Here is a 562,833-nt window from a genome sequence, read left to right as displayed (position 1 = left end):
GGCTTTTCCAGCAGCGATTGCCTCAGGGGAAGGGGGAGCCATCACATTGTCTTAAAGGAGAACCACACGCGCCCACTCACCACGACTGCGATACAGGTCCCAGATTTACACAGGGTAGAACAATTACACTTACCACAATACATTCTATTTTTGACATGAATTACGACTGCGTTTATCACAAGGGCTCGCCATTACTGAGAACAGCTGGCTGGTTTCTGACGACATATGTAAACCTTCTTTGCCAAGGCTGGCGTTGGGCACTGGTTTACAGATCCTGTGTCTCCGGTCCCAGATGTGTTACTTACTTTGATCGAGCATGGTAGCAGGTGATAAAAATACAAAATAGTTCAGGACCAACGCTGTAGGAAGTTGTATGAAACGTGGTAAGTACGATATTCAGAACATAATGCTTTGCCTGTAGGCTAAAATGTTTTCTGTGCAGACCTGAGCAGAAAAAGGAATGTTTTCAGCCACCACGGTGCATAACACAGGGCTCCACCTGTGTCAGAGGCTGCTGTCATCTCTGGGGAGCAGAAGTTGTGCTGGGCCTGTTGAAAGGTGCTGTGGAAACACCGGACTGAACAGACGCGGTACGGGAATGCACAGCAATGCCTGTGTGTAGTACGGAATAAAATGGACCCTGTCAGCACAGGCTGCGGAGAGGTGACTGCCGGGGTTGGCGGAGGCCGAGCGCCGCTCCCGTCGTTCTGCCTCCTCCCGTGGCAGGCTCGTGCGGCCCCCGAGCGCCTCGGCTGCCCACCCCCCCTCCCGGGCAGGCGCCCCCGTCCCCACCACCCACACCGGCCCGGGACTTTCCTCACCCACCCACCCCCCGCGCCGGCCCAGGGAGGCCGCACCCCCCCCCTCCCCCCCCCCGGCCCAGGCCGCGCACACACACGCACACACACACCCCACACCACCCCCGCCGGCCCAGGCAGGCCTCCCCGCGCCGGTCCAGGCATGCCGCCCGCCGTGTGACCCCGCTGCTGCCGTCACCTCCGGTTCCGGCTGCGGTGGCGGCCGGCGGCCGCCATGAGCTGGGCGCTTGGCCGCTGGCGGTGAGGTGGGGGCGTGGGGCCGGGGTGGCGGCCGCCGCTCCGCGCTCTGACCCGTGTGTCTTTGCAGGGTGCGGCGGCCCCTGCGCCTGCCGGACCCCCGGCGGTGGCTGGCGCGGCGGCGGGACCCGGAGGGCGCGGAGGCGGAGGGCGCGGAGGCGGAGGGCGGGGGGGCCATCCCCTTCTCTGCCAGCAAGGCCAGCCCGCGGGTGTGGAGCGTCAGCCGGTCCATGGGGAGCGACCACGAGCGGCCGTGGGTGAAGGTGCTGCCGCTCAGCCTGCTGGGCTCCGCGCTGCTGCTCTGGTGCGCGCTCAGGGAGGAAACCGAGATCGACCAGCGGCTGGAAGCGATTTTCTCCGGTCAGAGCGCGGAGCCGCTGGACGTGGCCCGAGAGAGCGACGCAGCCCCGCAGCCGCGGGGGGGGCAGTGAGGGCGGGAGCGCGGCCGCGGTGCCGGTGCTGCCGGGCGGTGGCTGCCGTTGCCCTCCGCGCTGCCAGCCCGCCCGCCGCCTTGGCTCGCAGGCGCCAGCCCTGCCGGTACCGCGTTCGGTGCTGGCCCTAACGCAGCGATTCACACTGGCAGCGCCAGGAGTAGCTTCCTCGTGCGTTGCACGGTGGGGATGAGCGGGATGTACTGCTGCACATCAACGTGCCTTTGAAGATACGTTTCATACAACCCATCTCTTTTCCATGGATCGTGTCTCTTAGATGCACGGTGTATTAAACTATGAAAGCTGTAAGCCTGTAAAATTGCCACTGAGGGTGACCTTCATTTGACATGTTGCGAGGCACAGAGTCTGTTCAGCTTATATTGAAGACAACTGTAAATGTATGATTCATTAATACAGGATTCTTTTGTGTCCTGATTATTATTATTTTTTAATTCTACTAAATAACGTAGAAATTGCCACCTTCAACCCCTTCTTGTTCATGAGTGATTGCTTTCTGGACTGAAGTTTTTAGGCATGGCTGATTGAGGTGGTCATTGTTGGCAGAGGTTCTTGAAGGGAATCAAAGCAATTGGCTTGCACCGCACTGGGGAAGAACCCCCTGGTTTTGCTGAACAATCTAGTATGGAATTGTTTGTACAGATTCATATATATTCAGACTTGGACACTTGAGACTTCTTGGAGAGGAAGACTCAAAGCTACTAATACGATTTCGTCCCCTTCAAAGGTACAGGCATTTTTTTTCTTACTCTGAATTTTCAAGTGTAAAAATGCAAAACTCTGTGCCATTAAAATTCCCAAATTTGGCCGAAAGACAAAACGCCCCACAAAAACGAAGAAACCATGCACGGCAGCTCTATCGCTGCAGGCTGGAGCTGCAGGAGCTGACCTAGCGCACACCTCTGTGGCTCCCCACCTTGCCGCAGGGCACCTGCGGCTGTGACGTGTGGAATTAAACCCTATAACTCAGGATAGGTTATAAAGCAGGCATGTGTAATTCACCGGCGGGCATCAGGGTGGATAATTCCAAAAGTACCTGCTGCCCCGACTTCTTTGTGCAGGTGTTATTTAAAGTATACACTCATACATATTCAATAGATGCCCGAGAATAGGTTGGATTAGGATAATTAGTCTACCGAGAAGTCATTAACATAAGTTTCCTCCCATTTGCGTTTGCGCACTGTCTCCTGGTGGTGCTCGCGGAGGTCGTTGTGGATGAAGGCTTAGGAGTCCGCCTCGCTCGGAACTTTTCACCTTCGCTCTTCGCGCAGACTCAGTCGTGTCTTGAGGTTTTTTTCAAACCATAAAACAGGACAGGTCCAGTTTTCCTATCTCAAGGTACTGATGTTCGCATACCGGTGTCGTCTTACCGGCACACAGAGCATCCCAGGTTCACCTTATCAGTACAGAGGGCCCCAGGACCGGGCCTAATTTGCAAAGTCATACTGTGAAGCTCCTCGCCTCATTTGCCAAGTCACACTATGAAACTCCTTTTTGTACACACAATGAGAGTTTTAATTATTCTAAGTTTTCCATATCCTGTTAATCTAGTTATTTCTAAGCATTCTATCCGCTGCCCCGGATGGTGGCCGGCGAGTGGTCGCCGCTGGGCGGGCGCTGCCGCACGGTGCGTGATTCCCTGGGATTCGGCGCTTGCAGCGCGCTGCGAGCGGGGGGCGGCCGGCGGGCGGCGGAGCGGCCCCGGGATGCGGTGACGGCCCGGCAGAGCCGCCGCCCGGAGCCGCTGTTCCCGCCTTGCCGGAGGGGCTGGAGCTGCCCTTGCGAGGCCGTGACAGGCGGTTAATGAAGAGCCCCCGCCTGCGGAACTGCTCTCGTCGTCCCTTGCTTGTAAGGTGCTGGAAACTCGCAAACGGTTTGTCTGCGGCGTCTCGTTACAGGGCAGGGGGCAGCTCCGCGCGCTGACCCCCCAGACACACTGACACCTCACCACCACCACCCTCAGGCCTTGGAGGGGCCACGCCGTGCGGTCCCGCTTCTGGCCGGGACAGGGGGTACGGAGGAGCCCCGCGGGTAGGGGCGGCCGTGCCGGAGCCCCGGAGCGGGGGGGCCCGGGGCCTGTGTCGTGCGGCTCGCGCGCTGCTGCCGGGGCGGGCCGGGTCCGCGCCTGCGCCGTGCTGACCGACGGGGAAGATGCCGTCGGTTTCGAAAGCAGTGTCGCGGGGCGGCTGGGCCGGCGGGTCCCCGCAGACCGAGCAGCCGACACATTATACGTAGGTACCGCGTCTCGGCGACGCCCTGCACCCCGAGAACCGGCGCCATGCGGGGGGTGGGGTGCCGCAGGGCCCGGTCTGAGGGCCCGTCCGTGTGCCAGGCCTGCTCCGCGCGGCCTCCTGCGCCAGCGGCTCCGTGCGGGGGCTCCGGGCCGCCCCCGCCGCGGGAAGGAAGGCGCGCTCCGGCCCGGCCAGGCGGAGGGCCCGGGCTCGGCTGGCTGCAGCGCGCCTGCGGCCGGTTCCGCGCCTGCGGCCCGCGCTGTCCCCCGCGGCGTCCCGGGACCGCCTTCCCCGCGCCGTGACAGGGGTCGTTCCGCCTCCGCCGGGTGCTGCACGGCCCGTCTCGGCGCCAGCCTCACCCCCAGGCCGCGGGACGCTGCCGCGGTAATTTTTGCGGCGCCCCCCGTGCGGAAAGACAGCCCTGTGCGCTCGCCATCCCCTGCCGCCCCTCCGCCTTCTGACACGCTCTGTAGGGTCCCTGCCGCCCCCCAGCACTGGTGACAGCCCCTCTCCTGCAGGACCGTGTGCTCCCCGCAAATGCAGAATAATTTATCACGGAACTGTGGCATCCATTCGCTCGCACCGCCTTGTCGTCACTTCTGTAGTGCCAGGTTTCCCGCACTAGAACGCAGCCACTTACCCAGACACTGCTACAGCCCCTCCTGCAGCCCTTAACGGCCAAAAATTTTATACTGTATTATTGATACTTTTTTCCCCTCCCTACTGTCCTGGATAATTCAGAAATTCTTCTCCAAACTCAGATGTGCTCCACAACTCTGTGTAATTACATCCCCTGTGTGCCACTTTCAGCACCTGAGAACAAAAATGTGCACTTTATTCTTTAAAGTCCTTCCCTTTGCCTGCACCCTTAGCTCCCCTGCAGCCTGTCACACGTTCCGTGTCCTATTAGAAACCTCTGTGAGCTCTAAAGTTCTGCAGAGCTCCAGTATTGCCCTTCTTTTGCAAATACTCCATGAATTTAGCAATGTAATGAACTTGCTAATTGGCTAATATATAAACTGAGGCAGGGGAGATGCTGGTTTATGTCCTTTGACACATGCTGCAGCAGTGTCCACCTGGTATGATGTCCATAGCCTGTGGAAAGAAGTACCAGCCTTCCTCAGCAGCCTCTGCGCCCTGCATGCTGCTGGCGAGGGGTGGTCTCACTAGTCAAAGACCACAGACTGTCCCAGCACAAATGTCACAGTTGCTAAAGCAAGTTTGCTGAAGTTCTCTCTTGGCCCTTGGTCATAACCTTCATAAAGCTCTTTTGACCATCTAGCCTTTTATATAGCTTGTCCACATTCTGGGAATGTTGTGATTAAGGACTAATGTTTAAATTAGATGTGGTGTTTAGCTAAAATAGCCTTTGTAGGACTATTTGGTGTGGTAGCAAGCAATAGGAATGGTCATTCACGTAACTTGTTGGATTTATAATCTCTGTTGGGTGGTTACTAGGACAATATTCTCAATACTGTGCTTTTTAAATTAATGTATATATTTGACTTTAGTTACAAAACATAGTATAATTTCCCAGGCGTTCCACTGTATTTTATTAGTAATGCATCTGTCATAAAAAATAAAGTCACTTGTATTCAACAGCTAAATAGTAAATTGTGCATAGGAGCTAAAACTGTATGCAGGTACAGTCGTACAATTTTTCATGGGCTGTGTGCGCTGAATTGTCAAGTGCCCTGTTAATACTGTAAAAATGTGCCTCCAATAAGATAAACTTGTAACACAGTTTAATTTTTTTAGGTATCTAAAGGAATTTAGGACAGAGCAGTGCCCCCTATTTTTGCAGCACAAGTGTACCCAGCACAGACCATTTACCTGTTTTCATTGGCATTTCCTAAATCAGCGTCGTCGTAGACCTATACGAAGGCGTGATGGGACTTTTAACTACAGTCCAGATGTTTATTGTACAAAATATGATGAGACTACAGGAATCTGCCCAGATGGAGATGAGTAAGTGATTTCTTTCAGTCCTAGGTGTTTATAGTATTATCAATGACATTAAGGAAAAATGCTAATTTCTCCTTAGTGAAAATGATCAATAGAATCCTGCTGCAGTTTATTGGAAAACACATTTCTATAAGTGATTTCTCAATTTTTGGCACATACATTTTTATATAAGCATGTATTCTTTAGGCTATCATAGAGTTAGAAGTATGATTTTGTGTTTTGATGATCTTTAAAGCATAACACAAGAAAGTAGTGTTCTGCTAGTATTGTTCCTGCACTTTTGTGCTAGTATTGTTGCTTTTTTTTCTTTTTTTCAGTTGTGCTTCCTTTTTCTCTTGACAGCTAGGTGCAAATTGTACTGTATAGAGGTGGTTTCAAGATTTTAAACTTATGTAAGTTTTCTGAAGAATGATGGGTAGTGGAGGAGAATGACTGTTTCATGATACTTCTAGTGAGAACAAGCAAAGGAGTTTGCTGATAGTTGTATGGCTAGCCTGTCTGTGTGCATTTCCATGTACATGTGTCTCTTCTAGGTGAGGCCTACAGAGGGTCTTCAGTAAACTTGGGGAGGGGTAGAAGTTTTACAGAGATGGAAATGAGCAGATGGTATGGTTAGCAGGCATACGGAGAGGGACTGGGCGTGTTGTGGTCATGTCAGAGGAGCTTCATCTGCACTGATGGAAGCAAGGAAGGACTTCTGACAAAAAAATATGCAGGAGAACAGCCAGGAAGTATGTAGTTTCTGCTAGTTACCTGTTTTAAACATTGAAGATTAATTATTTTGGTTACTATATTGCAGAGCAGCACTTGTCCCAGATCAGGTATCTTTTGTGTTACAGGCTGTAGTAACAGAAGAAAAAAGTGGATTTTTCCCAGAGGCTTCAGAAACTGAACAAAGATAAGGGAAGGTAAACAACAAAAATGCACTGGGCAGCATGACAATTTTGAGTACCAAGCTTAAGTGATATAAACAGCAAAAAATGACTCTGAGGGATGATTTAAAAGAGAACAATTTAGTTACCTTTTCAGGTGTTTGTAAAGCATTCCTGCCCATCCTGGGGCAGTGTGGGCAGTTCTTTGAAAATCAACAGATGAGGATAATGGATGCTTTTGTATGTCATGGATTGGTTGGCAACAAAAATTGACCTTTCATGACTGAGTGATAGATACTGATTCTAAAGGAGAAAAAAGGAAGCCATGTTTTAAAAGGGTATTAGCTGGACAAGATTGAATTGTTAGAAGCAAGTAGTAAGAGAAAATATTTCAATAACTGAGATGTGAGATGGAAACCTTTTTCCTGCAATTGGATTGGAAGAGTTGTCCCCACCAGCTGCTGAAGGTTAGGAGCCTAATGGTTAGAAGCCTAAATGACAAACAGGGTGGTTGTATTGTCTGGTATAATGGAAGTGCAGAGGACTTGGCAGAAGTAAGACCAGTAGTGGGATTCATACCTCTGGTTTAGTCTGTTGTGCTTACAGTTTGAATTAAATCAGTAGGTTTAGGAGCTATCAGCAAAGGGGTGGTAGTTTTCAGGTTTGTTTTTTAAGGTGAAATTGCCCAGACGTAGAAGAGTAAGAGCAGGGACTGAGGCTGGAGTCCTGTAAGACCCCTCACCAGAGGCCTAAAAGGATGTTGAAGCTGGAAGATAAAGCTCCAGGAGGGATTGAGAGGAAAGTGTAAAGGTAACTGAATTCCCATAAACAAGGAGAACAGTGTTTCAAGGGGAGAAAACTGAGTAAAACAGACAGTAAATTAAGAAAATGAAGACAGATGCAAGCGGAGAAAATGGAGCCTGATTTCTTTGGCTCAGTTATAAGGTGAAATTATCAGAGACATTTGTGAGAAGAGTTTCAGCTGAACTGTGGAGACCTTGTTGTAGTTCTGATCCCGAGAACTGGTGGCTAGAAATGGCTGTCAGCTCTTGTGAGTTGATAGTTGATTGAAGTTACAGTGGAAGAGAAGAGGCATACAGGGCAAAGAGTTGGGAGAGGCAAGGGAGGTCAAAGGTAACTTTCTTACTGGTAGGTGATGCTGGAGCATGTTGGTAGTGGCAGGAGAAAAAAAAGGAGGGAAATGCCAACATTTCTGAGGACATGCTTACAGTGTGGCAGCTTTCCTGTTTCAGAACTCAGCAAAAGATTATTTTTTGACCCTGGTTTGTCTTCTGCCTAAAATTTAGTCTTTTATTTGGAGCAACTTCAGATTCTTGTAGAAATAGGTTATAACCAGTAGTGTCAGGACACCTTTGTTTTAAGCTATCTGTGACAACATATTGGTACTTTTTTAGCTTTTATCTATGCCTCTGTTCCTCTGTTCTGCTTGTCTGAATACACAGTTAGGTTAATGCAGCCTGTGAGTTGATACAGCGCTAGTGGGAAAGGTAGAGTGATGACACCCATAACGGTTCTCAGGAACATACTTTCAAGAAAGTTGAAGTAGAAATTGTTGGTTTCACCAAGGCTTGACTGTGGTATATCTTTCCAAAGTTAAACTTGGAATGAAAGGAAGCCCAAAAACTGTAAAGCTGTTTAGAAAAGGGCTTTTCTAAGGGTAGCAAATTACAACAATCTGTTCTAAGGAAAGGCCTGTGAGAAAGACTAGATTACTTGCAGAGTTAGGAGCATATATTTTGAGCATTGAATAGTGTTCCTCCCAATTTCGCAAGGGAGAAGAGAATTGATACTTTTTAAAAATCTGATGTGTTTTTCAGCCATTTTAGTCAACTGCAATGTCAGATTCTAAATTAGAAGATTATTTTGGATATCTGTAAAGGAAGTCTGCTCTAAGTGAATGAATTACAGAAGCCTACTACAGAAGAGCACTTCAAGTAATCATAGGAAAAAATGTTAGTGCTTCAAGGTTGAGCAGAAGTAGAACTATGTAGTTGTTTTCATACACTTAAGAACATCTAGCATTACCCTTTACACTGGAACTGTTTTATTCTTAAAGGATATTTTTGGAATGTTTATGATGTGAATTAAGAAGAGTGTGGAAAGGAAAAACTACATTTCAGTAACCAGTTAACCTTTTATGTTTTTCTGAATATATGTTCTGTTTCATGATACATACATCTACTGACTTTGAATGATGCTTTTACTTTGTGAGATCTGGATACAGAAAACAAGGGTGATTTTAATAGTTAGATGTTGTGTGTAGACTCCAATAATGGAAAAATACAGAGTAAGTAATGTTCTTTACTGATTCATGTTTACCAAGTCAGGATTCTGTCCAGTTATTTTAAACTGGGAGATGGTGTAGAAATACGGACCATGAAATAGATTTATTATTCTGCCTGGAAAGTTGTGGGGTTTTTTTAATAAAAATATTTGTTCCTAAGAAATAAGTGGTGTGTGAACAACCTTAGTACCAAACTGTGGTACATGAGAACAAGTTCATCAGTTTGCAGCCATGTAATCTGATGATAATTAGCCATTTTAAATCAAAAGACTAGTCTTGTTTAAAACTGTATTACAATGGTTTATGCTCCATTCCATTAATAAAGTGAAGGTAAGATCTAACAACCCTCTAGTTCAGGGGTCCTCAAACTACGGCCCACAGGCCAGATACGGCCCCCCAGGGTCCTCAATCCGGCCCCCGCTGTTTACAGACACACCCCCCCGCCGGGGGCTGGGGGAGGAAACCAAGCAGCCGCAGATGACCTCCTGCCCCTTCATCCGCACCAGCCCCCTGTTTAAAAAGTTTGAGGACCCCTGCTCTAGTTAATTAAAGGCTGAGTAGAACATCTGTTCTGCGGGTGTTTCAGCGCATTGACTTGGTTTGATAATATGTGTAAGTACTATCTGCTATTCTAAAAGCTGCTTTTGTTAGGGGCTTTTGCCTTTCTGACTAATGATTCTGTGATGACCTACAGCTGATCAAGATGTCTGTGGTTAATAGCATATGTATTATTGTGGTACTGTATGATTAACACACTTTTATGTAAAACATACACATGCAAAATTGATGCCATCATTTCTGCTCTTTGAGGTTTGCATGCTGTTTAGTCCCCCTGAGTTACCTTTACAACTAGCCCTTTTGTAGTTCTTTACAAGTCTTAGGCAAAATTCAGCTAACAAACTGTCCCAGTCATGCTAGATCACCTCATTAAAGCACTCTGTTATTTTCTGGATGAGGACTTCACCTCTTACGGGAGTCTTTAGGCAGCTGGCAAAATGTGCAGTAGGAAAACTGTGTTTTCAATAAAATTCAGATTTCATTAGTCATTGATGCACAAGTATTGAGTCTTAGGGCAAACAAACCTAGGTTTAATTCAGCAGAAGAGTCTGGTGACCCAGTTTATAGTTCTTCCCCAGCTTGTTTTTGGAATGTGTTGTCTTTTTGTGGGAAAAATTGTGACCTGGGTATTTTTCCCTCTGTCACATTGCATACAAGTTGTGGCTAGCTTGTGTGACAAGCTATGTCTTCTTGTCTTATGTTCCATTGAATTGTCTTTTTTTTTTTGTCTTTCCATTAAACAGTTATTTAAAAAAAATGGATGGCTTTAACTTTTTTTTTTTTTTTTACCTCCACTGATAAGAGGATTTTGTTAGGGAAAAATTGCAGATATTTAAGCAAAAATGTTTGCCCTCTGATAAGGAACCATGGACTTAGAGACAAGCAATGAGATGTAAACACCTGTACAGTTCTTGCATGGAAGATAAAACGTTTAATTCTTGTTTTCAAAAGGAACAAGCAAACAATTAGATGAAAATGGAGGCATGAACTTTATGCATAAGAACATGACAGAGTATTCATTCACCTTTGTGAGGTGTGCATGTATGAGTGAAAGATTAGAGTTTGTAATTGAGTCCGCTGGGAAAATGGAAACATTTGACCACTGCAAAGATTCTGCTAGTGGTGGGACAGTTAGCAATAACAAAAATACAGCCTCAGATGGCATTTCCTCTTGTTTAGAGTTCCGTACAGGACTAGTGCTGGCAAAAGTATCTGATTGAGTCTTGTGAGTTTTCTCATTTTTTCCATATTGGTAGCAATTCTAGAACAGGAGGGCTGCATCAGTGATATTCACACATCAAAAAGAATTTCTCACAAAGTTCCTATGAGGCACTGTAAGGGACCCAGCAAAGACTGCATCCCATGTAGAGCAGAGAAGTGTGGAAGAGCTGCTTTCAGATCCCGAGTGCAGACTGTGCTCCATCTTACACTGACAAAATGAGAGATAGCGCTGAATTTGGCATACCTAGTCTTCCCACTAATTAATTCTGTTGGTATTTAAAGAGATAGGTACAAATCACTACCTGCAGCCCATTTGTCATCATTAACAGAATGCTGGTTTTAGATTCCTACAAGGAAGCAACTTGATTCTCAGAAATCATAAACAGTATCAATTCCTAGAAGTCAGCACAAGCTGCAGGTGTTCTGCACAGCAGGAAAAATACATGATTTTGATGTAAATATGTGAATACCAGACTTGTAAGTATTTGCAAACAGTTGCATTTGTTTAGTCTGGTTTCTAAATAACCTTTTTTGAATATAGTAAATGGTGCTTACGCCAGCATAAAGTCTTGTGAGTGTTAAAGTCTATTTAGTGCTTTGCTATTCTCCCTCCATTCAAATTAAAATATTTCTGTGGGACTTTTGATTTGTTGCCCTGTATCATTCACTTAAGCTTTTTGGTGCATTTTCTTTTTACTTTGGGGTGGGGGAAAGTAGTTTTTGGAGATAAGTATTTTTTCAAAACCAGCAGAGACCAAAATTAATTACACTGAAATAAAGTGGGAGAGAACAGACATCCCTGTGCATATATTTTTGTGTGTTTTTTTAAATTTGTTTACTATTGGTAGTTGGAATTATAATCCACATGTGATGCTAGCCATTTTAAAGTACAGACTGTAACTCACATAGTTCTGTCTGAAAAAGTTAGTATATATGATCAAAGGTGTACTGCTGATATAAAAGTTGTTCTCTGTCTTTTAATAGAAGAGTCATTTTAGATATCCCCTGAGATTGTTCTGTAAGTTCCATGACAATAAAGAGCAGGCAGGAAAAAAACAATCATGCTTCAAGTACCCCTTGATTTTAGATGATGATAACATTAAAAAAACCCAACTTGTACCTATTAGTGTAGAAGTTATTTGAGCTTGTATCAGTATGGAAGATGTCGTTCCTTAGCTCAGCTGGTATTGTTGCTTACGGGGGTGCTTGCTAGATTTATTAATAAAACCTCTGTGAGCCAGCCTGCTATAAATTCTTCTAACTTTAGCAGAGACTAAGAAATAATGTTTTTCATTTTGAAGCTGATCTGTGATGGTGGTTTGTTTGGGACAATTTTTGTTTTACAGTCCTGCAAAGTTACTGTTAAAAGTTAGTAAGAGCTAGAGCATAATTCAGAATTACATTAGTAAAAACAAAACTCAAAGCAGTGGTCTAACTTTCCTCTTTCTATTACGTAGTTGCCCTTACCTGCATCGAACAACAGGGGATACAGAAAGGAAGTACCATCTCAGATATTACAAGACTGGAACATGCATTCATGAAACAGATGCCCGGGGTCACTGTGTGAAGAATGGAATTCACTGTGCCTTTGCTCATGGTCCACATGACCTTAGACCACCAGTGTATGATATAAGGTAGTCTTGTTTCAAATTCTTCAGCCTAATTAACAGGAAATACCATGTCTGTTATCACTGCATACCAGAAAATGAAAAATATACTTGTTTCTGTAACTAAACATAAGAATACAGTTCACTGTGTATCATGATAGCAGATAGAAGCCCACTGGGAAGTAAAAATACTAAAGTTTTGTAACTTGCAATTTCAAGAGCTGTATATATAATTCTTATGACTGATAAAAAGACCAGATACTCTGCCTTTTGTCATTTATGCCTTGTAAATTTGTGTGTGGTTTTTACATTCACAAGTTTATGATTTTGTGTAAGCCATCTTTCAGGTTCTCAGCTTGCATGTTTGATATTTTGCCTACTGACGTTGCAGGTTTTTTAATTATGTTGTATTTTTTCATGTATAGGGTATCAGTATTATCTTCTGCCTCTGCAACTGTATAATCAAGTTATTGTCAAAAGAAGGTACTTAGTGAATCAGGGTAGTGGTAGGTATGAGTTTTAGCTGGGGCCAAAGCTGGAAGATAAGCATGTTGTTGGGAGGTATTATAAATGGGTGGAAGGGGAGCTCTTGCTACAGAAAGTGGTCTGTATATACTCAGTAGGAAAGGATTCCAATTTCCAGAGAGCTTTGAAGCCTTGGAGGGTCACAAGTATCGCTTACTGGACACTGGAAGAGCATTCTGGGGAAGTATCACTATACACTTGCCCTATTCTTATACTCTTCCCTAGGCATCTGCTATTGGCCACTGTTGGAAACAGGATTCCAGGCTAGATGAACATTTGATCTGAGCTGGTATGGCTGCTGTCTTATATCCTTACCTTTGTTATCCCTTATTCCCAACCATCTGTTGGGAGATGAAAACTCTCATTTCACAATACTTGTAGTAAAATTAGTGCCTTTTCAGTAGTTTTGTAATTACTTAAAGTCATATTTTGCCACAGAATTCCCTGCTGCATTCCCTGCTGCATTGTCACATACTGTTTAGTTATATATAGCTTTTCTTTCCAGAAGACTTCCTTCAGTTAGCTAGCTGATGGTTCTTCTGCAAGACATCTGTCCATTTTCTTCTTTTTGACTTTTCTTATTTAGCATACATGGCATGATGCCACATCAGTCTGAATACAGAATGCTTAGTATCTTTGCAATCCTTTTTATTGTATTAGGTAGAGGAGCCAACGTATAGCAAGACTGAAACCAAGCTCTGTTCTCTATGTGTCTTTTAATGTGTTACGTGATTGTTTATTGGTGATTGGCTATGTATAGAGCATCAGGAGGAGCTGAAGACATTGTGGCAGGAGTCTGTGTTTAACATCTTGAACCTACAAGTAGGCTGTCTCAAACCTCTTTGATATCTGTGAAAAACAGTCATGTGCCATTGCTTCTCCTGATTTCAGGCATCTGGCATTCATAAGGAAGTCCAAAGTGTTGGATCTTGTTTTTTCTTTGGTGGTCGTTTTGCTTTACAATGGGACACAGGTGTTAGGGTTTCTTTATTTGTAAGTAAAGAGCAGAGAAGTAACAGTAGAATCACTGATGCGGACGTTAACTTTATTCGCCTTAATAACCTTGTTCTTCTACATATCCACCTTAAAGAAAAAACACTCTCCAGGAACTCTTTTCCTTCTCATTGCCTGCACCTTTTCTGAATCTGTAAAGGAAATATTTTGACTGTTTGAAGGGTTTTAGACTTGGCTTTATGTCTGTCTTGTCTTCCTTCCCTTTGAGATTTTTTTTTTTTGGAGGCTACTTGGGGTCTGGGAAGTTTTTGAAATTATATGTAAATTATATCATAACTAGTTACATTATAAACCACCACACCTTTCAGACTGCTCTTCAGAGATCCTGAGTAGAAATATTTTGGTGTAAGAGGTGAGCTCCTTGAATATTTGCGTCTAGAGAAAGCAGTGCCAATTGAAGATAGAGAGAGGCCTTTGATTCTCATAGAGTATTATAGATCCACCTCTGGTATTTGATTCCTCACCTTGTTTCTCTTTTGCTGCAAAGTATGTCTAATACAATTATGCTATAGTATCTTTTTTTAAAAAAATACATATCTTTTGTACTGATTTGCCATTGTTGAATCTCTGTACAGCTTAATTTTACTAAAATCGTGTAATAAAATTGTCTCAGATTTTTGGTAGAGGTTTCATACTAGTCATACAGTACCTTTTGGTTTGGTAGTAGTTGTTCTGCAGCAAGCTTGTGGTTGCTTACTTGCAAGCCAGTTGTAAATTCTTGCAGAAGAGGTTCCATTTCCTCATAACGCTTGCTGTTTGTTACTAGGTCTTCTGAACATCTCGACACTTTTCTTGCAAAATCTTGTGGTGAGCCAAAAGTAGTTCGGCTACTTTTATATGGTGTTGTAGTCAATAGCTATATTTTGTACCTTCCTTCAGTCATAACTTTTCCAAGGCATATAGTCTTTTGGTATTTAGTTCTCCCTCATAACGCAGTTCTTCTGTATTTCTGATCACCTTTATTGCCCTTTCTGTGTCTTTTTTAGTTCCACCATGTTCTGCGTGGCAGTGGAATATCAGAAATTAATAGCACATTCAAAATGTTAGCACACCAGCACACAGAGGTACATGTGGGCATTGCTGGTACAAACGTCGTCTGTGTACATAATGCCAGCATTCATTCCTTCATGTGTGCTCTTTGATTTGTATGACATGGCTATTCCTTATGATTGTTTGCCAGCTTCAGTGCAAGTAATGGTTTGAGATTCAGACAATTTACAATTTGGGCTTGTTAAGAGCTGGATTAAATGACAGAAGTTTGATAGACTTGGACAGGTTTATACTCGGGCAGATAGGATTACTGTAGCTATACAGTTTAGCAGTACTATTTTCTTTCCCCCATTCCAGAGAACTTCAGGCACAGGAAACTTTACAGAATGGGCAGCTAGGATGCGGTGATGGCATTCCAGATCTGCAACCAGGAATTTTAGCAAGCCAGGCAATGATTGAGAAGACCCTTAGTGAAGATCCAAGATGGCAGGGTAATGTTACCTCATCTCCTTTCTCCGTTTCCTTACTGATGCTTCTTCATCCAATTTGTTGATCCTGGGTCTTCACCTGGGAGAAGGTCAAAAACCTTTTTTAACAGAGTAAAGAATCAGTTTATATAAGTAATTTGGGTATTTGTGATCAAATGTCTGTCACATTTATATTCAGACTGCATTTTACAAATATTTTGTTTTGAAAATGTTTAATAGGTCTTTTTCAGTTTATATGATACAGGTGTTGCTAATCTGTCAATTGAATAAATGTTCTTAAGAGTCAGTAGGAGCTCTGTCTTGTGCTAAGTAGTAGTAATGATTAAAGTCTTCATTTTTGAGTCTAGTGGACTGTTACTCTTTGCTGAGCTTGACTAACAGGAATGAAGTAGAATATTAAACAGAAAATTGGAGCAGAATATTAAAACACAAGAATGTCTTGAAAGTGTGATACTAGATTTCTTAAAGTAAATCCAATTGCCCTAGTTCTCTTAAGGCTTTCAAAGCTAGTTTTCATGTTCTTGGTTTAGACTTGCTTATTATGTAGCCAAAGATATTAGTATCAATCAGATATTCTTAGAGCTCTTGCCCATATTTTACTTTAGAAAAGACTGCCAGTTAACAATTACTTTCACAAAATTCATGTGGGGACAGTAATACAGGAAGAGGTCACATGAAGATGCTGTCTCTAAGGAATTCAAGGGGAGATAATTGTGTGAAACTTGTGGCCTCTATATTTTTAAAGTCTGCAGGTAAGTTCCAACTATTTAAGTACTGATAATGCATAGAGCTTAATTGTCAGCTCTAGATCAAAAAATATTGGATGTTTGACGTAAAAAGACAGCAAAATTGAGTAACTACAAGCACTTTTATTGTGTTCCTTGCATTGTGACGGGTCTGTGGTTTATAATGTTGTATGGCTTCTGTCAATCCCTGTAAATCTGGTGAGATTGCACATAGTTTTTGGGGATTGAAAATCATCCAACTAGTGATTTCAGCCTGTTTTCCTAAGTCTTTAATAGAGCTATTGAAAATAACTGAACAAAGATAGAATCCATGTGATACTCTGATTAATAATCTTTGCCATTTGAAAGTACGTCATTAATGTTTCTTTGAGGATGTTTCATAGCTAGTTTTCCACAAAACCTACAGGAGTCTTGTAATATTGTGCAGTTTGTTTTTGAGAACATCTTAGGCTAAAAGGTTTGCTGAAATCAAGATACGTGACATTGACTGCTTCTGTTTTACCTACATCCATTTTCCTGCCTTAGGAAGAAGTGTGATTGGTTTAACATGATTTACTTCTCACAAACTCATGCTTGCCATTAGCTAAATTGTACCTTCTGATTTCTTTACTTGCTCCATTGTTTTTCTGAATTTCTCTGTTTCTAGACAGAACCTTGTTTGTCATCTCCTAGTTCCTTCTTCCAGGAACCAAAGATGTAGAGACAGAGGCAAAGCTAGAGAAGAGGCTCTAGAATTTGTCCAGGAAGATTTTACTGAACCACCTTAACATGCCTTAACATGAAAGCAGTTTTAGTGAAATAAGGGCTGTCAACAATAAACTTAAGAGAAATCCAGATAAAAATTTGTATCAGTTTTTAGTGTTTTTCTTCCTTAAATAAATAATGTATTTTCAGGTATTCATTTAAAAAAAAAAAAGTTAAATGTATGTAATGAGAATTGCCAGAGGGTTTCTCAACCAATAGATTGCTAGTGCTTTATTTGTGTACTTTATTGTAATATTGCTATTGAAGATAAAAGTAATGAAGATTGCTTTGCATGCAAATGTGTTAGATTTTAATTTTTAAAAATGCAGGAGTCTTAAGTTTTATAGGAATGAACGGGTCTGTGAACCATAATTTTTTTACAAAAAGTAATGTGTTACCTAAGCCTCACTAAAGACACTCTGAATGCAAAACTTAGTTGTTTATTTCTCTTAATTGTTGACCTGTTTACAGACACAAATTTTGTATTAGCTGGCTACAAGACAGAACAATGTACCAAGCCACCCAGACTCTGCCGCCAGGGTTATGCATGTCCACACTATCACAATAGTCGAGATAGAAGACGGAACCCCAGAAAATTCAAATACAGGTACATAAATACATATTGCAAATAGACTCTTTGGTCAGTCAGTTGTTAATGGACTGACCTGTTTTGATTCTTCTGTAATACAATTGGATATTCCTAATGGAGTAAAACCACATCTTTCCCCATACCTTTGATAAAATATTTTTTTAAAAAATATATCTGTTCAGAATGATTTCAAGAAAGTTCTGAAGACAAAACCTGTGAAGCTGTAATGGAAATACCCTTCTTGTGAAGCATGAAAAAAAAAATCTGTAATTCTTAGTGAAAACTGGAGTCACTAGATCAAACCTTCTTTGTTATGAAAAGATCAATTGTAATTTCAGTCTTTTTTTCTGGTTTTGTTCTATAATTTTCCATTTCTAGGCAATATTTTTAGGACCAAAATTTAATGCATCTCCTCTCTTACTTTTCATTGTTACATCATTTGTCATTACATCATTTTATATCATTCTCGTACACTGTGGGTGGTTTTTTGGTGGGTTTTTGTGCAGTGATACAAACAGGCTTTGCTTGACAGTCTCAGGACTGTGAATAAATGTCATTAGACAGAAGATAGATAGAATCCTACTAGCTCATCTTTCTGTCCAAAAATTTCCAAAAAGTTAGAGTCTCTCAGAATTTACAACTTTTTAGGTCCCAGAACCTAAGATTCTGAGAATTAGTAGGAAGTTGCTTGAGACTTGTGCGAGGAAGCAGATACAACTATGTTCTGAACATCACTTTTTTATAGGTCCACTCCTTGCCCCAGTGTAAAACACGCAGATGAATGGGGTGAACCTTCAAGGTGTGAAAGTGGGGACAGCTGTCAATATTGTCATTCTCGTACAGAGCAGCAGTTTCATCCAGAGGTAAGAACTATGTTTCTACTTGGGTTTAGTGATTTCAAATGTATTATGGATGAGATTATTGAAGATATTATTTATGAAAAACATGAACATTTCATTCAACACTTCCAGTCATTGAGGTATTTGCTTAATCAAAACAAAATTTGCTAAGAAATAGTTACTTGTACTGTTGTGGTTTTCACTGTGCTGCTTATGAAAAACTAATTAATGTTCTCTGGATTTGGGCATAAATGTGTTCTCTTTTTTACCTAACATCTTGAGTTGGTGGTGAAGTCACAATAGTAATTGCTACTCCGTAACTTGGGACAAATTTCAATTTTAAATGTAGTTAAAAAAGCTTTATTGCAAATAATTAAGAGAAATTTAATAGGTCAGGAGGAGGTGGAAAGAGCAGAAAACTCCTAGTGGCTGAAGTAACCAGAAAAACAAGGTGATTTTGGATTCCTCTGTAGGCAAAGTCATTCTCACTTTGTTGGATGCTTGAGCATAAATGCTAGGGAAGAGAGCAGTGCCATGCTGAGGTCTGCTAAGATTTAATTCTTACATGACACTGTGAAAGTATGTGCCAGTTAGTGGAAACAAACATGATACTGAAAAGACATGTTGTGCTAGAAGCTGCCTGTACAACACTGGATGTTTGTTTTCATTTTGGGACCTTTTAATGGACATTAAGAATTCAGAGCAGGATGTAATTTCTTGCATTAGAAAGTTCAGTGCTTTGTAAGGTATAAGCAAAGACCATTCCAGCAATGGCTGATTTCTCTTCCAATTATGAAGATTATTGAAGGCATCTCAAGACCATATTAGGAAAGGAATTCTTAGTATTCTAACTCCAAGATTGTTGCAAACTTCATGCCGTACATTCCCTATCATAAGTTGACCAGCTACATCTTTAATACTAAATAGGTGTCAGCTATCTCTACTCTTGAGATGTTGCTCCAGAATGTCACTGTCCTGATTATCAGAGATTTTATAGTCCAGATTTACTGCAGACCATCTAATTTCCTCTGCATCATATCCCAGCTCTTTTCTGTAGTAAAGGTGTCTTCCTGCTTAGTATTGCTACCATACTTTTTATTTATAACAAAGCTATGAATGGAAGTGCTAAAATACAAGGTAGAACCTTGAGTTCTGCCACTAGTTTTGTCTGTTGCCTTCCTCTTTCGTACCATCCATTGCTACCTCTCCACTACTCAATTTAACAGCAGATATGTAACATTAGTAAGAGTCATGTTCTTCATTATCTTAATTAATCATACCACATCCTTTATTGAAGTCCTTACTACAATGACCACATTTCCATTTTAGAGAAGGACCTTTGATTTATCAAAGTTACATGGCGAGTCTACCATGATGTGCCATTGCCAAGTGTACTTTTAATTTTATCCCATTTCTTTCTGTCTTTAATCTAAATGGTGATAGACTGAATAATTAGTGGACATGCAGTGACCTGAGTCAGCTATTTTTGCTCTTCTCAAGTATCTGAGCTACTTAGATGCTCATATAAACATATGTGGCCCAACTTAAATGCCTCCATGCAAACACACACAGCATGGGGAATGAACAAGAGGAGTTAGATGTGTGTGCACCTGTGGGGCATGGGATCTTATTGGCATCACGGAGACAGGGTGATGTGGCTTCTCTGACTGGAGTGTTGGAACGGAAGGCTACAGGCTCTGTTGGAAGGACAGGCAGGGAAGATGAGGAGAGGGTGTTGTCCTCTATGTCAGTGACTACCTGGAGTGCATGGAGCTCCGCCTGGGGATGGCTGAGGAGCTGACTGAGAGCTGGTGGGTCAGGCTTAAAGGGAGGGCAGGGACAGGTGACATTCTAGTGGGGGTCTGCCACAGGCCACTTGACCAGGAATCTTGGTTATCACATTCAGGAACAGCTTGATTCTGCTGTTAATAGATGTCCTGGTTTCAGCTGGAATGGAGTTAATTTTCTTCTTAGTAGCTGGTGCAGTGCTGTGTTTTGGATTTGGTGTGTGATGGCACAAGGATGTTTTTAGTTGTTGCTTGGTAATGTTTGTATTAAATCAAGGGCTTTTCAGTATCTCAGGCTCAGCCAGCAAGAAGGCTGGAGGGGCATGGGAAGTAGGGATGGGACACAGCCAGGACAGCTTACCTGAACTGGCCAAAGGGATATTCCATACCATGGGACGTAATGCTGAGTATATAAGCTGGGGAAAGAAGAAGGAAGTGGGGGGACATCTGGCATTATGGCATTTGTATTCCCAAGTCCCTGTTACGTGTGATGGAGCCTGCTTTCCTGGAGATGGCTGAACGCCTGCCTGTCGATGGGACGTGCTGAATTAATTCCTTAGCTTGTGTGCACAGCTTTTGCTTTACCTATTAAATTGTCTTTATCTCAACCCGTGAGTTTTCTCAGTTACTCTTCCAATCCTCTCCCCCATCCAGCTGTAGGAGGAGTGAGCGAGTGGCAGCGTGGGGCTGAGTTACTGAGTGGGCTTAAGGCACGGCAATGGATAGCAGCTGTGTTCTTGGCTGTTAGTCTTGGGAAGTTGGTCTTCTGTAAAGATTTAGTTCTTTGAGTTTGCTGTCTGTCTTGTAATACTGTTATGTGTAGACGATGTGTCCATCTCCAGAATCAGTCTTTGAGGTGCAAGCTCTGTCCCCATAGTATTTTGGTATTAGCACTTCTTATATCTGTAGCATTTACCAGAAGGTACTCCACACCATCTGGGTAGCTCATAGAATCAGGAAGGCTACTTTTTGACTAGGACCTCAAACTAAGACTGAATTGCCAATCACACATCTTTTGTTGAAATTATTTGGAAGTCAGCTCTTCTGATTTTTTTTTTTTTTCCTTTGCATCATTAGCATTGTGTATACAACATTAGGGTTTTATATTTAACCAATAAACAGGAAACAGGAAAGAAAGGAGATGGGCCCAGCTAAATTTCCTAGTTCAGGTGTGGTATCCACAATGACTCCTCCTTTTATTGCAATGCCTATGATAGCTCCCGGTGAAAGTTGTGGAAAGATCAGTCCCATTGCATTGTTTAAGCGTGTCATTTGGGTAAATATTTATCTGCAGTATGGATGTTTTGTTGCTTGTTCAGAGTTCAAGGAAAAATAAATAATGTGTAAAGTGATAAACATAGTTTCTTGGATGATCTTTGGGTTATGCATGACTAGTAGTGAATATAGCAACTAAAATTTCAGCCTCAATTCAAAATCACTTATGAGAGGGAAATTTATCTAATATGCTTAAAATAGCTCTAAAATAAAGAGCTTACAGAACCAGTTGTTGATTTTTTTTTAAAATACATAATTTCATTTTGTGTGTTTGCTTTAATGCTGAACTCCAAGGTAAACATTTTTTTACATAGCATATGCAAAAATGCCAACAAAGTGGCATTCTGAACTAAGAATTATTCCTTACTGAGTCATGAATCACTCAACTGACACTGAAGGCCAAAGAGCACAATACCAAGGTTTGGGGAACAAAAAGATCCCTCTGCTATTTACCACAGACTTACAAATCAACAGAATTATTTTTCTAAAGAATCTATGTGATTTTAAATAGGTTCTTAATATTGTTCTAATACGATAATATGTCAGCCCCTCCTCCCAGCCTTGTGAGATCCAAGCATCATCAAAGATCCTGGTAGATCAATAGACTGAATCTGGATCTTAGTAGCAATTTTTATAATCGTTACTGTCATGAACAGGCAGTATCACTTCATTTCTCATGCACTCAGTCAGGTTAGAGAAGGACATTTGAATATTAGGATGATTTTGAATATTAGAGGTGTCCTAATGAAGGAACTGTGTTGAGAAAAACCATGCTGGTTGTTTTTTCAGCTGTGTACACTGCTCTGCTACATACATAATTTCTCCTGGAAGATTCCTTAAAAGTGACTTTGAAAATTTTGTTCCTGGTGTTTGACTTGTTTCTTTACGTGGAAAACCAAAGCAGTCTAAATACTGCTTTTCTAAAATATTACTGTTATTTACTATTTATTATTGTACAAAAGAGAGTTAAGATTCTCTTGTCTCAGATTTGCTTTTCTTAAAATTCTGCTCTTCTATTTGATTTTTTAAAACCATCATAAGAACTGAATTTTCTGAGAAAATGGTGTAATATATTTTGTTAGCAAATATTCAGAATTTTTTATTGAAAGGTTTTAAAATTTTCTGTTTTTTCATTATGTAACAAATGTTTAGGTTAACCACCCTTCTGTTTTGTTTAGATATACAAATCTACAAAGTGCAATGACATGCGCCAAACAGGTTACTGCCCACGTGGTCCATTTTGTGCGTTTGCACATGTTGAAAGTAAGTAAGAGAACGGTTATTTTGTATCAGTGTTCATAAAAATGAACCATCATTTCTAAGCATCAGTAGCAGGAGTGACTTAGCATCATTAATTTTAATGCATAAATGGTATTTGATGTCAGTTGTTTTTAGAAATTCATTCCATGTTTTCTAATACTATACCATGGAAGCTTGCATCATTTGCATCAAATTTGCATCAGCAGTAAAACAGGAGGTGCTTTTCTTTACAAATGCAGCTTGTACCTGTAACTTCTTAAGCTTGATTTAGCAATTGTCTACACACATGCTTGACTTTTCAAAATATATTAGCTGTCCTATTGAAACCTATAGTAAACTTCTCAGGTAAAAGTTAAACATCCTTGCAAGTATTTGCAGAACTAGGGCCTTAGCAAAACTGAAAAAAACTGCAGAGAAAATCATGTGAGCTGTCCTCTTTCCTCCATAGCCCAAACACATCTTCACTGTACTCAAAACTGTTATGTACAGAAAAAAGGAAGAGGGACTATTTTTTTTTTTTTTTTCCCAAGAGAGCACTCAGTTCTTCAGTATGCAACTATGCAGATGAATTCTGGGTATGCATTCTCAGATTCTTTTTAACAGTAATATCAATTTAAGTTACCCCTACACAGTTCCGGTACTCCAGAATGTGAAGTGAGCAGTTGCTGCCAGAACTATTCATGCCTCCTTTTCAGTTGTGATGCAAGGCAGAACTTGAAGCATTTCTATGTAACTGGTTTCTTATAGGTTATAAATCTTTTCTTTTTTGATTACGTAGGTTTTGCTTGATTACATGATCAGTAAAAACTCGTATTTATTTTTCAAAAATTAAAAAAAAAGTCTGCTCCTTTCCTACTTTTTGCCTTCTGCTTCTAGAGCTGAGAAGAGGTATTAGAGACCCTACCTACTTTGGAAAGCTCCAAATTTCTGCAATTAAGTAGTATTTATCTTAAGATTCTCTAATGATAAGTAATGGCAGTCTCCTCTCTCTGTCTAACCTGTCTAGGCAAATGTGATGTTCTAGACAACCGTTGTGTCACTTGCTTACCCAAGAGACTGTCAGTGAATGAAGTCAGTTTTGCTGCCCACAGCTCTTGTTTCTGAGAATCTGTGGTATGGTCAACTTGTCTTTTAACTTCTGTGGGATGTTCAATTTTACTTTTCCATGTTTTTTTTACTCAGAGAAGAGGAAGGGTAAAACACCTCCTGTGTTTATTTCAAGAAGCCCATTATTCTAAGACCTAGCAATTCTTCAAAACATTATGACAATGAAGTCAGTGTTGACTGTTCCTTCATGTCTGAAGCAGCTCACTGCCTTCACTTTCATGTTGTTGGGGCTGTCTCCTTAATCAAGTCCTTCATAGTTTGCCAGTGTTGCCAAGTACTTCTTTGACTCAAGAAAGTCTGAAAATACAAATTTGTTACAGAAGTAATTTATGGCATTGGGTTTGCTGTCTCTTTGTATGATAGATGTTTTTTCTTTCTGAAACAACTGAAAGAGAGTGTTTTAAACAAATTCGCGGCATACATACGGCATGGTATAATTGTGACATGCTACAAAACTCCTGTGAGAGCAGACTACATATTCTCTGTTTTCTTCCTTAGAGCATAATGAATGCTGCCTCCCTTCTTGCCTCTCCAGCATGGAGAGTGTACAGGATAAACTCAGCAGAGCTCTTGGACATTGCGGTTCTTTTGAGACCTCATCATGATCTACTTCTGTGTATCTTCGTCATTAGTATCTTTTAACAGTCCAGTTGATGCTTGATTCCTGTGAGAGGAATCATTCTCACAGGCAACTGTCATTGACAATAACCAAGGTTTCCATCTCTAAGGAAAAGTTAAGCATTTCCCAGGCTAAAGATAAAAAGGACTGAAGGAGAGTCCAAACTTCATAAGATAGCATGCTGATCTTATTATCCCTAAGGGATACCTTTCTGATCTGTTTCTAATCCTTCTACTACCCCAGTCCCGTTCTTCTACTATGTAGGATGAATTGTTATATTCTTTAAAAATTTCCAGAGCTCTGATAGAATTCCTGAGACATTGAACATGTTAGCAGTGACAGCTGAGAAGCAGCAGCTTAAGTTTCTCCACATAGTTGCATTAGACAGAATTTTAGGTCTATCAGAAGAGACTTGTATGACTCAACCAGCATGCTCTGGAACTCCTTAGGCTGCATCATCTGGAGTGAAAACTGTATAAGGGAAATCTTGACAAATGAACTTGTAATCTTACAACAGTACCCACCCCCTGTCTCTGGCAGTCTGAATAGTCCATCAGAATTTAGGGTTTTGATTACTGTCAGCAAGAGTGCCTTTCTGCTGTTGGCAACAGCTTTAAGCTGAGTTCAGCAGCTCTGACATCCTGCCTCCTGCATCTGTAAAATAAAATGATTTATGTCCCTTCCATATGAGGGAAGGGGGCAGAATGGTTTCAGAGCTGTAGTTGTCATCATCAGTATAAAAAGTGTGACACTCTTGGTTCATGGATCTCTTTGAATCACAAATTATGGGTATTCTCCATACAACTTCTGTGAAGCCCTAGCTATGTGGGATGGGTAGAGGAAGATATCCCGCCATTCATACATGTATCTTACCATTTTTTATCATTCTATGTGAAATAATTTGTGGAAGCACACATTCTCTGTAATAGCGTTCCTGGTCTTCCCTCAGTGACTTCCTCAGAACCAGCTGACCGTTTTTTACTCTTCTCTCCCTCCTTTGTGAAGGTTATGAGGAGTATTACTATTCCTTCAAGACTGCTTTTTCCTTGAGGCCCTGGCTGCAGATAGTATTGTCTTATAAATGTCACTCATTGCTTTTTTCCCCCACTCACTGAAGCCCTAGGTCCAGTGTACTCCCAAAGACGCTTCGTGATGACACGAAGGAGGACACCCAATCCTGAAAGGTAGAGAAGCAGTGCAATCTGACATATCACCCTGACATCCTTTGCAAAACAGAGAATAGCTGGGGTACATTGAGACACTTCAGTAACAGACTCTTAAAATAATGAACACCTCTCTGTGGCACTCATGTGTCCACTGACTGCCTGACTACAACTGACACCTTAACAAAAAATAGAAATTTTTTGAAACAGAAGCACGAGCAGGCTCAAATCCGCTGGTAAGAATTTGGAAAAACTTCAAAGGACACATCTCCTGTACAAGAGCTTCTGTTACTGAAGACATTTGCTTCCAGATTGTTTGTCTGAAATCTGGTCTCCTATTGGTGCCAAGATTGCAATAATGAAAATCCTTACTCCTGACTTCATGACAGATGGGATTCCCCAGGTCAGACTTAGCCTGACTGTGGTAATTGTTACGTTCATAATACTCAAGCCTTGTTAGTGCACATTCTGAAGAGGCTATGTAGCAGATAAAGTTTTATCTCGGAGAGAGTACAACTCTTAGTTGTACATAGCATCCTAGGCTACTGATGCATAATCCTTGAACCACCACTGCACTGGCATTGGAGAGCTGAAGGGTTTTTGAGGGCTCTATCTTAATCTCCATGAGCTTTAGTGATCTCCATGAGATAGGCCACCATGTGAGACTGTTGCTTTTCTGTCTGTTGCAACCTTCCATGACAGCCATAGGTCTTGGAGAAAATAGTTAGGCTGGGAGAAGTCTACATGGTAGAGTTTGCAACTTTTTTTGTGCAGCTGGCCATGGTTGTTTTTTGTTTATTCTTGGAACAAATCAGAATGATGTAGAAGCACACATTCTGAATTTTTTGTGTCTGTGTGACTTGCTATTCCGCTTACTGGTAGTAAGAACTAATCACGCTGTTCTCCCTAAATACCTTGGAAAGAGAAAGGAGAGATTATTTCTCTTTGAAATGTTTGGAAGGCAGTTTTATACTACCCTTTTAGGATCGTATGACTACTTACATTTACTTATAGAATATTGGATGTGTATGTGGTTGTGTCAGGGAAAAAAAGCTAATGAAGATTTAAGGGAGAGCATGAATCAGATAGTACTTCTGTGACAGCGTGAGGGTTGACTGGACATAAGGTGGCTGGCTGTACTGCTCTGGGCAAGCAGCTGTACAATGAGGGGATATGTAGTGAGAGCGAATTACAAAAGGTCAGTGCATCTGTTTCTACCTTCCCAACTGTTCTTTGCACTCTCATTCTGTAGGCAGAATGGCAGAGGTCTAGTGACACCATTTCTGCAATTTCTGCAATCCCTATGGTTTCTTTTTTTCTTTTTTTTCTTTTTTCTTTTTTTTTTTTTTTGGTGTGGCAGGACTGGACTTGTGAGTATAGGGGTACTTACTAGTAGCTTTTTCCTTTCTCTTTTGTGAGCCGTGTCCCTGGTTTTGTAATTTATGCAATACTGGAAATGTTTGGTAAAGCATTGGACTATATAGTAAGAAGGCAAACACTAGATACAAAGAACCCCCATTGTCAGAAACAATCTTCAGCTATGCTATCTCCTCTAAAGAGGTGTGTCTATGTATCTCATACTCATTCTGGTTTCTACTGTGGCTTGCACTTTTGTACACTCTCAGAGCTACTTACTGTTTCTGCTAGAGAGAAATGTTTAAATCTGATTTTTAGCTGTAGTTTATCATTACTCCTTCAGAAATGCAGTAGTGGCTAAAGATGAAAAAAATCTTGCCGTACCTGTAGAACATATTAAGAGATTTTGTTCTCAGTCCTGACTTCTTTACTTTGATGTCTTGTGTGTGTGGATTATGAGGTGAGGAATGTTATTAACTGTAATTGCTTACTAAAGTAAACATTTTTTATTAACGCATCATTTGCCTGTAAAACTAGAAGTCTCAATCTTGATATATTGCACAGTTAAAGAATCAAATGTCAAAGATGTTTAATAGTTTAACAAAGTAGCCTTTGGCAAACTGCGAAGTAATTGTTCAGTCACCTTGAGTTGAATTTTCTGGTATGAAAATTAACAAGTCATTGGTCATAATTTACGTATAAGTTAAGAATGAACTTTCTTAAAGGTTATTGTTGCTTTTTAAATTAAGTAGTATGAGTCCCATGTTCTCTTCACATTGTTTTATGATTTAAGTCAGTTGGTTCTAGACTGGAAAAATAAAGAACCTTATAATTATGATACTATTGTTGCATTTCCAGTCAGGAGTTCTAAAAATGTTATCTTTAAGCCCTGGTATGATAGAGATTCTAGAAAATAAAGCAAAATCTAGAATACTTTAAATATATTAATTTCAATCTACTTCCCACTAGTTTTGGTAGAGCAAGTAAATAAGAGTATCACATGTTGGTAGCCGCAAATATGTAATGGTGAATTGTATTATTCTTACCTTGCCTTTATGCTTATATTAAAAGAAAGAGATTTCTTGTGTGTGATTGTTGTTTCCACATGATAGGTGCTGTGTTTGGTACTAGGTATGTAATTGTTAAATTCACACAGCTAAGTATCAAATCTGTGTGTAATTTGTTGGGGATTCCTTCAACAGAGGACACCATGAATGTAGTCATACTGCAAACTGGTTGTCAAACAAAGCCAGGCGCTCACCTGTTTTCAACAGACAGCGTAGGAATTGCAAATGAATGGAGCAGCAGTCTTAACTCCACAAACAGCATTACAAATAGCAGTGGGCAGTCTGGAAATGTAAGTGTAAATAATTCTGGAAAAGTTACTAATAATAATCACTGTGCCAATATACAATGTTTATTTTACTTCTTAAATGTCTGGTTTTTATTTATTTGTACTTCAGCAAAAGAGAAAAAAACAACAGCTATAGCAAATATCAGGCAGTAATATTTAACTAGTACTTTAAGCCTAAATGGAATGTCTGCCTTTGGCACCAGATTTAACTATGTATTATTTGTGTTTTCTGTTCTTGTTTTTTGTCTTTAAATGCAGTATTTTGAATGCTACGGAGAGGAACATAATTGTTAATCAAATGCACAACTGTAGGACAGCTTAATTTACATGTCTCTTTTTTCTATAGGAAAGGTTTTATTAATGGAAGATCTTGCCTGATTCCAGCCCTCTTCTCTGCCCTAATTTGTTAACATTAGGAATGAATTGATGTCCTACCTGAACATGCTTTATACCTAAAACGTATTACAATGGTGCAGTATATGTAGTGTGTTTGGTAGTAGAAGGCTGTTTGATTACAAAAGTGATAAATGTAGTTTATATTAGCAAATTCTATCAGTTAAGGATGAGGGAGAGAAAGGACAAAGATACATGGCAGAGCTTTTACTGTCTTCCTTTTAGTATCAATTGGAATGGATACTGTTGTTAGATTTTATGATTGTTGCAAAATAATACATAGCAATAGTGACATCTCTTTCTTTCCTGACTTGTGTTTTTCTTTACCTCATTTGCAGAGTCGTAAGTACATACACATTCTCAGAATTTTCACTTCTAGCTTTCCAAGTCTGTTGATCTATACTGTTTGATTAGAAACTAGATAAAAGGACATATTTTAAACAATGTTTAAAAGGAGTTGCCAATAAATAGTGCAATTGTTAAAACTCCTGGGTTTCTTTCATGCAGCTTCATATTGCTGTCCCGTAGGTTGAGAATAAAGATACCAATATGCCTGTATTTTATCTTTGGTTCCCAGTGCAGAAGTCTGTTTCTGTATATGAAAGGTTCTGAGAGAGGGTCTGTCTTTTTATTTAGGAAGCTAATTTTGTTGTTGCCAAGGTTCTGAAGCTTTCAGGAGACTCATAAAAGTGTCTCTTCTCCCAGAAGCTTCTTAGCCTTTCGTGAATGTTTTAGATACAGCTGAAAACAATAACTATTCTGATACATCTTCCAGCTATGGGGAATCTTCCATATACATGCATTTTTCTGTTAGTCATTAGTAGTTTGATGAACATTGTGTATATTTTCCATTCTGTGTTCAGTGAGTCTCTGCCTGCACTAGTGTTCAAGTGTGAAAATGGAAAAGTTGACCCTGCTCCCTTCCCCATATTTTCTACTTGAAGTTTTATTGCAAGTGGCCACCTTTTTTCTGATATTTGGCAAAATATTCTTTCACTTGACTTACCTGCAGCATTGTTCAATGCACTTCTGTTGTCTGGTTCTTTGAATGTTCAGTTCCTGATTTTTCATTAGCAGGTTGGTCTTCTGTATTTCCGTGTTTAGTTCTTGAGGTTTTTTTGCTAGCTTGCTTTCACCTTCTGCATCTGCTGTAAACTGCTGAATTTTAGTATTTAAATAATCAGTCTTGTTTCCTTCTTCCCCCCATTTTCTCTAACCCAGCAACTTGTTTACATTCATGGTTTGTGTTTTTCTCTGTTTCAATAAGCTGTCTGTCCTTCTGTCCCCTCCTTTGTTTTCATTCTCATCACTGTCAGACACTGGCTCCAAGTAAACTTAATTTTAGTGGGTTTTATCATGATGAAATTGAAATTGGACTTTCTATGCCTCTCTTCCTTTATGTCTTAAAAACAAGATCTCCTTCTTCATCTTCCAAAATTTATTTCACATATTCTGTTACAGCGCACTGGGAGAGTACCCTACTATTTTATTTGCTTCTAGGGGAAATGGATGATGTAGAATCATGGAATCAGAATGTTTTGAGTTGGAAGGGACCTTGAAGACCATCTCGTTCCAAGCCCCTGCCACGGGCAGGGACACCTTCCACCAGACCAGGTTGCTCCAAGCCCCATCCAGCCTGGCCTTGAACACTGCCAGGGATGGGGCATCCTGTGGATGGGCAACTGTGCCAGTGCCTCGCCACCCTCACAGTGAAGAGTTTCTTCCATCTAATCTAAATTTACCCTCTTCCAGTTTAAAGCCATTCCCCCTTGTCCTGTCCCTACGTGTCCTTGTAAAAAGTCCCTCTCCAGCTTTCTTCTAAGACCCCTTTAGGTAGTGGAAGGCTGCTATAAGGTCTCCGCAGAGCCTTCTCCTCTCCAGGCTGAACAACCGCAACTCTCTCAGCCTGTCTTCATAGGAGAGGTGTTCCAGCTATTTTCATGGCCTTCTGTGGGCTCGCTCTAACAGGTAGTGCTTGAGAGACCTAAACTCAGTTCTCTGCTTGATCAAAAGCAAAAAATTCCTCTTTGACTGTGAGCAGGTTGCTTAGGTCCCCATTTCTAGAATGTGGCAATACTATTATTGCCAAATTCTATTATATGTGGCAATCTAACGAATTGCCATATTTATAACAAATTATAGCAAACTGTAAATATTAGAAGAATGAGTCCATTAAGATTCTGTATGATCCAGGTTGATAGTGAGGGAGGCTGTAAAACTGTTTTTAAATACATACCTTCTTATCTCACCGATACTGTGCCCTGATGTCTTCATCGAAGTTGCTTTGTCAGTTGGACTGCCATCAGTCATTCTTCTGCTTTATCCTTCGCTTACATTTCAGTCAGGAAATAATCTACTTTTCAGCCTTCTTTGGTAAGTGTCAGTTCAGTTTCCGTGAAGACCTTCTACATACATCTGTTTCTTTACCCCCATGTTCTGTCTTCTGGTTTGAAGCATCTAATATTATACTTTTGTCAGTCTCATCTCATCACGTGATCTTTGATAGTACTGTTCTTCTCCAGCCTGAGCTCCCTTTGCTTTGTACTCCACCAGCTGTATCATCTAAATGTACTTAACCTCCACGGTGCAGTTTACACAACGTGGTACAGTATTTCCCTTAACTGTAATTTTTCATTCTGATTAGTACTGCTTGTTTCTCCACACTCGCCATTGCCTCTTTTCTTTCTTTTTGTTCTGTTGCTCTAGCAAGTCCTACATTGGCTTTTGTGGCATACACATTTTTTTCTCATATTGCGTCAGAGCTGTGAAGTGCCTCAAGTGAGATTTGGAGTCGTCTTACGCATTGTAGCAACAAATTCACTCATCCTCTTCCCAGTCCTTTGTGTCTTCTTTAGGAGCTGCATTTGCACCAGCAGCCTTCAGTTCTTACTGCTTGCTCTTAACCATTACTACTCTTTTGTGCTGTGCTTGGTGTCATCTAATTGCCAGAAGGAGCACTCCTTCTTACTCCTTTTCCTACTACTCCTGGTTTTATGACATAAATTTTGGTTTTTTCAGCCTTTATTTAACTTTAAGAGGGTCTTCCTTATCATTAATCTGTTGCACTGGTAAAATTAATGTAGCTGAACTCCTCATTATGGGAAATGACAGTAGATTAGGTTTATTGAATATTTCTGTGCATGTAAGTCTTGAAATAGCGTGATCCATGTTTCAGATACATTGCTTGCACCATTTAAACTTGGATGCCCTACTTGGTTAGTGAAGTTGGTTGTTACCACTTCTTCATATTTGCTTGTATTTCCATTATTTTTTGCATGTCCTTCCATGAATCTTTACCTGTGTAATGTTTCATCATCCAGTACTCTTTAAGCACCCGTTCTCCTCAGTCACTTTTACTGTCTACCCCTTTCCTCAGTCACCTTTGCTGAAAATACCTCTGGCATGCAGTCCTTTGCATCCCATACAGATGTGTCATACTCTGCCACGAGCTTCTGCCTTACCTGAATTTTATCCCTTCATTTCAAGTGTTCTCATTTATATTCTGCAAATATATTGCAATTTAACATACCCAAATGGTCTTCTATGTTGGTTTTTCTCATAATGCCCTAAGAGTTGAATTAATCAGGCTGTCTCAGTGCGTGCAAGCATAGTCACAGTTGCTGCTTTATACACTTTCTCTAGCTGATTGATTAGCTTTCCAGTGTTATTACAGCAATAGAAAATATATATGATTTTGAGAGACTTTTCAGCCAAAAAAATTCAAGAATCTTATCACCTCTCTTGAAAACACACTCAGTCATGGGTTAGGGCTATACTGCTGATCTTCTCCATACATCAGGTCTCTTGGTTACTGGTACCAAACTGCAGTGTACCTAAGTCAGGTGATGATATGCAGCAAAGGCCTAGCTGTATGATAAAATCGGTCTGTAAGTATTGTTCAAGTTTGTGGCACTGCAAAATTAATAGGAAAACTTGCTGTTTATTCTGGAGATGAAACAGGAGATACATCAAAGATTAATTGCATTTATCAATTGTAGGATATTTATGTTAGCCATTCTAGTTCAAAGTGATAAATCATAGTTTCCTTTTAAGGAGTAAAAGCACAGAAATGTTGGCCGTGATGTCATTATGCCTGGAGTCTGTGATGTATTTAAAAGATTGAATATTTGCATAGGATATATGTTGATTGCAATGAATGGTGATGGGATAACCAGCACCATCTTTTTTTATCAAAGATGTGTAAGTACTTGATCCTGTGTTCGAGTTAGCACAGTTAGGAAGACAGTGCTTGTCAGCTCAGTTGCAGTAAAGATTGTGTGCTTTCATAGGTCATCCTGATTGCAGACTCAGTGCTAACATTCTGTTGCCTTCATTAAGCCTCAAGTTGTCTGTTTTACTTCATAACTAAGATGGCTTGACTGTGTGCACAGGATCAGTTACCGCACTCATTTGGTAAAGCATAGTTTATTAAGCTGTGATAATGCAGCTGAGCATGATTATGTGTTTATAGTCTAAGTCTTAACAATGGTGATGAATCATGCTTCCTTTACTGTGGTATTGGTGTTCTGAGACAGTGAGGACATAGGAAGTTAGTTGTTGGAGAGCAAAATTAGTTTTACAGCTTAATTAAAAATACCATGTTTCCTCTTCCTGTTGTCTTCCCCTCCACCCCTGACAAACGTAGGCAACATAACAGACATTTAAAGCCACAAAATTGAACACAAATCAAGAAACTCAAGAAGCTGCTGTTTTCCTAGGAAATATAACTAGTTTTATAGGTGTGTTTCCTCATTTTCTTTGTAGAAGTTCAGCTGCAAGCTAAAGCCTTGAGTAGGCAAGAACCAAGGGAAAGAATGTATCATTTGTTCTGCATGCTCTTTTTCTAAGCAGTTTAGCTGTGGTGAAGGTGACAAATGATTTCTTCGTAAGAATCTAAGAGGCCGAGATCTGTGAAGTTACAACATTGTGAGGATGTGACCCTTGTTAAGGCAAGCTTGACATCTTTTGACTTGTGGTGTGTCAGAAATGTGTAGGCATCCTCCTGTAGCATTGAGCAAAGACATAAAGTTGAAAAAATTCTTTTGTAACCTTTGTGAAAGTGAGAGGTAATCTGAAAGGTTTCAAAATGCAGTGTTAATCTTAAAAATGAATCTGTTAAAATTTACAGCTGAGCCTCTGTAGAGTAAAGAATGTCACCAAATACTGGTCTTTAATTAAAGTAGACTATATCCTTAGGGCTTGAACCTTCCTGTGCTTATGTCTTTGACGATACAGCAAGCAGATTTCCATTTTTAGTAGGGATGCATTGCTGAAGAGTATTTAAATCTGCTGGGCCCTTATCCCACACTCAGAAAATCAATGCTGCAAATTTGAAGTTACATTTGTAGAGCAGTTACAAAGATCATGTTGAAGGCTTCCTCCAGAGCTGAGGCAACTGTGTGAATTCTAGCTTCTGTTATTTGTACTTCTGTCTTAATAAAGAAGACACCCTCCTCCAAATTAAAAAAAAAATTAAGACTAACAATTGGCATAGATTTTCCTAGCATCAGCAGTGCAGAGGACATTGTTCTTGTTGCACTGATACCAAAATGCAGGTTCTGCAACATTGAAGAACAAAAAGTAAGCACTGATAGTTTGCCTTCCCCCCTCTTGCACTCTTTTTGTTTCTGATACTAATATCACACTCACTTTATGTTAGTACTGACATTTGACTTCATGTTAACTGTGAATCACAAGTCCCTCTTGATACAAAATATATGTTCACTTACGATCTTGACATAAATACTGCATTAAGTTGTATGGCTTTTTCTAGTGATAGGTTTCCTGACATTTCCCAGATGTTCTTTGTATCTTACTCTGTGCAACGAGCGTGAGAGATGCAAGAGCGGTATACTGTAGCAAGCCATAAGGGTTGAATGAATATTTGAGAATAAATTATTTCTTGCCATGTGACGGCAGTGTGACTTATCATAGTTCTCTGTGCAGTCCACCTAGCCTTGAGTCATAGGGGAGATGAGCTTAGAAGCCTGGACAAAACCAAAGAGGGTCCTGATCAGTGTTGACATTTTGGGCCAGAGCATCTTCACCAGTCTTGGAGGAGTCTCTGACAGAGGAATGGAGTTGGTCTGGAAAATCCTCCATTTACTTCCTCTGCCTCAAGAATTATCTTTGATGACCATAGATAATGCCCAGAATCAGGTATTCTCCCGAAATATTACCTCCTCTTGCCTCTTGGTAACAGGATATTAGTCTGTGAACCCAACAGGGTATTTCTTATGTTCTTATTAGAAGGATAAAAATACAGTATAGGGGCAGACAGGAGATGAAATCAAAGAATCATTTAGGTTGGAAAAGACCTTTTAAGTCCAGCAAGTCCAGCTATAAACCTAACACTGCTAAGGCCACCACTAGATGTCCCTAAGTACTGCATCCACATGTCTTTCAAATATCTTCAGGGACAGCTGACTCCACCACCTCTCTGGACAGCCTGTGCCAGTGCTTGATAACCCTTTCAGTGAAGAATTCTTTCCTGATATCCAATTTGAAGCTCCCCTGGCACAACTTGAGGCTGTTTCATCTTGTCCTATCACTTCTTACCTGGGAAAATGAGACTGACCCCATATCACTACAACCTCCTCTCAGGCAGTTGTAGGGAGCAATGAGGTCTCCCCTCAGCTTCCCCTCCTGCAGACTAACCAACCCCAGCTCCCCCCACCGCTCCTCACAGGGCTGGTGCCCCAGCCCCTTCCCCAGCCCCATGCCCGTCCCTGGGGCGCTCCAGCCCCGCGGTGTCTGTCTGGGAGCGGGGGGCCCAGCACCAAACCCGGGGTCCCCGCTGCGGCCGCACCAGTGCCCAGCACAGGGGGACGGGCACTGCCCTGGGCCTGCTGGCCACACGGTTTGGGACACAAGCCAGGGTGCTGTTGGCCACCTGGGCACACTGCTGGCTCATATTCAGCTGGCTCATATTCAGCTGGCTGTTGACCAAGACTTCCAGGTCCTTTTCCACCAGGAGGAATACATTCTAAATAATAACTTCAGACCAAAAAGAGTGACTTTTCTATAGCTGTCTTGTAAGTTGAGGCTAGGTTTGAAATTGATTTTTTTTCTTGCTTGTCTGTTTAACCTACCATGGATATTACATGACCCATTTTCTTTTCCTGCTTTATTTGTGTGGGTTCTTTGTATCTTCTTTGCGTGTTGAGTCACACAAATTTTGTGGTGCTGTGTAATCCAGTTATTAAAACTAAACTAACTTCACTTTTCTGAAAAATATTAATGACGATGTAGAGGCTGTCTCTGTCTATTGTCATCCTGGTGGGCTCTTCAGAGATTAAGACCAAAAGCCCCAACATTCATGTAATCAGATAATGCTGCCTGCATCTTTGGGGGTTGAGCAATTGTTTTAGTTTAATATAGTTTTCCAGAGCAAAACTACACAAAATTCTAAGCTCTTAATGCTTACAGCTATATATACACATTAATACCACCGTTAATACCTGCTCTAACTAGAAGAATCACGTGAGTGGCACCTTATGGTCTTACCTAAGTCTACATACCTGATATCATCTGATCTTGAACAGTAACTGTGTGCCTCAAGCCAGGTACTTCTGGGTGAACAAGGGCATCATTTCCCACTTAAGGCTTTGTTCCTTAACAGCTCTCTTCCTTCCTCCCTCTTCCCCTGATCTTCATTAGGTCACAGTGTAGGAAAGCAACCATGATGTACATGTTCCTGTGTCGGTAAAATAATCTGTGTTGCCTGCCTAGCTGAAAGAGTGGACATCAAATATGCATCCGAGAAATATTCTCTGCAGATCAGGGAGCTCATCCTTAAATTGAGTCAGTAGTTTATCTAAATTAGTACCTTTCTTTGGGTGTTAGTTTACCTTTGCTGTCTAGTCATTTTATCTTACTTATTTGTCTGCTGCATTAAGCAGTCTTGTGCTACCAGAAGTGTTAAAGGAGAAATTTACACAGACATGGGTACCACTAGGTTTGCTTTAATCACAACTCAGAGCTGGGTCACCACCCCAGTGAGTGGCAGAGAACCAAGGGATACAGCACAGCTTATTTACACGTATCAAATCATTAGTCAGCATCCGAAGTTTTTAGGAGTTTCCTTTGGTCTTGTCAGTTCTACAAATCCATCACCTGACCCATAAAGAAGTTTTCAAAAATCTTCTGATATAGAACTGAATGCCTTAGCATGGTTTTATTGAGGGGAAAAAAAATAATTTAATTTCGCTGAAGAGCAATGTTTTTTTTCCTGGCAGTGTCCTTTTATCTTCTTTTTCTCACTAGCATAAAGAAAGGATTTCAGTATTTTGGAGCTGAAATTATGTGCAAACTTAGCATCGCCCTGCACAAGGGCAATCCTCAGTTTTGCATTTAGAGTAAATGGCAACAGAATGTTGCATGTTGTAAAAAGCTTGTGGTCAAAACATGAATTCTTCAGCCTTTGAATTCAGAAGGAATTTTGTCAGAGCTTGCTGCGGTACCCACTCTTCTACTTCTGTCAGCTCTCAGGGTATATGTACATTTTAGACTGCTCTGTAGAGAAGCTGTCTTTGGATTTCAGAAGCAACCTAATTCCAGAACTCCACACAGATAAGGTTGTGACAGGAGATGTCCTGTAAGGATAGGAGTGAGTGAATGTGTAGGTAATACTCTTCAGTGTTGGAGGTGAGTGTTTTCTCACCCTTTTTTGAGGGTTAAGACCTCATCTAGGTTTATGTCTGTCCTCTACCTGATACACAGGAGTTTTTCTGAAGTTCCTGCTCAGGAGGGGCGTTTTGAGGTTATACTGTTCTGGGGAGAGAGGTGTCTCCTGTTAAAATCCTGATTTGCTTCAATACTTCCGCATTCTTCAGAGCATAGAGTAAAATTAAGGGTTAGGGTTAAACCTAAGGTGAGAGTTTAAAAGTAAACTGTATAGTTATTCTTGTTTAGTCTGTCTGATTCAGTGTGTATTTTGTATTTAAACAAGCCAAAACAGCTTTAGCAGAATTTCACTCCATTGTTGTATTGACTAGTTCAGTTCCTCGAGAGCTGGCAGATTCTGTTCTGAAACAGGCACAGAAGGAGTGAAATGTGTATCATCACCGAGTGTTCTCACCACTGAACTGCTCGGCATAAATGTAGGATGCAACTATGTCCATACTGCCTTTGTGAGTCTACTTACAAATTTAGGTTAAGAAAATTGAACAGTTTACTTAAGAAATGTAGAAACAAGCAATATCCACAGTTTCACTCAAACATATTACTGTAGGATGCTGGCACCTGAGTTCACAAATTTCAGAATTGAACTTTTAGTAAAAAAATTGTCTAGACCTACATACAGGTTGTACTTTCAACTTAAGCCTTCTACTTTAGAAGTTTAAAATTCTCTTAAAAACATGTAGCAGAACTAAAAATTATAAATTCAGTAATGTTTTTAAATGTTTTTAAAATGTTAGTTTATTCATCAGTAAACGTTTCAATATTGAGGAATCTCAGAACAGTCTTTTGAGATTTACAAACAAGCACTGAGATGCTTTTTGCCAAGATTATACTTGTCTTTTTCTTTTTGAACTGCTTGACTTGATCTGGATGAATTCGTTTAAAAGAGTAAAATGTTGTATAATGCTTGCATTAAACTGTAAATTAAGAAACAATATTCTGGTGTGTACAGATGCATTATCTTTTGAAGTCTGTATATTTACGATAGCTACTCCATGTTACTTCTGTCATCTGCTACTTTTTTAAGCTAATACCAAAAATATGTACAAATAAACCAGTGTCAGTGTTGTATTGACATGACTGAAATTAATTTATAATTTCAACTGATCATGTTACAGGGAGACTATAGCTGTAAACAAAAAATATCATAGAGTATATTAGACACTGTTTTCTGTCTTCTACAGATTTCCTGTTCTTCAAGTCCAACTGTAACATCAGGTTCTGGTAGCAGTAGTTCTTTATCACCCCTTGGACCTCTTTGTAGACAGAGATCATTAGGGAATGGCGTTCTGTGTTCTGAGTCTAGCACGTCAGGTGTTTCTTCACCAACATCTAGCTATCCAAAAGCACCAGGCTTTGAACGAGAAGATCAGGTATGTGAATAATATGGGTCTAGAAGTACTAATGTAGTCTTCAGTTAAATTAGATTCAGCAGAAAATGTTGTCTGCCTTATGTATCAGCACTGATTTGGGTAATTTAGAACACAGTTTGGAACCCTTTTCTTCAGTGAGCTAAACTGCATCAAATTACAGTTGTCACAGGCCAGGAACACTCATGCAAACGGTCATTGCAGCTCTCCTGACGTGCAGTAAATTCTAACTTTGCAGGAATTAAGTGACTGTCATTTTGAGCCTGTGTTTCCAAGAACAGAACAAGATAACAATGGGAAAAAAATCATATCTAGACTTGGTAGGATTCAGTTTTAATTGTTGAAAATTGATGGTGAAAGGATGAATTACTTTCTGGCTGTTGATACTATTTATGAGTTCCAATCTTAGATTAATTTCAGTCTGTTTCTTCTCCCACCTGCAGCTGCCTCTCTCCTGGGACAAGTTCATTGTTGAGACAGACATAGATGATAAAATATAACAAGCCTCTTAGAGAGAGATATGTAGCATTAGCAATGAGAGGAGAGTGGTTGAAATATAAGTTGGTGAGGAGTTACAGTCCTTTAGTCTGGAGGTGGGGAGAAAACAAGCAATGCTAGAGACTGTTGGGAGAAGGGAAGACTGATATTTTTCAGGGATATGAAACAGCTCTGATAGCCTGCGAGAAAAAAGATGAAAGCCCAGTATTTACCTGTTAAAGTATTTTTTTCTTTCTGTATTATAATACTAGTTACACTTCTAAATTGTCAGAAGGGACCTATTTTAAAGGAGCTCCAATGACACATTTAAATAAGCTGCAGCCAAGCTGATCAGCCACCTTGCAAACCTGTGGCTTGTTGGAATCGATTTCTGTAACCTGAGATACACAGAGAAGTGCAGAAGTAAAAGCCAGAAGAAGCACGGAAGGCAGGGAAGTGGATTTTGTAAATGGTAACTTGTTGCAGGTGATGGTGAGATCATTACTCTGAACTTCTCCAGGCAGGGTCGCTTTCTGACATGTAGATGTTCAGATGGACTATAGGTTGGAGTCATATAGGTTGGTCATTGTGACAGAAAAGATTTCCATCTTCCAATATAGAGAACAAGTGATCATTGGTCAAATATCATGGAAACAATGCAGTTAGATGTCAGCTGGCTGCTTTCTGAACATGAGTCAGCCATAACCGGAAAATGGCGTAGCCATTGGTGAAGATCTGTTCTGCTGTTTTGGTCAGTTAATGAGTAATCTACTGCTGCAAATAATGGGTCTCGGCAGCAAAAATGTCATGTGCTTGCATTTTAGTGGCCACATTTAATCTCTTTAGAGAGAAAGCAGTGACAGACTTCGCAATAGATAAAAAAGTACCTAGAGTGGTGGGAGGCATATAAAGGAGAGTTGTTACTGCTAGAGAGATTTCACTACAAGACACATTAAGAATATCCCAAAGGAAGTGAGGAACAGACACAAGACTGCTCAAAGGCAGCAGGAAGAACAATTTTTTGCCGAAGGAGACAGCACCTTGCAGAGTTTACTGCAATTTGGGAAGTCACTGAAAATTCCTGGCCTGACAAGAACAGAGATCCTTTGATCCTGCTCTGCAAGGAGCAAGGGGGCAAAGGAAGTGCTTAGAATTCCCTTGTATTTAAGTGTGTTGTCTTAGTTTCAAAAGTTACTTTATTATAAAATTGTGTTCACAGAAAATCTGCCCTTTTATTTGAAGGGAATTTTGTTTGTTTGTTTTTTATTTTTTTATTATTTGTAGCAGGATCACTTTTAAGGGAAAATCAAGACAGTTCCACTCAAACTTTTGGCTACCTCAGGTTTCTATCCCACCAACCTCTGGCAAGAGTATTCCCCATCCAGTGATTGTTGGGGACATGTTATTTCTGTCACAGCATAATGCTAACATGGATACTTATTTTTTAGACCAGAAATAACTTGCATGTTTTCAGTTATGCATATAAATGGAACAAGTGCAACTTCTGTTCCTTTTCCATGTGGCAATTTACTCTGTGATCATTAAAATTTAATACTCCATGTGGGACCGCAGTAAGGGAAATTAAGTCAGCCTGTTGAAGATATCATTACAGAGATGCCACTGACCCTTCATAAACTAATAATACATTTTACAGCAATCACTTATTAAGTTCATGTATTACAGAGGTTTTCGTCTTTCAGGCAAAGCATCGAAGCTTTCCAGCTGAGAATCAGCAGAAAATAAATGAACAAGACAACAAGCAGGTATTGCCAAAAGCTAAAGATGATCAGGGGGCTGAAACACCTGTGCTCTGAAGAAATGTTGAGAAAGTTGGGGTGGTTTGGCCTGAGGAAGAGAAGGCTTCAGGGAGACCTTATTGCGGCCTTCCAATGCTTGAAAAGGGCTTTTAAGAAAGATGGAGAAAGACTTTTTACCAGGGCCCATAGTGATAGGACAAGGGGCAATGTTTTTAAACCGAAAGAGGGTAGATTTAGGTTGGATATAATTTCAAAAATCTTTATAAGGGTGGTGAGGCACAGGAACAGGTTGCCCAGGGAAGGTGTGGACGCCCCATCCCTGGAAGTGTTCAAGGTTGGGTCGGGTGGGGGTTTTGAGCATCATTTCAGGCATTTCATCTAATGAAAGTTGCCCCTGCCCACGGAAGAGGAAGTTGAACTAGATGATCTTTAAAGGTCCCTTCCAACCCAAACCTTTCTATGATTCTCTGGAGGTGTGTAGTCCATCTGTCCCCTTGTCAAAATAGGGTCAGCTAGAGCAGGCTGCTCAGTGCCTTCTGTAGTAGTGTGTTGAGTATCTCCAAAACTGAAGACTCCACAGCTTCTTTGGGCAACATGTCCCAGTGTTTGGCCACGATTGCAGTACAGTATTTTTTTATGTGTAAGTGAAACTTTGTGTATTTCAGTTTATGCCCATGTTTAAAGAAAAAATTATTAATTCTCATGGTCATTACTGGCCTCAGTCTTGCACTATATCTAGCTTTGAAATAGAAGGTTTCTGTGGTATTTGTAGAAGTCAATAGCATAGATACTACACAACCACGACTTGTTATACAGAAGGCAATGACAGGATGTGTTGATTGATTCAGTTACAGTTAAATGTTTTCATTAACTAAAAGATTGGAAGGAATAAAAAAAAAAAAGCAATAAAGGGAATTGAAATACTCTGCACCAAGTTCCTGTAGACTTTGTGAAGTTATTTTCCAGTTTAGAATGTTACATGGTTACATATTGTTTTAGTTTCCTATATTATATAATTCAAATGTGTGATTTGTATGAAAAAAATGTTCAGCTAGAAAAAAGTACCACAGGTACAAGTTGTTCATTATATAACGTGATACATGTGTGCTGTGTGGTCATGTTTCTCAGCTATCTAAAGACAACATCAGTTTATGCACCAATTGCATTTAGGTTAAATGAGAAAATTTACAGATAAAAAAAATATGTGTATAAATGCATAATGAAATTGTACAATTCCTCAGTAGATACTTTCCTTTTGAAAAGATACATCAGGCTTCACCTAAAGAATTATGTTTGTAGAGTGCATTTGCAAGTATTCAAATTCCTTTTTTCTGAAAGCAGAATTCCCTCATATGGTAGTGATGTCTAGCCACACTGGAGAAATGCACTTGCTGGTAAATGATAATGAAAAATTATCCTAATGTATTAATTCTGAGGGTTCCTCTGGATTTCTTTCTGTTGGAATTAAAGTAACTACTTTAAAAAATATATTCTGTTCATTTAACATGCTTGTACAAACATTGGTGTAAATGTGTTTATGTGTGTATACATATGTGGTTTGTTTTTTTTAACAGAACCATCTCAGTGTTTTTTCAGCAGTTAACCCACTTGCTTCAAGTATAACTTCCAGTCTGGCCTCCAGTGTTGGATCAGATAGTTCATCTCCTACAAGTGTGTCTGCTATCAGTGCCAAAGCTCTCCCGTTCTATTCCAGCAGTAACACAATTGAATCAGTAATAGGTAAGTCTTAACATTTAATCTCCAATTGTACATGTGTTGTTGCATTATTTAAGTTCTTATTGTTGTAGGTGTGTACAACATTAATGTCTTCTTTATTGTATGCAATTAAAAGCAGTATCTGAAATTTTATTTAAATGTTCTCACCCAAAATCATGATTCACAAGGTCTTCAAGGAAGCGTAGGAATGAGTGAATGGGACATTTAAACTGGAATTTTGGCATGAGTATTGGCCAGTGATTTAAAAACAATGTGTAAAATCTCTGTAATGCAACTCACTGTTGCTAGAAGTGCTCTCTCCTCAACTTCTGTTTGTAGGCTTATGAGATTTATTTTTTTTGTTTTTAATGTTACCATAGCATGTGCAATTACGGATCTTAATGTGTTTGTGTGAAAATGGGAGATTTTTCTTCAGCTAACTGTGTATTCTCCAGTCTGGTTACTTGTATGATCAAGGACAAAATCTTTTGTTTACACTATGTGGACCAGATCTGAAAGGACACAGAGAGGGGGAGCCCTTGCTTTCTGGGTGCACAAGACAGATTCTGGGAAATACTCGCTTCCAAAATTTCTGTTATTAGCCCAAAGCCTTTCCCATGGTTCCAACCAGCTAGACTGTTTATGTGGAAAATGGTAAAAGGAGATAAATACTTCAGTAATAATTAGACACCGGGAACTTCAAAACTGGTCGTGGTACTCCTGCTGTGGTCTCAGAGGGGCTGGATAGAGGGGAATAATTGCTTCCCCTAACTTGCTGGCTACACTTTTACTAGCACAGGCCAATGTGCTGTTAACTTTTATTGCCACAGAACATGCTGAACATGTCACTCATCAGAATTCCTAGGTCTGTTTCTGCAGTCCGCCTTTCTGATTGTTTGGCCCTCAGCCTGTACTGCTGCAAGGGTTTACTCTGTCCCAGGTGCAGCATTATTCTGTTTGCCTTTGTTGAACTTCCTGGGGTTTCTGTCAGTCCAGCTCCCCAGCCTTTTGAGGTCCCTCTGAGCCGCAGTCCTGCCATCAACTGTATCAGCTGCTCCCCATAATTTAGTGTTATTCACAAAGTTGTTGAAATTTCTGGCACTTTTACACTGAAAGTGGATTACTGAGGAGGCCGTGGCAGGAAATGTTACACTTTGAAAGATGCTGTATTTCACATTCTGTGCTGTAAGTCCCATGATTACGGAGCTGATGTGATTAGCTGGTGTACTTGAAGCTTTCTGTGTTTAAATCGATGTGTAGCAGCGACCAGGAGACTGCAGGCAGTGAGTCAGCACTTCAGCATGGTAAGTTAGGCATTTGCTCTCTTAATATTTTCAGGAAAGAAACCTATGCAGAATATTGAGTAATGGGTCTCTTTCTGCAGTCTCACAAGTGTATAGCTTGCTTTCCATAAAGGTTTGTTTGATGATTTGTGTGTTAGATTTGAAAATAACTTTTAAATTATTTTTAAATTTCAGAATTAGAATGAGCAGAATTTTAGTTTAGAAATGCAAGTAATATAATTTCATCATCTTACAGTTAATATTTTAAGGTATACTATGGAATGAAATCATGTTTTTGTCAAGATAAGCATTGCTTCTGGAATAAGTAGAGGCTAGTTGGCTGTGACAAGTTACTCATATAACAATAAAAATCATGATCTAATTTCTGTATACCAGACATGGTGCTAATTCAGTATAATTTTAAAATCGTGATATACTGAACAAGTATTGCAAAGTTGTTTAAACAGTGATATGCTATGTTTCCTGTGTCTCAGTGTGATTGCATTATTGAGCGTAAGAGACTCTTGATTCCTCTGAGTTAAACTATGCTTCTGCTGTCTACAGATGTTTTTTCTAAAACAGTTTCCAGTATCTTATGTTTGTTAACACAATATGAATCATAAAATATGTGCCTCATGTATGTATAAGTTAGTTACTTTATGGTAACTGCATAGATATTTTTTTTTCCTTAAAATAATATAATATACATGTAAGTTCTTTTTCCAGAGTTCTGCTTTGTGGATATACAGAATGGCATTGAAAATAAACTGCTGCATGTAATCTGAATAGAGCAGAAAAATAAGACATTATTGTAGAACAGAAAATAACTACATAGTGCCCTTGTAGGAAGTGGTAGATTGAAGAGTTGTGAAAAAAGGGATAGAAAAAGAGCTGCAGCAAGGGAAGAGGCTAGGTGATTATGGAAAAAGGGGATGATTGGTTTTGGATAAAGGATTAGGGGAAATGCAGGAGGGTTACGTTAGGAAGGACTAAGGAAGCTTTGTCAGACAGTGGGGTCTGTAGCCCTTTCTGTGGCCCTTTATGTTATGAGGAGCTCCAAGCCCTCTCTGTCTGTTCCCTGAGTAATAGTCTGCAAGAGCTGGGGAAGAGAAGGGTGCAGCGGATTTGGGTATAAGCATATCAATCAGAACTAGTATTTAGCACTGAGGCTTGGGCAATATGTTGAAAACTGAGGAATGATGGAGTGGAAGAAGGTTTATTGCTGCAGTCTACTTCTGTCAGAGTCAAGGGAGATGGGTTGTCTGGTTTTGTTCTGGTAAAAAAAAAAAAAAAAAAAAGCAGCAGCCTAATCTAAGAACATAAAAGCTGCAGCATGTTTTAAGTCCTGAAAATGAAAGGGAGGTGGGGAAAAAAGATAAATTAGGTCAGTAAAGTGTCAAAAGGAGACAGATTTGGAGAGGAGTAAACAGGGAATGAGCAACAGTGAAGGGAAATGACTCAAGTGGTAGTAGGGATAAGGTGGGACCTTAACATTAGGGGACATCTGCCAGCCTGATACTCAGCCCTGTTGTCTGTGTTAGGTTCTGGCTGGACATCCTGCTGGGATGTTTTGGTTGCTTCCATTGCTTTCTCTTGAATACCAGCATGGAGATTTTGCTTGTCTGGGAGACTTGCCATTCAAGGAAAATGGATGTCTCTCCATTTGCTTCCCATGTGTGCTGTGATCTTAAGATGCTGTCCATGTTTTCTCCCAGTACTCCAATGACTTTCCACCATGTGTGGTGGAATTTGAGAAAGCTAGAAGGTATCAGAAATTAAGCTTCAAAAATCTAGGTAATAAACAGTAAGGAGTCGTGCCAGTCCTTGTGGTAGGGGAGAACACGTGTGGCAGGGTGAGTTAAGACCTCATGTGAGCAGAATATGATAGGTTAATGATTTAGTAAGGGTGCAGGCTTAGATCTGACCTGCTATTTGAGCAGTATGATTTGTGTCAGCCTTGTGCTTTGCTCTGGCTTGGTGTACTTGCATAGTGATACACTGAGCCAGACACTGCAAATAACTTTGAATGTTAATAACATCTGGGTGATGTGGGGAATTGCAAGAGCTTGAAAAAAACTAGTTTGTTTCCCTTTTGAAAGCTATTGATGGTGCTGAAGGTGGGATTTTAAAGCCTCTCTTTCAGTCAATGATTGAGATAATTTTGAATTCTTTGAAAGAAAGTGGAACAGTTTCACTTGGTGAAAGTGAGAGGGATCTCTCCCAGAACATCCTGCAGCTTACTGATGAGAGGTTTGCTCTCACAGGTGTATGGTAGCTCTGCACAAAGGATGTTGAGACAGGGTTCACATGTGAAGATTTATTATAGGGTTGCATGGCTTATGGCACGTAATGGTGAAAATTATTTCCAGATAAATGTAGAAGCATAAGAAAAGAGAGAGAGAAGAAAGAGAATGAGAAAACCGTCCCAGTGGACAAGTGGGAAAAGACATGATAGGCAGAGCAAACAAGCATCCTTCCTCTCTTGGGCATCCTCTCCAGTGCAGCAGCTGATTCTCTCTCACATAATAATTTTCCCATATTAACTGTATTAACTATAGTTTTTCATCAAGACTGTCCCAAACTCCTTATGGGCTCTTCCTGCTTGCAATGTTTCTGGTGTTAATTGGAGCACACTTTGGTCAGTAGATGGTGCTGCGTGCTAGCTGGTTGGTGAGCTGTGTCCAAAGGGATTACCGGGCCCCTCTAATTCAAATCAAAAGCTACCATCAGGAGTAGGAGAAGAGGAGGAAGTGTGTTCTCACACCAGTGGCAATCCCTGCCCTGTGAACCCACCATGAGAATGCTCTGAAGCTGGCTGGTGCCAGATGGCGAGCATAGCAAGATAGTGAGCATGAGAACAAGGAAGGAGACATACTGTCCCAGAGGCGCTGGAAGGCACTGCCAGAGCAGAGGGGTGGAAGAGCAAGATAGGCAGCTTACGGTGTTGCAAGTGAAAGGCCCTAACACACCTGTGAAAGGTAAAGACAGGGTAAGGCTCACAGCAGCAACGGAGGTCCAGAACCTGGTATTTAATCTGGGTTTCACGCAGCACTTGCAGCCACTCTATGCCTTGAGTCATCAAGTAAAAGGAAACCGTCTCTCCCCACCTTACAGTATTGTACAGAAGGGCTCACTTAGGCACCTGTCTCCAAGAGAAGGTTATTGTTGCCAAACTGAAAACCCAGGGTATATCCCTTCAGGCTAAATTGCAGATACAGAGGGAGCTTCCTCCCCGACTGCTCGACACCAAGCTGATGTATCAGTTCTGCTGAAAGATCAGGGTTACTGTTTGGGCACAACTCTGTACTGCTGAAGTTGTGTTGCTTTTGAGACCCAGACTAGTAACTCTTCACAAAGAGTTGTGTTAACTCTTCAGCTCTCTTTGTCACAGGCATCACTGTGTAGTATGTGAACTTTATCTCTTAACTGGTATTTTGTTCTGGACAGCTTAGGCAGCTTCCTGAACTGGAAGCTTGCAGACTGTGGAGTCAAGTAGCCTGGTCAACATTGGAAATGCCTATACGTAATAACACTGCACTGATCTCATATTAATGATCCACATAGTCCTTTCAGTTTCTGACTTGTAGCACTTTTACAACTGTCTAGTACTTCTGCCAAAGATTTTCTGCAGTTCACAGTGCCTAACGTTTAGCACTAGGCCATGAGAGATGAATCAGTCCAATTCCAAAGGAATCAAGAGATTCCTTTTGGATCTTCTGAAAACTTTTACACAAGCTGATGTGTCTTCTGTTTCTGTTTGTACCTTTTCAACTCATTTAGGCTTTGTGCCAATTTTTAATAATGATTTTCAACATAAAATCTAAAAATCCTTTAGAGAGGTGATTGCTATCACTAACCACAGTGACTAGGATCATCACTTTTCTCCCTGTAAAATCAGCGTTTATGCAGACTTGTCTCCTGTCTTCCTGACTGTGCAGTTGTTCAACATTAGTTAAAGTATAGGTACAGAGGGGCAAATTACTTAATTCTTCCTCTTAACTTCTTTTCTGCACACATAGAGGTATCAGGGCAAAACCGCCCATCTTCTAACACTTTATAAGCAGTGGACCTAGTAATAAGTATACTGATAAGAACTTTTTCTTGACATTGCTTAGAGACATTTTAGACCAACATAAGCATTAAAAGCAAAGGCAGTCTAACTGCTAAGTCTAAAAAAAATGTGATTTTTTAATTTTATTTTAAAATATTGCACATTTTCACTTGAATATTCTGACATTCCTTAGATCTGTGTACCCTGATACGTAAATTAGTTACCCCGAGGGCTACCTGTTGAAAGGGGCATTTACAGTGCCTTCCCTCAGGTGTATAATACCTGGGTTTCTTCAGTAATAATAAAAAATATATTTACATAGGTATCCAAATTTTATTTTTCTTCTTTCTCTGTTGATGTACATCTAAGCACAGCAGGTGACACGGATTTGTGGAAAATCCAGATAGATGGCCACCTCTCCTTTATCCTCTGTTCATCTTACCAGTATAAAGAACCGTAATAGCTTTTATAGGAAGGTTTTCCCTTTTAGAAAATAGAGAGGATATCCTTCGCTGTGTGTCAATAGTGTGCTTAAGATGATGACCTAGATGTGAAAGGTTCTGCGATGGAAGCACTTACAAAAATCGTCAAACAAATTTTTGTTGTGGTTTAATCCCACCTGGTAACTAAGTGCCACACAGCCGCTCACTTGCTTCATCCTCACCCAGGGGGATGAGAAGGAGAATTGGAGAGGAAAGTAAAACTCGAGGGTTGAGATAAGAACAATTTACTAATTGAAATAAAATAAGAACAAAAGAATAATAGTAACGATAACAGTAACAGTTGTAATGAAAAGTCGGGAGAAGGGGGGAGGAATGAAATCCAAAGGGAAGGGAGGAAAGAGAACCCGTGACGCACGGCACAACTGCTCACCCCCCGCTGACCGATGCCCAGCCAGTCCCCGAGCAGCGACCAATAGGCAGCCCCAACCACCCCCCCTCAGTTTATATACCAAGCAGGATGGCCCATGGTATGGAAATGCCCCTCCGGCTGGTTCAGGCCAGCTGACCCCGCTGTGTCCCCTCCCAGCTTCCCGTGCCCCTCCAGCCCCCCAGCAAGGCCTGAGAAACCAAGAAGTCCCTGATGGCACTGTTCCCACACCAGATCCAATACACAGCACTGCACTAACCACCGAGAAGAAAATTAACTCTATCCCAACTGAAACCAGGACAATTTTCCTCATTTCAGCCATGACAGTTTTACGGATAATTCAAGGATAATTCATTGATACAATGTTTTGTTTAACAGGTTCTGCTTTAGATTTGCATTTTAAGGATGTGAACGTCGCATCTATAGATAGAGATTTAGAAGATCAAGAAGGCAGTGACCTTGGATTAGCAAGTAAGAGGTCCAGTTTATAAAATTACGTTCGTTTTAAATACCTTTCTTACCTTTCTGAACTGTTACTCATCCAAATAGTTACAGACAGCAAAGACTTTGAGGAAAAGTCCTCAGTTTTTTGTAACTGAGTTTTTTAATAGTTTTTTTGCAGCTGTTTAAGTTTGTGGTGTAAGGGGGTTGCACTGCTACCATCCTGTCTGTATTTTGTAAGAGATCGGTCTATTAAATATTTTTTGAGGGGCTAACGTGCTTAATGACTTGGGCCCATGGACATGATAGTTAATGGAAGGACCTACATGCCTGTACTGGAAGGCATTATGCTTGGGCTTGACTGCCTGCGTGTTGAGCGCTGCCATGTCTGACACCAGGCAGTATGTGCTGTGGGGACCAACAAGTACTTCCATGATTAGGTGGTTGCTGAGAAGGGGGAGTGAGGATAATTCTTGAGGAGAAGGAGCTAGCAACCTTTAGGACTTTAATACTTGCAAGTTAGGGACTGAGTATTTCTATGAATCTAACCTGGAACGAGCAATTTAGTTGAAGGTTGGGAAGTATTCAGCCATTTGGCCTCCTCTGGGAAAGGAGAGGAAGAAGCAGCAAAGGAGGTTGGTGCAGGGAAGAGACAGCAGAGAGGAAAGGTGAAGGGTAGGGAACATCAAGAAATTAAAATGTCACCTTCTCTTTGTGAAAGCAGAAAAGGGAAAATAATTGAGAGAAAAAAAAAAAAAAACAAACAGAAAAACAGGAGGTGAAAACTGAGGAACTATAATTTCATTATCATATTCCTTTGAGAGTCATAAAGCAAGAGAACAGACACGTTTTTATAATATTTCCATTTACTTCCTGGTATCTGTTTTGCTAGCGTTTCTTTGGAGGAGGTCTATGGTGATTCTTAAGTTGGTTGTGGGTATGTGTTAAGCTTCCACTCACACAAACAAAACTGTATTCTTGGAGGGCAGACATGTTCCTCCCATGTTTTTCTTGCCCTGTGGCTCTAGACACAAAGGGTAAAACAACTATAGCTACATACTGTTTTATTATTGTTGACTGTTGCTCCAGGAAGAAAAACTTGCACTTATTGTCTCTATACATTAGGTTTTTCTTCCTTTAAGTTAACAATTATATTTTTAGTCTGCTAGCTTTAATGAATATACAGATATATTTCATGTTGTTGGAGTATGTAAGCTGTCACTGGGAGCACAGTGGATAGGATGATAACCCCCCCAAGCACTACAGATTCAAGACTTTGTCATAAGGCATGGAAGTCATTTTGACCCAAGTGAGTATCAAGTGCCCTCACTCCCTCAGTCGAGCATGTATTACAAACAACTGTAAGTTGCTTCTTTTCAGAAATAACACAGGTGTCCAGAGAGATTCTGCTTCGAACTTCTCCTTCTTCAAGTGCTTCCTTTGCAGTGAAAGGGGACAGTCCTAGGCAAGTTCACTGATTAGTGTGTGGATACATGAAGCTTCAGAGCAAATGGAATTCAGGAAAGTCACTTGGTTGGAAATGGACTTTTTCACTTCATCAGCTTGCTCATTTGGAGGTGGGCACAACAGAGCGACTGGTGACATGCTTCTGTCTTCAGATCTGAGCAGAGCATTTGGGGAGGCAGTTTACAGTCCGTTTGGTGCTGTTGATGTTTTGGCATGAAGTAGATCTAGGCAGATTGTAGCGGTGGCTTCATTATTGATAGCAAGAGCTAGAAGAAACCAACACTGAATTGCACTGATTAAGAAGTTCCTTACACCAAATTACTAATTTCTGAAATCTTGACGACAGTGATACAGGCTCTGGTGCCCCTCCCACCTTGACTGTGTTTTCTCCCAAGGTTGTTTTTTTGTTACTAGAGGTCATATTTGTGGTACTTGTATACTTCAGGTTATTAGGGGATCCATACAGAATGACCCAAGATGTTACAGTGTCAATAGGTGGTCATCTAGTTTTATGTAGATTCTCATCAGTAATGTTAGTGGGAATATCTTCAGAGGTTTTAGGGCTTTGTATTTATTTTGGTTGATTGACGACTTAAAATTTTCTGTCCAGTGATGATGCTAACAGGTTGTTCCTTTGCCAGAACAGTTTATGTGTTGTCTAATAATGTTTTCCATTATTGTTCGTGATATCCCCCTTCATACAGGCCTGGAAAGAAACTGATAATGTGTGCAATTTCAAATTTATTTCTCTGCTAGTGGTGTCAGGCTCAGCAATTCTCCTGATGCTATAGTTTGTTTGACCGATATTTCATTTACTGCTGTGTTCTATGCTGAAGGAGTGACTGCGTTTCATTGGAAGTACCATGAAGCGTGGAACAGGAAGAAAGTACTGTAACCAGTTTTATTTGTATGTGCAGGATAGTTCATGCAGTGCAATAGGTTGACCTTAGTGGGTAGCCAGACACCCATCCTGCTGCTCTCTCCCTCTCCTCAATAGGACAGGGGGAGAAAATAAGATGAAAAAGCTCCTGGGTCAAGATGAAGACAGGGAGATCACTTACCAGTTACTGTCATGGGCAAAACACACTTGATTTGGGGAAAATTAATTTATTGCCAATTAAAGTAGAGTTGGATGGTAAGAAACAAAGAGAAAAGCTAAACCAACCCCCTGCCACCTTTTCCCCAGGCTCGACTTCATTCCCAGCTCTTCTACCTCTCCTCGTCCCGAGCGGCACAGAGGGATGGGGAATTGGAGGTAACAGCCAGTTCATAGCGATTCCTCTCTGCTGCTCCTTCTTCCTCACACTGGTCCCTGCTCCAGCATGGGTCCTCTACACAGACTGCAGTTCCTGTCAGGCAAACCTGCGCCAGCATGGGCTTTCCATGAGCTGCAATTCATTCTGGCAGTATCCGCCTGCGCTGACCTGGTTCTGTCCACAGGCAGCAGGAAGATTTGTGCTTGTACCATAGCCTCTTCCATGGGGTGCAGTGAAATCTGCTGCACTGTGGTCTCTTCCAAACCTTCCATGGGCCGCAGGAATCTCCACTCCAGGGAAATCTCCACCCTGGCAACTGGAACACCTCCTCCCCTTTCTTTCCTGAACTTGGTGTTTGCAGGGCTGTTTCTTGCTCCCTCCTTTTCTGCCTGTGAGGCATTTTTTTCGCCCTTTCTTAACTGTTCTCCCAAAGGTGACCCCAGAGTGGCTGAAGGGTGCAGCTGTGCCCTGCAGCTGGTCTGCCAGAGCCAACTAGAACTGGCTGAGTCGGGCATGGGGCAGCCCCTGGCCACTTCTGCAAGCCTGCCCCCTGCCAAAACCTTGCCCATGGACTCAAGACATGCAGGCAGATTGTATTTGCCAAAAGTCAACTGGATTTGAAGACTACTTTAAGAACCAGAGAAGAGATGGTTCTTCTGCTACCATTTGATACAGTGCTTGTGTGGGGCTTTACTTTGGGTCTCAAAGAGAATTCCTGCTTGGCCGGTTTTTTTTTAACTGAACTCCTGTTAAAGGAGAAATTTACTCAGACGTGGGTACCACTAGGTTTGCTTTAATCACAACTCAGAGCTGGGTCACCACCCCAGCGAGTGGCAGAGAACCAAGGGATACAGCACAGCTTATTTACACTTGTCAAATCATTAGTCAATGCCCAAGGTTTTTAGAAGTTTCCTTTGGTCCTGTCAGTTCTGTGAATCCATCACCTGACTCTGTCCCAGTTGATTCATCTGTTCGGTTCCAGTCTCTGCTTCAGTTCCAGGCTTCTCCTTGGATCGTGATCTTCTTTCTGCCTGGTTTAACTTACATACTCCTTCAAGCACACTTAGTCTCTGAACAAGCAATTCCTATTAATCTTTATTAATTTTTCTAAAGACATCTGCATTTCAGAAAGCACCTGTGTACACAAATTGATCATCTATTGTTTCTCTATTCTCCTACTATTTAACTGGACTGGAGTTTAAACCAGCCTTGGATTAGGGCTATACAAGGGCCAAGGCCTGGTTCCGCCACTTTAGCTGCTTCAGCGCTTTAAATTTCTTAATTCAAAATAAATTTTCTTTAACCCTCCCTTTACTTTGTTGCTTCCTTGCTCCTCTTGTGAAGAGCAGTGTACGTTTATTGTCTGATACATTATGTACATCTGTGGTTATGTGTCTTGTCTTATATCTTCCTCATATGTTATCAAGGTCATGAGGCTGACCTTGATAACGTTTGCTGAGTATTTCAAGAGACACATATTTTTAAGCCGTCATGGCAGTGCAGCTTGTAATGAACATCCTTGTCTTTTTGTTTTGAAATACTTCCAGAAAGAATGATGTTTTCTCTGATTACATGAATTCACTTGTTTTAAGCAAAACCAAAAAACTAGAATCACAACCCTTGATTTAGGTATAATAATTTGACTGCTTTATTTTTTTTAAGTAAGGGTGATGTAATTTTTAGTTGCTATTCAAACATATTGATGAGTAAAATCTTCACAGTAAATGTTGAACTGTTTCCTGATCAGGAAAATGCACTGCATCTGTGCATGTTTATTTAAGTAATTGCATGACTGAATATCCTTTTTTAGTACCTATTTTTAATTATTGTAGTTATTTTGGGAAATGACAAACAATGCATTTGTTTGACTGAATTAATTTTTACTTTGTTTCAAACTTGGTTTTCATAGAGAGTTAAGTACATTTGACTTTTAAAATCTGAACAAAAGCAAAAGTACATAGAGGAATGAAATTGAGCTATGTGCTGTGTATGATTTTCAAGGTATGTGGTCTCACTTGCTTAACTCTAATGTATGTATTAAAATAGCAATAAATTTTTTCATAATTCTTTACATTTCAGTCCGTTTCTCCACTTGCGTTAGTTGCTGGCTGTAAAAATGAGTAAGTCAAATAACTTGATCTGAAAAGTGTTTTTCTTTGTAGCTGAGGATGAGGCCACTGCTGTGTAAAGCTACAAATTCTCTTTTCAGGCACTTGGAAAACTACTTCCAGGTGTTCCATTTTAAAAAATATTGTTGCAGTAGGAGATAAAGCTTTCTTTTTTTAAAGGAAGATATTTGAATATATAATTTAATTTTCATTTTATATATTTTTCAGAAAAATACTTACAGAGAGCTGTGTGTACTGCTTTGGAATAAATCTTTTTTTTTGGTTTTGTTTTTTCCCTCTAACGTATACATAGGTCAGAGATTACTGGGAAGTTCAGCGCCTGTCAGTATTCCAGGTTCTCTTGTTCGTTCCTCATCTTTACATTCATCATCATCCCTTTCAACCTCTCCACTCAGTTCTCTTTCACAATCGCTGTCTCAGTCTTTTGTCTCATCCACCACGGCTTCCCACCACCAGCAGCCTCAGCCTTTGAAGACGGAACATAGTATGTTAGGCACCTCAGCCTGTTCTCACAGCTCTTTAGGTAAGTTCGTGTATTGTAACAGGGAACGAATTCTATGGTAGGTAAGAAATGTCCAGTTCAAGGCTTTGCATGTTTCTAATGACTTAATCTGGACAGCAAAGCCTAGCTGTTGTAATTGATGGCGCTACTGATAGTGGAGTGACATGTGGTATGTAGGAGAAAGTTTGAGTGAACTCCATTCCTAGTGAAGGGGAAAAAAAGAATTCCTGGAAGAGGAGATATTTACAGAGGCATTTGAAAGGAATAAAATACAACAGTTGGCATACAGGCAGCAGTAATGCATTTTAGCTGCGGCATTTTGCTAAAGGAAAATACAAAACAGAAAGAAGGGGAATTAAAATGAGGTATGAGCTTCTAGGAAAAAGGTTTTTTGTATATAAATGAATTCCCACTCCTCCTTTTGTGGACTGTAGTGTCTCATATTAAAAGCGGCAAGAAAAAAACCCGTACAGGAACTCTCCTGATTTGCTCTAAATACTGTAAACATTTTCCAGTGAAATAATGTTGTCTTGCAGATAAAAATATAATTTTTGCATATTTGGCACATCTGTTTTGTTCTGCATGTGAAACATTTTGCAGCAGAGTATGCAGAGTGATTATTTTTTCTGCCTTTGTTTTACAGGTTTAAATGGTGTTACAGGGAGCATTTGGGACTTTGTAACTGGGAATTTCTCTCCTAGTCCATCCCCAGTACTAAGCAGTGGCACTACCCCCTCAGTAAGTTCAAACACCAGTGGAAATGAATTAAGTCGAGTTAGACAGGAACTTGATGATGCCAAGAGAAAACTAAAACAATGGGAAGAATCTTGGCAACAAGTAAAACAGGTACACTAATTTATGGTAATTTTTTTTTTTTTTTAAACAAGCAAGCAGCTCCTACTGCTTTTCCTTTTTACAGATCTTCTTATCCTTGGACCCAGAGTTTTATTACAGTCTGTCAAAGGAATGTTTTTTCCATCCTCAAAATCAGCTAGCAACATAAAGGAAACTGAGCTTTTTAAAGGGCAGTTCATCTTCAGGAAGTTGATCTGCCTCTCTAGACAAGGACATATATACATATTCTGGGTAGGGCTGAACAGCAACATATCTTTGTGTTTAAATAACTGAAGATATATATTCCTTCCTGTACCTCTTTCAGATGATAAGCATGCAAAAAAAGTAGAGGATGTCCAGCAGCTGCGGTCGTATAGCGTACCCGGACAGTATCTACCCATCTCAGCAGTTAAGCTGAGGTTGTTCATAACTGCCAGCCTAGAGCATTTTCTGTAGGCCTTTCCTTCCCCTCATGTTGTTCTCTCTGTGATGAGGAGCAGTCAAGTAGCTGTACTAAATGTTGATAGGTTTTGATGTCTCTTGACATTAAATTACAAATTTAACATTTAAAATTTGCTCCATTTATAAAGCTCCAAAAAGGCTTTTTACAGACAAGTAACAGTCACATACCTAAAAATTACATTAAGTCAAAACAAGAAGAGATGTTCATTAGAAGGTAGGATAAGCAGGAGGAAGCATTAAATTGACAGTAAATGCATTGTTAGGTCTAAAATTAGAGATTACCTGCATCTTTGAAGGCTTTTGTATTTGGACGTCTGTTGTTAGTTTAAAAAAAAAATGTTTTTTATATTCTGGAAATGTCTTTCTCCCAGGCATGTGATGCATGGCAGAAAGAGGCTCAAGAAGCAAAAGAACGTGCTAACATCGCTGATGCGGACAAACAACTTGCTCTTCAGAAGAAGGAGGAAGTGGAAAATAAATTAAAAAAGCTGAAGGTGCAATTAGCTGCTTGTCTGTCTACTACATTACCTTATATGAAAAACTATGGAGATCTAGAAAAGATACCCTTGCCAAAGCTTCGTTCCTTACAAAATCGGCTGCACTTAAATTTAGAAACAATAGACGAGGTGAGTTTCTTCTTCTGCATAACTATTTCTGATTAACTGAAACTGGCAACTCAGTAACATTTAATGATATATTTGTGCCAGGTTTCATTTCAAAGAGCCAGACTGCTCTCAGTGTTAAGTCTTCCTTTTCTGGAATACAGGGATGGTTCAGGTTTCTCAACCTAATGGATTCTAAGTTTTTGATCAGCTATCAGAACAAACTACAAGTGATTCACGAGTATTCTTGGGGTGATGAAAAAAAAGACTTAAAGCCAGCTTTTACTCCCAATGTTTTAGACACTATCTAAATAAATAAAAAGTTGCCCTAAATAAATTACAGTAGTTACATGCTTTTCACTTGTTTAGAAGTTAGGTGGTGAAGTTCCCTGCTAGGAGTTCGTGTCAGAGAGGCCAGTACAGACTTGGAGCATAGAATCACTGACATGAGAAAGGACCTCTGGAGATCATCCAGTCCAACCCCCTGCTCAAAGCAGGGTCAACTCAAGCAGGTTGTTCAGGGCCTTGCCCAGTGGGGTTTTGAGTATCTCCAAGGTTGGAGAGTCTGCCACCTCTGTGGGCAGCCTTTTCCAGTGTTTGACCGTCCTCACAGTAAGAAAATTTTTTTCATGTGGGTGTGTGGAATTTTCTGTATTTTAATTTATGCCTGTTATATCTTCTTTCACTGGATACCACTGTCAAGAGTCTGTGCCTGTCTGTTTTACTTCCTTCCATCAGGTTACACTTACACTAGTAAGATGCCATCTCTTCTCAAGACTGAACAATTCCAGCCCTTTCAGCCTCTCCTCCTATGTCAGGTGCTTCAGTCCCTTAATCACCTTAGTGGCATATTGCTGTATTTCACCTTCTCTCAAATCCAGACTCAGTTTCTGCCAAATTTTAGGATGCTCTTCTGCTGCCAGATTGAGGGCATTTCTCAGGGCTTTCAAAGCTGGAAGTATCAGGTGCCACTCCTCTGAGCACATTGAGGAAGATAATAATGACCGTGCACTGCTCCAGGCACCATACTTCAAACCTTGCTGGGCACAACTTGGTTTGACATTGCTTTCTCCCCTGCAGTCGCAGAGGGCAGTGACATCACAATATGACACCAATTCTTGCTCTTTTTGTTTCAACGGTGACAGCACTGCTCAGACAAAAAAAAAAAAAATTTCTTTCACAGTGGGGATGGTCTGCTGTATTCTTGTACCTGTTTGAGCTCAGCAGGGTCTTCTCTTGTCTTTTCACCTCCTGTCCAGTGCTATCTGTATCAGTATGAACTACAGCCTTGAAGAAAAAGTCTTTAGAAGAGTTTAAAACATAATGTAAGTCTTTGTCAATAAAGAAGGTGGATTGAGGACGAGGGTTGCTGGTTACCAGGCTTCTGTTATCAAGTATATTTACAGGATTCTGCATTGGATTATAAAACACTATTGTTTTTCTCCAAAGGGATTTTAAAGAGGAGCAAAAGAGTCTTGGGATCTCCTACCAAAAAAGTCATTACATTCTGGAATGGAAGTCATCTTGGCCAGGCTGCAGTGATCAGAACCATTACAATTCTTTCCAGTTTCTCAGATTTCCTTTACCACTGTGGCCTCTTCCTACCTAACTCTTCCTTCCAGGAGACAGTTCCTGTCTTAGGTAGTGCCACACATAGCATTCTGGGTTCTTTTAGTTTGAACCATGTCTTGCTCTTCAAAAAGTAACATGGCTTTTAGCAACTTTTCAGTTGTTCTTGTTCCTTAATAGGTTTGACATGGCCGATTTCATGGAGACATTTATTTGCAGTAGTAACATCCTCCCCCAAGTCTGTGTCAGTAGCTTTATTCAGTATTGCACATTTGGGATTCTTCCGTTTTGTTCTAATGCAAACATCTCCCATGGCATGAGAAAACCTAACAGTGTTTTGAAATGGCAAAATGAGGGAGTATGTGACAATGAAAAAGGCTTATTTCCTTGGTTTTGTTTTTGCTTGTTTGCATTGCTTGTCCCAATTATGTAGAAAGATTTCAGTCCAAAGGTTCAATCCTAGATATTTTCCTTTCTAAAAGCACTTATACTCCTCCAGATGCTACTTTAAAGGTTGCCTGTGCTCTGATCTTATGACCGTCATTCAGCTATCCATCATACAAAACCACTGTCCTTTGTGTTGTTAAATTAGAAGTTTATTTGGGACAGTTATGTGTAAAGCTGAATGCAGCTGTTTACTTTGGAATAATTTTTACTGAGTGCAGTAATCTTTTTTTTTTTACAGGTGATTTTTCAGCTTCAGTCAAAGAAGTGTATCATATGTCAGGAAGGTGACTGTAGCGTTATCCTGAATCCATGTCAACAGTATGTACTTTGTGATCACTGTGCAGCTGCACAAGAAGAATGTTCCTGCTGCAAGAAAAAAAATAATCTGTGGTAACATGCAGGCATAGTACTCATATCATGTTCATGAATTAAATAATTTTACGGTTTTGCATTTTGTATAAGAATTACATCGCTCATAATTAATCCATTTAATAGTGCTAGACTGATTTCCATTTTGATGTCAGAAACTTAGTTGCTTTAAGATAGAGAATAGGGCTTGCTCACATTTACATATCAACTGCAGTTACTTGATGAGGTTCTGTAGTCTTGAGGTTCTTTCGTTCCCCCTCCCAGTCCCATCACAGCCTTTTCCGACTTCCACTTAGATTCCTAGTGCACAAGCTACTTAGGTTCATTTGCACTGTAATCACTTTGTATAAATCTTACCATAATGCCTGAATGAAATGTTTATACCTGTTATTTTCATTAAAAGAAGATAGATGCGTAGGGGATACGTAGGTACAGTAACTACACATTTAACAGTACAAATGGTCCCTTTGCCATGTCTGGTGTGTGTAGAAACGCCAGAGCCAGTATTTTGGACTAGGTCTAACACTATGTTTACTTGGATGCTTGAAAAACTCTGATTAATGTAAAAGCACTTTGTAATTATTGTGTTTTGTTAGAAGATATGTTGTAAATTGCTTCAGGCTGCTTTCTAGGTCTTATGTTTATTTTTTAATATGCAATAATATAATGTGTTACATGTGTACTGTGAATTTAAAATATTTCACATGGTTTTACTGTTAAATCACAATATGATTAGATAGAAATGACAACTTATCTATAGGGTTTTTACAGTTTATGTTAACTACATACTGTAGTATTTATAAATGTACCAGTGGAGACAAAAACAGTGAGGCACATAAGCTTTCACATTCAAAGACATGTTTTCAATTTTGTGAAACAGATCAGTTTTAGTAAACAACCGTGCAATTTGCATAGTTCCCTCAGTTTGGGTGTTTGTAGTCTTAAAAGTTTTTGTACATCTCCTAACCTGTGTAGTACTTATCAGGAGCAGATATGAGATATATATTATTACCAAGTGCCTATGCCCAATATCCTATAAAATGGCAGAAGACATAAAAAAAAAACTTTGCAAATAATTTCTATTGCTTAATTTTGTATTGAACAATTTGACAATAACTAGAATACGTCTCTTGCTTTTATAAATATTTAAAAATACACATTTTCAGTAATGAAGTAATGCATATTTGAGAGGAACTACGGAATTATTTAAGTATGTAATGAGGCAGTGGCACTTTGACAGTGATTCTTTTAAAAGGTGGTAATATTCTTACTTCATTCTGGTAGTTGGGAACATGCAATTCAGGAGAAGTTAATTAATTACGGCATGCTAACACTGTGTATTTTTACTTTTCCTACATGGAATAATTGCCTGCATTACTCCTTTCTCTGTTGAATTCAGGTGTGACACTAGTACAAGTTAAGATTGAAATGACCTACTACTGTGTTACGTGATTTGTATCCATATTACTGTGTTCAGTATGGAAAGTGAGTTCAGACAGGCAGCAAAGAGTTAAACCTATTTAAAGTTCAGTCATGCTAAAACAAAAGCCAAGATATATACTAAAATCATTGTTGTCTAAACAGAGTTCTTAGAACTGTGTCAGCATTAAATAAAGGGCCCAAGCCAGTAGTAGTGAAATCACTATCATGGTTGGGTTTTAACATTCTTTGTACAAAGGCTTGAGTTCGCAAAAAATCATTACACATTTTCTGAGAGAACTAAATGTATAGACTTGTCACTGCTTTCCTAAGACATGTCAATCTGCAGGAACGCTGGAGACCTTTCGGGAAGGGAGAAGGAGGATAAAATATGAAATTTATTTCTACTTGTTTCTGTTCCAAAAATTTTGTCTGAAGATCACTTTAAAGAGCAAAGTTGGATTTAATAATGTGATTTTGTTGACTTTAACAGTTTGTCTAAAAGGTTTGTACTGAGAAGAGTATAAAGTTGGACTGTATTTGCATTTTCAAACACACTTTTCTGTCCTAAAATAAGATACTGCCATTTTAGAGGTGTAGCCAGCTTTGGACTTCTAAGAAAAGGAACTTCGAACACAAAGTTTGGCTGTAGGTGTTAATGTATTTCTTGCATATGTGCAGTCTATAACAAAGACTGATTTTTGAACCTTAACAGCATTTTGGACTAAAGCAAACTTAGTTATGTAAGGGGTTTGTTTTGTTTTTAAACAGTGAGCAAATCAAAGAATAATGTGAAATTATAGTTTGACATTATTTTACATGTTTTTCAAATAAGCAATCATTTTGGACACCAGTTTACTGTATTTATCTAGTGTTGGACAGCATTCTGTAACCATTTTGCTTACAAAAACATTTAGAAATATCTTAGTGAAAATTTTTACTTCGCTATGTTAGAGGAAACCAGCTTAGGCCACATTGTGCTGCCCACACGCAGCTATGTGACATTCATTACCCACAAGACATCGAAGTGTGTGTGTGCTGCCCTTCCAAAATTGTAGTTGCTCGTGTGTATTTTAGTGCATTTGCCTGTGTTCTAAGGCTAGATCTTGGTCCTTTTTTTCTTTTTTTCTTTTTTTTTTTTTTGGTAGTAACAGGCAATTTTCCTAATCTTGCAGGTGCAACTAAAAAGGAATGTAAAGAGTGCTTGCAGTGTGAATCATCACATTCACGCTCATAGTTTATTCGTGCTGCATTTTTAGAGGCAGTGAACTAGTATGTTTAGTCTGTTGTATGTTTTGTATTTTACAACGGGTCTTGAAAATAATGGTGTCTGTCCTGTGGTAATATCAGTACTGAAAATGTTGCAGGTGTTGCCTGTAAATTTCTTTGGTGCTGAATTATGGACAGATTTAAAAACTATCAACAAACCATTTTGTGGAGGAGAGGAAAACATATACCAAAGAAACATACCTATTCATGAAATTCACAGACTGGGCAGCTTGCTATAATTGTAGACAAATCCTTTGGTAATCACTTGCACCATACATCATCATTAATACAGTTGTTCTTTGCAAAATTATTTTTGTGAAGAATTACAAGCAAAGTGTTCTGTATCTTATTAAAGCAAGTCAACTGCAAATATAAATAAATACGTACTTTTACACCAGTACTTTGCAATGGAGGACAATAAAATATATGCAGTTGACTAGAGACAGCTATTTGGAAGAAGTCAGAAGTGAGACCTGACCTTTGTAAGTATTCATCTTTGTACTATATACACCGTCGAGAAACTGGATACATTAAAATTACATTTTTGAAAGGTTACAGTACAGTAATTTGCTGAATTCACAAACTACATAAAAGTAAATGAAATAGATTTTCAAGATTCATTTTGGTATCTGACAAAGCTCTGTGTTAATTTATGTAAGAATATTAATTTTTAATGTGAATTCCATTATGTTGTCAATTATTTTAGCCTGGGGAATAATAGATTAAAGTTGTGATTTCTCAGGGTTTTTACAGTTAGGAGCTGTAATTTAACCAGAAGTATGCTAATTACAGATGGATCCGAAGCTGCATGTTATAGGCTTATTATTAGTCTTCTTTGAATAGCAGATGATTAAAGACATACTTGTTTTGTTCTATATTGCCATTCTGAGTATCCTAGTATTAAATAGAAGTAGTAATATTACTGTCACACTATGCTTGTGTAACTGTGGTCATCATCAGACCCTATATAAATTGGGAATTTTTACTCAATATTAATTTATGGAAGCTGTTAACGTTTTGATTGTACAGACAGAAATGATTTTGTGAATGAAATTGTTCTTAATACAAAACATATTATTTATAATGCATACTCATTTACTTGTAGTGAACTGTTTAAAATTGTTAACACTTGTTAAAACTTTTCTACACTATAGCATTTATGCAATGGTTTACAGAATTCATGGAATTATTTTTATTACCAACATGGAAATAAAATTTTGAACTTTATTTCTGAGCCATACTGTGTTTAGAGACTAAAAAATGGCCAGGTATGCTTTCCTCTGCAATCTAATTATGGCATTCCTAACCTTTTCAGGCTTTCAACCACTGGGATTGGCATTTACTGTCTGAAGGGAGAGAGGGGGCTAACTGGGATATAAAGAAACTGATTCGGGCTACAAGACAGAGGCTGTCAAAGTAATTAAAACGTAATCACTTTTCCGTTCCGTTCTTCTCTGTACCGCACGTCCTAGGAGCGCACACGATGTCTCCCGGGCTGGAGCGGCAGATGCTGAGCGGGAGCGCTTCGGCCCCGCCCACGCCCCGGCTCGGCCCCGCCTCTTCCGGCGGCCCGTGCCCGCAGCCCCGCGGGGAGCGGCGGCGTTGGTAGGCGGGGGCAGCTGAGGCGTGCCCGATGCGGGGCGGGACCGTTGCGCCTCCCCGGCCCCGAACTTCGCCCGTCCTAAGGTGCGAAGAGCCTGGCAGCACACAGTGCTGCGGGTGGATTCACCGGGGTGTTCTGGAGCCGCTTCTCCGGCCATCCGGATCCGGCCTGGTAAAGCCCAGGGCTTTTTCAGGCTTTTTTTTCCAGACCGCGCACCCCCGGCAAGGCAATGAAAGTGGGTTACCAGACGGTCTCAGCTTACGAGTGGCTTTACGTGAGAAACTGATTTAAAGAACGTCAACATTTCTTAGTGACTAAGTAGCCTTTATTGGCAGCGCTGGGTGCATGGGGGATCACTCCACCAAAGTCATGCACACCGAGGGAACCCCTCAGCCCCCTCCTTATACAAGTCACTCATGTCTATTCGTCAACTTTCCGGGAACTCATTAACATATCTCGCACCTGGACAATTGCCACATTCCCATTCAAAGACCCAGCACATCTTCAAGTTAACAACATTAACATCTCTCCTGCCTGGACAATTAGCACATTCCATTCAAGAACCTAGTATATCTTAAAGTTAACAACATTAACATATCTCGTGCCTGGACAACGTCCTTGAGTTGTGTCTGCACAGACTCTATTCCTTAGTGGTCATGTTTAAAGTCTCCATCTTCACCACGCTGCATGTACAACAGGCATCTAAGACAAAATGTCCCTTTTTAAAGATAACCAACCCAAGGACTTAGCAGTCTGTGCATCCGTCGTGTTGCAATAAGGGGCCCTGGACATCTCCCGACCCTAACTAAACATAGGCGCGTCATCCTTTAGATAAGCGCTACAGCATTCACCGTTCAAAAACGGTGAGGAGGGTGCCGGCAGGGCGGGCCTTGCCTGGGGGTTGGCCCCAGGGGGCTGTGGCGACTGCCGGGACACACGCGCCTTCTGACGGCCGGCGCTCGGTAACGGATCGTGATCCGCCCCGTCGCAGCCGCCGTTCTTGGCGCAGCGGTGCCTGGGCTGCCCGCCTCGCCCACGCCACCGGGGCACCCACGGCTCCGCTCCCGGTCCGGGCGGCCCCGGGGCCTGCGGGGGAGCCTGCGCTAGCCGGCCGCGCTCTGCGCCTGGGCCCCCGCCCCGCGAGCCTCGGGCCGCGCCTGGTGCCCCCCGCCAGCAGCCTCTTCCCTGCGGGGCTGCCCGGGGCTCTCCTCCGCTCCAGACGGGGGCCCGGCAGACCACCGCTCCCGCAGCCAGCCGGCTGTCCCCGCCGGGCCGGGCGCACGGCTGCGGGCGGGCTGCGGCTGGCAGCGAGGGCCGGGCCGGGCGGCGGCCTCCGGGGAGCGGCAGTCCCGGGTCAGGGCGGTGGCTGCGGGCCCGGCTGGCGCTGGGGCGGAGCGGCGGGAGCGGTTTTGTTGCCGGCTTCGCGTGGCGGCCGCTGCGGAACGGGCCGGTGCTGCAGGCGGGGGTGCCCGTGCCATCGCTGCCGCCCGCCGGTAACGGCGCTGCGGGGCCGCCGCGGCCACTGGTGAGGAGCTGCCGCTGCCGGTCCCAGCTCGGCCGCCTGGGACGGGGAGGGCCGGCGCCGCCCGGTGCGGGCAGGGGCTGCGCTGGGCAGGCCAGTCCCAAGGCCATTGGTGCCTGCCCCCCAGCACCTCCCTGTCGGCTTTTAACGGTTTTTTGAGGAAGTTTTAACGGTTCTCGTGACCAAGCTCAGCTGTGAGTTTTAAGTATATGTGTATATGTCCCATTTCTGCAATCTCTTGGGTTGCTGAAATTGCTGTATCCTTTTACATGCCGATATGCGTGACAGAACTGTGCAGGTTTCTTCCAGTTTATTACTAGTCTGTTCCCTGCTTTGTGTACATTGTGCATTGTTCAGGAATCTTAGCACAGAAAATATTTGAGATGTGAAGATCTCCAGATCATTAACATGCTTGAAAGGCAGAAATATTTACTGGACTATTAAGTCATGTTGTTTTTAATGTAGCAAAAGTTGTTCGTCTGTTGGCTGGCCCTGTCTGTGGCACTAGCTAAACTACACGGTGCAGGAAGGATTGTTTAGTGCTTTGGGGTTGTGTGGTTCAAATGTAATGTATTGTCCAATTTGTCTTGTGTGTCTTGCATGTCTTCCACGTATTCAACTTGTTGCAGAGCTGAAAGCAAAGAGGATGCCATCGGTAATACAGAAGACACTGCTGTGAGCACAGAATGCATCTCTGAACAACTCCACAGATAGACTGTGCTGCCTCTGAACTGAACACTCCCCCTCAAATAGTTTACTTAAAGAGCAAGAGAAATAAATGATAGCATGTCTTTTGTTTCTCCTGGTTGCTGAGGACTGTTGCCTCCTGTTGAGACTCCTTCTCCTTTGTGACCTGCAGCTCCTTTTGTACATAGGCAACTCTGTTACGGCTGTACTTTGTTCTCCACTCATGTAATAAAGGTGAAGTCTGGAGAGCTGTACACGCTGCCTCCTGAACTAGTTGGACGTAGTGTTGGACACAGGTGAACAAACACAGCCTGCCTTTTAAAAACAAAAGCAAAACCTTTGGGATGCTTCCAGGTACAAATCACACACTCGGTCATTGCTTTGTTGCCACTAAGGGAGTCACTTTTAAGTTCCTGAACAGTGGTAGATTGTCTTTTATTCATTTAAACAGTTATGTTTATTTGATCCCCACTTGAAGCTCAGGAAGAAAACAAATCACGGTTTGGAAATTGTTTAGAAGAAAACTCATGTTCTTGTACTGCAGACTTTTGAAGATATTATACTGTGGTCCTTTGCAGGTCTCTTGCTGTAGTGTGCAAAAATGTATTTTCTTACACTCATCCTATAGCCAAATGTCATTTTGATTCAAGTATATGTATGCTAAGACAAGTGTTTCAGTAAACTGGCTGGTATGAGCTCAGTTTCACCAGCATGAGTTGACAAGACTGTCCGATGCAGGCCTCAGTTAACTCATAATTGCTTGGATGATTGCATTGTTTCCTAATTTTTCACCATGTTTTTATGTATATATATTTTTTTATATATATATATATATGTATTTGTTCATTCCAGTTGTGTTTTTTCCCTTCTTTTGGGGGTTTTGGAAAGGTGGGCACAGAATGAGAGTCTTTGCAGGGACTCAGGAAATAATACTGTTTAACAGTAAAGCTTAAAGTGTTTGCTGTACGGAAGGTTTCTCTGTACCCACCGCATCAGTTGCTTATTTAGCAGTGCCTGATGTTTATAAGAGTGCCCTGTGGAAGTCTGCATATTCATTAATGAGCTAACAGTAGGTTGGCTCTGTGTAGAAAGGAGGAGAACTATGAAGAACACCCACCCATCCCTGGTTTGTTTGGGTTTTTTTTCCTTAAACATAGTGTTTCCAGGGCCTTTGCTTTCTCTTGCCACATTGGCAAAGCTTCCCAAGCTCTATTCCCCCATAGTCACGAAAAGTCTTCAGTAATTGCTGGGATGGTGAGTTTTGGGCTTCTAGCCCTCCATTCCTTCAGTCGTGAATTCCACTCAGTTAAAGACTCACGAGAATTGCTTAAAGCTTGCATTTGGCGGTCATGCCTCAAACAGTGAATTTGTGGAAATCCATTTATTTATTTATACTAATCAAGAAACAACTGTAATACTGCATCAAAATGAAACTTAGTGGCTGCTGAATCACTGAGTAATAGCATAGAATCGCTGCTTAAGCCTTTACCACAATCATTGCAATGTTTGTTTGTAGGCTGCTTGGTTCTTTTGTAAAGTTGTGTGGCTGCGTGTGGTGCATTATTCCCAAGGTGCTCCTTACTGCTCTGATGCTCTGCATGTTCGTGGTGCTGGGTAAAGCGGAAGGCTCTGTGGCTGGGGAAGAGTGGCATGGACATGTTACTGCTCTCTCTGCACCAGAATTTCGACAGCTGGGTTTGGCTGCTAAATTGATGGAACTACTGGAAGAAATTTCAGAAAAGTGAGTACCATGCTTATCTTTAATCTTCTAAAAGTAATCTTTCTACAGACACCTGTCCATGGCTTAGGTATTTGAGCTGCATGAAACAGACCCAGAATTTTGCTTTAAGTGGTGGTATGATTCGCTGAAAATTCCCTGCAATTAAAGAACAAGACTAAAAATGCTGTGTGGCAGTGTAAGATCTCAGGGTTTCTATGAAAGCTAACGTGCCAGAATGAGTTTCTCTGTCATGCTTCGCTGCTTGTATCTGCTGAAAATTTGATTTAGTGTCAAATGAACCCACAGAGAAATGTCCTGAACTCATGGTGGTAGGGCAACCCCATTGTAATTGGTAGAATTGGAAAACAGTACATTTTGAAGAATTTGCCTTGTGAGGAGAAGGGCTGCCTTGTGCTAGGCAACTGAACTTTGTGACCCATTCCACCACTGCCCCTGCCACACACGTTGAAGGAGCTAATCCCTAAGCCAGTGCAATCAAAAATGTGGATTTTATTTTTTTTTTAAATAAAAAATTTCTTACATATATGAGACCTGTGTGAGTGCTTAGCTTGCCCTGTTCTTTCTGTTCATAATTCTGAACCCACGGGCTGGTATAAAAGAATGGTTATGTGACAAAAATAAAATAAAATCTGAGCTTATACTGGATTTGTCCCTTGGGAAAGGAGTGCATCTGTTACTGCAGTGTGAAAGGTGTTTGATTAGCATATGACATCATCAGACCTGCTCTTGGTCTGATTACAAGTTATGGGCTATTTAGCAATACATTCACCTGCTATTCCTTACTGTGGGGGTTTTTTGGGTTTATGTTTCCAAAGAAAGGGTGGATTTTTTTGTCGATCTCTTCGCAAGAGTATCAAGTCAGGCTGCAGTAAATACGTATAAGCAGCTCGGCTACCACGTGTACCGGACAGTATTGGAGTACTCCTCTGCTAGCAGTGGACAGCAGATGCTTACGGTAAGTGGTTCTGCCTTAAATTAAATGGAAAGGTTCTTGTGTTGAGGGTTCCTGGGCCTGTTTGTATTGGGGTTTTTGTTGTTTGTTTTTTTTTTTAATATGGAACAAGTTCAGATAGTTGTTGATGAATGGGATTCTGTATAATGCTTTAGATAGCTTTTCCTACTGAAGATTACATCAGTTATGAAACTTGATTGCAGGAATCGGAATGAAATTGTGTCAGGGGAAGTTCAGGCTGGACATTAGGAAAATCTTATCCACTGAAAGGGCATTCAGTCAGGACACCAAACCTGTCAAGAGCTCAGGGAGCATCTGGATGATGCTTTTAGTCATATAGTTTAGTTTTAGGTAGTCCCACAAGGAGCAGGGAGTTGGACTGGATGATCCTTACGGGTCATTTGCAACTCAAGATATTCTAGGATTCTAGGAAATCTTCTTGAAAAATAATCTTAATGTAATAGAGAATTCACTTAATATGGCTTTGTGCAATGACTGTCTTTTATAATAGCATTATTTTCTTTTGCCATAGATATGAGGAAAGCTCTTTCCAGAAATACAGAGAAGAAATCAATTATACCTCTGCCTCATCCTGTGAGACCAGAAGACACTGAGTAACTGTAAACTGTGATTGATTGCAGACAACTTAGAGTGTCAGTTTCCTTCTCCCCAAAGCCCCCAAGAACTTACAGATGAGGAATATTAGGCTCAATGTTTTTCCCCATGAAATACCAAAAAGCAATACTGAGAAGCTTACTAACGCTGCTTCTGTCGGTATTTGCTGCATGTTTGTGCTCTTACCTATTCAGGGAGGTACAGTTCTGAGCTTAATACTTGATACTGCTACTAGGAGACGCTTTCAAGTGATCTGAGTGCAGCTCTGGCGACCCAAAGCTGGACAGGGTTGGCAAATGCTGATGTAGAGTTTTGGTGGTAAACTTGACCAGCCTGTCTTAACGAGCAGGCATGTTCTTTGTTCACAAGCACCGTTTAGTCCCATGTAGGCTTCCTGAAAGTTTGAAGGGCCGTGGTCACATCTTTCCTTGGTCACAATGAACAGTTGCCTGTGCAGAGTTGCTTTTTAAGGAGCATGCTGTGCTTATATTTTCTCTGTTTGGCTTTGCATTTGGGAAATAATGTAACAGTTTCAGCTCAACTGAAGGAGCGCGATACCTGATGTGGCAGAGAAGGAGGTGCGTTTTACTAATTCTCTGGTGTGCATCAGTTTGACCCCAAAATGACATTGTGTCAAAGCTGTAGATGTTGACTTGGGGTATGAATGACTCCAGGTGTGCTTTAGGAGAGCTCTGTTGGTGTAGATGTGCTGAGCAATTGCTCTTCTATGTGTGCAGCTGTTCTGGTTTGGCTTCCAGGTGTGAGCATGCAAAAGAAAACTTGCAAGTGTGGTCAGCCTTGCTGTAAAATCAGAACAGTTTCTGCTGCTGCCTGGATATCTGAGAGCCTCCTGAACGTTTCAGGCAGGCCAAGCGTTGTGCCCTGATGTTTCTGAAAGTCCACAGCTCTTCAGTTCTCTAGGAGGGTGATTCCAAAATGGCACAGAGTAACTGCTTGGAGACAAATTTTGCCTTTAAGCAGCAAAGGTATTTATTTCATGCAACATTGGGGAGCCAGCCAGTTCGCACCAGACAAACTAGCCCCAAAGTTTTCAGTGAAAAGTCAGGTTATTTATACAGTTTTCATGAGAGGTTACAACATCTTTACATACACATTCATTTAATTTCAACATCTAATCATCATATTCATAATAGGTGGGGTTTAGGCGGAGCTTGAGGCGGAGTCTTCTAGACTCATCTTTTGGGGAGACTTTTGGGTGGTCGTTCCGTTCTTGGGCTGGAGCTTGCAAAACCTCCTGACTCACGGCCTTCTCATCTCGTTCAAATGCCCACCTTATCTTTATGACTGCTAGATTGCTCAGAGTACATTTCTCCTGTCTCTTACTTCAGTATTGTCAGCGGAACAGAACAGGCCGTGCTGTCTCTGTTATATCTCAACATAAACAGAGCATCCCCCAGAGCATGGTACCAAACTCATCCCAACTAATCTTTCAAGACCTTGCTCTGTTTCATTCCCCCCTTTCTTAGGACTTAGGAATCTTTCGTCAGGTTCTGAAGACAAAGGGTTTTGGTAGACATGCATCATTGATCACATTATTTGCGTTCTTCTGGCTGTGATACTTAGTTCATACCACAGACAGACATTTAAGAGAGGTAACAGGATCATTCCTTCCAACATGTCTAACATGGGATGTATTAAATAGTGGAATACTTGTGTTGCTTTGGGGGAATGTCCTGCGAAGTTGTCCCACCAGTGATGTTCTCCAACTTGTTCTGCATCGGTTAAAGATGGATTTTATATTTTCAGGGTCACATTTCTCTTGTCAAAGCACATGTTGGGCCGTTCTGTTTATTTCTTGGACCAGTCTTTCTATGTCGGGGTGTCTGAGCATTGCTTTGAAGAGCCTAATGTTCATGCCTATTTGTAATTTAGGTACATCATGATACAGGGTATAATCAGTTCCAATTAACTGTCTGGTAGTTGCAGGAACAACATAATCAAAGTCACAGCCTACAATTCTAGTAAAATTACTTACACAAAAATCAGTACCATTTGCCATTTTGTGACAATTATCAATAGTATTGTTATCACAAGAAGTTCTAACACATGCAGATCCATTTCCTACATAAAATACTTGTGACTGGGCTTTAATACGTGGAAACACTTCAAAAGTACACATAGCCTTTTTGATATCTAAACGCAGATCTTCATTCTCTATTACTGCATTTTCACAGGTGTATCCCAGTTGTTCCCTGGGGATACATACTTCAATGTTCGACTGCCGCTTGCCTTTGGTCTGACCATAACTTGCCCAAACATTATGGCCTAGGGGTCTGACAGTGACTTTCTGGTGTATGGCTCCTAGTGTCAAAACAGGAAAGATTGCCTGTTCTTTTGCTGCACTAATTGCCAGCACATACGCTTCAGTTTGCTCCTTTTGTGGGTTGTAGGTGAAGTTTACTAGTTGTCACCAAGCCTGGTGACATTTTTCAAACTGAGTGGTAAGGCTGGTTTTGCCTATTGTTTCCCTTATTTCTTGAGACAGTATTCCTGATGTTCCCTCCCTTAATATTCCTGTGGCTATGGATTGTACCCACTGCTAAGTATTGGACAGCAAGTGCAGCCTTCTTGCTCATGCCCCCAGTCTGATGAGATTACTGCTGGAACCTCATATTTTGGTACTGTTTCTTATAATAGTGCCTTGGTTACTTCTTTGGCTTTATTGGTTCAGCAAGGGTGTGTTTCTGGCCACCCTGAAAAGGCATCCATCGTGACCAGCAGGTATCGAAACCCCCCTTTTCTTGGGAGTTCTGAGAAATCGGTTTGTAACTGTTGCCCTGCATAATTTCCTTCTCTAACTGTCCCGGTTTGATTCATGTTCTCCCTACAGTTTTGTCAGTCTAAATATTTATACTATGAGTCAGTGCCCCAATGGGTCTTATGATGTTCTTCCTTCCTGGGTGACCCTCTTACAACAGCGGGGGCCATTCCTCACGTCAGGGTCTGGCATGGCACGTGTTCCCACTGCTCGGCACCCACTGCGTTGCAGCCAACAGCAGAGTTCAAGATTCTTTGTGGTGGCAAACACAGAGGCCAACCCAGTCTTGCCCTTGACTACGGTAGGAGGCACCTGACCAACCTTATTCCTTGTACTTCGTTGTCAATGCAGAGTTTCATCTGTGCATCCCATAACAAGTCACTGTCATGGCAAAACACACAGATTTACATTAGTAGATCTACTACAGAGTTGTGTTTTATTTCAGTTTTCATGCCAATATTCCCCCCACAGCCCTGCTGACCAAGGGATATTGTTTTACCCGAACTGGGCAGCCCCCCCTCTTCATTTCTGGTGTAACAAGTAAAGCATTTTTCGCCTTACCTGGAATTTACTCCTGGATATACCTGGTTAAAGATTTCTTTTACTTCAGGGAGCTCATTTTTTCCACTTTTCTGTTGAATTAAAGAGAATCTCAAGATTTCAATTATTTGATCATCTTCAACTTCCATTTCTCCTTCTTTAAACATCTGGATGCTCTAATAAATCTCATCCCAACAAAGGTTTTGGTGAATTTGGCATTCCTATTTGTTTTCTTAATTTGTACTTTAAAGGTTTCAGAATGCTTTTTCCTGGTGGCCAAGTAGCTCCCACAACTGTAACAAATCCTTTCCTCACTGAAGTTTAACACCAAATAAATTGCTTCTGTGTCCACTAAAAATTCCACCTCATTTTTCTCTAGTCCCCAGCTTTAATTTAACCAGTGGATCCGCTAGGGTGGATTCTCCAGGCCCCTCAGTCTGGGTCTGATCCAGTCACCGGAACCCCCTGATGGTTCTTCAGCTTTGGGCAATCTGGCTGCCAGTGCCCATTTCCCTACAATGTGCCCACTGATCCGGGCCCGCAGGGCAGGGTTCGCTCTTTCATCTCTGCCAGACATCCCTCCTCTGCCTCGTCTTCTCACCTTAGTCCCTCTGCCAGTTTTCACTTTTCCCGAAGCAGCCGCTGTAGCTGTGACTACAGCATGACCCAGCTTTTCTTCTCTGACCTGCTGTGCACATGCCACGCTGCTTCTGCCAGCTTCTCTACATGGCGATTACCCAGTAACAATCAACTCAACCCTTTTTCTACTCCTGTTGGGTCATCCTGATAGTCTTTCACAACCGACTTCCAAGCATCTAAACCGCCCATCAAAGATTCACCTTTACTCGCCCGCCCCCCGCCCCCACTGCCTGCCCTGAAGGGGCCAGTTCCCGGTCCTGTGCTGCAAGTGCTGCGGCCCTCGCGGTGACATTGTCAGGTCCTTCAGCTCTGGTGTCAGCAGCAGCAACCCCCGCCTCCTCGCACTGGAAGGATTCGGGGCAGGAGAGCTCTCCCTGCTCTGCAGCAGGTGCAAGTGCCTGCCTCTGCAACAGCACCTCTGCTTTAACCCTTTCGTACCCTGAATGCAAATCTGCTCCTTGTTGCTTTAAGTCTGTGTCCTTATGACGTACGGAATTAGACTCTGTAACTCGAAAGTTATAAAGTAGGTATGTTTATTGCGCGCAGATGCACGGGGGATCGCTCCTCCACAAGTGTGCATGCCTGAAGTGACGAACCATCTCACATTTATACAATAAAACAACTGAATATTCAATTAACACCTAAATTCGTTACCTAAACCCGCTTACTCTCGCTTCGTATGTTAATTAGCTTATCAGTCCGTTTCCTGGAATGTGGTGGTCTTGCAGGTTTGTAGGTGATTCATGTCCTTGTGACCATCTGATCTTCTCCAGCAAGAAGACTTAGCACTCCCTCCCTCTAGATAACATTGGAATGTCTCTCATCCTTTTCTCATCCTTTTTATAAATAGCCCCTTTGTTAGAGGAAGAAGGGTAGGTGTCTCCTCGGAGCTGTGTGCCTATGTGACCATACACCGCACCCATGACCAGTCACCATACCCACATTCCTCGAGCAGACATATACAATCACGATCGATGTCCATTGTCCCCATTTCACACTATTTCTCCATATCACTTACCTGTGGTGCCTTTGCCGGCAATCAGCAAACAGCCTGCCATGCGTCCAGCCTGGCTCAGCCGCACCTCCCAGCGGGTGTGGGGCTTTGTACAAACTCACCCCAAGACTTTAACCCTTGCCTGGGGTCCTTGACTCCCCCCGCCCCGCCTCAGGTCCTACACTAGTGCAAGTTTTTATCTCCCAATAGGCTTCACCCCAGGAGGAGCCACAGCCTGAGGCTCTGTCTTTACAAAACACAACGATCCTATATTACACAAAAAACTTCAAAAAGAACATCTTTCTAGTTTAGGTTTCAATTTTTCCCTGTCCTTTTCTAGAGCCAAAATCAAAGGATCAGGTGGTGCTATATTAATCCCACGCTCCTTCTGCCACACTCTGTATGGCTTCTCAATGTGAAAAACAAATCTGCATACTGATATGGAGAAATAGTGTGAAATGGGGACAATGGACATCGATTGTGATTGTATGTGTCTGCTCGAGGAATGTGGGTATGGTGACTGGTCATGGGTGCGGTGTCTGGTCACGTAGGCACACAGCTCCGAGGAGACAACTACAGTTTTGAGGAGACGCCTGCCCCTCCTCCTCTAACAAAGGGGAGACGGGGAGATGCCCGCCCTTCTTTCTCTAACAAAGGGGCTATTTAAAAGAGAATGAGAAAAGGATGAGAGACATTCAAATGCTATCTAGAGGGAGGGAGTGCTAAGTCTCCTTGCTGGAGAAGATCGGATGGTCACAAGAACATGAATCACCTACAAACCTGCAAGACCACCACATTCCAGGCAAAGGACTGATAAGCTAATTAACATACGAAGCGGGGTTTAGGTAACGAATATGTATAGGCGTTAATTGAATATTCATTTGTTTCATTGTATAAATGTGAGATGGTTCGTCACTTCGGGTATGCACGCTTGTGGAGGAGCGATCCCCCGTGCATCTGCGCGCAATAAACATACCTACTTTATAACTTTCGAGTTATAGAGTCTAATTCCGCACGTCAGTTTGGCGAGCCAGGCAGGAGGATTTCTGCTCGGCTGAGGGACCAGCTGCGGAGCGGACGCTCCTAGGCGCGCCCCGGCAGATCTCCTCGGAGGAGCCTCCTCTTCTCAGCTGTTCACCCGGGAGCAGAAGAGAAACCCCTGGATCCACGGATAAAACGGTATGTTTAGTAACGGGGCGGCTGGTGAGACGCACGGAGACGTCCGGCGCGCAGCGCAGTCCCCAGGAGCAAAGGTACCTTGGGAGGGGGTTTGCTGACCAAGGGGTGGCCGCTAGCGATCTTGAGGGCAGATCGAGCAAACCCGAGGTTACTGCCATTCCTAAAAGCCCGGAGGCCTCGTGACGGAAAGCGGGACGGAATAAGGCGGAATCTCACAGGAACAAGAGGGACCTCGTAGCAAAAGTAAAAGGGAAACTTTTGCGTCGGAAAAAAAAAGGAAAAAAAAAAAAAGAAAAAAGAGGGAAGCTAAAAACTTCCTTTAGGTTGTCTTAAGAATTGGGGAATTCCTAGAATGTAACAACTGAAATAGCGCTCTGTGTCTTGTTTGTTCTATGTGTTGTCTTGTTACATGTTCAAAACTCGGAGTTATGAAATGTATGTTGAAAAATAATAATATTCTGGTAATTCGTGGCAAATAGCGGAAAACTTAACACTCTGCTTAAGACCAGGAAAAATTTGGGGTTTTGTTTGTTGGTTGTTTTTTGGCAATTGTTCATTGAAATGCATACTTTGTGAACTGTCAGTGTTCCTAAAAGTTGTACATAAGTGCACGGTACCGTATAACATACTGCTTGTGTGACTGAGGGCTGCCCGGAGAGTGTGAATGGTGTGATTGAGATGCACAGTTTGATTTTCCGTGTATAGCTTAATTATTTTGACTGAGTGTGAGTGCAAGAGTGCTTGAGACACGCGTTTGAGTGCAATACGAGTAAGGAGCTCCATCCGTGTTTCCGACCTTGGGTGGCTAAGGCGGCCGGAGAAAAACAAAGTAATTAAAATTGCGAAATAGGAAATGGAAGGAGTAAGCCCTGTGAAAAATAGCCCTTGGGCTGTATATTAAAACATTGGAGGGATATCGTAGGACAGGGTGGTACCGAAAATAGAAGGAAATTGATTAAATATTGTAAACAGTGGTGGCCTGTGTATAAATTGGGGAGTGATGCGAAATGGCCTCAGGAGGGAGGATCGTTAGATTATAACACTCTCCTGCAATTAATGTTGTTTCTGAGGAGAGAGGGAAAATGGGACGAAGTATCGTATGCAGACATGTTCTTCGTCCTCCGGGACAAACCTGAGTGGCAAAAGGACTGTGGATTAGTACCCCCTCGGGATCCTATGGTACTAGCACTAGAAAGAGTGCGGGATGAACATCACCTGATCTTTGATTGTGGCTCTAGAAAAGGATAGGAAAAAACTGAGACCTAAACTAGAAAGATGTTCTTGTTGAAATTTTTGTGTTAAAAAGCTCAGGTTGCGGTTCCTTCTGTGGAGCAACCAGAATGAAACACGTTGTAAGATATAAAACTTGTACTGATGTATGTAAAACCTGAGGCGTGTGTGTGTGTGTGTGTGTGTAGAATCAAAGACCTTGTGAAAGTGTTGGGGTGAGTTTGTACAAACCCCCGTACCCCCTCGAAGGTGCGACTGAATCATGCTGGGATGCATGGCAGGATGTTTTCTGTTTGCCTGCGAAGGCCTGATATGTAATAACACAGACTTAAAGCAACAAGTAGCAGATTTGCATTCAGGGTAAGAAAGAGTTAAAACAGAAGTGGTGCTGCAGAGGCAGGCTTGTGTAACCTGCAGAGCAGGAAGAGCATCTCCTGCCCCGAACCCTTCTGCTGGTGAGGAGGAGGGGTTGCTATTGCTGACAATTGAGCAGAAGGACCCGACAATGTCACCCCAATTGCTGCAGCATTTGCAGTACAACAGGACCGGTAACCGGCCCCTCTAGGGCAGGGAATGGGTATGAGGTGGAATTTTAGTGAATACAAACCAACTTATTTGTTAAACTTCAGTAATAACAAATAAGAATGCCAAATTCACCAAAATCTTTGTTGGGATGAGATTTATTAGAACATCTAGACTTTAAAGAAGGAGAAATGAAACTAAAAGTTAAAAATTATCAAGTAATTGAAATCTTGAGCTTCTCTTTAATTCAACAGAAAATGGGAAAAGAGGACCTCCCTGAAGTAAAAAAAAATTTTAACCAGGTGTATCTGAAAATAACTTCCAGGAAAGGTGAAAAATGCTTTACCTGTTACAGTAAAATGATAAGGGGGAGGCTTGCTCAGTTCACATAAAAACAATATCCCTTGGTCAGCAAGGCTGTGGGGATATTGGCAGAAAAAGTGAAATAAAATACACTCTGTAGTAGATCTACTAATGTAAATCTGTCTTTTGCCATGACAGTGACTTGTTATGGGATGCACAGATGAAACTCTGCATTGACAACGAAGTACAAGGAATAAGGTTGGTCAGGTGCCTCCTACCATAGTCAAGGGCAAGACTGGGTTGGCCTCTGTGTTTGCCACCACAAAGAATCTTGAGCTCTGCTGTTGGCTGCAACCCAGTAGGCGTTGAGCGGTGGGGACGTGTGCCATGCCAGACCTTGATGTGAGGAATGGCCCACTCTGAGGCACTGATTTGAAAATTGGAAACTGCCTGGCCGACCATGAGGCCAGACGAATAACAGGAGGTAGGAAAGGAGGAATTATCCTTAATACCAGACTATAAAAACCAAACTGTAAGTACAGATCAGGAGCCAAACTATTCTAAAGAAAACTTAAAAGATAATTCAGGACATGAATGATAAAATGAAAATAAATAAGTGGACTTATTTAAGGGATGGTCGTATAGTGGTACCATCCAATTTAATATGGACCACAGCCCTATTATTAATAAGACACATTGGGGAGCTGATACTTTATATAAAAGTCTAAATCAGAAATTGATAGGGCGAAACTTGTATACTGTAATAAAACAGGTGACTCAGCAATGTGAAATGTGTTTACACAATAATCCCAATAAAGCAAATAAAATAAAACTAGGGAACATTAGTAGAGGAAATGTTCCAGGGCAACATTGGCAGATCGATTTCTCGGAACTTCCTAGAAAAGGGGGGTATCGATATTGGTACTAGCAGACACCTTTTCAGGTTGGCCAGAAGCCTTCCTGTGCAGAACTACTAAAGCCCGGGAAGTGACCAAAATACTACTCCAAGAGATAATACCTAGGTTTGGAGTCCCGGCGGTAATGTCCTCGGATAGAGGACCACATTTTGTGTCCAGAATAGTACAACAGATCAGCCACCATCTAGGAATAGATTGGCAATTACATACCCCATACCGACCACAATCGAGTGGCCAGGTGGAAAAGATGAATCATCTAATCAAACAACAGATTGTCAAGTTAGGTCAAGAAACAAATCTGACTTGGCCCCAGTCTTTGCTGCCATTAGCCCTTACATGAATTCGAACTAGACCGAGAGCAAAAGAGGGGCTTAGCCCATTTGAAATTTTATATGGACGACCCTATGGGGTACAAAAGGGGACGTCTTCACAGATTGGTGAAGAAACAATGACTTCCTATATGGTGGCACTAAACAAACAATTAATAAGAATTGAGAAGCATGTGATGGGAACACGCAGTAGTGGTCTGGATGGACCTGTTCACGATATACGACCAGGGGACTATGTATACATTAAGTGTTTTGCAGATAAAACCCTGGAACCACAGTGGACCGGACCTTTTCAAGTCCTACTCACCACCTACACTGCAATCAAGGTTGAGGGACAGAATTCTTGGATTCACCATACCCGGATTAAGAAAGCCCCTGCAACTTCGTGGAAAGTAACCCCAGATAAAAAAGAACTGAAACTCAAATTTACTCGGACAAATGGGAACAATGTGGGTGGCAAGTAAGTGAACCTGAGTGGTTGTAGATCCACCATATGGGAAGGGCACCACAACAAACAATATAGAACAAAAGAGTCTGGGACTGAGCCAGTGGCCAGTCTTGCCCAACTTGTTATCAGTAAGCCCCAACTCAAACAAAGATATTTTGATCAAAACAGATTTTATATGTATATATGAGGAACATTTAGATTCTTAAAATGATCAATAGTGGGTTTAAACCATTTGTGTTTTTTTGTACCCTCTCTCTTGCCTACAACCAAGAGCCTGATAACTGGCCTTGGAATCATGCCCAGAAAAAACACACTGGAATAATGGGAAAGGTGGACTCAAAGACGAAACTAGCTATGGTGGTTTTTTCTGAAAATGAGGTGTACCAAAGGAATCAATGGGATCGGGAGGATGTACACAAAGTCGACCGATTATGGGGAAAATTAGGAGATAGGATAAAAGTAGGGTGTCAAACATATAATGAAAAGGATAACACCAAGATTTCGGGAGACACCCTGATTAATGTCAGAAAGGTAGATAAGGAATTTACCCTTCTAAATACAACCATGTGCTTTAATTCACGGGAATGTTGGCACAATTTTACCTTAACCGAGCCCATCTTTATAATATGCCTAGGAAAGGAATCCCCAAGAACAGCTCTGACTTATAAGATCAAAATAACAATCATGCTAACCACTGTTCCTACCATCACCACTGTTACAACAACCCCATTAACGCTTGATCTTAAATTAACTAAACCAGATCCAAAAATTTATACAATTGGACCATATGTAATCAGAAATACAGGTCAGCAACAAATGTTGTTTAACCCAGAATGGTCTCTGAAAAGAATAGAGTTACAAATACAAGTCAATGTTTCTGATGCTAAGCCATCCTGTTCCCCCTTCTTACGAACCTCTTATGAGGGATGGACAACTTGGTTAAGAAAAAGGGGAAATATTTATCAAAACAGAATAGTGAGAGATGTAACTGGAATGTTGGGAACAGGACTCAGAGTATTAAATTCCATAGACTCAGAGGTGATAATGAATAAACTAGCCGCCACCACGGCCGATCTATCAAAACTACAACAACCACTAAAATCTTCATTATTGGCATTAGGGGCACACCAATGGTTGATATCGAAGGTACTCCCCAGGTGGGAACAAATAAACATGGAAGATCATCAACTCATCACTAAGGCGTTAGGTGGTTTACAGGACGACGTCGCCCTGGCTCTAGGTTGTATCCAAGCCCAAATGTACATGCAATCAATAGCTGCATCCATAATAAGAGAAGGAGAGGAAGGCATATTTCCTACGGAAATTCGAAAGATGGTTTGGGACAATGCTACGGAGGTAGAAAGAAAACTACAGTCATGGTGGAATATGGTGAACTTTACCTACAACCCCACCACACACACCATCACAGCTTTTGTGTTAACCATACATAATGCAGTAATAATTACCATACACCCCATTGTAGCCCTTGGAATTAACCATAATGGGGTGCTCCTATACCCTTTTGAACATAGAACATGGGCCAGAAAGATAGGCGACAAGTGGCAAACAGTAGATTTAGAATCTTGTATTATGCGAGAAGAGCAGGGCTTCCTCTGTGAAAGCAATACTATAATGGCTCAGGATACTTGTTTAGATACTGATCAGAAAATATGTCATTTCGAGGCCCGACCAAATGCAAACTTGAAAACAGTAATTATATATGCAGGGAAGGGATGTGCGTGTTTGAGAACTAAGTGTAACACAATAACCATAGATGGGGAGGTAAAGGAAACTGCACAATATTCAAATTACTGTATTTGTAATTTTACTACTATCACAGGATGCGATTTTAGTTACTCAGCCCCAGTAGTGTCTCGTCAATTCTTAAAATCCAACTTTACCCTATCACAGATGATAATTCCTACCCCCATAGGACTAAATATAAATAGTATAAAAGAACTATTAAAACATGCAGATTTACAACGTATACTGGAAGAAACCAAAAAAAAGGGACACAAAACCCTTCTTATGATCCATCATGATGTAGAGGGGATCAAGAAAGTTTTAAAAAAGGTAGAACAGGATGGAAACCATAATTGGTGGGATACTCTCTTTGGCTGGTCACCTTCTGCAACAGGAATTCTTAACACTATGGTACACCCCATTGTGATCTTATTGATCAGTTTAGGAATTTCCTTAATACTAACCATTATGTTATATTTGTGGGTTTGGAGAATGTTCAAAAGGGTAACGCTTATGTATGATGCTTTATATCATTCGGGAAGACTGCTTAAGTAAAAGAATTTACATAATTTAATAGAAAAGGGGGGACTGATATGGAGAAATAGTGTGAAATGGGGACAATGGACATCGATTGTGATTGTATGTGTCTGCTCGAGGAATGCGGGTATGGTGACTGGTCATGGGTGCGGTGTCTGGTCACGTAGGCACACAGCTCCGAGGAGACACCTACAGTTTTGAGGAGACGCCTGCCCCTCTTCCTCTAACAAAGGGGAGATGGGGAGATGCCCGCCCTTCTTTCTCTAACAAAGGGGCTATTTAAAAGAGAATGAGAAAAGGATGAGAGATATTCAAATGCTGTCTAGAGGGAGGGAGTGCTAAGTCTCCTTGCTGGAGAAGATTGGATGGTCACAAGGACATGAATCACCTACAAACCTGCAAGACCACCACATTCCAGGAAACAGACTGATAAGCTAATTAAGGACTGATAAGCTAATTAACATACGAAGCGGGGTTTAGGTAACGAATATGTATAGGCGTTAATTGAATATTCATTTGTTTCATTGTATAAATGTGAGATGGTTCGTCACTTCGGGTATGCACGCTTGTGGAGGAGCGATCGCCCGTGCATCTGCGCACAATAAACATACCTACTTTATAACTTTCGAGTTATAGAGTCTAATTCCGCACATCAATACCTTTACTTCATCCCACTTTTGTTCTCTGTGGAGAAACAGCATAAGCTGTAAAATTGTGTTATATAAAATTGTGTTATAATTAAGACTTCCTTTGGGCGGCCATTTTTCACCCTCACCTAATGCATACAGAGGCCACCAATTCTGACAGTATTTAAAAAATGTCTTTTTGTTCAAATTTCCTCTGGGAAGTCCACCTAATTCTTCCCAATGATTCAAAATACATCCCAGGGGTGTTCTGGTATTTATTTCTTGGCTTGGTCTGCTCCCCATCACTCTAATTCTGGTATATCTATCTACAATGTATTATTTACTACTGGCAGCACTGTACTTAGAGCATACATCACAGCTCAAGACCTCTATTTAGCCTTATTTTTTGGTCCTTTTTGGGAGGAGATAATAAATTTTAGACACTTGCCACCCTTTGCTCAAGTATACAGACAGCACATATGACACTTAAGTGCAGAGGGTAGTTTGTGCTTTTCCCCAAATGCTGTTAATTCTAATACCTCAGATTAAATCAACTTTTCAACACTCTAATTCTACAAGCAATTCTCAGTATTGAATCTCCTGCTCTAATTCTAATTGTGCTGGACTCCAGTCAGTATCCTCCAGCTGAATGAGTTTCTTACAAAACTCTAGTTCTCATCTCAAAATATTTTCCAATTTATTCCACCACGTCGTATGTTGATTTTTCAATCGCACGCCAGTCTCTGGCCGGCCCCTCGCGGGGAGCACGGACACGCAGATCGGGACTCCGCACTTGCTCCGCAGTGACACCGTGCCCCTCCCCCCGCACCACGGGCAGCCGCAGCCGAGGGTATGAAACGGTACGTGCGGGGTAGCGGGCAGCGCCGGGGGTATGAAACGTACGCGGTCAGTTCGTGTTACCACGCAAAGTCACAAGCTGTCGCTGTGGACCACAAAATACACATTTCATAGCAGATCTCTGCACAGGGTTCTTGCATGTACCTAACCTGTTTTAGGGGAAATGTAGGATTTTACAGAAATAAAGAGGGAGGCGCCTATCCTCCCCCACTAAGTATTTCCAGGGTTCAGCAGCAGCTGGGTATGGATTTTGGATGCACACATGAAATTCTGGACAACTCCTTTTCTGGCTATAGGCTGACGCCCAAGGAAGATGTCATGGACTGCTGGTCCACTCTCTTTGTGTCATCAAAAGTTTCTGAAATGGTGGGGCTGGCATTTCTGATTTTGTTTAAAAACCATTTTATAAGAATGTCTGCTTTTTTAGCCTCAGTTCCTATGGAAATGGAGCTCAGGTGATCAAGAGTATGTCTGTTCTACCACTCCCTGAAAGTTTTCAGCCATGAAACAGTGGCTAGCAGAGTAGAAGGACTGAAAGACACAAACTGGCAGAAGTTTTCAGAAAGCTGCTTGCCTGGTAGAGTATGAATATCCTATTCATAGTCCCATTGTGGAACCAGCTGTGGCATGAACTCATGGTCTAAGAGGCACGAGAAATTCCACATGGGAGCTCACCCTAAAGACATAACTCCATAGAAAAAGTCTTGCCACACAGGCAATTACTTCTTTTTCTGCAGTGTCTAACAAGACAGGCCATAAAAGTTATACACAAAGTGCTACTAGATCCTTTTCCAGCCAGCATTCGCTGAGGGGAGAACAAAAGACAAAAAAGCACACATGCCTTCCCTGCCTTTGTGTAGCTGTTAGTGTGTGACTGGCTGGTAAAGCTCATCTGGGTATTAGGAACAGGCTTGTCGCAGGGGCACGCAGGTCTGCAAGGGCACACCGACATGATAAGAAGCAGGGGAAGGTGCTTGAGTCATGCCCTCAACTCATGTAAAAGCCTAAACGGCTCAGGTCAGGGGGTGCCTGGGCTATGCTGACAGAGACCAGACACCCTCCTGGTCTCTTCATTTCTAGGGTGCTGAAAAATACCATTCCTCAAACATCCTTAGGCCAAAGGACCAAACCCACGATGACGGATTTGGAGGAAGAATCTCAGATGGTGGGAAATCATATGATTTATTCTAGTGCTTGGGGAAGTCCAAGCAGAGGCTCAGTGGAGCTCCTGTGTCCAAAGCTGGTGCATGACCCACCTGCAAGGCTCATCTCCCTTCCTCTGCACCTGCCCTTGGCTATGATTGCAGATATCTCTGTGGTGCGTCCCTCGGTGTCTGCTGCTTCTGGGACCCCCTTCCTGACCATGCTGCAAAGGCTCCCTTTGCTCTGGTTCCCAGCCCTGCTGCTGCCCTCCCTCCTCCTGCTGCTGCTGGTCTGCCACAGCCGCCTGGGCACCCAAATTGTGAATCCGAATCAGCAGGAATAGCCCTAACTTGCACTGTTCCCCAGCAAGGACAGCTCCCTAAGCTTGTTCATGCCTCTTCCCAGGCAGTGCCAGTACAACAGAAATAAGCAGTCGAGGTGGCTACTGCTGCCAGGAAACTGCATCTTGTAATGATTGACTTTAAAACCCTGCCTGACACTGTCCCTAGAGCTGTCCCCAAACTGTAACAGTTGAAAATAACTGTCCTCCAAGCAGACTTTCTAGGATGACATCAAATTCAGAATTTCTCCCAAAAGATGTTCTTTAAAACCAGTGCTTGCATAGTTACAAGCAAGAAGCAAAGTGCTGCAGCCGGACGCTGGCAGGATGCAGCCAGGAACAGGTAGCTGTGACACAGAGATGCCAGGCACTGAACCAGGCACCCTGGCTGCTGTCACAGGTGTGGAGAGAGACTGCCCCTTCCAGGGCACAATTCATCCAGCCCGAAAGCAGGTGTCTCAAACTGGTCTGGTGAACCAGGCCTTACAAATTCCTGGTTTTCCCTCCCCAAGCACAGAAAGGCTGTAGACACCCACCTCAGACAGTGACATGTGTGTTACAGGCTTTTACACTCAGGTGAGAGGAAACAATCCTCACCCCAATCTACATCTCTTAGTACAAACAATGCTGCCTTTTGAAAATATCTACATGCAGGAGACAATGAGCCATTAATCCCAGAGACACCAGAAAGACAAAAACTAAAATTAAATCAGAGATGAGATGCTGAAGCTTTAAAAAGACTGCTAAATATTAAATTGCCTTTTAGGCCGACGGCATAATCTCTGGCAACATCAGCTAGGCAGCGGGTCTGCTGGGACAAGTTCAGCTCTAGCATCTCCACCTGGTACCCCTGCTGCCTGGCTCCAGCTGTGGTCCTTTGCCCAACAGCAGACTATAAACTCTCCGGGGCAGGGACCATCCTACCCTTCTCTATTTCTATACCGCCTAACACAAGGAACCTTGTCACCTTTCTCAAGTTGTGACAAGGGTGCTAACAGACAGTGCAGATGAAAAAACCCCACCAATGAATAACCCCGCCTGGGTGACAGTGGCATCGTTAGGATGTCTCTCCTGAACGTGCCCCATTTCCCATCCTTGTTACCCACTGACTAATGGGTCTCAGGGCACTGACACTGAGATCAGAAGCCACTGGCAACTTGGCCCTCAGCAGCATGTCAAAATCATGGACATACGCAGACAGACATGCGGCCTTCCTTATGATAAAGTAAGCAAATCCCAACATTAAAAGGATTTTTTAACAAAACAAGCAGATCAGGACGCCAATACATTTTCAAGAGGAAATAAGCTTTTCCCCTTCTGAAATAAGTGTCAGCCTCGGGCAATTAAGATCTGCAGTCTCCTTTCAAGCTCAGATAGGTTGCAAATATCGGCACAAACCTTATGATGACAGTATTTAGCTCAATCCTGGCTCCAAGTTCTTCATTCTGCTGTTGCGGCATGGTGATTTCTTCTACCAGTTTTCTAATTTTTTTGGCCTGCATAAAAGGAAGGTTGGTTAAGTCTGAAGAAAGCCCAACACTTGACCCAAGGCAATTTGTTCTTTATCTCGTTTGTCCCTAGACCAACTTGAGACCAATTTGAGAATATATGGAGACGGTCATCTTGACTGCAGCTGACGCTTAGAGGTCTGACTCACACCACATCATACTGGTGAAGTAAGTGGGGTCATCAGCAGAGCCTTGAGTAGGGGCAGAGCTGAACTATCCCTTACTTATAATGGAGGAACAGGAGGGTCTTGGTCTTGTCCAGCGCAAATAAAACATCTTCCTCGGTGGTGCCCCCACAACTTTTATCCCCCAGGAGCCAGAAGGACCAGCCATTGTTCTTGGACAGGAAGCTAGTGGCACTTGGGGACCATGGGGATGCCCAGTACGGAAAGGGCACTGTGGTGTGAGTGGTCAGTCTAGCTAGCAATGAAGGAGGAGCGCGAGGCAGTATGATGTGCATCATCCAGCTCAACTAACCTCACCAGACACAAATCCTCTAGGACTGTGATTCCCCAGTTATGGGGAGGAAAGCATTACCCAACAGGGCAGATTACACCCAGCAGCAGCCTTAGCCTGGTGCTGCACTCACATGAGGTGGTCTGCGCTTTGGAGACACTCCTCTCCACTGCTGACAGTGTCAGCTTAAATGACAGGCTTAAACTAGACATTTAACTATAAGCTACAATTAAGTGCAATGAATCCTATCCCAACTGTAGGTAGCTTTTACTCAGGACGGTTCAAGGACAGAGTTTGAGGATGTCAATAGCAGCGTATTAAAACATCAGTAAGATGTTTATAGGCAGGTACCACAGCCTCAGATGCCCTGTTTTTCCCAGTTTTGAATTTGACATACTTAATCACCTTAGTTCTTCGTTTTCCAGCAGTTTGAATTTTGCTGAATTCAACACTTGGAAGAAAACAAGATACCACAGGGTACCCTTATCTCTGTGTGAGCTTGGTTATTGAATTTCCCTATCTTTTATAAAGAACCAAAAAATTGTGCATTGGAGTTAGCAACAACTCACACCTTACAGCAGAGGCATCAGTTTTATGCAGTGGCTTCCAGTCCATGCATGTAACCATAAGGGATACTCCCGATTCTCAGACATTCTAGCCTAACCCCGTATAATATGTTAGAGCAGAGCAAGGACTCTGGCCCTGTTTTGAAATGCTCTGAGAGAGGAATCACTGTCATGGGCACCTGCTTCCCTAATAGTTTTAGCAAGTAGTAGCTATGACAGCATGAAGCATGGGAGAAGACCTGTGCATCTCCTTCCCTCCCTGATGCAACCCTCACCCTATACCACTCCTCTCCTGCCACCTGCATTTCCAGCCGCCCTTTCAGCAGACAAGGAGCCAAGCCTGACCCTGTGTTTGAAATGCCCTCCTCCTCCCTCATGAGGCACTCCATCTTTCAGAGCATGTGGAGATGCCCTGTAGTTGTTCTGGCACTTATGACGGTAGATCTTTAAACAGAAAGCTGTTGTGCCTTTGGACCACAGTAAATTCAGTGTTTGACTGCCATAAAGGGCAGGAGCATGACTGTGTGCTCGTATGTGGCTGATTAGCAAAAGCAGCTAAATGACCAGGAACTATGTAGGCTATTGTTTGGGTGGGGTTTTTCCAGTCTAACACTACGATGCACGTTTCCAGAAGCTGGCTTAGCTCCAGGAGCGGCATGCTGCAAGGAGCACAGTTAACAAGCCTCAGTTGTAAACAGGCACTTTTCTCTACTCAAGCATCTGTTCAGCAAAATAATCATCAGAGTTCTCAAATTTCCCCGTAAATGGAAACAAATCTTGCTGAATGCTGTGCTGAACCAGCTGCCCTGGCTCCCCAGCTGCGGTATTGCCTCATCCTGTCCCCACACTATGCATGTGCTGTCACTGTAGTTAATGGCTTACAAAATGAATCCCCTTTCCGACAAAAAATGTAATTGGTGGTGAACTGGGGAGTTCTTTGATATGGACCCCCACACGCAAAGAATGGGAAAACAGTGTAGGCTGCAGCAAAGCATTACTTTAGGGTTAGAGAGACCTTTCCTAGCACAAGCCTTGCTAGGGGCTGATTGCTGAATATTGCTAACTCACACTTGCAGCTGGGAGCGCCCTAAATGCCTGCACAAGCAGCAGCAAGACACACATGGCTCAGCCTTCCTCCAGTTGCCCTCTCCAGCCCTGAATGGCTACCTGACTCCTGTAGGGACATACGGTGCAGGCTGGCGTACAAGATGAAGCCCTGGACTACCACAAAGCTCCCCTTCCTCCATTCTTCCTACACCACTCGCATCACTGTCTAACATCATAGGCTGAGCAGGTATTGCATGGGGAAGCAACACAGATCAATGGATGTGTGGGAGAAGGCAAGGGTGTCATGGGTGGGTGAAGGGATAGGAAGAGACCCCAATTTCTGAGTGAAAACCTGAGACATGGTATAGTAGAAGCAACTCTGTAGGCTGGCAGTGGAACACCACAATATGTGGGCATTTATGAACTTCTTTGACTGTGTCTCGCCCCAGCCTCTTGTGTTTTCTCACCTCTTTTTAGTTCATCTGCTGTAACCAAACTTTACTTTATTACCTCTGTGATGCCTCCTCTGGAGGGAAAATGACAACTCACATTTGTTTCTAGCTCCATGATAATCTTTTCCTGCCAGTCAATCTGCTGGTTCTTCATTTCCAGAACATGTTTTAAGTTCTTCAAATAATTTTCCATGTGCAGATATGGAGCTTGCATAATCTAGGAAATATACCAGCGACTAGGGTATCCGTAAGCCATAAATACATTTTCCTCAATGCACCCAGTGGTTTAGGAGTCCCAGTGATGTGAACACCACCTGGACGTGGGCCTCCACAGCCCATCTGAACCCTGATATTTTCTCCTAGACCACCCCTTTGGCTGGACAGCCTCATGGCTAGAAAGATGGGATGCCAGGTTGTCCAGCAACTTCATTCCTGCTCGTAGCGTGGGAACAGCATGAGGTGGTTTATGCTTGTGCAGGTGTTTTGGCTTGGGACAAGTACCAACATAAAGCTAAGGAAAGCAGACGAGGGGGCCGGAGGTGAAAATGAGTTTTGTGCCTTGCCTGCACCCCTGCACCACAGTGCCTGTTCACAGAGATCAGATCTGCTGGGAAGAAGTTCCTCCTCTGTTCAAGAACTTCAGATGTAGGGGATATTTGGGTTCAACTCACGGGCCAAGGATGCGCTCTGAATTAGACTGATGAAATAGTGTCGCTGAGTTAAGCTCTTCTGGATTCTGCCAGTGTAACTCACTCCAGTGAACTGCCTGGTGGTACTTGGCATTAACATCACCGTGGCACAGCAGAATTTGTCCTTTCACGTAAATTAAATACTGCGACAGAGGGGGAAAGGGACTGTTGCTACTTGTTTCCCATGGCCAGGCCTGTTTCAGAAATTTGCACTCCTTTCCTAAGGAGTTCTCTCACCTAAAAACTCACTGAGCCCCTTGCTCATCCCACTGTTTTCATATGTCCCCTTGATCATGTTGATACAGCTGCCCGTGGGGTTGTGCTGTGAACCAGCTGAAATGCCCCGAGTTAAAAGAAAACTTTTTTTGGGGTCATTTCAGGGCTGTTTCATTTCAGATAGATAACTGCAGCGTGTGTTTACTTACACACTGTAGAAAACCAGCACATCCCCAGCAGACAGCAACTGAATATATACTTCATATGACAGGGCTGTTCCCTGCAAGTTCAGAAAAAAGTGAAAGAACGCGGGGATACCAAAGAACTTGGTTCAGAAGGCACAAAAAAAAAAAAAAATCTAAATGTGAAAAAAAATTAAGAAAAAAGAGAGGAAGAAAGGAAAGAATAGACAGCAGTAAGGTCATACTAGATGGAGTTAACAAAATGTTTTGGAAACAGATATATTCTGACATTTTCACAGGCTACGTGAAAGAATTCCAGCAGGGCCATTCCATTTGGTAAACTTCTAAACAAACATTCCATCATTTTAGTTTGATTTATACATTTATTTTTTTTTAATTATCTGCTTATTGTGACGAGATTTACATGGGAGACATGACCTGTGACTGACTCAATTTAAGGCATCTGGTATATATGAAAAGATCCTGTTGGAGGGCTTGGCATTTGAGTGATTACAGGAGATATGGAAAGTATGTTTTCCTAGAATATTTACACTGGATGTTCCATGGGCTATTAAAGGAAAGACAAATCACATAACTGCTGAAGTTGGAAGCAACCTCTTGAGATCACTTCACCCAAGTGCCTGCTCAAGCAGGGTCAGTTGGAACAAGCTGCCCAGGACTGTGCCCAGTCAGATTTTTAATATCTCCATGGATGAAGTCCACAACTTCTCTGGGCAACTATTCTACACATGTACATTATATATACACTGTATTATATACAAATACAACCCCCACCCCTTCTGTTGTAAACTTATATAAATTGTATACTACTTCTATACCTAGATATGTCTTTTAGAATATACTTTAAGGTTTTGGGGTGTTTTGTTTTGGGAGGGGTTGTTTTGTTTGCTTAGTTGTTGTTCTGGGGGTGGTGGTGTTAATCAGAATATCTGGATGTTGTTTTCCAGGTTCCATTGCTTTCAGCTTAGTGACTATGAAACTGTTGAATTTAAGATGTGCTAATCTATTACTTTAATCAGAACTAAGTTTTCCATTTGTTTTTCTCTAGTCTTCCCACTAGCTGTCTTTTCTCCACTTCATCTCTCCCAACTCTCTGGAGAAAACACCTTCTAAGCACAGTAAGCTACCCATGTACCATTAAGACAAGAAAATGTATGTCTAAATGCAGATCTTACGAGTGGAAAAAGCCTGTTGTACACAGATTCAAGGAGAACATCCCAAATTTCACCCGATTCCCCTATCAAATTTGCAGCTTCAAATCTATTAACTGCACAAAGGATTAAGAATTTGTTCAGAAGTCATAAAGCTATGCCAAGAATGCATGCTATCAGTGCTACATAATGAGGGAGTGGAAGATAAGAGGTAACAGGCAAACTAATATACCCACAACTCTTTTGGATGCCAGAAAAGTTCTCGGTTCATCAAATTTATTTAAGCAATATCATTAGGTTAAGTGTGATGTAGATTTCATTCAGTTATTTTGAGAACTGTCCTGTCTCCCAGCCAGCTCAGCTGGTCCCTTAGGAAGACTCAATATATATATCGTTTGGAGTTTTTTTGGTTTGGTTTGGGTTTTTGTTTGGGGTGTGGGTGTGGGGGTGTGTGTTGCATCTTCATCTTAATTCACTACAGTTCCACCCCCACAAGCTCTAGTGGCCCCATAGGAAGCTGTCATTCTCATCTGACCTTCAGTGTCTCAAGATCTTTGTTCCTGAGCGTCACTGTTTTACACAACCAGAGGCCCTCATTTCCTTGGGCAATTTCTTCTTATAGAGATTTTACTAGTCTTACTTTAATGTGTTTGCATCCCAAGTTTTTTTTTTTCCTGGCAAAACATTCAAGACTCTCAGCTTTCTTCTCAATTAGCTCAATTCTGCTGTAGAATATTAGCTGCTAGCCATCAAAAAGCAAGACCTAGCAAAGCCACGGTACACACATCACAACCTTTTCTACCCCCCTCCAGTACAACCCCAAACAGAACCACGATGCAATCCTGTATCTAGTCTGATTCTGAGTTTAGAGAAGCACTAGACACCCATTAGCTGGAACAAAACTGCTTCTCCACACAATGCAGAGGACAGAGCAGGCACACGCACAATCTGAAATGATTTATTGCTAAGGCAAAGTGCTGAAGCAGGCCTACAGAGAGCTGAAGGACAGTCAACGGCCCAGATAGGAGCCAACCAGTTCTCACCCATTTTACAAGAATATAACCAGGCTCTCATCTGTGAATGACGACTGCACAAGAGTAACTCGTGTGCCTCCTTTTCAAAAACTAGCAGCCGCAGTCACAAGGAGCTTCTGGCACAGTGGAATAGTCAAGGAAGCCACTGCAAAGCCAAGAGGCTGCTGTAAAGCATTGAAGCTAGGACCTTTTCATTTTACGTATCCCTTGAAACAACTGTGGTTGCACAGCTGCTGATACCCAGACCTTCACACCTACCTCCACCAGCCAAAGTGGCATACTCACCAATTCTGGGCAAGCACTAATTCAGCATGCAAAAAGCTCTGCTTTATGCAGTGCTTCCTTTTTTTGATGGTATCTGCATGTGCAATCCCTTCCCACCCTTTCCCTCTGAAACAGCAGGTTGGAAGGCTGCAAGCAGCATCATTGCCCATCCACCCTCCTGCTGTCAGCAGCAGACAGCCTGTCCTTCCCTCCCTTTCCATCTCCTGGCTCTCAGTCAGAAGCCTGTGAAACTGTGGTACAGTGTGTGGGTAGCACATTGTTCTGACTAGTACTTCAGCTGTGCCATGATGCCTGCTACTGTGTCATTCTTCCTCTACTGCAGTCCAACTAAACAACACCTAGTCATCAATTTTCTCCCTCCTGCTCCCAAAGGAGAGCCTCATCTCTGTCACTTTTCCTCGCCACCAACCACTGCCCTTCCGAAAGACACAGCATCTTGTCCAAGAAAGCAAATGCAGTGCACACAACCTGGCATCCTTCAGGCAGAGATACAAACTTAAGAGCCTCTTAATGCCAAAACGTTCTGTTTCTCAAACTCCATTCATGTGAGGAGCCAAAGTCCTCACATGGCAGACATCGACTATACACCAGTGGTTGCCATTAGACTGTGGAAGGTGTGTCTTCAGTGTCCAGTCAGTAGGTGGCAAGTGTGAAAAGCAGAATCAATGAAGAGGTAACTTGCTGGTTTTGGCAAGTAGAACAAGAGTTGGCCTCCAGAGAACAGGCACAGCAATACGCTGCAATAAGTGGCACAAATTTACATGCTCAATACATTGTATGTGTTGCCTAATTATCCAGAAAGATGTAGACTAATGAGAAACTGAAATTAATTTCATTAGTAATCCAGTATTGCCCATGGCCATTAATTTGAAAAGAGCTCAAAAGAAAAAGGGGAATCTTAAAACTGTGACAGTCCAGAAGACCAACATAAAACATCCTGGAAAGATGATTCTTTGTTTTTACACCCAAATACATACACAATGTTACCTTCTACCAACAGTTTGTTGTTCTAACCCCAAACAATTACAGTGTTTGCTTTACAGATGGTTCAGTTGAAGTATTTCAGCCCTGCAATAAAACCTTTATCTAGCAAATCAGCCTGAAAACTCCCATTATTTGCCCTCCTATTGAAATATGAAACATAAATTGGTTAGTATTTGTGTTTCACTGACTTTTTATGACAGGAGACATCTGTCTGAAAAATGACATTCGAGAAGACAAGAATATGTTGCTACCCTACCCCCACCCCCATGGAATTATTATTTTGTCTTTATTCAGGGAGTAAACATCTGTGTGTAGTAAATGGCTGGAGAAGGTGAAGATGCTGTTGCCTTCAACTGTTTGTTATTGATCCCTCTACTGGAAGGTACAGCCTCTTCAACAGCGTTGGCAAAGCATTTAGGTGTTCATTTGCCAACTCAAGGGACAACAGTTCCACTGGAGCTTACGTCTAAACCATGAGATTTTGCAGCAAAAAGTACTGAGCTATGCTCACTTGAACTCTTATGCCAGCTTTACTGTATGACTATGATCTCTGGGGGCAGACAAGGCAGGGGAAGAGGAGTAAAGCGTACAAAAAAGACAAGGTGGTAACATCTCAAATGACTGTTGGCTCACCAGGCACGAGCCTGCAATGTCATTGTAGGTTTCTCTTAGCTGCTGTGATTACCTCCATGGTAAACAAAACCAAAGCAAAGCAATAAGCCTCCCACACTTCTACTGTCATTGGAAAAGCCTGAAATGCAATTTCTATACTAACCTGTGCAAGCCAGCTTAACAACGGTATGCAGAACAACAGAAGAATAATTCAGCCTTCTACTGGACTACTGCCAAAATACTCATTCAAGTAAACAAAAGGTTTGAAGGATCACTATCAGAGCATATAGTAAGCACAGTGCTTCCTGCATAAAAACATTTAACAAAAACCCTTTAAACATTTCAGAATTTTTTTATGAAGTGCCACTGTATTTCTGTATACTGATATCACTTATGCAGACAGTCTCTATAAAATAGTGACAGGTTAAAATACTCCTAAAGAAATGCAATTTTGGTAAAAAGTAAAAACAAAGAGTAGTAAAGCTACTTTTAGTATGAATTCATCAAGTTCAAATTTTACTTTTACAAATTTTCCTCTTTCATAATTTCTATCAAAAATTTGTTTTAAACCAAATTATCCAAAATCACTACATCTGAAATTACGGCTGAGCAAGTTTGGGTGCTCTGGAGGATGACAGTGCCCAAACCTCTTTCTGTTGTTTTAAGAAAGCAATTTGAACACAAACATCCATTTCTTCCAGGAAAAAAAGCTGCCAGCCAGAATAAAGTCAAATACTGTCAGGTATTTCCCGTAAGGACAGGAAAAAAACTAAGAGGCTCCCCTTAAGTTAATTTAGCAATTATTTAAATACTACTAAAGCAGCATTGTCTCAGTGGCAGGATGCTTAAACAACATTAGAAAGATCTATAAAACTGAAAAGGATAGGAATCCGTGTCCATCAAACACTTCTTTATCATGTCTGTCAGACTGTGCTCCTCCAAAAATTCCTCAACTACATGGTTTCTCAGTCTGCCTTGCAGATTGTTGAGCCTTTTCCTTTTCAAAAGCAACAAAGTTGTGCTAATGGCCTTGAAAATAATACCTAACCTTTTGGCCAAGCTCAGCCACATGACTTGGTCTTGTCACAGAAGACACAGATGACATGAGGCCATTGTTCATTATGTGAACTTCATAAAATCTCTTTCTCAAAGATGACATTAAAATCTTTGTGGGAGGCCTGATACTATGGAGAGATGCTCAAAAGTATCCTAAGTCATAAAAGGAATTATAATAAATAACAAAGAGTAACAGGGTAACAGTTCCTGAGTCAACTAGCACAGAGGAGTGAGGCAGCTTCTCAAATAATTCATTTTCCCACCACCACTTTACTTACAAAAATCTCCTCTGTTACTTCAACAAGCCAGAGCCCTTAAGCATTAAAATCTCTCCCTGCTGCCTCTTCTTTGGAAAATAAACAAGAAGCAGATTATATATGAAGACAATACAAAACCTACCTATAAATTAGTTCACTAATTCATGAAAGCACAAAAATATTTTCAAGTTATGGGAAGAATGCCTAAGAAAAGCAACAACTGTCCAGTACAGAAAAACTAAAAAAGAAAGACTAAAGAGCAAACATGACTAAGTTTAACTATGTACCAAATTTTACGGCTTGTTTGACTATTTATCTTTATTAGTAAAAGCAGGAAGATAACAAAACAATGAAATTAAGTGAAGGAAATAAATATGTACTTAACACAGTCATAGCGAGGTTTGGCAAAAGAGAAACTAACAAGCTTGCCATCCATCTCCTAAGGGACCTTTCCTGTTTCATTTAGTGCATTCGTGTGGCAGTAGCCTTCAGAAATGGGAAGTCTGACTTAGACTCAACGTAGATACTTGTGTCATCCATTTTGTTTTTTCAGTCAATTAAAAAAAAAAAAAGCAGCAGATTTCCCAGAGGTATAGTTACACACAGGATGCATAAAAAACCCACTACATTCTCTTTTCGATGAGATTTACGAGTTAGTTATGTGTTGGAATTTTTAGGTCTATTATGAAATAGCTTTCTATAAATACATGTTTCTGTTGCTTTCTGGATAAAAAGGTAAAATGATATAAGCTATCTTACAACAAACTTCTGGTATAGACATACCTATTATCAATTTAACATCAAATGGTAGCAAACAGAAACCAATGCGTCCCAAGTTACAGGTTTTTCTTCTGCCATACAAAAAATAATTCTTATGGGTGCAGAGCCAAAATATTAATAAAACAGCTGCAGGTCCCTTAGTTTAAAATACTTTGAATATATTGTATCAATTATCATAGTAGTCTGTGTTTCAAGATATGCACACACAGAAAACAAACAAGGAAGTAATCGTACAAGACAAGCTCAAGTGTTCGAAGAGGTGGTTATTCCACATTTATGTAATACTAAGCCTAAGTCTCTCCGCTACCGTACTTTCACTTTATTATGTTTTTCATTCTTGGGAGTACTATATAATACTGAGGATGCGTACACAAGGCACCACATAGTCCCTCTTTGTGTAAACAGAAGCATCTTCGTTATAGACAATATTCCATGTCTTTCCGGAACACGGGATACCATGACTTGGACCTGTCCCCAGGTATTTGATATATATATATATATAGCCTAGTAACATATATCCCTGTTTTTTCTGCTTTAAAGCCAGGGTATTCAGATAGTTGTTGTTGTTTGCTTTAAAGCCAGAATTTTCAGATAGTTCTTGTCTTATTTAATATTGCTTATACTATTACAGCTGAATTAATTGATAACTGTAGCTAAACTGATTTTAAAAAATGCTTAAAGAATCAAATAATTAACATAATAATTTCAGTGTTCCTACTATTTACTACAAATACTGGAAAACAAATCTTCATTATTAGAAGATACCAGTGTGAGAAAAAAAAAACCATCAAAAAAAAGGTCCTGCCTTCTGCCTAATAAAAATGAGCCTACATATGGATTCAGATCTAATTCCTCCTGATGCTTACTGCAACAGTGGAAACACTTTTTTTCTAAGTTGCCATGCCAACATCAACAATGAGAAAAGATACTGGAAAGATTTCAACATGTAGATCTTATTTTTCTTTCATTTTTCAACCTTGTGAATTAAACTTTCAGGGATACAAAGTGAAACTTCAATTCTGTACTATTTTTGCATAAAAACCCCTGTTCTTGATAATGATAATAATACAACCCTCAAAAATAAACTATTATACACTAGCTGTGGTTTTAAAACTATTAAAAAATATAAACAACTCCATTCTATATGCCTCAACAGACCCTTCCAGTTGGTGTTTTGAAGTCAGACTTACAAGTTACCATGACAGGTAAAGCTGATCAGGACAGATTTCACAACAAACACTGCAGCACTACATAATGTGGTTTGGGAAAAGCAGGTGAATAGAGTCAATTAATGTTATTTGAAGAAATCAAACAAACATTATTCCCACAGAAAAAAACTAAGCAATGCAGAGAAAAGAAGAACAATCACTTTTGCACTCACCATTCTTCTGTTCATTGAGAGGAGGTAAGTACTGATTGGACTGCAACGAGAGCTACTTAAACTCATGTGCAACTGCTTCGCTATGAGGACTAGGAGCAAGCCGTGTTAGTGATCCGGAGTCATCCTCAGCATCTGCCGTCCCCAAGTGATCCATTGTGTTAAACTGTCTGGAGACAGGGAAAGCAAGCAGTCTCTTAATCCCACTATAGCTGATAACACTAATAAAGAAAAAAAAAAAATCATGGAGACACATTACTTGTTTTTTTGTTCAGTTTTTGGTTCTGTCAGTTCCTTTGCACACAAAATTCAACTTTAAAATTACGTACATTATCTACTAATTTCCCACAGATATTAAGTGTTTACAAAAATATAGTTAAGCAATGTATTTACAAGCAATTAAACAGTTGTTTGGTTTTGAGAAGCAGGACAGTTTCTCCAGTCTCTTTGGCAGAAAAATTGCACAGTCTTAAATGCCCCTATGAATGCCCGGAGGTTCCTGTGCCCTACCCTTCTAGCAATGGACATAGCCCGTTTATCAGCAAAACTTTTATTATTTTTTTTCAGTAGCTGATACTAGAGAACACTGAATTAATGTATGGTAACATATAAATGACTTTTAATATTTTGAAGCACTGCACAAATTTCATATGGATCAAAAATCAACTGGTATTAATACAGGACTTCACACCACCACAGAATTTTATTATTAGAACTAGTTAATCTTCAGTCGCTCCAGCAAGGAAGGCTTTTTGCCACGAATATTTTCAAATTAATTATATTGCATACTAGCTACTTATTGTAAAATAGTTTACAGAGTGGAATAGAAGTCTCAATTTATTATTTCTTTCCTTTCCATCATTAATGTGGTACTTAATCTACAGTGAGGAGAGACAGAAGCATGAATTACTGGTACAGGCTTTTTATAGCTCACAGAACTCTAAAATTTCAATAAATCATTATGGGTTTAATTAAAAGGTCCATCCCTGGATTCTTGGAAAATTGAACAATAGGAAATATTAACAATTCATTAAGAACCATAAAAATGAAGAAATGTCTTATTATTACATTGTTTGTTTATTTGTAGTTATTTTTCTTAAGAAACACTACTGCTTGCCCATACTCAGACTTTAAATTCAAACTTCAGAGATGCTGAATACAAATACCACACATGTTGGGGTGTGTATTGAAAGTTTTTCACAATGCAACATGTGTTTCAGTGACCATATGCAAAATATTTCAATTAAAAAACATCAAGATGACAAAAAATGCTCATGACCACCAACGAATGGCCTACACTACAAAAAGGGGTAAAGAATCATGTTACTGAAAGTGCCAATTTAAAAATAAGAAATATAAGCAAGTACTGCTTGACAATAAACCTCAGTAGAACAATTATGATGGTAAAGCACGTATTCATTATTATCCAGTTACCAGCTGGTGCTTTCATATTAAATGAAGACACAGTAACTTAGTGTTATGCAAGTTTTTTTTCTTTGTTCTTAGCTTTTGGAATCATAATTTACCCAGCTCTCATTCGATTTCCTGACATTACACTCTCCTCAAACTCCCACTCTTCCATACAAAATAAGTACATTATTAACCAAGCAAGTCTCTTCAGAGAAGAATTTAAGTGAAAATTTAGCTGCTTATCTGCTCATATTCACAGCATTTTATGTACAATTTATGAGCTATGAGTTAAGTCTTGGAGTCAATCTTCAAAGAGATTAAACCACATTAGCTGTATTCAGGCCATTAAATTAGTATGAAATTAATATAAACACCTTCTTGTACTAAAGGTTTAATACTTACTATGTTGCATGTTAGCTTTGACTAACTTTTCCCATGACAGACAACTAGATATCTTGCTTTAAATTAAACCAGTTTCACTTTTTTCACTTCTACAACACACTGCTACATCAGTTTCATGTCCATTTCTTATTTTTCATTTTGGGAATGTACATAAACATGGTTTTAATGTCCAGATTCAACTAGGAACAAGGCACACAAGAATTATATGCAAGATATTAAATGATACTGCTTGCAGCATTGCACTGGAACTCACAACAAGTTGACTTTTCACACAAAACATGCTGAATCTGTGGTTTGAACCTGACAAAATCGGGTTAGAAGGCAACCTTCTGGAAGCCATCTAGTCCATCCCCAATCCTGAGTAGGTCTACCAGCTGCTCAGGAATTTGTCTGGTCAGGTTCTGAAAATCTCCAAAGCTGGTGATTCCAGCAACTCTGGGTAACCTCATTGTGAATGCCTCGCCCACCCCCTTCAAACAGAATTTCCTCTACTGCAAGCTGTGACTGTTGCCTCTTGCTGTTTTGCTCTAACACAGATGATACTGCTGATAGTGACGCTCAGATCCCAGTTTTTACTAGGGTTTCATACAGTACATGAACTTGATCACCAGAAAACCTCTAAAACCACTTTCTTCAATGCAGAACTCCAACCCTAATTTGAAAGTTTCCAATTCACAGTTAAGTCTCAGGTATTGCAAATTCCTTCTCTTAAATCTTTTTGGATAAACAATTTTAACCACTGAAAAGAAAGCAGTTCATGAAAAAAACCCCACCTTGCAGCAAGCCTAAGCATCCACTATTTATCAGTTCACCAGCCTTTACCATTACAGAATTTCACAGGCACAGGACTCTAGGAAGCAAAACCAAAACATGTAGCATCCTCACTGAAATACCACAACTGATGCCTTTTTTGTTTCTTCAAGCAGTTGTCTACACCAATTGACAGAGCAGAATGAGGTCACTACACACTGTTACATGCAGAAGGACCTCCAATTTTTTGCTGCAAGGGTGATGCAAGCCCCTTCACCTATAGGCTGTTAAAAATCCAGGTATTTACTTAAATGATCCTTTTAACACTAGAACAACCCTGTCGCTATATCACCTTTGAAGGAAAGACACTCTAGAATTCCCAGAAAGTCTAAATTCCTCAGTCATATCTCAAATCACAAATCTCTTATGTCTTTTCATTTGTACTGATGAACTGTTATCATATCACACTATGGAAATATTTTTTAAGCTTAGAGCAATGAATTCTCTTGATGTTCCTGAAAAAACAAACAAAAAACCAAAAAACCCCCACATGAAAACACACACACCTCTACCAACATTTATAAGTTTTTCTTGCGGGGGGTGGGGGTGGGGGGGTTGGGGGGGTGGGGGGGGAAGTCTGTGACCTACATCATCAAGACAGCTCCTTAATGAATCAATGAACAGGACATATAAGCCATATTATAAAGATGACAAATTTAGGACTTAAATAAGGAAACAAAAAATTACTTTGATTCTTCTCTCTTGTTCCACTAGAATCTAAAAGGAGAATTCAGCTGTTCAACTTTCTAAAGACAATTTCTAAACTTTGCATCCACATAATTACTAGTTTGTTTTAGGCATAAGGTTTTCCTTATTAATTGATAAAGTAATTCTGAAACTTAAATAAAAAAATTTTGATGAATACCTTTCAAAACAAACAAGACACAAGAAAAAGAAAAGGCATCACTATGTAAGCAACATCTTTTTACACTGTTTTATGTATGAGAATAAACAACTACTCTTTTTTTTTTAGCACGCTGATTTTAACTGCTAGAGAAGGTGTATACAATTGCTTTATCATCAGCTGGAGGTTACAGCCAGCAGCATTTACTTCACATGAAACTAGACTCAAGATATGCAGAACATCTCCCATTTATCTTCAGTTTTCAAAAGCCGTATTTCATTCTAACATTTCTAATGGAACTGATCGCTTGGACATCAGCAATTCAAACACATAAAACAGCAGGAGAAAACATTAGTTCACCCTGATTAAAGTCAAACCCTGTACAATAAATACTTTGTCCAGTCATTACATGCAAAAGTGAGAAACTTAACCTGATTTAGAATTTAATATACCATGATACTATCATATTTTATATTAAAGACAACACATTTGCCTCCCTTTTCTTGTTTATTTGAAGCCTCCTCCATCTTGAAGAATTATTTCATATTCTTTATCTGCATTTACAGATGGCAATCATTATTTATTAACCCCTGACTTTAAGCAGACCTATACACAAAAATGTATTAATAACATAACTGAAATGCAACAGTAAAAACATACAGGAAAAATCAATTTACAAAAGGAAACTGTACTATTAAAGTCTCAATATTTTACCCTGCATAATCCAAGAAAGCTCCATTGTATACAAGGCTAATCTGACAGACAGAAATCACTTGTCATTTCAGGGGTTTCCACTCCCTTCCTTGAAACTAAGACATCTAAAGGTTTAAGTTGCATGAATCATCATTACCTTTGATGCAAAAAATATTTCCACTTATAAAGTGTCGGAAAGTATAATACCATCTTATCTGTAGCAACTAAAACAAAACTACTCTATTCTTTCAATAGTCCCAAAGGATTTCAGTTTGGTTCTTTTTTGTTTGGTTGGTTTTTTGTTTGTTTTTTTTAAAACACTGAAGTCAGCAAAATGTTTAAGAGTAGTAAAGAGAAAACTAGAACAAAATTTTCCTATTTAACCTTCAGAATAGATGGTCAAAATAGAATATGCACCAGCACTGCAAGTAAGGCTTTGGTTCACATTTACTTGACAACTGCATAGGAACGGTGTTCCAGCACTGGCAAAAGAGAACTCCTGTACCATGTATGAGCCTTATGTAAGTGTTCTCATAGATTGTAGGTGGTTGCTATCTTTCTTTACTGCTGAAGACAAACACTTCTTTTATTTTTAAACATTTTATCTTCAAAAACCAAAGTATATTTCCTTAGAAAAATCTTAGAAGGGGGGGAAATACATACTTCCCTGCCACCTGAGACACTAGAACTGCTATTTTATTTGGCCAAAACTGTGAAATCCAGACGACACTTGGGTAGTAAATCTGCTGTTACTTTACAAGTCTGCTGGCAAAACCAGTTCAAGAATCACAGTGCATTCAAACTCTGGCCAAGTCAAATGGCTAACCTTAACATTACTCACGCATTCACACACACACCTAGGTCACTATACACCATACAGTTATCAAATTATTAATAGTCACACCAGATTAAATATTAGCAGTACCAGGCTCCAGTAGAGAATTTATTACAGAATCACGGTGTGAACGTCAACAGTCAAATCACCTAGGTTTAAGTTTCTCCATGTATAAAACTCAGTAAGATTTTAAGTGATATATATAGCTAGCAGTTTGTAATACAACAGAATCTTTACTGGGAAGAATACTAGAATTGCAAATGTTGGGTTTGGTTTTGTTGGGTGATTTTTTTGTCTTTGTTTTCTTCAGTGTCAAGAAACACTAAAAAAGCTTAAGCACCTCATCCAGCATGTTAGCTTAACAGTTGCCAATGAAGGTCACTTGCACAAAGCTTTTGGATCTCCTCGTCAACGCCTAGAAAGACTTGAAAAATCTGTACAGTGGGGACTATGATCTCTAATAACAGAGTGGTAATAAGCATTTAGGCGACTGTTACAGTCTCAAATATTACTTCAGTCTGAACAGTGAGCATTGATGACTTGCATCTGAGATAACGTGTTAAGTCCCAATGTCAGACTAACTTGGCAATCCCTCCCTCCATCTCATAACAGAAGGGCAAGAACTACGCTTTCAGAATGCAGGCTGGCCCTATAAAGTGCGTAGATACACCTACAGCAAAATTCCTTTCTAATCCTCAAATTGGCTGAGTCCCAGTGGTCAGACCCTTGGAATGCCCAGTACCTCCTTTTTTTCTGCAGGATCAATACAAGCAGGAGTCAGACATAAAGATTCAAAATACACAGGAACATTTAGTTCACTGAACAATATGGTAACTGTAAGCTAAGAGAGTCACTTCCCAGAGACAAGAACTGGGGATGAAATACCTGCTTCAAAGACAGGAAAAGATGCAGTGTTTTTAAATGATGACTCCTCTTGGCATGCAGCTGATCAGCAAGGGGTAAGAAGAAAATTAAGAAACAAATGGTAAGGTTGGCTGCAGGAAATCCATCTCAAGTCAGTTTCTGCAGCAATACCAAATCCAGGTGTGTGCTACAAAAACAGTAATGCTCCGCAGTCCAGTACCTAACGGTTTCTCTGTGCCCTCGAAAATGCAGCACGTTCTGTTTGGTAGACAGTAGCACATATTGTATATGCCCAATTTCATTTCAGCTGTTCTTGCATCCTATTAAACATCTGAGATCTTATTAAATTCCTACATGAAAAGCTACTGGGGTTCCCTTTATAATTGTTCTGAATACCTTTTTCTGCACGTCCATACACCATTTTCCCCCAAACTCCAAAGTTTGTACTCCAACTTGTATTCAATTACAAAACTGAAAGAGAGATAAATAATAATAATAATAGCAGCAGCAGCAGCTTTGGAAATGCTTACAGAATATTTAAAAGTCACTTAAAGCTCTTCCTCCAAATCACTAATCTGGCTTTTACACGAAGTCTCATACATCGGTGTTTGTAAAATAGTAAAGATGTGAAAACCAAAAAATAACCTTTTGCATTTGGTACTGCAATTTTAACAATAAACTGTTCCAGAAAAGTTCTTTTGTTTGGTTGTTGGTTTTTTTTTTCATTTTCTTAGTAGGTTTCAAATCCACTTACTGAAATAGCATCTAGAACCCGTAAAGATGAGTATGTGACCGAGCACAAAAAGGACACAGACTTGGAAAGTACTTGCTATTAATAAACATCCAGATTATCAGTAAATTAACCGAATATGTTCATCCAATTCATTTTTGACATTCATAATTTCACTGGTTGTAGAAAATGTCTCAAATTACGTTTGCCTCTGTTGCAAGAACAATGCTTATTCTGTTGAGATTCAGGCCCCTCATTTCATGTATTCCACAGTGGGTTAAAAGACCAAAAGACAATTTTCCTGAAAAAAAGTCTTGAAAGTGTTCAACCATTTTAGTATTCTACTACATCACACAGTATAATCCTGTTCCTTTTCCCAAAGAGACGCAGTGTCAACACTGCTGACAACTCCATGTTTCTTGCAACTTGTGCAGCTGGTTTCTTACATAGCCTCTCTCATTAAAAGTATTTCGGATACAGTATATGAACTTTGAAAGTAAAACTGACATCAAATTATTAGATCGAAGGAGAAATCATACAGTTACAATACAGTGTTGATATATTAATTAACGAACATAATTTCTGTGGTAAAAAACCACAGCAATAATGATTTAAATCATATATAGCTATTTTTACAAAGGTAATTAGACAAAGCAGAAAAAGATGAGAAACATCACAGCTGACTAACTATGAGTAATCACCTTGGATTATGCATTACCAAAATCTTACTGTTAGCTTCTTTTAAAAAACAGTGTACATAAGTATATACATAAGATAGAACTGCAGTCCTGTCATGCTTCTCACCGTATCAGCATTGGAATGACATGCTTCTTAAAGGCACATAGAGTTAAGGCTGGACTGACGTGTACTTCAGATAAATTTCCTCTTTTATTCAATAAAATTACTGAGATTAAATTTTTTGTAACTGTCTACTCCTAATTAAATTAATACCACTGAGCAGACACTAGAAGACTTCCAGAAACTCATTTAACACTTTTGCATATTTTGCTTCTTACGTAGCCTCTCTCATTAAAAGTATTTTGGATACAGTATAAGAACTTTGAAAGTAAAACTGACATCAAATTACTATATTGAAAGAGAAATATCATAGTTACACTGAGATTCTCATTACTAATTCTTGGAAGGAGATCTTAATCTTAAGTCTTTGGACTGATTAAAGTCTGAAAAGAAAGCTACACTAGCAAATACACACATAAACTAACAAAAGTAAAGAAAATTCTTATATCTGCACAGGGGCAGAGGATGAGTCAACAGATGATACATTCCTTCCTGTACCATCTCCAGGGGAAAAAAAAAAAAAAAAAAAGGTACCTCATTTGTAACGGGAGATGTGGCCTGCTAAGTGCAAATTAATTACCAGGCAGAGAGTGTGGGTCTGTGATGAACAAAGGTTGCCTCCCACAGCTCCCTTAAGAGCGCTAGGAAGCTAAAGCTTACCCTGGTCACTGTGCAGGGCCATACAGATGATTTACCTACTGTTTTTTCACGTTACTGCCTTCTCAAAACTAACATATTCAAATAACATTTGGTAAAATCTTTTGGGCTTCATATTACCCATCAGTGAAAAGGATATAACTCATAGGAATATTGTAAAGCTTAGTGTTTATAAATACTTGCATGGTCTCATAAAAATGTTTTAAGTAAATATATTACAATTATCTTCTGTGTTCATACTTTGGAGGCTTTAAAATGCTAATTAATAATAGACTTTATCCAAGATGCTAGACTTCTTACAAATATTTTAAAGTTAAGCAAGCCAAGTTTCAATACACATACTATTCAGGTCACTAAAATGAAATCAATCCTTTATGATGGAATTAATGTTTAAATTGTCTACTACTGATTATATAAAATTTCTCACATCTACTACTTTCCTTTAAGAAACAGCTACTTTCATCACTTTGCAGCACACAGAAACAATCTGATGGAGCAAAGGAAAAAGCAGTCTAGGATTAACCGCCTTTTAAAGATAATACACTGTCAACAACCTTCTTTAAAGAAGCGTGTGAACTGCTTTGCTATTCTATCATGTGAAAGAGAGACGTGGTCACCTAGGTAGCTGTGCAAGGTATTTATAACCAAGCATTGAAGCTAGCATCTATTAATCCCTCCAGATAACACGGAACACATCTTTTAATATACCTTTTACCGACACTATACTTTGTAAGTAGAAACTATGTTACACTTTAATTACAGTCCAGTACTGTTCATAGCAGAAAGTTCATAAAGACTCGAGTCATGTTGAAAATTCTGAATCACAGTAAGAGGACATGTTATTTCATCTACAACTAGTAAGTCTGTCCTTCCTAAAAGCTGCTACCTGAGCACTCAGTAGCACAATTATGGCAACAATACTTGAAAGTGTAATAGATAAGCATTGTCCTACAATTTGGTAGAAGTGAAGGACTTCCAGATACAGTCTTCAACAATTTTTTACTTTTAATCATCTCATGAGCAGACATAATTTGATTTAATCTCATCTTTTCTTAGTCAATAATGCTCATATTGAGGCAACACTAAGTCATTCAGTGGGATTAACTTATTATTTGATCTATTACAGTGCATATTCTCACTACTTCTATTAAAATAAACAGCTTCATAAAAATACTTTAAACTAGAAAGGTAAAACATGAAGAATCTTGTTTGGATGCTACACACATGCTTATGCTATGCATGGAAATACGCCATTTGCAAATCCTCAGAAAAATCTAAACATGACATTCCTATTTTTTCAATCTATGATGCTGATTGTCAAAATTTTCTATTTGCTTTAGTACTATACTAAAGTTTTAAATGCCTGTATTAACACTGGCAGCAAATAAATTTAGACTCATCTTGGAAAACAACACAAAGTCAGTTTTATAATATGTAAATTTAGCAGGACAAAGTAACAAAACAAAAAAAACCCCCACCAACCAATAATAAAAAAACCACCAACAAAAAACCAACCATGTGCATTGCTGTTTACAAATTATGCTTCTAGTTTCTCATCCTTGTGCATATCTACACATTTAAATAAGATCTCTTTTTTCAATAAAACATGTGACATATCATTTCAGAAGCAATTTAATTCCAATTAAAAAAAATTCAAAAGTTCTTAATACCAGTTTTATTAAGAAGTGCTTAGCAGCAGTGTTCAAATAATTGCAAGATCAACTCAGACTTACCTGGCAAAAAGCAAGTTCAGTTGTTCTGCTGTATGACAGAACTTTGTGGAAGGAACTGGTAAGCTAACATGTGGTCCATGATTTTCTGTGGCCAGCAAATACAAACAGCGTAGCCAGCAGAATCTATTTATGTAATTGAAGTTGACAACATACAACAAAAATTAAATCAAAACACAAGTGTTCATTTTGCTATTATAAAGTGCTTCATAGCTCAAGTCTGGAGTAAGGGTCAAATTTATACTAACACATCATACATTTGCTAAACGTTTTAGTGCCCTTAAAATGGGCATTTATTTTAAAAAAGAAAGAGAAAATATACAGAGCTTTGCACAAGAGGTGTGCTCTGACAGTTCAGAAAATAATTAATTAGTTATTTGTATCAATAAAGTGGTTCATAATCTTTTAACAATTCCTTTAGGTCCTTTGATAGCCAAAATGCTGATCAATCTTAAAAAAGAATGTTGATAGAGCATCTAAGGCATTTCAGAAAAGGTTAAATTACTCCATGATTTCATTTGTTTGCATAGCTACTTCAAGATGTTCCCATTTGTGACTAAGCTGCAGGTGCTATTCTGTTTATTTTAGTCCCTGTAAACCAAGCCCTTGAATTGAACAAAGCAAGGAAAGCATTAGGATTCAAGTCAAAGAGGAAGGAACTGCAGTACTGTTTCCAGTTGAACATGCTACTTTCTACTTTCCTTAGTAAGCATGACCAAGCATTACACAACCATTTCTAGAAATGATTTCTTGAAAAAGATATACTTTGCTTTTTTTTATTTCTATACTGTTATGGATATTACAAAAATTTTATTGTTACAATATTTGATGTACCAAAGACCGATATTTGACTTAAAAAAAAAAATAAATCAACTTCTATAGGACAGCATTTAACTTACAATTCACACTCAGCAACAAAATTAACACTAGACAGTAATTCAAAATAATGTAGCATAATTAGGGATTACTAGCAACTTCAGTTAGGAGGTCTTGCAAATATCAAAATGATTATGTCTGAACCGGAACTCAGTGCACACATACAGATGACACTCACTTAAGCAGTCCCTGCTCAATACCTTCAGACAACTCAGAACATCTCCCTTTCACAAACCTTTTGCTGCATATTGACTTGTACCAACAAAGCTACTTTCAGATATTAACAATGCAAACAATAACTTGAATTAGTTCCCATGGAAACCAGTCAACTTGTTGCTCTTAACTTCTGGAACTAAAACTTGTAAAATGTAATCCACTAATGGACAAACCAAAAAAATTAGGTGACAGATTAAATAAAAAGATGAAGATCAACTTTCTGTACATATTAAGCAGCAGCTGTTTACCACGTGTTCTGTATTTGATTCACCTAAGTTCTTAAGAGTTCATCTACAATATTCTCTTTTCTTTTCTGTTCTTTTCTTATCCATCATAACATAACCACCCTGTAAAAATCATAGTAGAACATTATGATACATATTTAACTGTCCAAAATGACTGGTTTGACTTTGCAAGTTACTAGAAAATTTTAATGTTCCATATTCTGTTGATCTTTAAGGTCACTTCCAACCCAAACCATCATATGATTCTATGATTTCCTTTAACTACAAAGGAAACAGAGGCCTAGGACCAAATAATTAACATGTCTGGTTTACAAGTTCATGGGACCATCTCTTCTTTTCAACAACTCAATTTACACTGGATGATGTGACATGTTTTGTAGTGACAAAAGTACAATTAAAGGCTAATGAAAGGTGGTGATGGAAGTTTTAAGATTTTTTTTTATAGTGCTACTGTCCTGCTTAGACAGAACCATTGGGTAAGCTACAACTGTAAGATCCTGGAAGGCTCTCCTAGTGCACCCAAAGACAACTCACAGTTAGCTACGTACATTAAATACATGTATTCATCACAAGCATGTTGTGTGTGCATGAATGCTCATCTTTCCCAACTAAACAGAGGCTGTGACACGAAATTTTGGCAGTCCCATAATATCACTTTATGCTACTGCCAACTCTACTACTCAATACACATAAATTATTCTCCACTGTACTTGTCATTATCGTAGAGTCAGAGTAAGGACAATATACTTCTCATTTCTTATACCCAAAGCTGCTACTAGAACTGAGCAAATACATTTATTTGCTTGGCTTAGAAGTATTACTTTCTATTACAAACTTTTAAAAGCACTGAAAAGGGAAAGAGCACAGTTGTTTCATTACTTATATACCAGCTATCATTTAGATTCACGGCTTCAGGTGCACAACTTCTTCCCTCCAGAATCTTCAACTGATGCTTTCTCCAAGTTACACCTACTGATACAGCAGGGTTAAAAGAACAGTTATTATACTTTACCTGGAAGCAAACGGAACAGCATCCCATAACATTTGGTTACAGTGAACCACTGCTCAGCTGCTCATATCCCACACTGTATTGTGACCCAAGTTTTTATACAACAGTGACCAAAGGTCTGAATGTGAATGCAATCACATCAGTTGTAACAGATTTACAAATTGCAGTATCTTCCCAACAATTAAAGTGTGTGAGTTTTTTAGTGTGCATCCTTATTGTATCTATAAAAATGCTAATTCCATGCATTTAAGTACAGACTTTCAATTAGAAAAAAACCCACAAATCACAACCCCGCAACCCCCAGCCTCCTAAACACCAGAAATTAAGCATAAAGATATACTATAAACATAATATTATGACTTTAACAGAAAAATAAATACCTTTTGTTAAAGCCAAAATAACACTTTACTAAACAAAAGCCAAATTTTTACTACTTGATAAATCAAGCACATTTCTTCTAACATGGCCAATAATACAGTCTGTGAACAGGTAAGGCCACAGAAAGGAATATCACCTATTGTTTCTTTAGAAATACAGAACCAAGATTACAAGTAATCAAACTTAATGCCCAGATCAACACCCATATTCTAAAATAACCTGAAACAGCATGTTATTAATATGGTGCCTAAAAACTCTTAGGTTCTAAACAGTTTAATGCTGTAATCCACAGTCCGTGACCTCGCTCGATCCCACACCCCCAATCGATCCCACACCCCAAATCAACTCCATCCCCCAACTTGACCCAATTCCCCACTCGACAAACCCCCCCCCCCAACATCACCCCTCGACTCTACACCTTCCCCCCACTCGACCCGACCCGACCCTTAGACTCGACATGACTCGACACCACTCGACCCCAGCCTTCAACTCGACCCCACTCGACCCCACACCCCCACTTGACCCCACCCCCGGAATCGACCCCACCTGTGGACTTGACCCAACCCACCGACTCGGCCCCACCCGACCCCACCCCCGACTCCACCCCACTCCGTGACTCAACTCCAAACCCCTAATCGACCCCACCCCCTGACTCGACCCCACCCCCTCACTCGAACTCACCCCCGACCCCAAAACACCCCCTGACTCGATTCCACCCCCCAGCTCAATTCCACACCCTACTCGACACCCCCCCCCCCTCGACCTTAACCCCCGATTCGAGCCAAACCCCCGACTCGACCCCACGCCCCCACTCGACTCCACCCCCAGACTCGACCCCAGCCCCCACTCGACCCCCACACCTCCAATCGACCCCACCCCCCGACTCAACCCCACACCCCGGCTCGAGTCCACACCCACACTCGACCCCATCCGTCGACTCGATCCCACCCCCCACTCGACACCAGCCCCCGTCTCGACCCCACCCTCCTACTCGACTCCCCCCCTACTCGACCTCACCTCCCCACTCGTCCCCACCCTCCAAATTGACCCCTCCCCTTCTTGACCCCACCTCCACCTGGAACCCACCACCCCACTCAACCCCACACCCCCAATGGACTCCACCCCCTCACTCGACTGCACGCCCCAACTCGACCCCACGCCTCGACTCGACCCCACCCCCCACTCGACCCCACCACCCTACTCGACCTCTCCCTCTGACTCGACCCCACCCCCCGACTCGACCTAACCCCAACACTCGACCCCACCCCCCCACTCGACCCAAACCTCCACCTTGACCGGACCCCCCCAGTCGACCCCACCCCCGGACTTGACACCATCCCCCCACTCGACCTCACCCTCCGATTTGACTCCATCCCCTGACTCGACCCCACCCCCCGACTCGACCCCACCTCCCGAATCGACCCAACCCCCCAATTAGTCCCCACCCCCCAACTCGACCCCCCTCTGCTCGACCCCATTCCCAGACTTGAACCCACTCCCCCACTTGACCCCACACTAACCCTATCCCCAACCCTAACCCTAACCCTAACCCTATCCCTAACACTAACACTGTCCCTAACCCTAACCCTAACCAAGACACCAACCCCTAACCCTAACCCTAACTCTAACAAACCCTAACACTAACCCTAACCAAGACCCTAACCCTAACCTAACCCTAACCCTAACCCTTACCTAACCTTAATCCTAACCTTAATCCTAACCAAGACACCAACCCCTAACCCTAACCCTAACTCTAACCCTAACCCTAACCTTAACCCTAATCCTAACCGCAACCCTAACTATCCCTAACCCTAACCTAACCCTACCCTAACCCCTAACCCTAACCCTGACCCTGACCCCTAACCCTGACCCCTAACCCTGACCCTGACCCCTAACCCTGACCCCTAACCCTGACCCTAACCCTGACCCTAACCCTGACCCTTAACTTCCCCGGAGGAGCTGTGCGCGGGGTGCGCCGCGGCGCACTTTGGCTCCTGCCGAGTCAAACCTCAGCGGTTCCCCACCTCACCCCGGAGAGCAGGTAGCCCAACTCCTGCGGTGCGCTTCACCTGGCTACCGGGGCAGCGTGAGAACTGCCAACAGAAATCCTCCCTGGCACCTTCTCTGGTCGAACTGCACGTACCTAACCGTGACCCTAACCCTGACCATGACCCTAGCCCTAACCCTAACTTTAACCCTAACCCTAACGTTTCCGGCGAACTAAGGGCGGCGCATGCTAGAAGTGGCTCGATTGCAACGACCCGGCTTCGCGTCACGCCGTCGGCAGGACCTTTCCCGCGCGGAGGACACGTGTTCGAGCCCCGTGGTCTGGTACCAACTTTTGGTCGCGAGATGGCAGCAGCGCTCCACCAACCGGGCGGCTGCAGTACCCAAATATTTTTCGCTAGATGGCAGCAGCGCTCCACCAATCGCGCTGCTGCAGTACCCAAATCTTTTCGCCAGATGGCAGCAGCGCTCCACTAACCAGGCGGCTGCATTACCCAATTTTTTTCGCTAGACGGCAGCAGCGCTCCACCAACCCTGTGCTGAGTACTATCATGGTGCGCACGGGCCAAGATCTTACCACAAGATCGGCTCGCTGCGGCTGCGGGGTTCACATTGCTCTGCCCTTTTCCCACTCGCAGCCCAGGCACTAATACTTGTTGGCTCTCTATGCAAAAGCATCCCCGTGGTTCAAGCTGTTAAATTCTTTCTGTATGACGCATTCCATTTTGCTGTGGGAAATAGGGGTGCATTTGCTGTGTTTGCATTTGGAAGCACGTTAGAAACAGCAATTTTAAATACACATTTTTTTTAATAGAAGAGATTTCGCCGGAGTGCACTTTTTGAGTAGGAGAAAGCGAGTGGTGTGAATGTGTGGCTTAGGAAAAGCTCACGCAAGTTTTCCGCTGCACAAGTAAGCCATTACGAGCTGTTGCACGGTTTAACCTCTTGAGCTCATAGCCGTTCCCTGTGACGGGAAAGTGAGGTGTTACCGGAATGAAGGGGTGCAGAGTCCGCGGCAGGGCCAGAAGGTGGGACAAGGGAGCGGGTCTTTCCTCCGCCTGCCTCTCCCCCTCCCCCAGGAAGCCGCTCTCGGCACACCCCGCACCCCGCGGGAGGCCCCTGCAGAGACCCGCGGGCCGGCAGGCTCAGAGGAGCCCGCGGCGGCACCGAGCCCCTGCCCGCCCCGGCGCACAACGGCACCCGCAGCCGCTCCTCGGCTGGCTCCGGGCCGCGCTGCCCGGCGGGGCGGGGGCGGGGCCGGCGGGCGGGGCCGGCCCCGGAAGGTGGGTTCATTTCCGGCCCGCGCGGCACCCTGGGGCGGCGGTGGCGGTGCGGGGCTTCCCCGGGAGCCTGGAAGCCTTTCGGGCCAGGACGTGCGGCGGCGGCGCGCTGGGTGAGCGGGCGGGCGGGGGCCGGCGGGCGACCCGGGCGTGGCCGGCGGGCAGCGGCCAGCGGGCAGCGGCCGGCGGGGGGTACGTGGCGGGCAAGCGCTCGGCCGCGGCAGGGAGCGCCTGGTGGTGGTGGCGGCGGCGGGCGGGCTGAGGCGGGCGGCCCGGCCCGGGGCCGGTTGGGCTGCCGGCGGTTCGCGTCTCCCGGGCAGTGACGGTGGTCAGCGGGCTCCTCACGGTGCTGCCTTTTTTTTTTCTCGGAGCTACGCTGCTACCTCAGCGAGGAGGTGAGGAGCGGTGGCGGGGTGGCCCCGGTGCTCCCTTGTGGCGGCGGGGCCCGGGAGGGGTGTCGGCCCACGGCGCCCTGCCGCCCCCCCGCCGCCTCCGGGCTGCCCGGGCAGCCGCCGCAGCTCTGCGCGGGGCTTTGTCTTTCCCCCAGCAGCTGGCCGGGCCGTGGCAGCGGGCTGGGGCCGCAGAGGCTGCCTTGGGGCCTGCGGTAACGCTGTCGCAGGGGGGTGGCTCAGGAGCCTCTTCCCGCCCCTGCGAGTGGGCAAGGGAAAGGAACGAAAGCCGGCGGCGGCGTCCCCACCCCTTGCCCGCGGTTGCTGATTTCTCTAAAAAGTATTACAAAGGGCAAGCGTTGAGCTACCGGGGAGGGTTGGGAGGGAGCAGCTCAGGTGTCTCGCTGATCCTGTGTCTTGACAGTCAGCTTCTGGGCCAGAGCAGCCGAGGGGAAGAGGCCTTTTGATTTGCTTCCCGGTGAAACGGGGCTCTCTTGTTTTTCTTTGTACCTAGGTTCATCAGGAGTTGTATGTTGACAAATAAAGGGGAACTAAACTGAAGGTTAGTCTAGATGTTACTTTTCCACATAAGCCTTGTGCTTATGAGTCAGGCTGCTGACTACGGAGGGATAACTTTTGTACTTGCTGAGGGCCCACGAAGCTCCATGTGCCCGCCGCTTCCGAGTGCTGCGCTGCTGCTTGGGCAACAGCCGGGGAGGAATTGGTGGTCCCTTGTGGTTACACAGCCAGGCCTGCTGTGGACACAGTGCGTCCAGTCGGGCAGTATTATTTTTCTAGATTATAAATGAGCCTGAGGCATAAACCCATTTACATTTCTGTATGGCAGTATACTTTGTCAGAGAGCTCAGTCGAGCTGGCAGAGTTCCCTTGGGACTCCAGATTTGACTGTCTTGTTGAAAGGCTCGAGAGCCTGCTTTGGAAGTTACTTGACAAGGCACAGCTTTGCTGTGATTTTTGTATTTGAATTCTGACTGTAATGCCAATGCCATGTGTTAGCCTTTCTCCAGCAGTTATAAAAGCAGAATGAGCATTAAGAATCTGATTACATTTAACTAAATTCAAAACAAAGTTGAGGGATGAAGTGACTGGAAGTCCTGCAAGTCTGACTGGGTATTACTGCCGTGCACGTTATCTGCCTGTCTACCGATCGTTCCTGCCTCTTGTTCTGTTGTGGTAATTCCTTTGGGTAATGCGTTGGGCTCTAGATGTAGTGCATCTTGACTTCCTCCCGACCCGCTGAGATTTTATCGGTCTTCGCCTTCCTCATGTTTAACAGGGCGTGGGAAGGCCAGAGAGACTGGAAGCCTCGGCTGTTGTGTGCGGAGAAGCTGTCAGCCTTCTAAGAGAGCGTGTAGCCAGCAAGCGCATCGTGGTGCTTCGATACCAAGCTGATACCACAGGCCTCGATCTCTTTTTTTGTGAAAACGGATCACAAGGAAATGTGCTGATGTTGAAGGGGGAAAGGTGGCGGGGGAAGAGGTAGGAGGCAGCTTTCAACCAATTTTAGGCTTAACTCCTGTGTTCCTAAAAATGGTTCTGGTCTTTGAGGGGTTTGCTTTTGGCTTTTTGCCTTAAGCACATCTACCTTTCAGGGTAACGCTTTCTTGGAAGTTGGAAACGGTCCTTCTTGAACACCAAACCAAACCCCGTACCTGGGAGGACCATTTAGCATGCTGCACCGTGCGTTTTATTCCCTGTCAGTCACTTGACCCTAGCCGTACATGCTCTCCCGGTTTGGCACGTTCTTACCCTGCTGGCCAAAAGATTCTGTCTTTTCACTTCCTCAGCTTGCTACAGGCCATAACAGATGTGTGTTGATAAACTGCTTTGCTTGATCACTGCTTTCAGATTTGAGCATCGATGCCACGGATGTAACAGGAGAGCAGCAGCAGGATGTAGAGCACGAGCCGTTTAAACAATGCTTGGATAAAGCTGCCAATCATGTGACTCCAGAAGCCGAGAGACACAGTAAGATGCTATTCTGCCATTCTTGGATGGATGCTCTCACAGTCTTTCCATCACTGTATGCCTGCTATGAGATTTGTGGGAGCAAGGGACGGCTGAATTCACAGCGTTTTAAACACCACAAACTCTTGAAGAGTTTATAGGACACAAATCTATTACACTGGCAGATCAGACAAGCTCCTCTGTGTGTGTATATATATTATACTTGGTACTTCTGCGAGGCAAGTCTTTGCCTAGTCCCTCCGAAACTGGGACAAGGCCTCATTGATGCATTTCAGGAGCAAAGCTGCTGAGTGAACAGGCTTTTCCTACTAGAAATCAAGCAGCTGCTTTGGCAAAACTTGACTTTGGTTGCATCTTTAAGTCCTAGGAGGCTGACAAATGGGACGAGCTGGTTAGAGGAAAGAGCCTCTCTCCAGGGAAGGCTCTGCTGACGTGACCCTTAAGCCTAAACTTGCATCTTACTATGTTTGCTTTGTGTGTGTTAATGCATACCCGATTAATAGATTTCAGTTGATTTACAGTTACAAGTTGGAGTAAGTGGTCCTTGGCTACATAAACCTCTCCTCTGCGTTTTTTCACATGTTATGACTTACTGTTGTACTTCAATACAAACCGGGAACGATTCTGGTAGTGTTGCAATATAATGGTAATACTTTCCTGACTTTGTCTTTCTAAAACGTGAGGTCCTTATTATCTGTTCTGGGAGATAGTGTAGTTCTGTGTATTGGCATGAACTAAATTTGCTGATTTGTTGTAACTCAGATTTAACTTTTCTGTTCTTAAAAGCTGAAAGGCTAAACTAAGCTAAGAGCTGAACAGCGGGTAGGTACAAGAGCTTCTCCTGTTGTCACAGAAGTGTGGTGATAGCCTTCTTACTGTTGTGTCACTTAGCAGCCTTTTTGTATTCAGAGGCTGTGATGTGACGAATGTACTGTCTGGGGTCAAACCCCACTTTTCTGTATCTAATTCTCTGTTAACGCATGTAGGCCTCCTGCTGTACTTGTGTTGACAGCCTCCACTGGGATTACTCGGTCTGAACTGGTTGCTCTCGCTCCTTATATTATCAAGGAGAGGAAGAGGAACTTGCAGGGAGCAAACAGTCTCATCCAGGAGAGGCGTTTTGAAAGCGATCAAACTGTATTGCATGCAGCAAGCAATTTCTTCTGCTGTCTGGAAAAAGTATATGGCTAGTTTGATTTCCACCACACGTGTGGCAAGTTAGATTGGAAGAGTACACCCCTCTTCGTGAAACTCTATGATTATCAGTTTCTGTTAGTAACACTTGATGTTCAGTTAGTTATTTAAATGGCAACTATACCAGTATTGACTGGTAAAGAAAAAATGCACGCAGATGTGGTTACCAATGGGCTTGCTTTAGTCATGACTCAGAGCTGGGCTACCACCCCAGTGAAAGATTCAAAGGGGAGTGCTGTGGGTAGCAAGGGTCCAAGGGTGGGTGTCACTAGGGAAATTTCTGGAGGCCCTTGTTAGGCACTTGGGCTTTTGTGCATCTCCATTCTCATTGGGTCCGCAGTTAACATGCGATAGGTTTGCACGGACATTCAAAGGTGTAATGTAGCATGTGAGCTTGATGCATTGAAATCTTCCAGGGGAGGGTGTGTATGATTGCTAGCAAGTGTCAGGGAGGACTGACACCTAATATCCATATCCTTTTCGTATTCAAGGTTAAAATTTTAATAACCTTTGTCTTTTGGGGGATTTTGGAGTGTGGGTTTTTTTGTGGGGGTTTTTTAGGTGGTAGGTTTAGTACTTTATTTTTGAACACAGCTTGTTTTCATGGATGCATACATAGGACCACTGTTGTTTGTTATATTAAGGGTTTTCTTACCCTGCCTGCTCACCCTCCCTGTTACTTTCTCCACTCCGTTTCTTTGATATGTTTTTATTTCCTACAGCAGCAGTTAGTTCCCTCCCAGTAGACTTGATTCCTTCTTCTCATTTTTATGTCCACTAAAATACTCTGCATAGAACATTTGTTATCAACATTGGTATGTGATTATGGCTTTCCACATGACTGCCTGTGAGGAAGAGGGGAAATTCAAATCTCTTTTAGGACAATATTTGCTGGTATTGTCACCCATGACAATGAGTTGCTTATTATCTATCTTATTCAAACAAAAATCTGAAAATCCAACCGCCAGTATGACTGCTTTGTTTATATAGATTCAGGCCTTTTAATGAAAGTTTACTGTCTCCTGCAGGTAGCCGGAAATTTCCACTTTGCACCAGCAAAAAGTTTCCAACAGTCTCATGTACATGGTAAAGTATTGTATTTTCCTGCTTATTGTGACCTTTAGCTTCCAAGTGTTTCAGACCATTTCATTTGAACATCTTTGCATTGCTATCTGTGGTAACAGCAGCACTGCTTCAGCAGGGAGGACACTGGTGAAATTTTGTTAGAGATGTTTAGAACTACTGGGAACAAATAGAAAAGTGTTTCCTGAAGGTGCTGCCACATGGGTGTGGGAGAGCATGGAGGAGAATGTGTCTGGGCAGTCTCTCAGGCTCACTTGTTCTACAAAACTTTGCTTCCCTGCTGTAAAACAACCTCAGGTACGGTGTTCGGTCCAGGACCTGAATATCAGTATCTCTGGAAGGGAAGTTTTGGAGAAAAGCTCTTGAGAATTTCAAGGCAATTCAGAACTTTCAGAGTAAAATTTCAGTTGTGAAGGACTTCAACTTCCTCAAGTATATATAAATACACAGTGGCTGGAATGACAGTGGTAGTTTCCAGAATCATAGAATGGTTTGTGCTGGAAGGGACCTTTAAAGGTGCCCTAGTCCAGCCCTCCTGCAGGAAGCAGGGGCCTCCTCAACTAGATCAGGTTGCTTACAGTGCTGTCCAACCTGACCTTGAATGTTCCCAGGCACGGGGCATCTGCCACCTCTTTGGGAACCTCTCCCAGTGTTTCACCACCCTCATCATAAAAAATTTCTTCTATCTAGTCTGAATCTACCGTCTTTCAGTTTAAAACCACTAAGCCTTGTCCTATTGCTACAGGCTGCACGAAAATGTTTGTCCCCATCTTTCTTATAAGCCCCCTTTAAGTACTGAAAGGCCACAATAAGGTCTCCCCAGAGCCTCTTCTCTGGGCTGAACAACCCCAGTTCTCTCAGCCTGTCTTAGGAAAGGTGCTCCAGCCCTCTGATCTTTTTTGTGGCTCTCCTCTGGACCTGCTTTGCCAAGGACTCTGGAGCTGGATGCAGTGCTCTAGGCAGGTCTCATAAGAGCAGAGAGGTAGAATCGCTTCCCTCGACCTGCTGGTCATGTTTTGTTGGATGCAGCCCAGGATATTGTCAGCTTTCTGCCCTGCGAGCACAGGTTGCTGGCTCGTGTCCATTTTTTGATCCACCAGTACCCCCTGGTCCCTCTCTGCAGGCGTACCGTGGCTGCCTGCTGCCCGCAGCTGGTGTTGGCGCACGCGCAGTGGCGCTACTGGCAAGGCTCAGGGCAGCGTGTGCGTAGAACTGGCCTGACGGCTCGGGGTGCGGCTGCTGGTTGGGTGCGTGCGTGACGCATTCGAGATTCGCATGTGCACAGTGGCGTTACTGGCACCCTAAGGGCAGCGCATGCGCGGAGGGGGCTCTAGCCCCGCATGCGCAAAGCAGCTCAGCGCAGAGGCGTGCAGCTTCGAGGCCCGCAAGGGCAGAACCGCGTGGAATTGAAACCGTGGAGGGGCGCAGCCACCCCGCACCCCCGCGGTCTCCAGGTTGGGGGGGGGGGGTTTCTCGCTAGGGGCGGGGCCGTTGCAGCAGCGAGGACCCGCAGGCTGCGTTTGTCCCGGGGCTGCAGCGGCGCTGCAGTTCTGTACTCCCGTGTCGAGCGCGTGCTGGCAACGTGCTCGGGGGACGGCAGCAGCGGGCGCCGCAGCACCACCCTACAGGCAGTGCGGGATCGCGGTGCCGTTAATAACGGCAGGCGGCGCCGAGTGGGGAGGCGCCACCGCGCATGCGCGGCGCCAGGGCTGCAGCACCGACACGTGGCCGCCAGGTGGCGGCAGCGCTCCACCGACCCTGTGCTGAACACTGGCCGGGCGAGCGCTGCCCGGGATCTCGGCCCGGTTCACACCGCCCGGCCGCGGGAACTGCTCGCTGCGGCTGCAGGGTTCGCTTCGCTCTGCCCTTTGCCCACTCGCAGCCCGGGCATTAATACTTATTGCCTCCGTACCATAAAGCACCCACGTGGCTCAAACGGTTAAATCCTTTGCATCTGACAGCTTTAACAGTCGGGTGCTTCTTTTTGTCTGTGCCCCCACCCCATTACTTAGGGAGAGACAGCAGCATGGGGAACCCATGGCACAAGGTGCAGGGGCGGGGGCTGGATGGTGGGGTCCTGCGGATAAGCCCCAGCGATTGGTGGTGTTAAAGGAGAAATTCACACAGATGTGGGTACCACTGGGCTTGCTTTAGTCACAACTCAGAGCTAGGCCACCATCCCACTGAGTGGCAGAGAACCAGGGGACACAGCACAGCTTATATACGCTTATCAGATTATTAGTCAAATGTCTGAAGTTTTTAGGAGTTTCTTTTGGCCCTGTCAGTTCTGCAAATCCATCACCTGACTCTGTCCCAGGTTATTCATCTCCTCGGTTCCAGGCTCCTCCTTGGATCTTGATCTTCTTTCTGCCTGCTTTAACTCACACGCTCCTTCAAGCGTGCTTAGTCTTTGAACAAGCAATTCCTATTCTTGTAGACAATTTTTTTTCCAAGAACAGCTGTGTTTCTGAGAGCACCTGTGTGCACAAATTGATCATCTGTTGTTTCTCTGTTCTCCCACTGACTAACTGGACTGGGTTTTAAACCAGCCTTTGATTAGGGCTACACTAGGGACGAGGCCTGGTTCTGCCACTTAGTTGCTTCAGCACTTTACATTTATTAATTCAAAATACATTTAACAGACAATATGGAACAAAATGCTAAAACTCCAGGTCTTAGAACAAACAAAAAAAACCCCAAACCCTAAACAGTGCCTCTGAACTGTTTCCCTTTCCATCCAATGGGTGGAAACTTCCTCAGTAAATGACAAGTTTACATGACCACCCAAGTGATCTGTGCTTACTGATCAGGAAAGCAAACAATACCTTTTCAGCTGGCACATGTATCCAAATATATACCCAAAGAAGCTCCATTAGTGTAACTTGCAAAGAGCTCTGGGATCTTACAACCTTACCTGTACTGCCCCTCTAGGGAACTGCAGAGCTGTGGACTCTCAGACACACTGGGGCACAATGCTTGGCCTGCCTGAAATGTTCAGGAGGCTCTCAGATATCCAGGCCACCAGAAACTGTTCTGATTTTACAGCAAGGCTGACCACACTTGTGAGTTTTCTTTTGCGTGCTCACACCTGGAAGCTAAACCAGAACAGCTGCACACACAGCAGAACAATTGCTCAGCACACCTACACCAACAGAGCTCTCCTAAAGCACACCTGGAGCCATTCATACCCCAAGTCAACATCTACAGCGGAACCTGGCCACAAGCTTTGACACAATGTCATTTTGGGGTCAAACTGATGCACATCAAAAAATTAGTAGAGCACGTCTCCTTCTCTGCCACATCAGGTATTGCGCTCCTTCAGCTGAGCTGTAACTGTTACATTATTTCCCAAATGCAAGGCCAAAGAGAGAAAATACAACCACAGCACACTCCTTAAAAAGCAAATATGCACAGGCAACCGTTCCTTGTGTGTGACCAAGGGATGATGTGACCACGGCCCTTCAAACTTTCAGGAAGCCTACGTGGGACTAAACAGTGCTTGTGAACAAAGAACATGCCTGCTCGTTAAGACAGGCTGGTCAAGTTTACCACCAAAACTCTACATCAGCATTTGCCAACCCTGTCCAGCTTTGGGTGGCCAGAGCTGCACTCAGATCACTTGAAAGCGTCTCCTAGTAGCGGCCAGTACTAAGCTCAGAACTGTACCTCCCTGACGCCTACATGGAGGAAAACTCAAACTGTGCCCCCTTCTCCTTAAGGTGCCTTAGAGCTTGTGGCAGGAATTTCATCCCACTGCTTGGAAAAGCTCCAAGGTTGCAGCTTAAGGGAACTGGAGTTCCCTGGGTCTCAGAGTAATTCCAGAGCTAAAGTGGTGACAGACATCAACCCTAGGTCAGACAATACATGCCAACACTCATGACTGACCCAGGGTGGCAACCTCCTCCTGTCCTACCCAAAGGTTTCAAAGCCCACACACTGTCTTCATACTGCAGGAAGCTACCTTATTTATAATTCCTAACACCATTAACATGTTCCTTGAGACGGGACTACAGATACATTATGTAGACAACCAAGCCGCCGTTGGGAAGCACCAGAGCCTTATGGTGAGAAATTTATTCTACAACGGAGAGAGCTACAGTGAATAAATCAGATCGAGACGTGGTCCTTTTTCTTCAAGGGAAAAGCACGCACCAGATCAATGATTGTTGAACAGACAGGCAGAATTCTCAGAAAAAAGCAACCCCTAACTCTCAACAACAAAGAGAAAATTAATCCTCTTAATAAAAGCACAGCTGCACTGAAACAACACCTAACGTACTCACCTGTCCTCCTCCTAAATGAAGGTGTATAGGCAACATGTTTCCCTGGACATGATGTGCTCAGGGCACTAGGTTTTCTTACCCCATCCTTTCACAGTGTCACCTTTAAAAACCACCAAGAAAAGGTCAGTTGTGGTGTTGCCTTGGGAGATTCCCGTGCCTGGGGGAAGTCAGGAATTCTACAGTAGTAAGTGCCTGTCTGGACACAGACCTTCCTGAGGTGCCCCCTGCCTCCAGACATCTCCCTGGACCCTGAGCAGCACATACAGGTGCAGAGAGGAAAAGAATGACAGGGAATAGACCAGAGAAACTAGGGGGAGACAGGCGGGCGGGGGCAGCGAGAAAACCTTAAAAGAGATGGATACACATAAGGACAGAGACGTAAAGGGAAAACCAGCCCTGAGCTGCAGGACAGAGACGGAGAATGAAAAGAAGGGGAGAAGGAGAGGGAGTAGGACAATGGAGGAGAGAGTAAAAGAAAAGGGAGCTGCAGAATGAGAGATAAAGGCAGAAGGGAAGAGGGAGCAGGACAGAAGAACAGGATGGAGAGCTACAGGGAATCAAAACATGGGGTTGTATGGCAAGGTTTGGGGAGGAGGTGGAGGAAAAAGAGGAAGAAACAATGTGTGATCAACTGACCGCAGCTGCCGTTCCCGGTCCCCCTGCGCAGAGGAGAGTGGGAAATTGGGAGTAAATTAAGCCCGGTAGAAGTGAGAGCTGGAGGGAAGGTGTTTTGAAGATTTGCTGCTCATTTTCCTGCTCTGATTTGACTTCTGATAAATTGCACTCATTTCCCCAAGTTCAGCCTGTTTTGCCTATGAAGGTAATGGCAGAATGATCTCCCCATCCTTACGCCGACTTGCAAGCTTTTTGTTACATTTTCTCTGCCCTGTCCAGTAGAGAAGGGGGAGCAGTAAGAGCAGCTTCGGTCCAGCCCAGGTCACCCCATCACATACACACACACAATATCACAGCAGCACAGGAAAAAGGTGGGGCCAGAGGAAGGGCGGGGGGGGGGCTGGGACGCACAAGAGGGGAGACAGGGTCCCACGGACCCAGGACTCACCACAGCTCTCGCTTTTAGTACCGCTGTGAAAATGTGACAGTTCAGACGCGCCTTTCCCCCTCTCTCCTCCCTCCCTCCCGCAGAGCGCCGGCCGCTCGGCTCCCCCACCCCCGGCCACCCCCGGGTGTCTCACAGCTCTTCCTCGCAAGACGCGGCCTCCCGGACACGGCGCGTCGCTCCCTCGCGCACCGGGGGCCGCCCCAGGCTGTGGGTGACACACGGACCCCGCTGTGCACGCTGGCACCCGGCTGCTGCGGGCTGCGGGGCTGGTCCCCCCCCCCCCCCCCGCAGGGCCAGGCTCTCTGTGCCCGCAGCAGGAGGCAGCCGCTGCCCGCCTGCCCTCGGATTCCTTCTCCGCCTTTCCCCGGCCGGCCCAGCTCCTGCCCACAGCCGGGCCGTGCCCCCCGGTCCCCTCCCGCACCCGCGCCGCGGGGGGCGAGGCCGAGCAGGGACAACCCCCGCCAGCCCCAGGCGGCGCAGCCCGCGGCGGCCTCAGCGCGGCCCCCGGCAGAGGGACAGAAGCACAAGTGACCGTGACCGTCGCCGCTCGGCCCTGCCCGGAGCCGCTCCTGCCGCAGGACCTTCGCAAGCGGCAGCGGGGGGCCGGCTGGCCGCCGCCACGGCAGCGCCGGGGGCACCTGGGGCTGGGGCCCGGCTGCGGGGGCGATGCTGCGGCGGGGGCAGCGGCAGGCTCGGCGGGTCTGGCGAGCTGGGGAGGCGCCCGGCGCCGGCACCCGCGCCCGGGGGGCGGCTTCCTGCTTCCTCTCCTCCGTCCCCTCAGCCCCCGGCCATGGCTCGCCGCCAGCGGATCGGGAGCCTAACGCAGCGGGCGGCTGAAGCTTCCCCTGCCGCCCTCCCCCAGGCGGCCGGCGGGCAGGAGCTCGCCTCCTCCGCGCCCCTGGCGCGCCACGGCCCGCACCCGGCGCGCCGCCATGCTGCTCCTGCAGCGCGCGTGCGCCGGGCACGCACGCCGCGGCGCGGGGGCCCCCGCTGGCCGCGAGCGCCGGGATGCAGTTCTGCGCGCCGAGCGCCTGTCGGCACCGCGCTCGGGGGGCGGCAGCGGCGGCGCCGTACCGGGAGGCAGCAGCGGGCGCCGCAGCACCGCCCCGCAGGACGCGAGGGATCGCGGTGCCGTTAACGACGGCCGGCAGCGCCGAGTGGGGATGCGCCACCACGCATGCGCGGCGCCGGCGTTGCAGTACCGACTGTTGACCGCCGGGTGGCAGCAAAACCGCGCGCTGCCGCCGGCTGCCGATGTGCCAGCACCGAGCTGGAAAAGGATGTTCAGTTGGGACACACCAAGACCCTTCTCCGTCTGATCACTGCCTGAAGGCTGTTAAAAAGCAATAGCCTGATCATCCATCCATCCATCCATCCATCCATTTACTGTGCGTGATTACTACAGTTACTATTATTGAAAGCACCCAGCCTTTTGCACAGGGCAAATACTGACTTTAAAAACTTTTTGTGGTTCCACAGAATTGCCTTTACTTTTGATATGTTGCCAGCTTCTTCAAAATGAGCCGCAAGAAACATTTTGCCTTCAAGGCCGAACCTCCTGCTCCCCCAGGATTTAAAGACAAAACTGTGCTTCACTATTTTCTAATGTTAAGTGGTAAAACACTTTCTCTAAGGGAACGAACTACTCTATCCCATTCATGGCAGGTTTCTTAGTATCCTGTTGTAATTTGCTTTAAATGTTTTCACACAAAAGACAGACATCAAAATGAGGTATTACTGGATTTAACCTTTATTATACACACTAACCTGGTGCCATGTAGGACCTGTTTTAAAGCATCAGAACATACAATTTTTGCACTCGATCTCAGGTATGCCCACACACAAAAAGCTATGAAAAGGTGCCATTAGGTAACGAATCTAGACAAGCAGTTATTGACTTCAAACCTTTGGTCCTTGGTACTTCCACTGGACATAGTCAGAGATGTCTTTTTCACATTATACTAGCTAGGCCCTCCCCAGAAACTCCTGCAAGCATACTACAGATGGGATTTAAAAGGTAGACATTAAAAACTAAAGAAAAACAGAAATAAAAAACCTAAACGCATTGCAAGATTAGGACAAACTGGATTTGCACAGAAACCACAGACCTTTTCATACAGTCACAAAGGTGTTTAGGTATTACTTCATCTTAGCACCAAAGGAAATAGGGCATCTAATTACCTTTGGGTCTATAAGCTTTTTCAGTTTTAAAACAAAACGAACAAAAAAAAGCCAGTCCTGTCCTGTTCTCCTCTCCAAGAAAAGACACAAAAGAAAGACACAGATAATCTTGTTCAAAGAATAGGAAAAGAGACATGTGACGTGCACAGCACTCAAGACACAATCTTTAGACAACCGCATACACACACCAAACACAACAAAACAACCCACACCAAAACAAAACGCCTATATAAATCTGTCTAAATTAGTCTGGATTGCCCAAAAGCATATCTTCTTTGTGTCACACTACTGCCTGTATGTAAGCAGGCTGCCTCTCCCTGCTATAATGACATCTAATACCAGCAAAGAAACAGTGAAACATCTAGGAAACTACAGCATTTACCAGAAGCATTGCCAATACATTTAGGAAACTACTTAAGAAGAAGATTGCAAATAGCCATATATAGCAAATAGCAAATATATCCAGAAATCATACTTTGCACAAGGCTTGAACTTGCCAGCCCAGGGAATGGATCATGTACTCGTTGACTGTGAAGCCCGTTTCCAGAACATGAATTCTCATGTTTTTACTCAATATATCACTGCCTATGAAATACAGTGCATCACAGTAAACCTGATTTGGGGGCATAAGTCTGGAGTAAGAATGAATCATAGAATCAAAGAATAGTTTGGGTTGGAAGAGGCCAAAGATCATCTAGACCAACCACCCTCTTATGTCAGGAACACCTTTCACTGGATGAGGTTGCTCAAAGCCTGTCCAACCTGACCTTGGACACTTCCAGTGATGGGGCACCCACAGCTTCTCTGGGCAGCCTGTTCCAGTGTCTCACCACTCCCATTGTAAAAAATTTCTTTGTTTGCATCCAACCTAATTATACCCTCCCTATAGTTCAGAGCTGTTGCCTTTTGTCCTGTCACTATAGACCCTGGTAAAGTCTCTCCCTGTCTTTTCTTATAAGCCCCCTTTCAATATAGAAATTGAAAGGCTGCCATAAAGTCTTCCTGAAGCCTTCTCTTCTCCCAGCTGAACAACCCCAAGTTTCTCAGCCTGTCCTCACAGGAGAGGTGCTCCAGCCCTCTGATCATATTTGTGGCCCTCCTCTGGACCTGCTCCAGCAGGTCCATGTCTCTCTTGTATTGGGGACCCCAGAGCTGGATGCAGTACTCCAGATGGGCTCTCGTGGGAGTGGAGTAGAAGGGGAGAATCACCTCCCTCAACCTGCTGGCCACGCTTCTTTTGATTCAGCCCAGGATATGGTTGGCTTTCTGGGCTGCAAGAGCACATTGCTGGCTCACATCAGGTTTTTCATCTGCTAGTATCCCACAGGGCTGCTCTCAATCCATTCATCCTCCAGCCTGTATTGATACTGGTGATTGCCCTGACCCAGGTGCAGGACCTTGCACTTGGCCTGTTGAACTTCATGAGGTTCACATGGGCCCATTCCACAAGCCTGTGAAGGTCCTGATGGGTGGCATCCCTCCCCTCTAGAGAATCGACTGCACCACGCAGCTTGGTGTCGTCTGCAAACTTGCTGAAGGTGCACTCGATCCCACTACCTGTGTCACTGAAGAAGACATTAAATAGTACTGGTCCCAGCACATACCCTTGAGGGACACCACTCATTCCTGGCTTCCGCTTGGACATCGAGACATTGACTGTAAGTCTTTGGATGCAAGCAATCAGCCAATTTCTTATGCAGCTAACAGTCCATCCATCAAACCCATCTCTCTCCCATTTAGCAGCAAGAATGTTGTGGGGGACCGTATCAAAGGCCTTACAGAAGTCCAGGTAGATGGCATCCACAGCTCTTCTGTTGTTCACTGATGCAGTCACTCCATCATAGAAGGCCACTAGATTAGTCAGGCATGATTTGCCCTTGGTGAAGCCATGTTGGCTGCCTCTAATCACCTGTCTTCCATAGGTTTTGCCACGTCTTCCAGGAGGATCTGTTCCATGATCTTACCAGGCACAAAGGTGAGGATGGCTGGTCAGTAGATCACAGGGTCCTCCTTTTCATGCTTTTTATAAATGGGTGTGATGTTTCCCTTTTTCCAGTCATTAGGGTCTTTGGCTGACTCCCATGACTTTTCAAATATGATGGGGAGTGGCTTGGCAACTACATCAGCCAATTCTCTCAGGATCCTGGAAAGCATCTCATTAGGTCCCATGGACTTGAGTATGTTCAGGTTCCTCAGGTGGTCCCAAACCTGATCTTCACTTGCGATGGGAGGGACTTCATTCCCCCAGTCCCTGTGTGGAGGTTCAGAGGCTTGAGAGATGTGGGAAGAGAGATTGCCATTAAAAACTGAGGCAAAAATATTACCTCAGCCTTCTCCATGATGGCTGCCACTAGTTCTCCTGTCTTAATTATTGGGGTGGGGTGGGTGTGGTGTGTGCATTTTCCTTCATCTTCCTTTTCTGCCCAACACACTTGTAGAAGCCCTTCTTATTCTTTGAATCCTTTGCCAAATTCAGCTCCAGCTGTGCCTTGACTTTCCTGATCCCATCTCTACACATCCAGGCAGCATCCCTATCTTGAAAGAAAAGTATACATTGAAGACAAGTGTGAGGTTACAGGCCATTTGGAATTCAGCTATCCAGACATTCTAGATTTACTGCCTATTTAAGTTGCAAGAATGACATGCATATTCAAGAAAGCACAACTGCCCTGACCTATAGATTTCTGGTGTTCAACCACTGCAGTTACACTGCTGGCATTCATACTATGAAGTAATGTCAAAACAGCATGGCAAAGCAGGACATAATTCTGAAACTGGATATGAAGAGCCATCTTCCAGTTGTGAGCTGAAGTACACTATTCTCGCTAATCAGAGATTATAGAGACCTGCAGCTGTACAGTGTCTTCCATACCACACAAAGAAATCAGATATCTAGTAAATACCAGGCTTGCAATGTCCAAGTAGCTATTTGTAGAACTTCAAACAAACGCCTATGACGTACCACATATCTAGTGTATTCTTAGCTTTACTGGCTAACAATTCTTTTGTGTGGATCTTGTGCTTCATGTTGTTTATTTGGCAGTTGAGAGACACTGTATGAGGAAGCAAAGAAAGCAAGAAAATCAAAATTAAATTAACCAGATTTGAGATCTGTCTTACAGGATTTCTTGATCGATTCCCTGCCCCCTAACCAGCTTTTGAAATGCACATTTCCAAATACATGTAGTTCTGTGATCACTTGTATACTGGAAAGGCTAATAATAAATGGCACACGTTAAACAGGCATGAAATTGTACACATAAGCCTCAGAACTGTATAAACTGAAGACAAAATCAGAAGCCCTGTGTTAAAGGTTTCCTAAGCTCTTTGTTTCCCTCAGAAGCTGGAAACTTTTTGAATGCCAACTATAATGTCAGCTATTCCAGCTGACATTCTCTTATAAGGTCCCAAGCACTGCTTCAACTCAACAGTTATGAATGAATGACCTGTGTGTGAACGACTACCTGTACAGATGTATCTCAGTCATACACATGCAGACAGACCGTTGAAGGGTTAAAATGAATGACGTTCTGAAATTCTCGGCTTCCCCAACCCTCCTTCCCTAGCCCCTTCCCCAGCGTCTGGGTGAGATGAAGCTGTTCTGTTGATCATGACTGTTCATCCTCCAGAGGCAGATGCTGGAGTGAAAGGACAAAGCCAGCAACTGCAGCCTCCTACTAAGCAGCATTCAGCCTTTCTGCACTTACACAGCTGCAAATTCACTTTTGCCTGCTCAGGGCTTGAGTTGGGGCAGGCACATAACAATAAAATGTTCATTCAAAGGCAGAGGCCTTCTGTCTATGTTCATTATTAATCCACCTGCTCTTACTAATACTAGATGTCTATAATTTTATAATACAACATTTATAGAATAATACAATACAGCTGCCAAAAATGTTACTATTTGGCATAGAATATAACTAAGAAATTCCAACATCTCACAGCCCTGCTAGCTCCTGTTTGTGACACCTGATGTTAGGGCCAAGGCAAGGGACCAGCTCAAGCCACAGCTCCCTCCTTTGATTTTTAGAGATGGGATTTCTTTTGGGCTTGCTGTGAGCTGGACAGGAAGTCAGTCTAAAAATCCACCTTCTCAAGCTGATGCAGGAGCTGTCCACCTTCTTGGCCAATCCACAGCTGAGCCCATACTTTGGCACCCCTGTAGATGGAGAACTGAGAAACATGGAGCCAATTGTAAGTACCATCACCCTCATCCCATTGGTGTGTTATTGCGCTTATACTGGTAACAAATTAGGGGCCCCTCCATTTAGGTTCTAAGACGTGTTTCTTTTTACCCAGGCTCAAAGACATTACTTGGCCTCAGTATCACCATACACCTATATAAATTTGATTCTCATTTTTCTTTTTTTCTTGCTTCTTTTAGTGCTTCTTCCACCTAAGCCTGAATTTCTTCTTTAGTCTCTTGTAATGTTTTTCCCATTCCCACTGATCACCTTCAGGACCCTTAGGGTCTTATGTATGGGGCATGGGCTGTCCAAATGAACATGACACGAATGTAAATTGGTGCACGAGTTGTTGCTGTTTCTTAAAGCTGCTAATATTGCTGGTAGTTTTTCAGTCCATTGCTTTGGATATTGCCCCATTATCTTCCTGAGTTTATTTTTAATAGTCTGATTCCTTCTCTTTACCGCTCCAGAGTGCTGTGGGTGGCAGGATCTATGCAGCCTTTCTTTAATACCCTGTTTACTTAGGAAGGCTGGAGTCACTTCACTTAGCAGATCTTCTCCTCCTTTTCTCTCCCTAATTTCCTTAGCCTTTTTTTTTTTTACACTTCAAGCTGATGTGTTTCTTTTAGTGGGGAGTCTTCAACCCATCCCTAAAGGATTCATGTGATGATAAGCAGAGACTATTTCCTTAATTCAGAGCAGTTTATATAATCCGTTTGCAGTTATTTACCAAGGTCTGCAGCTTCCCTGATGCAAGAGACGGGAGCTCAGTTTTATTAGCTGGGTTCAGGATTCACTACAGCAGCGAAAACGAGATGGCAGGAAGCTCCTCGCAGCCGCCCAGGGCTCTGCCTCCACACGGCGCCCCCCTCCAGCAGACGCCGACGACTGCGGGCCGCTCCCGCGGACCCCCGGGCCAGGCCGCCCGCCCGCCCTCGCGGGAGCCCCCCACCCCCCCGCCCTGCACCCTGCCCTCCGCGGCGGCCCCGCGCCCCGCAGCTCCGGCCCGCGCTCGCAGCTCCCCGGCGCGCAGCCCGGCCCCCGCACAGGGCAGGCTCGCCTCCCGCCGGGGCGGCCCGGGGGCACCGCGCCGAGCCCCGCTCCCGCCCCTGCCTCTGCCTGGCGCCCGCCCCACGGCGCCGAGGGGGAGCGCACGCAGCGGCCCTGGCTGGGGAGCGGCCGCCCGAGCAGCCCCTCGCCTCCCGCGCCCGCGGTGCCGACGGCCGCGGCGGGCAGGGAGCGCCCGAGGCCCGCGGCCAGCCGGGGGCGGGGGGGCGCGGCGGCCCCAGCGCCGGCGAGGCGCACCCTGCCGGTCGGCGGCGGGCCCTGCTCCCTGCTCCCGCCCGGCGGTCGGGCGGCAGCGGCGGCGCAGGCCGCGACCCCCCAGCGCCCCGGCGGCAGCGAGCGGTGGCGGCGGGATGGGGGGGCTGGGCCGGCAAGGCCGGCCGGCCGCCGCCCGGTGCGCGACCACCGGAGCGGCTGGCGACCAGGGACAGCGGCCGTACCCGTCCGCAAGACGCTGCGAGGGATGGGCACAGCGCGGGAGCCGGGTGGCCCGAAACGTGCTGCGGTGGAGAAGGGGGCGCAGAAGAGGTGGCGGGGGCCTCTGTGCCCACGACACGGCAGGCGCGGGCTCTCTTCTGGGACGCCACGGCCGCCGCCCCCGGTCCCCGGCTGGCAGCGCGGGTGCTAACGTGCTGCGGCGGAGAACGTGGGGCCGTCGGGGCAGCGCGTAGATGCTGAGGGAGAGCAGATCCAAGAGCCCTGAGCAAAACAGGAAAGGGAGGACGTTTAGTCGAAACCTTTGCATTTGTATTTTTTTTTCTACCGCAGAGCGAAGTGGTTCTTTTTTCCCTTCCCCGCTCCCCCCCCCCCCCGTCTGCTTCCCGACTGTTTGTCAGCAGATGTGCGCTGCAGAGGAAGCTGCTCTGCAGGGGCTGTGCCTCCAGCGGAAACGGCTGCAGCCGAAGGGCCCTGCCGGAGCGCATCGGCACGCCTGCAGTAAGATGGGTCACTGCCTGGTGGGCGGTTTCAAAGTCAGGTAGAGCAGGAACTGAGGGGGAGGGAAGCCGGTCTCATGCCGAGGTCTCTTTGCAGAAGGTTCTGGACCGAGAGGAGCTGGGGGTGGGTGGAGATGGACATGGCCAGGATAAAGCAAGAGGCCGTATTGATGAAGTCATACCCAGCTTCTTCAGTTAGTAAACAGTGTAAGTGGGAAAACGGGAAATCAAACACATGCAGAAATTGGATCTGGTGAAATTTTTTTTCCTCAGGTATTTCAGCTTCTTGGGAGATCCTTACATCAAGTGCTACACTTAACGTAGAAAGGGAGGACAAGCTGTAAGGATTGTTTGGGCACTTAATGGTGTCAGCTACCCTCACCTAGTGAGTTCTGGTTAGGAGCCTCCTGGACGTGCTGGGGATTTGAAGGGAAGCCAAGACATTTCCATTCACTCAGGAAAACCCACTGGTTCGATCATACTCTGGGTTGAGGTTTGCAACCACACCTTATAGATTCAGCCACACCATGGGCAACCATCCCCTTGAAGCCTGCACTACTTGGAAACCTTTACTTTCTTTGGTGTCAATGGCGAACATAAGATCTTTACCACACTGAGGTCTTTCCGTTGCTGATCTGAGGGATCTGCAAGGAAGACTTTCCAAGGCTGATCGGAGCTCAAGACTGAAACTCAGAAGAGCTGAGCTATTAAATAGTAGCTGCTGGTCTCAATCTACCATGGAAAGCTTTTCCTTCTCTAAGCCTCTCTGACAGGCAAACATCGCTCTGCTTCTCCACATTTCAGATTAGGGTAAAAATATGGTTGGGATTTTGTTGACAATTTGCAGAGCAGCTTACAGAGAGGGCATTCCAGCATTCCCCAAGACTGGGATGCATTGGAGCAGGCTGTTGAATCCACTAACACACAGCCTTATTTGCAGTCTGTCATAGTTCACGTGACTGCAAGGTGCTGGTTAGGCGTGGGCAAAGCATGAGGAACACCTCCTAGAGGCTTTGCTTTGTATAGAGACAGGCTCAGTCTGTGAATGGTTACGCTTTCCAACATTTCTGCATTTGCTTGTACAGCTTTGATAATCTTCAATACCTTGTATCCAAAGCATGTGTGTTTTAAGGACAAGATCCTTAGAGGAAATGAGAGCTCGTTCTTCTGGGGGCCAGCAGTGTGTATAACTGCTGTTTGGGTAGCTAGAACATGGTTTCCAACAGCTAAAACAGAGTTTAAATCTGAACCTAAATCTTTGAGTCTTCAAGAATCTTCCCTTTATTCAGTGGCTGAATCACAAGGGGTGTGAGCCGAGTCATCAAAAGAAAACCAAGATAAAGCAGTACATTAAATGACAGGTCAGACTCAAGGCATTAAAGGTAAAACCAGCAGCAGTAAGGGAAAGGCAGCGTGATCCAATGATTAGTTGACCAGTGGGTGGCTAAGTCTTATGAGGGCAGCTGGGACTTCCTGGAAGTGTTGGACTTCCCATGCTTACTCTATGCTCACAATAGAAATCTGCATGCTCTGAAGACATGGAAGTCAGGCTGAGTCCATAACAGAATCCTGCACTTTGGAAAACCTTGAACAAAATGAAAGATGAAGAAATCCCTTCAAATTCACCAAAAAAAAAAAAATTCTCTGGAAAAGCAGTAGCTGCCAGGCAATAGGACAATATAAGAGAATCCTCTGTTTCCATACATGCTTTCCCATCATGATAGCAAATGCAAACTCTTTGGTCCCATGAAGTGCATTTAGGACACCTAAAGGGTTAATCAGGGCCGGTATATAGGAATCACTTAGTAACAACAAAAAGCCCTAACCCTGCAGCACATATTACTCCTTTAGTGATGGCATGAGCATTCTGCATTTTTACAGGAACCTTGCTCTACCAGTGACTTAACAGTTACTCATTTTTCTGGTATTCTTTGTGCTGATAATTCTCTGTGAGGCTGGAGTGAGGACATTCAGTGTTCACACACACAATAGCAGAAGGGCTGCCTCTTCCACACATCAAGCTTGCTGCTTTTGGGCCGGATGTGGAGACCACTGTGGCCTGGAACCTGTGGCCTTGCACTAGATTGATAGTAAGGAAAGTTAAACTTTCACTGTGGAGCTCAAGTTTGCCCGAAGGGACACTTAGGTTTCTGTCAAACTATGGTATTTGAAACAGCACCACTGGCAGGAGCTGCTTAAGAAATTGCAGTGCTTGGCTCATGTGTACACTTTTCTCTCAGCATCAGACATTTCCATGTGCACAGTGCTCTGGGCCAGATAGTTTACTCATTCCTTACTTCAAGCAACCTTTGGTTTTGATTTCAGCGGATGTTTTCCTGAGGAGGGACAGCAGAGATAAGGGGATACTTTTTCTGGTGGATGAGTTACACCAGTATTGTTATACCAGAGGATGTTTTTCACTTTCTTCCAAAGCACTCAGTAGTTGGAGGCATTACAAAATAGATAGCCTGGGAAATTTGTCTGAGTGTTCCAATTCTTGTATCTTAATGAATTTAACGTTGAAGAATTACCAGTATCTGCCCATACTGTTAAACTAAGTCTTTTAAGCTCCTGCAGGACAGACTTTTAACCAAAATGTTCACATAGGATGGATCAACTTCTAAATGTCTTCACAATGGATTTGGGATGCCATGGCTAGCTCTAAACAAAGCTTTTCTCATTGAGGAGTGACGGGTAAGGAGAGGCTGTATAGTGAAAGAATCAGCAAATTTGGTAAACAAACAAGGGGTGTGAGGGAGATGGGAACAGATTTGTATCCACCTTGTGATGAAGATGTGTTGAATCAAGGTTTTGTGGTGAAGAAAGGTGAGAGATTGGAGATCCTATTTAAACCTGTATCAAAATTGATACATTTTAGTTGTTGGTCGGATGGCCAAAGCAGAGATGGGTGACACAAATCAGCCCCAATTGGACAAGATCAGAGTCATTATAATGATGTAGATATGGAAGACTATCTTGATGTAAACAAGGCCAGAGCAGCACTTACTGTCCTCCTATCTGATCAAGGCTAGTGTGGGATTTTTCAGAAATACAAAATCCCAACCACATTCTCAGGGACAGGCAGTGAGTCAGGAATATGAAAGCCCAGCAGACATTTTCTTTTCTGTTCCTGTCATTGTGAGCAGCATGGGGTGGCAGCCAGAAAGTTAGCAGATCGCTTGTCTAATAGGATGCATTTGACATAGAAAATGAAAGATGAGCCTTAGGTTCAAGATGTATCCTAGTTCTGTATAAGCACTCATGATCTCATTTTTTGGTTTAACTTTACTAATACTGCAACAGTATTTCTGCTGTTGAAATGAAAGAAAATGGCATTTCCCTATGTGTCTCATGCAATGAACAACCTGCCTTCAGTTCCATTGGGACTAAGGAACTGGGTTATCCAGTTTATGTTTCAGGTAGTGATAGATTATGCATTGCACACTTGTTGTAAGTAAAGTCCCTGGGTTTCTACTAGTCTACAAATCTGGCTGCAATACATTACCAGAGTGCCAGGAGCCCCAGCCCTAAGCTGCATTCATGCCTATGCAGTCTGTCAGTGTCTCTGTCTATTGCTGTGAATAATTGAGCATAGTGACAGAGGCTGGAACTTTGCTAATAGTTAAAATGCTTTTGAACTAGAGCAAGTAATGGAGGGAGGAGGAGCCTGTCTGTACAGATTACTTTGCTCTTTGCGGCAATTGTCAGAGCAGTCATCCTCTTTACAGGGAAAATTACATGTAACAGTGTTATTAAATAGGATTGGTAAATATTTTTCTACTAAATCAGGTTTTGACAGAAAATGTGGTTCTTTATGGGAAACTTTTAATTAAAAGAAAATCTGGAAGACATTTGGTTGAAAACCAACATATCGCAAAAACAGGTGTCTCCCATCACCTCTAGGTATCAAGCAGGGATTTAATCTTCCACAGCCCCTCTGAAGCTCCGTCTCTTAGTTAAGAGCAGACTGCAGTTTGATAGAACTGTACTGCAGCATGAGCCTGCACTGTTGACATGGTGACGAGGATGAGAACTCCCAGAAAGTGCAATAATGGCATTCCCAAACATATTGAATCAGATTTAGCAGCAATATTTCAGTTTTATATTTCCGTTTTTCTGGAGGTTATATTTTTCCACCCAATCAATTGTACTGATTTTCCCAAGGCCAGAAGGCAAGTTGGTGGCAACACTGAGAACGAAGATCCCCTCCTGTCTTTCTGTCATTTCCAACCTCCAGCATCTAAACAAGATGGCCATCACTTGAATAACATAGAAAAATAAAGCGGGCAAAGATCATTCATTGTTCCTGTGAGAAAAAATTGCCTAGAATGCATCTCTATGATTCTATTTGGTAGCTTGTGTCCCATACTTAAACAGCAGTGATATAACTAGGTTTCTGATGTATATGCAAATTAACTGATAAATTAACTGGGTTTTGTTTATCAGTACAATCCTGTTCGAGTCATGCCAGTTCAGAGTGTAATTGCTTACGTTTTGCTGTTAGCAAGAAACACCTACTCTTAATGTCAATAAAACTTCTGTAATAAACAGTAATACAACCACCAGTAGCTTATACTGCTGCTGGGAAATTAAAAATTTACCTTGTGATGGCAATATGGAATACGCCCAATGTATACCCTTGCTTTACAGGAAGGCAGCAAAACCCTCACAGATCCTGAGAATGTATCTTCAAAATTTCATTTGCAGCTACTAACCTAAGGATAGGTTTAGTTGTGGTGACAACAATTGTTATAGCTAGGCATCTCATTACATTGCATATAATAAGTATCCACAGGGACGGCTGGATTGCTGGAAATTGAAGCCATTAACTCTCAAATGGAAAAAGCAGTAGCTTCATCGCACAGCATCACCAGTTGGATGTCCAGATCTCCCCTGATAGCAGAAATCTCTGTTGCTACAGCTACAGTTCCCTTTGTGGCTCATTGCAAGAGAAATTTCATTTTGTTTTATCAGGACAATCATAAGTAGAATAAAGCAAGGAATGACAGAGAAAACCTAAGGCCTTTCTGCCTGTGAAATCAGATATCTTTCAGCAAGCCTTGAACCTCCACAAACTGTCCTACAAAGCAATGTGATAAAAATACAAAGAAAATGGTGTCATATCCACTAATGCCACAGGGCCCAGTTAATAATGTTCCACCTACTGGGTCAAGATGTAATACAGTCCAAAAAGCATCTAGCTTGCAGAGGCTTCACTACACACGAAAAAGAAATGCAGCTGTAATCAGCAAACACTTACAGAAATCAGGCTGGGCCCATCATTGATCCTGGTGGCCTCTTTCAAGAACGGCTTTACATTAGTAACAGTGTGTGTCTGCTGGAAATGTGAAAATAACAAGATTTTAGCAAGGAATGAAAGTTGAAAAAGACTGAAGAGAAGAAGGAAAACATCTGAATCAACTCTTAGAATATTTACAATTGTGTTCCTTGTCTACCAGCAAAGTAGTACCGCTTTAATGGACTCTTGTTTATCACTTCATCAGCCAAAACCATCAGCCTGCATTAGTTTTACGAAGTTTCATTTCTAACTTCACCCTTTAGAAAACTTTTAGAAATTAGGCTGATTGTATAACTGTCTTGAGACAAGTAAGGGTGTAAAGAACTACTCAAGATCATACATCTGAAAAAGGAAATTATTGTGCCCAGCAAACACCAGTTTGTGTTGATCCTCTCTCCTCTCCCATCCTCTGTATTGTTCTCATGTATTCTCCTCCACATCTTGTTTTCTTCTCCATAAGCACTGCTCAAACAGAGCCTTAAAACCTTGCACTGTTACCAGTAGCCTGTCTCACTGAAGTCCTAGCCATTGTTTAGTTGTCCTACAATAATAAACTGTAAGTTCCTTCTAATTCTTTATCAACATAGATCTCACAGGGCATCACAGGAATAGATAAACACCATTTTATCCATTTTACGAGAAGGGCTCACTTAAGATACCGTGATGAGTCACTGGCATAGCTTGAATAGCATCCATGTTGTGTTCTCCTTGCTGAACTCTGGCTCCCTCATCACAGGCTCCTGAGAACTTCTGGCAGGATGTAGCCTCATCTAGGAGGAGGAACAGATTGCAGTTCCTGCCTAGAGGATGAAGCAACTAAGGCCTGGCTTTGTTTTAAATTATGGAAGTGTCCTCTTCAGAGAGCATAGCTGTTGCTCAGAGATGTGACATAACTCTAGACATGCAGAACAAGTGCCATTCAATTTCAAAGAAAATATGGGGTTTTGGTGGGAACAAGATAACTCAAGACCTTCAAGAAAAGGGGGGATTGTGGGTCGTGGGTTTTGGTTTGGGGTTTTTTTTGGCTTATGGTTTCTACTCAGCAAAAATCTGTCCTTTTTTTCTTTACAGTGACACTTGGTCTCACCTCTTGAAGTGCAGAGATAGATGCTTGCTTGGTTGCTTATTTATAGAAGCTGCATACAAGACTCAAAACAGTTTTAAAGAGTAGCTGCCCAGTGACATTGGCTCTGAATCATTAGTAACTGCAGTACAGGGTGACAGGAGTGCAACTAGTACACTTTGACAGACTCCAGTTTCTGAAGATGCAGCAGCCTCCAAGAGACAAATTCTGAGCCCTGCTGACTGAATTTCAGCTTTACACACTTGTTAGAAATATCTCTATATACTGCCAGCAGTAGTAAAATGCCAGCGTTTCCATTAACTCCTCCACACACAGTCTGCATCCCTAGCCTTCAGCAGCTGGCTTTATTATAAGTCATGCCCTTTTCAAGTTAATGTATATTCCTATGGGGCTTAATCTATCTCTTCCACCCCCTGGACTCACCCTAGTAATGGATCATCACCAGTTGTTGACATTAAGGTTTTCCCTCTCCAGCTGAGTGCCCCTTGGAGGATCCCATGCACTATCCATTTCTCTGGGCGTGGAGGAGTAAGTGTTTCCTAGGGCATCAAAAACATTTTGATGGAAGTTTCTTTCTCATGGCTGTCTGGAAGAGCTGACATTCTCCATTTCTCTTCCAGCAAAATTATAATTTTCTTCCTTTTCATGGCATACTTTTGGCTGCTGCTTTTAAATGGAGTCAGTCAAGAAGTGAAAGAGCACAGTTTACTTTGATGGTTGAAGGCTGGATGAAGCCAGATAAGATGTCTTTATTTTAAAAAATTTTTTTCAGTGTGGAAGGCTACAAGTCAGCCATCACCAGCCCTGGAAAGGAACTTTGTAGTGGCTGTTTGAGAAAGGAGGAGCAGAGAAAATCCTCAACCACCTTAACTATTGAGTGACAAAACAATTTTTTAAAAAAGCACAACTTCAAGATCTGGGTTCAGGTGCAGGGACAGCCCAGGCTTATAGTAGCTGGCATTACTACAGAGTCAGTTGGCCTCAAATGGGAAACTGAGGCTAAAATATGACACATGGCTCCCCAAACACACCCCTGGCATCTGAACCACAGATGTCTCTCAGCTATTGATAGTAGCTGGTCCATCAGCTTTGTTTTGAGCCAGGTAGTTTTTTCACATAGTATATTTTTGGCTGACCTGGACATGGATACAGCTGACACTAAAGGGGGGTTTAATGTGAGGGGGAGGGGGTTGCCAGTTAAATTGTCTACTCAGATGAGTTCCCACTCCATTTCACCACACAGCTACACAAAGGGCAGCATAGATGTGAGGGATGGTGCAAGCATGGGATGAGTGAGCAAGTTTGCTGGTTTCAGTTGCAGCATCAGACTAATGTTGGCATAAAACATACATTGAACTGAGGTATTTTTATTTAACATTATCTTTGGATGGAGGAGGAAATGGTTAAGGCTCAGCACATTATTTAAAGGGACACTGATTTTTGAACACACACACACACACCTGCCCCAATATGTATTAACCAGCCTTGCCTACGACACCTCGGGAATCTTTAAAAAACCCACTGTAAATATTAGACAACATGACCTAATTTAGTGTCAGCAACTCAGTCTGCTGAGGAAGAATATTCCTGTTTCATGTAATCATTCCCTAATAATGTTGTGATTCAAGGGAAAACAACATTGTCTTAGGACATCTGGGATACAGGACAGTGAAACTAACTGTAAATGGGAAACTAAATTGATATATTTTGTTTCTGGTTCCAAATTACATGAAGTCTAAAAGGAAGGAAAAGGAAGGAAAACACCATAATTGGAGAAAAGGCACCAAGTTTGGGGTTTTTTTGTTTTGTTCATTTCAATCTATAGGTTCGGAATTTGTCTCATATTACACCCCATCATGTTGTTATTTCTGCACTGACAGTATCCTTTCAATTTGCGCATTTAAAGGTCATCAAAAAAAGTGAATGCCAGGGAGTGGGTATAAGTGCATTTTTAAAGAGCAAATGTATGTTGTGCAGAGAGTAAATGGCTAATGCGCACACCCCTGCAAAAGCCCCATCCTTGGGGATACTCAGCTCCTCCATAAAGGTGCTGAACATCCACAGTAGCCCAAGGAAGACTTTGAATGCTCAGGACTTCTTGGGAAACACTCAGCATTTTGCAGCATGAGGCCTGTCCTAGTGTTTATAGGGAACACCTCTATGTTTTAGTAACTGAAGGAGGGCATAGGGCTGAGGAGAGGCTCCTGCTGGCAGCTCGTTGTGCTGATTTTATTCTTGGCTTCATCTGATTATTTTCCCTGTCATGTTTTGTAAGAATTTTCAAGGAAAAAAATCAGTGCCATAAACTATCCATCAGATTATAAGTTGCCTTCCAAGCTATAATTCTCAATTATTATCCAGCTGCTCCATACGTCCTGTGGGGAGTGAGAATGCAGATGGTCAAGGGATTGCAATGTAATAAGCAATTGTCTAAAATAGGCTGTGACTTTTATCCCTTTATTATTTTTTTCCCTACCTCTCCCTTTTTTATTTCTTTTTGCTCCTTACGGAGTAAACCAGGAATCTTTAAATAGAATGAAGGGCACACCAATAAATACCTGCCATGAGAAACACGCTTGTTGAAATGGCACAGTGCAGCACAAGCTGTAGTGCTAGAAATTGTGGATTTAAAGTGCTGACCTTTTAAATGTTGATTTGCCATCAGCACTGCATGATGAGTAGCAGGGCTGTGAGGCCTGCCTGATTGCAAAAAACTATTTTTTAATGTATAGTATTTTGCAGTACTATAGTGCAGTTGAGACAAATTATTAACCCCATTTCACAGCTAGAGGAACTAAGTAATGCATTGGTTAAGATATCACCAAGGTCAAAGGCAGTCTCCAAACCTGGCTCCTGCTCAGTGGTGATGTTTTGGGAAAGCATACTGACCTGGCGTGACGACTTCCTCTACCACTTTCTTTTCCCTCCCTTTCACAGTTGGGTTAAGACCTCAGGCCTGAGTGATAGCAGCAGTGCAATCAGCTGTTGGTTTTTTTCCGCAAGTCCTCAGACAGGCCCCTAGACACACAAAAGAGAAATCTGACAGAGCAGTGTCACCTTTGCACTGCATGGTCTCATGAACCAGGTGCAGATGATGACAGAGGAACTCATCATAAAGAATTCACTGGCCACAAGCAAAGGCAGTCACTCAGCGAGGCTTGCAGTTTGTTGTAGGTCAGGATGTGCTGTGGCCAGTTTGTCTCACCATTTCATGTCTCTGCTTGTGACACTTGCCTGCTGAGTTATGACTCCAACTGAGACATGTATAGGCTTCAGAGTCAGCTGTGACTAATTAAATGTGCCCTGCCCTTATCTGAGAATGCCTCGCACTGCATCAAGAACTGGAGAGCAGGTTTCTAGTAAGTTGGCTCTGCCAGGGTCTGACAACCATTTTGCTCAAGGAGAAGAAGGTTATCCAGGGAAACACTGCATATATTTGCACTGTAAGTGCCTATCTTAATGGACTTTTAACTAGATCTTAAAAAATACATATTTTTCACCCAAAGGAGTGTGCCTTAAATGGCTTTGAGCTAAAGTTATGTAGTTCATCACACTTAGAGCTTGTGCACATTGAAAGGGAGACCAGCAGACTGAGATGGGTAGCAGTACTAGTCTTTCACTGTATGGGTGGCAAGGATGCCGGCAAAGATTAGCTTCTGTACCGGGCGTCTAGCACCATCATTACAGGGCTGTGTTACCTGCACAGGAAAATACTTAAGCACTGTGGAGCTACATCACTCTTATTTCCACAAAGGTTTCATTCCCGTTTCTCTCAGGCTAGTCATGTGGGACCTTGGTTCCAACATGCACTGAGAAACACATCATCAAGGTCCTGCAGCCAGAGCATGAGAGGTGGACATGGCAGGGACAGGATCGGGGACATGCTTTCAGGGAGAAGAATTACATCAGTGAGGTCCAAGTTTGCAAATGGAGAGAATGACAGTGGGCAAAGTTCTCTTCTTCAGCTTGCTTAGCTCCTGAGCCCTTTTAGGAAGCTAAAGGTCACAGAATAAATGATTTTGCGAGCCTTTTTCCATGGACTAAATTAATCCTTTTGATGCTTCTAAGGATGATCTTTAATGATTTTTCATATAGAATATTTATTCTATTAAATTCCAAAAGTTCTGGGGATGCAGAGATTCTCAGAGAGAAACTGCAATATAAAAGAAAACTATACTATGTATAATGTACATGCTCAATAAAGACAGCAAGTCACACAGATTCTGAGGACAATGATGACATTTTTTGCCAGATCTGGGAGCTTTTTTGCTCTTTACCATTCAGTAAAGCTGGCAAAGCATTTGACAGGGTGTCTTTTTAACAAAGTGCTCTCTGGAGAGTGTGATAAATTAATACGGGCCAGAAAAATGCCATCATTAAACCAACATTTTATTGGTGTGGAGGTCTAGCTATTCCCCATGCAGGCTCATTTTCATTATCTAAGAGATGCTGCATGATTTTGCTCAACTATATAAACCTGCAGGGTGGGAGGAGAAGAATGGGAGAGAAAGAGAAAACAGGAAGAGATCCTCACGGACTTCTAAGATCAGGAGAGGACAATCCATTTTCATTTCCTAAGAACATCTCCCTTCCCATGGGAGCCAGGCACTGCAATTGCAGTGGGCAATACAAAGGCATCTCCCTCTCTCCCCTCATTGCATGCAAAATGTTGGATTTCTGTTATACTGCCCTAAGACCTAACCTTGTTAAAGCATTGACTGTAAAATTAATAGGCCTGAAGCCAGACATCATCTGTGAGGGTGCAAATAGATACAACTCCTGTGATGGAGTACAGTTCTGCAGTGGTGGAAAAAAAGGACTCTGCCTCAGACATAAGCACCATAGCACAAGGATTTATCAAAGATTTAGTGTCCTGAGAGTTAACTATTATCAGTTCTCTTTGCAAAGTCCAAGCAGCCGAAAGGAGGTGGTTCTGTGCAGCTTGCATAATGAAATCATGGAGCTCCTTGCCACCAGGTGGGTGGATGCCAGTAGTTTAAGCAAATCTCAAATTGGAATAGAAGTCTAAATAGAAAGAAAACTCCTCTGACTCTAGGAAATCCTGGAGCCATAGAGGTCTGGAGAATGGGAAATTAGCCTGGAGAGTGATCATTACCTACTTACACTATTAGGGCATCTGTATTTGCTGCTCCAGGACACAGAATGCTGGATTGGGCAGACTTTTGGTCTGACCTGCATGGCTGCACTTACCTCCTTAGGCACTGGATGAAAATCCTGAGAGACTCCAGAAGAGTGGCATACACCAAGCAGGATGGTCCTGCAAGGTCACAGACAACAATAACCAGCATGGTCCTTCGCCGTGGGAACATCTGGGCAGATACAGGCTACAGGCATTTTGTGCCTCTCCGTGGCCCCAACAACCCACCATGGCTGGCCCAGTCACAGAGGGCAAGGTGTCCTCTAATGCACTGGAGGGCAAGGAAAAGCCCTTGGTAAACAGGTCATTGCCATGTAATCCTCACTCTTTTGGCTTGCCTTCTTCATTCTCCTCTAGCTGGAGGACACTCCAACTAGGACTGGACTTGCTTCCAAGCATGAGAACTAAAGTAAAAGCAGTTTTTGCACCAGCAATACTGTTCTGTAGAATCAGCTCTCCTGTCAAGAAAAGTCACCTCTGCCTCTGTAGAGGCTGCTAATAGTGTCCTGCATCCCATGGACCAAAACAAGGGTTTTCTTAGGCCTGTCATGGGATGCTGCCTTGAGGAAATGGACACAGCAGCTGCAATGGAGATACCTTCATCACTTTCATGTAACAGAGACAGGCTGACAATTTGGGAGTCAGGAACACATTCGCATAATGGGACCCAATTCCAGCTGTGAAAATGTAATTTACAACCTCAGCAGCTCAAACCCATCTGGAACACTTCAGGACCATATGTTCTGCAGGCAGCATGGATTATTTATCCTGAAAAATTTTGGTGTAAAACACATTTAAGCTTCCATTTAGTATCATGATGTGAAAGTCAGTATCTTTTAAAGAGCTTAGTCTATGGCCTGTCAAAGTGGGAGAACTTAGGCCAGCAGGATCTACTGATTACAGTGAAAGATGACGATCCATGAGAGCTAAGCCTGATCTTTCACATCTGTGCTCATGGCAAACCAACATGCAATTATGACAACTAAGGAACAGCTGCAGAGCTGCAGGCATAAATAGCGCCTGCATAGAGTTCTGAAGTACATGGATACAGGAACAGACCCTCCACTGACATGACCCTCAGCCGCTCTTACCAGTCTCTTTCAAAAGGGACAGGATGAGAGCAGCTGCCAACACGGTCAACAGTTTTTCTGGGTACTGAAGGCCGCCAATGAGAGGCATTGTGGGAATGAAAAGCACCTCTCTCCCTTCTGTGGAGGAAAGTACCTTCTGATCCAGCCCACCTGGAGACACAGGAGAGAAGGCTTTGCCCCAGGTGCCAGGCAAGGGGGCAAAGCTCTGAACAGCTCCGATTCTGAGCCCATGCTCGCTCTTCTTACTTCCCTTATGATCTTCTAGTCTACTCTAAAGGACCCAGAGATAGCTAGGGCTCGTGTCCTTCTCAGCCCTTGCACCTTTGGGATAGTGTCTATGTTATGATGCACTACATATACCTGTGTCCCACTGGAGAATGCCCTGATGCACATTCAAAAGCAGCCTGCCTTGTGCAGACCGCCTTAGCCCAAGCAAGGCACAGGTCTTCCCAACCTCACTACAGCTCAGGTCTCAGATCTGCCCCTGTCCTGCCACTGGGGTGCTTGCTCACTGCCCCAGGTGAGCCAACAAAATCTCATCAGTTGCTACCACAACATGATGGCCACGCCAGGAAACCACCAATAACAGCTTTTAGGGCCAAAGTGACGAGTCACAGGGTAATGTACAGGCCAAAATCCTGCACAGCTAGGAAAACTCTGTTAAGGGACTGCTGTATGCATTGCTGTTAAGAGGCTTACACATGGAGTTTAAGATCGAATTAGCATGTAGAACAAAGTAACATCTTAGAGAGGACTGACCAAAGCCATTCGGGTATACTGTAGAGAGAAAGGAAGTAACACAATAATTCAAGGACAATGATACCTAGTTGATGATGTGATGATCTGAGCCAGACCTGAGACACTGATCCAGGAGGATGGTGATATCTAGCAAAACTTTTCTTGGTTTGAAGAATCAGATAGCCAGTGAAAAAGAAGGGGAAAATTGATGGAAAAGGGAAAAGCAGATTTACTTATATATACTAAGATAGCACTAGTCAAAAAATGGGAACCTGGATTAAAAATATGCATCCAGATTTACTGGCTGTAATAAGGCTGGGGAGTGGGCAGTTAAAGAAGATTCATTAATCACAGAGACATGGTTCTCTCAGCAGCCATATAGCACGCTATCTGTAAGAATTTATAGATCATTATGTTACCCCAAAGGCCATTGTTGTGGTTAGGAGCATGCACTTTGGGTAAGATGCAAAAGACCAACCAGACCATGGAGATGAAACTACCATTTCACTTTGAGAGGCAGATACCAAGGAGAAGAGTGGAGACACATGGGTAAGGGCAGAAGGGGCAGCAAGTGCAACAGGATTGCACTTACCACCCTCAACTAGTCTGTTAAACATGAGCCAGACCTAGGTCCCAAACTGGCAGGTTTAAAGGGTATACATGTAAACTGCAGACACTGTCCTGCCAATGTCATCCCAAGTCCCAATGTGCCCATACAGTAAACCATTTTAGACCCCTCCCACTTCAAAGAGCTGGATGACAACCACTACAGTCACCTAGCCAATATGCTGCGCCAGCCTGAAACAACATATTCTGAACAGCTTTAATGTTGGTTCTGGTGTTGCCTACCTACTCTCTCACAGCTGGAATAAAATTATCTAAACTCTGTGTTGTTTACAAATCTTTCAGTGAATCAGCACGTAAAGGAATTTCTAAAGTATGCTATCAAAAGAAATCAGCCATAAGCCAAGAATGGTGAAAATACTGTATTCATGCCAGGGAAGGTAATTTAGGAATTCTCAACACACATGGAATTTTCTAATACTCAATAAGTAAGCCTATACATGTAATGCATCAGAACCATTGAGCAGCATTTTTTTGTTTGTTTTCATTTAAACCAAAACAGTTGCTTTGAAACAGCTTTTTATCATCCTCCCACTCCATTACTCCACATTTTTTCAGCATCATGAACCTGAAAGTGAAATGGGCTATAAAACAAAATGAAGCTGGCTGTCTTGCTTTCCCTTTGCAGAGGCAGGCAAAGAAAACAGCACACACTGACTGTGCATACAAAATTAGATTTCAAAAATTGTGCAGTTGGCTAAACACAGAAAGATATTTGTTACACAGCTTGTAAATTGACAGTGTTGCTTTAAAAGAAAAAAAAAAGGGGGGGGGGGGGCAAACCTGAAAAAATAGAATGTAAATCTGACACCCCATTTCTATAAACACTTGAAAGTAATGATGCTGCTAATGAACACTGAATTACAGTGTAAATCTAATAGATCAACTCCTGGCACCTACATTATGATGACAGGACTTCATCAGGTGTAATGAATATACCAGAGGAGTAAACAATGATTATCACATTATGTTAAAAATGTTACCTATTTTTCTTTATTATGGAAACATTCGTTTTGTTTTTCCTTCCAACAAAGCAAACACTGGAAAAGCTCCTGCTAGCTTCATACAGCAGGATCTGGGATTTCAGCAGTCATTTCCTCTGGATTATTGCAAGGTATCCGAGGAGTTGCAAGAGGTCTGACTGCTTCTTGCTGTCAGAATGAAAGCAGCATTTTCAAATTATGAAATATCTAATTAAGGAGGCTTTCTTGGTGGCATTGATTAAGTTTTGTTTTCCTGTTGTGATTTCTACCTCAGCTTTGTGCCTTTTTCTTATTTAGCATTAGTGTTTTCCAGGAATAGTGGAAAAATGAGGTTTTGTCATTGCTTACAAAATGAGAATAGCAAAAGTGATTCAGCAAAAGGTGGCTCTAGCACAGGCAAGAGGCATTTTTTTCCACAGAAGGGTAAGGACCAGGATTGCCAGGGAATGGGGATAGGTCTGGGATGAAGGTCTCGAGGCTACTGGGCAGCCAGAGGAGCCAGGCCCGTCACTGCGGGGAGAAGGGGGGTGGAGAAGGTGGCTGCTGCTGCATGAAGAAATGGGAGATACAGAAGGATCAATAAGCCCATGGTAGGCTTGTGCTAGGAGAACTGGAAGATGGACGCAACTTCAGAAACTAGCCGTTGCACCAACAGTGCCTTCATCATTGTATAGATATGACTCTTAGTGACAAGCCTTGGCTCAGATTTGGAGCAACAAGGTCATCTCCCCTCATCTATAGAGGTACCTGTATACCTATTAATAATGTAGTTCATAGGCCCCAAAACAGTTTCCAAGAGGTATTATCAACTAAATGCTGACAAAGGAAAAGAATGAGCTATTGTCCCAGTGTTACATAGATTTTAAATACAGCCACAAAAACCCTAGAATATGCTAAAATAGGAGGTATTTCTGGAAGCCTTTTCCATACTCAGTGGTGCAAGATGCAGTCTTCATCTGAAATGTCTGGAGCAGAGAACAGCTGCAGAGATGAGGCCAGGAAGCAATCTCAAGATTCAGCAATGGCACCATATGTCATAGTCCCTCTTAAATACTTTCTCTGGTCCATTTTAAAATGGTGTGGTGCAAGAAGATGGGAAACACACACTGGAGGAGAAAGCAGGAGTCCCAAGGCCATGGATGAGGTAGAACCTCCCCAAGAAAGAAGGAAGAGAGCTGATGAGGCTGCTGGATGGATGCTGGTCATCTTGGTCAATGCTAGAGCAGCTGGGCTTTTTTCAGTTCTTGTTTTAGTAACAGTGATGAGTGAGATGAGTCAGTTCCTGACTCAGAGTGCATGTCAACTCCACCCCAATCAACCTCACCAGTATAACCATACAAAACTTTACCGCACTTTCCCCGGAGTCTTCAGCTTTGTTAATGGCAACTACCTGGGATTACATCCGCACCTGCTATCCTGTAGTGACATGGGGCACAACAAAAAATACCTGTGACTTGTACTGCACTGTAAGCAACATCCTGAAACTTCAGGGAAGTGACAAATACTGTGGCTATTCTAGAATACAGTTCGGCTGTATTCTAGTCAAAGACCATCTATACCCTAGAAGAGGTCCCTCAGTAGCAGTACATGAATGATTGCAGAGTGTCTGTGGATACAGGTATACAATCATACATCTGCACAAACTCATCAGTTTGTCAAGGTAATGCTACAGCAACATGTTTGTAAGAGATGGTTGGGTTTAGAAGAAAGGGTTCTAGCTTCTCCTGACTTGAGTTTCAAACTCAGCGATACTCCTTTTGCTGTATGCTGTTCTTTTACTATCAAGCATAATGACAAAATCCATTGACCTGGCTAGTTAAGCTGAGTTTATGGCTGCATGGTATCTCTGAAGAAGCAGGCAGAGCATTCTGCTCTATCTTTACTATGGTCTTTTAAAGTATCACAAGGTATCTACATTGCCTGGTCTTATATGACCGTGCCACTAGTTTGCATGGTCCAAAGCATTCACAGTTGCCAGGTCCTCAACCAAAGTTTTTTTTCCACTGGTGTGGACATTACTGTCCAGTAGCTCTGCATTCACTGAGACACTCCACACCAAAATCAAAAGACTTTGTTCTCTAGTCCCCTAAGTCTGAATGGCCTTATGGCTGTTGTTAGCTAAAGCTAGAAACCACTCTTCATCAAACCATGCATTGCAGGAATTTCCTTTTTGGACCATTTGTGGTCTGACTCCCACTTGGAGCTGTTCTAAATCCAGCTATGGCTCAGCCTGCCCTTTAATGATTAGCTATTTCTCCACTCCTTCTCAATGGTGTTTGAAAGGTTAGGATAAGTGCAATCCTGAGCAGACACCCAAGAAAATGGTGGTGCTGAGTGTTAGGTCTTATTGGCTGATCAAATGCTGACCAGTGGAAAGCAGCTGCAGATCCACCCATGTGGAAGGAGGTTCTACTTGTTTACAATGCTTTAATTTGGCTCAATATAAATTAATTTACAGCATGGGCAAGACATAAGGATCATGCTCACATCACATACATCTGTCATCATGTCTGCCTTGACTTCTGCATCTAGAAAAGAACTCTCAAAACCTTTTCCATGAATCTCATGTGCAAGAGAATCCTTTTTCGTCCAGCACCAGCTGAGAGCAGTGAGCACAGCTGGAGGCCTGTCCTATTACCCTGCTCTGCAGCCCCTTCACTGTGACAGGAACGTTCACTGTCCCAGGCTAAACACTTGTGTTCAGTGTTTTGCTACATGAGAAGCTCTGTCATCAATATTTCTTCTTTTTTCTTCTCCCCCGCACCCCCCAACCCCACTCCACCCCCACACACACCCCAATATTTGCTTTAGCTCTATAGTTTTATCTCACACGGTTGGAAACAAAACACCGTAAAGGAAACCAGTATCTTCAGATTTTACTACAGCACTAGAAGAAACTGTCTGCCACCAGGCCCCCTACTCAACCACATATAAGTTTTATGACTTTTGCAAGTACATTGACTATCTGATGTGGTAACTCCAAAAATCTTCCCTCTCAAGTCTTGGGGACAACTGAGAAAGGCTAGTAAATCTTGATTTTTTTTACAGACTTCACTTCAACTGTACTGTGCTGAGGAAAAGGCAATGTTTAAAGCCAAGTGAAATTTTACAGTTCTAGGGAGGAGTTCAGTGTAAAGTGAAAATTACAGGCTACAGAAACAAGGAGAACAGATTAATAGATATGTTTTCTTAATACCCTCAAGAGTCTGATTCTGGAATGGTACTTCCAGATGACACCAATTATTTTTTTTAAGGTTGGTTACTTGATAGTGTTTATATGGTTATGCTGAAGGTCTGTTGGCAATTAGGGCTAGAGATCCAGGACCAGTGAAGGATCTCTACTAAACAGGTCTCCATGCAAAACTGGAAGTGGGAGGTTTTTTGCTTCCTTCAGGCATGGATTCTAGATGCTTCCATGCTGATACGGTTATCTGCTTTGGCCCAGCAATCAATGTGTTTTCTCCCAAAGAGCTGGCACATAATTTCAGATTGCATACTTCCATTTCAAGTAACACAAAGAGCTGGAGAGAAAGCAGTTAAAGTCTTCATTGTGCATAGTTTGCACAGGTCCCGTGTAAAACGTCACAATAGCTCCATTCCTGGGAGTAGCAGCTGCTTCTGCAGACAGCAGGTACATGGATTTTTAAATACAAGTAGACAGGGAGAAATACAACACTTAAATACACTTGCCTCCTATACACATAAATGTAGACATACATAGAATGGCGTCCTGTATCACTAACATACATGTCCTGATAGATATCAGAACGTCAAGTCTCTAGATCCAAACGCTGCTTGGATTTGGCCTATTTCTGATTGTTTTTAATGATACTGTAACTGTGTCCAAGCCAGCAAATAGACTAGAAAGACAAGGGACAGCAGAAGAACTGTATCTCTTTCTCCAAACATTTTCATGATTGACTGGTATATTAATCCATCTCACTACTTGAGGATTTATCCCCCTTTCTTGTTCCTGGCTTCCTAGAAGTTACAAGGGAAATGATTCATTGCTGCTGAAACCTGTTGCTGTAAATGCTGTTATGTTATATTCTTCTGCAGGGGGACAATTAACTCAAGTGTTAAGCGGTGCTGGGGGCTGGAGGTGACCATAGGCTGTCCAGTGCTGTCAGTTTGCATCTTGTTTGCCTCACCCCCAACCAACTGAAATACTTCCAATCAAAGTACTTCTGTATATTTACCTGTCTTGACAAATCTACTGTCCATGAATATTCAGAGATGTTACTTTTCACTCTATGGTGGCTCTTCACAAGGGATGTGGTGGTGGTGTAAGGCATTTCTGTGATAAAAGTGCATCTCTGCCTGGTGGGAAAGTACCTCCTCTTTGGGGGGCAGACCTCATCCCTCAGAGTTCACATTAGGAACCCAGAGCCTATTGCCCTCTGCATCTCTTAATGCTGATGATGAAAACCTAACCACATATGAGCAACGTGCCTCACCTGTTCGTAATTCCAGGTTCAAAACCCACTTCAAAACTGTTCCAGTACAGACTACTTGGAGATGCACAGGACAAATCAGGCTGCAAAATGTAAACCAATACTACAAGGGCTGCATACCATGTACCATGCCTTGATCTGGAATTTAAAACCCTTGTGCTTCCAGCCAGGGTAGAACTAAAACTAGAGCGTGCAGTCATCTTAAGTTATTACATTAATGTTATTCATTTTGTTGGTTATTTCTGGTACAGCCATAGACATAATCTGTACTTGATTACCTGGTCTGCTGCATTGATCTGTAACTGATTGTGAAACTCATGATCCTGTGTGAGACCACTGGAGATATGTCATCATTATTTGTTGTCCAGCAGGAAATGAGTTTAAGTTCATTTACCTTTTCAAAACCTTCTTGTTAATGTTTGTAACAACGAATCAATGACATCCACATTACAAAGCACAGTCCCACAGCTCTCCATGTCAACAGGAACAGGAATGTTTGAAACAGCTCCACTGCATTTTGTTTTTATAGCCTAGTGGAGATTCACATCTGGTTTCCAGAAACAATTAACCATTATAAGGAAGTGCTACAACTCAGTCTTCCTGAACCCAGCCAACTGTATGTAACTATATATACCTATGGCTGAGGGAGATACACATTGCCTAGCAAATAGATTTTATTGCTGCACATAAGCTTGACCGTAGAGCAGAAATATATGCTTATAAAGGACTACATGGCTCAAGGGTCTGATAATGATGTGTAGCGCCTTTCAGTTGTAGGCTGAAATCCAACCCAGATCAGCAGCAAGCAACATCGTTACTACCTAATGACTGTTCGGCAGCCTACAGGAAATGCATGAAATGTCATGAAAAATTACAGCTCCAAACACACCTCTAATATGGAGAGCTGACTGGAGGTATCTCCTCAGGCTCAAGAGAGGCTGAAGACAACTGTCCTGACTCTCTGCATTGATCACCTATATACTGGCTACAGCTGTCAGACTCAAGACCTTCCACCGGCACCAGGACTGCTAAACAAATGGAAAGACTGCTGTTCCTATTGTTCGTATATGCAGTAAGCGTGAGAAAAATCTCACACTTCTGTTTTTTCAGATCTGATCCCGGTTTTATCAGTCTCCCAGACCTGAACAAGGAATTGCTCTGTTTTGCTTCCATTTACAATAAGCATAAAAGTTACAAAAAGTCAGGAAGATAGTTTTTCTGTTATAGAAACCAAACACTGAAAGTGCTTATATGAGCTTCATAATATACATTACAGGCAATCTTCTTATTATGCAGTAATTTAAAAAAGCATAATGCAAACATTAGTTTGACATCATGCTCTTTCATTTCGCAGCAGCATTAATGGGTGAAAAAATTAATTGTTCCTTTTCATCACCCATAGACATCATGACAAAGGCCATGGGTTCCTTCCAAGCTTCAGCCAATCTTCAATCCTTGCAATATTTCCTACAGCACATTTCAAAAATTCACACAGTATGTATGATGAAAGGGTAATTAATCAGTGCCGCATCTTTGGTTTGTGGGTCACTGTGGTTCCTCCGATCATATGGGAAATGTGGAAAAGAGATGGGGTAACTCACATCTGACAAAAGCAATGGTTAATATTCATAACCATCTGGGCAAAATGCATGTTATCTGATTTCTCTGCAGGGAATAATCTTCATGGTCTCATTTTTTGATTTACACTTTGTGTCTTTTTTTTCACCCTTTCTTTTCCCCACCTAAATTACAATGCTTTATTGAATGAAACAGACACAAGCCAGGCTCTGTTGGGAGAATAAATGCTGAGATCATCCACTCTTCCTCGTCTTGGTCTCAGGACAAGACTGTGGACCATCTCTCAGATCAGTGCTGACTTGGACATGTTTCAGGTGTGGAAATGTTGGACATGGTTCTGGCCACTGTGCAATGCAAAATAACACATCATCCATTGATGGCTGATTCCATGCTTTTAAAGCAAAATCTCATGCTTTTTTTGGGACTGTAAGTGAAAACACTTAACAACTTCAGAGCTTCTCCACGTGCATGAGCTTCCAACATCAAGTCTTGCAACTTCACTGCTTCCAGCGACTGAGGCACTATTGCTTCTATTTTATCCAGGCAGAAGCAAAAGCACAGATGTTCATCTGGTGGTCAGACAGAAAGACTAATCAGTAGACTTTAAGAGCTCAATCAGAAATTATTTGTGTGAGTTATCATACTAATTCCTGAGAGGACTTGATCTTCAGTTAGAGATCCACGGCAGCTAAAGGACAATGGGTCTTCATGCGTCCAGCAACTCAGGCATGCATTTTCACAAGGTAGCTGTGATCTTCCATTTACCTGTCCTGAGAAAGAAATAGCCTTGTCCTAGATGAGCTATCCCCCTCTCCCCCATGATCTCTCAAGTGAGAGAGACATGGACTTATGAATGCTGTTCTGCTTCACAGAGACCAGGGACTGCAGTGCCAGCAAGCTAAAGGCATAGCTGGGCAATAAAGAAAGGTTTTGCAATGCAAACCACCTCTGGGAGACTCTCCTTGGCTACACAGAAGTCTTATTGCCTGTGGCATTGAAAGCCTTCAACAAAGATATTCATTCTTAGTTGAAGGACCACCATTCTTCTCAAGGGTACTGATTTCAGAGATATACAGATGTATACATATATAGGAAATACACAGCCAGGAAATACAAGATCTGCATTTTGGGACCAGTTTGCTCCCTGAAAAATTCAGCCCAGGCTATATGTGACACTCAGTTCAGGGAAGTGAAGACAAGCAAGTTTTGTCTTGCCACAAAGTGTTCATACACTTCAAACTCAAGTGATGAAAGAATACCTCTCTTCATTTAAACCTACTCCTTCTAATGCTAGTCAGTGCCCTCTAATTCCTCTAAAACTTTCAGCATCAGTCAAGATAGAGTTCCTAGGTCTGAATTTGAGTCTCCTTGAGTAAATCACATTGATCAAAACAGTGGTCAATAGACAATGGTTTTGCACCTAGTCTTTGAGATAACTAGCTGTTTTAAGTGGTGGAAGTGGAGATGACCCCAACTATTAGGTGTTCCATGGGACAGATCCCATAGAAAACCCAACGTATATCCCCAAAAAAATAACCATCTTGAGTGACTTTGGGGTTAGCTTCTTTCCAACACACCTTCATCTGTTAATAGTATGCAGAGGCTTCACTGAAGTCTGTAAAAGTGCTGCAGGATTTTTAGCTGTATGGTATGTCCACGGTTCATCTTGCTAGCTGTTATTAATTTTTGATCAAAAACTATGTAACACAGCATACATACAAACCACTAGTGCTTTGAAAAAAAAACAAACCAAAACACAACAACGAGGACTGCACTGGAATTGCAGGTTATCACTGGCATATTGAATTCCTGGGCATAACTGTATGCTTATGAATATGGAGGTCCAAACAAGGGCAAGACCTTCATAGTGGGGTGAGAAGTCAAAAAAGCCAGGATTCTTACATGGATATTTCGACACTCGTTACTCAAATGGCTCAGTGCAATTAGACAAACCTCCTAAGCCAATAATTTTTCCATATTCATCCTCACATCTTAGATCATTACCCTAAGGTTACAAGGCTATTGATTTGAGATCAATTTCTCTGAAAGACAGATGTTTCCCCCTACAGCAAAGGCTACAGACAACAGGGAAGAGTACCCTTGATACATCATAGATCACCTTGGCAAGTATCAAGCTTTCCCCCAACAAGTTATCATTCTGCAGATGTCTTCAGCACAATCATTATGCCAGTCCTCGAGCAGCAGTTTCTTTAATTAGGCATCAGGATGGTATGGAGGAAGGCCTGACCTCTGAATATACCTATAGGAGGAAGGGGGCACTGCGGATGTTATTTGATTGCCAGGCTGCATAAAATTTCACCTCTTACTTCCCAGCTTCCTATGGCTCTTCTTCCATTTTTTACTCTGATTGCACTTTCTCCAGCTTCTCTGCTGACCTCTCTTACTAGTGTCATGACATGAGCTGGCAGGACATGTTTCAGTACCAGACATGGCAGTGTCAGTTTTCCGTCCTGCTAGCCCTGTCTTCTCAGGGAGTCCAGGGAGCTGCTGGCATCTTCCGTGTGATTACCTCACATAGACATTTGTAGGTTTTGCTGCTGGATCTCAAGGTTACTAAACAGTATTGAGATACACTGTGCTGGGCCTCTGGAAGTAGGATGCAGGCACCTCTTGGTATGTTAAACAGATAGATCATGTGGAAGGGGAGAAGTGGATAACCCATGCATGGGTTGAAGCAGGGCCTTGAGCTTCCTTCAGTGGAAAACCACCGGGTATTTACAGCCTGTAAAATACAGTTCAGAGAATAAGATCATTACTTGACTTAGGTCAGTATAATTCCCCCAGCAGGTTATCAGCTAAAATCACCTTGTCTGTTCACTCCTCCTCCCTTTCAAGTGGAGTCATGCTGTCTTTGTGCCTCCATGAGAAAACGTCTTCCCAGCAATTCTGAGGGAGGAGAATAAAGAATACTCTCTGTTTTCTATGGCAAAAGTCTTGAAGTTCCCTAGGGATTCTGGCCATCACATGCACAAAACCATAAACCAATATTCACTCCTCCTAGTCCAGACCATCACATTTGTTGTTTATTCTTGCTGACAATCTTCTGTCAGCCTGCTCATGTAAGAGCAGCAGGGACAAAGACATAACGGACACTACCCTTTTCCTGGGTATGTACGAAGAGACCCTCACTATCCCAACCTGCTAACATGCACAGTGTAGTAAATCCTGATCCCAGGCAAGTGGTTCTGAACCAGAGTGAACGTCTTCCTTGTCTAAAAATCATAGAACCATTCCAGTTTATCATATGTACCACTGAAGAAAACGTTGCAATGCACAGCAATTTATTACACAGTTTAGTAAATTATTCCTGCCATGCTGGAGGATACTGGCCCAAATACAGTAGTTCTCACTGTGCATGACATCAGTGAACCAGATTCCTCACTGGTGGAGAGATGGTAGGCACACTATTTGCCTGTGTTTTTAAGCCTTCCCAGAACACAGTATTTCCTACCCTCCTCTGTAAAAAGGTTGCCTGTACCATCAGAGCACAAGCCAGATGGCTATATTGACACGCAGTGACATCTGTTATGTCTGTGGAAACCCAAGTGCCAGGCTTGCTAGTGAACCTACTCCACAAAGGAACACTTCTGCATGGTGCTAGACAAATGGCTATATATCTGAACTCATGAAAGTACCGTTGAGGAAGCACACTGGAAATGCAATGTGTCATACATGCATTGTTAGGGTAGGTACTCTTCCTGTAGATCTGAATATTGAGCATAGTAGCAAGATAGAGCAGTGAGAGGGACAGAAAAAAGGTGCTGAAAGGCACATGGATGGATGTCTATCATAATGTTCTGAGTCTTCTCTGCCAGAGCTCAGGTTTGTCCCACACTGAGTCAAAGGCTAACCAAAAGCATCCCGAAACACAGGGAAAATTAATTTCATATGAATTTTAGGATACATTACATGTCCTTCAGGACATATCATTGGCACGGGGAAACAGACCATTTCCCAAACATTCATTCACCCTCAATGTGAACAGGTTTCTTGCAGCTGCCAGTACACAACTGCAGCACAGAAAAAGAAGGCAACACAACCCAGAGGGAGAGTCCAAGTTCATTTCCTTCCCACACACACTCACTGTGGTCCAGCCCATTAAAACCTCCTAGGAACTTTTATGTGTTGGTTTGATGGCAGCATGGTTGAAGGCAGCATGCTGTTAATCTGTATGTCACAGGTAACAAGGGAGAGTTTGCAATGGACCAGAAGATGCGAAGGAGTAAGTGTCTGTGCAGCAAATGATCTTTCCAGGCAAGGCTCAGAAAGGAGTTAACCATTCAGCCAGTGACTTTTTAATGCTTTATACAAGGATCTGCGGCAGGGTTTGAACAAAGCAAACCAGCAACAGAATCTAATACAAAAGCTTCCAGCCTTCCCCAGGTCCCTTCCGTCGGGTCCCATCTTCTCCCGTCTCAGCCTAGCAGTTTCTGAAATAGTTCTAGTAGGCTACCAGATCCTGCATAGGGGCGGCCTTTTTCCTGCCTGACACATTCCCTGAAACAGGACAAGTCTGTATTTAAAGATATTTAACACTGTTAACCCAAGACTAATGTTCATATGAGTTCTCCCTCCCTGTAAATAGCTCATTCAGACAAACTGCTGGTATTTGTTTCATCTTTTCATCACTAAACTGCAGTATTAAAATGCAGAGAAACATAACAAAGCATGCAATAAATCCATCCAAACAGAAAGTCAAGACCATGCAAGAACAGCTTTAAAGGTAGATAAAATATCAACTGTAAATAAGTTACTGTAGCTTAACATAGCCTCAGCTTTTACTTGATCAAGGACATGGAAAAATGCCAATATTGCATGTCTCACAATGAGGCTGGGTGGCTGTTCTACTTCGCAGTCTATTTTGGAAGAAGATCAAGGGGTTAGTTTTAAAGACGGATGGGCAGCATCTGGGAAAGGGACATTACAGAGCATGAGTTTTTTGGGGAAAGTACAGAACTTCATTTCAAAATTACCTGCTGCTTGGTTTTTCAACTCATGCAATATTCTTGCAGGTGAATCAGAGTAGTGGGTCTTAAAAAAACAAACAGCAGTCCAGGCAACTCAATTTGTTTCATCAGATTTCATAATCTCTCTGCATAGACTCTCATCCTCCTCATAGAAGTCCTTTCAGGATGGGAGGAAGCAATGTTCCCTCTTCTCTTGACAGCTCTAATAGGACAGGAGCATGCAGTATAATTTCACACATGGTGTTTGCTTGTTTGTATTGGAGTAACAAGCAAAAACAGGAACAAGTCCAAATTAAACAGGCTGACAGGCTGGACTTGTACCAACAGTTCACAGTCAAATGCTGCTGTACTCCAGCTTGTGTGCAGTCCAAAAATAGGATTAGTAGCTGTATTTTATAAATGTGCCTTTATCTTTATAATGGACACAGTAACATCTGAGTATTTGGATATCCCACCAGAGTGAAGATTACAGTTTAGAGTTTCTAGACCCTAGTCCCCATGTGCTGCCCACACCTAACTCAAACTAACTGTAAAAAGTACATCACTTTTTAGTTTATCAGGTTTTTTGTCTGTCTGAGAATAAAAAAACCAAACTCTCCAACACCCAAACACATTTTAAAATGCCAACTGATGAGTGCAAGTAATACAGGAGCAGATAAAAAAGAAAGAAAACAATCAGCCTGTAATGTTTATGGGCTCCTTTGTCACATCTGTGCCTAAAATAAATCACCCAAATAAAGGTTTTAATTCCACATTAGCGCATACAGCAGTTTATTGAGTTTATGGCTGATGGTTAAGCTTTACGAACACTTTAGTATTTCAGTGCTACAAGGAAGGAACTGCTGAGCACAGATGTTTGCAAAGAGTGATAATAGGATAATAAATTACTGCAAGGTAAAGACAAACTCTCAACACCATAGACTTATTGCTCTTATTTATGCAACAAAAATATCTTAATGCATTCAGTAATATGTTGTCAGCAATGCCTGGCTGGTGCTGCAGTGAGCAGAGATATAGCATGCTATGCCTGAGGAGTAAGGGATTGTTTTGTCGTTTGAGTCAGCATGGTGGAGGCATTTCTTGTATCCAGTTCTTTGAGTTTTCCTTTGCTGACAGCCCCAGCTGAAGACTGATGATAAAGACTGATGATAAAGAAGTAAGTTTTGGAGATGGCAGAGGCTGGGAGGGGGCTGAAGGGGTTGTGTTCCCTCTTGAAAGGCTAGGAAAAGCAGTTCTCATCATGTCACCACAACTCAAGAGGAAGTGAAGGCCAGGGAAAGAGAAGGGAGTTTCAAAGAAATGGGATGGATGATTCCATTAGCAGCACAGGATCTGAGCCCCTTGAACTTAAGATTAGACCAAGAAAATAATTTTATAGTAGGTCTGTGCCTAATTTCTGCCTCCCTTTCTTTTTACCACCTGTTCCCAGTGTGTGCTTGGTCTAGCGTACCAAAACTAGACAAACTGTTCCTGAGATAGAACTGGATTTCACAGCACATGCTCATCCTGACTAACACCAAGCTACAGGAGAACATCATGTCTACTTCTAAGACATCAATACAAGCCGAGAACACTTGATGATCCTCTGTTCATCCAGGCATAGGTTTGTACATTCAGTATGGGCCAGCTGGGACAAGCAGGGAGTCCAAGCAGTTTGTTCTGAAGCATGCTGCTTCTCACAATCACCCTCCTGCATATTGGCTATTTTCTACCAGGTGAGAGGAGGAGCATGAATTCTTCTGGCAGCAGCTATGTTATGGTACATGCCACCATCCTCAGCATGCCTCTGGCAGCTGCCAGCACTCAGCACTGCTCAAATAGTTCTCTGCCCCATAGGGATTTTCTGATTTTCTTGTTTCTTCCCAGAAGATTGTAAGTGAACCTGATGGAGCAGAAGGTGTAGAGAACATGTCTCCATGGGCACTGGTTTGGTTTGGAGCAGAAATTTTAACTCCAGCTCAACACCCTTCTGCAAAGACCTTTGAATACTACCAAAATACAGACGAGGCTGCAAGCAGGTGAAAAGGCTAATTAAACCTCCTTTTTCATTTAGAAGACAGAAACTCCCTAGGAGATACTTGTATTTGACAAGCATGGGGAAAAAATACATTAGGAGTGATCAATGCAGAAAAGGTCTTCCTTCTTTTACACCAGGTTCATTACTTTCCTGTTCCTTCTTTAAAATCATTTCTCTAGATCTATGAGACAAAATTTGACAATGAAAGCAGTTTTCCTGTGTCCCTCATAGGCAGGAGACAGGGATGTGTTTAAACACTGATCTAGTGTACAGGAACCCTCCCTCACATAGCCACAGGAACAAAATTTATATATCTGGGTCTTACCTTCCCACTGTAAAGGACAGGATAAGAACACAAGAACAAATCCAAACCTGTGCATGTGCTGCTCAGACCCTCTCTCATCACAGAGACATTTCCCTCCTGAGCAGAAATATGAGGCCACTGTAGGGTCACAAGCAACTGAACACAATGAAGGAGGAGGTAGCTCTATAGGCAATAGACTTCCAGCACTGTCTGGTCCTTCAATAGCTCTCAAGTGCAAGAAAATTATCTGTGACTCTTTTGTCATGAAGTGACAGACAGTGGCACTGTGGTGTTGCTGGGTTTGATCTCCAGCACCCGCAATATTACCCTGAAGGAGTATGAGTGTTAGGTGTTTGCTCCTTAAAGCTGCATCCTTTCCTAATAGGGGCTACTCCTCTCTGAGACTCACAGGCATCTCATGTGGTTGCTTTTATTTAGTGCCTTCTGGTCACTGGCAGAGGTTTTCCTTCTTTGATTGGCCTACTTGTGTCAGATGACCAGAGAAGGAACATGTGTGAAGGCTGCTTGCTTAGACAGAACAGGTGGCAAGGCAGGAGAAGTGAGTGAACTACCTAAAATGGTGTTGGAAATGCTTTTGCTTCCAGTTTCATGAATTAGCTTCTATCACAGGAAAAAGCAGGTGGAAAGGCTGAAAGTGCTATTTCCAACTGAAAATGTGTCCATATCGCAAGCCTGCAACGTCATCTCATTTTACCGTGTTAAACAGTTGAACCCACAATGTCACTTTAATTCAAGCCTATTGATAATGTTGGTAAACGAGGAGGAAAACAGATGAAAATGAAAGCGTGTTAAATGCTGGTGCAAGTATGAAGTGGCTGAGCCATATGTGCATGCTGTGTTTGGCCTGAACCTGAGAGTATTGACTAGAGAGAGAAAACTGTTTATCCAAAACCGGCACAGTCCTTCACACAGTTTTTCCATATGATCACTCTTTGGTCACTGATCCTGGTATGAGAATTTAGTCAGCAGCACATGAGGCAACCAGCTATTGGGGACCTGCCCTGACAATTTTTGACTAAGTGACAAAGTTCGGTGAGGACTCATGCAGGAGAATAGGGCATAGCTCAAATCAGGACAGGAAAAAGCCAAGCAAGGCAAAGAGGAATCTTCCAGCTCCACAGCCAGCTGCAAGCCAAGCATATATGGAAATAATAAATAGTTGTTGTTGCCTGGTTTAACTGATGGAATATTTCTCATGCTTAGGAGAAGGACTGGAAGCAGGCATTGCAAAGCCACCATTGTTACATCCTTCACTTTTTTAATGAAGTTTTTAATTAAAGTGTTTGTTTTGTGGAAAAGACACAAGTCAATAATTTCCACCTTTTCCCCTGCTCCCTCCCCAAAACATTTCAGACAAACTGGCCTTTTTCAATAGAAACCCCTTTTAACTGAAGTGTCCTGAGTGGCTGTTCCTATGAATAGAGGGCCTCAGATACCAGGCCATAGTAACAGCAAAGTCTCTGCCCAAAGGCTATTAAAATCCTGAATGGAGCTTGATGTCCACCTCAGGCAGCAATGTGCACAGACTGGAACAGTAGCATTACTACAGAGCATTACTCCCTATTTAAGTAATTCAGCTCTGGAATGGAGGTAGCCAGGGGAGAGGGGTTTCTCAGCATTTCTTATCAGCATCTTGTCACACAAGCAACTAAATAATGGTCTTACCACTTCCCTTACACAGGTAATTCATAAGTGCATCTTGCAAATATATTGAGGGAAGCCTACGTTTTCTCTTTAGTTGATACCTCTGCTAGAGAGAATTGGTCCAGAAAGAAAGGTTTAAATTTATCAATTTCCACAGTTCAATTTATTTTTCCTCCTTTTGCCTGAGAAATTTTAAAGCCAAATGCCTGATTGTAGTTCTCCCATTGGGAAAGTAATACAGCATCGGTAGACTCACTCCCAGTCACAGCTATCAATCCAGCTTGAATGTCTCCTACTTGCGTACTCTGAGTTAACTCTTAACCCATAGATGTTTTTAATATTTTTAAAAATGTTGGGCAATTTTCCATCTGCCTAAAGACAGTGCTCCAATTTATCTGTTTGTTCGTTATTAATTGATATACAATACTCTGAGGCAGATTGCACATACATGCAAAGCAGAATATAACAAAGGAGGGAATCAAATGCAGTCCTCTTGGCTCTCTGGTTTTCTACTAAACCCTGACGGCAGTTCTACTTCTGCCACACACCTCATTATTTAACTTATAAATTCATTATTTCCACTGTAATCTTGCTGAGTCTTGGCACAGGTGAAGAAAAAGCTTGTGCTCAAGCTGAGTAGTAAATAACTGAACTTGCAATCATGAGAACTAATGTCAACACTTCCATGGCCATTTCATAACGATCTGTGTTGAACCAAGGCGTGAGATCTCCATTCTTTTGTTAGCTCTCCTGAGTGAGATAGGATTGTTAATATTCATCTTCCTCTGATATGATTTGGTTTCAGAAACTCCATGGGAACCAGCCAGATTAGAATAATAAAATAACAGTAAATTGCTTGTGGCAGAAATTGTATATTAAGTCTCTCTAATGCATTCAGTCTCTGGACAGCAACAAGAACATGATAACTGAATTAGACTTTTAACAAGATTTTGACGATTGATGAAGCAAATAAAACCTTTAAAACAAAACGTTCCCTCCCCCACCAGTCACATCTGAGCTGTCAGTAGAGAAATCTGGTCCACCTTCTTCATGAATTAGTATCTCTGTTTATGTATTGCTTTTCTCAGCATTCCCATTTGCCACAAAACCAGCCAACCCAGCTTATTTTGTTCTGGCATTATTAAAATTACTATTACCATTGCAAGTATTTCCAAGGGAGATAATATTAATAACAGTCTCTTCCATCAGATCCTGTCAGTTCCTCGAGTGATTAATATTCCTGCCTGCAAGAAGCATTATATCACTTAGAGAGAACATATTGCTTGGCTCGTAGGCTGTTCTTCATGGTCTGTGATGAGTGCATTGTGATCTGCCATTATTGCATTACTGTTTACACAGCTTGAGATGCCTCATGAGGCAGTTAGAAATGAGCTGAAATTCAGATAGATTCAGATCTGGAAAACAAGAAAACCTGACACAAACGTCTTCAGGCTGTTTGACCCTTTTCAACCCCCACGTCACATCCCCACTCAGTGTTGCTCTCATTCTTTCCCCTACATGGGATACAGGTGGTAGCTGCATTTCTGTACGTAGGGCCAGTGAACCCATCCTTGCAAGGATGACCATAGGCAATCTGCTGGCTCCCAAGCACCATGGGCTCCTTACAACTGTTTTCTACATAAATACCACACTGTGTCTGGGGGGAGCTTCTACTCACTTTGAGACAAGTCACTTCAACTCCTTGGCAACAACTATCTAGAAGGAATCAAAATCAGCTTTTATTTTCATGGAAATAGCCATAATCTGGATCTCCCCAGGAAGCCTGGTGATCAACTCTCACTTGTATAATACAGACTTGAGCACAGCAATCTTTGTTTTGAACACAAGCCCTTCATGGAGTCTATTCCTGAACACTCGATAAAAGGTGCACTTTAAATTATGCAGATTATATACAGCATGTGGGTTCAACAGCAAGTTGCCAAGCAAACCCAAGGACAAATCTTGCTTCCACAAAGTCTGGTCTGTGCCATAAATGATGGCCAAAGGTATCTGATTTTCCAGGGTGGTCTAAAACAAAGCCAGCTGATGGCTCCTATGCCCTCAGTGCCTAAATTGCAGATTATTTAGATCACCTTGTTTCTTAGGTGGATGCCCCCAAAGCAAATATGGAAGCAGTCAAACCTTGCTGACACCATGGGGACAAAGCTGCACAGGAAAGGAGTCAGGGAATCTGGAAGGATGGGTGGATTGCCATTCAGTGACAGGTTGGAGACAGATGTTGAACACCTTAGGTAACCAAGTTCACTGATTCACAGCAGAAGAAAAAAGACAGCAGCAGCAGAATTAACATGTTAAAGACTAAAGGACTCACCAATCCCCTTTCTTGGACCTGTATACCCCTGTAGACAAGTGTAGAAATGCAAGCAAGATAACTTCCCCTGTAACCCTGGAGCAGAATGCAGGTTGTGACCTCTGGGTCTGTAGAATATCCAGGAATGGGGAGGTGGCAGGGAGCATATGATGTATGACAGAGGACAGGGGTGGTGGCTAAAGAAACACTCTTCATGACTAGGATAGGGTGGCTGTAAAAGGCACTCGCTAAGCCACAAAAGTTGGCAAATCCACTTCCAAACATGGATACAGAAGAGGTATTCAAACAACGGGGACTGGATCTTAAAAGTGCTTTCAGCTGGGAATCTCAGTTCAGGGTTTGTGTTCAGCTCTTTCTGGAGAGATGATCAAGCTGCAAACTGCAAAACTTTTTACTTTCACTTCTGTTAAGACTCGGGGTTTTTTTTATGAAAAAGAGGCATCAAGTGTTAGGATGAACAGAATCACAGCTATAACCCTGAGAGTTGTTCTGAGGTTGATAAAAGAATTTTCCATCAAAGCAAGATTTCTGCATAGGAAAAAATCTGCATGGTGCGTGTGAATTGGAAAGGTTTTCTAGGAAGGAAACTTTCCCAGATGCTTCTCAGAGCATCATTCCTGCTTCCTGATCATCTGGCTCTAATGTGCCCATATTAATCTCCCTCCCAAAGATGGGCAGAAATTGCTGATCTTCTTATGCACCAAGTAAATCCTGCATTTGGTCCAGCTTGTATGTGCGGCAAAAGGACCATACTGTCCAGTGCCTGACTGAAAAAACCAGCTCTGTCACAGCAAAGAAAGAGAAGAGAGAACAGAGCACGAAATGAGAGAGAAGAGAATGAAAATAGGAGGAAATTAAGAAAATGTGAAACCAATTACGTATCTCTGAATGTTGTTAAAACTGAAGAGACAGAGTTTCATCTTTACAGGCATATTTTACTGTATGTTTCCATTGCTTTCATTCTAAATTAATGTGAATAATCACTACCATAGCTTTCATTTGATATTGCATTAGCACAAAATTGTCCCAAATCAGAGACGGGGTGGTCCCTTGATACTGTACACAAACATAGCAGAACTAAAAAGGGCCTGCGTACAATAAAGGAAACAAGAATCCAGTGCAGGGAACCTTGTTATTCAAATGCACAGTGCCCACAGGTCAATATCATGCCATACTGAACAGAGATTTGGTGGTGTTTGAAGGCAAATAGCATTTGAACATTTTTTTCAAAGCAAAAAATAGAAACTTCTCATGGGAAGCAGATAATTTCACAGGAACACATCTTTTGCTGAAAATTTCATTTTTTTTCCAGCAGAAAGCTTTTTCAGTCAGTGGATTCCAAGCTGAATTCCGTGTGGTGGTTTGTGAGGCCACAGAAATGATGCTCCGTGGCCAGCTTTCTGTGGAGTCATATTACCTTCACAACTTTTCCAATTAAAGCTTTAATGGAAAGACTATTTGGTGCAGTCATTTGCATACGGAAAAGAGGATCCAAAATCATGGGTCTTGATGAAGCATTTCTAAAATGTTAAGATCTAGTGGACATGAGTTGGCAGTTACTATATTACTCCACGAAATAGCAGTTTCACCATTTGGAGGAATTCCCTGTCCCATCTGCACTTCTTCATAAGACTACTACACACATAAACACCAGAAGCCAAGACAGGCTTAATTACTTTTGTCTCTAGATTTAACCTAGAGGTAGGTACATCCTTTTCCCAAGTTGCTGAATAAGAAAAATACGTACTGCAAAATCTCTGATAGAAATTGCTAACAGAAAAGCTTAGCTGGATAAGATGACCACTCAGAGATGGAATCCCATCTGAAGCTGTTAGAAGTCAGAAGAATGCCTGCACCTTATCAAATGTGTTCTGAAAGGTCCCAGAAGAGCTGGAAAAATATCAGCGCTTTCTTTCATCCTATGGCTTGGCTAAATGACCTCATTATGGAAAACAAACCCTGTTTCAGCCAGCTGTTATCATTGCATCCCCAGCCTCCATGCTTATCTCCTTTGAAGTTGAGCAGAATGTAGAGGTTGCCAGAGACAAATGTGAGCTCCCCATGCTTTCCCTTAGCTAAACAGTGTGAAGGAACAGCCTTGCTCCCATACAAAACCCTAACCACAAGTCTCACAGCTGTTCCAGTGCTAGCCAGAGTCAGCCAAGAAATGCTTGTAATAAGGCAGTCCGGAAGGTGCTGAGAGACCTAAGTGCTGTTGCTGGGAAAACCACATTTCAGTCCTTCACATCTGGATCTCACAGTTGATAGGGTCACCTCATGTGTGGCCAGAGACACTGCCAACACACTTAGGAAGTTCACTGCTGTCTTTCAAAGGTCACACTGCATGCAGCATGGCAGAATCAAAATAGAAAATACGACTGGAGAGCAGAGGTATAGCAAATAGGGAAATCGCACTGCCTATATTTAGCTTGCCTTTTCAAGGTGGTGTTAGAAAGACAGTTTTGAGGCTCAGCTGTAAAAAATTTGTATCTCGTTTGTATACCTTTTTAAAATTGTGTTCCACAAAAACGAGTCACATTCTCACATAGTATACTAAAACAAAAAAATTAAAACACAGAAATATTTGTTTCAGGAAAACAATTATTTTCATTTTCAAAGTTTCTTTAGGACAGCATATGCATCTTGTTCTATTTTTTCTTAAAAACCAACTATCAGTGTGCACATATTTATATTTATATAGAGTAAATATATGAAGGCATGTATATATGCACACAGTAATCAGTGTATATGTGTAAATACATATACAAGTACATATAGAAATATCTATTACACAATCTACAAACAATAAGCATATTATATGTATATTTAGGTGCCTGAGAGTTCAGCTGAACCTGATGAAGAGCTTGTAATCTTCAAAACTAGGTTGTAAACTAACAACACACAGGCATTGTGAGGTTTTTCAGTGGCCAGGTGAAAACAAGGCGGTGAGATACAATATGTATCGGCTGCCACGACCAGTCACTTAGGCTGACTTTACCAATCACCAGTTTAACTGAGGTCAATTATGTAATACTCAAAATCATGTAATTATGGGAGCACAGTCCTGGGAGGTGCCTTGAAGAGAAACACAGGGCCAGATTATCTTCTGGTGCAATCCTGGTGAAGCCAGTGGAAGCAGGCTGAGAATAATCATATCCTGTTAGGACACAAGAGCTGTGTACTTGCTCAGTGGCAAGTACACTTGAACGCTGGCTCAGTGGCAAGTGCCCCCCTCTGGAGGGCACCGGTTTGTCCTGATCTTTCCAGGAGGTTTATGGAAGGATTTCAGTGAAGCCTAGGGCATACATTATCTAATTTGCATATTACACCTGGATCCATAGTCCTTAAAGTGTAGGTATCACAGTTTCATTACTGTGGTGGCAAACCTTGCAGGACTACACACCATCTGCTAAAGATGGAGCAGTTCCCTCTCTGTCCCTGAATCTGACTGCAAAGGACAACTTTGGTAGCCAGGTTGCTAAAAAGAAAAAGCTGTGTAACACTTTTCAGGAAAAGTCTTTTTGTCGTTCTGTCTTCTAGGATGGAGTCTACCCTAGGACCTACCATACTGTGTCACCTTACAAATGTTCTTCTCAAAGGGTGCTTAAAACTGAGCCAAGAGAAGCAGAAGTAGTAAAAATGTCAATATTTATCAGCTTCTTGTAGTCTGTTTCAGTTTTGCTGAAGGTATCAGCTCTTTGGACAGGAAAAATGTATTTTTCCTTGGCATGCTTAACAAATAATAACAGCAAATTGACCAAGAGGTCTTCAGGACACGCTGTATCTGGTATACATGTTCATATGTTGTTCCCCCTTAGATCCTAGTTGTAGGTTTCCAAATGACATAATTGAACTATTGTCTTGATAATTAAATCCATATGTGGGCCCATGCTATACAGATTCCATTTCAACTGCATTTTTTTATCACTTTTTGCACTATTACCTACAAAAAAAGGGTTTGTGTTAGATTAGTACAGATTAAGCAGATCAGGGTCTAGGTATGTGTGGGCAGTATATGTGATACAAGGATGTGGATGGTTAAACATATTTCTCCCTTGAATCAGATTCTTTGCAAATCACTTTCCTAAATTCTCCTTCCTGTCCCTTAAATAAAATTATTAATTGATTAATCCATATCTGGCCAACAAGGAAAAAGGAGGTGGTAGAAAATTTCAGGAGTTTAATCCTGGCATAAAAAAAGATGGAATGTACAAACTGGCAAGAAACTCAGTGGGGCAAGAGAGTTTTACAGGTAAATCATATAAATTGGGAGACTTGCAAGCAGGAGAAAGCCATGCAGTGAAAATATACAGAGACAGAAATAGGAGTGCTGAATCAATGACGTGAAGCAGAAGATAATGCATCAATTTGAAGTGGATAGGAGGCAAGCAAGGAAGGGGATTATAAGCTTTGTTTCATGCAAGGCCTCGACGGGAGGACATGACTATTACTAAATCTCTGAAAATGAGGGGGCTACAGTAACCAGGAGAAAAAGTACCAGGGTTTGGGTAACTTTTCTATGAGAAAAGACAAGACAATTAAAATATTTCCTGGAGATAAAAATCATTCTGCAAAACCAAGCCACAATTCCCTTGTAGCATTCATAAATAGCCTAAAAATCTTGTTTACAGTTGCAATTGCTATTTGATAGCGTTATTGTCGAAGAGATTAGTAACTCCTTTCAGTTCAGAGACATTTAAATTTAGCAGCAGGAAAAAGAAGTTTGTTGAGTGTGGAATCCACCCCTGCTGCTCCAAAACAATCAGAAACAGGAAAAAGTCATCAAAAGGGAGTTTTAATGAGTTATAGAGCTATTGTTTACTGGTGAGGTCTGAAAGCCTGAAGCCCAAGCCTGGAGGACCTCTGTGACCCTGCAGTGCCTCTCGGTGGCAAAATATTTGCTTGAAATTACGTCAAAACAACACAATGTGTGTGTCTGAAGGCCGGGGGCGGGGGGGGTGGGGGGGGTGGGGGGGTGGGGGTGGTGCGGAGCAGGGAACAACTTTGAGAAAAATAGTGGAAATTCCCTGAGCCTCTGAATGTACTGAAGGCTTTCCTTGAAAAACAAGGCAATAAACAGCAGCTGTATTTGTACCGTTCAAGCTAACACTGGCAGGGTCTCCCTCAAGGGTGCAAAGAGGAAGGCTGGATTTGCCAGACAGGCCAAGAAACAGTAGCAACCCTTTGCTCCACACCCACCAGGCGTGGGGGAGCTGCAAGGCTGATCCTGCCTGGGCACAAGCCTCAAGGGCGCAAGCGCCCATGGGCCGAGGGGGTTGCCAAAGGCCTTCTGTGGCCAGCAGTCTACAGGTAAAGAGGTGCTGCCGTCATCTCATGAGGCTGTCAAAGTGAAAGCTTCACAGGGAGATAAGGAAGCGCTTCTGCAGAGAGGGGCTGAAAACAGGAAGCTAATTTTTCCGAGGAAATAATTATACAGAAGTGCTGAGTTTTTGAGCAGGGAGACTTTGGTTGCTTTCCCAGAAGTGTCCCTGAGGTAAAAAAGCACATTAACTCAGTGCTCAAAAGCAACAGGACAATTTTACTGTGCTGCTGACCAGCAGTTACTGAATCAGTAGCATGGGTCTGATAGTAGCCTGCTGCACCTGGCACACTCCCTGGTCCGAAAAGGACAGCGTTCCTCTCTGCCTGTCCCTGATGACTTCTTGGGTGGAAAAATCTCAGCCAAATTTAATACAAGTTATGCTCCAGGGAATGGGTTACAGACCCCACCAGCCTCCCCAAAAGCATCTGAGTAGGAGGAAGTCAACAGGTATAAAAAGGAGCAAAAAGAGTAAGTTTCCCAGGAGAACTGGGCACATTAAAATCAGCAGAAGACCTTCCCCTGGAAAAATAGCAACAAGCTCTGTGAACTGCTCAGACAGCAGTCAGTGGTGACAGGGGTGCAACATACAGGCTTAGGTTATGCAATATGACAGGCAACCTGCTCAGCCACACACTGTGTGACCTGGAGAATTTGTTTACCTATCCATCAGAGTAATATTCCCAACACCACAGTTCCACCGGGGTGCCAGCAAGATCCTTGGGAAAAGTACAGTGACAGTCATGAGCCAGCTGGCCTATCTAGGCATTCATCTCCTGTCTTTTCCAAACTGCACTTACACCAGTTGGTGGCACCACGAACAGCTTTGCGGCATCCCAAGGGACTGCCCTGGCAGCTGGGAAGGGACACCTTTTGCACACTGTGGAGCTAGACAGGAAGCAACTCACAGCAGCCTCCAGGTTCACAGTCCCCATGCAGATTTTAGTTCTTCTCATACACAGCTGAAAAGCAAGCTGTCCCTTTGCATATCACACCCTGGCCAGCATGATGTCACTAACACCCCTTAAACTTTGTCATTATTGCCACAAATAATCAACTGAAGAAAACAGATGAGAGCCAGCTGCCCTACAGGTAACAGGGAATGCTATTTGACACTGTACTTGACATTTAACACACATTAAAATTGCTATATATTTATTATATATATATAATATTATATATATAATATAAATATATTATATATATTGTAATATATATAATATACTTATAGTTATATAGGTGTAATTATGATATAAATTTATAATATATAATATATAGTATAATATGCATAATATATAATATCAATAATATAATAATATATTATATAAATTATATATAAAATTTATAAATCTGTTTCACCACACAGAATGCCAAGCCAGACCAACTATTTTTATTTTACCAACACCAACTATGAACAGTTTTGTTAAGCCGCCAGATTTTATTTTGCTTTTACCTTTGTTAACATTCCAAATAGCCATGTTTTATCTGCACAAGATCACTTAATCGGGCGTATGGCTTTCCAGGGAAATGTAAAACAATAGCCTTGCCTAAAGTCATATAAATTTCTATTCACTCATATCATTCCACCAAGAAGCCGAAATATTTTAATTAGGTAAAACATGTAGTCAGGCTGCAAGTAAGAATTTAAAAGCAGAAAACATCCATAAAAAGACTTGCAAAGTGGCCACTAAAATTCAGATTCTTCAGCTTTTTGCAAGGCCAGTTAAAGATTTTTAGCCCATTAACATCCGCAGCACCTACAGCTGCCACTAGATCTGTAGACAGCGAAGACTGTGAAGAATCCTTCCCTATGGCAGGAAGAAGGACACTTAGAAAATGTGGAGAGATGCAAAAATGTCCCAGAACTAGCATGACTTGAATTCTAATGGCTTCAGTAAAAAGGTGTGTAGAGCACTGCAAGACGTTTAAAGAGGCCGCTGTACCTGTGTTGTAATGAAATGGAAGTAATGGGCTAAAAACACCCCACACAATTGATTCCATCACTATTGTCTTAACTAAGGCACACAAAAAACATCCTCAGGCTGACCATGAAAAGGGTCTGGTTCAGCCACAGCTAGAGGAAACCAAAGGCATCCTGAAGTGATGGAAACCCAGGTGAAATATTGTCTAGCTTCCTGGGAAATAAAACAAAAATCCAATATCCTGATTTTAGGAATGCAAAGTACCTTTAACACCCTTGAGAATGTATGAGCCTGTGGGTGCTCTACATCTCTGAAAAAACAGTCTGAAAAATGGTGCAGAGCAGGAACATTCGGGAACACGCCAGAGTTTCCTGAGAGACATGCACTGAGAAGGGATAGAGACAACAATGATGCTGTTTCCATTATTAGAATCAATTACATTAATGGATATTTGAGAAGAGGGAGTAGGGAGGGGCCAACTGCTTCATAGGCATATGAATAATGAGGCATTCATGTGTTGTATCTGTCTTTACAGATCAAAACACTAAAGAAAATTAAACAGCTTCTAATAATCTCACTTGATTAAATTGTGTCCCTCTTTTTCTCCGCTTAGATAGAAAGTGGACTCTGGGATCTCTAACCCAGCTTTAGAGGTATCATAAATACCAGCATATACAATTATTGTGTGTCTTGTCACTTCAGTCCTCCATATTAAAGTCCCTTCAGCTGAACTTTCCTCCCTTCCCCTTGACACCCTGTCACGGAAGACCTGAGTCTAGGATTGGCATGTAGACAAGAAAGAAGTAAACAGAGTGTGGGAGAAGTTGCAGTTTGAGTCCACTCTTTATCAGATGGTAAGGAATTCAGGAACTTTTTTATTTAACAGCTCAGCTGCAGACAAGATCTTTAAATCAGGCTTTACCTCATGTTTGACTTGAAAGGCAACCATGACACAAATTTATGAGACACCAAATTTCATTAATTCCAGGGCTCAAAGAAAGTACTGAAAGAAAGTACTCCCAGAAAGTGAGCAGAAGATACTCCTGCTCTGCTTTGACAAAATGGTTGTATAGGTACTTTCTTGTTTTGTGCACGCTTTCTTTCCCCAGTGATGTCTAAAAATGTTCAAAATGCACTACTGGGAGCTGATTCATTCAGGAATAGTATTTATGTGGCAGTTGTGCCTGCAGAACAACAAAGCAGTGCTCCATAAAAGTGAACCACTCAGATACCTTCCACAAGGAAATTCTGGTGTGGTCTGAACCTAATGTCAAAATTAGGAATGAAAGGGATCTTTACATCCTTGAACAACTGCAGTGACTTAGAAATGTTTCCTAGAGGCAAAACTATGCCGGGCAGAAGAAAGAGTTCTCAGTGCTGATGCTCCAGATGAGGAGCATACCAGAGTACATTGGTTCCATAAGGCTTTCTTGTGTCCTCTATTGCTTATCCAGCAAACTGTGATCAATATTGATGGGGCTTCTCACCATACCTACCAGTGTCCAAGAGCAAACTGAAAAAGTTAATTGCCTGGTTCAGTGAGAAGTGAGTCAGCATTGCAGGAATGCCTCACCCTTCCTCACATGTAACTTCCACTTGAAGCACATTGATTTGCACTGCAGCCAGGCCGTGGAATAACACCACAGAAGCTGGAAGGCACTTGCCCTGTTCTAGACATGGAAGAATAGCAAAAAATGGTCTTCACTGCCTACAAGACAGACTGAAGAAACAAGGAGGGAGATGCTCAAGATAAGAAATTTTTGTCATTTCAGAACTGCTGCATCCCAGTTTTGGCTCCCAGCAGGGCTGGCTTCAGGGAATAGATACATCACAAGCAGTTTATCCCACAGTCCCAGCCATTGTGAAAAATGTTTCCATATTCTGATCCACTTTTATATTACCTCACCTCATACAGTGTAACATCAACTTTTAGGAGCTAGGTTTAGGGGTTTCCCCCAAAGAACCAGTCACAGAAACAGTGATGAATTGGAGACACTGTAGCAGCAATCTTGTGTCTGATTACATTCTTCTCACATTTATAACTAGGCTAAAACAAGAAAAAAGGTACTCCCAGCTTGTACTGAGCTTAAAACCCGTTGTTTCTTCACCTAATCTGGTGAGGGGAATGAGGGTGAGCTTGTCTGCTTTATGACCCAGATCGGTCAATCTATCAAAATAAATTGCTTTTCTCAGCAAACTTTGCTTCTCTCTTTTAACGGTCACTTGCAGTGAACGGACACACTTCTGTGTGTACGAAGATCACAGGAAACTTAAAGAGAAACCCGTCTGCCACAAGACCTCTCTATCCACGCTGTCCTCTCTACCCACTACTGGCAAAGGCATTCAGGTGGCCTGGGTTACAGCAGACATAAGCCACAGGTACGTAGCAGCCTCCCTCTGTGATCAGGCACAGCAGATTACAATAGGTACAGACACACGTGAAATAATTAGCCTAGACCTTGAAGGCAGCCATTCTAGGATCAACAGCATAGCTTGCTGGCGGGAAATCAGACAGTCTGAGGGGAGCTTCCCCTGCAGCACTTTACTCTCGGGGAGTATTTGGTGAGAAAGGATCTGAAACAGAGGAAGGATAACTTCTGAATGTTGCTGTGTCCTACTGCTCTATTTCCTTAATCCTGAACACCAGGAAAAATACTCGGACAGCCAAATGGCTCAGTTCTATGGGTGGAGCAGACAGGGACAGCTCTGTGGCTCTGCATTTGCTGTGAAAAGGTGATTGGGAAGGTAGAATTTATGTCCAAAACCCAAAATAAGAACAACGATTTATCACTGTTTACTATTTTCATCTATTGCATTTACTTTTATTGTGAGGTGCACTTTAACCTCAGATACAGCTGGCCCACGTGCATTTTGTGAAAGAACCCACCAAATTTGAAATGTAAAGCCAAATTTTTGACTGTTTGTGCATGTACAGATTTACAGAAGTTGATATTCATTTCAGCTATGCTCCACTGGCTTTGCTAGCAATGGTCCTTCAATGATGCAAACTGCCCATTACAAGCGTGTGTGTAGTTTTCTCCAGGGCCATAATGGACTGCATTCTAACTACAACAGATTTTCTGAAAGCTCTACCTCAGACCTTTCAAGGAGGCCTGATCATAAGTGGGAAACTACACAACGAGTAAAGCATGAGATGTCAATATTTTTTAGTCATACGATACTTGGGTGATACAAGAAGCGGTTGCATTAAAAAAAAAGAAAAGAAAAAAAAAAGACTACATAATATTAAGGTACACCATGCAAAAAAACCCCCTGAGAGCATGACGGTGTCACCATGTTCAGTCACCTCTCCAACTCCTCAAGGTGGGGGGACATATCACAAAATTATGTTCCAGAGGTTGCTGACACAGGATCAATATTTAGTCATGAAGATGAAAAGTGTTTACAAATGCTTCCAATGGATAGGATTATCATGTGCTAATTAACCTCCAGACTGCTTAATAAGGCAGCAGCGTGGGCACAGAGGGGTGGGAGCAGTGGTGCACAGAGGCACTTTCCAGCCTCAGGGTAGATCATGGCTTGAATTATGACCTCCCACTGCATCCGTTATGGCACTCCAGTAGTTAATAGGAGCTTTCTTTGTCCAGGGGTTGCTGCGGAGACGGTTCCTGTGCCTCAGGAAGCTGGGAGAAGAGACGTTTCCTGTTTTGAAGAAGGTTTAAGAACGATTTTCCTCCAATCAGGCAGCAGATGCCTGGGCAGGAAATGGAGAACGCAGCTGCCAGCCCCACTGCGGGTCAGTGGCTTTACTAATCTATGCGGCCAAGGTTTACCACAGCCAGCAGGGCCCCAGTGATAAGTGGGTTGCAGAGTTAAGGGGAGGACTTGTGGTGGAAGGTGCCCGGAGCAGGACTGACACTGGAGTGAGACCAAAACAAATCCAAATACTAAGAGGAAATGGGCGTTTGGCTTCCTCCCTATTTGTACATCTCACACAGCACATTGCACCCAGTAGATGGCCCTGATAAAAATGAGGCATGTAATTAATTGTTGTGGTTCAAAACAATGCTCAGAGGTAGCAATAATCATCATTGCCATAACCTTTTCTCCCGTTGATGATTCACTGCTGAGGGAGACTTGCATGTATTGGGGGTGTCAAATGCATGGTCCCATCAAACGCAGGAAACCAGTCAAAATTTCTCCAGCTGGGTGGGTTTTTTTCCCCCCTTTTTCAGATGAAATTTAGCAAGAGTTTTCTGACCTCCAGAAGTGGGCTTCAGCTCTGGTCCCAGTGAAGCTAGAACTGATGTTGACTTCATTTATGCCAAATCTCAGGTTTTTTGACTCAGGGCCCAATTTTTCTTTCACTGACATCAGTTTTACACTTGCATAAGATTTGACGCTCAATGGTATTGCTCCTCACTTACGCTTGCTCACTTTGACAGATGTCTGAAGCACCCGTCTGCCATCCTTCAGCTCCCAGCTCACAATTTGATTCTCTGTGATGTTACTTCCTCCAGTGCTTTATGTAACAGATGGTGTCTGAGAGGGTGTGAATGGCTGGAGAAAAACAACACTAACTGCAGTAGGTAAATCCATAGAAGTGTGTTTTCAGCTACTTCCCTGATTGCTGCTGGTAGAGCTCTACTGACATTTTGCAAATATAGGCACCAAGTGCTTTGAGTGCAGGATCATCACACTCCCACATCCTTGCGCAAGCTAAGTTACCTTTAAACAAAGCTTTGCCTGGGTAAGACATGGGCCAAAACTGAGCAAGGACTTGAGAATTAGGCATCTGGGCAGCTGAGAAGGAAAGAAAATCTCCATGGCAGTGAGGAATGAGTGGACTCAACTGTGACATTGTATAAGCTCTCAGATTTTGTACCATTGCCTAGAAATACTCTGTTTTTACAGAAATAGTAAGCAGTATGAATCTCAGAAACTCAATGCATCAGAAGAACTTTGATGGCATCATGAACCTTAATAGAAGCACATAAACCTCCTTCCTGAGAGGACTGGTGCTCTCACTAGGGGCCCTTTACTGAAAACAGCAAGTGAAACAGTCAGATGTTCATTTGATTAAGTAAGAGTTAAATCCATATTTAGAATATTTCACAGCTGTATTTCTTTGTAAGGAATACAAACACAGACTGGTCTCCCAGGACCTGACTCCACTATCCTTCTAGCCTTCCTCTCCTAAAGCATTCTGGGGTCTGTACACATCAGTCATCCTTCAAAATCTAGTAACTCCTGCATTCTGTGATGAACTCCCATAAATAGATAACAGACAGCATGTTTTCAGTGTTAGTCATGAATAATGAGTAATTGTAATCCCTTTTATCTTATTGCAAAAAACAGGTACTGCAAAAAAGATATGCTACAAATGCTGGTATGCTGGTATAGGAAAGAATAATCATCATGTTATAGCTATAACTCTCCTGTTGTTCTCTTCCTCTCCACTCCCTTTGTGTTTGTCTTTACTTGTCTGCTCTTGCCTGCAATTAGGATGTAAACTCTTCAGGGCCAAGGCTGTGACATATGTTTTACAGGTCCTTTGCTATCAGTTTTCATGTAGAGTACAAATGTAGAGTGAAGGCAGGGAGCAAACTGTCTATCGTAAAAAGTACACTGGTGGTCAACAATAGGAAGAATTGATCTTTATGTGCCAGAAAATATTGTACCAAATTGCACCGAGATGAGGTAATGCTGTCAACTTTGACTTGAGCAAGCTTCACTTTAGGACACTTTTAGTTTAGCTAGTCAGTGGGCTCCTGGAGGGTCAAGGATTTTATCTCAGTCCCAGAGGACTTGATAACATTTGCTTGAATTTCTTTCTTCCAAAGAATGGTTCACCACTAATCTTCAAGATCTCATCCAAGGGATGGTCCTTCAGTTTCCTTCTCTACCAACGACTCTCAAGAGAGCATTTACTTCAAACTGAAAGATCCTGGAGTGCTACTATGCTACAGACCTAAGACACATTCCTGTCAATGCACCTTAAATTCTAATACAACATCTTTCTGCCAGTGGCTCTCATGGCTTCCCAGGCAACTGGCCAGTGACAAGCTGTCATGTACAGCACTCCCTGCTCTTCTGGGTCTGAGCCTCTCAGTGTCAGGCAGCCTTTTGAGCAAAGAGGGAACAGAAGCCATGAAAGTGAGGGAGAGATGACGTACCAGTCACTGAAGGACATACAAAGTTCCACAGACACAGAAATTTGTCATCAGGCAGCAATGACATCAGTCTACAACCGCCCCCAGTGCTACTCCATTATAGGAAAGATAAATATCTAAAAAGTATTTAGCTATCATTATTTACCATAGGTGGCTATTATACTCAGCTCATCACAGCTGCCTATATTTTACATTTAATATCATCTGCCATCCCAAGGAATGCACGGGCTTATTGATGTGTTCACTTTTTTCCATCCTGCTTTAGTAAATGATTTCACTTTTTGTTACATGCAGCACCAGTTTACCCATGAATCACTGAAATGGTTACGCACAACAATGTTAAAGCAGACCTGATCAGCATTAATCCATGCCAACATAACCGACTGTCTGCCATATATTAAGCCTTTCAGATATCCTGGGCACCCTTACAGAGATAAACACAAGGGATTAGCTACCCTATGTATTCTGTCCTAGGGATCTACACCCTTGGGCTTTGCCAGACCACCAGCAGGGATGACTGTAGTTGAACCACCTCTCCTTGTCCCATGGTTTCCCAAGTGGCATGCCATCAGCTAGAATGCACCAGGAAATATCAAAATCCCATGAAAATAGGTGATTTCTCAGGCAACTAAGACCATATGCATGTAAAGATTTATAAGGTGATGTTGGTTTCTGAAATTGATGTACCAGGAAGCAAGGTAAGTGAAACCCCAAAACCTGGAACCCAAATCTATAAACCCTAATGAAGAAGAGAGAGCAGAGTGGAAGGTCATGAAAAATGCCCTGAAAGACTGCTTATAATGAAGCAGACCTCATCTTGAAGAACACCTCTATGTAATAACATTAAGAGGTTTTAAAATAACTATTGGGATGCATAGGTAGTGTAGCATGCAGACAGTCTCCAGCACTTCATTAAAATGGCACAGTGCTACGATTTATGTTACAATGATAAAAAATAAGATTCCAACATGCCGCATAGCTCTGATCTAATTAATAGGGCACAGAAGTACATGGCGTAGCCCTACTTGAAACAGATTATGCACTTGCTTAGATTTAAGCATGTACTTAAAACATCTGCTGGATGGGGACCTATAATAAGCCTAGATGTTCACCTGAGTTTTAAAATTCATCAAACTTATTAAATGGTTAGTTGGGTTATGTTTTGAATAAAATCCTTCATTAAAAGTAATTTTATTATTAAAAAATAATTTGAATTATTTTAAAAATATCTGTTTAATTTATTTCAGTAATTGAGTAATGAAAACAGATGTGTCAATTTCACTTCTAGTCAATTAAGTCATGGATTCTCCCTGGGGAAGATGATTCCTCTGTGCTGAACTCAGCTTGCTTCAAGGAGTGTTCTGTGTGATGTGACCTCCATCCTTCAGTACTCTCCATTGCAGTATATACTTGCAAAAGTGGAGATTCCTCTTTTGGCTGCAAAAGTTTGATTTGACCCTTCAGCATCTCCTAAACATGTTCATGTGTGTTCATCTTCCCATTCTTCCATTTGTAATACAGGTCACTCCCCATTATTTTTGAGGAGGGTTAGAGGATAAACTGACAAATTTCTTTTATGGTCCTTATTTGCATTTATCTATAAAGCTCTAAAGCTTTTCATAATTTCAGTACAGGAAATTATACTCTGGATTGTCTTTTAGACTGACAATAAAGAGAATATAAGCCTTTTGCTTACTTCCAATTTTTTTTAAGATTGTGATCACTGCACAGATGTTTGTTTCTTTTTTCCTGTTGCACCCAAATTGTAGCTTAATTGCCCATCGAGCAGAGTCCTTGGGGTCCAAAATGAGTCTGAACAGCTCAAGAATACATTCCTTGGTGAACAGCACAGTATCTCATAGCATTGCATGTGTTGCATTTTTAACCAACAGAAACCAGTTCAAAGTTCAAACCAATCAGATCTGATGAACGAGAGGAGTCAGTGGCTCCTGGAGGTACCCTGGCACCCTGCCCGTTGTGGCAGGAAGCACATTTGAGAACAGGCAGACAGGAACTTGTGAGAAGTACTCACCCTTTCCAAAGCTAGGTCAGAAAACTAATCATGAGTAATGAATGCCTGCCCCTCAAGCCAGACTGAGCTACTGGCATAATACTAGGAGCAGGAGTTGCTCCCTTGTCATTAAGTATAATGTTCTTCTGGAGTGTTTATTTAGCTCCTTTCACAGAAAATGAGAGAGAGAAAAGAGTCATTCTTTGTTCCATGACATTTTTCACAGATTGTTTGGATCAAAACGTTTTAAGTGTTATGGTTCTGTGCCCTACAGCAGACAAAAAAGTATTTTGAGTGAAGTGCACATTACAAGACCACCCGATCAATTTGCAGAATCTCTTTTACAAGGGCTTTGTTTCCTAGTAATATACTTAACCAACGTTTTCCCATTATGTATCTAGGTATGAGAAAACTTTGCTACCTAGACTATGTTTTCCAGGTTATTAGGAAAATCCCCCAAATTCTGCAGCCCACATTTTCATTTCTTCTGTGAAAACATGTTTCTTTCCTTCCTGCTGCTCCCTCCCCTAATGTATTAGTATTTTGCAGCTGTTTAACCAGTTATTCTCCTGGAAAACATATTTAAGGACTTTTTTCCAAGTCACCTGTACTTTGCTTGACTTTTTTACTTCTGCTTTCTTTTTCCTTGTGTCACATTTCCCCCACACTTTGCAAGGCCCTAAATCTGTATTTCTGAAGCTGCTTCAGATGATTCTTTCTGTAGACACAAGTTATTTGTATTGATTGAGATAGACATCAAAGCTGCAGGTGGCAAGAATAAATCAGGGACCAGTGCATGAAGATGGGAGAAGGCCAGATGGCTGCTGCATTCCCTCACGTTATGCTGTGAGGGAAGATATAGGCCTTTCCATCACCTCATTGATGTCCGTCAGAATAGTAATAGAGGAGCTTCTACTGTAAATTTATGCATCTCCAAAACCATCCAGGATTGCAAATGCTTGCTTAGAACTGTAGTGATACAACCAGGGTCCCCTAGAGAACCAGAAACCAGCACTCCTGTGTGCCAGCCTCAGTGGGAGAGACTGAAGCCCACAGAAAGAAGGGTTTCATTCCCATTTCCTTCACTGCTTGCTTTCTCTCTTCAGAAGTCGGTGCACTAATGTGCAAGGCATCGCATCAGTCACAGTGAGACAGCATTGAAAAGTCAGGAAAAAGAGCTTTGACTATGCTACAGGGCATCTGCCAGCAGAATGACATTAGTTATGAAGTACTTTGCAAAAGCAGAACTAACAGCATCAAAAATTAAGTTGCTCCGGATGCTAGCTCTAGCAGTTCTCCTTATTTCTGTGGGATTCAAAATGTCAAAGCAAGACCTGACAGCTTCACACACCCCCCAGCCTGGACACTGAGCAGGTACAACGTGCTGCTTCTTCCCCCCCTCAGCCTGTTGGCATGCAGAGCTCTGGGACGGTGCGAGCAACCGTCCTGCCCTGGGGAGGAATGGCCCCTCCCTGACTAGGGAAGCGACCCTTGGGGTCAACTATGCCTCCCTGGGGTTACTTTGCCAGGGGAGGGAAATGCGCAGAGTTGCACTTTCTTGCGTGAGCTCCACTGGAAAAGGTGGCAGGGCTATATTATGCCTCCTTTGAGAGGAAGGGGGCGATCCAGCCTTGACTGGGGGTTGGTGCTGCTGCCAGCCCGAAAACGGGGAGAAGAGCCCAGCCACGGGATGCCTGCGTTACCTTCACTGAGCCAGGAGCTGGTTTACGGGAGAGAGGAAAAAGACAGCAGTCTGGAGCTGTCTCAAACCGCTCTGAGCAAGCGTGGTTTGTATGCGAGGGACCGTCCGTGGCTTCCCTGCACTCAAACACCGCTTCCAGCAGCAGGTGCTATCGGCTCCGCAGGGATGCTCCGGGCCAGGGAAAAATGCCCGGGGCGGGGCGGGGCTGGGGCGAGTGGGGCTTCCCCGAGCCTCCTTCCCCGTGGGGGTTCGTAGGCTGGGGCGGTCGTGCCCCACTGGGGAATGGAGCGGGGCTGGGAGGATGGAGGGAGCGGGGGGTGGGTGCGGGGTGGGTAGTTGAGTGGATTGGGGAGGATGGCTGGAGGGGGGGAAAGGATGGAGAGGAGGGAAGCGTGGACGGGAGGAAAAGGATGAAGAGGGGTAAAAGGATAGCAGGGGAAAGGATGAAGAGGGAAAGGATAGATGGAGGGGATGGAAGGAGGAGGGGGGGACGGAGGAGATATGGGGGGGGAGAAGGCGGGAGGAGGAATGGGGGAGGAGGGCGAGGAAGGCGCAAAGAGGGACCAAGGGCACTGGAAAGGGAGTGGGGGATACGAAAGGGGGGGCACGCGAAAGGCGGGGGCGGAGGACAGAGCAGCCCGCTGCGCCTTTAAATGTTCGCGACTTAGGCTTCCGTGCTGCTTCCACTCCCCACCCCCCCACCCCCCCGGAGCCACCGGCATTGCTCCGCGGCAGAGGATGCCTGCGCGCGCCCGCCCCGCCCCGCCCCGGCCGGCCCGGCCCGGCCCAGCCCAGCTCCGCGCGCCTCCGGCCGTGCGGGGCCCCGGCGCCGGGCGCCGCCACCGCCCCCCGACGGGCCGCGCGCGGGGCAGGGCGGGGGCGCGCCGCGGCGCTGACCGTCCCCGAGCCGGCACCGCCGCCTGCCCAGCCCGCTGCTCCGGGTCCGGCTGCCACGCCCGCGCTCCCGTGCCCCTGGAGGGGCTTGTAGGGCCGGGCTCGTTCGCGAGGGGCGAAGGCGGCGGCGGCCCCCCGGGACCATGCTCTGAGCGCCCGGGGCAGCCAGCGAGCGAAGTTGCGGTGGAAGATGAACAACGCCGGTAAGTGCGCGGGTCCGCCGGGATGGCTGTCCGTCTCCGGACATCTTTTTCCCCAGGGCCGGCAAACGCCGGGCGGGTTTCCTTCCTCCGGTACCGGCACCCTCCTTCGCTCGGGCCGGCACGCCCCGTCCCCGGGGCCAGTATCACTGGGATGGCACCCCTCGTCCAGGCTCTGCTTCTCCGGGGCTTGCACGCGCACAGCCCCCTGCCCCGTCCCGGCACCCCTCCCTCGGGGCCGGCAGCTCCTGGGCCGTGCTACCGGGACTGGCACCTTTGCTCCAGGCCCTCCTCATCCCCCGGCTCAGCAGGTGCTCGCTGGCTCTCCGCGGGGCGCCGCGCACCCCGGGGCTGTGCATCCCCATCGCTCTCCCCGCCGGGACGGGCACAAGCAGCAAGCCCGGGCGCGGCGCGGGTTCCGGGGACAGCCAGGCTGGCGGCTCGGGAGGGCTGCGCCCGCTGAGGGCTGCGGCTCTGCGCCCGCTCATGCCTCGGACACACTCAACGAAGCCCTCAGGGTATTTGCTGTGACTTTCTTTCCGAAAGTCTGGGTTTTGAGGAGGTAATGTTTTTTGCAGAATTTTCTCTCCAAGGCAAACCCAGACCCCTCCTCCTTTCTTCTGTGAACTTCCCAGAATTTTTCCTTGATAGAAACTGGGAAGGTGAAAGAGATGGGACGAGAAGGGAGCAGATATGAAAGACAGGACGTTTAACAGTTAAACATTAAAAGAAGTCACTGGAAAATCGGGGCAAAACCTTAAATTCTCCATCAACACTTTCTGATATTCAGGGGTGAGGCATGTGTGTAAAAAACATAAGAATCCAGCAAACAATTATTACTAACGCAGGAGTTACTTAGAAAAATCTAGTGCTGCATCTAGAACTAGAGAGGAAGGGGAATGGTCTTTTTGTGTTAGCCCTGAAATTTTCCGCTTTGTTTAGTTGTTCCAGAAGGTGAATGTTGCTGGGCATCTCACTTGCACAGGTACTTCCCAAAGCCCAGAGATTTCACCGCTACATACCTTGCCCTACAACTGTTGTGTTGGGAGACTGAATCATTGTTTGCCAAAGTGCAGGGAACATAGGACTGGAAAGGATCTTTTAGGTCAAAGCTAGCCCTCTGCTGTTGTATCAGTGTGTCATACCACTCCTCTGAGTTTAAAGCAAAAGGTTCTTTTTCCCCTTGGAGCGGAGAGCAAGACACTCTCCTACCCCAAAAGTGGTGACATTTCCATTCTGTTTTCTGATTCTGTCTGGACTGGACCCTGTCCCTCCATTTGAAAGCTAAGTGAGCCAGCCAAAAATTGCTTGAGCTGTGATGCTCCAACCTCTCTTTCTTCATCTCTCCGTTATTTAGAACTGACTGGCTCAATCTGATCCTGTTGTCTGTGGATGTGCAGTGTAAGGAATATCGGATGTATCCATTTGTAAAGACTTGAATTTCACTAGCAGCTTTTATTTTTCAGAAAGGTAGGACTGAACAGGACTACCTTCGTTACCAAAAGCAGTACCTGTTGTTACAGAACACAAAGTCCATATTACTCCTTCTATTAATTCACCAAATTATATCTTCAGCTAGAAGTTTTTAGGTAGCTCTCCTGATAGTCCTCTCACAAAACTGAGAACCTCTTTCCACTGCTAGTTCTAGTTTCCAGACCAGATCCATCTCCATTTATTCTTGTGATTACATTGTCCTTTTGCTTAAAAATAGTTCTTTTCCTCCTCTGGTGTTTACCTCCTGGTTGTATTTATAGAGTGCTCATATCCCTTCTCAGCCTTTTTGTTTTGTACATTCACACAATGCAAGGAATGTCTCTCCCATCAGTGCAAAGCAGAACTTCCTACTGAATCTGGAGGAGAGGGCTATTTATTAACTGGGACAACTCAGGGACCAGCATTAGTGATCTTTGTATTACAGTAAGTAATACATAGCCCCAGTAAGCAGAGTCGTATCTGCACGCGTATATGGTAGCCTTGATCCCACAGAAGTTGAAATAACAGCAGACAGAAAACAGGAAGGGAGATATGGATTATCCTCAGAGATGCGGAACTGATATGAAAAGAAAGATGAAGCAATCCACCCAAGGTCACAGGAAATCTGTGGTAAGAGACAAGAGACAGACCCCCATCTCTCAGCCTCATACATAGGACCTTCCAGCCTCTAAGCACCGACTTGTTTGCCAGGTGCTGAGACGATGCTGCCCATAGGAAGAATGTACAGATGTTAGACTACAGATTGTTCAGAGGTGTAAGCAGACTGTATATTCTTTCAGCTGCTACTGAAAATGTTATAGGAAAAGCTGCCATATGTACCTGTCAGAGAGTTTTAACCAGTATCTTCTTTGGCTCCTAGGAGGCAATATATGAAACAACAGGTGAATATAAGCTGTCCACTGTAGTGTAAAGTTCCTGTTGTGAAGTCATAGCCAAATTGCAAACATCACAAACACTTACAGTTACATTAAAAAGAAATAAAAGCCAGTAGTTTAGAACCAAGATTATTTTGTTGTTGTGTACCTGCAGTTTTTCATAACCAAGTCCCCCAGTCCTACCAAAACTTGTATGTACAGTCTGCTAGAGACAGTGAAAATGCCAGAGAATTTTCAGGATCAAGATTTTTTTGGGTCAAAATCCATCCTTTTCTGATTATATTGTCTTTAGATTTTTTTTCCCTTCCTCAGCAGTGTTTCTCTGTGAGGTGTTACGCTGTTGTATTATATTTACAGATGGCTGCAATAAAGTTATATAGTAAGAGGAATTTGTAAGCTATTGATCTGGTATCCCAGAGTCATAATGCATTGATCTAATCATAGAGGATGGATTCCAGTAACTGTACAGAACAGCATTTTATTTCTGCAGAGAGGGATGTGCTCGACAGCCCAGCTGTTAATAGTTCAATTAAGATTTGTAAGAAGACAAAAATCCCATGGGATAGTTACTCCTGACTATAGGTCTGTCTTCACACTGGTGGAGCCTTCTTGCTGTATACAGAGTACTTTTGATCACACATTTGAATAAGAGAGGATAGATGTTTTTAAATATATGAGACTTAAGCAGAAGCTGAAATGCCATTTTCACAAATGCCTGAGGCATTTAGGGGCCAATGATCTGCTGACTTTGAACAGGGTTTCATATCTCAAGTGCCTAAAGTCCCAGTTTTCAGAAGACACTTAAGTACCTGATTCCTGTTCAAGTCAAAGTGGGAGCTGATACCTAAATCTGGACTGAGTTCCCATTTGGAAAGAAGACTTGCACTCCTACATTATTAGAAAATCTGAGTCTAAATACCTTTTCCATTTCAAGTGACTCCCATGCAACTGCTTTCATTTCTTATTTAACTTTCATAATTTCAGACTTTTCTCTGATCATGTGAAGTGATGCATTTACATGCTGTAAAACAAAGAGAACTACTTTTGCAGCTCATACTGCAAAATTAATGATATCTTGGTTATTTATAGTACATTCTGAGATCCTACGAGTAACAGCACTGGTGTTTTATGAGTTGAACCCCTCAAAAGGGTTTATACTTTCCTTGTAAATCATGCTACCTCATCTATTTAATCTCTAACATACTGAAGCAGGTTGCACAGCTTATGCTGGGTACTTAATTCAGAATGACATTGCAGTGGCTTATCTATATAGGCAGCTTTACACACCCTCACTGTCTGACTTGGACAGCTGGCAGAATTGTAATTACAGGTTGGAACCTACTGCTTCTTGTACTGGAAATGTAATACATGAGTTTTAGGAGAGACTCTGCTTGGCTTGCCTTACGTTCCTAGTAGCGTTACAATAGTGGTTGGTGCCCATGTTTTGGCCAGGTCCAAAGCCAGCTCTTCCTCTGAAAAGAAGAGCTGTCCATTTCACTTACAGTGAAGCTCCATGTGTTACTTTGATAGGAAGCTCTTGTCTACCACTCTCTCAGTAAGGAGTAAGCACCATGGTCAAAACACAAACCAGCCTGTTAGACAAGCTGCAATAGACACAGGTATAGAATTTCCTCTCTGTCCTGCTTTGTAAGAGCTTGGTGGTGTTTGGTAGCTGAGGTATGGAAGCTTCTACCTATGACTGTACAGTGCAGTCACACTGTTTCCATGAGTTTCTGGGTTTGTGCAGCATTTGGCACATGTGGCTTTTGTCAATGGTATGAGCTCTTAGCACTGTCATGCTTTGACGTGAGAGGAAGTGTGAACATGTTGGCTGCTGGTACAGGGTAGGTTCTTTGTTGTTTCATCTTGTTGCCTGGTTCATGAAATATAAATGCTACCATGAAATAACTTCTGTCCTTCCTGGTCCGAAGAATTTTTATGTCTGTCATAGTGTTTTGGCAAGTGACATGTAAATTAATTCCTCTATTTGCTGCTATTCTTACGGTTGCTTATTCCCTCAGTGGTGGGACTTTGCTTTCTTCAAACAGGGAATTTGATCCCAGTCTTTGGAAGAAGTTACAGACTTTCTTGATAAAGGCAACGGTATAGGTACAAAGACATACATTGATGCCTATGTAGTATTTTAGTAGCACATTCGGATTTAAAAGAAAAGCATTTATATAACAGAAATAAAGTCTGCTAATTGGCAGTAGTGAATTTCTGTAGTAGTTCTCTCGGTAACATTATCAAATGGTGGTATGCACAGTCCTGGGACCAAGATTATGTTGATACTGTCCAACATTTCCTTGGTAGGAAAGCAAACAGAAAAGCATCAGATGACAAAGTTCACTTTATGATGTGAAGATTGGTGAAAAGGTAATTAACATAGGAGGCAGGGCAATTATATAAACAGATCTGGATCATTAAGTTGGATCCATTCTAACAAATTACACTTATTGCATATTATAAAGCTATCAGTTTAGAGGCAATGAACAGGTAACACAGCCTTGGGAACACTTTAGAGGTCATAATGGACAAGCAATTTAACCTTATAAAATAACAAGCTAAAATGGAGAATAGTGAGAACTGGATCTAAGAAAGTACTGAACTCTGTAGACAGCATCATCAGTACCCACTGTGAAATTCATCCCGTAGGTCTGCCCTGTGTATTTTATAGGGGCTGTTGGAAAATTGGAAAAGGTTCAGAAAAAATCCAAAAGAAAAGACTGCAAAGATCTAACGAGTTAATTTGTTTAGTTTACCAGAAAGAAGAATGTACCAAGACATAGCTGTAGGGAAGTATAGGTCTTCCCTAAAGAAATACCGAATAATAAAAAGAGTCTTCAACCCAGTGGAAGAAACAATAACAGATGTTGGAGATAGAAGCCAGGCAGCACTAACTGGAAATAAGGGCTTTATTTCAAAAATGAGCAATTCATTACAGGAATCAGATAAGGATGATATTAAGGTATATAGTCCACCTTTTGCTGACTTCAGACCAAAGCTGTGTAGATGGCAAGTTTTAATATAGCTCGGTGAAATTCTACAGCTCCTGATCAGAGCTGAATAAGTCTTTCTGATGCCCTTGTCTGGCTGTTCTCCTTCTACCTCCTGTTTCTTAGGCACTTTCCATCTGTGGATTTCAGTCCCTTCCTCCTGGTCAGAAGCAGTGACAAACAGGACTTGTGTGCATTGGTTCCCACTGGGATTCTAGGTTTGGTGCAGTCTCATCCCACTGTTGCAGTGTGGTCCCTCCACCTGCGTTGTCACTTCCATCCATAAGCTCTGTAGATCCCTGAACTATGCAGTGCATTTCTGTCCTTTGTCCTCAGTGTCTCTCCTATTTTAACATATGTCTGAGCTGAATTAATGCCAAAGGCCTGAAGAAAACACAGGTCTACAAAAGTTTGTTGGTTAGAAAAAGCTACTTTCAGCAACTTAAGAGATGCCTGAACTGAATTGTGGCACCACCCAAGGCTGGAACTAGTATCTGCAGTGTAGAGCTGAGTAATTTCCTGGGCAACTATCAAAACCCATGGGCCTGGGGCATGTCTACAAATACTCCTGCAAATGTGAAATCTCAGTGTTTAACTAGGTCTTCACCCAAAAACCAGCTGCTTGGTAGGGGTGTGTTGGTGTTAGTACATATGGTCCCTTAAAAGCCTTAATTAAATTCTAGGCTAATTCCTAAATCTGGAGAACATTTCAAAGTGGGTAGTTGCAGTGTCTCAGGCAATACCCCACTACAAAATGTTTATTGTTTCTAATAAACGCTTTGAACAGTGAGGGCTGTATGGGTTGATTGTCATTCCAGGAGAGCTGCTAGGCTACTTTTCACCGCTTAGAAACTTGGTGGGGAGGAGAGTAATGTCATTTCATATGGGCCATGGCAGGAATGGAACCATGCTGAAGTGCAGTTTTGCCTGAAGGAAGGTGGGTAAGGAGAGGAAAAGGTCCTTGTCAGTACAAGGAAGCATCGAACAATAAGGGGAGGAGCAGGCTAAAGAAATTCCTATTCCCTAAGAGTTTCCTTTTAAGCACAAGGTGGGTGTGTCTCCCTCCAACATAAACCACATCCTAAAATAAACATGCACAATTATTTGTGAACATACACATTCCTTATGGTGCAGTGTTGTTTTGTGTCCATTTGGAAGTTACAGCCAGAACCTTTCAAGTGCCTCAGACAACAAAAGAAGCAGAAATTTAAGCAGAATGAAATTGAGTTGATAAAAGGCAAAGAGCTGTGCTTTCTTTTCAGTAATTGGGTTATTTTTTTAAACAAACACTTGTACTCTTCCCACTGCCTCCCCCTTCCCCTAAAAAAAACCAAACACCCCCCCCCAAAAAAAAACAAAACCCAAACCCAAAAAAAACACAACCAAAAAAAAAAAAAAAAGAAAAAACTTGGTTAAGGAGCCTCGTGAAAGAAGGGTAAGATCAATGCACAGAACAGTTAGGAAAAAACTGGAAGGAATCAGTAGTGACCAGTAGCTGGCACAAGTGGGTCAGAGTAGGACATCACAATGCCTATTATTACCGTACTACAAAAGGGTCCATTACCATAAGTGCTCTTCTTCTAGCAATGTTACTGAAGGTAGCAGAAGGAAAAACTCAGGATTACTTGGTTCCTTTTGCTGTATAAAATTATCACTGGAGGGAAAGTAAGTAACTGTGTTTAAGCTATTTATTTTTTTAAGTGTGTCTGCATGGTTATTTTACATAAAGAAAATGACTTCATTACATTATTTTATTTCAAATTTGTTCCTAAGACAAAGCCTGGGAGATCCTAGCATTCTCTGCAGTCCAGTCTTTTTCTTATTACTCAGTGTTTCAGTACAGACACTCCATCTGACAAGAGGATGGGAATGCAGAGACTGTGCTCAAGCCTTGTCACATCCCAGGAATGGAGTAGGTATATTTGTGTCCTGCTCTTGGACAGACATTCCTAGGAAAAGCCAGACACTGTAGGAAGTGGTGTAATACCTCCAAAGTGATTTTTCTTCCTTGAGGTTAGTCCTAAAAATGCCTCATTATGGTGCTAAGGGGTGCATTGCACATTTCTGGTGGAAAAGGTGTAAGGAATCAGTTCTAGCTAATCAAAATTTCATGCATTTTACTACCAGAAAGTTAGTTTAGGATGTTCAGTCATTGCAATAACTGATTTAAAAATCCAAAAGGTAGATCTGGCTGGGGAGCCAGGCTTACAAGACACTCAGCCCACTTCAATTCCTTCCCTGTGTTTTAACAGTTTTCAGCACTCTGCAGCCTTTAATTGCTGCAGACTTGCTGCTGGCTGCAACAGAAGCAACGGTACTTCAGCAGTGGTGGGGTGTTTGGCATGTAACATTTCTGAAATAATCTGGAGGGAAAGATTAGCTACCCATTCTGTGATTTCAGTAGTTAGACAGATACTGTGCAGCTCAAAGCAGCAGTGGATACTGTGAAACAAGAGTACACACTACAGTACTGGAGACTGACGAATACGCAGTTCTCTCCCTCCTTTTCCACAAGTTGTTTTAAGCCTCCCACATTTGAAGCTGGATCAGATAAAACCCCAGATACAGAATAATTCTTAATCAGTATATGCAATAAGGTGCCTTATTAGAACAGACTTTTCATTCCTGGGCTGAGCTGAGCTGAGCTCACTGACTCAGTTTTTAGCTTACATGAAATCTCTCTGGTGTCTCATAATTCTAGAAACACTGTGGTCTGGTTTATCAGAATGCCAAATTGCCAGCATCTTTCTGAGTATTGGAAGAAATTTCAGCAAGGTTAAGAAGATCTGAAGAAACAGCCTCTTGTATCTCCCAGAGTAATGAAACAAGTATGCCAGTATTAGTTCAATAAAAATGACTTCAGTCGGACTAAGATAAAAATAGGAAAAGTACTGTGACACCAAATATCATAACAATCAGAAAATAATTTTTAAGCAGTTTGTATTCAGTATTACTCTGTTATTAGTATGAAGCACAGCTGAATTGTAATTGTTTTCAGTTCCAGATGTCAAAAGTCTGCATTCCAAAATACTCAAAATGTAACAGCACAGTAGCTACACTTTCTGAAACATGATTTAGGATAGGATTTCACACAGGAACCATGTCCTAAATGGTATCTCTTGAGATGCTGTTTCCTTATTTCCTGTGTGTAGGGCATGAGGATTTTGCACAAGGACTTGTTCCTGGCTCTCATGATGAAACTGTCCTGTGCTTTTCCTTGCAATGGGGAGCTCCCCTTTTTCCACTAAAATGTGTTAATTAAAATTATAAAAAGATATTTCTGATTAATTAACTATGTAATTACCTATTGATGGCTAGGAGACATTATAAGAGCAAAACCCCTTCTCTTTACTTGTTACCATCTGTAACCATTTGGTGCACTGGCTTCTTTACATATTTCATCTCATCTAAAATCTCATGAGGGAGGATCCCTATTGTTGCCTATTTTTGCAGCCTTTCAGCATTTCATTTAGTTAGTTAAAGAATATAAATTTCAGGACCAAGACAGCGGGAAATGGCTGTGGCACATAAACTGTACTGTGAGTAAAATGGCCATACATGACGTAATTAATCTAGTTTCAATCTAGTTTATTGTCAATCTATTTGAATTCCCCTACATGTGTCAGCACTTCCGCTAGAAATAGTTAAGAGACTCTGGCTGGCCTTATTTTGCAAGATAATTCACTTTTTTAACAGCATATTTTGACATTCAGAGAAGATTATACCTGCAAGGGGTCCTGGCATTTACAGGAGGATGGGAGATCTTTTGACTGAAGAAAGGACTGAAGAAGCTGTATACTGAAAACTGAACTTAAGTTTAAACCAGTAACTCTTTTCATGTTTTGGGCTGAAGTATTTCATTCAGTGCATTATAACTCAGCTACATAATCAATGGAAAGTATTAGCTGAGCTTTCAGCAGACCATCTTACGCCTTATGATTATGTTGTTTGACAAATAAAATGTAACTCCATATTTTGTTCCATGGTAGTGGCGGATGGGAAGGCTGTGTGTCTGGGCACCAAGCGCTCACTTGAATTTAGCTGAAGAACTCCTTCATTTCCCTTTTCAGAGCTGAGCCTTTTATTGGCTGGAATCCTTCTGCATTAGAAGTCATTGGTATAAGATAAAGTGTGATGTAGGATATATTCTGATGGCTTTTTTAAGAAACCAAGATGACTAACATGGCTTTTCTCTCTTTTCTCCAGAAATCACAAAGCCACCACTAGCACCGAAACCAAAGATTATTGGTCATCTTTCTCCAGTAGCTGTCTCCAAATTTTCTCCTTCACTGCCAAGGGCTGATACTCTTCATAACCTGAGCTCTATGTCTAGGGGTCCCAAACCACCTATTGCTCCCAAGCCAAAATTCTCAGCTGACAGTGAGGGCAAATCCAGTGTTTATACCAACAATAACTTAAATAAATGCTCAAATGGGAAACTGGTGTGTCTTGATGGAGAGCTGTATGAAGGAAACCAGTGCAATGCTGATTGCCCAGAATCTGAGGCGGATAATGAATACATTGTAGTTCCTGAAACTCAGCTGACCAGCAAAGACTGTAATGACTTGGAACATGAGCATGATCTGAACCTAGATTCCTCTGAGGAAAATGAAGTCTTGGAAACTCCAGAAGAGGTAGGGAGGGAAAAGGATAACATTGCTAATGATGAGGATACCAGCAATCGAGACGTTACCGAAGATGAGCACTGTAACTCTTCAGATATTGCTGAACCAATGGAACCAGACTCTGAAGAGTCAACCAGAGACTGTGACCAGTCTGAAGCACTTTGTGAGGAGTCCTCAGATGCCCCCGATGGGGATAAAGATGCTTTCAAGAATGTAGATGAAGATGAGGATGTTGTAAGTGATTGTAGTGAAACAAAAAACAAGGAGGCAACTCCTAACAACCTGGAACTCTTTACAGACAACAGTGATTGTAAGACTGACAGTGATAACATTTTGAGTAGAGATGAGGAACTAAAGGGTGATATCTGTAAAGATACAATTTTAATGCCACTACCTGAAGATGAATCGATCCCAGGTTGTGAGAAGGCAGGGCAGGAAGAACTGCCCGCGATTTTAGAAAAGGGAGATGAGTGTCTAGCACATGATGGTGACCACGGTGTGCATGCAGAGCTTGATTTGAACATGGAGGGGGAGTTAGAAAATGATGACTGTGCAAGCCCTGACGTGCTGCCTGATGAGGCCAGTGAAGAAGCAGCTCCTGGCTTAGAACCATGTGAAAATCAACCCAGCACTGAAAATGGTTTAGGAGAATCCATCCATCAAGCAGCAGCCGAAGAGGAGGAAGCAGACACAGATGAGCACAGTAATACAAACACAGGAAATGCCAGTGATACCTGCCAGATCACTGAGAGGAGAGGTGAGGAGAAGACACCAGAGGTAGCCTGTGAAGCAAGCGAAGACTCTGGGAAAGAGGAGGAAGAAACTGTGAATGCAGAGAATACGGATGCTGCCTGTCAGATTGCTCCTTGTGAGAATGAATGTGGTGAGGGAGTACCCATGGAACATTCAGATGAGAATCTTCAAACAGAAGGGACCTCTCTGGATGAAGAGGGTGTGATCTCCAATAGTCTACCTAGTAGTCCAGGGATGGACCCAGAGCTGGAAGATACGCCTGCTGAAGAGCACAGTGAAAATATTGTGGAAACCTCTAAGTCAGATGAGCTGCAACTTGAAGACAATGAGTTGGAAGCAAACAGCCTCAGCAAACGTGTCCCAAGTCCACCTCAACAGGTCCCACTTGAGGAAGAGTTAGAAGTCCGTAAGCATGGGAAAATGAATGCAGAATGTGGGACCAAACACATCTTGCATGAAAATCTAGCAGTCCCTGAAGTGGTCATTGTGCCTGAAGATTCAGAGGAAAGAGAAACTAGCAGTGATTCCTTAGATGACCCTTATGTGCTTCCTGCAGAAAATGAAATTGCTCATGATGGGCAGACTGATTTAGGAACTGATTACAGTAAAAGGGATGGATTGGGCATGGATGGTGAAAACAACTTGCTGCCTGTTGATTGTAAAAGCATTGTCACTAGAACACGGTCGCTCTCTGGGAAAATGCCAGGCTATGTCCCAGAAACTGTTCCAGAAGAAGCTGGACCTGAAACTGATTTACCATCTTCCTGCAATGGCTCTGGGACAGAAGTTGTAAGCAATAATTTACTGTCAGTGGAAGGAAAACCAACAGAAGCCAACAGAGCATTACCAACCAAGTCAAGACGTTTCATTTTATATCCTCGATCTTATTCTGTTGAAGGGAGAGAGATACCTGTCTCTGTTTACAGAGAAAGTGATGGCTGTGTACTGGATGATGGTAGAATAAAAAGGACAGAAGACAACTTGTCTTTGCCTTGTGTCAATGGTTCCTCAGGTAGTTTTTCCCAGAGAAATCACCTTTCATCATGTGGCTTATCTACTCCATCCTCAGTTGTTGATATACCACCTCCTTTTGAACTTGCCTACATCACCAAAAAGCCAATCACTAAAAGTTCCCCTTCACTTTTGATAGAGAATGACTCACCTGATAAGTATTCCAAGAAAAAGAAATCTTCCTTTAAGAGGTTCCTCACTCTAAAATTCAAGAAGAAAACTGAAAGTAAAGTCCATGTAGATGTTAATGTTTCCTCTTCAAGGTCCTCGTCAGAGTCCAGCTATCACGGGCCTCCAAGGCTGATGGACCTGGACAGGAGGAGCCTAAGTAGTTCACCTCAACTAAAATCACATGTGGGGAAGCTCCGTGCATCTGAGTCTCCCTCGGCTGTTCTTTTCTATAAGGATGGTAAAAGAAAAGGAACGCCCAAGTCCTTCAGCAAGAGTGTTTCAAGGGTGGAGTCCTTTGAGGACAGGTCCAGGCCTCCTTTCATGCCACTCCCATTAACAAAACCTAGGTCCATTTCTTTTCCCAATGCTGACACATCTGACTATGAGAACATTCCTGCTATGAGCTCTGACTATGAAAACATACAGATTCCTCCTCGAAGATCCACCAGAGCAGGAACTTTTACTGAGTTTTTTGAAGATCCCAGCAGGGCATTGTCTGCTGCTAATGAGAATGACGGCTATGTGGATATGAGCAGCTTTACTGGCTTTGAGAACAAGCAGCAAACCACAGACCAGGAAACAGAAAGGTACTGTAATAAATTATTATGTAAGACCTGCTAACCCTGGCCAAACAGGCAAGGCCTCCCCTGCTAGGTGTCATAGGCAGGTCCTCCATGTTGCTTGGCTTATACCCCTTCTCAGGAAATGCTTACAAGACAGTTTGGAAGAACACAAGATAAGCCTTTTTCAGTGAAAATAAAAAGACACCAGATTAACTCTTTACCTTGTAAATGTATGCTAGCAAGTCCAGTGGATCTGGACCCTATGGTTTATAAATACAAACCAAAGAATGTTTAAAAACATTTATTTTATCCAACGGATCTAATTTTTTGTGGCTTGTGGGGTGGGGGCAGGGGGAAAAGCTTGCTTTGTTCTTCAGTAAGAAACATTTCTGTCTTGACTGAATGAAAAAAGAGCCTATTTGCTGGAAGGGTTCCTGCTTCAATTTTTCATTCCTGTCAATTTCTCAAAGCAACACTATATATGTAACTTCTCTTTCCAAGTACATCAGTTAAGTGTAGACCAGAAAACCCCAAATCATGAACTAAGACTAGACAATTTTAGAAGTTGCTTTAAAACCTATCATTATGCCCCTTTGACAGAGCTGCTGGTTTATAAATTAATTAAATAGCTCTGTCTGAAATCACATGCATTGCTAACATTAATAACAATCTGTGATCCTATTCCATTAGATTATTTGCAAACAATAAAATGTCCTTTTCATAGTTACACAGGAGCAATGCATTCAAGACCTTTGAATTTGTCATCAGATTATAGCATATAATCAGTGGAGTGCAGAGGTGTAAGAAGAGTGTTTTCCATTAAGTTCATGTTAAACAGGTAATGAGAAAACAAGGTGCAAAGCAAATGAATGAAAAGGAATGTCTTTAATGCAGTTATATTTTGTTAGAGCTGTGTAAAAAAGATAAAACATCTTAAAAGCAAGGTTTTCCTGTCCATTTTCATCTATAATTCTAAAGATTTAATACTCCTGCTTTTTTGCAACATTTATTTTTTCTGCTCCTCTCCCTTGTCATTATGAATGGAAAAAACCATGGGCATTTCACACATCCCTCTTTTGATATTTCAGACTTGGGGAGTAAAAGAACTTTTCTTTAACACCTCTGAGTGAGTCTTGCAAACCATTCCTAAAACAAGAATGATGTACAGTGCTTTGTCTTTCTGAGAGGCAAGAACTGGCAGGGGAGGGGGAGGTATGACAAAGGGAAAGAGATTGCATCAGTGGTTAAGCTGTCGATCAAAACATGTCTGAAGCTGAGGGGTCTGGGATGCAGGTCTGTGGTTTAGCTTCGGAGATGCTGGATGCCTCCAGCGTTGGGAGCCCCAGTGGTGTTGACACTGGGACATGGTGGGGTACAGTGCAGCTTCACAAAGCACACAGCTACATCCCTAGAGCTCTGCTTGGAAAAGCCGGTCAGTTCTTTGTGTCCATTAAATGCCACCCATTTTAGGTAGTTCTTGAAGAACCAAGTTTAAAATATTAAAACTATGTCAGTTGCTGTGACTTGGGCCCATTTATGAACTTCTGGTGGAAGCCTGTTTTTTCAAAGGGAGAGCCAATCCAAACTGGTTCAGGAAGCCTCAAGGTCAAAAAGTGAACATAGTTTTTCAGTCTGCTGCTTGTTGTGCATGTAGTTTTTGCTGTTGGGGGAGAAATGAAGGCTAGGCTCCTGAACAACCCCTTTATCAAGATAATCAGGATGGAGGGGAAGAACATCAGGCAGGCAGCGATATACGTGCATTGCTGCTGAGGTACCTCTTATTTGCTGTATTTGTTGGGATGTTTCGGCCAGAGACATACCTGAAAAGGTTTGATGAAATGTAAATGGGTAATACACATCCAGTGGCATAATATACTTGGAGAAACAGCGTATGGTCTAATCGTAAAGCAAAGCAAACTGTACAAGTGCACGTACATGAACCTATTTACACATGCATATATGATGTATAGACATGGATGTTTTATTTCCTGCTAAGGCAGTTCTGCCTAAAATCTCTCTCAATGGATTTGAGCTTTCTAATATGAATGCCTATCAAACACAGCTCTACCACAACCACACCGGGATAAAAGTTACTTTGAACTCAAGCCTCGGGATATGAGCAGGCTGATTTCAACCATTTGAGAGTACAAGTGTGTTGGATTAAACTGTTGCAATACATGAGACTTGAGCCCATGAACTTCCCTTTGGTGCATTCACCTGCAGAGCCCTGGTGTTTAGCATCTGCTGATACCTTGTGGAATTGCTACGTTTTTGATGAATGGCCAAGTACAACTCTTTTTATTACACTTCAGAGAACAGAATGTGAGAGTGCTATTAAAGATTATAATAATATGGGAACCTCCACTACTGTGTGTGATTGGGGAAAAGCGGGGCAAGTGGGGGCCTTACATAAATTGACAGAATGAGAAGAGTCACTGTTCAATTTTCTTGCTTAAAAGGAAAGACCACGTGGAGTAGATTTAAGATAATTTCTAATTAGAGGCAATCAAGTTTATAGAAAAAGTCAATAGCAAAAGGGTTCTAGAAATATATCTTAGAATTACCATTGCCAGAATAGAACTTGGAATATTGTCCCCTGAAGGGCAGTTATTGTGTATCCCCAAAATTTAGTTATCTGGTATTAACAATTAAACTCTGATTTGAGTGTATGACAATATAGGTAATCATTAGTATTCTGTACAGTGAAGAAATAATGGGACAGAAGTGGAATTGGACAAAATTCCCCTGATCTTTCCCCAGTCCACATAGCCTATATCAGACTCAATTTTCATTTGTTTTTGAAAAGTCACTTTCCAGCCCCCTTTCTCTGAAGAGCTGCCCTACAAAGTACAAAGCAACACAAACCAGTTGTTCAGGCTGAAAGCAAGACAGCTGTGCCCCACCTCTGGAACAGCACACTGTAAACTGTAGCATTGCCTTGACCCTCAACAGCTACAAGTCAGAGCAATTTCACCAAAGTTACTTGCTAAACTTTCATCGGATGAGAGTCAGTTAGAATTAAAGTACTCTGGCACGTCTTAAAAAATTGCTTCACTAACCCAGCTTGACCTTCAGAGCATTAGCTGCGCATATGGCAGTGTGATAAACATCAAGGGGATGGGAAAGAGATACCTCAAACACTTATTTCATAGTCTACCACAGTACCATTTCCAGTGCTTTTAGGAGAGATTGAGAGAGTCTTTTATCAGGGTTTAGATAAGATCAGGAAGATGGCATGGGTTGGGTGTTTTCAGTTCATTTCCCCTTTTTGCTTTCTACTTAGTCCATGATTTGGATTTACCAGGTGTGCTAAGTCTCAATCCTTCTTTCTGCTAAGATGCTCAAAACCCAGAAAGGAAAAAAGATAGGGAGAAGAGAGGAATAAAAGGAATATACCTGCAGTTCCACAGATAATGCCACTGTGATGTTGAACATTCATAAGAAATGAGCTAAAAGCCCATGTTGCTGTTACCTGTACAGTCCTATACCCTTCTACATAAAATGGTCATCTATACATACTAGAAGAACCTCAGTCTCATCATTGTACTTAAACAACAGCAGGACTTGATTAGACTTTGACTGTCAAGGGAATTCTTGAGGGCCAGTGTGGGGATTCCAGTGCTCTGTGCAATGACACGAAGGCTCATGGTAATTCCCAGTAAGTCTCTAGTCTCATGCCTTGCAGTCTTATGCCTGTAAATTACTCCCAAGGCTCTGACTTTCCACTCCTTTTCAAGACATATGGTACCTGATTCTTCTCAGCTTTAGTACAGTCAAGAAAACTGATAACCTCTTCAGTATCCTGTTCCTTTGTAAATGTGTTTTATTCCCAAGGCATGTGCTTCTTTAAGGAAAAGATGGAGAAAAATTTGTCTTTAGTAGAAAGTCAGGGAAAAAACACAGTTTATGCGTGTCAGGCAAGTGATACTTTTCCTTTAATTTGGCCAGACAAAGCAGGAATGCACAGGTGCTTAGAGACTGATAGAACACTGTCAGTATCTGAACTGCTAGCGTTGGAGAGGATGCTTCATGGGTAAGCAGCTACATTAAAAGATTTGTAAGCAACCCTCTTTGCACACAGCCATAGTCAGTCTGCGCTTCTGCCAGGCCTACACACAAGATCACAGACTATATCAGTGCAGATCAATTCCAAAATGTATACCAAAATTGTATTATAGATAGACAGCAATAGAACCACTGCCTGTGGTTGATGGGCCATAGAGAGTTCAAATACCCCTCCTTTAAAAGGAGAAAAATCCAGTGGATGAGCAGTTACTTCTCCTCCAATGAGTATTTAGCTGTCCCCTTGCTCACCACTGGATTCATCAACCTGCGTTCTGTCAAATTATGCCACTTAAATGATTATATCCTCTGTGCTGCCTGCAGGTCATCAGTCACTGATCAGCTCCAAGACTGCAGCCAGGGACAGTCTGTATGACCATCTATTCTCTACCCTTCTGTAACATACACCAAAAAAAGCCTAACAAAAGCTAAGCATAATCAACATCTTCAAACATGAATTCTCCACCTAAAAATGGTCTGAATAATATGCTACTCAGACCTTCATATGCCCTTAAGCTTAAGGTGAAAATTAAACCATTAGAGTCAATTTCCTCCAAAACAGTACATGTTTTTAACCAATAAAATCAAGATGTCATATTCCTGGCGCGCTCTGCTCCTTCAAATGAGAAGCACATATGTTATATAAGATTAAATCACCAGCACTTAAGAGAGGCACAGTGTGGTATCTAGGCACAGTGTAGGAAGGATAGGGTGAAAGTCTAGAGATAATTATGTAATGGAAGCTTCAGTATAAATAGTTCACACATCAAAATAATAGTGACCAAGAAAAGACAATCAGTGTTGTCATGTTTAAAATACACAGAAATGTACAGGAATATTAATTCATCTTTTGTTAAAATTGTGAATCAATGTCATTTATATAACTTCAAGAAAATTCACAGTGCTCTAATTTACATAAAAGACCAATAAGTTTCCAAATAAAAAGAAAGTTCTTAGAAAATCCAACACAGCAATACTGTTTGTCAAAGTGGCAGCATGTCAGAGGTGCTCAGATACTGTAGTGAAAGACAGATGGGCAAGCCGGAAGAGAGATGCTTATTTGAGGAGAAACGCTTATGAAGTTCATAAGTGTACCTGATGTGATTTGAGAATAACTATGGAAAGAATTCATCAACTCTTCGTCAAAGGCGGATGCAGAATTGAGCTCTGCTCTTGATCCACATCTCTAACGTTTAAAAATTAAGTTCTTGCTGAGCTAAGGCTCAGTAAGGGTGTCAGTTAACCTACAAGGCTGATATTTAATGCTTAGCGCAGAGAGGCACAATTTGAAAGTCTGATGCATACAAGGGCAGAAGCAAAACTTCAGGACCATTCTATGAAGTCCAGCGGAGTAAAGTGAATTAAACCTGCATGCACCCATTAAAGCAGGGGGAAACTGAAGATGCCGCCTCTTCGTTTCTTTAAATTCGTTGAATAAATCAGGTTTTCTTCACCAGTTTCTTCACCTTACTGTCCTCCGTTTTCTTTCAATTATTGAAGACATTTGAAACAATATAACTTCTAAATAATACCCGCACCAGAGTGTTAAATCTCCAAGCATGATATGACTGAAGCCTTTAAGAGTGTCTGCTTTCAAATGCCTGCCATAGATCATAGTCTTTGTATACTTTCCTCATTGCCAAAAAGTTGTGGAAATAAGTATGTTGGAAGGTTGTGGCTCACATATTCCATCAGTCATTCAAGAAAATGTAGCTATGATTGTGGTTCATAAAACAACTCTGTTCTCCTATTAGAAAAAAACCCAGAACTGTTTCTAAAAAGGTGGGTTGTTTTACTGCTACTTCATATTCTTCAAATTCACACACTTAAGCCCATTCCAAGCTTATGAGAAAGCTGGAAGTGTTTCTCTAAAGGATACTAGAAGAGTTTAGGAAGTCTCTAAGTCTCTTCACAATTGGTTAGAGATCTCTTTCATTCAAATATTGATCAGACAATCAACAAAGAATTAAAAGGATTTTACTGAAGATGGCTGAGATTAGAGTCTGGCCCAGTGGATCTCTATTGCTTGTAAGCAGAAAGCACTTTTTTTTATAATAAATGTCATTACCATTCTTTTCCGTTAAAGACTTTTACCCTTTAATAAGAGGGTAAGTAGACAAAACTTTCCTCCCCAATGGTGATCACTGGCCCCCATGTGCTGTTGTCACAGATAGGCAAGTTTGTAAAAGCCTATGTAAGAAGATGGGTGAGAAAGAAAAAGTGCATAGATTAAAAGAGGAGATCATCTGCGTGCTAGGGAATTAATTGTTGAGCTAATACCGTCCAGTGTCTATGGCTGAACTATGTGGCACTCAAAAGTCCTTAAATACAAAACACAGTCTGTCAGTAAAACATGAACATAGAGATGCTAACTCCCTGCTACTTTGAATGCAGTGATGAGTAGCTGAGCTTGGCCCTCAGACAGTCATTCTTCTATAGACACTTGAAGTTTGGACAGTCAGTGGAGCTGATGGTGGAGTGGAGATTTTGCCTGTGTTTCTGTCAGGAACACTGTGTGCAACTCTCTGGAGCACAGAATCAAGCTTTTCGACAGGTTTCAGTGAATGCATCTTGCCAAATGCAAAAACATCTTCCCACTATCTCTTGTGGTTTATATTGCATTTGGAAGGGAAGTGCCAATTTGTGACCTGATTTAAATAAGGCAAAGGGCAAGAGGTAAAACAGCCAGATACAGTGATCTGACCTAAGTTCATTGTCTAAGTAAGGACTTTTCAGGTAAGAAAGCAGGTAGATGTGCCCTCTGCAGGCGACCATGCTGCTTTCCCAAATAATTCTTGTTGCAATTTGTGTTTCCCTGTCATTCTGGGGACATTAACTGCGGATCCCAGCACACACCGAAGTTTTTGGGGAGATCACTGGGGTAAGGGAGCAAAAAGCCTTTCCAAGACAGTAATTGTAGTTGCACATTAGTTTTACTGTTACTGCTGAACTCCCAGGCTCAGGGAAGGAGTGGTCCTTAAAATTGTGCATTTACTGACCCCATATACCATCTCGATTGCAGATCAAAAGTTCCCCATGACCACTCCCTGAGGGTGTGGCAGGTTATTGTCTGTGTAGGTCCTGTTTCTCCCCTGGTGTCTGATTCCTGCAGCAGTTCTACAGTGCACAGGCTTTCTGTGAAAACAAAGGAGCAGGTAGAGTGGGTCCAAGCAGGAGTCACCACTTTGGCAAAGAACATAATTGCTTATCACAAAAGGATTACAGCTTCTTGGTAAAGTCTTCTAACCAAGTAGCACAAGCAGATATGACAATGGTTTAGCATTTGAAGTGTGGTACTACGCAGCTGGCAGAAGAATCCTAACAGCAATGTCACCATTTTGATCAATTCTGAGAAATACAGCTGTGATATTGCAACAGATAAGCACGGCAAATAGCCACTAGAAACTCCTGAAGCCTTTCACTCCTTGGATAAATGCAGCAGCAATAGGTATGGCTAAAGCACCTGATTGCTTTTGATACAGATGCAACCTGCCCCTTCCATTGATAATTAATTCAGTTGAACTGTGGCCCTAAGAAAACCATAAGGCTATGGTTGTTTCTGCCTCAGCAAAGAGCAAACGAGGGGGAAGAAATCTAAAGAGAGAAGCAAGAGAGTCTCATACACAAGGAAGACTTGTGAAAGGAGAAGCAGCACCAAATTTCCAGATGTTTCTGACATTTTCTAGAAGACAGAGGCAGAAGAAAGGCACATGATTTGTTAGCCAAAGAACAAGATTTGCTCTGTAATATGCTTGCCCATATGTTGCCCATATCCATACTATTCTCATCCCAAAGAGCAGCCCAGTTACTTGTTTCTTGTCAAGGGTAAAACTCAAAGATAATTTTCTCAAGAAGATAAAATCAACTCATGCTTTGTTTTTTCTACTTGTCCCAGCTAGAGCTACTCAGTACAGGCATGACTGTCAGAGAGTATCCAGAAAAGACACCCATTTTCAACACTGTTCAAACTGTGTTTTGGCTTACTGCTGTATACAATAATACCAATGCTACCGATAGTTCATGCTGTTTTACTCTGCATTTGGAGCAGAAGCAAGGTAATTCTAGGCTAGACCTGGAGACAAACCTAAGCAAAGTAGCCTCTCAAGGCACCTGGATTTGGGAGGAAAGTTAAGCCCAGAGCTACAGATTCAGCCTGGATTTCAGATAATTGTTTTAGGAAAGATGTTTCCATCCTTTCCTCTTTTTGCTTTCTCAGAGAAACAAATCCTGGCTGCTGATGCTACTAATTTCCTAGTTCTCTGCCCCATAAAGCCCTGCCCTGTGCCTACATTAAGCTAGCATGCACCCGTAGCAGTGATGAGAAGCTTTACAAGGGGGAGAATTTCCTTTTTGTAGGTCGAGTGCTTCCTAGGGCGGGTGACAATGTTAATTATGTAGGTAGGACAGAAGTGGTCTACTACTGGGGCTCAGGTCCCTTAAAGACCTGTATGGGTCTATTGTGTGGAATTCTGCTGACAGTTTTTAAGCCAAGGAGAAATGTGGTGATCATAGGCATTGTGATAAGGTATTTAAAGAAGCATAATTTATTTTTAAAAAATTATACATATATATAAAAATATACGTACCTTTTCATTATGTCAGTGTGGAACACATGCGGTGCTCTGGATCGGTGCGGTTGGGAGAAAGTCCCATAAAAATGCTGTAACAGAGGGAAGGAGGATCAGGGGATTGAGCCTAGAGACCAGGGAAAGAGACATTTTCACTTCTGAGCTGGTGAACATGATGGAAAATAAAATCTCAGAAGTTTTCATCAGTTGTTGCATTTTGCAGCATAAAGCTGAAACAAAGTTTTTTAACTTAATTGCAGAGCAAGGGATCCCAGTGCTATACCTTAACTTCAGGCTGTGCACAGCCTATTGAAATTCTTGACAATAGCCACAGCCAGCTCTGAAATGAGTCATGTCTTTATTTCTGTTTACTTTAGTATTGTCTGAATTGCCACAGGGAGTTAGAAGGTGATAGTGGTTCACGCAGGATTTCCAGCTGCTCAGAGACAGGGAGCAGTCTGTGGGAGATAACCCGTCGCTGCTTAGGTCTGGGCACAAGGCATGCTTCACCTTGTATGTTCAGGCAAGAGAGGAGTGGGGAACTGCCTTTCCAAGACAGCAAGGACAGAAAAACAGCTTTGGTGGTGGAGCTTTTCAAACAAGCACCTTTGAGAAGTGTCTTTGGGCAGTATTGTTAATGTCTTGTTAATACTGAAGAAGGAGAGATTTTAATACATTGTCCAGATTTAGGTAATAATCTTGCAGCAGCTCCATGCCTGCTCTCCTGTTTCCTCATATCCATGGAGCTGTTTGTCCTGGTTCAAGCTGAGGCTGCAGGTATGGGGAGAGAGTACAGTCAGGAAGACAATATGATCCCCCGTCAGAGTTTTGCCTTGCACCTCACCATCACACAGTAGGTGCATCCCAACATAGCCTCCGAGGGCTGCCACTGCTCAGCCACAACATGCTGAATCTAACTCTGGCTTTGTTTATCATAGAATCACAGTCCCATATACCTCCCAGGAAATGGTCCCAAGTCCTCAGTAGATGTTGGCTTTATTAGCAGCTGGACTCTATTCTGATGACTACTTTTCTGATCAAATTACAGTGCAGAGGAGGAATGTATACATGTGGCCATCTTTATGTCCTGAGGGCTTATATGCCTAGGTAGAGTTCTTTGTCTTCTATTTCCATTACATGAACCAAAAATGTATTTCAGTGGAGTTACACAAGAGGAGAGAGTCTGCTGTGTATTGCAGGTTTGCCCTGGATGATGTTTATGGGGCACAGAAGTGATACTGGTGAGATTTAAGCATTCCTGGCACCACAGAAAAAAAAGCATGCACTGCAGACAGGGTGGTGAGAGTACAGATTGGCAAAATGCAGCCTGTTCGAAATGGTCGGGTCTTTTACTGTCAATGAGTGTTCTATGTATGCCTTTCTCCTCTCCCACCCCCACCCTGAGCCTTACTGAGAAGATTTATTGAATGAGAGATTGCACATTACAATTCTGCAGCCTTTCCAGAATCCACTGCTCAATGATATGGGGTATGTCTCTAGATTAGATTTGTAACAAACCCAACAGAATGCTATAGCATTTTAAATGCAAATCTAATCTAGTAGTTTATGGTTTGTTGTGTCACCCAGCAAAGTTATTTATAATGTACAGTGCATTTTTAATTATCCTACAAGAATTCTTCTTTTACAGGACCCAAAGGCAGTTAATGTAAAAACTGCCTTAAAGATTTGCTGTTTGGTGGCATACAACAATTAATTTTATCTTAATCGACCAATTAGAGTTAACAGATGGAAGAACATAAGTAAGAGGCACTGTGTTTTGCCAGGACCCCTCTTAAAGAGCTTATCTATAAAAGGACCCTTTCACTTGGATTAATTAGATGCTATCTTTCAAAGGCCTAGAGTAAGCAGTTTTAGACCTACCATCAGTGAACACCTTGTGGTGTTCTGACTCATGCTACACCAGCTTTATCAGTATCACAGGGATGCCCTCAGACTTCTTTTTCTCAAAGGAAATACAGCTAGGTACTGATGAACTGAGACACGTGATAGTTGCTTGGGTCTGTGTTCAGCAGTCTCCATCCAGCCATTCTCAGCTGTTTCAAATTAAATACCCCTTCAGTCTGTTGGCACTTCATCCTTATGTCTTGAATACATTTAGTAAATTTGGACCAAGAACTCGGGTGTTAACCCACTGCATCTCCCTGATGGGTCCTCTAGGCAGGCAGACCTATTAAAAATAGCCAGTTTGGCGTTTCTGATGAAAGTTTCTCAGTGAGGCTCGTTGACCCTCTTACATTTCAGGTATCAGACTGCATTCTTAGTTCTGAGAGTTGGCTAGGAGAGCTCAGAAAGGTTGCAGAAAGTAATGGATTGTATACAGCATGACATATCTTTGAAGTCAAATCTTCTGGTCCTTAAATAGATAAGGACAATATGTGAGCTAAAACTGAGCACCTCAAAATCCTTCCTTTAAACTTTTTGCTTTCACATTGTCAGGCTTAAAAAGTCCATACAATGGCAGTGAAATAAAAACACATCACAGTAAATACACTCAGGCTAAAGAGCCACAATGAAAGTGACATATCGTAAGATGACAAAAATGTAAAAACATATTATAATCTGTGCTGGACAAACAATTTATCATGCCATTTGATTGCAGTTCTAAGGAAAAGCATTGCTTCAGTGGCTTCACGAGAAATGAAATATGTGTGCCTAACTGAAAAGGCCATGAAAAAAACCCCAGCAAACAAAGGAATTCTGTAGTTCCCAACATTTTTTCTGATTGTTTAATTTGCAAGTAAAGAAAAAAAAAAGAGATACTGAAGTAAATTGTGAACTAAAACATACTTTTGAATTGCAGAATTAAGATGGTTTTGATTTTCCAGAATTGGGGGGGCTGGGGGGGGAGAGAATTAATTAATAGTTTATAATCCCAGCCAAATGTCACATATCTATGTGATTTTCAGTCACGACAAGCCTCGTTTCTCAACTAAAAAAGCCTCAGCCAAGCAGAAGTTCAGCCAGCTCTGATTTTAATCTGGGAACTGAAACTGATGTTTTAGGAGACAGAGGAGAGCCAATGAGCAGATTCATTCAGCCCGATGTATTAGCAGTTAAACTCTGTTTCTCTCTTTCTGGAAATACTCTGCTTTAACAACCGAGTGAATCTCTAAAATGCAAAACAATTCAGTTCACTTGATATTTCCCCCAAACATCAGGGAAGAAAAGCCAGATACAAGGTCTTGGTTAGTTTAGAATTCCAGGAGCTCTGTTTCCTGGTAGGTCTGCAGGATAACTGAGTTTCAAATCCAGTATGCGCATTCAAGTCCAAAGGGAATACCTGCTGGAAGGACAACCATGAATATAAGAGGTTTCTTAGTAGTGTCAGTTCCTTTCATATGTCCTCAGATCTCTCTGAAAACTGATAGGAAAAGCTGCCAAACCTCCCTGCCCTTCTGATAGGGAGGTGTTTTTGCACACTCAGCTTGCAGGAGCTCAGAAACTTTAAAACCCAAGAGACTGGGCACTGCTTTGTTCAGGACTCATTTTTGTTTGGGGGAGAGCAGCATTCTGGACAGTCTCCCTCACACTGTCTGAGGTCACTGACACTTGCAGTACCAGCACTAAGAAACACTATTAAAATGATGCAGGAAAAAAATCGCACTTTTCAGTGTTTTCCTACCACACGACCAAATGACAGGACAAGCATATGCTGGCCTTAGAGCAACAGACAGCTGTTTTCAACTTGTGTTTCAAGGGATCTGCTATCCAAAACTCCCCAACTGTTCCCTTGTAGGAAAATGATGTTGAGGTCTTTGCATGAGGCTAAGGCATATTTAGCACAAATTGCCACTGCTTCAGAAAGTCTCTGTGGGAGGGATTTAGCCCAGGGCTGACCATTCATAAAAATGGCCCTCAAGAGTAAAGGACATTTTTATCGATAGCAAGAAAGGTTGAATAATCTGCACAAATGCCTTTGTGGCTCTGGCAACACAAACAGCTGGAGTAATGCTGCCAGCAGTAAGAGGGGTGTTCGTTGGGTCTCACTCCAGTCAAAAATACTTTGTTCTATTGTTTGGTTTTTTTTAATAGGGAATATTACTTCTGTCATCTAGACAGGTTTCCTTCTGATCTAGCTTCACTGCATTTTTCCCCTGGTTTGTTACCAGAACCTAGCTACATGGTATTGGTAAAGCAGCTGATCCTGCTAGTACAAGGAAATGACAACTCCCCTTCTACGTTAAGAGTCCTGCAAAGCAGCATGGTGTTCATTATGTTGAATTTACTGTGAGTATTTTCCATGAAAAGTATGGAATAATGAACTGGCAATAAAATGAAAATAGAACATAAAGACTCTGGTTCCAAGTTTTCGTGACTATGTTACACTGCCAAAAATAAACAAAGAAAGAATAATCAGGATCATCCCCTTGATTTCTGACCTACAATATGTGCCATGTCATCAGACAGTTTCTTTTTGTGTCATGTATCATCTTTTTCTAACTAGATCCAGAACTCATAGTCAGAAAACCATTTTTAAATGTATCATAGTCAGAAAAGTTCCGATATAAGTGGAATCTGGATAAGAAAACGATACTGTGTCAGATGCTTATTTGGGGTACAGGGCTATACTCTGTTGATTTGTACATCTGAGGATCTGAACAGCTGTTTATGATTTGATTGCCCTGATAATTCAGACTACCACCTGAAAACAGAGTACGCTGAAACATTTTCCGAAAGGGAAGAATTCACAAAAGCATTCTGTGTGAACAATGTGTCTATTTTGACAAACTCTAAGGGAAACTCCTATATGCTGTAGCCTAAGATACAGAAAACCCAGCCTCTGCTTCTCCCAGGTCTGGTTTTCATCCCAGATCACTTTCAATCAGTCAGCTCTGGGAGTTAGATTCTGAGTTTCTCACAACTCAGTGCCTAAAACACCAGTCACAGAGAGAAAGAAATACTCACAGGTTTTGATCTCAGGACAATCAAAACCGGACACAGTTCTTCTTCATTTCTAGAACATCTGAAATAATTTATTTTCAGTTTTCTGAGGCTCAAAAATTTTTTCTAAGCTTCTGGTGTGCACCAAAGAAAAACAGTTGTCTCCTGGTAAAGTCCTCTACAAATTGAACAGTTCAGATTCTGCCGTAATCAGTTTGCCATTCTACATGTAGCAGATAAAATACTTTTTTCATCACTGCTTTAAGCTGTAAAGGAGTTCAGAGTGTTTGACTTTCAGAATCTGTGTAAAAGTAAGTGTCTCAGATGAAAAGCTGTGTGAATGTGATGACAATTCAACCAAAAAGCTTCAAGGCATAAAGAGGAGCAATACTATAGCAGGATGCTATTCTAAAAGATATCTGAGGACTTTTCACATAGGTCAACATGGCATCACTTGAACCATGAAATCTGTGTGACAGACCAGAGAATTCAGAGAAGGGGACCATGACAGGAAGTTGGGAAGATTTGTTGGAAAGTCTTGAAGCATGTCCTACTTAAAGGTACTGATTTTCATTTCAGTGATAAGTGAACAGATTGTTTAGGGCAGAGAACAGCATACCTGCTGCAAAACATCATGCTATACTATATGGTACTGGGCCAGACAAGATCTTTTGAGTGGTTAGAGTTATCTCGTGACCTTTCACAACCTTTTTTTTGCCAGTGGCTCCAACACCACAGTCTATAAAGCAATGCCTGCCTTCAAAGGGGTTGTTGAGCACATCAGTGATTTCCCCATGTCAGCCAGCTATTTTCCTATGTCAGTCATGTAGCCAACCTACTGGGAGTGTATGAATCACTCACTCAGGTTACCACATCGCTTATTCTGCCAGTGTACCTTCATTCCCAGAGTAGGGAGACAACTAACATCCATGCTTTGATACAGCAGGCAGAGGGCAGCTGCAGAGAACGACCAACACCAAATGGTAACAAGGCATACCTGGATACTTTCAAATCTGTAAAGAGACTAGGCAGCTTCACTGCATTTTCCACAGCTCATATGGATCCTATCTTTCCTTGCACTAGTCTCCTTCCTGATGCACTGTAGGATACAGGTCTTCATGCCCACAGTGTACTCTTAAAAGTAAACGGCACAAAGTGGTTGCAGAATACACTGCAGTGGTAAGCAGGACTGTGCACACACCAGGACATACCGGTGTGTGTATACCCCCATGGCCCCATGGACTTGTGCACCCCACATTAAAGTCCAGACTATGGTGTTAAAACAATTTAAGCTAATATATTCTGCTACTGCCTAGTCCATCCTCCTCCTTGACCCTCACCATGTCCTCTTCCTCTACATTGTTCCAGGGGCTTGTTTCACCCTGTTCAGAAAGCTAAATAGGCAAAACCTATTCACTCTTCTGGTGCTGAGCTAGTTTCAGGTTGAGGGCCCAGGCCATGCACACTAGCTTTATTGGTCAAATGGAAATGGAAGAACAGCCTGACTCTCCATCCTACAGCTATGCTGTCAGATGTCTGACTGTAATATACACATACAAAGAGAAAGTGTTTTGCCCCCTGGAAAGTGAAACAATAAATGTGGAGCAGATCCTAAATCTGCCTGTACATAGAACACTTTATTACAGAGATAGAAGCGAGATTAAGCCACAGAAAACCGCTTGATGAGGGCCAGCTCTTGTCTTTTGTATCCCTGCTTCAAGCTGTCATAACTGGGCCATGGCTTCTGGCCACATCATTACACAACCTCCCTGGGATGACAGTTCTGATGCTGTGTATATTGCTGGCTGCTTCTGCTTGCCCCCAGAGCAGAAGCCTGGGCTACACTTTCCACACTGGTCTGCTGCTGAGCTCTCTGCAACGTCAGCAAAGAATCAGTGCTAGTTTAGCCTGTGTGGGAGGTGTAAGGACAGGATGATTTGATCTGGAGGTGGACAGAGGAACACTCTCAGTCTCTCTATAGAGTCTAGAGGAATAAGGGAGGCTGTATTTAAAATGGTTCTGAGGCTTGTTCCTCTACTCTTATTGCATGGAGTGCTGTTTCATAACACAGCTCATTCCTCATCTTTTCTTGTTCTTTCACAGTTTATAAGACGTGATTTTACTTGTCTTAGTCCTAGGTCAAGAAGTCTGCCACAAATTGTCTGTCTGTCTAGGCATTTAGACTTGTTTGTTGCCTTAATACATACAGTAGAGGAAAGTTCTAGCCACCACTTGAAAAGATTCCCTGACACATTTAACATACAAGCATTAAGGTTTCAAGTTTTGGGAATTTTTTCTATGTCAGTATTCCAGTTCTGGAGCTCAACAGTAAAGATGCAGGAGTGCTAAACATCTGATTTCAAGCAACAAGGTTTTGTGTACCTGTGTCATTGTAATCTGCTTGTTATTTGAGAGCCATGAAAAAATCTCTTTCCATTTTCCATTAAAATTTGATGTCAAGCAAACATACAGATCAAAATAGATAGAAATTTTTTACCTTCTCACATTACTCTAGCAACTTTGATGGACTTGACAGTTTTGAGGAAAATGTAGAATATGGCTATTAGGGCTTGAATTTGAAAGGAATAGGCTAATAGGTTTACAGTATTTTATCCTGAAATTTTTAAATGTCACTTTGGGGCCCCACCCAAACTGAAATTCTTGGATTTAAAATTAGCACCTGAACTTCATCCTATAAATCCACCTCATTATGGCTTTTTTTCTATGAAGTTTACTTCTGAGGTCCATAAAGTTTATTTTTAGGGTCCATTAATAATTTGGAACCTTAAATCATTCATCAAGCCTCAGGAAGCCTGAGAGAGCCCAACCAAATTATTGTTTTGTTTTATTGTAAATTGAAGCCAGTCCCATACACATATGTACAATCCTGCATGGGAGCTACTGGTTCATTCTTTCTTTTTCTGCAGAGTTGGTAGCTTGGGATGCAGTTTGACACCTTATCAGCATCCACTGTTCCTATACTTTTCCCTTAACTCCCTTCTAACCTCAGTACCATTCTCAGCCTGAGGCACATGTCAAATGAAGGGTTTATGCTGAGTTACTGAAAGGTTAATTCTTTGTGGGACAGTAATATGTAAATCACTGTGACATCCCCTTGCGTGCTGCTACTGAAGGCACTCACACTGCACACTTGGGCACTCTTGTACTGCTGGGTCTGAAAGACTGATGTCACTGCGTTGAAAGGGACACCTTAATTGACATACATTACAAGCACTTTGGAAATGGCAGTTACAAATCACAAGTATCCTACTGTTCCTAATACCGCTTTTGAAATTGCGTGTTCTGCCCTTACTCCCCCATGTGCATAACCAACTGTTATTCTACTTATGCACAAATGAAATTGAAATCAGTAGTGCTATGAAAATGCTTAGAGAAAACTCTCATATTTGAACTCATCATGTAAGTTGTTTGTAACTTCTAAGCAAGGCAGTACTTGCAAGAAATTTGTGTATTGTCTGAATATTGTAGCAGATTCGGACTTTGTGAAGTTATAGTGGTGCTAATTAGCTGCTACTTCTCCTAATTTAAGAACAAAATCTGTGTTTTTTTTAAAAAAAAGAACTGAAAACTGTCATTACCAGCTTTAGAAGTATAATTTTCTCTGTTATCTAAAAGGCTTTAGGAATACTAATTTTAAGTCTTTTCCTGACATAACTCCAGAAAACTTAAAAAAAAATCCAAGAGTGTTTCCCACAACAAAACCAAGCCCTCTGTCTTCCACCAGTTCTGCTGTCTTTTGGAATCCGGTGCCAAGAATTCATATTTCTATTAATAAGTAGATCACTAAAAATTCTGGGTGCAGCAGATGATGATTGATTCAAGTTCAGTTTTCTGTTTGTCTTTCACTGACACCATTTCCAAGCTGGCATCCTCCTTTGAGTGTTCACTTCTATTATCACTTAAGAATTATGCTAAACTGGATCTTCTCAAAGGATTGTAATGAGTTGGATCCATGCACCGCTGTAATGATCACATTTGCCTAATTGACACCTAATCACATCTCAGTCCAGGCTAGATTCCAGAATCAATAGTTTAGTCCCAGCTGTACTCTTGAGTCTCAGGACTGTATGTGCAGAAGTACAGAGCAGCTGCTGTATTGTACAAACCTAAAGACACTAAGGAGTAGGACTTGTAAAGATATTCTAGGTCTGTGTAGCTCAGCTCATTGTGCAGCCATGAGACTCATCTGGACCCAGATTCTTACATATTTAAAACTTTAAAACTCTATTATGCTTGTAAGACAGGAGAGCCCACTGTGTGTAACAAACATGCCTTTGTTCTGCCTAGCTCCATTTGCAAAACTCCCACAGCATGATTTATCCAGACCTTTTTGTAAAGGGTCTACCCACCATTTTTTTATAAATTGCAATTCCTTGCGCAAGTGGCACTACCTCAATCTTCCATTGTTGGTGTTCTTCTCCAGTGTGTGCCATTGTGCAGAAATCATGCCAGCTTGGCTGCTTGAAAGCAACTGAGAGGCTGTAACTCGAGAACACACACCCCCAGCAGAAAACAGCAACGCTAGCAAACATGACTGTTAAATAGTTCCAGGTAGATCTCTGCATCTCAGCTTGGCTACAAGAATGTATACATTATTCTATGCCTTAATTTAAATAAGCATGGGCATGATTCTGGGGGTACCCAACCCTCGTTGACTTAAGGGCTGGACCATAATAGTGAAATCCTTTTTAGTTTGCAATCAACAGGAAGAACAGAAGCAAAACTGTATCCTAAGGGAGATGAACGGAGCAGTTCTGTTTTAGATGCTGGTAGGGATCTACAGTGTCCAAAGCCTTCAGCCTTAGCTGTATTTTAAATATATTACTCTGGGATTAACCACTTTACACAAATGACAGCCAATGCACAAAGAATTTAAGAAACATGTCGAAGATAATAACAAAGAATTTGTAGTAGGGCAGGGGTTTCAGCTTTGCTTCCCAGATGGTGGTCTCCCCACAGAGGTGTATGTCTCAGAGTCTGAGATGACTACCAGGTGACTAGCTGAAGATCACTTCTTACAGAGGACATCTTTCCTTTCTCCTTATTAATGCAGTTCTAGGTGGTTGGCTTATTCTGTCACTGATCTATGAGAGGAATAAATCTTACAGAGGATTCAGAGTGAAATCAGAGGGTCTTATTCTGCTCAAAGATCACAAGTATAAATATAAAGTGACTCCACTGGAGTCAGGATGAATTCCTCCCAGTTTTACACCACTGCATCCAAAGTCAGACTGTCACTAAGATAAGTCATTTTATAGAGGCAAACAGGGCAAAAGTGCTGACTGGTTTAATTGTCAGGCCATTTGTGCTGTGACTAGGAGTTGCTCAGCAAATCACTTGAAACCCATCCTGATGATTAGTGGATGTTTTCCTTATCTTCTGTCTCTTGACAGATGTGCAGTATGGAAAGTTTCAACATGATGCAGATATATGGCCTGCATGGTCTGGGAAGGAAGAAGAGTTTCACAGCACAAAATGGAGACTTTTGTCATTGCCAAGCACTCAGGTCTTCATTTTGCCCCTCTTGGTTCAGGTTTCCAAGCATTGCAAGGATTCAACATAGCATAGGTTACCCAAGATGGGAAACAATAGGGTGCTGAAGAATAACAGGGCTGTGATTCAGCAAGGGAAAGAAGAAAAAGAGAAGCCTAAAGAAGAGCTGTGCTGATGCCTTAAGGAAAACCTCTGCTGGTGCTGTTTTATGGAAAACTTCTAGGTGCCTGTGAAGTTAATGATTTAGTGAAAGTAAAAGCTCTGTGGTGGCTCACATGCGATGTAAATAATGTGCTCAAAGGAGTCTATAAACAGCAGGGCTGCCTTTCATAACCTATTATGTATTATCAGCCTCCCCATCGTACCTTCTGGCATGGTGGGGCGTTGGGTGCGGTGCAGCTGAGCGTCAGCCCTTGCTAGTTCATTGCCAGGTCATCTCTGGGGAGGAAGTGTTCCCTGTTTACAGGAAATGCAGGACAAGGGCCGGAGGGCCAGGCTGAGCGCAGGCTGAGGCCACCACAGCTTACTGCCTCTCCAGCGTGCCTGGGAGGGCAGGGAGGGGGTGTGCCACTTGTCCAAGGCCCAAGGACACTGTGTTTTGTTTTCAGGCATGTCCAGCTTTTACTGTTGCTTTGTTTTTTCTAGTGGTTTAAAGCCACAGGATTAGGGAGGGGAATGGTGCTTGCAGACAGTGGTTCACCCCAGGGTACATGTGGCTGAGCCTGAAACATCAGGTTCATCCATCCCAGCACATCTGGGACATGGCTAGTGAAACCTCACCATCAGGTTTTCTCTTATCCCTCCTCTACTTACACTGCCCCACGCTGGGACAGAGAACACTCCCTAAGATGAAGCCCAAAGCCCTGTGTGCACCTCACTGCCTGCATTCCCTTCCAGAACTAGACCTTCACTAGCACCATTGTTCTGTGAGTATGTCTAGGAGCAGTAGTTGAAGGTGGGAGAGTTTTGTACCTAAAGTTGTCCAGAACAGAGTAAAAGCCTTACACACCTGAGCAAAAATCCTCTTCCCCTCTGCTATATCCTGCACCACACCAATGGAAGAAAGAGCAAAATTCAAGCTGAAACATTTGTGGCATGAGGAAAAACTCCTTTCTGGCCTTGACAGGAAAACAGCTATTGCCTCAGAGTGTGAAATGTCATTATTCCTGCATTACCTTGTCTTGTCTGGCTATGTATGTTATTAGCATGCATCATGTCTTTCCTGCCCTTTTCATACTTCAGCTGCAATACTTGCTTTGATGATCTGCCATAACAGGGAACTGATGGCTAAACACATGCTGCAGTAATAAGCATTTCCTTTTATTGGCTTAAATGCATTTGGACTTTAATTTCCTTTAGTAATGAGTCATTCTTTTGCAGAATGAAATAAAAAAATAATTTACAAATGGATACAAGAAAATAAATAATCAGTTTTAATAAAACAGGGTCATTCAGCACGTTGTTGCCTCTCCCAATTACCATCACTACACTGAGTTCATATTACTTTAATTTTTTGCAGTAAGGATGTCACTGTTCAAGAAAGACGGTTTGAACTAGTAACTGCTGGGCATGTGACCTGAAATAAAGCCAGGGATAGGGGTACTGCATGTAGAAAAAAGTTGCATTCAATCCATTTGTTTCAATAATAGAGGAGGAGTTTGGAGGCTTTTTTTGTGGAGGTTTTTTTCCCTCCCCAGTGGATGGAGCGGATTTTATATATGTGCATAACCCAACTGTGTCCAGGTGAGATTCTTGTCTCCATCTCGTATATATAAATCCAGTATATTATATCCAGCTATAAGCTAAGATCCCTGTGACAGAGGAGTCAGAACGGACACAAGCTGGGGTCTGTGGATGCAGAGGTTATGGCAGCAATTAACTAGTCATTTGTAAACTGGGCATGTCTGAATCTGAGTTGAGATATAGATACCTCACCACTCGGCTTCAGGGAGGTTATACTTGCAGAGGGCATACCCCACAGAGAGAGAATAACTGTACCTTCCTAGGTAGTTCATACAAACCTGATTTGCTGACTTAAGTCAAATAATTGCCAATGCAATCACCAATACACATAGAAAAATATTTAGGGTCATAACTGACATTCATTTCAGAGCTTTGGTGGATCTAGGCATAACTATATGCAACACCACTGCCTCTCTTTAGCAAAGAACTGAAAGAATTGTCTCTTAGCAATTCAGAATTGTGGTTTTGCTAATGAATGGATGAAACATCCTAAAAAAAAAATTATGTCCCCCACAAAAGGCAGAGCAGAAGTCAGCATTTACTCCAGAAACCCAGAGAGTTCACTTCCTATTCCCACTGTATGGAAACAGTGAATATGGTGAGCCATGTGTTGATAATTAGTGGCAAAATCAGATTTTAATAGCAGTTGTTCCACTGTAAGAATGGGACCCAAGGATGTGGTTTCTAGTCTTTCTACTGCTTTCTTCATCTTGTGGTGACATTTTGGACCAAGTACTGCTTTCATCTTTACTTGCAGGCACTTTTGAAACCATAAGAAGAAATTTTCAGAAAATAAACCAGGGGGCTCTTTGGCTCTTCAAGTATGTTAATGGTGCTTAAGTTGCATCATGTAATTTGCAGTTTGCAACAGATGCAAAGAAAAGAAATTAGCAGGATCTCTAGAAAAAAAGGTTCTGTTCTCCTCCCATGTGTCCCCTCACCCCCCAGTTAAAGACAGTGTCAAATATTCTTCTCTCTTTCTCTGTCCTGGCACTGACTGGGGATGTAGAGTGAAGGACAACAAGGAGGTGGCAGGGAGCTAATCCAGTTGTCATTAACTGAATGCTGCCACAATGGTTAAAACCTGAGCAATCCCTAGACTCTGTTTCTGGAAATCATTAAGCAAGGTATCCTTTGCCTGACCTCTAAGTATTATTAGCTGTATATTTACACTATATATACCTTATGGAGACAAATTATGGGTTCAGTTCAAATATGAACACAGCAGAGGTTCCTTAAGTCCTCCACTTGTTCATACCATTCTTTAAACTGGAAGTATGTTGAAACTGACTTCCAAAAGAAACAAATTTACTCCAAGGAACATAACTCAGGCTGGCTGGTGATGGTGTGTCACACTCCTGAGATTAATGATAAGCCACCCAGTCTCGTTGTCCAGAAACTGCATTTTGGAATACTGAAATCCAATTTTAGAAGAAGTCCTCTGTCCATGAAGGGACACATGAAAATGAAGGAGGTGCTCAGGAGCTGCAATGAGGCAGTCTGGATGTCTTCACTGGCCACATCACACTTGCTTTGCCCTGGAGATGGGTCCAGTCACAGGAGTATCCCACTGGCCCACTCCATCCCATATGATTAACATGCGGGGAATCACTGTGGCACTAAAACTGCACAGCATCTGAATGCTACCCAAATGCTTATGGCTACAGGGAGATGCTGAACTGCTTTTGACTGACCAACAAATTTCTAGCACATTTACACTGTCTGAGCAGATTCAGTTGCAAGGCAGAAGTACATTTTAAGTCTGCCCCAACACACATGATCATACCTTATAGACACTGTGATGGATCTACTGCACTGGCATTTGAAGGGGCATTGCCAGCACATCTTAACAGCCTAACCAGCTTCATTTCAGATGTATAAAGAGCCACTTGATGGAAAGGATGGATACTCCAATTCCACAGGTATCATAAAGCATAACTGAGAGCTCCAGGGATATATTAATATAAATACCCTACAGGAAAGAGCACTCCCTTTCTCCCCTCCTGATCAGTGCTGAAGCATAGACCATGAAGCAAAAGGCAAATCACTTTTGTGAGCCTTTCTCTAGGATGCATCACTTGATGCACAAATTTATCGAAAGCAAACTGCAGGCAATCTAATCCTTACTGGTAGAGAGGACTTACATCAAGTGGGGGAAGTGACAGACCTTAAGTCTGAATTTCCACCAACTCAGCTTATGTGTATGGCCAAGAGACGAGCCTATAGCTAAGAGCATTTGTGGTGTTATGCAAAAAAAAAAATCATGGTCTTCCTTGGCTTTTATTATAATAACCTTGGCTGGGTATTTTGCCACTGTTAAATTTCCCAGTTAAATTCTTACATCACTAATGCTGACTGAATAACTTCTGAAAATCCTAAATAATTGATGTGATCATTGCTGAGGAATGGGGTAAAACTTGCATGGTCATTTGAAGGATAGGTGCAGAATTAAAAAAATGGCAAGTAACTCTTTGAGAATTGCACATTCAAGCTAGACAAAATACAGTATTTGTCAGGCTGTGAATCATGAGCTGTCACACCTGTTGTATATCTCCACAGTGGTCCATCACTAACCTTGCACATACCATCTGTGCTCAGACTTGTCCCAACCTGTGCTATGGAGGGATCATAGGTAGCAGAGACTTGTGTCTTGACTTCATTAACGAAGGAGCTAGCACTATTGCAATGATCAGTTCAGCTTCCCTCCTTGATAGTTTCATCCTCCACTTAGTTCACAGATCCTTTGCCTTTGAGATAAAATGTAAACATCACTATAGGGGCAGGATAACCAGAGAGTCTGTAGACTCCAGAACACCTTTTTCCAGATGTACCAATACGTGTTCACAGGTGAAGGTACATAGATAATGGCTTCTCCCTACTCTGTACCTAATCAGCAGCTGTGCTAATTTCAATGTAGCTGGTACTAAGTAAAAGACTTGTGTTGCACTGCATCCTCCTGCATTTATTCAGTTAATTTAAGGTTAGACTGTCCCAGAAGGCCCATTGCTTTCTTTTTCCTGCTGGCTAACTCCTGGAATGACTACAGACAATTGCTGGAGGAGCAGCAGGTAATGTGTCTGCACACTGCTCTTACTCAGCCATGTCATTGCTACAAGGAAGAGAGTTGGGAATTACCTTGTCTGTTGAGAGACCAGGGACTCAGGCTATTTCTCCCTTTATTCTTCACACCCACACTTCTATTAGCATCTTCCATTGCATTAAAGTTTGTTGCTTGCAGCATGTTTATTTAGCAGTGTTTTTAATGAGCTAAATATGATTTAGCAGAATAAAGAAACACAAGGTTTTGAACATTTATGACATATATATAATTACAGATTATATATGCATAATCTGTATAATTATAATGGTTAAATGTATAGAAAACCTTAGCCTTGTTGCAGGTTAGTTTCAGGTAATGAATTTAGCATGGTGTCATCTTACATGCCCTTAGATAGACCCTGTAAGTCATATAAAGTGCTAGGATACATTTGGACTCAGGGACGAGGAGAAAACTGCTGTAGCTGATGAACAACAGGGTAGTTTCAATAAACACTGATGTGATTAAAGGTACTGGGTCTTGAGGAGGAATAAGAAGGAAAATGAAGGTAAGGTTTCCCTGAATAGGTTGAGAAAAGACAGAAGGGAAGTTCTTAATGAGCTGTCAGGGGGTAGCGGTGTCCTGCTTGATCTGGATTCAAGGGAAGAAGCAAAAATGAAATTGCAAGTGACTAGGACAACAACTAGCAATTTGTTGTGTCCCAGGTTTATGCAAGAGGCAGAGTTCGTAGTTCAGACCGCTGAGACTTGCTGGTGAGGTGCATAACTACATTCTTTACTGATCATGTCTGCAGCTCTACCTGTGCACACTTCACTCCTTCTATCAAACTCCTCCACTTATTCCTGCCCAGTCAAGGCAGGAACAGACAGGCAATCATTATGAAATCTGGCCTGTATCCCCAGTTGCAATGACCTAATCACTGATTTAGAGGTAGTTTCCCTTATTGTGTTCTGTCTGTGATTTTTTTTAGTTCTAGACCCTACTAACCACAGGAACATTACTGAGAGTTTCAGCACAAAACTAGACAAAAGCACCTTCAGCAGTGTAAGCTTGCACTACCAGACATTTAAACGAACTGAAAATCAATGGGATTTTAGTGCTTAACTGCCTTAGGTTACTTTGCAAATCCCACCTGCACTTTCCTGTTACCAGTAGAGAAGCAGCATCAGCATTAGAATCTTTTGCCTGTATCTGTTTTCCCCATTTTCCTGCAATATACTAAAAATAGCTGAACAAATTCTGGGATTTCTATCAGGATGTGCATTGGGCTGGAAGATGCTTTAGTAGGGCCTGTTGTGATAGGACAAGGGGTAATGGTTTTAAACTAAAAGATTTAGACTAGATATAAGGAAGAAAGTTTTTGCAATGAGGGTCATGAAACCCTGGAACAGGTTGCCCAGAGAAGTGGTAGATGCCCCATCCCTGGAAACATTCAAGGTCAGGTTGGACAGGGCTTTGAGCAACCTGATCTAGTTGAAGATGCCCCTGCTTCCTGCAGGAGGGCTGGACTAGGGCACCTTTAAAGGTCCCATCCAACCCAAACTATTCTGTGATTCTACGATTTCCATTCTTTGTTCATGAGATCACTGCACCCATCACTCTTCTTTCCTAGTCTATATCATCTTACAGTTTCATAGGGTCTTTTATTCAAGAGCGTGTTAGGAACTCATAGGCAAAGATCACACAGTTTCTGAAATGAAGCTTCTCAAATACAACAGTTGTTTTAATTCAGCATTTGTGTATCCTCTTACAAAAAGTAATATCTCTTCTCAGTTTGTGTGCATTTTTAAGATTGCGTACTAATGGTGCTCTCAGAAACTGCCATTGCAAGCCAGTAAGTACCATCTGTGGCTGTGGGGTTTGTGGTCTGGATACGTGTCCTGAGGGAGATGGGCTGGCAATCCCTGTCCTGTCCAGCAGAGTTCTCTCCTTGTGCTATCCTGGATTGCAGTTTGCAATTTAACACAGTGATTCTGCTTTACCACAGCTTTATAAAGTTAGGTTACTCTTTGTCCATAAAAGGGTTATTCTTTGCAAAACCACACTGAAAGGTACTTCACAGACACCTAAAATCAAGGTGCCCAGAGGACGGCTAATGGTATCCTGGGCTGCATTAGACAAAGTGTTGCCAGCAGGTTGAGGGAGGGGATCCTTCCCCTCTACTCAGCACTGGTGAGGCCACATCTGAAATGCTGTGTCCGGTGTCAGGCTCCCCAGTACATACTGGAGAGGGTCCAACAAAGGCCATGAAGATGATGAAGGGACTGGAGCAGGTCTCCTGTGAGGAAACGCTGAGAGAGCTGGGACTGTTCAGCCTGGAGAAGCGAAGGCTCAGGGGGGATCTCATCGATGTATGTAAATACCTGAAGGGAGGGTACCAAGAAGATGGAGCCAGGTTGTTTCTCAGTGGTGCCCAGTGACAGGACCAGAGGCAATAGGCACAAACTGAAACACAGGAGGTTCTCTCAAACATCAGGAAACACTTTTTTTTGTCACTCTGAGGGTGACTGAGCACTGGCACACATTGCCCTGGGAGCTTGTGGAGTCTCCATCCTTGGAGATACTCAAAAGCTGCTGGACATGGTCCTGGGCAGCTGGCCCTGGGTGGCCCTGCAAAGGCAGGAGGGTTGGACCAGATGGCCTTCAGAGGCCCCTTCCAACCTCAGCTAGTCTGTAATCCTGTGATCAATGGAGATTCAACTGCTTTAGAAGAACTGTAGTGCATGAAGTTGACTGTGACCACTTCCCTAGTATTAGAAATGGACTCTTGTCATGATCAGTGGTTACAGCTCATTAATCTCAATGACTCTATTATATTAAGAAAGCAGTTTATTTTTCTGTTCTCAAACATCAAGTTGGAAGGTTCCTCCAGTATTAGCAGTTTACCAACATCAAAAGTAACCTACATAGTCTCTTGGAAAATGCTAAAATATATACAGCTCGTTTTCACAGGGTGCATGCACAGAAGCTTGTACTAGATAAAAGACCAAAGCCTCTTATCTTAGTACATACCATAACTGCAGATATGGTAACTGTCTGGGCATACTTGAAGGGTTTGTTTTGTGGGTAAGACCTTGCCCTGCATTATTCTTCATACTGTCCTTTTATAAAATTTCCCAAAACCTATTGTGCCTTAGAAGTCACCTGCCACCTATCTCTGCATCGTTGGTGTCTTCTTTCAGGCACCTGGCAGTGGGATCAGTGAAGACCAAGCTGCCCAGGGCACCTTCACCTGGTGACCAGTTCCTAGGCTTAGTTCAAGTATTCAGGAGCTAGGATTGCTAGGAGACTGCAAGAGCATAGACATATAAAATGAATAAAAGGATGTGAATTTGTTGGAGTAAAACACATGCTGGGTGTCAGGAAAGGTGTACTGCCCAGGAGCTCTATGCCAATATAGAAGAGTCTCAGAAGTGAAGACCTGCATGCTGCGGAAGTGGCTGGAGAAGGGCAGGATGGGGAGGGTGGCACAAAAATGCCCGTGCCCATTCTATGTGCAAATGAGAAACGTAACATTTCAGGACTTCTCTTTAAACACAAACCAGTGCCACTGGACCACAGGCCTACTATAAATGAAGCCCATGCAACAGTTCAGCAATATGGCAAGTTTTGCTGCTGTATGAGTCTTTAATAATGCCATTCATAATGATTACCAGACTAATATATGGAGGCGTTCTTCCCAAATTATAATGTGTTCTTACATTAACATAATGCAGTTATTATCGGAGAGAGAAGGAGGGAGAGAGGGAGGGAGGGACTTAATTTCACATCTGCTGGGGCAAACAATTACAAATTGCAGAAACGCTGTGCAAGTAAGGAAGGAGACTGGCTAAACTATTAATAAGCCTCCCAAGCTGTTCCTGTATCTGCCTTGCTCTTGCTTTCACTTGTGCTGAGGCCCCTTTGTTGTTGTAGCTAGGCAGGTTTTCGGAAGTGCTGTGATGCTGCCCACACTGGAAAACTGCAGACACTAGTAACAAACAAGAGAAGGCAATGGTGAGGAACAGTGCTGCTGCTTGGCCCTTTGCCCAGCCGTAGCAAATGCACCGGGCAGCTTCCAAGAGCTCCTTGACTCTGAGCGTGAAGGAAAAGCTGGCAACATCAAAGAAAGGCTGGCAGCCGCACCTCCATGGGGAGACACAGAGCCCTGTTTGCAGTTTGGAAGTGTATGCAGATATGAAGGGAGTTTCCTTCCCAAGAGGAAATACAAATCTAGTCAGTGCCTGTGGGAGTCTCTTTGTTCGTTGCTCTGCCAATTACATTAACGCAACTTTGCCCAGCCTCCTATCACTCTATCATTGGCTTTGAAGCTTCTGGTTTGTTCATATCTGGGATCCCCAAGTGGGAGATCAAACAAAAATAAAGAGATGAGGCAGAACTGTGAAAGTAATGAAAAATATTTCAGAGGAAATGAGAAGAAGCCATATACACTGAGAAAGCTAGGCCCACATTACAGACTGACCTGGCTGGCCAAGATGTCTACTGGAACACATGGAGATGTTAGATTTTGTTTCTCAAGACAACAGACTTGCCCTGTTGGCTGAATGCTGGAACTTACCTCCAGAAATGTAAAAGGCTTGGGGCCACTGTGGTGTATAATCTGTATATAAGCTCCCAGAATGATAGTGTGGCCAAAAATACTGATCTGATCCTTGAATGTAAAAACACAGTAAAGTCAGGTAGGAATAGATGGGTATTACTACTGGTATACTTGACACTATTTTGCCAGTGCCAGAATATTGAGTTTTATTTTGCAGTACCAAGAACAGCACTAAAACTGGCTGGTAGTAAAAACTGGTGCTAAAATGGTTAGTAAATTCATTAATGCTAATGGATAACTGAATAAAGTTCAGAGATTTTAGAACAGTTACATGATATGAGGCATGACATAGTAAGACACCAAGACCTTCACCTATTTCATACAAAAGACAAATTGAGAGGACAACCTGAACCAGCCTGTGAGTACCTGCACAGTAAGAAAATTTGGAAGACTGCCTCCAATTCAGCAGACTAAGATTCAGTATCTGGAATTTAGAGGTAGGCATATTCAGCATATTCAGCCATAAAAGACAACTTTCTAAGGTAAAGGGCCAGCACCACCTGGAGAACCTACCTCTAGTCATGCTTTGTGGAAGTTTTGGAATCACTGGCAACTTTAATTAAAAAAAATTAATATTTTTTTTCTGAAAGGAAATGTTGGGAAGCCACTGGCCCATATTATACACCAGATCCAGTACATGGCTTTCTCTGGGTTTGTGGAGCTGAATTCAGACTTCCTTGAAACAACTCAAGGATTCTGAGATCTGACTAGCTTGTGCTTTGATTGATGCTATTGGTCTTACAATTACACTTTTCTCATCCTTTTGATGTTTTCCCAGAAAAGCCATTGTTACAATATCTTAACTTCTATTTTTAATGAGCACTGAGATGTTAGTATGATTTTATTACATCCATTTTGAGGGGTTGACTAGGGAGGAACAAAGCAGTTCTGGTTGCAACTAAACATGAACTTTTTACTCCAAACTGAGCCAGAACATTGATCTTTTAGGGTAGCCTGAACAAGTTCAGTTAACTTCCCACTGTTCATTTCAGATCCTTCTACTTGCCTAAATGGTTGCTGTTGAACCTGGCAGGAAAAAGCCAAAGCCTGAGAAATCTTGTTTTCCAAGCCCAGCAGGTCTGCAGGGATTCCCTGCCCCTGACTGGTTACCTCTGGGAAATGTGTGGATTCATTATGTCTGAGCAATACCGAGTGTCTGGGAATAACACCAGTGAGCTAGTTTATTCTTTCTCTCTGCAGTGCCTATACTGAGCCGTACAAAGTGTGCCCAGTGTCTGTGATACCAATGGAGGTCGTCACATCAGATGAGGAACAGAAGAGTTCAGAAGATGACGAGACCAGCCCAGGTGATTCCAGCCTCATCAACAAGGTAAAAGAGCTGAAAATGGGGAATGTGTGAAATCTGGAGAGGGAGAAACAATGTACAGAAGAACCTGGATTCTCAGATCTCTCTGCTTATTGCCTGGTGCTCATTTAGAAATGCCAGAGCCGTTGATCCTTTACTCCCCCAGTGCACCAGCAACAATTTGCCCCTATAACGTGCAAAGCCAAAGACCTGGAGTCTTAAGATGGACAGCAGAGGCAACAGCCAGCAGGAAAGGCCTTACTTGAATGTCAGGAAAAATGTCTCACTCAGAAGAGAGATATAGCTGTGATCTTGAGAATTTTAAAACTACGTTGAATAAAACAATGAGAAATAACATACTGGGACCAGTTCTGTGTTGGCTGGGAGATGGAGTAAATTGTCTAACAGGTCTCTGCCATCTCAAAATTCTCTCATCATGGGAAAATGTACTCGTGTTTGGGTTTATTTTACTGATGTCTAATGAGTACAACAGATCTTAAACAAATTATGGAGAAGACCATGGAAATGTGACCACAGCTTAAGACCATACGAGGCTGTTTTCTCCAGAACAGTTCAGTGGCTAAAGAAATGGAATTGAGTATCTTTGTTTTTCACAGATCTGTGTGAGTGTGTGTGTGTTCTTAAAACCAGGACCCTAAGAATCTAATAATGTGTCTCTGAGTACAAGCACCCCAGTGCATAGCCCATTTGGTATGCATGCAGCAAAGGGATATGTTCTTCTGAAGTCTTCCAATTTGAGACCCAGGAACTAAGGCTGCATAGGAAAATAGCAAATCTTCATTTCCTACACCTCTCTCTGTCTTTCACTTTGGCCTGGTCTCTCAGTGTCAGCACAGCTATGTGGCTTCCTTATTGTAGATGGCTTGTATCTGGTCATGGATGCGTGTCAGAACCTGCAAAGGTCTGTGCACATGCCCCTTCAAAATCAAGTGATGGCTGAGTGAGGGTAAACTCTTGTCAAGAAGCATAAGTACATTGATTCTAGGAAGATTAGATCTCTTCAAGTGTTTCCAGAATGTGAAGCTTTATTCAAGGGCAGCTATAGAGAGTGGGGAGCAGAATTTTCCCCTTACAAGGACACCATTTCTTGAGAAACAGAAAAAGAAACTGCAAGCTGAATGACAGTGAAAACAAAGGAAATTGCTGTTGCTCTTATCTCTGAGGGAGAATAGCTTCCTTTGATTTCCCTGTATGCTGTACCACTTTCAAGTCTACTCTGCGTGGTGCTGAGCTGCCTCTGGTACCAGTGGAAAAAACTGGTTTGATCTTCTAACTGACATGAAACAAATTAAACAATTGCAAAAACCCTTCTTTCCTCTAAAATTCATGAAATTTTGTTGTTTGTTTTCACTTTTTTTCAGAAAGGGAAAAGACTTCAAATTTCTGACATTCCCTGTTAAATGAAAAATATTTTTCCTTTCAGTTATATTAGCTGACAAACCACTAGCACTTATAGAGCATGCACTCGTGTGTTATTTAAGCTGGTCAGGTTTCTCAGCATCTCTTAGTTGTGATGCCGGTGGAGAATTGACAAGAAAATTGTGACTTGAGTTCACAAGGGTTATGCACACAAGTGCTGTGCACTTGGAAGCAAATTCAAGACTGCTAAAACCAATTTTATTGCCATTTTTGTAGGGGTTTACTCAAGACACTAGGATATTACAGTTTTCTAAATGTCTCCTTTACTGCATCTCATGTATTTTAATTATACTGTTGTGCTGGGACAACCAACTGTGTGGCTGTCACAGAGGAAGTCAGGACTCAGAGAACAAGCATGCGCTTCCGAGTCTGACTGGAGGTATCCCTCTCACTCTTCAGGTGAACACAAACAAAATATCTGTACAGGCCTGAGAAAGAACATCAGAACAGGTCTGGTGGTTTGGTTGGCCTTTGCTTACCAAACTAATTGTCAGCAAGGAACACAGTACCCAGGACCAGCCTTTCACAAGCTCCTGGGGAGCTTTCTTAAAACAGCTCCATCTGAGTACAGGCCATATTTCCAAGCTGGCTGATGAATTAGTGCACATGGCTATTCACCTTGCCAAGAAGCAGGCCAGGAAAGCAGACATAACCTGATGTGCCTGTTATAATTCTGGCTGTAGGAACATCACCCCCTCTGCAATCTACTGGGCTCTAGCTACAGACTCTAAAAAGGGGCTGAAGCAGCAATAATTTCATGCCTGGGTAAGCTATTTGCTTAGTAAGCCAAGTCAGGGGGGCTATGCATGTATGTGGGACCAAGAGAAGTTCTAGAGATGACAAGTGGCACTGAGACACCTTAGAGCATCTTTGTTCTTGTAGCCTCATTAGGGCACACATCCCTTTGGACAAACTAAAGGGTCCTGGGAACCATCCTGTCAAACCTTGCATGTCCCAGATGTCCCCAGGATCCAATCTGTTAAAGGAGACACCTGATTTGGGCTGTCAGAGGTCACCTAGCATCAGGACTCTTGCTACTCTGTGACAGTCTCAGAATCATGGCTGCAGGCTGTGTGAAGCAATAATGAAAAGATGGACAGGGAAGACTCAATTTCTGAGGGAAGACAGTGCAGGTTCTGACATGAAGGATGCAATATATTTAACTGTTGTCTGCTCCCTATGTTCAGATACATGATTTTCATTTGCGTTGAGCTGGATTCTACCTGCTGCCTTTCACTGTCATGAACAAATTCCTGTATCAAAATGCAAGCAGCATGCTTTCATTTATCTCACCTGCTTTCTCCCAGCCTGCTTGCTAGAGAACTGCCAGACTTCCAGTTTGCAGAATTTTTTCCTCTGGTGTTTCTTTTTAAGGCTCATTTTTATAAGTAAATATAATTCTAAAAATCAGCTTTGTACACACATTTCCTGTTATTGTTTCAACAGCTCTTCTCCTTTAAACCCCTGCTCTCCTGGTGACCAGATTCACATGAGCGTGGCAAAATTTTTAGGGCATACTGGAATCCGTTCTGTAAACAATTTGAGAATCATAGCCAATAATATATGTTGAGGTGTTTTTTACATTATTTGCTTTATTTTAAAGAGCAAACAAAGACAGGCTTTCATCTCCATTGGGTTACAGGAATTTTTATTACTAAAAACCTACTGGAATGGGACAAGTATACAAATGTAAAAGAGGAGGTGGGTTTCAAATTTTTGCCTTTATTCCACTTGGGAGTACCTCAAACCCTGAGAAGCTGAGCATTTCTCATCAGAAGTCACCTGGTGGTTTTTATTCTTCTATACAGAACTAAGAGTGAAAATTCATTCTTTCTGGTTAAATAAGCACTTTATTTCCTTCCTTTCAGTCCACTGGCATATGATAACAATCTAGAGAACTCAGAGGCAGGGAATGCTGTAAGTTCTCTCAACCTTTGTGATTCTGCTTGGTTATATTACAAAAAGCAATGCCCTCCACTTACACTACCGATAGAGATTCACTCTTTTTTTCTTCCTGCTAAGCTAATTTAGAAGAACTCCTGGACCATCTCTCATTCATGCATCTTTTATATATGTTCATTTAATTAAATTCCTCCCAGCTTATCAGAAGGTGACACATGACTTTCCTGTATTGGGCTCTGAAGGTTATATGATGGCATCTGAGCTATCTACAGGAAAAAAAAAACCCACCACAAAACAAAACAAAACAAAGGAATTAGGGATTTCAGTTAGGGACAAAAAACTTCTATCAAATAAAATAAGGACCTTCTCTTTATCTCCTGCCTCTGAACCATCACTCGTTAGACAAATGTTCAAAGTCCAGGATGCAGAACCCCGGATTTTTTCTCTCATCATTGAGCTGGATTTAAGCCTGAATTTTGTGATTGTTTTTTACTGCTAAAACCAGGTAAATCCATCTTGGACACACCCAGCTAAGAAGCATTAAAGGAATTAAAGGGGAAATGAGCGTAATAGTTCAGATTTGACTAGACACCAACTTCAAACCAAGTTCCCTTTGGCAGAACTTAGTTTTTGTAGCAGTCTCAGAAATTCCAGTTTTAAAAAGTTCACAAACAGAGACAATATAATCTTGAAAGTCTGCTTTAAGAAGCTCAGCTCCATGGTTTGAAATGGACTAAAATTAACACATGCTGGTCAGTTTCACCTGTTGCTGGTTATGATCTGAGTTTTTTAATTGCCTCAGTAGTTTGAAGAAGATGCTGCATCAACTACCCCTCCATAGCTTCTACCTCTCATTTTATTGTCAGAATCTTCAAGCAAGAGTCTTCAGACAGTTCCTTTCTTGTAGGTACGTTTTAGGACTGGATCTTCTGGCCGGTTGGTCCCTTTTGTCACTAACCTCCTACAACTTCCAATTGTTACAAAACTGAAAGGAGCTCCAAGACAATTATTTTACCACATGTATCTGTCTGACTGAAGACAGGACCCAGAAGGGAGGAATGATTTTTATGCTGTCTTCAGAGGAGGGACAGCTGATGCAGATTAGAGATCAGATGTGCAGACAAGGCAGAAAGCTAGCTGCTAGCCTTTAGGTTCATTGTGGGAACATCAAGCCTTTCAAGGGATTCAGTGAGCTGATAGCATCAGGAATGCATCTGCCTTCCTACTACATTAACGGCTCTACTTGGGGATGTAGGTTAGGCTTGGTGAAGGGCACAAACGTTTGGGACAAACCACAGCAGGGAGATGCAGCAGAGGCCCCATGGTGGTGCAAAGATTTTCTGAAAAAATACACGGAAATGAAGCACAGGTTTTGGGTTCTGTGGGGATGGGTAAGGGGCAGGAACCCATCCACTAATTTAAGAATTTGTTTTTCCAGCATCTTGCAGAGCACCATGCAGACAGTCCTGTAACACTGCTATAAAACATTGCCTTGGACTGGACTTCAAGAGCTATATCCATCACACTGCTTGATCCAGACTGTGTCACACACATGCTAAAGTTATGATGATCAAACAAAATGACAGGCTTAAAAATAACCCCAATAGTAAATGGAAGGCATTTAGACTGCAATCAATTGCACAGTTTGCACCACAGTGATAATAGACTGAGTCTTCCTTTACAGAGTGCCTTTGGAAGGAGAAAGCAGTGGCTGGGTAAATGTGGTGCTAGGAATATTGTAGCAACGTCAGCTATTTTAAGAACTCTCTTATAGTTAGGAATGTCATATAGCAAACCCTACATTAAGCTACTAGGCAAAGGAACAATTAAAAATGCTGTTTGTAAACACAGGAGGGAGTTTGATCTGAAGAACTGAGTGGAATCTCAGAAGAATAGTAAGAAAAGAATGTGATTAATCTGTGTGAATACCTGTAATTATTACAGTCTATAAAGCATTCAGGAAATAAATTAATACAAATCCTAGACAAGTAATAAAGCCATAGCTAGAACACAAAGACATTTCTTTCATCCAGAACACAGATCTGTTTGCCAGTTAACCGTATGGGAAATCCAAAAGTATATGAATCTGTACGCAAATACTACTGAATTCAGTCTAAAACCAGCAATGTGTTACAAGGAACTGTATACAGCCAGCGTACAAGAGATGTGATCTTACCCTGGTGGCAAAATGTGAAAGTCTGTAATGAGGTGAATAGCCTGTAACCAGAGTAACATGGTATAAAAGAAAGGGAATTCAGACCAGATGTGGCTGGATTGTAGGCCAGTGAAAACCCAAAGCATTCTGGCTAGTCATTTAGGGCTTTAGGTTTAATATATCTAGTACTAGCCAGACTGGAGGGGTGCTTATTACCATTATATGGGGATGTGCTGGGGCAGGGGGGAGCATGAAGGGGAACTTCATACAGAAACATCCCTAATGCTGTGCTTGTGAGAGGGCAGCACTAGAGGCAAGATGCTCCACCCTTCTCCCAGGTATCAAAATAAAAGGCAGTGGATGAAAAGGGGTCAGCGACCCAGTATGGCAGATAGAGGGGACCTGCACCCCACACAAACAGGGAACACTAAGCTTAGCCACAAACGTCTTGCAACAAACAAGGCAGCTACTGACGCATGGCAGCGGTACATAAAATTGCCTTTGCTGCACTTTATCCATTTCCACTGGGTGGGCTTGGTTTTCAGACTCTACATTAATCATTCTGTTTTGCAAACCTTTAACTTTCATATATTAAAACAAACAAACACACACCAACTGAAACATGCTGGAGCTGGGAATGACAGATTTGTGTGCTTTGAGGAAGCACCTAATTCAGATGCCTTTTCAAGGGACAGCTCTTGATTGACATAATTCCCCAGGAGAGCTGCAATCTAGCTCTTCAAGGAAGGGGCCTCAGAGACAGGAGGTGTGGACTGCTTTTCCTTCTCTCTCACTGATTCACAGAGCCAGCCTGAAAAAGTCACTTGTTCTTGTGTTGCCTCAGTTTACTGTTGGCACCACTGTGACATCACTGTGAACTGCTACATAGTTCATAATAATACAAAAAGGGTATTATGAAGTCGTTCAGCTCAGAGGCTGAAGCTTGGAGGCTGCTGTCAGCCTCTGACTGTGACAGAAGTGCTCCTGTGCTGGGTACCATCCAGCTGCAATGCACCTGTCTTGAGGAGTCTGTGAAATAAGACACATACACATAGGAAAATGGACGAAGAGATGCAGTTTGTCCACATCAGCATGGCAAGCCAGTGGCACACAGAAGAAGGGAGCTGCTGCTTCTGTGTCTTGTTAATCTGCTTTTCAAATGCAAGGGGTTACTCCTGCATTGTATCTGGAGTACTCCAGATTAGTGACTTGGACAGTACTAATGCTTTAGTTTTAGTGAGCTGTTCTGTGAACTACTTGTGCTGCTTTTAGGCCATACAAGCTCATTCCAGCCTCACGGAGAGAGATTTGCCCCTGGCCCACAATTTTTTAAGCTGGATCAGGAGACCACTCTGGTTCTGATCAAGGTCCTGCAAACATCTGGGTCAGCACAACTGAGAGTTGGCACTGGACTCATAGGGAAGTGACTGGCACTGTCAATAAAGTACCATCTAATGAAAGCGTGGCCTGTTAGGGCCCACCTAACCCTAACCCACCCCTACATTAATGGGATCACTACTACACAGAGAAGGGAATCCTGCAACAGTGAAGTGCCATATTAGCACACTCAGCATGGGCCATTAGCCACCTTTCTCCACTGTTCACTGTTTCCCCCTTCTCAGCCCAAATGTTTGTTCTGTTAGAAGGCACAAAAGGGATGTGAAAGCTAAAGTTTCTCAGTTTGAACTGCCTAAGACTAGTACTTAACTGCAGCTGTGCTCATACATGTGCCCTGTAAAGAGCTGCAGGCTTTTAGGTATTTATTGTTCTGAACAAAAGCTTTCTGGTGGTGGTGTGCTTCATTATATATTGGGAAACATCAGCTGTTGGAGAAGGAGAAACTGTGCAAGTCACAAGTCATCTCTAGGTCTTAGTTTTCAATTTGGAGGTATGCATTTGGAGGAGGGCTGTAGGGCTTAATTTGTTAGTCAATGGAGAGATGATTGCACAGTATCATCTTTGCTTCACAAATTACGCTAATCAGCTGAGCTGCAGCAACTGTACAAGCTTCTAACCTGGTTGAAGTGCTTTTGTGTTTGTGACCTTCCTGACACCAGCATGTTCTTCAGAATGGAGAGAATGGGGAGATACTTCAGTTACATATTGCAATTTTACATTGTATATTGCAAGCATTTTATTAAGCATTTGGGTTTGGGGAGGATGGGGTGATGAGGCTATAAGACAAGAAGACTAAGTGAAGCAGAAAGCCATGGGTCATCACATGGCTCCATGGCCTCCATCTGCTAAGCAGAGGCATGCAGTAAGGCCTGGAAACTGGAAAGGAACCATACTGCGAGGCTGGACACAAGACCGGGTGTGCAGGGAATAAAGATTACTGAAACGGTTGCAGCTTGGCAGTGTTATAATAATCACTTGGACTTAAGTTTCAGAAACTTGGTGCTTGAGGGACCTGCACCCTCTCTATCCCCAATTCCCAGAAGTCTGTCTCCAGACACTGTCGTCAATCTCAGAGTTCATTTCCTGGTTAAACAAACAGCAATTAAATAACACAAGACAGGCAACGCCTAGAGACACTGTCTCAAACTTGCCCTAGACAGGCCATGTGACACTGGGGTCCCTGTGTTTTCTCTCTTGGCCAAGATGTATTAATCATAAGAGGAATTACAGAGTGTGACAATGTGTATATGCAAAGGGAAAGTGGGCCTGGCCTGCTGGGGAAATGCACTCTGCTTCTTGGCACTCCAAAGCCAGGCTTGTCTACAGAAGATGTGTTGAGCAGCAAGCATTGGGCCACGTGACCCGGAAGGAAACACACCCCTTTCAGCTGTTCTGCTATGCCTATGTAGAGAAAATAAGAGAGAACAGAAAACTCAGTGCCTCTAGTGTGTTCCTACAGCAGTTGGGACAACCAGGAGAGGCACACCATTCTCTTCAAGAGGTGTTCACAAAGTCGAACCGGGGGAAAAGGGGCAATCAAATATTTCCTCCCAGCAGGAAAGTGAAACTAGGGAAAAAATGTAAGATCTTTCTAGTGCATGCTACTAAACTGTAGTGTAGTTCTCCAGAAGTAAGTGATTCAAAGCATGCTCCTTGGCACCCATCAGCCAGAAGGAACAAAGTACCAGGGGACATACCCTCAGACTCCTGGTGCTAAAGGAAAGATGGGTTAGACATCTAAGACTGATGAATAGTTCACTCTGTATCTCATTTGGCTTTTGCAATTTTCAGTTGCCTCCCAGCAAAAGTACACAGAAATAAAGATGAAAAAGAGGTCACTGTGACCCTTCATTTTCTATACATAAACGTCATTCATTTAACCCATCATCATCAGGATTCAAGAACTTTTTCACTCATACTGACTATTGACTAGATCATAATCCTCCTTGGGGTCCATCACTCCCAGGGTGAAAACTCACAGAGCAGCAAGGGATCTTGCTTGTGTGCAGTCAGTACTGGCATCTATTTGCAACATGCTTTTACTGGCCCCTGGTTCCTCTGAAATAGACAGTGGTGATTTCATTTGCTGGTGCTTGAATTCCTTGCTTTTGTAATGAATGCCTGAAGTTATTAAAACTGGAAGAATCTTAAAAATGTAACTTCTGTTCCATCACATATTCCTCTTCTAATTTACAGATGTTGGGCAGTGAAATAGCTTCAATTATGTTTCAGTTGACCTTGCTACTGGGTTTTTTACACTCCAGGTATCCACATGACTGAATTCAGCTTCCAGCGCTTCAGGGAATGTTTCGTTCTTTCCTACACTATTTGCAGCTTACTGCAGGCAGAATGAACCAGAAGCTTAGAGAGGGGAAGAAAATCCTGAAATCCAGAAACTGATCCCTCTGTAGAGACAAATGGTGCAGATGGTTCACTGTGATGATGAAATGGGACTTCGAGCAACTCAGATACTTCTATCATGTTCCAGAACACCTGCATCCCAAGGGGATGCTAATGATGAGGAAGGACAGAGAGTAAAACGCCTATAGTACATTTACTTGAAAGCACTTAGGCATTTTTTACTGCTCAGTCTCTGCTATGAAAATCCCAATCATGTATCTGATCTATCAGGTGTGATTTGGGAAGTCAGCATTTGTGGGAAGTCAAATTTGGGTTTAGGGTCCCATCAATACTTTTTATGAGAGGTCCCAATTAAGCTTTGCGCTCCCTGACCCCTAGCAGCCCTCTCATGCAGAATTTATGGAGGAAATAACAGCCACAAACTTCCCACCTGACTCATATCATTGTACCTCAGCAAGTCCCAGTATCTCCTAAGTAGGCTTTCAGAAACAGATTGGTAAGCAATGAGTTTCCAGCATACCTGGTCTGGCAAACAACGTCGCAAAGTCTTGCTGCTGAACCCATCTACCCAGAGTCCACTTTAGGTCACTGAGGGCTGCTTTTCTTTACTACTACTAGACTATTGTTTTAGTTCCCTACTTCACCATTGCTAAATATGTCAAACACTTCCCAGTTGATTTCTTTCAGTGAATATTGCCATGCTTTCGTTCTTTCTTACTTAAGGACAAGTCATGAATAGGAGCAAAGTATCCGGATTAGCCATTTGCACCTCAAAGCCATACGCTTTGCTTCTTTCCTACCAGTTAAGTAGATACCACTGAGATTTCAGACAATGTTGTCTGCTGGAGTACTGAACTGTTTGCTTTCTGGAGATATTTATGGCCATTTAGCTTAGATATTTTGTTTAGCATGCAATAAAGCCCTTCGCCCCATTTGCATCCACAGGTCTCTCAGCAGTCAGAACAGTTTGGAATATGACCATGATAAAGTACTCCATTTTTCATGTTATTAAGAGTACTAAATACATGGTATGAGCCTCAACAGCCAAGAGGCTATTCAAAGCTAAGCACTTTCTGCTTCTCTGATAAATTTTGGACCTGTGAAAAATCAACAGAAAATTCCTCTCCTTCTTCAATAAGAACACATTTTTCAAACTTGACATCTGCCTTAGCAGCTACTATATTGTACTATATTACTGGTATTTGAATAGCGGAAACACCCTGTCATGGAAAGGACTCCAGGATGCCAGAAACTGAACAGCAAAGAATAAAAGCCTGGTCACTGTTTTTACTGAAGGAATATGTCAGTTTAAAGTGTTCTCTAACTCTGCTTTACTTCTTGGAATGAGACATCCCTTAACTGTCTCTGGTTTTTGCTGTTGACAGAAAGAAGGCCAGTCCAGAGCTTACCTCATTGCCCAGGAGCTGATGTCTTCAGAAAAAGTGTGAGTTCATTGTTATGACCTATCTGTTGCTCTCCTAAAAGTGAAGCTATGCAGTCCACCCTTCAACAATGATTTGATGGCAATTAATAAAAGTTTGTCTCTTTCCTCAGATACGTGGAGATGCTCCAACTGTTACATACGGTAAGTAAATAATTTTAATCACTGAAATCTAATTGCCCTTTCACTTAGCTGCAATTTAGAAGACATAAAAGCACTGAAGGGATTGACATGAATTTGAGGAGGAATGGCTTACTGTGAACCATTGCAAAGGAATACGACTGCCACTAATCTGCTCTTGCTACAGATCCTCAAATCTAGCATTTGTCATCCACAGGGAAGAGTGTCGGCCAACAGTGTTGCTGAGGCTCTGAGACTGGTGTAAGATGCAGAATAAGCCTAGCACAAAGAAGGAGATGGTGATAAAGAGGGGTGAACCCTGTCTCTTCAGAGAGAGAGAGACAGGAGAAGAGCTATGAAGAATGGGGATTTGGTTTGAATGGATTCACTCTGCTTCCTTTTAATCTTCTTTTTTCTGATACTACAATATCAGTAATATCTAGCATGGCCTGAATATCCACAGGTAGTCACCATGGACAAAATACAGACTCAGTGTCAGAAACTCATGAGGGAACACACGAAGAATCACTGGAAGTGCCTGTTAGAGAGCTCTTGCATGGTATAAACCCACCGGTGGCTTTGTCTCAGAAGACTTTGTGCCCCTTTAACAGAGCTGCCACTGCTTTCCTGGAGACTGGTAAACAGCTTAGGTAGCCTTGCTCCCAACATCTTTCTTGGCTATTAGTTGCAAGGCAGTAGGGAATATAGCCGCCACACAAAGCATGCCCCTTACTGCTTGGGAAGAAATTACCTGAGAAGGCAAAAAGTAGCCTCAGGTTGTCCTTGGAGTACACCCCAAACCCTAGCAGCAAACAGGAACTCTGATGGAGAGAAAAGTAACGAGGTCAGCACTGTATGGCTGCCTGCTCATTGTGCCTCTCAAGCAGCCTGCTAAAGCTTAAGAGCCTTCTCAAGCTTGGGCAGAAGAAGCAGGAGAGGAGCCTTAAATGTGACAATCACCTTGCAGTCAGTTGCATTTCAACGAATCAGAAAGTGCCAAGCTGGTCAGCTCGGAACCAAACACTTTAAGGGGCGTAGCTGGAGTCTGCCAAGATTTTGATAAATTGATGATAACCTGCCCAGCCATTTGCCTCATCTGTCCTGGCTTTCCTCTGGTTTTTGCACAGCTAAACACATTATTTGACACAAGTGAGACATAGTTGTAGTTATATTGACATCTGGGGAAGCCAGAGTGGTTTCTTCACCTGCGGACTACAGGGCTTCTGGTTATTAAGAATACCCACAAACCTTACTGAAATCAAGATTTCCAAAGGTATCCTCAAGAAAAAAAAAGAGGAAAGGCTCTGTCAGCTTCTAAATCAAAATAGAAGAGAAATATACACACAGGAAATCACCATGCACAGAGAGTATTAGCCACTCTGCATCTTTGTTAGATGCATCTAATTAAAACATACTTAATGTATTTAATTTTCCATTTCCAAGTACATTTGTATTTTGGTACATTATGGACAGCATGTAAAGGCAGGGTTGAACTGGAATGCATGTACAGTGCACTGTATTTAGTGGAGGTGTCTAGGAGAGGCCTTTCCTTTGCATTGTATCCTAGCATTTTCCATATACCTCTAGGACATAAAAGTGTCTCACTAACATAGCCTGAAAAATCTTCAAAATATAGACCCAGATCTTGCAATGCACTTCAGCAGCTTTAGCCACAGAATGAATGGCTGCGCAGCCTCATGGCTGCTATAGCATCATGTTACTGTCAGGCTGCCTTACCTATGCTGTTGCTGGGCCAGAAAAGGGATGCTTCAGAACTTTCCCAGTCCTTTCAGGACTTACTTTGCCCTTTTCTCCCTCCTCTGTTAAATCCCTGTGTAGTGAATTTGGCTCTGAAGCTATATGTGTAAATGAGAAATTTTCACAATAATCCTATTTTCTGCCTGTAGAAATCATGTGGAAGGAACAGGAAATGTCATTGTTTGCTCTCTTTTCCAAGCTGACAACTTGGGAATGGGACAGGGATTCTGGTTTATATCTTTGCTAATTTTTTTTTTAGTTTAGAAACACTTGTGCATGCAAGTGCGTGCTGCTCCCCTCCAGCTGGATGGACTCCAAACTGTTGGTAATCCCTTATGAAAAGAACCTTCACAAAAATTACAGCTCATAGGTTAGTTAGGGAAAAACTCTGCTCAACTGCTAATTTTATCTAACGCAGTGCTCCAGAGCCGGCTCAAAGATATGAGGGAATGAAAACAGAGTTTTCCTGGCTTGACTCAAAAATGTAACTACTCCCTGCTCTCCTGTTGGGGAACTCAAGACACTTTCTAAGCAGAAATGTTTATTACAGAAAATAAGAAACATTACCTGGAGCTTCACCTGACAATTCTGGAATTAAGGTTTCAAGGCATGAGGGAAATTGGCTCTGTTTTAATCATACTTAATCATTAGGTTTGGATCAGCTGATTAATATATCAGGGCAAAGATACCAGTAATAGCATTTCTATGACTAGGTAAGTTCTTCTGTTTCTGTCAGTCAATTGTAATTGAAAGCACTTGTTTGTTTTTTACATATGTTTCAGTCCTGTAACGGAATATTCCACTGAATCCTGTTTTGCTGGGATTTTGTTTCCCTGACTGTGCATCCCACTAAAGTGATAGGATTTTATGAGTGGTTTGCATATGCTTATTATTTCCTTAATTATGAAAGTTAGTGCACCAAAAGAGGAGTTAAAATTTCAAATTAAAAAAAGAGATGGGCCCAAATTAAACCCTTGAATGAATGCATTGGTTTGCAAAGTTAAGCCAGTTGTAGGTCATGTAATGTCAGAATTACTGTAACCATGCACTCTTCACTTTCCTTTTCCTAGTTCCCACTGTCTCAAGTCAGAAAGTTCAGAAAGATCTGCATCAATTTTAGGATGAGATTTTGGGTGCAAAATTTTGATTAATGATTTTCTTCTGCAGAGGAAAAATACCCTTCTTGCCCCATCACCAAATGCATACACTCCTTTAGAGCCTACTGAAGGTTTTTTTCAGCAGTCAACAAGCAAGCTTCTCAAGTAAGATTTAATCGTTCTATGAATTGGCTTTTTAAGTAGTGAGGATGTATGAATGCACCTGGGTTAGAGACTGAGGGAGAAGAGAGGAACAGCTGGTCTGTTTTCACACTTGACTGCTAGTTCAGGTACTTCTTAGTTTAGCCAAGATCAAAAATCTTTACAGGAACACGATCAGAGGGTTCATTTCTGTGTTTTGTCAGGTGCCTATAGCCCTAGCATATCCCATCTCCAGTGCTACAGACTGATGTTGGCATGATAGCTACCTACTGCAGTGGCATTCAGAAACACTCTGCAGGTTTCTCTGTTGTAATCATGTTCGATCTAGAAAGCCACAGTCCCAGCACTGTTATGTTTCCCACCCCAACTACTGTTGGATCTTTATATTCACCTCTTGCCCAGTGTACTACTGTGGAAATCTAGAGAAACCATTACCAATTTCACAACTTAGAAGTCCCTCAGACTATGGGGGTATTTTCTTTTCAATACTGTGATAGTGCAAAAAGTTACAATGAACTAATTACTCCTATTTGCATATTTGAATAGTGTTAGGAATAGCCATATCAGTAAAAAATTGTGCTTCACTGTCCACTCACTGTTGACACCAGTCCCACTGGCAGATGTCACAAGCAACCACCAGCGATGACAGTCGCCAAACTGTCCTCAAAGTACAACACCCCATTCATGGCCAGTTAGAACCAAAGGCTTCCTCGACAGCATACCTCACCTCAGGCAAACATTCCTCTCTGTTTTCCATCACCAGCTTTCTCAAGAAAGCAGTTTCTAAATGCTCATCTTTAGGTCTCAAGCCCCATCTTCTTATATAAATCCAAATGTAGTAAGAAAGGCAAGGAACTAAGCCACACCCTATCTGGTTTCAGAAAGAAAAAAAAAGGTTTTTCTTAAGTCTGCAGCAGGAGCAGTTTCCCATCTCATTTCCAGGCTTGGCTGGAGCTGCTATTCATTCAGCATAACAGAATCTGTTTGGCCTTTCAGCAGAGACTTTAATAAATTGATTGATTGCCAAAACGATGACATTTCCATACACCCACTCTGCTATTGAACTGAAAGAGTGGAAACATTGTGTTAGCTCGCAAATTCGGTATCAGTTGGTGTGGTAGTAGTGATAATAATCTAAAGGGTTAGCTGTTATTTGCCCTACTCAAAGGTAATGCAATTCTCTGGAGCAGGGAGTTCAGAACTCATTCTGGACTGAGCAGATGGGACTGGCAGGGCCTTGCAGTCCAAGTCCCTGATCTCTTGGTACTCACAATTTAGTTTTCCACAGTTGATTAGTCTCTGTGTTGCCTTCAGGATCACTTAATCCTCAAACTTTGTCATTCTTTTCTCCTATTTTAATTCCCCAGTAATGCAGTCTGCACTTGTCATCTTTTTCTTAGTGCTTGCTCCTGAACTAAAATGCTGCAGGTTGCTTTCTCAGCCTAATGTTTCACATATCACCTTTGAGGACCAAGAATCCAGTTTATTCCCTTCCCTTCAGCCAGTCTGTTTCAAATTACTTTACTAGATGCACACAAATCAAACTCAGTGTGGCTCTGCCTCATGATCCCAGCCAGTATGGGATCAAGCATTTGCTTAATAGCGTACTATGTTCACATTTATTTTGTCTTTGGCTTTTGTACATAAAATAACCTTTTTCTCTGCATAAACCTCTTTGAAGTCATTATTAGTTCCCTCTGAGGCATTTACTGAATTAAGGTACCTAAAAGGACAGCTGTGCACTGAAAAAACACCAGCCCCAACACAACCCTGTTCAAAGAAAGCTGATCCTGGTTCCTGTTTTCTATTTCTTCATAACAATGGGCCACAATTCTTAGAAGCACCAAGACTCAGATTTATGGTTCCTCAGCATTTGAAAATATGGGTATGGATACGACATGAACAGATATAACATCTGCCAGTTCTCCAGCCTTTGGAGCAGTTTGGGTTCCAACACTGCACTTGGCATCCCAAGGCTTCTGATGGTAAAGTGTATCTTCAGAAATAAAAAAGAACAGAATCATCTCAGTGCTTAAGTCACTAACTCAAAGGTACCTAAATGCGTATTATCATGAAGTCAGGCTCACTGGTTAAACTCTACTTTCAGAAGTCTTGTGGGCAGCAAGTTCTCAAGAAGAAAAAATAAACATCTAATTTAGGAGCCAGTATTACATGTTAGACAAAACAGAACTCCATCTTTCTAATTATTTACACTTCCAGTGAATGATTGGCTGAGACTTTTTTACTACTGTGAATTTCTTGGATGATATTCAAAGTTCTGCTGGACAAACCAAGTCATTACTTCCCTAATTAAATGCTTTAGTGAATGGAACATGCTGGCTAAATGAAGAGCAAGCTCACTGTCAGACCCTCTGAAGCTTTTATAAAAGGCTGAAGATGCACTGTTACAAAAGAATAGTCTGCCCTCACAGTAGGCTGGGGGTTTTTCTCATTTATTTATTCATTGTCATCTTCATCGGCAGTGGGAAAATAGCTATGTATTGGACAGGGAGCTTCTGCAGTGGGAATGTTGAGCCAAAGTAGCTTTCAGATAATCTGTATATCTCTTAAAAAGAGAGGGAAGTCACACTAGCACATTTGGCATCAAGACAATTCCCTGGTAACAAGCCCCACAGATACAGTATTTGCAATGCATACTCTACAGCTTGCCAGTTCTGAATGATCATTATTTTCTGCTGTTCATCTGGTGTTGTTTCTGCTGACCTCAGTAATGAGAAATTTGGGAAGATCACTGTTCAGTGCAGATCAAGGGTCGCTCACTCCACTGCAGGAGATGTGCCACTTTTTAATTCAGGGGTGCCACTTTCACTTTCATCATTAGGCTCTCCTAATCATTAGGAACTCCTAATCATTAGGCTGCTGGCCGTAATGAAGTTACCTCCAAGAACCACCCGTGAGTCACATGTACATACTGTATAGCATCTCCTGCCTTCATTCAGCTTTAATATAGACTTTCTTCTCCTCCTTTGAACTCTTCAGCCTCCCCTCAGGTGTAATGCCTAGATGTCCAAAAGAGCCTAGAATCCTGCAATCTTCAGTATCTGTTGAATCCACCTTCATTTTAGAAGTGAAAGTGGTTGTAATAGGCTGCACCATTTTACACAATCCATGTAGACTTCAGTGGTCTTAAGTTTGGGCTTGCAGTAAGACTTCCTGTTGTCCTCCCTGGCCCACTCACTGAGGGGTCAAATGCTTACTTCCCAATATTACCAGTTCATTAAAATACCAGCTTGACTCAGGAAGCAATTACAATTCTAATACACAGGCAAAATGATTTTTGGATGCATGTGTGTTTCATTATTTATTGAAAACTATAGAAGTCTAGATGCTAGGTGGGAGTTATGGCATGAGCAAGGTGAATATGCTCTGTGCAGGCATAATTTCTGCAGCTGAAGTGCCAGTATCCCCACCTGGGGACTGAGACAGAAAAATGGCCGTGGTTTTCCACCAAGGCATCTGCTCTGTACACTCCCTTTTTAGTTTTTTCCCTCAGCTCCATTCCATAATGGAAATTCACACATTTCCCCAGCCAGAATTCTCCTTGAAAACTGTAGAAATACCCTAGGTGAATTTACTCACCTTCAGTCCTTTCCTGTTCTTAACACAGGGTAGAGGTATAAGCAGGGAAGGTGATTCAGCCACAAAAGCATTAGAGGTCAGACCTTTGGTTGGTATAAATTTACATAGTTTTTCTCTGGCAGGTGACTGAAAGAACAGCAGGTGATTAGCTTCTTTAAAGCACTGCATTAGACTCATTTTCAGTTAAGATTTCTTTCCCTCATTGTCAACATCATTAAGATACTTCAGAATCTAGGAAGCAGTTGAACTTTAGTCTGCTATGTACATAATTGCAGGCAATTCCTGCAATTCCTGTGAAACAATGCAACAACACAGAGCGGGCAGAGACTTTGCTTCAACACCCAACATTTGAACATACTACTTAGAATGCAAGGCATTCAGAGTTCTTCTAATCCAGCCACAGAGTCTAGCAATCTGGTCCTTCTAGTATAAAGCGCACTTTTTGGTCACAGAAATACTTTTCCTTTCAGATATTTCTCTTGAACTGTTGAAGTGTGGCTTTGCTCTACAATCACCATCTGCTACTAGAAATTCACAATTTCTGGCGCAAGTGCAGGCCTAATGCTGGGAACAGAGTGCTGAGAGCCACTGAGAAGGAACCTTCCATTCCCATCTACAGAACAACTGCTAGTCAAACTGTAGGACTATAAATTACTATTGGCAAAGCAAATATAATGGTGTACTCCTGTCTCCTTCTGTTCTCCTGCCGTTGTAGTCAATACACAAGAACTAGGATTTCCATTATGAATGGATCAGTATCTTATACATTGCTGCTTTAGAAGAGGAAGAAATAACAACAGAAAACTAAGAAATAAATCTAACAACTGATCAGCATTTCTTGTCCAATTTTAGAAGGTTTTCTTTCAAATAGAGCTATCTGTTTTGCTAAACCTTTGAGTCAAAATCTTGACATTCTCTCCTACAGTCTACTCACCTTTCTACATAGCTGCTTTCAGCCTGTTGCAGGTGGCAGAACCATCAGCTTTTTACAGTGAAGGTAGAAACTGATTTCAGTCCTGTATTTCCTAACTGCCCTTACTAGACTGGTTGCAGTAGCCCCTGGTTCCCCAGGGATCCACATGCCATTGGATGAACTGATCTAACTTGGCTTATTCTGTTATACACAGAAAAAGCAAACAGATATTCTAGATCCAGACTGAATTACTGTGCTCTGGATTATTTTCAAGTAGAAGTTAAAGAAGAGAAATCACCCAACATAACAAATATATATATATACACACATCAAGGTTTTTCTCCTGGGTAAACTAGTGGCCTGAAGCAGTAGTTTAGCTGACAAAAGATTAGTTTTCCATCCTTTCAATAGTGTCCTTCAAGGTTAAATGTTCTCAGGCTAATAAAGGCTAAAGGACCACAGTATGTATGGGATGTATCCCATCTTGCAAAATGGTTGTTGATATGCATACAGGATTGCTACAATTGATTTTTGCAGCTGGACTCCAAAGCATATTCAGCCCAATTGTTGGAGAGATTTAATACACAATCTCACTGTTTCTGCATCTGCTTACAAAATCCTGGAAGTAAAATCCAGAACTAACTCTTGTCCCATTAACTGCCCCTTTTGCCTTTGTATTAGAATATCACATTTCACATAGATGTTGACTCCTGCAGCGAACTTCCTTGCTTAGTGTTCTACCAAAAACCTCTGGCTGCTGGCATTGTTGACTCCTTTGAAAGAGTCCCTGTAGACAATTACCTGCTACAAAGGTTTCCACGTTGCTGATCCCAGGTAAATTGGGCTGTCTTTCTGTAGCCCTGAGTCAGGTAACCAAGTATTTTTTTTTCCAGCACTTTCCTGTAATCACTGTTTCCTCTCAGCGCTGGCAGGCACTGCCAGCCTCTCTAAAGCATCTCATATCCCAGCACCCTACAGTAAGCCTCATCACCTCACAGAGGGTATCAGATTCCAGGAGCCAAGCATGTGACAGTTAGGCAGTGCTCCACATAAACTGTAAGATCTTGTTGAAGCTAACCCTGCATTCCTTCTTGTCTCATGCCCTATAACAAGCTCCAGGTTACAGTCCCCATTTCTAGCAGAGAACAGAAGTTCTTCAGAGGCCTTTTTGGGTAAAAAAATATGAAGTGTGTGTGTTAGTGATGGGCACAAACAAAAGAAAGGAAAAAAAAACCAACCAGCTTTTGTGGCTGTGGGTTTTGATCCTATTTGTTTCACTTAATTATTTGTAGGGCTTATTTCAGGGACGTTAGGGATTTGGCCGTTGCATGGCTATAAAAGGCTTATTTATGGGTGCCCAAAATGTAATGAGAAGTTTTATGTTTCAAAAATGTATTTTTATGTCACAGTTCCTAATCTTCTGTGCCACCTAGCCAGCTTGGGTTATGCTTTTACATGCGCACACAAACACTGCTGCAGGTATAGGCATAAGACAGGAGTGAGATCAGTAGGCTTATATGCCCCTGGATGAGACTGAACTCTGTGGCCATCAGAGCCTTGAACTTGAATGACTTCAGTTCATGCTGCTCTTTTCAGAAAGTTTTAACCCAGCAGGGAATTATATGAACTCAGCATTTGGTACCCTCTGTTTTTAGACATGGGGACTGGGGGACAGACTTGCAGACCTTCAGGTGCCATGATTGATTAGAGTTAGGGAGACTGCAAAAGCACTTTGCATTTGATTAATGGCTTCCCAAGCACTCAGCATTTTCAAGTGACTTTTTTTTTAATGGATGTTTATAGTGATTACTGTTATGCTGCAAGTTTTTTATTAATCATTAGGAAGCTGGCTATCCACGCAACTGGAATGAAATAATTTGTCTGAGAATTCATTATAATCAAAGGGGCAGGCAATTAATGACTGATTAAATCCACTGAGATCCTGTGGGAAAGGGGTGTTAATCTTGTTGCTCAGCTATGGTGGAAAGTGGGCAGATAAAGAACTGTTTGATGTTAACTTGGAAAAGATGACATTTCTGTAACATAGTAGGTTACTTCAGTAGTGAACTAGTAGTGAACTAGTAGGCACATCAGTAGTGAACTTACTACAGCTATTCACTTCCCCAGACACAATAAGCTGAAAGAACCCTTTGGATTCTTTCCCTTTCCCCAATCTGGATTAATTACGATGGCTGAGGACTTCGAAAAGTTGCAGATTCCTTTAAGTTAGAAAAAGCATTGTGAGGATGGATTGACTGTTTTAGTTGGATGGAAAGCATCTGGAGCACACACTGGCTGAAATATGTAGTTACAAAGGCTTACTCACACACCAGAAAAAATAGGAGCTGCAGTAGCATAACATGGACATTATTTGTGGTACCAGGGCAGACACATTGTGGAAACCAGACCCAGGTAATTAGGAAACACAATAATACTCCTTAAAAAAAAAAATTATGATCTTGTTTTATCCATTATATACTTAGTCAAAAGGAAAATTGTCATCATGATCTTTTTTTTACCTAATTACAGTGGCTTTTCAGAAAACAAATGCTTCATCTGACACAATTGCTAAAAAAACATAGTGTATGTGTGACTTTCCTTTCAGCTAGTATCTATTAGATTTTCCAGTCATTCCAGTTCATAGTGAGAGCCAGTGTGTACATTGCAGTTACACAGTGTTACAACAGGAAAAAACAGGAATTAATCTGAGGAGAATAAAATCTGCTCTTGCCTGGAGTCAGTTCCTACTGGTGTAGAGAGAGGAATTTTGAAGTTCTTTGCCCAGAGGCTCTCCTGCTCCTTATAGAACCTTTCAGCAGGACCACAGTCATACCAACTAGATCTCCAGCATGCTGGAATCATGACAGCTACTTTGATTTAACCAAACTGAAGTGGACTATCTAATGTAAAATATGGATCCCCAGTGAAGCGTACTCTATTGAGTTGCTCATACCTGGACATGAGCAAGTTTCATGGAAATCAGTTCTCTCAGACTCCTTAATTACTCCATGTACTTATAAAACTTCACTAGATAGAAGGTAGAGTCATGAGAAATGCCATGGTAAATCCCAGTGCAGCCCAGGAAAGTTCATAAGATTCTCCCTAAAAGTTCAGGGAACAGAACTTGACTTTTTGGCAATAGGTTTCATGATCACTAGATCCTGACAGAGGAAGATACTCAACCTATCCCATCCTGGTTCAGGGCCAGATAGAAACAGTTTGGTATCTTTCAATGAGCTGTGCAACCTTAGAGATTTCTTTTTATCAAGCCCCTGCTTCCTTTCACAGCGTATTTGGCTACATCACATACAGTGGAGTAGGAGGCCAGGAAATGGTCTCTGAGTGGAAAATCTAACTGCCATTTCTATTAACTCATCCAGCAGAATCACCTTCTCAGTGATTGTTAAAGCAGCTGCATTTTTTTTCTGATGAATTGGCTTCTATGGGTAGACAGAGAATGTTTTTAATATATCTTTGAAAAAACCACCGTGTTAATAATAGCTCACTGCTTGCAGAGTAGCATGTGAAAAAATACATTGATAGCATGGATCTGGCCAAACTGGTCAGACACTAAAGCTTTTTGTCACACTAGATCTTGGGCTGAAGCAGAGCTCAGTGTGAACCTGCTGGAAGAACAACTCCTGGTGTGATGGTCTTAGTCTGACAGGATGCAACCAGGGCTTTACTACCAGCTCTGCTTTGACTAGATGCTTGGGCTTTCTATGTCATTATGAGCTACCTGATCCTTCATGAGAACACCAAAAGCCCCTTTTGGCACTTTTTTTTTTTTCCTCAGGATGCAGTGTTAGCATATCCATAATGTGGTAAATTCTGTCCTAAATCAAAGTTGGTTGTTTTCCTAGTAATGCTATATTCTAGTAAGTCTTGCAGTCTGTACTACTGACCAGACCACACTTGATCATATCATATCAATATGGTCCCTCTTGGCTTCAAAGTCAATGAATCTAAGTATATTCAACTACAAAGCCTCCATTCAAATATTTTTATTGCTGAATTGAAAAACAATACCTGATTTGAGGTACTTACTGGAAAAAAACAGTGTGTGTAGGCTGACTAGAAATCAGAGAGGATGCTGTACCCCCCTAGTGTTACCCTCACACACACACCCCCCCAAAAAAAAAAAAAAAAAAAGGTCAGGTAAGGACAAATGGGGTTTTTATAAGGAAGGGAGCTCTGCAATCTCCTAGTCTGCAGCTGCTGTACCAAAATGAGTTTCAGGAGCTTTCAAACCTCACAGTTAATGTGGCCTCTTTACTGAGCTGTTTTGATTATTTACTCTAGTTTTCACTCTTACCCCTTTTTTCCTCATCTTGTGCAATAAAAAACTCCATGCACTTCATGGCTTACTGGGACGCAGAAAAAGATTGGAAAAGGCACTCACAGAACTAGTTCATAATAATTGTATATGAATGCCCAGTTTCTGCTCTCATCACAAACTGGGATGCACTTAGGTTTCTAATTGTTCACTTATTTTCATAGAAAAACTGAGATTCAGACACTTTGCCCATGAAAGCCTGACTAACGGAAATGAAAAATGTAACAGTAAGGAGCCCAAGCTGACCCTGATGGAGGAACAGATCTCCTTACAAGGAATACAGAGCAGAATTAAACTTGTAACAGTGCAGCAGGACCATGCCCAGGCAATCACTGAATACTATACTAACACTTTTCAATTACTTGTACTTTGTAGCAATACTGATGAAGCAGATGCTGAAATCACATCCTTTCCATTTCATTGAATGAAGGCTCCTGCTTTTGAACACCAGATACGCTATGAAGACAATCACTAGTTACAGTGCCCCAGCTCCTGGCAAAGGCAGCCAGAACCCCTGGGTTTGGGTTCTCATGCCACTGAGCAGCAAAGCCTTAGTTATAAGCTTTCCTGCATTGCGTTGTGCATTGCCTTGCACCCCATTGCCACAGTTTGCATTCAGACCTCCACAAAGCCCAGGCAGCTTTAAATGCCTGAGCTTCTCTAGCCACTGCCTGTGAAGAGGGGCTGTGTCTGGCAGCAGCAGGCAGGGGAAACAGCAATGGCTGGTAAAAGCCTGAAAGGGGCCATGGCACCACAGGGGCCGAAGTTTCTTGAGCATACTCAGGTGCCAGCAAAGGCTCCTTTACAAGTCTGAAGCAGAGAAGATGGAGCCTGTAGGAATAAGGCTTCGACCTGAAAACATTTCAGCATCCAGAGCTCTGGATGAAGGAGACTTCAAATAATGTTTTACACATAAAATATTTGTGGCTGCTGTTGGGATGGTTTTCTAATGCCTGGGAATCTTAACACAAATTATTACTGCTGTTTCAGATGGAGGCCTTATTCCTCACTTCCAAGTCAAAGCTGGGGAAACATTTTGCTACACAGTCTTAAACAGGTGCTCTATTATGTACCAGAGCTGGCCACATTTTAATATAGAGGAAATTACTTGTGTGCCCACCACTTCAGGATCAAAACCATTTCTAAGATGAGGAAAAAATGTCTCAGTTAGGTTTCATAGGGAAAATGATTTGTTGCATAGCTTAAATTTATAGCTTCTTCCTTTCTTTAAGTTCAGATTTGGAGACAAGTGTTGCAAAGTTTAGCACAAGACATGTAGGCACTGATGTTTTTCATGTCAAGCTGTTGGACTCAATGAAGTAACTAAAAAATCTCATCTTTCATTTTTTAAAATTATGTTTATGGTTAAGAAACACTATAAAAATGAGACCAACTACACCCAGAAAAGCAGGAAAAAAAGGCAAGGTAAATAAAGATTTCAAACTCATTTTATGCATAAGGGTCTGATGGCTTGGTCAGGTGAAATGTTCAATTTTGGGTTGACAGGATGGTGGAATTCAGCTGAAAACGTGTATGCACTAATGGATGGAAGAACACATATGCTATGATTGCCTTGCTATGCTGAGCACACTCTATGACTATTGATGGCATATATTACAATTCCAAGAAAGTATCATTTAGGAGTCAAGAAATTGTAATGATAATTTCAGAAAACAGTTGTCTTTTAAGTCTGTTTGCCTTATTTCTGTATTGTTGTTCACAGGATTTCTATGAAGGTATCTTGAAAGTGCTTGGAGAAGAAGATGAAAATGAACAGGAAGAAGTTAAACTCAAGCAGGGCTTACGTGAACTCCCTGAAATTTATGAATTACACCAAGACATCCTGGGAGAACTGGAAGAAAGAGTCCTTAAATGGCAAGTATGGAATGGCATGGTTTGATGGCCTTAATGTACCCTGCACAGAAGGTGGGTGAACTTATCAGTGTCCCCTTGACCCCACTAGCAGGGAGGCTGGGATTCTAGCAGAGATGAAAGGAGTAAAACCTGAACTACTTCAGCTGATTTTGCATACAGGCGGGCAGGAAGTAAATGTAGAGGCTATCAGGCTAAGAAACCAAATACTGAAACATTTGTGCATGACTCCAAAATGGCCCTGTCAGTCAAGTGTGAGGACAGCCTGCTTAATATGCATTATCCTGATGCTAGTTCATAGTCATCACCAAGCAGCTTCACACTCATGGCCTGAAGGTCACAGGCTGATGCCACGAGAGGCAGGAACAGCAGACATCAAAATCGATCCTAAGGATCATCTGCTTACAGAAATCTACGTAGCAACTGCATAGCTCTCAGATAAGGGACACCCCTCACTTCCAGCACCAAGGCGGCTCTGCACAGGCTAGGCTTCCAAGCCAAACAGACACCGTCAGTCTGCTGAGGGACTCCACCTAAGCCAAACATCCTTACAGGGCAAAGTCTTTCCATGAGAAAATAAGACCATGCCTAGGTCAGACAAAGCTCAAAAATTCATTCATTTAAGACCTCTGAGTTAAGCCAGGCTGCCAGGCCCTAGACTATAAAACTGCCAGAACAGGAATGTCTAAGAGAAATTACCACTGCAGTCCCAACCGACTAAACCTACCACAACCAGTGCAGGCCCTGACCTAGATGGAGCTACTCTGTCCCTGACAGCTGATGATGGATGATGCAGCCTCACACCTCCACCCTGTGGGACTCCAGGAGACAGTGGTTTCTGACAGTGGCTGATCCTATCCCAGCCCTGCCACTGCACAGTTAAGGAAGTCAATTAGAACAGGAGAACTTTTCAGTAACAACCCTAAATGCAGGGCACAGCTCTCCTTGTCAGCTCTGCACTTTCAAGTCAAAGCTCACAAGGAAAGAAAAGGCTAAAGGTAGCTGTAAATGGGTTTGTGTCCACCAAGGGACTGTCACAAACAACAGAAAGACTTTAAAAATGTCATCAATGAGTTATGATTCATGCACTCATAACACAAAGAGAAACGGTGTGACTTGTTTCTAAAGAATTCACAGCCCTACTCTAGCAGCATGCTGTATGTTCACAAAGACAAAAGGGACACAACTGAAAATGCCCTAAGGTTCTGTGAGAACAACTCTGTGGCACTGAGGAAAAAAGAGGGCCGTGTTGCAAATGCTGCCGACACAATAATGACATACGGCATAGGGCTGTGCTCATACAGGTTCCGAAGTCACCACCACCTCTGAATCTTCCAGTAAGTCCTTCCCTGTGCCTGCGCTCCCCCAGACAATCTGTTGCTCTGACATCCCCAGGAACTCATGCTCCTCCCTAACTATGATTATTCATTTGCAATCTCAGATTTTGTCATGTTCTCGTACATGCTTCGTAAATATTTCAGTGCTGTGCAACTGGGTGCTGAGACAGATGATGGTGGGGCAGTGCTAAGAAGGGGGCAATGAAGGAAGAGCTGAAGATATGATATTACATCTGAAGACATTATACTGTCCCCCATAACCAGTGCTCAAAGCGCTGCAGCAACTAAAGTCTCCGTAAAGGAGACATCCTACCCGCTACAGACACACAGTGCTGCCATGGCAAAAGCACAGCCAAAGGATCAGCCTCTCGTGGTGCCCATTCTACAGCAGCCTGTTTTGTTGTCCAGTATGTCAGTGAAGCACTCCCTTCTTCCTGCCATTTAACTTATGTTTTAGGTGCACAATGTCCTTAGCCCCTGTGGGTCTAATACAATGAGAAACAAGAATAGCTTTTATTTAATTTTTATTTATTTATATATTTGCCTCTTCTTTTCTTTCTGTGGCCTTAGGAAGGAACAGCAGAAAGTTGCTGATGTTTTTGTCTCCAGAAAATCAAGGCTGAATCACCACACAGCATACATCATGCAGTTTGATAAGAATTTGGCTTTGCTGGATGAAACCTGCCTTAAATATTCCCAACTGGCTACCATAATTCAGGAGTTTGAGGTAACGCTCCCATGTTTTTTTACCTGCACTAATGCATAGCTGTGCCACAGGGCTTACTCACAGCATACTTTTTATGCAACTCCACCAGTATTCACAGGGTAGAATGGGAAAAAAGCTCTTTTCACACATCCTAGTGCTAAAACTGAAGTGAGATGTTCACATATGAATAATGTTTTTCTGTGTCTGTTTGATGCCCACACACCCCTGTGTATGCACATATAGAATGTTTGTGAATTTACAGATTTGTAAGTATATTTTGCTGAAATGTATGCACATAGTGGAGTAGTTTCTCAGTCACATATTAACTTATCAAGCTCTTTGAGGATGTGTTTGAGTTAATAACTATTATTATTACTATCTCTTCATATCTTCTCTTCTTTCACTGCATTTTCTATCCTTTCTTTTGTACTGGGTCTGGCCAGGATGAAATTATGTTTAGCCTCTATGTGTGCTTAGCTGCTGGCAGGGATCAACCCACAACATCTTTACAACTGGCATTTCTCTGCATTTTTAAATGCCTGTTAACTACTTCCTCTGTTTAGAGGATGTTGTGACAGGCAACACTGAACTGCACAGGAAAACACAAACTCCACTGGCCAGACACGTGCAGCGTTCTTTTCATCTAGACTCCCTGAATGCTCTGTAGCCTCTGGCCCTGTAGCAAGGAGCATGTATTTTCCAGTTGTGTTAACTCAGTCATCCATGCCGAATAACTGGAAAACACCATCAAGATACATGTGACAGAAATTCCATGATTCCCGCTTACATTTTAAAGCACTGGCAATGTGGCCACTTCACATAATTTCAAAAGCATAAACCCATATGTGGATGGGAAAGTTCAGTTGGGCCACACTGATTCCATTGAGCTAAAATGATTAAAAGCTATGCTGCTTTATTGTGGGTCTAGAAAATCTGTTTCTTATTATCCTTGTATGTTAAGAGAAATAACAATGTTTACTTGGGTGGCAGAGGGGCTGTAAGGATAAATTAGTGATCAGACCTTAATGGTTATTTAGAATGCCAGCTCTGTGGGGTATGGATTATATTTTTCTCTGCAGCACATGTGAAATATTAAGGATAGCCATTAATTTCAAAAGACATTTGGAAGTCAGCATTTACAAACAGATACCTTGCAGTCACCACAATTACTTCCTGTTAGCAGCTGAGGGGAGCTCTGATGTCTCACACTGCTCTGAACATAAACTTGGCAAATGCAGGCTTTCTACTGGCAGCCTGTATTCCCAGCATCCCTCCCAGCCACATGCCTATACACTTCTGTCTTAACTATCAATACTGAGAATTAGCATTTATTTCTAAAAAAGTAGATGAGGCTTTTCCTAGGATAAGTTCAGCAGGATTTTGCCCTAGAATCAGTGAGCTCTGTAACTTCTTGCCCTCTTGCAAGCATGCATACATGGACAAATGATGGGGAGGTGTCTCTCAGTCCTTTCCTATTTATTTATTTATTTATTTAATGACCACTATTAGCTTTCCAGTCTAACACCACAGAATTTAGGGCCTCATCTTGTTTCTGGCACCTTTGACTTGAGTGTGGGGGACTGGGAATGCTAAGCACAATCTTGAATGTAAATTTGGTGAGAGCAGTCAGCCCCTCGAGTTTTACAAAAATTCCTTTCCAGTTCTCCTCCCCATCCCTCTGGGTGGTGAGGGAGTGAGCGAGCAGCTGCGTGGCACTTAATTGCTGGTCGGGGTAATGTCTCTGGACATTGAGTTCCAACTCAACCACAGGGAGATGCTTTGCTGTATTTTGCTCAGTTGCTGAAATAAGATACTAAAATGTTTCAGCCAGAAGACACTTTACTTTCAGTCCAAAAAAGGAACTTCAATGACAAACTTCATTGAGATCTCAATACCTGTCTTCAGATGCCACCCTAAAACCTTTATCCAACCTTTACCTTCTAAATGGTATTTGCTTTCCTCCTTTTCCTTCTGAGTCCAAACTATTTGTGAATGATGCCATAGGAAATAAATTGTTTACAGTACTTTACTTACAGTCACAATATATACACACACAACATATATCCTGAGCAAGCTGGGTAAATTGGGAATGGTTCAATGAAATTTATGCATGCAACTGGTAGCAAAATTCCATAGTATACATCAGGTGGAGACAACAGTTTGCTTCTGAGCTCACACATCCCTGATCTTTGTGTTTCCTTTCACTTCCATTGAGGACAGCAGAACTCTGATGGCAGCCCTCAGAGTGTGAAACACCAGCTTTTGAAAGTGGTGCAGCGTGTCTTCCAGTATCGTGTGCTGCTCACAGGTCAGTAAAATTACTCTCAAAGGTACTCAGTGGAAACCCTCCCATGATGTTCTGTGCTTCCACTGTGCCACACACTGATGCCAAGACAGCTAAAATAAGACTGAAGCAGTGTGGGATTTCCTGGGAACTCCAGTATGCTTAGTACAGGATTCAGGAAATGTCCTGGAGCCTGGAAAGGAGCAGGCACTTCTTCAGCACAACCAAGCTGAAAGGTCACAAAAAAAGTGTGAAGTCAGTGCTTTTAGCCATTCCTTCTTGGCTTTCTCCTTCTGTGAATTAGGAGAGGTGGAGTTCAGCCTCACTTCCAGCAAACAAATTTGATTTTATTTACATCAAGGGCAATTATCAGAGACAGTAGGAGACAGCAGTCCCCAGAAAGGGGGCTCTGCAGTGCATCCTGTGTGACAGTGGCAAGCATCATCTCCTTCTACTCCATCAACAAAGCAGCTATACTTAGTACTGCACCCTAAGCTCTATGAGCAGTACACCTAAGGCTACTGATAACTTTAAGTCAAAATCCCAGTCCAATTCCTCTGCATTGCAGGAGAGAGATATCCAAATTTACATTAACAGTACATTTACAGATGTAAATGTCATATACTGTACATTTACAGTAACAACTTCCCTTTACATTCAGGACCATATATATATCACTCCCACCTGGAGTTTCTCTGAGTGGAGTTGTGTTCCTGCTTGTGGGTCATTCTTTACAAGCCACAGCAAATCTAGCAAGTGTGAACCTGTGAGGGGAGCAAGCTTTCTGAAGCAGGATGTGGCCCCTGGAAAGAATTGTGAAGTTTAGGTTTGTAACTGATGAACTGGTTGGGGAAGGAAATGGTGAAATGTAACAATGAATCTCAGTGTTGTCAAGTAGTTTAGTCAGATCAGAACACAAAAGAGCAAGGATCTGTAGACATAAAGATGTAGAAATGCTTTGGGACTCTGTATATGTGTGGGTGGAGAAGGATGCAAGATGAGTTATGTGTGAGACAGTAAAAAGGAAGCTAAACACCCTGCCCGTGCTCGACAGTCAATGAAGGGCACGGCATATTTGAAGGGACTCCTATAAATGCAGAACAAAGTGACCATATTAAATTTTTATTCTCAGCACAGATTAGCAGCAGTTTCTTCTTGCTCTAGACACTTTGATCAAGGATGCAACTCATTATTCACAGCTGGTTTTGCTTTTTTAGTACGAGCAATACAAATGCCAATAGTAGGACATATTTTCTGTGTGACTTGCTTCCCTCTCTGGGTGTGTCTACATTAAGGGCAACTTTCCAGATTTGTGGGTTGCAGTACTTGGTAGTCTCACACGATCCTTACAGTGGTTTTAGTGCATGTGCACAAATATTGCATCTAAGAAAAAGGACTTGGCATGACCCTGCCAGCAATACCCGCACTGTGCTCCATTTACTCTGCCCATTTCTGTGGTCGACAAGGTAAATTGCAAACATGAAGTGTGGTATTTTGTGAGGAGAGCTGGAAGGGTTTCAGTGCAGCTCCAATGGTTGTATTCCATTTATGCTTGAGGCAGCTTGAGCTCCTCCTTGTCCCAGTTACAGGTACTAACGGGGAAAATGAAAGCTCTTGTGTGTAGTGAGATAAAGTCTGCTGGATTAAGATATTCCAGAAAATAGGTTTACTGCTTCAGCTCCTCACCTCAAGAAACCAAGCCACTCTTCGCCTGCTAGGATAGAGGTCTGGAACAGTGCAGTCCTTCAGATTCTCTAGATAGAGTAAAAAAAAATTAAAATATGTAGGTGTACTTGTGTGTCCATAACTGTTTCTACCACATAAGGAAGGGTATTTTATGAGGATATTGGTTGTACTACAGCCAAAAGGAGTTGCCCACTCAGTTGAATGTCCACAGCCAAGGACAGATCTTGCAGCTGTGAAAAGGAATGATAAATACTGCCTGATAACACCGCACAACCCCTTCCTGCCTGACTTGAGTACAGGCAGATGCTTTCCTGAATGCAGGTAAAAACCAGGAAGATTTCAGGATGCCAGGGAGGGCATAGCACTAGAAGGAGAAACATATATGGATAGAACGTTCAGTGGAACGCATATCCATGCACAGCACCATTCTCAGCATGGAGGCCTGATTCTTGGATGTAGAATTTAGTAGCCTGGATCTATCAGAAAGAAAAGAACAAAGTCTTTCAGGATTAGGCTTTTTAATGGTAGCACTCGTATACTGCAGTCATTAAAAGCATAAAGACTTAGACAAAGAACAGTCAGATGATCCAAGGCCAGTAGTCCAAGGAAAACTGACAGATTAAAGGTTTGTATATAATGCAAATAAAATTCCTGTAAGTGTAAGTCCTATTGTGTGCATGTTACAGAACCTATTTTCAGAATGTGATTGAGTTCAGTAGTAATCATTGAACTCTGCATGCACAGAACCATAGTCTTCCTTCCTGTGTCTATAAACCGCATATAATTAATCTGCTATAAATAGAGAAAATCAGTCGTTGCAGCCAACACTGTTCATTCAGATGGGAAAATAGAATTCATTAGAAAAACAATTATTTGTAAAATGGGGCTACTCAGCAGTTCTCTTGGCTGAGAAACAAAGCAATATTTTTGTCACTCTCCATTTATTCGTTTGTACCTGCCAAGTTATGTGATGAGTCCGAATCTGTATCAGTGCTTTTGCATTGATTCTGAAAGTAGAATGCAGTCAAAGATGAGTTTTGCTGTGGAAAGAGGCTATACACAATTATTTGGGAATAAAGTGATACGAGACATTACTGTGGGTGCCTGGAAGTGCTCAAGACCAGGTTGGATGAGGTTTTGAGCAACCTGATCTAGTGGAAGATGTCCCTGCTCATGGCAGGGGGGTTGAATTAGATGATCTTTAAGGTCCCTTCCAACCCAAACCATTCTGTGATTCCATGATTCTGTGATTTTATGTTTTAGCTAACATTACAAATTATGTGGGTCTGTATTCTGATTACTGGATGTCTCTGTTTGATTATTTTCTACAGATTACTTGAATAATCTTTGCCCTGATTCTACAGAGTATGAAGCCACACAAGGTAAAATGAAATGGGTAGCACAAAAGTTCTGCTTTGCTAACTCTGCTTCTAAAGAGGTACAGGATCTATACTGGTAGTATATGCAAGCGGATTATTTTCAACACTTTGTGTTAATAGATTAGCCATAACATCTATAAGAACTGATTACTAATTTAGACAAATTATTTAGGTCAATATTATTATTTAGGGCAATAATTACTTTTTTCACTGAAACATGTGGGCTTCCTATAATTTTGACACAATGAATTTACAGAAGAAGAAATTATCATCTATACAAGCATGGTGCAGATATTGTAGTTCTGCCCCAGTCATCAGGGAAATCCTAGTCCCTTTTGGCTCCATCCATATTTGGCTTAGTCATTTGTCATGGTTTAACCCTGGCCAGCAACCAAGCACCACACAGTGGCTCGCTCATTCTCCCCCTGGTGGGATGGCGGAAGAATCAAAGAGTAAAAGTGAGAAAACTCATGGGTTGAGATGAAGACAGTTTAATAGGTAAAGTAAAAGCTCCACACGCAAGCAAAGCAAAACAAGGAATTCATTCACCACTTCCCATCGGCAGGCATTCAGCCATCTCCAGGAAAACAGGCCTTCATCACGTGTAACGGTTACTTGGGAAGACAAATGCCATAATGCCAAACATACCTCCCTACCTTCTTTCCCCAGTTTACATATACTCAGCATGACATTCATATGGTATGGAATATCCCTTTGGCTAGTTTGGGTCAGCTGTCTTGGCTGTGTCCCCTCCCAAGTTCTTGTGCCCCTCCAGCCTTCTTGCTGGCAGGGCCTGAGAAGCTGAAAAGTCCTTGATTTAGTATAAATGTTACCCAGCAACAACCGAAAACATCAGTGTGTTATCAGCATTGTTCTCACGAGCACTGCACCAGCTACTAAGAAGAAAAATAACTCATCTCAGCTGAAACCAGGACATCATTGTAAAGTCAGTTGGGATGGCTCCATCTGCTTGTTTGTGTACCATTATCTACGGTATGCCTGCTGGGCTCTGTGAACTTTGGAGAAACCCAGGAGGTTTGAACTGTCTATCTGTATTCTGGATTCCTTAAGCCTAAGTAAACTGAAAAGACATTGCAGAAAAATCAGTCCTGCACAATCAAGAACAAATCCAGACGTTCAACTGCTAACACCATCCTTTCCAGCACATCAGATAGATAAAGCAGAAGTCTCTTACTCCGACTGAAGTCAAAGCAAGGTTTAGCTTTGGCCTCAGTGGGAGTAGCTTCCAGGCTGGAGTAAGCAGAAATAACCTTGTATTAATGAAACCAGTTCACCTCTATTACATTGTGTGAATCCAAACCAACTGGTAGCAATGTCTGTGGCTGACTGAAGGTCAATCTGTTCTGACCAAGAGTAGAGTTTTGTGCAAGATTTAAGATCCTAGTCACTGACAGTAGGACTACAGCTATACCAGTAATTTAAATAAGGCCAGGGCAGATACTCAAGCTCTGTGGCCACAATTGCCTATCTTGTTTGTGTTTGGCACACGCTTGACACATTTCAGGCCAGCAACAGCTAGCGTGCTCTCAGATTATGTCCAGAAACGGATAGGATGCCCTGTTCCATAGGGGAAGAGACTTGAGATAAGGACCTGAGCCATGTTACACCACTGCTCTCAGGGACAGCAAACACACTCTGGCCCAGGTTATTTGCCAGTGGAGAATCCAGGCGTTAATTCATGTCACCACTTCATACTTACTTCTGTCAGAAAGGGATGACCTGTCCTCTCTCTTGGCAGTAAAAGGAAACAAATCACCTTAGATTGAAATGCTTTTGTATGGCTAAAGCTGGGTTACATTAATCTCTCCTACCACAAGCTCCAACTGCTGAAAGTCTGCAACTAGAAAACATCACAAAAAAATTTTGTGTTACGCTAGGTGTTTAAAAGGGACCTCATGAGCTCTCTTGGTCAGCACAAGTACAATGCAGAGTTTCACAGAATAGGATGATGAAGGGAAGGGGAACTGACAGCACTGTGCCATGTCATAAATTTGCTGGGCAGTTTTTTTCTGAAGGTACCGAAGTAGTTGAAGGAGCTGCTGCTGGGGATGCCTGCTTTTTTTTAAAGATGCTCTTGCAAACAGAAGGGATTTGAATTACTTTCCTACTCTTTTATGTGATTTATAGTGTTTGTTTTGCTTCATTCTTCAGCTGCTTTATTCATTGTTTCTGAAATCACGGACCGAGCCAATGACAGCATGCTCCAAGCGGTGAGTCCTACTGTGACACATGCTCTCCTGATCGATAGTATCTTTTCTGCACATCTGCTGAAGTGAATACGTATCTCTGCTAAATTCTGAAGCTTCCTCCAGGGTGACACTCAAAGGTTTATACAGATCTGGTTTACAGTGTTGCAGATGCACTTAAGTGCAGCTGTGCAAGATGTAAGTCACTGTAGCAAGCAGCACAAAGGGTTTTTTTCCATCTTGGGGTTGCTGAAATGGTATGTGGAGCAATGAAGTGAGAGATGGGAATTTTCACAGTTCTGTTTCTAGCCTGGGTTATATGAAATGTTGAAGACATCACAAATGTACTGTCAAAGACACATTCTGAGCTCATTTACATAACTTTTCCACAATTCTGGAATCCCATTTTACTTCAAAAGAATAGGTCACGGTTTACAGTCTTGCAAATGATCACACAACCAAATAGACTGGCCAAAACTTTCATAGGCTACAGCTCATGTCTAAACTCAGATTTAGGTATCTAAATATGTTATATAGTTTCCCAAAGTAATGAACAGTTTCTTTCAGGTCAGTGTGATTTATTGCTTACATGATATTATAGTCCTAATTTACAGTCAAAGATAGCCTGCATATAGCTGGTTTAATGACCATTTGTTTCCAAGGATCTAGGTCTGATTTCTATCTAAGATGATGGGAATATTCTACTGACATTAGTAAGAAGCAGTGTCAGGAGACATAGCAGGCAGTAGAGAAACTGCCGGACATGGGATCCAGCAGGTTCCAGAGGAATTCAACTTGGTGGACCTCTGGGTGATAATTAAAGGCAGTGCCTTTCTTTTTTTCATACTTGCCACCCACACCTGCAGCTAAACTCTCTCCTGAGGTCCATGTTTGCTTTTGCTACACAGACCTAGCATTCAGCTCAAGTAGTTAGAAAGAAGTACCTACGGTCTTTGCAGTCTAATGAAATCTTGCTCCATAAGTCCATAGTCTCAGTCATTCTGCAGTGGCCAGGTGACATTTCTTCTTATGATTAAATTCTAGGCTTGCTAGACCTAGAAAGTAGTCATAATAAAGCCAAAATTTTTAAAAATGCCATTTTTTAGCACTTATTTTCAAGTCATTTGGATTACCAAGGAGGTTTGTGTTCCATAGCACATATGTTAGAGAACAAAGCACCTCATTCCAGGCATCCTGCATTTCATCCAGTTGTGAGTGGTTTCACTAAAGTGTTTCTTTCTCAAAAGGTGTCTCATCTTAAGTATTTTATCATTGCATTGAGTCACGGGGATTTCAAGTGATTGGGAATGTATTATATTTTTGGGGAAGCTATCACATTTTACTTCTTATGAGAACATTGCTGAATTTAACATCCTGCACGGGATTTTACTGTGCTTTTGCTAAATTAAAGATCTCTTTGGCATTGCAAACATTCTTCCCTTGGTTAATTACTGATGGCATTCAACTAATTTCTTTATTATTTCATTTACTGAGAAGAGGGTGGATTGTTAATAATCATTCAGGCATCAAAACACAAAATTCAAGAAACAAAGAAAAAACACCTTGGCATCAATGGAGACAAAGGGAAGGCATGAACCATCCTCCTTAGTAAGAGCTTGTTTTTAGGTAGGATTTTAAGGTTGAAAGAATGAATGGACAGGAATTGTTAGGGAAAGATACATGCTGAAAGCCACTACAGCTACACACCAGCACTGCTGACTCAGCACATTCCCTTTAATGCCTTTGCCCTCTGGCTGCAGGGGAACAAAAGCACTGGGTGAAATGGTGAATTCAGACTGTGTCATGGCAAAAATGCAGTAGGTCAGCTAGATGAAGGATGTTTTTTTGCAACAGCTTGGGAGGTAAGAATGAAGGAGTCTCAAAACCCAGAGTGCCCTTCATATGTTAAAACTGAAGCTTTCATGCTTTGTTCAGAGAAGTGGAAGCATCTGCTTGCAGCAAGTGAACCCAAGAGCCAAGAATAACAACTTTTGCTCACATCTGGAAATCTCTGCTGCTCAGGTTTAAAAGCCATGTCTCTGATATCTGTGCCAGGGTCATAAATGGAGCCCATGTGTTCATGGGCTGTTTCAGAGCACTAAGTTCAGTGATGATCTCCTCATGACCAGCAACAGACAAAACCCAAGCCTTCTAACATTTGAATCAGAAAGAGATAAGTTATAGTTAAAACTACCTAACTATTTCCTGAAGAGAGAAGCCTGTCTTCGCGGATCTGCCTGCTTCCTCATCTGATAGCTAAAAGCAGAGACTGAGGCTCTGAACCTACTTCTCCTGAAGCCACTGACAAAATTACCACAGCGTGAAGTCCAACTGGTGGGTTCCTGGTTTTGTGCCGACATGATCTCAAGCCATGACAACAGATCAAGATTTTGAGCATTCTGAAGGTCAAGGTTTTTAAGGTCAGAACTCAAAAATCAGATTTGCCTTTTCACTCAATGCAAACTTAAAAAAGCTTGGACCTATTGATTTGGTTTAAGTCCATTTCTGCTTTTCTGCTCCAAGATTTGCCACCCCCAACCCCATCCTGGCACATCTACCTCAGAACACATTCTGTCTTCATACAATAACATCAGCCCTTTTGCTGCGTTGATATGGCTCTGTGACAACCCAAAATCTTCAAGCCTTCATTTTAAAGACAGCACTTTTTTTACTCCTCCTAATTGCTAAGGAAAAGTTGCAAACATGAATCATTGTAAACAAAGCAGCACACTCTGTTTCAGCCAGCAGACAGCCTGAGCACCTTTGCTGAATGTAAACTATCAGCTATGCTGATCTCTTTTGTTGCTTACTCTCAACTTTATTTAAAGATACTTTGGGCATCGGCACAAACTATTTTGTCATCAGCCATTATAGTAGCTAGGATAAGGACAAAAGTTAGAAGGGAAGTTTTTGTAGATGAAATGGTAGTTGCATTACAGCCAAATGTAATGGTGAAGGAGGAGAAGGAAAGGAGAGACAAAGAAGCATAACAGAAAAGCAGCGTGCATGGAAACAATGATGTTCATACAGACTAATTCTGAGTGATGTTAAGTATTGACAGCAATAACCACTAGTTAATTAATACATAAACACTATTGTGTCACCAAGACAAAAGAACAGATGTAGATTGCAGAGAGGATGTAGTCTAGCAAGCCTAGAGTTTTATCATAAAAAGAAATGTAATCTGGCCCCTCTACAGAATGACTGTGAAACTATAGACTTAGCAAAGGTTTCAACAGGTTTGATTCTGACTTTCTTTCTCCTCATGCAAAGAATTTATAATCATACTTTTCCATTATTAAAGCATTCTTTTTACCAAAATAATAAAGCTTTCATCATAAAACAGATCTCAGGAAAAGCTTCCACAGTAATCTCACAGCTTTAGGGATACCTGTATTAGAGATTGAGAACTATAAGAGCTAAGTTCCTAACAATTCCATTGCAAATTCCACATAGATTTTTACACTTAATTTTTTATCATATCATCAGAGCACATCTGCTCTTTCTCAAAACTATGGCCTGGAAGAAATAAAAGAAAATTTCCTTCTTTCCCATCTGTGTGAATGCTGTGGGTTTTGTGAAGGTGCAGGTTCATGAGATACTCTGCTAAATCAAAGGCTGTCCTCCTGAATTAATATCCCATCCACAAAAGCCACAACAAGCAGTTATTTTCTTTTCTCAGATTTTTAAAAATGCAGAGAATTTAATACTCTAATTACAGAACAAACTGAACAGTGCCACTCAAGATAAAGCATGATTAACTTGTCATGTACCTGGTTAAAGTTCTAAGCAATAATTTAGACTTGGCATGTACCTGGAAGGAGGAAGATTTCTGCTGCCACTTATCAACTCATCAAACTACTCTCCAAAAATCTGACAGGAGCATTGAATTATGGTCTACATTTTCTGCAGAATATCAGTGAATCATTATTAGCTTTTTTTGTTTTATGATAATAACACTCAAGCAGTTTTTCCATGGAAACTATTAATGCAGGATTTGCAGACGCATTATGATATTAACTATCTCCACAGCATTTTCATCAAGTTGGAAAATACTGTTCACAATTTACAGATGTACAAACAGAGGCATAAGAAATGCCATCACCACATAGCATTAAGTCTGTCTGTAACTCTAGGAGACATTCACTACTTGAACTATGCAGGATCTGTATTGCTCTCTGAATTTCTATGATCTGTCAGAGGCCCTGAGATGCTAAGAGCTATAAATCATTGTTGCTGTTAACAGCTGGTGAATTCCTTGGGGAGGTGTTCCTCCTGCATAGACATAATGATAATATGATGCAAGCTGCAGTTCACTGCTAGAATGGCCAGAGAAGGATTTCAGCCACCCACATCTGCAGTACTAGTTGGGTGGAGCTTTGTTTTCATTTTCTAATTGTGTTTGTAAAGGATATTTTAATGGAGAATGATTATAGTTTTAAGGAGAATGAAGAAAACGGAATTTTAGGGGAACTGTAGGGAAACTATACCCCTCTCAGCTGCTCACATTCCCAGATAAATCACTGTCCTTCACATGTGATGGCTGTTTGACTTCCTGCAGGAAATGAGTTTGATACATCTCTGTCCATTTCCTGGTGAACATGTGTCCATACTGCAAACATCAGCATTACAACAGGCACCTCTGCCAGCAGTCCTAAGAAAAGCTGAGGTGCATCTCAGCTGCAGCAGCTTCTCTTCTCACTCTTACAGAAAACCCAATGAGTAGTACTAGCACTGGCTGTGAGTGTGCCTCACAGGAGGGCACTGCCTTTTCTGTGGATTTCTGTGAAGAATGGGTTTCCATTGTGGAAGCTGTCAATTTGACAAGTTTTGCCAAGGCTAAAATGCCCTTTAGTGATGGGAAAGTCCTTTGCAAATGTCTTTTGCAAATGTCTGCTGTCCCATGATCCCTGGTATTTCCTGTGCTATTAGTTTATACATTCTGTTTCCATTTTGCTGGCCTACAGTATTTTAGATGTGACCTAAAAAATTCCATTTGCCACTTCCTGCATTGCAAAAATGATACTTGATGGCTAAAATTCTTGAAAATGTGTCAACTGCCAGTTATATTGCATGGTCACAATGCAGCCCTGTGCTGGTCAGGCCTTGTAGGTGTTTCCATATGTTTGATATGCAGTTACCAATTAAGAACTAAACTTAGCATCATGCTAAACAAGTGTAACATTTCACCAAGGCAGTAACATATGGAGGTATTTCAGGCTTATCTCAAAAAGAGATAGGTATATTAATTGTATTAGCTGAAATCCAGGGTAAATTAGCCTTGACAGACCATCATGTTGACATGGATATGCTCATTCTGGTATCTGTGATAGCTTTCTTAATTAGCTGATTCTGTAGACAGCACTGATTTGTATCAGGCAGATACACTGCATGAATCTAACTAAGCCCAGGAGTATCTTAATGCCAGTCAATGGAGCACAGGAAAACAGACCATTATCTGTCATAGCAGAAAGCTGTAGTCAAAGGCTGCCAGGTCATGAAGCTGTGTCAAATATGGTCCGTAGTCTGGGTGTGTAACTGAGGATTTCTGATACAATGGCTAACTTAGACAAGAGACTCCTAATTTTTAGACATATTCCAGTGATGACTCATTGCGGCTGTGCAGCCCATTCTACTATCCTGACCAGATACAACCACAAGCCTCCGTTTTAGCAGCCTCACCTGCTAAATGGAAAGAGATCTGAAAAGACTCTAGCAATATTGCAAAGGTACAGACATCCCTTCTTCCTCCTTTGTATCTCCATCTAGTACCATCTTGTTTTAATGAGAGCATAGGCTTAGCTAGGTTAATCTTATTTACCATCTTCACAGATAAATTCGTGTCACATGCCAGTGCCCACTGACTGTGTGCTTTAAGGCCAAGTAGGCAGTTAATAGTATCAGAGTTTGATAATGAAGTTCCTGATTTTTGCAAAGCATCAAAAGAGAGATGCAGCTTCATTGCCTGCTTACTAGTTAACCTTCTAAATCCCCTATTGCAAAGTCATTAATCTGTTGTCACAGAATATAAACCTCCAGATAATCCTAGCAAGAGTTTTACAGTATTAAAACATTCTTTGGATTATCCATGTCTTGCTACTAATGCAGAGGCCTTTGGAGCAGATACTGTACTTTGTCTCTGCTCCCAGTTTATGAGTTCCCAGAGCAAGAAAGTCAGCAAAGAAGCCAATATATTTATACACTTGGGACATATGGAGTTAGCAGGCCCTTTTGAAGATGAACCGAGCTATCAAGAGGTAACAGGACTGTAGAAGGCCATAGCAGATGTGAAGGGATGCGAGGAGATTTTGTAAAACCAGTAAGGCTGGAAGACTTCTAAGTGTGAAATCCCTGGGCTCAGTTCTCTCTGAAAGCTAATTCTGCAAAACCACAAAAGAGAAATAAAATGGTGAGAAGGGGTGAGGGAAGGTTTGCCTGCTTGTCTAAAGAATAGTCACCATGTGGTCTAAACGCTGTTTCTCTCCCCCAGGAAAACTTGCAGAAGCTGGTGCACATTGAGCACAGTGTGAGAGGGCAGAGTGGCCTCCTGCAGCCAGGAAGGGTGAGTGCTGCAGGCAGACCTATGCTGATAAGGACATTGTTTCCGGCCAGCTATATCTCTGATTGTGTGGATAGCCAGATTTCAGATGTCTACAGGTGTTGTTTACTGAGATACTGATAAGAGTTGGAGCACTGGGTTGTGTAAAAAACCATCACTCTGGCAGTGCACAAAAAGATGTGCCGAGAGCCTCAGGCTGGGAAAGACATGCGTTGCCCCTGCTTTTACACAGAGTAGCCATCTGACTTTTCACTCCAGCTGTCCTCAGCCACACCATGTGTAATGTGTTTTGTTGGAGATGCTGTTTTCCTCCCTATATAGTACTGCTGAAAGGTTGTAACACTAGCAGGAATTGCTTGCAGCCTGGAAAGTCTCAGAGTTTTATTCGGCTGGCTAAGAACCTTAAATCAGGGGAAATTATTTGTTTTCAAATTTTTATTCTCCCAATTCCCCAGTGTTGCTTTTCAAGCAAGATACCATTTTTAAGCAATACATGAAAAGAAATATGGCAGAGTGTATAGCTCTGTTTTGCCATCCACATCAAATGTAAATTTCTTCTCCTGGCTTTCAAACCTATCCAGTTTCCTCAGCTCCAACCTGCCTTTACACTTTGAAAGATTTCTTTCTTGAGTTCTGCAACTCTAGATTTCCCTTCAGCCCACCAGTATCTTTAGCAAAACTCATGAAGCACTTTTCAAGTCATGCATACTCATGGCATAAGGATCCTCATCAGGTACACACTGCAGTCAACCTCTATTTTTTCCTCTAATATTCTCACTTGTCCTTGGTCAGGAAGTGCTTTAACAAATTCTGCAAAGCCCAGAGTACAGAATTTGTGGGATTGGTCTCTTCAATTATAAATTATTCTAGAGTAGAAAACTACACCAGATTCTGTTCTCCATCCAAAAAGAGAAGATGACTGTTAATCCACTCACATTATTCTAGACCTTTTCAAACAGTAATGCAATCAAATTCTTATTATGCTGGTTTAGCTGCTTACATACATAGTCCTATCTACATACATAGTAAAAATATGGACCGACAAAGTACTGTGTTTGCAAACACATACAGATTATGTATGCAAGCATAGCTATGCGGATGTAGCGAGGCTTCAGCTTTTCTTTTTGGTCTATCTATTTTAGAAGATTTTTAAATACAAGATTTCTTTTCTGAAGCCCATTAATGTTAGCTTTGCAATCTGTGACGGTCACCTCTGAGCACAATCCACAGTAAAGGAGCACTGGGCTGAGGACAAGTGGGTTTCAAACGCTAGCACAGGGGTCCTCAAACTTTTTAAACAGGGGGCTGGCGTGTATCCGGCCCACGGGCCGTAGTTTGAGGACCCCTGCCCTAGCAGTACTGATACAAATGTAAGCCATGAAGAGCAGCAGGGCTAACTCAGGCAAAGACTAAGCCAGATCATAAGAAGTAAGGCTAGAAGCAAGTGTTGAGGTATCTATCTGTTCCTGTGCTGATAAACGCAGCTAGAGTACCTGTTTCCCCAGAGGAATATTCTTTTCTCACTAAGATTCAGAATTAGAAGCCTCAGGATTACAATCTGCTGTTTTCTCCTTCAGATCTTTGTTAAAGAAGGAACACTGATGAAAGTTGCTGGCAAAAACAGACACCCTCGGCACTTGTTCTTGGTAAGATTTCCTTTATATTTTTACTGTCTCTCTTGTATCTTCTGCACTTATGCAGCCCTGGACCCTGGCAGAAAATTCCAGGCTGCAAGTTATTTAACCATCAGCAGTGATGTGGTGGATCAGTTTCTCTTACTAACAGGGCTGTAGCCCTTTTTACATGTCCCATTGGCCCTGCATACAGGAATATGGGCTGTGCAGCCCTCCATTTGTGCCACAGCTACATACAGCCTTGACTAGGCCATAATTCTGCAAAAGAGTGAAAGTTTCCAAGGTGATCAGGAGGATGGGAGCTCCCGAATACTTTGAGCAAGTAAGCTTCACACTTGAAAGTCCAAACCAAAGGCCTTATGAGACCTGATTAGAAGCAACAAGGGCACCCTACTGCTAAAGTTTATGAAAGCTTTCTTTGGATTCACTTGGGTGAGATTTGTATCCTTGAAGCTTAAGGACTGGGTTTTAGTTCCTGCTGTCCACATCTATGTAAATTACCTGATAATTGTGTGAATTGCCTCGTATAGTCCCTCTGAACATACACCTCCAGCTTCCTGTTGATTAGAGCAACAGTTTTCAATGATGGTTTGCAAAATTCTTCTAAGATAGGTAAGAAAAATGAACCTTTCATCAGTTGGTTGAAATACCCTTCACAAGGGTCCACAACCCTACCATAAAAATTGCAAGTATTTGCAAATCAAAACACATGAAACCCCACTGTTTTAGAAATATGCTATTAATATGCTATTCATGCTTTCTGTTTTGCATTACACACTACACTGAGCAGTTACAGAGTATGTAAGATTCCAGGCTCCTGAGCTCTGTTCTTTTCAGATAGCTTATTGTGTAACCACTGGCATTTTTATGCATTTATTGGTATGAAGGGGAAAATAATACTTGCCTGTGTCGTTGGGGTTTGTTACCTGGTTACCCATTCATGTTTGAAAAATTCTTTAGAGCTCCTTCCCAGAAAAGAACCCTAAAGAACTGAGCATTACTGCTACTATTAACATTAAAGTACTGTTTGCAGAATTTATTTTAAAATAAATGGCTTGTATGTCTGGAATATGTATTTGCTGTAGCCTCTGTAAGTGCTGACAAGCTTTTCACCCTGGGATCATTGTGAGGAGAAGAGATGGCTTATAACAGAAGTCATATATTTTGCCATTAATTCTTACTTCTTCCTCTTAATGCCTCCTCAACCATGTATGGCAGTCATAATGAAAGATCAGATGGGATGGACACAGTGCTGGCACTGCACTTTTCTGATGGCTTTGTTGGTTTCTGTGAAAATTCAGACTTTCATGTACTGAAAGTGATGGATTTCACTCAAATCTTCAAATATGAGATTGCTGCAGTGCTGTTCTATTGAGTCAGCAGCAATGGACTGTAACAACAGCAATAAATGGCAAAATCATGACTTTGTTGCAGCTAAGGGAAAATGGCAATGCCAGAATTTCCAGGAGCTGTTCTTAAGAAACAGTGTTCTCAGCAGCAGTAACACCTAAGCCTACTGATGACTACATCATAAAGTACTTGCTTGCTTACTGATCTCTTTTCTGAAACACTTTCCCTCACTAGTATTACAAAAACATTTTGGAGTTGTGCCTAAAGATGGGACCAGTGTGTTCATAACTGCCATTCTAATTCACTATGACAAATACTGAAGTGTCACAAACCTAGCTATTATAATTGATATAGAGAATTTAAGAGGATCAGAAATCAGGTTGATAATAAACATTGAGGGGAAAGTAATATAAACCTGGGATAAACTGAGATAAATTTCAAGTAGTCCAAAATGGTTGTATCAGCTTGAAGGTCACAAGACACTGAAAGTATTACTGGAACAAAGAAAGCACAGAAATTAGTTTCTGGCACTTGCTAGTTTAGGAACTATTTTTGATTCCTGGGGAGAGTTCAGCTGCTCAAACCCAGATGTTAACTGCAAAGAGCAAAGTGTCTCTTGGCAGCTGCAGACATTAAAGTAGCCAATGTCCTGTTGTTAATAGATGCTCTCAGTATTCAGAAACAGAGGTTTTTTCTTCTTTTCAGTCAGAAAGGCAAACTATGACCAAATGTGCTGTCATGCAAAGTATGTGGTGGAGCTAGACTAAACCATAGTGGTCACTTTCAAGAACTAAGAGACACATAAAACTGGCTGCCTTCCAGTTCTTAACACAGTGAAGCTGCAACCTCTTCAGGCTTCCTATATTATGTCTCCTGTTGGAGTGGGGTGCAGGTGAGTGGGTCTTAGAAACAGTTTGAAACTTACTGGCAAACATCTGCCTTTGGGTTCAGTGAATTTTTCACTCAGTCTTTACCCTGAAAGCTCCTCAGGTTGCAAAGCAATGCCATGTATGGTGAAACTGAGTCACTGCAATATGGTCATTCCTGCATTAACACCTGAATGGTTTTGCATTATCTGCTTGTCACTGCTAATGCTGTGGATTCTCTGTTGAACCACAACCACCACCACCATTCATGCATTGCTGAATGGACTATGTACCCTGTGGATACATAACTGTTGTGCAGCTATAGCAATATATTTGCATCTTGGCATATAGCACCTTTACTGCATCAGTCTTAAGGCCCTACCAACCATCACTGCCAATACCTTTTGCAACAGCCAAGGCCTGCATGAACATACCCTTCCCGCTGATAGTGCATCTAGCCCAACCCATGTGCTGTCTTGATTCTGATGCCTGAGGACACTGTGTGGAAAAAAAACCCAACCCAAACCCACAAAACACAAGATTAGAATAATCTCCTAAACACTGTCTCTTTAAAACCCACACTAATTTAAAGCCCATATCTTCTAAGGACCATATCATAATCCTTTGAAACCAGTGGCAAAACTAAGGTAGGATAAGAATTTGTCCTAATGTATTAATCAAAAAAACTCTTCACAAGTGGCACTTTTTTTTGATACTTCTTCACATGTCAGCTGCCATTCAAAAAGATCACCAGAAGCTTAGATGTATAGGTGTAGTTTGGTTTAGCTTTGCATGAAATAAGTGTATTTACCCTAGCTACCCAAACCAGACTTTTACATTAACAGCATTTTCTTAAGTTCTTAGTAGTGAACTTACTCTCACTGAAGCTAAATCAAGCCTAGGACCTGGACAGACTTTCAGTGGAAGAGTAAACACTGAAGGATAACCCTGCTAATTAAACCCCTACACATCCTAAATGAGCCCATCAAAGTAAAGCTGTATTAGAACATGCTATAAGAATTGGGTGCATGCCAGACTCCTGCTTGGCCTGTGCATTCAGGGTGTGCTTTCGTAGTGTGTGCGCTTGTGCTTTGAGTATATGCCTATTAGGACCATTGTATGTCTATGCACAGTCCATATAGGCATGAGTATATAGGACACACATTTAGGGGCTTTTGATGTGCCTATGTTTCGGCAGGTGTATGTTGTGTGTATCACAAGGTTACTTGAGCTGGCTCTTTTGTGCAGGCTGCTGGTATTGTTGAATCTGGTGTTTCCTGGCAGGATGTTTGGTGAGTTCTGCTCTGCGCCTGTTTCCTGAGTCCATTCTCTGTTTACAAGGATGTTGGGGCCTCTTTGCAGCTCAGTACAGGCTGCTGACACTGGCAGGCCCCCTAACTGCCCCCCAACCACAGGACTTTGCAACTCAGACAGGGTCTCTTATCTCACCCTTCCAAGAATTTCTCTACAAAGGCTGCTTGTATTGCAAGTGGGGTGCAGGAAGCTGCTATCAAATGGGAGGCTGTTTAATGCTCTAGCTGGCAGGGCTGCAGTATAGGAGGTTTCAGAGTCAGAGCTTGGAAAATGCAGCCCAGCACACATTCAGGCTGCTCCGCTGACATTCAGGGGATGTTTAATACAGACTTCAATAGATAAGACAGGGTTCATAATGAACTACCCTTTAAAACATTGAGAAAAAACGAACAAGTGGTAGGAGCTTTTAGACAGAGTACATTACGTATGGATGCCAGCAGTTCAGCAGGGCATAGATAAACTTTCTTGGATCAATAAATTTGGACACTGTAGGGTAGAAAACTTGCAATGACCTCTAATGTTACTGGGTTCCCATCACAACAGAGGGGATTATAAAAGAAGGGGGGAAAAAGAAAAGTAGTAACAGAAAAAAAATCAAAGAGCAGATGTATCCTTCTTTCTCTGAGTTATCAGCTGGTGTTTCAGGGACTGTGTGTGTGCGTGGAGCAGTGCAGAATAGGAATATTTGCTCCCATATAAATATCTGAGCAGTTTGGGGATCCCAATTATTCAGAAGTTTTCTGGCAAACAGGAAGTGGGTCTGAAGCCCCAGGACTTCTGGGAACTCTCCTTCAGGTTGTAGCAGTCAATCTCTTCTACCACAGATTCCTGAGGGGCTGCAACATTAGCCTTTGTCATGGCCCAGTCCTCACTGCTTCAGGGGACACTGTGCAGTGTGAAGCAGGACAATGCCTGAAACTGCTGGTACTAATGCTAGCTCCATTCATACCATTCATATAGCCACCACTCACATCTCCAGTGTAGATGTGGCAAAGTAGACAGCAGCAAGTGCAAACCCCTTCTTTCTTCATGAATATGTATGCCTTGCTTAGCAAGCTTTGAAACATTTGTCATGATTTCATTGTATCAAGCTGTGGCTGGTGGGACCTCCCACAGCTCACCACTATATACTATGGGGGAGAAAAACAGGAGGAGAGAAAAATCCTCCAATGGACAATTATAAAGCAGTCATCATGAATGTTTAATAAAATCTTGGGATATTAACCAAAGCCGTTGTGACAATAGTATACACCAGGATGTCATCCTTAACCAACAGTAATAAAAGAATGAGCTGCTTTTAAAAAATATATATACAGCTTTATATAATAGATGGACTTTGCTGTTCAAGAAACCCAGTAGCACATTATGCCAGAATCCTGAGCTTCTCTCTTAGGAGTTCACTTCTTTGGGCTTAGTGCCCATAACTAGTTACCTTTCTTTGGACTTAGTGCCCATAACTAGTTAGTTACCTTTTATTGTGGTTTGAAACAAGCCTTAAGTACTGGCACTGTTGTGTGGCAGAGGAAGTCCTGTTTTCTCATATAATCCTTCAAACATTCAGGAGATAGCAGAATCACCAGACAAATATGAGATTTCATTAGTGCTCTTCTATTTCACAGAGTATTTTCTTAATGTTAGCAATAAAGTGTGCCTGCCTTTTTACCTTTTTCCTACCTGGCTGCTGCAGTTCTAGTTGCTACAGGTAATATCAAGTGAAAATGTCTTTCATCTGCTTTTCACTGAAAGGTTTATATTTGCTCAGTTTTTTCTACCTTAGCCTCCTAGATACTTAGTGTACAGTAGATTGGGATGATTTTTCCAGTGTTGCATAGCCCTGGTTAAACTGGGAATCATCGTGTGGTCAGTACTGTGCAGATGTCACTGTGCTGACTGGATTAATGTTAGCGTGGAGTGTAATTTATGGTGCAATAAGTAAATCACAGAAAAACTCTTTGACAAACCATTTGTCACCTTATTCTAAGGAAATTGTATTATGCTGTTGCAAAGGAGTAAATACTTTAGACTACAGAGAAGACAGCATGAGGCTCCTATTCAGACTCGACAGTATGCTTTTATATCATCAATTGAGAAGTGTTATATTAAAAATGCTTTAAACTCCACATGACTGAAGACTTACTAGAAGGATGCAGAAAAATACACATTATAGTGGCCAGTGCAGGAGAGAATGGGAGTCTTTTTGTTAAAATGTTAGAATGGAATGTTTCAGCATTTTCTACAAAAATATTGGCTGATCCTATTCAGTAAACCCAAATCAATTTTTAAAAGTAGTAAGATTTGAAGTGAAAGTTTTGGTGAAAGTCACCTTTTGGTATGCTTTGAATCACGTTAATGGGAATCTGAATTTTAAAGGTGGGAGCTAAAGCACATAAGACTGATTTACTGTGATTCAGACAGCTACTTAATGAATCGGTGTCCACGAGTGAACTCACGACCCTAATAAAGGCAACAACAGTTTTGCTGTTAAGTCCAAGGTGATAAGAATTTAATCCCATGAGTGTTAATTCCATGTCATTTTTCTTTAACCATTGTTTCTGCTCTGTAAGAAAGCTGAACAGAAAAAAGAAACCCTTTAACAAAAAATCCATAAGGCTCCGCTTTCTGGTTTTTTTCAGGCAAGCAAATGAGTGAAGATTTTACACCAGCAGTTTTAGGTGGTCAGGCAGTACTATCAAGACCCCAACAATTCTAGTTATACAGGATACATTATTTTTTTGCCAAATCATTCTTTAGTTTCCTCCCTTGTTCTCTGCATCTCTTTCTCATAGTTTTCCTTCCACAATATAGTATTACCATCCAATTGTCTATATTTAAATGTCTTTGTCACAAAGGAATCCAAGTGAAGCTGGTTTTTGTCTACTTTTCAATTTCATGAAAATTTTTACATTTAAGATGCCTTTTCCCTGGCATCACACAGTATTACCTATGGCTTGGTTTTACATGCCTTGCACATCTTTGTTCATAGTATCCCAGTACAGTAATCAAGGAGCTGACTGAGTTTATGCATATTGGTGCTGATGTGGGAGGTCTGGAAAGACAGGAGAACATGACCTGCTTATTCAAGCAAAGAAGAGAATGCATACGTATAAGTGTTACTTTGGCAATGTTAAGACCCACTGATACTTTTATTCCTTCTAGCAGTAAGAGAAGGAGAGGCCAGCAAAGACCTACAAGGTCCAGTTCTGTTGTTTCATTTGTTTGTCGGCACAAAGGTAAAAGGCTGCAGTAATATCTATGATTAAGCTAGGAAAATGGCAGAGAAGATCTGATCCTATTTACTATAAACTTTGAAAAACATGCCCTCCGCAAGCAGCTGTGAGAAGTATGGAAATATTTGGAGTGTTAATTTACAGATTATTTTTCCTCATAAAATGAAAAAAGTTTCTCATTTTTGCCCTTTCATGGTCTCTGCTGTGGCCCACAGGCTCACCAAAGCCATCTGATGTCGAGGCGAGTTTTGCTAGCAGTACAGTTACTACTTTTAAATATCCAAACCATTCCTCCCTGAATTGTTCCTCCAGACTGTGGCACCTCTCTTCACCCCCGCTTCCTTTTTGTCCAGAAAATGGAAGTCTGTGAAGGCGAGCCCTACCCCTGGGCTCACTGCCGTTTCACTGTCAGGGGCACCCTGTGAGAGTCAGAGTTGCAGCATTCTAGGCAGTTAGTTGGTACTGCCAGGTAGTAAATGCAGGGCCTGTCTTCTCAACTTGAACATGGTGTTGCGCTTAAAACAAGCAGTTGTTTCACCCAACCTGAATGAAAAAGAGCTGATTATCTACTTGCTTAGCCACCAGCAACAGTCAAAAATGGGAAGACATCAAAGTCCTGGATGCAGACGCCCCAGAGTTTTGTGGAAATGCAGGTCTTAATCTAATCTGTGAGGCTTGGGCCTGTCTTTCTAACAAGTCCTAGCAGTTCATCAAGTTACTGCTTGTTCTGGGTATTCTCCCCAGGAGTAATGGGCAAGCCTGTAAGCCATATTGCAAATTATTGATTTTGTCTTTCTTTTCATATAGATGAATGATGTTCTGCTGTACACATATCCCCAGAAGGATGGCAAATACCGACTGAAAAACACCTTGGCTGTGTCAGGCATGAAGGTAATGCCTCATCTGTATTGTAGTCTGGAATTAAAGTTGTATAGTGGGCTGTTAGTGCTTTGCTGGTTTATGTCTCATATAGAGCAAGGGGAAAGAGGCGATGGACCTGTTGTCAGGGTATTCCCTTGCCTCTTACAGGAGACAGAAGGAAAAATAATATAAAGCAAACATAAAAGATTATCTATAAGGCTGTGACTTAGAATGACAGCCTTATTCAGGCTACATAAATAATACAAGCCAAAATCAGATTTGCCATCTGATAATGAAACTGGAGACAGAAAAGATTTATTACCCTGTTTTGTCCATTCCCTTCTTCATGTCTCCAGCCAATGCATGGTTGTTCCCTACAATATATTCACTAGGCCTTAGTCTGCCTGGTCTTAAAATCCCACCATTCAAAATTTAAATAAGCTTTCACTTGTTTGGTTTTCATGTGCCCTTTAACTGTTTTCATCAAAAGCATTAATGTGTTCAAAAAGTGATTAGCCAACTTCACAGGGAAAAGGTATATTGGGAGCTATTACATGCAATGATATAAACACAGTCTCTTCTTCAGTAGATTTCTAAATTGCAAATTACAGAAACTGAACAAAATTGTACTGCTCTTACACTCTTTCCCTAAGCATTTACTGGCACCAGTACCTGTGCAACAGGAGATATTGGTCTGGAGGCGTCTTCGCTTCTTACCTAGCCATCCATTATGTACCTCCCACCAAGAACATTCATAACTGTTCTATAGCTAATGTGCCAAGTTGTATTTGTGTGAAAGAGGACTTGAAGTGGCAAGTCAGAAGTCTGGAGAGCTAGGAAACATGCAAGATGACTATTACTAATCATTAATTCCAATGGAATGACACGGGTGGGTTGAGGTGTTAGGAAAAGGTGGGAGGGATCTGTTAGTCTAAAACTAACTGTGAGTTCCCAGCAAGGGCAGGAATCACCAAAACACTCTACCATTAAGTGAAAACGAGTTGCAGCGCAGATACTTGTCAGGGTACATTTGAAATGCTCGGTCACTGGCACAACAGATGCTTGCTAGTAACAACATATCAGTACCATGAAGCTACCTTTCTCCCATGTGGCTGTTGCTATTAGTAGGCAAGTAACACACTACATGGCAGGGAATAGTTTTTAGCTGAGCTGTAGCTTTTAAGTTTGGGGTTTTTTTGCTCTTAAAGAGCCTTGCTGCAGACAGCTGTTCACTAAAGGGCTTCACTGTATAATGTCTGCATGTCAGGAGGAAAGTTATTTCCATTCATTAAAGAACAGCCAAAACTTTTGCCCAAATTAGTCTATCGCTTGTCAGACTAAACATCTCCTAAGCTTGTCATATCAAAACTGAACCCTGACTGATACTTTATCCTTACCTTTACAGTTGGATTATCTTTTCATTTAGCACCACCACCTTATTGAAATAGAGAGCTTTTTTCCTCATTACACCAGCAATATAAAAGACAGAAAACCCTGTCTGCCCACCTCTTTGCATTGAAATAGGAAACAGGTGGCTGGGACGTCATAGTTCCATAAGCATTAAGACTTATATGATATACTGGTTATAGACAGTTTAACTCATGTCCACATTCACGTTCATGGCATTTATTTCTAGGTCAGCCGCCCAGTGACAGAAAAAGCCCAAAACGTCCTGAAGATTGAATGTGATGAATATTGCCTGACCCTGTCAGCAAGGTACTGTCCCCAAACAGCCATGGCAGAGGGTGTTAAACTCTAGAGCTGTGTCTCTAGATTAGTCTAACCAATACCCAAGACTTAACTGGTGTCTTTTTTAACTCAGTTTCAGTCTGTGCTATTGTGACAGACAATGGCTGAGTGCTTGATTACACAATGAAGATATTCATTATAAATGCAAAGCTCATAAACTGTAACTAATTCAACTCGTATGCTGAATAAAGATTAGAAGGTGGCTTTTGATGATGTCTTAAAGAGAAAGGAAAGAGAAGAAAGTGTGTTACTAAGAGGCCTGAGACCTTTTCATTATCTTTTCACACTTTTCCTCACACTTTTTCCTTGTAACACTAATAGTGTGTTATATCTCCCTTCCATAAGTTCACTTGTTGTCTCATACCACTAGGGTTGTAAAACTGCTGGAGAAAATAGTAAAAATACCATGCAACAGATAGAAAAGCATTTAATAGTGCTTAAATGTTGTTATTTATTAATTATTAAGCCAAAATGAAACCTTACTGGCAACCTCATTTGTCTTTCTAATAAAAGGAATTTCACTGATTAGTTTGTGTAGTATTTTCACTCTGCAACTGGGAGTCAGGATCTCTGTCCTGGGATCACAAGTGAACACCAGAAAGAGAATGTAGTTTCTGATAAGAAGATAGTGGTGTACTGTATTTTTGCATGCTTCTAGCCCTGAATAATCCTGCAAATTTACCTAGAGCTACAGTAGAAAGGTGGCTGGCTTGATTTTCAGGTGTAGTTTACTACAAAAGACATAGCACACTAGCAGTGGTATTAAAATTACAACTTCCAAATAACAAGGTCTTCGATGCTTTTAAGCTGACTTTCCCACCATCAGTCTCCAAGTACAACTTGGCTCGAAACACAGCAGACCTCCCTAAGTTACACAGTGCAGTAGAAAGACAGGGAGGGTGCTTTCTTATTCAGAATCAGAATTTGGGGCTCTCAACCTTCTCAGAGCACTTGCCATCTGAGGGCAGTGTTCAGATACCTGTCAAAGCCTTTTTGTCTATTTCCTTTTATAACCAGCAAATGAGACAATACCTGAGATTTTCTTAGAGCTGCACACTTGTCACGACCCTCAAAATATACACACAGTACTTCTGAATTAGCCAGTTACAAAATCAGGATGCGTACAGCCTTTTTGTATTGCAGAGGGGAAATAGCTCCTGCATGTCTCCTTTATTCAGGGAAACTGAAGTTGGCATCCCTAATGAGAAGCCTGGGATGTTCTGCTTGCATTGTTATGTTGTTTCTTTGCCTTTTGTACTCATACCAGGTCTGTGCTTGGTTAGCCTAAGCAACCACATGAGGCCACTGGAAGCTGTGTTTCTTTGGTAGTAGATAGAACCAGGGCCTGGGACTAAGCTTTCCTTTCTGATAACAGCCAGTGGGAGACTGCCTCTTACCAGAGCACTGGGGTAGAGCCCCTTTCCCTTCCTTGTGCTGCTCATTCTGGGACCAATCTGCCATAAGTCATCCAAGAATGTCTCTTCCTCTCCCTTTCTGTACTGGCTCGCAGAGCTGATGAGACACCAGTGGGACGGCTTGCTCTCCTAACCCCACTGCACAACATCCTTGGCTACTTTCACTGAAAGGAGCATCAAAGACAGAAAAGTACCATCAAGCGTCCCTAAAGACTGTATCTTTTACCGCTTACACCCAAGTGCTGCAAATTTGCACAATCGCAACCCAGACCTCAATGTCTTTACACTTGTACGAGACAAGGTGAATGCATTGAGGAAATACATCATGACTGCCAGGCAGTAAAGACAGTAGAATGAGGATGACCAAAGCTTAGAAGACAGCATGGCTATATGAGCAGATGGCACTGTAAAGTCTTTACATCTCCTGCTGAAAATAGCTCACTCATCCAAAGAGCCATGTTATTGGCTTGCAGTGAGCTGGTAGCAGATCTGAGCACAGAGCCTTTATGGAGATGGCTTATACTGCTCTTAGACCTTTTTTTTTGCATTTCAAAAATGTTCTTCTTGGACACAGGGGTAACTATGTGGTGCTCATATAAAATACTAAAGCACTGGGAGAATGTAGCCAGTGCTGCCACCCTTTTAAGGCTAATTCAGAGTCACAGATAGCACTGTGACAAGACAAAATCCCATCCCAGTCCAGACCACTTTCTGTGTTCCATAGATGCCTCCTGCTGTCCTCTCTATATGCTTAAGGATGCTCTGAGCCTTCATGCAACCAGTGAAATAGCTAATTAAGAATAGGCCAGTGCCAACTGACATAATTTATCTTACTCATCAGCAAACAGGTGTTATTGCCACATTTAGACCTTAATTACCTGTGATTACTGCCTACAGATGTTTAATGGAGTGGAGAAGAGGTTAAAGGGGCCAGTTAGGTATCAGGCTTTTAACAGCAGATTGTCTCTCTTATCTGTCCTTTCCAAAGTGGCTTTAATTTACATCAGTATATGGGCCATGATTTCCTCTGATTTTTGTAAATCATTACTTAATTCTCAAATTAAGAGAATTTCCAAGAAAGAATTAGGAAGAGACAGGTTAAAGCTAGGACTTCTTTTAGTGCTTTGCAGGTTGTGAACATGATTTGTCCGGAAGATACAGACATCTTCAGCTTTCTTAGAAAGTGTAATTTAACAGGACTTTTGGTAGTAATAAGGACTGACTAGTAGTGTGACTCTTGCCAGAGATGATCTCCTACAATATAGCCCCTTGGCTTGCAGAAATTAGACTATATGCAGTAGATACACTGGTTCAGTTTCTGCTCCAGGCTTCTTGAATTTTAGAGGCTGGTGTATTTCAGACAAGGGATTATGCTCTTGGTGCTCTTGATGCAAAGTCAGAGATCATTGATAAAATCTGGCATTTCCTCTCTTTTTGTCCTTTTTTTTTCTTTTCTTTTTTTTTTTTTTTAAGACTACAAAATATAAATTGTTCTCAGATGTCTTGCTTGGTGGCCTTCATGAGGACAGTGTGAGGAAATCACAGCTGAACAGCAGCTGGCAATGATGCCACTGCTAATTTTTACAACAAAATCTAGTGGGTAGCTTTAATGTGAATGTCTAGTATGATTTGGGGAGGGAAGACCACACTGAGTTGCATTCCCTCCTGTGACTGATGCTGGGAACAGCTAGAGCTGTGCAGTTTCAGATGGACAGGAAGTGCACAGCTTGAAGTCACAGCAGGAAAACCAGCTAACACAGGCAGGACAGCTTATGGCTGTAACAGAGCAAATGCGTCTGGTAAGTAACAGAGAGTAAAATCCCTGCTGCTTTTCTGGGATATCTAGACTAGCAGGGAAGCACAACGCGCTCGCTGTTTTGCCTTGTGCAAAGGGAGCATCTAGAGGCCAGTCTGGAGAACTACTGGCCTCCATCCGTAACTGCAACTAGAGGGAATGCAGAACTTCCTTCCAAATTGCTGTCCTGGCCTCTTGCTGGGAGACTGGAGATTGTCTGTGATGAAGCTAGAGGAAGATGAAAGTATTCACATATCTACCATAGGTGACAGATTTCCGCATTTCCCAAACACACAGATCATCTAAGCATCCCACTGTAGAGATAAGCATTAACATGCTTACTTTGCACAACCCCTGCAAATACTACATGCATGGAGTGCCTAAAACCTAGGGCAGAAATGACGGAAAAAAAAGAGACATTTCATATTGTCCTGTGTGATCTAGGATTGAGCACTAGGATCTACACTAATCATCCTGCTTAGTAAGTCCAACAGTCAATTTTCTTCCTGGTCAGAAAATTACCAGATCAACACAGCAGTGCAGAAAAGCAAACATTCATAAAGTGAAGCTTTTCTCCTCTGATCCAGAAACAGCTTGTTTCAGTCCCTGCTGTGCATGGCACTGACTGCTCTGCTGTATTTCGTTCCACAGCTCTTGCTCAGAAAGGGATGACTGGTACAGCTGCATCAGCAGACACATCCCAGATGACTACAAAGCTCACACCACTTCCACTTTCCACAGCAGCGTGGAGGTAAGAGGAGGCCAAGTCTTTCAATGCTTGAAAAAGAAGGGAGAGGGTGGAGAGAGAGAGAGGAAAGGAGGAGAGCTGTAAAATGCAGTGTTCCTAGCGGCAAGACTTCTTACTGTTTCCACTTAAACCAACATGCCAAGCTCAAACAATGAAGTTCATCACAGCTCATGGGCCACCTCTGAAATGTTAATCACACTCTATACTCCGTGGTCTTCGCTTAAACAGGAGCTCTTCTGGAGGAAGACTGTTTTGTCCTAAAGGGTGACTATTTTGGATGAACTAAATATAGCTACAAACTTCACAGATTTTGAGAAAACCAACCTACACATTACTTAGAGTTATATCATATACACAATGAAGTCCCTGCCTCTACAAGCCCCACCAGCAATATTCAATTTGTACCAACACAGCTGATGTATGTTATTGTTATCCCATTAATTTCAGTTGTACTGCTCCCAGTTAAGAAGGCAAAGAATGCATCTGACAAAAAGTAAAAATGCTATTTCAGGTTATGTTGAACACCACTTTTATTAAATAGGCTAATTGGGGAAAAAAAAAAGAGTGCTGGTGAGGGCACACCTGGAGTGCTGTGTTCAGTGCTAGGTTCCCCACTGCAAGACTGACATGGACATACTGGAGAGAGTCCAACAAAGGCCACGAAGATGATGGAAGGGACTGGAGCAGCTCTTCTGTGAGGAAGCGCTGAGAGAGCTGGGACTGTTCAGCCTGGAGGAGGGAAGGCTCAGGGGGGATCTCATCGATGTATGTAAATACCTGAAGGGAGGGTACAAAGAAGATGGAGCCAGGCTGCTTCTCAGTGGTGCCCAGTGACAGGACCAGAGGCAACAAGCACAAACTGAAACACAGGAGGTTCCCTCAAACATCAGGAAACACTTTTTTTTTTTTTTGTCACTCTGAGGGTGACTGAGCACTGGCACACATTGCCCCGGGACTTGTGGAGTCTCCATCCTTGGAGATACTCAAAAGCTGCTGGACAAGGTCCTGGGCAGCTGGCCCTGGGTGGCCCTGCCTGAGCAGGGGGGTTGGACTAGATGATGTCCAGAGGCCCCTTCCAACCCCAACCAGTCTGTGATTCTGTGATTTAATTTTTGAAGACTTCAGAAAGTAAAAAATTAATTAAACCCAACAAAACAGGATTTTCCTTCTGGCCTGAAGCCAATATACTTCCAAATATTTAACAAGAAAAAATTAGAAATTAGTTAATATAGCTACCTAAACCAGATCCTTTTTCAACAAATGAAAAAATACTTTATTTTGTAACTCTTCTTCTCATGTAAACGTGAATGTGCACAAAGAGTAGTTTGATGTTTCTGTGTTTCAATCCTGTTTGTCTGCAGAAGCCTGATTTCCCCACAGAAAACCCTCCTGACAAACAGTTCTTCAACAGCACAAGAGCTTGCACTACTTGCGCCAAACACTAAGCTGCTGTTAACTGACAGTGAGGTACCTGTAATACTTTGGTGCTGAACCTGCAGTAACACAGCTTCTCAGCACAGTTCATTAGATTGTATTCAGTTCCACATCGAGCATGGCTCCCTTGCTTGGAGCAAAGGCACCTGTACAGCACAGTAACGTGGTGCATTCTAAGAAACAGGAACAGTGAATACGTTTTCTAAAGCTGCTTACCTATATTCAGATCAGCCATGGAAAGCACGCATCAGATTTGGATTGTGTGGGGATAAATTTAGTTTTACTGTTTTCTGTACTCTCTTGTCCCTGACCTGTCTCAAGGTGTGATGACACAGAGCTCAGACCCTTTTCAACTGAAACCTATAGAACTTTTAAAAGATATTATTTCAATAGCTGTTAATAAAAAGATGGCTTTCACTTATGTTCTCACCTGCAGTGAACCAGATCCTTGTCTGATGTGGAAGAGTGTCAGTGCCTGACCAGTAATAGATCTACATGGATTTTTACCTGTTGTGACCCTGGCTTTAACAGCACCATGAACTGACTGGTCACAGTCTTTCCGTGCTGAAGCAGCTGTATCTAACTTACAAGGTGCATTAGGAATTAGAAAATATGGGTATCTTAGCAGGTGAAGGACTGAAATGAGAGGAGAATTGTATGTAATGGAGTAGGGCTGACTGAATGCACTTCAGACAATTTGTCTTGTTTGATTTTAAGCTAAGAGAAAGACTTGGAATACCCTTGGGTGAGAGGCCTCCTACTTTGGTGCCTGTGTCCCATGTCATGATGTGCATGAACTGTGGCTGTGACTTTACCCTCACATTGAGGAGACATCATTGCCATGCCTGTGGGAAGGTAAGACCAGTACAAGCTTCTCAGGGAGTCTTTATTCACACTTCTATGACCCTGGCTGCCACTGCTGTAACTTCTGCAAACCTGTAGCATCATCAAGACCAGAATTTGATTTGTCACAGAACCTGTTAGTCCTTTGCTAAATTAGTAATTAGGTTTCTAATGACTCTAGTAGGAAAAACAGTAACCTTCTCTTGAGGGTCAAATTAATTCCCAAGGGTTCGTAGTTGAAGGCTTACAGGATAATTGTTGCTGAGTCTAGCCAGTACATCTGATATACAGTTAGCTCTAGAGACAATGAAACAATACAGTAAAAATACAGTCTCTGTTCTGGACAGGGCAGTAGCACATCTAGTCCATTTCCTGTCCCTGAGAGTAGCTGGTAAAATTATCTTCCAAGAAAAGTGAAGAAACTCAGCAGTAGAGCATGGTTTGGTCAGTGACCAAAGGGATAGTTTCCTCTGTGCTCCACAGAAGAGCTGCTGCCTTTTGCCCTAAAGCCAAGGGGATTTATAAGCTTTCTTGGTTTTCTCCCTTTATCACTGACTCTGGAGATTGTGTGTACACATAAACCTGCAGTCCTGTTTTAAACCATAGCTGTCTTTTAGCCTCAGTGATTTTTATTTTTTTTAATCAAACTACCAGTGATTTTTGTCAGTATGAGAAAGCATTTACTTTATCTTTTTTCTAATTCCACAGAGAAAATCAGCCTGTACTTATGCAGGGACAGTAGGAACATGCAAGCTTCCTTAGGAAAACAATGTTACTAACAAAGCTAAGAAAACAGAAGTAATACTAAAATGGTCTTTCTGTAATTCACTGGTAGAGAAGGTATAAGTTCCTGGGGAGATGGGCATAGCAGTGGTGTGTAACCAAATACAGTGATCAATTCTGCTTGGCTTACAACAGGGTAAAGCAATCACATTTCATCCAGTAGACTTACCCTGACTGACACAGTTGTAGGAGAGGGAGTCGTCTAGTCTACTATGCATCTTCCTCCCCCAGCCAGTTCTGAGGATTTTTTTTTTGTATAAGCATATATATATATACACACATTTAAATTATATTTACATGCATTTCTCCTTGCTGAAACAGATTGTATGCCGAAATTGTTCAAGAAACAAATACCCTATGAAGTACCTCAAAGATCAAGCAGCCAAAGTCTGCGATAGCTGCTATGTGGAACTTAAGAAAAGAGGTAAGATTCCTTCATTCTTGGCAAAACTGACAAACCCACTTCCTGCCTGAATAATGGGGAGGCTTTAGGATTTGCTTAGCATGTTGTGTTTTGTTAAAGAGGATTTCTCATTTCAAGCATGAGACATGTGTATTGAGGTCCCAGGAGCACCAGACTGTACTGCAGCTAAAACTGTTTTAGCAAGCCAGGCTCGCTGAGGGCTCCCCCGGTCTTTTGATAAACCAGAATAATGATAAGAACTATGTCCTCTGAGGAGCAGCTGAGGACATGGGGTTTGTCTCACTTGGAGAAAAGGAGGCTGAGAGGTGACATCATTGCTTTCTGCAGCTTCCTGAGGCGGCAACATGGAAAGGGAGGTGCTGATCTCTTCTCCCTGGGATCCAGGGACAGGATGCCTAGGAATGCTTCAAAGCTGTGCCAGGGAAGGTTCTGATTTGACATGAGGAAACATTTCTTTACCCAGAGGTTGGTCAAACACTGGAACAGGCTTTCTAGAGAGGTGGTCGATGCCCCATGCCTGTCAGTGTTTAAGAGATGTTTGGACAATGCCATTAATAACATGGTTTAGCTTTTGGGCAACCCTGAATTGGTCAGGCAGTTGGACTAGACAGTTGTAAGGTCCTTCTAACTGAACTGTTCTATTCTGTGATGTAATTATAAGTGATAGCTCCTCACCATAATTTCAAATGAATTATCCATTAAAGTAAAACAATGGCTTTACTGTTCCTTACTGTCCTCATCCCTGTTGTAGCTTTTACAAAAAGAAATGCTGAGGTAAAGTGCAGAGTCACTAAGAGCTTTTCTACATGGGGAATTAATCTGGTTACAAATGAAAGCATGAATTCAAAGCAGAAGAGCTACTGCCTAACTAGAACTCTGTATTATTGTCCTATTATATGTCCCTTTCCTGATTTAGATACATACCCAAATCAAAGATAAAAGGGGGGGGCAGGTGTTACATAGATATGAACAGAGAATGAACAGGAAATAAAGTTCTTGCACAACTATTCATGCAGACAGTCTCTGAAAGTAGGCATATTGTACTGTTAAGGATGAAAAGGTGGGGACAGATGAAGTTTAGTTGTTTCATTCTGATTAAAGAAATTCACACTGGCCAAGCAAATACATGAACAGATACTGTCACAACAGCCAAAACCACATACCCAAGCTTTCTTGCGTCCAAGAAATGATAACTCAGATTTGTGTTAAAACAATGCTGTGCTTTATACTAAGAGCTTCCAGATAATATGTGTTGCCAGAAGTGAGATCATGAAGATATAAACTCAGATGAGTGGGGTTAATGTAGATTGATAGTGACAGAATAACTGTCTTCCATGCGGAACTCAAAGAGAATGGGTCATACAGAAAGAATGTCCTATTAGTGAATCTACCCTGCAAAGGTGTTACAGAACATCGGGGGTATAGACGGAAAAGCCATTTGTTTAATGCTGATTTTAAATTAGAAGAAAACAAGCTGTGTTTTGTGCTTTGTCAGCTGTCTTGCAGGTTTCTTTCAAGTAGCTGTAGGTTATTGCCATTAACCTAGGTTGCTATGAAACCCACCCATCTAATCAGACTTAAAGGGGTGATTGGAAAGAAAAGCTAAAATAAAAACTGGCTGTGGAAGAGGCACTGTATTTTCCTTAGTTATCTGCATTAGTGTGTTGTGTGTCTTTTACCCTTAGTCTGATATATACTGATTCATCCATTTCCCCCTTTCCCTTTCTGAATTTTCTTAATCTTTCAGAGCGGCCACTAAGTGTGAGCTTCCCTCCAACTTCATCCAGGTGTTCAAGCAGTGCCTTCTCCTCTGTCTTCCACAATATTCATTATACATCTTTTAAGAAACAGAAGAAGATCCCTTCAGCTCTTACAGAGGTAGGACCAAGCTGTCTGAGAAAGGCAATGAACTGCAGAGAACTGTGTACTCATACTTCAACAGCTACGTTTATAATTCATTCTGTGTGCAGTGGGCTCAGCCCATTTTCATCATGCAATTATTTTTTCTGTTTTTCATAATAGTGTTTAAAATGCAAGCTTCCTGAGCCCACTGAGATATCCAGTTAGAACAGTGTACTGTAGTTTGCTCATCAACATGTGAAGTCTTTAGAAAACTTAAGATGACTTCAAAGTACTACACAGTACAAGGCAGATCACAGACAATGACAACTATCAAATGAGCATGAGATACTGTTGACTTGTTACCTTTTTTTGATAAGACCCTTACTTGTGAAATCTTACTTTGATTTCAAGAGAAATAAAATACCACTTAGGAAATAGCATCTGGTCTTTGGCAATCAATTCAGGAGCATACATGTTTAAGCAGGTACTTTCCCGCCACCCCACACCAAACTATTTCAAATCAGATGGGTAAAATCTTGATCCCACCAACATAAACAAAACTTCCACCAATTTCAATGGGGCCAGGATTTCTCCAGCTATATTAGTTTTCTTTCCAGGAACAAGGTGCCAATCATGTTGATGTAGTCTCAGTAGCCAAGCTGCCCATTGAACTCAAGCACAGTAAGGTACTTCCATTTCACTGAAATCAGCAGGTATTTATCGTTGTATTAGAGAACAGGGTGCACATGTCTTGCTGAACTCATTGTACAGCCAAGACACTGGAATTTCTTGACGTGTGTTTACGTTGAGGTGAAACTGAGCCAGAGATACAAGCATGTAATACAAACACACAAATCAAATACTGAAAGAACTGGCAGGCAAAATTTCAGTCCCGTTAGGAAAAAAGCATTGCCTTTCTACCACAAGGGGGCAGCACATGTTTGTTAAGATGGACTGTCGCACAATAGCAGTGCTCTGGAACTCTTGCTAACTTGCTTTACCCTGGTCCTGAAACATTTCCGTTCTCCAGCAAAACACTGCTATAGTACTGCTCAGTTTTCTGTCTGTGACACAAAAGCTGGTTTTGAATCTCTGCCCATTGTTTCCAAGTGCAATACTATCGCGATTTACTCCTGTAACAAATAACATACACTGCAGTGTTTGTGCGTGTATAGTTCCATCTACTCGAACTCCAGATCTTTAAGAACATTAAGCACTTAAATCTCAAAATACTTCTGTGAGAGGGTTTACTTTTCTCAGAAATATTATTTCACAAATGAAACCAAGTCATAGTCAAGTGATTAACATAAACTGATATAAAACCATTGCAAAGTCCTAAATATACCCACATCGTAAAAGTGTTCAGCCACAAGACTGTAAGTCTTGTTTGGAAGCATGTACTTTTAATATACCCAAAAAACCAGACCTGGGAAAAGGGACAAGTCTGGCTTCTCAGAACACAGCTGTAAACTTGCTGACCTCAATAATAACTCAACTGTGTATTTTCCATCAGAGTTACTGAGAACTAAGTTTAACCAGAATCTTCAATTAAAAAGAACTGTAATACTATGCTTATGTTTTTCCTGTCTCGATATTTTTAATGGTCTACTTACAGTTTCAGGGACATAGACCTGATTGTCTGGTGTGATGCGAAGACACTTAATCAGGAGGGAAAAAGCCTTTGTTGTTACAAATCCTAATTTCTCCTACTCTGCTTTAGGTGGCAGCCTCAGGAGAGGGAGCTACCATCAGTGGTTACCTCAGCAGATGTAAGAGAGGCAAAAGACACTGGAAGAAACGGTGGTTTGTTATCAAAGGCAAAGTCCTCTACACCTACACAGCAAATGAGGTACTGTGCAAACTGACTTGAAATAGTTTCCTATCTGTGTTCCCTTCTTTACTCTCTACAGGCAGCACAAAGAAATGTGAAAGGTGTAAATGGCAGTTTTCACAACTACCGGCCTTCTGAGTCCTGGTCCTAACAGACCGAGTCCCCAGGCAGCAGTCCTTGTCTCAAGGGGCCCAGCCACAGCCTTAGCTGGGTCTTGGCAACCTCTTCACAAACAGCCCCTCGTTATTTGACTTTTTGCTATACAGGCTATTACAAACTGTCACCCACTGTGAACCTTAGTCTACATATTCACACCCAAAGACTTCAAGATCCTTAGGGATTTTCTGGTGCACTGGGTAACTGCCAGCTATTTTGTAGATAGATGGTGCTGTGATCCATTTCTGGTGGGAAGGAGAATCTTGTAGTTTTGCAAGTATAAACAGGACATATTTGTCCTACCAGTACCAACAGTGAAAGACAGCAGGCAGTCTGCAGAAGTGAGAAGAATGCCTTCTGTATTGGCCTGTAAACTCTTCCTTACAGCCAAGGAGGTTTGATATCAACTACATTTATGTATTTTGTCTCTTCCCAGTCCCTTTTCATATTTTAATTTCTTGCCCTTTTTGAACAGCTGCAATATAAATAAACTTAAAGTGTGACATAAAGTTTGGTTATAACTGACCAAATTCATAAGCAAAGCATAAAAATTCATTTTACTGAACAAAGGACACATAGTGCCAGAACTGTTGCAACAGCAATATTTGGTATTTTAAGCCCTCTGAAGACTTCGCAAACATCAATTATTTAAACTCAAATCATCACCACGGTGGTTGCACGAAGCAACATTATCCTCTTTAAACAGATGAGGAGAATGAGGCAGAAAAGACTTCATGATTTGGCCAGCAATTTAGACCATTAGCATCAAATTCCGTATCCAATACATTTACCTTACACCTCTGCTAATCTTAAAAGCGATCATTTCTGGTTCAACAACAGGGAAAAAGCAACAGATGGCTAATTACACTTTGCATTCCCAGTTTGAAATTTAGGTCCTAAAAGCAGAGGCAAGGGCAACATACACTTATGGAAAACATTACCTAAATAGGGTGACCAAAACTGCTTCTATCAGTAACATCTAAACTGCAATTCGGTTAAAGCTTATTGTTGTTTTTTTTTTTTTAACTTGTACAAAGCAGCCTCTGGCAAGCAAAATTCATTACCAGCTCAGAAATTTCAAAGCAGCATTTTGGGAAGCAAGTGTGCTGTTTGAGACTGCAGATTTCTAAGAAAGTTGCTAGTGCTATGAAAGGAAACGACAAGGTACCAAAAAGACTACTACTCATACTCAGCAGATAGAAATAGTGAAAAGGAACAAAACTGGGAATGGTAGCTGCTATACTGTCTCACACTCTCAGTAACCTCTAGTTGGCCTCCTGGACCATTACATCAAAGACAGTCATTACAGTAACGGCTAATATGACCTTCATGGTCATGTGGATGATCACGAAGAACTGGACTTTTGGAGGTGGTATCAGAGTTCAGGATTAAGACTAGATAAAAAAGTGCAGTACACCGGCATTTCTTCTGTTTGGGTGTGACCCACCAGTGCAGCAACAGAATCACACTACTGCTTATGTAGCCCTGTCAGGTAGGGGTTGTATCATTATTTGGTTTTCAGAAACAGCCCTCAAACTGTTCCAAGCCTTCTCTCAAAATCTTGTTCACTTCTTGTTTGCTTTCAGGACAAAGTTGCGACAGAAAGTTTGCCTTTGTTGGGTTTCACCATTGCCCCGGAAAAGGAGGAAGGAAGTATGGATACAGTTTTCCATCTCTACCACAAGCAGACTCTCTTTTATAGCTTCCGAGCAGAGGATAACAATTCAGCACAGAGGTATGGAGGCAGACTTCCACACCAGCCAGTGCACAGGTCCGGAAGCTTATGTAGGGCTTTTCCCTCCTCTTCAGAACGCCTTCATGACAGAGGAAACAGCTTTCAGAGTACTGATTAAGCCCAACTGCATCTGACTGGCCTGGGTGACATTAAAAATCTACCTGGTGCTTTTTAGTTCCTTCAGGAAGGGGAATCTGCTCCCTTGTATAGGTAAAGAAGAGGCTGCGTCTCAAGAGTCATGCCTAGAAGTCTGTCAAATGTGACTACTGTACAGAAACTTCTCTGATTTATGTGTTCTATTTATCTGTCTCTTCATTTCCTCATAAACAAATTCTTTTTTAGATTTTCCATTCTAATGCTACTCTTTCCACATAATAAAATAGTTAATGAAATTAGTAATAAAAATGCCAGAACCTCAAGACACACAGGGAAGGAATGAGTGTTTCTGGGAGGTTTTGTTGCTTTTAGACATACTTTAGTGGTTTGATCTTTCCTATTCTAAGACAGCACTTGTACTATCTTTGAGATTTTACAATAAATTGTTGGTTAAGTTTGTACTAGAATGCAAAATCCTAGTACCCAGTTCCCTGCTTTAATCATAAAACTATAGTTTCTCATTAGAGTTGGGATGGCAAATACAGTCCTCTTCAGGCTTTATGTTCTTAAGATACTTACTTTTCTTAAGATACCCATGTTCCTAAAGCGTATATAATTTGTACCACTTTTTCTTTCCTGCCCTTTTTAGGTGGATTGAAGCCATGGAAGAAGCATCCATATTATAGCAGCTATCATTCAATGAACTTGGAATAAGTGATCAGATTTCTATACACTTCCAGCAATCCTCTTCTGTCTTACAAAACTGAACAGTGTATTTCAGACAAACTGGCTACATACACTGGATATGAACTGTTTCCAGATTGCTCTTTTTGCTTCCTTCCTTTACATCCAAATTTTTTGCAAATAGAAACTTTTAAATAGAGAATATTTATGGTGATCTTTATGTCCATGCAAGTTCAGCCTATGCTATAAGCTTCTTCTCTGGTCCCACAGTAAACCAAGTCTAACATCAAGACAAGAAAATACATGAAAATACTGACTACAGTAAGTAATGGGCTCAATTTTACTTACTCTAGAGCACTATCATATTTCATTGGGTTGGTTTTGATGTCTATCATGAAATGAGAAAAAAGGCAGTAAACAACAAATGCTCATTTAAAGCACTTTATTTTTTTATTGAACCACAGATTCATTTTTTTCATGTTTCTAAAGAGTTCTGTGGCCTGATTAATTACTCATCCATTAACAAGTGCCAGCATGAAATTTTGCCCCATGTATGCTAAATTGTTTCCACAAAAAATGAATGAACACTACATTCAATTTACCTGGTCTACCAACACTTCACTGGCTATAATCCAGGATAATTACTTTCTATCAATTTATAATTTTACACAGATCACTGTATAATTTATGTTAAAGTGTTTAATTTCATAGCACTGTAGTACTCTGAAATGCACTCCAGTAGCTCTACAAATCCAGACACTAAATTACATCACTACTCCCTAAATACTGCATCAGACTCAAACCCAAAGGTTATTTTTAATTTATTATAAACCTACAGACAGTTTTTATTTAACACTAGTCTACCTAATAGTGTTAAGATTTTTATCTTCTATTTAAATAGTCTATATTTTCAAAGCTCCTGTTGTTTCTGCTGTTCTTGTTATGAAAACTGTCATAAGAAGTTTAATATAACCAGCACACCATTTGAAATATGCTGGTCGGCTGAAATGCACTTGTCTGAACCTGCTCTGCTGGAGTGCTTTGGAGCTCCTGTGGCTAAACGTATCTTACACCAGACTGCTGTTGTGCACTACATCTCCCAGGCTGAATTCTCAGCAGCCAAGTATCTGTATGACTTCAAAGATACTGTGCTGCTTTACACCAGCTGAGGATACAGATCTCTGGAGTTTGGGGGGTTGGTTTTTTTGTTGTTTTGTTGGGTTGGGGTTTTTTTAGTGTTTTGTTGTGGTTTTTTTTTTATAAAGATGGTTGAGAAGTGGTATTCTAATCATTGCAATAAAATGGTTTTATGTCCTATATTTGTCATAATATTTGACTGAAGAATAGAATGGCATTTATGATTAAAATATATCTTTGTATAAAAATACCATGTTCAAGAATTTACTTACATTAACATATATTGGTGGGATTTTTATTACTTTGATTTTTCCCTTTCTTCAAGAAGTTTAATGGATATCTGAATTTTTAACCCTAAAAACTGTTTAGAATTGTCCATATTTTTAAAGGTCTATAATATGTATCCAAATGATAAAGATAGTTCAATTTATCAGCTGGAAAAACAAGCTTAAAACAACAAATACATACCTACCACTAAATAAAAATACAGTTGTTTGGGGGTTTGTTGATACATCTGAGTCTCATATTTTCCTAAAGCAGAGATTATCAAACAGAAACAAGTATGAGAAAAGTAAAAGTTCCATAATCTTTAGTTAATGGATGAACACCAATGTTAACTCTTGGTTTGATGTTAGAACCATGGCCTTGCTACCAATACATTGTAAATGTTTATCCCCCCTTAAAAAGATTTTGCACTGAGAAAAAAATATGAGAATGTTGAATACATTGTAAGATCTCTAACCATGGTCCCAAACAAAACAAAACTGCACTATAGAACAACAGTATTAGGAAGATTTAGGTGCTGACATTTAGTGACTGTTATATGAAGTTTTCAGTTATAAGCAGGAAATGAATACATGAAAATATTTTGTTGTAAAAAATAAGTTACAGTGCTATTAAACATTGTTTTAAGTAATGTGAAAAATAAAAGAGCAAAACATAACTGCAGTTCTACAGGCTATTCCTTTACATTATTTTTACCTTCTTGAATTCCAGTTCTAGTTACTGTAAACGGACACCTATTAACAAATTCTCTGACAAACTAAGGAAAAGCATCAGATCAGAAGATGGTAGAAGAAGCCTTCTGGCAGAAATAGGATTTAGACCTAATTGCTATGATGAAGTCTTTCTGTCCGCACCACATTTACCTTCACTAAAGCCCACCCACCAGTCAACTCAGCTTCAGTTACAGATATAAATGGTCTCAGTACAGCGCAAAGAGAGAAAAATAAAAATGTCTTCACAATTTCAGTCCAACTATTAATTTAACTTGAGCAAAGCTAAGCACCAGAGACAGAAATTATCTTCATTTCATGAGTTAATCCAGTAATCACTTTTTAGAAAATTTTAACATCTTAGAATAGAGGTATATAGATACTCACTTTACTATATGCCATTTACTTACAAACAGCTCTTTCTTCCTAACTTGTAGCTAGTATTACTCCTCCAAAACAGATTTTGTTCAACACCTTCACAAAAGTTTCAAAAAAATAATTCAGTAGTAAGTCACAGTGTACTAGCTACTCAGAACAGCACAGCTGCAAGCTGAGCTCATTTGTTTTTTCAGCATTTTCCTGCTTATTTTGTTACTTATTAGAAAGCATTATTAGCTATTATCTGCAACTATTATTTAGATCTATCTTACAGTATATGCCTACTTAAAATATGTTTTTTTAACAGTTATTAAATTATTTTTCCAAATCAAAGTACAAGTCATTCAGAGCTGGAAACTATTCAGACATGACAAGATCCCATGCCTTTTACACAAGCACTGCTGGTTTAGCCCTGGGACTACTACCCTTCCCGAGTTGATTCTGCGTTGCTTTTACAATTGATGAAAACCCGACAGCTATGAATGCCAGCCAGGCTTTTCCTGTTTGCTTGCTACATTGGTACAAAAGCAATAAAGACTAGTTTGGCTGTAACCACATTCCGTGAATATCACTGGTTGTGAAGGTAAAAAAAAAAAAAGTGAAGGGAAAGGGTATTCTCTTGTCACTTGCTGAACCTCCTACATGCTACACTTAAAAACAGTAGTCTAGCTTCACAAGTAACTTGGGAACATTAACATACAGACTTCTATTAAAAATAGTGAGATCCTTCAATCTGGGTAACACTGAGGCACCACATTTGAGCAAGTTTTACAAGAAAGTTTCTAGACTCCAGGGCAGGTTTACAGTTCCTTTCAGAGAGACCCAATTAATTTTTTTTAATTATTTATCTTTCCTTAAAGAACTATTTCACAAATATTCAGAACATAAAGCACCCATGAAACAGCACTGTTATTCTTCGCCATGCTTTCTTTATATTATTACTAAATGACAAGGGTTTCACATTCTTTTGATTCTTTTCAAATCAAACTTCCTAAAGAAGTGTTGCAGATTGTTTCTAATATATATGCTTTGGAAAGGCAGGGAATATATTTTACATAAATATGCTCTGATTTTTTTCATCTTTTTACTTGTAGTACTGTATTTCTATGTCCTTTCCTCACTCCTCTAAGTTACAATAAACCAGAGGATAGTTTAAACAGCCTAGTAGCTGTCTATATTTTCATTTCACATACTATATGCCACATTATTAACTGTAGTACTTGCCAGCAGACAAATGTGGTCTTAAAGAAAGCACCACAGAACTGGAATTACTTTCTATCCATACTGACAGTTCTTACAGAGTAGTCAGTTCCTGCAGTAATAAATGAGTATGACATATTGAGAGGTCACTTTAGGTGAATTTTGGGGCAGGTTTAGGATTTTGCACTGCTCTTGTTTTTCAGTCTTCAATATACAGCAGTTGTATATTGGTCTTAAAACTGCTTTTTATAAATATTAATGAATAAAAATTTATCTATATTAAATTTCTTAAATAAAATTGAAAATGCTTTCTAGTTTATTCTCTGCAAAATTTCACTTCATAGTACAGCCACTACATGAGAAACATCAACTCTTGGATCAACAAGTTTTATCCTCTACAATCAGAAATACAATTCTCTTGAGTAGCAGAGTGCACAACAAAGTAAGTACAGCATGACTATGCAGCCACAAGACTGCACCAGGATCTGAACCATACGCCTTCTCAGACTACTCTGAGGTCTCAGGTACACGATACTTTCCATATTCCTGCATGCCTTCTAGAATTTTTTGCGCCTTCCTTCTGATCTGTCCAAAACCAACCGCAATATGCTGGCAGGCCTAACAGAGCTGCAGTCAGTGTGGGATTTCACTGCTGAGCAAGATCACAAAAGAATGCCCAGTCATTAACACAAAGTGATGTAAATCTTAAAAAAAAACCAAAACAAACACCCCCCCACACACATATACCTATATAAAGTCTGCTAAATCCATCAACTTTCACAGCACTTAGTTGAGATTCCTAACATTCCATTTCAGTGCCCAGTGATGTTAGGGTCTGCAGACGAGTTAGTTGACTTTAAAGACTTAGTTGTGTACCTTTAAGACAGCCACAAAGATGTCAAGTATGTAAACATGATGCAAGAAACCGGAACTTAGAACCACAGCATAGAGGCAGGTACAGCAAAAGCAAATAGCAAGCAAGAAGAAGACAGAAAGTACATGTGTTAGATGCTGATAGGCTATCTAAGAGATATAAGCAATATGTAAAAATAATAAACGCCATTTTGGCCATTTTGTCTGAACCCAACCACATAGATAGAGTGCTTTTGTGTCTATCTCGACTTGAGTCACCACACAGCGATAAATTTTTCACCACAGTGGCAAGAAAGAGTGATTCTGAAAGCATTTAACCACATTACAGGAAACCTTAATCCAACTCTGGTTTTGCATGAATTTGTATTTTGCCTGAGAAATCTTGACTCTGCTGATTCTGCATTAGAACGAAATAAATCTTTGCTCTACCACGTAACTGCCTTCGTCTCAAATAATGACAAACTCCATTTAAAAAAAAGGTCAGTCCACTTCTACTTTCACCAGCTACAGCCCAGTATCAAATAAAAAGACCATGGCCACACACATGTCTGAATGTGCACACAGCACAACTATGCCCTGACCTCAGTACCAAAAGGAGAGCCAAACAGCTTGGTGCACAAGACAAAGGGATCAGGTGAGCTCCACTGTTGTCAATTACATGGTGGAAAACAGCAACTGTTACTCAAGCTTCTGAAGAATAAGCAAGTCCAGTGGCACTATAAACATGGCATTTCAGGATGGAGGGAAGTCATTGTGTTCTTTAGTGTTCTCAATATCCTTGTAGCATACTGTCTCAGTAGACAGTGTGCCCTCTATTACTTTAAACTAAACCTAACTGCACATAACGCTCACAGGTTCACTAGAGAAAAGTTCAAAGGCAAATGCCACAGATTGAACCAAGACACCATTGCATTCTGTCCTTGCATATTCTGCAGAGAACAGCAAATACCTTATAACAGATAAGATACAGAAACTTCATTTAAGATGCATCTTTTACTCATTGAAATGTTTAATTCTGACTACCACCTGAGCATCATGAGCGCACGGAATAATGCCATATGCCAACAGCTAAACAACCACTTCCAAATAAACCAGTAGAACTATTCAGAACTCAGGCTGAAGTGAGAGTTTTCTGCAGTTGACAAAGCCTAGAGCAGACCGCAAACCCCCTTTTACTGAGACAGCTACTGAGAAATGAGGGCAAAAACCCCACAGGACAGAGGTCACTAGCTTCACTCAGCACTGCCCAGCCATGTACAAACCTGAATACAAGGCACAAGGACTCATACTTCAAAGATAATCTTCTAACACTTAAAAGAGAGTTTTAAATTTAATGCGACATTAACAAGACCAAGCAATTTATACTATTAATACTTCTCAGTCACTTCTAACTTGAATTCTTTCATGCTAGATATCAGCTTTGCTCTTAAAATTTGTCTTCGAAGTTTCAGGAAAATTCTATGAAAATTTTAACTACCTGAAATGACAACTTAAACCCCAGAGCTCTATAATACTGTCAATCCTAAACACTTAAAACAAATGAATAACCTTAAATTCTGCTTTTATTGTGTACTTCTTGGCCTGCCCTGACTTTTGACCCCCTCTTAGTCTATTACGTACTTTACCACCAACACCACTACCACCACCAGAGAGGTTTTTGGCCTATGCCCACCTTTGCATTGCAACAGTTCTTCCACATCTAAAACACCCTCCCCTCCACCCTCTAACTGTACACATCTCCCGTCTCACCTTTGGTATACGGTGGATTCAATCTGATCTCTCAGGGATAGTAGCAACTTCCACGGGGTCTCTTCCATCCTCTTCTTGTATAGCAGCTTTACAGCACATTTTTCTTCTGAGGCAAAAGGCCCACAAAAGGGAGGAGCTAAACAGACCTTATTATCAGCAGGAAAGTTTGAAGAACACCACTAAAATCCTTTCTGAATTATGGCTGCGAGCAGTTGAATACTTCCGGAAAGAAAACTGTGGGCTGTGGGGAAGAGACCATGCTCCTGACAGAAACTGCGAGCTGTGGAGAGGAGCCCATGCCGAAGGACATGCTCCGCTCCCGACAGGAACCGGCCTGTGGAGAGGAGCCCACACTGGGGGACATGCTCCTGTCAGGAGCTGTGAGCTGTGGAGAGGAGCCCACACTGAGCACACACTCCTGACAGGAACCAACCAACGAAGAGGAGCCCACGCTGGACTAGGTATAAAGTGTGAGGAGGAAGAGGGGCAGAGAGGAGCTGGTGTGTACTGACTGGATCCCCCACCTTCCCCCATGCACTACTCTGAGGGCTGGAGGGGAGGAGGAAGGCAGAAGTGTCAGGAGGGAAGGAGTGAAATTGAGCCTGGCAGTAAGGGGCTGCAGGGGAAGGTGTTTTAATCTTTGGCTTTCTCACAATCCAGTTCTATTTTAACTGGCGATTAGTTAAATTAATTTTCCCCAAGTGGAATCTGTTTTGCCTATGACAATAACTGGCAAGTGATCTCTCTGTCTTCATCCTGACCTATGAGCTTTTTCATCCTATTTTCTCCCACTGTCCTGTTAAGGACAGGGAAGTTGGCAGGTGGGTCAGCATCTGACAGCAGTCCAAGGTCAACTCACCACAGTATGACAGACATTTAATTCTTTGCTGCCAGTCTAGTTATTACCTTCTAAAGTATCTCAGTTGTCTTTGATATTTTTCTGCCTCCAGCATCTTCTATTGATTTTATTTCTCTCCAACCATGACTAAAGCTAAAAAGAGCCTATACAAGCACTTTTAACTAATGCTTTTAGAAGTCCATGTATATAAATAAATTTATCAAATCTCAGCACTATTCTAATACAATATTGCTTATTAAATAAGTTAAGGGCATATAGTATAGTTCTAGATTTCAGTGAAGTTATTGCAAGAACTGCAGTAAAATTTGTCACAATCTTGATGCAGTTTTCTTCACTGCACATTTTGTTGCCAACCTCAGCAAGCACGGTGGAGCTGCACAGCAAGCAGCATTGCATTCCACATCAGAGCTCAGAGCAGAACTGCTCCAAGGCCGCCTCTTGGTGGCAGAAACAAGGAGACAATTTCTCCTGTCCTCTACACCTTTCCTCAACTTGCCAAGCAGGAAGCAGAGAGGGGGAAAGCACCAATTCATGTGTGGCACTTCGCATCTTCTATTCTATCAGTGTCAGTCAGAGGTTTGTTAGTAAGTGGAACAAGAGAAATTTGTGAAAAAGAAATGAAAGAAGATGGACAGAACTGGAATAGACACTAAGCAGGTAACCACTTGTTATCTTTAATTTGGTGTATCACATTGAATTTTGGATTTACAGTGTTCGTCCACTATTAGTTAAATTAGCTAACTTTAAATAAGCCCACGGGCAAGTCTGATTTGTCTCACTAGAGTGCAGGCAGTTATGTTTGTGCCCACTACTTTTAGAGGCATCCCAAAAAATAACAACAATAAAAATAACAGTCTGTCACTATCACAACCAATTACTGCGAGCTGCAAATTTAACATTTGAAAAATTTCAAGCAGTTACCCAGAGATTTGTACAACACTGCAGAACAGAACTCAGGATTTGTTCACTGTTTTTAAACACAAGAAACTAAATCACGCTCAGAAGTTACAAGATACCATATTTTTATTTCCATAAAATCATACTATGAAAGCATGTAGTTTTCACTTATGGTCACTTCCCCGCCCCCCCTCAGATCAATGTATATACCTGAAACATGTTTGCAAGATAATGCTAAGCAATCTTGGTTTGTTTTCAGATCACTGTGCAAACATTCAATAAGGTATCTCCAAGCTTTACTTCATAGGATATACAATTTTCATTACTGCATTTTTATTTCTAGTGCCACTCTGACAGAGGAAAAAGTGTATGTTGCCTTCCAGCAACGTCAGTAACTGATTGAGTTACTGGCAACATTCAAAACAATAGAGAATTTTGCTTTAACAGACTAGACCACTGGTCCAAGTGCAATATCCTACTTCTCCAAAGTATCTCTGACCTTGGGCTTTAACAAAGAAATAAAATGTGTGTGCTCAAAAGCACAAAATGATGTAAACAGACAAAACCACCCTTTCTCTTGACCACTGGATCAGTTAGGCTCTAAAGCAAGAAACCTTCAGTGCAACGTCTTACCATAGCAAGATTCTCACAATGCACAAAACTCTAGAAGAGGGAGCCCTGCTGAAGCAGGCTGTACATTCAGGTATGCATCCAACAGGGTGAAGAAATAACATGCTTGGAAATTACCATCAGCACACACCTGCTTTATGGGAACAGCATCCCAATGATTGCTCATCTTTTCTGTTCTCCTACTCCATTATGCCACAGCAAGTCTTTCATAAGTACATACTCATTTGGTTGCCAACATATGCTGTACATCAAGAAAATCCTTCAGAAACAAAAATACCAGTTTACAGAAATAAGTGTTTTCATTTTCCCTTCAGATACCAAAGATTATTAATACCTACTGAAAGGAATCCACTGCAGATCTTCGGTTGTTGCAGGTTTACATAACTCTTTTGACAGGACTGGTAGGGCCTTCAAACATACATGTTCATTTTTCCAGTCTTTCCTTGGACAAATCTCAAACTTACTTCAAAAAGAATTCTGTTCATATAAAAAAAAGCCTAGTGACAAGTCAGAGGTACGCTCTCAAACGCAACACTAGGGGCAGAACACTTCCAAAGCCCAAGAAATAACAGTAATTACTCGTGCAAGAGAAAACACCTTCCTAGCTAGGCCTCCTGACTGACTATCATACAGCAGAAGGGCACAAGGTACACAAGGTTATTGCTGCTGCAATGCCTACCAGCCCCTGCATGCAGAATCACAGGTTTTAAACAGGTAAAACCAAACGAAAGACAACTTATGTCAAAACAGGTTACAACATTGTTGCAATTTGAGTTACAGCGGTCAGGAAATAACACAACACAAATAAACTAGCAAGCAACAAAAAGCTTTACTGTTGGTCAAACTCTACTGTCCATGCTGTTTCTCCATCCTCCAGCGGCCAGACCACACTCCTCGTCTCTGTTTCATCCACGTTTTTTTTCCCCACACTCCTCAGAGCTATTTAACCACTTTGCTGTAGGATCACTGCTGCACATTGTCAAAGCAAGGCCACAGCTACATATTATCAGTGTCAATCATTCCCCTACACAACATGACTGTAAGACTAGATGTAAGAACAGATGGAGGTGAGCAAACCAGTAAATAAGCTGCACTATAGAATCACAGCATTGTTTAGATTGGAAAAGTCCTTTAAGGTCATTGAGTCCAACCATTTCCTAGCACTGCCAAGTCTAACGCTAAACCATGTCCCTAAGTGCCAATCCCTCTAATGTATGGGTTCTAAGCCAATTGGTAAATTCTCTCATGCACTAAGGCCACTGAGAAATCTTTATCATGATACCTAACGCACCTTTGCTCAAGCCAATTAAAAGAAGAAAACACCACACCCCCCAAGCACACTCTTGCACGCTTCTAAACAGGGAGTAGTGAAAAGGGTCAAGACGACTTGTGGGAAAGCGACTTACCTGGTAAGCAAGTATAGAACAACTACTGCAGAAAAGCGAACAAATGCCAAAACACAAACACCTGTTATTGGGAGTCCTTGAAAAGTCCTGGCTCTCATCTATACATCAACTGAAAAGATCAGAATTTCAATCCACTCCAAATACCAACAGCCAGGAATCAGAAAAGTAGACAAGTAGCAGTCCAAAGCTACCAAAATGCTAGACTTCCCTTTTCAGAGGTATGGGCAAGAGAATTTGCTAGTGAACAGAAGCAAATGAATTTTAAATGTATTTTATTATCAAGGGAAAATAGCACTATTTCCCTGAAGAGCTCAAAATAATCATTACTATAGAAAGCAAAAATGTAACTGAAAGCATCTTAGTCTACTTCCTTCCCCTCCTACACATTCTGATGTTCCTGCTCATAAGGATGACTCTAAAATCCAAAAGCATCTTTGTTCATGGTGGGATCCTCCTTTCATTTATTCAGCAGGTGACAATCCATCACTGAGGAATGCAGAACTGAACATAAACTGTTGGCAAGAAGTACTAGGTCTTGTCAGAGAATCCTCTGACCTCAAGACCGAAATTATTTTTTACCTAACCATGAACACAGCTGTTGTGAAAAAAATAATTTAAAAATTAAGGTTCTGATGAAAACATTTGAGTATAGCAAATAAAAGGACAAAACTAACAATTCAGTTTATATTTGCTTACAACCATGACCAAACAGATACACATCTTACAGTTTAAAGCTTGACTAACAGCAATTTATTATCTTCGTCTATTGCACTTTTTAAAAGGTGGGCTTTTTTCCCCAAATCGTCAATTTAAAAAACATGCTGTACTCATAGATGCTGCTCCACAAGTCATTATCCTCAATTTAGATAAGGGAAACACATTCCTACCCTAATACCTAACCTACTTCTACACCAAGGCTGTTATGAGAATACTGAAAATCCTTACACATATCTGTATTCAAAAAATGTATTTACACTTTAATAGTATGTCTTATGAAGTAAAAAAATAAATCTGCTTTTGAAGAGGTCCATAGTTTAAGAATTTGAAAATTCTTCATACATTTAACATTACAGTAATGAACAAATACCCAAGACATGTTTTCAAACATTTTATTTTTGTATTGCAAACACATCTGTACATCATGTGCATTAGTAACTCTTGTTTTGTGAGAGTAAGGCCATAATTCATAGGTTTTTCACATAATTTCTCTACATTTCTCACATCCTCGCCCCACACTGCCAGTTCTGACAACAAACAAACAAAAACACCAAAACCCAAACAAACCCCCCCAAAACCAAACAACTCCCAGGAGTGGTGACTGTCATACGTTTCCTTTCAGGAGTTACTATTGCATCCTATCTTCCAGTTTTACTGTTCATCTGACCGCTCCTTCAGCTTCTGTCACATCAAATTACTAAAGAGAAACTCGCTACACGTACTTAAGATCATTTTAATAGGGGTAGGTTAAAAAATAGCAACACACAGTTTTGACAGTGAGCCAGGGTCACAGGTCAACACCCAATAGCCTCAGAAAGACGGCAAGCACTGAAAAGTGGCAAGCTCTCAAGCCCACCTCAGCTGCACCCAAACCTGGCTCATACCTACAATCGCACATTCAGAGGCAAAGCAGCCTCACTTACAGGCAGCTTAACCAGGAGAGCCCTCACTGATGACACCGACATTACAAAATTAAAGGAAAACTCAGGACAGCCAGGCGGTGGAGGCCTCTGCGAAAGCCAGCATCAACTGTAAGGCTACTTTTGACTCTGCATCTGTGGCGAGGAGAGACATACACGGAACGGCACCGCCCGCCTGCGTGCGGTATAATCCCCTTCAACCCGCTAACTCCGGCTGCAGGGCACCGGGGAGCTTCATAACCCAGGGTCTCGACGGACAGCCTGCAAGCAGGGGCTCCCTTCCTCTCACGCCCTCAGAAGACCGAGCCCGTGCAAGGGCTGGGATCCTCCCACCGCAGGTGCCCGCCCAACGCCCCCTCCCGCCGGGGCACCACGAGCGCCCAGCACGGGCCTCCGGACCCAGCGCCACCCCCCGCGCGGGGACGGGGACAACTGCCGCCGCCACAGGCGGAGCGGGCCCGCCGCGCGCGCTGCCCGGCGGAGCGTTGGCGCGAAGGCTCGGAGAGGCTCAGGTAGCCCCTCCCCGCCGCCGTCCCCAGCCCCGCCCCGCGAGGGGGATGAAGGGGGCCGCGGCCGGCCTGGTGCTGGGAAGAGGAAGAGGGGAAACGCTCGCGGGCGGCGGCAGCGGCGGGCGGGGTCACGAACTCTGACCTTTCACAGGGGCACGGCACACAAAACAAAACACCACCCCCATCCCCCCGCGCGGCCCCATAATACAGACCCGCCCCCCCCCCGCGGACCCCGTTAGCCCCCTCACCGCTGCCGCCCTCACGGGGGGAGGGAGGGCCGCCGCTGGGCACCACCACCCAACACCGGCCCGCCTGGGCCCGGGTCAGGGCCACCGCCAGGGCACGTTTGGCGCCAATTCCTGAGGTAAAAATCGTTTTTTAAAATTGAGGCGGCCCGGTTGGGTTTCTTTCGTTGGGAGCAGAAAGGAGGGGGTGCGGGGAGGTGGCATCGGGCCCCTGTTCGGGACACCCCTGCGAAAGGCGGAGGGGAGGGGTAACGCTTGGTTTAAGGGGAGGGGGGATTTTAAGGTTCCGGTATTTTGCTGGTAAGCGAGAACCGGCTGTGCAGCAGGCAGGCCTACAGCTCCGGGGGGAGGGGGGAGGAGAGGGAGAGAACCATTGTGAGGTGCTGGGTCGATCCGGTGCGGGAGTCCCGTTGCGGAGCTGCTGGGCCGGAATGTGGGCCGCCTGAGGTCGGAGCCGGTCCGGTCTCGGTGAGAGCAGTCTGCTGTCCGGGGGGTGGTAGGGGCGATGGTCGCGGCAATGACGAGCTCGGGACACGGACACAGAGCGAGAAGATGGAGTCTGAGCGGGCGGAGGCGGCGGCTTGAACCCGACCCTTTTACCTTTGCCACCGGGAGGGCGGAGGGGAGGGGGCGGTGGGTACTTTGCATACGGGGCTGAGACCGCCGCCATCTTACCGGCCTCTTCCCTACTACCATGCCCGGGCCTCTCATAACCTGACATAAGGATATACGGGGTGGGGGTGGGGGGGGGAGGAGGAGGAGGAGGAGGGGGCCTAATGGCGGCAGCAGCAGCCCCGCCTGGGACTTGGCCGCCAGCCAGTGCCGCCATCTTATGCTTGGTCGCGTCCCTCGGATGTTTTCCCTCTTACTCGAGAGGCGGGGTCACGGGGCTTACAAGGCGGTTCCCTCAACCAATCGCTGGCGCGTGTGGGAATGCTACGTGTTCAGTGAGGTCATTGGTTGGAACAGGAGGGAGGGGCGTGGCTCCATGGCGCGCGGGGCAGTAGCCGCATGAAGGCTTTTCAGTAGAGGCTTGCGCGCGGGCCTCTGTGCCTCGGCGAGTTGCGCGCGCTGCAGCCAATGGGGGCAGGCGGTGAGCGCGGCGGGAAGGAGGCCGCCGTCTGCTTCGGCGAGGGGTTCAGGTGGTATGAGGTGTTGGAGCCGCTCCCGGACAGGGCACCGGCCTCATGATTTTTCTGTTGTATCAGTTGTCGCAAGGTTTCCTGGCGGCTTCCTGCCAGTAGCAGTGTAACAGAGGTTCCCAGCAGAGCCTAACCTGTGAGCCTCCTCTCTTCCCACCTCCTTCTCCAGACTCCGGCTAAGGTGAAGCGTGCTGACCTGCTTCGCCATGTAGCTGAGTCAGGCACATCGTATTTGTTAAGAACCCCGTTTCCTTAAGAGAAAGGAACGAATGTCAAGAAGCTGAATACGGCCTTTTGCTGTGGCAACGTAGTAGGGCAGTACCCACAGAATAGCTTCTCAGAAATTTCACTGCAACTTCAGGAGAAATGAATCATTTTATGCTGTAATATGACAGCCGTGCATCTACACCAGGGGTCCTCAAACTTTTTAAACAGGGGGCTGGCGCGCGGATGAAGTGGCAGGGAGTCATCTGCGGCTGCTTGGTTTCCCCCCAACCCCCAGCGGGGGGGACCCTGGGGGGCTGTATCTGGCTTGTGGGCCGTAGTTTGAGGACCCCTGATCTACACGTATGGAGCTGGATGCCACCCTATTAGACTGAAAAGATTTTCCTGGTGCAAGTTCTGCCTTTTTTTTGATGGTTTGCTTTGGTTTGTGGTAGTGGTTTTTTTCTCATGAACTCTGCTGCTCCAGGGTTTTGATAGGAAGCTGATTTTGCTTTGTGTCATGCTCTGGGAGTCAACATCATTAATGAGCTTACTTGGCCTGGCTATGTATGGTTTCTGGGCTTCCAGTTGGATTTGATCAGATAGCCTGAGTTTATTACTCTTTTGGGAAGGTCAAAAGTACAAAACCCCTTGGTGGATAACAACATCAACAGCAAAACTGTCAGAGCCTTACCACAGTAAAGACTTCATTGGGTCTCAGAAAAGTAATCCTATGAACAAAATATCTCATGTTCAGGGTTTCCTTCATCTTAAAGCACCAGAACAGCATGTTATATAGTTACCTTCCTTGCTGAACATAAAAAATAACTTTAAAATAAGATGAGAACACTGAAAAGGAATTACTGAACAACTGAGAAATATCCACAAGCTGCAATATTAAATGGGTCAGGTGGAAATGGTTCATGACCTTACTGTGCAAGTTAAGCACTTGAAGAAAAATGACATTCTGTATGAGTAGCATAAATATGATTTCCATAGGGAATGTCTCAACTTTGATTATGCATCGTTATGAATAGTCTTCCATTGACATATACAACATATTATTCAGGTTTAATTTACCACAATGTGATTTAATATTTTTAACAACAAATTTTTACATTTTCAATATTACCTTTGTAGAAGTTACATTTGAATGGGGGAGGAAGGGGTGGATGCTAGAGATATGCATGCATTTTTCTGTTATGTGTTTTGCTACTGTTCATAGTATTTTTTTTTTAGTTTTATGTGAAATGATTGCTTTACAAGTACCAACAGAAGGTTTTCAATAAAACTTTTAAATGGGCCAACATTCAGGAATGCCTTTTCATTACCTATACCTGGGTCAGCATCTGAACTCTGGCTCTATAATGAGCAAGTCATGATTAAAACCTGAATGCATTAATTTGAAATCTTAATTAAATTTACCGTTGGAGAAACACAGCCTTAATAATGATTGTTAAAAATGTATTGGAAGTGTCTTTTTTTCCTTATTCCTTCCTTTTTCCTCTTTGTTTTGTCTCCCCTCCCCCCCCCCCCCCCCCCCCCAACCCCTGAAGAGCATAAAGTTGGAGGTACAGAATCTCACAGTAGGGTAAAACGCTAGCAGTATTTTCTCCTCAGAGTGATAATACTATTGCATTATAATTAAAAAGTTTGGATAATAGAAAATACATTTTAGATGTGACTGTTTATTTCCCTTTTTGTGCAAGATTACCGTAAGAATATGCATGAACATGGCAGTTTGACAGAATAGCTCAATAAAAAATTTGCTCAAAACAGCATTCTTAGATTGCTGTTTCCTTGTTCAGCATGTAGTTTAGAAGCGGTTTAACTATAAGGTTTCTCTTTTGAGTTGAGGAAAGGACCTTAGAGATAGGTGAAATCCACAAACTGCATCAGTAGTTGACTAGTTGACACTCAAACTTTCTAATTTCTCTACTTTGCAGCTTAAGCAATAGAGTAAAAATAGTATATTAGAGGCTTTATGAAGTAAAATAATAACTGTGTGTATCAGCTTTTTAAATGTTGTGGTTCCATTGTGCATGTTCTGTACATACGTGTGTATATATGTGCATATACACACATGCTTCCATGGCATATTTTCTTATTTGTCAGATATGTCAAACATTATAGTAAACTGTCAAAAAGTTGTATCAGAGCTTTCTTTAATAAGAAGAACAAAAACCTTACTTTTGTGCCTGATGGAAGTTGCTGGCATCTTTTCAAACAGGTTCTCTAATGATCTTGTTTCACCATGGCAACCAATATGGAGGTGCTGGCTCAGCAGGTAGTGGAGACTCAGCAGGTGGCTGAGGTGAGTGACAGATGATATCACAACAGTTGGTATATGAGCCTGTGAAATGAATAATATATTGGGGAGTCCTTGCTGTTTACAATTAAGTGTAAATGGAACAGAAAATCTTTATAGAACAGTATTGCTTTACAGCTGGGGACAAACAAGAGACCAGTGCAACCAATATGTAGTTTGTTTACCTTACTTCATTGTGGTGGCCCCCATGTTAGGAGTGTAAGTAGGAAATTCAACATGAACTATAGAGAAACTTGGCTGCATTATGCATTGTTAAAAAAATTAATGTAACAGAATTTCTGGTCATTTGATTGTTAGCTTGACCATTTTGGATGTGAAAGGTTTTGGCTCATTTTTTGAATTGTCATCTAAATCCACAACAGTGTTTGAAGTTACCTGTTTTACTTATGCACTATGTCAAATTTACAGTAGGGTGATGAATTTAAATCAGCCTTTATATTTTCTGTCTATACCCATGAGAAAAAGAGCACAAGACCTACTTAAAGTGATATTAAGTGATGTCTTGTCTTGGTGTATGTTTACTGAAGCTTGGATGCTCAACAGCTATAATGTCTAAATCAAGTCATAAATACTGAAACTGCATGTGAATGTGGACATAGAAAACAATCTATTTATCTCCTTCAGTATGCAAACTTCAGTCAAAAAATAAATGAGAATTTTTGTCAGTTTCAAATTATTTGGTTTAATTTCCTTCAAATTTACTATGTTTTATCATATGATTGCATAATTAAGGAATTTCATAAATAACGAAGGGCAAGTAGGCTGAGACCTCTGTAGACAAGGCCACTTTTCAGACATTTGTTTGGGGTTTTTTTTGCATATTGAACTAAGATTACACTTGGATTTTAAAAAATATCTTTAGTTCAAGAAGAAGCTCTATATACAAAGGAAATTTGTATGTCATTGTGTTTTCAGAAATGGATTAGAGATTCCCTGCTTAACAGCAATTTTTTTCTGAAAAAAAATTTTGATTCTTTTTAAATAGTGTGGAAAATGGCCTACTGAGTATCCTGAAATAACATCTAAGGAGTAGTTTCAAAAAACTAAAATTTCACACTGAAAACCAACAAGCAGATTTTCACTCTAGTTTGTTATACCAGGTATCAGTTTGGCAAGCTGCATTTTTTAAAAACTGTTCCAAACAAACTTGGAAATAAAAAACTGTAATGGAAATACTGGCAAACCTTATACTATTTTGTTAGAACTTGAGTGCTATAATTACATCTAAGGCACATAAAATATGTGACATTTGTAATTCCTCGTGCAGGAAATGCACCGTGGTAACATAGTGTGATGGTTGTAACTTGCCACTGGAGAGATCGCTCCATCTCAAGAGTGTATGAAGCTCTGTGATTTCTTCCTGGCCGGTGGGTAAATAGAGGGCTTCATCTCTTTACAGTGTTCAACTCCTCCTTAAATTACATGCCTGTCCACTGCATAACACCATGAAAACTTGGTCATGGAAAAAGTTATAAGCAGCATTATGTCATTAAGAATTAATTAATGCTATGACCATGTTAATGTTCAACCATTTCTTTATGAATGGCTGCCTGCCTGCTAATTTGTGTCTTCAGTCAGGTACAGTTTTTAATACAGGTAGACACATCACTAGTTTTCTTGAAACATGATAAAATTCTGTATTTGTACTGACTGTTTCTTAGAGAAAATCTAGCATGAAACTTGGCAGTGGCCTTAAAAATGAGAAGCTTTTTTAGAATGTCGTATTTTATATCATAATTGGTAACAATTGAATGGAAGGAGAGAATGTCATTAATCCCGCCCTGACTTTTAAGTTATGAATGATGAGAGACAGGTTGCAAATAGGATAACTTAATGCAAATATTTGCAGGTTTAGCTATATCTGCATCATTTTTTCAACATAGTTGCCACATATGTAGTGCATGGGTTTATTGAGAACTGTGATGCCGAGCACCAAATCAGACTGTCATGCAGGTAGGCCATATGCTGTTTTTCTTTCTTGAGCAATAGTTGATCAGGTTTCCCATGAAACTGAGTGTATCACAGAAGTCACTGAGCACGCTCCAGCATTGCATGTATTTTTGTACTTACTCTATTTTTAGGACTTTTAAAAATTGTCCTTGTAATGGTTTCAAATGGTTTCACTGCTGTTGCTTGCTTCTGCTTTATAGAAGTGGTGTTGCATTTTTCCAGCTGTGTATTTCTGAACAGATTGGGTGAGAGTTTCATTTTTAGTGTCTGCAGTTGCCTTTACTTACAGTTCATGAGATGGAGAACAGAGAGCAGCTAGGGGATTCAGACAGAATTTTGGCAATTCCTTCTCATCCTGAATAGCTTTTGAAAAGCATAAAAAAAATACTTTGTGTTAAAAGAATCTTCTCCACCCTGGGTATGCCCTAGCAAAGCCTCAGGCTTTAAGTCCAGTAAGGTAATTTGAGTGGTACAGCAGTAGAAACAGCTCAAGCTGGGTGCCTCCACAGAGGGACCCTGAAGAAAGAAATTCCTGGGCAGTTATGACCTTGCAATTTAAGTTTTCCATCCCTCATGACAGTTTGGACCAGTAATAATATTAGAGTCTGGGGTCTTCTTGTTCTTCATTGGGTCATTTCATTGTTTCTAGGTGGGCTGTTTCTTTCCCTATCTCTAAGGTTTCAGCTTCTACTGATACTTCTAGCAGCCCTCCTTGTTTCCTTATCTTCCAGCTTGAACCAGCTCTTGAGGACCTCTTTCACAGAATTAGGTAAAAGTTCAACGTATCTGGGTGAAAGCTTGCAGCCTAGGGCTTCAGCAAATTTAGCTACTAATGCTAAGCAGCTTAGTTAACTCCAGACGGTTTCAGTGCAGTATTCCTTAACATTTAGCCTTTATGCAAAAATAGGTAATGCTACTTTTCTCAAGCGTTTATTTAGTGCCGTCACTGTGCAATATATCAGTGGCCCAGGTTCAGTCCCAGCACTGACTTTGACTTGATTTGCATGTTGTTTCAGAAAAATGGATTTGGTTGTGAAGTGGAGATGTATTCCCTGTGCAGTGAATTAGTTTTTAACATGGTTTTTAACCAGCACTGTCACTGTGGGGAGGAATAAGGACTGTTTCCTCTTTCCAACATCAGCTTTGGTGTGACCAGGAGGAACTTCTAGTAGTTGCTGAAACTGGCCCCTTCTGCCTCCATGACAGCCACAGACTATTCCCAGTGCATCCTTTTTCTCTATCAGAGGCTACAGGGAGAGTCACAGGAGATGACTCTGTTGAGCCCAGTGTTTACTGGGATCTTGTTTATGCCAGCTGCGTTGCTGGGAGAATTTTAGTTGCTTTTGGTTCCCTCAGTGCCCTGATAAGAACCTGTGAAAATCTTGGGCCTTTCTGAAAGCATGTTTTGCCATGGGACTGAAAAAATACCGTATATCTTTGTCACATAAAGTATTTTCTTGACCTTCTTCAGATCTCTCTGGTAAGTTACATCATAAGTAGTTCAGCAATTTTGGTTTAAGTCTAGATGAAGCACAGTCTGCTGAAAAAGAAGAGTAGAAACACTGTGTTCTGGTGAAATAAGTTTTGCTTTGTTGTAAGAATTAAGTGTAAAATCAGGCCATTTGTGTTTAATCTTATCATTGGCCATTTTCTCATTTTTGGATAAATTTTCACGTTAGAGTTTTGATGCTGAGTCTTCTGAAACAGTTTTTAGTTAAAATAGAGCTTTTGTCAAGTTACTGTTAATTGCAGAAGACCTAGACACCTCTCAGGCTGATGGTATATTTCACATAAAACATACTGGAGTAAAGAGATCCTGCATGGCTTATGCAGCTTGGCAGCCTCTGAATGCAGTGTTAACAGATGTGCTGTAGCTGCTGTAATATAGGCTTTAAGGTGTTATGCAAGATGTAGTCTGAGATATTTTTTTTTTTAGTGTACAGGTAAGCCAAGAATTGCAGCTTCTTTCATGACTGTTGTCTTCATATGTTTCATACAAGATGTTACACCAGTGTCCTGTTAGGGCAGTTTAACTACAGATGAGTTCTTCCATGGTGGATCTGAATTTTGGCTGCCATTCTACAAAGGGCCCAAGTGGTCAGGACAGTAAATTCCAAAGAGTATAACTTAAAATTTTTTTTAGATGTATCTTACATCTGTGAAAGAAATCTATTTGGATATTTCCAGGCAATACATAATTTTCCTAACAAACTACTTTTAAGTATTAAATTAATAATAGGCTTTTAAGAAAAAATTATCTACAGAAAAATAAATCTTTCTGATTTGATTCGCGATGTAGCAATTTTTTTATGGTGTAAAGCTTGGTACCATATTTTTCATTGAAATTCTTTAACTGTTTTATGAGAGGAAACTTGTAAAAATAGTTTAGGTTTCTGGGTGCAGTTGAACATATTTGATCTGTGGTATCTTACCTGTGCCTTATTTTAATTTCAGTTCTCTTTTCAATAATATTAATAATATCTCTGAAATTGGTTTACACTTAGTGAGAACTGCTCAGTGTATTCATGCAGTACAATTACTTTGGCTTTTAGTGGCATGAATATAAAAAATGTTCTTCTACTTAAGTTAGAGAAGCATTCTTAGAAGGACATTTCCGATAAGTGAGATACATACAACAACAAAAGTAAGACACCAAGTAGAATGATAGATATTTGGACTAATTTCTGAAAAATGTTTTCCTGTGAAAAGTACTATGTATGGTCATTTCAGGATTTCTCAGTAGCTTAAGAGGCTCTCTGTTAAACATAATATATACTCTTGTAAGTATTGTTCTATTTGAATGTCACTGTTGAATTATTAGAAACTAAAGTTATAAAATACTAACTTTGCTTTGCTATGGGTGTTTATTACAGTAGCATAGTTGATGTCCTATAAAAATAAGAGTGAAAGCCTTTGTAGCTGTAATATTTCTGTGCAGTATACAGTACTTGAGACAAGTTCCATCAACAAAAAAGAATTACCATGCCCTAAAAATCTAACATTACCCTTGGTTAAAGATGCATTTTGTATATTTTATGTTTCTTGCTGAAGTCTTAGAGATTTTGTGGGTCACTTGGGCAGTTGTGACAAAGCCGTTAACCACATTGGTAGTTACTAATGTAGCACTAACTACATTAGTACACTAGTTTACAGGTTTCATATTTTATTTCAAATTCTTATTACTTTGCAAGCCTGTCTTTTGATTCAGAGAACAGGAAACTTCTAGTCTTTTTTTTCTTAATGCGTTTTTATATCACTTCTGCTTAAGTATTACAAAGATTCTGCCTTCTCTTTGCAATACAGCTATTCCAAACTTTAGAGCTGGGAAGTCCACTTCTGAACAGAGGGTTATGTAGTGATAAAGTGTTATTATATTCAGGATTTGGGTTTTGTCCCAGGAAAGACAGCTGCTAATCGGGTATCATAAACGTCTTTCCCGGGTTAATTGGACAAATGAAAGCCTAGAGTAACAAGATTATTAAGTGTGGTGTCAGATAATAAGCACAAGGAAAATCCAACTAAAAGTCATTGGGTTTTCTCACATGTCTTAAGTATAATACTTACTTTTCCCCACACTAGATCACAGTTGGTTGACCTAACATTTAAGTTGTACCCATGCTGTAAATACATTCACAGGAGTTACAGTAACTATTCATAGATACTATTTCCAGAGAGTTACATGATCGATAGTTGTGTTTTCTATCAAGTAAAGAGCCTAATTTCAATAGTGAGCATATTTCTGTGCTAAGATTAGGAGTCCTTGAAGTTAATAGAAAATACCAGTGCTACTTAAAGACACCTAGATCATGCATTTGTTGCATAAGGCTTTGTGGTGGAAGTCTACTGTATTTAAGTTTACTGTCATAAAACTTGTCAAGCACATGGTCATTTCCCCCAAAACTTCAAGTGCTATAACTTTAACAAGTTTTACTTTCTAAGAATTCTAAAACATTTTCTACTTTCACCCATTTGTCAGCCTTTATTGCAACTTCATACAAGTGTTTTGTTATGGAGTTTAAATTAATGTATCACACGTGTGTCAAACTTACTGTATGAAGTAATGTGTATTAGGACTGATTATGCTGTGTCATATTTGAGGGCCCTGGGCTACTTTAGAAAGCCTAATGAACTTTAAGGCTAAAGATGCTCCGCAGGGAATGTGGTGGACTTTCCTTTCAGTTTTGCTGATTTGAAAATAATTCAAGATACAAGCAGACTCTTTTCTCAGATTTCATTTTGCTGTTTTGTAGTTCACAGAGTGAGCAGGTTGAGGGGCTTAAGAACAGAGAACAGGGGGAGGGGGAAGCTTGATAACATGGGACTATGTTCTCCAGATGAAATTAGTCTTACTATTAGACAAACTCCTTCACCAGGTGACAAAACAACAGGAATACATTGATTCTTCTTCCTTGGTTACAGGGAATGATAGTAAACTTGACCTTCAGAGGAACAGGGTCACAGAGAGGGCATTTTAAAAACATTCCTGGCTGCTTTCTGTGATTGAAATCCTCATGGAGACTGGATGAAAATAGCTGTGATCTGACTGAAAGTGACCTTGACATTTTTCTGGGATTGCCCTCAGAGGTTTGCTGAGGAAAAATGTAAGACTGCAGGAAGAATTTGACATTGTAAGTACTGGAGTTTGTAGGGTGTACAGCTAGGGAGCTCCAGGAAGAAAACAGTACTAAGGGAATTAAAAGAGATTATTTCTTCCCTGTCTCTTAACATAAGTGTATTTGATGTGTTTTGCGTAGGGAAATTAGGGGGGGTTGAGCAATATTTTACATGTATTATTTTCTGACTACATCTTAAGTTGCAGCATTAGTGGTTACTTTTAAGTGGTTGTTCACTAAGCCTCTGTAAAATGTGGTGCTCTGAAGTCTTCTATATGGCCTACTTCGTTTCTTTCCTCATCTCTTCAAGATGAAGTCTCATTTGAGACTCTTTCCCATCTTAAAGAAATTCAAGTGTATTTAATTTTTTTAAAATACATTTTAGAATTGCAGAAACATATCTTCATTGACTTGGAAGGACTAGTTCTTTACATGTAGAGCTTCTGCAACAGTTGCTTTAAACATGATACGGGTTTCTTGTGTCATTTTTCTTCTGAACAACAGATTAGAATAGTCAATGTTATGTTTAATCCTGTAAGTGAACCTAATATAATGCTAAACAGTATTATCTTCCTGATATGAGTACGTACAAGCCATTTTCTTTCAAAGTACTTTGATTAAATTTATTTGGGAGTCTAATTAAAGATAGCTTAATTTTTCCTACAGTATTTATATAAGCTGTCTGAAGTTAACCTTGCAAATCTCTGATAGAACTTTTTGAGTGTGTTGCATATTCTCAGACTACTATTCCTGTTTTTTTTGTTTTGGTTTCATGGCTGTTTGTTTTGGGCTTTTTTAATACTTTGATTTAACAAGTCAAGTTTGGTATGACAGACTGGATAGGACCATAATAAAGCATCACATATTTATCCATTCAGATCCCTTGTAGGTGTGTCACAATGCTGAAGGTAGAAATATTCCTGTCAAACAAAATGACAGAAGATTATTTTTCCTTAATTTTGTAAATTGTGTATTTCAAAAAATATGTTCCCTTTTTGCATTTGATTTATTTACCATGATTCTGCTGTCAACCAGTGGCATGTGTTTTCACTCTGGAAAATAAACTTGAGATATTTAGTAGCAGTCAGAAATGTAAAGCTGTTCTTATTCCATTGAGTATTAAGGACACAAGCATGAAAAGAAGGTAAAATTTTGCATTTCAGAGTCCTACACTATCCTGAATATGTATGCATGTTAATAAGATTATAAAAATAAATTGTATGTGCACACTGAAGCATTTATTGGTATTGGACAAATTAATTTTCGTTGTTATACCATATCTTCCCAGCCAAGAGCAGACTAAAATTTTGTCTGTTTTCAGTTTAATAAATACATGTTTTTGAATATTTGAACATGAAAATTACATATCAGCATATAACGGCAGCTGGCCTCAGACTTGCCCAACTTTATGGAGAACTCACCTAAGACAAGATAACTAGTCACGTGGTGAGGGTGAGTAATAACCCAAAGGAGACTGGAGTTGATCAGTAAAAATAAACCTTTATATGAGGATGTGGTCCATTCTATAAAAACTGAGAAAGTGTTTTAAAGCATAAAGCACTAGGTTTTATGTTGATGTAGTACCTGAAAACACTGTTGTATAGTGGGACCCCTTTGCAGCAGGTACTTTACAAACCCAGGAAGAAGAAATGGTTATTTAGTCCCAAAATGTTTGCAGAAGAATTTTGGTGCAGTTACCATATATATACTGGCATTTTTTTAAGGAGTTGCTATAAATCCTTCAACAACATGGAAAAATGCAGCTGCCTGCAATGCATTGTGGTGTAAGATGTGACAATATTTCAAAAGAAGGCTAAGGATTCTGTAATTGGGGGTGAAAGAACTGGAAAACAGTTTTAAAAGATCTTTTTGCTTTAATTTAGACCTTTAGAAGGGTGCATAGCTTAGATAATAATTTGGCATCAAGGTAGGGATCGTTATTCAAATGTGTCCTTTAAGTGTCTTGATTTGGGGAATCTTGGTTTTTTCCTCACCTAGGTATATTGTTTTCTGCTGCTGGATGCCTTGAATCATCCAATAATTACAAGATTCTATTATTTCTACAACTCTCCTGTATTTTTCCTCATTTACCACGCAACTTTGACTTGTATATTAAAGATAATTAGAGATTCTATGTTCAATTCAGGTTTACTTTTATAGTATATGGACTACTTATGGTACAGGCAACAGGAGAGTAGAAAGTGTGTCTTCATTAAAGTGCTGTGTATTTTAATGTCTTTGCTTCCCCAAAGAGACTGCAGTAAATTTTTCTTGGTATCAAAATTGGTTTTTCTTTCTTGGCATCACAAATTAACTTTTTTGTATATTAAACAGAAAAGCTTACAAAATTAAGATTATTTTTTTTTCCATGCAAGCTTAAATGATGACTAAATTGTCACTACTCTGTTGTCCAACTGTATAGATTTTGATAAACAAATAATTCCAAGATTGTTTAAAAGAGTATTTAATAAAAACTATCTTTGAACTTCCTGTTTTTGACCACGTGTCACTGCAGATCATAGAATCGTAGAATGGTTTAGGTTGCAAGAGACCTTGAAGATCATCTAGTTCTTTAAGCATCTGTTGCTGGCACTGGCATCAAACTGGTAGGAGTGGAATGGACTGAGGTTTCTCTCCCCAGACAGCTTTAGTTTAAAGCCCTTTTCACCAGCTTGGAAAGCCTATGACCAAAGATGCTTTTCCCCTTCTCTGTCAGATGGACCCCATCAGCCCCCAGTAGACCAGGTTTCTCAGTGATTCTCATGGTCTAAGTAGTAAGCTCCTGGCTGTGGCAGCAGTCCTGTAACCATTTGTTGAGTTGCCAGATTCGGCTGAGCCTTCCTTTGAACCCCTTCCCTTTGACTGGGAGGATTGGTAATAAACACTAATTTGATATTCTCAAATTACCATATAGAATACAATTGTTGTACTCAGTCATACAGTTGACACAGTCCTATAGATTCTGTGGGACAATGTAAATGTGACCTTTGGGGTTATTTATGAAAACCCAAATTATTGTTTGCAATCAAAATTTACAAGTATTGTAAATGATACCATTTACAATATATAATTATTTAAAATTATGAAACTATCAAATCGTAAAATCTGTTCTAAAATTTAAGTAAGATTTATTTTGCATTAGGCGGACTTATCTAAAAATCAAGGCTGTTAAGTCATTGACATTACAGAACATTTTCCCAAAGAACAAAGTTTTGGCCTATATGCACTGTTTTTAAATAAGTAGTTATGGGTTAAATTGAATGTTGAAGAAATCAGTAATGCCACATTCTGTTCATTTTTATAGAGTACATCACTGCAGTATTTTATTCCAATTGAAATGGAATGTCTGTATAGATTTCTATTGTATTGTAAGAATTTACAGTGTTTGTTACTCAGATATACTGCATGTGTAAAATTTGCTGTCAGCCGTCTTTTAAATATTATTAGGTTTCCATCCTTTTATATAATAACTTTCAATAAAGAATGTGACTGAAAAAGTATTCATGTTGTGCTGCTGACTGCGGACCGTAATGTCACCTCTGGAGCTGCTGCAGTCCAAAATACTAGTGTCTTGTGTGCACTAACTGTTTTTCAACTATTTTGCAACTTTTTTGAAAATACTGGTGAACATATGCAGTGTATGGGTTTAGAGCCAAATTATCTCCTTTGTTTTGAGTTTTCTCATGAGACTCAAAACATTGAGCCATGTCATCAACTAGTAACTTGTAAAATGCACCGAGAAAGCAGAGCTTTCATAATGAGTACAGCACAAATAAGCATATGAATTTTTCTTCTAAGTTACTGTATTATAAGTAGCAGAATGATTCGGCTTTTCCTCTATTGAAAACAAACAAAAAGAGATCTGGAACTAATCATATTCTAATTCTTCAAGAACTTCCAGGGTAATTTTGATAAACCTTGTTCTGATTTTGTTTGGTTAAGCCTAATTTTTTGTGTGGTCAGGTTCCAAATGAAGAATGGCAAAGATGCATGTAGCAACTGTGAAAAAAATACATATAGACATCTACATCTGCAGATACTTCTCTGTGTTAAAGACTGATAGAATAGCTTCAGCTCATGTTTATATCCGAACAACCCCACTCCCACCCCCGCAATAATACTAAATAAGGTACTTTGTATAAGTGTCTGTATATTCTAAACTTAATAAAAATGGGAGTATTGGATGGCTGTGGGGAGTGGCACAGAGGGGAAGGGGCATGATGGTGGTGGTTTGGTTTTGTGGTTTTGGTCATTGATCAGATTCATTCTGTTCCCCAGAAAAGCCAATATTGTGACAATTCATTGAAAACAAATCCAAGTTGGTTTAATGACTGTAATCTATCCAGTAAATTTAGATTCTATGCTATAGGGCCCTCTGATGTTTAATATATGTAAAATACTTCAGTACTGCAACAGTAAATTAAAATTCTTTGTTATTTACAGGTGCAGACTGTTCAGACTCCACTATCTGAATCTCCAGTGATGACCAGCCCTTCCCAACGTATCCAGATAATTTCCACAGACTCCTCTGTAGCTTCACCACAACGCATTCAGGTAAAAATCCATTGATTAAGTAACTTAACTATTACACCTTTTTTTGCTCCTCCTTCCACCTCCTCCCATGATTTGATACAAAATCATGCTAAAGTCTTTCATAGACTTTTTTAACTTTTGTCGGAATGGATTATTTTTAGTGCAAACTCAGATTCTCTTTCTTCTTCAGCATGTATTTGGTGATGACTAATTGGCTGTATATAATAATTATATTGATGATGTAGATAGTGAGGAATATTTGCAGAGGTTGAACTTAGCCTACATATACAAATCTCCTAAGCTCTAGCCATAGCAAATGGGCAGATATTGACAACAGAACACCTAACATCACCTCCAAGGGCATTCCTCTTTCTCTTTCTCTCTCTGCCTTATTTAGGAGCCAGTGGGAGACTAGCCAATGTAGGATAAAGTTAGCCTTTGGGAATGCTGCACAGTGGGTCGTTGTTACTGATAATATAAAGATACCAGAATGTATGCAGTGACAAATGATAGGAGATTTGTTGTTAATGTTACTGGAGTGTTTCAGTACTGCAATACTGAGCTTTTGCCTTCCTTGACGTTGTTCTGTGCCAGTGCGCTCCTACTCCCATGTAATTCTGCTAGAGGTGGTGCTGGAAAAGAGGATCTTGCACTCCAGGGCATTTGAAACAGTCCTGGCAAAGCATCATCCATCACAGGCTGGAGTTTTCCTGGGATGTGTCTTGATCAGGGTGGGTGGGTGCTGTCCCTCTGAACAGCCCTGAAAACACTTTTAAAATTATTTTGACGTTGTCATTATACTCACTATGCACGATAATTTTTTTTTCTGTGATGTTATTATCAAAGATTCAAATGGCAACAAGTATAATAACATACACTTTTTTTCTTACGAACCTAAATGTCATCTACTTATCCAACCTAATTTTTTTGTCTTAGGTCTTTATTATCATTGGTGCTTATATCTGATCCATGAAAAATTACAAAGAAGTCCATATGATTTTTCTTTATAGACAGCACCAAAGAGATGTTCTTTAGTTAACATTTAGCTATGTATTTTATTTAAGATGTTATTCCTTAAAGTTATCAACAAAAGGTGGAATAAGGCAGCCTTATTATTTCACATGCTGATTTTCAGGATTCTGTTACGAGGGAAGGTTTCTATTTTTGATACAGTTGTCTGGTAACATCTCTGTTTTGCATGGTAGAGTAACTATATCAATATGTATCAATATTCCATTGCAAGGTAGATGTTCTCACAACATGTATAACTGAAGCATAATGAATGTTCAACATTCATAAAGTAGGATCTTTTGTTCAATTCTGCAAAATAATCTACCTCCTTATATCACTGATACTTCTGAAAAAAACCTGTGTCTCCATGATGAAGAAGAATACCAGGATGAGAAAAGAGTATCCCTGCTTCCTCAAAACAAATACAGGCAAGATTGTAGTGGTGTCAGTCCAAATGCCAGATCAGATTTCACTGTGAATTGTCCCGTTAGTTAAGATCTGCATGAAAATATTACACAAAAAGGACATGACAACTAAATAAAAAGTCTAGGTAATCAAAATTAGGGAAATAAATACACAATAATTGTGACCCCTAATACAGCCAATAGGAATATTAGTGTGTATAAATTCACTTCATGATTTATTTTCAGTAGTAGTTTTAACTCTGACATTAAGCCAATTACATAAATGAATTATATAGAAATAACTTTAATAGTCAGGTGTATGCAAAATTAATAAAATCTCAAGAATGTACCACTGTGCTTTTTTTTGTCAGCTAGAGTAATTTTTAGTCATGTTTTTATAAATTATTTGGAGGTAGGAGTCAAATGTACGTTGTTTGCCAATAATAGTAAATATGGAGGAGCTGTGGACTCCCTGGAGGGCAGAGGTGCCTTACAGAGAGATCTGGGTAGACTAGAGAGCTGGGCAGTCACCAGCTGTGTGAAATTTAACAAGAACAAGTGCTAGATCCTGCACCTGGGACAGGGTAATCCTGGTTGTAGGAACAAACTGGGGGATGAGAGGCGGGAGAGCAGTCCAGTGGAAAGAGATCTGGGGTCTGGGTCGGTGGCAAGTTGGGTGTGTCAGCAGTGTGCCCTAGGGTGCTCAAGCACAGCATTGCCAGTCGGTCCAGAGAGGCGACTGCCCCGCTCTACACTGCACTGGTGCGGCTCCACCTCAAGTTCTGTGTGCAGTCTGGGCGCCTCAGTGTATGAAGGACATCAAACCATTAGAGTGCATCCAGAGAAAGGCGACCAAGATGGTGAAAGGCCTGAAGGGCAAGATGTAGAGGGGCAGCTGAGGTCACTTGGCTTGTTCAGCTTGGAGAAGAGAAGGCTGATGGGTCCTCATCGCAGTCTACAGCTTTCTCAAGGGGGCAGTGGAGGGGAGGTGCTGATCTCTGCTCTCTGGTGACCAGTGACAGGACAGGAGGAAACGGAATGAAGCTACATCAGGGGAAGTTCAGGTTGGACATTAAGAAAAGGTTCTTCACTGAGAGGGTGGCTGGTCCCTAGAACAGGCTCCTCAGGGAAGTGGTCACATCACCAAGCCTGACAGAATTCAAGGACCGTCTGGATGATGCTCTTAGTCATATGGTTTATTGTTAGGCAGTCCTATGAGGAGCACGGAGTTGGACTCGATGATCCTTACGGGTCCCATCCAACTCAAGATACTCTATAATTCTATGAAATTTCTGTGATGCTGTCTTACTAGGCATATATACCTGCCATTCATCAGCTGCAGTCCTTAACATTACATTTTGTTATTATTCTGTCTGGGATCCACTATATCTTAACTTAATTTGAACAGTTAAGTGTAATTACAAGATTTTCCCGTATCTCTTAATTATTAACAATATCAGACTGACACTTTTCACAGTTCTGTCTAGTGTTTTCTGTCTATGCAGTGGGTATGTATATAGATATATGTTTGGTTTGATTTTATTGTTTTGCATCTATGTAGAGAGCTGCAACAACTTTGCACCCATATAATAAATGTACAAATAGCAAAATAGTAAATAACAAGGACAGTTATCAGAGAGTGTCATATAACTCCAAGTCAGAATGAAATGAAAGGTTTTAAAATGTGGCTCATGAAATGCTTCAATGTGTTTTACAGATTGTGACAGATCAGCAAACAGGTCAAAAAATCCAAATAGTGACAGCAGTGGACTCAGCTGTGTCTCCAAAGCAACAGTTTATTTTAGCCAGTCCAGATGGAACTGGTGCAGGAAAGGTGATATTGGCAGCACCTGAGACATCCAATGCCAAACAGCTTATCTTTACCACCACGGACAACATTGTGCCAGGCAGAATTCAGGTAAATATAGTAATTGAGATAGACCATAGAAATTTTTTTCCAGTTTTTGATTTTTAGATTATTTAAGTCTATAATTGCTTTAAGACAAATTGCAAAAGTTTTCTAAAGAGTTAATGACAGGAATTAGACCATACTAATTGTAGGTTTTATTGTTCAGTTATAAATCCTCCTGTCTTAATGTTCCTTGTGCATTCCATTGCACTCAGCACCCATGTTGTGTGTTCTCATTAAAATTCCGAAGACATAAGCAAATGCTTAAGTTACGATGGTGCTTGTGAGGAGTGCCAGGATATCAGATAGTCTGTTCAAGATTCACAGATAGAGAGAGAAACAAGCTCTTTGGAGAAGAAGCCGTCCTCTGCCGTAGTTGTTTGTGGGTCTTGAGCATAATCCAGACCAACAGGAGTTTTCGAGGGGGGGGGGGGAAGCTCCTGGTCCCTATTGGTACTGTTACAATGGAAAATATTGTATGGGAAAAAGTATCATTCTTACATAAATATTTGAAAAATTGTATTAACAGTCTTTTAGAATTTATTTTATTATGATTAGTGGGTTATCTGATGTTACAGAGGGGTGGGGTTTTTTTTTAATTTTTCTATGTTCAGTGCAACGTTCAGAACAGAAGTTTTGGAATCCAAGGCTTTTGGAATTGAAACTCTTTCTATAGTGGACCTCAGCTTCAGGCTATCCCCTCTGAACTCTATACACCTAATAGCTAGAGAAGGGATAGACGGGAATAGCATCTGAAATACTGTGTATCTTTGGCTAAAATATAGCAGCTGTTTGCGAGTAATTGCAAGAAGGGAAGAATACTGTTGACTGCACAAGTGAAGAAACTTTGTTTGTACTGAACAAAGCTACAAGTTTTATTAGGACTTTGCTTTGCTATGACTGTTTTCAACTACTGACAGTAAAAAATCTCATTAACTTCCATTTTATCCTACTTAATTTCATTCCATGTGTCATACTTAATCTCAAATTCAGCTACCTCTTCTCATCTGATAGAGCAATCTTGTTCTTTAGGCCAAGCTCCTTACTTTCATGTCAGAAGAAAATATTGGCTAATTACTTTTTGTTATGGAATTTTGTTTTAGATAGTGACAGACTCTGCTTCAGTGGAACGTTTGCTGGGAAAAGCTGATGTTCAGCGGCCCCAGGTAGTAGAATATTGTGTAGTGTGTGGCGATAAAGCATCAGGTAAGGAAGCACAGAAAATAGTATTTTAAAAGTTTGATTGAAAGGATAAGTGGGATGAAGGGAGGAGGTTTTGCGTATTTTAACTGATTTTAGCCATGCTGATGGCAAAAGCCATTGAGTCTAAAATGGAAAAAGATATCATCATACTTTTTTCCTATACAGACAGAATAGTTAAACTCTGCATGCAAGAATATTGGTTTGTACTTTAGCTGGAGTGTATGATAAATTGGCATGTGTTGAAAGACAAAATAATGATTGAATAGCTCCTGGTAAATGAAGGAGACTATTTGAAGCATGTAGTACTGTTCCTCACAGGTATGGGCAACCTTGCAATAAACATGTCACCTAGAAAAGCCTACCTGCTCCATAAAAACACTTCTTGGTGCTTTCTAACAAACTTAAGACTTCCTGGTAGATATCACAGGAAAAGGCAAGTAGAGATCAAGTGAATCCTCAGTGTTTCAGATGCATGCAGTAACAAGGAGTCTATTTCTATATTATTTCTACAAGGTGAAATTTCTACGTTAGCCAAGAAAGGAGCCTGTGCTTTCATATTATGGAGAAGGCACCTTACTGTCTCTCTGTCTTGCTTGCTTTTATTTTTTGAAGTTATGTAATTTGAATTACAAAATTGATATGTGTAGGAATTTTAAATTAAGATTGCATTTCATTGTAAAATTACTTGTATTATGAAATTAGTAAATTCTTAGACTGTGTGCTCTTTTAATATATCCATAATCTGTAACAGCAGATAAAATTGCATCTGTACTTGTCCAGAATGGGAACTACCACTTCACAGGCCTCTTATTCAAAAATAGCCTTAGCCTTCCTCTCTTCTCTCCACTCTCCCACCAAAAAGCCCTGACAATATGTAAGCAAGAAACATCCTGTAAGACTTTAACAATGCTTTCATAGTCCAAGATGATGGTAAGAACACGAAATAAATTTAAAGAGTGACTTTCACAAATGTTTCACTTGCTTAAGATGAACATTTCTATGCTGAAATATAAGTAATTTCCATCTGATAACTATGTATGTTTCCTAGGTCGTCACTATGGTGCTGTCAGTTGTGAGGGATGCAAAGGTTTCTTTAAAAGGAGTGTGAGGAAGAATTTGACCTACAGTTGTCGTAGCAACCAGGACTGTATCATCAATAAACATCATCGGAATCGCTGCCAGTTTTGTAGGCTTAAGAAATGTCTAGAGATGGGCATGAAAATGGAATGTGAGTGTTAAGTCCCAATGTGATACTGTGCCTACCAAATAATTAATTATGTGGACTACCACTTTTTAGTGTGTTCTCTCCATTTTGGCAGCCAAAGCATCTACCATACCTTTCTTTCATCACTATTTTATGTCTGAGGTGCAGTAGTGATTTTTTTTGAACAAACTGAAATTTGTTTTGTAGTCTTTGAGGAGCCCAGTTAGTGCCTCACATAGAATGCATGTTACAAACACATTGTATGTTTATAATACAAAATACTTTAACATGGATGGATATAAATCAGAGTCTAGTGTTTCATGCTTTCCTTCTAGTTTATTTTTGCTGCTTTTTCACGCAGGGATAGTAGTTGATGTCCTTTTTTTCCTTTTAATTTTTTTCTATTAATTTGGTAATTTGTGAGCATTGTATTTTGAGGCATTATATAAACTATCATATTTTGAACAATGTACTGTACGCAGTGTTTCGTATAATTCCAGTGCTGGCATCCAAACATGTCTTTCAATGTATTTTGTTTCCAATTTATGACACCTCTGATTCTTCAGTCCAGTGCTTCGTGAAGCCTATTATCTGGTTGTTTTGTGATAAATTTAAGGAGAATGTAAGGTGAAGCAACAAATACTTCTCTTTTTCCACTCTGATCTAGGCAGGATGAGTTCCAACCACTGAGTTCAAGGGAGGCAGAACTTTAAGCTGTAAATAGGGAGATCTTGGATTTATTTGCACTCTGCAACACCAGACTTGTAATGATGCTGATGTACTTTGCACACACTGTGCTGAGCATAGGGCGAGATATTTGTAATAGGAGAAACTGCTGCATTTCCAGAAGCTAAACCTTTCTTACCTGAATATGATTAGCTATATGCTCACTTACTTTATTGGGCTTTGGGCCAGGTTTCTGATTAATACTTATGTATCCACCATGCCAGAAAACGGATTTACCTATTTGTAAGCCCCTAAATTTTGCTGACAGTAACAATACTAACAAAAATAAAATCAGGAACTAAATAACTCTTGCTGGTTATGAGGACAGAGACACACATATCCATGTATTTTACTGTTACATGCAAAAGGGCTATAGAGGAGAACTGAATTTTTTTTCTTTGCTTATTAATAATGTTAATCTTCTAGAGCAATAGCTACTGTATAATAAATTGGTACAATGAATAGCACATAAATACTGTCTTCATTTATATTATGTCTTACATTTGCGAAGTGTGAGAACTAATATTAGTACAACACTTCAAAAATTCTTTATATTATCTTTGTAGTCTTTTATTCATGTTATTATCCTCATTTTCAGGTGAAAAATCAATGCAGTTGAATGTTTTGCCAAGCTGTAGAGGAGTTTGTAAAGTTCAGTGACTTCGATTCCGGCTAACTTGTCGTAATCTGTTTAATAATAATGCCTTAATATTATAAAGATGCACTTTTCATTTCCTTTAAAATTACATTACTGTTTCTTACCATTTTTATTAAAAGAGCTACCACACTTATTTGGCAGATTGGAGACTGAGCTTATTTTATTCCACTTCTCAAGCAGAAATATTTTAAATTCTGAAAAGGTTAGTTAGTTTTTGAATACTGTTCCCTAACTGGGTGCAATGAATGGATGCAAGTGAATTGCATATCATGCAGAGACGTCTCCCAGGGAATTAACCGGCATCTCTCACATAACTTGCCTGTCTTGAGTTTTTCTGGGTTTACTCTGCATTTGTATTGTTTCAAATCATCTGGAGTATGACTGCATCTAACATTTAGGTGTAGCTTTATGTCTAAAAAAAATAAATAAACAATTTGAAAACACATTTTGCAGAATGTTCTATCTTATTAAATGCCAAGGAAGTAGCAAGCTTTGACTCCAGTTCAGCAAAACTTAAAGCAAACGATCAATCTGTAACTTTCTTAGTTTAAAATTTACATAATTATAGGTATTGTAAAATTGGAGCCTATGTCTGTTCAGTCGTCATATTAAATTTTCAGTTTTGCAGTAAGCTGATATACCATAATAACTATGCAAACTGAAATCCTATTGTGATAATTTTAGTTTCTCTTGGTATTTTTCAGCTGAATCATTTTCTTTCAAATTTGCATGCTTTCTGTCTTTATGTAGCGGTTCAAAGTGAAAGAAAGCCTTTTGACGTTCAGCGTGAAAAACCAACCAACTGTGCAGCTTCCACTGAAAAAATCTATATCAGAAAAGATCTGCGAAGCCCTCTAATAGCAACTCCAACATTTGTGGCAGATAAAGATGGGACACGGTGAGTACCTCAGTTTAACAGGTGGTCTTTACAGTTATTATTTGTGCATATTACTTTGCTGGCACACCTATACTCTTCCCCCGCCCCCTACCCCATTCTAAACAATTGGACAGAGATCTCTTTCAGAAATCGTCTGTTTCCATTAGCAAGACCAAACTAGACTCTTCTGCTTCTCATGGAAGTTTTTATGTCTGAATACAGCTGGGTGGTTTTCAGTTCAGAGCTGGCTCATGTCCAGCCGGGTCAAAGCACAGGCGAGTATGTGATACTCAAGCAAAAAGCAGTTAGGCTTACATTGTGATTCATTCAGGTTAGCACTTCTCTGAAATCAAATCTGCTAATGGCAGGCTATGTCTTCCTTCTCCTAAAGACAGTAGTAAAAGAGACTGCAGTGACCACTGATTCAGATTCCAAGAGACCAGTCTCAACAATAGCAAAACAACAGCAGCTTCCTTTACTATACAGAAGATGTTCTGAGATGGTTCCTGTGCTCTCAGCTGTCGCCATAGCCAGTGGGTGTGGAAATGTGTATCATAATAAATAGAGGCAAGATTTCTCTTATCCTGAATAGAATAAAAAGGAACTCTACATTAAATAACACATTGTAGAACTGTAGGTCCAGTTAGTTTATGAGTGGACAATAACCACCTAAAGATACTGGATCTCAATATTCAGGTTTTTATATATTTGTATGTTTCATTTTATGCACACACATATATATATTCTCTGTTGAACAAATGACACTGCAGTTAGGAAGACTGGGATGCAAATTTCTTGGAGAATTTTTTTCCAGTGTTCTTGTTTGCAAATCAGATTGTTCAAAAGTACTCCTTACAGACACATTTGCTAATTTGAGATTTCCTTGTGCCACAGATCCCTTACAGTCCTATAAACAATATTATAGTCATTGAGCACGACTGAAATGTAGGATTCAGATTTGCATAATGCATGATGATTTGCTGCCTGTGATAGTTTGCAATGTTGGGTGTTAGTCTCAGACCCCTTAAACTAGAAATTCCCCGTGGCCTGACCTGTCATTCGTGCATGTAAGTAACAAACTTACCCTTGCTGACTGGAAAGGCTTCCCACTGTCTCCCTAAATTAGACACAGCAAAGGGAAAGGATGTTTGGTCAAAAAGTAGCAGAAGTAAAGGCAGCAGAGATTTTATGCAGACCTTGATTACACAACTGTTCATGACTATATTTTGGAATGCAAAATACATTTTCTTAGCATAACTTCTTAATTCAGTGTTCTCCGTTGTTTAACTTGGAATGCACAGTTACACCTTCCTTCCAAGTCTGATCCATAACTCTGGAGCTATTAAGTGACTTCAGAGAGTGTGAGAAGACAACTTTCCTTAAGAAAGAATAAACCAGCATAAAAAGCAAATGAGGTGACAGCTGTCTGGGGAGTTGCCATTGCTTTTGCACAGGAAAGGAAAATATGTTCCAGTCTTTCTGCCTTTCAAACTACTTTTTGGAAAATTTCAGAAAGACTTAAGTCCTGATGAATAAACTCTGAGTTTCATTAAATTGTTAATTTACTTTTTTTATTTAAATTGTTAATTAATTGGTAATCCTTTTTATTCTGACATAGGCTGTTAGAAATTCTTCTGATTCATGTAAAATGCTGTTGACTGTAACATGCCTTATGCTTTTGAACAGGTCAGCAGGTCTTCTTGATCCAGGAATGCTTGTGAATATTCAGCAGCCTTTGATCAGGGATGATGGAACAGTCCTCCTAGCTGCTGACTCCAAGGTATTATTCTTCAGTTAAGTTCTGAACATATATATTTGTTCAGATTATTTTAGCTATGTACATAGACATTAATAATTCTTGCTCTTGAGAAGATAAGGCTGGGGTAAGTCTCAAGATCTGTACAAATGGAGGTAATAAGCTGATCAACAGCAACATGATTTCTTTTCATGGGCGTATTTCTGTAAAAGGTCAGCCACAGGTAGTTCCCTACATGATGTGTCAGCTGGGGCTAGGACTGATGATTACAGTAGGATTTAAAGATCATTGAGAGATCATTGTTCTTCCTGTAGGTGCTCAGGAGGAAGGAAAAGGTACATAAAGGAAAAAGAATAAGAAGATTAAAACAGGGGGAAATTTACATATGATACATCACCTATAATGTTGATCTACTGACATGGTTCTTCCTTTTTAGGCTGAAACAAGCCAGGGTGCTTTAGGAACACTAGCAAATGTTGTAACATCTCTTGCTAATCTCAGTGAGTCGCTAAATAATGGAGATACTTCTGAAGTTCAACAAGAAGAGCAATCTGCAAGTGAGATTACACGGTATGCTTTTATATTTGCATTTTATTTAGCAGTTAGTGTTCTGTACCGTCTATACTTACATTCATTTGTCAAAGTAATTTGGCATTGTGACACCAAGCACAGTAAAGATTGCTCCCTACTTTCAAACACAAAACCAATTCTTTAGAAATTCAGGTTTGGCTGTTGTCCTCTTGTGAAGAACTGTGTCCTGTGTTATAAATGTAGTGTTCTGCAGCTAGACCAGATTTCATACTGAGGAAAATGATAAATGACTAGTTGGTGACCTTGAGAGACTCTGAGAAATAGCAACACTTCGGTACTGTTTTATATGATAGGCTTGTTACCTGGAAGCTTCTCCTCCACAATGCTCATGCCCTTAGCCCTGCTCTGTATTACTGCAGATCTCTTTTTTGAGATTCTGCTGCCATAATACCTGCTGGGAATGTAGGGGAAATGTAGTTAAACTAAGATTAATAATTTATTTTTTGAAAGTTTAAAAAGAGTTTGAAGTCTTTATTGTCTTTATTAATGAGAAAAATGGGGAAAAGTAACATGGAGTCTTAAAATTTCCAGCAGAGCTTGAGATTTTTATGGTTGGAGTTTTTGTGGTTGTTTTTGTTTGGGGTTTTGTTGGGGGGTGTTGGGTGTTGAAGGACAACATAAATTGGCAGTATAGTGAGGTAAGAAAAATACTTGGTCTCAAACCTGTCCATTGTTTCTCAAGCAGAAGATTTTTAAGAGGAGCTTAACTTCAGGCTTTTTAGTCTTTTTTTATTTAAAATCTTTGAGTGAACTGATACTTAAAAATACTTGACACCGCAAGGTTGACCTAAGTCAAAGTTGCACTCTTTCTTTAAAGCAGAAAAAAATATCCAAAAAACCCTCCTCAGAACTTGACAAAAATACTGGCAAAACAGCACTATACCATAATACTGTCCACTGGTATGACATTGGAGCACAAAAATCTTCTTTAAATCTAAGATCTGTTATTAGCCCAGCTGGTGTATAAAGGAGTCAAGGGACCAGTCTCTCTTACGTTACTGTCAGACAGTTTCTAAGGCTCTGTATGTCCTGTGAGATCAGGAATATCTGGCCATATTGTATCTTACAGACATATTGTCTAGAAGGGAACCACACTATTCTCCGCTATTCCCAGAAATTGTATATCAAGGACTGGGACTGCAGGGTGTTGTCCAGAGTGCATCTGGTCTATAATCCTCACAGAGATCTGTTAAACACTGCAAGATGAGGAGGGTATAGTGAATGGTGAAGTGCAAGAAACACCTTTACTAGTACAAATACTAACATAAACCTATTAGAGCAGGATTTACAGTAGTAAAATGTTTCTGCCTTACAGGGGACATCTTTTATCAGCAATGCACAGGTGGGTCTATTCCTTTTATCGATGTCCAAATAGTACAGAGGGGCTAGGTTGTAATGAAAAGTCTGGCCTTGTGTTTTAGCATAAACAGTTCCTGTATATGTTACCTCTAAGTGAAAATGCTTTATAGCATTTAATTTGACCGCTGTGATTTTTTTTAAGGTGTAAGGAAGCACTCTTTTGCTGTTCATTACTACTATTTTTTTTTTTTTTCAGGGCATTTGATACTTTGGCTAAAGCACTTAATACCACAGATGGTACAACAGCTCATAACTTGGCAGATGGGATGGATCCTACAGGAGGAGGGAATATTCATGTAATCAGTAGAGATCAGTCAACACCAATTATTGAGGTGGAAGGACCCCTACTTACAGATACACATGTCACATTTAAGGTATGTGCTTTGTGCTTCTTTAAATGTCTTACTAAGCAAACTAACACTTAAGACATAACCCAAGATAAGTTTACTGTGTTTTCTTTATTCTTGTATTTAGTTTTGGCAGTATAATCCAGGACAACATCTGCTGTTACAAAGCTTCTAATACAGCATGCAAGAGTGAAAATTGTATCTAAATAGTGTAGGTGTTATTTCATAAGACCTTTCCATAGAGAGAAGAATGCTTTAAAATTTGCTTCACTTTCCAGTGTTGTTGATAATCACTTTCCATATCTTCTATATAGTATGATGCCTTGCTTAGTTAATTTGTAATTCTAGATAGCATAAAGCTTCCATCTAAAAGGCTCCCTCATATAGAGGTTACAGTGCTTTCTTAGATGCTTATCGTTAGACCACTGAAATAGGTCTTGCGTTTTAGAGGTGCTTCAGCTTCAATGGAATACAAACACACAGACGCTGATAAACTCTGTGAGAAACACTAAGGGTGTTCATCTTGCTGTAATCAAATTGCACTGTTTCAAGAAATACAAAGATCATTACTGAAATAAGTAATACTTAATGTAGTCAAACTCTACTAGCTTATTCCTATTAATGGTGTTTTGTGATTGTAGATTCCTATTACATGACTTTGCCATGTAATAGATATTTAGATATTAGGGTTTTAGATTTTATTTTTATTCTTTTTTAAAAAAGTTTTAAAAGATCTTTTATAGCACTGTGATGCTAGCCAACACTCCATAGAACAATGAAATTTATAGAACTATTAAATGAATATTAAAACATTTTAAAGGGAAACATTTGAGCTGTCTCCGGCATGATTTCTTGTCTCCTATTCCCATTTTGCATTCCTTGCTAGTATTAATGAGTTATTCAGTATAGTTTTTCTTTGACAATTTCTTGTCACACAGTTGCTTATGACAGAATGTTTGAATGTTTTTGCTGATTATTTCATTGATAATAACATTTGGTTTATGTCTGAACTGTATATATTGTACTGTACTTCTGGTTTTTGCAGCTGACGATGCCCAGTCCCATGCCAGAGTACCTTAATGTACACTACATCTGTGAGTCTGCATCACGACTACTTTTCCTCTCTATGCACTGGGCTAGGTCCATACCTGCATTTCAAGCTCTTGGGTAAATGGACATACTCTGTTGAATGGTTTGCTTTCTAATGGATTTAAGCACTGATCTGAACACTTTTCAGCTATTTTGAATTTTTAAATGATGGTATTGTTTAATTTTAAATGAATTCTTTACAATGTGTGAAGAGTATGCAATATTCTCTCCTTTTTGAAGAATACAATAGAAGACTGCAGAGGAGATTACTATATCAGATATTACTGCAGTGACAGAAACTAAAGCCACATCAAAAGCAAGCATTTTAACGTGTAGAAATATATCTTGGTAAAGAATTAGTGAGCATCATTTTACAGTTAACCTGAAATAGTTCCCTGTAGTCAGCCTATTGCTGCTTTTTGCTTTTTGAAATATTTGTAATATGCTAATATATGCCTTTTTAGTAAAGTGCTTTGCAAAACAGTAATCCTTATTATGAATTGTTATAATTAACATAATTATAGGTTATATTAACATAGGGTAATACCAACCTGATATGAAAACTACCTACAGTTCTGTGATTTTTCTGTTGTTTATAGGCAGGACTGTAATACAAGCCTTGTGCGTGCTTGCTGGAATGAGCTGTTTACCTTAGGCCTGGCACAGTGCGCACAGGTGATGAGTCTGTCTACTATCCTGGCAGCTATTGTCAACCATCTCCAGAACAGCATACAGGAAGGTATGTGTTCAGTGTGTGATTCTTACACATGTTCAGTCCTGTCAACACCACAGGAACGCTTATATAACATTTCTCGCTAGGTGTTTCCTATTGAGTGGGAGAATTGTTCCCCGGGATCCAGTGGGAGAAGCCTCCTCTTGCATAATTACCTTTCCTCTGGTGATCTGTAACTTTTGTTGCACTCACAGAGATCTCTGTGGGACAGAAGTGCCCATGGAAGAAATGGGGATAAGGCTGGGGGATGTATTCTCCTGTCTTCTACATCTGACAGGCAGTATAGAGAAGGACGAGTACATCCTGAAGTCGGGTATGCTCACAGAGCTTTCCTCCCATCCAGATGTCATTTTTTTTTCCCTCTTAGAATGTCTTCTTCCAAACCACACCAGACTTTTTTCCTTCCAGAATTTTCCTTCTCCTCTTTGCAGCATAAAACTATAGCATTTGCCAACTCACAACAAGAATATTCTTGCAAGTATAATGGTCTTGGATATTGCTATAATGTAGTAATGATTAATGTATTTTGCAGTACCATTTGAAGCATTAAATAACCTACTTGCTTGACACTCTTAAGAAGTTTTATGTAATTATTATTTTTTTTTAATTCATTATTGGCATGTTGATGGTTATATCTAGAATGGATGGTAATCTGTTAGGGATGGGTTGGTTTTATTTTTTTTCCATTCTTTAAAGATGCTCCCCATCAATATGATTGATTAGTGTGAAAATAGCATTCCATTTTTAATAGGAGGAAAAATCAATACTAGCAGCTTTAAACTCTGCAAACACAGCATATCACATGAAAGCTCGCTGAAATTTAAATGTGAGTTAAAAGTAGTTACACAATACTATTTGGTGCCAATTTGTTTTACTTTTGTGGTGCCATTAATTGTGCACGCAGCAAAAATTGGAAAATAGGCTTTTATTGAGGAGAGTAATAGTTGACTGGAATTATAAAATGTACAAAAGTAGATAATCTGAGAAGAAGTGTTTAATAGCCTTAAGTCCTAGTAAAGTAAATTTGCTTTAATCTGCTTTATTAGCTTCATTATAATAAAATAAATCAGACAGAAATTGATTCTTAAATGGATAGCATGCTTTCATACTGAATACAGGGTGGGGGGTGAGATTTTTTGTTGTAAATTAAGAGAGCCTGGACAGCCCTCAAAATACAACATACTGATGCTCCTTTTCTACAGAGAGAGGTGAGAGTTTAAAAGACTAATATGGAAACATGCACATTGTATGTTCTGCAGAGTTAGGCTTTTAATTATATCTCTGTCAGAATAAATAGGTCTATGTCTTTCACCTACACCCCAGGCAATGAGGTTTTGGAGGAGTAAGTGGTGGGGCTGTTACAGCCTTAAGCTGGCTCTACTTCTGTTTCCATGTCTCAAAAAAGAAAAAGATAAATTTTTTTGTTCAGCAACCTGTACTTCCAGTCATACCATGTTACCTGAGAGTGGCCAAGAAAAGAGGATGATTTGTTTTATTATGATTTGTTTATTATTTATTTATCTATTCTCTAAAGTTATCATACTATATTGTGTATTATAACTTTAAAATTCAAAACAGAGTGAAGAAATTTCAGAACTTTTATCTAGGAAGCATATTAGTGATGAGGCTATCTGGAAACTCTGGAATTCCAGTTCACTTTTCCTGAGTATTTCTGCACCATTGCTTCCCACTTAATACAGAAATAAAAACATTACATCATGTCTATCTTGAGCCATCTTGAGTAACTAAAAACTCGTATCATAATTCATCTATTTTGGAAATGTAGATTATGCTTTCATTCTTATTTCAAGACATCGTGCAAAAAATGTTTCTTCTGTTCAGTCTTTATTGTGGTTTCAGAAAATACGTAAATTAGTTACAAATTACATCAAAGATTTCATGTAAGGCACACAAGTCTAAGCAATCATATGTACTATTGACTGGACAGGCAAAGTTAGAATATTCGAGTTATTATGATATGAAATTTTAGCATTAGAGATCTTGACTGGAATAAAATTATTCTGATGTGTTTCTCAAGAAAAGGATTTATCCCTTGTGAACTGACTTATCTCTGAAGTTTGATAATAGTAACTATTAATTATATATTTATATATATTATTATATATATTTTATATATAAAATATAATATAATATAAATAAATAATATAAAATTCGTCTTAATGTGATCTCTACGGTTTTCATTCTTTGACTAGTCTGCAGATATGCCATCGGAGAGAAGGTGGTATTTACCAAAACAGAAATCTCTCTCTCCCTAGCTGAGCCGCTAATACCACTCAGTTGTAACTTATCCACAAATAATATATATGTTTGTTTTTTTTTTAAATCAACATCTTAAGAAAGAATATTAAGCCAACATAACATGATGTTTCAAACACTGGAAGAATCTGTGTACATGTATTTGAGTGAATTTACCCCATCAGAAGGAAAGAAGACTTCACCACCGTAAATGAAAAATTAACTTCTAAAAGTACAGATAGAGGGAAAAGTAGCACTGTTGTTCCTGCTCTTGCATTCACTTCCGGAAAAACTACCTCATTACTGTTTGAATTTAAAATTAAGATTACATGATAGCATTTGTTTTGTGCTTTTGTTCATTTCCAGAATCACTCTAGCCATTTGTAGAATAATTCATCATAATTTGAGAGTCTCTGCTCAGAACAGTACATCACTGGAACTGGATTGGTGTTGCAGATTATGCTGTACTGGCAAAATTATGCAAAAGTGTTAACATTCTGTTTGCTAGCCCTATGTCTGACTCAGCTTTATAAATCTTCACTTCCGTAATTGTTTAGTCCATCCTTATGTTAAGTGGTTTTAAGATCGCAGATGACACAAAAGACTTTAAAATGTCACTTCATTTCTTTTATAAAAGGATATTGGTTAATATATCAGATGTACTTGCTCACATGAAATAGCAATCAGTATCTTTTTGTAGATAAACTTTCTGGAGACAGAATAAAGCAAGTCATGGAACACATCTGGAAACTTCAGGAGTTCTGTAACAGCATGGCCAAGCTTGATATTGATGGATATGAATATGCATACCTTAAAGCTATAGTCCTCTTTAGCCCTGGTAAGGAATTTAGTAACCACATCTTTTCAAATAATAAGCATTCATATGTTAATGTTTTAACAGGTGTTTTTTTATGAGACTAATGTCTTGAGTTGAGACTGATCTGTTAAGCTGCAGATAAAATGATTGTTCCACCATAATTTATCACAAAAAATACACACTTTAAAAATAACTTCAGAGCAACATATCCATGTTATTTACAGTTCCAATATATCAGGTATTTCCTGTACACCCACCTTAGAAGACTAGACTCTCAATTATCTTCAGCTGAGAATCCATGAGTAGTAAGTTATCTGGGATGTGTATTCACAATATTAGTGAAGTAAATGGCAGGAAGGATTAGAGGAAATACATTCTCACAGTGACAGAAAGAAATTGTCTTCAATTTCAGTATTTCTAATACACTCATAGGAGGGATTGCTGAAATATGAGCAGAAATACAACAGTATTTCATATGGAACTTCCACAAAATCTCCAAAACTAAATGTAAACCAGGCTGTCTTCCATTTGTTACCAAAAAAATAACAGCAGACAACTAATACATGATTAACAGTGTTTATGAGATATGAGGATTTACTCAAAGGAGACACTTGAGATTTTCTGGAATGATAAGGTAAGCACATTAAAGAAATGGGAAGTGATAGTGTCTTCAGCAAAGGTGGAGAAATGTTCCTAGGACACACAAAGGTTAATTTATAACTGCTGACAGGCTGACTGAAAGGGAAAGTCTTGCTCAGAGATGTAAATTATTTACTTTAATTCAAAGGTGTTTACTACTATGAATTTAACAAAATACAAAGAAAAGGAGTATCTTGTTTTATCAGGGTGTTTTGGGTGGTTATTTTTTTGCATTGTTACTGTTTTTCTCTTTGTAATAAAACTTACTTTTTTTAGAATATATTAGTATCCAGAAATTCACTTTTGAAATTTTTTGCAGACTGCAGCATTTGGGTTAAGTTTATTAGGGTCTTTATTCAAGTTGGAAGAACAAGAAACTCTCCAAACTGAAGCTAGTGCTGTCCCATTTCAAGGGAAAAGCCCTTTGAACACAACACCAAAGATATTTGGGCATAGTCAGATGTGTTATTTTCTAAGTTTTTCTGATCATGTGACTTTCTTTAAGGAGCTGACCCAGCTGGAATTAAAACGTGAGACAGACTTGGGAAGGTCAAGAAATTGATTTGTCAAGAAAACAACTGTAGATACTGCTCAGTCAGCATAGTTAGTCAAAATCACAGAGGCAAACACATCTAAAAAAGCAAGGTAGCAAGGTTAGAAACATAAACTAAGAGTGTCATTGCCTGGGACATACCTGCAGGCTTAATCTTTTTCCACTTCCTTGTGGATACATACAGCTATATAGAGAAAACTGAGCAAGCTAATTCTGAAGCCAGAAGCAAATGTCCAGTTGAATGGTTTCCTTTATACAGCTAACATGTTGAACATCACAATACAAGAGAATGAAATTATATGTGAGAATCTGGTAACTACATATATTTCACAAGGTATAGGGAAACAGCTGACATACAGAAATGTTTTGTTTCTTTAGATCACCCTGGTCTGACCAGTTCAACCCAAATAGAAAAATTCCAGGAGAAGGCACAGATGGAATTGCAGGACTATGTACAAAAAACCTATCCAGAAGATACTTATAGGTATTTATTGTCTATAGTACCCAAAGTAATGTTGTGGGCTGTAACTGGCAAAAGTACAAAAATAGCATCATTGATGTAAAAATTTCCTTTCTGACATCTGTTCTTTTTTGACATCTTGTCTTGTTGATGAGAAAGAAACAGAACCTTGTTCATAAAAGCAAGCAGGTTTGTTTAAAGATAGGTAGAAGCAAGAATACCTGTATAGCTTCTTCCATGTAAATCAAACTTGAGGGAATTCTGGGGGTTTTTTTGTGGGGGTGGGGAGTCTCATTGCCATGTTTAGAAAAGTCAACAGACTTACTTTATTAGAAGTCTCAAGAATAACTAACTTCTTTAAGTCAAACTGCCTCCTTTTTCAAATTAGTTGTCAAAGAGGCTTTGAGATAATAAAAGGTGATTATCATCCTTTAAATATTTGTCAAGTTATATATGCAGAAAAGTATTAAAACTGTCAGTATATAGACCTTGGAGAAGTGACGATTACATGTGGGGAACAGTAACAAACTCTTAAGCTTCTATTTACAAGAAATTCCATGACCTACTTATTTTCTCCTTTGGTTTTTTTTTTTTAACATTTCGAAGGACTTCTCTTTGAAAGTATCCAGCTTGGTTTTTCACCTCTCAACTGTTTCTGTTTCTTACTGGCTAGAAATAATTACCCTATCTTCTAACAGTCTCCATCAAAACTTTAATTTAAACTCCATCAACATAATGATTCTCTGCACTGCAAGGGAAATTCTAATTTTTGTCTAGCAATATACCCTAGAACACATTCTCTTTTACTGTGAGAGGTATCCCCATGTAAAGAAGCATGCAATCCCATACGTTTAAGTCAGGTCTCAGTAGTGTAGCTTTAAAAAACAAAACAAAACAAAAGTCTGTAAGAGAGCTCTTTTCCCATCTCAGAAACCTGTTTCTGCATGCATCTTGCAGTTAACATTGTGTGGGGCAACCGAAAGGGCATCAGGATTCCTAGTTAGGTGTGGTGAAGATGGGATTATCTACTTCAGAAATATCCTCAAATCCCACATTCTTATTCAGTGTACAGTTCAGTTATTCTAGTTAGATGGACGAGAGCTGGATATCTGCTATAAAAAGAAATACAGAATTTGTTCTGTATACTTATTAGTGGCTCAAGGAAGAAAATCAGAGAGTTACATTTCCCAAACAGTGTGCTGTAATGTAATTGATATTGTCTGTATCAATAAGTTTAGAGTACAAATCTGATTATTTTTTAACAACTGAATGCTGGCTGGCACAAATTCAGATAGAAGCACAGGTGTTGTAATTTTCACAAAACCAGCAGCATATTTTGAATCTTTTTGCAATTTTCCCCTGAAGTTTTCAACATGTGGTATATTAGCAGGATGGACCTTATACGTGTTCTCCATAGATAGTAAAGCATTTTCCAGAAGCCTGTGTTCAGTGCTGCCTGAGGTATGCTATTACGTGGCTCTGGTTCAGAAAATTTGTTTATCTAGCCATTTTTGATATACATCTGCCATATAAACACGGCTGATACACTTTCATCACTGTACTAAATTCCAAATGCATTAAAAGTCTAGAAATTCAATACGATCATTTTAGTTTACTGGATGTCTGATAACACCCTGGTATGTAAAAAACCCACAGCATTTGGCAAAAAGTATGACTAAGCACATCCCTCCACCTTTTCTCTTCAGAAGCAGATTCTCTTGTTTCCTCCTATATGCATCCAGTCCCTTTTTTGCTATCTGATTTGTCATTAAGTTGCTAGGCAACTGAGGACTATGCTGTTTATTGTTTAAATTTTAATTAAGCATTTTACTCTTAAAATTGTGCAAATGTTCTCACTAGTCAGTATGACTATTATTAGCCTCAGCACTGTCCTGAACTATGAAGTGCTTCCAGAGTTGGGAATTTCAGAAGTAGACCTGGAGAACTGTGTGTTTTTACATACCCGTTGTATCCAGAAAGGGCATTAATATGTCCTTTTCATTGGAAAACCACAAAGAAAGATGGGGGGCTTTTTATTTCACTTGCAGGATAGAAAAGCAACCATTCTTTTTGTGGTAGCTCAGTTAGCTTTAATTGCCTCTTTACTCCCATTCATGAGTTATGGTAATAATAAAAGCAGATCCAGCTCTTTAGCCACAAAGTACTTTAAACTGGTATTATATGTATTAATAATCCACTGAACTTCTTTTTCAGGCTAGCCCGGATTCTAGTTCGCCTGCCAGCACTTAGGCTGATGAGCTCTAGCATTACCGAGGAACTATTTTTTACTGGTCTCATTGGAAATGTTCCCATTGACAGCATAATCCCCTACATTCTCAAAATGGAAACAGCAGAATATAATGGCCAAATAACTGGCACGTCTGTGTAGTGGGAACACCACAATTTGATGGATTGAAGTAATTTTCGTAAAAAACATACAATTACAAAGTTAATAGCATTTTGGTATGTTCAAATGTTTCCAACTTATTACCAGTTTCCTATCAGATTTCGCCTTGTCTGTTTGCTGACATTGACAAAAATTTAAGCAGCTATTCAAAGACCTGCTATTGGACCTTTTCTGCCACAAGGAATATTTTTGATGCCTTTCATTTAAAAGGCTATAGATTACTGAACATACTTTTCACATGCTTTGTATTTAGAAATTATCAGTGGTTAAAAATAGAATTTTATAATATCAGAGATTAGTAATAAAATTACTTTAAAAGTAAAAAAGAACAGTATGTATATATTTAAAAATATCCTTGGAATTAATACCTAATAAATGCCAGGGTATAATACTAGCACTTTGTAAGCACTTCTTGTCAAAGCGATGATGTCATCAACATCCTGCTTATGAGTATGGAAGATGAAAAAAATTGCATATGTCCTTAGTCAAAATGCTAATGATTTCTGTGAAAATGTAGAATGCTACAGGAGACAATCATTTCTTCTACAAAGTCACTTGCTTTTTTGCTAAGAAATATTAATGTGGATTCTTAAATCAGATACCCACATCATATGAAACTATAATCTGTTAATTAGTGCAGTTGTAATTCACAGTATGATGCAGTCATAGTGACTATGATGTGCTATAGTAATTACCCAAACTAGGAGAAAAAAAATTTATTTCTTTCCACAGTAGCGATGAAATATTCAGGTTCCTTAAAGTTTCTATTCAGACCTACACAGCCATGACAAATGTTATTCTAAGAGGAAGCCTTTTGATTGTGGGGGAAATCAGTCATTAACTGGAAAGAACAGTCACTTTCAAGTACAGCTGTGTGATGCTCTTTGAGTATGCTCTTTGTTATTTCCAAATTTACTTCTTCTCTCTGTACTCCTGAACACCCTCATCATCCAGACAAAGGTACAATTTAAAATCTTAGATGTGTAGAACCTGGCTGTCAGCAAGAGTATATTAAAAGCTCTCTTCCTTTGTTTCTTCCCCGCCTCCCTCCCCTCCCCTGACGGAGCACTCCCAGTTTTGCAGAGCTTTCAACCTTCCTGTGACTCAGTTTGAAACTGAAACACAGTCAGGATTGACATTCGGTCATGTACAGTGGAAGATAATGTCCAATGTACCATGGAGTTGTAAAATTAACTACTTTGTAATTGTCTACAGTGATGAGCCATCAATATGTTTCCTAGTGTTGGCCATTAGCTGCTAGCATTGCTTCATTTTAGTATAATTTATTATTGTTATTGACATTAAATATTTTAAACAATCGAAGCTTAAAGAAAAGTCATGGCAATTAATACTGTCATCTGATCCTGGCTCATTAGACACATCAATTATTGTAATTATTTGTATGGTAGGTAGAGGCATTTTCTACTTGTGTATTTATATGTAACAAAAATCTAATGATAAGTTAAGCACTTTTGGTTTTCTTTTGTTATTGACACTTAATTAGAAACACCAGCCAGGTTGGTGTTTGTGTCTTTTAAGGGTCTGAATTGTAGCCAAAAGATGAGGCTTCTGATGTAATGAAAAGTCCTTACCTGGTATACTTCATTCTCATTAGAAGGCTCACGTTTGTAGCACTCATTGTGATATGGAAGGCTATTTAATTTTAGCTTCTGGATGCATTACAGTCTTCTACAGTTACCATTGTTACAGCATTCAGAATCTTCTTTTCTCCAAAGGGTGTTACAAAAAGTCCAATATACATGCAGAGATTTGTAATATTGCACTTTTGTTTCTCTCAGCTTTTACTGTAACAAATGAAATTGTCATATTTTTAATGTGATGGAAGGTCCACACTCAGAATGTTAAGTCAACTGGAATGCAGAATTTTGTACTAGCTGTTTTATTGCAGTGTAACTTCTTGTGTGATTGTGTCCACGCTCCTGATGCAAAGTCCCTGTTTTAAAGTTACACAACTTAAAAGTTAATTGTGATATTAATGTCAGAAGAAGTAGCTACCTTGGAAAGAACTGTGGCTGGTTTTGATAAAATTTAAAATTTTATCGCATTATGTTATTGTTGTTCTAAAGTATTATGCATAGAACTATTGTGATATTTTCATTGCAAAAAAGATTATGCAGGTTAATTTGCTTTCAGTATTCTGTAAAAATCATTTAAGCAGGTAAGTAAGCATTGTTAATTACAAATTAAATACTCCTTAGCACAAAACCTAGCCACTGGAATCTTTTTTCCCCAAATGCGAATGTACACCAGCTGGCTTTTTCATTACAAACATAATTTAAACTTCCAATTTTTCAAGTAACCAAGGGCCCCATTTTTGTGCAAAAATTTGTTTTTCTAACTTTTCTTACTTGTGCTGTGAGCATAACAGTTCAGGAAACAAAATAAAGCCACTACAGTTTTTTGGGAACAGAGGGATCGCATGAAGCAAAATGTATGCATTGCATTACTTTTGTCAATTAAAATGGTAAATATCATGCAGCTCTGTTTACAAATAAACTACACTCCCCACAAATGCAAGACCACATAATGATATCCTTCATCCATCTCTAGCAGTCACATACTCTGCCAATAGTTTCCAGGACTTTAGGGACAAACTATTAATTTGTGTTAATGAAGTAACAACAATGCAATCCATATCTAGGGTTGGTTTATTGTGCATGCATTTAATAGGTGAAATGTTCCATACTGAAGATTCTGATATTACCACCTAAAAGCTGTAAAGTCTCTCTTTATATAGCATCATCAGCATGATTTGCTGGCTTGCATTTGTCAGAACCAAGATAATTTAGTCCTTATGCCATTAACAAAAAGTACTTTCTCTAACTGTACACTGTTAGGATTCCACTTATGACTAATAGTTTGGACTGTAGAAATGTGGAGAGCATATGGTATATCCTAGAGCTTAAGAATTACTCAGAATCTAAATTTTTTTGCATATTGGAATATTAGCTATAAATAATTAGATAGATGTGATGAATAACCTAATCTTTCTCACTCAAGAGAAGTTATTTTTGATATTAATATCAAAACAACACAAGCTGTTTTGTAACAGCTGCTCAAGGGCTGTTACAAAAATGAGCCAGATTTGGCATATGATGGAGAGACACTGAAAGGAATCACTTAAAACACTGCTACATAAAAATATAAACCCTGTTCTCCACCGCAGTAGGGCTTCTTTGTGCTAAATTCCAAGTGTAATCACAGACTGGTTGAGGTTGGAAGGGACCTCTGAACATCTGGTCCAACTCCATGTTTTGAAACTATCTCTGCAGAAAATACTGCAGTGCTGATGTAGTTCTTTTCATTTCCGAGGTTTGTTTCATCGCCTCTGCCAGTAACTGGAAGATGGTAACAGGCTAATCTTACTAGCTTTACTTTTAAATTAATTTAATTTTGTTTCTTCTTTGCAAGTGCAAACTTTTGCTTATGAATATGGGGCGGGAGAGTTTTTTATTATGGTAACAATTATTGAAAAACTGTTTCTTAAGTATGGAAATAGTTTTTGTTTTCATAAAGGCCAAATTTCAATGCCAAACTTCTGTTTACAGAACTAGGAATCAAGGGGTCACTGAAAGTGATTCTAAGAAAAGTGTCATCTCACTGATCCTCTACTTGGTGCCTAAAATCCACTCTCCAAGATTTTCGAGTCCTGTTTCTGCTGCTCTTGAAATGAAATTATTTAACTCAGTAGAAATACAGTGATAAACTATCTGATTATATCTATGTGCACTTGAGCATATGTGTATATTGGTAATAATTCATTCAGACAAATGTTAGAATTCTATGCTGACTGAAACTGTGGCATGCAGGGGGTGGTCATGAAGCAGAGTAATGTTCCTTCTCAATGTGCTTCATTGGTTTTCTAACTTTTGAGAAGGAACTGGATTTGAATCTTGCAGATAAAAAGAACAGCGGTCAACAATTGTGTAGGAGCATTTTGGGTTAACTTTGTAATAATGATTTTTATTGCATTTGTGGCAAGGGAAAGAAGGACTACTACTTCACTTCCATTGATTTCCTTACACTGAACTAAAGAGATGCTGAACTGAGACCGTGTGCAAAAGTAATCTTTCTCTGCCTATTTACATGGTTTGTAAATCAGATACAATGCTTTTGGTGCCAGGTGGAGTTACTCTGGCATGGACCTGGTAGAAGAGGAAAAAATAAATCTCCAAGGAGAGATCCTTCAAAGAGATCATACAAGCCTTTATTTTAGATGCCCAAAAATGTTAGTTGTTAAGGAAGCTTAGTTTTCAGAGCACTCTGGGGCAAGAAACTATTGTTGGTCACCACTGATTACTTGGTATCTTTTGCCAAGTCTTTTTTTTATCATTGACTGAAGCCCTTGGCCCTCAGGGCAGCTGCAACACCTCTAGTCAACAGCACTGACTCAAGACTTCTATGTTGAATACAGCTGGCTCTGCGTTATCATTATAGTACCCTTTGGCAGAGGGCATATTCTGAGGTGTAATAGGGAAAACAAGTCAGGGCTGAAGCTTCCAGGCGAAACCAGTTTCCTGACTGTTTCTTCTTTGGCAGAGACTAAAACTTCAGTGATTTCATTCTTGTGTATAGTATGCAGGGCTTCTGCAGACTCCCGAATGATTTCATCCAAGATACTGAAGATGGTTCTTTTTCAACTACACTTGCCCATCAGAGAAACACAGAAATAGCAGGCAAACAAGTAGGTTCCCATCTGTCATGGTAGTTTGCCACGCTACCATACAACAGCCAGGACAGCTACTGCGGTGGTTTGCTCTGATGATAAGCATGGGCCTGCTGCGAGAGCAGCACACATCTGCAGTCCTAATGCCTCCGTATATCCAGGGAGAATCGACAAAATGAGGCCATGTTCACCCTGTAGACAAGAGTAAGGGGCAGAGGAAGGACGAATTGCCAGCTTCTACTGATCCTGAATGACAGAAAATTAGTTTAAAGAACAGCTTGATATGAAACATTACAAGAGGGCATGGCAAAGGGGAGAAAATGAAAACATTTACTTTTTGCACCTCTTAATTCTAAAGTTCCTGACTCATTTTAACAGTAAAGTTTCCTGAACTAAGTTCAGGCTTATTGTTTGATGAAAAATGTCATAACCCCTCTTGCTAGATAATGCTACAACCCTGCTTCTGCTGTAGTCAGTGTTGTCAACATTATATGGGAAGTTATTTGTGCAAAAAAATTCAGAACATTATTTATACTGAGGTTGCAAGATAAAGGAAAATTCTTCATAAAGTTTAAGTGCTCTAAGTCTAAATAATATTAGACTTGGAAAACATCAAGCCCCAGAATTACCTTATTACAGAGCTTTTTTGTTGTGGAGTCATGCCAAGTTCTTCACAGATACTGTCATAATGTTCTGTAATTCCCACAGCCTGTTTTATTGTCTGAGTTACATCAATGCTTTGAAAGTGGCTTACTATTGTTAAATTCATGCCTGTCCTCATCCTTTTTAAAGGGTTTGATAGATTTTTGCATATCTTTATTTTGTGCCTCCCACTGTTGTGCATTTCTGCGTGTTCAAGTCTAAACCTCAAGCAGCTAATGCATATGTACATAGTTGTATGTATGTGTGTATGAATGTATATGTTTATACCTATCCGTCTAAATATATTATGTACAGTGTATAAAAAGGTGTAGTGTATGTATATATGTACAGATATGTAGCTGTGCATTCATACCATTCTGTATGTTAAAGCTTTTCATTCATTTGTTGATCCAGAGCTTCCTAGTTTTAATTTCTTAGTCCAAAATAAGCCTTGTTTAAGCAGGTGAATCCTCATGAATTTCAGAGCTTTGCACCTTTTTCTAAACTCAGCCTGAATTTAGCATTTTCTGTTCAGAACTGACAAGTATATTCTGTCAATCTTCTGGTTTTTACGTTACTCCCTTTACCTTTTCTCATTTGACGCGTAGAATTCTGCCAGTGAATAGTTAATCAAACATATAATGTATGTTAACAACAATAAATAAATACAGTCATAGAAAATACTTCCCTGTTTTCAGTACGTAATCATTCTCTTTCCAGCTTCTGAGAGACTTTTTTGTAAATTTTTATTTTGCAGTGAAACTTGGTAAGAGATTGATTTTTTCCAAGTGTTCAGCAGGGACTAATCGGAAGAGAACCAAGTTGCCCTTTATCACTGAACTGTTGCACACAGAATAGGATGCAGTGGATGTTGTTGAAAAAATCAATGCTCATATTGCCGTAATTATAACCATGAAACCAAACCGTTAATTAAACAAAGACTATGTGACTATGTCCTCTCTTCAATAAAACAACATTTTTGTTACAGCGGTAACCAAATAAGAGGGAGATTACAGTTAGTTTATTTCTTAGCAAGCATCAAGACTTACTCAGGATCTTCACGATGCATTTCAATTAGTATATTCATTTCCCACGGTTATTCTCTTTATTAAGGTCTACTTAAACTAAACAAAGCTGGTTAGTTCATTTAGCTGTCAGACTAGTGTCAGTTTTCATGTTCTGTCCTTTCCTGAAACTGTTATCTGTGCGGATCTTTCAGTGTGTGTGTGAAGTTCCCATTGTTCACGTGGGAGCTGGACACATGGAGCATTTATGAAGTTGGACTTGCAGTAAGACAACTTATTACTCATAGGGAGTATTCAAACATCTAAATTATCAAAATATAAGTAGTTCTTGTTCCTTTTCCCTTCTGATGATTTAAGTTACAAAGGAAGCCTTTTGTAAAGTAATTCTATTGAGCATTTCACAGACTGCGTGGGGGAGTAGTTCAGCAACTCTTGTTTCTGTCATATTAAAAATGTGAAGTGGAATTTTCTGGGCATTTATTTCTACCTTTTGTACTCAACGGGGCAAAGATGTGTGTATGTTTAAGCAGGCAAGGAGACACCAATTAAAATAAGCGTGCAAGAAGCTGCATTAAACAAAAGCACAAGTCTCTTGGGGTCAGGCCTTCTGCTCGTGAAGTCTTTGCTGTGGAAAATGCTAAGAATGCTCTCTGTTTCTTACTATATTGTTTACTAAGCATTTGTAGTAAGCTTTTGTTTCAAACCTTATTTTTGAGATTTTCAGCAGGAAAATTACTTAAATTAATGGCAGGAATTCCTGTGACAGATGGTTCTTCATTGCTGTCTTGACAATCAGTGCTGTTTGAGTAATGTTTGCTTTCCTCTTTATTAGAGGCTGAATGGAAACCTGAATATCTATTAACGTCATCGTACTGCAGTAACATTTTTAAAGATTGGGAAGCCAAATGGGGTACTGATCAGGATTTAATCTGTTTCAAAATTAAATTGTCAGTTTAGAAAAAAGGGTATTTTAAAATTGTGTACTTGTTTTATATACATGTTGAATTGTTTGTATTCTGAAGGACAAAACATGCTCAGATTTAAGCGGCAATAAAGGCTCTGTTGTAGTATTATGTGGAAACTGTACAATGTGAAATCAGCTCTCTCTATTTTATCACAGAAGGCAAAAGTCTGAGAAGCATACCTACTGCCAGGTATCTAACACCCCTGAATAACTGGCTTCTCGTACATTTTTTAATGATCTTAGATAAATGATAAGAGGACACAGGTCCATTAAAAAGTATTTTTGCTGGTTGTGGGTTAAAAATAAGACTGAATAAATTTCAAATTAAAAGGATATTCTTTAAGAAGAAAGCACGTTACTTAAAGCATGTATGTTAAAAATCTCAGATATGGAAACGACATTGAATGTGGGAATATTCTTAATAACTAATCTGTATGCCAAAGTACATTGCAAGTCAGTGTTCAAACAGTTCCATAACTGAAAAACTGCATTTTGTCTAAGTGTTGTATCTATTTGGCATACCAGGATGTTCTGAGCTCCTACAAAACCAGCAAATTTTTATAAAAGCAGTGATCTACTCTTCATTCCTTGGGGTATTTTCTGGAAGTCTCTGTTTGTTATAATCAAGAAAACTATTGTTTATGTTACTATATTTTAATGTCAAGTTAAAAATATTGCAAAAATTGTTAATTTCTCACAGCTGCTTTTCTGAAATCAGCATTGTTATGTGTGATATCATTAAAAAATAACAGCATGTTCTTTTTCTTAATCCCTGTTTTATATCTAAACAACGTCTTCAGTCATGAAGAGGAATTTGCATTGTTGTGTTTGTATATAGAGTATTGCAGTGCATGATTTAGGTTATGCATTTTATTAAATGCTGTTTAAATGTGGCATTATATTGTTGTGGCTTACTACTACTACCTAAATGAGGTTTATATCATTAAAGAGAACTACAAATATAAATGCATTCTTGAGTTTTGTTTTAAGTTCACTTCATTTCTTCTTAAACATTAGGTGTTTAAGCCAAATACATAATTTGAGGGGAGAAAGTGTTTTCCTTTCACTACAGTGATTATCTTAAGAGTGATTTAATTGGGCCTAAAATGGAAGATAAATCCCATGAACCTTACTGACACCAGGCAGCTACTTCTAGGAGAAGGACCTTTTCCTAAAGGTTTTAATTCATCTTCTTTAGCCTTCTGGTTTTAGTTTTGTGGGTTTTTTTGGAGGAGATAGATAGATAGCTATTACTAGGAAATGCTTTGTGTTTACTTTTACCTGGTCGTTCCTTCCTGATCCCCAGGTTATAAAATAAGGCAATTCATTGGGTCTGGTTTTAGTTCCCTTCACACACAGTTTATAATAGAGGTAATGAATTTGGACTCTATTGCGAACAGTAAATGCATCCTCCATGTATGTATATGGAGAAGAGATATCGTTACCTGAGTTTCTTGTTGCTGCTCTTAGAAACTGTACAACTTAGAGGTTTCACTCAGCAGAAAGGAGGGTCACCAGGCTTTAGGTTTCAGCTGTTGAATCCTGGTGTCTAGAGAGAACTAAGCAGGGGAGGGAGGGAAGTCCTTCTCATTCAGCGGCCTACTGTGAACCAGGTCTTGTTGCCCAAGTTTGAGAAGGTTGTTCTTCTTGCCAACTGGAACAGTGTCTACGCCACACAACACTCCATTTGTTATACTATCCTCTGCAGAACAGCCAGAAAGGAAACAACAGGCATTTTGAAAAGCGCTTGATAGTCAAGGTCAGTATGCACCAACGGAAAGTCACGCAGGACTTGTTTCAGAGCATGTGTGTGCCCTGTGCATCGAGTTGGGCAAATTTTTCTTAAGCACAAAATGCATGTTTTGCATTTCACAGAGCTGCCTGCCACGTTACAGACAAAAACGTACATTCATTCAGGCCGTGCCAAATAATGTATTAAATTAAGTCGCTTTTTTAACCTGCTTAAATGAAAGTTAATGGGAGGGGGCGAAGCCCCTAACAAAAAATACCCCTTGCTAACAGCATGTCTCATAAATGTAATTTGCATCAAGGCATGCCGTTACTACAAACGGCAGCAACAGAAGCGGAGCTCGGCCCCCGCCGCGCCCGGGTCATCTCCCTGTCCGCCGCTTCCCGCGGTTGCTGCCGAGCGGCACTGCTCGCTCCGGGCGCCGCGCCCGCCTGTCCCGGCCTCGACGCCCCCGCGCCCGCCTGTCCCGGCCTCGACGCCCCCGCGCCCGCCTGTCCCGGCCTCGACGCCCCCGCGCCCGCCGCCTCGCCTCCCGAAGCGCGCGCTCGGGGCCGGCTGCGGCCGGGATCCGGCGCCGCGCGCCCCCGCGGGGCCTGGGCGCCACTTGCGCACGGCGCGTGAGGCAGCGCCCCGCCCCGCCCCGCCCCCGCCGGGGGGAAACCGCGGTGCGCGCGCGGGGCGGTGCTTCCCGCTGCTTCCGGCCGGCAGGCAGCCGCGCGTGGCCCCGCAGCCGCCATGCTGATGAAGGGCCGGTTCCCCATCCGGCGGACGCTGCAGTACCTCAGCCAGGGCGACATCGTCTTCAAGAGCTCGGTGAAGGTGATGACCGTGAACTACAACACGGCGGGGGAGCGGAGCGCGGGGGCGAGGTGAGCCGGCGGGAGCGCGGGGGGTGGCGCCGCCCTCGGAGACGCCGCGGCTCGCGCTCGCCTGTTTCTCCTCCCCTTCCCAGGAGGTTCGTGTTCTTCAGCGTCCCCCAGATCCAGTACAGGAACCCCTGGGTGCAGATCCTGCTGCTCAGGAACATGACCCCCTCGCCCTTCCTCCGCTTCTACCTGGGTAGGTGCGGCCGGCGCCTGCGCCCCGGGCCCCTCCCCCCGCGCGCCGGTTCCGCGTGCCGGACCCCCAGGCGCGGGGCGGCCCCTCGCGCTCGCCTCGGGGCCCGCTGCCCCCGGGCCGCGCGCGCCCTGGCTCGTTCGCCGCGGCGGAGGGGCGCGCGCCGGCGGCCGGTGCGGAACCGAGGGGGCAGCGGGCACCGCCTGACGCTCCGCTGCGAATCTTCCCTGGCAGAGAGCGGAGAACAAGTCCTGGTCGACGTGGAGGATAAAACCAGCAAAGAGATAACCGAGCACATTAGGAAAATCTTGGGGAAAAGCAAGTAAGTAGCGCTTGGGTTAACGTACAGCCTCGCATGCGTCACACACCATCCCTGCAAGCTTTTTTCAAGTACACAGAAACGCTGCTCCTCCCAGCCAAACCTGACAGGAGCTAGGAACTGTCACTCCATCTTTCTGGTAGCCTGGGTCCAGAGAGGGGAGAGGAAATAATGCTGTCCAGGCTTCTGATGGCAACAAATGGATCTCTTTTCCAGAGAAACGCTTGAAAAAGAGGAAAGGGAAAGAAAAAAACTGTCACATCCAGCAACTTTTGGGCCCAGGAAGTATCATCTGCGAGAATGCATGTGTGAAATTGAAGGCCAAGTCCCCTGCCCTGCTTTTGTGCCACTGCCCAAAGAGATGAGGGGAAAATACAAAGCTGCTACAAAAAATGAAGCATCAGCCTGACGTCTCAAGTTATGCAGTTGTTTTTCCTCAGGGCTGGATGATCAAGGTACTTCAATGAGAAACAAGAGCTAACAGCTCTTGGAAATGGGAACAAGCAGGTTCATATAGTACAGACAACCTTGTCTCAAGTTTTCTTACAGCTACAACTAGAATAATTGAAGTGAAAAATAAACTAAGTTAAAAACCCAGGTTTTTTGGCACCAGTTTTACAAAGCATTACAGTCAACACTGCGTAGAAAGAAAACAGAACGAGGAAAGACAGAATGACCAGAGCCCTATTTCCTTCCTACTCATGCCAGCATGTATAAGGTTGTGGCAAAACCAAGATCATGGTTGCCAAAGTTAATCTTAGAAGCAGTCCAGAATTCCACAATTTGTAGAAAGTGGTGTAAAAACATTTCTGCTGATTTCCATCTTGTACCACCTGAAGACTGCCAAATGATAATGCCACTCCAGGTTCAAACTAAAGCCTGAATTTTCTTAATTTTTTTAGTTACCACTCAAACACTTGGAAGTCTCATTAACAAGACAGAACTTCTGCAGCTGATAGTGCAGCTCTGAGCAGCACTGATCAAGGCAGAGAGTTACCAGCACTGAAGAACACTTAAGTTAGCATTTAAAAGATATGCCTCACGATTACCTTTATTCTCCTTCAAGAAAAAAAAAGCTACTCGTAAGACAATTTCCTGAATGGTCTTCCTTTTTTTTTTTTTTTTTTCCCTTAAAGCCACAAAAAGGCAAACTGTGCCTAGATTTATCAACTTCCAGCAAATTCTAGCCAGCGAGTCCATTATGCTTCAAAGTCCAGTGCTGCTATATACTTCCTCTTAACACCTCAAACACTCCTGCTCTCTGCATGTGGTCAAAAAACCTTCTGAATCATTGTAGCTTCGGCCCCACAAAACAATTACATGGTACCAATAACAGTATATAAACACGTGACAGGTTGTACTGTATTTCTTGCAATTTGGTAATTGCACATACCTTTAAGTCAGGCTTACATATGCAGATTACTGTAGAACTGTGTTTCAGCACTTCCAAGCTAACAGTTGAATACAAAACTGCACAGTGATTCATGTGAAAGCATCCTGTAAAAACGGTCAAGGACAAGCAGCACAAAATAAACATGTTTTATTTCATCTCTGTTTACAAAGTTTCCATACAGAGTAGTGCATGCAATTTTAACAAAAGTCAATCCTAGTTATTGAGCTTTATGGTTAAGATGTCTTCGTTCTGTTGTGCCTTTGTGAGCCTCACGGCAGTCCAGATACTAGGCGTAAGGTCTTCACTTTGGAGATGACTTCAGTATCGGATGTCTATAGTCTGGCACATTTAACACTGGCAAAGATCATGAGGTATGCTAGTCTGTTATCTGCTTGTAAAAATACATTACTGTGTACAATAAGGATACTTCAATTATTAGTGTATTAGACTGAAAATACAAACAAGGCAGGACAGCTCTAACAAGGGGAAAACCCACTTTTTAAATGTGAAAGCTGAAGCTGCCAAAACCATGTTTTTCATGTTGATACCAAAAAAAACCTTTGTGTTACAGTGCAGGGAGCAATCCTCTTGGCTAGCAAACAAGTCTGCCTTAAATAACTACCTTGTACTATTTCTGTTAAACAATTCCAGGGCTTATCTTCAGCTATCTCAACATTTCTTTTTTGCTGCCTTCATAAATCTGGTGGCACACTGCATGTGTTTCGTTAGTTTACAACCTTTCGGAATGCTCTTCTTCATTTTGCTTGGTGCAAAATAATACTCAAGGAGTCAATAAAACATCTCAGTATAAAAATTTCATGGTCTTAACACAATGTGTTCCACACCTTTTAACTTCAGAGGTAGGCTATAGTAAGAAGAAAGTCAGTTGTCCTTAACTGGCTGCTTTCAGTTATTTTGAACAGTTACTAGTGCTATTAAGTGAAGATATAAGTGGTTTGTTTTTCTAAAACAGTTCCACAAGTCCCCAGCTACACTTACTTACAGCAAAATAAAACTATTAAGAGAGTTTCTGCTCTTTAGGTTGTGTAATTATGTGTCTCTAAAATATGCAATGCTTAGGCTACAGCTATGCTAATACATATTAAAAAGACATGTCCTGTTCCAAAAAAGTTTACACTTCTGAGTAAGCCCACTGTTACTGTGCTATACAGCGTGATCTGCCTGATATTACTCTATTTCATCTTAAAATAAACATGCCCTTTAGACTAAACCCTCCCCACCACCCTTTCAAACACGTCTGATGATGGACCTCTGCCTTTCAAAGATAAAAATCAGAGCTCAGGCTCTGATTTTTGCAGGCACAGTCAGACCTAACCCTAAAGTTATCCTACATTTCTGCCACCAATCTGCAGAAGCCCAGCTCTAAGCCCTCCTGCACCACAGGTGCTGGCCATCCATCACTAGTCTTCCCCCAGACCACAGGATCCACAAGATTACTCCAGTGTGGAGCTTCTTATTTAAGACAGACATGCCTGCTTCTCCCAACAACTTCTGAGGGGCATCAAATATGAAAGAGAATTGCTGTTTGGCACTACTGCAGCCACAGACTTTGTCTTCCAGCTTTCACACAATTCCAGTTCAGTGGCACTTCAGCTCTCCATTGTAAACAAGACTTTTGTTTCTTGAATGCTACAAAGAAAGGGTTCCAGTCTCACAAATAAACATGATCATTCTGTCACCCAGAGAATTTAAAGGAATCTGTAACACATTCCATAAAATCATTAGGAATTGGAGGGTCACCCTTTATATTATAGTGTGAAATGGTGCTAGCCTGATGCTTTTTTCCCTGGAACTGAGTAGACACTTGTTCCCTCACAAGCAGATCTCTGAAGCCAGCACAGTGTGCTCTACTACATGATAGTTTGTGCTCAGAGCAAATGGAAAAGTAAAGTTGATCCAAATTTTACTTGGGAATTTTTATAAACTCATTAAAAAGTTACTATATTAAGATCAGTTATAAAGTTCTCAGCCTTAAGATCCCATTTATGTATTGGCATTGCACAAAATTGATCTGCAAGCTTGTACATCCTGCACCTCAAAGAATCACAGCAGCCTTTTAACAGCACTTTCTCCTAACACCATTAGGCAATTGCACTAGCCTGTAACACTGCACTGTGCCATTATCAGAGGATGTGGAAGTTTTAGAAAAGATCTTGTTTCTTTAGTCAAAGCCCCACTTGAAATGTCAATACTACAACAGAATGGGGGAAAAGATGACAAACCAACATTGCAAACATTTCCAAATCATAGTTCCCTAACCACTGTAACCAGAATAAGCACGCAATAGGACGAGTTAGCATTAAAATGATGTTGTAATGAGTTATTTTAAAATTTCTTAGTACAAGTGTTTGAGACCAGCAGCATACCTCAATAATTCTTTCTTCAAGACCAAGTAGTAGTGGAAATGCCTAACTGAAAGTGCATAAAAGTCAAGATTCTCAGAATTCCCTCTTGTGATCTGTACTCCTGTTTATAAGTATCTGTTCTACCTTCCCATACTTAACAGCAGACTTAATTATTACACAGCCCTATTGCTGCTTCAGCAGTTGGATTTCTTCTGCTTTGCTAATGTGTGCTTCAGTTCCTTTAAGTTCTCTGTCAGTACCTCCACCTCATCCATTCGTCCACTATGTTTGGCATCAAATATATAAGCTTTGATATTATCTATCTGTTGGAGAAGCAGCTCTTCCTCTATAGCCTCCTCTCCAGAGATCTCATTGCCATCCTCCACTTCAAAGGGATTGGTGGAAGATCCCTCTTCAAATGGATTCCCAGAATTCCAACTGCCCCCAGGCTTTTGAAATGGATTTTCATTCTCTTCAAAAGGATTTGAAGCACTGCCAGGTGCTCCATTTGTTTGTTCATCCTCTTCATTTTCAAATGGATTATATTCTTTTTTATCACTCTGCAGAGCTGTGTCAGAGAAAGAAGCCATTGGAGGAGTCTCTTTGACAAATGGGTTAGTAGAATCATCCTGTAACTGAGGGGTATCTGCTTCATCTTCAAATGGGTTTAGACAGGCTGTCTGGTCTTGCTCTTTGCCACGCTGTGGGACATTCTGGGGTTTGAGTGTGAAGGTCAAGTGCTCTGTAGCTGGCAGCTGCTCAACAGCAGGAGTTTCAGAACATGGGTCCCCTTTGCTCTGAGTAATATCCAAATCCAATGCATGTGCTGTCAAGTTCCAGTCCTCTTTTGCAACTTCATGTTGATGCTGCTTGACTTCTCTGAAGTCTAAGGAGCATGTCCTTGAGTGCCGAGACATGAACTTCTGGTGTTCTCTTTCCCACTCTTTTTCACGAAGGACCTGAAGTTCCTCCCTCTGCATCTCTTCCTCTTCTGCCTGTTTTTTAGAAAGCTCGATAGCTTTCAGAGTCTGTTGCTGATCATATTCATCCTGAAGCTGCCTCAGGTTCTCTTGCAACATATGGATCTCATCTATCCTATTAGCTGCCTTTGCTTGCTTAATAAAAGACGTGATATTGTCAATCTGCTGGAGGAGGGGGTCCGCTATCTCACTCTCCCTTGATACACTAGATGTAGGTAACCAGCCTTCAGATTTTCTCACTGTTCCCTTTTTAAGGTGAGTTGCATCACCATTAATGGCAGCTCTGGAGATAAAGTCTTTCTGCTTTTCCTCTTGTTTTCCCTGTGTTTCAAGAGCCACCTAAAACAACAACAAAAAATGTAGTAAAGAAAACACCATGAGCCTGAAAAACATCTGTTCTAAGAATCCATAGGTACAAGAAGTTAGCTGATCTTAGACATTACTGGCCGTCACTAAAGGGATCAGCTGCATTTTTGCCTGCTTTGCAGAAAATGCTTATTTTCGTATTACTACCCAAGCGCTTCCCTTCAGTTTGTTTCTGATGATACTGATTGAAATCCCATGGCATCTGCCTCTACAAACTTGAGAGCAAGTAGGAGCAGTGACAGTGCTTTATATAGAACAAAAAAATGCCTAGTGCCACTGTGCAAAGAGTGGTCTAGATTAATTCGGACAGGAACCGTATCACATCTGACTACAGCAGACATCTGTAATAGAACAACAGTGTTAAAGGTCACCGATACCATTAGCTTTTGGAGTGCAACAACTCGTATTTCTTAATTTCTACCTCAAGATAAAGCTGGTTTAGTTTACAGTTGTCATCTTCCCTCCTAACTGAAAAAACCTCTCTCTCTCTGAAGAGGTATTCTTATTCCAGTGTGTCCTTTTCCACCACTAATAGAAATCTCCAAATTCTACTTGTGCAAATGAACTCCAGAAAACAATTTGAAAATCCACATGAACTAACATACTTTTGTTTAGGGCTTGCTCTGCATGCACTACAGCAGAAACAGCATGGGCAGCCAAGTCACTGCTGCTTTCTGTAAGTATTCAGCTGCTCAGTACACACCTACTTAGTTCTGGACAGAACACAATGACAGTTACATGAATCCCTGAAAAAGGGTATGGAATGATCTGCATAAAAAATGAAAAACTGGAATCCAATGTTCAAGGCAACTACTCATACACATGCAGCTACCAGGCCCTTGAAGGAGGCCCTGATGCAAGATGTAACAGATCTTAACCTGTCTTACCGTATGCAGTCTTCTCTTTTTCAGTTCTTCATACTGATCTTTGGTTGGCAGGGACATTAGGCCAAGCAGTTTTTCCTGGCAAAACGTGAAATATTCACACTGTTGCTTGCAGGCATTCAGTACTTGAAAGGAGAGGTACCAACAGAACACCCCACAAACAAATAAAGGCTACTTCTATGCTGCAGTCACTGCTGCAACTCTGAGCACGTCTTTGCTGTCATAACTGCACTGCAGACTAGGTTCACATCTCAGCAAGAGACAAGGACAAGATTCACACATTTTCTTAGGTCCCTATACTCAATGCTGCTCAGACTACGCCATCTGTATTCCAGCTCATTTAAGGCTACCATAACTCATTAGGGGAACTACAGAAAATGTATAGAACTAAACCTGCTGTCAAAACAGTTTCAAACCACAGGGATGTCTGGCCAAGAAGAGAACACTGTACAAAACACACATACAGCTCATAACATAAGCTCCATTTACCTGAACAAAAAGTGTAGCTGAGTATCTTATCATTCTCTGAAGTTGTAGTGTTTTAGGATGAGGTTGGGGATCTTCATGCAAGCCTAGATTCAAAATCTTCTTACTGAACCAAAACAAACATACAGCTTTGTCAGTTCAAAATCAAGGGCCAGCAAAAATGCAGCAGAAGGGAGAGCGACAATACGGGACCAAACCATTCTGGGTATTACAGGTTATAACATTTTCCACTAGTACTTTTTTTTTTTAATTAAAAACAAAACAAACCCCAAATTGTGCTGCTATTTGTTTCCTCAGTGCTTAGTTATTTCCACTGCAGAGGAATGCATATGCATGGTTTTTAAGGCTGGAAAGGGAAGTAGAAATTGATGGTGCACAGGAACAGAAGCGACCTCTTCACATGCTCTTTACAACTGGGCAGACAAATTGATTATCCATGTGAATAAACAGGTATGTGCTACACCAGCACAGACACCAACAGTTGAGAAAAACTACAGAGAAGTCCTAACAGAGGGAGACAGACACATGCTGGGGGGTGAAGAGAGAGATCTTTTACCTTAAGGCATCTATAAATTCGTATACTTTTTGAATCTCCACCCTCAAGTCATTAGCGTGCTCAAGATTGTAGGTTGTCTCCCCAGCACTAAGAAATAAATACAATTTTATTGTAAGACATGCACCCAGCTAACAATATATATAACACTAAAAATTATCCCAAGACGACCAAGATTCAACAATGGTAAGAACAGCTAACACTAAAGGGGCTGAATGATTTTATTTCTAGCTCGTTGTGTTTAAAAACTTTCTTTGTGACAGAAGTGGAAAATGACAATCATCTTGTGAACATGAACATTCCACAGAAGAGAATTTTATTTATGATTGCGTTATTATTTACTATTATAGGAGAAACTGTATTTTAACACAGGAAGGCGTCTCTACCAGTAACATCTAAAATATACACACATTTAGCAAATGCATCTATTTTGTGGTTTTTTTCCAGGCAACTGGGTATGGAAAAAACAGACTGACTGAGGAACTAACTATACCATTGAAGTAAAATAGTTATCTCTACTAGCATTTGTCAGAAAGCAAAAGCCTGCAACCCCACATAGGTAAAGCATTTAAGATGCTAGTAGTAACTGACCGTCCACATGGGGACACAATTAATTACATGCACTTTACTAGAATATCACATTTATTGATGAAACAAATTATGATTTACTGGGAAAGACTTTTCGGCAGTTTTTAGACTTCCTTTCCTTTTGTATCACAAATACAAAAGACAAGGATCACTCTCTCAAAAGCAATGCCACTATCCATATGATCCAAGTTTCTGAGACTCAGTCCTGATCAGAAATCTTTAATTTCATCAGTAAGAAGTCTGACATGTGCTTCCATTATCCAAGGACATTAATATTTTTACTCTTCTCAGTTGTCAAGCCACATAACACCAACTCATGAAGAATTGACAAAAACCAGGAGCAGCCTAACTAGGTTTTCACCTTCTATACTTGTTTCTTCCTTTTGGCAGGTGTGTTTTTACAAAAATGGTTTTGTTATGATGAACGACAGCCTAATTTTACTATACCACCCGATCTAAAAGACAGGTACAGAAGAATTTATGAACTTTAACATCCCAAATGAACGTCCTTCATAGTCTAAGACCAATGTCTATACTCCTCTACTGTACAAGCCAGAAGTATAAGATGACAACCTCCTGCAGATATAGCTGGAGAGGTTTAAGTTACCCCAATGAGAGAACAGTACCACAAGAAACTATGCACAGAAGCACAATACGTGAATGCTGCTTATACACTGCAGCACAGGGCAGGCCAGCCAGATTCAGGAACAACTGTCAGGTGAAGGTGGCTCGCTTTACACAAGAACAGGTGAGAAGCATTTGCTGCTGGCACTACCTGGAAGCCATACCATGCAGCTGAAGGCAGCAGTATCTTACTTCAACAGTTCAAAGAGGCTTATTTACACAACAAGAATTGTACTTCCTTTTTGCAAACATGACATGTCAGAGTATGACAGTGGCGCCTCACCGGAAATTGACTTTAAAAAAATAAATTGGACTTCTCTGTATGCAATGTGACCATTAATAATTAATTAAATACTACTTTGTTTGAAGAGCATCCAAAAGACAACAGATAACCTAACACTGCTTTTTCTTACAATTTACATACTCCTGCAGCCTTAGCATGCCATTTCTTTAGTCCTTCCCATGCTTTTGGGGAGGAAAAATACATATATTCATAAATAACAACAGCAAATGGAGCTTACTTTAGTGATTCTGCCATCCTTATGTATTCTCGTGCCTTCTGGTCAACTTTCTCCATGCAGAGTCGGAGTTTCTTGTTTAAAACAAAATGTGTAAGTAACTTATGTTAATAAAACTAATGCAATAACGTGCCGACATAAACCTTTCATGCTGCCTGTGCACATTCAAAGTTGACTGTGGTGAAAGCCATTTAACTATTGAGGATGACATGACCCTCCAGTTAGCCTCAGAACACAGATGGCATGGGCAGGAACAAAGGAAGTCTCCCTGTACGCCTGCAAGGTGAATTTTGAATCCAGAAGCTGTTTTAATGGATGACTTGGGCAACTTCTAGCCTTAAACCTCTTCATAAAGTGCACCAGCAGAAACTCCCATTAATATTAACCTGGGGTGTGTGCAGACTTTACTGAAAAGATACCTGACTATTGTCAGTACCTGCTTTCGAAGCATATTTGAACACACTGTTCCGGCCATATGCTGTCGATTGATACAGATGGTTCAAAAAAGCACTTGCCATCAGTGTGAGGACAACAGTGCTGACATTGAATCCTGTAGTTCCAGTGCAGCCCATCAACAAAGCACACAGCATGTCATTGGTTTAAACAAGGACTGTTCTGTGGAATCCCAACTGACATAGCTCAAATTTTAAGAAAGGCATCTCAGAACTATTAGTTCCAGACAATTAGAATGAAGATGTATCTTAAAACAACATTTGAGTTATCATGGGATATAAATACTATATGGTTAACTGGCTCCACAATTTCCAATACACCCTTGTTAGGTGGCATAAACACCCAATAAAGCATTTCTGAACTCACTTTTGAAAGCGAGTATTAAATCATAAAATAAGAGCTTGGACATGAGGTAACAAGCCGAAAACCAGGTAATGACAACTGCAGATAGATACACTGAGGATCACAGCAGCAAAGAGTTTGACTTACCTCATAGAGTTTCACAATCTCCGGAGTGTATTCTTTCTCATCCATCTGTTGTTCTCTTTTCAACAAGGTATCTTTGCAGTGCCGACAACAACGGATACGGTCATCATCCTTCTCATCCAGAACTGAGCTCACACTGCTTATGCTGCTAATGCTGCCACGGCGGGAACCATGGACACTATTAGGTGAGGAGTTCGGGCTAGTATGAGAACCCAAGGCCTCTTTGCTGGCACTAGTGAGTTTGCCTAAAAATTATACACAGGTAATTTTACAGTGATTGGAGAAGCCGACAGATTTTACCAACACAAATGAATTGTGCTTTAACAGAAACTTGATACTCAGGTAAATTAGAAAACCATGAAAGACATGCAAGGAACCAATGACAACCAAGACTGCAAGTGAGAATTTGGGTCTTCACTGTAAATCCTGCTCCATTCTAAAAGCACCTAGAGAGCAGACTGCTGAGAACCACCTACTCTACTTACGCCTAGAAGCTTTCTCATGCTGAAGCTTGCATATAGGATAGCATGTGGAAGAAAAGGTACATTAATGTTGTCCATGTTTTATGCTTGAATGCTCAAAAAAGCACAGTTAATGTCATTCTCTTGGAGAATTGTGTCCTCTCCAATGCACTAGATGAAGAAAATGAAGTTTGAAGGGCTTCTTCAAGGCTTGTGGATGAATTTCCTTAATGTCAGCATTTGGACAACCATGGGCAAGACTGGAAATAGCCACAGTAATCTTACATGTCAAGAACCTTGGCACTTAAAATTCCTGAAGTTAATACTTCATAGTTATGGTACTCAGTAGGATAAGACACTAAATATTAAATACATTTACTACTAGTATATACTACTACTTCTAGTAACTCTTTCAGTGTTATGTAACACTTCCAAAGATGAACGAGGAACAGAGACAAAGAATGGAGACATCATTCTTCTTACTCTGTTTCACTGACAAGTGTCTGCATGAAACAATGATACATTAAGGGCCAAGTTTTCTGCAAAGGCAGAATATTACCAGCAGCTTTTTTCCTGATGGCAACAAGCCAGGATGCAGTTAGCACCCTGAGTGAGCTAAGGAAAGGAGGAATTAACACCACACACTGTACTTACTTGCCAAAGGAAGACTGACAAGTTCCATGCACTTCTTGCACATAATCGATCCACAAAGGCGGCAGTGGTGCCGTCTGTTTCGAATACTGAACTTATTGCCACAGTCTGGGCAGAACGGAACATCCTGATCACTGACCCAAGGCACAACAGACTTCTCTATAGCTGTGACCAAGCAAGAGGGGAGGGAATACGCACAAGATAAGATATTCATTCAATTAATTCCTCAGCTGGTTAAACTACAGAAGCAAAGAGTCTGAGGTAAGTTCATACCAACCTCTTATTTTAGCTGACTCAGTGTTTGCTCTGTCAAACGATGTAAGCTAGAAGATGATAAACAATTCATTCAAGAAAACTGTACTTTTGCAAGAAAAAAACCCCAACACAACCCAGCCCAACAAGAAAAAGAAACCTGACACTTTTAGGAGATAGGAGTCTCAGCCTGTTTTACACCAGATTCCTGCAACTATCTTATTTCTAATGCCATATTCACACAAGTAGTGCTAAACAATGCATGCCAAACCTGTACAAATCAGGGCATTTTTGACATAATCATTCCAGCATCCAACATTACTGCATCTGAGCCAAAAAGTAAGTATATCATTGGCAGATTTTGAAGAATAAGGAGCTGGAAGAATCATGACAAAAACATTAGAGAGAAATTTAGTAAAGTAAAAGATGGAGAAAACATACAGGAAAACAGATGGTTCTTGAAGCATGTGGAAGTAGCATCTTCAGCTTGAAAACAGTGCATAGAAACAGAAATCATATCCACAGTACAGGGTCAGACCAAGCACAGCACTCAAGGATAGAAAAGGAAAACAGTTATGCGTGAGGAGAGTCATAGTTCAGTATTTCTTATAAAGTGCACTGGCAGATAAATGGGCACACTTCATACTAAAATATGATTTTTTTTTCATCTAGGAAGCATTCAGAAGGGTAGAATATTAAAAACCAGCAGATTTACCTTTTCTAACCTGATTATTAACTTATTGACTTCAACTACATAGTGATCAATCCTGGCTGCTCGGTGTTTCTTGAAATCAGAAAGATGGCTTCTCATAGCACCTGGAGAGATAGCAGAAAGTTTGCACAGTGACCCAGGTGTTCTGTACGGATTTAAATGCCTCTTGAAAGAGAGCTGTCTCTTCTGTTCACATCTATTTCTCATGTTCTAATCTAATTTTAAAGACAGATTAGAAACCTGCATTTTCACAGTGCTGCTCTAAATAAAACATGCAGGTTAAAGCCTAATCTCCAGGCTAGCAATAAACAGTGTTTTATTTCTACTACAGAAAACAAGCACTATGTTACAGAGAACATCTGCAACAGATTTTTTTTCCCCCCTCTTCAGCCCTCAGTTACGTTTGGCAAGCTATTATCAACTAGTAGTAGTCTCAAAACCAACTCCCTCTAGTTTCCTGGCTACAATGTTGAACTAAGGGAAGAAGCAGGTCCAATGATTAATGGAGGCCTATGCAACAGCAATTTCTCTTTAAGAATTCTGATCATCCTTCCACCTTCAGAGGTTCTGAATCAAATCCTTGATGACAGTTCAGATATACAGATAACTGATCACCAACTATACAAAGGAACAATATTAGCATCTTTTTAAGAAATGTACAATTCATACTCTACAATGTTGGTTTCAAGTTTCAGTTTTGATCCTTTTCCTAGTCAGATGAGTGAGGTATTTAAAAAAAAATCAAATTTACAGAAAAAATATTTTTTTTTTAATAGTAATGCAAAAAAGTATCTTTATTCCGAGTGGTAGAACACAAAATCAGATGTTGCTTTTTAATACTACCTATGTAATTGTAAGAATCTCACTTCCTCATACTAGTGAAATAACAAAAAAAACTCCAAAGCTGAATTCACAGGAATGAAAGGGCCCCTCTGGGTAACTGAATTCCACCACTGCTTCGGAGACATCACACAGTCTCTTTCACAAACCCACCAAATCCTACTCTAAAACCTGTAAGGTTCACCTGCTCCACTCTGATCAGAAAACAGTTCTCATTTCTCTAATATTCAGAAACCTTCTGCTAGTTCACTGCCAAAATTTATTCTTAGCTAATATTTATACTATGATTGCTGCCGAAATAATTAAAGTCAAAAGTGTAATTACCAGACTCCGCAGATCCAAAGGACTAAGTCCTAGCCTGTCAGCAGCACAGGGAACACTTTACTAGCAGAGATAGTGCTGCTTCCTCCCCATGAAAATGTGACATTCCAGTAATAGTAGGAGGCAATTTCCAGTAGCAGTATTTATAATTACAAGCTCAAGTCGACTTATCCTTCAAATTCTACAAATGTAGATTTATATTCAGAGGGGTGGGGTGGGGGTTTGCCCCCCCTTTTTTAAAAAAAATTAAACCTCTTCTTAATGAAAGATGATCTACATCTCAAATCCAGGGAAAAAGCTGAAAGTTTAAAATTGATGGACAAGCTTTCTGTCAGGCAGGTAAACTAACAGCTACTTTAAGTGTAGCCCAAAAGCTGGAGATTTTTTATAACTATAGCATAATAATTAATTAGTGGATTATCTGTTTTGTAAAAAGCCACAAGGTGGTTGCAGAACATTTCAACAAAGCTGGATGCACAGGGGTAAATACATATCCACCACCAGGCCTCAATGGCTCAGGCACAGTAAAGTGACTAACAGCTATCCTGTTCTCAAAGTTTGCTGGGGTACTGACTGTATACTTCCTCTACCCCCCCCCCCCCCACCCCATTACCTGCATTTTCCCCATCCCACAGACAACGTAGGTGGGCTGCACAAAATCAACATGCAAACCATAACTCCATGCTACAGCAAATCAAATGCAATGCAGACACAATTCCATGCAACTTCAGCAATACTGTAGCACGTACCCAATTAAGATTAAAAGAAAAGTTAACCCCACTGTGTATCACCTTCTAGCTCTCCTACCTACTTCCTGGGGCTCCCACATGTATGGATCTACTCCACCATAGCTGAATGACTCGTATCGTTCCTGAGATCCAGAATCAGTTCTGTCATCTCCTTCTTGTTTCAGCAATTTCTTCTTTGCTCTTTTGGCCTTCTGAACTAGATCTGAAAAAGTTAAACTCAAGTTATCAAACGTGGCATGTAGTCACTGAATATTTGTCATATGAAACCAGTATGGATTATTCCTCATCTTTTAGCACAAGCCTTTCTCCTTGATAACAAGTTTCTCCTCGGCATGTTCTGTTTAGAACCAGAACAGGGTTCAGAGAATCACAGATGGCACAAAATGCTCTTTCTTATCTGTCATAAAGTAGTAGCACCAAGGTCCTAATGACAAAGTAGTTTTAGACACTCCATTCAGGGACTTCACCGTAGAACGGTAAGCTGTCCTAGCAACTATGGGACCCATTTCACAGCATTCTGGGACATCATATAGACACCATCTTCATTCTCTCAAGTCCCAATGATTTTTTCACAACTCAAGGATGTTCAGCACTTTCTTTGTCTTGTTGCTCAAACTACAAATTTCAGTGTGCTTGTACACCTGAATAATTTCAAGAGTACCAAACAGCCCACTGCATCACCTCATATGAATGCTAGTGAGAGGAGGGCAGTCTCCTGGGCCAAAAAAATATAAACATCAGGAACTTCAAACTTCAGAGCTTTTATTGCCCTTGCAGCTATGTTCCTGTCTGAATACTAGCAGAAGTTGAGGGTGGTCCTTTTCCAAACACACTCAGTACCTCCTTGAACTGGATCTTTTATACATCAAGCCTTCTTACAAGCTGCTGGGAACCATGAGTTAGCATGTCCTCTCGTATTTCTAATTTTCTTATTTATTGTCTGAAGCACTGGAATTTCCACCTTGACCTTACCAGAGTCTGCCCCCTCTGCGCTTCAGCCACTAGGGCTGTGCCAGCAGGCTCCTCATGCCAACATAGTAATTCCTAGCTGTTTTTCAGCTGCTGATGTCATGCTACCTCCCAAAATGACACTCAGTGATATAAAGTGCACTGCTCAACCCAACTGTGTCAAGTTGGCAAGGGCTCTGCCAGCACTGCAACACCATTTAAGAAAGAGGATTACCTTCCCCCCTCCCCATCTGCCATACTGGACAGCTTAGACACTGAAGTTTCTTAAGTGGATTTTACACCACCTACATCGAAAATGTAGATGCACTCGAGACTTTGAAAGTCTGACATACTCAAAAAAGGAAGTAGGGATGCCTCAGGGCTTTGCTGCAGACACAGAAGCTTTTCAAGCGAAATTTCACGGTCTCGTTTACCATGAAGTCAAATTTAACCACCTCGGCATGACTCAACTGAAGTAATAAGGTGATTTGTAAGCATTTCTAGAATTCCACAATTAGGATAGTCAAGAGTTCAGCACAAAGTTGCGCAACCACTTGTGAGCCACAGTTTGAACACGAGTCCCTAAAACAAGTAATTTAAATAGATGATTCTGCTGGCCTTTCTTCTAGAAGGGACTTCACTGGATAGACCTTAACATGAACAACTAGGACAGAAAGCGAGCAGATGAAACCAACATCCTTTACACAAGAACACATGTGAAAGCCTGAGAAGCCACAGTACACTATTTTAGATTAAAGTAACACTAGACCAAAATCAAAATGCAGGTGTTTTGTATTAAATAAAAGAAGCACCTGGGAAAAGTTACCAGGCTTAAGTTGCTGTTTTCTCTAATCGCAATGAAAACCATACTGTTGTTGTGGTTTAAGTGCTCCATGGAAGCATTTCATGATGCAGCTATTACATCACTGTATCTACGCATGATGAGAACATGACTGCAGTACTGACCAATCTACCTTCACTGTCCAAGAAGAGCACAGTGCTAAGAGCCAAGAAGTAGCTAGACGATGGAAAGCAACTTAAAGATTCATTAAATATTCAACTGTGCTACCCCTATGATAGGCTTGTTAAAAACAAACTTTTCACTGAGAAAAGACTTTTGAAATAATAATCACCAATGTGAGGGGAGAAAAAAAAGGGGGTGAGGGTAAAAATTCAAGACTGCCAGGCTGCTATCTCTAATATAATAAAACCAGAAAGATTTTTGCAGGGAACAGACTTATCACCAGGTTTTGCGTATTTTTCTCTCAATATAATGACACTGTGTACACAAGAGAAGTAAAAAAAAATATTTTAGTTAAACAGAACTCAAAGGGATTTTTCAAACAGCAGCAACAGTTGGTAATCCAAAGCACAACCCTGGGACACTCCCAGCATCTACAGCCAGCTCCACCACCCACACTCTTTTCCACCTCTTCCCACCAACCACATTCCTTAACTTTAACTGCAACAACGGCTTTATCTACTGTCAAAAACCAGGGATTAATGAATTGGTACCTGGCAAGTACCAGAAATTCACCATATCCTGTAAGGTCTTCAAGTAATGATCGGGAATTCATCTGGGTTACTGTGTAAATCAAGAGTCATCAGAAAAAAAACACACAAACAAAAACCCCAGCAGACCAGTAATAAAATTCATGCATAAAATCAGATACTTGAAGAGTGATGACTGTTTAAGTGCCTGATTTGGAATTTACTTGTTGAAAGTATTGGCAATAACATAACAATTATGCCTTGGCCTAAGATGGCATATAGAAAAACAGAACTCTGTACCCCACTTGGCAATGCACATCAACTAGTATTTTAGTATTCTTAAGACAAGTGAGACAATTCTCTACAACTACCTGAAAGGAGGTTGTAGCAAGGTACGAGTCGGTCGCTTCTTTCAAGTAACAAGAGGAAATGGCCTCAAGTTGCGCTAGGGGAGGCTTAGGTTGGATGTTGGGAAAAATTTCTTCACCGAGCGGGCTGTCAAGCACTGGCACAGGCTGCTCAGGGGGTGGCGGGGGCCCCATCCCGGGAGGGATTTACAAGACATGCTGAGGTGGCACTTGGGGACACGGGTTAGCGGTGGGCTTGGCAGTGCTGGGTTAAGGGTTGGGGTCGATGATCTTAAAGGTCTTTTTCCAGGCTGAACGATTCTGTGCTATAACTCAGAGTACAGGCAGCACAAGCGGCTTCCGCCACGGGGGAATTTTACACGGCGAAAACGAACGCGTTAGCACCACTGTCATGCCTCTTACTTTTGAGCTGTCCTCTGACGTCTCTGTCCTCACTCGAGTGCTCTTCTTCGTAGTGCGCCTGAAGCTGGTAGAACGACTGGAGGTCCTTCAGGCAGAGGGGGCACAGGAACCCCTCTCGCATTTCGCCCGGGTCGCCGAAGGGCGGCGGGCAGCCGGCCGCCATGGCCGGCCGCTGGCGGCGGGTCAGCGCTCGCTCCCGGCTTCAGCAGCGGCGCGGCCGCCTGGCAGTGACGAAGCGCGGGGACGAACGGCGCGGCACCGGCATCGTCCCTCGCGGCTTCCTGAAAGAAACCGGGCAGCGGCGTCAGGCCGGCGGCGCGGCTTGGCCCCACGCGCGGCCCGGCCCCTCCACAGCCCCGCATGCGGCACCCGCCCGGGGCCCCGCAGGCCCGCGGCCCGCTCGCGCCTCCGCTCGGGAGGGAGAAGCCGGCAGCGGGGGCGGGGGGGACAGGCCCGGGCCCGGCGCTGCCCGCCGCCCCGCTGGGCCCTGCGCAGGCGCGGGGCGGCAGCACACGCCGGGCCCGGGCCCCCGCGCGGCCGGGTCGGGGGGCGCGCGGGAAAGGGGTGGGGCTTAGGTCTCGCGCCGGCCGCCGGGGCCCCCGCCCCGTCCCGCCCCGCCCCACCGCCCCCAGGCGGGCGGCCGGGCCTCACCTCCGCGCTGAGGTAGGGGTGCGTGTCCCCGGCGGTGGGAGGCCACGGCCTGCCGCGCTCCCACCCGCTCGGCGTCCCAACTGCCCGGGAGCGGTGGCGTGACGGCGGAGGGCGGGGCGAGCGCCGAGGCATCGATGGGCGGGAAGGGAGGGGACAAGGAGGGCTCATCCGGGGCCGGAGGGAGACGCGAGGCCCGGCGAAGGCCTGCGCTGCGACGCGCAGAGCTATCGATGGAGGGCGAGGCGGGGGAGGCGGTGGCCTAGGCCTGGCCGGGGGCACGGCCTCCCCAGGGCCTCCCTTAGCCTGAGGGGCGGTGGCGGCTGCCCTGTTTGCAGCCAGCCAGGAACAGACCCTGGTCGCGGCCCTGCTGGGCGCCCCCAGGCTCGCAGGTGTGTGTGGGAGAGGTAGTGCGGGGCCGCGGTGACAGAACCCCCTCAGGAGCGGGGCCTGGGGCGGGGGAGGCCGACCTCCTCTCCCTCCCGCTGCTCCTGGAGGACTCACGAAACCCCGCCTCTGCTAGCCGCTGCTGGGTTTGTGCTTTGTATCCTTATACTGACCACGTTGGGAACAGGACCAGCCTTGCCAGCAGGGGCAAGCTTGATGTTCTCAGTCTCAGCCTGCAGGTCACTCGGAAGTGCTGCAAAACTGTAAGCCATAGCACTAGACGACCTGCTACTCACAGAGCCACAAACTTAACCCAGGACCCTCACCGCTGCTTGCCCTTGCTGCCTGACAAAGAGCTGTTTAAGTCAATGATAGAAGCTTTTCACTGTCCCTTTTCTGATGCTATTCTGTTTAATCTCGACTGACAGAAATTTGTGCTGTTCCACACGCCCTAGTGTGTGGAGGAAATAATAGGAGTGTGTAACCATACTTCTGCTTTATCTGTTAGAATTCCAGGCCTTTGGAGGCAGAGATTTTCTTACGTAGCAATGTTTTTTTACACCAGTCCTGTCCATGAAAGGTGGATTTTCACTGTTAATGTCCTGCACTTTCATCCTTGAAGTTAAGTCCTTTAAAAAAAATACACATTTTCAACAAGGAGCAGTGGGAAGGGGTAGTGTTTTCCAAGACCTGAATTATAACTAGATGCCCAGCTTCTAGGGATTGCAAATTCCAGCTCAAGGATATCGCATGATCCCAGATACGGTTCATCCACAGCTGTTTTTAATAGCCATTCTAAGTTTTGGTCTCATTCCTGTGGTTCGACCACTCAGCACTTATCACATCACCAGTGAATTTCACGCGGTTTGTATTTATGGCTCCATCATCCAGCAAGTGTAATGGGAAATCAAAGTCTTAAAATGGTTTTCAAAACAATGCATTCTTCATTCAGTTATGAAAAGGGAAACAGGCAGCTGTGGAAATAATGTGGAATGTCAGTTACAGTCACCTTCCTATTCAGCATGCAGAGCAGACCCACTTTCTCTTTGATACTAAAAGCTAGTAAGAGATCTTTTCATGCCATAGAAGCTGCCCTAGTCAGGTGCTCTCTCTGCAGTGCACTCAGGTAAATTATAAGCTTTTTAAGCTTTTTTTTAGAAGGTATGATTGCTTGTTCAATTTTAAAAAATTTATTTAATAACTTAAGCAGCTGTATTAACGCTATGGTCTTAAGAACCTGAAAATATTGTTGTGTTACCAGTGTCATTTTAAAACTTGCAAAGTCCTCAGCATGTAGGGACTAGAAATGAAACTAGCAGTGCATTTAAAGAAGGATGGTACTTAAAGGATAAAAAGGGAAAAATAGAAGTAACAGTCTGACTTTTCATGCTGCTTTTGTTGTATAAAAAGTGTATTTCCAGCCTCTTCCAGACTTAGCTGGAGAGATTTAACCGCACATGGAACAGGCCTGCCAAAATGTGTTCCTCAATGTACTCAGTCCTGAGCTGGCAAAGCCACCTAGCATGCACATCTCATGAAAGCTCCAGGGGTTTCTCATTGCGTAGGCTTATATTGGGAAATAGGGATTCAATTAATAAACATGTTCTCTCATTACTGTCATCCTTTTGTCTTTTTTTTTTTTTCCACAGATGCCTATTTTCTGATCTCTTTTACTGTGTTCACACCCTAAGAAGGCACCTTTTCCTACAGAAGTATGTGAACCTTGAGTACAAGTAGACTTTAGTCTCCTGTGGCCTCTCTCAGTAGGGAGTGGTTATCTGCATCAGTTTTAGGTACAAGACTAAGCCATGTCTGAACAGGGAGGACCCTGGAGCAGTCATTGTGGAATAGCAGTTATTCTACATTAGCTCCTATATAAAATCCTGCTCTTCCTGTGAGCATCACATTCAGTCATCCATGTTACAGAAGGAAACAGGGGGAACAAATTTGGGGTAGCTACAGCACTTTGAATTTCTGCTTTCCTGGATTCATACTAATTCTGAGAGTGTTCCTTATCTTGGCTGATCCCAAGATCAGGAACTGTTGAATGCAGGAATTACAGTATTTGCTTCTTTCTCTAATACAGCTAGCAGATTTTTGAGCATTCAAGTATGTTTCTAATAGTAAGTACATCTGCTTAGTGCTGAAAAATTGAAATTATTGCCTATGTGATAATACCAGCAGAGTCATTTCATTCCATTCTTTGGAGCAGGCACACGTTTCCTTCAAGGAAGGCATTAAGTATGTGGGTTAGGCTCACAGTTTTGAAGTTTTCTTTAATTCTGTGCTGTGTGAGTTGTCTTTTACAGTTCTGAAGGAAGTCAGAGGAAGGCACTGTAGGCAAGCCTTAAGAGAACAGTTTGTAAATCCTATTGTATGTTCCTTTGACTCATCAAATGTGAGTTTGGCCCTCAGTCTTCATTTTTTCTGCTTGCTTATGTCTTATGATGTTGATTTACACAGAAGTATCCTTGTGTCACCCCGTGTTTCTGCTGCTTCTGTCAGACTGGAAGCTAAGAATTCCATTAGCTCGTCCATAAGACAACAGTTCTTCTCAAAACAGGCTGGAAAATCCAGGATTTAATTGATTCCCATCTCTGATGAGGCACTTGTGTATGAATCTGAGGGCTTTGGATGGGGTAGGAGGAAGTGGGCAATTGGGGATGTGAAGGAGGGCGTTGCAGTGTAATGCTTGAGAAAGACAAACCTGGAGCAACACAGGGTACTGTTTTTCCCAATTGTATTACTTGGAGGCAGAGAGCAGGAATGAGCCTGAGGCTCAGTGCCTTTGAGAATTCACCTGTGGTATCATCCTCCTTCCCTTGGATTTGCTGGAGCTGGGCAGTTTCCTGGCACTGAGCCATGCTTGTGCCTTGGAAAAGCTCAGGTGGAACCAGCTACCCCTCCCTTTGTTGTTACCTTGCTCCTTTTGTCCAGAACCCTGTTGAAGCCAGTGATAACAGAACTCGCTAACCCAGTGAAAGAATGCTCCAGCAAAATACAAGTGTCTCTAAAACAGCTGCAAGATCTGTGTTTGGATGGGACAGTATGTGAGTATGAGAAGGACGATAGTGGGAATAAGTGAAGAACAAAAGACGAGTAGATGCAGGGCTTGTAGGGGGAGTTCTGTAAGCATTTAAGTTTTCCTGTTTTGTGTGTGTATTTTGTTCATTGAGTGGGCGTAGGGAAGGGACAAGAGAAAGGGGTGGGTGGGGAATAGAAGAAGTGCCTGTCACTAGGTGGCACACCAAGCACGTCAGAGAGCAACCGAAGACATGCCGGGGGCCTTCGCAGTGGATTTCAGAGCACATGGGGCTGCGTAGCCATTTAAAACACTTTTCTCCTGCAGCAGGCAGGATAGTCCTGCCTGTTGAGCAGTGAGGCCCTGATGACCCTCGCTCGGTCCTCTCCTGTCATTTAGAAGTAGTAAGAATTGGGTATAAGGAAAAGCAAGACTGTACTGGACAGCAGACTCTTTACTTAAACCTGCCCTTCTCTACAGCTTCAGTAACTGCTCATTTTGAAAAGAAAATTCTTAAAGTCTTATTAAAATGGTAAATGCAACGATTGAAGTCTAATAGCCTACTGATGGGACACAGATAATACAGTGAGAAGGACTGCCTGTGGTGAGTTGTGTCAGGGATGATAACATGCAGGCATGTGCACCAGAAATTAAACATTTAACTGACTCTATAGTTAGTTAATTGTGCTTTTTTGGATGTACTACGTTTGACCACAGACCATGAGAATGCATCTTGCCAAATAAATCTTTTCGAATTACTGGTAAGACACCATGCAGTATCAATCACTCTTGAAAAGATCAATATCAATCAGTGTTTTGAAAGAAAAATGTCATTTGTTTGTATGTTTCCAAATATAAGTGGTCTTTACACTTCCTGAGGAACTCATTCCCCAGTAAGTGACTACACCTGTTTAATATGATTTGGATCTTTACCAGAGTATTAGACTTTTACTGGGAGTCTCTCAGAGGGAATTATTGAAGTGATAATGTGAATTAGCATGCCAGGTGTAGTGATGTGTTGAATGGTGTCTGTTTACTCTTAAAGGGAAGTTTGGTCTCCTGTCTCCCTAAGACACGTTCCTTTACAGAGGTGGAGTGTAATCTATGTTTGTGCTGGTGTAAATGAGAATAGACTTTGGCTGCTTGACACTTTGGCTCATCACACTGTCCCACACAGAGAGCATTCACAAAATGGAAAATCTAGCTCAGTCTAAAGCAATCCTGTTTATGTTCTGTCAAAAATTGTCTTCATCCAGGTAGTTGCAGTAGGAAGAGAGGTATTGGGGGACACATTAAACCTTACTGAAATGCTGCAGGTGCTGTTGGGGACTGCATTTGAATCATTAATGGCTTACCATTGTGAATTAGTGTAAATGAGCAACAGCCCAGTAAAGAATGTGTTCCAAACACTTGCTTAAGAAGCAAAGCCAGGCATATACTGCTCTGTTCTGCCACTGGAATATATTGTAAAGCTCGGCCTGCAAAACCCCATATCCATTATGTAACTCATCCTACTCTGTCGTGCTCAAAGCCCTTTGCAGACACTGAGTAAACAAGTTGTAAAATATGTTTGTGTGTTGTTTTAATAACTCAGTGAATTCCAAGACCTTGTCTGTTGCTAAGTTGGTCATTGCTACTGATGTCCAAGAGGTGAGGCTTCAGTGGGAATACAGCTGAGGGACACAGTCAGCCCAGTAACCGTGGCACAGTCCTGGCAGAACTGTGTTGCAGTTAAATTCATGTATATTCTTTCACTTCTTGTAGTGTCTTCAGTGTCTTTTGGAATGTTAAATAATGGGGAACCTGATCCCAGGACAGGAGAGGTAAATGTAGACTGAAAGTAATTCTTAATCATACCTGTTTACTTCTCACAGAATGCAGTAGAACATTTTTGCACAAATATGGCTTACTCACTGAAAAGAAGTTTAAAATATCTGTAAATTATCAATGTTGAGTTCAGTATAGACTTCGGGGCAGGAGAGTGGAATGTTCTTTCTAACCAGTCCCTAAACTAAACAGCTAGTTAGTTTCAATTAATGCTGTGTTTAGAATTGGCCTAAATTCAATTTTATGATTTAAAAAAAAAATAAAATATCTCCCAGCGCTGAAATGGGTAGCGCAAATTTCTTCCTACAACATAAAGTGAACTTTAATTTTCATTTATCTCAGAAAATTTCATTTGATTGTTTAGGTGGATCTAAACCAACATTTTCTGTATTATTCATTTTGTTCAGAGAACTAAAAAATTTACATATTGCTGTTCCTTTTAACGAAACTCATATTCAGTATACTCCAGTTGCTTATAGTAAACATTTTGATACAAACCAAATTTGTTTAATTAGTCTGTGTAGAGGGGATGATTTTTCCTGTGTTTGCAGACTCATCAATCAAAATTGACAGCATGGTGATTTGTAAGAGCTGTAGATGACAACTTTTTGAGCCTTGTTTATCTGATTTGCCTATTAACTGCTTCAGTACTGGCAGGCCAGTCATCTACTCAAGTTTATCTTGTCCCTTAACACTGCTGAAGAATCTGGCATACTGGTCCTGAGTGCCATGGAATGGCACCACTTTTACATATATAAAGAGGAGAGACAGGAATATTCAGAATTCCTTTGTGTTTACATTTTATTTAATGTTTTAACGGTAGGATTCATATGCTACAATGTCTAGATTATGCTCAGGGCTCATTTCAGATTTCCAGCACACCCATGTGTGACTGCTGTTTCCTGTAGCCTCTCTTGTCTTCTATTTCCCCTACAAATTTGTATAGCAACCAATTCACATCTTGAAAGTGGCATGTCTGAAATCAGTAAGCGGAATACTCTCAACAGTGGGTATTTGACAGTGAATGATTTGTGATTATTTTTTTGTTGCAGGGCTGTTGCTGTCTTCAACACCACCTGCTTGTTCAAGGAGCTTGCTTTTTGTCTTGACTGCTTTGGCTCAGAGAACCTTTCACAAAGTCTTACTATATTTTTCATTTGTCTTGGCTTTTGTCTCTCCTCTTCCTGCTCTTCTTCTCTCTTTACAGTAGCTTCTTCAGGCACCTCACACATGAGTACCAGCCTCGAAATCGAGGGAATTTATGCTGGAAACATGCTTATCTATGAAAAGTAGTCTAAAACAGCAATCATATTTCAGGCAACCTCTCCTAGTTTTCCCAGTCATAATCTCACATTTTCCTATACCAAGCAGCTATTAAAGTGACTTTGCTGTGTCATACTCAATTGCATTCAGTTAGGATATCCATTATAGAGAGCAGATGGCAATGAACTAACTTCTTTTCGTAAGGCAAACTGGATCCTGGTTTACCTCCATCCCATTCTACACGAGTATTTGCATGATTTATGAAGTCTGGATTTTCCTTGTTTCCAATTCATGTGAAGATGAGGAAGGTGCAGTGTATGTTGCCTGTGAGTAAATGAGGAAGATGTTCCCTTGGTTGCTCAGCACTTCCTGTGCCACTGTGTCTGTGAGGTCCTGCTTTCTTGTCTGGATTACTGCTGTCGGTTCAAACCAGAGTGACTGAAATAAACTCAAGAGCTGTCTTTGCCTTTTGGCTGGGGTCATTCCATTGTATCGGTATCTGACATGCCCCGTCTCTGTCAGGAGTCAGTATCATGCTTCAGCATACCAATGCAATTTGTGATCTAATAAGATTTTGGTTCTGCTTTACCTTCCTTCAGCCTGTGCTCATTCATCTCATGTAAGCAGACAAAGTGAATTGGTAGGTAATTGATAAACGTCCTTTTCTTCATTTCCTTCTTTGGACTTTTAAGCTGCAGTGGCTTCATGAAGGAAAACAAACCACAAATATCTTCACACAGCTCTAAAAGTAATAGACAGGTAGACAGCTCTGTTTTCTCAAGGAACATGCCCATCTGTTTTTATCAGATACCTCTGTTCAACCTGAATCCTTCCTCATTACCCTGTAGGAGTGACGAGTTCAGGCTGTTCTTGTTGGGAGGGGGTTGCTGACTTCTGCCCTCTAATGCAGGTAGTCCACATATCAGTTTTGTAAAAACGAAAGGATTTCCCTGTCTGCATCTTTGTGTCATATCTCTGTACAGCCTAGACGTCACCCAGGCTCATCCCTTCTGCAGTGCTTTTCCTCTTGACTTCTTTTGATCATAGTTTTTATTCATAGCAGTGTACTGACTGATGCTTTAAAATTGCAGCTGGCTGTTTAGTGTTAACTGAGTGAATTACCAAGCAAGCAGTGACTCTGCTTCAGCTGAGGTGATGATGATATTTTCAAACTTTCTCCAACAAAATGGGTCATTAAAAGTAGTCATATGGGCATTTGTTGGGGCCATGTGTCCCTTGGAAACACTCAGCCCATGCCAATTACAGTGGGCGAGCAAAGAGGTCAAGGCTGGTAAGTGTGTGGGAGGGGACGCAGGAAGGTAATTGTGAGAGGAGGTGAAACTAGTTGCAGAAATTATTAATTATACAGCTTGTTCACATCAATCCCCCACCCCACCCCCCTTGAAAACAAAGCTCATTTTGAAGACACTTGTAAAATTTGCTCTTTAGGAATGAAATTCCCTTATGTCTTAATAACTGGTAACACACTAGAAATTTAAAACTGCAGTAGAATAAACAAAGAACTCATCTGTGCGTGGTTGTTTTACTCTCAATTAAAGCTGGAAATAAGATTTTGCATGGTTGTGGTGCCATGTTAGGGCTAGTGCACAGCTTTGTTCTGTGGACCTAATCCAGATTCTGCAAAGGACAAGGGAGATTTTTTCCACTGGCTTCCATGACCTTTGGACCAAGTCTGCTATTGATTTGTTACCATACCTGAAGAGCCATGGACTGTCTTACAGACAGATAGTGCACTTCATCAAGGAACTTTGCAACTGAAAGACCCTGTTCTGCAGTTACTAAAATGTGCAAGTACGTTTACATGTGTGACTGAGCAAAGCTAGTAATGTGTAGGTGTTTGCATGGACGTTAAATTGTAATAAAAGATGACAGGGGAAGGTATACGATGAGAGGTGCAATTAACAAATTCTTACCTTATAACTAAGTAGTATGTATCTGTGTAGTTCATGTTGCTAAGAGATTGCACTATATTTACTGTTTAAAATGGCAGAGTATTGTAGTATAAAAGCTGGTTCTTCTCTGGTTAGTCCTTTAGCCAAACTCCAGAGCCAAGTTTTTAGGGTGTAGGTAAATTTAACAGAAACTTAACTTCAGAACTTGTGCGTATGTGTGCTTCGTAGCCACAAAACTGTCAAATCACAAGTGGCAGGTGGTCCTCTGAGAATGATGTCTGTAACAGAAAGAATGTTGCACTTGAATGACGATAGGTATGTCTGCAGCACTGCAGAAGGCAGGAGGAAATTAAGGGAGAGAAAATTTTCGGGCAGACACTGAGAGAAAATGTATTTTCAATCAAAACAAAAATCTGGACAAAATTTATTGGCAAGATTGAAATATTGTGTTTGAGTTACTTTAAAAAAAAAAAAAAGATAGGAGAACTCCTAAAATACGTAATCTTTTTCCCCAATGAAAACCTTCCCTTTCCTTTTCTCAAATGAGTCTTTTATGCAAGTAATAGAATGACGGAGTAATTTTTGCCACTGAAAGTAAATGTTAGCTTTTGTGGAGAAAACCAGGATTTTTGTTTTCTTTTTGTAAATGGTCTTATGTTTCAAAAATGCATGGAATTAAGGTTATCAGATCCCCCCAAGTGCAAATTCTAACCTATCTGAAAATTTGAGTTCAGTGATTAATTTCATTCTTTCCTAAGTTGCACTTGTAGCTCTATCTCCAAGTCTTTTCAGAGATAATGTAGATCCATGAGCCATGTTAAGCATAATCAAAATAATCATGTAGGCACAGAAAGCCCAGGATTGAAGAGAACTGCAACTAGCAATAATCAGACAAATATCTGTGGAAGATTAAGCGTATCATGCTTCATCCTCTTGGGATTTCTATTGGGGCTGTCACTTTTCTGGCTACTTGGCAATGATGGTGGCATTTTTACAGTGCCTCGGTAGCAGATTTGCTGGCTCTTTTGACTGTTATATACATGGGAAATATGCAGAAAGTTGTCCTGTATTCAGTTCTTTTTCAGTATCAACTTCTTTGAATTTCCAGGATTTTCAAACCCAGGTCACTGGCAGAAGCTCAGGACTTTTGACTCATGTTTCGGTGTCCAAATTACTCTGTTTTCTGTGCATGGACATGTATTGGGTCCTGATGCTGGCCTGACGTGCTTCTCTGAATGGAAATCTGCGTCTTGTCCTTTGAACTGGCCTATACAACTTGGAAGGGAATCTCACATGTGGTCCCACCCCTGTCCAGGAATCCCTGAGAGTGTTTCTGTCATTTTCCAGAGACCTTTTGCTGGAGTAAAAAAGTTGGTTTCTGCTTTTAAGTAACTGAAATGTGTCAGAGCTCTCCCAGTATTTGCTTACATTGTGCCTCTCCCAGCCAGGCAAGTACATTTTCAGCAGCTCTAAACTGAGACAAATCTTAAAACCTGTAGGCATGATATTAATGACCTGATGTGTTTTACTGTAAAGTGCTGTCAGCTGGGGCTTGGCTTTTTTTTTTTTAAACAAACAAACAAAAAAACCCAACCAGAAAAACCCCAAACAAACCAAAACCACACACACACTCCCAACAAAAGAAAACAACTCAAAACCAATGGAAATAATTCCTTAAAAAATTATAGTAGTGATAGTCTTGCTTTTAAACGGGTGACTAGCCCCTGGCAGAACTTGGCATCTCTGCAAATACTGGAGCACTCTGAACTTCAAAAAAAAGAAGATGGAAAAATTAGACATACATAAAATCAGTTAAAGCACATCTGAGATTTACTCAGCGTGGTAGATTTTATAGGCAGTAACCCAGTAGCTTGAACCAGCTGTTTGCACCTGCACAATAAAAAATGAGCGTGGGCTTTGGTGCTTCTCTCCCTTTCCCACCTTGGCTTTCTTGTAGCAGCCACTGCAGCATCATTGTCTTGCAGGAACTGTGATGTGTTTTTGCTTTTGCCCATGTTTACACACTTGGTCATTTTTTTCCTTTCTGTTTTTCACTTATTTTGGGCATTTTCTAGGGAGTGGTGTTGGTTTTGTGTAGTAGCGTTCCCTGAGTTCTAAGAAGCATTCATAAATTGCTGGAAATGCTATATTTTAGAGAAGTCTCCCCCCCCCCCCCCCCCCCCCCCCCTTATACAATGAAAATTGAACGTTTTTAAAGTCACCGTATAAAGAAAGCATGCTGAAAGAATTCAAAGTGTATGGGTGTATGGAATGTTCCCAGCTACCTCCTCTGAGAATTTCATCTGCACTTGTGAATTAGAAACCCCCTGTCAACAGAAGGGGTCTGCCAGTTGTCACATAGATTAAACAGTGCATGATCTCCAAAGTTAGAAGTTGTTTGATAGACCATGTTAAGTGTTGATCAGCCTGGGAGCATCTTACTTCAGTGAAACTCACTGAGATGGTTAATTATTCTTCAGAGTAACTAAACCATATGGCAAAACTAACTTCTATAACCAAGGAAGTCCTCTGAGGCACTGAGTGGGGAAACAGTCTTGTTTGAAAGGAACACTCAAGGCACTTAATGTGTCTTGATGGTATTGAGAAGGATGAAAAGATGAATGTCAGTGCAAAACATACTCATTTGTTTATAAAAAAATAACATTCTTGTGAAATACTGACGTACTGTAACCTCTTTGAATGTACAAGAAGTGGTACAAATAACAGTGCACTCAATAAGTAAGCACTAATTGCAAAAATCAGAAAATACTGTTTAGACCTGTGAACAGGAAATCAGACTTCTAGTAAAAGTTCCTTGTGAACTAGGTGGCAGGGCTGCTGTGGGTTTAGCCCAGATGCATAATTTTGTGTGGGTAGAAGGTTTAAAAAGGGAATCGTGTCTATATGCAAATCATCCTTCCACTTCAGGAGTGAAACGGTTTTGTGTATAAACATGTGCTGACCACCAGCATGCAAGATTGTGCCTAGAAAAATACCCTTTGATGTTAGTTTGTTTATTTTTATTTAGCTTGGGTTGGGTTTATGTTTTTTCACTCTATTGCAGTATATTTGCACAACCAATAAGGACACACAGACTTGACTGTTGATGTTTATTGAATCATTCATGTCAAATAAACACTTTTGGGAGTCTCAGCATGGAAAGTAAAAGCATGCCTTTGAGAGGAGAGACACTGGAAATCCTTTTTGGAAGAAATGAATGTCTGCTTGTTTCATTTTTAGATGTCTGAGGAAAAGGCGTGATTTCAAGTGTCATGACTAAAATGTGGATACACCAGGGTGGGAGTTCTAGTATGGGTTATATGCAGTCAGGTTCACAATTTGATATTGAGATGCTCTGGCATGCCTTAACCCTTTGCACAGCCTCTTAGATGAAAACGGAGTTTATGTGCCAGTTCCAAGTCGACTAATCTTTCCGGTTGGAACAGTTCCTACCTGTGTTTAGTGCTTACTGTCTGGACAGATTGCAGTGTGCAAGGGTTCAGTTCTCATTAATGTATTATTTAGAACTGAAAACCTATTCAATTTCATTTTAAAATAATTGGCATATGTTGTTCTTGTTTCTCCCTCTCTATTAATATACTGATTTCACTGATATGGGAGGAAACCATATAATTATTCCACTTTAGCAGCATCAGAACAGATATTTAAAAGCCTGTTTTAGTCCTTTGGGAACAGAAAATTGGACACACATTGGGTTTATTCTGAGGTCTGGGCCCATAAGGAAATAAGCGCTTTTCCTAAAGTGGAGGATTTGAAGACTAAGATAGATGCAGAGGTCAGCAGCAGGAAGGCAAAAGGGAGTGAAGAGAATTTTATAGTGATCTGGCTGTTTGCTTCACCAAATGCAAAGGATACACAATTATTTTCTCATTCCTCTGTTTCACTTTCCCATGCTGATCTCTTTCCTGGATGCTGACGTTTTTCTTCTACCCTGTCTTTGCTAACATTTTCCACTAAATCAAGCAACAAGCTGCCTTTTTTACAGGTGAAGGACTCCTGAAAGCTGCAGGGGCCTGCATCATCTGAACTGTCAGAATTCCAGTGCCTTTTTCCAGGGTGCTGGTGTTTCTCGCTGTGTTGGTCATTTAGGTCTATGTCATCATTCCAACCTCTTTTACTAGGATGTTGGTGATTGTACATCAAATACCTTCTGCCTGGATGCTGTCTTTTGGATAACTCATTCAAGTAGGTTAGCTGTGCACTAGGGATGTCAGTGTACTGATTCACTAGTGACCGGCTGCTGGGATGCTGTCGCTTTTTCAGCTCCAGGTAGCTGTCAAGGTTGTCTTCTCTCTCTCTTTTTCCTGGATGCTGCCTCTTCTGAATGTCTTCATAAGATGCATCTTCCTCGACATCCCTTTTTCCAGGATGCTGTCTCTTCTCCAGGTCACTTAGGTGCTTTTTCCCAGGTTGCTGTCTTTTGGAAAGCCATTCTGGCAGAGGGGCATTTGATCCTGTCCAAGGAAAAGAATAGTATTAATGATCCCCCATAGTCCTCACTAAGGAAGTTGAAATGGGAATTTGTGGAGTTCTGTGGTGCAGGATAATAGTTTGTTCTCATTATGCCCATTTAATTAAACAGAAGTATATGGTCTTGAACTTCATCTCTCTGGATGGCATCTGTCAAAACAGTTCTGCCACATTTTTAGCAAAGATGCATTGATCTATGTAGAACTAGCTGCAGCTGGATGGAAAGACATGCAATGACAAAGCCTAATGTGTTGATTCAGGTAAATGTGTTGGATTTGGGTGAAGGGAAGTGAGTAAAAGATGCTGAGCAACTGAAAGAAATCAGCTGCAGGAGGTGGGGAAGAGCTGGAAGTGAGCACAAGACAGGGAAAGGATAGGGCTGCGAGACCAGTAGAAGCAGGGATGTGGACATTTGAAAGCCAGCTCAGTGTTTCCAGGTACCAGTCATAACTCTTGTTAGTATCTCTTGCTCATTCTTAAGCTCTTTTTAATATTTCAGGTCTTGGATTGACATGACCAGCTCTCAGCATTCATGTGTAGAGGGGAGGAAGGCTTTTTCTACGGGCATCTGGGGCTTGCTCCTTTTTCCACTCTGAAAGGACTCTGTGCTCCTTGTTGCTGGCAGGCACCTAGGTGCTGCTTCTTGCAGTGCCTGAGTCTGATTTGTTTCTGCTGCTGTGACTAGTGAGAGCAGAGCATCTGCAAGCTAGGAGGTGGCAGACTCTAGAGCAGCCTCTGCATTCCCAGCCACAGAAAAGCCCAGCTCTGTTGGGGGTGTAGAAACCAGTAGTTTGAGGTAGTAGGTGAATGGCAGCACTCCCACCTCCAAATTAACATTAGGTACAGGGTCCGAAAGTTGGGAATGTCCTCTTAGAGCTTCCCTAGGGAAGCACTTGCCAGACAGGCAAGTGTTCTGTGACAGGCCTCTGCCTTCTTACTATGCAGCAGCAGCTGGTTAGTGGTGATACAGCATTGCCTAAGCAGGGAGATCTTAAAGAAGAAAGCGCCTTTTGAGAACTCTGTGTCAGTGTGCTGCAGCACACCTCCTATCCTTCCCCTGCCCTTAGCTAGAGTAACAAATACATATGTTAGAACCTGGGAACTATACACTGGACCGAGTACTATGCCAGCATTACCAGATGGATATCCTTGGTGTTATATATACCTTTAGTCATCTCTTCTTCCTTTTCAGCTTTATTGAGGACAGACTGAAGAATGAGGCTTTCAGATCTCTGCAGGATGTCATCCAGGGGGCTTCTTCCCATGGTCTCACTTCCCTCCAAAAGGGGCTGCCCCCTGCTGAGTCGAACACCCCACAAGGAGAGGCAGAGGAACAGCAGTGGCAGCTGGATAGATGGCATTGTGGGACGGGGAGTCTTACAGCTTCCACTGGAGAGAGAACAACAGGGGAGGAGGATGGAGCAAACAAAGCTAGTAGCAATAGCAATATTTCCAGACACTGGAAAAGAAATCTGGCACTGCTATAGGGATTAAGTCTTTCATGAGGGTCCTTCCTCATTTATTATTAACCTCTCAGTTTATTTCATATTCTTCAAAGAATCTGTAAATTCTTCATAATTAAAATCAGGCACGTGTTAATTTTTCTGGCAGAATAAATATGAACATTTTAAGCACCTAACTTCCTGATGCACAGATAGTTCTGAAAGCCAGTGATTTTGCTTTGCCTTCTGCTGGGAGGTAAAAATAATTTCCCTCTTGAACTCTTGTGTTTACTGATGCCCCACATGAGGTACACACACATATACCTGCACTTACAATCTCCACCAGGCAATTCCCTTTGCTAAAGGTTCATTTAAAAATAATACTGGGATTTGCAGCACTTTCATTCCACCTTTAGTTACAGCCCAACTTTAATCATCTGTTAGTTTTTTAATATCTATTTCTATACATTTAAAGTAGCTGTGTGTCTATTTGTCAATATAGTAATACAGCTATGCTCTGTTGGTCAGGGATGTTTCTTGCATTGGGGAAGCACCTCATTTTTTTCAGAGACACAATAATAATGGTTATCCTCTATTACCTCTTACCAAGATAACAAGTGTTTCTCTATTTTTTCTAGCTAGCACTGGAATTTCTAACACCACTTATTGTGGTTTTATTTTCCAGTAAGCAGAGTTCCTTCAGTAGAATGGAATACATCTTTAATATTAGTATAGCAGTCATTTAGATTAATTATATCTTCAGAACATAAAAGAAATGCACAAGAACAAAAAGTTCTACATTTTTTTTGAAGTAGAGAATGAGTTTATTACCTGGCAGGTTTCTGTCACTTCTGATGAAGTCCTTGGATAACAGTCCTAACAATGTCAGGTAGGTTATTTGGCTCAGAGCGATATTTAGAAGGAAATTTAGCCAGCTAGAAAGGAAATGATTTTGTAAATTACCTGACTTGTAGTTTCAGATTTTTGCTTGATGCATCTGCCAAGAGATTGTTTACTCCTTTAAAGCTGTTTGCACATCTGAGCTTCAGAGTTGCCCTTTTTCTGCTACAGACAGAGAGAGTATCCAATAGAACTGTTGCTAAGTGGTCTTTGGATGGCTTGTGTCTCTGTACTTATACCGTACTGCCTCTGGACCCTTTATGCAAATAGCTGTGAGGTAATTTAGGTGATGTGTTGTTTTCTTTTTTTTTTTAACTGATGTTAGAGATCTGCATTGGGAATGCATTTTAAAACTCTGGTAGTTATTTCTTGACCTCCCTATGTCCATGGTCAGCTCCCAGAAATTGCTATTTTTCCATTCTCTAAAGATATTGCTGAATTTTATGTAAGAAATTATAGGGAAAAGAAGTTTTTTTTTTCTCTGCTTAACAAAAATAAGCTTGTGTATCCTCTATTAAGCAAGCACTGTGGAGTAAATGCAGAGAGGTAGGTAATTAAGCTAAGGAAGAAAAACAATGAAAAAGTGTAACAGATTATATTTTAGTAAAGTTATACCATGAGTTCTTATTCTGAATGCCACTATACAGTTTTTGGCTTACAAGTCCGTGTTTTCTTGGCATAGGGTTCCATAGATAGTACATTAGAATATGGGGTGCATAGTACAAGATATTGAAACAGTTATGTTGCTGCTATGTGCTTCAGAAAGCATTATACTATTGTAACTAGAAATAAGACTCCCTCTCTTTAACCCATCTGTTTATTTAAGATATTCTTCCACACAGTACTGCTAAAAACAGATCATGCAAATGGCACAGATAAGGAGCCAGTAATTCTTTGATAATCTTAATCATCCTGATGACAATATGTGGGACTAAAACTGGAATACAGATTGCTCACAGTATTGAAGCAATTCAGGATTCTTTTATTGTTACTACATGGAAGGTTTCAACCAAGTGAAGTCAATGTTTTTCTGCTTTCCTATGTACTACCATTGTCACAAACACAAAACTACCTTTGTATGTCCTCATCCCTGCCATCAAAGTGTTTAAGTTAAAATTTGAATTCAGCAGTAAGTAGTGACAAAACCCAACAACCTGTTACCATGCCTTGACAATGCCTTCTTGGTAGGACGCTGGCATTTTAGCATCTCTCTAGGGTGCTGTGCCACAGTCTGAGACACAAAGCATTTTGGGGATACTCTTAAAAGCACTGCACTTAAAAGTGGATCAGTTATGCTTACAGATCATGTGCATCCTCATGTGACCTGTAAATTTCCTTAAGGCAAAAGGCATTTTATGTCTGAATAGATGATGGGATTACCATATAATAGTTTTATATGGTAAAGAAGCAAAGTCAGTTGTTCTCTGTCAGTGTGGCTTATTATCCATTGGAATTTAACAAAAAATGGTCACCTTACAGAGCTTTTTTCCCCCCACTCCATTCACCTTTCTGTGATGGATCAGAAAATACACAAGAAGAAACTTGTTTTCGGTTCTTTAGGAAATGAAAGCTGATTCTCTGGGGTGACTTTAATGGAACACAGCCGTAACGTCAGTCTTATTCATGAGAGTATGGTCATCTGAATTTTGTTTTAATATCTCAGGAAAAACGTATCAGCAATTGTATATAGATGTGCTTTTTGTTATTAATTACCCTGGTGTAATTTGAGAAGAGTCTTGTGTGTCAATGCACTTGTTCTAGACTTGCAGTGGGGACAGAGACTGGGGCTTACAGCATTATAATTGCATTTTTAACAATCATATTGGCATACATAACAATTTGTAACAATTGTATATGGCATATATTTTCCTTCTTGTTTGGTTTTCTAAGGGAGTTTGAGATACCGTGCACCTTATGTGCAGAACATAATTGTCTTTGCCAATCTTAAGACCATATCAGCATTGTTTTCCTGAGCAGGCATGAGAACAAAAGACTGGCAGGGCAATTAAATTTGAAGATCAACAGGCAGTTTACTATAGCAGGCCAGTAAACAATGAATGGGCAGCTAATAGTCCCTCATCCAAAGCAAAGATCCCTGTAAAGACAGATCCTATATATTTTTAATTTTAAGCAATGCACTAGGGCTTTCCAGGAATCTAAAGAATGCTGGAAAGTGTTTTAAATGCCTTCATTAATAGCAGTTGCTTTTTTAACAAGGAAATAGCTGTCTGTAGTTTAGCTCTGGATTTTTCCCTAACAAAATGTGTAATCCAAAGTCCACTGAAATCAGCCAGATTTCTCCTTAAGTGGGGTTATCCTTAGAACTTGGATGTCTCTGACTTGAAAAGATTCACATATTGAATTGAATTTTAAAAAATCCTTTCACACTTTGAAGCATGACTCTTGAAAAACGTAGATGGGAAAAGAGGAGGTTAAACAGCTGAAACACTTTCACATATACAAAATCATAAAGCAAATTAAATCAAGGAGCAGCTAAGAATTTTTTATTAAGAATAGCCTCCCATATGAACATTTTTCATCTTAGCACTGAGTGAATGAGTCAGATTTCACTTATACAGCAGTTGGCATACTGAATTTCTCAGCTGCCTGGAAATAATAGAATAGATAAGACTTACACTTTGGAAATTTGTATGACTACAGTTCAATAAATCAGCATTTGCCACCTATTTCCAAAGTGAGAGTCCTCATAATATGTAACTATGAGCTGGAAATAAAGCTTAAGTTAATCCAGACAGCATAGAAAGCTTGCATGTGTAGCTCCAGCTTAGATAGAGCAGGAGCTGCTCTGTGCAGAAGCCTCTTACCGAGTCATGCTATGCATGTGCAGTAAGGGCCAGATGCATGAGACTGTGCAGTCAATGCCCAGACTGTCACCTAACCTTTGGTTACTTTCTTTTTAAGACTCTCCAGCCATCACAAACGAAACTGTGCCCCCCTGATTCCTTTGGACAAGCTCACGGCTCGTCTTCTCCATTACATTATTTCTACCATAGTCAGCTATGCCCTAGATTTGGGAACTGCCGTTGCATCAGTCATGGTGAACCTGGTGAGGAGTTAGATTTACTTCACACTAGCTGCTTGGAATGTCCTGGGTTGGTAACTCTTTTAAGATCTCTTATGGTACGACACCCGAGTTTAAAAAATTAATATATTGACATATAAATTAAAATGGGCATTGATGGCCTGGGAGCTGCATTTTTAAACAAGTCTTCAGAAAAGTGAAACAGAACAGTGAAGTTGTAAAGAATTCTGTTGCTGGCTCCTTACAGTGCGTCCTTGATAAGCTGCTGAAGCCCAGCATGTCTTATAAATAAAGGATGTTTTCATCATGTGGTTGAAGGCTTCAGTCATAGCTTCTCAATCTCGTTACATGTTTTCTTCAGTTCATCACATTTTCTCTATTCTTTTTAACATAAAATATTGGAGCACATTAAGCATCGTGCGTACCGTCTGTTGCACAGAGTCTATCTCTTTCACAAGGCAAGAAATGTGTGAATTGGCTTGTTTTTGCAGGATTTAAAAAAAACAAAACTAGATGGCATGGAGAGCTAGGTTGCTGTCTGTGTATTGTGAAGAAGCAAGGTTAAAAATTTGTCTTGTCCTTGGAGTATAAGGTGGGGTTTGTACTGATTGTTACTTTGTGTTGGAGTTTACCCACAAATCTTGAGTCAATACCTTAACCCCAATGGGGAGTTCTCTGACCTGCACAGACCATCAGGCGGCTGGGAGCAGTCAAGAAGTTCTAGAGTTAGCAAATCTGAGCGGGCTTCCTGATGTGTGTGTTTGGGGCATTGGTTCCTCACCAGCCCTGCTAAGGAAGCTGGTCTCAAAACTCAGTGGAATTTTTTTTCAGCTAAAATGTGTTTACAAAGCATGTCAGTTTTGAAAAAACATTTTCTGACAGAAACTTGTTTCTGTGGTACATCCCCAGTCGGCTCTTGCAGATGGGATGTTCTTATTAAACTGTCAGCTCCAGCCCTCTAAATCACAAGTAGAGGAATAGACTTGCAAGACAGGCAATCCCTTCAGTTCCATATTCTCTGCACTTAATTACCGATATCCCCATCCCAGACACAGTGCTAGTCTATGGTCAAAGTGTTGGCCAGATACCATCCTGTTCAGTTTAGCATTCATATTTAATCAGAGTTGTGAGGCGGCTTGATTACTGTGTTTATGTCCTTACAGCTGGAGAAGATAACAACGGTGTGTTTTCTGTCTTTATACTGGTAAAAGCATAAGAAGGACTAGTACCTGGAAGCTGAGGTTTAACAAATTTAATTGAATTCAGATTCCTAGCTATGATGATAATTAAACATTGATGTAATTTTCCATACGTAGCCTTGGTGTTGCTTGGAGATTTAGAAATGAAATTTATTTTCTTTTGGCAGGACAAATGTTTTACTAAGACATCTGAGGAATAATATTTTGGATGAGGAAAGTGAATGCAAGAATCTTGGTGGAAGTGGACAGAGATTCTGCTCTGTGGGCCAGGATCTTCAGGGCATCTCAGCAACAAATTCTTTGTCTTCATAGGAGTACTGAGATCGATGTTTCCCCAGGATGTAGCAATCTGAGCTCTGGGTGCAGAAATACTTAAGTCTAACAGGTTCTTCTATTTGATTTAAAGTACCTGGGTAAAACTTGATTAGATGTAGCTAATGATCCTTTTTGTTCCTCTGAAAATAGGAGCTGCCCAGCAACAAACATTGACATTCTGAGACTTCAATGCAGTTTTCGTAATAGGTGTGCTTAGAAACAGAAATATCACAGAGAGTACTGAAACGAGTATGAAGCATGTCTTAGACCTGCACGCTGGGGTACAGCAGCAACATAATCTCAGATTCACAAACAAGGAATAGGGCATCTCGAAAGAAATTGTGGATTTGTGGGGTTTTTGGCCAGGCAGACTTCTGGACTTCTGGCACCTGGCCAGAACAGGAATATTAGCTCCAGATTGGCTTCTAGACAGTGTAGATGAGGTCCTGGTTACTGGTATAGGTGTTCTACACCGCATAAAAATGCATGCAGATCCCTCACAGAAGTGTTGGAGCTGAATCTCTTGAATTCCTTTAAACTAATAGAAAATCCTTTGAGGAGACTTAATATAGGGAAAGATTAGGTCTTCTGTTTTAAATAATGAATAGGACAAGTATTGAATGAGATGAGAACATTAATTTCTGTGCGGGGAAGCTCTTAATAGAATTACTGAGTAAAGTCCACATGGAGCGTGCACAGCTCTCCTCACCAATTTAAATCCATAAAGGCCAGGGAAGGCTGTTACATTAGAGGAAAGGAGGAATATCCCATATAATATTAAAACTGTTGCCAAAAGGAGTATAAATGACATGTTGCTTATATCAGCTAAATTGTTTTATAGTTCCATGAGGAAGCAAAACCAAAGCATTATGACATTAATCCCACATATTGGTTTACTGCCAGACTTTTCAATATTAAACAGCATATTATGGAGTCAGAACTTGACAGGCTTAATTATATACTTAAGAGTCAGTCTAACTCAGTTTGTTCCTTCTGGGATGATGGCAATTTGGAATTAAAGATCTCAATGGATTCACTGTAATGTTTATTTTGTAATTATCTCTGCAGTGTTTATGCAGGGTCATTTCTACAGTTTTCTAGTCAAGAGAACCCTGTGATTTGGGAAGGAAGTGGCCATCTTCAGAAAGAGCATCACTGTGCCCTGTCTCTTGTTTCAGGCACAGTCCAGGATCTTTCAAACCAAATAATGACACTTAATGAAACAAGCAAGATGCGATGCCTCCAGGCACCAAAAAAACCCAGCTGCCCACCTGTTGTTTTTTCACAGCTGCTAATGACAGCACTCGAGATTCTTGTTCCCTTCCAACAGGGTATTAGTCATTGGACAAAGCAAATTTACAGCTCGGTATACCTTGCCAAAATACTGTTCTTAAGCTGGGGCAAGTTTCATGATGTAGCAAGAAGATACCCAGGGAGATTTGATTTGGTATGATAGTATTGGTGGACATTCAGCTTCATTTTAAGAAAGAAGTCTGATTCACACTGTCAAGTAACTTGGAAATTCAGTGGGAGGTTTGTAAATAGATGGTCGCTGCTTCCCGTAGCAATTAAAGGAGTAACATGCCAATTTGTTTCCTCTATGCTGTTCCTTTACACTTGCTGCTAACACATCCTAATTATAATAGAGAAGCTATAATTGGGTGTGAAAGTGAGCAAATTTGTGAGCCAGAGGAGAGCTGATAAGAGAGATTAGCTGTGTTTGGTCAAAGCATTTGAAAATGCTGGTTTGGGTTTTAAAGTCATGATCCTCAGCTTGCAGCTAGTTCTTCTGTCAAGTTTGCTGGGAGCAGTCAGCACAGAGCATATTTGAAAATCCCCCCTACTTGTTCAGATGTCAGAGGTACAAGGCTCAGAAGCTTCTGAAGGCTTGACATGCATAATGCATGCCCAGTGGTTATTGATCAGAGACCATAGTGGAAGCACAAATAAGAAGATGGAGTAAAAGCAGAATGAGTTCTAGCCACCCTTGTGGCTCACTGTAGAACATCTTCCTCTTGAAATTCAGACATTTCTATAGCAACTTTTAAAATTAAAGAATTTTCTGATTGTTGTTTTCAGTTGCTGTAAAAGCGAGTGGTTCATTTGTATACATTGTTCAGTAAAAGTGACCTCAAGTCTTGCTTTAAGGATGCAGTGCAAATGTGATATGCTTTCAAGTTGTCTGTGTTGGTCTGATAAAGGGAAAACTGGGCCAGTGGCAGGACCACATCAGCAAGTCAGCTGCATTTGTGCCTACTATACACAGCAGCCAAGAGCAGGTATTCTTAATGAAGGTGCAACCTGGAATCAGATGTAGAGAGCAATTTTCAACAGGGGTCTGGTGTTACTAACAAAGATAATTTCAGGTACCAGTCATATCAGCTGAGCTGGTTGAAATAGGTAACAGTTCAAGTATTGCTTCCTTCCTCTCTATTGTTTCTGTGTGTCTGTGAGTATACATATGCATTATGTGTGTGTTTTTTACTAATGAACTGTTCCTTTTTTCTAGGTGCTGTATTGTTCTTAGTGGTTACTAAGTTACTTGGTCTGTTCATTTGGTGAGGGCTTAAAGTTGCTCACCATGCATTATTCTTCCTGCAGTAAGGTTAATCATTTTATCTTTTAGGCTGCTGGTTTTTAAGAGTCCTGTAGCACAGCAACACTGAAGATCAGAATCCCATTATGTAAGTACTATACAGAAGTAAAACTGAAACTGTCCATCCCAAGAGAGTTAGAATGAAGCGTAGGTGTATGTACATACACCTACATATGTGTGTATACATACACCTACAGATACCTATACCTACCACACATATGTACATATACACCTGTAGGCATAAGAGGGGATGGAATAATCATGTTGGTTGTGTTGGGCATAAATATTTCAAGAATTTTGGTCGCTGTAGATCATCATCAAGCTAATTGGGGCTAGGTTACGCTTGATTTGTAAGCCTTGCTGCAGGGTTTCAAAAGGACTTGGAAGAAAGAAGACAGTCATTTTATCCTGGCAAGGATTTCTTCCCCCTTACAAGGCAGGCTTATAAGAAAGCTGGTCATTTGGCATTGCCAGCAGGATGAAAACAACTGGAGTTTTAGCTCTCCGATTCAAACATGGACCATTTATGGGAAGATTTTAGGCAAATAGTAGTGATAATAGCTTCTGGTACTGTCCATTAGTCCCACTGTGTCTGCAAAGCATATAGCAAATTGAGTAGTTGGGGGCTTTTTATTTCTACCACTTGTGCTCATCACTAATGGTCCTAGTGAAACTGGAAGCTATTACTTAAAATCCAAGCCTTTGCTGTATCAAAGATATGCATTAGTGGCTAGAAATCAACTGGGAAATGCTACAGCTTGTACATAGCTAACCACAGAAGTCACCGAAGATCTAATATAGTGCAGAGGTGTGCACACTTCATAGAGCACAATAGGTCAGCAAGTCCCTTCTTTGGAGGGTTGAGTGAATTACCTAGTTGATATGAGGGAAGTTAGGAGAGTACTCATTTAGAAGTGTTCCCCTGTCCATCATTCATACTTAGTTAGATGAAGCTTGATGCACAACAGAGAGACTTGGGGAATGAGGAAAAAGATCCCCACAACCAGTTACTCAAGGAAGATGATTTTCATATGGTACTACTAGCTACTTAAGGACAAAGACCCTTATATAATTCACACCTTTATAAGTTTCATAGTCATTGTAATAACAATAGACTTCAATGTGCTTAACGGGCTTGTTTACAAGCAAACAGCATGAAGTGAGAATCACTGGGTATTCAGGGTATTTCAGGTCAGAGTTTATAATTAAAGCTGTTCTGAGATGCGGAGTAGTTCTGGCTTTTAGAAATGGCTTGTGTGATCTTCTCGTGGCTTCCTCTTCACATCCGCCCAGCTGGCACACTCTGTGCATCCCAAGGGAAGCTGAGTGAATGGACAGGAAGCACTGGAGTAGAAGATCCTTGAGTCCTTTGATACCTGCTTCTGCTGAGATGTGAGGCACAAAGTTTATATGCTTCTCAACTCTTCTGTCACCCCCTTCCCCCCAGGCCTTTTCGGCTGAGCCTGAATGTGAACACAGATACATTTAAAAGCCAGTTAGACAGTGGTTTGCAGATGCAAACTACAGCAGCTAGTGTATTTTTATAAGCACCGAGCTGGAAGGCCACATGGTCATTTGATTAGAATGGAGCCTGAGATTTGGGATAGCTGCGTTCTATTTCTGTCTCTCCCATTGAATTGCTTAGTGACTCTTAGTACTGCATTAAGGTAGAAATCCAACTGTAGTTAAAACCAGAGTCAGAGTTCTCGTAGATGGTAACTTAATTTAGGTAGACCCTTAAATACCCGCGTTTTGTGTTCCCTGCCCACAAATAAGCAATAGTGATACAATACAGTGTGCTGTGTGATGCTTGTGATGTGCTATGAGAGTCTTGGATCGTGACATGAGAAGTCAAAAGTGTTGTTAATAGTTGGGTTGGGTTTTTTTAGGAAGCAAGTGGAATTCACCAGGACCAGTGGGCCTGGTGTGCAAATTTAAGTCAAGAAAATGGTAAATAGAAAAATTGTGTTTGATTGGACTCCCAGTGAAGCTTTGGTGTGACTGTCATATGAACACTTTTCTTGGCCCATAAATAACGATGTAGCATCCTGTTAAAGGTGCAGTTTCACAGGATTCTTGATACAAACCACTGATGACTTTAGTTTTCTCCTCTGGCTTGTTTTCTTTCCTTGTCTATAGCTGCTAGCAGATTTGAAATGTTCTGTGTTGGCACCTAAATGTTATGATGGAATTCTACAATGCACTCCTGGAATGGCTGGCGATAGTCTTAACATCCTTGAATATAGGTATAGCTGTAACACGTTAGTGATTTTCAAGTTGTGGTGCAAGACAATGCAGAGTTTAGAATGACTTCAAAGGGATGAGTAAAAGGTCATTAATAAAAACAATCCTTTTGTTAAATTTGCCCTCTGATGATCTATAGGTGACCTAGAAAATGCTTATACATCTAGAAACTATAAAAAAAGTAAAGCAACTAGAAAAAGTAAAAAAATAATAATTCTTATAAGTCCCTTTTAGACCTGCACTTCCATGCTAATTCAGAGGCCATCATGGAAGATGTGGAGTTAAAACTTTCATAACATTATATTTTTGTAGCTATTATTCAAAAATGTGACCCAATATTTTGACATTTGAAATGGCTCATCAAGAACAAGAAGCCGATAGACTGTTTTTAAAATACTTTCTGGGAGATCTCAGGAATAATTTGAGATTATTTCTGAGCCCCGACTGCTCATGTTGAGTAAGTGAAGCTCAAGTGTTACTGCATGGAGAAATTATGGAAATGCCAAGCATTGCCTGATAAACAGGTAGTGCCATTGATCACTACTGTACTTTATGAACATAGTACCTTTGTTATTTGAATAACAAATGATCTCTATGCCAACACCAGAGTAAATCTTACTTTTTACAATTACTTGTGCTTTTATTGAAGAACAGTAACTCCATCTTCATTAGAATCACTTGCAGTTCTGTGAGGGGCCAAGTACTAAGCAAAGTAGTTGTAGAAACATCCTTTTGTACAAAGATGGTCAATACAACCTGTAGTGGGGAACTGGAAAACACTGCTAAATTGATACTAAGTTAATGATACCCACCTCTGTAAGTATGTTACATAGTTCATTATGTTAAGTATTTCACATCTCCAGCTGAAGTTTGCTTCTCTCAGTCATGGTTCAGCTGCTCTTTAACATGGTGCTGTGAAAAGAATTTGGAGACTTCAACCCAGCACACTACACTGGCCTCAGTTACATATGCCTTTCTCACCTCTCTGAGGACACAAATAACTGATCTAGCTAAGCATGAGATGTTTACAGAATTCTACAGAATAAAGAGTTGTGTACATCCCTCATAATTTCTGCCTATGAGCACATCACCCCAGGCTAAGGATCCACCAGGTTTTCCAATAGTAAGGTTGTCTGAGGTTTCTGGGTAAAGACTGCTGTAAGATCCTGTGTAGATTTAAGAACAGAGATGATCTTGCAGAGAGCTGCTTAAAGGCATTTACATTTTGCATTTCTGTCTCCAGTCTGTAATATGAGATTGGTGCCTAACTTAGAAAAAAATGGTGTGCAAGAGTCCCAAGAAAAAGTGAAAATCTCCACTTAAACTGTCAGACCCTTGATGCTGATGACAGACAATGTGGATTTTTGCATTCCGGAAGCAAAATTTAACATCTATCTCATTAGGGACTAGAACCTCTCAACTGCTGTTACCCCACAGAGTAGACTTTAACTTGGTTTTACATAGGGAGTTTCATACAGCATATATGGAAAATTACACCAGATTAAGAGAGGACAGTCTCCCAATTGGCACTTTCTGAGCACCTGGACATGGCAGACTGCTTAGTGCTTGTGTTAACTCCATTCTAACCAGACTCAGTACAGCAGTAGATACAGAGGAGCTCTGAACTATTGGTAAAGCTGGCTCTAAGTTAGCAAGTCCTTTTCCTGGCTTGTATAAAGAAGCCAGTTTTGCCAATCAAGCCAGGTGCAATGTGCTCATCCTATGGAGGACTTAAACTGCGAGCTTATTAAGTCCTTTTACACGCTGGTAGTTGCAAACCATTTAATTACAAGGTCAGTGATGTATAGCTGCAGAGAGTTTGAGGACCTTAATGAGGTAAGGCAGTGTCTGACATAATAAATGATGTCTTCTTTGCATTTCTGCTTCAGAAACCTGACTACATGGTATTATTGTTTAGACCTTCCTAGCACAGTAACTTAGCAGTGTGCAGGACTGCAAGAGTTTTACTACTACTAAAATATGGTGCTTAGAGTTTTCAACTGGCTGGCAAATTGACAATGTAAAAAATTGAGAATAAATTAATGACCATGAATTGACAGTTGTGATGAAATTTTCAAACCTTTATCTTCCCCATTTAGACACAAATGAAGTAGCCAGGTTTGTGGAAGTAGTCATTGTCCTGGGCACTTTCGTCTTTTGAAGACCTGATAATATCTGTAACAGTGGCAGCCTCTAGGTGCCAGGTATGTCTGGCCAGCTGTCCTCTCTGGGTGTGAGAGTGGAAGTAGAGTCCTACTACAGCATGTGAATCAACTTCAGCCCTTGAAGTAGTACAGATCTAGAATAAGTCTCTGATTTTAGCACCTAGAATGTAGGTGTTACGTCCTGGAGATCCAAGTGAAAAGATCAAGTTAAAAAAGCGATATTGTATATCTTTTTTTGATATCACTAGAGATTGCTGAAAGTCTTTGGTTATTTAATGTTTTTTTACTTCAGAAAATATGTTAATGTCATTGATCACATCCGTGCTTCAAAGGCACTGAGATAAACAAATGACTCATGAAGTGACTGCCTATTATTTTTGCTGCAGTATGCAATGGGGAGGTGTAAAATGAAGTTGATATTGAGTCTCAAAAGAAAGTTTCTTTATAGTGATGCTAAAAATACAACTATTTTGTGAAGCTTAGAAGACTCAGGAAGAAGTTCCCTCACAAAGAAATCTCACTTAAGCATCCTCTATTTTAATTTGGTACCAGCAATGTTTGATAGCCCAGCAGAACCAAATTCCTGTCAAAACTCCCTTGATTTCAGGTTCAAGACCGAATCAAGGTTGGGGTTGAGGCAGTAATTTCAATGGAGTTATATCATGGATGAATTTACTTACTTAAAAAAAAACAGTTAAGATGAAGATTAAGTAGAATGAGGCTGGAAGTCTAGGGGTGCAGGGTGTTTTTTTTGTGTGTGGGGGGGTTGTTTGTTTGGTTTTTTTTACGAATGGGAAATAGTCTATTAATTGTTTCTGGTCTAGTCTGGAGTAAATTTTCTATCTGGTAGACAGCAGCAACGCCTCTGCTCAGTGGCATTTCTTTCCAGGATTTGGTCTGTAGCAGCTCTGGCAGGTCGACAGAGCTAATGAGGTACGTTTCAGAGGATTGTACTTGCCAGTGCAGCTATGCTGTTCAGAGCCCAGTGAAACAAATAGCAGCTATATCCATTATATCATCTTTAACTGGTATACATTAATATTGGCCATGTATTATTAAATGTTCAGCATCCACACAGTGCTGACAATTTTTCACCCAGATGTGCTTTTCAGTCTTGGGGAGCTGTTCTGTTTTATTTGTTTTTTAAATCTTTTCTAAGCAAGACAAGCCATAGGTTGTAACAGGGCTGAGTTGGCATTGACCCAAATGTTTCAGCTGCTCCTGTGGGTCTGGTATCAGTCAATATCAGAAAGAGCAGTAAAATAATGTGAGATTGTGAGAACTGCAGTAAAAGAGAAGTTGAGCAATTACCTTTGGGCTGTATTAGTAACAAAATACATGATCCCAAACTGAACATCACAGGATACAGCTGTGCTCTTCTGCATGCCATCAAAGCACCTCCCAACCATGACTTCCCCCTTTCTCTGACTTTCTCTATATCAGCGGTCCTCAAACTTTTTAACCAGGGGGCTGGCGCGGATGAAGTGGCAGGCAGTCATCTGCGGCTGCTCGGTTTCCCCCCCAACCCCTGGCGGGGGGGGGGGGGGGGGGGGGGGGCGCGGTTGGGGGGGTTTCTGTAAATACTGGGGGGCCAGATTGAGGACCCTGGGGGCTGTATCCGGCCCGCAGGCCGTAGTTTGAGGACCCCTGATCTATATCCTTCCCTGCTTCCCTTTGGCTTTCTCTCTCCTTGCATGCCAGCTCTGAAGTAAAACTCTGGCTGCAAAAGACAACACTAGTCAGCCACCTGGCAGTAAGCTACCTAAATGTACTTAGTACTCAGATTCCAGTTTCAATTTTCTGGTTTTTTTATGGCAGAAGTGGATTTCTTCTCACTTTTACCATTTTAAACTCCATTTTTAGGAGCTTATTCATAATTCCATTCAGAACTACTTCTTTCATTTAATTTATTTTAAATAAAGCACAAGCTTTTAAGACAAAAACACTTTTTCTTTGTAACAGAGAGTATTTTCATTTGCATCCTGACCTTTTCTACCTGTCCTTCTTTGAAGAATCTTGATTAATTTAAAAAATGAAAGCAAAAACCAGAAGAAAGCTGCTTTCACATTATTTCATACATAGGCTGATTTCCAGGCAGTCATTCCAATATGCATAATAACTGTTCCATCAGCACACTGTGAGAATCAGAATAATTTGTTTGGAGAAGGAGATCTTGTAGCCCAAGTACAAGAAGTACTATATAAAACCACATTTTATTCTGTTTTATAAACACTCCTGAATATTCATGACTTTTTAAAAATAGAAAAATAAAACCTGAGGGCATAAAGTGTGAGGTGAAGGCTGGTGGAGAAATAAAGTAGAAGTCCCTCTACTGCAGCGGGCTAAACTGGACAGAAATTGATTTGATTACTCTGAGAACCTCAAATCATCAAAACGTAGTGATGCTACTGTTTTCATAATGCTAGAGATGAACCCAACCCATAGCTTTGAGCATACACTTGAGATTTCAAGGTATTAAAACCCCATATCTGATATGTACTTAAAAATTTGTTTCCTGAAGATCAGTCATTATGATCAGAAGCTTCAGAACAACTTTTTCTTTTGAAAAAAACAAAAGAATTTCAAGGTACAGCCACCACTCCTGGCAACAGCTGTGACCTGTTGATGGGGATGGGATTTGGTTGTCAAAAGATCATTTTCCTTGTGAATAATAACAGTAGCAGTTGCTTCAGTGGTATTCTGGAAGGTTTACAGTAAGTGGCTGCTACAAACTATTTGTGTCCTTTATGGTGAAGACAGAGTAAGTGGCATTTTAACTTAGATTAGGAGTCCAAATTCATGTTCACAGATAAGACTGCTGTTCGATAACCTACTCAGAATACCTGTACACCAGTTAGTGTGGGTGAAACCAAATGAAGAAAACAGATGATGTTCAGGTACAAGCATGCATCACCTCATGTTTAACATAGGTGAGATGGTCTGTCTTGGAGCACTGGACAAAATGTCATAGCTAAGCTTCATTGAATAGAGCTAAGGGGGCGAATAGGTGATACAGGATATCTCTAGCATTGTAGTTCAGGTCAGAAGTGCACTTTTGAAGCAAAATTCCCAATCATCTCCACTTACATTCCACTTGAATCATGTTGCAAAGCAACAGGACACAAAAGAAAAGCTTTTGTTTCATGCCTCCTCATAGCTTTGGATTCTAAAACCTGAATTATCCACAAACTGAATACTCTTAAAGGAGTCCTGCTTTCTTCTAGAACTGCCTTGGCACTTGCAGCAGAGCGTGCTGTTTTGTACTTCAAGAACTTGAGAACATTAGGCAAGAAGCTTAAATACACCTCAGCATCTCTTGTATTAGCTGTGAGCTGCTGGTACTGTTGAGTAATGTGCTGTGTTTCTGCTGAAACCAGAGGGGCTCAGAGAATGGATTAGGAAGTGACAATCAGTAACTTACAGCAGGTGTTATCTTCTGAGTTATGAAATTTGTAAATATTAATAGAATTAATATTTTCTCACAACCCAGCAAACAGCAAAGATTGCACAAGGCAGTCAGTACTTGAAGTGAAAGAAAGAATTGTCTCCCAGCTCAGCAGGAGCTAGACTACTGCCAGGCTCAGAAGATGGGACCAAAGCAGGAGCTGCTGAATCAGTGGGATGTGGGAGCTGGGACCAGCTGCCTCTCACAGAAGTAAAATCTTGCTTCTGGCTTCTTCTGAGTTCTTGCTTTGGGCCCAGGTTTGAATCTTTAAGATTGTGTGGCTGAAATGAGAAGAGGTAAGAATCATCTAGGCATGCTAGGGAGCATATATGTAGTAAACAGGTTGGTTCGGTTGTGGACAGCTGTGAGTTACAGCTGGTAATACTGTATTTAGGTAGGGACATCTTGAAATGTGTTCACAAAAGCTTTAGCATGGGGAAAAAACCCAAGGGAATTGTGAACTGAAGAAATGCATCACTTTGGGGCAGAGAAAGCCTTGAAGGTAGTGCAGATGTGGGTAGTTGACGTGGTTGTTATCTGTTTTATAAGGGATGTTGAAGGCAAAGGGGCCTAGGAGAGCCCCTAGTGCCAGATGCTTGTCGATGTGTGTGACTCAAGGGCAACCATCTCTTTTACCTAGATTACTGCAGACCAGCCTCATAGTTTCTGATCTGCAGTGGTATTCAGAAAAATGACCAGGAGTAAGAGTCTGTGTGGACACCTTTTCTATACACTGTACACCAACCTTCAGTCAGGGGAAATCAGCATAGCCATGTGAAAACGTTAACCTTACTCCTGTGCTTATTGTCTCAAAAAACAGGGAACACGAGCAGCATGGGAAGTGTGTTTATACAAATGCTTGTTATGAATGGAAAACAACTCTTAACTCATCTGTCCTGTTCTATTGGATAGCACACTATGGCTATCTTAATGTTCTCTCCTTTGAGGACCTAATTACTTGCATATAACGTACTCATCTGAGGACTTAATTTGCTTTTAGATTCCAGTGATGGGAGCAACGTTTCTGAAGTCACCTTCCAGAGAGACTTAGGTTTCAACATTCCCAAGATGTTGGCATAATTATGTTTTTCTGCCCATAAAAGTCGAAGGGGATTTTGCAGGTCTCTGCAGCTAATCAATGCAGCTATTGTGAAGTGTCCATACATGAGACTATTTTCTGGGGTGGTTTTCTCCAGGGTCCTTGCAGATGCTTCTAACTAAGCAAAGTGACTGGGCCTCACCTTCTTCATCTCAATTCAGTGGCAATCCTTCTGGTTCTCAGGAGTGTCAGAGTTTAGGCTTGACTTGTTCAAACTCCTATTTTTTTATTCCAGTGATGTTGACACAAGCCCTGTAGCCTGTCTAGCAACAGGGACAGAGTACAAATAACAAAGTTTCTACTTTTAAAGACACTCACACATCCAACTAAAGAAAAATAATCAATGACCATTTAGATGTTTCTGACTGAACAAGATGTCTTTAAATTAAGTCTTGCTACTTCACATATGAGACTTGAAAATAAGAACACACTGACTTCCTAATTTAGCCACTAAACAGCAGAGAAGAAAATTTTATTGGGTTGTTTGGCCAGGTGACAGGCCTGATACTTCCACTAGAGTTCTTTGTCAGGGGAGCATTTTTCCTTAGGGTATCTGTCACAGTGAACAAACTACCTTTAGGGGAGTACAAGGACTGAGGAGAAAACTAAAATACTCAATTGGTGACCTTGTAATTAAGCAGCAGTTGATGAGAATTCTCATATTACTATCTTGGTTCAAGGAACTCATTAGTTTTATAATGAATTGCTGGTGCAAGGGACAGAGCACAGTCACACAGCTGTAGGCATAGAGGGGGTAGAATTGGGGCAGCCTGGTTTTAGACCAACATCAACTGGGTCACTGTTAAGCATAATCATATCTAATTACAAGTAATCACTGAAAAAGGCAGTCTCATTTCTCTTTCTTCCTATCCATACCATATTCTTGCTTGCATAAATTGTAGGGACTGCTCAGCCCCAGGTGATTTAGTCAGCATGCTGATGAGATTGATCAAGAAGGGTCAGAACTTCTTGGCACAGGGCTAGACATTCCAAGGACAAAGACAGAAGCATTTACTCTGCCTTTATTCTGATGTGATAAGACCTGCTTCTCAGTGCAAGTAATTCTAGGACTGCAACAAACTGTGCTGTTGATCTTTCCTTATTTTATCAAGGGCAGGGGCTACTATTGTCTGCTTGTTTAGAAAAGAAAGATTGCAAACATTTATTTAATTACCTCTTGCCAGAGAGAATTCCAGGGCTTCTGGGGCTGCTTTGTGACATGATTGTTCACAGGATGCTCCCAGGTAGAATTGGAACACAACTCAATTATATTTAACTGTGACGAGGTAGTGAAGTGTGTAGTAAATATTACTGTTTCATTAGCAGCTCTGCATTTAATTTAGATACATATTTCTGCACAAATGAGAAAATGTTGCACTCTAATGATAGCACTACCCCATGTAATAATAATGGTTTGTACCCCAATGCAGACACTCTGACTGTGGGCCCACCCTGCCAAGCTCTCGATCCCAGACCTAGTGAGGGGAAGACAAAATGAAACAGACATACTGGGAGCAGATCTCAGATAGCCTTTAGGTGTTTGTTGGCAGAAAGAAATAGCTTTTCTGATTCTCTCTTTGGCATGGGTCACAGCACCTGTAGGCGATTTGTAGCCAGACTTCTGCTCGCTCTCTCTTCCTCCTCATCCACAGACAATGTGATGACTAAGCAAGGCCAGTGACTGTTGAGGCAAAACTCCGTACTGGAAGGAGGCAGTTACTTTTCAAACTGCAATGCCTTTATTTTTTCTGTCCTTAGATCAGTCTGGGAGCTGCCTCTTCAGAGATGATAAACTCCCTCTTGAAGCTGTTGTATCAGGCATCTGAAAACATCACACTAATTACCTGAGTGATGGGGGTTTTAGCAATCACTGTTTTATCAAAAGAAAATCTAAATTCTCTTTATGCACTGCCCTTTCTGCTTTGATAACAACATCCTATTTGCAATCATAGGGTGGTTCAAATAAAGAATTTCTGAGACCAGAAAGATTTTCACATCTAGTTTATATGTTACAGAAGCCAGACAAAAGAAGCAGCTTAAATCCCTAAACAGAGTAGATCACAACAAGGAGAAATTACCTGTGATAAGTCACTGCTACATCCCAACTACTGCTATGTTGACAACTAGAAAGAACTATTCACATTGCCTTCAGGGATGTTCCTGTGATCTTAGAGCCTGGCACAACGTGAGGAGTGGTCTTCCATGATGGTTTTTGAGTGAACTGTTGACTTTTAGCCTTCCCTAACATTGGCATAGCTCCCTGGAAGTCACCAGACAGCCACAAGAGAACACATGGTGTGGCCTGTTGTGGCTTGGAAATGATGACCAAGACTGACTGACTGCATTGTCACGTGCCACGCTCTTATTCATGTGCAGTAGCCATGCTTCTGTGCATGGTGCTGTACCACATGTAAAACAGTATCACTCAGAAAATATTAGCTGTAACACTTTATACAAGCTTAATTTCTCTCCCAGAGGTAGCTGTGGTCTTTGTTTCTGTCTTCATTTATGTCCTAGTTAACCAGCTTGTTCTTCTCTTAGTAATGGCTCTTGGACACAGAAAGGAAAACGTTAGCTTTGCAGTAACTTTGTTATGTGGAATCCACCATTAAGCAGTATTCCACTTTCTTCTCTGATAGGTCAAATGCCTCTTCTTTCAGGTTTTAATTAAAAGTTCCCTTATTAATCAAACCATTAATGTGTACTGCTGTTGATAATGGTTGAGAGGATGGTGGGCATAGGAATTCACTTGTGTGTAGGGAGATAATAAAACCATTTGTAGGGATGCCACTGGCAATCTTAGCACCTCATAGCACATGGTTTAGCATACCGTACTTAGACCTGTGGTCCATCAAATCCAATCCCTTGCCTCCAGCACTGCACAAGGTGTGCTGGTGTACTTTATTTACTCTGTTAAAAACATTAATGCTTTTCCACAAAAATCTGTTACAAGAGAGGTGAAAACAGCCATAGTGGTAATACGTGAGAATATGTATTTCCTTCCCACTCACATAGAATTCACTACTCAGCAGACTTACTGAAACTCCTCTTCATCCCACTGCCTGACCTCCTGCCCTTTGGCTTCCCTTGAACACCTGTTGAAGTGGATGTCTTTTGAACAGTATCCAGACAGATAAGCAGACTGTGGTCCCAAAGACTGAGAATATTTCAAAGGTGAACATGCTGTGAATATCCTGGAAGTAGGCTTCTCACTTCCAGTTTTATCCTGTAAGTGATGGGAATTGTAGTGAAGTAATACAGGAAGAGAAGTGACTTCTTAACAGGAATGGAAGATGTAAGTTAGGCTTTATATATTGAAGTCTTACTCTTATAATACTTGTATACTTACACAGTGAAATAGGAAATGGTGGAACTATATGCTAACCATTTACATTGTGTGGCTTGCATTTCCAGCAGGCCTTCATCCAATCTTTTTTTCAGTTGGGTGTCTCATTATAGCTGCTGTTTCTGACCTGAAATAAACCATATGCACTAGTATTAGGAATTAAAAGCCTTGGAAAAAAAAAAAAAGAGTATTTTGGACCTGCTACTCATTTGAGCCACAATAGGGGAGCTGCCAAGTTGCTCTCATAAATATCAAAAAATTAAATCTGGTATGGAAATAAGAGCCAGAGTGATTAAGCATTGATTTGCAAAGCAAGCATTACAGACTTGTTTGTTTTCTCACACCTGCTCTCCACTTCAGGAGTACAATAAAGCATGGCGTATATAATGCACCCCTTTCCCCTAACTGAATAATGCACTCGAGGGAATATGATCAACTGAGGCTTTTAAGATCATACCACCGTTTGCCCAATTATACCTAATGACAACACATTGTTCCTGCAAAATGTGTCTTTATTCCTTGGTAAGTGACATTTCCTTTCAGCCTTCTACGTATTGATCCAGCAGTACCTCATGTAGAACAAACTTCTTTGTTGGCAAGTCTTGTTTATGAGACCAGACAGATCTTTTATGCTATCCTCTCTGCCTGACCAAGTCAGTGAGAGATAAAGCTTGTTGTATGGAGCATGACAAATTTTAGCTATCTTTGTAAAACAAAGCAATGAACAGAATATCTGTATGGTTTGGGCTACACAGATAATTCATGTTCTGTGTTCACTATCTCTTTGTGTACTTGCTGCTTGGATTTCATAAAGCATTTTCAACTATGTGAAGAAGGTGCCTGCACTACGTAGCACTTAGAGTAAATGATAGTTTTAATCTTGGACTCCAAGTAGGTATATACTCACTTCATTACATAAAATGAGATGTTTGCTGAGCAAAGCTGCAGCATGGTGAAGCTTGAGGCATATTTACTTCACTTTTTTTGTGGGGGTGGAAGGGCTTGAAGCATGCTGGTGAAATGATGTATCCCTAAATATTTTTGTGCCTGTCCTGTCTGAGCATTCATGGCTACAAGTATTACAGGCTGGTGCATAAGGTCAGGGCTGGATTCTGATTGCTCTCACAAATTGTCTTCCTAGTTATTTTTTACTAGTTATAAATTGCATCAGAAGAAATACTTCTTTACAAATGCAGGACCATAGCTCACTACCATCATTCAGCACTTTCTAGTGGGGTTAACCTCAACCCACTGGTCTGGCCTCCAGACTCCCACCTACATGAAAAAAAAAGCATCCTTGTCCTTTCCAAAAGTAAACCTGATTTTTGCCCAACCCTAACTGCAAGCTGGTTCCATTGCTGAGGGAATAGTTCCAGTATTGGCCAGCACACTACTTCTGCTTTCAGTAGTTCCCTGCAGAGCCTGCTATGGAATATGAGCATTCCTGTGTCATCCACATGTTGCCCCTCCTGTCCCTTTTCCCAGCTCTCCCCATGGGATAGCTGGAGCTGGTTGTATTGACTTAAGTGATTTTATTAGGTCTCTTCTTCAAATAGATGAACTTCAAGACTGAACAACACATTCAGCCAGTAGGTCTTACAGTCAGACAAGTTATTTCTCAGAGCCTGTACGGGTATAATTGAGATCAGCATCTGGCCTAGTAGGACTTACAGCTGCTCAGAATGAGCTCTGGTAGGAACTGGTCTTGGAGGAATGACCAGCAGTTGACTGTGCCATGCATGTGTTTCCTAAGTGCTTCACCTGCAGCAGCCCCGCCCTGCACACATGCCACTTTTTCAGGCTTTGAATGTACTCTGCAATATAGGCTGGCATGTGCAAATGTCTCTCAAGCCTTGCTCAAGATCCTATAGGAACTTGTTGACAGTGGATTAATGTAGAACAGTAGTCCCCTCCAGTCACTTACATACTGAGCTGACATAAAGAAACAATTACACCAAAGAGTTATTTAATTTTTTTTAATCTCCCCCAGCACAAGTAGAAATTACGGATTTTATTGCAGCTTTTGGCTTGTATCTGTGTTTGTATTTTCTCATTTCTTATTACATACATAGATCTAGAACAAAAGGCCTGATTAACCTAATTTTCTACAGGATGTCTCATGAAATAGGTAATCTTACACTACTCAATTTAGTCTTTAAAATTTGCAACCTTTTCATTATTTTTGTCCTTCCTTCCAGCATTTCTCCTGAAGTGCTCCCTGTACAATGGGCTCCTTCTTGTAAGAACATTCAATTTTGTTCTCACAAAGGTTCTTACCTGGTAAATTGAACTGGGGGAGTATCCATGGGCTTTGTACTTCCCTTGTGAAGCCTGAAAGCACCGAGTCTCTGAGAAATGCAACCAAGTACACTGTGCTCACTGTCTTGAATCCATTTTGTCTCCTCCACAGCCTTCATTTTCTGCATGCATCCTCAGAAAGGTAGAAAACCTGGAAAGTTTTACTTACATTGAAAAATGGAAGCATGTTTTTCTCTCCCAGTGTATGAGAACTGGAAGTTTAGCACTCATTGTCACAAAAAGAGAAACTCATTATGCCACCAAATCATTCTTCCAAAGCTGTCTGTCTGAGTATTGATCCCTCGTTCCTGTGTAAGTAAACCCAGTAGTTGATCATAATTATTCTGGGACATCTCATTCCGGTGACTGAATCAATAATGTCTTCTATGGCTTCCTGCTGTGTGTTCCTGTCATGCCTCGGCACCTCTGCATTACCTGCTGTTCATCAGGAGCCCAATGAAATAATTTGCCGTGGTGATGAGAATGCTATCAGCCACTTCACACTCATTTAGGTCTCAGCCAGGACACAACACGAAACCTGACATGAAGCCTTGGAATTACAGCATTTGTAATGAATGTCAGTATTGACTTCACACTGCCCCACACACTGAGACTGGAGCGTTTCCCCTGATGTCACGTTGTCAGGCATAATACCTATAGGATGTTTGTCATGAAGCTGCTGTTGAGCAGAAACAGGGATAAACATCCAAGTTCCCCTTCTCATCCAGAGGCTCAGAGTAAACTTGTTGGGAAGAGCAAGGCCAGGGGCTCACTGAGGGATGGAGAACCAGGAGGTGAGTGGCGACAAGGCTGGCAGGGCTGGGGCCTCGCTGACCAAAGCTCATGCTGCAGTACCCAAGTGCAGCAAGCAGGGCAGCCTGAGGATGGCAGCCAGCGTGAACCAGATTGTCAGGGTAGTTTGTGGTGATAAGGTCAAGCCAGGAGGTCAATCCACAGGTCAGAATCAGGCCTAGTGGCTGTCACCAGGGTTAGACAGTCTGGTGATTGCCAGGCAGGTCCACAAGGCAAGTTTGAGGTGAAGCTGGGAAGTCAATCTGTGGTCAGGATCTAGATCAGTGGGGCACAACTATGAAAGAGCAAGAAACTGGTACACTTTCAGTGTAGCTCATGCAGGGGCTGAAAGCCCAACACAAGCTGAAATGGGGCTCCTGGGCCTGTGGGCAGGGATGTGGGTGGAAGCTGCAGGTGAGGCTGTTCAGGGCCATTAAGCCTATTAGTGCACTCAGGACCCTGGCAAAATCTTTCAGTTACATTCAAAGCAGTTATTCAACCTGTTCTGCTGAATTTCCTTGATCTTTTCTGCTGTTGTTGCTGCAGGATGTGCTTTGCTGAAGAGCTTTGGCCCTCCGCATTCCCAGCTGTGCAGGGGTAACGGCAGAATCTGCATGCTGAGCCTGGTGGATGCCAGGGAGCTTCTGGCCAATGCTTCGCTATAACATTCTTGGTGTCCTTCCTGCTTCAGGTCTTCTTGTCATCTGAGAACAGCCCTGAATCCAAACCTGAGAGCAGACCCTGATGCAAACTCAAGAGTGCCTCTGCCACCAGCTAGTGTCCCAAGTCTTCCTCTGTTTTGCTGCTCTTCTGCCTGTGGTACCGGACTAACCCAGCAGCTTGGCCCAGGGCTGCTATGTTTCCCCTTTGTCCTGCTTACTTTTGTCTTGCTTTTATTTCTTATAGCTATTATTTCTGCTTTTTTTCTCATCTTTTCTTTAATTATTGGCCTGACTCTTAATGTCTTCCCTCAGTGTAAGTTAAAATCTTTCCTTGATTATTTGCAATTAATGATTTTCTCCTGAGTGTCAGGGCCCTGCAGGCACTAACAGCCCTAATGGCCCTGAGCAGCCTGGCCTGGCCCTCCCCAGTGCCCTGCCTGCAGGCACGGGGGCTCCGTTCGGGCAGGCCTGGTGTACCAGCCTTCAGTTCAGTGTGTTCGGTTCACCATGGACCTCCTGGATGTGGACTCTGATCCAGCTGGCTTCTCAGCCTGCCATGTTGCCGTGGCCCTGACTGGCAATCACTGGACCTGGCCTTGACTTGCAGTTAGACTTCCTAGCTTGGCTTTGGACGTGCCTCACCACTACAAATCTGTGCGGTCGTCTGGGCTCCTGGTAGGACCAGCCTCTGGGCCTTTCCTGTTCATCTTGCTCGGGTACCGTGGGGTGGGCCGTGGCCTTCAGGAGGCCTCTGCCCTGCCAACTGTGGTACTGCATTCAGCTCCAGGAGAGCAGCCAGCCCTTGCTGCTCCTTGACAGTGACTTAGTAAAGCTTTTACTTTTTGCCCTTTTCCTGCATTTTCTGCCTTTTCCTTTTATAAAATGCGCTGCTTAGGGATGGGAAGAGGTCTGAGCAGTAAGACAGTTTTAAAGCTGCAGGTGCAAAACAGTGGTACTGTGTCACTGACTTACCCAGAGTTAGACATGGGCTAATCTTAAATTATTTCTGAATCTTTCCAATAGATGAGGCCAGTTGTGCGTTTGTTACGTGCAAACCTTGGTAATTCAAAAATTGTCGAACAAGGGTGTGGGTTTTCTTTGGGGCTTCTGAGGTTTCTTAGGGATGTGGTTTCTTCTTTTTATACTACTTTGGTGATACAAATCCCATCTCTTGTTTAGATGCGGTTATAGAGAAACCAACTATATTTACTATAGATCTCTGTTAGGTCTAATATAACACCGTGCCCATGAAAGTTTATATTAGATAACTGCTGATGCCTCTCAGCAGTTTCAGTGTTTTTAGCACACTTACACACCTGGAGACTAAGAAATACTTGGATCTGCCCTAGAAGTGTAAACACATAGGTCTGTAATGGTAGTGCAGAAAAAAAGCTTTATAGAAAGTATAAACTTAAAAATGCATCCTGCCTCATGCTCTCTTAGTCATCATCACTTGAAAGAAAAGCTGCATTCTTGGATCATAGCTTGGAGCCTGAAAGAAATAGGTCACAACAAAATTCTATTCTGAGGGAAGGATGTCTGGTAGGAATTTGATCTGCCAGCACTCACTCTGATCATATGTGAGCACCAGTGAAGCCTGCATCCTGGATTTTTTGTCTGCATTGGTTTAATACATACATGCAGGATTTCTGGTCTCATTAAAAAAAGGCCCTGCAGTTTTTTGGTGTCCATCTGTTCTGCCTCATGCTCGCAAACACAACTATACTTAGCTGCTTCTATAATTCTTTGGGAAGGAGTAAAGTTTAACTTCAGAGAATGGAAATACCAGTGACTATCTGCTAAGGAAATACCCAGTAGAGCGACCCATTAAACTTACACCCAAACAGCTAGTTCTAAATACATTTCCCCTGCATACATACATGTTCTCATAGCATTTATTAGCTTTCTTATTAACGTGGGCTAGACTGTGGCAGATGAGGTAGGTATTAGCAGCACCTCATTACAGGCAGCTTTCTGCCTGCTCACCAGCCTGCCCAGGTATTCAGAATGGACTTCAGGGAGCCGGTCTCCTGCACAATAATCCTGCCTGCAAAGAGCTAGCACTGGAATTGTGGCACACTCCTTAACTTCTGATTGGTTTCTGTCAAATAAAATGGCAAGGGCAGAAGCCTGTTTCTCTTCCTCCAGAATGAACCATTATGGCAACCTCCATAATAACCAGCGGTCCTCTTGCTAGTGGTAGTATCAGTTTGGTGCATGTAGCTTTTCCCAGGAACAGTAACAAGACTAGGTAGGAGCCAGCCAGCCATTGAAGACTGACAAAGCCTGCCACAAAGCAATAGACAGCTTTCCTGCAAACATCTCTCACTCTTCTATGTAATGGGGGTTCACAAAGAACTTGGTATGTTGGATTTTTTGTCAGATGCTCCGTCAATGACACAATCCCACAACTCCTTTCCTATATCACACTGCTGATTTCTGTCCCATCTGAGCATTTTCTTTTCTCTTGAATTAAGTAAAGGCAAACTGTCCCACTGTTCTGTTTGTGGGGGGAAAATGATGCAGAAATCTATTCATGAGTTAATAATAGTCAGGTTTGTTTATTGATTTCTAACTGACCTGAATCTCTCCATGTTTCGTGAATCCATCTTAGCACTAAACTGGTTTGAATAAAACACCATTTTTACTAACACACTCTTGTCTGTAACTCTGTGTTACGAGCTTAGCTCCTTATATAGCCTTTACATGAACATGAAGTGTGAGGCGGAAAAACATTTAGATGGCAAGAGCAGCTGCTGACAAGACATTGCGAATAGGCAGCAAAGTCCCTGTGGTGCCAGAAGAGGGATGAACACAGTTGCTCTGAAGGATGCAATGCTGTTGGATATGTTTACAAGTGTTCAGACTAATGAGCTGTGTGTTAACATTTGATTAATTGTCAGTGGCCATGATGTAGCTGAGTGCTGCATCAGAGGAGCAGTATGAACTCTAGGGACTGAGGCATGTAAGCTACCTACCCGCTCCTTTCCCTTGAAGAGGCACCACTTGATTAACCAGGCTGAGCCAGATGCTGTGATTTACTCCACCTGAAGATCTGGCTCATATGGAACCCTGTAACCTTTGCTATGATACAGCTGTGTTGTGGTGTGTCCCCCCACCCCTGCAATGAATGACCTGCTCCCAAAGGTTTCATTAGTCCACCACCTCCTCAGTGCAGTCATTCTTCCCATTTTATACAACAGAAGGATTAAATACTTTCTCTCTTGATTCTCAAGACATGAGTTCAGCACAACAAAGTTTGAATTAAAAATGCACAGCCAGGGAAAACTGCAGTAGCAGTGTGAAATAAAAATGGTGGAAATACCCAGAATGGCTATAGAACAGTTAATAGCTTGTTTTCTTACAGGAAATAATTCTTGCAACCACTTCAAGTCCAGGGTACTGGTGTGTAGTAAGCAATAAAGTACCAACATGAAATTTTAGCCCAGACACTAGATAGGAAACCCAGGTTTCAGCCCTGCTTTGAGTGTGCGCACTTCCTGGAAGTTGTCCGTATGTGCAGTTCTGGTCTGACCCTCTCCAATTTGTGTGTGTGTGTGTGCACGTGTCTTTATGATACCCATTATGTGCAATAGTAGTGTCTTTCTGCTGCAGATTAGTCATGCCAGAGCGAGCTATGGAGCTTGCCTGTCTGTTTCCAGAGGTCTGTTGTGTAGAAATATCCTGGTCAGCTATATCCCAACCCTTTCATTCTTTATCCTTCAAAGAAATAAAACTGGGTTTTGTCAACAGTTTTAAAAATGGTTCTGTATCACCCACTCGAGAGATGGAAGCTAAGCTCTAAGCTAACAGGAAAAACAGAGAGGCATCATATGGCATAGGAGTGCTGTGCATTCTATATATGCTGGCACTAATCTTGATGATCATCAGGGGCGTAGATTAAAAAGTGAAGGACACCCCCTGGAAGTGATCTGCCTGGAAGTTACTGTGATGGATGTGTCATGTTTGGTCAAAGAAGGTTTTGGGTTTGGAGTAGTCTTAGATGCTGTACTTGATCACTTTGGAAGAGCTAGAGGGAACTTTCCAGCAGCTCCTTAAAAGAGGTCCACTGGTCCATAAAGGCTGCTTACAGCAAGAAGGTGGCATCACCTACCCGTGCAATTAGGTCTGAGCCTGCTAGGTGATGATCTGCACTGCTTGCGAATTTGCTTGTAGTTAAAAGTCGTGATTACAAACTCTGCATTGCTTCCTGCAGACACAAAAGTGGCAACAGGGAGATGTAGTGTTTTTCTCTGTGTATCCCTTGTCTGCCTCAGTGAGCATTTCTTTGTGCGGGAGACCTGCGTGGCCGGGGTCTGGGCAGGCTACCACCCAATTTGCAGAAGAGCACCCAGCTACGTGAGTCCACCTGTGTCTCCCTGGCTGAGAGAGGAGGGACAGGGCAGAGGACAGCTGTGTCCGCACAGTGTTCCTGCGCCTCATCCTCTCCTGGCTGCCTTAGCTGGGACAACCCGGAGCTCTCACGAGTATCATGCCTGCCTGATCCTGCGCCCTTCCTACGCGAGGGCCTTGCCGAGCGCGGCGCAGCCGGCGCCGGGAGCTGCGCGCCCCGCTGGGTAGCGGAGGAGCGCGGCCGCCGGGGAACGGCGCCGCGGGCCGGGCGGGCAGCGGGGGTCTGTCGTGCGTGGCCGCGGCGCCCGAGCGCGGCGCGCTGCTGCCCTCTGCCGCGGCCGCCCGGCAGCGCGCCCGGCGGGGCAAGGCGGCGGGCATCGCCCTCGGCAGGGGCTGCAGCCGCGGCCGCCCGGGGGCCTCGCCTTTCTGCTGGGCGACGGGAGAGCGGACGGTGGTGGTGAGCTCTGTGCACGCTCCCTGCCCTGCTCGCAGGCCGCGTAGTATGCGGCGCACCCGTGCGCATCGGCACTCCTGGCTGGTGACTGGGCACATCCCGCCCGCACTTACCTAGTGGAAGAACACATCTGCTGGCTGTACAGATGTTACCAGCTCGTTATGAACGTGAGTTGCTGGGTCTGATGTATCAGAGGGGCCCTCAGCTTTGTTATGTATTTTAGGGGCACGCATAAAATTTGTTCTCCCTGAATGCCAGTGGTGTGCAAACGCGGCCTTTGAATGTTGCGGCAAGGCTTGGCTTTCTCATGTGCATCACGCGACACCCGAGGGCCGCATCAGCACCGGTACCGTGGACTCCTCAGCCAGCGGCTGCTGCCCGGTGGTGGCTGCGAGTCAGCCTGCCAGCTCCCGCAGCGCAAACCCGCGGCCGCGGGGGCAGGAGGGCGAGAGGAGCTGCTGGGCAGCAGGGCCTGCGCCCCGCGCCGCCCCCAGCACTCGGGCAGCCCTCGCCCCCCCGCCCCCGTGCGTGCCGGGGAGCTCTGGGAAGGACGAGCCGGTGGGAACGGCCGTGCACGGCCAGGGACGTGGAGCGGTGCGGGGGTGGGGCACGGGATGGCGAGGGAGGCTCCTGGGCCAGCCCAGCTGCAGCGCGGTAACGGGAGCAGGAGGTGGCACTGCTGGGTTAAAAAAAGTAGATTTGACGTGGTCGGTTTGTTACGCTCACTCTTGGAGCAGTTATGCCTCACTGAGGGGAAAAACATGTTTAGGGTTTCATTCTAGTTCTCTGAAGACCGCTGGGAATCAACGGCAATCCATTCACCAAGTAAAGAAATGTACACGCAGCAAGGTGTAGTTCAGATGAGCGGTGGGGTTGGCTCAGACGTGTTCCCTGCTGGGAGCTGTGATGCCAAGCGCAATGCTGGACTGGGCCCCCATCCTCTGAGCCTCCAACTCCCTGCATCTGGAAATCTGGGAAACATTCTCCCCCTACCTTGGCGGGTGTAATGCAGTTCAGGTAATAGTGGATGCATCAGCATGGCAAATACTGTATCATTCTAAGTATTTTACACCAATTTTGTACAGTTGGACTTGACTGGTTGAAAGGCCCTTGAAAAATGAGGTCACCCTGAAATAGAGTGACAAATGCGTGGAATATGCTGCAGTGTTGTAGGCAGAAACAGAGCTAGTCAGCGGTGTGCCAGGTGCCCAGGGAGGCAAACAGCAAGTTTGTAGATGACACAAAACTGTGAGGAGTGGCTGATACGCCACAGGGTCGTGCTGCAGTCGAGAGGGACCACGACAGGCTGGAAAGCGGGGTGACAATTTCATGAAGTTCGGAGTCTTGTCCCTGGGGAGGAACAACCCCCAGGCAGCAGTATAAGCTGGGGCACCCAGCTGGAAAACATCTTGGCAGAAAAGGACCTGGGGGTCCTGGTGGACACCAAGTTGAACATGAGCCAGCAATATGTCCTTGCCGCAGCGAAGGCTAATGGTATCCTGGGCTACATCAGGCAAAGCGCTGCCAGCAGGTCAAGGGAAGGGATCCTTCCCCTCTACTCAACACTGATGAGGCCACACCTGGAGTGCTGTTTCCAGTGCTGGGCTCCCCACTGCAAGACAGACATGGACATACATGGCCCCAAAAAAGGGCCATGAAGTTGATGAAGGGACTTCAGCCGCTCTCCTATGAGGAAGCGCTGAGAGAGCTGGGACTGTTCAGCCTGGAGGAGGGAAGGCTCAGGGGGGATCTCATCGATGTATGTAAATACCTGAAGGGAGGGTACCAAGAAGATGGAGCCAGGTTGTTTCTCAGTGGTGCCCAGTGACAGGACCAGAGGCAGTAGGCACAAACTGAAACACAGGAGGTTCCCTCAGACATCAGGGAACACTTTTTTTTTGTCACTGTGAGGGTGACTGAGCACTGGCACCCAGGAGCTTGTGGAGTCTCCATCCTTGGAGATACTCAAAAGCTGCTGGACACGGTCCTGGGCACTAGCCCTGGGTGGCCCTGCTTGAGCAGGGGGTTTGGACTAGATGATGTCCAGAGGCCCCTTTGAACCCCAACCAGTCTGCGATTCTGTGAAACATACCTTTTACAATTTCAGGTACAGAAAGGGTCTAACACTGGTAAGCACTGAGACCTTTCTGCTTCAACAAGAAGTGCTAAAACTCAGCATCTACAGAACCAGACGTAAAAAAAAGGAGATTAATTCAGACTACAAATGCATTTGCCCTGTTCAGCTGAGAGTCTTGGCTGTTGCCAGCCTATACTATACACATTTTGGCCTGGGTCAGGCTCTGAGTGGGAAGGGGAATGACTTTCTGTGAAAGTTGCTGTGGTGTTGTTTGCTGAGCTGAGCACTGGAGGGCTGAAGCGTGCCAGTAAGGTGCTGAAATGACAAGGAGCCGAGGGAGTTCAGCACAACTGGGATCAGGCTGTCAGTAGCAGAAAGTTACTTAGCAGCATCCTTGCCTTTGCTATTGTGAAATGCTTGAACAAATGTAAACAGTTTACAAAGTAAGAAAATAATGTCTCATTTGTAAGCAAAAGTGAATAATAAAAGGAGAGTCTGTCCCAGAGACATAGCTTTTGGTCTTCTCTGGCAAATGGCACAGAACATCATCAATTTGGAATTTGCACCTTTCCCTCCTGGTTCCCCTGCTATGGAGTGGGACAGGATGCCAGGGGAGGAGGAATGGTGGGAGTAGCACAGGAGCTGTTGTGCTGGTGGAACAGAGATTGGGAACTAGACCCAGCCACTGAGAAGAAAGAGGGAGACAAATTCTGTTTTATCTTTCATCCCAAGAGCACCTTTCCAGATTCTGCACCCAATGGTCACAGGTTCTCAAAAGCTCTTGCTTTGTGTCTCTGTCTTACCCTGGCCAGGCACTAATTTGCTGGATTGTAGTTGAGCTGACATCAAGTCAGTGTTGCATGTAATTTCCTCCCACAATATTACCTCCTTCTGGGAGGTAAGAAGGAAGGCACTGTAGCCAACACCTGCTGTGAAAAACACTGATGTAGATGCAGAGTAGCTTGCTTTCTTGCTGTATATCTTGAGCAGAGCCTTTCACACTGAATCACACCCAAGCCATTTAACCAGATTCGTGCAGGAATGACCACAGGTTGTTCAGAAGCACAGCTCACTCTGGGGATGAAGTGGCAGTCAGAGAAGGGACTCATGGTATTCTGTAAAACAGCGTGAGGCATGAAGAGTTTTAGCTTAGCTGTTTGAACCTGACTTCCAATCGTACAGCAATGCCATCATTTCATTACTATGTAGAAGCAGCAGGTAAGATCGTTGTTTTGTAGTCTTAGCGTGAACTACTGTACCAGGCCTATCTCAGTTTGAGGCAGATCAACCTGAATTGGAAAATGCGGTGCTGGCAAATTTGGATCTGTCAGACTTGTTACATTGCACATTGCTGAAAATGATGACAATGCAGTAGCTATATTGTTTGCAGGTCATCTGTCCTTGCTATGTGAGTAGCCATGGCAATAAGGAGTGGAGGTGACTGCAGGACAGAAGGTGGTCACCTGTGTACATTGTTTGTGGTCTCAGTCATTAGCTGAGCAACTCTTGTTACATTTAGCAGCTTCCACACTATGTGCAGAGATTGTGATTGGATACTAAGGGGAAAAAGTACAGCACAAACATTGATTATGTTCAGTTGCCTTTTTTCAAACTGAACAGAAGAGATAGTAGCTAAGCTGGGAATTTCCAGTTGAGCAAGCTCCTTTATCTTCTGCTGCTTTCTTGCAGGTACAAGGAATTTACCAATGAGAAGTCTGGGAAGACAGATCTGCCAAGGTGCCAGCATTGCCTCTCTAACATGCCAGTCTGTGTACCTGCCATTGCTCCAGAAGCTGGCAAACAAGGTGATGAGTCTTTAAACTGGACAAACATTAACAGGAGAAACCACTCTTGTCCTTTCCTCCATAGTGTTGGAAGAGATATGGTCCAACCCCATAGACCCCCATTGGTCTTTTTGGTACCAGGACTGATTAGGGAAAACATTCCCAGAAAGTACACAAGAGCAATACATTTCCTCCACATTTTAAAGGACAGGGGATATTATTCATTTTCATTGCTTTTTATGATGGGATATTAATCCCTTCAGAGCCTCCATTCCTTGTTATTAGCCTTGTTATAGCTTGGGCTTTTCTCACCTGTTTCCCCAGAGAAAAAATGCTACCTGCATACTCCAGAGCCATTACCTTGTACCGAATGTGTTTTGCTGTTCTCCTGCCTTCTCCATCTCTTGAAATGTGCCAACCCTGCTATGCACTGCCTGACCTCTGCTTGTGGGAAAGTGGTCTAGGACATTTGCAGCTCATCTTTGCCTTGTGATATGGTCACTTGTATACTCCCAGTCCCTATTTGGTTGGTGTCAATACCTATGGGAGTCTTGCTTTACTTTCCTTACCTACCGGATCTGGAGATGGCCCCAGACAGGGCCTTCTGGGGCAACAGAAGGACTTTTTTTACTTGATGAGTAGACCTTGGGATTTTGCCATTCCAGCATCAGAATTTAGTAATACTGGTGATTTTGTTTGCAATAGCTACAATATTTGCTTGATGAGCATCAAACATAGAGTGGATCTGTATTTTTAATCATTCATATTACTGATTTGACTTTTAGTGTAGAAACTTTAATGTAGGTCCTGATCGCTCGCAGGAGGCAAAGCACTGTGAAAATCATAGTGTATTAGTTTTCATCATGTTACATTACGCCATTATCTAAAGAATGAGGCGAGTCATTCAGGAAACTATTTGTAAAGCTATTGGTCTCACAAAGTTGAGCAGCACTTCACCAACGTTAAGAAAAGAGGCTAAGCATGCATACATTAAGAGAAAGATTCCTTTCTCTCCTCCCCTCCCTCATTCCTACTGATCTGGAAAAGAATATGATAATGCAGAAATGAACTGTCCTCCTTATTCTGTGTGGCCACTAGTGATTTGAGCCTAATAGTCCATTGGTTTATTGTTGTAATTCTGTTGAAGCCAGAGAAACGTACCAGCAGAGAAAGCAGCCCAGTAATTCATTGGTCTGGTGACATCCTTTAGTGGAAAAGACACAGAATATCTGTCTTGAAAAATGCCACAAGTTTTCTTAAGTGTTTGTGACAGGCTCAAACTTCCCTTCAGCTCAATGTCATGTGTTTTAATACAGCATCTTCATCTGCAGAGGGGGTTGATCATATTTATCTATCTCAAGAGCAACGATATGAGGCTGACTTGCTTGGAAGTGCCACGTGGAAAAGGCTACTTTTTTATTACTATTTGCGTTAATTTATTTTCTTTTATTAGCTTCCTCAGATGGATCAGAGCACTTAGAAGAGACAGGGCACTATGCACATGAAGGTACATTATTTTTCATCATCATACTATTGCATTACACCATTATCTAGAGAGTAAAGTGCATCCTTCAAGTTGTAACAAGCTGTAATTTCATGGAAAGCTCCCTAGGATTTCTGGACCACAAGAGCAAAGCTGCAGCAGTTTAGTTACAGGAGCCAGACAATCAAATTACAACCCCTTTAATATCCAACTGGGGATATACTATTGCTCTGACATACCCCAGGTTGGATTAAGTGTTTCTGATATGCCAAAACTGGACAGATTGTACCTTTTAAGGACAGTTCAAGCCATAGTAACCACTCAGAGCCAACCTTGGCATCAGTGTCCTTTCCTGCTCCTTTGACATAGAGGTCAGAGCTAAGAGTCTGTTTAGCAGTAAAAGGTATGTTTTTTCCTGCTCCTTAGGAGGCTGTGCTCTACTTGGTGACCCATGATGAACAAAAGAGAAGAAGTGCATAGAGAAAATGTTTTCTGTAACTGAAAGCAGCTGCTGAGTTCCAGGACCTATAGGAGCAAGCCACTGGCTGGCAGAGTTTATGGGAAGTCTGTTTGCTTACAACACACTGAAAGAATCTTGTTACTCTACAGTGAACTTTTCACATTTTGCTGCACTCTTTGCGTTCTTGCTGGTGTTGTAGCTGGGCACATCTTACTCTCACTATGGTCTGTGAATGACTTGTGTGCATTGATGGGTGTAGGATGCAATGCTCAGATCAGTCAGAAACGCAGAAATGTTATGATACCTGGAGCCTGGTTTGAGCTCATTGCTGAAACATAAGCAGCTGGCTCACTGGTACAGTAATATGGCATGGCTCTATTTGCATATCGGCATTAAAGTAATTTCTGGTCTAGGATTTTGTAAGTTGTTCATACAGGTACCTGGGACTAAGTGAGCCCCTGATCAGGAACCACTCTTGGAGCATTTCAAAGCAAAGCACTATAACCATTCTTGGACTTCTGGGAATTAGCTTGAAAAGATTCCCATTAAAGCACTTCCTGCTGATTCTTGGCCCTGAAGTCATTCTAGCCTTTTGTGATTTGGAAGTTTGAATAAAAATGACTCCATTGTGTTGGCCCTGGAGGGAAGGGGAGGCCAAGAAAGCTGGTTAATATTCAAAGATCACCTCCTCATGGCTCAAGAGTGTTCCATCCCAGTGAATATGAAGTCAAGCAAAAATGCAGGAAGGCTTGTATGGATGAACAAAGAGCTCCTAGCCAAACTCAAACATGAAAAGGAAGCATACAGAGAGGTTGGAAGCAAGGACAGGTAACCTGGGAGGAATACAGAAACATTGTCCGAGCATCCAGGGGCGAACTTGGGAAGACTAAAGCCCAGATGGAATTAAATCTGGTCAGGGATATGAAAGAGAACAAGAAGGGCTTCTGTAAGTACAGAAGAGACAAAAGGAAGGCTAGGGAAAATGTGGGCACATTGCTCAATGGGACAAGGGTCCTGGTTACACAGGATCTGGAAAAGGCTCAAGTACTGAATGCCTGATTGCCTCAGTCTTTACTGGCAAGACCGACCTTCAGGAATCCCAGGTCCCAAAGACCAGGGGGAAAGGCTGGAGCAAGGAAGATGTACTCTTGGTGGAAGATTAGGTCAGGCAATACTTCAGCAAACTGGACCCTAAGTCCATGAACCCTGATAGGATGCACCCAGGAGTGCTGTGGGAGCTGGCAGATGTCATTGCAAGGCCATTCTCAATAATCTTTGATTGATCATGGTGACTGAAAGTAGTGCCCGAAGGCTGGAGGAAAGCAATTGTCACTCCTGTCTTCAAGAAGGGCAAGGAGGAGGGCCCAGGCAATTACACTCTGGTCAGCCTCGCCTTGTTCTCTGGCAATGTGATGGAGCAGCTAATTTTCAGGCACAGTAAGGACAAGAAAATCATCAGGCATAATCAGCATGGCTTCATCAAGGGGAAGTCATGCTTGACTGCCTTGATAAACTTGTACGATGAAATGAGTGGCCTGGTAGACAAGGGGAGAGCAGTGGATATTGTCTAGCTGGACTTCAGTAAGGCCTTTGACACTGTCTCCCATAAGATCCTCATAAACACACTGTAGATTATGGGCTGGGTAGGCAGTCAGTGATGTGGATTCGAAACTGAATGAATGGCCAGGCCCAGGGGGATCACTATCATGAAGTCTGGTTGGAGGCCAGTAACTAGCAGTGTGCCCTAGGGGTCCAGTCCCACATAACATCTGCACTAATGATCTGGATGATCTCCATCCTTGGAGGTATTAAAAAAATCATCTGGACGTGGTCCTGAAGAGCTGGCCGTAGGTGATCCTGCTTGAGCAAGGAGTTGGACCAGATGAGCTCCAGAGGTCCCTTCCAACCCTAACTGTTCTGTGGTTCTGCATAATTAAGGAAATTTCTTTTTAAGTCCAGCCACTGGCTTTTGAGAAAAACAAGCTCTACATTTTACCCCCCTTAAATTGCTTCCAGTGGTGATTGTTTTACTAGGGCACTTTCTGTTTTAATTTCCATCTCTGTTACGCTGCAGCTCACCAGACTTTCCTTCTGTTGTAAAGCAATATGATTTCATTGGGCTTTGGTTTAACAGATGCCTTGCAGGCTTTTTTTAATGACACTAACTGGGACTTTGGTTATCATGTGGGTGTCACACGCCTCCTAGATGTTAGCCATTGCTAAACACAAGAGAGGAAATATGATGTAAATCTTTTAAACTAGTATTTTCCAGTGGAGATACCTGTTGGATCTTTGATTACTTTACCACACACACACAGCCTTTTTAGTAAGTCTGGGGTTTTTTTGATGCCTTCAGCTTCTTCAGCCTTCTGTAACCCTTTCTAAGTGAACAGTCTGAGTGTTGCGGTTTCTGTCTCAGCAAAACTACAAGCCAGTATGGAAAGAGTTACCAGATTTCTCATGCAGAGACTGAGCCAGGCAAAATCAATCATAGCAACCACCTCCTCTGCATCAACTCAGTGTGTAACAGAGCAGGGAGGATACAGATCACTTTCCGGGGAGACCTAGAATTTTGTGGATCAAATTCTTAGTTACATCCACCAGTAGACAGTTTTCCATCTCTCTCAAGTTACTTCTATTGAAGTAGTGAGTGAAGTGCCCAGTTGGTATCTGTAAAATACTTAGGATTCATGCTTTGCCAGTGTAAGTGTCTCCAAAAGCTGCAAAGGCAGGGTAAACTGTGAAGGGTTCAGCTGGGTTTTGGCTCATGAAGGTGAATAGTGAAGGGAGTCTGCAGAAAGAAGCAGCACACATTTCATTCTGTCTCCTGGGAGAAATGCTTATCCCTTGTCCAGCCTCAATTTTTCCTCTCCAAGGGAGGGTCTTCCCATTAGGCAGTCTTTGCTTCAGAAATCCATCCTCTGCCTTGGTAATTTACAGGTAATAAATAAAAGAGGTAATGAAGAAGCCATAATTATGCACCATAGGGTGTGCGTACAGCACACACTAGCAGGATTTATGAGCCAGAGTGTTAACAGACTATAAATGTTACCTAAGTCCCACCCAGTTCAGGGGAGATGCCATTTTGTTCCGCTCTCCCCAGTGTCTTCTACACATGCAAAGCCACATGGAAATCAGGCTTCATTTACAGCATTTGCAGCATGCCCTGCAGCATGTGGAGTGTGAAAAACAAGATGTTGCCCATCTATGCGCAATTATTTTCTGCAGGGTTTTCTGCTTCATTGAGAAGAAGTTTCAAAGCAAGGAGTGTTTCTTCTCCATGCCTTTCCCCTATACGCAGCGTTTCAACGTTATCACTACTGTGCCAGTTCTCAGTGCAGGCCCTCCATGGGAGGGCAAGGCAGTCGAGGTTCAGTGGACCTCTGTGGGGGAAAATGTGTCACCTCCAACATACTAACTGGCCCAAACACAGGGGTGTTCCCCAGCATCACCTCACTAATGCTGTCTGTTCCCCAGCAGCACAGCCTGCTGCATGGCAGGGGACGCACTGTATCACATGCTAGAGCACGGGGTCTACCCAAACTCCTCACAGATAAACAACTCAGATCTAATTATTTTTCCTTGTTTGTCCCGATTTTGTTACATCTGTACCCAAATTTGATGTTTCTGACACTGTTACATAGGTAATTTTGGCCTCGAAAGATATCACTGATACAGTTACCTAGATGAAGGTGGCCTTGCATCCCATCTTCCTTCTGTCCCTATGATCCATGCTGGTTATGTTTAACCTCCATTATGTGCTTTTAGAACAGAATTATCTTACTTTAGCCTTGATTCCCCTACCTACTAATTAAACACAGTCTGCATACCAGAGCAATGACATCACACAGTCAGTGCTCGCACTATACTTCTGCCCTTGCACTGTTTTCATTGCACCTCTGGTTCCCATCAGAGGTCTTGGCTAGCTTTGAAACCTAATATGCCAGTGGACACTCTTGCTCGCAATAGTATTCGAGAAGTCATCACTCATAAACTGATTGGCATTATTGATTTGGTCCTGCAGATCCAAAGTGATGTGTAAATAGTTTTGGTTACTTAACCCATGGTGCCATAACAAGCCTTTGTGTCAGAAAATTCTGTAAATCAAGTTCCTAAAGTCTGTTTTATACTGCAAATCCCCAAACAGAGCCATCCAGAATCCCCAATAGCAAGCATTTGAGCTTATGAAAGCCACAAAGAATCCAGATAAGCACGTGGACTAACAGGATCCTTGTTGCAGTGTACCTGACATTGCATGCTTGAAAGCAAACAGAACTCCCTTCCCTGAAACTTGAGTTGCATGGGTATGTATTAGAGGTATATATACTAGCTGAAAAATTAAACCAAATCAGTTTGAATCTGATTCGCCCATAGCATTTGGTATCTGACACGTCATTACACAGGTTCATTCTGCAGGTTCAAAGTCCACATCTGACTTGGAAGTCCTAACCTCCTGGCACTCTTTCCTAGGATTAGGTACTGCCCTAAACCCTGATCTGAGATGACTTAGTCTTTATCTGAATTGGCAGTTGGCTCTTGCTGTGTCACAGCTTCCGGTAGAACAGTCTTGGAGAACTTTATCTTCTATATTATCCAGTCTTTCCAGATCTACCTGATTAACAGGTGTCATTTTGCCATGAAAGCACTGACATCACGTGTATTTGTGAAAATGCTCTTAGCAAACTCGTGACCCCTGCCCTGCTTTCTATGCTGCCAAGTTGTTGGCCGGTTTTCGGTTAAGTCCTGCAGGCTCACTCTTTTCCTGGTCTCCTTTTTTTAATGGTGAGCTTTGCGGCTCAGCACTTTTTATTCCTGCCATGCTAGCAAAAGCAGTGTTGTTATGACTGCTGAGATTTTTGTCAGAGCATGCCAGTGAAAGTTAAAAGATAGGCCAAAGCAGCTGCCATTGTATTTGCAAGCAAGGTTTAATGTTCTGCTTTATTTCTTATTTTCAAAGAACGGATGCAGTTTCTTCCTGCTCCTGGCCAACTGCTGGTGTGGCTAGAATTTGTCAGAGAGCAATAACTTCTTTAACCTGAACAGCTTTAAGATTATTCTCTTGTCTTTCAGTATTCATTACTTTGTTGCATAGTTCAAATGTACATGTGTAATTTTGTGCTTGCATACATGAGTCACTTGAATTATTTTTTTATGCGTACAATATTATGCATGAAACTACATTCACTACATGCATAAAAGAGGTTTGTGCCCATGCAACTGTACATACCCATCACCATATGAGGCCCTAGAACATAGACGCTGGTCTGTGACCAGTCACCTGTCTAATAGCAGAAAAGAAAAATGTAAGACTGCTGAATCCAGGAGGCAAGGTCCAATGTAAATTATAGCAGGTAAGTCAGAGAAAAAGAACATACTTGCCAATTTTCAGGGCCTCTTTCTTACCTGTAAGCAACAGAGACTTTTCTTTCTTATGGGAAAGACAGACATTCAAGCCATGAGTGCTTCCTCCTGCCATTTGGGCAAGGCACAGCATCTAACCTGACTCACAAGGAAGTGTCAGATACTCAGTCATTCAGCATCTGTTTTCCTAGACATCTCCAGTCCAAGTGCCACTGCTTTCCTTGGTCAGCTTAGCAAGCCTGACAAGACCACAGCCCAGAGCAGTCTGACTGTGAAAGAGAAGCTACTGAAGTCATTAGGAGGTCATTTATTTTCCCAAGATACCTACCCGTGTCTCAGCTGTGTTTTGCCATTGGTTTTCAGTGGCAGCTACCGAACAAGGGAATGAGGGAGAAGAGACTGAGAAAGAGGAACTCAGACATGTTAGTGTCAGCCAAATAAAAACTTTGGGATGATTGCACTACTTACTGCAACAGAGAGGTAGTGGTAGAGAAGAGTAGTGTGTGGTCTAACCCTGTGAGAAGAAACATCATAGCCCAGCCCCATCTGCCATCATAGCAGTTGCAGTGTTTCTTTTGTCATCCTCCAGCAGATAGTGCACCTTTTTCTTCAGGCTCTTCTTGGAGAGCCTTAACCAAGAGAGCAGCCTAGGCTTACAGTCCTGTCCTCTCATGTCTCTTTCCATTTGCAGCTGCCGGTGCAGTTCAGATATTACAGTTTTGGCCAGTGCTTGTGTTTATTTATTTTTTCCCCTCTGTGTTTTTGGCAAGGCCCTTCTCTTCACGTAAGTGTCTGTGACGGTATTTCAGTGTGTGATTGAAATTGCATGCTTTAGTGCGTAAATCAGCTAGTTGAGGAAGAAAATGTGTACAGGGAGATTTCTTCTGTGGCACTATTGTATGGTAGGCTATGAAATAAGAGTGAGAGCACATCTTCCAGAGCTTTAGATCTCAGCCCACAAGGATGGCAAAGTGCTCGTGTTCATGCTTCAACAGAGGGTTACAGCATATTCTGTGTTTCAACAATCAAATTTAATTGAATCATAGAATGGTTTCAGCTGGAAGGGACCTTAAAGATCACCTAAGTCTAAGCCATGGGCAGGGACATCGTTCACTGGATCGGGTGGCTCAAAGCCCCATCCAGCCTGACCTTGAACACTTCCAATGATGGGGCATCCACAGCTTCTCTGGAAACCTGTTCCAGTGTCTCACCACGCTCGTAATAAAGAAATGTCTTTTTACCCTTACTAGAAAAAAATGGCGTTTTCCCTACACAAAATTTCATATTACTCATCTCTGTGTGAGCAGGGTAGCCCTTCAGTGGACTGATTAAAGCACATGAGCTTTTGTACCATGTAGCACCAAGGAAGAAGCGTGGCTAACATTTACATGTAGTCCTACTGACTAGTAACTATAGGAACTGTATTAGAAAGAGAAGCTCTGGCACCTGGCCAGTGAGCATGCACTGCCAGAAGCAAGATGCTGGGAGCTTGGGCACACCTACACACCTTCACTTAGGCATCTGAAGGGCAGCTCAATCACCCATGGGGCGTGTGACATCAGGGTTGTCTCTGGGCCCTGGTCCAACTTGTCTGCAAGCCACTTGAGGCTGCAAGGACAGATGACAGCAGACTAAACGGGGCATACTCTGCTGAGCTCACTCATACTGCTGGGGATGTGGTCTTCTAAGCTTTGAGATGGTGAGGTCAGTCACTCTACAAATCTGGGAGTTGAACAGCTTGAAAACTTTGTTGTCTAACACTGCAGCCAGAAGGTGCACTGCAAGTGGTGGCCAAAGAGGCCCATGCTCAGCCTGCATTGAACTGCCTGGCATGCAAACCCTGTCAAGTAACCCTTCGCAAAATACTGGAAATTGTTTGTGACCCGTAAAACCTTTTTTTCTCCTCTCTTTGCCTAGTATCATGCCAAACCCTATCCTCAGACATCTGTTGGTACATCTCAGAGTAATAATTCTCTCATTGTGAGTGTACTGCAAAACGGAACACGGATATTGGGAGACATCTGTGATGTAGCCATGTCTTCTGACACTGTGCAAGAAGGAATGAAATTGCCATGTGAATGTAAAGGGAATCAGATTTCAGGAGAGCAGCAGTCACAAGACAAACTCATGGTTGTTGCTTTAAGGCCTCCCTGAGAGCTGATACTGAATTTTGATGATGATGATGATGAAATGAAGGTACATTTTTTCCAGGTCAGATGAGCAAAGCTTTTTTACCATTCTAAGCAATACTGCCCTCCTGAGCTTGTGTTTCTGTCAGTAACAAATCTGCCAGGGTAACTCATGTCCTTTATTCACCATTTCTGGCAGTATAGGTGATGCCTGCTGGTGCTTCTGAAATGGTATCCCAGCAGTGGGCAGGGTTAGTTTCTATAGTGACTGGAGATTAAAGAGTTTAACTTTAATCTGAATGTGATTTATCAGTCTGTTATATTCAATTCACCTGGTTATTTCATGTCCGTCTTCAGTCTGCTACTTGGTTTCTTCCCAGAAACCCCCTATTGGAAGAGCAAAAATTATACAAGGGTGGGACCAAAAAAAACCCCTAAACCACCTGGAGGCACAGTGGTTGAAATCTGCAAGGCTGGTGACTCTCACCTTACTGAGGAGCCTGGCTAACAAACCACGGGTGGCATCATAAGAACTGACCAGGGGAGTATAAGTAATGTTTTGAGGTAGGCATAGAAAAGTAAACCTAATCACTCCACGAGCTGGTTTCCCCAGCCCCCACGCCCCAGCCCCTGCCCCCTGCAGGAACCAAAAGCAGCTAATAGAAGCACAAAGTGACCCTCCCCAGTTTCAGCCCCATGCAAGCTATTTGCTCTGGCGTTTTAGCCTGGCTTGCAACCTCCTACATTCTATTTAGGCCCACAGTCTGTCACAGGACTTTCCTGAGCAAATGAGCATTAAAAGCCGTGCTGAATGCCACCAGCTCAGAAGTAAATGCTGTGCTGGTTTTGCATTCACTCTGCACTGGCACAAGGCACTGTGTTGGACAGAGACCAGTGAGGCCCAGAGTGTGAGGAGTGAACTGATTTTAAGTTGGCACATTGGTCACCTGAAACTCTGGAGCTCTATAACAATGATAGCTCAGATAAGTGTCCAAAACAGAAGTCTCTGTAGTAATTGTTGGCTCCTGTCCGTAGATCCGTGTAGGTCTACAAATCTGAATTGTGCATGCACAGAAACATAGTGTTGTCTGGCTTTCAAAGATACTGGGCTCCCTTGGGTTCAGCTGTTCTGAAAAAACAGAGAAGATGCTACAAAGCTATGATACCAAAGTCATTTCTTGAATATCTATTTGTAGATTTGCAATGTTCCCATCTTTGATTTTATGAATATAAAATGCTTTTTGAAAATTAATTACACAGTACAAGATCATGTATGTAGAAATATATTGCAGAAAGTCCTTTTAGAAAGAAGGAGTATAATTAATAAGCCAAAACATCAATACCCAGTACCTGCAGAGAGGGATAATTGTACTCTTAATTAATTCCTTGGCTACCTGGTTCATCACTACTGTGTGTTGTCTAAAACCACAGATTTCCTGTGAACTTTTGAATCAGATAGTCTCGGTCATGTTGTAGTTATTAGACTTACGGGTTTAAAGCCAAACACAATGTCAACTGGAGATCTAGCACTAACAGTTTGTTACTTGAATATTTGTTATTAATATAGCTAAGAAAAAATGAATTAATATTTTTAATATAAATGTCACCATATATGCTGTTTGTTTACATTGTATACACCCTGAAGTCAGCCAATGAAATTCAGCTGGTCAGGTTTACTTGCTGCTTTTGGTCAGTCTCACCGTCTGTTCTCATGTGCTGACACAAGATCCCAGCACTGGGTTGTTCAGCTTTGAAAAGGAGGAGAGGTGAGAAGTGGTTTAAAGAGAAATTTTAAAAGATCTCTTACTAGTTCTGCTAAGTTATTATTTTTTTAGGAGATAGGGGAAGGAGCAAAGTTCCCCTCAGCTTTAAATAAACGGTCCTCATTTCCTAAATCCTGCAAAGCATGCAACGCCCAGCTAGACCTTGAATAACCAGTTGTTTATGAAAGGCATGAGGATTATTTGACTACTGAAGCATCAATGAAGGAAGGTGGTAAGGAGGGAGAGGCCCTTGACAGATGATACATCCATTACCCTCCTCGCTCCTCAGTGGAGTTTTGACTATGTCAGTGGTGCATATCGGCTTTAGTAGGCAAAGGTTCACCATCTCTTATTCCTAGCCTTCAGGTTTTCTTGGCATGTCAGGATCCATGTCCTCTCTGCCACACCTGGTGACTGTAACTTCAAGTGGCAGTGCTTGAATTCAGCGTACAGCTAATGCCTTCTCTGTACACTCCAACATGTCATAGCCAGGCTCTGCTCTAGCTTCAGGGGCACACTACAGTGTGACCTGGGGGAAGGACAGGGGAAGAAAAGATAGCTGGGGGTGTTGAGGAAGGGATTTGAGGGGGAAAGATACTGGCTGGTGTTCTTGAGCTTTACATGAAAAAATACAAGAGGTAACAAGCACTGCTTTGAAATAAAGGTCGGGTTGTATAAATTCCAACTTTTTTTGCAGCTAAATGCATTAATTGCATGAGACAAATACAGATCAGGGTGAATTTTTCATTGAATCAACTTCCAGAAAGGGTGCAGCCTACTAAAAGTATACAAGCACAGTCACCCTAGGTAACATTGCTGTTCAGATGAAGAGAGATGGCCAGGTCAACTGAAGCCAGAAGCAGCTGATCAAGGAGCCCTTCTGAAAGATGAACAGTACAGTCTGACTACTCTAGAAGTTTCTGTACCATTATCGCAACCCTAAGCACTGTTGCATGTGGCAAATGGGGGGTTGTGCACCGTTTCATCTAAGGATCCTTCCTGGAGTGGGCTGTGTTACACAGAGACCTCAGTGACCGCCGCACACAGGCCGTTCTTGGGCCGGAGGGAGCAAAGCGACACCTGCGCCAGGACACCAAGGCCGCAGCTGCCCAGCAGAGCTCAGGCATGATGGAACTGTTCAGTGCGGGGCCTTGTGCGGCGGCGGCGGCGGCTGGTTGCCTCGAAGGGACAAAACCCCAACACGTCGAAAAGGCGCTAGGACCGGTGGGGGGCATGGCCCTGCCGTCGGCAGTTCTGGCCGCTGGAAAGGCGCTTAGGGCCTTCGCGCCCGGGTGCTCCTCCAGGCAGGACGGGGGCCCTGCCCTGCGGCCCGCCAGCGCCGAGCCACAAGCCCCGGGCCGGCCCCGGCTGGGGGGCACGGCGCGGCGGAAGTGGCGCTGCCCCGGCTGCGGGCCCGGCCGGGGGGGCAGGGCCGAGGCCCGGGCCGCGGGGGGTGCCGGGAGTAGGCGCGGCCTCCCGCCCCGCTCCGCGAGGCTGCGCGCTGACGTCGCGCGCGGCGGGGCAGCCGTGTGGCGGCGCGCGGGGATGGAGCAGCCGGCGGCGACGCGCTTGCGGTGCCTGGGCTCGGCCGGTGAGTGCCCGCGGGCCGCGCCCGCTCCCGGGGCCGTCGCTGGGCCGCGCCTGCCCGCCCCGCCAGCCCCGCCTGCGCCCCGCTTCTCTGCGGCCGGCTCGGAGCTGCCCCCACCCCTGGAGGGGGGCCCCTCACCCCGCTCCGGCCAGGCGGGGCTGGCGGGCGCCGTTGCCGAGACCGGCGGGGGAGGGCGCGTTGCGGGGGGCGCAGGTGCAGCCCGTGGGAGGGCGCCGAGGCCTGGCGGGAGGCGGGGGGGCGCCGGCAGCGAGGCCTGCGCCGAGGCGCTGCCTGCCCGGGGGGCGCGGGGCCCTCGCAGCCGCCCGGCCCCTCCTGGGGCGGCGGGGCCCTTTGTTTCGGAGGACGCGAGCGCGCCCGGCTTGGCCGGCGGCCCGGGGCGGGCTGAGGCCCGGGCGCGTTCCTCGCCTGTGGCTGCCCGCCGCAGCGCCGCGGGGCTCGTTGTCCCGTTGTGCTGGCATGTTGAGGGAGCTCCCGTTTTGCCGTTGTAAAAACGGGTGTTCCGAGACCGGCCGTTATAGGAGAGGACTGCAGATGTAAAGCAGTGCCTCCTGAGCTCTACAGGTACCAAATGTCGTGAGGCTTAGAACTGAAACTGTCAGCTTAATCTGTGCGTACAGCCGCTGTTGCCCCTGACACCAGAACTACCGGGTAACGGATGCTGGGGCCAGCAAAGCACATACATGGGGTCGAGGTGTCACCTTCGCTACAAGATTCGATCTGTGAGGAAACTTAAGGAGGCTTCTTGGTGGGCAGAAGGTGTAACGGTGCGAGCTGCAGGGGTAAAGGTACAATTGGAAGCATAGCGGGAGAAACATAACTACCACTGCATCAGAAACAGTGTCCATCGGCCACAGACCTTACAATCAGGTTCTGCTGCAAGGTGGAAGCTGTTAATACCCCCTGTCTGGGCTACTGGTAATGCCCTGCACCAGAGCCAGTGCAGGACCGTCCTCCTGACTATGGAGAGCAAGTGGCCCAGTCCTTGCTTCTCACTGGTGGTCCTGTCTTAAGCAAGGTCAGCATGTTGTGGATAGCTTCAGGTTTTTGCCACTAAAAAGTGTGGGGGTGTCCCGTCCCCCATGTACCACATAGAAGTTGCCGGCTTTTGTTTTTTAAGCAGGTCTGTACCATCTTGTTGTAGCTAAAGATCCAATAATTAAAACCTGCATCTAGTTCAGATACAAACCAGAAATCATTAAAAGACGACAGGTTTTTTTCTGTGTGTTTAAAGAGGTACTTTCCTTAGGAAATGGGTTATATCTAGCGAGTCATCTGTTCTGGTGGATGCTTTGGTGCTTGTCTATAAGCTGGTGGCGTTTGTATTGAGCAGGCTGCTGGGGCTTGCACTGGAGTTAGGCAGACCTTGTTTTTGAACTGTTCAGAAAAAAATGGTGTGATAATATCTTGGGCTGGGTTTCTAGGAATTTTTGCTCAGAGGTCTGGGGGAGGAGTCATCTTTCTCCACTTGCTTCTCCAGTGTGTTTTCACAGTGTGGTGTGTTGTTCTCAGCCAGTTTCAGCTGTCATCTTCTAGTGAAAGCTGGGCTTTGGGATCACTGGTAGCTGGGAATCACTGCGTTTAAGCTGTTGCTCAGGTGAGCTGCCTGACTAGCTTCCCCTTGATGGACCTGAAGTTTCCTCACACCTTAAATATGGTTAGTGGTTCTCCTTTGCCTCTGTCCTCTGAGGCATTGTGAAAGGTGATTGCTGCAGTGCGCTTGAATGCTGCTTGACTAAACGATACTTATAGAGAAGATGTACGCTTATGATAAGGATGTGAGTCTCTTTAGAACTAATAGGGCACTCATGCTAACTCTCCAGGGTGAGGGAGAGCGGGTAGCATTTCTACAGTGAGGCTTGTTGAAGTGGTTTGTGGGCACCCAGCTCTGGGTGGCCCTGTCTGAGCAGGGGGTTGGACCAGGTGACCTCCTGAGGTCCCTGCCAGCCTCAACTGGGCTGTCGTTCTGTGAACTCAGCAGTGTTTAATATGGGATAAACTGGCATCTTTGGAAAAAGTGAAGATATGTGAAATGCAATGTGAAGGTGGCAGGCTAGATGTGATTTGTCAGCACTACTAGAAAGTGAGTAGTCTGCCTCATAAATCCCCTGAACAGTTGAGATACTGTATGTTGTCATGGCACAGTGAACTGATTCTTTAAGCTTGAGTATAAGCTCCAGCTTAAAATTGTTCCTCCAACCAAGCATGTTCAAATGGTCATGGAAGGAAAAAGAAAAAAGGAGGAAACAAGTACTTGTATGGAGTTAAACATATGTCTTGCAAAATGACATATCTTCAGACTTTCAGAAGCTTTTTATGATATTGCAAAATTAGCTGACCTTTTTTATTTGTAAAGAATCCTGCTGTTGTACCAAAAGTACAGAAACTTGTATCACAGTAACACTGGACAGTTTTGATTTGGAACCTAGATCTGCCATACTATGTGAAATGCCAACACAGAGGCAGAAAGTCTCTGCCCCAAAGTGTTTACATTTTATGAACTTAATTCCTAATTAGGTAAGCTCAGAAGTACACCAACACTCCTAAATGCTTATGCCATGCAGGAACTCCCCTAGTACGTACCTTATATCTGTGCTGTGTTCTACTTCCATTGCTCTCTGTGTTGGTCCTCATTTTGGAAAGCAGCTTAATTCTTTAGTCAGACACTGGTCACACAAGCATTCCTGTGTGACAACGGGCAGTGAACATCAAGGCGTTTAATGAGCTGGGAAGCTTTGTGTGAAACAAGGCACTTTGTGGTGTGGCGTTGTGTTGCATGCTCTGTTATGATCAAACATTACCTGAATGCTTAAACCATTTTCCTCCTTGAGATAATGTATTAAAGTACTCAGCGAATGAGAACTTGAGGCTGCTTCTGATTTTAAATATGTCAAAGCTAGCAGAAACACAGTATTTCAAGTAAGAGTTAATTCAGAGGAGACTCTGAATCTGTGGGGCTGTTTTGTTCCTTATCAGGCGTTAATGGTGTTTCTTACTATGCTTGCTAATTTTGGCAGGTCTTTCTCCTCTACAAAGAAGCTTTATTGCCAAGATTTACTCTGAAAATTACCTACACTACTGACTGCAGACATCTACAAATGTAGAAGCTGATAAATCGTATCTTCTTCCCTCCCGTGACTGTCCTGTTTCCTGTGGAATTTATACTTCTGAGTATTTTAAAAATTAGACCTCTGTTGAAGACATTCGGATTACAACTGTGATCATATCTATGCAAAGAGACAAGCTAGCTTGAGCAATTTCAAGGTATGTATGCCTACTATGACTTCATAACAAATGGGAAGAAAAGGCTATCTGATTAAAGGGCGACGAGAACTCTAGGCTTACTTTGCCTAGATTCAGATTGATCTGCACCGTTATTCATGGTTTTAGCAGTGGAATATACATACGGACAGTGGGACTGTAGGAGCACCAGAATATCCAGCTGGCATTATACGGAGAGTGACTTGTTCGAACCTGCTGTAGGAATATTCAAAAGATTCCTTTCAGGAGAGCTTGTGTTGTGTGACCTGAGTCTTCGCTGCTTACCCATTCGGTTCTTAAATGCCACCAAGGTCTACAGAGATTTTCTTCCATGAATTTGACAGACATTAAGTTGTCATTGAAATGCACCTGGAAGGCAGTGGTGGTTTCTCTGTTTGGTTAGATGGACTGTTCAGATTAAGTTAGGAGATACCTGCCTTGAATTGGAAAGTATCTTCAGTGAAGGCTAGAAAATAAGTAGGTCTTGCTTGCCTTCCTATGCACAGGTCTTTGTTGGTCATAGAAAGCAGCCAGTCTTATAGGGCAATCTGCCTATGCTGTGCAAGACCAGCAGAGCTGGGTGAGCTTTGCTTTGTGACTGTGGAGCTTTGTCCTGCCCGGGTCACAGAAGACGGGGAACCTTAGTTGTTCAAGAAGCACAGAAATTCACCAGCCTTCATGACTGTATTTTACCTTAAAGGCTTTTAGCTGTACTTTCACATAGAATTCTAAACCAGGAATGAGGAAGTTGGGTAACTTCCTCTGTATAGGCTTAGAAGAGGCCAGTGTGCACTGATAACATCTGTTACCCTCCATTTGTAAACTACTTGGACATGGTTATCTTTTCTGTGATGTGAGTGTTCATGCTAATGCTCCAGGGCAGTGGCAGTCGTATCAATTATTTGTGGATTACAACGAAAGGTAGCCAAACACATCGCTGTCTTCCGGAAAAGACTGTTTATTTGTTATTTCCTTTTTTTAAAAAGGAAAACTAATATGTTGAAAGTAGATACCTGACTGAATCATTCAGGGTACTCCACTGCTGTACATTATGTATTTAGCAGACACACTGTTCTGAAGAGCTTTTTATTCATGAGCACCAGTGGTTGAGGGTGAGATGATACTGGAGGGACACTGATCTAAACTACCTACCTGTCTGGCTTAATGGACTGATGATGATGATCCTGTAACAGGACAGCAAGATGGACTGTCTGCAATGCTAGGCTAAACTGTAACTGGCAGTGAAGTGCTGTGGTTGAGAAGAGGGTCTTTGTCTATACTGCAGTTATTCCTCCTGTCATTCCCCTACAAGCAGAGCTAGGATCAGGAGGGGGATAGCTTGGTAAATTTCTCTGTTGCAGATGGGCACAACTTAGTGCAGCAGACTTTAAATATGTGTTCCTCAGTCTAACCTGGATGTTGTTATATGGCTGTGGTAGTATACTAAAACAGCATTGGGCACAACAGTAGTTTTGTTTCCTCTGAACTGCTTTCATGAAAACTGGAGGCACACACCAGAGCTCCAGGTGTGAAATGGTTTGCTGAACCATTACAATTTTGGTGTGTGTTTTAGCGTGCCAGGGACTTGGAGTCTGTGATCCAAATGGGTGCAGTTTTTTTTTACTTGTATACCAATAAGTTATGGTCTATGTAATTCCATCAATTAAAATTGGTGCTCATTTTCCAAAAAGCTGCTGTTCTGTGAACGATGCAACAATTCCTGCAGTAGCTCTGAGAATCTGTAAGAGTACATAGATTCTGTGTGTCCCTGGCTGTATATCCGTAGCAAGGTTATTTCCTTCTCTGTAAGATAAGGTTGTTCTATCTTTGTAAAACATGCCATTTCATGAAAAGCATCATTTAAGTGGTGTTTGCAGTAACTGCAGCTCCATTATTCAAACTTGTGTGACTAAAAGTGAATGCTAGTATGTGGAATGCAAAGAATTTGAGTGTAAGATGAAGTTTTCTTTTGATGTGAAGAAGTAACCTGAAAGGTGAAATTGTGTGCATTGGAGAATGTTGCCCTAAAACTGCCCTACAAGTTGTCTAAAAAGTTTCAAAGAACATTAAAGGGCACTGAGATGTTGAGATGGATGCTGTTGATGCAACTTGTGTGATGGGTTATGATGAGACGTTTACAGACACTTCTGTCTCTTCAGAGACAAATGGGCAAATTTCTGTATTTCTCAGATTTGTTTGAGATGGTTGGTATCCCTTACAAAAAATCCTTTGTGGCCTGTCCTTGTGAGTTGCTGGCTGTTTTTCTGGAAGCTAGTTTCCATGTTGATTATCCTGTTAGCAAATAAATGTGTTTTTCATGATCTCCAGGTATACTAGTTTGAATCAAAAAGACTGTAGCCTTTTCTGGGAGCGATATTGCACCTGTAGAGGCTTGGTGTTTGTGAATCACTGCTGGTGGGAGAGTGTTGAACAAGCATCTTAGGCTTTAGTGGGTTGTCATAGTAAGGTTTAATATCACTTGTCTGTAAGGAGTGGTGAGCGTGCATTACCACAAGTATGAGGCTGAATAATGGTTAAAATTGGAGAAATGAAAGAAAAGTGACTTTTGATTGGGTTCTGTTACGACTGAACTTAACATGATTCAGGCCAGTCGTGGTGGACTGACTGGCAAGGTGAAAGTGTTGTTGTAGAACAGTCCCTTCAGGGTGTGTGGTGCTATGATGCAGGCCAGTCGTGGTTGACTGACTGGCAAGGTGAAAGTGCTGTTGTAGAACAGTCCCTTCAGGGTGCGTGGTGCTGTGATTGTTCACTGTGTCACCCTTCAGCTGGGATAACCTGTAGCTCCAGTCTTCAGTGCTCCTGTTGGGGCTGGGGTGCTTGCTGTTTGTGTTGCACTGCTGTTTGGTTTTGACTCCTTAAAGCCATGGCAGTGAGATGTGGTCCTGGCTGAACCCGCCTGTGCCAGTGCTGGTGTGTGTGAGCCGCAGCTTGCTGTGAAACCCCTGCACGTCTTGTCTCCTCATACTCCTCCAGAAGTAGGTCTCAAAAGTGGGATATGCTTGTGTCATTGCTAGGGGAAAGCACAGGCTGGTGTGGCTTGGTTCCCATTAATTAATTTTTTTGCTAAGGAAGAGCATGAATTGGATATGTGAACCGTTTCTTAACGGGAGGAGTGTGGTTAGTTCACATTGTATACCTGTGAGAAGTTTGACTGCTTGGTCTGCAGAGCATCCTGGCGTAGAGATGTGAGGGTTTGTCATGTGTGGTGGGGATGGGGAGGCTGTAACAGCTGCTGCTTGCTGGTCTGTCTGCAGAGCAGTTTCTGTGCTGGGCATGCTTTTGCGGTGGATGTTGGTTTTCAGATGATTTGTTGTGCTGAAAGACTAAGTTTTGGGTTTGGTTTACCAAAGTTCTTAAATGCTTCAGGTGCAATACCAGTTTGTGGGAGAAGAAAAAAAAAACAGAGTGGTTTTTGGATTAGTGTTGGTTTAACTCCTTGATGAGAGTCTCAAGTTTTCATCTCTAAAAAGAGTCTGCTCTAGCAGTGACAGTCTAAGAAAACAACTTTTTTTTTCTGTGCCACAGATGACGCTCCCAGAATCACTTGAAGACATCCAGTATTTTAGGATCAGCTGAGATTATAACCTTGTGTGTCCAAAAGATGCCAGTTCTAGCTACTAAACTCTTCTAGCTTCCTGAACTCCTCTGGCTTCCTAAGAGAACGTGTCCATTGAGGGTTCTTTTGTTTTGATGTCTGTCACTTGCTGGAAACAAATCTGTTTTCCTGGTGCATTCCAATAACTACTGACTTCAGCCCTCCTCTGCTGAAGACAGTCTCCCTCTTGCTTTTCTTTGGGTGTGCTGTGTGTGTTCTCTTGTAAGCTTGCCCAAGGAAGCCTTCAAATATTAACATGAACAGCAAATGCAACAAATTCCTGTTTAGAGAACAGTCAGATGTGGTTTTTAGTTGCTGCTAAAATGAGTTAAGAAATTGTTCTAACTTTTTTCCTGGCTCCCCCTGTTCTGATTCCTAAGCCAGTATTTCTTTCTAAAATGTAGATCACCTCAAAGAGTAGAGTTAGGGAATTGAGCAGACAGCTAGCGGAACAGAAGGGATGGCAGCCTTCAATGGAGGGTGACAAGGGGAGCAATAACCTTTTTTGCTTGTTGGCTGCTGTCAGTTTGAGCTCATCTGACTGTGCCCTGCCACCCTTCATCTGTAAATAGTTTAAAAAGAAACTCCAGGTAACACAATACTTTTAGGTTATTAGTGGGCAAGCTTCTTTAATTGTGATGTTGCAATTAATACTTGTCCTTATGGTTTAGTGATAAAACCTCAAAACTGTGGCTATTCAGGTAAGAAAGTAAGTATTTTCATTCATTTTGTGGAAGTGTAACCTTTTAATGAAGTACGCCTTTTATCCAGGAAGTCTGTCTTCAGCTTTTTTTAGATGGTTTTGCTGAAATGAAAGGTCAGACTGCAAACTTCCACCCAAAGGGAGACACATAACCTATGATACAATAACTTTAGCTATTTCTCATTAATTTGTGTGTGTGTGTGTAGATAACAGTAAATCAGCTGAAGGCTGCCTGGAGTTGAGTGCGAGGCTGTACTGGCAGTGAATTTTGGCCTGGTCTCCTGAGGCAGTTTCTGCTAATCACAGAATGAAACAATAGATTTGCACAGAGAATTGCTATAGGCACTGATGGTTCTGAAACTTAAAGATCTTTACCCTTTTAAATTGGCACTTAAGCATTTAAAAGGAAGAAAAAAAAAATTACATTTTAGCAAACTCCAGGATCTGGAACTATTGCTGACCCACCTTTTTTGTGCAAGGTTATTAAGGAAGTGCTAGAATAGCATTGGGTTTTGGCAGGTGGTCATGTTACATGAGAATTGGAAGAGATAAGCATGTGTTTGTAAAAGAAAAGAGCCATTGCTCTGAGGATGGCAGCTTTCAGATTGAGAACAGCTGTGCAATGCTGACATCTGAGCCTCTGCACTAATTCCAGCAGGTGTGTGTGGTTGGTGTAGGAGCTGTAGCCTCACTCTCTCATGAGAAGACAACCAGCAATCATTTGCTTCTAGTTCAGTCTTAGCTTCTTACTAGCTCCTGCAGATAGTGATGAAAGCCAGGATTTTATTTGGATGGCACCATCATTGCGCTGGCAGAAGAATTTCATCTGGTCGTTGGTGGGTATGTAATTGGGCTGTTCCAATACCTAAGTTAGTCTATATAGTTCTCTAACGCTGCAGTTCATAGTGCAGTGGTAACACACAGGTCTATACATTAAGCAGTACTAAACAAAGCAACTTGATTTCAAAGACCACTACAGAGACTCAGGCTTGGCTTAGATCCTGAGAAGTGTATTTTTGTCCTGTTAGAAAGCATAAGAGGGAATGGTTGATTGGAGTGATGTTTTTCTATTTAGAGTAGTTCCCCAGATAGTGATCTGTGTTACTGATGTGATAGCATAAGAAAGCTCATGATTTGGAGGCATCCTTGTATTCCAGGTGGTTTTTTCCCCTCATGTATTCATGTTGATTCAATGCCTGAGATATTTTGTCTCCAGGCTTTGCATAAGAATTATGATCAAATATAGCTGCTGGTCCTGTTATGCCTGACTGGATGATCTCAGGAGCAGATACCTGTGGTGTTCATTGAGGCTGTGCTTTAAAATAGCAGTTGATACAGCCGTCTCATGGATCTATGTTCTCTGCTTTGTGCCTTTGGCACTTAATGTTGTGATGTGCTATCAGGTTCTGCTGATTTTTAATGCCTGAAATAACACTCCAAAAGAAATCTGTAAAAGGTTCTGTAGCAAGAAGCTAATAAATTGCAGCTGAACTTATCCATGGCCTTTGGTGGCAGTAATTGATAGCTATTACAGGGGAGTAATTTATAGCTATTTACCGACAATTTGGTGTGAAAATGCTATTTGCTGGAACTGGGACTTTCTGAATAAGTTTGATCTTGAGTGGGTTAGTTCAAAACAGAAATGCTGGAGAAGGGAACCTGTTGTGTTTTAAGGTGAATATTACTAATTTTTCATGTGACCAGATGTGATATTGGTGTGGAAAAGATGGTGCATTTTTTACCCTGATGGATGAAAGTTCATTTCTTAGGATTTTGGAATTGCAGTTACTGTTTTTTTTTAACATTTTTTTAAATTTAAGTTTGTTGGAATTCCTGTAAACAGCTGCTATCATGGCCTTTCAGTACTCATCATGTAGCTGCATCTGCGCTGCTCAATTTATCTTTGCTCTTCCTCTTTTCTTGGGGGGACTTCACTACAGAAACATTTATAGGTTGCCACCAGTGCAGCACCTTTAAAATTCTGGTGTAGGTATGGCTCTCTTTACAGTGTCAATTGTTAAGGAAGAGCCAATCTCACATCACATTGCTGAGCTGCAAAACTTGCATCTAACATCTCCAGAAACCTTGGAGGAGGTAAAGGTGGCAATGAAAGCAAATGTTTTGAGCCACAACATCTAAAGGAAGGCTGATGCTCCAAAATCTGCAACTGCCCAGGCTTGGGAGAGAAATTGAGACTCTGGTGAGCAGGCTGGCTCCTTCCTCCTAGGAATTTTCTGGCCCCAGTGTGAGTGTGCTAATTTGCTTGTATCTTCATTGCTTTATTTTTTTCCTTTTTTTTCAGTTTTACCTTTTTTAATCATTCGGGGAGATCTTCACCTGTGAAGATGTTCAAATATTTGTGACTATTAATGTTTAATTAAAATCCATCTGGAAAAAGTGATGGAAGGAAAGCTTCCTGAGATTTAAAGCTGAAACAATGTAGGAAACATTAATATTCTGAGAGTTCTAAGAGATTAATTGATAACTGAACTATAGGGGGAAGTCATTAAAGTTTGGCTTGGGAAATGATTGGAAGTATTAATTTACATTAAAATGTAAATAAATGGGAAATTTTGAAAGTGAACCACAACTACATAACCAAAAATTGCCTTATTTTGTCTTCATGTTCAAATGTCTCCAATTCAGTCTTGGTAAGCATTCATTTATGTAAGCCTCAGGCATTTTTTGACTAAATGGTCAGACTAATAAGGATTTGTAAGGGTTTAATTATTCTAACTGGAAAATGGATTCCTGTTCTGTAAGAAAATGACTGATGGATTTTTTTAGATAACTGTTTCTCCTTAAGTTGCTGCTAAAACTATACTTCTAATAACTCCTAAAAGTAGGAAGACATCAAGATAGTGCAGTTCAAGAGAACTGCTGGCTTTCTTGGTGAGGAAATGGGTGCAGACTTCCTTGGAGAGGGTGATTGATGCTGGCTCTCCAGACCACCTGTAGTACATTTCTGCCCCTCACTGGAGCCTGTCGAGCAGAATTTTTCTCTGGAGCTTTAGGTTCTTTGAGCTTGATACTCATTTCTGTTGATTGATGAGAAGGTGATGTACCAGGTGCTTGTGCTGCTGTTCAGGTACCTGGATAGGCTTGAGAAATAAGACAGGTGGGAACCTCATGAAGTTCAACAAAGGGAGATGTGAAGTCCTGCTCCTGGGGGTGGTTCCTCCTCATGCAGCAGGTGGCATACCCTGTGTGGGCCACCCCGTATACCTGTACGCATACTGGGGCCTGGGTGGCTGGAAGGCAGGTCTGCAGAAAGCAGCCTGGGAGTTCTGGTGGATACCCAAGTTGAACAACAGTTCTGTAAGGAGCCGTTAACATGGGTTGTAGTTTTGGCTTTGGCTGTAAGCCTGCATCTCCTCAGTCACAGGTAAACTTCAGCCTTATTTCAAACAAATCTGCTCCCTTTTTGTGCTGCTCAGGGTAAAGATTTTGTGGAATTATTTTTCATGTGGACTCTGCCATGAATGTGGGAGGCAACATTTTGATTTTGGCTGAGGTTTTAGATGTATGACTACTAGATTCCCATTGGCAAGAAAGTCGTCAAGCCCAATTTCTTTATACCAAAATCACTGAGTTAACTACTGTCTTTGTGGGGGTGGATATCAAAGAGTGTGCGTGGCTGCTTAGCTGTGCTGTGTCTGTGCAATTTGTGTGTGTTCTCTCTAAAAAGGCATAACTAGATCTATTAGAAGAAAAGGACCATAGATGGGCATCAGTGTTTTTATTGCTCGAGTCCAAAAAGTGTAGCCCTTTATTCCTTTTAAAAGCCTTCTCAAGACTAGTCAGCTAAAGATGAGTGTATCTCACCCTGCAGCGAAATATCCATTATGTCCATGCCAAGAAAGGTGATAAAAAGTAAATGTGGAACAGTCATCATACTTCTAGTATAGCAAAACTTGCACTAAAGAGGTCCCATAGTAGTACAAGCAATAAAATTGCACAAGCGAAAAAACCTCGGCGTGCTTGGGATGCATATGTTCAGTGGACAGAGCAGGGAAGTTACAACTCCCGTGCGCTAACACGTGTGTCTGCAGCTAGCATGGATGTGGTCCCCAAATGTGTGCTGGTGCGCTGTGGTGGGTTGCGGCTCTGCTGGGTTCCTTCCCCAGCACTAGGGAAGCGGCCTGGCAGCATGGCTGTGTACTATGGGGCAAGGGTCGTGACTTGGCTCGGATGGCGTTCCTGAGGCACAGGGGCCGGTTTGACACTGTTTCTAGCCGGTAGGGTATGAATGTACTCGGTTACGTTGTTCCTTGTCTCAAGCTGTGCTTGAGCTGCCAGAGACTTACAGAAGTGGCTGTAATGAGAGTCAATCTAAAACCGCATTATGCCGGTATCCTGTTTCTGTCGGTAGCTGGTAGCAGGTTCTTGCAAGTGAGTGTCAGGTGAGGAGCAGTGGATAGGGTAGTCTTTTACTGCTAGGTCCTTCTGGCTTCTGTCAAGTGTTGGATGAAGGACTCGGGGCAGCGTTTGATGGGCAAACTGAACACCTTGTTTGTAGCACTGCAGGGAGGGACTTGCTCCTACTTAATGAGGGAAAAAAAGTGCCATTTAAACAAGCCAGCCCCAGATTAAGGCTGTTAACTGTGACACATTTTTTAGAGAGTTGCTGTTAATTAAAAGCTCCCTGGACTAGCTCAGCTGAAGGAAGATGAGGAAGGTCAATTTTCTTCTGAAGAGCAGGGATGAAACTGTCCTGTCATGACTAGGAAGGATGGTTTGGAAGTGGTAAAGCAATGCAAGCCATCAGTGCGTTAGTGAGTCCTGTTAACTTCTGATCAGAATTTCTCTGTCTTACCTTGTTTTGTGTCATGTTTTAAACAGTACTAATGCAATGAGCTGTCAGGTTTTGCAGCCTGCAAGCAGTTTTTTCCAGTGACAGTGGTCTTCAGAGAGGAGGGCTTTTCAGGTATCCTCAACAGTGTGAAGGGAACTGTCATATGGGATGCATATTGCTTCTATTGAGTCCAAGTCTTACATCTGCAGGGAGTGGTAAAGATGGGCTGTTTAGAGCAGATGTGTTAAAGATCTGGGTTGCAGTATGGGGGTAGTTATCGGTGTTTTGAATGAGTAGGCTTTTTCCCCATTTTGCAGTTGAATAGGTTTTGAGTTAATCTTCGTAAACTGTTTTAAGTCAAACTTGTAACTCATTTGATGCTAAATATCAGTGGAAGGCTTTCATATACCTAACACCAAGAGCATCTGAATCAGTGGGAGAAGCACTGTGATTTTGCTGAGCCGAATGAAAACTTCTTTTGATCTGTCTTTTAGTCTCAATAAGTTGAGTCAATGCTTCTGAAAGATCAGAGAACTAATACTGGTTTTGAGTCATCAGGGGGAGTATTTTACCTCCCTGTGCCAGGTTAGTTCTACTTTTTTCTTTCACAAGTCATTGTAAATATGATACTTTCCAAAATTCAGGGCTAAAAGCACATTTTAAAATCGCACGTAGTGTGAGTTGGTGGTAGATGGTATCTTTCTTTACAAGCCTGCTAATTTAACTTGCTTCAACCCTCTTGCAACTCCAAGCCTGGAGTAGAACTTTCTTTTAGAACTAGAGGTACTAAATCTTGCCAGCTTCTGTGCTGGCATTGTCACAGATGAATCTGCTAGGAGTTAACATGAGAGGCCATTTCTTTTTTTATGATTAGCATGCTTAAAAGTGTCTCTGTAATACTTAAAATAGCCGTAGTGTACCCTTTTGTCTTCCCTTGGAAGTGGAATGAAAATACCTGTATTTCTACTTTGTGTTTTGCTTGTTCCTGACATTTGAGTCAGCTTTGACACACTGAAAGTGACAGCATCTCCTGGCAGACAGGCCGTGAGAATAAAAGCAGCTTTGATCTCTTCCTTCCACCTCTTCCCCTCCTGAAAAGGCCCTGCCAAAACATTTGGCATGGCATAGTAGTGTTGCATTTTTCCAGAGGCTGGAGAATCTGGTGCAGATAATGCAAATGTTGATAGGGAAAGTGGATAGTAGGAGCGCGACTGATCACAGAAACATTTTACATGCTTTGCAGAATTAAATCTGTTCCAGTGAAAGATTTCTTTCAAGAGGGGAAAGCTAAAAGAAACTGGATTACTCATTTTCATGTGTAGAATCCCTTTTGGTATTTGAAGGTAAGGTGGGCTCATATTGTTGCTCTGAACAGGCTTGGTGTAGGCTCCTGCCTGTGAAGGAAATGCCTCCATAGCTGGTCTTAACCATGTTAATGAAACATTTGTGTCTGCTGTGGTGCAACTGGAATGTACTTCTGCTGCTGTATATCCCTGCAGTAGTGAAAGCTGATAAAGCAGCTTAAAGCAGTTTCTTCAAATAATGACCTGTGGCTTAAAGCTGCATTTTGAATGAGGCAGACACTTAGGAGTGTATGTCGCGTGTAGCATTTTGCTTGATATGGTCCACAGAAGCCTGGAGCTCTCCTTGTCTCTGACTTGAGAGGGAAGTCGGTTGCACCAATGACCATGTTTTCCTGAAACATCGCATTTCTTAACTCATCTTCACCCCCTTGTCATCCTCTGGGCTGCAGGGCTTTCAGTTTCCATTTGGTTTTGCTCTGGGCCTCAAAGAGCATGCCTGCAGGCAGCTGGGATGGCCCAGCTGTTGCCTGTTCTGGACTATGCACTTGGGAGTGGTGTGCCTGTGTCATCATTTTCCCTGCTTGAGTCCTTGATAGTCACGCTGCTATTGCTAATGACTTTACTGCATGCTGGAATGTAGAAAAGTTAAGTCATGTCATTAAAAAACCCACAACTAATATGCAGATCTTCATTTTTTGTCTACTCAGTTGTGAGCTGTGGCTTCAAATCATGAGTATATGCAGGCATCCAGTGAAAAATGACTTGTTGCTAACAATAACATTAGCCAGTACCTCTCTCTTGTAGTCCTGGTCTGTTTGTTCCTTATTTACATACACACAGGGCTCCTTTCTATGTGGAAGTTCCAATATTGTGTATAGTTGCTTAATACTTCTCCACTGTTTCCCTTTAGGGAAGGTAGTTTATCTGTTTACAAAACATGGTGTTTGAAATGTAAAAGTGAAATTATTTTTGTTTTGATGAGTCCTTGCTGAAGCCCATATGAGTTCCTGTTTCTCCAGCTGCTGTGACTGTAAAATTGGATACGAGGTTTTTAATAACACCACTTTGGAGTAACTGTGCCCTGTCTCTGAACTGCCTCCCTTCTTTAACCTTGTCTCAAAGTTGCTATAACCAGCTCTGTGGTCAGTCTCCACCCGGTCCCATTTTCCTTCAAATCTGAATTCTTTTGATTTGGTTCACATCACAGCCCTGGAAACAGATGTGCCTACAGCAACTGAAGCGGTGGGATGACATGCTGCGGGATTGAAAATGAGCCGCAGGGGGCAAAAGAGGTTGGAAATGCCTTATATTGCTATTTCTGTCATACTTGTTGTATTGCAAAAGGCCAGCCTCAGATCCCTGCTTAAACTGTGACTGGAGATGGTCCCCCCACGTGCCCTCCAGTGAAGCACTGAATTCAGAATATGCAGTTGACTGGTTTGTAGAACATGTAAACACGATTACAATTTTTTCCCTTTAGAAAAAAGCAGAGATGTTCTTGAGGAAATGCTGCAGTTTGACTTACTCTTCTTTAAAACCAAATTGAAAGGAAAGTGAGGATGTGGCTTTTCTGAAACTGCTCACTAAATCAAGTGAAAGTGTCAGCAGTAGGTCATCTCTTGCCCAGTTGTGCAGCTGTAAATTGCAGCCTTGTGTAAGGTCTCCCACAATATACATAGTTGTAGTGGACACAATGTAAAACTACTGCTTTTTAACCCATCTTGTTAAAGAGAAAGACCTGCTAATAGGCAAGTTTCCTCTTATGTCTAGTAAAACAGATGGTCTTCGTAAGAATTCTTTGTATATATACAGATTCGTCAAATTTCTTTTTCTTCTGAAATACCGGCAGACTGCATTAAGTGCATTTACCAAAAAATTCCTGGAAAATGTGTTTGATATATGTAGTTGCGAATGCTGGCAAATCAGAAGGCTCTTACTAAATCTTTCTTTAACTTTGATTTAGCTTTCTTGAAACACTGGTTTTATTGATTTGATGCAAAATAACCTATGTGTAGCCTTTTCCAGGAAAGGATATTTTTGAAGTGGTTTTGGTAGGTTCCAGATATGGTATTGTACACTGTCCATAAGCAAATTGGAAGGTGGCGACAGTGAGAGATCATGTAGGTATGACATTAACCTTATAAGGGTGAATTTTAAGTTTGGTTCTCTGAACCAAAAGTCTTACATAATCTTAAGGCAGCTTCTTGATGTCTCTGTGTTTGTTTTTTCATATGAAAACTAGAAGAATAATATAATCCAATATAATGGTGTAACATTCCAAAGGTGGTAGATTCATAGACTACTCACCTGTAATGGTAATGTAAACCTATAAATACTTTATCTAGCTAAGAAATTCGTTGGAGTGAAGGAAGTGCTTTAAAGATAACCGGTGCTTTCTAGAAGGAACAACAAGAAGCTCTATTAAACTGCAAAAACAGAAACATTGCCCTACAGTCAGACTATTATGGAATAACACCTGTGGACAAAGCAGTACAGTCTTAGAAGTAGTCTAATAAATTTACAGGTCACAAGCTACGGAAATACAGCTGAAACATTTTGCTTTGATTTTCATGTGATGTTTATAGCAGATACCAAAACCTGAATGATTATGTATTGGTACCTCTGTGTGGTTCTTGATTTTGGAGTCTTGACCGCTTCTTCCTAGCTTTGATTCAGACAACAGCATAAACACTTAAGAATACTGGAATATTCATAGAGGGATGGAAAAGATTTCAATGTCAATTCCTTGTACTGCAAAGCACTAGAAACCTTTCTGAAAACCAGTCACTCGGCTTTAAGCCACTGCAGTTTCCTAATCAACAAGGAAAATTGCCTAATCTTTGATATTTGTCTCTATGGTCCTTACACTGTGAATTTCTGACTTTGCAGAAGAGCCATTGGTCTTTATATTCATAGCAATCAATGAGCAGTACTTATAGGACAGTAGTAACTTATAGGTTGTCCATAAGTGACATTGTAGATACTTTATTCTGATGTGGGTGGATTCAGGAAGACATTTCTTAAGAGAAGCAATCGGAAGGAGAAAGGAATCTGTTGCTTGTTAAGAGCGTGTTTGGTATCTGCTCATCTGTGACTTGAGTACAATTTTTTCTTATCTACAGGATTAATATTTGAGCTTTCAGGAACAATAACCTGTGTGCGTTAGTTTTGCTGGTCAGCAGTATTAAATGTAGAGTTATAGGAAGGAACTGTGTTCAACAGGATGTGGATTTGAGAAGTGGCTGATGTTGAAAAATCACCTTTGGTCTATGAACATGCTACCCTTTCACAGTACAAGCATGTGAACCATTAACGGGTGCAGCAGTAGAAATGGTAAATACATTTTGGTGTGCCAAAGCATAAAATCTTGTACTGATGAACCCTTAAAATGACCATTTGTTAATGTGCATGGGGAAGGCATGAGTAAAGGTGACCTTCCCTCCTCACTTCTGCTCAGGAGAGGAGGACAGTTCTTAATGCCTTTTGAGTGACCTCAGGGATCTGCTTCCACACTTTTCCTTGCAGCATACGCAGCCCTAACAAGTGTGTGAATGGACTGTGTAGATCAGTTTTAGGCTTGTGAGGATTCTAGGAGAGAGTTTGTATGTCTGGTATGGTGCTGTTTCTGTCTCTGAATATCTTAATCTTAAGTTGCTCCTTGGTGATGATTGTGTAATTCGTACATAAACACACTGCCAGCCTTTCATATTTTATTAACACTGTGCTGGAGAGAGTTTTTGTGTGTTGATATTCATACAAGTGACCTGTGGTTTGTGTAGGTCGTGGGACAACTAAATGAAGAATTGATTTACAGTGCACATGTCAGTTGGCTTAAATAATCCTTTTACCAAAAGAATAGTTGGCTACCTTTATATAATTCAGCAGCTTGGCATTCTGAGTTTGAGTTATTCTTAACTGATATGTGTACACATTGCCTGCAAAGGAATCTATGTGTTTTGCTCCATTGTAAAGCGTTCTATTAAAGTACCTTCACTGCTGTTACCCTCAGTGTTTCTCGCCTTCTGCTAGCTGGGTGGTTCATATTGTGCATATAGGAAAACATTAGGCACAGAGGCTGACTTGGTCAAGGTCTTTTCACAAGACTGAGAAAGCTGGTTTAGCCCAGGATGGCCGGTCTGAGCCTGTACTTCAGCCACTGAACTGTGTTCCTGTGGAATCACTGGTGTAAGAAGGGAGAGCAAGGATAACAGAGACGGCATAATTCAGCAGACTTCCATCTTGACTTCTGGATAATGCTGGGAATAGGTTGGAGGGTTTAGGGAAATCATTAGGCAGAAAGCAGAAAAACCTATTGTTACCCTACTACGTTGGTTTTGCCCTGTAATGCTGTACAGCTGGCTTTAAAAATGAGCTGTAGGTCTCTTGCTTTGCCCTGTGTCCCTGTTCCTATTAAAGTGGAGTCTTCTCTCTGTCCAGTGCAGCCTTTCTCGCTGTATTGAGTGGTGCGGACTCCTGATCCGGAGCACTGTGGATTAATTAAATTAATTCCTCAGGGCATGTCACCTGCTGCTCCTTACTGTTTCATCAAAAATAGCTGGCTTTGGGCTATTCCCCTTTTCTAAAATCTTACATGCAGAACCTCAGCAGAAATTTGGCTTGCTTTACATATACTTGAAGCTGAGGCGTTTTTCCCCGTCATCTCCCAGCTGCACTATTTAATATGCTGAGTCTTTCTCTGTTTTTTCTTTCAATATGTTCTTTCATCTATATTCCATTTCTTTCCTTGCATACAGTACTGTCAGTGTCAAGGTTGTGGCCAGGTGGGGGACTCGGATATCCATATATCTTTATATATATCTTCTGTCCCTGGTTTTTCTTTTGGACTTCACTAGAATTCCAGGAAATCTTTTATTGGGTGAATTTTGGAGGAGGAGAAAGAATTACTGTTTTGAAAAGTACAGGTATATTTTCCATTAAAAATGATGTTGCTTTCTGGTCATTGCTTCCTGTATCCTGCCATCTACCTATGTTCTTTATATTTTATTACTACTTGTATGTCTTTTTCTTGCGTTCTTGCCCCAGTTCTCAGACTCTAAAAAAATTGTTCTGTTATATTAAAATAGCTAAATACACCTGTTTCTCCAGGTATTGGGTAGTCATGCCACCATCTAGCTGGGGGTTTGGGTCACATGATTTACTGTTGTCTTTCTCTGAATGTTTTCTGAACTGCAGTCCCCTTGGATTTTAAACCCATTCTGGTTTCTTATGCGTTCCTCTTTCTTACAGGATTAGCTGCAAACACCTGTAGCTTTCTGCCCTTATTTCCTCTGCTGCTTGTTGCTGAATGATGCTGCTTTTAAAATACCTTAATGCTCCTGTGGATATAAATCACTTGCTCGGGGTTCTCAGTTTCCATAATGTGGTTTTTCAGAGTGTGACTATTGCCCCTCTAATCTTTCTTGCTAAACTGTTTGCTTTTATACAGAATCCATTTTGAGATGAGTTCCTGAAAATAATTTGGGATTTCTCAAACTAAGCTGGGCTGTTTCTTAATAAAAATAATTCTTATCCTGAATCAACAGAAAGATGTTTTTCTTCTGCCAAATATGAGGAATGGGAAGCATCTCCTACCTAAGATCCCTGCTGTCTGTGGACTACAACTCTCTGATGAGCTATTAAACTGACCTGTTTGTGGAATAAAACAAATGAGGGTTCCTTAGGTAATTGTACTTAAGATTAATGTTAAGGGTTTGAGTTGTTCAAATACAGCATAAATACAGTTATTTAATATATTCTACAAAAAGGCAAAATCTTTTCTGTTGAAAATAATTTTTCTTCCCTATTTCTACATTTCTGTACTTCTTGTATCTGTAACAAGTACTACAGTTGCAGATAAGTCAGCTCAGAGCTGAGTTTCAATGGTAACTTTAGAGTTCATTTTAGGGTAACTGTAGAGTTCATTTTATTTACAAATAACTGGTTTTGAAGGGAATTCATTAAACTCATGCATTTAGAGTAAACTTTTACTTGAATAAAGTTTGAGTAAAATATAATGGGCCAAAGTCTTTTCAGACTACTGATCTTGATCTTAGATACTTGACAATTTTTTGAAATTTTCATGTTATGAAATATTTGATGAAGAAAAGTGAAAGAATGGGGAGATTTTTTTTCTCCCTATAGACAATCTAGCTGTCTGGAACAAAGCAGCACTGGCAATACTTGGCAGATTTCTGCCCCTCCAAGTTCACTCTAATATGTATGTGTCGCATTGGTGTGAAGTAAATGGCTCTGCAATAGATCCATTGTATGTGCAAAAAACCCAAATAAGCCAAGATTGTGTTGGCTCTTCCTAAGTACAAGAAAGTGACGGAATTTTGATCAGGCCAGTGCAGTAGCTTTTTGAAGTTTAGTTAAAAATAGAGCTTGTGACAGAAGATGTGAGATTTGATTTATATGGCAGCGAAGGCTGTGATTCGCAAGGGAGAAGATACAAGTAGTTTTCATGACCTTACATGTCAAAGCCCATCAGTGGGCACTCGGGAAAGCAGACACTGCAGTGTAAAGGCTGGGAATTAGAGTCAAAAGCATCTGTTGACCTACAGAGTCCTGTAGTGCTGCAGGGCATACCTATGAAGACCTCACTGGCAGAAGCTCTTACAGTTCTTATAAAAATAATAAAAAAACACATTAAAACTGAAAAAAAAAAAAAAGTAGAGTGGGTATGAAGTGATTTTAGTGGCACCTCATGTTAACAATATTTCACACATTGTGCCTAGTTCTTCACTCATACTATTGTGGAAATGTATTTTTTCCTACGTCAAGATCTTTTTCAAAAATGCATTTGTTTTTTCCAAGTTCTTCATATTTGCTGTCATCACTTTCTTCATATGGTAGCATCCCACTTCAGTGGCTCTGATTTAACATTTTCTTTACTGACTTCTTGGGGGTGGGAATCTGGCATGGAATAAAGCAGTCAAAATGCCCCAGTTGCGCGGAGCCTTGTACTGTTCTTCTGAGTACTGTTGTATTTGGAAGCTTGTGTCCCTGTTTTCTAGAACTAGTTGAGTAACTAGTCACCTTTGGAAAATCTGGTCCATTAGCTGGTCTCCGTGCAGATGGGCTCTGGGTGTGGGTGGCCTGCCATTACGGAAGGATGCTGTGCAGGGACTATTGCCATAGAGGACGGACTGGTTTTGTTGGCCTCCTGGCAGAGGTTGCTGTCAGGCATAGTAGTGGTTCAGGCAAGGTAACAAGAGGCTTCCCTATGGAATGAACTGGAAGGTGTGTGTGTTTCAAAGTGCTTGCAATTCCCATGGCCTGTTTTGATGAGCTCCTGATAATCAAAAGCAAGTTGTTTGATTTGTGCCCAGAACATTTGAATGACTAAATAGGAGAAAATAAAACCTGTGGAGCAGTCTGATCTTGCAGGCTAGAGCGCTGAAATACATCTGTGCTTTTAGCACATACTGGTGGCCATAAACCCTACAGAAGGTGTTCCTTTACAAGAACTTCTTGATTAACTCTGTAAGATTCAGTTTTAACTTCAATTATATGTGTATCCTTTCAGTTATTTGGAGAGTATTTGATTATATTATATTTAAAATAGCTCAGCTTCCAGAGGTACTTGTATTTAAAGGGGGGAGTTTGGGGGGTGGGGGTATGGGGAATGAATTATAAGTTAGAACCATGGTCGCTTTGTTTGTGTACATCTTTCCTCCCATTTCCAAGAATTGCATCTCATACCCAATTTCTTTTGCAGTTTTGTTCAGTGGAGGGACTGCTGTATGTCAGCCATGCTAAAGGGCAAGTGATGGAGGCAAGTACTAGTTTATATATTCACAGTTATCTAATACTGTTTTTGCCAGTTTCTCCTTTTGAACTCTTCTGTTTCCCAGTGCTACTCTGAAATAATTGCACAAATGAAGGACTGTATTAGCCTGTTCTGGGATGTAATAATAACATCTGCTCAGTGTGACTGTATATGGAATTGTGAATTTTGTCCCTGATGTATTCTTGTATGAATAAGAAATGTATGGTTTTTAACTTCAAGCTATGAAGTATTCCATTTCCTCCCTCAGAGTATAAAGGTTGTTATAAACGATGAAAAAAGCGAGCAGGAAACTTGAATCCTAATGCAAATAAATGTGCTAATTAATTCTGCTGATTCACAGTTCTTCACGTTTGTTTAGGAGTAGTTTTTTCCCCTAAAGTAGATACTAAGACAGACAAGTAGTTTTAAGGATCTTCATGACAGATAAGCAATTTGAAAAGCTTTTTTCAGGCTCACAACAGGCTCATCATGTGCAAATACAAATAGGCAGATGACAGAAAGCTCCCTATAGGAGCCTCTTGAAGATAAGAGTCAGTGTAATTTCAGAAATCAGTCACGGAATGCACAGGGGTAGTAGTGACTTATTTGTGAGCTAGCTGTAGGCTGATTTGTTTCAAGTTGTTTTGCAGATTGACGTAGGGCTCCTTGAGGCAGGTTAATGGTTTCCAGCAGAAAATGCATGGGACTCTAGTTAGATGGAAGTGCTGTTCTTTAAGATCAGCAGTATTACCAGTGGTAATCTGCATAGAAAGAGTGCAGAAGATCATAAACATACCAGTTAGAGAGTATATGGGGCATCTTTAGTATGAACTACAGTTCTTCAATGGGTCCTGACTGAAAAAAGAATACTGAGGGAATTGGCTAAAATGAAAAAGGTGGTTATGGTCAACTGTCAAGTTTATTTTTTATACACCAAATAATTTAGGGACTCCTCCTTTTTATAGCCAGTGAGGTTTGTTCACTGAACCGTTTGGTCTGTTGGATGAGAATGAAAAATCTAGTTTTGATTTTTTTCCCCCTTCCAAAACTTGAGTGGAGACCTGCAATTCAACTTTCTGGAAGGCCTGTTACATGAGGAAAAAAGAAATATTAAGAAAAAGCGAGCTCAAAAGTCAAAGTATAATACTAATCATAAAGGCGCTTGAAGTCATTAAGAAAAGTGTTAAGTATGTAAAAAATAGAAGGTTGGTTTGCACATTTCTTTGATTCTGCCATTTCTGCATGAATATGGATGAATAATTTATATCTTTCTGGGATGTAGTTTATTACTTTGCATTTATGTGTTATTAAACTGGCCAATATTTTTAGACTCAATGCTTAAAACATGTTGAAAGTACTGAGATAAAATCCTGTTTGATTCTAGTATTTTGCTTTCTGTAAGTACTGAATTTTCATCTTGCCTCCAGCTGATAGCAACGACATTTAAAAAAAAGAGCGTGAGGCAGCTCTTCTGATATTTTTGGATGCCAATTTGGAAAGCATTTTGGAGTATCTGTTTAACCCATTGTGTCAGGTTTCAGATGCACAAAATTGAGAGCGCTCTAATTGTGACCTCAATGCACTATGTTTCTGCAGCTGTTTTAAGAATAAAACTGAATGCTCTCAAATCCCAAACATGTTGCATTTCAAATAAAGTGGGGTGAGTTTTTTTTCAAGCACAGGCTGCTTTCTGCCAAGATCGAGGTAGACCTCTGTGATCTGGTTTCTGTATTTATAGAAGCATAATCAAAGCTTTCTCCTGCAAGAGGACAATGATCAGCTTCCAAGCATGTGATCTCATGGTGCTGATGTGAAACTCTTTTGGATACTGTGTCCGTCCTTCCTTCCTTCCTCATTCCTTTGCTGTACTTCTCCAATAGTGTGTTGCTATATAAGTGCTCAGCTGCAATGTCATATAACCAACTTCTGCCTGAGCCCAGCTGATAGGTAAGGTTGAGCTCTCTTGGAGAAAAACTGCGAGTTTTCTCTCTGTTAAAGACTCAGCTACACATACATGGTGCTGCTCCCTTTCAGATTGGTTGCTTAGTCTACTTAGTTTTATTTTTGTTTTCTGTGAGAACTATGGACGAGACTATGCCAATTGAAATCATTTTGCTTGCCTGTTTTGCTTGAAGACAGATTTTCACATCTAGTTGCTAGTGCCTTCAGCAGATGTTGGCAGTAATAACCCATTTCTTACTATTTGGAAATGCATTACTGACTTGGAAATGTTCTGTTTTCTTGCATATATTACATACTGTGAAGTTAGACACTATGGGAAAATCAGGTAGACAGAGCAGATGTTACATTTGAAGCACAAAATATCAGATCTTTGTCAAGGAACAAAATTAATTCTGCCAAAGAGACTAACATGCTTTTCAGAAGTTTAACCTGATGTTCTGTTAGATATTATGGGCTTGTTCATAACAGACAAAACCCCACTGGTTTCTCCTTGCTCCTCCCCCTTTTGAGCAGCTTTTTTTACCTTTCTGGCTTTCCTGTATCCTTTGTGCTGGGCTTCTTCCCCTAGGCGATGAATGAAATACAAGCTTTGGCTTCTGCATACAGCCTAGATGCAACTAATAGCACATGGAGGGATGCTTGGAAAACTGATATGTTTTGTTTTGTTAATGGCATGTTTTGCGCATTGGAATTTTTAACCCACTACTTTCTGCATGGATGTATAATAATGACTCTTTTGTTTAACATTAGATAAGCATGAGATCACCGTGGCACACCTGCATGTGTAGTCAGTCTTGAAGCAATTGCACACCTAATTGGCTGACAGTCTTGGCATTTTTAAAACAAACACAAGCCCTTTAAAGACAGGGGACATATTTATGTATGAATAGCCAAGTAAACCTGTTGGGTGTCATCAATGGAGCCTTCTGGCAGTGAACAGCTGTGTGATGACCCTGATCCTGGAGGCAAATCCCAAGATCAAGAGACCAAAAAACAGCATGACTCAGAGCAAAAATTATCCAAAATAACCCATAATGCTTTGGAGAACATTAATGTGATTGGTCAAGGCTTGAAGCACCTTTTCCAGCATCAGCGCAGGAGGTCGTCAGTTTCTCCACATGATGTTCAGCAAGCTCAGGCTGATCTGGAGCCTGACATGGATTTGGAAAGCCAGAGCGTCTGTGCTGAAATTGATGGTGTCTCCACCCACCCCACAGCTCTGAACCGGGTGCTTCAGCAGATCAGAGTGCCACCTAAAATGAAGAGAGGGACGAGCCTGCACAGCAGGTGGGGCAAGGCAGATGCCCCGAAAGGAAGCCCACAGATCAACAGGAGGTCTGCTCAAGATATTCAATCAGGTCGACCCAGATCATCATCTACTACAGATGCTCCCACAAACTTGTCCGTGATGGAGATTGCTTCTTCTGTCTATGTAGGTGGAGAGGAGGCCGCAGCAGCAGCAGCAGCAGTAAGTTACTGAGATTTACCTTTGGTCTTTATCACGTCTTTGTATGATTTCTTAAGCCTTTTGGGTCTTGTTTTTTAAAAGCAAGTTTCTTTCAGCAAACACTATGCTATTGTTTCAAAAGCTTCTTCAGTAGTGAAGCAAATAGCTTAAAAGATGCAAGCATTAGTCATTTTCTCACATGGCAGGTGGCTTATTTTACATGTATTTGATCTTGAAATGAGCTACTTTTGAAACATTAGGCTGGTTGGATGGCACACCACAGTCAAACAGGGAGTGATGGGAAGAGCAGCTGCCAGAGCAGTCCTCCTTACTAGCTGCTATCTAGTTCCTGCAACAAAACTTTGCATTCGTGTAGATGGCTTTTTTCATCCCCTCCTGTTCTATTGTGTATTTTATAGAAGTGAGGAATTCCAGTATGAGTGAATGAGGCTGTTGAGAGGCTCTGGGAACACTGACTCCGGCCTGCGACTGAACTGTAATGCCAGGCTGACTGTATCTGATTTAGATCAGCCTAGCTATTATGCCAATATGGGGTCACTGCTGTCTCTTAGTTTGTCCAGCCTGTGTGTTCACCGAAATGGCAGTCTCTCTTCTGTGACATGTTCTTGCAAAGCTATGCCTATTGGCTTACTGATGATCTCAAGAAGCAGTGTTTGTCCTACCATCTCTTCTTTTCTAGATCAGTGTAGCTGAAAAACTGTGTTTCTGATTTAACTTCGGCTATAACCTGTGTTTTCCTAAAATTCTTTGCAGGCTTGTTCCTTGGAGGGCAGATCCTTTGGTAAAGATAAGAAGGATTGTGAAACTGATTTCTCATTTACATGCTCTTAATTAAAAAGGGTCTGACCATGACTGCTGGACCAAGAGAAACAGTTCTGCTAGCATTTGATGCTGTTGAGATAACATGGTCCTAAAGCTTACATGATGTTTTCATTTTGAAAATTTATTCTCATATACTACAGTTTCTGGTGTTGGTTAGACTGTGATGGATTGGGGCCAAATAAGGTCTGTTCAGTCATCTGGACGTTGCCTCACCTTGTCTGTAGCAAGGTTGCTCCCTTGTCGTTTTCCTCCCCTTGAAGCCTACTTTGAAATACTCCAAGTGAAAAGCTTTTCAGAGTATTTGGCAGTATATTATGCTTTCAGCGTATTTCCCTAATAGTCATCTGGAAATTAGCATATCTTGCATTTATAGATGGTAATTACAAAGTATTAGCATAAATTACAATATCATTCTAAGGCAGTGAGTAAAGTTTGCTCTTGGGAGAAGCATTGAAGGAGTCTGCCTGGAGCTGTATCCAGGGTTTTTACTACTTGCCAACAAATGATAGAATAGAAATAGTAATTAAGTAAAGAAAAGTGTACAATCTCCTAGGATGGGTTAACTTTGCAATTGCGCCATTAAGAAGCCTCAGGAAGGGGCCTCCTAATAGCTTCAGGTTCATTTGTGTACTGGCTCTCTTTTCATTGTGAGTGAACTAATGATCTTCGTTTCAGGAGAATTTTGGGAAAAGTTGTTAGTTTTCTGGGTTTGTACCCAAATCCAGAAACGTAAGTTTATGAAACATGCTCTGGTTTGTTGGTTTAAAAGCGTAACCTTTACTTCATGTATGAGCAGGGAGATTGAACAGGCCTAAGCATATTAGGTAAATAATATGGGGATATGGGAAAAGACCCAGGGTGAGGTGCCCTTTCTCCCAGCTATGTCAGCTGCTCTGAAGTGTTACCACTGTTGCCAGGATCAGTGGTGTCCAAAGTGGGGTGTGTGTAAGAAAGTCCATTGGAGCGTGGGAAGATTTTTTGTGCCATTAATAAGTAAAACAATTTTTTTGAAAAAACGTTTCTTTTCCTTTCTAATTTCTATTTTTGTGTATGTTTTATAATGTACATATTCAGTAGTACATGTATATAGTTTATAAATAAATATACACGTATTGGCAGTTCATGCTAAAAATTTTTTTTACTGACAGGGGTGTGCAATCAAAGTTTGGAAACCACCGGCCTGGATGAATTGCATCCCTTGGCAGGAGTGACTGGAAAAATGAGAGCTATTAATCTGGTCGTAACTGCATTCTGCTACATCATCTGCTATGTGTGAGAACAAATTTAGGAGTCAATTTTTTGGTAGATAATGGCATTTGATTATTGAGAAGCAGTGACTGTAGCTGTTCTGTTGAGAAGCTTGACATAGAGATGTGTATTCTGTGAATGGTGTCTCTTCTGGTACTTTACCAAGCAGTCATCTCCAAGGAGGATGCGAGAGTGGTTCTTGTTGCTGTTTGCCATGTCCTCAGCTGCTGTGCCCTGTGGCTTGAGGAAAAGGGGCTGCTCAGGCTTTTTCCCCTTCATATTTGGGAGAAGGGAGGCTACTGGAGTGTGAAAGAGAAAAATGAAATACATGCAAGGATGGGCTTGCTTTGGGGGCTAAGCCATCCAGAGACCTTGGTGACCAGTTGTCCCTCTGTTCCTGATGTACCTGGACAGAAATGATATTTTAAAAAGTCTTTGGAAGGTGAGAATGGAAAAATCTGATACACTTTGTGTTTTTAAAAGTAGCTTGCTTGCTAACAAACTGCTATTGCAAGAAAGTGACAGCAGCAATCTCCTGTATGCATACAGGCAAGAGGAAGGTAATAGCTGTTCTAGCAGTGTTCACATTTTCCTTTGTGGTGGTGCTTGTATCTGGTGTTGTGCACGCAGGGCCGAGGGAAGCTGTGGGAGTGAAGTTAATGCAGTTATCAGAGCTCCCCTCTCTCACGTGATCGAGAGCAGGCATGCTGCTTCGAGCCATAAGACTTTGCCCTTCTTAACCAGAGTCCTCCAGTTCCTCTGTTCTAATTGGGAATTGCTTCCTGATGCACATTCTGAAAAGTATGGGTGCATTTTTAAATAGAATCCAAATAAACACTTTGGGAATGCTGCAACATTTGTTGATAGGGATGAGTTTTATAGATTTACTTTTCCATTCTCGTTCTATGTATTTCTTAAAATCTCACTTAGTTGTCTTTTAGATCACACACAAAAAAAGAAAAAACCCAATGAAAAATAGTTGCACAGAAAAAAATGTCATTTTCTCTGTAAAGGAGAATAAATAAAACCTTGCTTACTGGTTGCTTCATTCTGTAAAGGTATTTAATTCCTGTAATGTGAAGGTTGAAGACTTGTCATGAAATTCACTGGAGTCCTGGCTTTGCCTCAGTTATCATGTCTGTGCTTTCTTTACTTGTAAACCTGTTTGCATTTATAGCATATATGGTACTTGAACAACACTTTCTAGCTAACAAGACCCTACTTGGGCAGAGGGAAAGAGCTCTTCAGCAGCACACAGCAACTGGTCGAAACACAAAATAAAGAATATATTTCTTTAATGAGAACAGCAGTGTTGGTGAAAGATTTAAGACCTGATATCATCTCTTCAAGTAAAGATTTTTAGCAACCTGTTCAGTCACTTCCCCAGAAATGTAGCTATGAACTGGGATAGTTTGTGAAGGCCCTTCAAGCTGTAAAAACAAAGAGTCAGCAGGACTTCAAATTGTTCAGAAAAAGGAGTTTTTTTTATTACGTTTTTTTATTTAAAATAGTCCACGTTGATGAAGAAGCCAGAGGACCATACAACAAAACAAGTTTAGGTACCACAGCAACTCTAAAACTTAATCTCTAATACCAGTCTTCTTGCAAAGAACTTTTATTTTCTGAAGTATTTTGTAGCTCTGCGTAAAGTTTACCCATTCTTTTGACTGCTGTTAGTTTCAATATTACTCTTGCATGTTTTCTTTGAACAGACTTAAAATGGGAGTGTGGAAATTTGGTTTGTGGTTTTTTTTTTTGTTTTTTTTTTTAATAGAACCAAGTAGAAAACATAGCCAAAGCAGCTCTCAAGTTTGTTCTTGGTTTAGTCAAGCTTTCTAAAGGAAAATGTGTGTTCCTGCTCTTCCTTTAGCCTTATTGTAATTTCAGTGTTTGAGTGTTTATGCTTGATTATTGCCTTTTTTTAAATATAACATTCTGCCCAGAGATATGACAAAACAGGAACTTTCTTGATTGCGAATAGTCTTAAGCAGGCTGAGAAACCTTGACTGCCCTCGAACTCATCAGCCTTTTCTAAGTAAGCTAAAGGCAAAAGCCTTGAGTTGTATAAGCTTCAGAGATCTGATGTACTTGAGTGTGCACTCAAGCTGAGGCAGTACTGATTGTGGCTGTGCACGCACTTACACATGTAAAATTACAAGATAAATGTGGCACTGTTCAACAGCGTTAAATTCAAGATGCAATTGGATGACCTGTTGCTCGCCTTATTCCACAGCTGTATTTTCATGTTGAAGGTAAAGGAAAACAAAGTGCTGTGGATTCCAAACTGACTTTCTCTGGTGTGTAAAATATAAAAACAAGCAAGCAAGAGAGAAAACTGGTTCACGCTTTTATTGGCTATAATGGTCAAGGGACCTGGAGAAACTGTGGTGGCAGCATGGAGCTGTCTCTGGCGTTTCTATCCCAGGCAGTGAGGCTGCATAGTCAAGCACTGCATCTCTCGCCTCTCTGCTTTGAAAAGGGCTAAAGTAAAAGCTGTGGTTGTTGGGATCTAGTGGCAATGTGGAGCTTTGCTCAGTTTTGTTTTCCATGGAGTTTCTGTGCACTACGTATGACTGAGCTGAAGTAATTGACCACTATGAAACTTTTCTTCCTCCTTTCCCTCCACATGTCCTAAGCTCTGCTTCTTTCTGCTGGGTTCTCTTGAGAAGAAAATGGAAGCATTTGAATAATTCACCTAAAGTCTGCAGAAAGCAGCAAGGCTTTTGGCTCAGAAGACTCTGAGCAGAACCGACACAGTCAACAAAGTATTCAACATGTTATCTCTAACTAGTGAAAGGGAGATCTTCTGCCGAGTACCAACTAGTAGTTTCTCAGCTAATTATTACCAGGTGACTAGCCATGACAGCCTGGAAGACATTTGAAAGAATTTGGAGTCCAGTTTGCTATGGAGTAGTTTGCACGGTCTCTGGGATTACCAGTAAAAAAATAAAAATAATTATACTCTTCCATTATTTTACAAACTTCATTGCTGCATGGTTTTATCAGGTTCTCATGCAAAGCCAAGAAGAACTAGAAATAAACAGATGCCGAACTGGCTGTGTGACTTAAGACCCATCCTAGATGGGTTGGTTGTGCTGAGGGATATGTAAATTTATGTCAGGGTGCCAAGTGCACCCCCCAGCTTCCCGAAGCTTAGCTGCCTGCATGCAGCGTCAGCTGGCTGGCAAGAGCTGTGGTCTCAGCAGTGGCCTGCAAGTCCTCTTTGGGAGACACTTTTAGGCTGAGACTTGTGCTCTCAGTTGGTCTGAGCCCAGACCTATGGACTGACCTCCCAGATTAACCTTGGACCTGCTTCATCACTCTGGACCTCTCTGGCAATCCGGATGTTCAGCTGAACCCAGCTGCCACCCTTGGACCTGGTGTGCTTGCCTTGCCCCGGAGTTCACCCACCTGCTCATGAAGTTCTTCATCTGCTGCTGTGGGAAGGCAGTGAAGCGAGCACTGCCTGCTGCCAAAAGCACTTGAAGTACCTTGGCTGGCTTTTCACTGATTTGGATAAAGAAAGGAAGAGTCTGCCAGTTCAGCTGTTGGGGCTGGGGTGGCCTGGACTCCCCAAGATGTTTTGGCAGAGAATGTCTGGCCCCCGTCTCAGTCTATGGGCAGGGTCACTTCATGTGTTTAGGTGTTGTTATATTCAGGTATTTTGGCACAAACCCTAAATGCTTCCAGAGAGGGATGCTAATTTTTGGATAACAGTAAATCCATTATTTGCCAAGAACTCAAACTTCAAAAAAGTGCTTGGTTCACATGAGACCATGAATTTGCTTGTCCCTTGAAAATTGCTCGCCAAGAGGGCACCATCTGCAGCTTGCCTAGATCTCAACTGGTGCAGAGAATGGGAGCTAAAATTAGGTGGGAAGGCCAGTCTCAATCACTGGTAAAGAAATTGTTGCACCTGCGTGTTGATGGTTCCTGCCTTTTGTCTTTTAGCCAGTAGTCTGTAGGAGGGGGAGAAGAGTTTGGTGGCAGAGTTGTATTCTTTCTTTTCCTAGGAGATTTTGCCGAGTCCAGGTGGCGTACTCCATTTTTCCCCCCAAGAGCTGGTAACAGTACTGTCTCACAGTGTGGCACAAGAACTGAAAGTCATTCAGAAGCTCAGTGCAACCCTACACCTTAGGAAGTGGGCATCTCTAGTGTCCCTGCCGGCAAACACCTAGAAAGACTATGACTTCTGTGGTGTTGCTATGAAATCCACATAATTTTGGGAGTTGTAATAGTCACATGAGCTGCCCTTGACTTAAGTTGTATAGAAAATGCAAAGTAAAAACTGGGAAATGTTTTTTGGGTTTTTTCCACAAAGAGGGAAAATGCCTGCTTGATATTCTATGAAAGGCACTATGTGTGTTGCCGTATTAATAGAATGTCTGGCAATTATTCCAATCTGAGGCATGCTATCTCAGCTGTGGCATGTGTCTGTAGGTATTAGGCTTAAAGGGTGTTGATTCCACTTGAAGTTACAAGCTAATGGTAGTCAACTCAACAGGTTAGGTGCAGATGATTATACAGCTTTAACGTATGACAGCTTTTACTGACTTTATAATATAAAGATATAATGCATGTAAAAATCAGCTACATGTAAACTTTAAATCACCGATATGATTAGTGGCAAAGCTTTCTGATTCATGATTCGATGAAATCAGGAAAGCACGATGCAGCCATTTAAGTTTATGAAAGACATTGAGTGTGTTTGGTGTTTGAGAAGCCAGCTTAGCATTCAGTCTACCACACTCATTAGTTTTGACTAAATTAATGAATTGCTAAAACTGTAACTCTTTATTCAACAATTTGTATTGCAAAATGAGTTACAACACAATCCAAATGGAGTTATCTGACAGATATCATGACAGATCAGGGTTGAGAGTCCTCTGGACTCCTGGGTTCTCGAGTCTGTATGGATTGTGTATACAGCAAACCTTCACTCGATTTTCTTTTTTGTTTTATATTCATTTTCTCAAGACTCTGCCTATTTGTCTCCTTCAGCTCTTTGTGATCTTACCTTTTAAATAACTTTCCTGCCCTTTTGTTTTTAAATAAAATGCTACCAATTTCACTTCCTTGATTTTGATGCTTGCTGATGACAGTGAGGATTCACTGACTCAACTTGCCTCAGCAGGGAGTATTTCCTTTGAAATTCTTTTAAGACTTTTGTGTATTCAACTATAATTACAAAAATATCACTGAGCTACAGCATTGGTTAATCTGTTTGAACATACAGGCTATACAAGCTACAAGGACAATGAAACAACATATATAACGGAAAAGCTGTGATTTAATGATGACAAAAACTGCGTAACAGGAATTGTAGTTAAGCAAGAGAACTGTAATTTTTCTGGTTCATGTATTCTGTCATCATTTCATCTGCTGGTACCTATTGCTGTCGTGATGTAGCCTATTTTTGCCTGCAGCAGATTTCTGCCATCTCTTACGGAGTGCTGCTGCCCTGTCAGAGCCTCGGTGGTGAACTGAGCACGGCTGCCCCAGTGCCTCACTTCTGCATTGCCCAGGTGGTCGGTGCTTCAAGAGCAGCAGGAGTTCCTGCTCTGCTTTCCCTTCTTTTTTGATTTTCCTCCCAGTGTTCAGATTTCTGTCATTTAGAAAAATGACAGAAATGGATGTTTTGTTCTCTTCTAATTATTTGTTGCACTACAGTACGTTGAAATTAGCAGCAGTGCGTTCCATTAGTCAGACAGCATCCTGTAGCTACTACATAATGCTGCACAGTGTCTGTGGTTATAAAGTCTAAGGTTTGCCTGTGACTGCAGAAGGTTTTGCTACATGTAGATGTAAGAAGTCAGCAAACTTGGATTGCTGAGAAATTAGCATTTGGTTATATTTTATTGAAGGCTTGTAAGAGCCTTTGCTGGCTGCTGTGAAATTGTCAGTGCTTATGGGAACAGCAGGAACTTTACCTATTGCAAATGTATTTGTGAAGAGTGGATGAGCAGAAGCTTATGTGCTTCTGTCTAGAGTTTACTGGTGAAGCTCAAGACCTGTTAAACACATCCAGACTATATCCATATCTTCCATTTTTTGTGGAGTCAAGCCCTGAGCCTCATCCTGTTGTGTGTGGCAAGGCTGCACAGTGATTTAAATTTATGCTCGACTCTGCCTATGTAAATGCTGTTCTGAGCATAAGTAATGTTTGCAATTTGATCACTTGCTCAGTTGGTCCTGCTGGAACCTGTTACACTGGCTTTTTAGCACTAGGTGCTGTGTCTGAGGTACAGTTTGGAAAAGGAAAAAACCCTCTTATCTCTATCAGCATGGCCATGCCAATGAAGTAAGTGGCAAAAGTGAAAAAGAAATTTTGTGATTAAATTCCCTGGTATACTTAAAGTCGGGCCATACCAGCATTGGGCAGCTGTGAAAGGCCAGGGCTGCTCAGACCAGGAAAGACCCAAACAGATCCTGGAACCTGCCTTCTGCAGATTCTTCAGGGCCCACTCATGGGAAAGAAGTTTTTCACACCTGCCTAACATGCATGAGTGCTGCGTGCAAGTTCTTACCTGGAAAAGATACCAAACAGATAACGATACTGATATTTTCTGGTTTCTTCTCTGTTCTTTCTTCAAATTTCTTAAAGCCTTAGTCTGCTACCAGGCTCTTATCCTATCACCTTTTTATTTCCTTTTTTTATTTTCCTTGTGGGTTTTTTTTTTTCAGCTTTATGAGCCAGACTGAAGTTGTCTGTCTTCACGTGCTGGACATGATTTTAGAACTCATACTGCATTTTTAAAAATACCTACAGTCAATGTCCATCTTTCATTTCTTAGCCAGAGTTTCTGGTGTGCCACAGACTTCTCATTAGGCTTCAGTCTTCCTTTTCCAGGAGTTTCTTCTTTCTCCAGCCTGCGTATTTACTGCAATGGGGTCCGTTTTCAGCTGTATCCTGATTAGATCACCTACACTTTCCTTTTCATGCTTATAACCCCATTTTATTCCACACACACAACGCACTGCCAGGAAGCTTATGAGGTTAATTTACTCAAAGTATTGTATTGTAAACCCAAAAGGGGGTTTTGTTTGGTGGCTTTTTATTATGGTTTTGGTGGTGTGTGTGTTTTTCACTCCCCATGCTTTGTGTGGATGCTGCAAAGTTTTGGAGACACAGGAGTCTTTATTTCTTGTTTGTTCTGCAAAGCCACTCAAACAAGATTGGGACTTAGAGAGTTCCCTGGGTAATTGGGTCAGACCGAAGTGTTTAATGCATTGTCACTGCTGCTTTCAAAGGCAGTAGAGCTACCTGCTTAGTGTGCTGATGTAATTTAGAAGAGGTTATCTTACCATACAGACAAAAGCATAGTAAAATCTCTTCTGTATCTTTACAGCACTAGTTTATGTAAAGAACAGGGTTAAGTCAGGGGCAGCTGTGGTACTATTTTAACTTTGCTTTTAAATAGGTTGATGCTGTAAGCATTAACGCATGTTTGCATGGTTCTCCAAAATACTGAGTATTGGATGAGCCTGATTCTGTGCGGTGCTGAGAACTTCTGCTCTCAGTGGGAATTAAGGACATAGAGTACTTTGCAGCATAAGGGGGGGTAAATTCTTAATAATCCTCTGCACACACAATACTATGAACTAAAAATATTTTTCTGTTCTCTGTTCTCTCAATTTCTTGTTGAAATAGAAGGGCAAAATGTTATCCTAAAACCATAGATTGGATTTGTTCTAAGACCTCGTTTACATACATTTGCATGTGTAATAATCCTGCTGCATGTTGTCAGGCTTTGTATAGAAACTGAGAAATGAGATTGTCATAGCATGGAAAATAATGTAATAATTAAATTCTTACTGAGATACTTCACTTGGGCTTGTATTTCAAGCAGTTTAAATTTAAATATTTTTGCATAAAAAAATCTTCTCTCGTAGAGGCAGCCCACTGAGCTGAGAAATAAGGATTGTGGTGGTTTGGGAATGATTGAGCCTTGGGGCTTTTTTTACCACTGAGATCCTTATATCAGGGCTTATACGCCAGGCATTGCTGTTAGAGCAAGGTGACAGTGAGGTCAGTTTATTCATTCAGGGTTTCTGTGCAGTGAATTGTTTTGGCATATCTGGTGGAAGCCCTTGGCTGACACCTAGTATGAAGGCGACAGACCAGCTGGGATTAATTCAGTATCAAATTATTTAGTGGATTTGCAGATTTTTGCCTCCATAGGTCCAAACATTTCCAGGTTGCCATTTACTTGCCTCAGGGTTACAGGAATGATAGGAAAAAGTATTTGCTGTCCTGCAGCAAGATCCCCACAGGGCAGCTTTCCAGGGCACCACTCACTTCACATCTGCGGCATCCGGACAGGACTTACTGTGTCCTTATCCTCTTTTCAGTTTTGATGATCAGTTCTCATAAGTATTTCAGATATCTTTGGATTTTGGTTAACAGCTTATATCTGTTACTATCCACATTTTTGAAAAATACTACATACGCTTCTGGAATAAGTGTCCAGTCTTTAGTTTGCAGGCTCCTCAGTATGTTCCAGTGATGATGTTGACACCATGAGTATCAAAAGCCTACTAAAATGACAGTAAGATTGCTTTTCTTAGTTACTTCTAATGACTCTTTCCAACAAGTCATGCTGGTCTACAAACTACATATTAACAGAAATAAGGTAGCATATCCAACTGTGCTACCCTTTCAAGTGTATGTAGTAGAGTTGTGGAAGAATGAACAGTTTCCCTCCGATGGTAAATAGTCTTTTAAAGCAATAATTTATTTGCCAGAAATATTTTTTACAAATTCTTCTGTTGTAAACATCATGAAATGCACCTGGGACAAACACTTGTGAAAAGACAAAATATGAAGGTTTTTTGTAACACTAAAACTGTGTGGAAGGTCTACTGTGGCTATAAACAATATGTCTTAGATCTATAAAAGATCACTTAGGCTTTAACCCATTTCCTAAAAGAGCAAGCAGTTGTCTTAACATCATACTCTGATGTTTGCTCTCCCATTCAATTTGAGTAGGTGGTAACATTTTTGAAATTTTGTCATAACTGATCCTGAGTAAAACATTTTGTAGCTTTGGCCATAAAGGACTGTTGTTACGTTGGAAATAATATTTGTCACATGAATACATTGGGCTAGTCACAAGCCCTGCTGGAAGTTCTTCCAGTACTTGCAGCTGAGTCACGTTAAAACAGCACTAAGCTCACAAAGTCAGTGTAGAGGGTCTGCCTGTTCATCCTGGTTAGGTGGTCTATAACAGATTCCCACCATATCTGCCTTGTGGGCCTTTGCCGGTACTGTGAGTGGAACATAAATGATATGCATATGCATAATTTTGACTGGCTTTGTGTAAAACTTAAGAATTTTACTCATTTGGGAGGGTAAAGTAGGAGTTACCTGTATCCTGACAGGAAAGCATACAAGAACCTGGATGGACTTGTGAATGAGGAGCATTTCGGGACAATGGTATTTTTTATTCTCTTTCTTAAAACTGGTGCTGCAAGCACCTGGAGCTACAAATCTGAGCGGAGCTACAGATCTGAGCTTCCAGCAGATCTAAATGGACAGCTGTGCACTGTGTGTAAGAGTGACTAGTGCAGCTCCGGCGCTTGTGACTGCGAATGCAGAAAAGTGCAGCCCAGCACTGATGCTTCGTAGGGGGTAGGAGTGCATTGTTTGTATCTTGCAACAAGATAGGATGCTGGCAGGTCATTGTAATGGCTTAATTGCAGATTGAGGTATGTCAGGAGTAGGCTGAGGATTGCTTCACAAGCTCAGAAATTAATCTTCAGTTGCTTAATTGCTCTGAAAGACTGCTGTACCAGGCACTGCTTTTCCCTGCCTGGGAACAGTAACCTTTGTAAAGCACAGGAGTGGCATTAGGCTCAAAGTCTTCTCTATGGGCAGAGAGCATGCACATTATATATAAGGAGAGCCAAGAATTCAATTTTAGTGCAATTTGAAGTCTTAAGGGCCTAGGTGTCATTAATCCGGATCTAATTGTAACAGAAAAATAGTTCAAAAATGCTGTTACAATCATTATACACACACTTCTTAGTTTATAGCCCTGATCTTAGGGTTGTGCTCACCCTTCCACTGCTCCTCTACATCCTACAGTTGGTGACTTCATTCTGGTCAGGGTGGAGGTGAGTGTGTATTACAGCAGGTTGTCAGCCTCTGGAGCCCTTCTCTGGGAAGAGTTCAGTGTTCAGGTTGATGATTTCTTCCTCACCCAAGGATGTACTTGGGGTATTTTTTTAATGTGTTTGCAAACACACGTTTAGACCTTTCTCTTTCCTCACTGGTCTGCAGCTCCATGTGCATCCAAATGTACTATGTATGGTGCCTTTTCTGTATATCACATCCTCTTTTTGTGTGTTCTCTTTTTTTTTGTTGTTTGGTTGGTTGGTTGGGGGTGTGTGGGAGGGACAGGACTGACCCAAACACATCTTTCTGCAGCTCCACATCTACATTTCTTGAACTGACCATTGGTGGGCTGTTTGTAGCTGTGAGGTTTCCAGTGCCAGGTCAGTGCCCCATCTCTTATCAACCTGTGCCTGCACTCCTGTGTCGCAGGACATCATTCCAACGTCTCCACTTGTCACAGCCTCTCCTGTTGCGATACAGGCCTGTATTTCATTATGCCACATCAGTACTGCGGAGCTATGTGAGTGTCTTGTTCCATGTAGAAAACCCGCTTGCTGCTATCTATAAGCTGTGGGGTTGTACATCACAGTGAAAAGCACAAGTGAGACAGATTAGCCATAGACAGCCGGTCAGTTGGGGAAACTGCTGTGATGGCTAAACCAAATGAAACAAAGCTGCTGCAAGCGGGTCCAGAAAAGCTCTGACAGAGCAAGCCTCAGTCCTGAGGCACTGCACACTCAGCACACAGCCTGCAGCGTGTTGCTAGCAGTGGCAGTACTGTATTATAGGGCTACATGATGACTGTGGGAGCTTTAAAACTTTTTTTGTTTAACTGTTAATTATCTGAATACTGCTTATGTTAAGAAAGAAAATAAAGGTTAGTAAGACTTTATGATATTTACTACTGCTGCAGTGCATAACTTAATCCAGTCCCAGACAATGTATTATTCCTTCATTTATCGTATAATTTAAGCTTAATCTGAGGAACCAAAAATTCTAGAAATCTGTTAATACATTTCTCTATCTACAAGTGTATGAGTGTTGCCTATGATTTTTGTCTTTAATTTTTGAACAGTCAGCTATTTCCTAGTTTTCTTTTTTTTTTTTTTTTTCCTGCTTCCAGAAATTCAGTTCCATGGAGGAGAACAGCAGATCATTGTGAGAGTTTTAAAGATTTCTTTCAAACCTGTTTTCTGCTGAGCATGCTTTTAATTTGGAAGTTTTACAATCCAGCTGTTTTTCTTTTCTCTCATTTTCAACTTGCAGTACTTTTTCTCTGTGTCTGACTTCAGAAAGGTAATTTTCTCTGCTGAGAACTGTAGCCATGATTCGTCCACACAGTTCTTTTTCCAGAAGCTCACAGATACTTTTCAGTCAGGCAGACTTTCCTTCCCCCCGTGCTCTGGAAGCCTGCATCTGCAGGTATCAGGGAAACTCCTTGCTCTTGACAGGTTAGGGCACAAAAATAAGGAAAAGAAGTGCTTTCTGCAGAGGACTTTGATACATCTGGAAATTTAGTGGTGCTGTAATTATAGATTTTGATAAATAGGTGTGTATTAATGTAGCCTGGGTTTTTTTGAGTCAGAACAGGTCCTTGTGACTGACTGTAAGTGAAACGCATTAACTTTCCATAATAAGCTTGCTAGTATTTTCTTGAGTGAGTGTGTGATTTGGTCATTTGAGGATTACGTTCTTACTCTGAATAGCTATTCTCATCTCAGGTTACTGGTTTTTACTCTATAGGTAACAGTTGTTTCACTGGCAGGGACTAAAATGACAGCAAAGGCTCAAGGATGTAGTGTTGTGGTTTGAAATCCCTTTGCAAGCCCGTAAATTTCACGTGTTAGATTGAGTGTGGTGAACACCTTTTTCTGCCTAAGCTACTTAGCCTTCCAAAGTAACAGAGGCTGTGTATGATAGAATTACCTGACACTTCCTGAAGCTTTCTGATGCAGTATGATGTGTTAGTGAATAATAGTAAATGCTATAGAAAGGGAAGAATCATTCCTTATGGTTAAGGGAGCATCAGTAGGTGCTAGCAGATGTGGCATTAAGAGGATGTTTTCTGACACCACAATGTGAAATGGACCAAGACAATAGAAAATATAATGTAGGTGAACAATCCATACTGGCTAGAAAATAAAGAGAATGACAATAGGCATTGAGCATCTTCAAGTTCCCTGTAATATGGTACTGGGTTTTTTAGCTGAGAGCATCTGCTGTGTGTGGTTACCTCTTTCTCCACAAACGGCTGGTTACTTGGTTGCTCGATTACAAAGCTGGAAAATCAAACTTCTGTAGGTGATGCTGTTAAAACTCAGCCGTGGATCTTTTGCTGACATTGTTCAGAGTCATGATGAAGCAGGCTAGGGAGGTGTGTGTATGCTGTATGGTAGTAGAGCTGCTGGAGCTGTGTAACCAGTATTGTTGACAGGTTCATGTCTTCCAAACTATAGTACCATCCAAGATCATCCCCACATCTCCCTTAGGATGGGAGTCAATTTTAGTAAAATGGTGATGTGAGCAATTACGAAGTGTGCTGAAATAACCTCACCTATGTTATCTTTAACTCTGTTGATGTTACCAGAGTTAAAGATAATGCTTTGTTTGCCTGTTCACTGTAGCAGCACTGTATGTAATTGTGCTAATATCAAATTCCGTGGCAACTCAAAAACATTTTAAGTGGCTTCTAATTGTAGGATTGACTGTGCGGTGTATGTATCTTATTAATAACCATTTTTGTAAAGTTGTTAGGAATGCTTTCTGAAGCTTCCTGAAACTGTTCTTCTGTGGTAATTCTAACTGTGCTTTAGTTGGGAATTAATGTTAAAATAATAAAACTTTGGCATTCCCCTTGCAGTAGCCTTTGTACCTCCATTTGCTACTTCAATGAAAAAATGGGTGGCACGGAGGAGGAGGTATCGTAAGATTTTTGCCAGGGTGCTAGCAGCAGGTAGGGCTTGTGGCATTGCTATTAGTGTCTTGTGCAGTTTGCAGCCAGAGATCCTGAATAAAGAGCTGATCTCATCTCTTGGTCCCATGGCATGTGGGAAGGAAGGAGAATTTACTGGGGTGCATTAAAATGCTACAGAGATAGGAATGCTGTGACTTTAGTGATGAGAAGTGGAGATTGCTGTTCTCAGCCAGCAAACTGGTGCTAACCAGGAACAGAAATACAGCCCCTGGTGAAACTACTTCTTTTACCTTGAAGTAGTTTTTACTTTTGTTTTTAAAAATATATGTCTAAGCAGTGCTATGCATGTTCCACTACCTGCCAGCACTGAATCTATGCAGGACATACGGGTTGCATGCAAAGTAGGACCTCCTAAGATAAAGCGGATGAGGAAGTTTTATTAAATTACCAGCGTTTGGGACTTTGAGTGAGGACACACTGGTGGCAGCTGCAGCCCTTACTGGCCTGAAAGCCAAGGTGCTGGGAAAAGGAGGTCGATTTCTATTTTCCACTCAATCGTTAACTTTATTTGTGAATCTGGTGACTTCTGTTCTGAGGTCTTCTTAGATGGGGTTGACATCTTCTACGTATGAGAGCATTTTGATGAGCCTTAAGCGTGGGGGCTTTGGCAGGGTACTTGAGGTGGTGTGGCAGAGGGGCTGGCGCAGTGGTGACCAACTGTGCCTGGGTGCCTCTTCTGCATCACGCAGGACGGGTGCCCTCCATCACTTGCAGCGCGGGCGTCCTGGAAGCCAAGCCAAACCTGATGGGAGCTGTGCGCAAGGTCCCTTCTGTTCTCGTAGCGGCAAAGATTTAGTCAACAGAGGGAGCTGTGCCTGTTCCGAAAACGGACACAGAAACAGTTCACCGCATCCATCCTGAAAATGGAGTGGCTGGAGCGACTGAACGGAGACACAGTGTTTCATCCATGTGATGTTTGGGAGAGGATTATCTTAACACAACAGGAAAATAATGCTTTCTGGAAAATACAAACGATTATGAAAGTAGTTCAATTTAGCCCAGAAGAAAAATATTTAAACTGTACTGAAATTGAATCTAATTTTGTTTTCCTAAAGCAACATACACCCTGTCATATGCAGAAAACTGCAGGCTGATGGTAACAATTGGAGAACATACAGGTATCTTTAAAAATATTGTATTTTGAAATACAAAACAAACTGAAAGGGTTGATCCTGAGAATGTGTATGCTTGAATACACGAAATTTTATCTTCCAAACTTTCTGCAGCAAGAAAATATCTCTGCTCTTGGTTATTCCAGAGATATTTCTGTAAGAAGCTATCAGTAAGACATGTAACTATTCATTTACATTTACTAAGTATTGATTTAACTTTCATATATATATATATGCTAACCTTACATAATGCTAAAAAATAATTTAAAACCCTGCTCAAAACTGTCAGTGTGATGTATAAGTAAAAAGCTGTAGCAGATCAAAATGGAAAGGATATTAAAAAATTCAATTCTTATTAAGCATTTTTAAAAAGAAAAGTGGTCACAAGGTATTTCGTACTAAACCCAAATTCTAATTGTTTTGTGTTCTCATGGAAGGATATTGGGCAGAGACACTAGTTCATTAGGTCAAATTCATTTAAAATTTGAAAATAAAATTCGGTGGCTTTTAGTAAAATCTGGATTTTCTCCATCCTGAATGTGGTAACAAACCAATTTTTCTTGTTTGGAGAACAGGCTTAGGGTTTAGGAGAGGGACTGTGTAGAAATTGTACACGGTAAGCTGCTGTTTTCATGGAAGGGATAAGCGAATCTCCAGAACTGCTGAATTACATTTTTAGACTGATCTCCAAGACCCTAGTAACATCCCCTCTGAAATGGTTTAGACATGACAAATGGGGCGGTGTTGGCTGCCACGGGGGCTGTGTGCCACGAGCCACACGGACCAGGAGGGCAGAGCTGTGTGTGAAGCGTCCGGGGTGCTGCAGGGCCTCCGTCTCTTAGTGCGTCTTGTGTGTGTTTCATTTTGGGCATGTTCAGCACCTATGGGTGGTTCTGCTGTGCGTCCTCTGTGGGAGGAAGAGACGTTGCCCTCTTGCGAAGCTGTATGGTGGTGTGCAGGGGCAGGACAGGCAGCTGGTCCAGTTGTGAGCAACTTTTCCCCACCCGGGGAATGTGAGTGCCTTGCTTTTGTTTGGCCAGAGGCTGCGGAGGGCAGTGAATTAGCCCTGGGAAAGCCCGTGGCAAAACTGTCAGTGAAAGGGGGGTTGTTCTGGCACTGTGTCATACTTGATCCAGCTATGGAGTCGGGTCCTTTCAAGAAATAGTATGATTGATAAAAAGGATGGAGAAAATGCCTGAGCAGGATTGTTGAACTGATAAAAATTGTAACCAAAGCTTTTTTTTAAGGGAGGTGCTGATGTGTGCAGTAGACTGGATGTTGCGTTGCTGTCAAGGAGAGCCAGGGTGCAGCGCAGCCCTGCGCTGTGCAAGGCTGATGCGCACAGAGCCTTGTCAGAGCTCCCTGAAAGCATCCGAACATGCCGACTCCATGTACAGAAGCAGCATCTGATCACTCAAGTGTTACCAGCATTTGGTCACTTTAGTGTGTCTTCTCCAACTGACTGAAATCTTTCTGGTTTTATACTTTTTCAAAATCTCAAATCACTAAATGGTTGCCGATTAAGACTGTCTTGACTGCTCCTTGTAATTAACTCACATGTTTTCTGCTGACACTCAGAAGCATTTGTGCCACTGACCCAGCCGAGGTCTTTGTTTTACATTCTCTTTACTGGAGTTCCACTTGCAGTGTTTCTAACACAAGAGGAGCAAATTGAGTTTTTGGCCTAGCTGTGTAGGCGTGCTTCTCTGAACAGAACAGTGGAGGTGTTCTAGTGCAGAGAGGGCTACACCTTGCGGTGTGTGGATTGATTCCCATAACAGCAATGTGACTGGGAAGTATTACCTGGCAGCAGTTTCTGCTGTAATCCCTGTTGTCTGTGGAATGTGCCAATCCTTTGGTGAGAAGCCTTGCCTCGTGGGGATGAGTTCCCAGAACTGCAGACATCCAGTGGAGTAATTCTGAACTAGTAGTTGGAGCATCCCATTAAGCTAAGGCAGTGCTGCACTCTGGGTCCCTGCCTTTGTTCCTACTGGAGCTGATTATTACAGCACATGCTTGTTTTTATGGTCCTTTTGGCTGGACTTGTTGGCAAAACTCTTAAGGCCTTAAATTCTGTTGCAAGCATTTTGGACTTCTGTAGACTAGGAGGAGGGGGTACATCCTCTTGCACAAACCTTAATCTCATCGTTTTTGTTTAACACAAAAGTGCTGCTACTAAATATTTACTGTTTCCGCAGTAAACTAAGCAGGTAGCAACCACCTCTAATTTTTTTTTTTTTTTTTAAAAAAAGGGAGGAGTGTCAGGGAGAAAATTTTTACTTCTCCAGGAGGCTTCTTGAAGTTTTAAAATTATAAAGAACAGTACCTTGGGTGGAAATGGATTACAGCTGTGGAAGTCTCATATGTGGATATTATGTTGATAAATGATGCCAGTGTCTGTACTCATAGCATAAATATAAAATATTTCCTGATTTTTTTCCCAGGCTTCCTTCCCTTTAATTTGCACAACATACTGATTGTTGTTTATAACCACATTTTATACCTCTTTGCATACAGAAAGTTTTCTGTTACTTCACTACTTCTACTTTTCAACATTTGCTAAATATTCAGATGTAATTGACTGTCTATGTATTACTCCGTTGTGTATACTTATATATCTGCATGTAACTGAATGCCAATGCCTCTAGGAATTCTGATGCAGTAAGCTGTTCAGAGTGTCTCTTCAAAAGTTTGGTATGTCCAAATCTTTCACGTTACTACTTTAGTCTGTGGCTTTAGAAGTACTGTATATTATAGGCAGCTTTGGAAACATTAGTGTGATGAGAGATTATTTTGAATGGTTAAAGTGGTTTATGTTCCTGAATAGAGGGAGAAGAATTCGCCAATTAATCTGTGACACAAGAATGAATTGCTGTAGGAAGGTAATACTAGGGGAAAAAAAAGTTACAGCCCAGCAAAAGGGGAGTAAGGAAAAAAGATGCATGTGTCTATACATAAGAGTAGGAGCCATTCATTAAGTATGCAGATCATAAAAATCAGTTTGGAAATGTTGAGTGTGAGGCCTCGGCTACGGAAGCAAAGGAGAATGTTGCTATCGTAAATTTTGCTAATCTATCAGTTCCATCTCAGTCTGATGTGGATTACATTTCAGCCTGGAGGTCTCCTTTCCCATATCTGTATCTGTCTTGCCCAGACTGAGCCACATGGCCCGATGGGGAAGGAGACCTGGGTTCCCATAAATGAACCAAGGGGTGATGCGTCTGAAGTGATAGAGGAGGTACCAGGCAGTCCTTGGGGCTTTTGGCACTGAGCCCCAAAGGGCAGGAGGGTGATCACCCAGAGCTGCCCTTATCTGCCGTCAGACTGTGTGGAAACAGGGAAGTTTAGATGCAGCAGATAAAATGGCAGGATGGACCAGCCATCCCTGGCTGCCCATGTTCCAGCGTTTTTGTTCTGATATTTGTGGTGGGAGTTTGTCCCCCACTCTGTGTTACTGACCGTTTACTTGCACTTCCTTCACAACCCATCCAACTGATCAGTGCGTCCCCAGGTGAAATGCAGAAATCCTAGGTGTGTCTTTCAACACACAAAAAAAGACCGGGAGAAGATGGAGAGAGAGAGTTTTGGAGAAGCTATTTTCATTCCTGAGAGAATGTTGCCACGGGAATGCTGACAAGCCTGCAGGTCTCAACAGCAGTAAGTGTGGCAGCTTTCCAGACATGGGGACTTGTTCAAGATGGTGTAGATTTCCTGCAGTAGGAATTGAATGGTGTGCACAAGGCTTCTGAACATAGTCAAACTGCAGAACAAGAAGTACCGACCCAGTTCAGAGAGGAGAAAAACACGGCTGATGGATGCAGAATCCCCTGAGCATCTGGTTTGTGCTCCACCAGCATGAGGAGGTTTTCCTGGTGTCTCAGTCCCATCAGCTTCTTTTGCTGTGGGCACTACATGGTTGTTATAAAATTGAAGCCTGGTAGCCGGGTAATGTACTATGTGTTTCCAAGAAAAGTGAGCACTTTGAAAAGGAGTCCCAATTTCTGGCAGGGAACACTTCCTCTGTACAGAACACGCCTCTGCATTTAGAAACTTCTGAGTTACCACTGACAGGGCAGAATGCTACCAAATAATTCTCTCGTATCACAGCTGGAGTTTTCAGTGCTGAAGTATGCATCTATAGATGTTACTTTTGTATGACAGTTATAAAATAAACACCTCTGTCTCATCTTTTTGTAACTTTCCCATCAAGTTCTATTTAGAGAACTACACTGACCCTTCCCATAGCTGCATGGGCCATGAAGGGTTATCTCCCCTATCTCTAGCCTCCAAGTCATTTCATGACTTTAAAAATAAGCTAAAACCATTCTTCCTTAAGACCAATGCTCTGGCCTAAGTCACCTTTGTTTTTCTATACCACTACACAACCATGCATGGCAGTGAAGTGTACTTTCCCAGTACATGCCATAGAGGGCAATTTTGGAGCTGGTGCACAGCTGACTTCTAACAGCTGGGTGCACGCCGTAGCCATAGAATGCTACAGAATCCAGGTCCTTCAATTTGTTGTAGCTGGCACATGGCATGCGATCCTCTTGGCCATTGTGCCATGGTCTCCTTCCCATTGAAACAAAGGTCTATGGACAGTGCTGGTGAGCTGTGGGGTGCTGGGCAATCCAGCCTTGCCCTGATATGGAGTCAGAATTCAGCTGGGATATGCTCTGGTCCCAAGACTTGTGAGCTGTTCCTGATTCCAGTAGTTTTCTTCATAAACTAGGGTTATTCTGAAAATACTTTTCTGTGTAGGTGAGCCCATGTACTGAAGGGATCAATGCTATATCTTGTTATGAGCGTACAGGTCAAGTCACTCGTCTGGTACTAGTCATCCAGTGCCTTTCTGTAGTTTTCCACTAGATGCCCAGAAAACTCCCAGTACTTTCCTGTGAAAGAATACTACAATGGATCTGTTCACTGCAGCGTATGATGCCATCAAGTCCTGACTGTATGCAATACTTGTGATACCCTGGTCAAATGTGTGTGCGTTTGCATCACGGCTACTCAGGGTCTGGTTAGACTAAGTCTGTATCACGTGGACTGAGCCTGCAACAGTGATGCAGTCTTAAATTCTTTTCAGATTTTTTTTTTCTTGCAACATCAAATCCTTCTAAATTTCTTGATGCTTTAAAGTTTTAGGATGTGCCCAACATGTGGAAGGAAACACAGTGAATCATTGCTAGATACATTGATTTTATTTGCCTTTTTAATGCTAAAAATACCCACACGTTCATTAAAGTGACTTTGTTGTGACTGAGTGTGAAAACATAATGGTTTGCATTGCTCTGCGAACTATGGATTATAGATGTAGTCAGGACAAAGAAATACTGCAATTACAAGTTAACGCTGCATTCACAGAGCACACAGATGGTGGTTCTGCTGGTGGTGCAGAACGCGCTTGGTGGGTTAAGTAGTTAACAGTCAGGTGTGGGTACTTCTGACATCCCAAGCAGACTTTCTGATCTAATTCCATGCGCTTAGTTGCGTGATGACAGCCTATTTAAGGTTTAAGTTTTACTAGCAAATCGGGCTGTGGAGCTGGCACTGAATGACTGCTACTGTTATAGATGATTGGAGCAAATGAGCTGAATGCTGTTTCAACAGTAAGCTTTTGTTTAATTAGACTTGGAATATGAAATCTTTCATGGCAAGTGGTTGGCTTAAGCTCTAGCATCCAACAATATCATCCATACCAGTGACGTGCCATCTTTGGATGTTCTAAGTAAAATAAAATATATACAGGAAGAGAGTAATGTATGTGTTTTTAAAACTGTGACACAGAATAAAACATAGTAGAGGATAAGTTTTGATAGTCATATGAACGAATTCCTGTGTGTCCTGTAGCGAAAAATATTTGTCTACATATTGCAGGCAAAGGGTGCCTATAACTTTGTCTCCAACATGAAAGGAATTTCTGAAGAGCATTTCAAATTCACTGACATGTGCTTTCTTTTTAATTTCATTTGTAATAATTGCTTTTGAAAAACAAATTGAAGTCTTTATCAGTCATATTAAGATGTCAGTCGAGTACTAAAGCAACTCCACAGTGTCTACGGCCAATATTGTGAGTACTGGACAAAAGGGAAGTCACAATGTTTTCTGCATCCTTTGCAAAAGTCTGGCCTCTGTCGGTAGTGTTCTAGGAGAGGCAATGGATTTTTGGGGCTTTTTGTTGTTAAGGACTGTCTAACAATGCAAAACCAGAAGACCATTAGGAGGCATGCGTTGTTGCTCTCACCTCTGCACAGCAGATAGTGCACCACGTTGCAGCAGCAGGCTTGTGGTACTGGAAGTAAAGCACATGCACTTTGCCTTTGAACAGAGGGAGGGCTGTACCAGCTGCTGGGGTGCTGTAGTGCTCGGTGTCCCTTTGTACTAGAAGGGCACCAGCAGTGTGAATGAGAAGAACTAGCTGTTAGGAAGGTGATCGTGTGCTTAGAAATGTCATTTTTTCCCCTGCAGTGTTCAGGACTATAGCCCTGTTCACCATGTAACAACTCCAGTGCAACTTTTTACACCTCGTTGTCTTCCATGCACTTCAGCTAGGCAGAACTCGGCTGACAGGGTATTCACCAGGCGTGAATCTCCTCAGCTATGAAACTCTTGACTTGTGGTGGAACCTTGTAAACAGGCTGAGGGACATGATGATCATCTGCTTGCAGAACAAATACACCTGCAAGTCGGTGACTGAATTGTATCAGTATGAACAAAAATCTAAGAGAAGTGCTGTAGGAGTTGCACCTAGTATTTATAAAGCCTGCCTTCCAATTTGAGCCTTTTGCATGGCATACGATTGTTTTTACGCAAGTTTTGTATGTTCTCGTATGATGACTGAACGGAAGACTAATCTTGTTCTTGAACATCGGCCACGTGTGTTACAGCAGGATACACCCTTCCCCACACGGGAGACTGAAAAATGCATTCTAGGGAGGCAAATTTTATAGAAGGGTACTTTGGTTAGGATCTGGTGATCTAAACTCCACACCCTTTTCTACTATGCTACTTTTCTAGACTTGGTGTCTGTGTTAACTCAGTATGCCTTTACTTAAGTCATATGCTACTCAGCTACATGGTAATCTCAGGTAGTCTTACAACCTCATTTTTATTGCTCCTGTCTTTTCTACTGCTTGCTGCGCAGTTGCATTGTCTGCCGTATTTAAGTGACAGTTTGTTTGTGTCGATGACTGCCTAGCTTACCCGTTTGCAGTGTCTGCAATGATTGCAGTCATTCCAACGACGAACTACATGCCTACACCTTGTTAGACAGATCCTTCGAGCACAGGCCATGTTGCTGAATATGGCCTTCCCCCAAATCTACCCATTTTCCCATCTGTAAAATGGGGCTAGTTAGGGGCATTTGAGAATTATGGAGCTGAAAGTGACCTTTTACTGGAATTCTTAGAAGTGTTGGCATTTGCAAAGGTTCATGCTTGGTGAATTCAGGATGACGCTTTGAAACCAGCCTTCCCACTTCTTTCAAACAGAATTGTAGAAAATCTCCATAAATTTTCAGGTGTCTGACTCTCTGGGTTGCATCTAAATCCAGATAATGTATACGCCATGGCTTGGATGCCTTCTTATTTTCTGTAAGAGGAATGGAGAACGCAGGGTATGTCTTTATAGTTTTTAAACTTATTTATTTATTGTATATAAAAAGCCTGTTGGTTTTTGTTCTATAGGATTTTACATCTCTTCAAAGTAGCATAATTATTTTTTGTTCAAATGTGCACAGTGTTTTCACTTTAAGTATTGCCTTGCTGCCTTGGTGGGTCGTGGTGTGAAGGCTCCTGCCATGAGTGCATGGTGAGGTGAGATGAGAACTGTGTAGGGGGGGTCATGAGGGAAATTTTGCCGTTCGGAGCAGGAGTGTGCACTGGTTTTAAGCTGGAGGAATAAAAACCAATGAGAGCAAAACCACAGGTGGGCAGCAATTAACAGAAGAGCTTGGAAATAAAATCCTTAGAAGTCCAAAATGAAAGTGCAAAATGAACTTATTTCCAGGGATTTCGAGCTCCTCCTTGCGTTTGGGGCTTTCAGTTTCCCTCCTTTTGTGGACATCCCGGCGGATGGTTGAGCCGGTTCGCTGAGCTGTGGACCTCCGTCAAGGTGGCACAAGCGGGGAAACATGTGCCCTTCCCACTGGTTTCATGGTGCCCCTTAGAGCGTCGGTGCGGCTACTGCAGCAAAGCGGGGGAGACCCCACCGCCCGGGGGCAGGGCCCCTCGGCGGGTAGGAGCGTAGGTGGCCGCGTCACTGTGGGTCTCAGGTGCGCTTTGCGGTGACGAGAGACAAGTCTTTTCGTGAAGTGCTTCCTCGTGGTCGCAGCGGGGCCTTCGGTGCCGCTTCCCGGGGGAGCGTTCGGCCTCGCGTGCGGCCCCCCCGCCCCGTTGCGGTTCCGGGCTGGGCGGGACCCGCCGCCGCGCGCAGGTGCTGAGCGCGTTGGAGCGCGCGTGGGCAGCTGCTGCCGCGAGCCCGGGGACGCGGGGGGCGGGGGGCTCGCGGCCCCGGGCAGGACCCGGGGGGGGTGGTGTGTGCGCTGAGGGGCAGCCCGTGCTGGCGGAGGCCGCGGTAGCCTGTCCCCGGGGGCGCCGGGCCGGGCCGGCGGGCTGCGGTGGCGCGGCCCACCGTGCCGGGGCCCGCTTCGCCGGGCGCGGCTGCGGAGTTCCTGGGACGTGGGGGCAGCGCTCGGCCGGCTGGGTCCCCGCGGGGGCGCCGGGGCCGGGCCGGGGCGGGCGTGCCGGTGTCCGCCCCCGCGGCGGCGGGCGGGGAGTGCCCGGCCCGGCCCTGCCCTCCTCTTCTTGGGGCGCCCTGGGCAGGGGAGGCTGTGGGGCGGGAGGGCCCGGCCGTGCGCGCCGGCCGCCCGGGATGCGCAGCCTCAGCTGACCGCAGCCGGCTGCCGCCCCGCCCGCTCCATGCCCCGCCGCGGACCGCTCTGTCCGAGGACCGAGGCAGACCATGGTCCAGCGCTTCAGCCTCAGGAGGCAGCTCTCGAAGGTGGGTGGCGGCCGCGGCGCTGGCTGCCGGCCGGACCCCGGCGAGCCCCTGCGGGAGGCAGCTCCCTCTTTTGTTCTTGCCTGGCCGAGACACAAAGGGCCCCTCTTCGCCGCCGGGTCTCCCGGCGCCCCGGGGCAGGCCTGGCCGCGGGCAGGTGCGGGGTTCGTTCCTCCAAAGCCGCACCCACCGCGTGGGGCCTGGGGGGTTGCGGCTCCCTCGCCCGGGCTGTGCGCGGCGCCCCGGGAAGGGGGGCGGCCGGGGGTCGGAGTGCGGGGGAGCGGCCGGCGGCGGCTGGGCCGCCCGCGGGGGCCTGGGGCGGGCAGCGTCCCGGCGCCGTACCCGCCGCGCCCGGGGAGGCGCGCCCTGGCCGTGGGGCGCTCGGCAGCCCCGGCCGGTAGCGCAGCGTTTAAGAACAAAGGAGCTGCTCTGAACAGGTTTTGCTGCTATTTATTTCAAGAAGCTGCTTTAGCGGAGAGAGTAAGTAATCCAGAGAGCGCTGCACTTTTGTCACTGAACCAATCCGATGCGTGCAGTTTGAAAAGCATTTGGAAAAATTCAGTCCGTGACTAAAAGCAGGGCAGTACAGATGAGGCTTCCACAGGAGCCGCCGGTGCAGCCCTGATCTTGCATCTAGCCGTTCCCATTCAGCAAACTGGGCTCTGGATGTGGGAATTGACAGTGTTCGTTGGACACTTAAATGACAAGCTGAATTTTCGCTTTATGTTTAAGCTCTTCTACACCCCTCCCTCACATGTGTGTTTGTAAAGGATTTAAAATGCATTCATCAAAATCTTAAAATGCTGTTATCAGCACTTAAAATAGGTCAGAATTAGATCCCGTAGACTGTCTTGGGAAGAGCTGTGGCTTTTCAGTAAGTTGGGCCCTTGTCTTATTTATTTCTGATTTGTTTTAGCATTTCCTTGTCATAAAGAAACTGATGTGGCCATTTTGGGTGGGCGTGAAAAAGTGAAATGCATCTTTTAACGGTTTACCTTGTTCCACATTTGACCTGTGCCTGCGAGCAGCAGAAGTCTCTGCAGGCACTATGGAGTTTAATCTTCCCCTCAAAAGAGGCTTGATCTAGTTAGTCATGAACTTCCTAAGCCAAAATAGCACTGAACGAACTCCTTTGGGTAACTCCATTTTCATTCTTGTTTATCAGGGTGGGCAGGGTGAGTTGGAAAAATGTTTATGCTGATTTTTTTACTATAGGAACACATTTTCCAATTTGTTTTTCTAGCGCTCTCTCAGTTTTTGTGTTATCTGACACAATTGTGTTTTCTGAATTAGCTCTGGTTGTGTCAAGCCTACTTTAAACACTTGTCTAGCCTCAACAGCTTCTTAACTACTTTGTTTTAATTGTAAAAGATGTGCAACTTTTACAGTATGATGAGCTGAAGGGAGAAATAAGATCTTGGTTTGTGTTTACCAAAAACCGAAAGTGTAGTTGTACAAAGGAACAACCAGAATGGATCATGTTTATCTAGGTTTGGACGGAGAATGAGAACTTCATCTCCCTGTCTCCTTGCTGCTCTTCAGAATGGGATTGGGAAGAAGTCCCTTTGTGAGTCAGTCTTTGGGGTGTGGGGAGGGAAGGGGTGGCAAGTTGTGTTATGAAGCACTCTGTCATCTACTGGAAGGATATGACAGAAAAGATGTAGAATTTTGCTAATATATTTATCAGCCAAAATGCGATGATTGCCAGGCTATACAAAATAAATCACTACTTTGTTAATATTTCTTGTGTAAAAATCTTGATTCTTTCACTTTTGAACTTAGACTTCAAAGTTGGCAAATGTCTTTGTAGAGCCTGGGGCCCCTGCTCCCAGGCTGTGTTCACTTCTTGGGTGAAGTAGGACACCATTAAATGGTGTGCCTGTGTTTCACAGCTGCAAGGTCTAAATTCCAGTTTCTAACCCATACTTAATGGTGGAGGCTTCAAATAGAATGTTACTGTGCAGATTTGAGAGCCACAAACTGAAAAAGGCTGCCACCAGTGCGTATAAAACTTGAACAAACAAACAAAAAAAGTATGACTTTATGCAGGAAGAAAAAACAGGGCTTCATGATACAGGGTTTATAACCTCAAATAGCTGGTTTCCCTTTCCATGATGGCTATTTGCACTGCATGGCTTTGATCAAATCCTTCAAGCTCTCTGCCTTCTATGAATGGGGTTAATGCCTTTCTCTTATTTACCTAATGGCTGTCAAATTTTGAAGTACTGTTCTGGGGAGAGCTGTATAAGCACTTAACCGTATACTAATTTATGAAACGTTTGCATTTGATAACACATTTGTATCAGGAGTTTCAGAAAGTTTTATGCAGACTTACCTTCAAGTGTCACAGTGTTCGCTTTGCTTCCTCCCCTGCCTTCCCCCTCCCCTGCCTTCCCCTTTCCCCCCCCCCCCCCCCCCCAGCTCCACAAGTATCCAGAGTGTTTTCCAACTATTTTGGTTCAAACCACTCTCCGTCTTGTACTGTTTGGAAATCCTTGGAGGGCTAATCACTGTCACCCAAGACGTCAAGAAGTGCTGTTGCTGCTGCCATGTTATGTTTGGTTGGGGATTCCCTCACTGTTGGAGTGGTAGTACAAAACTGTATCCAACTTTTACTCAGCTTGACTTTGTCCAGGTGTTTTAGCTGGGTTTATGAAAGGAAAATAATGGAGATAAATTGAACTGTATTTGAGAAAGTTTTTCCAAGTTAAAATGCATACCCTGTCTTTTGAAGGTTGTGCTCTCCCAGAAGAGGTTCAGGTGAGCCAAACAGTGCTTTCATATATGGCTGACGTTTTGATTAGAAAAGGCCAGGTTCGGTTTAAAGGAAGAAAAGGCCAAAAAAGTGTGTTTTTCTGAACTGCAGTGATACACTCAGTTCATTTAACCATCATGTTAAATGTTAAAAATTTTAGGCTGGACTGTTTTGCTCTTAAGTACCCATATGGGTTTGTTAGCATCTAAACTCTGTGTTGTCGCTGATGTGGATTGAGTTTGTTTATGGGAGAGGAACTTCAGTGGATTATGCTTAAATAGCTTTGAAATACTTCTATGTGAACTAAAAAATGTTCCTCCTAGCCTGTCTAAAGGTTATTGCAGCACTGAATGCAGGTCAGTGTGCTATTGGGCTGATAGCATTGTCCGCACTCTGCCTTGTCGTTGATGTAGGTAAAGTTTCTTCTAGCAGTGCCGCCTCAGCTTCCTCAGGGTCTCTCAACTCTTGCATCACATTCAGTCTCAGGCAGATACGTCCCAGTGCTCGATGGCATACCCCAAGTGGCTTGCTCTTCTTCACCTCTGTTCATTACCTAGTGTTGATGGTTCATTTCCTTTATTCTTTATGGTGCTGACCTGTATTTTTGTGGGTATAGAGTCATCAATGGGAGTTTCTATCCACAGATAGAAATTGTTCGGTCAAGGTGAATGTAGTATAATATAATTTCTTTAGCAATCTAAATTTACTGTGAACAGATAGGGACTAATATATAATATTAAAGTAGTTAACCTCTTAAGACTCTGTTGCCTTAAATTGTCACCTGAAGACATTCTTGTGCAGAATCATGATGTTTGGGATTCAAGAACTGTTTGTCTCAGAACAAAAAAGGTAAGATAATGGTCTTTGCCAAGTTCTGTGGATTTCCAGAGCATACTGCTTTAATTGTTCATGGCTATATCCTTTTTTGTGTGTGTGCCTCTGTCCTGAGGAGGAAAAGTCCCCAAAGAACTTTACAATGTGAAATAACATTGCTCTGTCCTTTCTCAAGTGAGTAAAAGAGTTACCCAGGAAGTTAAAAGTAGAGCGACTTGATACTTCCGAGCTCTGGGGCCAGTTGTTGTGTGGCTGTTTCCTGTCTTATCAGTGTTGTAGATGGAGAAAACACAGTTATTGATAAGGTCCACTATCGGAGGTGTTCAGCTCTTAAGAAATTTTTCCTATCTGGAGTAAGCTCATTTTTACAGCAGCATGTTTTATTGGTAGATCCTTGCCAAACATTGATAAATACCAGGCTGTGATAACCAGTTTATCAGGGCAGAGCTCTCCTAATGTTCAGTATTCAAAGGAAAAATAATACTTAGCAAAGTTATGATGCTGATTCCACTTTTTCAGCTAAAGTGGTCAAAAGGTGAATGCTTCCGTCTGTTTGGCTTACTTGATATTTGTGATACATAGCATCAAAAATCCTGCTATGTTCAGACTGCATCTGTTCACTCTTCAATGCATAAAATAATAGCTCTCATTGAGTTCTCAGTAAAAGTTTATAGAGCTTATATCTAATGTGGCTTGGCTACAGGTAGTAGTGGGGGAGAGTCAGAAATAAGAGGAAGGTTTGGAAATCTGATGGATTTCAACCCCATTCTCATGGTCATTGGACCAGCAGGCAGTTTTCCTATGGCTCTTCACGTTCTGTGCCACTCTCAGAACTGAAGTAACATCATTGTACCGGTGGCGGAGCAAAGCCAGCTGGATGATTCAACCTGATGGGACCTTCAGGGGCAGGAGGACACATACATTAGTTACCACATCTGTTGCTCAATGTAGATTACTGTTTGGTTACCTTTAGATTACCTGTTTGTTGTGGTAGATGTGATGCAGCTTGAAACAAGTTACTGCTTGGGGGAAATGATAGAAGGTCGCTCACCTTCACAGCAGGCTTTCTGGTGTGCTGCAGGTCTGTCCCTGGCATACCTTACTGTAACTCCTGTATGTGTACTCCCTTGGGTCAAGTTAGGGGATCTGTTTATTGCTGTCAGTGCAAGGGTAGTTATTCAGAAATTTCCTGCTGCTGATAATGGAAAGGCGGGTTTGCTTATGTTGGCCATTTAGAGTGCCCTGTTGTAGACAAGCCAACTGGAGCATCTCGGCATATTACTCCTTATGTTATTTAGTTTTGAATCTGTTCCTACATGGGTACTTCTTAAGGTTTACTGGGCAAAAGGCTTGTCTAAACAAAGCTGAGATGTAGTGGGGTGTACATAGGTCTCCAAGCATTGGCCATGCTGGTGTTGAAAGAGTGCTGGCAATGATTAGAAATATCGTGAACTTTCTAGGCAAGATGAGTCCCTCAAGAAGGGAATGAGGTTCCACTACATCTTGCTCGGGGGAACATGTGGGAAATTGTTGCAGAGATACCTACATCTTACAAAAGGGAAATGAGCTTCTGGTGCTCTGTTGAAGTAGGAGTAACAGGTCTCCTCTTCCTGAGGAGTTTGTCTCGTCTCAGTGTAACAGCTTCCTGAATGCCAGGACAGTGCAGAAGTAAAATAGACTTGAAGCATCTCCCCGCATTGGTGATTAATGGGGTATGTGAGCCTACATCTGCACAGATATCAGGGGTAAGACTAGGGATGTCTCTTTATGAAAAAAAACTTCTCTAATAATCCAGAGAATTACCCGTATACGTGCCAAGTGGGAATCTGGTGAGTTGCATGCGATTGCTCATTGCCAAATAGACTTATGATGTTAAAGGTTGTAAACACAGTCTACAGGTGGAATGCAGTTTACATAAATGCATCTTTCCTTTTAATACTGAAATTCCACAGCTAGTGGCAGTTTTGTCAGCAGAATGTCATCATACTTTATAATAGGTCTTACATGGGGCTGGGTAGCAATAACAATTGGAATTTCCTACCAGGAGTGATCAAAGGAAGCATTACAAGTATTGGCATCTTTACTCTGTATTAGTTACCTTCAGGGGTCCTTCGTAGAGGTTTTGGCTTGTGTAGTATTTGCCCTCCTCCTCTCAATTCCTTGTGATAAACCACCTGGCTTCTTCCTGAGCCAGTGTTTCTTCAGGGCCAGAGAAGAGTTTGCTCTCATTTTGCAACTCTTTCCCTTCTGTATGTGGCAGTCAGTGATAAAAATGCATATGTAAACTAGGTCCTTTTCAGAAAGGATAGAAAAGCTTTTACACAGGAGGAAGGCCTCAGAAGTTCAGGGGAAACCAAGTGACAGGAGCAAGGGAACGTGAGTTTTCAGTAGTTACACGACACCCAGTTAGGGACTCCCTGTCTGGACAAAGGACGTGACAACAGCCTCGAAAGTAATTCTTAAAGAGATAAATTGTAAACACTTGTCCTTGGTGAGCAGCAAAGAGGATGGTAGAGGTTTCGTTCAGAGGATTTTGGTTGCTCAGAGATGGGATTTGCTAGTTCTGTTGGCCAGATCTGCTCAGTTTTCCCAAAGGCATCCCTTGGAGGCAGCTGTGTCTTCTGTAAGATGAGTTGGCTGTTGCAGTCCTCTTCCTACCAGACTTTAACAGCATCATAATACGCTTTAAGGATGGGCACATGAGCACCAGACTTGATTAATAAAAGAACTTTATTATCTTTCCACACCATGTATTTTGTATTTGGGATTATTTTAAAGATAAATTGGGGTTTCTGCATGAGTTAACTCTCCATTAAACTGACTTCTGCCTTTGGTGCTGTTACTCCAACTCAAGGCAAATGCAGTCTTGTTTCAAAGGAGGGAAAGGTGCTCAGCATGGTATGATTTTGACTGCTGACTTTTTTCACCCCCTTTTTGACATGGTGTGCCTGGTGCCCTAGGCACGATGGCGTGGTCCGTTTCCTGCCCCTGCCCACACCCTGCTGTCGGTAGGGCCAGTGTCTCTGCCGGTTGGAGCAGCTCACAGCTCCTGGGGCGCGGGTGGCAGCAGCTTCAGTGTGGGCAGCTGAGCCCCCGTGGCCGAACTCTGCACCACTGCACGTCTGCGCCAGGTGCCAGCCACCTGGCAGGGCCTGTACACACCACCTTGGGCATCCACAGAAGTCACTGATTGCCAGGTCTCTGCAAGGAAGTACATTGATGCTGGCAGCCCTGAGCGAGCTGGCGGCTGAGATGTTTCCAGTGAAAAATGGTCAGAAGGATTCGTAGCTCAGCATAATGATACGGCACAGCTTCCATTCAGTTTGATGATCTGAAGGGAGTCCAGAATGCCAAGGTAACCCCTTTCCAAGCACACAAAATGCTGCTGTTGGTAAGAGGCCAGGATGCTTCTTTGCTCCAGACACCCACTGAGCTGTGGGTGGTATGGTGGCACTCGGTGGTCTGAGAACACAGCAATGTTGCTGTGGGACTGGCAGGCTCAATAAATCTCCGTCACAGCATCTGTCTCCATCAGAGTTTGGCTAAAAACTGAAATTCTTCTCCACAGCAGCCTCTCTGTCTCTTTGCAGACCTCTTTATAAACAAAGCATATGTGGGAAAAGCAAACAGATGACACGGTGGGCAGGCACTGACCCGTGTGCCCCCGCAGCATGCAGGCACACGCTCCGCTGCCACCTCCCGTGCCAGGCTGTTTCCTGGCAAGTGCTCATGCTTCTGGGGCGGTGGCTCCATGTTTGAAAATTTGGTTTGCTGGAATGCAAAGGGATGGCAGGACAGACTCTTTCCCCGACTACTGAGACTGCTGTAGCTGTCGCTGTCAGCCCCTTGGCCCTCTGGGGTTCATGAGAATGCAGGACACCTTTTCCCATAAACTGTCGTTACTGGTTGACCTTTATTTCATGTAAAAGTTCACAGCCCTACAGTGTGTTAGCTCTTACTAAAGAGGACGAACATTTTCCACAGCAATTGCAAATTATCAGTACCTTCCTTGCAAGTGAAATTTTCTTGCCTGCTTTTTGTTTATTCTTTTAAAATGTGGTTTCCTATCTTTTGTGTCTTAGAAAATACTTGTTTTTTCAACACTTGATTTAGATGTTACAGTAAGTAAAATATCAATCCCCATGCTGCATGCTTGCAATTTAACCTTTCTTGTGTTTGGATTGATTCTTTCTGCCCCATACCTAAGCAGGTCTCCTGGGTTCTAAAACCAGTCTCCCTGCAAAATTCATGATGAGGAAATGGGGTTTAATCCCATCGAATAACTCAGTCCATAGTGATGTTAAGTAAATTTTAAAATTATGGAAGTTTTAGTTAGTATGAAGTTGTACATGCAGTTCAGACTACTCACTTCATGGGCAGTGTGTCTGAATAGCCCACCTTTTGAAGACAGAAAATGGTTCATTTGAAAACATAGTCGTAAGTTGCAGGACACTTTGATTGACAAAAACACTAGAGGAGTAAGGGTTTGGGATCTTTTCTAATTTAAGGCACAATTTGGATACCGCTGAGATCAACAGGTATTAGAATAGGGAATTCAGCTTAGAAAACATCCCTTTCTTGAGTTGTGAGCTTTGACGCTATTTAAAATAGACAGGAAAAAACACTAAGGAAATGAAGCAAGATTCTAATCCTTCAAAGAATTGCTATGAACATTTTGGTGTGCATAAAAAAAAGTAAGTTGTATTTAGATTCTAAATCAGACTAATAAAATGTTCCAGCAACACATTTTATCATTCAATGCTATCATTTGACTTTTTTGATAGGGCACATACTTAGCAAGAATGGACTCCAGGATCGCAGGACGGCAGACTGAAGTTTTACTACAAGGGTTTTTGTTGTTTTTTTTCCTGAGTGCTGTTGGTAAACACTCAACTGCAGAAAAATACTTTCTCCATGTTATCTGCTTACATCATTGTCTTACTTAACTCTCAGGAGCCTGCAAGCACTGATGCCATGTTTGAAAAACTCGTAACTAATAAAAGTTTCCATTCTAGAATCACTAACTACTCCCAAAGAAAAAGAAACTCGAAGGAGTACTTAAATTAGCATGGAATAGCCTTTACACAGGCACATATTTTTTTGCTTGCTCAAGCATGTCTGCCTTGGGGGTACACTGAAACCCACTGCCTACACCAGTGATGTGGAAAGACCCAGGATCCTGTTGGTGAACAAAAGCTTACAGGGGAAAGAAATACTTCTGTCGTCAGAAATGAATTATTTCAGCCTGATGACACTGGCAACAGGACAACAGGAGCAGAGGAAAGGAAGAGCTTCAGGTTGGTGTGGAGGTGGTGTTTTACTGCACGCTGGATTGAGAAGCACGTGAAATATTAGTGCGGAACTGTTACCCACAGGTCTTAAGTATTTGGGACTATTGTTCTGGAATGAGACTAAAGTTTCTAACAATTTTCTCTATTTAAATAAGATTTTAGTTGGTGTGTGTTCTTTCTTTCAGTGAAACGTAGTTTCCCTTTGCCTTTCTCTTTATGCTGAAGACTACCCTCAAAAAAAAGACACCCCCCCAAAAAAAGAAGAGGGCATTCCTCTGCTTCTTATGCACAGAGCATTCATTTCAGTACGAGTTGGGCATATCTTGGGATCAGGCCCATTCAACTAAAAAATAAATAGTGTATCACAGAGGTGTGGAGACTCAGAGTCCTGGAATTGAGTAGGAAAATTATGTCTTAGTCATAGTTATGTGGTGGGACAAAGTACTGTAAATTCAAATACTTGTCAGATTTGGAGCTATTATCACATTAGTTTAATGCTTTCAATATTAATGTTCTGAATAAAATGGTTGCTTAATTAAAGTAATCTATTGGCTATACTCTGATAACTTGATCTGTTCCATCCTTCATTTTTTCCATTGGTTTGTATATGAGCTCATTTAATTTGGATTTTTTTTTCCTCCTAAAAATCCTGCTTAATACCAGCTGCAGAAGTTCAGAGGTATGCTGTAGCCTCCATACATTATGTAAAATTACCCTTTTAGTACCATAATGGAGCTGAAGAGAGAACAGTGTTTGTACATAGACTGACAGAAACAAATGGTTGCATAAAATAGATTGTAAGCATTCAAAATGAGACATTTCAAAAATTAGGTAGTCCACTGAACAGGTAGAAAGGGTTGTGGATTATCTACACAATTGAGCTAATCAGTAGCAAAGAAAGAATTTCTCACTGGACAAATGAAAGTCTTTATGCACATTCCTTCACCTGTGTCTTGCTTTTGGAGTGAAGGAGATGTCCCAGCCTAGAACATTGCTGATGCTGCAGTGGAAGTGCACGTCTCGTGATCCTTGCTGTACTAAGGGGATACAGCTCTTTCTGAACACATGGTTAATTTGTCAAGAGAGGAGGTTGTATTCTAGCTACTCCTGACATTTCATACTGCTGTGTCTCTAGCTAAGCAGGTGTACCTCAGACACCACCTGTAACCAGTAGATCTTTATATAAATCGTAAGTTTGAGCAACTGGCATGTTACTCAGCTGAATACTGTTTTTCAGTCCCTTGGATGTAGCTTTCATCGAGCCATCCAGCTCTGACTTCCGAAACTGCTACTGAAGAGCAAAGGTGTTTGAACCTTTTATGCATATTTGAAGAACTAAAAATAATAAGCTGCATGAAGAAGGCCTTCTGGTTGTGTAGTATCATTCAAGCCATTTTCTTCTAGCATTTTAATAGTAAGAGTACACATTTGAAAGACTGTTGTAACTGTTCTGTTGCTAGGCGTGAAATGTCAAAGCTTTGAATGCTTTCTTGACGCTCAAGAAGTGCCAGGTACTATTGAGCAACTTTAACTTCGCTTTTCTGATATTTTTCATAAGTAGGTGCATGAATAGTTGCCCGGTGAATTGGTGCACTCTATGCAAGTTTTGGTGTCAGGGCTGTAAACTGAAAACCATTCACGAGCACCAAGAGTCAGTGGCAAACAAGCAGTTGACACTAGCTGGTACTGGCCATGGAGTACCCTTTGTGATGTGTGCTGATGGCTTCAGTGCTGCAAAGGGGGAGCTACAGTGGGGGGTGTGACCCTCAGCAGAGAGCTTCTCACGCCCAGGGTGGTTCTGCAGGTACAGCACTGGCAAACTCTTTGCTCAAAGAGGCAGTGATTGCATTCCAGGGTTGAACCATGGATAGCTAAGGCTTGGTATAAAACCTGACCTGAAAGGAGTGCCAAGGTTGCTTAATCATTTTGGGGTCTGTGGTATCTTCCAGATTTTAAAGGCAGCTCATTGTTCAGATTGGCAGCTTGACCTGTGTCATACGCTTAAACTATCATTGTATGTTGCAACCATACACAGCCTCTAGGCAGTCTAATTAAAGCTCTAGCATTCATTAAGAGAAAACCCTAGGCATTGTTTACCAAGATTAGATTAGCATGGGGTTTGAAAAAACTGTGCTAACTTGTAATAGTGAATGTAAGTTATCTACAGGAATTCCATACATTTCTTTAAATTCCAGGTACTATACAGAATGGAATCCCTGCAAGAAGATATGTTTTTCCCATATTGATGGAGGATGAACTTCTTTTTAGAAACCCTTCCTGCTCCCCCGCCTCCCCCCCCCACCCCCCCCAAAAAAAAAAAAAAAAAAAAAGAAAAAGATACATGCCGGTGGTTTGTTATATCCAGAGGTGTAGCACATTCAGAGCACAGTTTAACAATCTGGTGATTGCATTTGGAAAATGCAAACATTTGTTACTTCAGTAAAATCTATGGACTTGTAATCCACCACACATTAACTTAATTTTCTGCGTTCGTCCATCTACACTGGTGCAAAAAAGCTGCTGCAGGTGGCAGCCACAGTGGTACTTGCTTGCCAGGCAGAAAATTGAAAAGAGCAGGTCCTGGCCAACCAGCATCATAGCAGTGAAGCAGCATTAATGACAGGGCTTGTAAAATTATCTTGACACTCTGCCTAAAGGTGAGATTTCCAGGAAGACCATTAACGTATTTCCATTACTAAACATCACTTCTGAAAAATACTGCGGTCCCTCAAAGGAGGTGGAAACCTGCGTGTATTCCTGCGGGTGACCGGAGCTGTGCTGGTGGAGCGCCCATGGGCAGGGGCCCCGGGGCTCGGGATGTGGCGCATCCCGGTCAGGCGAGGAGCAGCCGCTGGGTTTCCTGCTTTTCTCTGGCTCTGCCTTGTGGGGATTCTCCTTTATGCAGACACCTTCAGGGGTCACTTTATGTGGCAGTGGGTAGAAGATCATTAGCCTTAACACAGCCCCTCCTAGCTGTTAGTTTCTTTCTGAACTGTTACATAGTTGGGTTTAGTTACGTTGTTGCTTTTAGTTAACAAAGCATCCCTTTGGTGTCTCATCTCTCCGTCTTTGAAATCAACAAGTAGGCTGCTGGTGTCATTAGCAAATGCCTCCTTAAAAGCCAAGTCAAAAGTTCAAATATCCATGGTTAGGGAGCCGTATTCAAAATTAATTTGATTGAAATTGGCCCCCGCAGCAGTGCTCTCTTGTGCCTGGTACATGATGCCATGCTTCTGATTGCTTGGTGTGCGGCTGCCACCTGGCCCGAGGCACAATGTACCCAGTCTTTGAGGGAAAGAATGGGAGTATAGGTTAAAACTGCCCTATAACAGCCACCGTGAATTAAAACCACTTGGGTTTCAGGCTCACAGAACAGTAGTTCTACAATAGCATGGTTCAGACAAGGAGTATAAAATCATCTGTTTTGGGGAATGCTTAAAAAAAGATCAAACTGATTTTTAAATGCATGCTTCTTTATATAAGCACTTGATGAAGAAGTAACGGTGGGGTACATTGCCTCTTAGAGATCCAATAATGAATATAAGTAACTTGGTATCATGCTTTTTGAATTAATTGGTTGCTATTGCTTCTTGAACATGAACCCAACCCACTCTAAGAACTCTGGCAGGGAGGGCTTTGGGTTCCATGTGCCGTGTGTGTCTTCTCTCCATTGCAGGGGTTAAAATGCTCCTAGCTTCAGCTGTGCTGGCTGCTCAGTGCTGTGCTGGGACGGGTCCCCTCCAGAGTATCTTTCACTGAGGTTTTCCCATTAGCAGTTTCTGGTGGTTTAGTGAGCTCCTAATTAACTGGGTGTTAGTGCATCAGCAGGGGGCTCTAGTCTTCTGTTTCTTTAGTGTTGTGAAATGGATTCAAGTATGATAAGTGTACTTGGTGGGAGGGAATGAGTTTCCTACTCTGCTTATATCTGGGATGCTCAGACAACTGGTTACCCAGAGGGGAAGTTATCACCTTAAATGCAGAGTTCCTAGTAATCTCTTTGCAACTCATTAGTGTGTTGTCTTCAACAATTTGGGACTATTAACAACTCACCTGTCTCTTGTATTGTTTAGGGCTGGAAAACAGTGTTTCTAATCTTTTTGCCATTAATTATCCTAGATTGTCTCAGATATAATTGTGGATGCTACAGTCATACTTCTGATGATGGTGAGTGAGTACGGTCTTCTTGGGTTTTCCCCTTTCCTCCCAAATAATCAGATGAATATATGGATTTTGCAAAAGCAGCTCAATTCAAGTTTACTTAAAATTTCCTTGCAAATACACCAACACTTCCTAAATCTAGAAGCAGGCAGATGAGGCTGTGACATAACACTGGCTCTGACCCTACCCTGACAGAGGGCTCTCTAGTGATAGGTCAAAAGCTGCTGATTCAGCACCCTCTATTTTATCAAGACAATGAGAAAAAAGTACCCGACTGCATTGAGAGAGCTCAGCAGAAGTCATCTTTGAGTCATTTATGAGCCAGCAGTATAGGAACTAAAATCCTGTTATGTCTTGGTTATGGTTCAGGATGTTGATGGGAAAGAGTTGCTTTTGCAGAGGTAGGAAGAAGAGATATGTATCTTCCATGCCCCTCTGTTTGTGGCTCGTAAGTCCATTCAGGCTGGAAGGCATCTCTGGAGTTCACTTGCCCAGTGACCTGCTCAAAGCAAGCCAGGCTATCTGCTGAGTTAGATTCCTTTCTTTTGAAATTCTGTGATGCTTACTCGTGAGCTGCGAAATTCCAAACCAGACCAGAAATAAAGATGTATCTATTAATGTCAGTCAGCGATTTCACACATTTAGGTAAAATCCCCTGTTCATACACTCACTTTCTGAAGAGTTTTCTATTTCCATCTCTGGAGTGGACTCGTGTTACTAAGTTTTGTGCTTTGGCTGTGATGGTGGTTGTATCCTGGTTTGGGAGCACACAGTAAACGAGCTACTGACAACTACTTCGGTAGTTAATTTTTCGAGGGTGAGTTGCATGGCACACTTCTGCTTTTACTTCTGCTGACTCTCCTGAGGGAGGACAGAAGTTGCTTTTATCATTTCTTCATGAGTAAGACTCTCTTCATGGCCTCCTGTCATGGTTTAACCCTGGCTGGCAACTAAGCACCACACAGCCGCTCACTCACTCCCCCCTCACCCAGAGGGATGGGGAAGAGAATCAGAAAGGAATGTAAAACTCGAGGGTTGAGATAAGAACAATTTAATAGGTAAAGCAAAAGCCACATACGCAACCAAAGCAAAGCAAGGAATTCATTCACTACTTTCCATTGGCTGGCAGGTGTTCAGCCATCCCCAGGAAAGAAGGGCTCTATCGCCCATAATGGTTACTCGGGAAGACAAATGCCATAATGCCAGAAGTCCTCCACCTTCCTCCTCCTTCCCCCAGTTTATATACTCAGCATGACATTGTATGGTATAGAATACCTCTTTGGCCAGCCTGGGCCAGCTGTCCTAGCCATGTACCCCGCCCAACCTCCTGTGCCCCTCCAGCCCTCTCCCTGGCAGGGCCCGAGAAACTGAAAAGTCCCTGACCCAAACACCACCCAGCAAGAACCAAAAACATCAGCGTTCCATCAACACTGTTCTCACACCAAATCCAAAACACAGCACTGCACCAGCTACCAAGAAGAAAACTGACTCTGTCTCAGCTGAAACCAGGACACGGCCTTACTGGTACAAAGAAGAGGGAACAAAAAGCCTCCGTTCTTGAATTAATTGCTGTTTATGAACTTACTGCAGGACTGGCTATGGCAAACTTCTGGCGTACTTCACTTAATGAATTATCTTCTGATAAGAGGGAGTGTGGGTCTGTGTCACACAGTTAATGTTTTCATAGTTCAGTCAGTCACTTTTCCTCTTGACACCTGCATCTCTTCCTCCCCCTCAGCTTTCTCTGAAACTGTGGGACTTAATGCAAAGGACTCTACAAAGCATTGCTCCTTTTGCAATTTAGCATTGCCATCAATAAAAAACCCTGTAGAAGCAGTGATTGCACATCTTTTATGCATGCTTCGCCTGTGGTGATTGGGCATGTTGCAGGTAGCTTCGCTGAGGTTTGACTGCAGCACCTGTGCTGGAGCTTGTTCAGAGAAAGTTATGAATTATTGAGTATTGTTCTTCAGTCAAACAGGAGGAAAATTAAATGCTGCTCTCTTCAGCATTAGAAGCTCTAACCCAGTTTCTCACTGAGAGGTACCTCTAATTATTAGAGTGCTTTCTTCTAAAGGTATGTAGAACACAGTGATCCTTCAGAATCCCCATGGTTTTCCTTAAGAAATGTTAAACAGATTTAAACTCTCTATTTAAAGCTAGAAGGAAAACTTCCCATTTGTTTTGGCCATTTGTAAACCTTGGGAGGTAATATTGTATTGAGGGTCTTATTCTGGGCTGTAATAAACATCCTGGCTGGATCTCTTATCATTCAAGCGATTGTTGAAAAATCACAAACCTTTTTACCTTTCAGGTCACTTATTCAAAACAGGCCCAGGTCACAGGGAACTGGAAGTCTGTTGCAACCTGGGCACTGCTCAGACTTGTACAGAGAAAGGTATGAAAAGGTATTAGAAACCAGAGAGGTTGTCCAGCACCACAGAATTTTGAAACGCTCAGATGGGTACTGTTGGCATATTACTGACATACTGGTTTGCATGGTTTGATTTCCTGAATTTGTTTTGTATACCTATTGACTAAAGCAGCAGAAAAGAGATCTCTAATGGATTTAGAAGGGAGTGGACTGAGAAAGCGCACTCACGGGGATTGCATTTAATTGTATTCCAGGAAGCATGGAGCTTAGGAATATGGTTTAGTGGTAGACTCGGCAGTGCTAGGTTGACTCTATGGTCTTGAAGGTCTTTTCCAACCTAAATGATTATATGATTCTGTAAGCTGATTTGGTTTACATGGAAATGAAAAATTAAATACATTAAGCGTCCTTTATTGGATACATCTAATGAAGATGCAGAGTGGCTAATACTCTCGGTGCATGGTAATTTCCTATGTGTATATTTCTCTTCTGTTTTGATTTAGAAGCTGGCAGGGGCTTTTCTCTTTGTTTTTTTGTGGTGATACTTGTGGAAATCCTTATTTCAATAAGGAGGTCTGTGAGTATTACTAATGATCAGAAGCCCCTTAGTCCGCAGGCGAGGAAACCACCCTGGTTTCCCCAGGGGACAGTGGATAACTGATCTTAGAGCCAGCAGTGAAATTGGGTGCAGCTGCAGAACAGGAAGGAAAGCAGAAGAAATGGCTCAATAAAGAAGGCAGGAGGCATCTAGCAGAAAAATGATGTGGACAGACGTTACGTAGTCAAGTATGGTGCCTGCCAACAGAAATTAACCTATTAAAATGTGAACAAACTGGAACTACCATAGGGATGTTGGAGTAGGTCAGTGATTAGAATCTTTGAGCAATTACAGATTAGATTGAAGCTATCACCCATGGAACTGCACCTTACACATTCTGTGCCTCTTCATTGTAATGACCTTCAACAGATGGCCTTAAATTGTTGTGCTTCAGTTTTGCTACCTCTGAGACCAACTGACCCCACTGTGGAAGGTGCATAGGGAGCCAAGAAGCTCCATAGTGGCTGCACTTGTTTTCACATGCTCATGGAATTGCAGGCTAATGTAACTATAGCTCAGTGCATAGTCTTAGCAGGGCTTTGTATTCATAACATTTAGACAAGTATCAACCTCCCCCATCCCCTTTCCAAAGGTAAAGAAAAAAAATAATTACCTGATGTTTTGTGTTAAACTGCTTTTGTGCAGCAGTGCCATGGCTGTTAAACACTGTTCTCCAGTGTTCTTTGCCTATACCTTTTTTGCCACTTAACTTCTAAAGCAGTCTTCTCTTTGAAGGGAATATTTATGCTAAGTGACTTTTGAATGACTGTCTGCTATAACCCACAAACAGGCAAATCCACTTCAGTGCCGCTCTTTGCATTAATGCAGCCAGCTGAAGCAGCCCAAAACTTTGAAACAGAAAAGGTCTTACATGGATTGCATGTGATCCCTATCTGTATTGTGGGAGTACAGTGACATTCAGATACAGGACTTTTTCTTTACTTCCTTTCATACTATAAATAACACTAAAGTATTTTTTTTTGTAGCTGGGAAGAATGAGGCCACGGGTGCACCCACTTATCCATTAATAACTACACTGGCTATTGTAGCTTCAAGAAAATGCCTTGCAGCATTAGTGTGTCTTACTGCTAGGTAAGGTCAGTGGGTTTTTTCCTGCTCTGTGGTATGTCTCGCTCTTTCTCCCTCTTTATCCTCCTGTCTCTCTGCTGAAAGTTAATTGTGGTTGGCCATCCCCTGCTGGAAGGGGAGAAATAATAGTAGTCAAAGGGTTTAAATCACGTTGATTTTTTTAACATAACCAAGTGTGTGCTTGAGCCCATTTTTTAATGAATCATGACACTCAGAATTTCAAGTCAGTTTCAAGGAACACCCTCTCTGTATTTTGATATCATAACTCCTTGAATGTTGGAAGCAGTATGAAATCATGGGAACCTGAGCTAATTTACTGTTATTTGAAAGTAAGAAATAAGTATATTCAGCAATTCTACTGAGATTCTCTGAGCTTTTCTGACCACCCCCCCCTTTCTCCCAAGAAGACAGAATTAGACAAGGAGACTGATAAATGGACTGCCATGTTTTATAAAGAGACTTGGGCCATGCTACCACGTGCTAACTTCTCTTGGTATCTGGCCAGTTTTGACTAAAGCTAGAGTAGATAACCTGTCTTCTTTATGCCATGTAGACAAACTTACAAAAATTTGGGCTTATGTTTCTGCAGTTGCACCAGCATTTTGCTGTATGAATATGCTCCACACCTCTGTCCACAGCTCTTTACACTTTTAGCAGAATTCTTGTCTTCCACACAAATTTCATTTCTGAATGCTGCTGCTCTCTGAAAACCCCGAGATTTGGGTCGCATGCTCTTCCAGGCAGGAGGCACCTCAGAACACCACATGCTCCACTTCACCAGGTTCCTGCTATTCTTAAAAATTCCTGGACCCCATTTCAGTGATGCTCAGGGACCTTTTGTTCATGTGTAGTAGCGCTACTGTGTGTTGCTTCAGGCATAGTCAGCTGGCGAGTCAGCTGGGCTGTGCCTGTGAGCATGTGCTTCTGTGTTTATGCAGCACATTAATGTCCGATGCTTGTTCCAAACTTTTTTAAAAATAACTTTCATCATGATCTAATACAGTGGTCATATGAGGTTCACATGATTGTGTTTTTTCATAAGCATCCATGCTTTCGGTCTTCCCGGAAACTGAAACACACATTTCAGTTTTAATTGAAGAAATTGCTATGAAGCTTCTTAGGCTGCGTTGTCTTACTAGAGCTGACCTGCCCACATAAGTATTTGCCACTAATGGGAGCAGACCTCTTCTCTCCTCTTGCCTAACGCCTGTGTGCTGTTAGAGCAGCCCTTGGGTTGGATCTGGCGATTGTGGAGCTGTGGGGAGTCAGTTCAGGTGGTTAATCCATAGGAGATCAAACGGTGCTGAGAAGGAGAGAGAAGTGAAGATGGTTTTTCCTTGGATTGGCCACTGGAGCCAGCTCACTGCCATGAGCATCTGATGGGAGGGGAATGGCAGGAATGTGTGGAAGACTGGTGTGTGGAGGATAGGACTGGGAGCAACCCTTTCAGGGGCAGTTTTCTGTTATTAGATCTGAAACGCCACCTTAAATCAGTAGTAGTGATGACTTTGGAGGCTGAGGAAATAGAAGCACACTACTACATGTGGCATTTCTCTCTTGCTTGTGGGGTGCTGCTAAAACGATAGTGGATTCTGTCCTTGATTTGGATGATAAGCAAAACTGACCTTACAGGAATTGTTAAATGAATTGTTTCTTTAAATTAGTTTGCTGAAAAAATGTTGATCCTTTATTCATATCCAGTGACTTGTATATCATATGTATACAATGGACTTTGGAGCCTGTTGGTTTGTGTGAGGACTAGAAGTGAAGAAGAAAATACTGCTTTTTGTGTCAGCAGTGAGCAAAAAACTAAAGACTATGCAATGTGCCATTTTAGATTTGAAATAATTTGATCTAAAAAGGCCAGGCAAGGAGCTCTTGCAGGCTGCTGCAGTTCAGTCACAGTTCATGTAATGTGACCGCATCTCCTATTTATTCATCGCTAGATGAAGAGTGCCTGAAAACGTGTTCTTCTCCAGGGCAATGCTGAAAGCTTGCAGGACTCAGGAGGGACTCTGGCACTGCTGGAGCTTTGTGGGATGTTACAGATTTCTCAAAATAAACATCCATTGAGTGGTCAGCTGGCAAAAATAGAAAGCTGGTTGCTGCAGGATTTGGGTTGCAGAAATCATCGTCTATCATTTAGGTGTTTTCCACGCTGAACATAATATAAACATCTGATTTAAAAAGAAATCCTTCCTATATAATGGGCATGGTTATAGGTCTGATCTGGATTGAAGAGATACTCATACTTTCTTTACAAATTTTCTCAAAGCCATTGAGTTTTGTTGATCTTTTCTACTTCTTCGCTAACTACTTGATTTCTACATATTCTTCCAGACTTTTCCTATCTGAAATACCATGAGAAGGTCTTCATTCACTGGGTGGGAAAAATTTCTGTGGTGAGCTATGAGGGACAGTAGATTGACTTTAGCATTTTACTGACAATTCTGTACTGGTGGTTTTATTGTCCATCCGTATTGATGGAGCCAGGAGAACTGTGAAGATTCAGGGAGTATCCTTTTACATGAGCCTAGACCTAAGCATTTTGTTAGATATTCAAAGTTCAGGACTGTGCTATGTTCCACATTATCTTGCTTAATATTAATACAATTCAGTAGGCACTGCATTTTACTGATCTGCAGGCAAAAATATGGTCTCATCGTGACTATTTTTAGTATTAGACTATCCAAACTCAGCAAGAGTACCAATAGTGGCTCCCCAAAAATGGTAAAATATACTAAGAGATCGTCTGTATAGGAGATTCTTTTGCGTACTGCAAACATTAAACAGAAGATTATAGGTGTATAGACAATCTCATTTCCTCAGGAAATATGGAACTTGGTACTGCTGCTCAGAAATGTAAAAGATGGACCTTGCTGCCGACGTCGGTGGAGAGTTGCTGGAAATTAGTCAGGCATGTTTGTCCCACTTGTTAAACCTTAAAATTGTATCCTTTCAGAATACTCTTGCTTGGCAAAATAAATGTACCTTGGGTAAGTAAAAATCACTGGTTCAAACGGGTGGAGTTACTGTAGGTTTGTAGTATGAGTGTGAAAACCAGAGGACAACCATTTGTAGGCATTCCTCTGGCATTGCCTTTCTGCAGTAATCGTGCTGTTATAGGTTCATGCTACAAATAATTTTCTGCAGTGTTTGGTTCTCTTTGCTGTCTTGAGAAATTACCTTAGTCTGCATGAATTTGCACCCAAAGAATAACATTATGCTTGGCGAAGCGGCTGTTTTGCAGCCACTTCTTGGAACAGGACATGGTACTGCTGCTGCAGTCCTTCTGCACTGTAGATTCTCCGCTGACTGCGATGTAATTTCCTCATCAGGTGAGCTGGAAATACTCTCTCCCTCATCCTCAGTCACTACAAAACACTGAAGGAGTCGAGGAGAGGGTCTAAGTAAGAATTCTTAATTATCTGCCACAGTTGCAAGCTTTCATATCTTTGGCATGCAGTTCCATTCCCTTCTCTCCCCGTTTTGGTGTTTGTGTCTGTTGGGCTCAGCTGCCTTCCAGAGGTGAAGTACACAGATGAGCCTCCCAATGTGTTCTGGAGTGATGTAGTGTAGTTATTTTTCTTCATCTTCTCCAGTCCAGTTACCTTTCCTGCCTTCTCTCTCCCATAGCGGTATTTTGAGGTATGGTTTCTTTTCTGGTGCTATTTGGTTACATGTTCCAGATGTTATTTAACAGCCTATTTAATCTTCCAGTTAAACGAAGGGGAAAAAGCCAACCCAAACCTTAAGCTTTACTACTGACAATAAGAAACTGATCTGAACTGTTTAGAGAGAGATATTTTAAAATGAGAAAGTCAGACGCATTAGCAGACTGAGGGGGAAGAACTTTGGGCTGTTCTGGTCTCAACAGAGCAGGTTTGTGTCTAGTATGGTTTGTCGGCTTCTGTCTTTATTTCAGGAAGGGCTCAGAACTCTGCTGTGGTAGCTCGGGGAGATTGGTGAATGTGGCATTTGATTTCTAAAGAAGCCCATGTTGTTGGATGCTTCGGTATATGTGGTGCTGTGCAGCACCTTCCTGGCAAAGCCTAGCTCAGTCCATGCCTGCATGGCACGCTGCCAGTACCTGGGGGGCAGGTAGAAGCCCACGCAAATTCACCTTGGTCAGAGAGCTTCACACAAGTGAGAGAAATGGTTGTACTCAATTTGAAGTGAGAAGTTTGGTACGAAAATTCAATTTTAAAGTAATGTATTCCTTATTCTGCTGTGTTGTTTCCATAGCAGTTCTTCATGATTAGATGTACTGTCGTTCTCCTGAGCAGAGTGTCTCTGTTGCTCAGGGTGGTTGTTTTGTTGCTAGCTGGCACGGGCTGGATTTTTTTTTTTGTTTAACCTTCTGTGCATAAGCTGGGTTAAATGTATATATTGGTGAAAATAAGGTAATGGAAGGGATCAATTTTAATTGCTGCTCATGGTGCTTTTAACTAAAGAAGCTCTTGCATTTAGTTACTGTGGACAGACAAGTCTGTAAGTCCTTTTTTGCTGATTTTGATCGTCTGTGTCCATATTGTTTGCTGAGTTGCATGTGTGATTTGCCCTGCTGTGTAGTGCTGGTGGAGCCTGGATCAGGTTCTTGCTGACAGCTGTGCAGGGTTGGATTACCAAAGAGATCACCCAGCCTGGCGGGGTGGAGGAGCTCTGCTTTCCTGGCTGGGGCAGGGCAGCCCTGCAGCTGAAGGCTCCTTCCCATGGGCCCTGGCAGCTGGGGAGGACCAGGGAGAAGGGAGACAGGAGCGCCAGCTCATCTGCTCACACGCGGTCTCGGTGTAGAAGCCGAGAAGCTCTGCCTGGTCTGGCGTGTGATGAGCAATTAGTGAAATTTGTGCAGCCTTACAGTACTGGCACTTTATACAGTCAGCAAAACGGAAGCATGCTATGGTGCATTAAACTCGATTGTTCAGGCTGTTGTGGAGTTTCTAGATACTGTTCCTGAACTCTTGTCACAGTTCATCTAATGGACAATTTCTAGTACACTTGGACACTTCTGGAGGATCATCCTCCTCTTACCTGCCCATGCCCTGGCCCTTCATGACCGGGTTTCATTGGAAGTGTTTGTTTCAAAATGTTTTTGTTGATCCAACCATCTGGAATGTGACCTTTGTATGTATTTGTTTTTTAACTGTACTTACTTAACAGCTTTAGCAAGGTAAAGGGAAATTTGACATTGAACTTCAAAGTCTAGAGAGAAGAAGTGTTTAAAGTATTAAGATTTGTTGAAGAGCATATATGTATACTACGTATGCTGAAGATTTTCTAGGTTTGGATGGTTCAAGCTTACCAGTCAGTGCAAGAACCTGATCCTGTGTCTGTGACCTCCTCGGGGCCTCTGCTGAGAGAACCTCTCCCCGGCCAGTGCCTCTCGCTGCCAGGTTCCTGCGTGTGCCTGGGGCAGCAGGTTCTCTGCGCTGGAATGGAGTAAGGGCAGCACCAGGCTATCACACTGGCATTTACCACCAGAGCAGTCGTTTAGCATCTTGGCCAGAGAAGCGGTAGCAGCACAGATGAGATGAGTTCTGTTCTTTACTGCTGAAATATTGTCGTCCAGTTGAGTCCAGCAGAAACATGCCCCACAAGGAACTGCATGGTACCATCTGCTAGTCCGGTGTCTGCTTACAGCAGAGCTGCTTCAGGTGCATAAGGCTGTTTCCTTCGCAGTTGACCACACTCTGTATGCATCAATTTGGGGAGGTCGGTATGGTTCATTCCTGATAAATGGTGATCTAGTGGCTGGATTCATTTGGCAGCAGATCCAAAATTATGTGTACTGAAGGATTTAAAATGCATCCCAAAACCTGGAGAATCACAGAATTACTGCAGATGGAAGAGACTTCTGGAGATGTCGGGTCTGACCCCTGTGCCCAAGGCCAGGGCAGCTAAAGCAGGACCGTCGCCTGGGTTTTGGCTGACTCTGGGGATGGAGTGCAGATAACCTACTGCAGCCTTTCATCACCCTTGCGGTAAAAAATGTGTGTGGTTTTGTTTGGTTGTTTGGGGATTTTTTTATGTTTAAAGTGCCTCCTATGCGTCCTTCATAACTTCACAGTGAACAGCTTCAGCACAGGCACATCTTTTAAGATATTTGCTCTCCTTTCAGGACTTAAACTTTCTTTGAAAATTGCAGTTGATTTAATGCTGTAAGCCAGGAATCCTGTTGGACCAAGACATTAAGGAGGAGGATTTTGATGATAATACAGGTTGTAAGGAAGATGCAGAGCCCTTTGTGCCCTCATAGACTGAAAATGGTTGCTGAGGTAGCAGGGGAGTAGGAGCAAATACTTCAAATGAAAAGTGAATAACTGTATGTAGCTGTTCTGCCAGGAGGCCTGCAATAAAAGTAAATAACCATTCAGTACTTCATTTAGAATGTTCCAGTTAGTATGTGAAAGAAGGCAGCTTTGTTACAGATTTGTTATTAGTTAGAATTAATTAACCACATTTGATTTTATAGAGTTATTTTAATAGGAATATAGAGTTATAAGAAATATTTTAATGAAACTTGTATTTGTACAGCAACAGCTGCTATGAAATCCTCTGTACAGCCCAGTACCAGGGCCGAAGGAATCGGTCAAAATCACCCAGTAGGAATGTTTAGAACTTAGATAACAGACTTAAGATTCAAGATGATTGTTTATATGTAACCTAGGAAAATGTACTAAAATGTCAAAATGTAGAATTAATGGGAACTGGGGAGAGTCGAGTGAAGCAACTCTCGTAGTTACCGGCCAAGAAACAGTTACCTCAAGTAAAAGGTAATTCTGGCAGGGGGAGATCGCGACCACCAACTCATGTACCACCTACCCAAATAGTACCCCAGACCCATTTCCAGACCTTTCTAACCTTTACTGCACAGAATCAGATGTGGGAGGAGAGCATGTTAGTGATTTTTGGGAAATACTGTATATGCATGAATATTTAATGAATATGTATGAATGAGTTCTATATAAAGTGTATGATTTTGAAACTTGGTGTGCGTTGATCGTGAGAGGACTCACTCATGCACCCGGCCGTCAATAAAGAAGTGTCTGCTTATCTACATCACATTGGTGTCGATAAGTTCTTCATTCCGACATCTCGGTAAGTTTCCTGAAGTTTCTCTAAATAGAGGTGAAATGGCTGAGTTTTGAAGATAAAAGCTTGACCAGGTTCTGTGAAATATAAGCAGTTTCTGCAGTATGCAGGGTCTGTGTTAATATGATGATTGCATTTTGCATGCAGCTCTTTTAAAGCCATATGTATACTTTTAAAAAAAATAATCTCACTGTGCATCAGCTACTGTCTGTCACTCTGTCTAGCCATGTGTTTCAGGTTAGGACTAGCAGTTAAGGTTAAGGATTAGTAATCTTGGGTTTTTTCTGCTTCCTCATGAGTAAACATGATTTCTAGATTAAATGACTGCTCTGTTCCAGGAGGTAATTACCTGAAAGATTAAATAGCTTGTGTGTAGAGAATGGTGCTGTCTTGGCGGCCCATGGTAGTATTTCAGCTAGAGACTTGCTGCACAGTACTATAAACCTTATTTCTATTAATTTCATTGGTGAAAAATGGACAGAGTATGTATATCACATTCTATAGACAAGGCAGTAATTTGCATTAGATACTTAATTATTTAAGTGTTGCTTCTCCATGACATAACAAAGTGGCTCAGTGAATATTTTGACTGAAACTCCATCTGCCAATGGAGAAATTAGTTCTATTTTTAACAACGAGACACTCTTCTGCAATTATTCAGCAGAGTTGCTTCTGAGAGGGTATTTTCATGCACTACTTTTGACTTTCTCCTGGGTGAGGTTTGTGTGTGATCTTCTGTGTATGCTTGTTGTCTTACAGCAAAGCTGAGCTGTCTTCAGCTAATCAGTGACAGTTTTCATTAAAAATGTGTGGAAAAACTGCAGTCAGGAAGCAGAAAAAAACTAAGTACTTTCAGAAAAGTTTCATTGCCTACTTTAAGGCCAGGCTTTTAAATAGAGAGTTGTTAAGCAATTGGAGTTGGTACAATGAGAAGGCAGGACTCGTTGCGTGGCTCCCTTTCGTGAGATGGATGCTGAAAGTTACACAGCTGGGAAACAGAGATAGTGCTTTTGGTGGAAAGAGCTATGTGACTTCAGCTGTCCTCTTTTAACTGCCACACATTAGTTCAAATAACTGGGTTAATGAAAAATACTCTACTGTAACTGTTAGTTATCTTGGGTGATTTTACTAAAGGGTCTGTGAGTGACTCCAGAAGCAGCTGTGAGTGGGATGGTGTTATGGAACTGGGGAGGGCACAGACAGATGCTGCCTGGAGGGGAATATGCGTCCGTTGGCTGAGGAAGACGCTGCCCTTGCCATTTGGTTTCTAAGCTATTGATTAAATGTAATGGAATTTCTCTGTGAGCTAATTCCCATAGCAACAAATTTTACTTTACTGCCAGTTCAAGGTTTGTATGTCTGTTTGGGTTCTGTTCATGGCAGTGCCATGCAGCCACAAAACTGTTCAGAGGAGCATGTGCCCGGAACGTTTGCATGCGTATGGAGCAGCGGTGGGCTCGGCAGGGTGTTGGAAGCGCACTGTGCTGGTGGGCAGCGATCGGCGTCAGCTGTGCAGCTGTGAACACTGCTTACCAGCAGTTTGAGAGGTGACTCTAGCTGTGTGGGCTTGTTGTGACCCAGGCGGGACCTTATCAGCCATCTAAGTAGTCATCAGTAGCAAATACTAGGCAGAACCTGTATGGTAAATTGGGACTAAGAATGAATTAATATGTATCGGCATCAATGCGTTATTACAGTAAACCCTAGAAATGTGCCAACCTGAGTTCAACCAAAGCTTCCTTTAACTAATTGTCACTAATTTTTTTTTTAGAACATGTTTTAACTTAAGCCAGACTGAGACATCTGAAATTTTTACATTTTAATTACAAAAAAATTAAAAATAGAGGCAGGCACAAGGAAGATCTTGCTTTCCAAATATTGAGCAGTATAAAAGCTTAAACCAGTGTGAGACAAAGGAATTACATGATAATTCCAGCATGTTGTAGGATTATCAGCAATCCTCCGCTATGTTGGCTTCTGCAAAAGTTCATGCTCTCGGTATGGGTTTAGAGCATGTCAGTCCTGAAACTACCTATATATTTGCTGCGCAAGAAGATGGGACAAGGTTCACTTTAAAAACTGATCAGTTGGCAGGGACTGCAATAAGAATGAAAGATATGCTTGCTGGCTAAACTTGAAGTGCATTTATTTCTCACAACTGTAAACCCAAGTGAGGTGGAAGTTAAGTCGGAACACCAAGCTTGTGTTTTGAGGTTGAGGGGAGTGGAAGGAGGAGCATGAGACTTGTTGGTTTAAAGCCCATCTTTTGTTGTTGGCAGTTTTTCTCAATATTCCTGCAGTTCTTGCACCTTTTTTGTTTTTCTGTCTTTAAACCCATGGCCTTTGCTCACGCTGCTGTTGAGCAGGGCTGCTGAGCAAAGGCAGAAGTCGAGTGGGTGGGAATGGTTGTCAGCTTGGCTTTAGAGGCTGAATCCCGATAGGCCACCCTCCCAGGACAGCTTGTGGCAGGGCAGACTTCCCCTGACACAGGATCATCATAAACTTGTGAAGCTGCTACTAAGTAGATAGTTATTACCAATCCAGAGAATATACTAATGTAGACGATCTGTGTGTGTGACCTGAAAAACTGTGAGAGAAGTACACAGTGTGGTGTCTCTTAGACTTAAGTATCCACCTCTGCTTTCCTTGAACGAGTATGCTACAGACAGCCAGGCTGATTAGCAATTAACAGACCATAATCCATGTGAAAATATGCCTGGTGAGTAAATCGGTGTCTCCTAAAAATAACTCTGTTTTTAAGGATAGATCTGTTACGAATAGATGGCGAACACAGTTGTCTGACTGCAGAGCAGTAAGCTATGAAGGAAATTCTCTCACTTCTCCTTCCCCAGAAGAATAGATCATCTTGCCACCCAATGGTTTCCCAAAACACATAGGGTATGCTTGCTCAAGGCATAAAATAAAAGCCTCATCTTGATGCGTTTTTCCCAGCGGGCTCATTTGCGCCCCAGATCTCGCTGGGATCTGTTCTGCCTGTCATGCCCTGTGGATCTGCGCTTGGTGGAGAGGGGCAGGAGGAAAGCTTCTTCTCCCGGAATGATGGCCCTGCGCTCTGTCCCGCTGGCAAGGGACAGCCCAGACGCACTGTGACTTTGGGCCACTTTTCCAGTTGATGGGTCCTCCCACTTTTCTCTGGGCATGCCGACTGCCGTATGGCACCCCAAAGCTGTGCAGGGGCACTGGCTGGGTGACGGGTGTTACCTCTGGCTCACCTAGCACTGGGCAATGCCACAAGGCTTCTGTGACAGCTTCAGCAGAGCAGGTTTGGAATTCCTCTGCAGTTAGCTCCTTAACTTGTTACAAGGAGTCTGAGCAACCTCCGGTGGCAGGTTGCAGAGGAGACGACTGAGGTTACACCTTGTGCAGAGCTCTAGAAGAGGGAGGTGTAGAGTGTGGCATGCAACCCAGCGGTCATCCTTCTGGAAGAAAACATGAGGTGTTTTACTGCTCAAGACTGTGTTGGGGGTTGCTTGGTAGGTTTTTCTGTTTAAAATAAACTTCCAAGACTTTTGCCAGCAGATGTATTCTGCTTTTTGGTGGTGTTATTCTCCAGAAGACAACTCTCGCCTCAGATGTGTTCCTGATGGGGTCAGCAGTGAATTATTTTTAGCAGAGTCGGTAGCTCCTCTGCAGTGCATTCATGCCTCGCTTGTCCAGAGCTACAGTTGCTTTCTCAAACATGCGTTCGGGGTTTCTGCCAAGACACCCAGGGTACTACTGCTTCATATTACAAGGTCCCGCTTTGTCAGGGCAGAATTCAGCCTGGTAGGGCTGGAGCTGGTCCCTGCTAACGTAACTCTGCAGTACAGCATGTTCGGCCGGCGGAGGGGTGCTGGGGTTAGACTGCATGCTTCCCTTGCTGCGCACCCAGCATGGAGGGCTCGCTGCCTGCCTCCGAAACCGTACGTTTTGTGGCTTTCTCCTTTCTTGGATGTCAGGGTTTAAGGGTTGCGAATGCAGCTGGTTTGCTTGGCAGAGACCTGAGTCACCAGTGAATGCCCAGGCTCAGCACTCTTGCTAGCTGCTGCTGGAGTTTGCTTTTTAAAAATCGGTCTGTGAGCTGCTGTGTATTGTGACGCCAGAGGGGTGAAATGAAGTGTCTTCTGTCCATCCCCTCGCAGGACTTGAGTTCGATTGCTTTTCTCTGCTCTTGCTCTGCAGTGAGCAATGTGTGTGGCCCAGCTTGGGCTCAATAGTAAAATATGGAAAACTGCTTGCTCTGCTGAGGTGCTGTTTGTCTTTTAAGCGTTTGGTCTGATCTTGCTGTGGGGGTAAAGATTTTGTGTTGGGAGATTTGCCAGGAATGCAAAGAATCTGCAGTTGGAATGGTTTAATGATTAGGAAAGGTTTCTAATAGAAATGATTTCTAATACCAGAAGCCCGTGTCTATTGTACTTATGATTAAGGCTTCTCCAGTTACAGCAAGTGATTTCTTCCAGGGAGCTGTGCAGCCAGGCTGTCTGGCGATCGGCCTCCATGGAGCATTCTGGAATTTCTCCCAAACAGCACAGAATGTGCAGGATTTGTCAGAAGATGCCATGTGCAGGTTTAGTGAATGACAAGGAACGTGAACAGTGGAGGAAATGTGGCTGAGATCAACTTTTTATACCGTTTAGAGTCTCTCCAGCATTTAACAATTGTGTTTCATCAGGACGGTAAGGCAGCCTGAGGGAGCTCCCTGTTGTTCAAGAGGGACTGCGCTTTTCTGGAGGTCTGCCTGCCTGTCCTAGCCTTGCTAGAAATGCTCAGGGTGACAGGAGGGTTGAGTGCTTCGCTAGGAAAGCAGTGGCGAAGCCCACAGCAGTTCCCTTCCCGCCAGCTGGAGGAACTGTCATCGGCGCTGGGGTTGCTGGTGGCATTAGTGCTGGTTCTTGCGTCCCCATCAGCACTGGGGTGCCATGCCCCACGACCTTCCCACCCCACTCGTGGTGTGAGCGGGGGGCTAGGCAGGGCTGGGGGCTCCGGCCATGGGCCGTGCCATGGGGATGGGGGTGGGAGAATGAGATGCTGTGTTCCGCCCGCGTGCGCTCATGCCCAGCAGACAGAGCGGCATTGTTGGGGCAAAGAAAAGTGAAAATACTAAAAGCATTCAAACTATTTTCATTCTGTTTGTGGAGCCTTTTTCTTTTGTGGAGCTCTGCTAAGCAGCCAGACCAGCCGTGCAGAGCCACTGGCAGAATTTAAAGGTGGGCTGAGAGCAGAGAGCAAATCTTGGCTTGTGTGGGTTTCGCTTCTTCTGCAACTTACAAGGAAGGGATTTTGTATTTTTATGAGACATTATCAAAGCCAGGCTAAGATGCCTGGAGAACTGGTACAAAAGATATGTGACGACTGATCTGTTTCAAAGGAGAACATATTTTTACGACAATCTGCTTTCAGCTTTTTTTGTGGTACATATTCCATTTCAATGACTAACACTTCAGGTTTTAAAACTTCAGCTTTCTTGTGTCATCAGTTTAGCTACAAGTATCTGGGTATTCAATGCCTCTCCAACAAAGCCAGGAAAGATCAGATCTCTGCTATTCATATTTCTACAGTGTAAGGAAATGTGGGTTAAAGGGGAGAGTTTTTGTAGCGGAAAGGACATTTTATGTGTGTTCTCATATCAGCTCTCAATGGAAAAAATAGAGCACTGCTAGATATTTCAAAAACTTTTTCGTAGGTCATTTGCAAGGAAGAATTACGTATTTGTTGTTGAAAACAATTTTGAGTTGTGAGGGTTTCTTTTTTTGTAAAACAGAATAGTGGGTGTTTGGTTTTTTCTGGGTTGTTTTCTTGTGGTTTTGGGGGGGTGTTTTTCTCTCACTTTTTTTTTTTTTTTTTTTTTTTGACATTGCTTTGACATTCTACTTTCACCAAGGCCACCAAGAAGTATCAATGCAGGACAGTGACTTATTGTTCAGGATGATTTGTCATTGCTATTCAGGATGCTGCAGCTTCCTCACATTAACCCAGCTATTAAATTAGCAGGATATTATCAATTGGAAGCTTCATTGTTATAACTAACCCAAAGAAGATAGCTATTAAAATAGCCAGGGCAGACAGCAGTTCATTTTCTTTACAGAACTAGGGTCATATCCTGAACAACTTGCTAGTCAGATATCCTTGTACTGTGAAACACCTTAAGAGATGGTCATAAACCAAATGAAAATTGACATCTTAAAACCAAAGCACCACAGCAGTGGGAGGGCAGCAGGGGAAAGGGAAGTTCCAGAGACAGAAAGGCCCTAATAATAAGCACACCTTCGCAGTGCGCATGGACAATCGGGAGAAAAGAACTGAAATTGATATGAAGTGGAGTGTCTGGAGCATATGGCTTGGAGCGTCGGGAAGCAGAAGAGGATGCCTTTCAGAGAAGGGCTTGGGCCAGTGGGGCTGGGGTCAGGGTGAGGCAGCAGAAGCACTTGGGGTGTTTGTGGCGGCTCTGCTTCCCAGAGGCTGGTGTCAGGCTGAGGATAGGCTCTCATGTTCAGAACTGGGGTTTAGCAGATTGACAGAAGTAGTGCAGGATTTCAGAGGAGAAGCGGCATGCAGAGCAAGCTTTTGGAGGGAGCAAAACAGAGCTGAGGATGAAGCCTCTTGATGAGGACGTGATACGGTAGGTTCAAGGGGATATTTCCCATGCTTTTTGGCTGTAAGGCTGAAGGTAGAGGTGCTGTCAAGGTAAGAGACGCTAGGTAAGAGAGCTTCTGGAAGAAGAGCATTGTCTAAAAGAACAGATGTAGAAACAACACATTCATAAGGTGTCTGAATGCATAAAGCAGCACCGAAAGTCATTACTGGCAATGGATGTGATTTGGGAGACAAACCAACGAAAAAAAGGTTAAAGGCAGTGGTGTCTTTCTGAGCAGTCTGTAGTATTAAAAGATTTTTAACCAAATAAATTAAATGCAAAAGCAAATGCTTCCTGATTTATCAAGAACCCTATTCCAAAGATAACATTGATTTAGCCATTTCTTTGCCATCAGTAATGCATGTTTGGATTTAAGGTCATGTACACTAAAACATGTAGACCAGTATTTATTTGGAAAGGAAGAGGATGCTAATTTTCGGAAGATTGATGGAGAAGACAAGTATAACCTGAAAATATTCAAACAAGAATGCTCATTTCTGTGATAGCCAGCTGCCTCTATAGTTTGTGGGAAGGGACAGAATTTCCTGCCTTTTGTCAGTGAGTTGAGCTTGAACACATTTTGAGAGCATTTGGTCATTATGTGGTGCTCTGCCTAGATACATGGTATGGTATGATGTAATTTCATAAGCTTCTGGATAGGATCACCATGAGCAGAGATTATCAGAGCTTGTGACTTCTGGATTAATAGGTCAGTGAAGTTGTTCCAATTATTATTTTGTCCTTTAAAGAAAGGAATAAATAGGGCTTGTTGTGTGCCAGCCACAGACTTCGGCAGCCTCTTGCACATTGTGGACCCAGAGCGCGCACAGAAACGGAATCTTTATTTTGTTCAATATGTGCTCTGAAACCTGTGAGAACAACAACCTTTTCTTTTGTCTGAATTTATCCATGTAATCAGTGGCCCTCTTCATAGTTTGCATTCATGTCTTGCCTTGTATTCTGGAATAAAGGAGCCTTATCTAGAATGTATTCACATCTTATTTATGGCTCATGGGGAATCTGCTTTCCTCCACACTCAGTCTGTTGTGACATTATTAGTTCTAACTATGTAACTTAAGGTTTACTTCATAGATCATATGCAAATCTGATAGGTGAGCTTGCTGAATTTTATGCGCTGCTATCAGTGAGTTTCATCAGCTTTTCTGGGTTTAGGATTTTTGTAGTTGTGCAAGTTCCAAATATAGCTTCAAATTTTCAGTTATACTGTTACTTTTGTTTACTTTTCATGGCAGAAGAGCATTCAGAAGCAAACAGAAAGAAAAGAAAAACATACTGCTTTCCATAGGAAGTACAGCTGCAAACGACTGTGGACATGAAGCTCCTTTAGAAATCAAGAAGCATGTTCTGAGATTATTTTTCACTTTTGACCTGAGAGGAGAGCTATCAAATTCAATATATCCAAGCCATTTTAATGAATGTAGGACCTCAGATACATTACTGAGTTAACAAATTAGCCTACATCAGCTAAGCTGTAGTAACCCGTCATGTCATGTGTGTATTGCACACTTAAAGCTCATTGTAAGGTCGGGACAAAACCTGCAATTTGGATCTACAGACTTTAGGTTCAGGCAACTGCATCCTGCCTCACAATTGCAGTGGCCAAGACAACTCGTATCTTCAAATACTGTGATTAACACACAGCTACTCAGTATGTCCATATGGGCTCTTTGTTGACACCTTTAAGGAAGTTCAGTCACTGAGTCATAAAAACTAAACCACCAAGGCAGGTGTGATTTCAACCACAGCTCTTTGCCTTTCCAAATTGTTACTGGGAAAACAAGTGTTAAGACTAAAACAAAAGTTGTTTTTTTTCGGGGGAGGTGTATTCTGTATCAGTTAGACTTATGTTGGACACTGCAACGATGTTTGTGCCAGCAGTATTGAGAAATGAAACACCAAGCCTACTTGGAAATTTTCCATTTCATCACTATGCAGTTTTTAGGTTGCAGCTTTATTGGTAAACTTAATCCTTTGCGCAGACTGGGCATTTTGCCTTGATTGTGGTTTCTGCTAAACCAGAGCACAATGTTGCATAGTATGCTAAAAGTCTTTATTTTGTATTCTACCATGTCAGGAAGAAGGAAGATGGTTTTTTATATGCATATTTCTAACAGGTTAACCAATTCTTATTACAAAAAAAAGATGACTAAAACTGTTTAAAGACCATCACCCACTTACTAATCAGGTACATTCCATCTCAGCTGTGTTCAAGATTGAAACTGGACTCTGAACGCTCAAATTTTACATTTGGTGCCATTTGAGAAAAACCTTTTTTTTCTCCATTCCTTTAATGGGATTTAGTGCAGTTTTGCATGCCATTTGGATGGAAGTCTTCAAAGTTGCGTTCTACATTTGGAAGTGGAGCTTGAACAGTTGCTAACAAATTAGTGTATAGTGGGGTTTTGGATCATCACATGAATAGCTGGAATAGACAAGCTCAGCAAAATTTTAAAGTCTATCCACACTAGGTGAATAAATATTGAGAAGTCCTTTTCTAAACAGACATCATTTTAACCATGTATGCCGATGTGGTCTAGGAGCAGTTTGGCAGGCAGCAATCAGATTTCTCTCATCGTTACTGTGGGAAAGTTGATTTGATGCAGCAGTAATCAGGAGAATGCCCTTGGAAAGTGTCCTTGATGCCGAACACCTCCCAAAGAATGATGTGCCTGTTCGTATCAGGTTTACTCTCCAGCCTACTCCTTGGAGCCATCTGCCGGCTAGTAACAACTCCAGCTACAGATTGTCCCTTGGTAGTATTTCGGTTCCGAGCTGCACCATCACAGCCTGCTGTGGTCTCCTCCTCAACATTCAGAGTTGTGGTGGTGTGTGCTAAACTGGTTATAAAAAGCGGCATCAATGCAGGCACACCTGACAGCAGGGCTACAGAATGCAGTATTTGTGGACTAACCTTTCTCTCTTTCTCTCTCATTATTAAGTGCTAGCAGAAACATTTTGAATGCTTTTGGAACTGTGTGTGGGGAAAGAAAGGGCTGTTTTTCTTACAGTGATTGAAACTGGGGCAAGAAACTGCAGTTACAGGGAAAGCAAGTCCTATACAGAGCATCCTTCAAGTGAAACCTAAAAAAAGATAAATATAGTCAAAACTAACTTTGTCCCAGTGGGTGTGTACAGAGGAGGGGAACTCCAGGTCTATGCAGTGACTTTGAAGTCTGGGAGCTTAAATTAGAAGGTAAATGTTAATAATGCATTAGCTTGAAGTGCTTCTGGTCCAAATGGTACCTTATACTATTAGGTTATTGCAGCTTTTATAATCACACACAGCTTTGTAATTTGTGTATGCCAGCAAAAACATCAAGGTGGCTTTGGCCCTTGCCCATGGGCAGTAAGCATGGGAAAAGACTGCTGGTTTTCAGTTTTGGGGGTAAGTATGAATCAAGCCCAGATGTCTGTGATTAGGTCTTGCAGCTGGGCAGAAACTTGCTAATCACCACATAATTAACCAGAAAGCCTTATGCAAGATGCCTCGTATCACTGAGACTATTGATCCAGGAGTGGTGTTTGATTATTAACTCTTGCCTGGCTTTACAAAGTTCTAGTCGATAAAAGCAAATCCTGTGGCTTTGACTTTTCAGTAGTCCGTGTTCATTTTAAGGCTCTATGGTAGCAAGTTCTTTAACTTTTCCACCTGTTTACTTAAGCAAAATACTGTAAATCAATTAAACGTGTAGATATTCTTACATCCTGTTAGTATGCATCAGTAAATGTAGAGGATGTAAATCTCATTACTAAATGTTGCCCTTTCTAGGAGTTCTGTGGAAATTTAGCAAATGTATCAGTTCAGAGTTAACTATAACCACAGCTTCTGTATCTGGGCAAAACTTGAAAGTGAACATCCTGTTCTTTGAGAGCTCTTAAATATTTAATATCACATATTGCAGAAACAGATGCAAAGATTCAACTAAGGATTTAAATTTCAACTAAGGATTTAAATAAAACTATTCTGAAATTCCATTAGTTCCTCCTACTACTGGCCAAAGTCTGATTTCATGGTTCTTCATCTGCACCGAGACAGTGGAAGTCATCAATACCTCCTACAGAGAGAGAAACATCCTTGTTCAGCTTGAAGTGCTTATATGGTTGTCAGCAGCAGCAAAATGAGCACAAAACCTGGGCTGAAATGGCTTACCGGATCAGTAGTTGGCCTGCTGAGATCTTTACCGAAGGTGTAGTGCTTTACCAGCTGTGAAGAGAAAGAGCAGGTAATATAGCCCATTTTAAACCTTCGCAACGAACTGTCAGTGTGTTGTGTCATTTTATACTAAAGATCTTTTTTTCAGACAAATAAGACTTTAAAGTCAGTGGGTTTTAAGGGGGATCCTTCTTGCCCTGAAAGCAGTACTAGTAGCTTTTAAAAAAGTTAGGGAGAAACGTTTCCTTTCCTGATAGAGAGCATCTGTTTGGGGGACCAGAAGTTTTGTTGAGCACAACAAATGAGGTTCCTTTCTCTTTCCTGTTTTTCTTTCCTCTTCTGTATTTTATCAAGCTGATGTTTTCAGTGTGGCTAAGATCCCTTTGCTCCAAGTACAAGGAGAACTGTACTTGGAAAACTAGGACCTGCAGATAAGCAGTGATGGAACCCCAGTCGATGGTAGCCCTTGTGGAGGCTGTAAGACAGAAAAGCTTCAGTGTTCATCATTGTGTCATGCAGCACTTCCCAAACTGAGGTGAGTCATGTGCCTATTGCAACTTCCACCGTTAAGGATCCCATTTACCTTGACTTAGAAAAAGCCACAAAAGTGAACAATTTTCAGGAATAAGCTCATGAAAAGGGAAGGAGGATGACACTTTTTGTTGATGGTGCCATACCAAAAGTAAGGTCTGCAGTGTTAGTAAGAGGTGCAGGGTAGTTCCCAATGATAGCCATGTTTCTAGGGAGCCTGTGTTGTGGTTAAGGAGTTAAACTGTTTGAGCATCTTCCTCCCTGCTCTCTGTTTAAACAGAGTCCTTTGGAGCTGAAGTGATCTTTAAATATGCCGTAAAGTAGGTGTTTGTACTCCTTGTGTAAAAATACCATAATTCTGGATTTATCTAGGGAGGATTTCCTTGTTTAGTTAGAAGAAAGCTGAGCCTGTTAAATTTCAAGCAGGTCAGGAGAATTACAAATTCTTTGGACTTTAGGAAGAATGTTTTCTTTCTGAAGTCCTGAAAATGAGTTGGCTGATGCCAGGTGCGCAGTCGCAGTTGAACTCTGGCAGCGTTTGCTGGTTTTGATGAGCCTTGTCTTTAGTCCCGGTGCTCTGTGCTTAGTTGCTGATACATCTTTAGTTGAACCAACAGAAAACCCACACTTTACAATATAGATTGTTAATTTGAAAACGATGACAATGTTTTCAATAATTTTACTACATTATAATTGCAAGTGAATAAAACTAATATATGCACTGTACAGTTCACATGTGTTCTGATAAATACTGGTACTATGTTTAGCTTGGGTATGAGAAAGTGTTTGTAATGTGCAACCACAGATTTAGTCAGGCACAAAAGGCACATGATGATGAAATTGATTTAACTTCAAAAGCTATCACTCCTGTGAGTAACAAGAGTTAAGAAAATGAAAAGATAACATACACATCTATGCATAAGCTGCTGGAGGTAATACTTGTTTAAAATGTGCTGGCTGCCAGGCAAGTCCTTCTGTCTTAAAGTTTTAATAAGCAGTTGTTCCTTTGCTTTTCCCTTTCCTTCTCCTGTCTGCACTTAGTGTGCATGCTTCCCTTCCTTCATTATTATGCATATATACGTACATACTCACATCCCCTTGCTCATCTCCTTCTGGCCCTGCCTGCTGGTGATGACTAGGGAATTGTCGGGAGCTCACTGCGCATGGGGCAGTCATGTGTAGCGTTTCCCCTGGACTGTGCTTCCTCCGGTGTCCACCTTTTTGCCTGCAGTTACATCGGCTCTGTTACATCTGTGCAGCTGTGTAATACCCCTTCCCTTGGAGGGGAGGGCTGAGGCTGTATCATCTGTATGTAAATGGCTGATAAAGGCTTACATTTAGAAGAGATTCTATATTTGAAGTTTTAGTCTTGAAACTATTGGGAGTGAGACAGTGACAGAAGCAGGTTCATCAGCTGGCTTTTTATAATTAACATTCAGGATTTGTGAGCTGTACACCTGCTCAGGTGCCCCCTTTGAGTACAGTCAGAGGTAGAAACTTTTTTCCTGATGTAACTAAGTTTTCCCCTTTTCATAAATACACTTGAAAGTGTGAAGAATTTCCAGATGTGTGAGAAGACCGAAGTTGTGTTGCAGGAGCCCTTGCACACCTGGAAGTGGATGAATTTTTCTTGGTCTAACCTCATTTTTACCTGAGACCTGTCTTACACGTGTAGTTTTGCTTGAGGGTTTTTGCCCTGCATTTGTGTCTGCATACAGAGCTGAAAGTGCCCATCACCTGTGAGAATCTTGTAGCCTGTTCTGACATTTGTGGTTGGTTTTGTCTGTATTTGATGCAGAAGAACAGATGAAATAATTTGGGCGTGAGAGAAGGCTGAGTCTTATTTCTCCCCCAGTCTTATTATGTTGGTTATGTGATGACTCTAGATGTCTAATATTTGTAATTTGATGTGCTGATACCAAGTGCTTGCACTTCACTGCCTTGTAATTTGGCTCATACCTCTTGCTTGGCTTTCTGGGTCTCCTTCTTCTTAACCTGTCATCCTTCCCTTGGAGAACCTAATTCAGAAATTTCAAAGCACGTCTTGATTTTGTGAGCCTTGCCTGTACCTAGAGAGTAAAAGGGGCTGATACTCCAGCTTACTCTCCTTTTGTTGAAGAGCTCTGTGCAAGCGCTAGGTTGGCCTCTTAGTGATCCTTCCTGAATCACTAAGAAGCAGGACCTGTACAAGTACAAAGCCTGTGTCTGAACAGGTATTCCAAACCCAAGATCTTAATTAATAACTGGTTTCAGTACAGGATTTAAAAAAAAAAAAGTAAAAAAACACTATACATTTACTTTGCCACAGGTGACTGAAACTTCTGGTTTGCATTTGCTGAATTCAAGGCTCAGCATTTTATTTCTCAAAATGTTCCCTTCCGATTTTATGTAGTTTTGTATTAGGTGGGGTGATCCAGTTTCTGCTGCAGGAGAAGCCTGTGCCAGGATAACCTCTGCTAAGGATGTGGTTTTAGCACTGGCACGCAGGGTTTGAGCACGTGCTTGCTCTTCCCACTTCCCTTGCTGTGTCTCGGTTATAGCTGGTATTCCAGTGTCTTTATGTGCGGTGGTCTCAACAGTGAGGAATGGAGTTTTAAAAGTCTGAACCATAAAGCTTTAGAAACTGCAATGTCCCAAGCTTGGCAGGACAACGTTACATCATACGTTTCACATAAACTAGCAAACTGTGAATCTGATGTTTCTCTTAGATGTGCCCACTGCACTCTGGGCGTTGGATCACTTGAAATACTCCGAGGGCACACGTGGGGTACCGGTGCTGAGCTGCTCAGTTCCAGCAACGAGCCGGTAAATACCTCGTGCAGCCCTGCGGTGGGGTCTGGGGTGGCAGGGGCAGCCCTTCATGACACCACCCCCCACCCCCCACCCCCCCCAGTCCCTGGCATCAGTCCAAGCCCTCTTGCTCCTTGTGCCTATTGAGGCCTTGGAGCCAAGTCGTGATGCGATGGTGCTGGCCCAGTTTTCTTCTGGTAATTATAGTCTGCCTTTTTAGACTCCTCTGGTGTTTCAGTTTCAGGGTTTTGTCTTCCTGTAACTGTTACTTTTCTGTCCTCGATTTCCCTGTTTTCACTGGTGCAGTGCGCTGATCAGTCGCTGTCAGGAGCTTGCTAACGCTGGCTCCTCCTCAGCTCCTCAGTCAGTTGGATGTGCACCTTGGCTGTTCCTAAGGGGCATTTCACATGTGAAATACTCCAAAAGAGGGAGAGGGCGAGGGTGAGGAGGTCACCTTTTCTCCACAGCCTGGACGCCGCTTTAGGGAACAGCACAGTGAAGGAATGATCACAGTGCATTTCTTGATTTTTCCACCAGTTTCTGACTCTCTTGCTTCTTGTTTTGCATTACTTAATATTTGGCAGTATTCAGATTTCCCCAAGTATATGGATCTACCCCCTGACTTTTTTTTTTCTCCCAGACTCTTTGGTTTTAAGGGTTCTTGGAAAGAGTTCTCATCTTACTATAGGGAGGGGTCATGTGAGCATCTAAGCTGCATAAGTTTTTAAGCTGCATCCAAGCTCATTTGCCTTCCCCCCCCATCCCTCCTCTCTTCAGTTTTACTAAGCAACTTCAGGAAGGAGATGCTGTAGAATGCAAGCAAGCTGCCAGTCGCTGCACCTCCCTTGCTGCTGGTGCAGCTGGGGGCTTGCTGGTGGAGGCCCTGGAAGGTGCGGGGGAACCAGCCCAGTGACCCGCTGCGCGCGAGCGTGGGTGCTCAGTGCCCCCACCTCCTCCCTGCCGTTCTCGGTGCTGTCCCAATGGATGAGGCTTTTTCTGTTCTCTGCTTGGACACCTGGGAACGTCTGTGTCCCCCCATGTTACTGAGGCTTGATCCTATTGCCTGGCTTCTGCTGTGCGAGTTGTTGTCTCCTGCTGCACCAGCTTTGGAGAACCGAGACAAGGGCGTCAGTGCCATGGGAATCATTGCAGCAGTGAGACTTGCACAGGCTCGCTGCTGGGTTAGAACTTGCTAGAGTTGTTTGAGTTTTGTTTGCATGGAAGAGTAGCTGTCGGTGCTCTTTTTATGAAGTTTCTGTTTCTTTGTGGGCATAGAAATCTACTTTTAACAGCACAGCACATTAGTGCACTGTTGCTGCGCTTTGGGAGTGTAACAAAATTTACTGAAGAAAACATGCATTCCTCTTCAATGTGGAGTGAGACGGATTTCTCTTAATGGAGGTGGTATTCAGCCTGGTAGGTTGGTTTTGGTTTTATTGCTCTGTAAAGCTTGTGAAGGCTCTGTGATTATGTTGAGTAGACTAATGAGCATATTTTCATGTATTTTCGCAGGTTTGTTGCTCTGTTGTGGTGAAATGACCTATCTGAACAATAGTAGAATTCCTGTGACTCAAGCTGGGTTGTACCCAACATAAACTACTTCCTAAATAAAGCTAATGATGTTCTTTCTGCACAAGAAATTTCACCTCTCTTCCCTTTCACCTCTGCTAGATGGAATTTGCTATCATCAATAGATAAAAGGTCCAGTTTCTATATTCAGCCTGGACAGTTGTTTCTTGGGTCTTGGGTTTTTTTATCAGATTTCTCACCAGACTCTTGCAACAGGGTGGGTGCCTTTTGGCCCAGTTCTTGCTTCTAGCTGGTCTGGAGCACAGCTCCAGAAGTCAGAAGTTACCTGGCAGATGTGCAGTGAGATGCAGCCTTGTGCAATGAATGCAGCATGTTGTAAAACTTCCCTATGCCCTGGACTACTGGCTAATTTCATAGATTTTGCAGATATGAGGTGGGATCCTCATTTGGTATAGGTCAGTGAGTAATATCAACATGTCTTTTTAAAAGCCTTCTTTACAACAGCCTTGCTAGATTGAATTCTGTGTGCCATTTGTTAGAGCAGTGCTCTCATGATCAAAGAATCTCAATGTCTAATATTCCTGTAAGATAATCAATTTTTATAGACCCTTTCAGTGTTTAACCCTGAGTATAGCCATAGAGAAATGGTAAATGTCAGCTGAATTAGATTTCTTGTAATTTCTGTGTTTTGCAGTCATTTTCATAGCACTACATTGCAGTTTTGAATATATAGTAATATGGTAAGTTGTGTAGTTTTCATTTTCATTCATGTTCTGTGCATGTTTCTGCTTCATTTGTTGCAGTAGTGCTTCCTGGGATCTCTTTTCCCCAACGCGCAGACCGGCTGAACAAGGAATGGCTTTGAGGCAACTTAGGTTGCAGCAATACTGTACAGACTGTGATGAGGAGTAGGCACTACTGATACAGCAGTGCTATACTTGTTGCTGCATGTTTGTGCTAGGCAAGATAACAGTAAACTCTCCACCGCTTCAGAACCCAGATGTGTACCAGCCACTGATGTGACATATCACAGTTTGGTGACTGCTTGCAGCCCAGTTGCAGAATTGCACCAAGTACTGTTTTGAGAGCTGCCTTCCTTTTCCTTCATCCTTTGCCCTCCATGTCCTGTTCACTAATATCACAGGAATATGCACAAAAATGCTTTTGTAGATGTATCTTTTAATATCTCTACACCAACATGGCTTGTCCTCTGTATGAATCAGACCTTACTGCTCTTGTTCTATGAAGTATTTTCATTCTCAATGCCTGTTCTAAATGCCCCTTACAATATACTTGCTTTCTCTTCATAATGCTTTTCCAGGAATGCCATCTGACATACTAGTATGATTTTGGACAATGGGGTTTTTAGCTGTTTTTCCTCTGTGATTCCTACAGAACACATTTTTCAGGTTTTAATTCCTCTTCTTTCTCCACCCCCCCATGAAAACTGAATTGTGCTCTCAGTAATACCTTCTTCCATGTTGGCCATGTTTTGAGTCAAGAGTTTTCTCCTCTGTTACATTGCTGAAATTTGTATTATATGAATTAACATTTCAGTGCAGAATTTCATCACATTACCTGTGCATTACTGCAGCTTAAGAGAATGATTTTTAAAAAACTCCAAACCTACCAAACCCAGCCATTGTGATGTCTGTCAGAGCCTCTAAGAGCCATCTGGCTCAAAGGGACAGACAAAAAGAAAAAAATGGAAAGTCATGTCCTTGTATCTGTGCTGGCTGCAAACATGCTCCGTGGCTCACACAGTAGGACACTTCTACAAGCCTGCTTTCTTTCTGGTGGTTCCTGGTATTTGAGCCTTGGGAGCACCTTCCATACTCTGAATTAATGGTTGTGGAGATCTCGAACTTAGATTATATATGGCTTGGCCTTGTGATCTTCTGTCTCTGTCCTAGGTGAGTAATAATATATACATACAGGACATATATATATGTGTGTGTGTGTGTGTGTATATATATATGTATATATACACACAAACAGGAAATACCAGTGAGAGGGAGAAGAGCAAGGGGAGAAGCAGCCGTGAGATCAGGGTGGCTTTTTAAAAATGAGTCTGAAGGGAGCAGGGCTTGATGGTGTAAGGTGCTGTGGGTCAGAGCTGTCACAAACAGGTTGATGATGAGACTTTGCTTTACATCTTCTAAGCAGAATAGCAAAATACCTTATCCTTGACAAGGAGGTTGAGGGTAGTGGTTAAGAGGTGGCGAGGTTTCGTCTTGCACCAGTGACAGCTGTGGTTTGAAACGCTGTTGCTGGCTCTGTTTTGTGATTGAGCCCTTCTGTGACAATAACTTTGTAATTAGTTTCAGACTTCAGGAGATCACATTAATCTTCTGGAAATTTTATTTAGTAATTATTAAATAGTGGTGTTTCAGTGGTGCTATGAATAGAACATATAGTCTGTAGGTGGATTTATGCCCTGCTGCACATCTTTGAATCGCCATTTTTAATTCCGCTTGATTCTTGCTACCAAGTCCGTAGTTCTGTGTATGCTGAGGAACGTGTAGGTCGCCTTGGATCTATTGATTTGCTCCTGATTTGGGTGTCTCTTACCCTGTACAACGTTTTCTTGGCCCAAAGGTGTGGTTTTAAAAATAGTGCCATGCGTTGAACACAGAACGGAAAGCCCTGTAGCTTTAAATCTCGCAGTCCTGGCCCTTTTCTGCCTCCGAAGCAGATACTCCCGGCTGAAGGAGGGGTGCATAGCCTGCCTGCGAGCTGAGCCGAACCGTGGGTTTGCATCAGCAGCGCGGGAGCTCTGCACGCAGCGATGCCTGCTCCGGCAGAGGCGCGCTGCTCGCCCCGCCCGCGCCCCGCGCCCAGCCCGCCGCCCCGGTCCGGCCCGCGCATGGCGCCGCTCGGCCGCGCCGGAGGTTGCCCCGGCAGGAGCCAGCGCCGGGGCCGGGGCTGCAGGTGGCCGCGCGGTGATGTTTATGTGGTGCTGCTGTACCTGTGTGTGCTGTGAAAGGGATTTCTGCGAGCCCGTGAAGGTGAGAAGATCGTGGAGCATCACTGCAGCAGCGTTAGTTGCCTTATTTGGCTGTTTTACTTAAATCTCCGTTAGAACCTGACCTCGTTTCGTGGCATCAGCCTTGGAAACGCTATGTTTTCCTCCAGGCACTGCTACTGCATTTCTGTGGTTGATTTTTTTATATAGCTTTCCTTCACTTCAGAAGCTGTGAAGTATGAAAAAGGCTCCTGTCTGAGTGAGTGTTGCAATCTATAAAAAAGATCAAACATGGTGTGCTCCTTTTTGCGAGTTTTCTGGTTTTATTGTTTTGGGGGTTGGCTTGTATGGTACATAATAAGAATGGACTAGTAAATGCAGCCCAGTGTCAGAGAGAGGTGTTTGGATCAGCAGCTTTTTAAAGAGACCTCTTGTTTTGCTGTTTTAGCTGTGCAAGATGTATTTTCAGTAGTAGTAAACAAACTGCAGAATCGTATTTTTCCTCCAGGTAAAAAAAGATTAAGAGCATACGGCTTTCTGTACAGTCGGTGACCTTCAGAAATGAGTAAGTACTTTTCTTAGGTTTCAGTTAGCTGTGTAGCTAGGCATTGCCCTTTCACAAGTCTGAGTTAACAGTAAGCTGTGTTTCCCCCCAACATTTATTAAATATTGAAGAGAGACAGTGAGGGGTTTGACACTTTGATCTCTGGTGCAAAATAGAAAATACTTTGAGCTGTTGCAGTTAGCTCTCCAGTGCGATGTGGCTCCAGTGTTTGGAGAAAAAAAAGAAATACGGGACCCAGGCGACTTTTGTTCCATTGCCTTTGCCATAGATGAATGTTTGCCTAGGATTTGTTATCATCTGCAGAAGACATGGTTGAAAAATTGCGTAGTGTTAACTGTGTTGTGTTTGAAGCGTGTATGTCTAATCATGTTTATTTAATAGACTCATTTCCCTTTGGGAAGGTTTGGCTCTTATGTACTGGGACATGTACTTTTTCTTGCTGCATTCGTCAGTCTTCATAATAAAAGTGACACACGGGTGGCTCTTGGGAACAGCTCTGTTGGAGGTGCAGAGTTGAAGTGGCACACACCACTGAGGTTGAGAGCAGTAAGAAAGGACGGGTTTGTTTGTATTCCACATTCCAGGTTGATAGATCTGTACACTTTGCATCTTGGCATGTGTAACAGCAGGCTAATATATCGCCTCTTGAGAGCTGGAGAGAGAAGTGGGATACCATGTTCGGTGCCCTCCTAGATCAGATATGGGCATTGTGCTGTCAGGATAGCCAGAGAAGTCCTTCACCTTCTGTTGTGGAGATGATGCTGCAGTAAGATTTGTCTCTAGGTGGAGTTCTGGATGAGGCTTCTCGGTTTTCACAAGAATACTGAAAGCAACACAGTGATTTCAGTATTTGGTTAATTCAGTATTTCCTGTGGACTTCTAGACAAGTGCCCTGTTGCCTTACCCTGCTGGGTATTCATCATCCGTTGAACGCACCTTTCTCTTTGATGTCTCATTGCATAGTGTTTCCTTCTTCCACATTTCAGAAAGCACACATGCCATGTGTCTGCAGCTCTGGGGAGTGTGTGTGTGTTCTTGTGGTGTGGTGACTGCCCTTGCCTACATTGCTTCTCCTTGTCCTTGACAAGCTAAGTTTGCCACTTGGAGCAATCCCATGGATTTAGGTGGTGTTAATGTAGGAGCACCCTGCAGCACTTGGAGCTAAACAGCAAGCTATGTTTTAGCAGGAAAGGGATCTCTGAAGCCAGCTCTATTGCATAGCTTTCTGGCAAGTTAGTATTAGCGGATATACTATGTGTACTATATTAGAAAGGCTTTAAGTAAGGGAATAATATGTCAAGTAATGGTATACAGGAATGGCAAAGAAGTATGTTCACAGGAAATGTGAATCCTGCTGTTCTGAAATACTTACCTTTTTGTATAAGCTGTTGATTGGATCAACCGTTTCCAGGATGAATTTTGGTTACAGTTACACTTTTGTGTTGTACCTTCAGAAAATACTACAACTAAAAATAAATTTAAAAAAGTGAAGTAAGTGTAGAAGTGCAGTTGCTGTGCTCATGTACAGGGGGCCCTTTAAACTAAATACTTGGAGATGACTTGCATGCTAAACTTCAACAGAGACACATCTCCTGGAAAAGGGGGGGAAAACCTTGCTCTTGCATGTGGCTGTTCTGTGCGGAGTGATCACCCAGAGACATTTGTTCTCCCAGACTCGACCCAGTTTGTGCCGTTGCTTTGCAAGTCAAATTTAACTTGCAGTCTGAAAATCAAACTGATCTTTACAAATGAATATTTAAGATGCAATAAATAATCTGTATTTATCAGCTAGCATATTGAAGCATAAATTCCCCCAACAAATTACTCTTTGGGAAGTGTTAACAACAGTTTTATCTCTAAGGTAATGAATTATGATTCAGACATACTGGGGAAAACAGAATGAGTTAAAAAATTTCCCAAAACAACAACAACAAAAAAAAAACCACAACCCCCCCTGGCATTTTACATAGTCACTTTCTCATAAAAGCTTGTATAAACTTGTTTCCAAATCCACTCTGTCCTCCCAGTTCCTACACTTTGTTTTTGTTCAGCTTTACCTCATTTCCTATCCTTATTATTTTAACTTCTGGCCTGATTGGCAGTCACCCCTTGATTAAAAATCTGCAGCTGCTAAAACAAACATCCATGAATGTTACTTTGGCTGCACCTTTTGCTGTATCATCCTTTTTCACTTCAAAAATCAAGTTTCTGCAAGCCCTTGTGTATAATTCAGTTCCTTCCTATTTTTCCCACTCAGATTGTTGCAATCATTCCCTTGGACTTGCCTCACCCATAATGCTGGTGTTAACTGCCATGTATTCAGCCAGCACTGCTACTTTTCTTCTTGACTAGTCCGTAGCTTTGCAAAACCACTGCTGAATTGGACCAAACCTTACTCTTCTGCATTCAAAAATATCTTGTCTCAAGATTTCAGAAGTTTGAGGTTAAGAAGGTAAGGTTTTTGGTGGCAATTGGATTTTTAAAAAGAATTAAAGGGGCTGTAGACATCATCTTCAGGGAGATGCTACACTCTGTTGTGTCAGTCCCCTTCTGTCTCTAGGGTGTAAATAAATGCTTGTGGGCAGAGCTGGTGCCTGGCCCTGCGTGTCTCCATCCTGTTTGAGAAAACAGCTTGTGTAACGTTCTTTGCCTGAGCCAGTGCTCTTGGCTGATGGGCAGTCAGGGATGCATGTGCCTGGACCACAGGTGGGAAAGGTGTAGTCAGCTTTGTCGCTTCAGCTGCCACGTAACCAGTTAGTAAGCGATAGCATCTGCTTCCCAAGATGCGCAGTGCCCCAGGCAGGTAGGTTCAAACAGCAGTAATGTGTAGAGCCTGCCAAGCTCTGCCGTGCTGTGGGGAACGCTGGTGACCAGTGATTGTAGTGGGCTAACAGGCAACTTTCCTGAAGTTCCCCTGTGGAACAGGTTAAGTTGGCGGTGACAGATGCTGCATGCAATTCGTTCTTATAGAGCAAGTACAATGACATGTGGCAGCAGCATCTTCCACCATTTCCCCATCCCCACCTCAGCAACTGCTGAAGTTGAAGTACTGGGTGTCCTTTAGGGATTTCTGCCACTGACAGATATGACAAAAATACAGTTGGTTGCTTTATAGCTAAACTATGTTTCTGACACTAGAAGCAGCATATGATGAAGTCACATTGCCGTTTTGTATTGCTAGGTGACGAGGCCATGGGAGAGTCGTGCTGCAGCTGGCTTGACCAGATGTTGAGTTGTGGGTGAGGGTTTGTATGCATACCTCAGGCCATAGCTTGATGTTTCTTTTGGCAGTTGCGCCAACTTAAGCAGTCCCAGGTCACTTTTCCCTTCTGCAGTATTGCTGGAGTCCCACCAGCACACAGTGCGTCGGAGCCTTATGGTTAACAAGGTTTGGGAATGTATTAAAGAGTAAAAATGTCTCCAAGTTCCTTATTGCTGGGTTGGTCCCCAAGTAAGCTTGCACCTTGACCCTGTGGGGAGTTGCTATTCTCTCTGCCTGCTGTGGTAACATAATGTCAGGCGGGGAACTGCTGAACTCAGCACCCCACCAAAGGAAGGGAATGCTAAATCATGTACAAGTCTTGAGCATATTGTAAAACATTGCTCTGTTGTGGTTGCCAACTATCCCTTCTGCCCCATGTTAGGTACCTGCCATCTCTTCCCTTTCTGCAGAGTGAGGACATGCTGGCCGTGCGGGAGTGCTGGGAACCACATGCGTGGCTCTGGGTTGGCAGAATGCACACATACTGTAGTATAATCATCGCTCGAGATAGTTTAACTACTGTGAGTAAGGTATAAAGCCATTTCCTCTTGGTGCTACCAGTGGTGGTTCCCTGCTCTAGCTGTTACCTTAGGCAGGCAAAGGGATTGTATTGGAATTTTTTCTTGTAATTTTATCAGGGTTGATTTTTATGTTTCTTTTCTCTCAGTGTTTTTCTTCTATAACCATAATGATCTTCCCGCCATTATGAGGGTTAATTGCCCACAGGCAAATGCTGTTTATCTCTTTTAGAAACCCCAGTTATAATCTAACCGATGACCTGTACTATAAAAAACACACAGCAAGACTTCCTTGAGCTGTCCATCTGTTTGCATGCTTTCCTTAGCCAGTTTTGGTTTTGATTTGGATTGAGGAGTATAATAGGGATGGCTCAAAGCAGTTGCTGGCAGGGATGGCCAGCAGATGCTGTGGGTACGTAGATGGAAGCCTGTTAAAAGGCAAAAGCTGCTGTAGTTTTTGAAGATTCAGTTGGCCAATAAAAGATTGCAGGATAACTGCACAGTGTGTCCTGAGGAATTACTAGACCTGTGCTTTGGTTTTTTCTTTTGTAAATTTTTGGCAGTAAAGCCAAGGCAGATGTTGTGTAGCTCAGGAGCATGTATGCGCACTGGGCGCTTGCTGAGGGAAGGTGGATTCCTGAATCCACACGTGAGTGGACAGTTGTGTTTCTAGGGATGGTTCAGTGCAGCAGCATTTGGATCTTCTGTCTGTATTTAATTGAGGTGAATGAACAGAAATCTCCTGCCCTACATATGCTACTACACAGGATTTGCAATGATATAAACCTGCAATTCGAAATAAATAGTGAACCAAAGAGCTGGTAGCATCAGCTGTGTGGCGGGGTGGCAGCAGACAGATGAGAAGGGTTAGAGGTCCAAGTTTCTGTTACAGACACACCCACAAATGTAGTATGTGGATGTGGAACCTCTGTCCTTCCAGCTACTCAAAAACCACCTGGACACGGTCCTGGGCAGCTGGCTCTGGGTGGTCCTACTGAGCTGGGGTGTGTGTGTGTCATCGGACCAGATGACCTTCAGAGGCCCCTTTCTGACCTTACCCTGCCCCTGATTCTGTAACATCCTTTAAGAAGCTCTCTCAGCTGTAGGTCATAAACAGCTTATTGCATCACCCAGGTGGACCAGGCAGAGTCAGTTGTATTACTTTTTCTGTTTACTTTGGGACCAACAATGAATTTTGCAGTACGTTGTGTCATTACCGGACCCAGCAGGGACATGACATGCTGCTTGCTCAGGGACAGTATGATTGATGTCACCTTGACTCAGATGTTCAGAGAGTCATGTGCTGCAGGTGTCGTGCAGGGAGGTGACTTCTGGCTGTCGACTGCATTTAATTGTATACATTGAAATGTATTATTCACATGTATTCATAGCAGTTCATGATGTTTAAATATCTCTTCATTGCACTTCACAGGGATTCTGTGCGTGGCTTTGTACAAACATGCATTTAGATTATTTAATGCAGATTTATGATGATACTGAGGCCTAACGGCCTTAGTACACTTTTTGCACTGTACACATACCAAAGTAGAGAGAAATGAGGAAAAATGCAGGGTCAAATAAGAATTTGCAGTGCAATTACAGGACACTGAAGTTAACAGCCCTCTCCCTGTATGAAGAGCTGTGATTTTTGTACAGCTATGGGCTGTCAGGCTCTTGGTTTCATACCTCTTCAAAAGACAGCTCTTCTTGAAGTACAGGACTTGTGCAACAAATGTGAATTTGGGGTTGTAATTCAGTGGAATCTGCAGCAGCATCCAGAAGATTGAATCTCCTTCATGGGACACATGGTTTGTTGAACAGGTTTGTATGCTGGTATTTGTCACCCCTGCATGCAAGCAGTAAAAGGTATTCTTTTTAAACCTCCTTTGGCTCCTCAAATAGTAAATATCGCCAAGAACATTTTACGATGGAAACATGAAAATTGAAGCTAAATTTGAGAATCATGCATTTTAAGTAATCTCAAGCCCCCTTTTCTATGGGTATCTTCCTGCTCACAAGATTTGTTGAATCTGAAGGGACTTGATTCTGAGCATTGTCAAGGACATACTTTCCCTAAATCTTCTACTTAGTGCAGTTTGTCATCTTTTTGCTTTTAGAGGGAAAAGTAATATACATTATTCCATGTTGACAGATACACAGGAATGTAAGTCCATTGGGAACATGAGAATTTACCAAGGACCATTCACCCAGCTATCGCTTGTAGCGAAGTAGCAAGTAAAAAACCCTCCTTTTCCCTGGCATTTGGTATCTCCAGCAGCAGCAGACCATAAGCAACCGAACAAGTAGAATATTTTCCAAAATAATTCCGATCCTATCTTTATAGTAGTACTATCCATTTTCAAAACCCACTGTTTTGTCGGGGGTTGGTGGTTTTTTTTAGAATTTTTCTGCAAAAAAACTTTCTCAAGCACTTTTATTTTTCACTGGTTTTTTGTTTGCATCAATTTGCAGTGGGTTCCCCCCCTAAAAATTTCATACGAAGATACCTTAAAATAATTTGTCAGTTTGGATTTCAGAGCCACCGCTCAGCAGACGGCAGCAGGAAATGAATAATTCTATATCCAGCTGAAACCGCTGAGTTAATAGTTCCAATAAATAAAGGCTGTGCTCTGGGAATACAAGGAGCAAGCAGTCAGGCCCTCGCTTCTCGCCTGGGATCGGAGAGGGCAATCCACGTACCCCGGTGTCACCAGGATGTGCCAGTGGGCAGGAGGGGCTCCACAGGGCACTGGGCCAGTGGTCCCAGCCCCGCGGGGTGCCACAGAGCAGGGTGCTCGCCTGCGGGTGATGCAGCTCTGCAGACCTGGTCGGACACAAAAGATGCTCTTTTTTTTCCCCTCCCCTCTAATTTTTATTCACCCATAAGATGTTAATTAGAGATCTCATTTACTAATGAACTAACTGTCTTGGAAATGTTGAAGACTGCAGGTCTGTGCTCCGGCAGGGGACCACGTACCTGCCCGGCGCCGCAGCCGCCATGTGGGCGCTGACGCTAACGGAGTGAATAGGAAGCCTGGCACTGAGGGCTTTCTGTGAGTCTCCTAGAGTTTTCTGCTTGTGTCACTCTGCTGCCTTCAGCACAGCGGGGAGAAGGCAACAAAGCAACTTCTGAATTTTTTTGTGATTAGTTTTCCCTGCTGCGTGGGGTGCTCAGTCACCAGGAAGCTGATTAATCCGGGTGTCTTAGGGACTGTGAGCTCCCTTCCAGGGCTGCTTTCTGCAGTTGTCATTCTCAGCTCCCCTGTCTCACCTTGCCCTATATATTTTTATTCCAAGTAACATGACGCTTTTCAGTCACATTTTTAAAGCTCCAGATAAAGGAGGAGGAAGCAAGAGCTGAGCAATCTTCTTACAGCAGGCTTGCTCTGAATTCTGCTGTTTGCTTAAGCCAGCTGCCCTGCTTGTTTAGAAAAACCGATCTGTCTTCCTGGTGAATGACTGTGGTATGGGCATTTACTGAAGTCACTGTAAAAGAAGGGTGAAACACCTTTAAAGGAACTGTGGTTCTTCAGCAATGCCAAAAGGCAAAATTACAGGTTCTTTTGGGGGCTGTGTGTTGAGTATAGATACATAGAAAAACTTTTACAAGAGGGAAAGCCTGAGTGTGTTGAAAGTGCTAGGAATTTGATAAGATCTTGAGGGGGGAGAAAGCGTAAGGTCCTCACAAGATCTTGTTCGGTTCATGGCATAAGGCCAAAGCAGTTTTCAGTGCACCTCCTGGTAGGAGGTCACATAGGTCCACTCTTACCTAGACTGAGCCAATATACTGGAAAATTGTATGGCAAGGGAGATTGACTAATTTAATTGTAATCCCTGTTTTTATATAAAAATTACGGTATTTAATTTACCAACATCTCTTCAGGACAGATTGCCAGTCATCTTAAATCAATAATATGTCAACCAGCATTTCCCAAGGACCCAGTTTGTGCTGAGTCTTCCCTTTCTAAAGCCATGCCAATGCAGAAAAAGTACTTAAATTACCTCAGTTCTGTTCCAGAATAGCACTTTGCACAGCTGTTTGCTTTTTAATTGTAAAAAAAAAAAAAGTTCTTGTTATTGCAGAATAATATCCACACAACTGGTGATTATGAAGTAATTACCCAACGTGGGTTATTCTAGTATAGCTGTTCCGGTTTATTTTCTGTCACAGGTATGGGAAGATAACCTGAGGAGAGATGCTGAAGTCAATTGACGTAAAGTGGGGGGATGGAGGCAGTGAAGACAAAGTTTTACAAAATTTTTCTCTCACAAAACTCATCTCTGAGAGAAAGAGTGTACTATTAATGTAGTTTATAGTAATTATATACACACACACAGATACACTAATTTATACCCAACTAGGAGTAAATTAAGCCAATAGAAATTCTTTATTGCAAAGTAATGTTGAAGTCCCATTAGTTCTCCAACACTGAAATGTGCAAATTTCAGCCCAGAGCAACTCCGGGCTGTGGAAGGGCTGGCAGCTTAGCATGATCCACAGTTGTTTGGTTGTGGGAGGCTGTGTCAGCCCCACTCTCGCTCCCCTTTACCACTGCCCAGTACAAAAGTATTTATTTAGAGTTATTTCAAATTACTTGCTGAAAAAAATGTGTCAGCTTGGGGATCTTTCTTTTCTTCATCGGCCATTAATACTAAAATTTCCTTCCTCTGGAGTAGATAGAGATTGTTAGAAATGGATTGATAGGGTTCTTTTTGAGAAGCTGGCTTGTTTTGTAAGACAATTAAGAGGACTAATGAGATTTTATCAGTGTGCTGAATAGAAAAGCCTACACTGTGCTGCTTTATGGATTACGGTGAGTTGGCACAGTAGTAAATCAAGCTGTGCGCTATTGCACATAAAGGATCCGTGGTCGAGGAACTAAGCAGTTACATCTGGGGAGCTGGTTGACACTCTACAGATCAGGCGTGCCCTATGCACACAGGATCTTTGTTTCCTTATAAACCATACTGACAGTCCTAGGAAAAAGTTAATGAAATTACGAATTCTGCTAAGAGGTATCTTACTGAATGTGTGCCACTTCAAAGTACACGTGTCCCTAGATCTCAGAGACAGCATGTATCTCGGTACAGTACTGATGTTGTGCATACTGCTGGTCCCACTGATGAATATGAATTCTCACCACTAATTTTCCATTAATCTATCCAGACATCCAGGCTTTCCACAACTAAACCCACTTAAGCGAGTATTTGGTATTTGTGCAGTCACTGCAGGCTGAGTTCTGTGTTCACTGGTGTTCTGTGGCTTCCAGCAACAGTGCTCCTCTAGAAAATAAATCAGTTGAGTTTTCCAGATACCTGGGCAGTTTTCTGGTCGGTGTGGTAGCAAACAGAGCAGGTCAGTGTGCAGCTGCTGGGAGCAGCCCTGTGGACCCTGCTTGGAGCTGGCTGGTGCTGTAGCGCACTGCCTGCCTGCTGCAGGCACGGTGGCGCGGCATTAGGGACGGTGCTGGAAGTAGAGAGAGGGATACAATTTACTGTAAGGGCTTTTTGTTGTTGTTTTGTGTATCTTCACAAGACAAATATGGAGAGTGAGTGGGCCGCTAGCTGTTCACATAAAACCACACAGGGTGCTGCGCTGCGCCCGAGCCGAGGCGTGGGCCCAGGGGGCCGTGAGGGCGGCCGGCGGGGCCTGTGCTGCTGCCTGCGGCCGCAGAACCCGGGGCGCGTGCTGGGCCTCGCGCGGCCTGAAAAACAACGAGAACGGGTTTGTGGCGTGGGGGTGGTGCCAGGTTCGGCCTCCGGGAGCCCGGGGCGCGCGAAGGAGCGGGGCGGCCGCGGCCCCTCGACGTTCAGGGCAGGGCCGGGAAGGCAGGAGCGCCCGCCCCACGCCGGCAGCCGCGCCCCGGCAGCCCGCGGCACGCCCCGGCACGCCGCCGGCCGCGGCGGAGCTCGGGGTCAGCCCAGGGGGCGGCAGCGGGGCAGCCCCCGGGCTGCGAGAGGCCTCCCCCGCCACGGGGCGCTGCGTGGGGCCGGAGCTCGGGGCCGCTCCGCCCCGGGGCGGGCGCTGCCGGCAGGGCGGGGCCGAGCGCAGGTGGGGAGCGGCGGCGGCGCAGCCATGCGGGCGCCCGGCGGGAGCCATGCACTGGGAGCGGGCGCTGTTGCTCCGCCGCACCAAGGTACTGCGGACGGGGGGCGCGGCGCGGCGGCCCCGGCCCCCTCGGCGCCCTTTGGCCGTGAGGGCCAGCGGCGGCACGGCCCGTGCCGAGCCGGGGTGTGAAGGCGCAGCTGGCCCGCCGGAGCAGCGCGGCGCGGGGCGGCAGGACGGCCCGGCCCGGCCCTGCCCTGCCCTGCCGGCCTGGCCCGGCCCTGCCCGCCGAGCCGCCCGGCCCGGCCCGCTTCCCACCGAGGGGCTCGGTTCAGTCGCTTAGAGCAGTCGTTTGCACCGCGCTGGTTTTAACTTTTGGGGGGTTTGCCTGGGAGCGAGATTGTCGTTCGGAGGGTGCTGACTGCTGCGGGGTTTATTGCGTGGGCAGGGCCGCCCTCGGCCGCTCTCTGCTGCTCTCTGCTCCGAGCACTGACCTTGGCAGCTCCCTTGTTCTCCGGTGGCTTCTGTTATCGCTTGCTTCCATACCGACAGGTGAAGCGGTGGGAACAGCTTGGGTTTGCTGTGCACTCAGTCTGTGTGGCTTTCTTGGTTACCTTCTCTGTCTCTGTCTACGTGCTAGCTGGCAGAGCTACTGGCATCACAGCAAAGCTTCAGAGAACTCACCCTGCCAAACTCGGGTGCCCTGTCTTGCTTTGTGTTTGAGTTTTGGTTGTTTGAAGCCATTAAGTTGACTTAAGTATGAGGGGTTTTGTTTTTTTCTCAGCTTTTACTAGATGTCTGTAACGCACATGAAGTTCAGTGAGAACTTGGCCAGCTGAGAAGAGGCACGTTTTTGCAGAACAGCATCCGCTCGTTGAGTTGATTGGCACAAAGAAGGAAAGGGTTTTACCTTGGCAAAGCTGGTGTTTAGTGTTTATATTTCTCTCTCTCCTTGCCTAGATCGAGCGATTGGAAGTCAGCAGCTTAGCACAGACCTCCAGTGCGGTGGCCTCGAGCACTGATGGCAGCATCAATGCAGACTCTGTTGATGGGACTCCAGATCCTCAGCGTACAAAAGTGGCTATCACACATCTACAGCAGAAGATACTGAAGTTGACTGAGCAGATCAAAATTGAACAAACAGCCCGTGACGACAATGTGGCAGAGTACCTGAAACTGGCCAACAACGCCGACAAGCAGCAGAGCGCCCGCATTAAGCAAGTGTTTGAGAAGAAAAACCAAAAGTCAGCCCAGACCATCTTGCAGCTGCAGAAGAAACTAGAACATTACCATCGAAAGCTGCGAGAGATTGAACAGAATGGGATCCCTCGGCAGCCAAAGGATGTCTTCAGGGATATGCATCAGGGTTTGAAAGATGTTGGAGCAAAAGTCACTGGCTTCAGTGAGGGAGTAGTAGACAGTGTAAAAGGTGGACTTTCCAGTTTTTCCCAGGCTACGCATTCAGCAGCGGGAGCTGTGGTTTCCAAACCCCGGGAGATTGCCTCCCTCATAAGGAACAAGTTTGGGAGTGCAGACAACATTGCTAATCTGAAAGACTCCTTGGAAGAAGGCCAGGAAGATGGCACAGGAGGCAAGGCTCTAGGTGTTATTCAGAACTTTCAGTCAAGTCCAAAATATGGCAGTGAAGAGGATTGTTCCAGTGCCACTTCAGGCTCAGTGGGAGCCAACAGCACAACAGGGGGCCCTGTGGGAGCTTCTAGCTCCAAAACAAACACTCTGGATATGCAGAGCTCAGGGTTTGATGCTGTACTGCATGAGATTCAAGAAATTCGAGAGACACAGGCAAGACTGGAAGAATCATTTGAGGACCTTAAGGTTCGCTATCAGAGGGATTACTCATTAATAATGCAGACTCTGCAGGAGGAGCGGTACAGGTATGTAATTTTGTACTTTGTTTCAGAATTAATTACTGTGAGTCGCAGGGGCACCAGAGTCCTGGATAGTACTACTGGGCAGGCTGTTCCCAGCAGCCTGATTCAGATGGGAAGTTCTGTGGTCTTCTCAGGTTTTGGCCCTTCCAGCTCGATCTTTTTAAGTATTGTTATCTTGCTGCTTATCTCCTTTTCTGTACAAGAAGGAAATAGGGAGGAAAAGGGGTTATTTCATAGTGTTTTCAAGATAAAAAGTCAAGCCAAAGAGGTTTTAGAAGGGTGTCCTAAAAGACCTGGAGTACACTGATGCAGTTACTATTATCTAGACATGTGCTTTGCCCTGCAAAACTGCAGTTTTGGGTCGAGGCAAGAGAGAGGGAGCTACATGTGGACAGTATCCTGATCCTGCCTCCTCCAACACTCGGATCCACATCTACCAGAGAAAGGAATACCCAGCTTTCTTAAGGTTCTCTAAAAAGACATGATCTTGCATGGGAACCAAAACTAGGATATCCCCTTCCTGTCTCCACTCAGCCCCACAGTGGCAAGTTTCAACAAAATGAAGTGTCAGATACTGGCAGTGCTCTTGTCACGGAGATTGCATGGTTCTGGAAGTGGGTAATCCATGTTTCTATTGGCTTTCCCCTCGCTGAAAGGAATGGAAGGCCAGAGGAGTTGCTGCAGCACTGCTAGTCCCTGATCAGGTCGTACGGGAGAGGTGATGGTAGCTTCAGCAGCCCGACAGTATGGTATGGTGGCCAGCTCCTCCTGCCACCTGAGGCTACCCCCACCTCCCCACCAAGGAAAGCAACCTTTGGAGAGGTGCTGAGGGAACACTTACCTTCCTCTTGCTGGGTGGGAGAGAGCTGTCAGCAGGGTGCCCCTGCAGAATATCTTGCATCCTCCCTGTCACATGCTGGGAGCAAGGTCTTGTCCCCAGGCTCCAGAGGGAGGAGTTACTAGCTACCCTTCTGCAGCCATTCAGGACACTGCAGTCTGAATCAATGGGATTCTTAAAACTGCTTTTTAAAATTTAAATAACAAATGCAAGGGGCCTAAGTCCTTATTCTGATGGAGGACGGTAGGCTTTTGGAATGAGGTTGCTTATGGCCTTCATGACTTCGGCCAGTCTGTGAAGCACAACCTGCGAGGCTCAGCATAGCTGCTGGGTTGTGGCGACAGGCTTTCTGAAGTACTGTGGGCCACTGGCTGCGTTGGTTTGCACAGTTCAACATGGAGTTGCCCTACAGCTCTTTGGACGTGCTGGTGCCAGATCATTGGAAAAACGATTGAAAAGGCTTAGCCTGCCTAGGATCTTGTAGAGACAGCAAGCTTTCTGTGTGCTTTGCAAAGCTTGGCTAGACAAAGCCAGACCAACAAGCGCTTTCTAATCCCGCTTTGCAACAATGAGCAATTTGGCTGAAACCGATGCCCAGCACAGCAACTTTGGATCCTAGTGCCTCCTTATCATGAAGTGATACAGTGTTTGATCTTCCACTCCCCCAGCAGAGAAGGGGCCCTGTTGCTGTGTAGGTTGTTGTTTCATCTGTACAGCAGCAGCCATTCATGGGGGAATGCAAGCGTAGTGCAGCTGAAGGAGCGGCCTGCAAATACAATAGAAGACCATGGGGGACTGACGTATGTTGTCAGCTAAACTGGCTAGTTATTCCCTGAAACCATTCAGCAAGGCTCGCGTAGGTTCTCCTACTGGTGCAGTATGAAGTTGTCTGTTGTGTGCCGTTAACCTTTACTGAGCACTCCCCCCAGGTGACCCCAGAGCCTAACCACTAACCAAGGCAGCCTGGAGTGAAAAGCTTCTTGGACAATCTGTATTTGGCTTATAAATGCTTAAAGATAGTAATTTAGACCTGCCATTTGGAATCTTGATGCAAAATAATTAAAAGAATGATCTTTAAAGAGGACCAGTTACTGCTCTAGGTGAATCTGCTTTTGCCAGGGGGGTTGGACCAGGTGATCTCCAGAGGTCCCTTCCAACCCCGACTGTTCTGTGATTCTGTAAAGCACACTGAGTGCCCTTGTCTCTGCAGGCTTTTAGAGGTGAGCAGGTAACTGCATGATCCACAAGGAGCTCATGTGTCAGTCAGAGTGAGATTAATACCTCACTGGTCAAATCTAGATTCTTGTTTTGTAGCTTCTGTATTTTAAAACATCATGAAGATTAAAGCCAACATCACCCTCAGAACTGGAAGGTTATGTGATGTGTCTGAGGGCAAAGAGGATGCCGCTTCCTTGGCAGGGAGGGCTGGCACCTGCTCCTTGACTAGGAACCCCTCTCATTCCTCAGCTCTCTTCAGAAAAAATGAAAAGATGGGAATGGAGGCTGTGGTTTGAAGCTGGGAGGCTGGGAATTCAAATTAATCATAACTGGCTTTAAAAGCTATATACACCTCCTAACTCTGCTCTGTTTCTGGGAAGCTTTCAAAAACAAGTGCTGACTTCAGTTAGAGCTTAAAAAAAGTGTTTTGGAGAAGCCTTTACTTGTAGGCAGTACGCAGTGTTTGTATTGTACCTGGAAGCTGCAACAAAGCCCATGCCGTGACCTTTTCTTGCCCAATCTCTGTCCATTTCCTCTTTCTTAGATGTTCTACTTTTTTGTGGATTCTGATCTTTTTTCATTGTGTGTTCATGCAGTTTCTGTTTATCAGCCATGGCTTGCCTTGCAGGTTTTCCATGACCTCCTCAATCTCCTCCCTCCCTCTCCCTGCTTCCAGATCTTGCCTATCAATCCGTGTAGCTGCGGTTTGGTAACTGGCTTGGGGGCAGGGGCAGACTGGTGTAGTCACTCCAGTTCTCCCACCCTGGTGCTGCCGAGCAGCACCTCGGCGAGGCTGGGTGGGCTGTGCTGCCCTGCCCGCCTGCCAGCAGCACATGCCAGTACCAGAGCTGCCGGCGCCTGAGCTCCGTGCTGCTCCGCTGGGGCTGAGTCATTGAGGAAGGAAGATTCTGGCGGTGCCTTGGCTGTCATTGTGTTTCTTGTGCAGAAGGAGCGGACGCTGAAATAGCCTGTTGCTTATCTCATCGGTTGGAAGGTGGTGGTTGTTTACTGATACAAGCAGGGACTTTCAGTGCTATTGAGACTGAAATAAAGTTCCTGCTGAGTATTTTCATCTTGCCTGTCCCTTTAGGAACCTGTTTGTGTGCAGTGAAATCATGAGCTCATACATTTGGAGTGTGGCCAGTCCAAGGGTTTGGGTTTCTTCCGAAGTCTGGCATCCTCAGAAAGGGCATTTAGGTCTCCCACGCTTCTGTCAGAAGTCTGTCAGCTAAAATGCTAGACACCAGTGCTTCCATTTATTTGGTTTTTGGTGTAGTTTTAATCGTTTGACTTCAGTATGTTCCTGTGACTTATTTTAACATAGAACGAATGTGCTAAACCTTTGAGGTCTAGGAGGGTTGAAGAGGCCTTCCGGAAGGGTGGCCAGGCAGCAAAGCCAGTGTGTGGTGCCCACCCAGCCATGAAAGCACCAAAACGCCCCTGCAAAGCTGTCGTCTTCCACCGGGAGACCTTTGGGGCTGGAAGCACAGGGTGATGTGCACACTGAGAGCAGCTCATGCTTCCTCAGGAGCAAGCTATCTCCCTCACGCATCATCTAGATAGACAACTTGGAGTATATTGCTAATAGATACTGCTTTTAGCTGTTACTCCACTATTGAAAGCAGCATGTTCAGTAGCATAAAAAAATTATTTGGATGACAAATAAAGATCAGATGAAATTTTGCATGACATAGCTATAAAAAAAGTCCATCTTGACCTTGAAGAGAGGTATTAAACTCTCTTCACAGTATAATGTGAAGATCTCTTAGCATCAGTTTGGTCAGAGTTTCTTTACTCACTAGAGCACTTACTGCGTGCAGATAAATGTCTTTTTCATCGTCTGGTTCTTATATGTGCTGTAGTAGCCGTGTATTTTGCAGCTATTACTTTAAAATGCCTTAAAGCTCTTAAAAAAATTAGATGGTCACAACTGTGGTTCCCTGATTCCCAAGCAGTGAGCCTGACAAAATGTGTGGAAATCTGACAGGGCTTTTTTAAATGCTCCCAAATCCCATACTTCAGCCAAGCATCTTAACAGTTTACTGAGTGTCTTCCGTATGAACATCTCTGATGATCTCAGAGATACTTGTGACAGTCGACACTAGTCCATTACACAGAAAAGCTTCTGTGCTGGAGCATGTTAATCAGAGGCTAGTAATTTTAAGGAGAAGTTTCACATTTTAGTTAGTGGGAAAATAATTCTTAGAGTCCAGTGAGGGATCTTCTGTACCTGAAATAAAGTGGGGTTTGATCATTCAGGGCACTGCTATATTCACAGATGAGTTTAGAGTCTGTTGCATAGACACTGGCACTCATATGTTGGGAAGTGTAAGTGTAATCATAACTCTCTTGACAGGTGTTCTGTCCCTTTATTTTTGTAGTACCTCTGAGTTAAATGTGAACCAGCCTTCAACAGGCAAACACCAGCTTCAGGCCCTGTAAGTTTTGTGAACCCCTCCTAACTTTTCAAATTCAAACACCAGTAGAAAACAGCAGGAAAAAAATAGTAATTCTGAATTGTAGATACTGGTACAAGGAGTGAAAAAGAGATGAATGGAGGAAGTGTCATTTCAAAAATAAGGCTGGGTGGGGGTGTGTGGTTTTTTTCTTTTAAAATAACCCAATTCCAGCAGTTTCTGAAATCACTGATGTTTCTTGGGTGCTGTAGTGGGTTTGCATGGCAAGGTTTTGGTAGTGGTGGGGCTACAGGAGCAGCTTCTGTGAGAAGATGCCAGAAGCTTCCCCTGTGTCTGATGGAGCCAGTGCCAGCTGCCTGCAAGACAGACATGCTGCTGGCCAAGGCTGAGCCCATTAGTGACAATGCCTCTGTGATAGTAGATGGGGGAAAAAAAAAATCCATGCCAGTGGGAGAGAGAAGTGAGACTATGTGAGAGCAACAGCTCTGCAGACAGCCAGGTCAGTGCAGAACTATGGAGCAGATACCCACCTGCAGCCGTGCAGGACCCCATGCTGGAGCAGGGGGATGCCCAAAGGAGGCTGTGACCTGTGGGAAGCCCACACTGGAGCAGGCTTCTGGCAGGACCTGTGGCCCCATGGAGAGAGGAGCCCACGCTGGAGCAGGTTTGCTGGCAGGACTTGTGACCCCACGGGGAAGCCATGCTGGAGCAGTGTGTGAACTGCAGCCCGTGGGAACAGAAGTTAACAGAGAGCCGTCTCTCATGCAGGGACCCCACGCTGGAGCAGGGGCAGGGTGTGAGCAGGAGGGAGTGGCAAAAACAGCATGTGATGATCTGACCCTAACCCCCTGTTCCCCATCCCCCTGCGCCACTCTGGGATGACATAGCGAGATCAGGAATTAACTTAAGCCCGGGAAGAAGCGAGGGGTGTGGAGAAGGCATTTTTCTGATTTGAATGGTAATAAATTAATTTTCCCCAAGTGGAGTCAATTTTGCCTGTGATGGTAACTGCCGAGTGATATCCTTGTCCTTATTTTGACCCACGAGCCTTTTGTTATATTTTCTCTCCCCTGTCCAGTTGAGGAGTGGAGAGATAGAGTGGTTTTGGTGGGCACCTGGCATCCAGCCAGGGTCAAATCACTACAGGTGCAAACTGCAGAAGTTCTGGGGAAAGCAGGGGAATGAAGTGTGGTTTGGGAGCAAGCCGGTAATCCTGCATATGAAGCAGGGAGGGTTGGAGCCAACCCTTAGTATGCTTGAACTCTTCAAATATACGGATTTTCAGGGTTTCCTTATGTTTGCTCTAGACTGAGATAGTTTTGAAGTTATTAGAATACAGTTGTTTCTTGTTAGAGAACAGGATTTAAGCTGCCTGGCAATAGTCGTTTTGTGAAGGGCATTTGTGTGGGAGGAGGTTAAAAGACATAATTGTGATCTATTCAGAAATGCTGAAGTCCCTTTTTTGTGTAATAAACCCACTGGAGAATTTTGTAATATATTAACAAACATAATGTATTTCAAGTAACAGATGCAGCCTTTGAGACTTGGAGCAGGTTTAGTTGTGATGTCTTGGTTGTTGGTAATGTGGGGTTTTTTTAAGCTGCTTGGGAACGAATTGCAATATTAATTACCTGGGCTTGTTCTTCATTAGCCAGTCTTCACATGGCTGTTCCTGTGCTTGCAGCTTGTCGTTCTTGGGAAACCAGTTCTCTTGTGTGTCCTGTCTCAGTTGCACAGCTATTATGGCACCTTTCTGGCTGAGCTGTGTCAGCTGGTGGTTGTCTTAGTCTCACTGCTGGTTGACCACATGTGTTTTGTTGCTGGAAATTGTCATGCTATGTCTGACTCCTTAGTTTAGAGCAATATTGCATTGGGAATGTAAATGAAAGTTCTCTTCAGGTTTTTCAATTAAAACCAAAACACCAAGACTGTTATTAAAGGCTAACTTTTGCCTACAGATTCAGAGTATTTAGCTTGTGAAGCACCCAGAAATCGGGGGCAGGCAGGCAGGGAACCAAAACCCAGAAGCAGGATTTTTGTCTTGTTTTTGGAACTTGTAATTAAATTCTTTGTTCTAGATAAATATTTTTTTATTCATTTTACACATGTGTATGAACTAAATTCACATGGAGTAAGAGGGAAACTGAAATTAAATCAAGGAATTATCACAGTGTTGAATTCTTTAGAAATTTCTCAGTTATTACTATCAAGGGTTGGATGATAAGAGCTGTATGGTAAGCTTTTTCCATGCTGTTATAGTGAGTAGGCAGTGGAAATCAGAGTAAAAAATGGACACAATAGCTCTACCCATGCTTTAGTACCATCAGAGTGATCGCTCATAATGAACCAAGAGTGAGAAACTTGCGGGAAGCGTGGTGGAAGAGGATGGTGTGGATGGTGCCCAACTTGCTGCTCCCAGCCCTTGGGCCTAGCTCTCTGTGTTTGTTTACCTTTTGGAAGTAATAAAAATACTTGCCTGATTTTAAAAAGGTATTGAAGCATGAGTTGCTTGTAAATTTGGACTTGAAATTCCAAAAATTAAATGCTACATACAAATGGAAGGTAGCCCTAATGTATTTTGAAAGTGCTGAAGTAACAATATGGAACTATCATTGAGAAACAAAACTCAGAATTGTCATAACCCAAGTTTTTTGGGCAGCCCCTGTTCCTCAGGACTGCTCCCAGTCCATTCACCAGTAGCAAACTGAAAAATAAGCCTGCAGGTTAACGATTCATGTGCCCTACTTACAAACAATATGATGGTCTTTGCTAATTAAGTTGCCTCATTCTTGGGAGATAAAGAAAAATTAAGTCAAAGATATCTGTGTGACCTCACATGTAGATGGAGATCAGACAGGACTGTCATGTTCTCGGAGGCATCCTTCACACTTCATTTCTGTGCCATTTTTATGTCTGATACTGTTCAGAGTGCAGATGAGAATGCTTGAGCTTATGGTATTAGAAGGGAATGGTTTGGTTTACACAAAAGTTTGGGGAATAACTTAACTCTGTTTTAATCCTTGATTTCTTGCATCACTTGGCAGTTGTGATTTAAGTATCCTGTGTGTTTTTCCCCAGGACAGAAACAGGATTAATGTTACCTTACCTGGTAGAAAGGATTTCCTTAATTCCCAGCGAGAGGGCCTCACATGGCAATACATGCTTTTGTAATGTCTGAGGTAGCCACGCTAGTTTTTAGTGAAAAGTCTATGATGTTCGTTGCTTGATTGTTAGTTGTATAACTTCACCATCCTCTTCTTATTAAAGCTACTGTGCGATGTGTGTAATTTCTAGATGTGAAAGACTCGAAGAGCAGCTAAACGACTTGACTGAGCTCCACCAGAACGAGATTCTCAATTTAAAACAGGAGTTGGCCAGCATGGAGGAGAAAATAGCATACCAGTCTTACGAACGAGCCCGGGACATCCAGGTGGGTGACAGCAACAAGGGGACTCAAGTCCTGTTTTTTCTGCCTGCTCTTACTGTAACTTATCCGCTTTTGAAGTACTTTGGTGATTCAATGTTTGGTTTTAATCCTTGTAGCTTTATTGTTAAACTGCATGCTGACGAGTTCTGGAAGGGCCTTTATTCCATTTCTGACACATGGGTACTGCTCCAGGTCACTTTTTCTGTAAGGAAGGGCTGTGCCCATGCACCAACGGGCAAGTTCATCTGCAGAAGGAGCATGCCACTTGGTCTGGAGCAGAGGTTTTAAATAAGTTGTAGCGAAGTGGAAGCTGTTTCCACTTTTTGTAGGGTACTAGAAACTAACAGGTCATGACCTGAACACTTTTTTTACAGTAGTGTTCCCAGTAAACGGACCCTAGAGTGTGTTTCTGTGTCACTGCTTTTACAGCAATGGTCACGTATGTCTAAGGAAAAATGGCTTTGTGTATTCACTGCACCGAGTCAGGAAACAGTTCTTTGTTGGTTTTGCCCAAATAAGGAGGTATTTTTAAAAGAGACATTTCTTTCAGTATGTAAAAGACCAAAGCTATGGAAACAGATTACGGAGTTGGAGGGCTTTCCACAGAGCAAGAGACCTGGAAAATTATCTGAGCAGCCGCTAAACCTTATAAAGAAAGGCCTATTCAGAAACAGGTCTACTGTTCGTTTTAAATAGTTGCTGTGCTAGTTTTAGCAGGCATCTCCGTTCTGATCGCTGACATGAGATTTTTATAGCATTGAGCAGAGAATTGTAGGTCAAAGTTCTCTCTCTTTCCTCCCCCTAGAGGTGCCTCAGCCAGGTGATTTCGTCTGGAGACAGAGCAGGCTGTGTTTTTGGCACGCTTGTAGATCCAGCAGCAAGTCCCATTGAGTCAGTGTCCTGCCAGGTTGCTTGCTGGTAGAGGGGGCTGAGCAGTTTGGCCCTGTGCTTTCAGGGACTGTAACTGAAGAGAAGCTGTTGTGTTTCATTGACCTCCACACACATGATGCAATGACAGAAATGTAGCAGGTCGCAGTGACCTTCAAGTTAAGGTTAAAATAAATCAGTACCTGTGGACAGTGGTGCTGTGGCCTCCAACAGAGTAAACAGGAGGCTTTCCCTTGGGGGAATGTTACAATATCCAAGCTTTTGTTCTCCTCTTTAATTTAACATGGCAGGAAGAAGTAATGTTGAAAACTTAAACTGAAGTGGGGATTTCAATAGGGTTTTTTAGTCTTCATTTTATGATTCAGCGCGCTTAGTGTAAACTTGCAAATTGGGACAGATTGTTCCTCAGCATTGCTGGGGGGAAGGTAAGTGTTGAGGTTTTTTGCATGAAAAATTAGTTAAGAGCATGGGCTGATGTTGCAGAGGAGGAGAATCCTGGTTCCTTTTTCAGCCATCCGCCTGAGACAGACTGACTGGGGCTTACTGCAGACTTCTAGGTGTTACCCGAAGTTGGCCTTCATGTCTGAGAAAAGCAACTCTTGAGGGAGGATTAATGGAAACAGTGTGACTTTGTATCTCCAAGAGCAGAAATGTCTCATTGCATTAATTGCCTTAAAACCTCTTCCTTCTCTCTAGCCCACCCACTGCCTGTCACCAGTTTTTACTACAGGTTGGGTTGGTCACTTGAGGTTCAGCATGGAGAAGAGGTCTGTAAACAATCCCAAGTCAGCAGTGCTTTGGAGATGATGTTTTGTACAGGATAGTCTTATTCCACCTACATTTGCTTTGCCTCTTCCTAAGAGGCAGTTTCATAAATCTCATGCTTCTTACCCGTCTAGACATCTCCCTCCTCCAGCCCTTGCAGTGTCACCTGGACTTGTGCCAGTGCCACAGCTTGCTGCAGTCTGGAGGAGACCTTCCTCCTGTGACACCAGCTGTGCAGTCCCTGCCTTGGTAATCCTCTAACCTTTCCCTGAGCTCGTTTAGTTCACTGAGCAAGCAGAAAGTGGCTGAGCCTTTTTGCTTAGTTATTTTTGTTGACTCTGTTTTCTGCCAGGTTGACTAGAGAATCGAATGGGCTCAGAGAGGGGTTGAGTAAGTGCAAGCCAATGCAAGGAAAGTGATAGAAACAGGAGGCTCTGGGAATGCACATCCCAGAAGAGGAAGGGGAGGAGGAGTGCTGGCTAGACACAGCACCTCTGTCCCCTCAGTGATCTCTTGGAACCAAACCTCAAGTGAGAGCTCACTGGGTCCATCCCCCCCCCCCCCCCCCCCCCCTTTCTGTACAAAGGCTATCTGACTGCTGAGGGCTGCCAGCATCCTCCTCCCTCTGGGCCTGACAGCAAGGCAGGAAGGATGGAAACGTCTCAGGTGACCATTGCACCGTATGCAGGGACAGGCAGCTGACAGTGCAGAGTGGCAGCTGAAGTGTGTGTTTTAGCAAAGCCTGACTTGTGCCCAGCCTGTCACCTGTCTGTTGAGCCTCTCTGGTGTAAATGGGATGATGTGGTGCATTACAAACTGCAGTACCCAGTTAACCAGGGGCTCCTCACCCTCCTTCACATGACACGACACAGCTTCCTCTGCTCTGCTGCAGGATATGAGATCAGCACAGTGACTCACATCCCACAGGAGGTGCGTAAGGCAGGAGGAAGGTGGCCCTGGTCTGGCCTGGTTGGTAGGGTAACAGCTGGGGGCTGTCTGCCGCTGGGGCGGACTTGTGGGGGCTTGCAACCCAGCAGTGTGTTCTTGCTGACAGGAGGCACTGGAAGCGTGCCAGACCCGCATCTCCAAGATGGAGCTGCAGCAGCAGCAGCAGCAAGTGGTGCAGCTGGAGGGGCTGGAGAATGCCACGGCCAGGAACCTGCTGGGGAAGTTCATCAACATCCTCCTGGCTGTCATGGCTGTCCTCCTCGTCTTCGTTTCCACTGTGGCCAACTGCGTCGTGCCCCTCATGAAGACTCGCAATAGGACGTTCAGCACTTTATTTATAGTGGTTTTCATTGCCTTTTTGTGGAAACACTGGGACGCCATCACCGGCTACTTGGAACGGTTCTTCTCTCCCCCCAGATGATGGCGGCAGGAATGAGCCGTGTTGCCCTCCTCCCGGCACTCTTGGTGGCAAAGATTAGTCAGCAACAACTCCGCTGAAGTTTTGAAGTGTCCGAGTGAATTTGTTTACATTTAGAATAACGTTTTTTCTCTGCGAGATACATTGCAATAGTATTTTTTAGATTTTATTCAAGAACTCTTTTTGGCGAGAATCCTGGATAATTTTTATGTAGCATGGTTCTCTTTGGATGCAAATCTTAAGATTCTTTAAAGTGTACAAAAGAAATAAATAAAACACAGGAATTTGGAGCATACCAATGGGCAATTTAAATTGTGGCTTGAACCTACTGTACTAAACCTGTCAGGAAGAAGAGAACATGGTTAGCTTAAGATGAGCAAAGCTAAATCTAGTGCACAGCCTTGAATGATGGTACCACAGCAAACCTGTAACACTAAACTTTTACTGTGAAGTCTGCTCGCATTCCATGTCCAAATGTATGTGTTCAGAGTGGTTTCTTTCCTTACCAAGAGAAAAACAACGTGTGGATCTCTTTCCCAGCTCAGCATCTGGGTTTGCCGTTTGTGCTAACCTGACTTACAATAACTTCCTATAAGGCTGGCTAACTTTGCTAAGCATATGAAGTGGAAGCCTCATGCCATACACAGTAACTGCACAGTCGTGCTACAGTATTTTGAAGTAGTCCTTGAAATACTTATCTTTAAGCAGAAGCCCTTGGTCGCACTTTTGAGGTTTTTTTTATATATGTATATTCACAGATTTAAAAAAAAATCCAAACAGCATACTTGAAGAGTGTAATACTCAAACTCTCAGTGCTTCCTTATTGTTTCTAATAGGATTTTTTATTATAATTATTATTATTATTATTATTGGGGGGTTTTTTTGGAAGGGGTTGGGAGGGTCTTTTTTTTTTTTTTTTTTTTCCTTTTAAATAAAGAAGTGATGTTTTTAAATGAAGAAATGCGTGAATAATTGTGAGCCATCTTGTCCTGAAACAGTTTTGAGGAGGGCAGAGAGCAGTTTCTAGTGCCAGCCTGTCTGGAACGCAGTGCCGTTCATATGCCATTTATCGGTCCTCCTGAGCATACAGATGCAGCATCATGAAAAACATCTATCTTCTCCACACATTTTTGTCATGCAGGGCTTTTGTTTTTTTCATTTTCCAGGTGTGAAGGAGAGTGTGTTTTTATTTCTCATTTGCACGTCATCTCTCATTCCTGGTCTCAGGATAAGAATAAGGAATTCCTGTTCATCCCTTCCTAGGGAAAAGACAAGTTCTTTTAAGGAAAGAAATACTGAATCAATGGTCTACTTAAAAGAATGGTTGTCTCTGAAATATCTCTTGATTTAATTTTTTAACAAACCCCTGGAAAAGTGAAACCAAAGTTTTCCTCCTGTCAGGCTCTGGTAAGATCATTTGTGTGTCTATGTTGAGGTCTTCTTTGTACACTGTATCCATGTGGTGTACCATAGAGAGCATCCTCTTCTTCAGCCATGGGGACAAGTAATTGGTGTTAGATACCTTTTTTGAAGCTCTGAAGGAAATGTCAGCTTCAAGTGTAGCTCTTGAGTCCTAGCAACAGGCTATTGCTGGTGACCTCTTGGTACTGGCAGGCAGGCTTCATGCCCAAGGAATCTGCATTCACTCTATGCTGTTTGTGTTTTTTTAAACTGGTGTCTCTTTCACCATAAAAAAGCCAAGACTCAACGTTCATCATAGAATGATAATTTTGTCTTTGTGAAATCAAAAGACTCCAGGATTCTCTTTCAAGACCATTTATGATGTTTAGTTAGATCTTACCAATTTCTTTCCTCCTAGGCTTAAGTTCCCTTTAGGAATCAAATGTTTTCCAAGTGACCTAAACCAGCTGAAATCATACATAAATGGAACATGTCCATCATGTATATATACAGAAGCCTAGGACTTAATGCTGTGATGCAAATTCTGGGTTCTGAGAAATTCCCTCAAACTAGGTTAACAGCCTTGAGGGTCTTCTGGTTGCCAGCAGAGGCAAGTCCTCTGCCATCCGACCATCCTTCTTCCTTCAAAGATTACGTCTATTTTTTCCGTAGTCACAAGAAACTCAGGTACCCCCCTCCCAGGGATCCCAGCACACCTCTCTCTGTCACCATGTGCACTAATCTGCTCCTGTCCTACTTAAAACGCAAATTGCCGAGTGCAACTGACTCAAGCCAAAAATAATCATGCTTTCTATGGAGTTGTAGACAGAGCAAAGATTGCATAAACATTCCCTCCCTAGACCACAGAAACTACTGTGTATTTACCACCCTCCTCTGGCTGATTCAAATTACATGGGTAACTATTGTCTTTGCATTGCGTAGTTTTTGTCAGAAACAAAAGTGTGAAAAGCAGTAAGAACTGATTTGGCACATGATTGAAAAGCTTTGTTGCCTTTACTTCTGAAACCCGGCCTTTGCATTTCTTCTTCTTAGTTTTGATCACACTAGAATTGCTTATGGTAGGTTTTTAAGTGGTCAGATTAGGAAGGAGTTGAAATCCAATGGATCAGGATGCTCAGTGCCATTTGCCTGTAGTATTTGACAGATGTGTTTGTCACTCCTCTTTGTATCCTTATTTCATCTGGTGTCTCAGCTCTGTGTCATCTTCAGTAAATACCATTTGCTAATTTGCCAGAAGGCGCAGGCTTAATAGAAACTTGTCACCTCAAAACTGTTTTTTGAAGGCCATGTACATATGGTTCTGGACAATGTCTGTCTGTCTGTCTGTCTCTTTTCTCTCTCGACAGTTTCTTCCATTCCAGAAAGCTGTCTGCAGTAATGCCATATATGATGCTGCATCCACTTTTCATATCCTAACACAACTGCCATGTGTTTTGCCTTTTGCATTAGCAGAACGTTTTGGGGTTTTCCTCCCTCTTCAATTTGAAGGTCTGTGATGATTTCCGATAGCTTAACAATGATTATATTGTTGGAAATGTGATTCTAGCTTTAAAGCTCCCTTTCCTTGTAAGTGGTTGTGTTTGCTTTTCTTGATGAAGTGTTTCTGGATGACATGTAGAAGACAGTTTCTGCCATGGATGTGAGTGTGTGTGTGAGTACCTTTTATTAGCCTTCCTTATGGATGTTAACTTTTTAGTGACCATCTCTGAGTTGCAGAATGTTTCCCAAAACATTTCATATTCAGAGTTGAAATGATTCTGAAATTGCTTAGATATGTTTAGACATATCAACTTGGCATATAAAAAAGGAAGAATATAATGGACTGTTCAAAAAGCAGCAGCTTTTCCTTGAAATTCTATGGTTCAAATGAAGTTCATCTGTTTTTCCCCACTTCCTTCAGTGTAAAGGAGAAAGAAAATCTTGATGCAAAAAAATTTACCGTTTTGAATTTTATAAAGTTCTCTTTTCTCTCAGTCTCCTTAGTTTAGTTTAATGATACTCAGCATGCTCACAGCAGTTATTTCATTGGTTTATTCCAATCCCATGAGTTCTTAGGTCTGATCAGATTAAATGTTGACTTCTGTACATGTTGCACTGGGACAGAAAAGCACTGTCTTGCAGCTTTGAAAATATGCATTTTTTTAATTAAAAAAGCAGCATTATAACAAAAGAAGCCAAGCTACAAAGGGGTTCAAGATCGGGTAGTTGGCCAGTTTTTAAGTGAATTCTGAATGTAGCTAAAGAGTTAAAAACCCTGTGTGTCTGTGTTGTGTATGCCAGGTGGTATAGTAGTAGGCAATTGACTTAGCTGTAAGTGTGTTTTAAAAGTGTAAAAAAAAAAAAAAACAGAAAAACTCACTTGCAAGGGTTGAAAAGTACAGAAATGACACTTGTGAACGTAACACTGTAGTTTATAGATCTTAAGCTGCTAATTGTTGAGAGAGATTTACATTTGTCTTGTCTGATTGTCACAGATTCTTCTGTGACACTTTTACTGTATATAAAAAACTTTAAATAAAGACCTCAGCTATTAACACTGGCCTAATTTTGGTGTTTCCAGGGGGGAGGGGAGGGCGTGGAGGGATGGTTGGGAATTAAAAAAGGGGTGTGTTGTGCTGAGCCCTAATAGCTTAAAATTTGAGCAAGTTGTCTGTAGATGCAGTCACCAAACTTCATCCTATAATCAGCCATGCACCACCTGCGCATGGCAAGAATTAATTGGCTGGCAGTGTTTGGTCTCTGTGGGCAGAGGAGGAGAAACAGCAGCGCTGCACTCTTAATCTGTTTCCTTCCAGTCCACCTGGAGCCTGGGACAGCTTCTTTTGCAGGGTCACGGCCATCCCTGCAGGTGTCCAACCTGTTTGTGTGGCTTGCACATCACGGCATTTCTCTACCTTCCCTACCTGCAGTCCTCAATTTGGAGGTGGGTACAGTTGGATGAGATGACCTGCCCAAAAGGTGCCTGTAGTTGGAGAACTGGGAGTTGGTCCTGTATTTTCTACCTCAGCGGGTCTGTAACCTAGACTGCCCCAGCTGAGAAGGGGTCAGGGCTGGCTCTTGCTTCTTTTTTCCTGACTGGGATGGATCAGCTCTGTGCTCAGCTGCACGTGCAAAGCAAGATATGGTGCTAGCCTCACCTGTATTTCTCACCTGAATCTTGTAATGGAGCAGCTCCAGGTCCCAGCTGCACTTTGATGAGGAAGAGTTCAGCTGGCAGGACGGCATTCACACACCAAAAGCCCACTCCCTCTGATGAAAGGTGAGAGTCTATATGATGTTGGTTGGGCCACCACTCTAAACATAAGTATTTTGTCTGCCATGTTTCATAGAAGAATTTCTGAGTTGTTTAGTATTTGTACAAGCTGAAACTGAGCAGATTCCTCACCAACGTGGAAAAAATACTCATTCCTCTCGGGTTTTGGTCATGTGGCCACGAGAACACAGAACTGAGAAGGGAATGGTGACAACTTTTTTAAGGGAAAGGGGAGCAAGTCGTCGTCTCTGTTCTCATGAAGAGGTGCAAGTGCTGTAAAACCAGCAAAAGATGAAAAAGCAAAAGCGATTTTCTCCCCATAGTCTCCCCACAAGCAGAATGCAAATTCCAGCAGATTATGGATTAAGTGCCTGCACGGGGCTGCTTTTGCTAGAGCCATCTGGCTCAAGATAGGATGTGGATGCTAGTTGTGAAAGTTTCTGTGTTCTTTCAGGGTGGTCACCTGATGAGCACTGGGTGAACTTGGTGTGGTTGTTGAACGTGGCTCAGGATTGACAGGGGGGGCATAATGACCAAGGGTGAAAGCAATGGCCTACTCCCACGTCAACAGTTTTAATCCCATAATTTGGAGGAATCGTTACTCAGTTTTTCGGTTAGTCTGTGGGAAGCGGTTGGATAGCTCCACCCAGGTCCTGGGAGACAAACAGGGATGTGGCAAGGGTATGGCTATGCTGGGTTGCCACAGTGGAGACGAAGAATTGGCTGATCTTTCTTGCTAAAGCAGTCATTCTCCCAGGTCAAGTCACAACGCACTGATGCGTTTTGGTAGTAGGAATTTGGCCAAACAGACAGCTCCCTGCCACAGGCATCTGTCTTCAAACTGTTCCTTAACCACCACCAAATCCACACTTTCTGCTTTAAAAGAGAGTTTCGGTTAGTGGCTTGTTGGCCTCAGTGGAGCCTCCCTTGCTGACTGGAGTTCAGCAGAAATGTGAAGCAGGTTTTCTGCTGCCTGAGTTAGCGTGAAATGGTACATCCCTGGGCAAACCAGCTCTGCCGAACAATTAATTCCCTAGCCCGATCCCCTCTGGACTTTGGGTAAGACAGCCCTGGTCCAAAGGGGCAAAACTGGGAACACCGAGGAGAAAAGCAAGAGCGGGATGGGAAGCTGCGGTGTGTTTTCAGGCTCCCTCTCTGGCACAGGTGTGCTGTAGCCCCGCCAGTGCACAGGTGATGCTCGCTTGCAATCAAGCCGTCTGGAGTTCAGAGCTTCCTCCACCACTGAAGTCCTGCAGAGGTGCAGTCATCAGATCTCTGTCGTGACACCGCAGAGGACGTGCCTAACACCGGCTCCGTGGGAGCTTTCGCGCCTCACACCAGCTGCGGTGTGCGGGAAGCGCCCGCGGCCCCGCGCTCCGGGTGCTGCTGCCGCCCCTGCGTCAGCCGCGAGGCCTGCCGGGCCTGGCCGAGGTGGCTCCCGTTTGCCCCGGCCTTGCCGAAAGTGTCGCCGGAGGGGACGGCGCTGGCGAGGTGAGCGGGCTGAGGGGGGAGCCGCTGTCTCGTCCTGTCTCGGCACCCCTGGGAGCCGAGTGCGGCGTCCCGGGAGCGAGCGTCTCGGGGGGGGACTCTGAGAGGGGCGCGGGGAGGGCGGGAGCAGTAGGGCACGTTCCTCTGGTCGCCCCCCTGGAAAACGCCCTCGGGGCGGCAGCCTCCCCCCGGCCCCGCGGCGGTGCGGGCTCGGCGTGCCTGCCTTCCTTACGAAACCGGCCCCTGGCGGGGCTCCGCCTCGTGTCGGGCCAGCTCCGTGCTGCCTCCCGTGTCCCCTCCCGGCGGACGTTCCCGCCGCGCCCCCCGGTGCCGTGGCCAGGACACGCGGAGCCGAGCGAGGCGGCCCCGGGCACCGCGGGGGGCGGCCCGCACCGCTCCCGTCCCAGCCGGACGCAGCGGCCTAAGGGCGCCGACACCCGCCCACACCCGGCCCTGGGCGCGCCCCCCCGCAGGCGCCTGCCGCCCCCTGGCGGCGGTACCCGGCGCTGCGCACTCGCCCCGCCCGCGGTCTCTGGCGGCACCTGGCGGCAGCAGCAGCCCCTGGGCCGCCAGCCCGAGGGTCCCGCCGCCCGCCCTCGCGGCCGCACCGCAGCCCCGGGCCCGCACGGCGGGCCGCGCAGGGGCCGGCCGGGCTGAGGGCGAAGCCCCCCGGTGGGGTCCTGCTCCGCCTGGCGGCTGGCCGTGTCGTGCCGAGGGCCGCTGGAGGGTGGGGTCCCCCGGGCCGCTGTCCCGGCACCGCGGGAGCCCCAGCGGGCAAACCCCGGCCCCAGCGCCGCCGCCTTCGCTGGTCCCTGCCGCTCCCGCCCCGAGCAGCGCTGGGAAACACGGGGCCAGGCAGGGCCCCCTGGCCGCGCAGCCACGGGAACGGCTCCCAGCGCCGGGCCGCGCCAGCGCCCCCCGCCACAGCCCGGTGCGCAGGGACCCTGCCCCGCGGGGCGCCGCCGCTGCAGCCCGCCCCCGCGCTGGCCCGGGAGAGGGGCAGCCTCCCCCCGCTCGGGCGCCGCGCTCCCGCTGCGGCCCCGGGAGGTGCGGCCGGGGGCCCTGGGGCAGCAGCGCGTTGCTGCCGCCGCCCCGGGGGTGCGGCTGCAGGGCACGGTTGCTGGTGGCGCACGCCGATGGCTCACAAAGCGGCTGTCCTGCGAGGCTGCGTGCTCCGCGGCGGCTGCGGCAAGCGGGGCTGTGTCTGTAATTACAGTGGGATTTGGTCATTTGTCTGATCTCCCCTCGCAGCGGGGCTGGAGCCCACGAACCCTTGGTGGGGCTGCGCGGGGTGTCCCCCTGCCGCCGCCTCCCGGGGGGCTCGCGGCGCCTTTGCCGGTAGCGCAGGCTCGCGCGGTCGGCGTCTCTGCCGGCTCCAGGGCGACGGGTTGACCTGTTGGCTGACTTGCCCCGGCAGCCGAGGGGAGCCGCGCTGACTGAGCTCCCCGAGGTCCGGCCTCGGCCCTTATCTGGTGGAGCTGTGCATCCTGCGGCAGAGATCCCGCACAAAAGTGCCTTTTGTCTGGTGCAGGGCAGGCTCCTAACAGAAAAAGGAGGGGAACAAATCGTATGAGATACGGAGGTTCTCTGGGAACAGGACAGAGGGAGCGCAGGAACAACGGCCGCATTGATAAATTCTCCGTTTCCTGACGCTGGCCAGGGAAGGGGGGCCCTCGGCAGCGGCGGCGCTGAAGAGCGGAGGGGCTGGATGTGGCAGCTGTGCCAGCCCAGCACGGGGGTGGCCCACGGGGCGTGCAGGCACATGACAGTGATGGCAGGGACAAGCTGCCCGCTTCCCCTCGGGCCAGATAAGCCTGCAGAGGTTCAGCCTGGAGACGCTCTCTTCTGTTAGCAAAATGCCCGTCATGTTTCTGCCATGTCCCCCTCCCAGACACTGCTTACAGCTGGCACCTTTGGCGAAGTGCTAACAGTGCGGTTAATTATCGGGGCAGGGCACGGATGCAGCTGGCACTGAGGAGGGTGCGGTGTGCCTGTGCTGTGGGAACAGGGGGCACAGCTGAGAGCTGGTAAACTCAGGGTGCCAACTGGGAAATGTCTTTTAACTGGGCTGCTAAAAATCCTTCCCATTCTCCCCATCAGCTAAAGGAAATCTGGAGCTCCACTGTCCCAGACACCCTTTTTTTTTTGGCTCTGGCACATGGGTGGTTGCAGGAGCTGCTCGTGGACCCCCACACAGGCATTCACTGGCTCAAAAAGTGAGTGAGCCGGAATGTCCTGTCTGACTCCCTAAATGACTGTGGCCCTTCTGTGGGGCTCCATGAGGACAGCCCAGCCCCACAGCGTGTTGCCTGGAAAGCCTGTGAACAGAGGCTTAATCCTGGGGCTGAGACTCATTGGTGCTGGGGGTGGTGGCTTGTGACAGGTCTTGCCGCTGGCACAGCTGGTTCTCAGCATGCTGCAGTGGCTGAAGCTGTTCCTGCTGCGGGCATTCACGGGGAGGCCTGGAGCCAACTGCTGTGGAATGCTGATACACAGGGGAGCTTCTGCTTTTCCTCTCCACTGTGCTGGCTTATAAGCACGAAGTGTATGAAGAGGAGAGGCAAAGATGGACTTGCCCAGTCTCCCCATCTGATACAGAAACATGAGCAAGGCACAGTTTGTAGGTCGAGATAATAGCTCTCTCTAGGCTAACCTAAACATGTTATAAGCATGGACGTAGCAGTGAGCCGGAGTGATAATGGCAGCGGAGTAGATAGATTGCTACTATCTGGGTTATGAAAGGGGCTTTTATTTAATTATGCTCGATTTGCTTCCTCTGCTTCTGGATTCCTGCACTGCCGGCACAGGGGCCGCAGCAGGTGGTGAGGCAACAGGTGCCAGTGCCCCAGGGACCTGTCCTGGGGTGGCTGCAGCAGCCTTGTGTGCAAGGGGGACCTGAGCCTGGCACAGTGGTGCTGCGGGACCCCTTGCATGCCACACCAGCCAGCATCCTGGGGCACTGCAGGAGGGTGAAGCCTGTGCCCTCCAGCCCCACACTGGTTTTATTACAGCTGTGGCACCTGGCAGAGCTGGCACCCACTCTGCTGCCTTCTATTTTTATGACTTCGCTTTGAGTGTGTGCATGGGATGGATACCTGCTGTCCTCGTGGATATTGTTGGGGTGATGGTGAGGCTCAGCTGGTGGGAGGCTGCTGCCCTGTTCTGAGATGAAGGCACCCAGAGTAGTCACAGGTTCAGGGACAGCCAAGGCCAGCTGGGACCATGAAGGACCCAGACCAGATCATTTCATGCTGAGGTTTCCCCTTGCTGAGGCATCTCCCCCTGTCAAGGCCAGGGATGGGGTGGGAGGAGGTTGGCCCAGGGTACTCCACTGAGGGCCCTGGAGCCAGCACTGGTGCCCCTGAGTCCCTCCCCGATGACACCAGGGGGGCCATGGGCAGGCTCAAGGTGCAGACAGAGACCCAGGAAAGTCCCGATGGCCGCTGGCCAGGCAGCTACAGGGCTCACCCCCCCATGCCCTGGGCAGCAGCACTGGGGCTCCCGCTGGACCCGGGTTTGCTCCCAAAGGCTGGAGGTCTGGTGCTGGGCCCCAGCTGGGGGGTCTCACCCCGTGGGTGTGGGCTTTGGGCAGGGAGTGGAGGCAGAAGACAGCAGGGACTAGCTGTTTTTTCTTGCCGGGCTACCCGTTTCTAGCACTCGTGATCATCCCTGCACCCCAAAGCCAGACCATGGCTTTGACTGGTGCTGGTTTTGCTTCTCTGTTGGCACGTTTCAGCACTGACTCATTTCCTTTCCCACTGCCACTCCTCGCTGGAGAATGTGGCAGGAGGTCCCCCTGCGAGCTGCTGTCCAGGAGCCCGGCGGAGCAGCTGCTGCCCTGCTTCGGTCTGCTTCCTTCAGCATGAGCGGTTTTGGTAACTTGCCGGGTCATCAGCACACAGACTGAAGTTCGGGGTGTACCTGTGCTCCTCTAAACCCTGTTTCCACCCATGGGCTTCTTAGGAGGAGCAAGCCAACGCTAAGCAGTGCTGATGTTTCATTCCATTTATTGTTGGTTTTGAGCTTGTGGGCTTGCGCCCAGGATGTTTGATTTATTTTTATTATTTTTTTTGTCTGGAGCACCTGGAAACCCTGACAGTTTCAGACTGTGCAGGTAGTTGTCACAAAGTAGAGGTGGTCCATCTCTGAGCTTTCAGAGAAGGAGGATCTGGGAAGGGCTGCAGCTTTCCACCAAGGAAGCTTCTAACATGTGCTTGAAGCTCTGGCTAATGATGCATCAAACAATATTCAGGGACTCCTGCCAAGCAGCCTGGCAGAGCAGTCCCCCTCCAGCCAAGCACAGGGGCGTGGGATGACATCCCCGAGGTCACTGATGGCATGGGTGGCAGGTCTGAGGACAGGACCCAGGAGCCCTCTGGGTCTGCCAAAGGGCCTCATAGCGTGCCAGGCGCGGAGTCCAAGTCCTCAGGGCTGCACATGGGCTCCCCCTGTTCTGTGGCTCGGAGCCTCCTGCTGTTTCCCTGGTGTGGCCACAGGCAGGGTCCCTGCTCCACCAGAAAGTCACGCTGGTCTCCAGCCACTGCCTAAAGCCTCTTTGGGAGGCAGAAGAGGTTTTGAAGCACTCACTAGCCCCCAGGTGCGTCCCCTTTGCCCCACAAGCCACGGGCAGGGCCAGGGTGCAGGTTTTGTCACACTCAAAAGCAAAATAGCACGAAACCTGGTTGCTTTTCCACCTTGATTTACTATCAGCTTTGACAAGCTTTCTCTCTTGGCTCCTTCGATAGTGTCAGCCATGTCTAATGCTGTTGATTTTATAATATATCTAATCTGGCTTTCTTAAAAACACCCAGTATCTCAGAGCTGCTGTTCTCCTCCTTGAACCATCTTCATTCCTTGCCTTCTTTCTGTCTTTCCCAGCTGGGGCCAATCTGTCCGGGAAATAGTCCAATTTGCTTCCATCTGATGGGAGCGGATCCCAGCTCTGTTCCCTTCATCTACTCCAAAGCTGAAATCAGCTTAGGACATTATTTTGAAATCCTTCATTTTCTTCCTCTGCGTTTTTGCTGCCACTTTTCTCCCTTAGCAGAGGCACTGGTGAAAATACCTCCAAATACCCCTTCCTTTGGGATTTTTGCAGGGCAACCGCCATCTGCTTGGTGTGACACAGACCTTCGAGGTCCAGACAAGATATTCCCCAATTCTTAGACCCTCCTGTGCTCTGAGGAGCAGCACTGGCATCCCATGCAACTTAAATTCCATACAACTTAAATTAGCAGGTCTGGGCCAGGTCTGAATCCCCCCGCAGGTGTCCCTCGATGGCCAGGGGAGCCCCTGGAGCCCAGCGCCGGCCATCGTGCACCTCCCGCAGCTGCCAGTCACCATGTGGGGAGGCTGGGATCTCTGTTACCTGGCGCAGTGTTGCCCAAGAACTTCTTGGCTCCTCTTGCTCCATCAGCACTCACTGGACAGGACAGGGAAGGGCTTGTCTGAGCTCGCTGTCAGCCTGGCACAGATTTGGTGTGGGCAACATCAGTCCTCAACAGCCTCAGGCAGCCCAACCTCGCTTCCTGGGGGGCTCACGGGTGGCATGTTACAGCATTCTCTGGTTGTGCCTTTAGCCCTGCCTTCTGGGTGGGCTTCAGAGCCATGCTGTAACCTTGTCCTGCTCCTGATGGGGTCCCCCGGAGGGACCCAGTGCTGTTGAAGGACCCTGCCACCAGCACCTGCCTCTGCCTGCCATGGCCAAGCCTGCAGGGCTGTGCCCCATCAGCAAGGGCTCTGCCCTGGGCTGGGGCTGCCCTCGCTGCTCCCCAGTGCTCAGCCTGGGGAGAAAGACTTGCTTTTTCTGCGCCACCAGCATCCTTCCACCTTTCATGGTGCTCAGCCCTCCAGGACAGCGAGTTAAGTGGATCCATTAGCACAGCCAGCACCGTGCACTCAGGGTCTCTGGATGCAGCATGAGCATGTTAACCTTATTTACGCAGTATTTCCTGATCAGAAACGCTGCCGCTTCAGTCAGCCTTTGCAAAAGAGGGTGTAGCTCAGCCTGAGGTAGATGCCATCTCTGCTGTAAGAGACCTCGCAGGAGGGGATGGGGCGGTGTGTCTGTATAGGGGCCCAGGAGATGCCTGAGGGGCAGTTTTCCCGGCAGCCCTCTGACTGTTGGCACAGCGAAAGCAGGCACCCGGGTGCTCTGATCGCCCGTAACAAAGAGACCGTGGTGGAGTCATCCCCCAGACAAAACCACTGTGGATGCTATAACCATGCATGGAGTTTCACCCGAAGCTTGCCTTTGTTTAACGCAGGGGACCGCTGCCGTGAGATCTGGGTCTGTCGTGCTGCTGCTCGGGGATCAGCTGGAGGCACGGGCTGTGCGTATGGAGCCATAATTGAACGGTTGGATCTGTGGGCCCCAAGATGCATCATTGGGAGAGATCAAGGGAAACTCCAGCTAGAGGGGCAAACGTGTGGCCTGTTGAGGAGTGCAGAGCAAGGCTGTGTGGGGCCCAGGGGCAGGCTGTGGAAGAGTTGGATACGTCCCGCAGAGCTGCTGGGAACGGCAGGTCAATGATGTGGAGATACGTGAGAAGCTGCCAGGACCTCCTTATTTTGCTGGGTGGGTCTTCAAGCGCTACAACCACAGCAGTGCTGCCCATCTGTGTCTCTGCCATCCTGGGGAACTGAAACTGGTAACATCTCTGAGGAAGTGCTCCCAGTTTGCATGACCCAGGGCTTCCAGGGCATTGCTGGTCCCCGTGAGGTGGCACAGGAAGGCCTGCTGACACACAGGGGGTGGCCCTCGTGCAGCTCCCTGGGATCAGAGCCATGCCCCTGAAAAGTGGTACAGCCCTCATTTGGGGACCATCTGGAGAACAAGGCTTCCAGTACCCTCATCTGGGCACGGGGGGGAAGGGGAGTGCAGCTTGGCTCCTGCTTTGGGGCACCAAGTTCAGAGCGATCTTGGCAGGGTGTGCACATCAGTGCTTGTGAAAATAACAAATTGGCCAGCGTAGCTGGTTGGACACTACGGGTAACTGCGTGTCCATTTGGCCTGCAGTCAAAAGTGCTTTAAGCTTCTAAGTAAACGAATACAAGTCTGTAGCAAAGTCCAGCCCTCAGAAAGGAAGGGAGGCAACATGGCAGAAAGCGGGGAGAGGCGGACATAATGCACCCATCCATGTGCGGGCTGAAGCGTTCTCGCCGAGCACGAGGGAGATCTGCGCTTCGGTTACTGCGCTGCCTGTGGAGGACAGGCAGCTGCATCTGAAATGGTCACTAAGCTTTTCCTAACTTGATCGTGGTGAAAAGAGAATTGCTGCTGATTTGTCTAGTTTATGGATCCACCAAGGTAATTAACCATGATTGATAAGCCACCGCCAGAATGAACCATACTGCAGACTTATCTGTGTAATCCTTGTTTGTGTGCCAAAAAAAAAAAACTAGACAAAAAGATAAGGCTGAAGATGCATGGTGATGTCTTGGAAATTTAATTTAGAAGGGAAAATATCCCTTTTAAAGCTACATTATTAACTGTTGTCAAGTGACAGCCATTTGGCCTTCACGTGCTGTACTGTAGATGAATTTCAGCCAAGTTGTACCAGACCTCTCCTGAAAGCACAGTGTACGCTCCTAACCAAGCTTCTTCCACAGTGCTCTGGATGTGTAAAATCTGCATGATTGCTTTGCAATGGGGCTTGTCAACAGAGACTGCAGCTGGGTTATGAATCACTTTAATTTGTCATGTGAGCTGGTTTCACACCAATACCTCTGGAGGGAAAATGCTGGAAAGTTGGGGGAGGGAGGAGAGGAGATGAGATGTCAGATGCAACCACCCGCCCCACTTCTTGATAGAAACATTTCTCCCTCTCCACCGGCTAATGACTAGACCTAATTTAATAAAATGGAGTGAAGTGGACAACATAAAATGTATGTGTTTTGTTTTCACATTTGAGTCTAACATGGCCACAAGTCATCATCTGAAACAATTGTCGGTGTTATCAGTCACGCAATCTGACATTTTGCCAAAAGGTCTCTTTGGTCTTTTCTCTGAAGTGTGAAAACAAGGGATGCTGTTTCTTGCATTCTGTAAAGAAAAATGAGGGTTGCGGAGTCTTAAGGAGTCATTAGATGAAGGAAACCAAAGGAGGAAAGGAAAATCAAGACCTCTTCCTTCCGATAATCACACAAATACTGGACCTCTAGGGATACGTAACGGAAAACATTTTAGGAAGCACCTGAAAATCTGCTATGGATGGAAATTTCCCAGCCCAGCCAGCATCCTTTACTGCAATAATCTTGAGAAAAATCCAAGAATCAGATCATAATTTGATATTTTTCTTTATTTTGTATTTATTTATTCAGTTGCCATTAATAACAATAAAAATGAAATTACCCACTCCTAACTCTGAGTTCCCTTGACACTTAGTTAAAGTACACAATTATGCAAAACAGGTGGACTCCCACGGCGCTTTAACCTAAGCAGCAAAAGCATAAACCAAATGTAAGCCCCTCCACAGAGATAAATTACTCGCTTATCGAAAGAATTACTCACTGTGGACAAGTAGACTTTTACAAGGTTGATTTTTAAGTGTGCAGATGAATGTTACAGCTGGTAAGAATTTGTTAGTCAATGAATCTGCAGTGAAGAAAAGATAAGGAGTTATAGATTTGTTTTCTGAAGTGGAAGCGTTATATACCGTGCTGCTGGAAAATGAAATGCCCTATTCTCTTCCTTTCTCAAACCAGGAGGCTGTATGATTGCATCTTTAGCTTCGAGCTCACGGTTAGCTGTCCTGAAATTAAAAGAATTATTTGTTTTCTTCAATGGAGTTGCATTGTTAGACATCTTGCAAAGATGACTACACCCTACGAGAGGGGCAATGAGTGCAAGGGTATAATACAAATGCCTTTTTCTAACGCTCTCCCTCAAGATGGTGCCATTTTGCTCCTGTGTTTGCAGAGGCAGGGATCTGTGCGGCCGCCTTGCAGTCTGGCTGGTTTGTGGCTCTGTCGGCACCTGCCAACAGCAGGGCTGATGAAGGTGCTATTGAAAACCATCCCCTCCTGATCCTGAGCAGCCAGCCCAACGCTTCGGCAATTCCCAACAAATTACTAATCTGGCCTTGCAATGGGCAGCTCCCCACAGCAGCCTTACTGCAGTCCTGGTAAACAACATCTGTGAGGCTGAGCTGGTGAAGCCACTGTAAAGGCATTTGCTGCTTTTGTATCCCAGCTCCCGCGCTGTGTGCAGCCCTGCTGTTTCAGCAGGCAGAGCCCACCTGTGGGCAGCATGAACATGGAGGCCAAAATTCAGCGTATGTGCGTGTGTGGTGACTGCAAGGTACCGCAGGGTTCCTCTGGGTGAGGACAGTCAGATACTGCAGCAGCAGAGCACAGTGTACCTCACGCTGAAGGCCATTCTGTGGCTAGCGGAAAATAAGTGTCCGTGCCTAGCGCCTTTACTGAGTGCTACACAGGCATAATGCTAACTAGCGCTGCGCTGGGACCAGCTTCCTCAGTTACTTGGTATTTCCTAAATCTGTTCATTCTTTAGTTGCTGCTTCCCTCCACAGGCAGTGCCTATGGAGGGGACGAACGTACGTGGAAGGAGGGAAGGACTGGCCCCTTGGGGAAGAAGTAGGCATTGGCTTTTTTGTCTGATTCCAGAACAAAAAGCTCCATCCAGGAGCCATTCTGATGAGGTCATAGTGTAAAACAGATGCAAAGTTTCATGCAACAAGTGAAGTGGCACAGGGAAACCAATACCTTTTTGCATGCTGTCTTTCCCCATCCCTTGCATGGGATCAGAGCTATTAGAGCTGAAGCTGATTAAGTGTGAGGCCCCAGCACAATAACAAAAGCATTGGCCACCAGTTTCTTAATGATCGTCTGGGAGCTGGAGTGCAATGTTCCTTTGAAATACAGGCCAGAAACCAGCTCTTCCCATTTTTACCGCCCCCCCCCCACCCCTTTCTGTCTGAGAAAGAAAACCAGGTTAGCTAATAGTACTAGATCTGGAGGCAAGAAATACATTTACATTCAAAACCTTATGTTGGACGTCCAGCTGCAAGAGTTTCCGAGCAAGACAAAAGCTAGCGAGTAAAAGCAGTTGGACAATTACACTCATTTGTCTGCCTTGTTTTCATTGAAATAATTCAGGCAAGGCTAACTGTGTTACTTGGATTCTCTAAGGTATAATTTAGGCATGAGATGTTTACAATCAACTCTCATTTGCATTAACCAGGAGGAAAACGGGATCTATTGGATATTTCAACTGGCAGATTAATTGCTAGTTTAACCACTAGTTATTTATTCAATCCTCTGCATCTGAACAGCCACCGGGCCAGGTCCTGCCACTTCTGCTGCAGTGCTTACTCCGCAGGCTTCAGGCAAGCGAGAGCTTGATGTGGGACAGGGCCCTGTGAGTGCCGTTCATAGTTTCGCTAAGTGCAATTGGTGCCAAAGTTTGGTGTCCAACTGAAAGCCCTGGAGATGTTAGATCTGCCGGGAACAGTGTGCGCTTCCCCTTTGTGGTCACAGGAATGTGCTTAAACAAAGATACTGTTCACGATGGGCTGCGCTCTGTCGTCCCTGCTAGGTAGGGATGGTTATTGAACCGCTCAGCAAATAACTTGACAAAATCAATGGGACTGTTTGTGAGATAGGAAACCTCTCCGTGTGCGCAGGGAGCTTGGGGACTGGCCCCCAGACTCTTTCATGAGCACTGCACAGAAGTCTCAACACTGCTAAGCAAGGCTAAAATGAGCAAGGCAATTGATCGACAGTTTTGATTGAAACCAGAAGAAAGTTTTGCTGGTTTTTTTTTTTTTTTAAATCCAGGCTGAAATAGACATCACTTAGAAGAACATCGATTGAAAGATAAACCCAGTGCTTGAGAAGACCCTGAAGGTGAAAAGTACCATTAAGTAGGTTAAAGGAGCCTGCCCTTGTATGACAAGCTGCTCTCTGTGTGAGAGGATGGAGAGCACCGAGAGGGAGATAAGAAGATTACGAGGTCAGATTCCAGGTTACGGAAACCTCGGTGGCTCACTCCCTCTCGGGCACCTCGGCATGGGCTGCAGGCGAGAGCCTAATGAGTGCCAGCTGTGATGGTTTTGGTGCTGCTCGCACCTCTCCTCCGGGAGCTGACCCAAACCTGTGAGCTCATTCCTATATGCCAGCAGCTTTCTGGGTGGCAACAAATTCAGGGTATTTAGCCGCCTGGCCTGAAAGGACTTGCTGGCAGGGAGGAGAAAGGCCCTGTATTTCATGACATGTCCTAAAGTCACCTAGTGAAATGCGTGTTTTCCCATGGTGACCCCTGACGGACCGTTGGTTGCCCCCCTGCCCAGCGGGGGTGGCTGAGGCACTTACTGGGGAGGAGCGAAGCAACCCTGGGCTTGGCCCCGAGCATTCGGGGCTGGGTGGTCCCACAGAGTGGGAGGGGGACAAAACCGGGTCCTGCCCTGGGTAGGACAGGTGTTCTGCTGCTGATCACAGGAGGTTAAAATCCCAGGTTCAGGTCTGGGAGGACACAAAAGCTGATGGAGCCCAAACCTGACCTAAGGGTGTGAGTGAACCGGGTTTGTCTCCATTCAGCCCCCAGTGAACAAGTCCTCCTGACACTCACCTTTTCTCGAGGGGCAGAGTGGCTCAGCACCCAGGCTGTCACCTTCAGCACAGAGTCCACGCCTGCAGCTCATTACTCGTCATTATTATTAAAGCTCATTATTGTTCTCTCTTCAGATGAACGCTGTGAAGCGAAGGGTTGCTGCCGTTTCCCCAGCCTTTCTGGAGCTAAGCAGGCCATTGGATTCCATGGAGCTATTGCTCTGCACCCTGTGTAAGCAGCTACACCACTTACCTTGAACTCAGGTAAGACAGCAGTGTTATTGGTATGATTCCTTCTACCCTTGTGGGGCAGAAGACGCTGAGGAAAAGGAGTCCCCCTGTGACATCCACGACCCCTGAAATACACTGTACACCTATGTACGATGTGATACGTGGATGTGAAAACAGCAAAAAGACTAGTGTTTAGGTAGGAAGATGGAGGAGCTGACATCCGAGTGATAGAAGTATCCCAATCTTTAACCGTATGGTGTTTACATTTTAAAACCGAGGGAGTGTTGAAAGGTCTTTTAAGCTATTTAGGCTGTTTGATTACCTTTTCCACTTTCCTCAGTTGTATTGGCAGGTTGCTGTATCTCTCTCTGCTTTGCCAGTGCTTCTGCTTGGTTTCACAGTCACATTCACTTGTGGGTGAAGTACTTTGGGTGCCGATTCTCCTGGGTTATCCTGACAGTCCAAAGAAAAAGCTGGTCTGACTTGTATAAAGATTCATGTGCATGTTCCCATTAATATGCAGTTTTGTAACACCGCATATTTTACATCATTGATTTTGTGGGAGTTTGGACACAAATACATATATATGCACAGAAGCATTGCAGATTGTACATAGACAGGATCTTTGCAGGCTAAACTGAAACTCCCTGATCGTTCTCCTTTTCTGCTTTTCTGCTACAAAGTTTAAAATGCTACAACTAGCCCAGTTTAGGACTTGCCGACATTTTAAATGCGTATGTGCGCACATGTATTTTTTCTTTTTTTATATATATATACATGTATGTGTGTGTGACTTTCAACTTTTGGCTTATCTCTAAGATTAATGAATGTGTTGACTGCACATGAGAAATGTGTAAACCTTTAAGACTGTTGGGGTCACCAGGGAAATGTCAAGAACAAGATCACACTGTTTACAATATGTCCAAAAATATTCAACACCAGATGACACCCCACAAGTGACATTATAATGAGAGACAGCTATTGGAGGCAATATAAAACACATGCCGCTGGATACCGCATGTCAAAGGTTTATCTGGAAATTGCAGATAGCAGACCATTGCAAAACATAGGTACAAAAAGATTTCAGTTTTCCTTGTAAAGAGCAGTGGGCACATATATTTGTAACTGATGCCTGCTCGTAAGTTGCTTGAAGGGGCTGACCCTGCACCTCTATTCCAATGCCCGGGCATGGCGCAAGGGCTGCAGGACCTGATTGGCCCACATGGGGTGCAGCGAGGCTGGGGATGAGGAGGGTTTTCCCATAATGTCTGGGTACTGCCTTGCCTTTGGCATGGAGGCATTGGGGTGCAGGGGAAAGGCTTGGGCTGGCTGCAAGGGGGGTCTCTAGCAGGACCTCTGGGATGGAGTTCAAGCGGGGATGGTGCAGGGAGCAAAGGTCAGGGTGCTGGAGGACAGGACCAATGGGCCAGGGCTGGGTAAATGCCAGGAGGGTCCCTGGTGGCAGTATCCTGGTGCTCAGTTCACTGCTGGGTGTGGCAGTTACTGCTCGGGTAGGTTTTGGAGGTGATGCTGTCAAGGGCTATCTGAACAAGGCTTGTGGCTGGGGCTGGCTGGCATTAGGACGCTGGGGTTAAAACCAGCTGAGGACCAGGCAGCACAGCTGGATGCAGAAGCTATGGGATGGTGTGCAGGGCTGCATTTGGCAAGGGCTAAGTGCCTGGCCGAAGGCCACAGCAGTGACAAGCGACCTAAATTCAGGGCTGACCTTGGCAGAAGCCCATGATTTCACACAGGCGCTGGGTCCAGCACCGTCTGCGGAGCTGGTTCAGGGCAAGTGACAGCTGTGGCTGCTGGGCTGGGATTAGGACAGGGCCTGTCAGAAGGAACTGAGGACATGAGATGCAGCTGGGAGGTGCCACCTAAGGTATACAGAGGTTTGCCAGCGGCAGGCCCTGCCAAGTTGAGGGCACATCTGAAGCTGGTCTGGGGTCTTCTCTGTTCAGCCAGGCGGAGACCAGAGATGCTTAGAGCTGAACATGCCAAATACAGAGCTGTCTCAGAGCTCAGTGCAACACAGTCCATCTTTTAAAGCAATATGAGGTTTTAACCAAAATGCTTGGAATTGCAGTAAGATGTACAAAGCAAACAATGGTTTTAGGATTAACTGCGTTTAACCCTTTCACTTCAAAGCACATAATGAGCATCAACACTGAAGCCTCAACGAGCCCAGTGAACATGGGAGAGAGTAACGCTGAAGCCACTGAGGTTAAGTCAAATTGGTTGGAATTAACAAGGGTAGTGTGGGCTGTAATAATGTATTTACAGCCTGGTGATTATATTGTAGGAAGGAAGGGAAGGGGATTTAATCCCTGTTTAGTTTAAGCTGCATTGCAGTCCAGCCGGTTCTTCAGTAGTACACAGTTAAAAATGTAGTCTGTCAAATCTGGCTGACATATTTTGGCAATAGATATTTCCTCTAATTGAAAGCAATTGTTGTGTTGTAAGCTTTCCCCCTTTCCCATTTGTTTTGGTTAATGAGTAGTGGTGGCCTGTCTGCTTAAGCACGTATTGAGCAACTGCTCACTGGAAAGTTAGCATATTGCAAAGAGTGCGGCACGATCCCGCCTGACTTCATAAGGAAAAACTTCCTCCAGGCTTTGGCGGAGATGTTTGAACAAAGCTGGTAGGATGAGCCTCGCTGGTTGTTATTGCAGGGCTTTGCTGTTTGGGTCAGCTAGGGCCTTCATGTGTGAATCCTGGGGCAAAAACCAGGCTCATTTCCAACGCAGCCACACTTTGTTTTGAACAATCAGCATGGCCCCCGCTGTGAATCCCACGAGGGGATGCTCTGCTTTATGTTGCATTCGCTTCCTTTGCTTAGAGCCAAGTACTGCATCCTACACCGCTGGAACGCAGTCAAGGCGTGCAGGGCCTGCACGGACAGCCTGACACAGGCTAGACGTGGCCAGCCCCTGTTGTGTCGGCTGCTGCTGCTGCTCCAGCAAGAGCCTTAATGCCGTGGGCGGGCAGGGCCCTGCCGCTCTCAGGGGGGGTTTAGCAAGCCCCCCTGTCTAGGCAAAACGGTGCTAAAGCCACTGCTGCCCACAGCAACGGTGCCAGCTTGGCTGCTTCCCCGTGGTGTGGGCGGCACGAGCCAGGCAGCAGCCCTGGCTCGCGGGACCCGGCGGGAAGCAGCTGCCCAGCCCCTGCGGGACATCGAGGCCGGTGCTGGGATGGGAACCACAAAGCAGGGCATCCTTCCACCTCTGTGCTCTGGAGAATGTGCCCGTACTGTCCTCGTAGGATGTCAGTCAGGGTGCTTGGTCTTGAAACACCCTGTTTCTGGCACGCCTCTGGAGCTCAGAGAGCTGCCATGTCCCTCGGTTTCCCTGGAGCTCACAGCAGAACTGGATGAAACCCTCCTTGACCCTGCAGCCACATTGAGCCTGACCCGCTGGCCAGAAACCCCCTCGGGCTGTTGCCGTCGGCACCCAGCCGAGGGAGGGACCTTCTCCCATGCCCGCCCACCTGGCTGTGATGCCCCATGATCTGCATGGACAGGGATGGGTAGGGATGCGAGGCCATTCGTGTAGTGAGGCAAGGGCTCGGAGGGATTGTTTCTTCACCCACCACTAGCCCGAGCACAATGCTGAATTTCCCACAGAGCAGAACTGGCAACGCTTTTGAGCTCACCAGCCATGTTTCCAGCCCTGACTGATGCAAAACTGGGGCAATTGAGCACTGACCCCTTCC

General features: G+C 42.5%; 11 protein-coding genes, 3 long non-coding RNA genes and 1 other non-coding gene across 51 annotated transcripts; 10 read left to right on the top strand and 5 right to left on the bottom strand.

Moving 5' to 3' along the window:
• Window positions 1-972: 972 nt before the first annotated feature.
• On the top strand, window positions 973-1,919 carry LOC129735994 (ubiquinol-cytochrome-c reductase complex assembly factor 4). Its single transcript, XM_055709265.1, has 2 exons — window positions 973-1,058; window positions 1,126-1,919. Exons 1-2 carry the CDS (start codon window positions 1,033-1,035, stop codon window positions 1,484-1,486), a joined length of 387 nt encoding a protein of 128 aa, XP_055565240.1. The 5' UTR covers window positions 973-1,032; the 3' UTR covers window positions 1,487-1,919.
• A 505-nt stretch (window positions 1,920-2,424) lies between these two features.
• On the top strand, window positions 2,425-62,711 carry UNKL (unk like zinc finger). Of its 13 annotated transcripts, none has more exons than XM_055709247.1 (16): window positions 2,425-3,357; window positions 5,494-5,703; window positions 12,114-12,290; window positions 15,150-15,283; window positions 17,242-17,377; window positions 18,105-18,222; window positions 22,439-22,523; window positions 27,968-28,122; window positions 38,379-38,567; window positions 40,742-40,804; window positions 42,373-42,538; window positions 49,097-49,189; window positions 54,304-54,534; window positions 55,157-55,359; window positions 56,181-56,435; window positions 58,666-62,711. In XM_055709247.1, exons 1-16 carry the CDS (start codon window positions 3,308-3,310, stop codon window positions 58,819-58,821), a joined length of 2,421 nt encoding a protein of 806 aa, XP_055565222.1. In that variant the 5' UTR covers window positions 2,425-3,307; the 3' UTR covers window positions 58,822-62,711. The 13 variants fall into 13 exon arrangements, with proteins under 13 accessions (XP_055565222.1, XP_055565227.1, XP_055565229.1 ...); XM_055709250.1 differs by lacking the exon at window positions 2,425-3,357 and adding an exon at window positions 3,368-3,735 and having other exon boundaries at window positions 55,157-55,251; XM_055709246.1 differs by lacking the exon at window positions 2,425-3,357 and adding an exon at window positions 3,370-3,735.
• Window positions 62,712-66,457: 3,746 nt separating this feature from the next.
• On the top strand, window positions 66,458-68,773 carry LOC102058914 (N-alpha-acetyltransferase 20-like). Its single transcript, XM_014283515.3, is given in 4 exon segments — window positions 66,458-67,037; window positions 67,853-67,862; window positions 67,864-67,999; window positions 68,522-68,773. Coding segments are annotated over 4 exon segments (471 nt in total). The 5' UTR covers window positions 66,458-66,798; the 3' UTR covers window positions 68,608-68,773.
• Window positions 68,774-112,197: 43,424 nt separating this feature from the next.
• Window positions 112,198-118,239, top strand: LOC106631454 (uncharacterized). Of its 2 annotated transcripts, XR_008732214.1 has the most exons (5): window positions 112,205-112,302; window positions 113,093-113,140; window positions 113,876-114,078; window positions 114,448-116,847; window positions 117,035-118,239. It is a non-coding gene; the product is annotated as an uncharacterized LOC106631454 (long non-coding RNA). The 2 variants fall into 2 exon arrangements; XR_008732215.1 differs by lacking the exons at window positions 113,093-113,140; window positions 117,035-118,239 and having other exon boundaries at window positions 112,198-112,302; window positions 114,448-115,324.
• Window positions 118,240-120,642: 2,403 nt separating this feature from the next.
• Window positions 120,643-126,016, bottom strand: LOC129735793 (translation initiation factor IF-2-like). The gene is made up of 3 exons (XM_055706574.1): window positions 125,929-126,016; window positions 122,324-123,460; window positions 120,643-121,227 (listed from the first exon to the last, which is right to left on the bottom strand). Exons 1-3 carry the CDS (start codon window positions 126,014-126,016, stop codon window positions 121,193-121,195), a joined length of 1,260 nt encoding a protein of 419 aa, XP_055562549.1. The 3' UTR covers window positions 120,643-121,192.
• On the bottom strand, window positions 120,646-120,730 carry LOC114017079 (small nucleolar RNA SNORD45). Its single transcript, XR_003561927.1, has one exon. It is a non-coding gene; the product is annotated as a small nucleolar RNA SNORD45 (small nucleolar RNA).
• On the bottom strand, window positions 123,918-143,278 carry LOC129735792 (collagen alpha-1(I) chain-like). The gene is made up of 5 exons (XM_055706573.1): window positions 143,191-143,278; window positions 142,425-142,503; window positions 142,153-142,219; window positions 129,289-130,247; window positions 123,918-126,902 (listed from the first exon to the last, which is right to left on the bottom strand). Exons 1-4 carry the CDS (start codon window positions 143,276-143,278, stop codon window positions 129,345-129,347), a joined length of 1,137 nt encoding a protein of 378 aa, XP_055562548.1. The 3' UTR covers window positions 123,918-126,902; window positions 129,289-129,344.
• A 29,114-nt stretch (window positions 143,279-172,392) lies between these two features.
• LOC114017055 (uncharacterized) lies at window positions 172,393-175,282 on the top strand. The gene is made up of 3 exons (XR_003561852.2): window positions 172,393-172,494; window positions 173,724-173,872; window positions 174,522-175,282. It is a non-coding gene; the product is annotated as an uncharacterized LOC114017055 (long non-coding RNA).
• A 5,455-nt stretch (window positions 175,283-180,737) lies between these two features.
• Window positions 180,738-290,877, top strand: FGD5 (FYVE, RhoGEF and PH domain containing 5). Of its 3 annotated transcripts, none has more exons than XM_055706978.1 (21): window positions 180,738-181,059; window positions 190,628-193,568; window positions 223,192-223,321; window positions 233,939-233,997; window positions 234,108-234,138; window positions 247,704-247,859; window positions 249,764-249,916; window positions 252,116-252,203; window positions 255,197-255,247; window positions 257,417-257,475; window positions 263,942-264,013; window positions 265,588-265,656; window positions 273,209-273,292; window positions 274,899-274,978; window positions 278,873-278,972; window positions 281,121-281,258; window positions 282,351-282,453; window positions 284,201-284,331; window positions 286,016-286,144; window positions 287,869-288,017; window positions 288,763-290,877. In XM_055706978.1, the coding sequence occupies exons 1-21, from the start codon at window positions 181,047-181,049 to the stop codon at window positions 288,797-288,799; spliced, it is 4,773 nt and encodes a 1,590-aa protein (XP_055562953.1). In that variant the 5' UTR covers window positions 180,738-181,046; the 3' UTR covers window positions 288,800-290,877. The 3 variants fall into 3 exon arrangements, with proteins under 3 accessions (XP_055562953.1, XP_055562954.1, XP_055562952.1); XM_055706979.1 differs by having other exon boundaries at window positions 180,739-181,059; window positions 247,704-247,855; window positions 249,760-249,916; window positions 252,119-252,203; XM_055706977.1 differs by having other exon boundaries at window positions 180,739-181,059; window positions 247,704-247,855; window positions 249,760-249,916.
• A 9,372-nt stretch (window positions 290,878-300,249) lies between these two features.
• On the top strand, window positions 300,250-345,366 carry NR2C2 (nuclear receptor subfamily 2 group C member 2). 7 transcript variants are annotated; one of them, XM_027811655.2, is made up of 16 exons: window positions 304,889-304,972; window positions 306,255-306,354; window positions 311,357-311,565; window positions 315,994-316,104; window positions 319,216-319,416; window positions 320,511-320,613; window positions 321,659-321,838; window positions 323,949-324,096; window positions 325,762-325,855; window positions 326,268-326,401; window positions 327,978-328,155; window positions 329,174-329,295; window positions 329,817-329,956; window positions 332,907-333,044; window positions 334,594-334,699; window positions 336,890-345,366. In XM_027811655.2, exons 4-16 carry the CDS (start codon window positions 316,033-316,035, stop codon window positions 337,062-337,064), a joined length of 1,791 nt encoding a protein of 596 aa, XP_027667456.1. In that variant the 5' UTR covers window positions 304,889-304,972; window positions 306,255-306,354; window positions 311,357-311,565; window positions 315,994-316,032; the 3' UTR covers window positions 337,065-345,366. The 7 variants fall into 7 exon arrangements, with proteins under 7 accessions (XP_014139057.1, XP_027667462.1, XP_055563406.1 ...); XM_014283582.3 differs by lacking the exons at window positions 306,255-306,354; window positions 311,357-311,565 and adding an exon at window positions 300,250-301,431; XM_055707431.1 differs by lacking the exons at window positions 306,255-306,354; window positions 311,357-311,565 and adding an exon at window positions 301,645-301,780.
• Window positions 345,367-346,828: 1,462 nt separating this feature from the next.
• Window positions 346,829-357,891, top strand: MRPS25 (mitochondrial ribosomal protein S25). Of its 5 annotated transcripts, none has more exons than XR_008731824.1 (6): window positions 346,829-347,019; window positions 347,103-347,209; window positions 347,441-347,528; window positions 347,742-347,980; window positions 357,293-357,407; window positions 357,565-357,891. XR_008731824.1 is itself a non-coding variant. In XM_055707877.1 (5 exons), exons 1-4 carry the CDS (start codon window positions 346,886-346,888, stop codon window positions 347,932-347,934), a joined length of 522 nt encoding a protein of 173 aa, XP_055563852.1. In that variant the 5' UTR covers window positions 346,829-346,885; the 3' UTR covers window positions 347,935-347,980; window positions 355,532-356,088. The 5 variants fall into 5 exon arrangements, 2 of the variants coding, with proteins under 2 accessions (XP_055563852.1, XP_055563851.1); XR_008731823.1 differs by having other exon boundaries at window positions 357,550-357,891; XR_008731825.1 differs by lacking the exons at window positions 357,293-357,407; window positions 357,565-357,891 and adding exons at window positions 355,001-355,112; window positions 355,532-356,088.
• RBSN (rabenosyn, RAB effector) lies at window positions 349,050-365,226 on the bottom strand. Of its 2 annotated transcripts, XM_055707874.1 has the most exons (12): window positions 365,069-365,226; window positions 364,418-364,698; window positions 361,267-361,410; window positions 359,302-359,402; window positions 358,612-358,657; window positions 358,338-358,499; window positions 357,226-357,467; window positions 356,287-356,357; window positions 354,557-354,643; window positions 354,004-354,106; window positions 353,518-353,592; window positions 349,050-352,603 (listed from the first exon to the last, which is right to left on the bottom strand). In XM_055707874.1, the coding sequence occupies exons 2-12, from the start codon at window positions 364,578-364,580 to the stop codon at window positions 351,479-351,481; spliced, it is 2,319 nt and encodes a 772-aa protein (XP_055563849.1). In that variant the 5' UTR covers window positions 364,581-364,698; window positions 365,069-365,226; the 3' UTR covers window positions 349,050-351,478. The 2 variants fall into 2 exon arrangements, with proteins under 2 accessions (XP_055563849.1, XP_027667439.2); XM_027811638.2 differs by lacking the exon at window positions 365,069-365,226 and having other exon boundaries at window positions 364,418-364,895.
• An 11,778-nt stretch (window positions 365,227-377,004) lies between these two features.
• On the bottom strand, window positions 377,005-380,290 carry TRH (thyrotropin releasing hormone). The gene is made up of 2 exons (XM_005443575.3): window positions 379,134-380,290; window positions 377,005-377,952 (listed from the first exon to the last, which is right to left on the bottom strand). The coding sequence occupies exons 1-2, from the start codon at window positions 379,327-379,329 to the stop codon at window positions 377,366-377,368; spliced, it is 783 nt and encodes a 260-aa protein (XP_005443632.1). The 5' UTR covers window positions 379,330-380,290; the 3' UTR covers window positions 377,005-377,365.
• A 2,848-nt stretch (window positions 380,291-383,138) lies between these two features.
• Window positions 383,139-414,614, top strand: LOC129735965 (uncharacterized). The gene is made up of 3 exons (XR_008731999.1): window positions 383,139-383,377; window positions 387,494-387,551; window positions 412,088-414,614. It is a non-coding gene; the product is annotated as an uncharacterized LOC129735965 (long non-coding RNA).
• Window positions 414,615-424,823: 10,209 nt separating this feature from the next.
• On the top strand, window positions 424,824-559,161 carry TMCC1 (transmembrane and coiled-coil domain family 1). 11 transcript variants are annotated; one of them, XM_055707273.1, is made up of 7 exons: window positions 424,824-424,969; window positions 428,002-428,248; window positions 446,384-446,440; window positions 449,614-449,864; window positions 529,304-530,238; window positions 538,003-538,138; window positions 540,843-545,110. In XM_055707273.1, exons 4-7 carry the CDS (start codon window positions 449,655-449,657, stop codon window positions 541,155-541,157), a joined length of 1,596 nt encoding a protein of 531 aa, XP_055563248.1. In that variant the 5' UTR covers window positions 424,824-424,969; window positions 428,002-428,248; window positions 446,384-446,440; window positions 449,614-449,654; the 3' UTR covers window positions 541,158-545,110. The 11 variants fall into 11 exon arrangements, with proteins under 11 accessions (XP_055563248.1, XP_055563254.1, XP_055563251.1 ...); XM_027811645.2 differs by lacking the exon at window positions 424,824-424,969 and adding an exon at window positions 426,475-426,581; XM_055707274.1 differs by lacking the exon at window positions 424,824-424,969 and adding an exon at window positions 426,480-426,641.
• The last annotated feature ends 3,672 nt before the right edge of the window (window positions 559,162-562,833 follow it).

This window comes from Falco cherrug, chromosome 4 (genome assembly GCF_023634085.1).
Source record: "Falco cherrug isolate bFalChe1 chromosome 4, bFalChe1.pri, whole genome shotgun sequence".
NCBI lineage: Eukaryota > Metazoa > Chordata > Aves > Falconiformes > Falconidae > Falco > Falco cherrug.
The sequence above is the reverse complement of the archived record's forward strand: the minus strand, read 5'-3'. Positions and strand labels throughout refer to the sequence as shown.

What these genes read in the sequence shown, in the direction of transcription:
- LOC129735994 (XM_055709265.1), top strand. Translation starts at nt 1,033, where the DNA reads ATGAGCTGGGCGCTTGGCCGCTGGCG. An exon ending in TGGGCGCTTGGCCGCTGGCG is followed by an intron (nt 1,059 to 1,125) that starts GTGAGGTGGGGG and finishes GTGTCTTTGCAG; the next exon opens with GGTGCGGCGGCCCCTGCGCC.
- UNKL (XM_055709246.1), top strand. Translation starts at nt 3,656, where the DNA reads ATGCCGTCGGTTTCGAAAGCAGTGTCGCGGGGCGGCTGGGCCGGCGGG. An exon ending in CCACCAGTGTATGATATAAG is followed by an intron (nt 12,291 to 15,149) that starts GTAGTCTTGTTT and finishes CCCCCATTCCAG; the next exon opens with AGAACTTCAGGCACAGGAAA. An exon ending in GCAGTGGGCAGTCTGGAAAT is followed by an intron (nt 28,123 to 38,378) that starts GTAAGTGTAAAT and finishes TGTCTTCTACAG; the next exon opens with ATTTCCTGTTCTTCAAGTCC.
- LOC129735793 (XM_055706574.1), bottom strand. Translation starts at nt 126,016, where the DNA reads ATGTCCAAGCGGAAGCCAGGAATGAGTGGTGTCCCTCAAGGGTATGTG. An exon ending in TGTCTTCTTCAGTGACACAG is followed by an intron (nt 123,461 to 125,928) that starts GTAGTGGGATCG and finishes ATCCTTTTCCAG; the next exon opens with CTCGGTGCTGGCACATCGGC. An exon ending in GCGTCTTGCGAGGAAGAGCT is followed by an intron (nt 121,228 to 122,323) that starts GTGAGACACCCG and finishes TGGTTTTTAAAG; the next exon opens with GTGACACTGTGAAAGGATGG.
- LOC129735792 (XM_055706573.1), bottom strand. Translation starts at nt 143,278, where the DNA reads ATGCCTCTCATTGGCGGCCTTCAGTACCCAGAAAAACTGTTGACCGTG. An exon ending in GTCCCTTTTGAAAGAGACTG is followed by an intron (nt 142,504 to 143,190) that starts GTAAGAGCGGCT and finishes CTTTTACTTTAG; the next exon opens with TTCTCATGCTTGGAAGCAAG. An exon ending in TTCATCCAGTGCCTAAGGAG is followed by an intron (nt 130,248 to 142,152) that starts GTAAGTGCAGCC and finishes GCAGCACGTTAG; the next exon opens with CACCCGCGCTGCCAGCCGGG.
- FGD5 (XM_055706978.1), top strand. An exon ending in TGCTCCAACTGTTACATACG is followed by an intron (nt 234,139 to 247,703) that starts GTAAGTAAATAA and finishes TGTTGTTCACAG; the next exon opens with GATTTCTATGAAGGTATCTT. An exon ending in TCCCTTCAGCTCTTACAGAG is followed by an intron (nt 284,332 to 286,015) that starts GTAGGACCAAGC and finishes ACTCTGCTTTAG; the next exon opens with GTGGCAGCCTCAGGAGAGGG.
- NR2C2 (XM_014283582.3), top strand. Translation starts at nt 304,913, where the DNA reads ATGGCAACCAATATGGAGGTGCTGGCTCAGCAGGTAGTGGAGACTCAG. An exon ending in AGACTCAGCAGGTGGCTGAG is followed by an intron (nt 304,973 to 315,993) that starts GTGAGTGACAGA and finishes TGTTATTTACAG; the next exon opens with GTGCAGACTGTTCAGACTCC. An exon ending in ATACACATGTCACATTTAAG is followed by an intron (nt 328,156 to 329,173) that starts GTATGTGCTTTG and finishes TGGTTTTTGCAG; the next exon opens with CTGACGATGCCCAGTCCCAT.
- MRPS25 (XM_055707877.1), top strand. Translation starts at nt 346,886, where the DNA reads ATGCTGATGAAGGGCCGGTTCCCCATCCGGCGGACGCTGCAGTACCTC. An exon ending in CTTCCTCCGCTTCTACCTGG is followed by an intron (nt 347,210 to 347,440) that starts GTAGGTGCGGCC and finishes CTTCCCTGGCAG; the next exon opens with AGAGCGGAGAACAAGTCCTG. An exon ending in AAAATCTTGGGGAAAAGCAA is followed by an intron (nt 347,529 to 347,741) that starts GTAAGTAGCGCT and finishes TCTCTTTTCCAG; the next exon opens with AGAAACGCTTGAAAAAGAGG.
- RBSN (XM_055707874.1), bottom strand. Translation starts at nt 364,580, where the DNA reads ATGGCGGCCGGCTGCCCGCCGCCCTTCGGCGACCCGGGCGAAATGCGA. An exon ending in GAATTTATAGATGCCTTAAG is followed by an intron (nt 354,107 to 354,556) that starts GTAAAAGATCTC and finishes GTTTTGGTTCAG; the next exon opens with TAAGAAGATTTTGAATCTAG. An exon ending in CAGCTACACTTTTTGTTCAG is followed by an intron (nt 353,593 to 354,003) that starts GTAAATGGAGCT and finishes ACGTTTTGCCAG; the next exon opens with GAAAAACTGCTTGGCCTAAT.
- TRH (XM_005443575.3), bottom strand. Translation starts at nt 379,329, where the DNA reads ATGCCATCTATCCAGCTGCCACTGCTGTTCCTCTGCCTCTCCTTGTGG. An exon ending in GGAAGAAGAGATGACTAAAG is followed by an intron (nt 377,953 to 379,133) that starts GTATATATAACA and finishes TTCCTTGGACAG; the next exon opens with GATCAAATGCCCCTCTGCCA.
- TMCC1 (XM_014283548.3), top strand. Translation starts at nt 449,313, where the DNA reads ATGGAGCCTTCTGGCAGTGAACAGCTGTGTGATGACCCTGATCCTGGA. An exon ending in CTGCAGGAGGAGCGGTACAG is followed by an intron (nt 530,239 to 538,002) that starts GTATGTAATTTT and finishes TGTAATTTCTAG; the next exon opens with ATGTGAAAGACTCGAAGAGC. An exon ending in AACGAGCCCGGGACATCCAG is followed by an intron (nt 538,139 to 540,842) that starts GTGGGTGACAGC and finishes TCTTGCTGACAG; the next exon opens with GAGGCACTGGAAGCGTGCCA.